Genomic DNA, 576,716 nt, shown 5'->3' with positions numbered 1-576,716 from the left:
GCCTGCCAAATTAATTTCTGTTCACATGCTACAAGAGCTCTAGACATAGACGTTAATACAAGATTCATAGCATGTAAGGCAATCCCCAATCATTCTCCCTTTGAAATACCATGATAGATGTATTCATGCTTTGATTGTGGGTAACACATTGCCCGCATTCCCTTGCTGAGGCGTGGGTAAGGATTCACTTGCAGAGCTTAAAGAGGCTGTTGACCTTCCCTGGTCACTACTAATCGAGTGAGGGTCACTTCTTGAGCTCTCTGAGAACATTACTGGTGACGCTGACAGGTTCTCAGGTAAGAGGTTGTCTGAAAAAACAGAGTCATTAGCCTCTAAGTCAATCACTGCAATGTCCCCTACTTGAGGCTCACTTCCCATAAGATCAACAACACCCTGGGCCACTGCGCCCGACACAGGCAAGGATTCCAACAAGGCTGTATCAGATATGGAACAATGCTTCCCGGGGCACACCAGTGGCTGTTTTTTCAAAGGGCCCACTGTTAAACACTTGTCCTGAGTGTTAATTCTTTTTTTAATTGACTCAGGCCTGTGCCCCACCCCCAAGATTCCTTTCTCGGGGAGGGCCTGGGGTGAATTCCCGGCCTGAGCCCGAAAGGCCGAGAGAGACCCATTACAAAATTTACGGATGTCTACATTACCTGGGGCCAGGAGTTTAACGCGTCTCCTTCTAGGAGTAGAACATATTATGGCGGCATCATCGTTATATCTTGAGCCCCCAACACTCCCTCTCGTGAGGATACTTCGGGCTGGCATGCCCGATGTTAAGGTGAGACGCATTCTTACTTAGAGGCCAAATGCTGTTTTTGGAAGGTAGGGGCCCTAGAGCTTCTCCACCGCTGCGCCGCGGCGAAGCGGCAAAGCGGGACTCACCGGGACTCCTTCGGTGCGTGCGGCGGTGCGCACGCGTTCACGGTTTTATAGGACCTCCCACAGCGTTTGCACTGCCTAAACAGAAAGATAAGCTAAATCAATATTCATGAAAATATAGGGACACTTTAAACTAAATAAATGTCCTTCTTGATCAGTCTTTGAGGTCTGTTCACCTTGTGGGGCCAATAGTTCTTCACAAAACAAGTCCGCTGCAAAATGTGCTCCACGTATGGGGAAAGTCGTCTTCGGCAAAGCGGGACTCACCGGGACTCCTTCGGTGCGCGTGCGCAATCGGCGCGCGTTCGCGGTTTTATAGGACCTCCCACAGCGTTTGCACTGCCTTGTGGGGCCAGTAGTTCTTCACAAAACAAGTCTGCTGCAGGGGGCGTGGCTAAATGGCCGCGAGTTAGGACGTGATCTCCGGGAGCTCCCGTTGATCCGTGCACGATCCGATGGAAAAAGAACACCCACAACCGACGAAAAGCTGAGTATATACAGGAGAAGATTCATGAAAATGCCAGGCATGCAGCGGTGCTGAGCGTTGGGGACATAACGTGGGGAGAGCGAAGCAGTGAGACGACGAAGAGTGGAAGAAGCAGTCTGCCGAGAAAAGAAAATGGTGCTCGGCCAAGGACAAAGGGACAGAGGAGCGCTGCTGGATCGAACAGCAGCGAGCTGAGAAGTTTGCCCGACACAGCTGTCCCGTGTAACCAGGCGATACGAGCGCAGTAAGGCGGACCGAATGTTGCGGCTGGCGTAGGCACACAGGGCTAAACAAAGCAGAGCGGCGGATACATTGTCACAGCATACTGCAGGCGGGTGCCAGAGTGAGCTACACGGCACGGCGCCGAGTACATTGTAACAACGGGAGACGAAGTGCAATGGTATGCTGGCAAAGTAGGAGCGCGCATAAAAACATATGCCTCATAGAAGCGAGCAGACGAGGGCTGCAACAACAAAACATTACATTTCACTGAGCCACGTGAAACCATATGGGGAACCGCTGTAGATGGAATGGACACTCAGAAGGGGGAACATTGCTGAAACTGGCTAACACTTAAAGTCAGTTGGACGGAAAGGCAGCTGAATTGATAAATGTCCTAAATAAGCGTTATAATTCTACCCCTGCGCATGGGCAAAGGCGGCGCCAACATAGCTAGTACAGTGGGATGTTCACCATGAAAGGCATGGAGGACACTGGACTAACACGAAGGGCCGGTTGAGGCAGGAGGGAACTGTTTTTGCGGATGGCAATGGGCCCCCTGGGATCGTGTGGCGTGTTATGGTCCATTGGAATGCATGAAATTGATAAGCCCTTATGAATTGCACTTTCGCACGCTGCACACGAGACATTGGCACAAACACTGTCCTGGAGCGCCCAGATTGAAGTGACTGGAAAGGGGCACCCCGCAGCCACGAAGGTACTCAAGTTGGCACAAGTGAGTAAGCAACGTGCATGGCACCGGAGGCCACCGTGGGGCATCCGCATTTAACATCAGCACAGTAGCGATCTCCTGAGGCTGGAGGCATAAAGAGGAGGCATCGGGGCTAGCGGCGCTGGGCACTGGATGACCTTGTGATCGGCAAAGCGCTGTAAAGCAAAAGCAGGGGGTCAGAGAGCACAGGTAAACACAGGCCACCGAAGGAATAAGACAAAGACCGGAGCTACGACCCACTAGTGCGCGAGTACGTGGGAGGACACAACCCATTCTGGGGTTGAGGGGAGCGACAAGAACACAATTGGACATAGTTGCAATGGCCCTGAACTGCTGAGAGTGGCCTTGTGCCACGTGAACGTTTGTGCGTAAGGAGGCGCAGCTGGCTCACATTTAGACCACACAGCAGGATGTCCTCTAAGGTTTTTCGACCCAGGATCAAACAGCCCACGATGGAGGCCTATGCCAAATCGCCCCCAGTTGCGGAGGGGGGCAAGAACAAAGAGACTCCTACGACAGCGGCGGAGACACCGGGTACGATCCGGGAGGTGCTGGCAGCGATTGCTGACTTGAAAGTGGCCTGGGAGACCAGGTTGAGCCTGGCAATGGATGAAATGAAGGTGGGTCTGGACCTCAAGATCGGAGCGGTCCAAGAGGAAGTGAGTCTGCTGAGACAGGATGTGCGGAAGATCGCGGAGCACACTGGGAATTTGGAGAAGGAGATGACCCCGACCAAGGAGGCGTGCACCGCGCATACTGAGGAGCTCCACGCCCTCGTGCAACGGGTGGGCAACCTTGAGGACAGAGCTGAGCAAGCCGAAGGGCGCGCCAGGTGCAACCATATCCGCATAGTGGGTCTACCGGAAGGGATAGAAGGGCCAAACCCCACAGAATACGTGGAAACCTTGCTCTTACAGGAGATAACGGGCGGGATGCTGACCCAGGGGTTCGTGGTGGAAAGAGCGCATAGGGCCCTGACCAGGAGACCGGCCCCCTGGAGCCCCCCCACGACCAATGATCGCAAAGATCCTGAATTATCGGGACCGTGAGAAGATTCTTGAATTTTTTAGGAAGGGTGGAACGATTGAGAGGGGGTCAGCAAAGATTACAGCATACCCGGACTACACGCTGCTTGTACAGCGTAGCAGAATGAACTTTGGATCGGTAAAGAGAAGGCTAAGAGAAGCAGGCTACCGCTACATGCTGCTCTACCCAGCCAAGCTGAAGGTGTTTTACAAGAACAGATCCCTTTTCTTTGATTCGCCAACTGAAGCGATGGACTGGCTGGACATACAGGGCCGACCTCAGGAATCGGATGTCCAGAAGGAAGCTGCGGAAGATAAGTAGCGTGCTGCTGCGGCACCCAGGGTGACACAGCTGAGACATTGGGACTAGAATATAGTGTTGTATTATGTTTGTGGGGAGTTCTGTATTTCTCCTAAAATAGACGATAGGGTGCTCTTGGTAGGCACCTCTTGACCCCAATAGTTGTATACTTAGTTAGGTCACTGTTAGATTGGTGACGCCCCGCGGGGTCCTAGTCCACGGATAAGAGACAGGACCAGACGCGGGTGGGCCTGAGATCCAGGGATGGAGCTGGGCATTTGTTGGGGTAGGGTAGGGTGGGGGGAGGTTGAGCTGTGTGCTGTGGTGGGTAGTTGGGGACAGGGAGGGAGGGAACTGTTGTCAGAGGGAAGGGGGGGAGTCGAAAAACAAATCATCAGGGAGAGCATTGAAGGGAGTGGTGGATTAGGAACAGACCGAGTAGATGGCATCGGGTAATCTCCGCATTGTGACCTGGAATGTACGGGGCCTAAACAGTTATTTGAAACGCAATAAAGTGATGTTGTACTTAAAGAGGATGCGCATTGATGTAGCCCTGCTGCAGGAGACTCATCTCACCAGGGAGAAGTTAGAGGTGGTTAAGAAGAAATGGAGGGGTGACGTGGTGGGGGCCACGTACGCAGCGTACGCTAGGGGGGTTATCACCTGGGTGGCGCCACATGTGCCGTTTCAGGTGCTTAGCTCAACGGTAGACCCGGTGGTAGAATGGTGGTGGTAACGGGGCTCCTGGAAAATAGGGAGGTGCACATTATTAATCTGTACGCCCCTAACCATGATACTGTGGCTTATTTTAGAGCCCTTTATGGCAAACTGGGCCCCCTGGCTGGGGGTGCGACGGTGTGGGGAGGGGACTTTAATTGCACCCTGAACCCCAAACTGGATAGGTCAGTTGACAGGGTGGGGAAAGTGGCGCCGGCGGCTAAAGCGCTAGGCACATTGTTGGAAGACCTGGGCCTGGAGGATGTGTGGAAGAGGCTGCATCCCACGGATAGGCAGTACTCGCACTATGCAGCGCCACAGGGCTTGCATACGAGGCTATATTATATGTTTGTAGCGGCTGAAATAATGGTAGAAATGGTAGGAGCCGAATATAAGGCCCGGGTATTATCCGACCATTCGCCTCTGGTAGTGGAGTGGCTACATCAGCCCCCCAGATCGCGGATCCAAACTTGGAGACTTAGGACAGAAGCACTGCAGGATGAGGTGTTCCGGGAAGATCTAAGGGATGCCATTGAGGAGTACTTTGATACAAACACGGGCAGCGTACGATCTGTGGGAATGCTGTGGGAGGCATTTAAGGTGGTGGTACGAGGAGTAGCCATTTCCAAGTCTAAAGGGCTCCAGGGGGGTATTGAAAGGGAACTGCAAGAAACGGAGAGGGAACTGGAGGGTCTAACACGACAAGAGAACACAACTTGTGATAATAGGACAAAGATAAAGGACCTACAGTTAACCTGCTGTGCACTTTGGGATAGACTTTGCAGATTAAATTACAAGAAATACACTGCGAGGCTACACGCAGGGGGCGATAAGCCGGGCAGATTGCTGGCCTGGCTATATAAGAGTGAGACCCCCCGCTCAGTGATCCGGGAAATTAGGGGCGAGGGAGGTCACATCTGTAATACCCAGGAGGGGGTAAACGGGGAGTTCCTCAAATTTTATAGACATTTGTATGAGGACACGGGGGAGGACGTGAGTCAGGATATACAGCATACATTAGAGGATATAGAGCTGCCCACCCTGGATGACCTAGAACGCGCGGAGTTGGATGCTCCGGTCACCTCGGACGAGTTGGAGGTGGTGATCCAGAATCTGCCCACGTGCAAGGCGCCCGAGTCGGATGGGTTGCCTAGTGAGTTTTACAAGACATATAAGAAGAAGCTGCTTCAGCCACTGCTTGCCATGTTTAACAAGGCTTATGAGAAGGGGGAACTTCCGTTGTCCCTTCGCGAGGCTGTGATCATCCCGCTCCTGAAGCCAGGCAAGCCGGCCGGAGAGTGTGGGTCTTACAGACCTTTGTCCATGCTCAATCAGGACAGCAAAATACTTACGGCGGTGCTGGCTAACAGGCTTAAGAGGGTGATCGGTAAGCTGATACACCCAGATCAGACGGGCTATGTCCCAGGCAGGAATATTACTGATAACCATAGGAGGCTACACCACATTATCGACCAAACTGAGGGAGACACAAGTGAGCTGGTCATCGTGTCGCTCGACGCAGTCAAGGCCTTCCATTCGGTACAGTGGCCTTGGCTGAAAGCGGCCCTGAGGGGATACGGAATGGGACCTGGATACATCAGATGGGTTCAGCTGTTGTACAGCACCCCAATGGCGAGGGTCAGGACGGGATCCATAGTTTCAGATATTTGGCAACTCAGTAGGGGGACCAGGCAGGGATGCCCCTGGTCACCCATGCTATACATATTAGCACTGGAGCCATTGGCGATATGCCTGAGGCAACAATACGGGGAGGTGGGTATTCGCACTGTAAGTGGGAGACACTTGGTGTCACTGTACGCGGATGACATGCTCCTCTATCTGCGTTATCCGGAGGAGAACTTGCAGTATGTGTTGGAGGTGATGGACCGTTACTCCACCCTCTCGGGAATATCAGTAAACCCTGGAAAATCTAGTCTGTTTCCATTAGGCAGGTACAGGGATGTCCCGTTGAAGAGATTGCCTATCCTGCCAATACCATGGCAGACAGAGACATTTAGGTATTTGGGAGTACATATTTATCACAGGATTGAGGGGTAGCATAAACATAACACGGAGAGGGCAATAGAGGGGGTCAAGAACAGCATGGTGTTTTGGTCCAGACTGCCCTTAACTATGATGGGGAGGGCGGCCTTGCTTAAGATGGCGGTCCTGCTCAGACTCTTGCATTTTTTTGTGAATGTCCCGTTTCTGATTCCCAGGAGCCTATTTGTGAGACTTCACAGTATGTGTAGGGGGTTCGTGTGGGGTAACTCCAGAAACAGGGTGGCCCTGTGGAAACTCCAGAACCCGTGTGATAAGGGGGGCATAGGCCTGCCAAACTTCGAACTCTATTACCTGGCTGGGCAACTGTTGTATGTGGCCAGGTGGCTGTCAGATGAAGATTCGGCGGAAGCCAGGCTTCTGCGGGGAGACTCAGCCCCATACTTTTTGAGGGAAGTGGTGTGGTCACGGAAGGACAAATTGGTGGGAAGAGGGCGGCTTTTGAGACTGGGCTGGGAGATTTGGCATAGGACATGGAGAATGATGGATGATTCAGAGCCGTTCTCTCAGCAGGCCCCACTAGTGGCGCTGTGCGGGAACGACTCTCAATTATTCGAGTCGGTCCGCAGATACTGGGAACCGGTGGGCCTGGCCACACTGGGAGACATATGGCAGGAAGGGGAGGCATTAGACTTTCAGAGGTTGCAAAACGAGACAGGGGTGCATAGAGGCCAGTATATAACCTACGCTAGGCTGATGAAACGGGTTAGAGAGAGATGGCCCGAGACGGCACTTGCTAATGACCCTGATGTCTATCTGGAAACTATGTATGATGTTTCGGAGGGTGGGCATGAAATATCGAGGATATATGAGCTCCTCAGTGTGAGGGCTGAGAGAGAGTTGCTCCAATTGAGACAGGATTGGGAAGAAGAAGTAGGCGGGCCCTTAACAGACGGACAATGGGAGTGAGCCCAGAGGTACCATAAAAAGGTGTCCCGGAATGCGAGATTCCAACAACTTCAACTGTATGTCACGCACAGGGCTTATTTAACTCCCAAGAAAGTTGCGAAGTTCGGTGGCTCGGTTACCCAGAAATGCCCCAGATGTCGGGAAGTGGAAGCGGGGCTACTGCATATGTTTGGGCTTGTCCAGAGGTGCACAGATCTTGGGAGGAGGTTAAAACGAAACTGGATGGTGGGGGAGTGGTGTTGGACGTGGGATCGGCTTGGTCGTGCATGCTCGGGATTTTCCCCAGGCCCCGGGGCTTGGAACATATAAGCAAGATGAAGGACTTAGCTTATGTCCTGGCCAAGCGCAGAATTGCTATGAGCTGGAAAGCGGCCCACAGACCCAGGGTGGAGCTATGGTGGGCGGACCTCTTGAGATGGGCGGAAGCAGAATCCGTAGTTTGGTTTGAAGCGGTCACTAGGGGGGGTGTGGAGGAAGTAGGGCCCCTGCTGGCCTGGCGGCAATTGGTGGCCTCTATGGCCAACCCTCACCGGGGTGATAACGAATCAGAGGACTCGGATGATGAGCGCATAAGCACTGCGCTACCTGACAATGCTCCTGTAGATGACACTAATGAGCCGGCTCTAGTTTAAGGGGGGGAGAGGGGAGGTCTGGGAAATACACTGCGCAAGGTGATGGTTTAATGATAATTATATATGTTGATATGATTGTATTGTGTGAGGTTTTGTTTGGTTTTGAAAAAATAAAAACAAATTAAAAAAAATAAAAGTCTGCTGCAAAACGTGCTCCACGTACGGGGAAAGTCATCTGAGGCAAAGCGGGACTCACCGGGACACCTCTAGTTCCTTACATTTGTCTAAAGACCCTGTGGGGAAGTGGCCAGTATCACAGTGTCATCTGCGTAAAACAGAGCCGGGTATTTGTCCAGGCCCATCTTGGGGAAATCCAGACACTTTAACGAAAGGGCATCAATAAACTCCTGGATATACAGGTTAAAGAGGAGGGGGGCGAGTATGCACCCCTGCCGAACACCTATGTCTACCTCAAATGGCTGTGTAACCTCACCCCCTAAGCCGTAAAGTACCACAGTAGTATTCTCAGTGTAGAAATATCGAATTATGTTCAATAGACACAATGGAATATTTCTCCTCATCATCTTCTACAAAGGAAACCATGAGATACCATCGAAAGCCATGCTGAGATCCAGAAACACATCATACAATCTAGATTTCATTAGTACAGTGTGCTTCTGGATCAAAAGGAACAGTCTAAAGCTTTAGCTTTAATCGATGGTATTCTTGTTTGGCTGAAACCCGGCGTGCAGATCGCTAATGACGCTGCAACTATTGGACCACTCTTGGAGGTCGCAGAGAATCACCTTGCCAAAGACCTTCCCAATGCTATCCAAAATGGCAATTGGGCAGCAGTTGGCAAGGGACTCTTTGCCTCCTTTCCTGTATATCAGCACTATAAACGCATTTAACCATTCTGCCCGTATTCAGACCCGTGTCTAAAATAAAATTCACATATGTTTGGCCCCCAGATCTTCACTTCGTCCTTAAATAAGTCTACTGAGACTTGGCCTGGCCCGGGCCCTTCCACTTTTTTGAGAACACAGAGCCACTTGCACCTCCTCCAGAGTCAAATGCAAATCACCCCCCTGCTAATCTCGCTTCCATTTATTGTTACTTCAAGGGTAATAATTTCCCTGTTTTCACTATATAGTCCTGAAAATTGACTCAGTCAAACATTGGCCAAAATATTACAATGAATTGTATTATCCCCGTTTAGCTCTTTCTCAGAAATCAGTTTCCAATAAGTGGCACTGTTGCCTTACTCATGGGCCTGCAGGAGAGCTTTCCAACAATTTGCACTAGAATTTTTCATTTTACTCATTAACAATGATTTCCATTATGTCTTAGGAGTCTAAAACAGGTCTTATCAATGCTCAGTCCTGCTTTTACATAGGTAATTATCTCACGTTTGGCCACCCCAGAGACAGCGTCATACCAGCCGATCTTGTTAATAGTTTTTTCCTTAATTTTAACGGCTGGATAAGTGATGGATGGAATCACATTTTCCAGTAACTCACCAAATTCTGACATCATTTCATGTGCTGTTGACCCTTTATGTGACAGATTGTGGCAAAATTATTCAAGATTTAATAATACAGGGCCTCTTTGATATGTCTTCCCAAAATTACAGCCCATTTGATATGCTTGAGGACATGTGCCTTTGTTATAACTTGATGGGCTTCTCTTTTAGATCAGTGCTTACCATAGCATCGATATTCCCTGTGAATGTGATTGCAAGTGGCTTGTGTTCACTGTCACGTCTATCCAATATCTCAAAATGAATCAACCTGCCCCATTCCCTCCCAGTAATCAAGATATATTAGATAATAGAGACACCATTGTGTGCCATAAAAGTGGTTTCACAGGCTGGTCATTTGTAAAATGGCCATTTCATGCCCTAAAATCCAAATTATGAAATATTAATGCTGCTGTATACATTGATGGCCGGTGAGCTCTCCTTGGGTACGCACATTCAATGGGGGGATATTCCAAGCGATATACTGGTCTTCCCACAGATCCTCTTTTGGCCTAATTGGCTCCAGTTGCAGATTCATGTCCCCGGCTATAACGATAAAAATTCACAGAACCTCTTTTCGAGTTTGACTAGCCATTAGGTCTTGTATTTTATCCACCACTGCTAAACCTCTCCCTTCAGAGGGTCTGTTGTAAGAGAAATGCTGTCATCAATACCCACTTTAATAGTCAGTAACTGTAAATTGGCTAAACCTGTTGGATGTGATACCACTTACCAATTTAGGGCTCAGTCGATCCATATTAGTAGCCCCCACTGGGCCCATTGAGGGGCCATGTGTGGCAGGAATGTAAAAAGAACAGTATCCCTGTATGAATATGTTTTCTAAAGCACACCTTGTCTGAAAAATGATAACATGGTAGCTTCTAATAAAGACAAGCCAATCAGTAATATCCAAATGACGTTTCAGGCTCGCACAGTTCCATGAGAGAAGTCTATATTCCTGATTAACAATAGTGATGGGTGGGACTTGGTCCAGTCAATCCACCTCATCTAATCCTTTTGACACCCTACTTGGAACATTGCTCAGCTAATTTATACTCCAATCCAGCATTGCCGGGACTTTGTTGCGACTTCGACTTACACCATTTCCTGGGTGATCAAAGAAAGTTTTCATGGATCTAACCACAATATCCACATTTTTTGGAGGGCAAGTTCAGGTCTCAAGTGACAGTATTGCGGTGACCAGCTCCTCCGATCCCAGGGATATTTGGACATAATCCACAGGAGTGTTAGGGATTGGGGCCCTTGTACATCTGACAATATCTTTCCTGATGATGGACAAACGTCCTCTTGCATGCCTGAACCAATGCATACACTTGTTTTTTTAGTGATTCCTGGTCCTTGTATGAATTTCGTGTAAGTCGGAGGACATTGGCCAAAATAATTGACGGATAGTCATTTTTGTGCACACCTTAGTTGAGCTGCCTACCCTGTAATTCTATATTTGGATCACTCATGGGGCAATGTCAGGTAGTAACTGGGATTAAGTTAGATCCTGAGAGTGGAGGAAAACAGATGTTTATTGGCCTACTTTGGGTAATAGGATATCCAATGTGATCAAATGCCTTAGGATGACTTTTAGAATGATAGACTGGCCCTCCTTGTGGGATAGATCTTATTGTCGATACCCTCTTCTCAGATTGCGAGGGCAATGGTGCTTCGGATATGGTAACTGGAGGGTGAGTGTTTCCTTGCTGTTGCCTTGGGTGCTGTGCTATCTGCACAGCAACCAATGCAACTTGTTTGTTCAGGGATACAACTTCTGTTAACTGCCCCTCCAAACACTTACCAAACATATTCACCTCCAAGTCCTTAACTTCAAGGAGTATTTCCTCAGCTCTCGTATTTGTAACTTCATAAAAACCGCCAATGGTACAAGGGGCTGGAGTAGGATAGTACACAAATTCTATTAAGTTTGTCTAAGGGGCATTCGATACTGGGGTAGATATGCCAGCCATTTAGTTCAATGATTTTTCCCTGCATCTTAGATCAACAATTGTAATGCCCCTTTCTGTCCCAACCGTCTCGCATTCAGGGGGGCTAAGGTTAGAGAACACTGAAAATCTATTGGTTGTTTTTATGGATGGGTGGGGAAATGCCACCCCTCCCTTTGGAGTCCAGCTTTAATAGTAAGGGGGAACTAGGGGACACCCACATCCACACCCTATCATCTCTGGTGTGTACTGGGTTCCCCCCGTATGCCATTATTGAAGATGCCTCTTGTGAGCCTTTAGGGCGGGGTATTGCTCCTCTCACCATTCTCAAGGTATGTCCAGTGGTACATTTTTGACATGCTGAGCAATTAATAATAAAATGTACAGCATTTTCATACAGGTTAGGAACAAACCATTCTTCAAAAATGGTTGATGCAAGACACCCCGTTGTGGTGTGTGATGGGTAGTGTAATTGTACTAACACTACTGGAAGTTGCTTGAGAGGCATCACAGGTTTTCCAGCACTGTCTTGCTGCCACATCAGATCAGTGGGAGACAATGAGCACCCTCTCTTTATCCACATATTTTGTTCATTTGGTGGTGTGCATCCCTGATCTCAATCAGTTGTCTCAATGGTAATGCATTCTAGCTCTCGTCCATCATCATGTTACGCTCCTTTTTATGTGTTGCATATGTTATTTCTTGAATTTGTTAAAAAAAATATGCTGGCCTTTTTGCTTCTGCGTCTGCTGCTTCATTGCCACTGGAAACTAAATCTGTGCCATTAGTATGGGCTGCGTTTTTCACCACAGTAGCTGCAGTTTAGTAAGCCAGCACGTCAATCAACCTTTCAAATAATGTGGCATGCTGCACTGGTGTGCCGTCAATGAGCCGAAAACTCATCCTTTTCCACCGTGACAGACCTGAATGTACTGTGGATGTCACACAAGCTGAATCCAAATATATCATCACTGCTTAGTCCTCATGTTGTTCAAATGCAATTATCATTGCCACTAATTATGCCACCTGTGCTGAAAAATGTCCTGGTAGCCTCACACTTTGCACTACCTAAAAATCCTCACCTCTCTTTCTTGCCACTGATGTTCCTGAATGCCTCAATCCCATGCACTAATCAATCATCGATTACCCGTTAATTAAGACCACCTCTTCCCCCTCTAGTGCAATCTCTCTAACCTTGTCATCATATACGTCAACATATGTGGTGTTTTCTATTGCAAATGCCGCAGCAGCTAATGCTTGCTCACATGGATAGTGGCCTATCGTTACTGGATCTAGAATCCCACTGTAATATGCTAATGGTTTGTGTCCCATTGAAGTCTTTTGCGTGGGGACAGCAGTCATCACGTACCTATTTGAATGGTAAAACAAATAGAATTCATCTTTATAATCTGGTATTCCCTAAACGGGAGCTGTACATATTTTGGTTTCAGTTCATGAAATCCATCTGTCCTCTTTCCTGTCCACACTATGGTACTGTTTTCTTTCTGTGCTTCCTTGAGTCCTTCCAGCAGGGGCCAAGCATACATGCTGTAGTCAAAAGCCCAATCATGACAATTATTACATAGCCCCAAAAATGACTGCAATACTTTCACTGTCTCTGGTAAGGGAATATTACTTATTCATTGCGCTCTTTCAGTGTCACCTTTCTTCCCTCTTGCGATATTAACTGGCCCTAATAAAGTACCTCTTCCTGAAAATACTGCAATTTCTACTTGTTCACTGTGTATCCCTTCACAGTCAACAGGGTCAACAAATTCACTGAGTCTGTCCTACACTCCTCATTTGTGGAGCTACACACTAACAAGTCATATACATATTGGATAATAGTATTGGGAGTCTGTAAGCTACCCATGTCCATTTGCAGCACCTTGTTGAACACACTAGGGGATTCGCAGTTCCCCTGAGGCAGTCTTGTGTGTTGTAGTATGGTTGATCTATAGGTAAACAATATCAAATACTGTGATTATTCATGCAATGGGATAAAAAAGAAAGCATTGTTCAAATAATTCACTGTATAATGTGTGGCAGCAGGTGGTATGTTACACAAAATGGTAGCTGGATTGGGCACAATTGGCAATTCTGTTTATTATTTAAAGGGTATAAATCTTGTATGAATCTCCAAGAAACCCCCTTTGCTTTTTTGACAGAGTACACACCCGTGCTACATGGGGATTCTGACGGTCCTATTATCTGTTGCTTCATCAGGGAAACAATAGTTTCATAAATACCTTCATCTGCCTGTCTGGACATTGGGTACTGTTTTACTTGGCGCAAAATTACACCTTGCTTCAATTTTATTTTCACTGCTCCAACCACTTTCAACAATCCTACGTCCTACATTGGTCCATAATTCACTGGGTACTCTTGCCAAGACTTCTAGTAAAAACAAGGGTATCTTTTTGACCAATGATATTATCGTGGGCGTTTCTCTATACTGTATCAAAAACTGGCATGGAATGCAAATGTCAAAAGAAAACTCATCATCTGTGTGAACGTCATCAAATAAGTCATCTGTCACTTCACATAGTCGCTGTGCTGCATCAAGTGATATCATGATGCGCCAACTGACACCTTGGTCATCCGTCCCATGCAATACTACCATGTCCTCTCGCAACACTGCTACTTCTAGCTGCATCACGATTATCTCACATTATATTACATCTGTGGGCAGCTCTACCCTAAATAGAAACTCTGCAGGCAAGTGCAACAATTTGTCTTTTATCCGCGGGAGCCATCCTAACAACACCTAGATTGCGTTAACAAATACTTCTGCAGTCAATGATGCTCCTCTCAGGTCCCTTTGACTATACAATGCTTGTATGAATTCATTTGCATTTACATACTGAATACCTGGTATTGAAATTATTATTCCTTCCTCTGTGAATAAAATCATCACATTCAGCTTGCTCATAAAGTCTCTCCCCAATATGTACATTGTTTTCTTCCGGGAATATACCAATGGCACAGCCAATGTATGCTTACCTACTTTTATGGGCGATCTTTCTGCAAATGGAACCTTTGTCATAGCCCAAGAGAAACCTTGTGTGTTGATCACATTGTCTGAAATTGGAAACCTCTTGTCTTCTACAAAGCAAAATATTCTGTCTCCTATTTTCACTCCCTATTTTCACTCCCACCCAAGGTTCCTCATCTGAGTCGGGGGTTACCTATAGTTTTGGACACATCAAGCCACTCTATGAGGCATCCTATTGTGGATACATGCTCATCCCTGTCTCTGTAAAACAGTTCCCAGCCACAACTGTTACTCCCCCCTACTCTGGGTACCAGTGTTTATGGTGATATGTTCCTGTCCCACTGTCCAAACTGCTGTAGTTGTGTCTGTAGTGCATTTCATGGCTGTTGTTGAGCCTGTGGTTGCTGTATCTGAGGTATCGATACTTGTGTCTGTTGCTGCAATATCTCCTGTTTTTGCTGTGGTGTGTATTGCTTTCCGTGTTGTACCTCTGGCTGCTAGCTACGATTTGGAAATGATTGCTACTGTGTGTAATCAAATATGCTGTATTCTTGCTGTGATTGTAGTGAGTCATAAGTGCCATATGCTGGGGGGTATGCAGGCCCCCTCTTCGGCTATACTGTTGCCATCCTTGTTGCACTGCCCCTCCTATACTACTACATGTCTACCAAATAATGCCCCATTCTTCCACATGACCAACATGGCCCCCAGATTCTCAGGGATCCCGAAATCGTGGTCTCAATGCCATCAAATCCTCCTCCCATTCCAGCTCCAAACCCATACCCTCTTCCTCTCAGCACATACCCCCTCCGCCTGGGGTAATAACTGCCTTCCCGTCTTCCTGCATAACATTCGTTAGTACCTGGCTGTGGGACTCCCTGCCTTTGCGTTTCTACCCCGACATTCGTAATCATCGACCCTTTTACTGCTATGTTTGACCATTTCATCTGCTCCAATTTTGCTTCCTCCCTCTGCCCCTCTTCACATTCATTTTCCTTTCCTTCTCCTGTTTTATTTGTGAAAAATGCACTATGTTCAATTGTATTTCAAATCCCTTCTAATTTCTTTAATGGTGTTTGTACGTCATGAGGGAGACCGTGACATAAAATGAGATAAATATGTTTACATTTGTGTCCCAATTCCCTCTCATCTCCAATCACCACTTCTCCTGCATCGCCTGTATGTATGCGGCGGGTCCTTATTCTCCCCTATATTGTGTGTCATGATCGCACTCATGTCCGATGTGTCTGGAAATTGTACCCTTAATGCCCTGCAAACATCTGCTCAGCAATTATTAAAGGTTGACCTATCATGTGTAGTGCTCTGTGCTGTAACCCGGGATAGCCTGCTCTTTTCCATGTGTCTTCTGACTGTTCCCCCAATATGGAAGCAAATAAACTCTTCATATCTCCTAATGCCAATGTAATTCCTAACATTTCCCTTTCCAACTCATAAATCTGCTTCCCTGCTGCTCCTGTGAGCGATGGTAATTAAATTGTCCTTGTCTGTCTGCAGCCATGGTGTATACTGAGCCAGACTCCTCCTTTTTTTTGAGCAACGGTAATTGTGTCATTTCTGCCTTACGTATGGGCACAGCAGCTCCCTTCTTTCCTTTCAAATGTACTACTACACTATTTTCTCAGCAGCTTTCCAAATTCCTTAACCTATTTACTTATGGCGCTTTCTTTCCTTCCTGAATTTACTGGGAGTAGCCAGGAAGCAAGGGAAATTCGCTCTGCATTTGAGCGTCATCCCACAGGTCTATTAATACGCCCTCCAGGGTTGCGGACACGCTCACTTGAGGTGCTTTTGCTGCCCCCTCATTCCCCTCGTCTTCCTGTTCCCAATAATCTTTTTTTCCTCACTTTCTTCTATCTCCCTATTTCAACAATTTTTAAGACCACCCTAATGCTCTCACAATCCTCCATCTTCTCTTTCCCTGTCCTCTGCCACACTTCTGCTAATACTAGCATTAACCTCTCTCCTGTATTTCTCTCTCCTCTTCTCCTGCTCATCCCTTCTTTCCAATACATTCTCATTGTCATGCTCGGTGTTTGCCCTATCTTGTTAAAATACTATTTGCCCTCTCGTCCATTTGTCTGTGGTAATTGCTGGTTCTTGTCCCCCTTTCCTCATGTCTTGCACCCTTTTCAATTCTTATTTTGCTTCTGCCAAAGGTGCTTCTACACTGCGAAGCGCATCATTTTCTGCTCACTATGCTAAGGTGCTTCTTGTGTCATCCTTGGTTCCTTGCACGCTAATATCCTCTTTATTCTCTGGGGGCAGAAATGTAGGATTTGTATAGCCTGCTGCTGCTTGCAATAGGTATGATCCTGGCACTGTCAAAAACGAAAAACTGTGTGGATTAAAAGGAGGCGCTGTTGATTGTCGCGCACTTCTTAGTGGGGATTATCAATATTCCCTTTTTTAACCTGCTCCTCCTCCTCAAACATTTTCCATAGCTCAAGTATGCTTAATCTGTTTCGCAATGTCTTCCCTTTGTATGTGACATGAATGTATGTATGCATGTGTTGCAGAAAGCTTTTGAAATGTGTCCTTTCTTGAGGTCACGGCTGAAAGATTTTGCCGGCCGTCTCTTTGACCCATTCAACGTGATACTTAACAATGTTCTCCTTATATTGGGGGAGCAATTTACACAAATGAGCAATGGGGGTGTCTTGCATTATGACAATTCAAACAATTCAGTTTACCATAAAAATCTGCAATCGCCACTCCAATGCATTCTCGTCTCCTTCCTTTGTTCTCATCCCTCCCCTTTTAGTTCCTTACATTGTTAACCCAACGGTGTGTCCCTTGTGAGCCACACCATAACACAATAAATTCCTCCTGCACCACACCAACAATGTCAATCTAGTCCATACTTACCACGAAACAAACCTAACATCTATGCTATCATCACACAGAAAACACGTCTATTGCTCTATTTATACACAATAACAATGCCGGCATAAAACAAAAACTATATTAACACTGCTGTTTTCCCTTTATATGGGGTAACTTTTCTTCATCTCTTTGTCCCTGCCTGCAAAGGAGGCCAGGCTTTACACTCTATCGCGTGATCTTCCCCAACAAATGTACCTTCATGCACAGGTATTCCCCACAATCTTGGTTCCCCGAAGACTGCTGGTGCAGAGTCCCATCTATGTGCCTGCTCCACCCGCTGCACTCACCGTGCTGTCTGAGAGACTAAGCAGGACTTTTACAAGAAAACTGGGTCCTGCCAACCTCTTCTTAAGTGCGCACGCAAACTGCTCCCCGCAGGCGGACTCCTCAACAGGGAGGCCCAGCAAGGAGCCCTCAACCCTCCGCCAGACACTAGGTATCTCAGCAGTGGCTCCAAGTGTTAAGATGATCCCAATCAATAGTCGATAATCAATAAAGAAGCAAACTCAAGAAAATGGAGTAAATACAAGTGGACGAGAACACTCAGCTTTATTCAAACATGAATCTGCCGGGAAAAAACAAAAAAGCATTCTCACCATTACAATGTAAAACACAAGCTTTTAAGTCCAAAATACGTCACACATGACATCATAGTTAGTGATATGAAAACATCTTCTAATATTGGTTAAGGGAATATAGTACCTATACATCTCTATCCACAGCGTCGGGGGGATAGCTCAAGGGCAACATGCTCACCTTGGAAGCAAGACGACGCAGTTTGATTCCCCGGGTCCGCGCTTAGAAACCTCTGGGTATTAAGCACATTATAAATAACCAATTAGAATAATAATAATAATAATCCACGTAGCAACTCTGCCCAGATCGCCTTCCACCTCCTCTCTGGAAGAGCTGATCTCACCTCCTCTCTCCTTGCCTCTACCTCTCAGCTTTTCTTCCTTTGGGATTTCAACATCCACTTGGACTCCTCTGACCCTGCTTCTGGGCTTTTCCACAACATATGCAACTCTCCCTCTCTTCTTCCCTCTGGTCCGACACACACAGCCGGGCACACCTTGGATGCTCCCATCTCCTCAGTCATCCCCCTCTCGAACCCTCTCACTACTCCACTCTCTTGGACTGACCACTTTCTGCTTTCCTCTAACCTGAAACTGCCTGTCCACCTGGCAAAACCTTCCCCAGCAGTGCACCTTCATTTGTGGTCATTCGATCTTGCCTCCACCTTCTCTACTCCCCTCATGCTTGCGGCAGCCTCCCACTCTGACACAGCCCTCTCCAACCTTCATCTCTCCATCTCCAATGCTCTTGATATCCTTGCCCCTGTTATGAGGATCCGTCTGAAACCTGCCTCCAAGCGCAACTCTTGGTATGACTCTGACCTGGCCTCTCTGAAACTCAAGTGCAGAGTGTAAAGACTGGAGAGGGGTTTCTATACTCCTACCCTTTGTATTGTAGAGTAGAAGCACAGAGGACCCCAGCCAAAAGTCTCTATTTTGGTAAACACGGATGAGCAATCAAGGCTTAAGCTCTCAGGAGGTGATGCAGGCTGGTTCTTAAGTACAGTGTAGTCCCCATGCCCCCACAAAGGAATGTCCACACACTATAATAACACACTATGTTAGTTTAGTTTATCTAAATAAGGTTGAAGTTATATACACACACAATAACACACTTTGTGCTCAGGCAATTCTATAATGATAAATGTACAATTTATATGTGGTACCACAATTACTCTTTGACTCCATTAAAATGCACAAACTGCTAACAGTTTCAAATGGCATACTAACCAATAGCAAAAGGTATCACCCATATACTTTTGGAAGGAAAACAAATGGTTAAACAGTTGGCAGAATACTGGGCCCCTAACAAAACACATAAGTACACTTGCACACCACTTGTTAAATCATAGTTCGGTGGGAGATAAATAATGTTATATAGACTGTTTTATCAAAATTTGAGGTGCAGGGGAGAAAGACCCAGCCTTGGTAACTAGGCTGGAATATAATAGAGAACAAAGAAATCCGAATTATGGAAAGCTACGTCCCCTGCACACTATATATAAGCCTAAAGGATGTTTAAATTAATTAGTATAATTAGTGTGGTTTGGGTAGCATTTTTTACATTAGGTTTTTCGAAATCCTGCAAGTTAAAGTATTTTTCAAACAAGTACATTTAAAGAATTCATTCAATGACTCTTTTTGGTTAGAGAGAAAATTATGTTCTCCTTTATTATTTTCAAGTAGGCCCAACGCGTTTCGTGATTCATATTTCTCTTCATCAGGGGCATAGATTCCAAAACAGTTTTTTACATAGATCTACAGAAACAGAGATCAGTCAAACATTAGCTGATGTTTTACAAAATAATTGGGAAATCAAATAACAAAGTTAAGTCACTTTTTTAGAGAAAAAAAACAAAACAACTTGCTTAGATGGCCATCCTATAGCCAGTGTCACTTAGGACCTAATCGTGCACATGTATGGAGTTTATATAGAAAGTACATTTTACTTATAAGTGAATTACTACTCATCCACAATCCACAGTTGGTAAAAAGAAAAAAAATAGGAAAAGTCTAGAAGTTTGAAGGACATTCAGACCTTAAATGCAGGAAGTATACAGTGATATGTAGTGTCCAAACATAGTCATGCCATGTTTTGATAATAAGTAAAATAAATATAAATAAATAAAAATTAGTAAGTAGTTCTAATCTTGAGACTAATCAAAAAAATAAAAAATAACTCACCCTTCTTCTAAGCAAATTATAGAAGAGGAAGTTCCCAGGGTGTGTGTAAAAGAGATTCACAACATAGTGTGTTGTGACCTGGAGGTATCCAGTTGAGTAGAGAGGTGAAAGGCTCCGTTCTCCTGGAGGTGAATGAGAGCCTGGATTAAAATATAGTACTAACTAGGAGTACAGTTAAAGCCCAGAGGAGGGAGCAACACTTACTTTGGAAGCAGTATTGTTCGAGCAGTCCACAGCACGGATGCGGTCAGGAGGCGCAGCTCTCTGACCGCATCCGCTGCGGACTGTTGTTAAATGCTAATTCTGAGCCCCTACCACCAGGCACAGTTCTGTGTCAGGATCTCCCCACCTGGGCTACCTGTAAATAATATAATAAACAAGCCCATTCCATACATTGTTCAGCAGTCTTATTTCACTCTACAAATGTTTTACTACCTCAGTGTACCTGGTTTAGCAGAGTTTGATGTCAGGTCATCGACGGATCCTTCTTGAGTGAACTCCAGGGTCATATTGGGCCATAAAATTATCTCGGGCGCCAATGAAAAAGTGTCCCACATTTGCAAATGACAATTCATCCCTTTTGTGACAGACTGTTTGAGTAGTACCCAAGGGGGAGGTTTTTGATCAAATGTGATCTAAATTGTGCATGTTTAAGAATATTTATCAGTAACACTGGTCAACACTACTAGCCCCATAGTGAAGTAACTCATCAAACTGCCCCGCATTGGCCAAAAAAGTGGCCCACTGTGAACAAAAAAATGGGCCCACACCAGCATTTTGTGTTTTTGGTTCGCCCATGGGCCTATTGCCCTATAGGACAGTCCGACCCTGGTGAACTCCCTTTAAGGCAGGAGCCACGGATCGTCGAGATCCCTCGAAAAAAAGGGGTGAACAATGGCATTGAGGCAGCAGCTTCGGTCCTGGTGGTGCTTGTTGATGATCGGTCATGGACGTCCTGTGAAAATGAGGCGTGCGGTGCACCTCGACGATGATAGATTGTTGCCGCAAAGAGTCAATGAAGAACGTAGGCCCAGCAAGGGCATCGGGTCATCAGCATTTGGCGTTGGTGATCGGGACTCGACCACAGCTGGCTTTCAGATCTTCATCTGCATTTTTGTGCACTTCGGGTGGTGGGAAACCCTCTGGCGAATTCTCCTCGGTTCGGCGGCGACCTTGACTTTCTCTGGCGGGACAAAGAAGTCGATGGTGATGAGCAAGGGAGTCCTTGATTCAAAGTGTTCTTAGACAATGGAGCGTTGCAGCTCCAGTCAATGAGATTACATCGGTCCTCCGAACCGCAGTCGATGGTGGCGGATGCCAATGACCTCGACGTCCTGGCACATCGCTTCAGATTCCTCGGTGGTCCTCCTCCCCAATCGGCAGCCTTTCGCTAACTGACTTCCAGGGAGCCTTGGTGAAGGTTAGCTGTTGCACGATGGTCGCTCGTAGCTCAGGAAGAGGTCTTCTAGCCAGATCCTCTCTTGGATCAGTCCTCGAAGGCACGGCAGCTTTCAGATTGTGTTGAAGAAAAACAGCAGTAAACCTTATTCATCTGGCTCAGCTTTGAGATCAAGCATCAAGTTTCGACTTCAGCTTTTAAACGATTTCCATCAGTGAGAGGTCCCCAGATATACTGTTTGGTCTCTCATTCACTCTGATGGGTCACACTCGGGCATCCAATTATTCAGAAGAGCTTTCAGGCAGGCAGGCAGCCAATCAGGCTCACAGTGCATTCAGGCCATTCTTCTCCATCCAGACACTCACAACAATGAATGTGGATTGGAACAAGTACCCAGCCATTCAGCACTCCACACTGCATTCATATCAGTTTCGGACAGGGCTGTCTCAGTCTTTGTGTCACATACCAGAAACCAGACACCCATAAAATGAAATGCATATTGGTCACACACTCCATTCACCCAGGTCCCACCCCAAGGGCGTACCCACAACATACAGTCATTGGGAAGGCTCCAGCCACAATACCATATATGGAACTTCCACCCAACAGCCAGTCAGGGGAAGGGATAGAGTCAGGGCTTCCCAGGACTTTGGTAAAATGAGGTAACAGGCAATAGAAAGTAGGAGGCCACAGGGCCCATCTTGTCTCCTATCAGGAATCAACTGATTCCAATGGCAGGGTCTGGGTATCCCAAAATGGAGGATTCTCAGAGTACCTGTCAAATTCAGCATGGAGCTGCCACCAGCCCATAACCTGCTTTGTGGGCCACAAACCGGTGCCCAAACACATACACTACTGGTACCGGGTTGTACCCCCACCCTTGGGTGCCATAAGGGTATCCCAAGGGTCTGTTCACCAAACGAAATAGAGGAAGAGTTGCACTGCCAGGAGACCCACAGGGACTCCTGTGGAGAAAATAAGAAAGAACACACATGATAAAAGGACTACAGTACAAGGACATGGAGGCCCAGTCCCTCCAGTACATTGCCAGCATCACACGAAGCAGCTGAGCGGAAGTGGAGTCTCTCGGGCACATCCCCTGACAAATTGGCCTGATGCCTGCTCGAAAGGCAATACAGACTCTCCATCTTCTCCAAAGGAGGGTCCACATTCAAGCACGAGTCTCTGTGGCCTCGAAAAGCACGGACAAACCTTTAAAAATCTGCAATGATCTGACCAATCCGACTGCAGTCTCTACCTCTCCTCTACCTTCCCAGGACCTCTGTATGGCCCTGGCTTCTCATTTCACCACTAAAACCTAGGACATCCTGTCCTCACTTTCCTCTTCTCCTAATTTTCTCCCTTTCCCTCTTTCAGGCCCCTTCCCTCCCCTTTACCCTTCCTCTCTCCTTCTCTCCTCTCTCTCTCCTATGACACCTGATGATGTTTCTATACAAGGCCGATCTATGAAAGTTTCATCTAAACAGGTGGTTCCCTGCTCCACCAGAACCATTGAGGCCAACTTTGCTTCCCTCTCTTCAGCCTTGGCCAATTTCTGTAATCATTCCTTTGCCACTGGATCTTTCTCCTCTCCCCTCAAGCACTCCTTTGTGCACCGTCTCCTAAAAAAAGCCTTCTACCAATCCTTCCTGTACGTCTAACTATCACCTGATCTCTATCACTCCTTTCCTGGGCAAGATCCTGGAGAAGCTGGCCATCTTTCAGCTAAAGATTCACACTGAATCTGTTGGTTTTCTCCATGGCCACCAGTCTAACTTCAGAGTGGCCAGAAGCACAGAAACTGCTCTCCTGAACACCCATGAAGATCTGCTCTCTAACCTTGACTCCAGGTCTCACACTGTCCTCATCCTCCTTGACCTTTCCTCTGCCTTTGACATGGTCAATCACGCCACCCTGATGAATTGACTCAGCGTGAACCTTGGTATCACAGGTCAGGTTTTGGCGTGCTGGCCTCCTTCCTCTTGGGCTAACCCTCCCAGGTCTAACTAGGGTCCTTTCTATCCACCAACTCTCTTTCCACATACATTGTTCCCCAGGGCTATATCCTCTCACCCTGGCTCTTCAATGTCTATCTGGCCCCCTTGGCCCATCTGATCTCTTTTATCTCCTCTAACTTTCAGTGTTACACGGATGACACACATCTCTCTTTCAGGCTGCCCTCAGCCTCCTCTCCCTCCTCACTCATTCCTGGCTGTTTATCCGCTATTCAGGGAGGGTGTGCTTCCACCCATTTCTGCCTTACAGCCAGTAAGACAGAGATTCTTCTCATTGGGACAACTGCTCCCACGTTGACTCTCTCTCTCTCTCTGCCCGTCCTCCCTGGGCCCCCTCCGCTTACCCTCCTGTGAGGCAAAAAACGTTGGTGTCATCTTCAAATCCACTTTCTCCTTCTCTCCTCACATCATGGACCTTGCCATGAAGGCCCACTTAAAGCTGCACATCCTCAGAGGTAGTCCACCCTTCCTCAACCTCCCCCAGAAACTCACTGTCTCTAGAGCTCTGGTTCTCTCCAGGCTGGACTATTGCAACAGCCTCTTTCTCAATCTTCCCAAATCTGCTCTTCGCCCTCTTCAACTAATCAAGAGCAGGACTTTGAGAATTATCCTTGGCCTCAATTCCAGGGATTGCATCTCACCAGCTCTGAAATCTCTCCATTGGCTTCCAGTGGCAGCAAGGATCAAGTTCAAGACTCTCTGCATCATCCACAGGGCTGTTTGGGGCCGGGACCTGACTATATCCAACTCTCTCTTCCTAAATACCTTCCTTCTCAAGCCCTCCACTCAGCTACCTCCAACTCTTTGCGGGTCAGACGCTTCTACAAACAGACAGTGGGGGTATATCTCTGTCCTTTGCAGGTGCCACCCTCTGGAATTTGTATTTTGTATTTTATTAGAGCTTATATATCGCTTTTATCCAAAGCGCTGCACATGTTTTTAAAACAACAGTAGAAAAATATGAGAAAATAGGGAGGTTCAAATATTAGTTCTGAAAGCAAACAATCATTGACAGTGGAGAAGATGGTTTTTCAAGGAGACCCAAAAAAGAGAATAGGCGATGATAGATCGAAGAGATAGGGAAGAATGTTCCAATGAAGAGGAGCAAGAAGCTGGAAGGAACGAAAAACCAGACTGAGTGCAGGGTGGACGAGGAACAGTCGATTTAAAAAGACAAGAAGAATGAAGAGATCGAGAAGGAGTATAAAAGGACTGTAGAGCAGCAATTTAGTCTGGAGCTAACCCATAGAGAGATTTAAAGACTAAGCAGAGAAAATGAAATTTAAGTTGAGAATGAAAAGGTAACTATCCAAGAGATGCAAGTGATGCTGAAATAGAGTCACGATAGGAGAGAAGACAGAGTAAATGAACAGAGAAGTGGTATATATATTTCAAAGGAGCAAGATGAGAGGAAGGGAGACCAAAGAGCTTAACAGAACAATAGAAAAGTCGAGAAAAAATGAGAGAAGAAATAAGCAGTTTAGTTGCATGGAAGGTAAGAAAAGAGCGAACTTCGTGGATATTTTACAAATTAAAATGGCAGGACCGGGATGTGAGAGAAATATGATGGGTAAAAGAAAGATTAGAATCCAAATAAAGACAAAGATTTCACACAGTAGGAGAAGTAGAAAGGGTAGAGGGTGGAAAAGAAATAGACAGTGGAGGAGAAAAAGAGTTGGCAGGGAAAATAGAACCTCAGTTTTCCCAGCGTCCAAGGTATGAAAGTGCAATGACATCCGAGATTTAATGGCAGAAAGACAAGAAATGAGAGTGTGGTGAATTTCAGGTGTAAAAGATGAGAAGGATAGGAAAAGTTGTGTGGCATCAGCATAAAAGAGATGAGAGATTCCAAAGGAATGGCCTCCCTGACCCTCTTAGACTTGCGCCGGTCCACCTGAAGTTCCAGAAGCTGCTCAAGACCTTCCTTTTCTTCTCTTCCTTCTCTCTCTCTCTCTCTCTCCCCTGCTAATCTATCTGTTACGCTCACCTGACTCCCACGGAGGCGCTGGTCTAGTCTGGGTTGCTGTGGCCTCTTCGAGCGTGATGCGCAGAACTCGGAACACCGACTGAACAGGACCCTCAAATCTTGCTTGTCTGGCCCGTAGGAATATCCTTCTGCAGATGAGAAAGGGGATTAACAGTCTGCAGAATAGTGTGCTTGCTCCCCCCTTCCCCCCTTCGTTCTTCTCTAACTTCCTCCGAAATCCCCGGTTGAAGCTCACCTTATGGTTTGAAAGGATGAACTCTCCATCCTGCTTCTGGTGCAGGGGCGCGTGTTTGTCCAGTTACTTCCCTGGTTTTCAGAATGGCGCTGGCAAAATCCACTTGACTTTTCTGAACGGAACGCCGTAAGTATGAAGATTACAAAAGTTCAAGTGTAGAGCCTCCTTTTCTGTTGCCTTCCTAACCTGTGATCTGTCCTTTATTTCAGGTGCAGAATGAAGGCGATGCGTTGAGGGATTGAATTGCCGATGGTAAACTCAGGTGAGTTAGCGATGGGGGCGATCCCTCTTAATGTCTTTATATTCCTCCAGTAATGTCTTTTGTCCTTTCCCCTTGGGGGCCGGGGTGCGGTACCTGCCAATGAAGCGGCGCCGACCCGAAACGAGGAATGGTCCACCAACAGAAGACCGGTAAGTGTTATGGCGGAAAATTAGGCTTTCCTCATATGTTCCTTCTGCTCACCTTTTGTCTCTTCTTCTCTCCCCTAGGCACAGAGATGTGGCGACCGGTGCAGACAGTCGCGGTGGAGCCAGAAGAACTCCCGAGGACAGGTGGAAGAAGCGCCGCGCTGCAGCGAGCAACGCGGTGCTTTTAAATGAAAGTCTTTTCTCAGGAACGCTGGCGTGAAGGTTCCGGATGCAGGTAAGAAGTTTGATAAAATTCTTGGTTTTCACCTTTCTCTTCTCTTCTTTCCTTACAGGTGTTCCAGGATCGAGGCGGGCGTGGCTGGAGACCAGATGCAGGAGCAGACACGGTGAGCATTCAGCTGCTTGGATGCAGAACAACGCGAAGCGTGAGCTACTGTCTGGGCGTGGCTTAAATAGCCCCCAAAGTAGTTCCAGGTAAGTATCCTTCCCTGGCCACGCCCGAGTGGCAAAATAGTCCCAATGAAAAAATAGTCCCTTTCAGGTCTCAGGGAGGCCTGAATCTTGCAGCATGGTCTGCATCAGGTAAGTGCACAACACACCTTCCTTTATGAGCCTGGCGCCTATGGCGCCAGGACTGATGTCCAACATGAGCCTGGCGCCAATGGCGCCAGGACAGAGTCCAAAGAGCCCCTATAAGGGGCCGCTGGGCTTTTACCCGGGGGCATGATGCCTGCTCCCGGGGGTGCTGGGCCTGGCCTGGTGCTCCGGGGGTAGGCATCATGACACTATCTTTCTGCTCATCCTGACTGGTTGTCCTCAGAGTCACCCTGCACTGCCTCCTGGCCTACCCTGCACATCCAGTCTGTGACTGCACCCATATAGTCCTTTGCCATCCTTGCACCTACTCAGAGCCCTGCTGCTCTGAATGCAATTCCCACCGCACCCTCTCCCCTGCTCTTCTCGTTTGCACTTGCACAATCTGAATGTCACATGGCCTAGTAAAATCACTTTTCTTGTCCTTCCTCTGGTACCCTCCCATCCTGTGGCACCTAGAAACATTTCTGTAGTGGTGCAATACACATACCTAATCATATCATATCATATATATATATAAGGGAAATGTGTGGATATGTGTGTGCCTGTTGGAAATGTTCAGCATACTTCCCAACATGCTACAAACCCGATATTTGGTATGTGGGTAGGTTCCATTGTATGGACAATGTAGAAAGTATAAAATATACATTTCTCTAATTTTTTTTTTTTTTTAAGCAGTCTGCAATCCTTACCCCTCCCATATGGCTCTTTTCTCCAGAGTTCTGCCGTAGTTCTACGTAAGCTTCAGCAGTTCATTGTACCTGGACTATACATCCTATCAGCAGTCTATCTGACATTAGTGGCACTCCTTTTTAAAGTCATGCGGGGACACAAAATGGTGCTTTTGTAGTAATGTGGGTAACAGGAAACGGTGCATGTCTCTTCAATAGTGTCCGCAATGACGTTGTCCATCACATTGTGGCAAATCTCTCATGATAATTACAGGAGCTTAAAGGATAGTTCCGGGACTTTTTTTTTATTGTCCCTACGGGTCGGCCATGTGTTTGTAAGCATAAATCGGTAGATCGTAGGAAACTTTCCTATGGACCTTACCCGACTTTTCGCCCATTATCGCACTCGAAATCAGCCTCCATTTTGTGATAATCCTATCATTCCGCCGCATCGACCTGGCTCACCTGCCTTTGCGGCACTAAATCAAATCCCCCGCCCCTGAGCCTGACATCAGCAGACGCGTACTGCCCATTTCAAGCACGTCTCGTGTCAACAATCGCTGCGCCTCAGCTATTGACGTGTTGCCATGGAAATGGCAGGACGCCTCTTTCCCCAATAAGTATAAACAGACCGTTTCACAACATACAGCAGCAGATTTTCGATTCCATTCCTCTCTCTGTGTTACTTTGAGTATTCTGTGACTCGTTTCAGTGCTCTGGTCAGCTACCTTCGCCGCTTGTAGCCCGTGTGAACACCTGTACCATCTCTGTAAATTATTTTACTATCTTTACCGCACAATGGCCACAATAATGCCGTATATGTACGAGCCCGAGTACACCGAGGAGGAACTACTGGAAAGGCAAGCACGCGAAAACGATGGGGATTCGGACGGCAGTTGGGAGGACCAGTCAACGGATGAAGAGCCTGGACCATGTCGCATGGACGGCGTCTCCACCTGGTGCACGTGCAATCGGTGCGAGCTAATGCCAACTGAGGAGGAGAACTGCTGCTGCCGTGAAAATTCCGGGTGCTTGGCCTACATTTCGGAAAGCGAGCAAAGTCTGCAGGAAGGCGAGCAAAGTCCGCAATGCATCACCGAGCTGCCAGAGTTCAGGGAAGCCTGCCTCTCACGGACAGTGTTGAGGATGATGATGGTGCTTATGCACGAACTTCGTGGCACTGTTCGTCCGCGTAATCCGAGTAACGAGTAAGTATACTCTGTTTGTGATGTCAGTGATGCCACCACTATTTCATGGTCGTCTCCCACATATAAAATTACATTTACATATCATTCGAACGCATGTAAATTGGTTCCATATAGTGCATTTTCTAGATATAATTTTTTTCTAAGAAAAATGACATGTGTTACCTGAATCGACATTGATAAGAAAGTTTGGTCAGTTTAATACAGTTTGCATCTTTTTTTTTCACAGGTGGTACAGGCTGGTGGCCTATCGTTGCTTCACTTGGTGGCTTCACGGGAGGCTCGGACACCGCGTTCGGAGAGTAATACCTGCCTGTGCGGTACTTGCCATTAGACAACATTTCCCCAGTGACAGTGGACAATACCGCGGATTTTCCCTCGATGTGCTGCAACCTCAACTTTACAATGTGTAATGTTTATTATTTATGTTTAATTAAAATCTAAAATAAAGCCCAACATATATTTTAACAATGGTTGTTTTGATTTTTTAAATGAATCTAGTGTGTCTCCGTTGAATAGCCTTCCAGTGCCTTGTCTTGTCACACCACATGTCTCCGGCCAGCATCCTCCCTCACGCTGGCCGCACACCTTCAATCCACATAACCGTTGAACCCATATATGCAGCAGTCATACATATATTATTTTGTGGGTTGGCATCAAGCGTTGGCAATAAAAAGCTGTTGGATTTTATTGATACAAAACATGGTTATAGGTAAATAATAAATATGGTTGATCATAATAAATCCTCTTTTTGGGCACCGGGTACAGAGATGACCCCCATATATTCTCCTGGGAGGGTGAGGTATTTATAAACTCACCCCCCTGCCTTCCATGTAGTAGATCCTGCAGCCATCCTCTTACATTCAGTTAGATGGCCTCTCCTTGGTGAGGCCCTGCGGCAAACGGGTCTTGTCTGCACGACCACCGCCCCGATCCACCCCCCGCCCTATCAAAGGCAGTTCGCACCAGGGTACTTGCGCTGCTGGCAAGTGGAGCTGTCAGGGAGCGATAAAGGCCAAGAGGTGCCAAAGACCATGTACACTTCAAAGTGGTCTATAGAGCATGGGTTGTTGTTCCCATGTCTACCTCCAGACCCCGTGTCTCCTGCCAAGCATCCCCCCTCACGCTGGACGCCCCCCTGCAATCCACATAAGTGTGTCTCCATTCACGAGTCTTCCTGTGTCTTGTCTGCACGACCACCGCCCCGATCCACCCCCCGCCCTATCAAAGGCAGTTCGCACCAGGGTACTTGCGCTGCTGGCAAGTGGAGCTGTCAGGGAGCGATAAAGGCCAAGAGGTGCCAAAGACCATGTACACTTCAAAGTGGTCTATAGAGCATGGGTTGTTGTTCCCATGTCTACCTCCAGACCCCGTGTCTCCTGCCAAGCATCCCCCCTCACGCTGGACGCCCCCCTGCAATCCGCATAATGCCACGACATATACACGTCATTCATTCACAAACACACCCCTGTTTCGAATTCTTTATAACCCACTTCATATTTCTAATGAGAACTTCTTTGCGCTTTGCTAGTCAACCCGTGAAGGTGCTGGTTATCTGCTCTTCGTCTCTGTGAACTTCCGTGACCACTTTGAGCAAACTCGTCAGTTTGCAACCTGTGAACTGCTCCCTGTTCTACGACAAGAAACTACTCTGATCCCTGCATCTAACTGTTTGTTCGTCAAGGTAAGTCCATGTACCATAATCATTTTGCCTCCAATTTTTTAATTTATATCTATTTGCTAGTAGTCATCAAATTGCATCCATGTTTTCTTTTCGTTCACGACAGTACATGCAAGGAACTAGTCACATGTTCTGAGTTTAGTCAAATTACTTTTTCTATTTTTTGAAAGTTATTGAAATACTTATCCGCATGTGAATAACGTGTATAGTTCCAAGAACCAAAACAGACCTTGCATTGAACCTTTTATGTGTCATTTAATGTTTTAACACATTGGTATTCATAGAGAATTGTTGATCTTTACTTTTCAGAACTTTCCATAATGCCTGCCTGTTCCATTGGCGGTTGCCCTTCGAAGACCCATAACAAATCTGAAGATACTATAATGCATGTTTTCCCTAAGACAATAGATCAGATAAGAGAATGGGTCCGATATTGCGGATATCCAGCCTCTGAGCTAGAAAGTAGAGTCCTTGAAGTCTTTGCGGACAAGAGGGGTGATCGATACCGCATCTGCAGCAGGCACTTTAGCCCAGACATGTACTCCACATCATTGCTAATAAAGAAGAAAACACCGCGAGCGAGGCGAAAATTGCTCTCAACCGCTATTCCCACTCTATTCGTCCACATCCCTCCACTGGTGAGTCAAGTTTACGTATTTGTCTCTCGGCCTTGCGGTAGTGTGTAGCATTAGCTAACAATAATTTCCCCATTTATGTATCCACTCAATATGAAGGCGGAAGATTCTCCATCCGTGTCGTTATTGCAGTCATCAGCCACTTCAAGCGCCTATCGGGTAATCTTACTTAGCTATTCTGACACTGACTTGTTTTAGGCATGTAAATCAATAGTTTTAATTGATCGTGTAATCATTTTACCTAATGGTACACCACAGTACTCGTCCTCTAGTCTTTGTTTTCAGTTATAATTATTGTTATCCAAAATAATGCAAGTACTGTCTTTCAGGGAGATGCTGAGGAGTCCAACGCATTGACGACAACCGTAGATGTCACTCAGATGCTCGAGGTACGTTTCCGGACAGTTCCATCGATGGAGATCATCAGATCTTGCATTCTTGTAGCGTGATTGTTACACACAATGTTTCTTTCGTTTTTAGCCATTGGTATGTCCTTCTGTCGTCGCCCTCCTATGTGTCTTCTTTTTTCAATATTGTGTTCATTACTAATGAAAGTCCTATGTTTCAGGGAGTCGATGGAGCATTAGTCCAAGAAGAAGGGGGAGCATGCAGTTACGGGTCGGCGCAACAGCTTGCAGAAGTGTGCACCGCAGTTACAGCGTCCCTTGATGTTCTTATGCATTTCGAGGTATGGATACTGACAGATCAATCATGCGAGATCAAATGACGTGATTACATCCGCTATACTTCCTTCTTTATTAACGCAAGTACTATGTTTCAGGGAGCTGACGGAGCTTCTTCAACAAGAACATCACCCCTAGTAGTTGATGCAGATCTCTGGGTGGTGACACTTCCAACGATGGAGCAAATCGAATCATATTTAGATATCCATTATTTATTTTAGACAACTGATCATTTGTGCAGGTCTATTTAGATGAGCCGTTGACGCCTGCAGAAAGTTTATGTTCTTTTAAACAAAATAGAAAACCATACTAATGCAATTACTGTGTTTCAGGGAGTTGCTGAAGCGTCATCTTCAATAATATCATCAATGGAAGTCTATGCGGAGCCCGAGGTATGGATCTTGACAGTTCCATCTAACTAGATTAACAATGCGTGAACTATTGTCGTTTGAATGTTCTACACAATGCGTTCATTCGTGTTTTGCTATTGAGATGTACGTATGGGTATTGGTCCCCAAGTACATTTTGTGTTTTCAATATTATTATACATACTAATGAAAGTTCTATGTTTCAGGGAGTCGATGGAGCCTCAGTGAGTGATGGATGTGCTTATCATGAAAATATAGTCGTTGCAGCGCGAGAGGAAGTGGAGACATGCACACACGAGTCGGAGCAACAGCGTCCAGATGTTGAAGTTCGAGGCAAGAAAGTTTCAAAGAAAAGAAAGCAAAAGAAGGTTAGTGTCCTGTTCACTATATTATGTTGTCTTTCACTGTCAATAGTTCAATACTGTAAGTTGTGTTTAAACTGAACATCCCTTTTCCAATCTGTCCTCTAGTTGCGAGTGGGTGTAAGAACTAGATCTACACAGACAGTGAAGCGAACGAGAGATGTTGCTTGTCAAACCTTTTGGCAGGGACTTGAGACTGGAGATGCATCGTGCCAATGGGAAGAATATGAAGTGATTGACAACGGAGCTATACCACCACCAGCCATTGATAGTGAATGTCCTCCTGGTAGTTTGGATGCAGTCGGAGATCAATTCACAGAATCCACACCCGCAAAAAATAAGAGCGCGCGAAAGTTGAAGACATTGTTTTTTTCTCCCATCTCCGGACAAGGAACAGATGTTGCAATGGAAGAGAATGAAGTGGACGACAATGAAACACCATCAATATCACTCAGCATAGCGGAAGACGATATCAGAGATTGTACCTTTCATGCGAGTGACATGTCCTCAACGTTACAGGCCGAACCAGCTGGGATGCAGAGTGACAGTATAAGGAAAGAGGCCAAATTCATTGTATTCGATAGCTGTTTGATGGATATTATTATGATGATGAAATGTGGGCATTGGGTTGGTGGGGAAGTATGTGGGGAGCCATTGATTAATGTGACTCGTGCAATTCGAGGCACTAACCTTAAAATACATGCCACCTGTACACAATATCATCCGTTCGCATGGTCTGCACAACCCATGCTGGGGCAACTGCCAGCAGGCAATCTACTTTGTGCAGCGGCCGCACTTTTTAGTGGTTCAAGTTTTAAAAAGTTACAGTATTTCTTTCAGTTTGTGGGAATCCATTTCATTGCGAAAAGTCAGTTCTACAAATACCAAACCGATTATCTATTTCCAGCCATCAGCGAAGCTTGGAGAATGGAAAAAATGTCAATGGAAAGTACATTCGCGGGCAAACGCTTCAGGCTAGCCGGTGATGGACAGTGCGACAGCCCAGGATTTTCAGCCAAGTACTGCACCTACCACTTTCAGGACATGGAAAGTAAGAAAATTGTGAGTTCGGTGGTCGTGCAGGTGTCACAAAGTACATCCTCAGTGGCCATGGAGAAAGTTGGCTTTGTAGCATCATTGCAAGAACTACAATCGCGGGGAATGGTGATCGACCTGATAGCCACGGACAGACACGTTTCAATTGCCAAGACAATGAGAGAAGAGTACAAAAATATAAATCACCAATTTGACGTATGGCATCTTGCAAAAACAATCAATAAAAAATTGTCGGCTGCAGGAAAAAAAAAAGATATGCAAGGTATTTCACAGTGGTCCAAGTCAATCAGCAACCATCTTTGGTGGAGCTCAAAAACATGTGAAGGGTCGTTGGAAATTCTACTGGAAAAATGGCGGTCAGTAATGTTGCACTGTAGCAACGTACATCGATGGTCGACAAATGAGCATTTCCACAAATGTGAACATGGCCATTTGTCCACAGAGGAGGCACGGAAGAAGAAGTGGTTGATTCCTTCATCACCCACTCACAAGGCCATTGAAAAGATTGTATTTGATAAAACTATAACAAGAGATTTGAGGGGACTCACGGAATTCTGCCACACAGGAGATTTGGAGGTGTTCCACAATATGTGCCTCAAGTACAGGCCCAAAAGATTGCATTTTGGCATGGAAGGCATGATAAATCGGACTCTTTTAGCGGTCTTGGCACATAACCATAATGTTGGCCGTCAACAAAGTAGGACGACCGGAACTTTAGGGACGCTTCGCTACAATAAGGCCTTCACTAAAAGAAGTAAACAATGGGTGATCAAACCAGTGTTTGAGGATATGCAATATGAGTTTATTGAGAGACTTATCGTAGATGTCCTCGATAGGCACATACATGGAGTGGTGAACGAACCTATGCAGGGGACAACTGCATTGCCACCCAACATTGCCTCTGTTCCATGTCCACCTAAAGCAGAGCTCATTGAGAAATACACATCACGGTTTAAATGATTGTAATTTGATTGTCTGTTCTCTCGAGTCTCCTCATGTTGCAGGCCCATTGCAATTAAACCAAACAGTAATATAAATCATTTTTACAAAAATTATAGAATGTTTCCGTATTACAAACACATGGCCGACCCATAGGGACAATAAAAAAAAAGGCACGCAGACAAGATGCCCTTACACTAACTGGAGCTAACTAGAAATGTGTGCTCGCTCAAAGTGAAGGTCAGCTGCTTTGATGTTTTGCTCGGGTGGCGGAACGGCCCACGACCCAGTATAAGGTTCTATTGTGATTTGACCTTGACAGGCCGGGACCATCCTGAAAGACTAAGAAAAGATAATGAATAAAATTTCAGAAACGAAACGATGAGCCACGTTCATTAGAAGAAGTAACGTCGGCAAAGAAGGAGTGGTGTTTCGGGTCTGCCCTACACAGAGACACAATGGAAAATGCAAATATAATGTAAGTAACTTTTGATGAGTTTATACCGCAATTTCATTACTATACAGTGGCTTTAAAGACGGGTTATGTTGTACTTGTTCGTTCTATGTGGCATATTGTTTTCTACCGCGCACTATCTTGAGGAGAAACATCTGCTTTTACTGAAGCACCTCAAAACCTTCCTCTTTGCTTCTGCTTTCTCTCTCCCTCTCCCCTGCTACAACTGGTCCACTGTCTGCGACCTCGGTCCTGGGCCCTTCCACTCTCCACCTGCACTGCCTCCCTGTCAACCCCTGCACTGGGGGACTGTCTCAGTATCCTACAGCCCCCCCTTCCCAGCACTTGTTCTGCACTTACCTTGCACTTGCCACCAGCTGGCCCTATTTATTTATTATTTTATGCTACTTACCTTGTACTCCACTCCCCCCCCTCCCTGCCTCGCCACGCCTTTAAACACTTGTGTACACCCAGTAGCGCTGTCCTCGCTATGATTTTAATAAGGATCTGATGGTGAGACTAATTTCATTTTTTATGTTTTTAGGTACATCATTCACTACTGTCTGTGTCACGAGTACCGGACACCGGCGGACGGCTTCTACAGCCGCCAGTTGCTTCTCCGCGTGAACAACGTTACCACCCTGACCATTTTATGGGACGATCGCCAAGTACAAGTATGCCCTTACGCGGTACTAACGGTTAGATGCAACATACCTACCGTTGTGGTGGCCTAGTGCCTCGTTGTTGGAACAGCCATGCGATTATCAGTGCGACCGAAGAGCTTATTTTTATCGTAAACCAACACCCTGTGTACTGCACACGAACATCGCTTCCCTCAAGACGAACTAATTTGGATCGAGAGCAAAGAAAAATGCAAATCGCTGAATATTCTCTAAACATTTGATGTCCAATAAACGTACTTTGCCAAATGTACAATCTTGCCGTTTGCTTTTAAACCACGGTTTCACATTCCGAATTGTGGCGCTGTATTGTGAGATGCTCTAAGACCCTGTGTACAGCAAAGGACCATCGCGTTCCTCAATACGAACTTTTTGGAACATGAGCAAATAAAAATGCAAATCGCTGAATATTCTCTAAACATTTGATGTCAAATAAATGTACTTTACCACATTTACAATCTTGCGGTTTGATTTCAAAGTACAGTTTCATATTCCGAATTGTGGTGCGCTGTATTGTGAGCTGATCTGTGTTGATTTCCGGGGTCTGTGTGGAGTCGCGTAGAAGACGCCTGGGCGCGTTTGCCTACGCAGCTCAGTCACGTCACGGATAGAGGCGGGGAATATGAATGTTTTGATAAAGTCTGTTTCAGGGGCGGGGGATTTGATTTAGTGCCGCAAAGGCAGGTGAGCCAGGTCGATGCGGCGGAATGATAGGATTATCACAAAATGGAGGCTGATTTCGAGTGCGATAATGGGCGAAAAGTCGGGTAAGGTCCATAGGAAAGTTTCCTACGATCTACCGATTTATGCTTACAAACACATGGCCGACCCGTAGGGACAATAAAAAAAAAGTCCCGGAACTATCCTTTAAATTTGCAAGGAAGTTGCTGTATCCATGCCATCCCAACAGTGTGAAGCTTACATGCGTTAGCCATACACATACGGGTACAGCACTTCAAGCTTACACGCTACAGCCCTGCACGTAGGACACTCATGTTGAGGTTGATGCTGCCTCAGCTGTAGATCGGGACACCAACAATGTTGCTGCGCAATCTCAATGCTCCAACTCAAAGTAGCTGGAACCGATTACATTGTTATTTGGGTAACGCAAACAACCATGCAACATCATCATCTCTATTCGTTAATTGAGGGAACTTTTGGGACTGAAATGGGAATTACTGTGTGAAGCACAGGCACACCTGCTAGTCTTATTCATAATGGCTACTACTATTGGGTAATCTTTAACTGATGGCTCCTCATAAGGTCAGCCTACTAAAAAGTGTGTATGTTCTCTTCTGCTTCCTTATTGGTTGTCACCATGCTCCGGTGGCCAACCTGATAGACACAATCCTAATTGGCCGGTGGTTTGCTCATTCGAACCTGGACATTTTAATGCAGTGCCAGGATGCCTGCGGGGGACGGAGAGTTGGGCGGCCTGCTGTGATTCAGTTTGAAGAAGTCAACTCCCTTCCTATTCTCAGGCCCGAGACCTTCATCTGCCAATTTGCTCGTGGTCTTGGCACTGCCCATGTGTGTGACTGCACCATGGAAATAGCCGGTTCGCTGTCTAGTCGTACCAGGAACAAAAGGTCATTGTTCCAATCACGTGATAGGGGACCACTGCTTCAGACTTCATTTTTATCTATTTATTGAGTTTTCCGCTATTCTAACCAATTTTTGACGCTTTGTCTGTTTATTTATCAGAAGGCTGTTTGGCATGGTAGCCTCTTGCGCCTAGAGATTGAAAGCTATCTGTATCTTCTCACAGCTACCAATTAACTTTTAGAGTTGCATGCGGTGCACTTCTGGGAAATGTTATCTAGGGATTTTGATTCCCTCTTGGGGCCCCCTGTATCATAGCCTTGACGCCTGAGCGTCTGTCTGAATGTTGGGTGGCTTGGGAATGTGTGAGGAAAGCAGTTTCGATTTCAGGATTCAGTATTTCAGAATGAAGGCCTTTCACAGTTCTGTCTAAAATGTCTAAAATGGCTATCCATTGGTTCACTCTATGCCATGTTAATGTTCTTCGTGTCTAGTGTATGTTCTTCATGTCTCATGTGTTGGATGCTGCCATACGTAGTCCCTGCTACTTTGTGTAATACAATCTAGGTCTGCTCCAACCTTTTTCAACTTGTGTGTGTTCTCTATTTAGGCCATACATTGTGTGACGCAACCTATTCTACTCTTTATTGTGGCTTCATTGTCCTTAATGTTTAAACTACATTTTTACAGGTCACTTGGCATATTTGTCAGTTTATACGTTTGTTCACCTCTGTGAATGTCTGGGGGCGGGTCACACCTGGTGTCGATTTCATCTGCATCATAACAGCGTCTCACATTTTCCTGGTGGTGATGGCCAAAGAGGAGCCCTGCAAAGCCCCGGCTCCACAGTTGTCGCAGCCAGCGTGCCCCTTTCAGGAGACTCTGCTGTCGACTTCAGTAACCGAGAAATAAACACAGCCTGAAACTTTCTTTCAGGCTGCTCCGTTTTCCATTATTGTGCCCATTCTCTGGAGGTAACATGCATAGAGCCTCCGTTGAAATGCAGATAAGCCTAAATGGTTTAGGTGGTGCTTCAGACTGTGGGATTCATGCCCCCTTGAGAAGGTGCCAGCCCCCCAGGGAAGCGAGACCCACACTTTGAAGACCACTGGGGGTCCTATTGATGCCTCGCAGGCTTCTGTCCGCTGCCACTGTGTTTGCTACTGCTGTCGACAGGCGTCACGTTGATTATTAAAGTTTGCCATGGTGAGAAATTTGACAATCTCTTACCGTGGGAGCGTGATGGGCATCAGCTCAGAGTGACCCCTTCTTCCTCAAGGTGGGAGGGCTTTAGCCCTCCCAAGCCAAACGCTGGTGCCGCCCATGTGGGGGGGGGGCATGCAACCTCCTGCTGGCATGCACATGCGTGTTCCCTTCCTTGCCACTGCATGGCATGCAATGAGAGGCAGGAGCAAAGGTGCATTTTAATCCCCTCCCTGGGCAGCACAGCCTAAAAACACGCCTTTTTTTTTTAAATGTGTGATCTGCTGCTCAGAGGGGGTAAGAGATGTCTGAGCCCAGGTAAAGCATCTCAGACACACTACCATTTAAACCCCTCCAACTGAGTTTTCTGCAATGGACACCTGCTGGGAGGGAGTAAGATGGCGACTAGAGATGTCTGAACCCAGGTATAGCATCTCAGACACCCTACTACCTTGCCACTAAGCTTTCTACAATGAACAGTGGCTGGGCAGTGCCAGTGTTTTTTCACAGGAGACCTCTCTACCACCATCTTTGTTTTATGGCTACAGACAGGCTCGGACTGGCCTAAAGGGCAATGCCGGAGGGCCAGCCCAACTTGCAAATGTGAGACAGTGCGGGCCACTTCGATGAATTAATGCCCTGTGCAGATGATAGTGTTAACAGTTGGTATTAACCCAAAGTGGAGCAATGTTACCGAAAAGGAGACCCGTATATTACTCAAAATATTTGAAGCAAAAATTTATCAAAAACGTTTGTTATTGTAGGCATCTTTCTTAATTGGTGTTTGGGCCTATTTTCCAATACTGTTGACCCTGGCTGTGAACGGTATTTTTGTCCATCAACAAGTTAAACACTTTCAGACTTTGGGGCACTCTGGCCCCCACTCCAAGTTTCAGAACGATGGAGAATGACTTTCCCACTACCTCAATAGCCATGACCTCATGACCTGATGACACCCACCCAGGACCTTATCAGATCTGACCATTGCTATAGAACTGTGCCCTCTGCCTACAGGTCCTATGCAGCGATTTGGGACATTGGACCACTCAGCCATTTGCACGCCAGGCCATGGCGCACTGCCCGCCTGCTTGCCGCTTTGTTTCTTGTTATTATGCATGGGGTAACCCCAGAACTGTATTTTTTTAAATTATTATTTGCACCTCCTTCCTGCCCGCCAATACCACCATGCTTGCTAAATACCTTGCTTTCTGCTTCTCCTGCCCCCATCGCGGGCTTTTAAAGCACCCACCGCTTTGCACCCTCTCCTCTCTAAACTCAGGGTTTGGGGGAATGTCCTGCTCCCATCAAAAATGCCAGATTTCTGTTCTTTTTATAGGAGCGTACACCCTCTGTAATGCCCTTACACTTTCTTCCGCCTACCTGTGTGGGAGCTCATCGAAATAGGATAGAAACAGGGGCAACGCGCTGGTCTTGGAAGCAAGACCACGCAGAGCTACAGAGGTTCGAATCCCCGATTAGCACTTAGGAACCGAACTTTCATCTATTAAGCGCGTTGTAAAAAATAACAATTAAAGTATTACAAAAAATGTGCAAACAGCAGCCATTGACCTTTTCACAAGAGCATCCCAGAGTGGCCGCCATGTTGCTAAGGGAGGCAATGATGAAACCCTGGCATTGAAATCATCCCTGGATGCCCACATAGACCAATACAATATACAGAATGTATGACCCTTGACACCCACCTGCCTTTGGTCAGAACTGTTCCCACCATGTTGTGTTTGGCCATGCTCCAGTGGCACCTATTCAGCCAGGCCTTTGGTCTTGTTGCTCATGACCCGACTTCAGAGTTCTTTTGAGCACCTGGCCAATCCTACTCTAGAATTCTGAAGGTGCAGTGGGAGCAGGGAGGCCAAGGGGTAGCAGAGTTGAAGGGGCCATAGGAGCCAATGCCCATCTCTGCCCCATCGCTTGAGGACATACAGTCAAATGTGTCCCTTTTTAGCATCCCCATCCCCTGGTTATAGTTTAGTGCACCCACCACACTGGACTAGAAATAACATTTTGCCCATGACATTTCTGTCATGCTCCCCTCGGTTTCTGAGTGATGGCCATCGCCCCATTGGTGATTTTTTCTTGTACATTGTATTTGACTGACGTATTTCTCTTATGCCATCTGACACTGAGGGGACTCCCCTTGTCTTCTCATTTAGGGAGGTCATTGTGTGCTATTATATAGAACTGATCTTCATGAGAATGAGCTATTTTTTTAATGTGTTTTTTTGAAAGCACCAAGATGTCACAAAGGGGTGGAGGGGTGTGCTTTTGGATTACTGGCAAATAGTGTGCATTTAATGTTAGTACTGTTAAAATTATTTTGTTGCTTGATATGCTTCTGAAATAGCGTACATTTAATGGTACGACTGTTATCATTATTTTATAGCTTGATATGCATGTGAAGGTCATTCGACCGACATGTGTCAAGCTTGGAATTTCTTGAACCTCTGTTGATCAGTGCATCACCATTCAGTCTTAAACAATGGATGTACCCAAATGTGAACTTTTCTTGAATCTCAACCTTTAAAGGATATCTTGATTAATTCATTTTCTAACAAAACTGACATATTATTAAATCTGTTCTGAGCACTGGATGCATAAGTGGATGCTTTTGGAGCTGAGCATTGATGGCCTTCTTTTTGTTTGTTTGTTTATTTATTTGTAATGCGCGCTAGACCCAGCGGTATCAGTGCGCAGAGGAAACATGAATACTTTAAGCTTAGGTTTATACAGTTATATAAGAGGAGAGACAAAACATAAGTAGGGGGGATAAAGTCAGTAGGTTATTAGAGGAGTAAATACATACAATAGGAATAATCAATACAACATTACATAATGTAACAATAGAGGTTCAACATCAACTAGGCATTGTGGCATCTATTACAGTGCAAGATAAGGAGTGGAGACAATAGGACCACAACTGTAGTGCATTGGTGGTTGTTTTCTTTGATCCAATTAATTATTTTATGTCTGAAGTTATGTCTGAAGTTCAGATAGGTTTGGTCAGCCCTCAGGGAAGGGGGTAGAGAGTTCCAAAACTGCGCAGCTTTGACTGGGAAACTACTCCCTCCGGCTTTAGACAATTTGAATCTCGGTATAACTAGACAGTTTGTGTTTGCAGTTCTGGTAGACCGACTGGAGGATTTTCTATTAAATCTCTCTATGAGATATCGGGGTGTTTAGGCACTTGTGTATTAGCGAGGCAGTTTTAAGCAGGATTTTATCACTGGTAGAGAGCCAGTTATTCTGTCTCCTTACCTCTGAGATGTGCTCTTTTTGAGCGATGCCCAATGCTGCTCTAAGGGCATTATTTTGGAGAATCTCAATTTTGTTGATGATGTACTTATTGATGCAGTCCAGTTTGGACATGATTAAAGCTTTGGCCAGAATGTTACAGCTATTCTTAGATAGAAAAGGTTTACCGGCTCTAATCAGTTTACAGGTGTATGCAGAGCAGAGGCCATGGAGTTAACCTGTTTGGCAAAGGTGAGGGTAGAGTCTAGGCAAAAGCTTAAAGTTTTTACCTCTTTCGCAACTTTAATGTTGTTGCCATCGATATTAAATAAGGTGTATTTGCGGCCAAGTTTATTGAGGTTGGAAGTAGTTCAAAGAATGATGAGCTCAGTTTTGTCATCATTCAGGCATAGACCGTGGAGAGCCATCCATGCCTGGATGATGAGGTAGATTTTATTTACCAAGGCCAAATCCTTGTCATAATCCGCAGTAAGTGGTATGAGAATCTGGGTATCATCTGCATAGTTAGTGTCGGTCATACCAAGAAGGTCCAGATCATCGAAAAGGGGCTTAGTAAATATATTATACATTGTGGGTGAGACACAAGAGCCCTGTGGAACTCCACAGTTAATACGAATAGGGTCTGCTGCAGCTGATGGTGAGAAGACTCTCATAGTCCTGTTGCTAAGAAAGGATTGGATCCAGACTTTGGCCTCATAAAAGAAGTGGGCTGCTGAGTCAAGGTGATTGCATAGGACCTTGTGGTCCACTAAGTCAAACACAGCCGAGAGATCTAGAAGAAGTAGAAAGGCCGATTTCACCTTCTCCCTAAGCTCGTTGATATGAGCCTTAAGGTCAATCAGCGTAGTTTTGGTCCCGTGTTGCAGCCTGAAGCCTGATTGGCGGACTTCTAGGAGCTGGTTGTGCTCTAATGCTCTCAAGCCGACCATTTTTTTCCTTTGAACAGCTTTCATTTTTTGGGGCTTTTTCTCCAATAAAGCCTCACTCTTCCTTTTCTTTCCCCTAGTGCCCTCATTCTTTGCGGCTCCAGTTGAAGGGGTATTAAAAATTGAGAAGGCGTTTTTTTTGGGGCATTCTGAAGATTTATCCGTTTGGTCAATCAACACTTTTGGTACCTCCTGTGCAACTTCTTCCAAGTTACTTGTCGGGGACACCATAGTCTGCGATGTTGATCAGCCACTTTCCAATGGGCTCTCACCATTTCCCATTGTCTACGAGAGCCGTCATTAGGAGAATTTTGTCATTCGATTCACTCCTGTCTAAGTCGCAGAGTCTTCTTTGCCATTGGTTGGATTTTTCTGCTTCTATGTCAAGTCGCTCTTCCAATTTTTTTGTTAGGGTCTCCAAATTATTCCATTTCGCCTGCCACGCTTGTATTAACGTGACTTGCTCCTGCATCGTTGAGTGGATAGACTCATGTAGTTTACAGAATGGCGCTCAGAAGATCGTTAGGGCTGCCATTACTGTATTTTGCAGGCTTGCACAGTCCGCCAGTGACAGGCCCTCCTTCTTGGTCTTCTTTTCTGAGTACAACTCAGATGAGTCCAAGCTTGAGTCCTCCACTTAGGAGACACTTCTCGAATCAAAGCTGTTATTCAGGGCCTCTTCATCATTACTCAGGTTGAACACAGAGGGCATCCCATCGGAGTGTACACTCTCCCTCCATCTAGTTGGGTTCTCTAACATTTGGCCCAGTGGTAACATTGGGAGACCCCTTGGTAATGTGTAATCTATTGGTGGGCACTCCCCCACAGGGAACTCCAATTCTTCTGTAGCAATACTTTTGTTATTTACCTCTGGAAAGTTGTTTAGCGCTTCAAGTTTGTCTTTAAGGACAAACATTTCCTTCTTTTGCTATTTATTTTTTCTGGCTTTGCAGCCAGATCATCTGCTAATTTTGCTGCTAATTCCGAATTAGAGAGTGCAGGAAGATCTTTTCCATTCATAGCGTCAGTGTTAGTATTACTACTCTTATTTGGGCTGACATTCATGTTTGTATTAGCAGGCTGATTAACTCCACTTGGCATTTCTGTTTGAGTGAGTGGTCCCAGGCTCTCTTCAGAGTCTTGGTCCTGGGATCGATTGAGAGATTCCAATCTTGGATTTAACATGGAAGTTTCCAGACCAACACTGCCCATTTTGTATTGGGGGCGCGTCCGAGCCCCAGTTTGCTTTGTTGGCTCCATCGCTAATTCCACCTCCGGTATAGCAATAAAACCACTCCAAATACTTAAAGAACAGATACATTTCACATCGTAAACTGGAGTTCTTCAAACAGGACTAGAAGGCACTGCTCACTGATATAATGCCGACCCGTCGATTGATCCGCACAAAATATATCAGAGTCAAAATCACATTAAACTAGGAAAGTTGTGCTGGGTGACAATGCTCCTGGCTCCCAGTTAGACTCGCTCCCCAGTCTGAATCACTGCACAGTTTTGATTCAATTGCGACAATTGCTCACATTCAGTTTTATCAGTATAGAAGCCACTTACCTTGCTGTTCGCTGGTCAGGCGACTCCAACACCTCAGATTCACGCCTTCACTAAATGATTAACGAGTGAGGCGTGATCTGTATATATCGGCCAGGGTCGCTCATAGAATACCCTCGCAAAGTCTGGTCATTTCAGTGTCCACCCAAACAGCCAAACAGTGCTTCCAGCCCTTAACACTCCAGGGCTTTAGGCCGCAAGAGCGAAATAGTCGCAGATTTATGGGAACACGTCACGTAGCAAGAAGCCTTTGGTCCTTAAAGTCACAGCAGCAGGTGGTTTTCCCAAGGCAGCAAAGTAACAGCCAAACAGTGCTTCCAGCCCTTAACACTCCAGGGCTCTAAGTACTACTATATCTGGAGATAAGTCCCCTTGTCTAAAATTTTAAGTTCAAATTGTACTGTTGTAATAGGCCTATAGTTGGTGGGTATGGTTGGATCTAATGACTGTTTTCTAAGGAGAGGGAGTACCCAAGACTCCTTTAAGTTGCTAGGGATGGTGCCAGTAGAGAATGATGCATTGATTGGCTTAGATATGAAGAGTGCAAGGTCTCTAGCAGCATCTTTAATGATTTGGGCTGGGCATTTATCTCCTTGACAGTTTGACGGTTTGAGGGAGAGGATGATTTTTTTAACCTCAAGAATTGAAATTTAGCAAAACTAAAGCGCTGTGATGGTTTATGGGGAAGCGTGGAAGGACTAGCGGTGTGCCAATATTAGGTAGGTTTGCCTTTTTATTTAGCAATCTTATCCTGCAGGGTGCTTATTTTGTTAGATAGGGCCTTCTGTATGTTGGAGCACCAGATTCTGTCCTTCACACAGTTGTCTGGCACAGGGACCAGGGCTTAAAGCTCTTTTAGGATTGCAAAAAGGTCCTTTGTATTTGAGTTTGCTTGAAGGATCCTATTGTTGTAAGTTTCCTGCTTGGTAAGAAGTATTTCTTTCTAATAGAGGGATGAGATATTGATAAGGTTAGCTCTGTTTTCATCAGAGGGTAAATGCCTCCAAATGACTTCACATTTTCTTTTTTCCGTAATCAGGGTTTTGAGGTGTGGGGTGAACCAAGAGCTCAGGTGTGCTCTGGGTTTGCTTTTTCTCATTTTTAGTGAGCAATGGTGTCTAAGGCTTCAGTCATAGTTTTATTATACTTGTTAACTAACGTAGTAGGATCAGTGGTATCTGATAGTGAGTTAAGGGTCGGTAGTATTAGGGGTAAGAGTTTATCTGCCATGATCTTTTTATTTCTCGTTAGGGTAGGAGGAGCAAGTGGGTTGTTTTAGGTTGCAAGGATTTTAGCTGCTAATTTAAATGCTAAAAGATAGTGGTCTGTCCATAACTGTGGAGTTATGGCAGTGATGGAGGCACTGCAGTTACAATCTGCCACCCAATCAAGTGTTCTTCCTTTGTCGTGTGTTGGTAGTGTCACTCTTTGAGTAAGGCCGAGTTCAGTAAGAACATTGGCGATTACTGCTGCTTGCTGGTCTTTGGGGTCATTGAATCCCAAATTGAGATCCCCTAGCAGGAGTACTTGCCAGGTGTTTTTTAGATTGTCGGAGAGAATGGTGATGTCCTCCTCAAATGCACCACTGGGGCCTGGAGGTCTGTATATTAGATGAATGGTGAGCGTTTGGGAGTCTGAGATGGGTAATTTAGCAGTGAGGGATTCACAGGATTTAATGTCAGGAGAATGGACTAATCTCATGTCTAAGTTAGACTTAGCTATGAGAGCTATGCCTCCTCCGCGAGTGTCAGTTTTGTCTGCTCTAAGAACAGTATAATTATCAGGTACTGCGAGCATGAGGGCAGCGTCTGCTGCTGCATGTAGCCATGATTCTGTAATGGCTAGAAAGTCATAATTTTCTGCCTGAATTAAATCAGCTCTCTCCGTGGCATGAGCCACTAAGGATCTAGCATTTATTAAGGCCCCACCGAGGTCTGGAACGAGGTTACCTGTCAATGGGTTGGGTGAAGTACGATTACTTGCTTCTTCATCCAGTATCGCAGTGTGGGGTTTATTCTGCTGATGTTTTTGTAGGTAGTACCGTCGGTTTTAGGTGTGGGTAGTGTGACAGGGCTGTTAATTTTGGTTATTTGGGTTTTTTGTTTTGTGGGCATTTTCTCCTAATGCCTACATTAATTATTGAGCTGGCCAGTGGTTTGAAAAGTTTAGTTAGTCTAGAGCGGAGTCTGATGTTTCTGGAGGATATGTGGCAAGGTCTATTGATTTTGGGGAAACCCAGGGTTAGATTAACGTTAAATGGTGGTCGTCGTTGGCCCAGAATACTGGGTATCAGTGGGGTGGGTGTAGCACCCATTATGGCTGCCATATTTTTTGTTGTGGTCCGGCGAAGGTGTGGTAGGCGGGCCTGTAATACTAAACAATGCACCTGGTGCCAGTATGGCCCACAGTAAGGCTGGATGTGGGAGAGTAGCATGCATAGTGCACATAAGGCTAGTTTTGATTTCTGTCATACTCCCCATGCCATACCCAGGGTCTCTGCTATTACCAATCCCACTTCTTTTTAAGTCCAGGTCACCCTTTTTACACAACCCAGATCGTTGGGCCATTGGCACCACCCGTTTCCCAAAGAGAGCTGTTCCATGGCGAAGGTGCGTCTCATGCCCACTGACTGTTGCCCCCTGAACCTTGCCCCCTGACTTTTGTTCTCTTCACATTTCAGGAACACTTTCAGTAGGGACATTTGGACCAAGATAACGGTTTTGTCTCTTTGAAAGAGTGGACTGTGGATCCCCCCTCTTGTTTCATGCCTGAGGATGGGCACTCACTATAGGAAGTTAGCAAATTTTGAAGATCCGCCTTGGTTATCAGAGACATCTATTCTTTTCTTGCGCCCATCCTCAGTGACTCAAAGAAGACAACATTGGGGAGTGACTTCAGATGCCAGCCAGTTTCACCTTAAGTATTTATACTAAATGTGTGTGTTTGCAGAATTTTGCAAATAAAGCTGTACCCCTTTTTGCTCAAACTGTTGTACCTGGGGTATCTTCCTGTTGTACCTGGGGTATCTTCCTGTTGTATCCGGGGTATCTTCATGTTGTACCATACACAGGCAAACTGGCCTGTCGCCTGCTCCAAAGGCAATACCGGCTCTCCGTTCTCACCAAGAAGAGAGCCCTTATCCAAGCCCGCATCTCTGCGGCATCTAACAATTCAGCCAAACCCTTTAAAATCTGCAAGGAGCTGGCCAACCCAGTCTCTACCTCTCCTGTCCCCTCCCAGGCCCTCTGCACGGCACTGGCCTCTCACTTCATTTCAAAAACTCAGGACATCCTGTCCTCACTCTCCTCCTATAACCTCCCCCCCATTCCCTGCCCTTCTTCTGCAGCCACCCCTCCTCTCTCCTTCTCTTCCTTTCCCCTTTTTTCTGCTGACGAGGTTTCAAGACAAGTCTGATCTATGAAAGTCTTGTCAAAACAGGTCCACCCCTGTTCCTCCAAAACTATCAAGGACCACATTGACTCCTTGGCTCCTGCCCTTGCTGACTTCTGCAATCACTCCTTCGCCTCTGGAGTCTTCCCATCCCCTCTCAAGCACTCCCTTGTGCACCCCCTTCTTAAGAAACCCTCTTCCGACCCTTCCTGCCCAGCTAACTATTGCCCAATCTCTATCACTCCCTTCCTGGGCAAGCTCCTGGAGAAACTGGCCATCTCCCAGCTTAATCTCCATACTAATTGTGTTGGTAGTCTTCATGACCATCAGTCTGGCTTCAGAGCTGCCAGAAGCACGGAAACTGCTCTCCTGAACATCCGTGAGGACCTGCTCTCGAACCTTGACTCTAACATTCCATGTGCTCTCATTTTGCTTGATCTCTCTTCTGCCTTTGATACTGTCAACCATACCATCCTGCTCAACCGTCTCCGTGATAACCTCGGTATCACTGGTCAGGCTCTGGCGTGGCTGACCTCTTTCCTCTCAAATCGACCCTCCCAGGTCCAACTGGGGTCTTTCCTCTCTGACATCTTCTTCTCTACCTGTGGTGTCCCCCAGGGATCTAACCTCTCTCCCTGGCTGTTCAACCAGTATCTGGCACTTCTCGCCCACCACATCGCCGCTCTCTGCCCCTACTTTCAGTGCTATGCGGATGATACCCAGCTCATTTTCAGGGCTACCCTCGGCCTCCTCTTCTCTTTCCCTCATCTCTGACTGTCTTTCTGCTATCCAGGAATGGTGTGCCGCCAACGACCTCTGCCTTAATGCCTGTAAGACTGAGATTCTACTCATCGGCACTCCCACTCCCTCCTTCCCTGCTGCTCTATGGCCGGCCTCTCTGGTCCCTCTTCCTGCTCCTATCTGCAAGGCAAAAAACCTTGGGGTCATTTTCAACTCCACACTCTCCTTCTCTCCTCACATATCCAACGTATCTAAGAAGTCACACTACCAGCTACACCTCCTCAGAGGTATCCTTCCTTTCCTCTCCTTCCCCCAGAAGCTCACTGTCTCTAGAGCCCTGGTTCTCTCTAAGCTGGACTACTGTAACAGCCTCTATCTAAATCTGCCCGCCTCTACTCTCCGCCCTTTGCAACTCATCCAGAACAGGACTGCAAGACTTGTCCTTGGCCTCAAGCCCAGGGACCGTATCTCTCCAGGACTGAAATCACTACACTGGCTCCCAGTGACTGCGAGGATCAAGTTCAAAACCCTCTGCATTGTCCACAAGGCCGTCTGGAGCCTTGGGCCAAAATACCTTCAACTCTCTCTTCCTAAATATCTTCCTTCTCGAGCTCTTCGCTCATCCGCCTCCAACTCCCTCAGGGTCAGCCGCTTCTCCAAACAACGAGTTGGGGGCAGATCTCTTTCCACTGCAGGGGCCTCCCTCTGGAACAGCCTTCCTGCATCCCTGAAACTTGAGGAGAACCACCTCCGGTTCCGGAAGCACCTCAAAACCTTCCTCTTTGCCTCCGCTTTCTCTCCCCTGCTAATACTACTGAAACTGCACTGAATCTGCAACTGGGCCATTCACCGCTCTCGGCCCAGCCACTCTCCCCTGCACTGCCTCCCCGGCAACACCTGCACTATGGGACTGTGTCTGTATCCATACAGCCCCCCTTCCCAGCACTTGTCTGCACTTACCTCGCACTTGCCACCAGCTGGCCCTTGTTATTTATCCTGTATGCTGTATGCTAATAACCCTGTACTGCACTTTCCCCTCTCCCTTTCCCCCATGCACTTTTCCCTTCCCCTCTACCCTTGCTCTTGCGCGATCTGAATGACAACTGGCCTAGTAAGATCGTTGTCTGTCTCCCCTTGTTCCCCCCTGCCTCATCGTGCCTTGAAACACTTGTGTATAGGCGCGTTACAAATGCCTTATCATATCATATCATATCATACCAAGATGGGAGCATGGACAGTGGCCCCCCCTGCTCATTTTTCTGCTCTACTTTCCCAGCTGCTATGGCAGGGGCCTGCAAACTGTAACTCCCATCATCCCTAGCCAGCATAGTCAACGGTGAGGGAAAATGGGAACCGTAGTCAAAAACACCTGTAGAGTCACCAGTTTCAGACCCCTGTGCTATGGGCATATTCCTGGGGAAATACTTCATGTTTGTAGGAGAACATTATTTTTGCATCCTCTGCACAGTGTACACGCGTTACCATTGCAAAGCTAGTTTAGTAAAAAAAAGACGCATGGACAATCACATGCTTCTAGGTTTGACTTTCAGAGTTTATGTAAACTCTGGTTTGAGTGTCACTAGGGCACGTCAATCCCTCCAATGGTTGCCAATCACCGCCCGGGTTAAATTCAAAGCATCTTGTTTAATTCCTTGTGCATTGAGTGGTAAAGGCTGTCTGTCCCTTTGGGGGAAGCTTCAGAGTTATATTCCGGGTCGGCCGTTAGATCCACCAGACGCAGCACTGCTGCGCGTTCCTAAATATCGATAGGAGCGATTGGGTGGTAGGGCCTTCTCTATTGCAGGGCCTAGGCTCTGGAATTCGCTGCCTCTCCAGCTGCCAAGTACCACAGATTTCTTACTCTATAAACAAAATCTTAAAACATTCCTTTTTATGTAATTCATCCGTCTAGTCTCTTTGGTATCTCTCGAAAGCCCCATGATGCCTTTGGTGACAGTGCGCTATAGAAGAAACTGGTTGATAGATAACAGTGATCAAGGGGTAAGAAGAAAACCCATTGTGAAAACTTTGCTGATCTTTTTCTTTAACTTGTTTTTTAAAATGCATAATATGTGTTTTAACGTACTGTGCATCAGGGGCGTGGGAATGTATTGCCCTAACAAGGGCTAATTCAGATCTTTTATCAGACAAAAACAGAATGCGCAACTTGCAGACTGTAAAAAAATGCGTATATGTAGGAGATACAGGGAACACGAGGGGGAGGGGCAGGAGAGGAGAAAAGGAAAACTTCAAGATAAAGGTGGCAAATCGATAAGAGCAGAGAAAGTGCGCAAACAGCACTTCCTCAAAGAATCTCTGGCAGAACGAGTTCAGTATAAAAACCTCCTGTAGCCTTTGAGAGTTATAAGTGTCCTCTTTTTTTACATGATAGGTTATTTATAACACGCTTAATAAGAGGTTTCTAAGCGGGGACCCGGGAATCGAAAGCTGTGGTGCTCTGTGTTGTCTTGCTTCCAAGGCGAGCACTTTGCCCGTGAGCTATCCTCCCAGTGTCAATGCACGCTTTGCAAAAGCTGCCATGTTGCTAATTTCAGTCAATCCATGGAATGTGGTCAGGCTGTGTCTTTTCTTCTAAATGCTCATAACATGCCACTGCCAAACGGACTCCTCGTGCTAGAAATGCCATATGTGCCCTGCCATGGTGCGCAGTCCATTATTGAACTCTGGTATTAATTAATCAGCCACACGTTTGATCTGATGATTGATAATAAAATGCACTTGCTCCAAAGAAAATCCCTTGTAAAAATGCAAACCTCTACTACAATAGCAAATCGTGAAGTGTGCTACTGGCCCAACTTGCATTGTCTTGCCTGAGACCTATTGTAAATATCTGTGAAGGAGACCAATGGGAAAACAGTACTATTTCCTGTTGAGTTCTAGATAATGTATGAGCTACTTGACTAATATTGCTTGGCATTGTCTTCTGTACAGGCTCATCTTTTGATGTTCCATCACCACAAGTCTGTACACACTAGCAGCCCACTTAGAGATCAGAAACTCATCCAACGAGGTCGACCATGCTGGCTTCTACCTGGCCCGGGCCATTAACTGGCCTGTTAATGCCCCCCCTGGTCAGGTAATAATGCTTAGGTCTGCCAGTTAAGATCTTAGTCAATTGTGCACAATCTCAGTATCGGTGCATGGACCATTCCACTTTAGCAGTGTTTGCCACAAAAAGTGTTGAAAGTTGTGTAGTATACAATGTACTATACTAGAGCTTTGTATATTTAAATATATAGTTTGGTAGCCATGACTTATGGGCCTCATTACGACCCAGGCGTTAACCATGGCGCTATTAGCGCCATGGTTGATGCCGGTAATTTACAGATTCCGCCATGGTGAATGCCGGAATTACCGCCCCATTCCAAGGTTGGCGGGGCGGTAATTCCCCATTCACCATTGGCCCTTCCCCATTCCCATGTTTACCCCCATAGGGCTCAATAGAAAAGGGGTCGTAATGAGGCCCATAGTCTACCTACGTCCACCCAATTAATTCCTGTCATTCACATTTCTGTGTGAAACTTACCTTGCTTTTTTCTTTTTATATATACGTGTATTTTCAGATACTACTTGCTAAATTAAATAGTTTACAGGGTTCGAAATTGAGATTCAATGAGCAGGAGTTAAAACCAGCTCCTGGGTGCTGGCATCACCCTGTAGGCAGGAGCTATGGCAGGGGAACCTGGAGCTACCAGAGACGCTCATTTAACCTCTTGTTCATTTTGTATGAACCATTGTGTTTAAATGTGTATTAGATGGGTTCCAATTCTTCTTTATAAACATTCTGAAATACTCAAAGTTAATGTCACGTTTACATGCTTGGAAGACTCCAGTTGGCCCTAGGAGCCAGAAGTAGCCCCTGTCAGCTGTTAGTTTCAAGCTAACTAGGCTCTACTCTGCTAGACGCAGGAGCTAAATAGCTCCCAGCTCCCCTCATTTTCGAACCCTGGTTTACAATGTACACACGCTGACTGTGGCAATGTGACTATTCCAGAACACAACTTTTCATACCATAACAATTGAAGCCTACACAAAGGAATACATGATTGGGTGAGTGAATGAATGCATGAGGGATTGAATGAGTGAATGAATAAATAAATGAATGAGACATAATTGTGCATCTCATCCAGCACATTCAATCATTTGGTGTCCACCATCATCTTTTCCAGTATCTTTGTTCCAGGATCCCTCATCTGTTTGGTGTTGTAGGACTGCCCTAGAAAACTAGCAATGCTTGATCTTCATACTGAATTTTGGTTGCATATGTTGGAGGTTTTTCTAGGTAATCCTTCCCTGAGCATCCTGCCCCGGACTCTTCACTGAGTTCTGCCACAAGTGTGTGTTGTGCTCCTTGAACCTCTAGTCTTCTCTTCAGCTTTCTCGCCTAAGTTCTTCTTTTTGACTCGGGCACAAGCTTTTCTGCATAGTGGATTTTTGGCACACCAGCATTTTTGGCAGTCTTCCACTTGTGCCCTATTGCACCATGCCCATTCTGTGCCCGGACATGGCGAGAAGCCCTCACATTCTACTGTGGGTGTGGCCTTTGTGTAATTGCACTGGTTGTGCCGAGTTATGATGCACAAGTAAAAACCAGGCCCAATCCATCCCACAACATAGCGAGCGTGAAAGCAAAGGGCAGCACTGGCAAACCTCATTGTATATCTCTGTCATTACTACTATGAATGGCACAATGTCCGGTAACCTGGGAATTCGCACGGGCAGTGGCGTGTCCAGACTCTTTTGACTGGGGTGGCCCAAGTGGGGCATTGACTCAAGCAGGGGTGGCATGAAGTAGGAGCCTACACATACATAATGAGCATAGTTTAGGAAAATGTGGTGGCGCCTAGGGTGGCCAATCAGATTCCAGGGGCAGAACGTGCCACCTCAGGCCACTCCCTGGACATGCCACTGGGCACAGCGATGCAATGAATCATTGATCCGTCTTGGCAATAAGCATGGATAGGTCAGAACAAGACAGATTGGTCACAGAATCAGTCTGTCTATTTTAGTTAATCAAGGAATCAGAGGGATCAGAGTGAGCCCAGATGAAAGGTGCTTTCTTGAGATTTAACATGCTGTGTATGTAACATGAGGTGCGGATTGTGAGAATGTGACACCCGGCACATTGTACTGCAACCCCTTAATGGACCCCAAGTTTTCCTTTAAACTTAAATTTAATTAATTTGGCAGTTAAGAACTCCCACCTTTCCCCAGCACTGTCTGCTTACTTTGCAGCCCCTCATTCGGACAGGAGCCACTACAGAAGTATTTGCCATCACGCTCTGTGCGCAACACCTCATCTGGATTCCTGCCTGCTGTAGGGCAGACCTCCAAACAACCAGACACAGAGAAAAGACACCCCTTCTCAAAAAGGAAAATACATGTCATCAGGGGCATTCAAACCCTACTGCCAGGCAGCGCACTGGGTAGTTCACAGTAAGCAAGACACTTTAAAGGACAACAGCGTCACTCGTGACACAAACAATATACAGTAATGTCTCCTCATTGGTGGGCCCCCATACACATATGGTCTGCTCTTTAGTGAACGCCGAGTGATTGGCTACAGTTCCTTGTATCTATCTTCTTCGACGTGGTCCTCGGCCTTGCTGACTTTGGGCCCATGAAACACAATTGGCTCATTAGTTGAAAAGGCTCCTCTCCCCACATATCAACCACGTGATGTGCACCTGGTAATTAGACATGAGCTCAGTGGATACTCTCGAGGTCAAGATAGCTCTCTGAAATATGAGGAGTTTTGTTCAATCCCAGACACTCTAGTACTCCCTCCATGCCTCCTCAGCATGGACCTAAGTCTGTTACTCTCACCCCGTGCACCTCGCAGTACAAATCACAGGGCATTTTACTTTTTCTCCCCCTTGGCATCTGCCCCCTCTTCGGGCGCCCTCAGTGAACACCCCAATCAATCAAACCCTGAGAGATTTAGGGGCTCGGATAGTAGGCATCTGGTAGTTCAGATAGAATGACTGTGGGCGTGGGGGCGCGGGTGTTTTGGCAGCTCCAGACCTCTGCCCTGCCCCCCATGAGATTGTCCTTCAGGCACAGGCACAGCCCTACCCGTGCTTCGCTATTCACTTTCCTTTTGAATGACGTGAGCCTGCAGTGTGAAGCATGAGAGGTTATGTTTTGATTGGCAGGACAACCGTCTAGTCTACCACCGAAGATGAGACCGGGGATGGGAAAGTGTATTGCTGCTGAGGCTTACATCTTTTATTCCCTGGTATTGGGTCCAGGGCAAGTGCCTTTCCTATGCCTACACAATAGCCCCAACTGTTGGCATTGCCAGTGTTTGTCTACATTTGTGCCAGGCCTGGAGCACACCAACCGTGGGACACAGCATGGGCACAGTTTCCATGCAGGATGTGTGAGGGCTGGTGGGTGCGAGCACAGGGCCGACACAGTTGCCCCGTTTCCGGAATCCCCCATGGAATGAATTCAGTGAATAGACATGGAGCTGTCATCACCACACCCTGGAGAGAATCGGGGGTACAGTTAGTATGTCTTCAGAAATTATAGGCGATAAGGAAAAAAGAAATAAATGGGTTGGAGGCTGCTTTCTGAGACAAAGGGTTTCGTATCCCAAAAGAAGAGTTGACTGCTCTTTGGCTAAAATTACAAATGTCGATGACAAATCCTGTCGTTTTGCTGGCCCGGGTAAGCCAGCTATGGGTTAGGAGTGGCTCTCTCTGTGCTTCAGGAGTTGTGCCATGATAGAGTCTGTGAGTCCCTTGGCCACGGGCCCTGTCTGAAGGGAGATGACAGCTGCTGCTGCCAGTTTCAAAGGCCGTCAGCATGATCTGCTGTGGCAGCAGGACTTGGGCCTTTTGTTTTCTGATCTCAAAATGTAAACAATATACCTTATCGCCCAACAGACTAAGTGAGCATTTTAGCAATTTCAGCAGGATGAAAGGCGTAGTTCGGCCCTTTCATTCAGGTTTGAACCTTTGACCTGCAGCATACAGGCAGATCGGATCAGCGGGTGCATGGGCCGGCTGTCTTGCTGGATTTAGGCTGAAGGGGCCACACGACCCCCCACCCTCCCTGAGCGATGCCGTGTTTTCAGAACGAGGCAGGTGCGGGCCTAGCATTGTGTGGCCACAGGGGTCCCACCTGCCTCTAGAGTCGCATGTGGCCTCGCCCACGCATTGCTGTGGGCAGACAGCCTTGAAGGGCGGGCATAACTGCTGGCTCCAGCCTGGGCGAATCTATGGCAGAGCCGGGGTTAGGTGAAGGTGGCGAGGCACAGCGGGCACACCTTGCGCAGTGCTGCCACCGCACGAGCAGGCTCAGGATGCTTCTAAGCGGAGGACCCTCGTGTAGCCCCTTCCTCTGTCTGGCCAGTACTCGTCAGTCAGTGATAACAGTAGGGGACACGGTACCAGCTCTCGAACGGCCCTCTGCATTCCATGTGTAGGGGGGATATTAATAGCAAGGGAACAGAGCGTGCAGTATGCAGGGGGGCTATGTTTAGAGTTCTGGACAGTTTGCGTGCATGCTTCAGGCTGCAGCTCCCTCTCTCTCTCTTTCCCTGGTCCAGCACAGATCCACATAAAAGACAGGTTCTCACAGCTTTTGCCCACGTCCCGCCCCCCCCCCCCCCACAGTGTGTTCAGCAACAACTGAAGTCCTTTTTCACCAGGTTGATGAAGGCATGGAGCTGCAGACAGCGGTGGTGATGGGGCAAAACCAACAATGACATGAGGCAGAGGCAGGGCAGAAGTCATAACGTGACAGCAACACAGAGCTGGAGACTAAAATAGCCGGGAATTGGGCCTCACTCTTGGTTGCTTGCTGAGATAGGCCAAAAGGAAAAATGGCAATTATTGCTTGTATACGTTTGAAGAGCAGGTATGGGGTGTATGCATGCCTTTTAATCCCACGTGGGAGGTAGTTCCCTCACCGTTCTGCCTGCGCTAGTCTCAGTGGTGTCCGCTTCAAGTTGCGCATGTGGCAGAGTGATGTAACTCCATCGCTACATTGCGTTCCGTGTCTCTGTATGGGGGGGGCTGGCGCCAAATGGGAGGTTCCGACCCCAGGACTACGAGCTCGTATAGCCTGAATCGGACCCGCGGGGCCATGCAGCGGTGAGCAGGAGGATGTGGCTCGCACACCAATGCTCTCTCTGACCGCGGGGCCAGCATGTATGACGGGTTTCGACCGCCATTGTGATGTACGTGGTGCGGGAGGTTACGCTCTTATAAGAGTGCTGTGCACCTCACGCTCACAATTTTTGGATAGCCCACGATCACCTGGGTCCGGATCATCGCTGGGGGGGGCAGAAGCCCCCACCCATAGTAAAAACATTATTTTCCTTTTCTCCTTTTCCCAGATGGTGGAGCTGAAGAGGAGCAACACGACACCTGCCCTCCCCTCTGCAACTCTCCAGCATTCAGGACTCAGGGCCCGATTCTCATGTTGGTGTTAAGTACCGAAAAGGACGTTAAACGTCTTAACGAAAATTCGGTGTTTAAGACCTATTGTGAAGGTGGCGCATTCTTCCGAAGTCGGAAGGAATGCGCCACTTTTGGAATACATGTGGCGGTTGCTAGGATGGGTTGGAAACTAACCTAGCAACTGCCACATTGTGGCGCTCCTCCAGTTTAATATGTGCGCTATACTAGCGCACATTTACTGCACCCTTTGGGTCCCGTTAAACTGGAGGAGTGCAACAAGAAGCCTTGTTTGGTGTAACTGGAAGTGTCCATACACCCGTGTTGTATATGGACACTTTCATGTACACCAAAGCAAGCAGCTTTAACGTTGCTGCACCGGTGAAGCTGCTTGCTTTTGTGTACATGAAAGTTTTCATATACAACACACGAGTGTATATGAACACTTTCATTCACACCAAAGCGATCAGCTTCAATGTTGCAGGATGCAACGTTGAAGCTGCTCGCTTTAAATGAAAGTGTTCCTATACACCGCACTGGTGTATATGAACACTTTCCTATACACCACAGTAAGCAGCTTCAACATCCTGCAATGTTGAAGCTGCTCACTTTGGTGTATAGGAACTGTGTTCTCGGCAGCATTTTCGTTAAATAACGATTCCCTCGTTGTTTACTGAAAATGCTGCCGAGATTCTGCAATCCACCTGTTTCCACTAGAAACAGGCGGATTACAGCGAAAGCACTGTCGTGCTTTGCGATGACGCCCAGGCCCACATGAGAATAGCATTGGTGCCTGGGCGTCAAGAAATGGCGCAGTGAGTCGTGCTATTTAGCACGCTCACTGCGGCAAGATGAGAATCGGGCCCTCTGTGGCTCTGACTGTGTGTGCATCACTGGGTGCAGCTGGGGAGGACCTGCTCTCCTGACTGTGCTCCATTTTTGATACAGCCCTTCTGGTGTGTGGAAGGGCGGTCGTGCAGAAGGAGGTGAGGAAGAAGACAGGCACAGGTGGTGCTGGACTCTGGCCTGTCCACCATTATAATACAACGTGGGTTGTGGCCCTGCTCACAGCTGGGTGCTCGTGCGCTCACCAACACGGAGGGTGAAACAGTCCCTAAGCAATGGCGCTCCTCCCTGCCCAAACGAAGGTCTTTCTGTACAGCTGGAATTGGAAAAGAATTTACTGGCGGAACCCTCTTTTCCTTGAAGGAGCAGGGCCGTGGGGACAGAGGAGGTCGGGCCAAGGGGCGTGACCCCGGCCCAGGTCATGCAATACAGTATCTCTTCATGGAACCCAATCCTGACGATTTGCATAAAAGCAAAGAGCATTCTGGGGACATAAGAATGTCCACAATTATTTATTTGAAACATGGTCACAGTATTCACCCTACAAAAAAATGTCTGTACATTGCAGGACATATGTACCATTTTGGAGAGCTGCATGACAGCGTGTTAGGCTTTGGATGTTTCTGTATTCAGGTTCCCATTCTGAGTCTACTGGACATGTTTGCTTGTTGAACCCTGGGTTGATTGTGCATGTGAGAACTGGGTTTCAGGCAGAGGTGTTGCAAGGGAGGGGTGAGGGGCCATAGACCCGGATCTTTTGGTTATAGAAGCTCAGGGGCTACAACCAAAAGGCTTGTTAGACCCATGTACAGACAGACCCGACATTAGTCTAGCCCCAGACCTTTTTCAGACCTAGCAACACCCCTGGTTTCAGAACAGATCTCCCAGGACAGCGGGTATCCTGTTCTAAAACTGAGATATTTGTTATCGCACGTGTAACGCTGCTTGGTGCGTGTCGTTAGAAGGCTCGGACTGGTCTATAGGCCAACGCCCGAACCGAAAACATAATATGCTTATTTTGTTCAAAGTGGGCCATTTTTTTGACCCATAAGAGCCAGTCTGATAAGTTACTTTACCATGTGACTAGTAGTTTTGACCAGTATTTCTGCTCAAACAGTCTGTCACAAAAGGAATGAATTGCCATTTGCAACTGTGGGCCACTTTTTCATTGGGGCCCTAGACAGTTTCATGCCCCAGTCCGACCCTGGGTCTGAGGACAGGACAGCGCTCCAGGAAGCCATATCTTTCCAGAGCGTCGTTCCGCCCATTTCCTGCACTGCCTTTCTGACCATATCCAATTCTTTTTTCTTACACCCCCCAGGAGGAAGGAGGGGGTGGGGATATGGAAGCCTTGTGGGGGTGAAGTTAAGGGAGGAGGCGTGGGTCTGATACGTCATAATCTGTACATTCCAGACCAGTTAAGTGCACAAGGAAAGGAGCCTTGAGCCAGTGCTACAGCAATTCAAGCTAAATACTCTGGTAGTGAAATAATTCATCACCTGGATCAAAGAAATATTCAGGAAAAATAAGTGTGGTAAGGTCATATGTTCAGGATATGGAAAGTCAAATAGCTCAGGGGCAAAGTGTTTTTTTCTGAAAGCACGGCAACCATGAGTGCGCACTTACCTGCTTCACAGAGTGTTTCCCTATGGGATTGCAACATTGTAAAATCCTTCTGTGAATAAGGCACTAGATCCTGGGCTATGGCATGAAGCACAGTATAAAAGCTCAATTTATTTAAATTTGAGCTTGGCAGCATTTTCTGTGGAAATGCCATCCGTCAGATTGCAATACCGTAAACTCATGCAGTAATGGTCCTCTTGCTGGTAAACCATGCAGACCTTTCAGTAATTTCCTATTTTGGAGTCCCATAGAACTCCGTGGAGAAAGGTAGTTACTCCGGGCACAAAATAGTTACTACATGCCGCAACGCTTTTGTGTGGCTGTAATTACCTCCTCACCAAAAGCCAGGGACGTCATTTAGGGGCCACCAGGGGTCGCAATTGTGAACCCTGAGGTCTCCCTTGCTACCCCGGTGGTCTCCCTTGCTACCCCTAAAAAAATAAGATTTTTTTTTTCTTTTTTTACAAATTGAAGCTCCTGGGCTGTGGCCAGTACCATGTGACCATTTGAGCTATTTGGTTTTCTGGAATTCCATACAATAATTGCTAGACTCATTGAAGGTTTATTTCAGGCACACTTCAGTGGGTGAGACACTGATTTAGTCTGTTCTTAAACACCTCAAATTCAAAATGCAGACAAAATCCTCCAAAAAGCATTTAGAGTAGAATAAGCATCCATTTCAGACTATGTATTTTGCTTTTCGCAAGTTGCATGTATAGCATGTTTTTTTCTGCCGATACATATGGTGATCCATTCTTGTATGACATGTACAGCTTGTTGCAGTAATATTGTTGAAGTGGTGCGTAATTGGTGTTTCCTGGTGTGCTGCTGGACTCTGTTGGTGAAGAAGATACTAGCTCTTTAACTTGAGGAGGAGCTGCTGGGGCCATGTGACTGCTTCACCAATTTAAATGCACCTTCCCCTGCGGTAGTGGTGCGTAAGTGGTGTTTCCTGGAGTTTGCGTGGTTTGCGTAACAGAGGAGCTGCACGCTGACGAAGACGGTGATGACGGAAACAAATGAGATGGTGACGGGGAACCGGTGAAAAAGACGACGGGGACCCGCACAAGAAATCAGGTAAGTCAAAGATTAAATTCATTGCCGACCTCGTGCGCTCTCTCCGCTGGCAGCAAACTACTCAAGCAATCGCGGTTGCTGTTTGCAACCCGCGAGCACCCCACTGCACCCTTGCACCCCACCCGCTGAAGATCCAAAACATCAGAAATCCCGGACCATGGTGCCGGTAGAGCCGCAACCAAATAAACGGCAAGGGGAAACTTTTTCGGAGTATCCGAGCATTCAAGACCGAGGGGTGCGTGAGTGTAGTGATAAGCTGCTAGGCGCTTGCAGTAACCTGCATTTGCACTAACCCACTGAGCTATCTTGTGTGTATTAGAGCCTATTCGAAGCGTGGAGGAAAATGCTGACATCAACCAGGACTCTCAAACTGGGTGAGCCTGCATGCTTGCAAGGGGTTAATTGCAAAGGCCTTTTTTGAAGACATAAAACATCGTGCTTTAGCAAGAGGCTCCATGCAGTTCGTGGGAGCCAGGCATTGCTTTGCCCGTCTTCGCTCTGCAAGTCAGGTGCACTGATAAGACAAGAATGCAAAGAAACAGTGCCCGAAGCCTGGGAGCCAAGACTGGCTGTTTCCAGTCTTGTAACTTTCCAAGCAAAAAACATGTTTACTGCCAGGAGGGAAGAGCCTAGAAGCTTCTCGAAGAGCTGACACGTCATGATGATTGACGTGCAGCTCCTAATAAGAGAACTATACTTGGACCAGGGAGGGGGGACTCATCCTGGACTGTTGGAAAGACGTGCGTATCAAGGACAGTGCCTGGACGACCAGCTGTGCGCTATCAGGGCCGAGGCTCCTAACATCACATCCCTGCTCTGGTGTAGGACTGTGGGGGCTTGGCCAGTCCTCCCCTCCTCTGCTGAGGAGTGCCGGGCACCAGATAGTGGCGAGGGTCCTGGATGTGATCAGATCGTATCTTCATCTACATTTCATTAGGAGCGTAAGACCAAATAATTGCATATTCATCTGTGATTGATAATTGGCATTATATAGCTTGCACTCTCTATTTCCACATTATTATAAATTGCTGCTTAGTTTTCATTAGTCATTGTAGATAATAAATGCAAGCATCATATTCTGTGTGATTGGCTTTTTTCCAGACTGAGTTCATCGTGCTTCTTAAACCTTATTTGTGTGGGAAGGTAATTAGGAGTGATTTACTTTGCACAAAGGGCTGGATCCCAGGGAGGTGCGGGTACTGTTTATCACTACATTTGGCGCTGTGAGTCAGGGTTTTCGAGCACGATGCCCTTCTGGAAAAGAAATACAAAAGATGAATGCAATGGGGAAGATAGTGCACTCTGTCACATTCCAGGATGGCCGGCATCAAATGCTTGGTCGGGTGTGGCAGATATTTTGCATCGGTACTCGGCACCGATGGCATGGGACATGCTTGAAAATGATGTTTCCCCGGCGGTAATTAGTAAGTGCTTGGAGAGTTTACCGCTTGAGAAATGCAGAAAGGAGCTCAAGGCAGCAGGAAATATAGGCTGGTTATTCCTGCAGGCGCTCAGAAAGGTGCATGAGAATGAATTGCTTAAAGATGCTAAAATTAGTAAATTAACAGACGAGATATCCCTGCTCCAAGAGCAACAAATTATTATGAGAGAGACCCTTGAATCGTCCGTTAAACGGGCTGATCAGATGGAGGACAGGTGTGCCTCTTTAGCTGTGCGTGTAGCCACGCACAAGCGCAGACAGCAGCGGGGCAATCCATCAAAGATAAGGATTCGCGCGCTAATTAGGAAAGATAACTGGGACCCAAATTTATGGTCGGGTGAAGTCAGTGATAGTGAAACTGAGCAAGCACATGACTGGAATGAGTCTGTTGAGATTAGACTTGCTGAATTAAATTGGTCTGATGGAGAAGAGCTGGAATGTGTTCCAGAGAAATGTGTTTATCCAGCACGGCCATTAATCACTAACAAATCAAAGGGCCAAGCTGGCGGTGCAAATATTCAAAATACAAGGATTGTCCGTGATTATACACAGACAGAGCTTTTAGAGATTGCTAAGTTATTTAGACAGAAGCTAGGTGAAGCACTTTTGACTTGGTTCCTTCGCATCTGGGACACGGGTGCCGATAGTATCTTCTTAACCCCAGAGGAACTGTTAAAGATGGGTTCACTCACTACTAATGTGATGTTGGGACAGATAGTGCGCGGTGCGCTCGGACAGCAAGGTTCTCATTCCTTGTTTAATTGGCTTCAGACTGCCCTAATGAATCTGTATGGGAGTCCAATGGATATGGAAGAGAGTTGGGGCTGTTGGCAGTCACTAACTGAAGCAACAAACCAGCTTAGAGAGATGGGTTTGCAGTGTGCACTGTACAGTGCAAATTTTGCAGGGCCTGACATGGAGTTGTTTACAGCTGGCATGCGCGCACGTTTGTTAAGAAATGCACCGAGTCACATGAAGGGCGCATTGCTTTCATTGCTGGGTCCAGCGCAGGGCAAAGCCATTGGTGAAGTGGCACTTCTGTTAGGGCAACTAGAAGGGCTGGATGTACGCAAAGCAGCACGTCTAGTGGCTGCAAACAATGATTCAGAAAAAAAGCGTGGTAAAAATGTAAAGTATAAAGAGAAAGCTGATACTGTTGAGATCACACGCAAACAAATGTGGGTGGACCTGCTAAAGGCAGGAATTCCAAGAGATGAGATAGATGGTAAACCCACATCTGAGCTGCTTGAGAAATGGAAAAAAATTAAAAGACAGGGACGGGAAAAAACTAAGCCCTCTGCACCCTCTGAAGAGGAGGTGTTAAAGCCCAAAGTGCGAGCAAAGGGTTACCCTGATTTGGCAAAGAACAAGTGGGAGGTCCCAGACCCCATTTTTGATTGAAGGGCTGGCTCTGTCTTTGAGGTACGGTTAATAAAGAGAACTAGCCCCAGAGACAGACGCCCTTTTGTGCCACTTACCTTGTACTTGGATGAGAAAGTAAAACATGTTTTGGCTCTATTAGACACAGGAGCTGAGGTAACCATTCTGAATGGCAATCCCAGTAAATTGTCTGGTCCCAGAGTTTTGGTCAATGGTTATGGGGGAGCAGAAACTGTTGCAAAAGCCTTTAATGTAAAAATGTCAATTGGTGAGGGATTGCCTTTCACAGCAAATGTTTTGATTGCAGATATACCAGAGTACATCCTTGGCATGGATGTGTTGTTGGGCAAAAGTGTGACTACAGATTTAGGCGAATTTGTTTTTGGCAATCGAAAAATCCATGTGAGAGTTGTTAACCCTGTTGTGGTTGGGCATGCCAAATGGTCCCCCTTGCATTTACCTCCTCCTGCTGACCCAGTGTGTGTGAAACAGTACCGGTTGCCAGGAGGACATAAAGAGATTGGTGAAACTATTGAGTCATTGGTGAAAGCTGGCATAATGAGGCCGGCAGTCAGTCCATTCAACTCGCCGATCTGGCCTGTCCGCCGCCCGGATGGGGCATGGCGTCTGACAATTGATTACCGCATTTTGAACAAGAAGGTGCCGCCCTTAGCTACGGCGGTGCCAGACATCATTACCCTGATTGAAAACCTTACGAGAGAAGTGGGTGAATGGCATGTGGTCCTTGACCTGGCCAATGCATTTTTCTCCATTGATATTGACACTGAATCACAAGACCAATTTGCTATCACTTGGGGAGACAGACAATTTACCTTTACTAAATTGCCCCAGGGGTATGTGCATAGTCCCACTCTGTGTCATGGATTGATTGCCAGAGACTTAAAGATGGTGCAATTGGATAATGTATTTATTGCTCATTACATTGATGACATCATGCTGACTAGTGTTGAGAAAGAACATGTAGAAAATGCTGCTGAAAAGTTGATCACACACATGCAAAATCGGGGGTGGGCCATAAATCCCAAAAAGGTACAGGGGCCTGCTCAAGAGGTGAAATTTCTAGGTGCAATCTGGTCTGGGTCAGTTAAGAAAATTCCCGACCCGGTAATTGATATGGTTCAGCAGATGGCTCCACCAGCAGATAAAAAAGAGGCACAAAGATTCATTGGGTTAATGGGGTTTTGGAGAAATCACATACCTCATTTAAGCCTGATACTGAAACCCATTTACAAAGTCACCAGAAAGAAACATGACTTTACATGGGGCCTAGAGCAACAGACTTCCTTCCAACAGGCTAAAGATGCATTGCAAAATTACATCATGCTGGGGCCCCTGACAAAAACTGATCCTTTTGAATTGGAAATTCTTGTCTACAATGACGTGGCTGTGTGGAGCTTGTGGCAAAAGCAAGGACATAAAAGAGTGCCACAGGGGTTCTGGTCAAGGAAACTCACAGATCCTATGACAAGATACACTCCTCTTGAGAAACAAGTTGCTGCAGTGTACTGGGCTCTAGTTGAAACTGAAAGAATCACAGGCGAGCAACCAGTGACAATTTGCACAGAAATTCCAATCATGGGCTGGGTGCGTGACACTGCTGCAAATGGGAAAAGTGGCAGAGCACAAGACGCCACTCATGTCAAATGGAAATGGTATTTACAGCAACGTGCGAAAGCTGGCCGCACAGGGGTTTCCAGACTGCAAGAACAAATGCTGGAGGCAGTAGATCTGGATGCGATGCCTGAACCAAACACCCATGTGGCGTTGCCAGAATCTCCCTTCAAAGTCGCACCAGCCTATGATACATTGACAGAAGAAGAACAAAAGTCTGCATGGTTCACGGACGGCACGGCAAAGTATGATAAAGGGCAAAGACACTGGCAAGCTGTCGCATTCCAGCCCCATCGAGAAACACTGCTAATGAGGGAAGGTGTGGGAGGATCAAGTCAGTATGCTGAACTGCAAGCAGTGGCCTCCGTGATTGAACAGGTGAAGGAAACAGAGACTGCATACATATACACAGACAGTTGGGCCACATATCAAGGCCTGACACATTGGGCACCGGCATGGAGAAGAGATGGTTGGCAAATCAAGAACACGCCGATCTGGGGAGGGCCAGACATCTGGGAAGAGATGTGGTGCAAAGGTGAGAGGTGCAAAATCTGCATTGGGCATGTCGATGCACACATGCCCCCTGACACCTCACTGGCTGCCCTGTTCAACAATGAAGTGGATCAAATGGCAAAGATTCGCCCAGTGACAACACCGCAAGAAGCTGAGGTGCTGCAAGGGATGGCGGATTGGGCACACCAAACCTCAGGGCATCTAGGGCAAACAGGAACTTATCAATGGGCAAAAAAGAGACAATTGCCCATTACCATGGATCAAGCCAGACAAGCTGCCTCCCAATGTTCCGTGTGCAGTGAAGTGAAGCACTACCCTCTGGAGAGGAAGCCACAAGGCCCTTTGAGAAGAGGTGAAAGAGCTGCTAGCGTATGGCAAGTTGACTACATTGGCCCTTTACCGCCCGAGAATGGAAAGCATTATGTGTTGACCATGGTAGACACATACTCTGGACTGTTATTAGCTTATCCAGCCGCCCATGCAGATCAAAGGGCTACCTTGCAAGGCATGGAATACCTCATCAGACACTATGGCATCCCGGATGAAATCCAATCAGACCAAGGCAGCCATTTTGCTGGACACAATGTGCAAGACTGGGCACTAGAGCAAGGCATAAAGTGGACACTGCACATCAGCCGATACCCAGAATCCTCTGCTCTGGTGGAACGTAGCAATGGGCTGCTCAAGCAACAAATAAAGAAGCTGACTAAGACTCACACTCTCAAGGGGTGGTCCAAACATCTGGCACATGCACTGTTTGAACTGAACAATCGTCCACTGGGAAATCGCCAGACACCCTTTGTGAGACTGACAAGTGAGAAAGTGGAATCTACAAAGACTCTTGTTGTGTGGAAAACTGACAAAGAAGCTAAGCTGCCTGTACAAGCCACTGCAGGCAGCATTGGACTTGATCTATCTACCTGTGAAGATGGTGTTATACCGGCGGGGCAAACCAAATCCATCTCGCTGGGTATTGGCATCAAATTGCCGGCTGGCACTTATGGATGCATTGCTGCACGATCCAGCCTGGCAAAACAAGGCATTGACATATTAGGAGGTGTGATTGATCCTGATTATAGAGGGACTGTTTCGGTACTTTTACATAATGCTGGTGCATCTGCAGTACCATTAACCAAATATGACCGAATTGCACAATTGATTTGTGAACAAGCAGTTGTCCCCCTAGTAGTAGAAAGCAAGCAATCTCCAGACACTACATTGAGGGGGGAAGGAGGCTTCGGTAGCACAGGAAAAAAGGTGTGGGTGCACCATACTAACAAAAAGCCTGAGGCTGGGGAAGTGTTAAGTCAAGGTGTTGGAAGTACTTATGTTGTACTTTTGCATAATTCTGATGTGCCTGTTTATATTCCCGCTACTAGGCTCACACCACGAACGTAGAGCAGTATGAAGGGGATGGGACTTGCCTTGCTGTGGGTGCTCCTGGCCTGCCAAACCAACGCTTTCTCTGTAAAGAGTGGGTTATTGCAAGACACTACATGGACTCTGAGAATCGCATGCACTACACCTGATGCTCCAGTCCTGCGTGATAACTACAACCGCACCGTAACCTGTGAGAAAAGTGTTACAAATGAGTATCCACATGGAACTGCAAGAGTTCTAGATTGGCACATTGTTGGACACCTTTTATCACTAACTCATATGACTGGCGCCTACGAGATTTTAGGTCCAGAAGTTTCAGTGAATGGATCAAATAATTTGTTTGATGTTTCATGTTTCTTTTGTCCCAAGAACTGCAACGAGTGTACTCGCCAAGATTTTCTGGACTATAACTTAGCCACATGTTCTTCATATAATTGTACGTTGAAACAGCCTATACCAGATGGTAGTATGGTGTTTGTATCAAAAACCAATATTGTACTTGGTAGGCATCCCACTTGGAGGATGGTGTTTTTCAAATCTCACAAAGAGGAGTTGGTAAAACTGCTAGATTTTCCAATAGTAAGACAACATTTAAATTGCAGACATGTGATGCACGCTTCCATTATTTCAGAGGTACACTTAGACATAGACTTGTCACGGGGCAATGTCTCCTTAGTACTACCAAGCTGCTATAAATGGAGTCAATTTCTATGGCCCATCACCAAATTGCGCGTAGCTAGGGGTTTAGATTCCTTGATTGCGGGTGCAGCGGGAGTGGGAACGGGGGCTTTAAATGCTTTTGACATAGAAACTGTGCGCAACAAGTTAGCCACTATGGGTTCTGATGCCAGCGGCGCTATAAAACTTCTGGCTCAGTGGGGCCCATTGATAAGTCCTACCCTGCGCAACACTGCTACAAGTATTGGCAACCATTGGAAGTGGCAGAATTTCAGCTATGAAGACATTTTCTCTGCCATAGGACAGGTCAACAAAACTGCTAAAGACACACGGTGTATTTTATGGCAAACTTTGCTAAATCAGCAGGTGTTAGCTTTCCGCTCCGAATGGGGGCGACTATCTTCAACCCACTGGCACACAGAGCTACAGTTACCAGCAGACATATGGATTAAGCCGCTTGCTTTTGATTGCATGAATAACACCTGCCATGCGTTAATGCAAGTGAGTAGGACCGCTTATGCTCTAGAAATATGGTGCCCTTTTATAGTACTGCCTATGAAAATCAATGGTTCCTGGTGGGTTCCGCAAATACGAGGGGAATGGTTAGACAGCCAAAACTACACCATCCACAGTCACACCTGCATGCCCTGGGATCAGGGGTGGGTGTGTCCCCTAACTGGGAGGGTTCCGGACCCATGTATACATCCCGTAGCAGGGGAGTGCACCTGGATGCAATACCACATAAATGGGACTGACATCTTTCAGATAGATCAGCATACAGCTTGCGTAGTTACTAATCATTCCTTGCTTATTAACAATTATAGGTTATTAGGGAATCCTCAAGTATTTTGTGTAGATCAAGTTGTGACTATCCTAGACATTGTTACTCATACCCTATATTCTCTAACCCAGTGGTCTCACACTACTCTGCATGCTGAGCTCACGCATTTGCTTAACTGGACTCTATCCTATGGAGTGATTACTGCCCGGCTTCAAGCTATTAGACAATTTGCTCAAACTGCTTGGAAAGATTTCCAGACGCTAGCTACCTCAGTTATTTCTGCAGAGTACAAGCTAATAATAGACAGAAACCAATTAATCAAAACTGCTGACCATCTGCAATCTGTTACTACTCACCACTGGTGGGATATATTCACTGGATGGTCTCCCTCCTCCACTAAACTGCTTAATATAATACTGCACCCATTGCTGTGGTTGCTGATTTCCCTAATATTCATACTTATCGTCTTCATTGGACTCTTGCGCAGAATGTCTTTCCTTTATACTAGAATGTCTGCGCTAGAGAAACGCTTAATTGGCCTACAGCACACTGTGCATGCTTCCAGATCATGGAACTGAGTCAGCATTTTCAGGCCTCACTTCGAAAGGGGTGGAATGTAGTGATAAGCTGCTAGGCGCTTGCAGTAACCTGCATTTGCACTAACCCACTGAGCTATCTTGTGTGTATTAGAGCCTATTCGAAGCGTGGAGGAAAATGCTGACATCAACCAGGACTCTCAAACTGGGTGAGCCTGCATGCTTGCAAGGGGTTAATTGCAAAGGCCTTTTTTGAAGACATAAAACATCGTGCTTTAGCAAGAGGCTCCATGCAGTTCGTGGGAGCCAGGCATTGCTTTGCCCGTCTTCGCTCTGCAAGTCAGGTGCACTGATAAGACAAGAATGCAAAGAAACAGTGCCCGAAGCCTGGGAGCCAAGACTGGCTGTTTCCAGTCTTGTAACTTTCCAAGCAAAAAACATGTTTACTGCCAGGAGGGAAGAGCCTAGAAGCTTCTCGAAGAGCTGACACGTCATGATGATTGACGTGCAGCTCCTAATAAGAGAACTATACTTGGACCAGGGAGGGGGGACTCATCCTGGACTGTTGGAAAGACGTGCGTATCAAGGACAGTGCCTGGACGACCAGCTGTGCGCTATCAGGGCCGAGGCTCCTAACATCACATCCCTGCTCTGGTGTAGGACTGTGGGGGCTTGGCCAGTCCTCCCCTCCTCTGCTGAGGAGTGCCGGGCACCAGATAGTGGCGAGGGTCCTGGATGTGATCAGATCGTATCTTCATCTACATTTCATTAGGAGCGTAAGACCAAATAATTGCATATTCATCTGTGATTGATAATTGGCATTATATAGCTTGCACTCTCTATTTCCACATTATTATAAATTGCTGCTTAGTTTTCATTAGTCATTGTAGATAATAAATGCAAGCATCATATTCTGTGTGATTGGCTTTTTTCCAGACTGAGTTCATCGTGCTTCTTAAACCTTATTTGTGTGGGAAGGTAATTAGGAGTGATTTACTTTGCACAAAGGGCTGGATCCCAGGGAGGTGCGGGTACTGTTTATCACTACAGTGAGGACTCAGTGTTTGAGTTGATTGCTGTTCCAAGCGGAAGAAAAGCTCTCCACAGTAATGATGACTCTGACCCCATAGGGGAAAATGATCAAACATGGACCGTAGCACTGGAAAGTGCAGAAGCCGTTCAAATGAACTTGATATCTAATATAAAGGCGAGCGATTACCAAAATAACAAATCCCTGTTGGCAGCCTCTGATGTAACTGAGGAATTGGAAACCATACTCCTCCTGTCAAACACTAGCAAATCCCTGCCTGACAAAATGAAGGACCAATACTGGAGGAGAATGTAAATATCTTAAAAACTCAAAGACAATCCCCCAGCAGAGTCCCTTGAAAGAAAATAAGGGCAAGGGAGTGGAGGTAGGAGGACAAACGGAGAAAGAACATGTGGGGGGCACAGAAATGCAAAGTCAAATAATGCTAAAAGAGGGTTCAGCTACTCCCCGCACTGTCCCATCTATGTCCCCCATATCCAGGAATTAAAAAAGGGGGAAGAAGAAATACTTCTGGCGTAAGTAACTGATATAAGCGGCAGGGAGGAGATTCTACAAGAGCCGCAAGCAAACCTGCTGCTTCTGAATAAAGATGAATGGGTACGATCAAATGCGACAACCTGCCCAGAGCCACGGACCACAGTCTTGAACATTAGTGACACTGGAACCCTGATCTGGGAAAACTTAAATGAGACAGAAGTGGACAAAGCACATGAAGCAAGGGAGTTCTCTCAAGAGCTCAGAGATCCCTTTTTTGTACCAGATGTCCCGAGAATAGAAGATTGAAGGGACGCCACAGTCCAATTTCAAAGCCCAAGCTGGGTGACATGGGAGAGTGCATTGGAAATGACTAAAGAAAAGAACCTACCGTGACAACAAAAGAGCCCAGTAGGAAATCAACGGGAAATGTATCTAATTCGTTTCTGGCGGAAAAACGAATGCACAACATAACCGCCTTAAATGGGAAAATAGCCAGGAAAAACTACAGAGCCTATCATTTATTTTGGATAAAATCGCAGCCCTTGACTGCCAAATCTTGACGTCATCCCTTATGAGAGGAGAGAAAAGAGGAGTGGGGAAACTGCAGGATTTTTCCCAAACCCAGAGAAGGGGATGCAAATAAGGAGCAAAGACATGATTTGGTCCATATACGGAGTACGGTGATGGCGGCCCTAGCAGTATCTTTGGCCCCCTTCTTAAAGCTCTATGAGAGCATAAATACATCACTCCAAGATTTACAAACCGGAACTGAAATGGCGGTAACAAAGCTGCAAGACGTAGAAAGCTTCATGAAGATATTGGAAAAACGTTTGAATAAAGAAGCCGAATTGACAAATTAATGGCAAAACCGATTATGCGATCTGGCCAGTAGCAAATCGAATGATAAGACCGTCCTAATCGAATCAGTCTTAGAAGACTGTAAGTGGATGAGACATCATTATAAAAAGGTAGAAGCAAATCCATGCCCGACAGGCCCCGAAGAAACAAAGTACCCAGACCACCCCCAGCTGGGCAACGAGCTAATGAAGGGAAATGAGCTTATATACAGCAAGAACAAAAGTGCCAAAATCAAGCTCAGAAGTAAAAGAAAAGGATCAGGCTAACCAGAAAGGGAAAGTTCTCCAGACATCATCTAATTTCCCGATTTTTCAAAAGCCGGAAGTATCAAAACATACTGAAAGGGAACAGATACCGGTAGTTTTGGATAAAACAAAAGAACTTAAAAAAACGAAAAAACATGAAACAACCGGCAAAAAGGAAATTAAATGGCTCAAGATCCTTTCTAAGAAATATAAGGACTCTGCCGAGCTCGGAGCCAAAACACTGTGCAAAGAAAGCGCGCAGAGAAATGATTATGCCGAAAGAAAGTGAAGAAACACTAGAACCAGGGAAAGAATCAAGGGCTGATAGAACTCGAGTTAAAGGTGATCTACATGAGGAGGATTCCGGTGTAGACCTGAGTGATCTGATCCAGATTATAGAAGACAATAAGGACGAAGAAGATTGGGGTAACCTAAGTGACTCAGAATGGGAGGAAATAGAAAAAAAAGCTTCAAAGCATGGTGACTAAAGACCTGCCAAAGTGCCCTCAATACAAAAAACAAGAGAAGATCAAACAATCTAGCCTTTGAGGAAACAGCAAAACAGGTGGTGAAAAAAATGTGATAAACACAAGGACTGAAAAGGGGGACCAACATAAAACTATGGAGGAAAAAAGAAAGAGCCTCATAATGTCCAATAATTCACCACAGAAAAACAAAAAAAGAAAAAGTCTGCAGTTAGGAAATGACGATGGCCAGGAGAGCAGCCAAGAAACTAGAGTGAAGAAAGTCGTGCCTCACTTTAAGGAACATAGAGCTAAAAGAAGGGAGGATGGAACCAGGTACAGGGTGAATTTGGAAAGAACAGCACAGGATCCAAAAAGACTAATTCTAAATAGAGAACAAGTGATGAAAGACCTCCAACAAATTCCGGCAACTGATTCATATTGTCAGAAGACATACGGATAGTGGAATTTGTTAACAAACGCAGAATGGTCTGGGACACCCTACATTTGAAGTCACAGGTGATTAGAGAATCACTGATGAAAGCGCGTGAAAAAATAGATTTGTTAGGATATACACTGAAGGATGGATATAGCAGAGGAAATCGAAAGGATCCTGGAAAGATAACATCAAAGAGAATGGAAAGGAATGACCAAAGAAGATCGAATGAAGACCTTGCAGCCACAGAAAATAATGACTCTAACACAGAAAATCGACGAAATCTTGAAAAAATATCTAAGAAGTCCGGAAAAGATGTAAGAACATCTGCAGACCATGAAAAGAACTGGCTCTCTAAGGAAACTCATAGAGGAAACGAGATACACCTCAAAGAAGGCAAAGAACTGGGGATAAATCTGCAGTTTTACCATTGATAATTCAAGGAAGCAATTTAAACCAACCAAAGTAATACAAAAGAAGATATCAAGATCTGCGAATTGATCCTGGATGGCGGAAGCCTTATCAGGAAATAGAAAGCAATAGGTTGTGACGAAAGAGGAAGGGAGGAAACTAACATGTGCCTCCTGGAATACATGTGGCTTTGTACATCAGTTCTCAGGGGAGGATGATTTTCTTAATCAATATGAAATCTTGTGTCTACTGGAAACTTGGGTAAGGAAAACGCTGATCTGCGAAAACTATGAAGTCTTTATTAATCCAGCAAGAAAAGGGACCTGAGGGCGACCATATGGAGGCTTGCTAACTTTAATTTAGACAAATAGCAACCTAAAAGTAATGGACTGCCATGATCCAAATCCTGATGTGCAGATATGAAAAATTACCAAGCCTCTGGAGGAACGGAATCTCAAACTGTCAATAATTAACACGTACTGGAATGGGAAAGTGCCACTATCGGAGTCTTATTTTAATGACATACTGAAATAAATCGATCTATCCAGGTTAAAGGATACAAATAAACTAATCCTTATCTGTGGGGACGGAAATATTAAACTACTATCAAAAACTGGGCAGCAAATTACAGAATCCCAGTTAAAGGGTAGAACACAACACTGGGTAAAGGAAATGGCAATAAGAGATATGAAAATGCTAAACAGCAAAATAAAGGGCAACCTTCATGGCTCAGATACATGGGGCCGGGGGAAAAGCTGCGCGTTCCTTGATTATTGTTATGCTGCTGGAAAAATGTGGGACTGGATTGAAAATTTCACAGTAGTAAAGAAACAGCAAGCAATCATGATCTTCTGAAAACTTAAACATCCATACCAATGTTTAGTAAGGTCCAACTAAGGATGGGGCAAGCAGAGGTAGCCTGGGGATGAAATAAACTGAGAATAAAGTATGAGGAAATGCCAAGGGTGACTAAACGGTATGCAACTTATGTAAGGGAAAACCCCACAGCAGTGGAATACAGGTGGCTACTAAAAGATTATGAAAGTGTTAAGAAACCAACAAATCAAGGAAATGTGGTAAGGTAACATGCTTATGATAAAGAGATAGTGGCTAAAAGGAAAAAGCTCAAATCAGAGATTAGAAGATTACAGAAAGAGGAGGGGATATTAAGCAAGAGAAGATCAGGAGGTGTAAGCAAACGTATGAAAACTGGATTAAAGCGACCAGGGCCAAATGAGAGCAAGCTGATGCGGAAAAGATGCTGGCGACGATATCTACCAGTAATGCCTGAAGTTTATGGGAAATAATCAACAAGGGTGATGATTTACAAGTGGCATTTACTGAAAACCAGGTTTCAGAAGCCAGGTGGATCGAATACTACACAGCATTATTCAATAGGAAATAGAACTCGGATCCTACTGATAGTAATGCAAGCAGTAATTTGGAGGCCTGGAACATAAACTTTGACCCTCTTGACATAGAGATGATGATCCAAAAACTCAGTACGTCAAGAGCAGCAGGCCCGGACGGCATCTCTAATATTGAACTCAAAACAAATGGGCTGAAATGATTTTTCTGCTATTTGCACAAATTCTACAAACAAAATCAATCCCACTATCGTGGAAGGAAAGGATAATCATCCCAATCTACAAAAAAGGCGATCGAGGAGACCACGTAATTACCGCCCTATTGCACTGTTGGATTCTATAGGCAAACTATTCGCCTCATTACTGCTGAGAGATCCCAAAAGGTGGGCAAGTTCGGCCGGTATATTAGACCCGAGGCAATCAGCATTTCTTCCGGGGGTGAAAACAGGGTTGAATATTTTCATACTAAACCTGCTTAAACAGAGGGCAATCGATACTAAGACTCAGATCTACCTCAGATTTATCAACCTCAAGCAGGCTTTTGATGCTGTGTGTCGTGATCATCTATGAAGAAAGTTGGCAGTATGGGGCTGTCCCAAGGCATTAATCGGATGCAAAGAAAGCCCTTTACACGGACACATCAATCCAGATACGATTAACAAAAGAAGGTCTTCTATCAAGTAAGATACACTCACATCGAGGACTAAAGCAAGGCTGTGCCTTAGCGCCTCCGCTGTTTGTCCTCTATATGACAGAGGTGGGGGAGTCCCAAAAACAAACACAAGTGTTTCCTCCAAAGATAAATGAAGGAAGCATCCCATGGATATTATATGCAGACGGTCTGGTCTTTATTGAGCAGACATCAATTGGTCAGCAAAGACGTCTGAATACTTTACAAAGTTTCCTGGAAGAAAACCACATGAAGGCGATTATTAAAAAATCCAAAGTTTTGATTATGCAGTTGGCTCGTGGTAACAAGAAGAAGGATGAATCCTATGCATGGTTTTTGAATAACCAAAAGCTGGAAACAGTAAATTCAATCATCTACTAGGGAGTAAAAATAAGTAAAAACCTAAATGAGTCTGGACACTGTCAGCTTATTAAAGATAAGCTAATTACGCTGACAAATCAAGACAGAGCAATCCATAACTGGTATGGCACTTACACCATGATCCCCATACTAACGTTCTATAAGCAAAAGGTGGTGACAGTCCTTTCTTATGGAGCAGAGGCTTTATTAAATCTGTCTTGGAAGGTTTGGGGTATCTGGGAAGGATATTTTTGGAGAAAGGTGTTGAGACTCCCAAATTCCCTCCCGGGATACATGATTAGATTCGAGCTGAGACTTCAATCGCTGATGTCGTTAGTGATGTGGAAAACAATTTCCTTGTACCGGAAATCTATAATGGATTGACCACTAGAGCCATTCGGCATTCTCAATAACTCACACACGGGCAATGATAAATACTTAAAACACTGGAAAAAGTGATGCAAGGAGTTTTTGGAAGAAAATAATAACGAAGAGGAGATGCTCAAGATCGATCCTCTCAAAGTAAAAAGAAAATTACAAGAAAAAAACTGGCAAGACTCCTCAGAGCAAAGAAACAAATATAGGCTGTGCAACAACATCATTTGGGAAATAAAGAAGCTAAATGTACCTTTGAAATACCCCAAAAAAATTCCCATCTGGCTACTTTCGAGATCTGCTGATAAATAAGAAGTAGACTGAGCATTCTCCTGACTGGAGAGGTCAGACTTATGAGAAAACAGATTGAACAGAAGGATTCTAGATGTCGCAATTGGTGCCTAGATGGTAACACAGTGACGATTAAACAACTAATGATATCATGCCCAGCGCTGAGCGACCTCTGGGGAAAACTCCTAGCCGATTATTACCAGTGCTATTCCCCAATATCAGATGAGATGGGGTGGGAAGGGATAATGTCAACAGAGAACTCTCTGCATAACAATTGCCGCCTTGAAACTATTGGAAGAAGCAATGATGACCAAATAATGAAGGAAGAGCTGCAGCCTGGAACAGAAATTAGATAGGATTGTACTTTTAAGTGCTTGAAGGAATAATGTTGAAGGTTTATAATGTATTAACCAATAAAACAGGTTAAAAAAAAGTAATATTGTAACCATATTTTTCATAGTGTACTAGGAAACAATGCTATATGATGCCACTTCCTGTTTTGTCAAGGGGTAAAGGATCGTGTTGCATCGCTTCCCGTGATGTCACTTTGGGGTGGGTCAAATTACATCACTTCCTGTGATGTCATCGGAGGTCAAGGGTCATGTTATGTCACGTCCGCTACCCCTGGCATTCTGGTGAAATGACGTCCCTGCCAAAAGCTGGCGGAAAAGAAGAGTTTCAGGAATGAATCTCGTAGGTTGACACATTGATAAAACATCCAGTTTGTTTTCTTAAATACCAGTTTTTTGCCAAACTTACAATCAGGCCCGAAGAGTGCATGTCACGACAGCGATACCATCTCTTGTGGTGCCCTTTGAGTCTTTCTGATCATGGCAATGCAATGCCATATTCTCGACTTACCATGTCAAGGGATTCACCCAGATACCACGTTTTGAACTGGAAGTGTGAGAAATGGTTTAAAATGTAAGTTTTTTCTACCAAACTGAGAAATGGTTTTTAAGCCTAACCATAAGTGCACAGGTGCCTTTAAGTAAGCTGCGATAGATCTACTGCCCCTGACTCAGGTGGGCGCTGGCAGAACACTACCCCAGGCACACGTTGGGGACTCTTGCAGTGGGTCACTTATACTTGTGTGCCTGCTTTTATATAGTGATCCTTCTTGGAATAAATAGCCCATGATGCCGGTGTTTGCCACATACTCAAAATGGTCTTCAGTTTCCATTTCCATGTGGTAATAACTGGCCCATGTAGGAGACTGCCCTTGGGTGGTACCGGTGCACGGTATAAATCAGCAAACCTTAACATAAAATAAGTGTATGGGCATACAACATAGGTCTGCTGCTACTACATGGGAATCTAATCGCACTAGTGTGGATGGCTGGGGTAAAACTGCATATGTATGTAATGTGTATGGGTGTGAGGAATTCGACCATCCGCATGGTGGGCGTGTGCTCGCCTGGCCTTTTTAAATGTTTATGAAATGCAATATGACGGGCCTGGGGCTCTCCTAAACTAGTTAGTGGTGGCCCATGCAGTGCAGTGAGCGTTGGAGATGGTCCGTGTGACTCTACACTAACACAGTGGTGATCCCTGCATGCTAGGAGTTGGGCATGGGGCACTGCTACACCACTATAGTGGTGGCCCATGCAGTGCAGCGAGCGTTGGAGATGGTCCGTGTGACTCTACACTAACACAGTGGTGATCCCTCCATGCTAGGAGTTGGGCATGGGGCCCTGCTACACCACTATAGTGGTGGCCCATGCAGTGCAGCGAGCGTTGGAGATGGTCCGTGTGACTCTACACTAACACAGTGGTGATCCCTGCATGCTAGGAGTTGGGCATGGGGCCCTGCTACACCACTATAGTGGTGACCCATGCAGTGCAGCGAGCGTTGGAGATGGTCCGTGTGACTCTACACTAACACAGTGGTGATCCCTGCATGCTAGGAGTTGGGCATGGGGCCCTGCTACACCACTATAGTGGTGACCCATGCACTGCAGCGAGAGTTGAAGATGGTCCATATGATTCTACACTAACACAGTGGTGATCCCTGCATGCTAGGAGTTGGGCATGGGGCCCTGCTACACCACTATAGTGGTGGCCCATGCAGTGCAGCGAGCGTTGGAGATGGTCCGTGTGACTCTACACTAACACAGTGGTGATCCCTGCATGCTAGGAGTTGGGCATGGGGCCCTGCTACACCACTATAGTGGTGACCCATGCAGTGCAGCGAGCGTTGGAGATGGTCCGTGTGACTCTACACTAACACAGTGGTGATCCCTGCATGCTAGGAGTTGGGCATGGGGCCCTGCTACACCACTATAGTGGTGACCCATGCACTGCAGCGAGAGTTGAAGATGGTCCATATGATTCTACACTAACACAGTGGTGATCCCTGCATGCTAGGAGTTGGGTATGGGGCACTGCTACACCACTATAGTGGTGGCCCATGCAGTGCAGCGAGTGTTGAAGATGGTCCATATGATTCTACACTAACACAGTGGTGATCCCTGCATGCTAGGAGTTGGGTATGGGGCACTGCTACACCACTGTAGTGGTGGCCCATGCAGTGCAGCGAGTGTTGGAGATGGTCCATGTGACTCTACACTAACACAGTGGTGATGCCTGCATGCTAGGAGTTGGGTATGGGGCACTGCTACACCACTATAGTGGTGACGGATGCATTGCAGCGAGCCTTGGAGATGGTCCATATGACTCTACACTAACACAGTGGTGATCCCTGCATGCTAGGAGTTGGGCATGGGGCACTGCTACACCACTATAGTGGTGGCCCATGCAGTGCAGCATGAGTTGGAGGTGCTCCATATGACTCTACACTAACACAGTGGTGATCCCTGCATGCTAGGAGTTGGGCATGGGGCACCGCTACACCACTATAGTGGTGGCCCATGCAGTGCAGCGAGTGTTGGAGATGGTCCATGTGACTCTACACTAACACAGTGGTGATCCCTGCATGCTAGGAGTTGGACATGGGGCATTGCTGCACCACTATAGTGGTGACCCATGCAGTGCAGGGAGCGTTGGAGATGGTCCATATGATGTTACACTAACACAGTGGTGATCCCTGCATGCTAGGAGTTGGGCATGGGGCACTGCTACACCACTAGAGTGGTGACCCATGCAGTGTAGCAAGAGTTGGAGGCGGTCCATGTGACTCTACACTGACACAGTGGTGATCCCTGCATGCTAGGAGTTGGGTGTGGGGCACTGCTACACCACTATAGTGGTAACCCATGCAGTGCAGTGAGCGTTGGAGATGGTCCATGTGACTCTACATTAACACAGTGGTGATCCCTGCATGCTAGGAGTTGGGTATGGGGCACTGTTACACCACTATAGTGGTGGCCCATGCAGTGCAGCAAGAGTTGGAGGCGGTCCATATGATTCTACACTAACACAGTGGTGATCCCTGCATGCTAGGAGTTGGGCATGGGGCACTGCTACAGCACTATAGTGGTGACCCATGCAGTGCAGCGAGTGTTGGAGATGGTCCATATGACTCTACACTAACACAGTGGTTATCCCTGCATGCTAGGAGTTGGGCATGGGGCACTGCTACACCACTATAGTGTTGACCAATGCAGTGTAGCAAGAGTTGGTGGTGGTCCATATGACGCTACACTAACATAGTAATGATCCCTGCATGCTAGGAGTTGGGCATGGGACACTGCTACACCACTATAGTGGTGACCCATGCAGTGCAGCGAGAGTTGGAGATGGTCCATATGACCCTACACTAACACAGTGGTGATCCCTGCATGCTAGGAGTTGGACATGGGGCACTGCTACACCACTATAGTGGTGACCAATGCAGTGTAGCAAGAGTTGGAGGCGGTCCATGTGACTCTACACTAACACAGTAGTGATCCCTGCCTGCTAGGAGTTGGGCATGGAGCACTGCTACACCACTATAGTGGTGATCTATGCAGTGCAGCGAGAGTTGGCGGTGGTCCATATGACGCTACACTAACACAGTAGTGGTCCCTACATGCTAGGAGTTGGACCTGGGGCACTGCTACGCCACTATAGTGGTGACCCATGCAGTGCAGCAAGAGTTGGAGATGATCCATATGACTCTAGTAACTGTTAGTACCCGTCAAGGGACATGATTGGCCCTCACCGGTTGAGACCTGGCCAGGTTCCTTCGCTTTCTTCCTCAGGCTGCCATAGAAAGGGAGAAGGGACTATGTGCAGTCCCTATGCCCCGATCCATGGCGGGCATGTATTTTTTTTACATATCTTTTTAATGGCCTACACGGAAAGGGAGAAGGGACTACGTATAGTCCCATCTCCCATTCCGTGGTGGCCATTTTGTTTGTTCACCTTTTTTATTTTACTTATCAATGGCCGCCATAGAAAGGGAGAAGGGACTACATGTAGTCCCTCCTCCCCGATCCCTGGCAGACATTTCTTTGCTTTTTTTGTCGAGATGAGAAACGGTTGCAACGCTGTGTCTCACCTCAGGAAAAATTACTATTAGTACCCTGATACAATGTGCTGGGGTACAAATAGCAATATAACCCTCAGTCAGAGGGGGCATTAATGGTCGGGAAATGACCCCAGGGCTACCTAAAATCCCTCACTTCACTCAGGCTTCTAACTATCACCCCAGGGGCATTACCCTACCGGAAATGCCCCCCTCTTCGGGTTCTCTTGTTTTAATAGAGTTTGGTTCCCTGAAATGCAGCACGAGTTTGACATGGTTGTGTGGATCTATTGCACAAATGCAGTGGTGAACCTCTACACTGCAGCAGGAGTTGGATATGATTGTCAGTGTAACTCTACTAGCCTATATATAGCTGAGGTAATATTGCATAGGTGTGGTTAATACTGTACAGATGGGGCACTGCCACGTGGGTGAACGATACCACATGGACGGGGTAATGCCACAGTGGTGTGGCACTAAATGAATGGGCTTTTATGATATAAGTGGGTTACTAGATCATAGGAGGGATAATACTAGCTATGTAGTGTAATATGTTACCCCACAGTTGTAGAGTAATAATGCACACATTTTCACACCAATAATCCCATATAGATATTTACAACCAAATACATGGGCTCGTACCACTTGTGGGGTGTTATGACAGAATCCCCATTTTGGTGATAATAAAGTCCCTTTCTAGGGCCCCTCAATTTTTTTTTTCCATTCTATTTTTGTGGCTCACCGCGCAATTTTTGTTCGCCAGAGTTGTTCCCCTGAAGTCCCTATGCCATTGTAATACTTTTTTCCTTAAGGTATATAGGTCGCCCATAGGGCACCCAGTGCCAGGGATGCCTCCATGGAAATCCTTTTTTGCCCTAGGTGTATTTTATCACCCTACATTGATTTTCGGGAGTAGGTTGGTTGCAGCTGTACTTTAGTTTTGGCTTCATCAAGGTTTGTGACCACATTGGTAGCTAAATGTACATTTCTGGTAGTCATTGGAGCACCAATGTGTTTTAAATAAAATCCTACTCCCGGCCATTTTCTTTTTTTACGGTTCCCTTTGTTCAAGGTAACACTGAGGTAGACTCAAAATGGCCGTTGTGCTCTTTGTGAGCCCACATGGCAGACTCCATATTGGTTCCAACTGGTTTAGACAAATGTAGGTCCCTGAGTTCTCCCTCTCACTTCCTGTGGCAGTTGTCTAGTCTGAGTGGCAGTCCTACCGACTAGTAATTATGGTTGGCCATTTCACATGTGCCGCCAGTCCCCTCTAGTGATTAGTCAGAGGGTTTTTGGCCGGCCCTTTCTGGTAGTGGTACTTAAGGCTCTGCCTGTTCCCTGCTCTCTTTCTTAGCTCTCTTGCTCTGGAACTTGGAAGAAGCAGCTCTGCCAACCTGCTGAAGTGGACTGATTCCCATAGTTTTTGCTGTTGTTAACTCTCACTTGGCCAGACTGGCTGAGTACAGAAGTTTGGGCATATCCCGGTTTGGGTTTTCTGCTCCTGTGAGTCCGGTCCAGTCTTTCTGAATTCTCCTTCTGTCTTCTGTCATGTACTGGGTCAAGCCATCCATCCTGGAACCAGTTTCTGGGCCATGTACTGCCATTCCTTAGAGTTGACCACCAGAGTCTCTTCATTGGGGCCTCCTCTAGTTCTCCCTTGGATTGCTTGCAGCAGAATCTGCACGTTTGGAGTAAAACAGACTTACCTCCATTTTCCCCTTACAAGTGGATGGCCCACTGACTTTGTCCCATTGACTTCTATGGAATGTTCTGTCTGTACTGGAACTCTCCTAAAGTGACTTTGGGGGTATCTACTGCTAAGATGGATTTTCAAAATCAGCCCTGGGGCTTTGTTTTGGGAGATCAGCCTATTATGGTGAACAGGGTAGTCTAGCCAAACCCAATAAAGTTAAGGAAGCAGAGCAATAAGTCTTAGACACAGGTGGGGTGCGAGAGTGCAGAAGGGCTACAATGAATCCACACAGAATAACACCAATAATTCTAGTTAGACAGGTAAGTACAAAAATATACAATGATTTATTAGGCCTTTAAAGTACATACTAAGCAAATTAAACCTCAAATATTGTCACACGCTTACTATAAAAAGATATATACATTCACCCTTAGGGGAAGAAAAAATAGCATTCCATTCAATGACCAGTGTAAAACAAGTAAGTAGTCAGATGCACATAGTTCAGTAGAAGCACTGTACAGTAACCACAACACAGTTACCTAACACTTAGTAAGTCCAGCACTAAAATGGGTCGAGGCCTTGTGCCCTAAACTCTCCAGTTCCAAAGTTATACTTTTCACAAAGGTTTGTTATGTGATTGGACGATGTGAGTTGTTATGATACAAAGTTCAAAAAGTGATGGAAAGTTCAAGTGAGTAAACTCACTCAATCCCAGACACTAGGATAGGTTTACGAGGGAATTCTTGACCAGTACGTTACCGACCAAAGTCAGGAAAGAGGGAGATAGGTGTCTTCCCAAACATTTAAGAGCAGAGTCTGATTTAATGTTTCAAAATCTTTTCGCTCAGGCTTCAACAGCTCCATAACAGCACTGCAGCCATTTTGGGGAAGTCTAAAGAGAAGCCAAGCATTCTGGCCAGACTCATTCACCTCTTGTACCTCATTAGCCTACTCAAATGCAGTCAACCAATCCATAATGTCATTCTTTTCATCATAAACATTCAACATTCAACAGATCCTTTGGAAATCTTGGATGAGAGAAGGACCCAGAACCATTCCCAAACCCCCCGGAGGAGCCTGTAGGCCCATTAAGCCTGGTCTACTCCAGCTGGAAGCTCTGTCCTCCTCTTTCTCAATCTTATCTGACTCCATCATGTCCATCATATATTTGCTCTCCATTTGCTTGAGCCTCAGCTCCCCTTTTCTCAAATCAAAAATAACGTCAGCATCAGAAGTGTTAATAGAGGACTGCGAAGCCCTCTCCTCACGATCCCTTTCACGCTAGTGGCGATGGGGCCCAGTACCCTGAAAGCCACAAGTCCCAATTGAACCCTTGACAGGAGAAAAAGAGTTTTTAAAGCAAGCGAATAAGTGAGACAGGATGTAATTATTTTAGGAGTAAGAGCAATAACAGTAAAGTTCTTAGAAGATCCTCTCATAATCCCACCACCTCAGGGGACACAAAGGGGGATCCTTAACCAAAACGCCACTGATCATGGTCAGGCAAGGGAGATGTAGGGCAAGGACTTTACACTCGTTAAAACCTATAGAAGTGGGGGCAGGGCAGAAACAGGCATGTTAACTTGCCCACTGAACACTGATTTACTCAGGGACCATTTCAAAGGCTCCTGAATTTGATGGGCCTCCGTGCTTCATGTCCTGGTTCCTTTAGAGGTGTTCTTGAATCGCTGGTGCAGCGGTCACTTTTGTCATTAGAAGTTAAGTCCAGCTAGTCAGCGGTTCCGTGCTCTTGCAAGATAGTTTGTGGTATCGAACAGCAAATGACCCTGGCACAATGAAGAAAGGACCAACACATTGTTTCCAACCTCTGAGGACCGTGAGTACACAATGCATGTGGGGATCAATGATGGCCACCATGATCAAACGGAGGAAATTGAACCTTGTGACGGAAACAAGGAATCTAGTTCTGTGAGGCCACTCTTCATGCTGGAAAGCTGCAAGTGCACGGGGAGGCCTCTTGTTTCATCGGCCGAGGGTCTACACAGTCAAAGGTTCGAACTTGGTAGAGTGACCTATGTAACAAGGCAGTCCACAACAAACATGTTCAGTCCACAGGATGGTGCTGGGACACTCCTGAAGGCTTCCTAGGGCAGGCTCCACAAGGAGGGGTTGAGACTGGTTTTTCCCACAAGTCGAGGGGTCAAAGGACTAAAGAATGCCTTCTGGAGATCAGGACTGTGGCAGGGCTTCGCTGGGACAGTTGAAGAAGACAATGATGGATGGCTGCAATGACGAGCTCCAGGTCTTGATTGAGTTCGGAGGGGTCTTGGCTCCAAAGACGATCTGAAGAATAGCTGCAGAAGTCCTTCTTTCATCCTAAACTAGAGTATGGGTTGCCCCCAAACCCACCAATGTTAAGAATCTGGACGATTCAAACTGCCAAGGGCTGTCCAATCATGGGCGCCTCTGGCAACCACATCTTCCCAGGAACATACATAATCTGGCCATGATGTGGTCTGGGACCAGACAGTTCCAGCCTTCACATTCGGCCACAAACACACGCTACCGCATTGCCTGGGAAATCTGTGACTTTACCCAGGAATTAGTTTACCATACATGGCAAATCTGGCCTTGGGAGGGCAGGAAGAAGGCAAAAGGACAAGATGACCAAAGGAATGCAACAATATTGTGGCACAGCCAGTTTAGAGAATATGGCATTCTAAAAAGCATTATGCTGTAAAATGCAAAAGCCTATGCGATAATGTAAAATTAAATATGGTAGAAAAATATCATATCTGCTGCCACCAGCATGATTTGGACACATCATCCAAGGAACCACAGAGTTACTAAAAACAAAGACAAAGGGACACTAAGTATCCTGCCCGCACCTCACTGTAAGGTGAAGAAAGCAGTGTAAAATAGGGAATTTCATAATGGAGCACAGAGCCCCCCTGCAATGATAGCAACAGGAACTGATCAGTGCCCCCAAAATATATGAGCTTAGTAAAGTAAGTAAAGCAGAAGACAGTACTTACCTCCAAAAAGGCAGGTCAGCAACAGGTTGGGCACTTCTAAAGATGTCTATGGAGCGAAAGCAGTAAAAACCTTTCCTAGCAGTCTTCATCACTGTGGGTCAAGTGGCCAGGCTGTAGGCCATCCCTGTTTGACGTTTCCACAGGGGTAGTTAGATTATAGCTCCTGTCCAGCCTGGTTTCAGGATTCAAATTCTTCTGGTCTTTTTCCATCGCCCCAGGGGGCAGTAGAGGATCTGTAGCCTTCACCCTAAGTGGCTACCATGTCTCTGGATCCAAGGAGCACTAGTTCATGAGCAGCTTTGTGTTGTATATGTTGAGAAAAGCAAAGAAAGGGCTATTTCACAACTTTCAACCAATATTCATGTGGATGAAACCTGCCGCTCATTTTGTATCCTATTTTACCCCAAACCTATATGTAGCTTCTTTATTGCCGCTAAGTCTGTTATTTCGTGTCTTCAGGTATTGAGCATGTTCTGAGTGCATGTATGAGTGATTATCCGGGCAGGCAGGTGGCCCTGGTGGGCCTTGGCATCCGGTGGGCCTTGGTTGGTGTTTTCGATGGGAGGGAGGGCTTGGTGACATATAGGGTGGCTCACCATCTCCTCCTCTGTAAAGCGCTCTGTTGCTTCCCGAAGCCAGGTCTGTGCTTAATAAATATAATAATAATAATAATAATAATAATAATAATAATAATAATAATAATAATAATAATAATAATAACTGGTCACCAACTGGCCAGCCCCAGTGGCACCTCCATGTGTAACATTCTGGCATGGGTGAATCTAACTAGTGCTGACAGATAGATCTTGTCAGCTCGATTTCTACGTGTGGCAGCCAAGAGGGCTCAAGTCTGGAACTACCAGATCCAGGGATGGACTTTCCCTCCAGAGCTCTGCCCTATCCGACTATCAGCTTGATATCAGGAGCAATCATGTCACCTATCATGGGGCTTTTCTCCTATCATTTAGCCCTCATTTGGCTCTCTACCAATAAATGATGCTACTGCCTTGTTTAAGCCATACCTTTGTGTACTGTCTCGATGGCCCCTGGATCTCTTGTTTCGCATCTCCGGGCCTTGAGTGTGCACTAAATCCATGCATGAATGGTTATCATGGACAGAGGTGGTCGACCATAAGAGGGGCTGTCTTCCCTCCCGCCAATAGAGTTAGGGTACATCCCAAGATGGCCACCCAAAGGACAGGTTGTAAGCAGTGTCATCCCTCTATTAGATTGAGCCCTCAATACCTATGTACCCTCACCATGCTTCAGTTCTTATGCCCCACACCTTAAATAGCATGCCCCTGGACACACAATGCAACCACAAACTCACTGTCCCGTGATAAAACAGTTCCCACATTTGCAACATGCGTGAACATATGAAATAGGAGAACAAGACCAATGGAGAACTCTATGACCAAAGAGAACTCTACGACAAAGGAAAAGTCTACGACCAAGAGACCTCTGCGACCAAGGAGAAGTCTATGACCAAGGAGAAGTCTACGACCAAGGAGAACTCTTCGACCAATGAGAAGTCTACGACCAAGGAGAAGTCTACGACCAAGGAGAACTCTATGACCTAGGAGGGTGAAACACTACAGTAATTGCAATTAAATTAACACATAATCAACACACCAACCGATGAGACCACAGTGTTTACTTTGCTGGAAAGCATCAGACCGTGCCGGGAATCAGACATTTTCTGTATAGGGGTTAAAGCATCACAAGTTCAAAGATGTCCATGTATTGTTAATGTTTCGGACTTGAAAGATGGGATTGTGATGAAAACAGACGACTGCGTCCAATGAATTATCGACTTGACCTGCCCTTCATCAGGGAGAATCTAGAACAACCCATCTCATCTACAAAAATAAAAAAATTCACATTAAATAATTGTGCATGTTGTATAGGTACATTTATCGAGTCCTTTTTTTTTAATGTTTTTTTTGCCAAAATTGTTTTTTGGAAAATACTCATTGCATTTTTTTCTTTTTGAGGGGGTCACTCCAACCCTCCTCCCCTGTTAATGTAACACTATTCTGTAACCCCCAACCCATTATACACCCTTGCCCACACCCACCTAGTTTTTTAAATGCATTTTTTCAAAAAATACATTTTGACAAAAAAAATTGAAAAAGGGACTGTAAATGAACATTGCACCGTTGTATAATCATGGAATTGAAATCCATCGATAGATTAACTGACACTGTAGCTGAAATAAAAGAACCCCCTGCTTGCCTACACACATTTTGTGGAAAAAGAAGAAGTTGCAATGCATACGAGACATTCTTTATTACACGCCACCACAGTAAGGCTCAACCAGCATTAACATGTGTCGATAAATACTGGGACAGCAAAGGATTCTTATGGAGAAGTGTGGTTAACCTTGCATTTCAGGTCTTCAGGCGTGATTCCTTCTGGAAGGGTTATAGGTCAAAGGATCGACTCAAAAGGACCGAAATGCAATAGGGTCGAATCAAAAGGACCGAAAACAAAAGGGTCGAATTTCTTTTCTTTTTTTTTTTCTGGGTGGTCCCCCCACAAACCCCTCTTTTTGGTCTAAAAAACAACTTTTTTTTTTTACTATACGGAAACCAAAAAAATATATATATTTTTTAAAAAAATATTTCGGTCATATTGACTCGACCCTATTGCATTCGATCCTTTTGGTGTCGATCCTTTGACCGGACACCTTCTGGAAGGGAGATGGTCATCAATAGCCTTGGTGTGGTGTGTGATTGCACCAGTGGGCTGTGTGTCATTGCAGATGGACTGAAAATGTCTGATTCCCGGCACGGTCTGATGCTTTCCACCAAAGTCAATACTGTGGTCTCATCGGTTGGTGTAACTACAAACCCATAAGGCTTACATGCGAGGCAGTGCGTAACACAAAATTAGCCCCCGTCCACTCTGTGATGCCTGCTGGAGGCGCCCTCCAATCTCCTCAATGAAGCTTCTGGCCTGGGCCTCCACACATGTGTAATGCTTATGATGGTCATGCTGCTGCAGGGGTGTGCTGCACTCCACTAAGTGAAAGATGCATGTTTTTTAACTAAATCCCCCATACCCAGCCGGGAAGCAATGGAGCGCTGCACAAAGAGGATGCACCCACGGGTTTCAAGTAGGATGCAGAGATGGGTAAGGGAGGCAGGTGAGGATGTATGCCAGTGTGGTCACTGCAAATCTCTTTCATGAACCTGTGTCCACAACCTGTGACGCTATGATCACTGTTGTTCGCTCTATGAAGTTGCCATCAAAATTAGTGCCAGTATGGTCACTGCAAATCACATTCATGAAGCTGCAGCCACAATCTATGCCTGAACTTCCATTACAGTAAATTGAATAAAGTTGCACAAGCAAAATAAGCCTGCACTGTCACTATCAACAACTTTCATGAATCAGCCAAATCCATGCATTTATTGTGCACATTCACCCCTCACATACACATCACTTCCAAAACAAATCATAAGAAACTGGAAATATGTATTTCGGGTCACTCAGCATGGTCTCAGGTGGTCTTTGCATCCAGTCTGCATATTGTAAATACATTTCTTTGGTTCCAATTGCAAATACATCACATGCTATAAATACAACATTCTATCACTCAGCATGTAAACAATTCAGTCAGTGATAAAAATCTCCCTCATTCTGTAAATAAATCACTAATGGGAAAGAATATGGGGGTTATTAGCATAATAGTTCATGACTGCTTTATGTAAAATCAAAGAGTATTTTGGGAACATAAAAATGGTCAAAGATGTTTATATTTAACACGTGGTACCGATCACGTGACTGGGTCACTTGAAGAGGACTCCAGTGTTGGCCTCACCATCTCTTCCGCACTTACCATCTGGCTCCTTCCCCGGTGACTGCTGATGTGGGCCTGCCTCAAAGCCCTGCCTGGAGTGGTGCAACTGGTCCTGGTGCCGGGCCTCCCGTTGGACCATGACATTGCCCTGCCCACTGTGGCTCTGATTACGTGACTGGGTCACTTGAAAAGGACCCCCGCGCTGGCCTCACCATCTCTGCCACACTTACCATCTGTCTCCTGCCCTGGTGACTGCTGACATGGGCCTGCCTCCAACCCCTGCCTGAAGTGGTGCAACTGGTCCTGGTGCCGAGCCTCCCGGTGGACCATGACATTGCCCTGCCCACTGTGGCTCTGATTACGTGACTGGGTCACTTGAAAAGGACCCCCGCGCTGGCCTCACCATCTCTGCCACACTTACCATCTGGCTCCTGCCCTGGGGACTGCTGACGTGGTCCTGCCTCCAACCCCTGCCTGAAGTGGTGCAACTGATCCTGGTGCCGGGCTTCCCGGTGGACCATGACATTGCCCCGCCCACTGTGGCTCTGATCACGTGACTGGGTCACTTGAAAAGGATCCCCGTGCTGGCCTCAACATCTCTGCCACACTTACCATCTGGCTCCTGCCCTGGGGACTGCTGGCATGGGCCTGCCTCCAACCCCTGCCTGTAGTGGTGCAACTGGTCCTGGTGCTGGGCTTCCCGCCGGGCTGTAACATTGCCCCGCCCATCGCATTGGTGATCACGTGACTGGGTCACATCGCCCTGCTCTTATCTTTTTGACTTTCAGGGCGTCCTCTTCAAAGGGTATAATTTCTAAGGGCCTCTTCTCCCCTGTGTGTCCCTCTTTGGGACTGGCGGGACCCCACTTTCCATCACTCTGTACCTTTCTACTAACTATGGCTTCCTACCCTTTCTAGTCTTCACTGTGCCTTCACTCCCCTACCTGGGGGTGGGGGAGGGCACTAAATGCCTCTCTGCTGCCTGCCTGCTCAATTTCAGGCCTTTACCACTTACTACATCACCTGGCGACTTGATTTGCACTCTGTTGCCCAGTATTCATTCTTGTCCTGTCTTGTAATCTGGCTCATGTCTACCTTTCTTCCACCATATTATTCCCTCTGTAATGTCACCCATTCTCGCAATCTGTTTGATCTCATCCCAGTTCCTCCCACCTCCTATCCCCCTCCCTTTCTATTGGCATACTGAATGACCAATCCATTTGCACAAATCACATATTATCTTTCCTCCGCCATCTTGTTCCACGTTAATCTTTGCTATTTTAATACTGATACTTTCATCAATGCAGCTTCCGATACACTTCCATCCCTCTCTGACCTTTCCCGCCTTTCACCGGATCTTGCACGGCGCTCTCTTAACTCTGGTCTCCTCTCCCTTCTCTTCACTCACTCTATCCTACACACCCGTTTCACCCTCCTCACAGACCTCCCCAACCTTGGCTGTGTCCCTACCTCCTCACCCTCCGCTCCTCCCTATGGTGTGCGTAGAGTTGTCAGACAAACATCTAATTACCTATGGATCTTCATTCTTTATCTAGCTTCCCTCCACTTATGACACACCCCTTTTTACTGTAAACAAACAATACTACTCAAACCTCATTCTTTCTTGCTCTCCTCACCCTCATCATTTATTTCAACTTCTGAACAGCATTCTGTCCCCTGAACCTCCAGACCACTCTCTCTTGCTCCTACTGGCTTTTCCCAATTTATTGTTGAAAAAGGTCTTGCTTTTACGCACACCCATCCAAGTTGCACCTTCCGCTCTCTGCCACTCTCCTTACATTCCTCCCCTCTGCCTTCTCTCCGCTTACTGACTCTGACACGGCCTATGTCAACGCTGGGCCCACCCTACTGATTCTCCTCTTAATCCCATTCCTCTCCATACTCCTTCCTAAGCTTTTCCCCTCTCCCATCTCTGTTCATATTGTGTTAATCAATCTCTTCCTCTCCTCTGCCTGCTTTTCTTCCTCCTTCAAACAGGCTGTGAACCTCCCCATTCGTAAAAAATGTCCCTTGACCAAACTAATCCAGCTAATTTCCATCCTATTTCTCTTTTTGTGTAACTTTCCAAAATCCTTGAAAGCACAATCTCTACTTTCCTGGATCACCACTCTCTACTTTGTCCCCTTCAATGGTTTTCGTCCTTCCCGCTCCACTGAAACTGCACTGCTCAGTGTCACTAACACTCTACTCTCCGTTCGCCCCACTAAGCACGCTTCTATCTTGATTCTACTTGATCTCTCGGCAGCTTTTGACACAGTGGATCAGCAACTCCTCCTATCCTCTCTTGGTTCTTTGGTCTTTGCTGATTCCGCACTGTCTTTGTTTGGTTCCATGTGTTAATATCACCGCAGAAATATCGCGATACAAAAATATCGCCATATTTTTGCGGCGATATTGAGCCATGGACCCTGCGGGAGACACCCTCGCAACCCCTGCATTATTAATGTGCAGGGGACACCCCTGCAACCCCCGCTCCCACAAATTATCCCCCCCCAAAAATATTGCCTATGGCGAGACAAATGACCATATGTACGGTGATATTTTTGGTGGGGATAATATGTAGGGATACCCTTTGTTTCAGGCCTATATCTTCTTCTATTTCTATATCTCCAGTCGCTCCTTCTTGGCCTCTAGGGCTGGGTAGCTCTCAGATGCTCTCCTCCTCTAGCACAGTGTACCCCAGGGTTCTGTTCTTGGCCCTCTTTTGTTCTCCCTCTATTCCTCTTCTCTTTCTGACATCATCATGTCTTCTGGCCTTTAATGCCACTTCGGTGCTGATGACTCGCACATTGTTTGATCTTTTTCTCCATTCTCTGACACCATTCATTCCACTATCACTGCTTGTCTCCTTTCAGAACAGTCCTGGATGCATTCTCACTTCCTCCACCTCAACCCCGCAAAAACTGAAATTCTCTTCTGCTCTTCTACCATCCCCTCTATGTTTCCTCCTCTTTCCGCCATCTGGTTTCCCCACTCTCTCATCCCTCTCTCCTCTCTGGCCCGCAATCTTGGTGTCTCTTTTGACCCCACCTTTCCTTTGCAACACAACACATATTTCAAACACTACTCGTTCCTGTCATCTTCACCTCTTCAACATCCATAAAACTCTGCCTTTTGTCACCTTTCAAGGAACTAAGCTTCTCATTTCTTCTCTTGTTCTATTCTGTCTCGACTATTGCTCTGCCCTACTTACTGGACTCCCTGCCTGTTGGCTTTCACTGTTATGCTCAATCTTTAATTCCTCTATCCATATTCTTTTCACTCTCTCCCCCGTTCCTCTATTTCCTCTTCCCTTCGTTCCATCTCCTAGCTCTCCTTCGAATCCCAGATCCTTTTTAATTTCTTATTCATTGTGTTTAAATCCCTACATGGCCCTGGCTCCTCCTTACCTAGATTCTTTGGTCTCTTTCTACGTTCTGTGTTGAATCACAGGAATGAATCTCTTCTCCCCAAAGGGGAGCCTCTTCCTGTGCGACTAGGCAGGTGAGCCTGCTCCACAGCACCCTCCCTAGGGGTCGGGGTAAGTGGGACCTCACTGGGAGAGAATCCCCCTTAGAGGACAAGGACTCCCATTCCTGTGAGGAACTCCCGACAGTTGCACACACTATGGTTTACATGACAACCCCCCAATACCAAAGGCCTTTGTTCATAAAGACTGGAATGAGGAAACTCCTTAGAGATAACATTATATTATTGGAAGTGAACATGTCCCTTCAAGTCAAAATGTGCAATGCACTGAGACAAGTATTTTAAATAATGTATCCTGGAGAAAGACAGAGAGAGAGGAATGCATATGCGGCCTAGAGAGAGCCCTGTGTAGCGTAAGGCTGAGAGGAGGCAGAGCAGCACCAGAGAGGAGAACCGCGAGTTTGAAACCCGCTCAGGATTAGAAGCTGGAATGTCAAGGTCACAGTACCACATCAGCATGAGAGAGTTTCAGGGCAGGAGCCTAGTACGAGAGGCTGAGACACCAAAGTCACGGCACAGATCCCGCAGGAGAGAGCAGCAGGGCAGGAGCCCGATATGAGAGACTCAGACACCAAAGTCACGGTACAGTGCCAACACGAGAAAACCACAGGGCATGATGAGAAACTGGGACACCAGAGCCGACATGCAACCCCAAGTAACGCCAAAGAGGGAAAACCGAACCTGTTCCGAGGCTCAAGAAGAGGTTGCCAAAGGACAAGGCACCCAAAGACATTCCCCCTTGTAAGAGAAGGTAACAGGGAGAACGGGGAGAACAGAAGACCAAAGAGGGATCATTATATCTTGCAGATCACTCATCCCAGTAGAAAACGTATCCTTAAACCAGCTCAATCTACATTGTGGAAGGGAGTGAAAGAGCCAAAACAAACTCTGAAATCCCTGAACTTAAATTATCAGGAAAACAGAAATAGAGACACTGAGAAGTTAAAGGTGAAAGTGCTAAATCAAAGAATAACAATACCCTGGGAGAAGGGGAAGCCCATAAGATATTTCATATCAGAATAAGAGGATGTCAGAAGGAATGGACATTGTGAATCAGAAAATATACCAGAGCCAACGAAATAAGCCGGTGAGGCAAAGCAAGTTGAGTTCTAATTCACTCAGAGAGAAAGGCCACCTGGATAATAGTATCCTTCTAGGATACGCCGGATGTTGCAACAAAGAATATATATGTTGGAAAAGAAGCTCAAAAGGGGATCTGAAGAAGAAGGGGAAAACACAGAACATAATTGAAGAGTTACAGAAACTTATCAAAAAAGTCACAAGAGTCTATCTGGGAATTTCATATCAGTAAACAAGTCTACAGACTGGTATTAAAATTCCCTCAAGCAGGAGGGAGGCCTTCTCTGGGTATGGGTTAGTTCTTATAGTGGTAGGGTAACTTAGGATAGTTTTGGACTATGTACTATTTCTTTTGGACATTCACGACGGACTGATGAGCACCTAAGTTAGAAATATAGGCAGGGATCAGCCAAAGAGATAGGGAAAGTTAGTCCTTATCCTCTACTTCAATAAAAAGTCATACATCATGTCCACAAAGTGTCTGTATCCTTCTTCTGGCTTGCCACAGTTCCCGCTCAGGCCTTACAGTCACAATCTCGATATCTTCAGTTCCCAGGCCTCCTTGTGCTCAGTCTCATTCACGCCCTTTTGCTTTACTTGCCACTAAATTCTGGAACTCTCTATACATTCTTCCTTCTCACTTTCTACTTTCCATTCTCTCTTAAAAGCTCACCTCCTCTCCGTCTAACTTTTTCTTTGATGTTTTGTTGTCATTTGGTTTTTCTTATTTATTGTACCATTTATTCTTATGTACAGAGCTTTGGAGAAAGCGCTTTAAAAATCTAATAAATACAAATACCTATGTCTATGATAGTGATGTGAGCATGCAACTATTTTGAGCACATAATGCACACTTGGCTTGCTGCTCATTTCATATCTTACAATACTCAACCTAACAGTAAAGTGTCTGCACACTATGAGTTCTATCGAATAAATGTGCGCGTGCGATTCATGGAAGGCCCTGTGCGTGTTTTCCCAGGATGTGCGCCAAATCCGCGCATGGTGCTCACGGGCGCACACGTCACTGCGACAACCTGAACGCCGTGCGCGACACGCACAACGTGTAGCACACACACCAAAAAGGGGCAGAACATGCGGAATGGGGAACAACACATAAAAATGAGGGCGTAACTGGGGAGGAACTGCTGGGAAATACATGGAACGACCACACGCACGTGAACAACACGTATTCATGGAATCGAATAGGGGAAACCCGCACCCGCCAAAGACACGCACAGGCGGACACACATCTGCCACACGAAGGCAGGTGGAAGCGTCCCCGCGCAGTATAAAAGTGCGCACAAACAACAAACACGTATATACATATGAATGTCCCATTTCTTGCAGCAATGATCGTGGGACAACTCAGGAGGAGGGGAATAGCCAGGCCCCGCATTTTTTTGCCCAAGACCAGCCTTTCAGGATGCCTGATGACCAGGTCTATGGCAGTTATAGGTTTCCACCTCGTATCATCTTAGACCTGGTCACTGAGTGGGAGGATGACCTCACATCACCCACCTTGTGCTCCCAAGCTCTGAGCCCCTTGGAAAAGGTGCTCGATGTCCTGCATTTTTTGTCCACTGGGTCATTTCAGCGGACAAATGCCATAGTTGGGGGTGTCTCACAGCTCACGCAGTCACGCTGTCAACACCAGGTGTTGGCAATCATGACTGCGCGCCCCTCAGTCCGCAGGCACATATACATGCCCAGAACACCCACAGAAAGGCAGGCTGTGGGTCAGGACTTTTACAGGGTGGCACACTTCCCCAAAGTGCTTGGTGCCATAGATTGCACCCATGTGGCCCTACATCCACCTAGGGCCACTGAGAACATCTACCGCAACCGCAAGCACTGGCATTCCATCAACATACAGGTTGTATACCTCTGTCTCTGGAAACTATCCTGGGTCTACCCATGACAGTTTCATATACAGAATGTCCGCCCTGAGCGGGCACCTTGTAGCTGGGAAGCATGTCGACACATGGCTCATTGGTGAGTACAAATGTCTGTGCACATGCATGCATGTCACTCACAGACAAATACACAAACCCAACTAATGAGAATCATCCTCAGCTCTCCAGGGGACAGTGCCTACCCTCTGAGCAACCACATGATGACGTCAATACGGAACCCCACCACACCATCCCAGGTAAGATACAACGCAGCCCATATTGCAACCAGGGGCATAGTGGAGCACACATTAGGAGTGCTCAAGTCACCCTTACGCTCCCTTGACCGCTCTGGCGGCCAGCTACTATATGCACCCCCAGTAGTGTGCAAGATCATTGTGGCAGCATGTGCACTGCACAATGTCGCAACATGGCGGGGCGTACCGGTGGACATGGTGGTGCCCCCACATCCCCAACCACATGCACAGGCGCTGCTCATGGGAGGGGAAAGGGTACGTGGCGAGGCAGCCCGGACCCAGCTTGTGGCCACATTGGTCACCTAAACTCCCAACCCAACTGTCACAACCACGCAATGCTCAGGCACCCAAAAATACAAGAAAAACGTATACGCAACCCCTGTAGGCCACGTGCGTGTAAAAAAACCTCACGCAGTACTCCGTGGCACCCAGGAACACAAAAAAGTGTACGCGATTAACACGCGGTCTACTATGACCTCAATAAATGGGGTACTCGACAAACAGGGGCACCCCCAGTGGGAAAAATAGCGTGCAAAAGCGTGCGCGACTCACCGTCTGCGTGGAAAAGAAATACGCATAGGCACTGAAACCACTGTGAAGTAATCGCGTGTGAACCCCAAAGTAGGAAAAACACACGCATCGGTCTCCACTGAAAGCACGTACAGTGCGCTGCAGACCCGTGCGGACCATTAACACATGCAGAAGGAAACACCCGCACACGTTTACGTGCTAAGGCCCTTCCTCGAATTACACACTGACGTGCTGTTTTTTCACGTGCCAATTCACTCTGCATCAAGCTGGCCACGGAAGACCACGCTCCTGTCCAGAAGGCCATTTTCCTGCCCCCCAGAGCCCTGAGCTGACTCCCACCAGCCATCTGCTGCTGCCTGCCTGCCTACTGGCCATGTGCCCTGCTATTTGGTGCCTGAACATCAGCCATCTGCAGGGGTCCAGTTGCTGTGACCACCCCTGCTGGAACAGAAGACTCCCGACTGCAGCTCCATCGCTCCACAGCCCAGCACCAAGAACCAGTTGCCCACCCACACCTGCCTTGGGGGTTGCCATGTCGGGGGAAACACCATCTGAGACCACTGGCAACCCCCAGCCAGAGAGGCAGAGGGCTGCCAACTTCGCAGCAAGAGAGGTTGGGATCCTGGTGGAGAAAGTCCTGGTGCATTATGATGCCCTCTTCGGAAGAACACAGGCCGACAAGGATAGACGGAGGAGGATCTGGATGACATCATGGTTGCCATCTACGCGGAGGGGGTGGCAACCCGCGACCTACCACACGTCCGTAAGCGCTGGGAGGACTTCAGGTCCAGGACCCTCAGGAAGGCCCAGTGCCTCTTGGAAGCAGCGGATGCAGTGAGGTGCCGGGTCCACCTTACCACCAACGACATGAGGGTCCTGGAACGCATTAACCCAGCACTTCACCACCAGGTCCTCGAGAGGGAGACCCATCCGGAGTCGAGCGGTAAGTGTCCATGTGTACTATTGTACGCAGTGCATGTTGAGGTGTGCCAGGAGTGTGCAGCTTGGACATATGTCTGGAAAGGCCTCTGTATGATGTGTATGTGCAGGGACATGACCCTGCTGCATGTGAGTCCAGTCATGTGTGATGCACATCTGCGTTCCAAAGCATGATGCACAACCGCATGTGGAGATGCACACGTTAGCATTTCTGTGTATGTACTATGCCATGGTTGGGGTGTGACACATGGATGCTTGTTCCACCTTCATGTACGTGCATGGTGTACATGAGCATGTGTCTGTGTTTGACATGTGTGTGACTGTGATACGCCATGGATGCATGTGACACAGAAATATAGGAACCCGATTGGCAGATGTGACATAGTTGCCGATGAATGCACTGTGACAGGTGGTGGAGATGTACAGATGCATGTGTGTCTGGTGGCGTGTGTGCATGTGTTCGGCACTCCCCATGTTGCTTGTGATGTCATGCCAACCTTCAGATGTTCATGCTGTTGTGTGTGTATGGATGCTGCTGCACGATTCCTGTTAATTTGTGCATGTGTGTGGGTTCTAATGATATGAGCGTTGGGGAGTGTGATGCCATCTGTGAAGTTTGACACTGCCACTCATGTGCAACTGTCATGTGTGTATCAGACCATTGTACAGTGCCCTGATGCCTGTGTTCTGTCTCTCTCTGTCTGCTTCATCGACTGATGAAGAGGGCGGAGACGGTGCTGTGGAGCACAGCGGCAGGGATCCCACCGCCAGCCGGCAACGCAAGGCCCAGCTCTCCTCCCATGTAGTCATCTCTTCGGGGAGTGAGGAGTCTGGTGTCTTGTCCATGGCCGCAGCTGCCGAGGCAAGGTCCAAGAGGCGGAGTTTGGAGGTGGACTCCTCGGCAGCAGTAGGGGCAGCTGAGCCCCCACAGGGGCCTGTGGAGGAAGATGGCACGGAGTCATCCAGGTTGGTGGGGGGTTTGGTTGAGGAGGAGGCCGTGGAAGGCCCACGCATGGCGCCTGGAGGGGGGATTCCACTGGTGCTAATGGTGCAGTCCAGTGGCAGGGACAGGAGACATCCCTGCCACAGTCGGGAGTCGGAGGTCCAGCAGGGGTGGCCACCCCACCAACTGTACCCCAGCAGATAGAGGATGTGCTGGCATCATCAAGCAGGGCAGCGGCACCAGAGGATTTCATCAGCCGGGAAGCCGTCATGGTGCCAGAGGCAGTTGCATTGGAGGCAGCAGCAGGCTCAGTGTGGGAGCGATCATGGCTCGGGGCCTTCAAAATCCCAGGGGCAGGCATCGGCGGGCAGGAGGACCCTGGATTGGGAGTGTCTTCCGTTTGGCAGCGGTTGGGCCAGCAGATAGATGCGGAGCGGCGGCAGGCAGAGGAGGCACGGCTCACAATGTTCAGGGCAGAGAACTCCATGCGCCCGGCGTTGAGGTGGGCTGAGTGCCTCGAGGCAACTTACAGGGAGTTGGAGGAGGCCATGGCTGCATCCCTGCGAGACCTAGGGGCCAATGAAGAGGGCCGCCTCCGGGACGTTGAAGTGGAGTTCGATGATACCTTGGCCCAGGACATCAATGAGTGAGCCGTTGCACTAGCCCGCTGCCTTTGTATATAGTTATTTAGATTTAGGTTTCATTTGGTTTTTATTTTTATTTGGAGTCCATGGACTTTGCTCAACCTTTTGTATATAGTTGTATTTTAGATAGGGTTTTAGGTAGGTTTCCTTTTGTTTTTAGATCATGGAGCCATCAGACTTTCATTGTAAATAGTTCCGGACATGTAAATACACTTATTTTTTTTTTTCATCCGATGGAGTAATGGTTTTTTATGCTTTTCATTTTTGGATTTGTTTCTATGGACTTTGGCAATGGACCACTTTTCATTTTTCATGTCTTGGTTTTTCAATTTTCCTTGGATTTTACTTTCTTTTTCAGATTGCATTCATTATTTCTTCATTTGCATTTGTGGTTTTATTTTTCACATTTTGTTTTATTTTTAATACATTTCATAATTCTACATTATTGGTGTGGTCTACTATGATTTATTTTGCGCATGTCTCCGTGAGCATTGGCTCAGTCATGTGTTGCCACTGTGTGGCTCTGTCGGACATTTGTTGACGGGCATGTTGGTTCTTTTCAGACTATAATGGAATGGTTAATTTACTAGGGAGTGGGTGCAGTGGATCGTTGGGTGTTTGCGCTGGGGAGTGGAGAGGTGGGATTTGGGTAGGCATTAGAGCCATGGGTCTGTATAGTTATGATGTGGTGTTTGGGGGGACATGAGTCGGGGCCTGCTGGCAGGTGCCTGTCACTGGGGGTGTGGTGGGGGACATGAGTCGGGGCCTGCTGGCAGGTTGCCATCACTGGAGGTGGGGTGGGGGACATGAGTCAGGGCCTGCTGACAGGTTGCCATCACTGGGGGTGGGGTGGGGGGACATGTGTCAGGGCTCCCAAGTGCATGGTGCCATGTGGGCTGCCTGCGGGTCATGGTCAGGGGTGATGGGCTGCCTGAGGGTCATGACCAAGGGTGATGGGCTGCCTGCAGGGCATGCCCAGGGGTGATGAGCTGCCTGCGGGTTATGGTCAGGGGTGATGGGATGCCCGCGGTTCATGGCAGGGGTGATGGGCTGCCTGCGGGTCATGGTCAGGGGTGATGGGCTGCCTGCGGGTCATGGCCAGGGGTGATGGGCTGCCTGCGGGGCATTGGCGGGGCACACCCGGGAGGGCCCGCACTGCCATATCGTGTGTGAAACTCCCCGCGCACCCCCGGAATATGTGTTCCCCGCTCGCACCAGGCCAATCGCACGTAAAACTCCCCACGCACCCCCGGAATATACACAAGCAGCCCATCCACCCTCCCCATGCCCCACAGGCAGCCCATCACCTCAGTCCATGCCCCGCAGTCAGCCCATCACCCCAGACCATGCTCTGCAGGAAGCCCATCACCCCTGGGCATGCCCTGCAGGCAGCCCATCACCCCAGTCCATGCCCCGCAGGCAGCCCATCACCCGTCGGCATGCCCCGCAGGCAGCCCATCATCCCTGGGCATGCCCCGCAGGCAGCCCATCACCCCAGACCATGCCCCACAGGCAGTCCACCACCCCTGGGCATGCCCCGCAGGCAGCCCACACCACAGGGGGGACTTTTCCATGCAATTTACCTGGCGCGAGCGGGGTACATGTATTCCAGGGGTGCGCAGGGAGTTTTACACGCGATTTTGCTGGCGCAAGCGGGATACATGTATTCCGAGGGGTGCGCATGGAGTTTTACACGTGATTTTGCTGGCGCGAGCGGGATACACATATTCCGAGGGGTGTGCGTGGAGTTTTACACGTGAATTTGCTGGCGTGAGCAAGATACGCGTATTCCAGGGGTCCGTGGGGAATTTTACACACGATTTCGCTGGTGCGAGCGGGGTACATGTATTCCAGGGCTGTGCAGGGAGTTTTACAGGTGATTTCATGGAGCGAACGGGGTATACGTATTCCCAGGGTGCGCAGGGAGTTTTACACGCGATTTCGCTGGCACGAGCGGGGTACGTGTATTCTAGGGGTGCGTGGGGAGTTTTACATGCCATTTTGCTGGCACGAGCAGGGTATGTGTATTCCAGGGGTGCGCAGGGAGTTTTACATGCGATTTCGCTGGCACGAACGGGATACACGCATTCTGAGGGGTGCACAATGATTTTTACACGTGATTTCGCTGGGGCGAGCGGGGTACGTGTATTCCAGGGGTGCGTGGGGAGTTTTATACGTGATTTCGCTGGCGCAAGCCGGGTACATGTATTCCAGGGGTGCGCAGGGAGTTTTACATGCAATTTCACTTGTGCGAGTGGGATACACGTATTCCGAGGGGTGTGTGTGGAGTTTTACACGCGATTTTGCTGGTGTGAGCGGGGTACATGTATTCCAGGGGCGCACAGGGAGTTTTACACGTGATTTCACTGGCACGAGAGGGGTACGTGTATTCCAGGGGTGCGCAGGGAGTTTTACACACGATTTCGCTGGCGCCAGCATGGTACGCATAATCCGAGGGGTGCGCATGGAGTTTTACACATGATTTCAATGGCGCAAGCGGGGTACGCGTAATCCGAGGGGTGCGCGTGGAGTTTTACACGTGATTTTGCTGGTGTGAGCAGGGTACGTGTATTCCGAGGGCTGCGTGTGGAGTTTTACATGCGATTTCATGGCGCGACCGGGGTACGTGGAATCCGAGGGGTGCGCATGGTGTTTTCAATTTACCTGGTGTGAGCGAGGGTACGCGGAATCTGAGGGGTGCGCAGGGACTTTTACACGCGATCTTGCTGGCACAAGTGGGGTGCGCGTATTCTGAAGGGTGCGTGTGGAGTTTTACACACGATTTTGCTGGCTCGAGCGGGGTATGTGTATTCCCAGGGGTGCACATGGAGTTTTACACGCGATTTTGCTGGCACGAGCGGGGTATGTGTAATCTGAGGGGTGCACGTGGAGTTCGCTGGCGTGAGTGGGGTACGTGTAATCTGAGGGGTGCGCATGGAGTTTGCTGGCACGGGTGGGGTACGCCTAATGCAAGGGGTCCGCATGGAGTTTTACACGTGATTTCACTGGCGCAAGCGGGGTATGCGTTTTCCGAGGGGTGCGCGTGGAGTTTTACATGTGATTTCACTGGCGCAAGTGGGGTACACATAATCTGAGGGGTGCGCGTGGAGTTCGCTGGCATGAGTGGGGTACGCGTAATGCAAGGGGTGCGTGTGGAGTTTCACATGCGATTTCGCTGGCGCAAGCAGGGTACGCGTATTCCGAGGGGTGCGTGTGGAGTTTTACATGCGATTTCACTGGCGAAAGCGTGGTACGCGTAATCCAAGGGGTGAGTGTGGAGTTTTACATGCAATTACCCTGGCGCGAGTGGGGTACACGTATTCCGAGGGGTGCGCATGGAGTTTTACAAGCGATTTCGCAGGCGCGCGTGGGGTACAAGTATTCCGAGGGGTGCATGTAGAGTTTTACGTGTGATTTCGCTGGCGCGAGCGGGGTACGCGAAATCCGAGGGGTGCGCAGGGAATTTTACATGCGATTTCGCTGGCACGTGAGGGCTGTGTGCCGTTTTTAGCACATTTTCATGGTTGGGGCTGTATTCTGGTCCACTGGCCTTTGCGCCATGTAGGGGATTTGTGCAATGTTTTTGGCGCACGGGGCGGGCTTGGGGGCATAACTGGCGCTGCTGCAGGGTCGCTCCGCCACTCTGCACCACGGCTGGTTATGCATGTAAGTATCCATGAATACGCTGTGCGTCAAAATGGGTTTTGGCGCATGCAGCTGGTGCAAGCTGGCGCACGCTCCCTCTGTGCGCCAGCCGCATGCGCCACTAATCCGCTAAATTCTATGAATTACCCCCTTAATGTGTCAGCATGTGAATGTGTGTATGTTCATCTGTTTGTTTTTATGTATGCATGCATGGAAGGAGCTGTGTGAATGTTGTATAAATGCACAGGTGAATGAAAGAGTGTATGTTGTATGCGTACATGTGCATGAGAGTGTGTGTACTATATGAGTTTGTGCCTATATGTGTGAAGTGGAGCAGGCCTCTACATTCGGGGGGGCTGCTGACAGCATTGAATTGTTTACTGTGCACAAAGGGTAAAGCAAACATGATAAGTGTTATTACACAGCTACACTGGCCTATATTGGTGGCGCCAGTCTGGCCATATACTTTTTTTAGTGTGGCATGGTCCTTTATACTGGGCCTCATGGTTAAAGCAAAGATGATAAGTGTTATAACATGGCTAGACTGGCCTACATTAGTGTGCCAGTTTGGCCATAACATTTCTTACAGTGACATGGCATTTTTTTATAGGCATTAAGTGTAAAGCAAGCATGATGAGTGCCCTTATGCATACTTTCAAGCCTACATTGGTGCAACTAGACTGGCTATATTATCTTACTGTGTCATGGCATTTTATATTGGCTGGTAAAGCCAACAGGAGCAGTTTTTAGATGGTGATACTGTCACAAATGTGTGAAGCCTGCATGGACATGTATGGGCACAGCCAACATGACAATGTTTTGATACTGTCATGTCTTTTTGTGCAAGCCATAGTTTGAATGCATTGGAAAATGTCCCTGTGCACTGTTGGAGACTTGTATCTATTAGACATTTTCATGTGCTACCAGGCAGCCCCCTCCCCGACTCCTTCCTCCCCACAGCCCACCTTGGCTGCTTCAGGCTCCAACGCAATGCTTGCTGACTCATGCATATTTGTCGCAAACATTTACATTTACACCCCTCCAGATAGCTTCTTTCTGAGGCTGGACAACGTTGAGCCAGGATTCATGGTGCTTTTCCGTACATCAAATAGGATTGCTGGTGTAACAGAGTTCAGCAACAGGGTCCTCAGAAAGTGTGAGTGGGAAGCACAATAGTTCATATCGAATGTAATAAAGTTGTATTATCTTTTCAAAAGTTATTGAAATTGTCCAACGTTTCTGTGTGACATAGGCATGAAACAGTACTTCATGATAAAAAGAATTGCTATTCTCGCATCACAGGCAGTAAATGGGTAACTGTGATGCAATGCGTTTTGGAATAGTTGTCCATTGACAGGGACCTTGGTCTGCCTGTCTGTATACACTTAGCAATTTTCTTTCATTGCTGAAATATAGGTTTTCTCTCCCTGCACGCTCCAAGACTAGATTAGTACCTTGTGGTGCTAACTGACACTCTAAGAGAGAGTGGTGGCCTCCGCTGCTGGGTTGTCAAAAATGTCCCCCTGTTGCAATAGGGTGCAATTCAACAAGTGGCAATAGCACTTGGCTCAAAGACCTTGGGACAGACAGGTGACGTTCAGGTCAGTGTGGCTCACAAGCGTGCAAAGCGGTCAGAAATTGCAGGGAGAGACAAATGCAATTTATTTTTTCCTGGGCTACTGTGAGGCCCTGTCCGTGGTCTATGAGGAAACGTGAGTCCTTCTTCTGCTCTTCCTAGCCAAGAAGGTTGCCAGGCGCACTTGCAGGGTTTGCCACTATAGCAGGCAGGTCTTGGGTACCAGTGTCTAAGCAGCAAGCAGTCCTTTTCAGCAGCAGGTTCTTTGAGTGCTGTGAGGCCCTGTCCAAGGCCTCTGAGGAAAGGTGAGTTTGTCTTTTTCTCTTCCCAGCCAGGAAGTTTGCCAGGGAGACGGTGGTGTGTACCACATCAGTAGGCAGTGCCCTGTGTACGAGTGGCCAACCAGCAGGCAGGCATAGTCGAAATGAAGATCACTTTAAATGTTCATCTGAATATGGTTGAGGGTGGGGTCTGATTCCTATCTTGCAAAGCTATATCTTCACCCTAATGAGTAAGGACTTGGGGCAGACAGTACCCCAATAAATGTCCAGTGGAATAACTCTTCCTCTTTCATTAAGGCTGGTGGGGTTTAAACCGCTTATATAGTAATGTTGCTACTGCTGATTAGTCCATTTCAATCCTTCTGTAACGGCCCAGTCCTGTCTTCTTTGGCAAGAGCCATTTCCTGTTTTGCCAATCTCAGAGTAATTTGTCTGTTGGAAGTGGGAAGGGAACAAAGGAAGTGTGAGGGGCCTAGGAAATGTCAAGATGGTGGCACCCCTCTTGTGGTGGTAACTTCTCCCCTGGGCTACCCTAAACATCCCACCTCCCCTGTCTGCCTTATCTCAAAGAGCTTCCAGTACTTACATTGCTCGTGTGACTTCCCTATTATACTGGCAAAGTTTCCTTTCAAGCACTGGTCCACGCCTTACCCCCTGGGGGTATATCCAGTACTCCTGGGAAGTTATTAGGCCATGCTAGCAGAGAACAAAAGTAGCTTCCAGGGCTGAAACCAACAGCTTGTTTTGGGGACCTCAGCGCCTGACAGTAGCACAAAAAACTCTAATGGTTGTATTTGTCACTATAAGACAGTTTGACAATAAAATGACATCCATCAGATTTTGGCAATTCTAAAAGTATCTCCTCATAGGCCACTATATCAAACCAGATGTACTACATGTTTATATTTAATTAACCTGCCACTAGGTCTTGTGGATGGACGAGTTCACAACTGAAACTTGTTTGCTTAACTTTAATGGGATTGACATTTATTAAAAAAAAGGCTAATCTGAAATTTAGAAAGACTTTGCCTCCATAGAAGCTACTAATACAACCTTCAGATGGAAGCTTTCCGAAGTAGTTATCAACTTTCCCTCCCATTTGTGGTCTGCTACCCCTTTTGTAGTAGATTTGGCAACCTAAAACAGGATTACACATTTAGAAAACACATTATCTGGGGCCCTTTCTAAAAGTGAAGCCCCATAGCCATCAACATGCTGCTAGCATGTCAAATGCTGATGCCCGGCTGCAAGGGAGTGTCATATATGAGACTGTTGGTAAGTTACATAATACACCCAATGGCCAGGAAACCCATCGATACCCAATCTTAAAACACTGTCTGAAACGGAGACTGTTTAGCAGATATGCTTTTCATGGTAAAATCCATATACTAGAGCTCCTAAAATTTAAAAAAAACCTCAGAGATTCCCCTCGCAGAAGGAAATGGTTACAGTGTTAATGGCAGTGTCTGAATGAGTGTCTGCTTGCAAGATGGCTGTTCAACATGGACATCATTTTGGGTTTGCCATTTGTACCAGCTAGTACCCCTGGCAACTCCCTTGGTATCCTTGGCACTGCTCTTGTGACTGTTGTCTCTAGGATTAGAGGGGCATTGTTGAAACAAAATTGAACCTCCCTCTGCTGAGAGCCATGTTTGCTTTCAGTAGCCCCCCTTCCTATTCGTTACACTAGCCCCTGCTGGCGGGTTAGGTTGAGGCAATGGGTGGGACCCTCTCTTCCCCGCTCTCACCACTTCAGCAGGACATGCTGATGTGTTACATTTGGAATATGAAAATCCACAGGAAGCTTTATTAATGCAGGTGACTCAGTGAAAGAGCAGTACTGCAGCTTCAGAAGTGGGAGATAGGGTCATTGATACCAGGTAATGACTAACACGCATGCGCAAAGGCATACTGCCAGCTGTGTACCCTGGCAGCTGAGTGGCTTGTGGGCTGGTGGTCATCTGGGCTGGTGGTTTGGCTGATGGTTTGGGACCACTACTGAGGGGCAGTACATGTTTACAAGAGGCAACATTTTATCGTTACTCTGCCACGCATAAGAGTAATTGGGCCTCATTACGAGTTAGCCGGTCCAGATTTAACGGTGCCGGTAAAACCGTACCAGCACCGTTTTCCGGACTGGCTAACTCCGAGTTATGTGGGCGTGTGGTGTTACAACCGCCAGGTCTGACCTGGTGGACATAACGCCACCGGCCGCACACAGACATGGAACACCTGCACCATTACCGCATGGTGCCGGTGTTTCCACTGCCCCCATTCCTGTGGAGTCCTATGGGAAAGCCTCATTATGAGTCTGGCGGTAACCATGCCTGTAAAACCAGCAGGCTGCCGCCGGACTCGTGGTGATTTACTGGCTCCAGACTTGCCGGAATCACTGTGGCATTACAGCTCCGGTGGTCAGGTAATTCCGGAGCCAGCATTCCGTTACTCCCCATTCCCGTGGAACTCCACGGGAATGGGGAGTAACGGAATGCTCGCTCCTATGAGACTCCACGGGAATGGGGAGTAACGGAATGCTCGCTCCTATGAGACTCCACGGAAATGGGGAGTAACGGAATGCTGGCTCCGGAATTACCTGACCACTGGGGCTGTAATGTCTCTGTGATTCCGGCAAGTCCGGAGCTGGTAAATCTCCACGAGTCCAGCGGCAGCCTGCCGGTTTTACCGGTATGGTTTCCGGCCGCACTCGTAATGAGGCTTTCAACTAATGGTATTTCTGGGGCATTTGAGACTGTGCTTGGCAAATGATGGCAGCAATTGGACATGGGAGGTTGCACTTTACATCATCATCACAGAACAAAGATTATTTAGAAATGAAATTCCATCAGACCACAATCACAAAATAAGAACAGTAGAACACATACAAAAACGAATTGCCTCCAACACTAAGGAACCGACTCACTAATAAATTAATAGATAACTAGGCACCATCTAAGAGAACACAAAGGCAAAACCAATAGTGCTCCTACCTACAGAGACATAGTGCCACATGGATTTAAAAAGAAGAAGGCAAGGGGGCCACCATATACAAAAAACAAAAGGCCAACTCAGAAGAATGTCAAAAGAGAATAGACACTAAAGAATTGGAATGTTCACTCATAATAAAGGTGCACTCGTTGCCAAATGATTAAGCACAATAAGAGGGAGGAGAGGTTAATGAGGTCAGGAGTTTTTGCATATGTGTATGTTGGCAAATTATTAGAAAATTATTTGAAAAAATGGTGAGATTAAAGTGTTATAAAAATATAAGACCATCATTATATTTCATTAATACAAAACCTCGAAATGACAACAATTTATGTATTCACCATGTTACAAAAAAGTATAAAAAATACAATAGCAAAATGTTAAAAATATGCACAAAGCATGCAAAATATAGACCATTCCATTATATCAATATATTAGTACCATTTGTAGTTATAGATTACCAATTTCATGTTGTAATGTACATGTAGGTAAAGCAAAAAGTGTTGCATTTTTTGTTTGTTTTAATTTGTATATGAAAATGTTTAGATATTAGCATACACTTCCAACAGTCATGAAAATGTGTATCATGACCTCCTTTTACTTTGCATGTAGTGATGCCCACATACCGTGTTTTACCTTAACAAATTGGGGCATAGATTACAAAATCTGTTTTGCATTCCGTCTTGACATGCGTTACATTTATTTACGTTTGTAAAAACTCTGTTTCTTTTCCATTAAACATTACACTTGTGCAGGATTTTTCTTTACATCAAAGAAACTGGCAAATACAATGGGCCTCATTAGGACCCAGGCGGACTTCGCGGTGCTAAATGCACCGCGAAGCATGGCGGAAAGCCGCCGATAGCGCCATGGGGGTTGGCGGATTTACCGCCCCATTCCGACCTCGGCGGAGCGGTAAATCCCCAATCCCCATTCTGCCCTTCCCCATTCCCATTTTTGCCCCATAGGGTATAATGGGAGTGGGGAAGGAGTTAATTACGCCACCGTAAAATACGGTGGCGTAATTAACAACGAGGTCCCGTAGCGCCATGGTTTTCTCCGCCTGGTAAAACCAGCCGGAAAAGGCCGCCATGGCGCTACGGGAACTCGTAGTATGGCGGAGAGGTACGCCATGCACTACGCTGGCGTAACACCCTCTCCGCCAGGGTCCTAATGAGGCCCAATGTCTCTTGTTGATGGGGATCTGCGGTATGCTATTGAAGTTTATCTTGTAGAGTGTCATCAGTCATTAGCAGAAGCCAATGTCTCTTTAAATTTGACGGGGCTTTGTGTGATTGATCATTATAAGTATTGATTATCCTCATTTCTCAAGTATCCGTATGTGTAACCTGATATTGTCCTGATTCTTTTCTAGCTTTCTCTTTCTCTTTTTTAGATTTCTCTTTTTAAGTTATCAGTAGATGCGGTCTCTTCATGTTACATACTTCAGAAAATTCAGTTTCTATTATAGTCTTAGAATATCCTCTTTGTCTAACCTTTCATGTAGTATCCTGGACTGTTAAAGAAACGTATCCTGTCAACAGTTTCTTGTCATCCGGAGTCACTCATCAAATGGAATACTCATTTTTTTTTTTCGGATGACTTTTTTGCACATGGAACACTGAATTGGAACTGGTGGGCTTCCTGAAAACACTAGTCTGTAATTCTCCATTATCCACATAGATCTCAACATCCAAACATTCTATGGAGATTTTGATGGTTTTACTAGTGAATTGTAGATTTAGATTGTTGATATTTAGAATCTTCATGAACTCATCGCATCCTTGGGGTTTGCCCTTCCAAATGATGAAGAGATCATCAATAAACCTCAACCACAGTACAATTGTGTGTGCGTATGTTGAATTTTCAGGACCATGTTCTCTTCCCACCAGCCCATGGTGAGGTTTGCACAAGGTGGGGAAAAAGTAGTGCGCATCGCAGTGCCTCGCAATTGCTGGTGGTAACACCCATCAAATAGAAAGATATTATTGCTTAATGCAAACGTTAACATTTCTATCATCATTTCTGAATGTTGTAAAAAATAAAATGATCTGGATCTAAGAGAATGTTTACATGCCTTAATACTTGTCACATTCTCAGTTCATGTATATAATGACGCCATGTCTACTGTGATTAATACAATGTCATCCTTGCATGGTATTTTTTTATACGACTCAGAAGGTCAGTGCTACCTCTAAGCTATGAAGGTAAACATGATGCCAAGATCTGTGTACCAGGTGGCTTTTTCATGTTTTTGTGAATCTTGGCCCGAATGTAAATAGTGAGCATCAGTGGGAATTCATTCCATAAAAATCTTTTTCATCCTCATATATTAGACCATTGGCAACTCTATACATTTAAAAGATCTACAAATGTAGTCTTTATGATTTCAGTGGTGTCCCCTTGAAGTTTGGTATAGCAGCAGGAATCGCGCAACTTCCTCGCGGCTTCATTAGTATAATCTGTAGATGTCATAAGTACAAGGTTACCCCCTTTATCAGATGGTTTCAAAATCAAGTTTGTGTTCTCTTTGAATTTATTAATGACACACCAATCTTCTAGAATCATATTTTGGAGTATTTTCTTTTTATTGTATTATAGCCGTAAAACAGCTTTTCACAAATTTATCAAAAATACATGCAAACGTGGTGATTACAGTTATACAATTAGTTCATTTGTTTCCAACAAATCATTAAAATAGAATTATTGCAATTAAGATACTTTTGACTGTAGACGCCATCGTTGGGTTGTTTCCTGGGATGGGAAGTGGTCGTGGTTCGAGATCCATTTCTCGAATGGGAACTAGACACTATTCTTGAGAGGCCCGTTCCTTTAACAAGAACTAAGGACGGTGGCTCTGCTGCAGGGGAGAGGAGACTCTCTGAGAAGGCGGACCCAGGCAGGGCGGAGCAGCGACTGGGTGGAGGGTGCTGGGTTCGAGGAGGAGGAGCGGTCTCTGGAGTCGGATGCAAGGAGTGAGAGTGCTCAGAGGAGGCGGTAAGAATGGGTAAGGGGAAAGGGAAGGTTGGAAAGAAAGGGGGGGTGGAGGAGGAGGAGGCAAAGAGGGGGAAGTCATCATCTGTGAAATTTACACCTGTGGAGGGGGGGAAAGGGGGAAATGAGGGACGACATCGCAGCAGATCCCCTCAGAGGGATGTTGAAGGGGGGCTGGTCCGGGACATTTCAGGGTCGGGGACTCCAGGAAAGTGTGCTTTGGAGAGGCTGGAAGCCTCAGTGAGCAGTATGTCTGAAGAGAAGATGCAGTCTGATAGTGTGTGGAAGGTAGTGTTGAAACCTGAAAATCGTGACAAGACATTTCTGGGGGTGAATCCGACGGAGATTGCTAGATGGTTGAAGGCAGCAGTGGGAGATGTTTCTCGGGTACAAGTGGTGGCTGGGGGTCGGTTGTTGGTGGAGGGGTCGGATGCTGATAGCAAAGCAAAGATTCTGGAGGTGCATTGCCTGGGTAGGCATGCGGTTAGAGTGTTCGATCAAAGTGGAGTATCTTGTAAGGGGGTGCTGTATGGAGTGCCAGTGGTTATGAGTATGTCTGAAGTGGAGGAGCAACTGGCGGGAGTGGGGGTGGTGGAGGCATGGAGGTTGGGGAGGAGGGATGCACATGGGGATGTGGTGTCTACAACTGTGGCAGTGAGATTTGAGAGAACGGAGTGTCCGGAGGTGGTGGAGATGGCTTATCAGAGGTATCGTGTGAAAGCATATGTGGCAATGCCATTAAGGTGTTATAAATGTCAACGATTTGGACACATGGCAAGAGCATGCAGGAATGAGAGACATTGTGGGAGGTGTGGGGGAGAGCATGATATAAAGGAATGCAAGGTGGGGACTCCGGAGAAATGTGTGAATTGTGGGGGGAGCATTCTTCCGCGTTTAGGGGATGTGAGAGTTACAGGGTGGCGAGAGAAGTGGTACAGGTGAGGGCGGCGGAAGGTCTGTCTTATGCGCAGGCTGTTGCAAAGGTGAAACCAGTACGTGTAGTGAGTGAGGTGAGTAAGGAAAAATTGGTGGTGGATGAGGTTGTGGGAAGAAAGAAAGTGGTGGGTGAAGTGAAAGGTGTAGAAATTGTGGTTGTTTCGAAAACGGAGTTTTTGTCCTTTATAGTGAATGTGCTAGATCTAGTTCAGGGGAATACGTCCATCAGTTCATCAGATCTTACGAAAGGAGTGGTGGAAGCTGGGAGGAGGTTTTTGAATGTTGTAGATGTATCAGAAGAAGATGTGTTTAAGAAGGTTGTTAAAGTGCGGAAGTTGAGTGGGGTGCCGGTATGAGGATTTTGCAGTGGAACGCGAGGAGTTTGTTGAGGAATGGACAGGAGTTGAAAGCTGTGTTGTGTGAAGAATTGAATGTTGACGTGGTTTGTATTCAGGAGACATGGTTGAGGGGTGATTTGAGATTTGTGATACCAGGTTTTGAGTTGTTTCGTAAGGATAGGTTGGAGGGGAGAGGGGGGGGTGTGGCTTTAGCAGTTCGAAAGGGGTTGATTGCAAGGGAGATCGTGGTGGATGGAGCAGTAGAGGCGATTGGGGCAGGGATTCGGGTAGGAGGATCGGAAGTATTGGTGCTGAACTATTATAATCCGTGTGAGGTGGTGGAAGTGGGTGTGTTGACTGGAGTGATAAGAGGACATGTGGGACCGTGTGTTTTGTGTGGTGATTTTAACAGTGCCAACACGTTGTGGGGTAGTGATAGGACAGATATGAATGGAGAACTGTTGGAAGACATGGCGGATGAATTGAGTCTGGTATTGCTGAATGATGGATCGGGTACGAGATTGGACGTGAGGACTGGGAAGCTATCGTGCTTGGATTTGACCTGGGTGACTGCTACAATTGCGGGTGAATGTGATTGGGAGGTGCGTGAGGATGGAGATATGGGGAGTGATCATTCTGCTATTTTGGTGACTGTGAGGGGTGAGGTAGGGATCAGGTCACGTATGACTGGGAGTCGGTTGAATTTTAGGAAGGCTGATTGGGAGGTGTACAAAGGAGTGTGTCGGGATTTGATTGTTCCAAGGGGAAGAGAGGGAGGAATGGATGAATGGAATGAGCATCTGGTGCAGGGAATGAGAGCAGCGTCTGTGGCAGCAATTCCGGAGGTTGAGAAGGGGAAGGGTGGGAAGATTGAGGTTCCTTGGTGGTCGGTGGAATGTTCAAGAGCAGTGGCGGTACGGAAGAAGGCTAGAGCAAGAGCGGTGAGAACGGGAATGTTGGTGGATCTGATAGCATATAAGAAGGCTAAGGCGGTGGCGCAGAGGGTGATTAGAGAAAGAAAGCGAGGATATTGGAGGGGCTATTGTGGGTCTCTGGGGAGTGCTTCTGGTGTGAGTGAGGTTTGGAAACAGTTCAAGCGGATGTCCGGATTAATGAGGTCGCAGGGTGGTATGTCTGTGTTGTTGAAAGGAGAGGAGGTGATTAGTGAGGATGGGGATAAGGCGAATTTGTTGGGGGAGTATTTTGCGGGGGTTCACAGTTCGAGGAACTTCCCAGAAGAGGTGAGGATACGAATGGGTGTGGTAGAGGAGGAGACGAGAGAGGTGGTGGCGAATGTTGGACCTTGGGAGGAGCAATATGAGGTTCCATTTTCGATGACAGAGTTGAATGGAGCGATTCGAAAAGGGAAGTGGTCTAGCCCTGGGGTGGATGGAATTATGTATGTATTTTTGGAGAAGTTGCCTGAGGAATGTAAGTTAGAGGTATTAGCGTTGTTTAATGAGATCTGGAAGAATGGAGTTTTGCCAAAGTTGTGGAAAAGAGCGATTGTTGTGGCGATTTTGAAGGGTGGCAAGGTTCCTACAGAATGTAAGTCATATAGACCGATTGCGTTGACTGTTGTGCTGTGTAAGGTTATGGAACGGATGGATCAAAGCATTTTTGGCAGATAGGACATTTCAGGTGAGAGTGAGGGGGGTGCTGTCTGAAGTTTGGAAGATGGAGAATGTGACACCACAGGGAAGTGTGATTAGTGCGATGTTGTTTAATGCGATGGTGGATGGGTTGGTTCAAGCTTTGGCAGGATTTGGGTGTCAGGTGGATTTCTTTGCGGATGATGGTGTGGTCTGGGTAAGAGGGCGGTGTTTGTTGTTGGTACAGAGACGGTTGCAAGCTGCGATTGTACGCATGGAGGAGTGGTGTGGGAAATGGGGTTTCTCGGTGTCTGTGGATAAGAGTGTGAGTATGGTGTTCTCAAGGAAAAGAGTGCAGCAAGAGTTGAATTTGGTTTTGAAAGGTGTGAGGGTGAAGAGCGTGGAAGAGTTTCGATATTTGGGGGTGATTCTGGATAGAAAGTTGAATTGGAACGTGCAAGTGAATGGAGTGATAGACAAGTGTAAACGCAGGTTGAATTTGTTGCGGGCAGTGACTGGGAAAGAGTGGGGTGCGCAGCAGAAGTGTTTACGAATGTTATATAAGGGATTGATTTTGAGTGTGCTAGATTTTGGATGTCAGGTGGCAGTGGATTTCACAAAGAGTCAGAAGTTGCGGTTGGATAGGGTGCAGGCGAGAGCGTTGAGAGTATGTTCGGGTGTGATGAGGTCCTCTCCAATGAATGCGGTTCAGGTACTGGTGGGGGAGATGCCATTGGGATTGAGAAGGGATGTGTTGAATATGAGGTGGTGGGTGAAGTGTAGTGCGAAGAGTGTGGCTCATCCGGTACGTGAATGTTTGCGGTATAATTGGAGGTTTGACTATTATGGGGATCGGTGGAGGAGGAAAGGGGGCACTTTGGGGTTTCACATGTGGGAGAAGGGGGTGCAGTGGGGTGTGGGCGAGTTGATGGTTGTGACAGGTATGGATCTGGTGAGGTGTCCGATGTGGATGATGGGGTCTCCAAAGGTGTGCTTGGAGTTGACGAGTGTGGTGTCAAAGAAGCGGGGATTGCGGGGTGAGATCAAAGATTTGGGTCAGGCATATGTGGCAGAGAAAGAAGGGTGCAGGGTGTTCACGGATGGTTCAAAGGATCCGGTATCTGGAAGAGTGGGAATGGCGTACTATTTGGAAAGCACTGGGGAGTATAAAGTGGGGCGTCTGACGGATGATGTGTCAATTTGTTCGGCTGAATTGGTGGCGATTGCAATGGCGATTGAAAGGGTATGCGAGTTGAGGTTTGAGAAAGTAGTGGTATTTTCAGATTCATTGAGTGGGTTGCAGGCGATTGTGGCAGGGGATGGAGATAGGAAGGATGTGATTTTGGATATCAGGAGAAAGATTGATCAATGTGTGCGTGGGGGGATGGATCTGGAGTTGGCGTGGGTCCCCAGTCATAGCGGCATTCTGGGAAATGAGTTAGTGGATCTGGCGGCGGGTGAGGGTATGAGAAGGGAAGCGGTTGATGTAAGGTTGCCTTTGAGTGTGGATGAGACAAAGGTAGTGATGGTGAGGCGGGTCATGGATGAGTGGCAGGAGAAGTGGGTGAGTGGGGTAAAAGGTAGGTGGATGTTTGGTATTCGTGAGAAAGTGTCAGTAAAGGTGGATCCGGGAAGTCTAGAATGGAGGAGGGGGGAGGAGGTAATGCTGAATCGATTGAGAATAGGACATGTGGGGCTGAATGAATATCTGTTTAGAGTTGGGAAACGAGAGTCGAGGGAATGTGCGGTGTGTGGAGAGCCTGAGACTGTGGAACATTTTCTGTTTAGGTGTGAGAGACACGCTGTAGAGAGAGAATTGATGAGGGTTCGATTGTCTGCGCAAGGTGTGGCTGAGTTGAGTGGGAAGGCTTTGTTGGGAGGTGACGGGGTGAGTGGCAGGAGGAGGAGTAGTGTGTTGTTGGATTTTGTGAGGCAGACAGGACGGTGGGAGGAATTGTGAGTTTTACGTAGGTTGAATGCTGAATGGTGGATAGGTGCACATCATCCAATTGGATGGGGAAGCGCCTGCGTGGGTCCGCCCACGCGTTCGTTAATTAAGAAGAAGAAGAAGACTGTTCAATTCATCATGATTACTTCTTTTGGAAGACCAGATTTAGCTCCTTAAGGATTTTCAAAATGTCCATTTTCAGACCGGATTCATTGCCCAACACTAATCTTGCCCAAAAGGATGTTGTGGATATCCAACAATTTCTGTCAACAAATCCTGACCATTTCTTTGCTCTAAGTATTTCTGTTCCTACACACTCTGTCATTAGACGTTTTAGAGATTGTGTATGTTTATCAGGACATAGGTCACATTTATTGTCTGGATAGGTCTCTTTGTATATTATGTGTAATATCTCCCTTGTTGGTAAGAGATTGAGGCGGAATCTTAAGAATTCCATACTCCATCGTGAATTTGGGAAGCATCAGAGCTACCTGGGACTCCACCCTCTGGGCTTGTCATATGATGATAGTGACTGAAACAATCGTGATTGCAGCATCACAGAGATTGTATTAATCCAATCTGCCCTCTTTACAGATTCTTTTACCTTCATTGAATTCTTAGGATAGATATTTCTTCCCTCTCACATTTCAACAGGATTTCAGATAACTGTGTGTTAAGATCTTCCAAATAGGGATTATATTTTTCCCTTAGCATGTTCTTTATGATTTCATATAGTGAGTTCTTGCGTGGACCTATGATCTTTCGATATGAGGAAAGCACCCTTCTTTCAATCTGTGATCTTAAGGACTCTAATCCCAACTTGTACATTAATGACGTCATCGGTGAGGACTGAGGCAAATACAGAACATATTTCCATAGTTTGCCTTCAATCCTATCTCAGGTAATGCCTTTTGTTACTGGGTTTATGCCCAAACCATAGATATGAGATGGAACTACTTTCCTGAGTCGAATTCTACCAACGGGAGAAGAGAGAACTTACAGTAGGTGTGCAAAATCGTCTTCATTTGTGTCCCCAACTGCATCACTTTGTGCTCTAAATCTTGCATTGGCAGACCTATTTTTGGATGACTCCATAGGCAAACACCGAGTAATATAACCTTGTTCGCCACTGATATAGTCTGTTCCCTCATTTGCCAAACAAATTGTGGAACGTGCTTCTGTGATCGTCTAAACGTTACAATTTTTGACTTACTCAGATTGATCTGTAAATCATTTGATTATGAGTAGTTCCCCAGGACCTTTAGTAAACATGGGAGTCCTATGCGAGTATAGTCCAGGATAACAATATCATCCGCATAGGTGATCCATGTAAGTTTCACCTTACCAACTTTGGGAATCACCAACCCGGCATTATCCAGACTTTTGAATAGATTAGACAGATAAGGATTGAACAGGCACCAGCCCAGTCTGGATCCTTGTTTGACCCCTCTTTCAGATGTTATTGGGTTGCTCAGGTTTCCTGTCCTGTGCAATCTAACCTGCAATTTTGGCTGTTTGTGGAGTTCCACAATGATTGCTAACAATGGTTGCAGCATTCCCCATTTTTGCAACTTACCGCAGAGCAGGCTTCTGTTGGCAGTGTTAAAAACCTGTGAGAGATGCCCCATTCAGTATGCGTTTGATTTGCTGAAAAGTAAATGTATTAGCAGGGCATTGAGTGATGTCGGAAATCCTTTTTGGAAGCCAATGTGTTGCTTAGGCATGATTCCCTTTTCTCTGCCCATATTTCCAGTTTATTCAGTACTATACCCACAAAGATCTTACTGTCTGCATCGAGAAGAGAGATTGGGCGATCATTTTTGGGATCTTCCCAATCTCCCTTCTAGTAGATAACTATTAGTATTGATTTCTTCCAAGATGCTGGGAATTGATTGGACCTTATGACCTCTTTAAATAATGCTGTTAGGTCCTTTGACCATATCACAATGTTTGATTTTAGAATTTGATTGGTCAACACATTTGGCCCAGCTGCTCGTGAGGATGAGGCTTTTTTAATTGCTTCCTCTACTGTTTCTATTCTGAGATTCAGTTCCCAAGGACCTGCACTCAGGGGCTCCTCCAGGCTCCTTATGGTTTTAGTCTACTGTCTGCTTAGATGCTTCTGCCATATATCTTATTTTATGACATTGCTCTGAGAACTCTGGGAATTCAAAATTGAGTTAACAAGGGACCAAAAGTTCCTGGAATTCGACTGATCCACCACACTCAACATGAGTTCTATGTCTCTTTGATGGCATAATTGCTTATTTGCCATGGACCAAATCTTGTATTAATTTCTCAATTGTTTAACTGAGTGTACCTATATTGCTCCCCGGTTAAGTGTCTGCTCTTAAGTGCATGCTCTGCTTTCCTTAGTTCTTGTTTTTTTGGCATTGTCAAATGTGTGTTTATGTGCATTCTGTTTTTTTCCACTGCCATTGTATGGTGTGTCTAAATGCCATATAAAGTCGACAAATTTGACCGATGGCCTACTGTTCTTATCTCATTATCGTGCAGATAATCGACACAGTTTTGGAGATTTCTGTTTAGCGTTGTTCCTCCTCTACAAAAAAATGGCCACTCTGTTCTTATTGTTATTTCTCCGGATGTCCTGTATTTATCATCTTGATTGTCGTCTAACAAAGTTCCAATCAGCATATTAAGATCACTGCTGTCATTTTCTTTGATGTTGAAACTTTGACATCTTTCAAACAGTTCTGTGGATAAGAACAGGTAGACTATTGTTGTGCTCAGCTCTCCTCTCTTCCAAGTGGTGCCTGCAGGAATATCTCCCTTTATATTACCATTTGCCATGGTTAAATTGCACTGTATAATGAAGTCAAGCCATCGCCTGCCATTTTTCGTTGGTTTTCTTTTTTGACTTCCTATCCGATTTATTGTTTCCAAACATTGCATAATCAGGTCTCCCATTAACATGATGTTTACTATGCCATACTGTACCTGTGTGCTCAGCAATAGTTCTGTTACAGCTTGTAGGAACTGATCTAGGTCTGAAATGGCTGGATTCCAGTACAAACTGATTACTGTTATTGTTTGGGTTGCATCTCCATCTCTCTTTTCTATTTGTGCTGCCAGAATGCCTTGTGTTTCGTTTCTCTGAAGTGAGATGTTCTTAATTTTCGAGTTCCGACAAGCAATTAGGAGACCTACAGAAGGTCGTCCCTCGCCCTGACTTGTGGCAAGTTGTTCTATTATTGAGAACCCATCTACTTTAAAGCTAGTACTGAGCCATGTCTCTTGGAATACAATTATGTCATAATTATTGCAAATGTCCTCTCTGTTTACTGTGTTTTTAAATGAACTGGAGCCCCTCGTGTTCCAGCTGCACAGCTTCAAATCCTGTTTTGCTAGAGTGACTTATTGGGAATGCGTAATTTCTTGAAGATTTGAGTGATTATTTCTGGCAGTAGTGCCCATGCTTTGGTTTTGTCATTGATTTGTGGGGTTTCCTTTTCATTTACTTCTTCAGTTTTTGGTTTGTTGCTATTTATATCCGTCCTCTGCATTGAGCTACCCTTCAGGAGTGATTGATTGATCTTCACTCAGCCTCTCCATTTTGCTGGGCAATTCAGCACAGGCAGTATAACCTCATTTCATTTTGTTAGTTCCTTATTTGCTGCCAGAATTGGACTTACTCCCAGTCTAGATTTTAGACCTATTTCTACAATGTCTGTGCAGTTAGCATGGGTGAACGTAACATATTGTATGTCAGTGGTCGAAAAAAGAAAGAGCTCTGTGGTTTCTTTGGAGATTGATAGGATCATACTTTGATTTAGGGATTTGGATCCTGTCCCCTTTCTATCCAATCTTTTCATTCAAACCTTCGGGATTGCAAAAGGTGAGGTGGTAGTTAATTTCTCTTCTTGCTCCTCTACCTCCATAGTCTCTTGATCTTTTGCACAATTACACATACATCTTGAGTGACACTCCCCTTTTGCTGGGTGCATATTACAGGATTTACATTGTTTTTTCTCAGCTGCCATTTTAGTAGAATCAGTCTCTTGATTCACAATTGTTGGTTCTGGGTTGCTGTCTTCTTTCTTTTGGCCTTCCGCTGTGTGTGATTTATTGTTTCTGCTTAGGAAAATGGGTGCCAATTTTAGAGGAACTTACAAAGTGTCTGTTTGAATTCCTACTGTATTTGCCACTACTGCTGATTTTTGTGATGTTCTTTCTTTACTTTTAACTTTATCGTTGTTTTTTCCTGAGCCTTTTTCTTCCACAGATTCAGACATTTATTTTTTGCCTGTTTCGCGTTTTTTGTTGTTTTTTGTTGTTGGCTTCTCAGTATACTTTAATCTCAGTATTTCACAGTATTTCTTCAATAACATTTGTGATGTCATCTTTGATGTCCTGGGTGTTAGTCTCAGTAGTGAACGGTGGTGGCGAGAGTTATGGTTGCTTAGCTTACCATAACTGGTGAATTTCTGAGTTTTTTCGGTTTAACTTGTAACCGTAATTATGCGACAAACCCTTATTAGTGCAACTTAACCATAATGTCCCTTTACCAATGTTTTTTCATTGAATTTTCATAGATTTTTATTAGTCCAACTTAACCATAAAATCCCCTTAACAAAGTTTTTTTCTGAGAATTCCATGGGTTTTTACCAGTGCAAGCTATTTTCATACAACTTACTAATATCATACTTACCGCAATATAGAAACGTTTTTGTCCAATGTACAATGTTTCACCTTAAAACTCTGCCATTTCCCACCTTTTAGCATAATTTTTAACACTTCTATACTTTTTCCACTGTGTTTGCTTCCATCGACGTCCACGAACGTCTGACGTCAATGTGGACCTTCCGGACAGTGCCACGTGACCAAGCGCTTGCGCGCGGCATGATGATGTGTTCATGAAAGCGTTTACACTTTGCGTTCAGGTCCTTGCTTCGAGGACAGTTCGTAACTACATTTTCTACTGATCTATGAACTTTAAAGCTCAAAATGTACCCTACAGCTATTCTTACTCATTATCCATTAACAATCTACTACAAAGCACATACTTGGAAGAATACTAGCAAAACTGCTATTTATGTTAAAAATGGCATCAGCTATTGCCATCCCATTCCTCCTCCCCAAGAGCCACCACCACCACCAGCTGGAGGACCCACACAACAAAAAAAGCGCAGTACTTCTGAAGACAACGAAGAGGACCAAGAAGATGAGGTAGAGGAAGTACCTACCTCTAGCACCCAGAGATAATCATGGGTGGGGCAGTTCTTTACCACTGTTGGGAATGTACAAAAGGCTAAAGCTACAAAAGTGAAATGCACTGAGTGCAACTTTGTACTCAGTCGCGGACTACCTGGACATTACTCCTACAGGACCACCTCCATGCTCAGCCACAGCAAATCCAACTACTGCAATGCTCTCAGAAAGATTGTTCCTTTCTTAGCAAGTAGGCTGCCCTCCTCCACATCATCTTCCTCAACCAATACTGTAACCACACTGCCTAACTCTGTGGGACACAAAATCCCACAAGCTACCTTGCAAGCAATAAAATAGGTCCATATCTCTGGAAGACAACAGTCCTCTGTATATACTTCATCACACCACTGTGCAGGGAGAAGCAATTTTCGATGTGCGTTTGAAGCTGTAATCAAGGAGCATGAGAAACACTGCATGCTAACTTAGAAGTAACACATGCACACATCTTCCCCTGTCCACCTGCCCCCCATATTAGTGCTTGGTGCCTCTTCCCGCATTTCCCTCCTCACCTTACGTTCTAACCTCTCCTGCAAACATTTTCTTTTTTTTAAACAAAAAAGGTTCATTTAGGAACCACCTTTCACAGTTAAAAAATAGAACAAAAACAATATCTTATAGACTCCATCTACTTTACATTTCTGAGTAAAGTACATAGGGCCTCATTACACGGAAGGCGGTAATCCAGGGTGCTATTAGCACCCTGGACCATGCCGGTAAATTACCGGCACCGCCTTGGCGGAAAGGGGATTTACCGCCCCATTCCAAGGTTGGAGGGGCGGTAAATCCCCCTTCCGCCATTGCCCTTCCCCATTCCCATTTCTGCCCCATAGGGCTCTATGGGAATGGGGAAGGCGCTAATTACGGCACCGCAATTTTGCGGTGCCGTAATTAGCTCCGAGGTCCCTTAGCGGGTTGGTACTTAACGCCTGCAAGAAGCAGGCGTTAATTCCTCCAACCCGCAAAGGGACCTCGTAGTACGGCGGTAAGGGTTAACGGTCACCGTTGCCATTAACGGTGACCGTTAACCCTTACCGCCGTCCGTGTAATGAGGCCCATAGACTCAATACGTTTTTTCAACATTCCCATTAGCTTTTTGTGTTATGCTAATGGGAATAATGTGACGTTCATCCCCCCTTCCAGGGATCAGAACGGGGGATAACAGCCCGGCAGCCCAAGTTATCGGCCCAAGTGAAGTGTGTCTGTGTGCGCCCTGATGCCTGCGAGCTTCGGCGCTTTATAAATAAACAACGAGGGCTCTGGACCATTATCCTTCATTGCAGCCCCTGCGATGGGGGATAAAGGCCATTGCTAAAAACTGATTTTTCTTCTGCTGCAGGCGTCCCGCTGTATGAAGGAAAATCCTTTTCCCAAGATGCCCACCATGGAAAGAGAAGGGAGGGCTCCGTACAGAGCCCCTCTTCCCTTTCCATGGCAGCCTGCAGAACCCTGTGATAATATTACCACGAGCAAATGTTTTTTCCCTTTAAAACCTATCCTACTTTCGAATAACTCTACCACATAGCCGGTCCCAGGTGGATATGGCCACTTTAACACCATTTTTCAGCCCTTGAAGTCATGGCAAGTAGCCAGATTGTCTGGGTCATGACCTTATACCATGACCCAGACAATCTGGCCACTGCCCATGGCCACAGGCTATACCTCAGTCACCAAAGGTATATCACTATGTTTTGTACCTACATTATGACACTTGTCAAAAAATAAAACACAGGCACATTTGCAAAAACATGCTTTAAGGTCCTTGCCAATGCTCCTTAAACGAGTTTGCTTGAAATCCGCCCATGTTTTATTTTTTCAAAAGTGTCAAAATGTATGTACATACAATAGTCATAGAACTCAGCCCCCACTTGACAAAATCCATTCAGTCTTTACAAAAACATTGAAGGTTGGGTCTATAATCTTTCTCAAAACCTTTTTCTACATTCGTCAAATGGCAACAAAGTTATAAGGCATCTGAAAATGTTAAGATCCCTCCTCTAATTTTGCACCCTCTTGAGTAAATCCCACCAAACTTTAGAAAAACATTTCTATCTCGATATAAGATCATTTTGCAAAGTTTTGTGTAGATTCGTCAAATAGCCCCACATTTATAAGCATTTACATTATTTTGGTATCCCCTCTAATTTTGCGCCCTCTTGGCAGAGTCCCACGAAACTTTGCGAAACCATGTATATCTGGATCCAAAATCGTTTTCCCAACTGTTGTGCAGATTTGTCAAATGGCACCACATTTATAAGCCTTTACAATATTTTGGGACCCCCCCCTCTAGTTGTGCCCCCTCTTGACAGAATCCCACTAAGCTTTGCAAAACCATTCCGAATTAGGTCTAGAATGAAATTCCAAAATTACATGCAGTTTTATTGAGTGGCGCCAAAGTTATAAGCCATCCAAAAACTGCTTTTCACCAACCATGTAATGCAGAAATAGGCACAGATGTCCGAGACATCTTAATTGGCCGCACACACCACAGGACTGTCCTGGGACATCTGGAGTGTTCGCAGATTTCGGAAATGGAAAACACCCGTTTTTTGGCTTCTTATGGCTATATCCCATCCCATCCTCATCACCCCCAACTCCCCAGATATTGTTTCTTGAGTTTGACAAGTGCAATGTTTCGTTTTTATATTTTTTCTCTACCGCGGTGTCCACGGACACCGACAAAAGTCTGCAAATCCAACATGGCGGGTGTTTCAAGAAAACTGACGCATTTCACGCTTTTCCCCATCCAGTCAGCGGGTGTGCCCGATGTCTGTGGGCTTCACGTCTCCCAACCAACCAGACGACTGTCCATGGACCGAACAGGAAAATGGGTCAGCGGACCGAACCCATATATCACTAATTTTTTTGACTTGCGTTTGCCTGTTTTAAAGAAAACTACTGGATGTATTTACACCAAATTTACAAAAGCACGCTTTCGGGACCAAGCTGCCACTCTTGCTGCAAATTTGGTGAAAATACATCCAGCGGTTTGGGCTGTAGGTTTGAGCAAAGTTTTTTCCATTATGTCTATGGAAAAAAAATCTTTTTCCCCCTATAACTCCTCCCCCTTGACGAAACCTCTCTAAACTTGCCAGAAGAATTCAGAGCAGGTCATATACTTTCTTTGCAAAGTGTGGTGAGGATTCGTCCAAGGGGAGTGGAGTTATAAGCCACCCAAAAAGTGTTCTTCCAATGGGGGCAAAAATGAGATGAGATACATTTACTAAATATAGTAAAGGAAGGTGTATGCAGGGAAAAATGTATTAAAGTGCAAATACGTCTCGTTAGAAATATGTTAGTGTAAAGCTTTTGTTGTGGATAAACTAGTGGATATAAAACGATAGTAAAAAATTAAGGTGATTTTTTAGATTTTTTGATCAAGAGATTGATGTCAATCAGAAGGATAAAAATTAAAGGCAACTAATAAATAAAGTAGGGACTCTAAAAATATCAATGGTAGAAAAACGAGATATTAAAACTTGATAGAAAGTGTAAACGAAGGAACAAAAAGAACATTGTTGTGTAGAGTTTTAAAAGCAGATAAAATATTTTGATTTTCGGATAATCAAGCAGCAATTGATGGTGCCTGCTCAAATTAATCAGTGTGATATATTTGGTAACATAAAGCGAAGAATAGAAAATTGGGTAAGTACAAACAGTCGAGAACACCTTGTCATCATGGGAGACACTCCTCTTCTACACTTATGCAGGAAATTGACAAGATACACAGCTAAAATAAGGAAATTTCATTCGGAATGGGTCTGAGGCATGACTAATAAGAAACTCATGCCGTGGTTTCAGGAGGGTTCATTGTCAAAAACAATGTTGCGACATATGACAATGTATTTACATGCTACATATAAGGTAAAGATGTTACTGAAACGGTTGACTGTTTTGGAGCTATAGTTATGGAAGATGTATCAGAGTAAGAAAGAAGACCTAGTGGAGAAGGAGTGGATGCTTAATCAGGATAAAGGGGAGGATAAAACACCTTTGGCTCACCTTTCCCCTCCTGTAAACAAGAGCGTAGATACAGAAGAGAAGGGATTTTATCCTTTGAAGGAATCGAAAGCAGCGACGGGGTACGTTAATCCGACATATGAGCCCCCTGCTTATAACAGTGAGGACAATGCGCAAGAGAGTAAAAACAGAGAACGCAAATATATCTTGACACACAATGAAAGTAAACAGAGTGATGAGAGAAAGGACGGACAAGATAAACAGATGGAGATGGAGGAAGAAGCTAAGAAGCAGAAAGAAATAAAGGACAAAGCTAAGGGAATAACAATAGTACATAATGAATGGATGGGAGGACAGTTATTACTCAAGCTGGATGATAAGGGCATTGATGGGTTCGAGAGAGAGAAGAGCAGGAAAAGAAAGGAAAGGAAGAAGAGAGAGCATATAGAGAAGAGAAAGAAAGAGAATGTAAGTGAAGGGGAGAATGAATAAGGCACGAGGCAAGGAAAGAAAAGGAGAGACTAAAAGAGAAGAGACAGGAGGAGGTAGAAGCGCAAACCATGCAAGAACGTAAGTTGCAAAGAAGGCGAAGGGAAGATGAATTAAGGGAGATGAGGAGAAGCGAGGAAGAAATGAACAGAAGTAGGGGACTAAAAGATAGCAAGAAAGATTATCGATGTCATAATAGCATAGTGCCGATCGAAGGCAAGAACGACTTGAGTAAGAGAGAGAAGGTCACAACAGCCCCGCAGGGAGCTGCAAGGGGTACCAAGAATATCATCATGGGCTGATGTGGAGATACAGAAGGCGTAGAGAAAATGTGGGGATTTATATAGGAAAATGAGGGGTAAAGAAATGTATAAAACCCAAGAGAACATTGAAGGATCTCCATCAAGGGAAACTGAAGGTAGGTCAGATAACGTCATAACAGACGAGCATAGAATGCTGTCTTTAAGTAGACTAGATCTTGATGATGCAGGAAAGGATAACAGCCATACAAGCTGGGGCGTAATAATGTCAGACAAAGAGAGGGAAGAAAATGAAAGAGCACAAAGGAAGAGTACATGCAGATTTTCAAAAGAATAGAGTGTAGAAAAAGGTGTCAAATGGAAAGATTTAGAAGACACCAAAGAGAGAACACCGGAAACGTCACCATAAACTAAGCGACCACAAGCACCATCGCACAGCGCAGGCAATGTGTATGTGGGCAGATTAAGGGTACTACCAGGACGGAAACAAAAGGGCTGAGACTAGCCACTCCTGGAAAATGAGAAGTGTAGGCAGGTATGATTATGGACTAGGATTTTCACAATTCCCATTATTAGAGAAGGGGGGGGCGACCACAATAAATACCGTGGCCACAGATGGATAAAGACAACTTAATATGTAAACTAGCGAGTTTATCTTCCGGTGCGGGAAAATGGATTTATGAAGGAATGACGTTAGCTGTATGTGATATAAAAGGCTTACTAGCAGCGATTATTGGAGAGAGCGCTGATTACGTTTTGAAACAAGCCAGATGTGCAGGTGTGACTGCACAAAAGACGCCACCTGATGGAGCGTGATTTAATAATTGCAGAGCAGAGGTATGGCGGGCGCTCAGAGTACAATACCCGGATACATCAGACATGTGTGCGATTATGACTAGGAAACTGGGGGAGGATGAATACCCTGTTGTTCATATTTAAGATATTAAAGAGAAATGGCACCAGATGGCACCAGAAGATGCATGAACCATGGGATAAAACAGTAGCATTATTTTACCACATTTTGTGTCAGGGACTGCATGAGGCAGTGCAATGGCAATTGAAGAAACAGTTGGTAACGGAAGTGAAGCCATGGCCAGATATCCAATTGATGATCGTGCATCACTGCCGATTAATGCAGGAGAAGAATAAGAAGAAAAGCAGAGAATAGAACGCAGAAGGAAGCGAAAGTTAGTCCAGAAGAAGTTGTCTAAAATAGCCATAAAGCAAGTGGTATTGACAAGATGCAATCCGTGCAGCAACATAACTTAGGGTATCCCACAGATCAGAGTGGGTAACATTTTTGTCCAAGAAGAAGAGGAAATGGGCCAAGAGGAGAGGACGAGGTGGATTTCAAAACCCTCAGGAAAGAGGAGGACTTTATGGCGGACAACTGCAACAATGTTGGAATTGCAGAACAATGGGACAAATAGCTAGAACATATAGAAGCAGATGAGTAATGCAGCACAATTAGCAAGTTCCAAGAGAGGGGATGGGTTATGCTCTGCAATAGAATACAGAACCACGAGAATATATGCCCAAGAACACAAGCAGGTTCAGACATATGCGCTGCAACCAGAGCAAATGCAGCAAACGCCATTACAAATGCAATGGCCACAAGGGCAATCACAGCAAGTACCCATGCAAGCACAACAGATACAAATGCAGTGAGCACAGACAGAGCAGGCTATGGTACCACAATGAAATATGATTACATGAGCCCAGCAAGCACCTGCACTGGAATAAGGGAGTTCAACTTTGATTGTCGGAAATCTTTCACAGCTACAGGGATGAATGTATGTCAACAATAGGGCAGCCTAAAGAGCAACCTGATGTCTTCAGTACTATCAGTGACACCGAACCCCCAAGAGCAACTAAAGTTCAAGGCGACGATAAAAGGCAAGACATTTTCATTTCTTGTAGACACTGGAGCAACTTGTTCCTTTTTCTGTGAGGGAAAATACTAAATGTCAGGTATTGCAATGATTTGATTATTGGGGGCGATGACTTTAGTTCCTTTTACATACGAATTACCAATCACTAGAAGAGAACCCGACATGTCTATGCCATTATTATATTCTAGGCAAAGGCCAGTTAACATATTAGGGCATGACTTAATGACAAAAATTAACATGATGATATCTTTTACTGACAAAGGAATAGTGTGTTCCGCTTCAGGGATACATTATATGAATGTGAGAGAGTTTATATTAGCCTTCACAGGCCAGAAAGCATTATGAGGGGTCCTTTTGGACCCAAAAGTATTTTTATATGGAGTAACTGTTTTATTATGGTGGTTGCCCAGATTGATAGGTAAACTATTAAGAATATCTGATGAGTTTTTGTTCAGACCAGAAATTCCTATCTATGGATGATAAAGAAGGGCAGATTATCCCCTTGGAGTTAGAAGCAGCAGTGGTCAGATAGGAAAGGGTGGCACAGCTGATGAGGGAAGAGGATGGAGACAGTGAAAGACCTCAGTGAAGGATAAAAGCTCACAGATTTGACAAACAAGGAGGTGTTTAAAGAAAAGTATTCAGGCGATGAATTAGTATTTTTTATAACTCTCACTTATTTGATAAAAGTAGAGAATAGAGAAATACTGCAGAGATTGGAGTTAGGAAAAAAGACACTGATTTTTCAGGTAAGATTTAGAGAAAGTGCCAAAGATTTTATGGACCACAAGTCCGTATGACGTGGGTCTATTAAAATGGGTAGGAACAGTTCAAATCAAGCTTAGACCAGGAGCACTTTTGCCACGTGCAAAGCAATACCCCATGTCCAGAGAGGTGGATGAAGGTATAATCGAGACCATTTCTGCTTTGATGAGGCAAAGAATATTGGTACCATCCAATTCTCCATGTAACACGGCTGTGTACCCAGTGAGAAAATTGACGGGTGGTCATAGAGATCTATTCGGGACCTTAGACATAACTTAGTCGAAGCTGAGTTTCCTTTAGCTCAAAATCCCACGACATTATTGTGCAACATCTCATCTAAGGCCAAATATTTTAGTTATAGATTAAAAAAATCATTCTTTTCAATTTCCCTTCACGAAGACTCACGGGATTTGACTTCCTATTCGTATAGAACAATCTGCCTGAAACATACTCGATTACCCCAGTGAGTCCCCTTCAATCTTTAATAGAGTCCTCCAGATGGACCTAGGCAATGTTCAGCTCGAAACTGTAATTGTTCAATATGTGGATGACATTGTGGTGCGTAGTGAGACAGAAGAAAGATGTAGAGAAGATTCCATTAAGCTCATGGCTATCATCTCAGAGAAAGGATGTAAAGTGGACAAAGAGAAGTTACAATACTGTCAGGAAGAGGTCTTGTATATAAGATAGTTGATTTCTCATGAGGGGAGGAAAGTGATACCTGAAAGAGTAGAAGCAATCATGAAAACCTCAGAACTTAAAACAGTGAAGGAAATGCAAACATTTTGTTGGCATATGTAACTATTGCAGGGCCTGGGTTTTTGATTACAGTACTGTCGGGAATCAGCATGGCAGCATTCCCCATAGGGCACAAGAGCAGACAATCCAGTCATCCCGTGCTACCAGCCCCCAAAGGATAAGAAGAACACGGTTGTCTTTCTGGCAAAGACAAAGAACATCATTTCTGTTGCGTTGGTGGCTTCCATGGAAACAATGGAAGCCATGCCTCATATGCCGCAGTGTAAGGAGGAGGCGTTTGGCTCCATGTCACGTGACACATTTCCCGGGACGCGCCACACATAAAATTACAATTCATTCTTGCCTCAGTGCTTCTGAATGAAGTTGCTACGGTCACGCTTCATGTCCCATCGTTTGGTTCTTTGTTTCCTGTTAGCAGGTCTAGCTTCCTGGTTTTCTGTGTCTCTTGCCTACTTGAAACCTATTTGACACGGCTTGCCTACGGACTGATTCCGCCTTAAGACTCTGTCTCTGGTAACCATCCGCGCCCTCCTTTTGATCCAGATTGCTATAAGGATTGTCTTCGCCTGCTGATTCTGTCTTCAATAACCGCCCGCACTATTCATTGACCCGGATTTCCTTTATGGACTTCTTCCATGTCTGATTCTGTCTCAGGTAACCGCCTGCTCCCACTTTGACCCAGCGTGCTTCACGGACTGTGTTTGCTTCATGCTCTTGTCCCTGGTAACTGCCTGCATCCTACGAGACCCAGACCTCCTAAAGGATTGCATTGGTATAGCCCATTATCTGGTCTGCTTGTAGTTGATCCCTTCCCATCCTTCTTCAATGTTCTTCAGACCTACGCCACAATCACGTTCTACATTCCGCCCCTACTGACTTCTGCCATCCAGGATCATCGGTCGGGACTTGAGACTATTGGTACTCCACCTGGAATAGGCGTCCTCGTGCCGTCGGGATAGGGTGGCTGAAATGTGGTACTTTGAAAGAACCTGCTAGGCGTTCTCGTGCCTTTTGGGACAGGTCTCCTGCATAGAACTACCAAAAGCACAGCCCAGACTACAGACTTCTAATCTGCTGGTAAGAACAAGTTAACCATTGGGGTATTGTTTTCTGTGATTCAGGTTCTATCATTGGTTCCCTCATATTCATTATACCATACCCTCATATTGCAGACCAATAAGTCAGGAGAGATTCAGGAACACCTATTGCAAGCACGCCGCACCATGTCTTGTGGAGTCCTTCTTCTACCCACTCAAGTCTTGCTGGTATTGACCAGTGTATATATAGTACTAAGAGTTGTTTTTCTCTCCTTCTCCATCCATCGTGTCTAGGGTACCTGTGTTCCATCTTTCAACTTATTTATCCTTCTACTTGTAATTGCTTCTCAAGTAGAGGGGTACATTTGTGGGAAGAATTTGTCAGCGACAGAAGTATCGTGTTCCCAGATGGTTCTTCTTTTGGGCCACCAGGCAAGACTTGAGTGGCCCGACAAGTACTTATATTCGACCACTTTTTAAAGGGCTTAAAGAAGCACAGGTGGGCAAGAGTGAAATAATATAGACAGATGAAATGACCGAAGGATTTGAAGAATTAAAAAAGTCAATCAGTACAGCCCCTGTGTTGGGAATTCCAGATTATCATGAAGATTTATATTTATTTTCTCCTTCAAATGCAGAAGTTATGACCACACTCCTTAGACAAAAGATGACATTAGGACATGGACACAAACTATTAGCCTATTATAGTGGGATTTTAGATCCAATTATGAAAGGGCATTATCTTTGTGAGCAGTCTTTAGCTGCTGCTGCATTCGCAATTGAAAAAGCTTCAGGTATAACAATGGGGTGTTCAGTAACATTATTTGTTGAGCATGCATTATTTACGATTTTAGAGAAACCCAAAAGAATATTGACTACACAGAGGACACCAGGATATGAGGTAATAATATTGAATCCTGCGATTAAAATGGTCAGATGTAAGACAGTGAACTCAGCAATGTTCAGAGCTGAACCATTAGGAGAGGATGATTATGTACATGATTGTGCAGCATATACTGAGAGGTACAATAAAATTCTCCAAGCTAGAGAAAATGCCCTCGGGAGGTGGGGGAGTTGTTTTTAGTGATGGTTCTTCAAAAATGTATCAAAAGACTGACGAAAGGTATACTGGATCAGCAGTAGTAAAGCCGAACCAAGAAGGTGAATTTGAACTAGTGACAAGCGTGAGATTGCCTTTGCATTGCTCAGCACAGGCTGCAGAATTAGTGGCGCTTATCGCTGCGCTTCAGAGATTTGAAGATGAGGAAGTGACGGAGTACTCTGACTTCGCCTATGTGACTTCAACCATAAACGCGGGTCTGTCACGTTGGAAAAGGAAGGACTTCCTCAATGTGGTCCGCACTCCAGTGCAACATGCGTCCCTATTGGATACACTTATAGAAGTAGTAGTACTCCCATTGACTCTAGTAGTCGTAAAAAATGTGGAGCACATTCCAAAAGGACAGATTTAATTTCTCGCAGAAACAAAGCTGCAGATTTACAAGCCAAAAAACACAGCCTATTTCCCAACCATTTCTAATTTTGAAACAGAAAGTGGTAAACAGATGACAGGAGGATGCATGTTGGGAAAGGGGGGCTTTAACATGCTGTCTACTGTCCAGTTAATTGAAATACAAAGATGAGCACCACAAGAAGAAAAGGATCTATGGAAGAAGCGGGTGTGTTATTTATCCCCCACAGAGACAATTTGGAGACAGGATAGTACTGGAAATCCAGTTATGCTTCTATCATTATTGAGGGTAGCATTGGAGCAGCTCCACTACTCTGTGTATGTGACTCGAGAGAGTCTAGCTGCTACATTAGCAGAAGAGTTTTTTTCACCAAACCTCTCAGAGCATTTGGCACATTGTATTGTAAATTGCATTGTGTGCCAGAAATGTACTGCAGGGCACACTTTGCCAACAGTGAGAGGAGCAATTCCTAGACCCAATGACCCGTTTCAGCACCATGTAGATTATGTAGATATGGTGCAGACATGCAACGGTTACAGATATATGTTGGTCGTGGGATGTCCTTTTTGTCAGAGGATCGAGGAAGGTCCATGCACACAACTTGATGCCACGTGTGCTGCCAAATTCCTTGTGCGTGAAGTGTTTCCAATACAGGGTGTGTGTGAGGTTTTGCGTTCTGACAAAGGACCACATTTTGTAAATTAGTTGTTTGAGCAAATATGTCTTCTATTAGGCATTAAGCATAGGTTTTCACCCACAAGCAAATGGTGACTGTGAGTGATTACACAGATTATTGAAGGAAAGGATTGCGAAGATAAAGATACATTTGAAGAAGGGATGGCTGCATTGCCAACCCCTTGCCTTATACACTTTAAGGAATCAACCTAGCTCAGATCACCAACTAACGCCTCATGAGTTGGTGACTGGACACAGCATGAGAACCCCCTTGCTACTCCAACTAGGTTACAAACTAATGCCCGTAGTGTAACGATGACATTAGGTGACGAGATGCATGATTACCTAACCACAATGACTGCAAGTGGTTATTTTGTGTCTCAACAGGTCAGGAATCAAAGGGAGGGGTCAAACACCTCCCCCACCAAAAGAGACTCCCACTTTAACAGTAACACTCACTGCCAATTAAGCAATAGGTCAACCAAAAAGAAAAGTTGTGTCACCCCTGCGACACCTAAACCAAACACCCCTCTGAAGGGTACCCTTATTAATGCAAGGTCATTAATAGCACATGCCACCGAAATTGCCGATCTCATCCAAATAGGTTATGTTATGTTATGTTATGTTATTTTGCACTTATATAGCGCCTCATATACCATTGGTATGGTCTGAAGGCGCTGGTAGGTTGAACGCCCTTGGGAACCGAAGTTCAGGTCAGTAGAGAGAGTAGGGAGAGTCAACGGCACGTGTGCTCACCGGGTATGTGTGCAGCTGGTGCGGTATTCGTTAAATAGCTGCTTCTTAGCGGTAGGTGTGGTGGGTGAGGTCAGGGGTATGTGTTCGTTCTGGCAGGATTTATCCAGACCGACTGTGGGCCTGAGGAGAACGCCTGGCTGGGGGGGGTGTAACCAGCAGTGTTTACTTAGAGTGATGGGGAGTGAGCGGGAGGTGTTGGTATGAGAACAGTTATACCGAATTGTGTCATAGTATCTCTGTGTTCTAGTTGAGTGGTGGTGTTAAGAAGAGAGTAAGCATGGGGTGTGATATGATGGGTTATATGCTCTTTCATACGTTCTCTGCATTCCAGACCATACTATGTACGTTGCGCAGTTCTATGCGCTTCTGTCCGTTCTATGGACTTTTATTCATTCCATGCGTCCCCTTCAGTGCAACACACTTGGATCTGCTCGATGCATTCATGCATTCCAGTCCGCTCCGCGCGCTCCTGACTGCCCCACGCATGCACTCTTGTCTGCCCCTCGCATGCACCCTGTCTGCGCCTGTACGTTGCGTTCACCCACCGTGCGCTGTCACCCGCTCCCCGCATTCTCCCACTCCCGGCACTCACCAGCTCCCTGCACTCACAAGCTCCGCACACTCATCCGCTCTATGCACTCATGCTTTCCCCGCATTCAACATTAGTATGCACTCATCAGCCCCTTAGAGTCATTCGTTAGTACGCAGTAGTCCAGTTCTATAAATTCATTTGCTCTCTAATCTCATCCGCTCTCTAGCCTCATCCGCTCTATAACCTCATCCACTCTACACGCTCCCCCACTCTACCTGCTCCCCCACTCTACACGCCCCCCCACACTACACGCCGTCCCACACTACACGCCCCCCACTCTACACGCCCCCCACTCTATATGCTCCCCCACTCTACACGTTCCCCCACTCTACACGCTCCTCCACTCTACACGCTCATATGTTCTGTGCAATCATCAGTTCAACATTCGCTTCTCTGTATTTATGCCCTCGTCCGCCATACGCGCTCGTCTGATATACATACCCAACCATTCTACATGCTCATCCGCTTATCATGTTCATCCATTCTATACCTTCATCCGATCCACATACTCATTCGATTTACACACTCGTTCGATCTATGTGGTCATCTGTTCCTCCACTTAGTGCATTCAACTGTTTACACTCAACCACTCTACACACTCGGGCGCTTAACATGTTCATCCATTCTATACACTTATCCGATGTACGTACTCATTCGATTTACACATTTATCCAATCTATATAGTCATCTGTTCTTCCACTCATGCATTCTTTCATTCAGTGCATTCATCTGTTCACACGCTTCATCCATTATAACTATTTCATCGATGTTATTCACTTCGTTCCCTCCACGTGCATTATGTGCATTTCAGCAGTTTACATCTCCTATCTATTTCCATATGATTTATTCTTATTATCCACTTCACTGTTTTGATCTACTTTACTCGTTTAATTCTGTTTGTCTTTCTAGTTATATTCGGGGTTGTCAGCTGTCCATTTCTCGTCTCAGGTAGTTTGATGTGTTGGTGTCGTTGAGATGCTGTTTGTCTGTTTGGGTTAGTTTGGTTACCGGTTGGTTTTAGGGGAAGAGCCAGGTGTTCAGCAGTTTGCGGAAGGATGTTAAATCCTCAGTTTGGCGGATGTGAGGTGGGAGTGAGTTCCACAGGGTGGGGGCCAAGGCTGAGAATGATGATCCGCCTAATCTGACTGAGTTTGTCTTAGGTATGACTAGGAGGCCGGCTGTGCTTGATCTTAGGGTGCGAGGGGGGTGATATGGTTTTAGTTTGTTTTGAAGATATTGAGGTCCGGTTTTATGCAGTGCTCGATGGGAGATGCATAAGGTTTTAAAAGTCACCCTTCGGGTAACTGGAAGCCAGTGCAGCGTCCTAAGAGCTGGGGAGATGTGGTCTCTTGGGCCGAGCGCAAGCAGCAATTTGGCTGCCGCGTTTTGTGCCCTTTGGAGTTTATTCAGTTGGTACGCGTGGAGTCCGAGGTATAGGGGGTTTGCATAGTCCAGTTTTGACATAACGATTGATTGGACCGCTGAGAGTCTGTTAGGAAAGGAGAGATATGGAAAGATGAGCCTAAGGGTTTTAAGGTTGTAGTGGCAGGATTTTGAGACATTGTTGACTTGGCGCGAGAGTGTTAGGTCGGAGTCAAGGATGCATCCAAGATTTTTCACTGATTTGCAGGGGGTCGGTGAGCTGCCCATGGCGGGTGGCCAGGGTAGTGGTTGCAGAAGAAGCTCAGAGTTGCCACATACCATGATTTCAGTTTTGGAGGGGTTTAATAAGAGGTGGCTTTTGGTCATCCAGAGTTCTATGTCGAGGAGGCAGAAGGCCAGGTCAGGTCGGGAGTTGGGATTTGAGTTCATTAGTTTTAGAATTAGTTGAGTGTCGTCGGCGTAGTTGTAACACAGGATGTTGTGTGAACGAGCTATTGGAAGGAGGGTGATCAAGTAGAGATTGAACAGGAGTGCAGATAGGCATGCTCCTTGTGGGACTCCGGTGTCGACTGGTCGGGCTTGGGAGGTATAGGTGGAGAGTATCGTTATTTGGTACCTATCTGGGAGGAATGAAGCGATCCATTTAAGAGCGGTCCCATGAATTCCTAGGGAGTGGAGGCGGTCTAGGAGGATTGAGTGATTGATTGTGTCAAAGGCGGCGGACAGGTCAAGAAGGATTAGTGCCGCGCATCCCGCGGAGTCTGCCGTCATTTTAAGGTCATCCCAGATTGAGGTTAGGGTGGTTTTGGTTCCGTGACGGGCTCTGAAACCTGATTGTGCAGGGTCTAGGAGATTCTTGGCTTCGACAAAGGCATTCAGTTGGGAGTAGGCGGTTCGGTCAATGAGTTTTGCAAGGAATCTGGTGTTTGAGATGGGGCGGTAGTTTTTGGGCTGGAGAGGATCGAGAGAAGGTTTTTTAATTAGTGGTTTAACATGAACCGTTTTGAATGAGTCAGGAAAGATACCAGAGGAAAGGGAGGCGTTTATGATGGATCTTGCGTGTTCTCCTGCGCAGGTGGAAGCGCAAATTTCTTTGAGGGTTGTGGCCGGGCAAGGGTCCAGCGGGGAGCCAGATGGTTTGCGGGCAGATAGAAGTTTGAGAAATTGCTCTAGTGATATTGGACTAAAGGATTCGAACGTTGGTTGCGTAGTGGTCGCAGCTGGGGGGTTGGCCGCTAAGGGGGGAGTATTGCCTGGTGGCTGTGAGAGAGCCAGTTTGGTGGCTAGAGTATTTGTTCTTTTGAGAGCCGTGGTGTAAAAGTGGAGGGTGAGTGAGTCACACAGTGATTGTGAGGGGGTTTGGACGGCCGTGGTGCATGCCGGTTTGGTGAACTCAGAGATGATTTTGTGGAGTTCCTTGCTTGGGTTTTTGCAGTTTACGATTCGGGAGTTGTAGTGGGCTTTTTTTGCTTTCCGGATTTCGGCCTTGTACTGATAGAGGTGTCGGACCAAGATGGCCCTGTTCTCCTTGGTTTTGTCTTTCTGCCATTTGCGTTCCAGGTATTTATATAGTTGTTTAGTGGTCTTCAACTCAGGAGTGAACCATCTGGGGAAAAGGCCACGGCGGGATGATGGTTTACAAGGGGGTGTGAGCGGCATCAGAGATGCGTTGAGCCATGAGTCAAAGGCATCGGGGGTCAGTTGCTTAGTCAGCCGGTAGGTAGGTGGAGGAGATTGGAGGAGTGCGTCGGCAAGGTCTGGGACGATTATTAGTTTTTCCAGCATTTGCGTAGATTTGGTGGTTCAGATTCGAGTACGGGAGTGGGGTCGGGTGAGTAAATGGCGAAAGAGAGAATGAAGTGATCGGACCAGATGATGGGGGTGGGGGGTTTAAATGAATCCGGGTGTTGGAGCTGAAGATAGCATCAAGAGTGTGTCCTTTATAGTGAGTCGGCCATTTATGTGGGGTTGGAGGTTAATTGCGTCTAAACCATGAACCAGAGAGTGTGTCATGGGGTTGGTGGGGATTTCGAGCCAAATGTTGAAGTCTCCAAGAAGGGTGAGGTTGGGATGGTTTAGTTGAAGGGTGGCGATTGAGTCGCAGAGGTTGTTTGCGAATTGTCTATCGTAGCCTGGGGGCCTGTATATTATTAGGAAGCTGTGCGAGAGTGACGGGGAGAGGGATAGTTTAACGAGGAGTGATTCGCAGGAGGGAATGGACGGTTGGTTGTCGATGATTGAGGCTTAGAAGAAAGACTTGTAGACGAATGCGACTCCCCCTCCTCAAGAGGGACGGTTCAGTGGGATGAGGGAGTAGTCAGGGGGGAAGGCTTCACTGGCGATTGGTGCAAAGTCGTCAGAGAACCAAGTTTCGGTGATGAAAACCAGGTCTGGATTGTCAGAGGTGAGGAGGTCAAAGATGGAGAATCTGTTTTTTGCTACGGATCGGGCATTAAATAGGATGCAGTTCACATCGGCAGGCGAGGTTGGTCTCGGGGCTGGGGCGGAAGGGGGTAGTGGCGGAGAGGGGGGAAGCTGGAGAGGGAGGGGGTGGGTGATGATCGGTGGGAAGAGTGGGCGGGCAGAAGGATTGGCGGGCTTCGGGTGGGATTGGGTGGCTGCGTGTGCTCGGATGATCGGGGTTGGCTCGGGGGATTTGAATGTGGGGTGTGGGGGGTTAGGAGTTTCCATTACAGTTGATGAGAAGTCGAGGGAGAGGGGTTTCAGGAAAGGCGAAGCTACGGGGGAAGGAGGTGATTGGAGGAAAGGGGAGGTGGGTCGGGACAGGGGAGGCGAGGAGTGCTGAGAGATTGAGGGGGGATCAGGTGCGATTCCTTTTTAGTTTCCTTGTTGCGATTGGGGTGTGAGAGAGGGAAGGGGGTTCAGAGGGGGAGAGGGATGCGGCTTCGGTTCTTGCTAGGAGTAGGCGTGCAGTTTTTAGGGACGGGAAAGGGTGTGTTCGGGGGGGAAGGTGGTGGGGGTTTGTGGGCAAGGCGGGGGGTGGATGCTTGCAGGGCAAGGTGTGCCCGCTAAGATAGTGAGGGGAGAGGGCGTGGTTAACGTGGGCTGGTCGGTGGAGGGGACCAGGGGAGGAGTGGTCTTAGGGTGGTTGGCTCGCCATCGTGCCCCTATGGCATGGTGTTTGGAGAGTGGAATGGTAGGGCGTGCAAAGGGGGTGGGGTGATTTGGGAAGGGGGGTATGGGGCAGAAGGCATACCAGGAAGTGAGGGCAGTCCACGGTGGTCGTTTCCCACTCCAACAGACTTTGTTGGAGTGGGTGCACTCATGCTTAGTACGAGCTGTTAGGAGTGGTCTCAATTGAAACTTAAGTTTATTGGACTTTAAATGTTTGGCTATATCACTGGCTGTGAGTAGTCTTGATTTCAGGGTTGTACTAGTTTATAGATATGAGGCTGTTTTGAGGTGTAGCTAGACCCTAGGCTATGGTAGTTAGGCAGTCTATTTAGTTGTAGCTAGAGCACAGTTACGCAGTCGGAAGAGTTTCTTTTAGTAGGCTGGCATTCTTCTAATAAGCTGGAATATGGGTAAGCTGTTTAAGGAGAAGTTGAATGTAGCAACACTCCAGGTATAGTTTTAGTTGGACCTTTAGGTGGAGTTTAGGAAGGCTTTCTGATTGTAGTTTTAAATTCAGTTAGGTACACTTCCAAGTTCAATTTGGACAGAGATGATATTAGACTATTGGGTGCACCTCTGGCTATAACTGTACACAGAGAGAGATGATGTTAGGGTATTAGGTAGTATTAAGCACACTTCTAGAGTTGACTGTACACGGAGGTGGTATTGTCTACCTCTAGATTAAGTTTTGTATAAAAGGGATTTTAGACTATTAGGCCCAGTACTATATTCTACATTATACAGATGATATTAGACTATTAGGATATTGGGCACACTTCTAAGTGCAATTTTCTCAGAGAGACTATTGTGCCCAACTTCTGAATATAAACGTAGGCTATTGGGTACACTTCTAAATGCAACCTTTCTCAGAGAGGCTATTGGGCCTAACTTCTAAATACATACATAGGCTATTGGATACACTTCTAAATGCAACTTTTCTCAGAGAGGAATTGCGCACAAATTCTAAATACACACATAGGCTATTGGGCACAACGTCTAAATGAAACTTTTCTCAGAGAGGCTATTGGGCACAACTTCTAAATACACACATAGGCTATTGGGTACACTTCTAAATGCAATTTTCTCAGAGAGGCTATTGGGCACAACTTCTAAATGCAACTTTTCTCAGAGAGTCTGTTGGGCACAACTTCTAAATACACACATAGGCTATTGGGTACACTTCTAAATGCAACTTTTCTCAGAGAGGCTATTGGGCACAACTTCTAAATGCAACTTTTCTCAGAGAGGCTGTTGGGCACAACTTCTAAATACACACATAGGCTATTGGGTACACTTCTAAATGCAACTTTTCTCAGAGAGGCTATTGGGCACAACTTCTAAATGCAACTTTTCTCAGAGAGGCTATTGGGCACAACTTCTAAATACACACATAGGTTATTGGGTACACTTCTAAATGCAACTTTTCTCAGAGAGGCTATTGGGCACAACTTCTAAATGCAGCTTACCTCAGAGAGGCTATTGGGCACAACTTCTAGATGCAACTTTTCTCAGAGAGGCTATTGGGGCACAACTTCTAAATACACAAATAGGCTATTGGGTACACTTCTAAAAGCAACTTTTCTCAGAGAGGCTATTGGGCACAACTTCTAAATGCAACTTTTCTCAGAGAGGCTTTTGGGCACAACTTCTAAATGCAACTTTTATCAGAGAGTCTATTGGGCACAACTTCTAAATACACACATAGGCTATTGGGTACACTTCTAAAAGCAGTTTTTCTCAGAGAGGCTATTGGGCACAACTTCTAAGTGAAACTTTTCTCAGAGAGGCTATTGAGCACAACTTCTAACTACATACATAGGCTATTGGGAACACTTCTGAATGCAACTTTTCTCAGAGAGGCTGTTGGGCACACTTCTAAATGCGACTTTCTCAGAGAAGCTTTGGGCACCCTTCTAAAATTGGACTTTTCTCAGAGAGGCTATTACACACATAGGCCCTCATTACGACCCTGGCGTTGGACCATGGTGCTAGTAGCACCATGGTCCATGCCGGTAACTTACCGACTCCGCCATGGCGGAATGGGGAATTACCGCCCCATTCCGAGGTTGGCGGGGCGGTAATTCCCCATGCCGCCATGGCCCTTCCCCATTCCCATTTTTGCCCCATAGGGCTCAATGGGAATGGGGAAGGCGCTAAGTACGGTGTCGCAAATTGCGGCACCGTACTTAGCACCAAGGTCCCTTTGCGGGTTGGTTTTTAACGCCTGCAAAAAGCAGGCGTTAAAATCTCCAACCCGCAAAGGGACCTCGTAATCAGGCGTTAAGGGGTTAACGGCGCCGCCACCTTTTACGGCGCCGTTAACCCCTTAACGCCAGGGTTGTAATGAGGGCCATAGGCTATTGGGAACACTTCTAAATGCACCTTTTCTCAGAGAGGCTAATGGGCACAACTTCTGAATGCAACTTTTCTCAGAGAGGCTATTGGGCACAACTTCAAGTACACACATAGGCTATTGGGCACACTTCTAAATGCAACTTTTCTCAGAGAAGCTCTTGGGCACAACTTCTAAATGCAACTTTTCTCAGAGAGGCTATTGGGCACAACTTCTAAATACACACATAGGCTATTGGGTATACTTCTAAATGCAACTTTTCTCAGAGAGGCTATTGGGCACAACTTCAAATACACACATAGGCTGTTGGGCACACTTCTAAATGCAACTTTTCTCAGAGAGGCTATTGGGTACGCTTCTAAATACACACATAGGCTATTGGGTACACTTCTAAATGCAACTTTTCTCAGAGAGGCTATTGGGCACAACTTCTAAATACACACATAGGCTATTGGGTACACTTCTAAATGCAACTTTTCTCAGAGAGGCTATTGGGCACAACTTCTAAATACACACATAGGCTATTGGGCACACTTCTAAATTGGACTTTTCTCAGGGAGGCTATTGGGTACACTTCTAAATGCAACTTTTCTCAGAGAGGCTATTGGGTACGCTTCTAAATACACACATAGGCTATTGGGTACACTTCTAAATGCATCTTTTCTCAGAGAGGCTATGGGCACAACTTCTAAATACACACATAGGCTATTGGGCACACTTCTAAATTGGACTTTTCTCAGAGAGGCTATTGGGTACACTTCTAAATGCAACTTAGAGAGGCTATTCGGTACGCTTCTAAATACACACATAGGCTATTGGGTACACCTCTAAATGCAACTTTTCTCAGAGAGGCTATTGGGCACAGCTTCTAAATGAAACTTTCACATGCAGAGGACAGAGTTTCTGAATGCATATATAATGAATTTACGGTGGTGATGCTTTGATAGATGAGTAGTAGGGCAGTATGGCCTGAAGTAGTTGCTTCTGGCCCCGCCCTTGCCACACTTACTTGTTGTTGGCTTCTTGCGTCTCCTGCGGATACCTGCAGATACGATCAGGAGCCGTCCACTGTATGAGTCGTCCTTTGCCTCGGGTCCTTAGCCGCAGGGGCTGCACGGGGAGAGGGCTGCCCTGGGGACTGTCGGTAATGGTCTGGGTTAGATGGTGAGGGCCAATTGGCAGGGTGGGGGGTGGGCTGGGATGCGGGACGGCAATGAGAACCAGGAAGGGGGATGTCACGGGGAAGGTGAAACACGGGGGCTGGAGGCTTGGAAAACAGGGTCTGGGGGCACTTTCTTACCCAGAAATGGGTCGCCTAGGGGTGCTACAACTCACCTACTCCTCGGATGGAAGGAAAGGGGAGCAGGTGCAACGAGCGGGTCGCTAGACCCAGGCACAGAGCTCAGGGCAGCCAATCAGGGGTGGGGGGCTTTCTGGGAGGCGGGAGGGCAATGGGAACCAGGAAGGGGGAGGCCGCGGGGAGGGTGAAACACGGGGACTGGGGGCCTGGAAAATGGGGTCTGGGGGCACTTTCTTACCCAGAAATGGGTCGCCTAGGGGTGCTACAACTCACCTGCTCCTCGGATGGAAAAAAAAGGTGATTATGACCTCCTAGCCATAACGGAAACCTGGCTTCACCAAGCAGCAGGACCCGCTCTGATGCTTGCCTTGCCCCCGAATTACAACATTCTCAGAGAAGACAGAACCAATTCTCGAGGAGGCGGCCTAGCCATCATCGATAAAAATAATCTCACCTTAAAAATAGAAACGCCGTCAAACACCAAATCCTGCGAATCCTTAACCGCCAAACTCTTAACTTCACCCTCTCAATCCATCAATATACACCTCATCTATAGGCCACCAGGTCCCATCGGAACTTTCGAGGAGGACATCTCTATGATCCTCTCAAATAACTTAAAAAATTAATCACAAGCCATCCTTCTGGGAGACCTGAACTTAGGTTTCAACGACCACAAAGACTTACAAGCGACCAACATCGCCAATGTCATCACAGAATTAGGATTTACCCAGAGAATATCACAACCTACCCACAAAAAAGGTCGAACACTCGACTGGGTAGCCAACCACAACTGTAATGTAACTATTACTGATGTCAGCCCACAAATCTGGACAGACCATGCGCTAATAACCTTCCTTATAAATGAAAACACTACACAACCTAAGGAAAATATATTGGCTCCACCCTTACCAATCAGAAATAAAAAAAACATAACCATGGACAAAATGCTACGAATTATGGTCCCAACTCTAAACGCCCTACCTGAATCACTAAACCCTTCGGCTCTAGTGTATGAATTCAACTCAACTATGGCCATAGCCTTGGACACTCTCGTCCCTTTGAAAATGAGAAAAAGTAAGCCCACAGCACACCTAAACACCTGGATCACCCCTCACCTCAAATCCCTAAGGATTGAAAAACACAAATGTGAATCCCCCTGGCGACTAACTCCATCTGAAACTAATAAGGCAGCTCTCATCAACGCCTCTAATACTTACAAAAATGAAATAAGGAGAGCTAAAAAAGAGAACTTTAACAACAGAATACTGCAGGCTAAATCCGGAACTAAAGAGCTATTCATTATACTAAAGGAACTGGAAAACCCCATCCCGGCCCCGGACAACTGTGACAAAAATAAAATGTGGTGCTCCAACATCCAAAAAGTGCTAAACGACAAAATAGCTACACTTCAAACTAAAAATGAGAAAAAGAAACAAAATATTCCTCCCTCAACCATTCAAAGAGATAAACGACCTACTTCTACCAAACCAGAACAAAAATTCAACTTCACCAAAGTGACTATTTTAGAGATTGAAAAGATAATACTCTCACTCAAACCCTCCAACTATCGAGGCGACATATGCCTAGCCCAACTGATAAAAGATGCAGCCAGAGACCTATCCCCATTTATTTCTAAACTCATTAATACTTCCTTTGCTTCAGGCACAATACCAGACAACCACAAACAATCATGGGTCCTCCCCCTTCTTAAAAAGCAAACTTTGGACCCGTCCATCCCGACTAACTATAGGCCAATTACAACGGTACCATTTCTGTTAAAAATACTAGACAGAGTGGCTTATTTACAGATCCAAAACCACTTGGAGCTGCATCAACTACTAGGTACCAGACAATCAGGCTTCAGACCTCAGCACGGTACAGAAACCGTGCTCATCGATCTCAAAACCCAGGTCGATGAGCTGAGAGACCATGGAAAAACAGCCTTACTCCTCCTATTGGATCTCTCAGCGGCTTTTGACTTGGTGGATCATGATGTGCTCTGTACCCACCTGGAATCTGCGGCCCACTTCTCCGCACATGCCATTGTGGGGATCAAGTCATTCTTAAGTGGCAGAACTATGAGGGTTTTCTCTACCTCTGCAGCGCCTGACCCAGTACCCATCACATGTGGCGTTCCCCAGGGCTCCTGTGTCTCTCCTACTATGTATAACATTTTCACAAAGCCCCTGTTTGATGATCTGGACCTTCTGGGTGTCACCTACACTGACTACGCAGGTGACACTCAGATTTTCATCCCACTTTCGGGGGATTATGAATAGGATTTGGCCTTGGTGAATAGGATAAACCTCATCATTCAGGCATGGATGGCCCGTCATGGTCTATGCCTGAATGATGACAAAACGGAACTCATCATACTGGGGAATACTCAAAATATCAAAAAACTGAACAATGACTATTCATCATTTGTTATAGATGGCAAACCATTAAAGTAGCAAAAGAGGTAAAAACATTAGGTTTTTACCTCGACTCTTGCTTCTCTCTAACAAAGCAGGTGAGTTTGATGGTCTCTAGCACCGCATACACCTGTAAGTTAATCAGAGCAGTAAAACCATTCCTGTCCACTACCAGCTGCCTCCCCTTATCAAGAGCTCTGGTATTATCCAAGTTGGACTATTGTAATACACTATATATATAGGGTCTAATAAACACACATTGCATAAAATCCAAACCTTGCAGAATAACGCCCTCAGAGCCGCCTTAGGAATCCCAAAAAGAGAGCATATCTCAGATGTCAGAAGACAATCTAATTGGCTCTCTACAGCGGACAAAAATAAACTTAAAACAGTATCACTAACATTCAAAAGTATTAATGATTTAGCCCCCAAATACCTAACAGAAAGGTTCAAAAAAATAACTTCCAATAGACCCACCAGAGAAGCATATTCCAACCAGCTAGTTGTGCCCCCTTTTAAACTGAGCACTGCCGGAAGTAACATCTTCCCTGTCAAAGCAGCCCAGCTGTGGAACTCCCTCCCTACCTCGTTAAGGTCTGACCAATCCTATCCACACTTCAGACTTAACTGTATTAAATGGCTCAAAGATAATGACCTGTAACTGACCGACACCAGGACTACCTACATCTTACCCATCTGTTAATCTGTAGTTGAACATATACTTACATGCTCTTCCCCCAGCCTATTCTACCCTGCTTTTTGTCTCTTAATGTATACTGTGTATACATCTCTCCGTACAAATACCTGTGTATATAACTCTGCATATTACCCCATGTAAAAACTGTATATTACCCTGTGTACAAACTTTTAGGGTTATCATTTTCCTGCTATCAATGTATCCTGTACCTTCTTGGAATGTATAACTGTAACTTGTAAGCTTAAAGTATTCTTGTACACGTGCCCGATACCCTCGGGTCCGGCACGCGCTATAAATAATTAAACAAACAAAGAGACGTGACAAAGACAATTAACCCATTGAAGCAGAGGATTTGTTAAAACAACCAAGTCCATACCCAGGAGTCTATACCCAAGTGTGTATGCAAGTTCGTTTGCACTTGGAGTACTCCTCGTTTTGAAGGTCCATACGAGATGGAAGAAGTTACACCCACAGTAGCCAAGCTAAAAGGACAAAGAGCCTGGCTTCATTTGCATGACATCAAGCCATATAAAGGAGAAACCTCAATCCCTCCTGCAACTTGCCACAGTGAAGCAAGATAAGAAGTTCCGCATATGCAGACTTGTTTTATGGCTAAGAGTAAAGATCAGGAAAGTGAAGAACACAACAGCATCCTGGACTAAAGGCCAATATCTTTTAACATTTGACAAGGAGTAAACAGACTTGCAGTTAACCTGGAACCTTTTAGATAGGCTCAAGAGACTATGCATTGATGTACCGGAGCAGAAAGAAGAAAAGCACACTTCATCTTTATGTTACCTATTGCAATAACCTTACACACTTTCTTGTATGGTATTTGTACCTACATATTACAGTCTTTTCCAGCTCTAATAAGAAGATATGTTAATGTCATAATGTTTTGGGGAAATCCTAAGAACCATTATATTATTTTTAGGAGAATTGTGGCAATCGTCTTGCAGTTCTTGATATAAAGGTGTGGTTCATATAGACTTATGTGAGCAAAAATTAGGAGATTTCAGGAATAATAAATGTGGTGTCATTCTGCATTAGGATTTTTGCTTTCCTCCTGATTATGGTGGATGACAATGAAACATTTACTGTTGCCCCCCGATGAAATCACAAACAGCATTTATAATAATCTTACTAGGCCTTTATTTCGATTTAAAAGGGATGGTGGGGAAAATGATGAAGGTATAAATATGCACCTTGACAATTCGGCTCATTTAAAGAATAACCTATGGTATCAGCACATGACAAATGTGGGAAGGAGTACACCAGATGAAAGCTGCTGCGCGTGTTCCATTATACCTTTTGCTTTGGAACCTCTAAACACAAGGATAAGAAAGGGAAGGAAATACAAGAATGTTGGGAGAGGGGTCAATTACAAATTAAAGGAACAGTGCTTACTCCTGAAGGATGGGCTGAAGGATTGGTTGTGGGGAGAGCAAGAGCATTAACCGGACAATGGGAAGTAGTTGTGGCAAATGCAGAAAAGGAATGCAAAACCCAATGGCCTAAGATTGCAAGATTGTTGACATGGGTCAATGATGAGGGAGGACCATTGCAGATACTACCCCTGAAGAATGTGTCTTTATGCTTCAGAAATAATGGCACAGTGAAAGTTAGAGAGAACCACAAGTGTGGTGAAGTTTTCGATGTAACAGACATGAAGGAAGAACCAGGAGTCCTGATGGACCATTATTGGACCTGTGGATCAAGAGCATATATAAAATTGTGAAGGCACGCCCATGTATGCTCACGCCAGCATAAATGCAACCCACTAGGGAAAAAAGGCCAAGAGATTGCTTGCAAAGATAATCAGTTTTAATCGCACACAAGGTAAAGGTGCAAGCAAAGGGTCTGCATGAACGACACACTATAAGGTTGTCCGACATCATCAATTACATCCTCACATACAGTCGAAAATCGCAACACTGGTTGGTTAGACCCTATGCATAGGGGATGTCAGGCTACGATTGGCTGCAGCATCGTCTGCTTGTCTCTTTTCACATGGGGTCAGCTGGGCTCAACTCTGCAGGGACTGAAGGTCAGGCTTTTCACGTGTTGCCATTCCATGGTTACTTTACCACAATAACACTATGATAACACTACGATAACACTACTACATCATTATGGCATGCACCTGGGAAACTAGGGGACTGGCACGGTGGGAGGGCCATGATCTTGGTGACCCACATATTCTCTGCTTGGTTCAGATTGCACTTCTCTGCACCCAAGGCTTCCACCCACGTTTTGAACTATAATTTATTTCTCCCTGTAACTCATGCTACAAAGGTTATATTTATGGGCTAATGTGAAATGGTCGTGTTCATTTAGATCTTTTATGGCCACAGGTTTTATTGTCAGTGGCTGGGGGCCACCCACTATTGTGGAATGCAGGGGTTCTTGAACTGGGTCAGTGGTGGGTGCCATTACCCCTGGTGGGCTGGGTAGCAGGGACATCATTTCACAAAAGTGCCAGGGGAAGCAGAAGTGACATCACATGATCCTTGACCTCTGATGAAATCACAGGAAGTGATGTCATTTGAACCCACCCCGAAATGACATCATGGGAAGCGATGGAAAACAACCTTTTACTCCTTGACAAAGCAGGAAGTGGCATCACATAGCATTGTTCCTAAGTACACTATGAAAAATATGGTTACAATATCACTGTAACGTGATATACATTTCATACAAGAATGGATCACCATATGTATTGGCAGAAAAAAACATGCTATAACGCCAACTTGCAAAAGTTAAAATTCATACTCTGAAATGGATGCTTATTCTACTCTAAATGCTTTTTGGAGGATTTTGTCTGTATTGTGAATTTGAGGTGTTTAAGAACAGCCTACATCAGTGACTCTCCCCCTGAATTGTGCCTGAAATAAACCTTTAAAGAGTCAAGCAATGATTGTATAGAATTCCAAAAAGACAAACTATTTGTTATTCCCATTCTTTCTTATTTAAGGTCTCTGCCCAGTGTTACATTTGGGGAAACTCCTGTTTTCTTAAGAAGCCTGAAAAAGAAAGCCAGCCACCATAGAAGCAAAGAGCCACATGGCACTGGCCACAGCCCAGGAGCTTCATTTTGCAAAAAAAAAAAAATATATATATATATTTTTAGGGGTAGCAAGGGAGACCACAGTGGTAGCAATGGGGACCTTAGGGGTTGCAACTATGACCCCTGGTGACCCTCAAATGACGTCCCTGCTGGGTAGGGGTTGAAGGTCTCCTGTTGGCCTGGCTGTGATTAATGCGCCGTGAGGAGCCTGGTGCTGTTTTATGGTCTTGCCGGGTGCATTCCTCACTGGGATGATGCGTGATTGCAACAATTAAGGAACAAAGGAAAGTTTCTATGAGAATCAGCAGCGCGGGGCTCCTCTGCCCTCAGTGTTTGGGCCTATTCAGGTATCTTTGCCAGGCCTACATTTACCGCGCAAACATACAGGACTGAATGAGTCTACCATAACTATGAAAAAGACTTCTCTGTATATGCGCGCACTAAGGCTATGTATCTATAATTCCTGCAATGTTGTGTTTGTGCCGATTTCTTAGCACAGTTCTCTCCCCCCTGGTATATCGTGCGTGTGTCTATGGCACTCGCTTTACTATAAAGCACCTAGGGGGGTTGGAAAGACTCATTGACCTTTCCAACAGTTGCCACCAAAGGAGTTTTTTCATTGGTGCTGATAAGCATACCAGCCTTAGGAGTACCACAAAGTGACTGGCAGATTACAGACTTCCCATAAATGGACACACACCTGAGAAAGAAATTATCGTTTTACCAAAGCAGACAGAGGAGAAGCAATTCATTCTCAGCAAAATCAATAGAAGCCTATTATGACATTCCATATGAGCATAAATTGTTCAGTCAAACAGCAGTAATATTTAAAGCTATATTTCTGCTAAGAATTTAGTCTGCAGTGAATGCCAAGTGGCTGCAAATCACCATATGGGAGCTGCTGCAAATGTTCAATACGACAATAAAAGGATTGAATGCAATCAAAGAAGAGTTGAGGGCAATCAGGCTTATGTCAATCCAGAACAGGTATGTTCTGGACTTAATTACAGCAATGGAAGGAGGCGTGTGCACCAGGATTGGGCCTTCTCGCTGTACATTTATCCCTGCCCATGATGAAGACACTGGGATTCAGCAGCGCGGGACTCCTCTGCCCTCAGCATTTGGGCCTGTTCAGGTTTCTCCGCCGGCCTCCATTTACCGCGCAAACATACGGGACTGAATGGGTCTACCATAACTAAGAAAATGGCATCTCCTTATATGCACGCACTAACTCTATGTATCTATAATTCATTCCTGCAATATTGTGTTTGTGCTGGGTTCCTTAGCTTGGCCCTCTCCCCCCTGGTATATCGCGCGTCTGTTTGTGGCACTCGCCTCACTTTAAAGTGCCATTGGGGTGGGAAAGACTAATTTCCTTCCCAACATTCCCCCCTTTCATTACTTCTACAGTATTGAATTCCTTTGTATACTTGGCACATGCAGAAAATTACCCGGATTAACACGATGATGAGCACCAGCATCTTCACCAGTGCTCCCAGCCAGGATGGGGCCCAGCTGAAGGCCAGCGCAAACCAGTCCACCTCTTGAACCCCAGCTTCTTTCTTCATGTTGGCCCTTAGGTCATGTACTGCAGTAATGACGTGTGACAGAGTCCCATTTGCCGCATCCTCAAAAGGCACGACTGTGCAACATGAACTCCCAATCTTTTTGCACACGCCTCCTTCCATCACCGTCAGCATATCTAGGACGTACCGGTTCTGAATTCTCATCACCCTTGCTCAGTATCATTCACCAACTGGACCAGTTCCCAGCGCACAATTTGGAGCCACCTGGCATAAGCTTGTGCTTGTACACTGGGTAGCAATAGTGATGCAAAAAATGTCTCTGATGAGGTAAATAGCTTGGATTCTTCTGATATTTCTTCAGGCAGTTTCAAGGAGTCTTTGGATAGATAGTTCGATGATCTCCTTTTTCTCTGCAACTGGCTATATGGCTCCTTCCCATGGAGGATGCAAAAGTCTGGTGGTGGCAATGTGTTTGGTTCTGCGATCGTTGTGGACACTGTCGGTGCTTCGTCAGATATTGGCCCACCTTCCAGGTGTTCTTCTGGAACTATTTATAGGGCTGAGTGTAGCGTAAGTAGTGAACAATAGCCCCTCCAGGATGGTGGAAGGTGCAAGTATGCCTGCTGGCCACACAACCAATAGTATTCCATCAGTGCTGCTGTACCCCTCTTTACTGCTAGAATCAACAATGTTCAGGTACACCACTCATTGGAACCGACAAAGATAGTTCCTTCACTGAAAAAGCACAACTCATAGTTCTTCTCTTGGCACACTTTTACTGGTTTCTTCATTGCTGCAATCCATGTCAGTTTTGTAACATGCTCTGTCCATGGTTGTTTGCAATTTTGTTCCATGAGGGCCACTGTTTTTTTCCTGAAACCCCAGGAGGCCTTCAGCTTGGCAAGTGAAGGTTGTTTCCTGACACTAGTTGTTAACATACTTTGCTCCCTCGATCCCCAAATATGGTTGCTTTATGCAGTTGGTGTTTGTCGGATTGGGTTTGCATTTCTGGGCCTCTGGATTGACAAGTTGTAGATGCACGCTGTGTGCCTAGAAAGTCCCTTTGAGCCTACATAATGCAAGATGGACCAGGCATTGTGCTTTTATAATCGGTACTTCTTGTGGTACTAGAACCTTGGGTGCCCACGATGAGTGCGGTATCAACAAGCATACATAGAAACTACTATTGGTTGTTCATCTACACACTGCACTCATGTCAGAGTACCAACTATTCGAGTGCTCGGGGTGATGGATATCTTCAACCACATCCCAGCCTAGGTCCTGTTATGCATCATATCTGAACCTACGTGCTTGCCTTTTCATCCTGTCATGGCACGATATATACCTCCTTAGTAATATACTCCTGCTAACTGTGGTGCTATTACTTCTATTTGTGCTACAAAAGAGGTTTTTAATAGTGGGAAGTAGCTTTTCAAACATTTTACTCATTCATACAGTCATATGGGCACTGGTGTTCCTTGCTTGGCACATGTTATACATATATACAGTTGTGTTTAATGGTTCATTTAAATCAAAAGGTGTGCTTTTGTTCAGGTTCCCCCTCCCTCTTTTAGATGGCTCACCCAGATAAAATATGACCCCCAATATATTCCCAACAATAACATAAGGAAGGTGAAAAAAAGGCTGTAAAGTGCAGGCTGCATTAAGAATACATTCTAGCAGAACTAATAACATTTCTATTGCTATGCAATAAACAATTTGATGTTGAACTATTCATCTTCTTTTCACCTGTAATGGGAACAAGAATGGGTATTAAAGAAGGATAGTAGGGCAAGGGGATGGAGTAGAAAGAGAGAGAGAGACAGAGAGAGAGTTTGTTTTAATTTACAGAGCTAATGCTTTTAACAGCAATGTATGTCTGGTATCTCTTCACAGGTGCTTATATTGACAGCATTATGCTAAGTAAGGTGAAGTAGACTGGTTTTATCAGCTTTAGGGTGCTGGTGAAGAATTTGGTGGTGCCCCTCGAATGTCCGAGACGTGTATTCAATATCAAAGCCCTTTCACCTTTACTGCGAGGGGGTGGTAAACACCCCTTCGTAGGGCCCATGGAACCTGGGATTGTTCTACTTGTGCAAAGAACTTCTTACTAATAACAAGTGGAACTGTATTGTTTTGGGTGTTGTCTGGGTGAAGTGGAGCGACTTGTCATGAGATGCATTTGATCACACATGTTAGGTTTGTAAGGTAGTCCTTAAACTCCTCTCCTAAAACTGTTGCAGCTCTATGGGCATGATGCCCTCCTCACAGGGGATATGGGTGTGTGCATACACCTACCTGTCACTATCTCATGTAGTTAGAGGTGGTGGTCCTTGCTTGGCTGAGTGTGCATGTGCAACAAGGCCAGGGGCAAACAATGCACCCACTTCTTTTTAGGGTGTTACAGAGTTTGGAAAGCTTGCTTTTAAGCAGGCCGTTGATTCGTTCCACAACACCATTGGCTTAGGGGTGATAAATCGAGCACATCTGGTGCTTGATTCCTAGTTATGTTGTGATTTTCTTGAAGAGCTCATTAAAAAAGTGGGTGAAATTATCAGATCTTAAAACATTGCACACTCCCCACTGGGGGAATACCTTGCATACAAGGATTTTCGCGGCACACTTGGCATCTGAGTGAGCACAGGGACCAGCCTCAATCCACCAAGAAAAGGGGCACACCACGACAATGAGATACCGGGCTCTGTTACATCTCTCACCCATGTCTGCATAATCAATGTGGAGCTCGCTGAATGGCCCAATAGGGTAGGGGAAGGTACCTCGTAACGTGCAGAGAGTCATTCCAGTGCTAAACACTTGGCATGTAGTGCATTGTATGACCATAGTTGAGAGGTGTTCTTGGAGATTTGGTGTAAACCAATCCTCCTGTAAGTCCGCTGCAATGTGTTGTTTCGAACTGTGGGACGGGTAGTGTAGTTGTTCAAAGGTCGTGTGTAGCAGTTCCATGGGAATTAATGCCTTCCCTGTGCATTGCTGTCTCCATAGAAGATCAAATGGTGATTGTGCACTCCCGCTCTTGAGCCAAAAGTCTTTCTCTTCCTGCAGAGCTCTACATTGGAGCTCTACTATTTGCGCTATGAGCAGTGTTGTGTATGGGTCTTTCTCTGATCGTGTGGGAATGGTAGTAATGACACATTCAGCATGGATGGGCACTGGGAGGTACGCTGCCACTTTGGCTGCCGCATCTGTGGCTGCGTTTTACAAAGAGACTTTGCTAGTTTTGTTGGTATGGGCAGCACATTTCATAACCACCACTACGGATGGCTCTGTCAGGGCAGAAATTAGGGTATTTAATAGCTGTGCATATTGTACGGTGGACCCGTCCGCTCGTCGGATGCCCCTTCTCCTCCAGTGCGAGAGACCAGCGTGCAGCATTGTGGTGACGTATGCTGAGTCTGAATAAATGCTTACATAACATCCCTTTGATGCTCAGAGCGCTTCTATGAGCGCTACAAGCTCTGCTGCTTGTGCTGAATAATGCATAGGTAGCCTTTTTCATTACTAGTATTTAATATTCTCCCGCTTCTAAGCGCACCACTGCCACCTCAGAATGCCTTTAGTCCGTCTCCTGGTCGATTGGTACTGACACCAAGTGGCCTTGTGTAAGCTGCGTAGTCCAGAATCCAAGCCCTGCAGTAGTTGCTCAACCCCAAGAATTTCTGCATGTCTTTTACTGTAACTGGCTTAGGCGTGACACACACTGTCACTGCTCTGTCAGGTATAATTCTCTTGCCATCTTACCATCCGCTGAAACCAGTTGCCCTAGATAGAGCACTTCAAGCTGGCAGTATTGAAGTTTGGCCTTGTCAACCTTTTAACCCTTGCAGGTTAGCAGTTGTAGCAGGGTGGTAGAATCTCTGCGGCAGTCTTGCTCACTTTTACTACACACCAATGAGTTGTCTATGTATTGGAAGACCGTGCTGGGTGTGTGGATGATACCTAGGTTTTTGTGTAATATACTGTTAAATATGCTAGGACTCTCGCAGTACCCTTGGGGCAAACAAGTGTGCTCATAGCGCTCATAGCGCTTTCCACTGTGTGTAAATGTTGTGAGGTACTGTGAGTCTAGGTGCTAGGGTATTGAGAAAAGGGTGTTTTTTAAGTCAACCACTGTGAAGTGTGTCACTTCTTTAGGGATGCTGCACAAGATGGAGGCCGTGTTTGGAATGGAGGCCGTGTTTGGAATGTTTGGAATGAGAGGAAAAGCCTTCTGTACTACATCATTGAGGGGGTGGAGATCCTGGATCATTCTCCAATTACCCCATCACTTTTTTAGCACGGTATATCACCGTGTTACAGGGTGATATAGAGGGCACTATGATCCTTGGTGTGACAAAGCCTGTATTGTGTCTTTTATCCCTTCTTCTACCTGGGTAGTATTGCTGCATTTTTTAGTGTGATTCTTACTGGGGTCACTTCTTTTAAGAGTCCTACATTGTGTGGGTTAGTTGTTCACAACTGTATTGGCACATGTTGTAAGTCACCTTGGGTAAATGAGGGAAGGGCGACAACGGCCATGAGTTGGCTCTGTACTCTCCTATACTGTACCATAATGTCACAGGGGATGCAAATCTCAAGTATTGTTGCCCTGTCATTGTCCTCAAAAAGCTGTACATCTGTTAGTTCCTTGAGGGGTACAGTGGGATCAATGCACAGGACGGTGTGCCATTGGCACCAGTCAGTGTCAGTACCTAGGACAACAATTCTCTTTGCTGAAACCAACAGCTCCTCCAAATCTAGTTACAGTATAATGGCTGCTACTAACTCTGGGGACACTACAGGATGGAAAATGAAGTTGTTTGGCACTCTCCAACAGGTTTTGGTGATTTGCGGTACTGCCATAAATGGACGTGTCTGGGTCCACGGGAATACCTTGCACCACTACATCATGTGCCATTGCATGTATCACAAGCATCGCCCTCATTGAGCACATGCCTGGTGTGGAGCACACAATGCCGCTGTCTGTGAAGGAGATCGTCATGTTCAATTTGATAAGCATTTCCCTGCCAAGCAAGTTCACAGGAGAGTTTTCAGAGCATAGTAGGGGAGCATGTACCACCCTCCCTCCTACTTTCAGATCCATGTCTTTCGTATATGGAACCGTTTAAACAGCCCCAGAAAATCCCTGCATGCCGAGAGTTTTGCCAGATAGCAGGAAGTCACCTTCCCTGATACATAATTTCTCAGTGCCCGAATCTACCATAAAGATGAATTGTTTGTTTCCAATCTTTGTTCCTGCCAAGTGTTCCCCTTTTGGGTTTAGGGTCATCGACAGGACTGGACACGCAAATGCTCTCTGTGGGCAGTCCTAGTCAGGGAATGAGAAAGGGTCCCCCCCCCACTACCGTGGCACCTTGAAATGGGGCCACTGTGTCATTGGGCGCACCAGCAAAGGTGATAGTCTTCCCTCTAGCTGCATTTTGGAGTGGGGCGGGTAGTGCTGTGCTACCTGTTGGGGATGTCGCAGGGGAGGGGTGCCGGGCATCTGTAGGGGTAGATGGTTGTAAGCCTGGTGGATCTTGTAGGGTATTGAGGTCATTCTGGGGGGTAAGCCTTGTGGGGTCCCTTGGAGTGGGGGGGCAATAGTTCTGCTGGCTATAGTCATACCCCATCCCTTGGCTACTCCAGCATTCCCTTGAAATAATTTCCCCACTTCCCACATGTCCAACCAGAGGAGGAAATGTAGAGGAGCAGGTGCACGCATTTTCCCTAACTCCCGTCCCCTCACCGCTTCATACTGAACAGCAGGAGAAGGGCCTTGTGTGAGACTCCATGTGTTATGCCTATATCTCATTGAGTGTATGAGAGACGATATGCACGCAGAGTACCGTATCAAATGTACCCTCACACTGAAAGTGTGGAAGGATGCCGTATGGAAGGATGTTAGCACGCACCATTGGACATCATGCAGCACTGAGTGAAATCTGAGGAGGGCAGAGTGATGTCATGGAGAAGATATATGAAAGCATGCTGAAACAATATTAAAATGTTATAAGTGAAACATGTACGAAACGATAAAGTAATCATGAATGCAAAAGAAGACAAGGTAACTTGCTGACCAATAAGTGTAAATACACAGTAACGCAAAGGTAGAAAAGATACATAGAAGCTTGCTATCAATATTCAATTCAACTACCTCAGAAACTGATCAGGGTTGCAGAGTCAGGAGATGCTAGAAGAACAGCTTTGTGTGCAAAACAAAGAGGATTGAATGTTGGCTTGGGATCAAGGATGCTATTTTTAAGGAATAGCTATAAAGCACAAACTGAGGCAAATGGAATAGTCATGGGTGTAAGATATAAGAAAACATCTGCAAAAGCCCAAGTATTGGACAATTAAAAGGGTATAAAGTTTATACAAGGTAGAGTGAGCAAGGTAGAGTGAGAAAGTCTCTAGAGGCCAAGAGGAGCAATGACACCCAGCATAATTAAATCAAAAAGGAGTAATTAAGAGGCTGAAATGGATACATTTGTGGTCTCTTTACATGTGACTTGAAAACAAGGGCTATTCATCAAGCCTCGAATGAAGATAGTGATGTGCTTTCACTCCCTTGAATGTCCTGGAACACAGAACAGGTACAAGGTCAACTACAGATGGGAAACATTGGCTCATGGCCGAATTGATGAGAGATGATGGCCTTACTGGGAAAGTAGGGAGTAATCTGATGTGATTCAAGCACCTAGGTTTTGGTTTCCTTACGTACTGCTAGCCGAGTCGAAAGTCCAAGGTTGGGCGAGAATGCCAACCAATCAGTGGGTTGATGAGGCAACCAGCTATACAATGTTGCATAGACCAATCCGCTGCCATTTTGTTCACTATAATCAATAGTATATGTATTTAGAGATAGTTTGAGGGTTGTCTTACAGATAAGAGACAGCCAATTAAGTACTTACCCGTTTACCTTCTATAAGTAGACATGAGGAAGCTAAAGAAACTGATAAAGACCACCGACAATAGAAGTTCTATAATTCAAGACATCCAAAATCGACGACGATCGTATCGTTCCTGGCTTAAATCACAAAAAATCATAATTGAACAAGATAAAGCGGAGTCGCTACTGAAACAGCTAATTCAGAAAAATTCCCGCGAAACTTGGGCCATCTTAAACACTGGGAACTCCAAACATCAGCCAACGACGATAAACGTAATTGCCCCCGAGCAATGGACACAACACTACGCAAAAATCTTCAGTAATACACAACAAGAAGACCAAAGTGCTTCAGAGACAAATCCAACTTCTTGGGGGCTACGAGTCACCGCCGCCGACATAAAAACTGCAATACAAGCACTGAAAAACTCTAATGCCGCTGGACCCGACCTAATAACTAACATCATGTTAAAAGATAACGCGGAGGAATGGGCTAAATTGATAGAAATCCTGTTTGTCAGACTGTCCACAACAACAACAATTCCTGGATCCTGGCGAGAAGCAATAATAGTCCCAATTTACAAAAAAGGCAATCGGGCAGACCCATCCAACTATCGCCCGATAGCCTTGTTGGACACCATTGGGAAAATTTTTGCATCGTTTTTACGCTTACAGCTTACGTACTGGTCAACGACGAACTCAATCCCTGACATCCGGCAGACCGGATTCACAAAAGGAGTCGGGGTGGAAGTAAACCTGCTCTTAATGACAATTCTAAAATTGGAAAGTATAAGGGCCAAAACCAAACTGTTCGTAGCCTTTATCGATCTACGTAGTGCCTTTGACACCATTAATCGCTCAAAACTCTGGGCCAAACTAAAGAAATGGAATTGCCCAAGTAACCTGATGGATCCAATAAAAGCGCTACACTCAAACACCTCAATCAGCATTCGACTAAACAACCAAGGTGCTCTCTCTAACCCTATACCAACAAATACAGGGGTGAAACAAGGATGTCCACTAGCAGCCGAGTTATTCAAACTGTTTATTGCCGACATACCTGAAAACCGGAAAAACGTGAGACATTTTCCACCAAATTTAAATAACATCGAAGTCGGTCATTTAATATACGCAGACGACATAGTCCTTCTAGACAAAACCCAGATAGGCCTACAACGGCAATTGTCCAACCTTAATGAATACCTCGACTCCAACGATTTGTCAATAAACATCGACAAGACCAAAATTATCATCATTGGCAAACCAAAATCTAATAATCAACGTCCTTTCACCTGGCATATAAATAAAAAACCACTAGATGTGATCGATTCAATTAGATATTTGGGGATATCCTTTAACAACTCACTCTGCGAAACTCCGTGGAAAGTAGACTTGAAAGCCCGCATGGTGCAATTTGGAATTCAAGCCCAGCTTCTGGACAAATCTTATGGCAAATTCGCACTCACCCCAATCCTGAAATTTTATCTGCAGAAAGTCGTTCCAGCGATTACTTATGGATCTGAAGCAGGGTGGTCCATCGAAGCGGTCTTTTGGCAGAAGCTTGAAGCCATTTTTTGGCGACGTGTCCTGAAGTTACCAACCTACATCTCAATGATCCAACTAAGATACGAACTGTCCATAAACTCGCTTCATGCTTGTGTAATATGGAAATCTCTGATGGCTTTCAGAAAAATGATTATGCCATCTAAACCACCTGCCTATCAGCCCTTTTCCATCAGACCTGGCCCGGGGAATTCAGTATTACTTGAAGAGTGGAAACAACGTCTGAAAAACATTCTAGCCCATGCTAACTCAAACACTGATGAATTGATAAAGCGACCGCAATTGGTTAAGAAAAAGGTCGACACAATGCATTGGATCCAGAATTACGACCAACGTTGTAAGATGGTCACAACTCTAGACACCGCAATTGGACAACACAAGTTGGGCGTTCTATGTAAATACTTGACAAACTGTCCTTCCCGCCACCATCGGGCTCAGTTTTTACGAATTCGCTTAAATGCAATCAACACAAAAGCAGCACTGTGGCTTCGTCACTCAAATAAAGTAAACAACGACAGATGCCGTTTCTGCATGAAAGAACCTGAATCCATCGAACATCTGATAACTAAATGCACGTTGCTCACAACAAAACGAGCCTTACACCTAGGCAACTTTTGTCCAGCGGATCCAGAAGCACGTGATTGGTGGTCGCAGGCAATGGCCGGGAATGTTGTAAAACTTTGTTGTGCGATAGTCAACTTCATAGACGCACTTGATTTAGAGAATACAGAAGGATGCTCTTAATGGAGAGCTCATCAATCGAACTTTTGTCTACAAAGAAACGGACTAAAGGAAATGAATCTTCGGATGAACCTCGGTTGTAATAAAAGTCTGATGTCGCGGCATCATACTGCGACATATTTCGACTGATGTTTCAAAAAAAAAAAAAAAAAAAAAAAATAAGTAGACATGTTCCCCTAAACAATCCCTCATGCTAATAAGATTTATGGTTTGCCAAGTAGGATGACATCATAGATGACGCATATTGGGGTATATGACCAATGCGTAATCAAGTTTGTGTGTGAGTGTGCAAGCATCCGTCAGATGTTTGCCAGTCGACCCTGCTTTATTAATCTGAGAATAAAGTAGCACTTTGCCATATTCCTTGAGTCTGTCCAGTTATTTGGTCTAAGATCTTTATTGTTAATTTCATCTAGCACAAGAGAAGCTTCAAGGTGCTAGAGCACAGGCCTATTAGTCTACTCCTTGGTTTTCTTCTCTACTCCTTGGTTTTCTTCTCTACTCCTTTTCTTCTCTATTCCCTTTTCTCGCTAAGCAAAGTTCAGAACTTTGCTGTGCACCCTTAAAAGGCTACCCAGATCCTCCCCAAGTCCACCTATCGCCACCACCCTGGGTGGCTTTCCATGCATAATCGCTCTCTTTTCATATTAATACTGCGTGTCTTCAAATCTCTCAATGGTCTGGTCACGCAATACCTCATTGCATGGATTACAAGCTACGCTTCACATTCTTAGACACACCCTGGAATGTATGTGCAGCACTCAGATATTTATTGGAAAAACCTTGGCATATGATGGTAGGACCTTGGCATACAAAAGTAGCAATTTTAATTGTCTTTTTCCAGACCATGACAGGCTATTAACTGGTACAAGAAAAATGGCAGGCATTATAAGTAAATTCCTGAAAATGCCATGTTCCCTGGGCGGGATAGCCTAGTAGCCATGAGTGGCCCTGGGAACACGCGAGTGAGGTAGGGCTTCAATCTGAAGCATGGCAAATGAATGCAGTCACTCATGCCCGTCCCCCAGCTGCACAGTTTACCGTGCCAGTTCCGCTTTAGGGGTTTCAGTGGAGGCATGAGGACAAGCTCCCCCTTAAGCCAGTGCTAGCCAACCACCACTCTATGCCAATACTCTGGTTTCCCCTTCACAGATGTCCTTTGCCTTTTTACCAAAATAGTTACAAATTGTGGTGTAAAATGCACCATTTTTCTCCATTGGTTTGAGAAATATTCTTAGTGGATGAATTGCTTTAAAACCCACAGGAGTAGTCAGGCTGATTATTATAACCATTGGCACTGAACAATATGGGGCTGGCATTTATGCCCCACGTGATTCAAATATCAAAAGCTGACACTGCACTCTGGCGGTGGGTGTCTGTAATCTTTGATGTCAATGGCAACTTCATCACAACCAAATCATGGGTGTTTCTGCCTTGAGAAGGGAAAATTGGCTTTTGAATCCAGTCCTGGGGCATACGGATGCACTGAAGTCCCCAAGCTACCTCACTGAGAGACTCATTGGGCCTCATTACGACCCAGGCGGTAAGTTACCGCCTGGGCCGTGACTTTACCACCATGGCGTAAACTACGTTTACGCCATGGTGGTTGTCGGATTTACCGCCCCATTCCAACCTTGGCGGGGCGGTAAATCCCCATTTTCCCATTTACCCTTCCCCATTCCCATTTTGCCCCATAGGGCATAATGGGAGTGGGGAAGGCGTTAATTACGCCACCGTAAATTACGGTGGCGTAATTAACTCCATGGTCCCTTAGCGCCATGGATTTTAACACCTGCTAAAAGCAGGTGTTAAAACCTCCATGGCGCTAAGGGACCTCGTACTCAGGCGGTAAGGGCCGGCGCTGTTTACGCCGCCCTAAACCCCTTACCGCCTGAGTCGTAATGAGGCCCATTATCTCCGGAGGCCTAGGATCCACCAGAAGTAAGAGCATGTGCAGACTTGAACTCCTCTGGTGCAGGAAGGAAGGAACCATTAGACAGGCCTTCTGTGTTTACACCCCAAGACTCTTGAATGGAAACTCCTTCCCGTCAACACCAGACTCACCTCCTTGCTCCTACATTTCAGAAATTATCTCAACGCCCTCCTCAAGAAATGTCTCCTCCCTAACACGTAGGCCCACACACACTCCTTTCCATCCTAAATTTAGACTGTGTAATCGGATCTCCCTGTTTCCTCTCCTGGTTGCTTGTAGATGAGTTGCTGACAAATTGCCTGCTCTCTCCCGTCTTTCATCGCTCCACTCCTTTGTTTCACTTGTTCCCTCACTGTGTCCTTCCCCTTATGATGTGTAAAGTGTTCCGTTGCCGGCACATCCCAGTATATAAGGTATGCATTTCACTATACAGTATATAGATTTATGAATCTTAAATCTTGAACAACCCACATACTGCAACAACAGGTTGTAATACGGTAATGTCTCACCAAATAACACACTGTGATCTTGGGGGAAATTACTTCTCATTTCTGAACCCCAGAGCCCCAAATATCAAACTGCTTTAGACAGGGTGCAGTCATATAATAATAATGTATTATTATCCAGGGTGTGTGGTGCTTATTTATCGACCTCGGAAGAATGAAGGGCTGAGTTTGGCGCTGCCGGGATTCGAACATGCATGGCTCTGCACGGATGTCAAAGCGAGCGCTCTACTCGCCGTGCTATCTGACCGGCTATACCATTTTGTTACCCCGATTGGGTTGCTTTGCCAGAAGCATCACCTACCCGCTGCCATCTTGCTATAAAAAGATGACCTTTAATGAGAAATCTCGTGAGACGAAAGCTATGTTCCCTTCCCACATCAGGCCCTGGGGAAATAACCCCACCATCCTGTGGGGCCGGCAGCTGAAACGTTCTCCTGCTCACCACTACCCCTCCGTCCCTCCCTCCCTCACCCCCCCCCCTCCCTCCCTCACCCCACCCCCCCACCCCCTCCCGCAGCGCCCAGGAGTGTAACTAGGCCCTCCCATTGTCCTCGCCGGATTAGAATGCCCGGCTGAGCTGGACAGCTGCAGCCTGGTGCAGCCAGTGTGTGCCCAGTCGCTCCCCTGGCATACATCACACTCAGAGCGAGGACGCCGAGGGCTTCGATCGGGCACGGGGCACCCAGAGAAAGGACTGCTGGGCCATGGCATCGCTGCTCCTGCTGCTCTCACTCGCCATTCCAGGTAAAACAATTGACACGTGATTGCCCTGAGTGCGCCAGGCTCGATTATTTGCCAGTCAGAACAGGTGCTAGGCTGTCATACCTGCGGGAGGCTGAGGGGTCCTTATTGGCGAGATTGACGGAGAGCTGGATACAATTTTGCCTCACATGGGTCTGGGGGTGTAGCGGGTCATTCCGGATACTGGAGAAACTCCCTGGTGTCAAGTATTGACGTACTGTGTGTGTGTAGAAGGGACCGTTTTGAATCTTGACGGTGAGTGCCAGCTTCGCCCTTGCGTACCACAGGCATCCGAAGTGAACAGGGGGGCTTGAGGGATTCTGCCGAGAGACCCCTGCCGGTGTGCAGTGCAGCCAGCTCTGTCTTGTGGCTGACGTGAGCCCAGCAGCCTTACTCTGAGATCTTGGGGAGGAAAGCAGTCAGGTCCAGGTGGGGGATAGATAGCCTGATTGCAAAGCAGCCCAGCCCTGTGATCTTGGACAAACACCAAATAATGGATTGCTTGAGTACTTACTAGGTGAATGCATTGCTTGACGTACATTATTATTTCAAACTGTATTGTATTAAAATAAAAACAATTGAAAACAATTATCGGTGCGGCCCCATCTACACCTTTCGGCTGCAGCATTTGTTTATTAAGAGGAATAATTAATTATGTTCCCAACTAATAACTATATGGACCTGGCTGCTAATATACCATGGTACTGGGCAGACATGAGGGGGTTGGCTAATTCTACAAGCGGACAGTGTTATGTAGCCTGTGCCACCTAGGCTCATACCACCAGCAGGGGCTGGGGGGGCACCAGCACGTGCCATACTGATGGACCTATACAGATGAAATCTGGCTACTCTGCAAGGAGAGAAGGAGATTGCATAATAGCACCCACCCCTCCCCCACCCGAGCTGGCCTGGGGGGATATGCTCACATCCTTGCCTCAGCCCTGCTGGGGAGTGTCCTTGCCTTAAGGTCCTCAGGCAGTGCCAGTCTAGGTTCCAAGGATCCCTGAAGACCACTAGTATGTGGTGGTACAGCAGAGCCCAGTATGAACAATACTTCCTCTTTCTTGAATTATAGCCCCCCAAGGGAGCGTTCTCACCCTTTTATCCCCAAGCCCCTCTCCCCCAACTGTCTCTGCTACCACGCACCCTATCTGTAACCCCCTGGATGTTTCCCCAATCTATGGCGCTCCCTATAAATCCCAGACAATCATTCATAGGGGTGTACTGAACTTCGGCTTCGAGTAAGTATTCGGCCGAATTCCCGTTGAAAAAAAGCTATTCGGCTCCGGCCGAATAGTTTATTGCTATTCCGCTCTTGCCAAATACTTTGACATTCTCCTTTGAATACAATGCAACAAGAACTCAGGCAGGCAAATATAGACTTCAGTTTGCAAAAGTGAATAGAATTAGACCAGCCACTTAGTCACAAGACCAGACAAATTGCTATCACACAGCTGTAAAATATCTTATATTGTAATCTGCTCTTTAGGGCATGATTTGTTACAGATTCTTAGACATAAAAGGGGCTCATCTTTTCTACTTAGTCTGCAAAAATACAGGATTTTTTTTTTTGGCAGATGTTTATATGTAAACTGAAAGAAATGTGCATATTTCACTTTAGGATACTTTCAGTTCCTGTCATGTCACTTCCCATTGCGTACATCTTTTTTTAAGGGCTTGAGTCCTGAGTTTAATATTATCAGATATTTTATCAGGAATGATACGTTGCATATGTTTGTGTATTGGCGAGAAGGAGTGGCGAGGATAAGTGAAACGTGAGCAGCATTTCTTTGGGTGGGGGGAATAGTTGTGATGTCCATTTCAGATTTCCTCTTGACTTGTGTCCTGCATGAGCCGACATGAACCATTTTATACATTTGTATGTGAGCTGCAAAGAAGTTTAGAAACTCGACCGCATCGACTTTGCAACTGGATAGAAAATGCAATGCATCTCATTCACAAAGGCAGTTAATTGCAATATCCATTTTGTTCATTCCAACCTAGTCCTTTTACATTTGTGAAGCCTCCTACTTTAACTGGCACTGGTTTTGAATATGCAACAACCTTCTGTACATTTGTACCCTTCATGTTGGTTAAATCTGCTTTTTTTCTGGCTTTTATACTTTAAATAAAGAAGCTCCATTTATTATAATTAAGAGAAATAAAAGTATAGAATGCATTTAAAATGGTGCCTTATTTGTTTTTTTAATAAGTGTGTTTTTCCAAGTTTGGAACATGATTTATTAAATAAAGGAACTATTCGGCTTCATATTCGACTTCGGCCGAATAGTTGACAAACTATTCGGTATTCGATCAAATACTAAATACGCTATTCGTCACAGCCGTAATCATCCATCCTTACATACATAAATAACCAGGCCCTGCGCCAGCATGCATGCAGGCAGTGGAGACAACGTTATTCATTCCATTCCGGACATGCTAGACCAGTCCTGCTTTTAAGTTTGCATTCTGGGACTTGTAGCCTTGGAATTCCCTGAAATAAATCCAGGACCACGAGTCCCAGAATGCAAACTTAGAACCAGGACTGGACTCGTGTCTCCCGATTACAAGGGATACCCCAGCCAAAAAATGAATAGAGCGCTCAACCGGGAGCTTTCACGGTGTGCTCAACAGAAGTGAAATTGAGCCTCATCGTGAGCGCTGGTAGAGATTTTCACATGCAAATTAGATTGTTCCATTTCAAGCAAAGGTCAATAAATTGAACCTTCACTGAGCCTCATGACTCCCTGAGCCTCCCCAGATGAGCACCCCCTGCACCTCCCTGAATAATCACTCCCTGGGCCTCTCTGGATGAGCACTCCTTGAGCCTCCCGGGATGAACCCTCCATGAGCCTTCCCGGATGAGCACTCCATGTGCCTCCCAGGATGAGCACTCACTGAGCCCCCCCTGATGAGCAATCCCTGAGCCTCCTAGCATTAACCCTCCCTGAACCTCCCCAGATGAGCACTTCCTGAGCCTCGCCAGATAAGCACTCCCTGATCCTCCCAGGATAATCACTCCCTGAGCCTCCCCTGATGAGTACTCCCTGAGCTTCCTGGGATGAACCCTCCATGAGCCTCCCCAGATGAGCACTCCCTGAGCCTCCCAGGATGAGCACTCCCTGATCCTCTCAGGATGACCACTCCCTGAGCCTCCTCAGATGAAAACTCCCTAAGTCTCCCAGGATGAGGATTCCCTGATCCTCCCAGGATGAGCACTCCCTGAGCCTCCTCAGATGAGCACTCCTTAAGTCTCCCAGGATGAGGACTCCCTGATCCTCCCAGGATGAGCACTCCTTGAGCCTTCCCGGATGAACACTCCCTAAGCCTCCCAGGATGAGCACTCCCTGATCCTTCCAGGATGAGCACTCCCTGAGCCTCATCAGATGAGCACTCCCTAAGTCTCCCAGGATGAGGACTCCCTGATCCTATCCTCCCAGGATGAGCACTCCTTGAGCCTTCCCGGATGAACACTCCCTAAGCCTCCCAGGATGAGCACTCCCTGAGCCTCCCCGGATGAGCACTCCCTGAGCCTCCCCGGATGAGCCCTCCCTGAGTCTCCCTGGATGAGCACACGCCGAGCCTCCCCAGATGAGCACTCCCTGAGCCTCCCAGGATGAGCACTCCCTGATCCTCCCAGGATGAGCACTCCCTGAGCCTCCCCAGATGAACACTCCCTAAGCCTCCCACGATGAGCACTCACTGATCCTCCAAGGATGAGCACCCCCTGAGCCTCCTGGGATGAGCTTTCATTCTAATCTTTTAGCTACTGTCCCACTTTAGTTTCAGATTTAACTCAATTATTATTATGAGGGTATTTATTGGGCGTGGAACTAGCTTCGGGAAGCAACACATCGCTTCACAATCATATGGGGGAGAACAGAGTGAGGGGAGCAGAGAAAAAGGGAGCGAGGAGCTAACGGGGAGGGAGCGGCGGGCAATTGGCAGCATGAGAGGAAAACCGTGGGAAGCTGATCAATGAGTCTCGGGTAGGGTGGGAGCGCAGGATGTGTGGACCTGGGTGTTAGGGAGGCGATGTAACTCAATGAGACTCTTCCAGAAAACTAGCCCCATTCAGTCATCACCCAGCTGACTTGCTTACCTTCATTGGTCACTTGCTGGTAACCCGAAAATGCATTGCCTGATTGGGTACCCCTTCAATGTGCAGGTCGTTTCTTATTCAAATGTCTAATTTTGCGTGTCACCGATGCTCACTGTGCTTTCCTGCTGGTTGCACATCCGGCTTGATTCCCAAAGAATCTCATTCTAGGTGTTATTTACACTAGGAACTGGATGCAACTTTAAACCCGTGACAGGACTTGCAAGGCTTTCAAACGCAACGTACACAATTTTGTCATGAAAGGATATGCTATGCCTGGTTCACAAAAACAGCCACTTATGCCCATAACTGGGTGTCTGATTGGTATTGGTTTAGTCCATGGGAAAAACCATTATTCAATCAAATTATTCCTCCCAAATAGCCCTTGAATTAGGAAATGCAGGTCTTTGTGCGAGGCCACCTATGGAAATAGAGAAAAGACTTAGGCACATTTTATGTTTGGGACTTTTAGGGTGCTCTGCTGATGTGACCAACCAGACAAACCCCAAAATACACCATGCAATCCCAGCTCATAATTAGGTGGTATTTTTAAAACAAATATATCACACATGACAAGGCCCTAGGAGTGGCTGCAAAATCCCCAGCTGGCTTTGCAGCACAGCTCCAGAAATATGTTAGGATGAATGTTACCAGCAGATAAGGTGGATTGTGAAAGAGAGACAGTCGAGCAAATACGCATTGGCAAAGCCAGTAGGTCTGGAATGTATTTGTACACACAGCTGAGTAGGTGATGGGTGGACATGTAAATTAAATACATCTGGATATTGAACGAAAAATGGTAACAAAATGGTGAAGGAAATGGGTACTCAGAGGAAATTGGGACCCAGATTGGGTATTGAGGCACAAAATGGCACTGTAGTGCAAATGCAGCCACACATGGATGCTCAGGGGCAAACATGGTAGAATATGGCACTGAGTGCAAATTGAGAAAACTGGGAACTGGGGAACAGGAGGAGCAGAAGGGGTTACCTGCAGGCATTGTTTCAACAAAGGTAGCAGGCACCCCTCGCCAGAAAGAACACGGCGTGATAACCTGTTCTGTGTTTTTTTTCCCATTTTGAGAGTTCGCAGCCATCGCTTTTTGCTCACTGTACCTTTCACAAATGGGAAATATTCATTTGCATATCAGTCTTTGTCCCGCCCACATGAGCAGTCCAGCACCGAAATGCTATGGCAATTCCCTTCTGAACAAGAGTACCAACAGCAACCCCATACACGTGTTTCAGCCTTGTCGGGCCTCATCAGTGAGGTGAAGCTGTGCCTCTCTGAGCACAGTGAGCAGGGAGTCCACGTCTGGGTTCCCCCAGGTGACTCAGGCCGACCAACCCCAAGTTCCTTGCAAAATTGTTTCAAAAAAGGTAGGAGGCGCCCCTCTCCAGAAAGAACACGGCATGATAACCTGTTCTGTGCTTTTTTTTACCACTTTGAGAGCAGGCAAATCGCATTAGAAATGGGTACTGAGGTGGACATGCAAACCGATGCTGAGAGGAAAGTGAGAAATAATGAGCACTGAATTGAAAGGGGCACTAGACATTGACAGTAGGAGGCAACTACACCAGAACTGGAGAATTGGGGGTGGAAATGGGGTTGGGAGTGGTTATTAAAGGGCAAATGAGGGCAGAAATCAGCACTGAGTGGTAACTGGGACCTGAAGTAAGCATTGAAAAGCGGATATAACTAGTACTGAATTGCAAAGGGGTTTTGTAACAAGTAGTGAGAGGCCAATTGGGACCGAACTCAGCATTGTGGTCCCTGCAACATTTCTTGCTTTCAGCGCTCCGACTTCCATTTGCTGCCGGTCACCTGCTCGCGGCTGACTCCCTTGAACCTGACCTGGGTGGAGTTGGCTGGTGCTCTGAACATGTGACCCGTTATGAAGTGTAGCAAGATGTCTGGTAAGCATTCGGTCAATGCTGAACAACAGCTCTTAAAAAGCACCAATTTACTGAATCATTGGAATACTGAGCAAACCCTCAACTGGAAATGTAGTTACGGTCAACTGGTGCACAATTCCTTCTAGATGTTGTAAGCACTCAAACAAAGATCACCTACACTGATTCAAAAAAAGAAATCAGGTTATACACAGGAAGTCATCAATTCCTTCTAAATGTTGTAAGCACTCAAACAAAGCTCAACTACACTGATTCAAGAAAAAAAATCAGGTCATACACAGGAAGTCATCAATTCCTTCTAAATGTTGTAAGCACTCAAACAAAGCTCAACTACACTGATTCAAAAAAAGAAATCAGGTCATACACAGGAAGTCATCAATTCCTTCTAAATGTTGTAAGCACTCAAACAAAGCTCAACTACACTGATTCAAGAAAAGAAATCAGGTCATACACAGGAAGTCATGAATTCCTTCTAAATGTTGTAAGCACTCAAACAAAGCTCAACTACACTGATTCAAAAAAAGAAATCAGGTCATACACAGGAAGTCATCAATTCCTTCTAAATGTTGTAAGCACTAAAACAAAGCTCAACTACACTGATTCAAGAAAGAAATCAGGTCATACACAGGAAGTCATCAATTCCTTCTAAATGTTGTAAGCACTCAAACAAAGCTCAACTACACTGATTCAAGAAAAGAAATCAGGTCATACACAGGAAGTCATCAATTCCTTCTAAATGTTGTAAGCACTCAAACAAAGCTCAACTACACTGATTCAAGAAAAGAAATCAGGTCATACACAGGAAGTCATCAATTCCTTCTAAATGTTGTAAGCACTCAAACAAAGCTCAACTACACTGATTCAAGAAAAGAAATCAGGTCATACACAGGAAGTCATCAATTCCTTCTAAATGTTGTAAGCACTCAAACAAAGCTCAACTACACTGATTCAAAAAAAGAAATCAGGTCATACACAGGAAGTCATCAATTCCTTCTAAATGTTGTAAGCACTCAAACAAAGCTCAACTACACTGATTCAAGAAAAGAAATCAGGTCATACACAGGAAGTCATCAATTCCTTCTAAATGTTGTAAGCACTCAAACAAAGCTCAACTACAATGATTCAAGAAAAGAAATCAGGTCATACACAGGAAGTCATCAATTCCTTCTAAATGTTGTAAGCACTCAAACAAAGCTCAACTACACTGATTCAAGAAAAGAAATCAGGTCATACACAGGAAGTCATCAATTCCTTCTAAATGTTGTAAGCACTCAAACAAAGCTCAACTACACTGATTCAAGAAAAGAAATCAGGTCATACACAGGAAGTCATCAATTCCTTCTAAATGTTGTAAGCACTCAAACAAAGCTCAACTACACTGATTCAAAAAAAGAAATCATGTCATACACAGGAAGTCATCAATTCCTTCTAAATGTTGTAAGCACTCAAACAAAGCTCAACTACACTGATTCAAAAAAAGAAATCAGGTCATACACAGGAAGTCATCAATTCCTTCTAAATGTTGTAAGCACTCAAACAAAGCTCAACTACACTGATTCAAGAAAAGAAATCAGGTCATACACAGGAAGTCATCAATTCCTTCTAAATGTTGTAAGCACTCAAACAAAGCTCAACTACACTGATTCAAAAAAAGAAATCAGGTCATACACAGGAAGTCATTGACATACTGGACAAGTCCTCACCGTGGCACATTGAGGATTTGCTGAGCATTGGTTTAGTGAAAGTGATCAACTAGTTTGGCCATTTCAATGGAATTAATGATGGGTAGTGTTGACATGTAGGCAACCCCCCACCACCCCCCGGCCCAAGACAGATGCCCGGGTTCGCCAATACCCGGGGTCAGTAAAGGACACACTCATTGCGTTTTTCCAGTCACCACCAAAGCGCTTAAACATGTGGCATTGCTCATTGGAAATCTCACAATTGTAATTGCTGTTTCACAGTGCGACTGCACCATTTCTACTCATTGCAATGGGCGATTGTGTAAGCATCATGTGCACTCCTCTCACTCATCACTCTGCCATGTGCACTCATCGCTGCGGCGTGTTCACTCATCACTCAGGCTGGCTCACTCGGCAGCCCTGTCATGTCACCTTGCACCGCTCACCGGGCACTCGGCCATGTGGGCTCATCAGCTGGTCGCCCCTCCTAACATTTACAGACCAACCAATCCCCTCCAGTGTGAGTAGCCCGTTAACAGCGGTTGCCCTGCTTCACTCACTCATCACCCTTCTAAAGGCTCCGATCACACAACCTCATTCATTGATCACTCAGCCCCTCGCACTGACCACCCAGCCTCCAAAGCACTGGTCATCAGCGGTCACATGATGCTTGTTACTGCTGATCACTTGCACTGAGGGTGAGATGATTAGAAGTTCAGATTCATGAAAAAAATGCAGAAACACTAAGGAAATTATATGTTATTTATTTATTTATTTATTTATTTAAATGTTTGGTAACTCGGCCGGGGGCCTTAGCGCGCACAACTTGTGGTAGACATACTTAAATTGAACATAGCCCTTAGAACTGCTGCTTAAAATTGGCCAAATAGCCTCAGACCGCTTAACCCCTTAAGTGCCAAGGACGAGTATGCTCGTCCTTTTTGCATAGATTTGCATAATAGCCTGGCAGTTAGTGTTAGATAACCACAGACATTTGACTATGTGGCAACCATATGCACATTTTTGGCCACCGACAAATGTAATCCTGATGCTTGGCCTGTTTGTAGCTACCATTGCCCAACAGGACGGTTGCTTGATGTACCAGCCTTGGACTGCTGAAAGACTAGGGGCAGCCCTGCCAGGACTTGAAGTGTTGATCCCCCAAGGTTACACAGAGGTCTGTGCAGCAGATGCATTGATCGACTGAGTGGCTTTCCTATCTTGAGGTGTTAAAAAAGAAAGAACTTAAGTGAGGTTTCAGATTTTGATTGGTATTTCGTTTGTAATTATTATGATATGATATTTTATTTATATTGCGCTCGTACACAAGTGTTTCATACGTATCAGTGTGTTTGTATCCTATTTATAAAATTCTCGAAGAATGTTTGCGCGCGCACACACACGCGCGCGCACACACACACAAACACACACACACTCACACATCCTTATGAGACCTGGCTTCTCCTCTTCTAAAATTGAGCAAGACTGAGTTTTGTGGAACGGAAACCTTAACCCCCGAATTGCAGGTAAGTGACAGATATTGCAACCGTGGTGGCCTTAAATCCAAATCCCTAGACTGTCCAAACGAGTGTATATAGTTCATGGTTACAAACACTTTGGGTCAGTGTTGTGAAAAATGAAACTAGCACCAAACCTAGTGTGCATTTTATGTATTTAGTGATTAAATTACACAAAACTTTTATCACTTGTCAAATCTGTGGTCATTCCTATGTTCCGAAAATCTGCTTGTATTTGTATGCAAAGCAGCCAGGATAGCTCACTGGTGCTATTTCGCCCATTCCCCATTTTCGTAGGTTTTGAAAGAGAAATGTAGGGAATAAAACATAGGCCTATTATAAGATCTGATGATGTGCTTTTCTCAGGAGGACAAGTGTAACATTCTTATTATGACACCAATATGTACTTGAGAAGTGACTAGAAATGTACATGGTAAAACATTAAATTGAGCCAGTTGAGAATGTTAGAAACATTTAATAATTTCCTCTTTTTAAAGTTTATTTTGCTGATAAAGCACACCATTTTGTCCCTCTAAATGACTTTCATTCTCGGAAGGATAGCTCAGAGGCAACGTGCTTGCCTTGGAGCAACACAGGTTCGATCCCCGGGTCCGTGCTTACAAACCTCTGGGTATTAAGCGTGTTATAAATGTCATATCAAAAGGCTGAATTTGTCTGAACAGAATTTAAATCTGTGATTTTCAGATTGCACACAAATCCCTGCAGCAGTGCTTACCCTTTTCAGCTTTGTTTTCCCTTTAAGCACATTTTTTAAAAGGAGAAAGCATTGACTTCAGTGCAGTTAAAGTTAATAGTGACTTTGCACCTATAAAATTAACTAAAGCAATAGAACCCAAGGAGGGGGACATTACTGGTAGGGTAATGGCCCCTGGGCAATAATCAGAAGCCCAAGCGAAGCAAGGGCTGTAATATAGCCCCAGCGGCATTACCCGATCGCTAATGCCCCCTCTGAGGGTTCTATTGCTATTAGTACCATGGCATGTTGTACCGGGGTACTAACAGCAATTTTTCTCGAGGTGAGACACGACGTTGCAACCGTTTCACAACTCTAAAAAAAATGGGTAACAAGATGGCAACCAGGGATCAGAGAGAAAGGACTACACGCAGTCTCTTCTCCCTTTCCATGGCGGCCATTAAAAAGATAGGGAAGAAAAGTAAACAAACAAAATGGCCGTAGTCCCTTCTCCCGTTCCATGGAGGCCTAGCGAGGGAAGATATGGAGCTCAAAGGGATGTGGAGCGGTGAACTTTGACAGGTAAGTTTATGTAAACCCAGTAACGACCCGGTGAGGGCCAAGCAGATTGATTGTTACAATCTGATTGCCCTTCGCTGACCGTTATAGTGCCAGCAGTGATTCAATGAATCAGTATTGTGCCTGTGATTCCACCAGCGAGACCAGAAATGCAGCAGTACTCCTAACTCCATGAAGCAGGTATTGTGCCAGTAGTCTTATCCCCACCAGGCACTTACTGTGCCAGTAAGAACCCCTAATAGTCACTAGGCCATTAACCAGATCGGGCTCCCCTTTCCATTGACCAAACTCAGTGGCTTCTACCTCAGGCAAGGACCACCTGGATATTGCTTTCCTGGACTCCCCTTGAAAACACTCTGCAGCAACTCCCACCTCTCTCTCCCTCTCTCTCTCTTCAGCTCGCGCTCTCTCTCTCTTCCTCTCTACCATGCTATTGGAGCAAGGAATTTTAAAACTTCTCTCACTCCTTACTAACAGGGAGCCTTCTAACAGGAAGGTTTGTGACGAGATGGGTGGACAGGAGTAATGTGGATTATCATTCATAATCTGGGCATTCTCCCCAAAACTATTCAAATAAATATTAAAATCATGCTCACAAGGCAGATAGCGTTCCAGCTTTAACTCTCCATCTGGGGCCGGATTATCTAAACGTTGCCCTTGTGCACAAATAAATGGAGCAAATGAATTTAGCCCAGGAAAGGGAGCCAACAGGTATGGCCCCAATCCGTATTATATAAAAATGTTTTCATAAGGACAAGAATTAAGCGGACTGTGTTTTACCCATGTCTGTTTACTTATATAAAAACAACTCTAGTAAATGTATCTATTTATATGTCGCGCAAAAATGAAATCACAAAAATCATTCTCAGCACTTTCTGCTCTCTCAGCCCCCCTGCAGCTTCCCAATGACTCCTGTGTGACCAGGGGGGGGAGAAAGGGATTAAGTACAACTCTTCAACCTTCATCTTCACCTGAAAGTAAGGAGGACCCCAGAAGAGTGCTGCTTCCTTTCAGCAGATCTCAGCACTTTCTGCTCTCGCAGCCCCCCAGCAGCTTCCTAATGACTCTTGTGTGACCAGGGGGGAGAAAGGGATTAAGTACAACTCTTCCACCTTCATCTTCACCTGAAAGTAAGTAGGACCCCATCAGAGTGCTGCTTCCTTTCATCAGATCTCAGCACTTTCTGCTCTCGCAGCCCCCCAGCAGCTTCCTAATGACTCTTGTGTGACCAGCAGGGGTGGGAGGAGGGGGGAGACTGCAACTCGTCCACCCTCCCCGTTTCTGCACACAGTGCACCTGGGCTGGGTAGAAGAAAAGCAGAGTGTGGTGCTGATGTGTCCTGTGGCCCTTTGGAGGGAGAGGTCTGATTCCCTGTGTGTGGTGCGTGCATGAGTGGTGATCAGTATCTGGCATGCGTGTGCGGGGAGTATGGATCATGAGGACGCAATGCCCGACATGTGGAGGGCCTGCCTGAATGAAGGGACTCGATGGGCTGGCGGTCCTGGCTGGGACATTACTTAGTTAAGTCTATTAGGCAAATGAGGCGTTAGATTCCATTGCTGAGGCATTTGAGGCTCTCCTCGCATGTGATGGGAGCAACTGCAAATACGAGGCCGTACATTACGTGTATGATGTTATGTGATGTCTAGTGCTCAACTGCTCTGGCTCGATGTGCTTTCTGTTGTGTGAGAGGTATTTCATGGTAAATCCGTGTATTGCATGGCAGGGCAAGGACATTGCAAGATAAAATGTACACTACTGTTTTTATTATTTTATTTTATTTTTTATTTATTTATTATTAAGATGTTTGGCTTCATTGTAAACCTTTCACCATACAGAAAAAAAACAAATAAAATATACAATATCTTTGCTGACCTTGAGCATTTCAAAATCAGCATAATACCTTCTACAAAGTCATATGAAAAATCACTTAAGCACAATTTCACCTTGTCACAGAATACATTAAATAATTCAAATTGTGAATGATGTCTCCCGAAAATAGCTCCCCAAATTAGTAATACCCCTTTACAGTTCATAATCCCATGTATAATGCAATTAGAGTAACAAGCCTAGTCCAATCCCTTAAAAGCATCGGCCAATAATTGAATCAAACCTATAAACATTTTCTAATGGTCCCCCATGAAAAACATGGACCACCAATCGTCTCGGCTGTTAGTTGGCATTTCTTCAAAAGTCTTATCCAGGTGTAATGTTCCCTTCCCTGTCAGCCCCGAGCAAGGTAGTGATAGATGCCACCGCGGTTCCCTAAAAACCTTCTATGTTACAATGTCGACACTTCAGGTACCCGCCCTTCCATTGTTTCCTCATGATCTAAATCTCCTTGGTCTGATACAAATTCATCCTAAAACATAAAAACTGAAGTCTCTAAAAACCACATGGAAACAGGTTGAGGTATTTCAGCAAACTATTGTAAGCTCTCGTCTCCGCCACAAAGTCTTGGTAGCACTTAAGTTGCGATCTCTGGGTTATTGTTTTGACCCTGTCTTCGCGCCACAATTTAATTTTGACCGCAGTAGGGTTCGTTCATTTATTTATTTATTTATTTATTTGTTTATTTCGTAAATTTATAGTACGCTCACATAACCCAGAGGCATCTAGGCACTAGTTACAGAAGAGAAGTGCAAGGGAAAGGGGGTAAGAAGAAAAAGGTGACTTGGGTGAAGAGGAAGGTCTTTAGATGTTTCCTGAAGGCACGGTAGGAAGGTTAATTTTGTAGGTGTGGAGGGAGATCGTTCCAGAGAGCCGGCGCGCAGGCTAGGAAACTTGCCCCGCCCACTCTTTTCCTGTTGAACCTTAGTGTGATAAGAAAATGGGGGTCATTATGACTATGGCGTTAGACGTGCTGGTAGCCGTGCCGTAATTTTGCGTCACCCCGCAATGGACATTTACTGGGGCATTACAGCCCCGGCGAACCCAGTAATTGCCGGGTGCTGTAAAATATTACTCCCCATTCCAATTTGAGTCCCATTGGACATTCATGAATAGTGCCGGTGCATCGGTCTAGATATGCGAGCGGGTGACTTTCAGTCCGCCAGGTCTGACCTGGCGGGCTGAAAGGCACCCGCTTGCATAACTTGTAGTTTGCCGGTCCGGAAACAATGGTACTGGCAAGCTTACGGGTACCTTTATTTTCCGGACCAGCAAAGTTTTAATGACGCCCAATTTTTGTCGGCTGATCTGATTGGCCTGACTGAGGAGTATTTTTTGATTGTCACTGTCAGGTAATGCACAGCAGAAATCCCCAAGTCCGCCAATAATTTTTGGCAAGCTATTCTCCATTCCTCTAATATCGGCTTGCTATGATTAGCAAGGGTCTCCTTAAGAATCTCAAAAGCCCGTGCCGGCAGCTTAGATACGCATTTCCTGTTTAATGAGAGTGACGTCCATTCAACTGTAGCATGTAAGGATATGAACCCTAGTTCATATTTTATAGCATGCCTAGGAGTCCCTGGTGGAAGGTGCAAGATCCTCCTCCAGTATAATCCTTCATTCTTACTCCACACACAATGGGCTGTAGAGAAAAATACCTCCCCATAGGTCAAAATTGCCAGTGCTTTCATCTTATAGAAAGTCACTACCGGCTCCAGCGAAAAGTGGCACAACCATTTCATTATGATTGAGCCACGGGCAGCTAGGTTTTTAGATTTAGCCCTTAGCTGTGCAACCCTAGGTGTGTCATTCACACTTTTCTTTAGTAGCATGCCGAAATAGGTGAATGATTGAACAATGGCGATTTGACTCCAACTAATACACCAGGTCATCAGTTTCGCCCTCCTTCCAACAGCCCGACATGCAATAAACATCTTTGTTTTGGCCCCATTGATCTTCAATCTATTAAGGTCTACATATGATTGTAGAGCTTGCAATTGATGCTAAAGACCTATAGGCGTCTGGTCCACTTGGACTAAATCGCCCGCAAAGAGCAGATGTACCACAGGTCTCCCACTCAACCTTGGAGGAAATGTTTTCGGTTCACTCAATGTGTCAGTCATGTCGGATATGAACAAATTAAAGAGGACACGAGCCAGGGGACACCCTTGTTTTTATCATCTCCAGGTGGCTATCGGTTGTGTTAACCACCCCAAGATATCTAACCTTACCCTCAGATTGGTGTCCGTGTAAAAAGCCTGAATTGCCTGCAAAAAATCCAATGGACACCCCCATTTTGTTCATTTGCTCCAAAGTAAGTCCATGTCTACAGAATCAAAGGCCTCTTCAGGGTCAACAAACGCAAAATACGTTTTGCTTTTCTCTATGATAGAATGTGTCTTCAGAGATGTTTTTAAAAAATGTGTTTAAACTAGTGCCTATCCCTCTGACAAAATCTGATTGCAAAATGTCATAGCACCCCACGCTTGAAGCCCAATCCGGTAATTTCCCCCAAGAGCGAGATAGCAAATATCTTGCCAATTAGATCAATAAGGGCGATAGGTTGGTAATTCTTTGGTTCCTCCCTAACGCCTTCTTGAAGATTGGATCCACTGTCAAGGTTTTCCACAAAGCGGGAATCGTCCTCAACCTAACAATCTCTGCAAACAGAACCATAAGGAATTCTACCCATTCTTTTGTCTCTGTTTTTAACATTATGTTAGCTAGCCCATCAGGGTCAGGAGCCCTAGAGTTGCTACCTCCCTTTATAAAGTCAGACAAGGCATCCCTATCAAACAAGAGGTACCAATCAACAGACGCAGCGTCTTTATAGAACTTCCTATCAGCTGGGATAGCAAGCAAACCCGAGAAGTGGCTCACCCATGAATCTTCCGAGTCAGCATTTAGAAGCAAAGCTTATTTTGGCGTACACGCAGAGTTTAATAGTTCCCAAATTTCACCAAAAGATTCTTGCTGCAAATTTTCTCCAACATTGTTTGAGCGTCTTTTCGTCTTTTGTGTTTCAACACAGTTTCTATATTTGTGTCTTCTCCTTTTCGAGCGAGAAATCTAGGCCCCCTACTAGTTTGATTTTTTTTTTTAAATCAGCTCAAAGCTGCCTTTTTGATTAACAGCAGCAGAGTTGAAAGCGTATTTGAACAGAAACTCTTTACGCGTCCCACTCCCCGCTCGACATATAAAATCCATTAAAAGTAGCGAATAATCTACAAAAGAAGAGCTATTGTTGCTCAACTGGTTTCAATTATTCCCCATTAATCTTTGTCGAAGCTTCACTATGTTTTGCGCCGTCATCCTGACATGACGTCGCCCTTGAGAACGATCAAGTTCTGCGCCATACTCTGCCTACTCTCAGAAGCACATTGTTGCGCGACCAAACATTCGCAAGATGTTACGATCACGAGTAGTTGAGTACGTAACCTCAAATCTAGTTACTAGAGGCAAAAAGTTGCCACTAAAAAAGATGTGGTCTAAAACAGCAGACCTACTTCCTGATCTCCACGTTGGACTTCCTGGAATGTCCCCATCTATTTGCCCATTTAACATGTGTGAGTTCATGCTAGTGGCTTCCTCCATCCCAAGCATTTCCCTCTCCTCCAAGGCGTTACGTCTAGCATGCCCCGTATCCGTTAACTTGCCTGTGCCATCTAACCCAGGAACATTTAAATCACCACAAGTTATAGTATAGAAAGCAGGCAGTGGTTCACAACATTCATTTAATGTGTCAATGAAGGAATCCATAAAATCGTCATCATTAATGCCTTTTGGATTCCAGTATAAATTTCATAAGACGTACCATTCGGGCACCCGCGATGCTTCAGAGTGTCCACGAATTACCAATATTTAAATAAAGGGGTTAGGGCGTTTTACCTCCATTGCCTCCATATCCAAGCCACTCTTCAAAGCTATCAAAAGGCCTGAGGATGGTCGGCCCCTCCGGCCTTTAACAGCCTTTTTAAAAAAAACGGTATAACCATTAAGAGTTGGCATCATCAATAGCCATGTCTCTTGTAAGCATAAGATAGCAAAGGACTCAAACTGAAGTTCACCCTTAGCAAAGAAACGTTGTGAGCCTCGACAGTTCCATGGTGCAACATGACGCTCTGTTGCTCCGGTGACACATTCAGTTAATTCTCCTTCCTGTCTAAAACCAGAGCCTCAGAAAACCAAGATCCCTTTGCTTCGGGCATGCGGCATTCTCCCTCCTTGCACTCTACATTTCTCCCTACACCCTCCAGTCCTCCTACAGGGATGTCATTTGGGGTTTCCAGGGGTCGCAGCCGTGACCCCTGTGGTCTCCCTTGCTACTCCTGTATTAAAATAATATATATTTTATTATAATTCTTTTTTAATGGAAGGTCCTGGGCACTGGAGTGGTGGAGGACCCACCACACCAGGTCTGGTGGGTGCCCGGGCCAGTCCTCATTCATCGGGGTGAAGGCTGGGCTGGGGCTTGCAGCGCAAGAAGGAAGCGCTCAGTTGGGTGAGCTGACCATCGCGGCTCATATACAGGAACCAGGGAGCTCACCCAACTTCCTTGGTCCTTGTTTGAGGGCAGCATGGAGGAACCGAGGGTGGCCTGGAGTGATGCACCGAATATGGACAAACAGGTAAGAAGGCTTCTTATTTTTAAATGTGATTTGTATTTTGCATGTGTGAAGTGTGTGTCAGATGTATGCATCTGCTATGGATCAGTGAGTGGTGGGTGATGTGTGTGTTTGAATGTTCTGGGTCTGTGTGTGCCTGTGTTGAGGATGGCAGTTTTTATAGATCTCCCTCCTCCTCGGATCAGTCGATAGGTCTTCCTCAACTGAGTAGGTCGATAAGTTCATCAGGAGCTTTATAGACGGTAGTGGGGAATCTTCCCCCTGTGGCACATCCTCAGAGATGACGTTAGAAGCACCTCTCTCGCTTTTTTCCACTTCCCTGACCTAAAAACCCGGTACAACAAAATCCTTTGTTTTGGTAAATGCCACATCCCTCAGGCTCAGTGGAATTTTTTAATTCTTTAAGATTTTTTTGTAGTCATTAGATTTCGTTGTCTTCCCGTTACCCATCTTGTTGTTTTGTTTAGTTGTTGCTATGGTTGCCTCGAGCCTTGCTGCTTCTCGAGCTTTTTCCTTGTAAAGATAGGGTAGTCTTTGCGATTGATACGTTGCTCGGAGAGGGAAATATAGTTATAGGACCATTTTCATCACATAGGTCCCCACATGCAGCAGAGAATAAAGGCATGGTCTAGTAAAATATTTTATTGTCCCTACGGGTCGGCCATGTTTTTTTAAGCCTAAGTGGCTCGATTTTAGAAAACTTTCCTATGGACCTTACCAGAGTTTTCGTCCATTAAGCGCACGCGAAAACAAGCACCAGGGAGCCGCCATTTTCTGATAATCCTATCTTTTCCCCGATCACCCTGGCTGACCTGCTTTTGTGGCACTAAATCAATTCCCCCGCCCATGAGCCTGACATTATCAAAACATTCATATTCCCCGCCTCTCTCCGTGACGTTACTGTGCTGCGTAGGCAAACGCGCCCAGTCGTCTTCTGCGCGACTCCATACAGAACCCGGAAACCAACACAGATCAACTCACAACACAGCGCACCACAATTCGGAATATGAAACTGTACTTTAAAATGAAACAGCAACACGGTACATTTGGTAAATTACATTTATTTGACATTAAATGTTTAGAGAATATTTAGCAATTGCCATATGAACTCCGAAAGCCATTTATTTTCTTTTATCTGTATCCGCAATAACTGTCCCGTTTCATCTTGAGTCACGCGCTGTTCCTTTATGGTACACAGGGTGTTCATTTTCGTAAAAAGAATCACTTTGGAAGCACGGTGAACCGCAAGGCTGTTCCATCAACTAGGCACTAGTCCAGCCTAAAGGTTGATATGTTGCTTCTAGCCACTAGTACAGCGTAAGGGCATGTGGGCCCTTGGCGATCGTCCCATAATATGGTGATCGTGCTCCAGTTGTTGACACAAAGCTGCAGGTGTCTGCTGAAGAATCCATCCGTCGGTGTCTCAAACAGATGGCAGTGGCAGAATGGGATCAAATACCTGTTATGAAAACAAAAAAATTATAATTAGTCTCGCTAGCCGAACTTCATTAATATTACTCATTGTATTTATTACGGCAGATCAGAAACACACAATGATAAACGACAGTCTACATGCGTGAGGAATGATATGATATATGATATGGCATTTGTAACGCACCTATACTCAAGTGTTTCTAGGCGTGACGAGGCAGGTGGGGAACAAGGGCAGACAGACAACGGTCCTACTAGGCCAGGTGTCTTTCTGATCGCGCATGGGGAAGGGCTGTACATGGTTAGTTGAATACAAATTAAATAATAGGGCCAGCTGGTGGCAAGTGCAAGGTAAATGCCGGGAGAAGGGGCTGAAGGATAGAGAGACAGTCCCGTAGTGCAGGTAGACAGTGCAGGGAAAAGTGGCTGGGCCAAGGACCGAGATCAGTGAGACCAGTGGACCTGCATGCCCATGTGCCCACTATGAACACGTTTTACTTGCTTTTCCTAGCTCTTCATTCATTCATTTATTCATGCATCCATTCATTAAATCTTCATTCCGGTATAAAAGCGTGTAAAGATTTACTTACATTATATTTGAAATTTCCATTGTGTCTCTTCATAATGCAGTCTGTAAAACGGACCGTGCTCTTGACAACGATTTTTCGTATACTGAACTAAAATGAAACTGGGTCTAGTTTCTGAATTTTCTGCCTTATCGTCTCTTACGTTATTGCGCACTCCCTTCAAATGTAGTTCTTTCGGCATGGTCCCTGTCTCAAGGTCAAAAAACAATAGACCCTTATACTTCCAGTGCGACTTGTGGGCCACATCTGGGCGCTGTCCTTCACATTCTTTATTTGCAACATCACGTAGTATAGGCATCTGTGAGAACTTGAAGTTTAGAATCCGTCTATGTAGTGCGCCTCAATGTGCAAATGCGAACTGGCTTCTCTCCCAAATGCCACGGCCCGCTTGGCTGGCGCGTTCTAAGTGCCCCAATTTTGTCCCCATTGTCTGCGAGCTTTGCAGCCCAAATTGAGACATTTAATTTTTGGCGGAAGGTCAGGGAAAGTATAAAGTACCACAGGAGTTGAGTTAAAAGTGAGATTTATTGTTTGTTTGTTTGTTTTATTATTTGCAATACGCAAGCCTCCCCTCCGTTAACAGTGCGCAGCATTTACATTTACATGAGATGAGACATGAGAAAAATATATACATACACATATGTGAGGTGAATAGAGAGAATTCAAAGATGACACCCAGCTTGTTCGCCGCCCATGATGGTGCAGGTAGGGGTTAGGTTTACAGCTACACTGTACAATAACATTTATTTACAAAAAGACAATCGTATTGCAATTATTTAAACCGGAATTTGTACTTCACAATCAGCTGTGCTTCGGGTGGGCATGGCACAGTCGCAATGTTCGGTGGCAATGGATCACTGCTCTGCACAGAAACGTCCAAAATTCCATATGTGCTTCTCTAACACAGCAACAATAAGGCCTTTCACAAAGTCGAACTGCATTTCATCATAGACTGGTTTGATCACCCATTGCTTACTTCGTTTTGAAAACACCTTAGGGTAGCGAGGCATCCTTACTTTACCCCTAGTCCTAGGCCCTCATTCTGACTCAGGCGTTAAGGGGTTTACGGCGCCGTAAACGGCGCCAACCCTTAACGCCTGATTACAAGGTTCCCTTTGCGGGATGGCTTTTAACGGCTGCTTTTTTGCAGCCGTTAAAATCCATGCCGCAAAGGGACCTTGGCGATAATTACGGCACCGTAATTTACAGTGCCGTAATTATCGCCTTTCCCCATTCCCATTATGCCCTATGGGGCGAAAATGGGAATGGGGAAGGGTAAAATGGGAAATGGGGATTTACCGCCCCACTCACCTTGGAATGGGGCGGTAAATCCGCCAACCACCATGGCGTAAACATAGTTTACGCCATGGTTGTAAGGGTACGACCCAGGCGATAACTTACCGCCTGGGTCGTAATGAGGGTCCTAGATTGTTCACGTACGACATTGCTGTTATGGGCCAAGACCGCTAGTAGAGTGCGATGTTTCATGCCCCGAAAGCTAAAATGCAAGCGCTTTGGCCTGTACTTTAGGCACATATTGTGGAACACCTCCAAATCTCCTGTGTGACAGAATTCTGTCAGTCCTCTCAAATCTCTTGATAGAGTTTTGTCGAAAACAATCTTCTCAATGGCTTTGTATGTCGGTGAAGATGGAATCAACCACTTCTTCTTCCGTGCCTCCTCTGGGGACAAAGGGCCATGTTCACATTGGTGGAAATGTTCATTTGCTCTCCAGCGGTGAACGTTGGTACAGTGGTGCATCAGTGACCGCCATTTTTCAAGTAGTATTTCCACTGACCCCCTCACAAGTTTTTGAGCTCCACCAAAGATGGTTGGTGATACAATGTGACCACTGCAAAATACTTTGTAAACCTTTTTCTTTCCCTGCAGCCGAGATTTTCTTATTGATTGATTTAGCAAGATGCCATACGTCAAATTGATGTTTAATATGTGGGAACTGCTCTCTCATTGTTTTGGCAATTGAAACGTGTCTATCCGTGGCTATGAGGTCGATGTGCATTCCCCTTGATTGTAGATATTCCACTGATTTTATAAATCCTAGTTTCTCCATGGCCACTGACGATGTACATTGTGTGTAGTGATACACGAAATTGCAACCTTGCCAATCAGGGCTTTAGATGACAGCATTAGCCGCTGAAAGCCAATAGTGTATTCAAAGTATGTGCTAAAAATGCTGACAGTAGTCTGTTGTAGCACTTCCATTATGCAGTAGTGAGCTACAAGGGATATGCAGGCCTAGTATGAAATAGGTCACATTAAGCATTGTTGATAGACAGGCAGGGAGGGCCCCTAGCTCTGTACCTAATAGGTATTTTTGGAGTGTTTGGAACATTATGGCACCTATATAGCGCTTAGATAGCCAGTCTTAAGCGCTATAAACACTAAGCTATGAGTGCATGCCTTTTAGAGCTTGCAGATGGGGTTAATACATCCCTGCTTCCCTTAGAATATTCAGCCTCACTAACGGTAGCCCTGGCTCCAAGCTAATCTTGCTTTTCTCTGGGAAGGCACTGATAAGGACATTCCAGTGTTCGCGGAGAGGGCTCCAAGGGAGGGGGTAGGAGCGAGCAGGGAGCATCTCAGAGAGAGCTGGGTTTTTTCCATGAACCAGCCCATATTTTTGCACAGGGAAAGTTCTGGAACTATGCGTCATGGTGACTGACATCACGAGATTATAAAATATCCATGCACACATGACTCGGGGGGAGATCGTCCTGTGGACTTGATTCGTGTACAGTCAAGTGCCCGGAATTGGCTCTCACGGTGTCCTCCAGCATTGTTTTTCTATGAAAAGCCCAGGTCTCCCAGTGCTGATTAAAGGGACGTAAGACTGTGTTTCTCTATGTTTCTCTATATTTCTCTATGTCTCTCTATGTTTATCTAAGTTCCATGTTTCACTATATTTTGCATTGTTCTAAGTTTATGCTTTGTAATATTCTTTAACTTGAATCCCAAATGTATATGAAATTCACTGCTTAGAATAAATATGCTAAAACTTTGAGGGTGTCATTTGTCACTAGCATGAGATCACTGCTCAGCACAATAGAACCTGTATTTTGGGCTGAATTGGGTATTTTTGCTCTCAAAGGGCTGGCCCCGAGGAAGATTTTGCCCATATCAAGACATTTGGTGGCAGCTTTGTGGGATTTGTGAAGAGCAGTGCCATGCTATGACATGACAAAGTGTGTGAGAGAACACAGTGTAGAGTGGGGAGCAGGCTGTCGCATTTCCTTGGTGGTCTCACTGCAGCTCTGAGACTTCAAAAGGCAGCAATGTTGTGTCGGCTTGCCGTGGCCGATAGCTTGTGTGGTTAAGACTCCCTTGAGTAAATCAGTCGTGACTGACTTATTGCATGGGACTGGTGCCAGGGAGTACAAGGCGATAAACGAGCGGGAAATGGCTTTGTTTAAAGCACTCCGATGAATGGTTAAGAAAGATGTATGCTCAATTAGAAAAGAATTTTATCATGCGGTTTCCCCAGTTTAAAGTTGTAATTTGGAATGCATAGTGAGACGGAGTTCTCATCTCTATTCTGTCATGAGGGCAGGAAAAAAAATAATTGCAAGAATTTGACATGCAAATTATGAATAGTGATTTAACCATTGACTCAGCCCCAGTGTGCTAGCGAGTGGGGGCTGTAATGTTCGGAGGCGAAGGTTCGTTTTTTTGATGTATGATTTTGAGTGTTGGCATTCCTGAATAATGAGGAGCCATGCTTAGGAGAATGAGTAACATCTGTGCTGAGAACCTAAAGGGTTTGTTTTTCTTTTGGCAACTGTAAAATTCCATGTGCTGGTGGTGGCGAATTCTGTTTTAAAGGAAACACACAAAAAATGGTTATATTGCATTTTAAGCTGTGCCATGCTTTTAATGGGTGAGAGACTCACTTAAAAGGAAAGTGAGTGAATGTTATTTGGATTTTCGATTTTGTGTATTGATTTGAATTTGCAGAATCAGTTTGCAATGGTTTGGGGGGAAAAACAATTTATATTTTTCTAAATTGCCCCTGGAGTGTTTTTGATCCCACGCTATGCCATGGATTTGTGCTGTTGCCTTATAAGTGATGTATGATTTGGAAATAGTGACCTGTTGACTGTGATACATGGGGAAAAATGTTGTTGACACATTAAACAGCCCACAAGCAATAGAGTGTGGGTTGTTCTTGCAAAAAAAAAAAAATGTGCAGGGAGCTGCAAACTAAATATGGCATTTTTTATTTTTTAAATGCACTGAACTGAGTGGTTATAGTTTGGCAATGGTACAACAGAATTGACATCTGTGTGTGATAAGATAGCACAAAGATTTAATGGGTTGTGAGTTCTCTTGAAAGATCGCACATTACAAGAAAAAAAGACGCTTTGACATTTTGCAAAATTACATGGAGTAGAATCTGATGACAAGAAAAGTGCCGCTTTTGAAAACAAGAGTCTTGCTGTGTGTGCAGAGCTTGTGCCTTGAAGCTGTCTTGGGCGAGGTGCGCGAAAGCGAAGGCAAACAAAAGCAGAAACAGTACAAGAAAGAGTTAATCTGGATGAACTGTCTTAAACGAGTGCTTTCCATTGAAGCCGCCACAGTATAAGAGTTATAGGCAAAGGAGATAAGCTGCGTGCTCATGGCGCTGCCAGGTGCACACGAAAGATAAACATGCCTGCATTCCTGAGGAAGGGGGAGCAAAGACAGAGAGCTGTTCAGAAGTAAAGAATTTGCCCAGTAAACTGTGGTAGGGAGCAAAGGCTTCATGCAGGATGGCAGACGGGCACATCACATCTGAACATTTACCTATGCATCTGTGAATGGGCCAAGAAAAGACAGCTGCCCATTCCAACAGACATTACTGTGCAAACCGCATTCCAATGTGATGTGATGTGAAGTGAAGTGAAACGCTATTGCTGTGCAAGCTGCATTCCAGTGCTCCATGTGATGTGAACTGAAGTAAAGCGCTGTGCACTGGAGAAGAAACCTCTAGGCGCTTTGAGAAGAGAAAATACACATCTGGCAAACTGCAAGCTACATTGCCAGGGGATGGAGTAACTGACAAAGACATTATGGCATTCCAGATGGAAGCAAAACTGACAAAAAGTGCTTAGCCGTTTTGCAAAAGACAACATGCAGAGCGGGGCTTTGAAGTATAACATGAACACTGCACATTAGCCATGATCCAGAAGCCTCATGGCTTAGTGCAAGAATGAATGATTTGTTGAAGCAACAAAAGAAACTGACTTAGACTATCGCACTCAAAGGGGTGGTTCAAGAAACAGCAAACGCCCTTTGAAAAAAATGACAAGTGAAAAAAACCAGAGGCTTGAAAAGACACTGCCTGTAAGGAAAGAAAAACAAAGCTGCTGCTTGTACAACTGTAGGCGGTATTGGACTGAAAGACTTTACCTTTGAAAAATGGAGTGATGCCAGCAGGGCAAACTAAATCAAGATCATGAGACACTGGAAGCAAGTTGGCGCCTGGCATTTGTGATCGCTTTGGTGGAAAAAGAAAAGCATTGTGCGACCTGGGTACTTACTATATGGCTTTGTAAAAGCACAGATCAGTCTGAGGTACCATTGACCAGCTATGATTGCATTGCACAAATGAGTTTGTGATTAGGCAGTTACACCCCGTATGGTTGAGTGTAAATAAGCCCCCAGAAACATGCAGAAGGGTGATAAATAATTGCAGTAGCAATGATAAAATGTGTAGTTACCTGATGAGACTTTTTGAAGAAGGGGTGGTATTATGGGAAGGGGTGGATAACGCTGATATTGAAGTTTTGATGACATCCTAACATGAAGAATAATGATATTGAACTTTTGATGAAATCCTAACATTTCTGTTTGTATTTTGCCTAGGCAAAAAACGACAAGGCATTTCACAATATCAGAAATAGATGTGTGCAGTTTGTGGGTGACACTGATCTCATAGAGTATGCGAGTTACTGATATGCGAGTCAACTTTAACGTGCCCTGCACCGCACTCAACGCTGCTGCAACCTGCGAAAAGTGTCCAACAGAGTAATAACTCTTGCTGAACTGGCACGATGCAGACTTGGCTAATTATCAAGTATTTGATGCTACACATTCAAATGACTCAGTTGCTGGAAATAACTTAATTGACATGTTTTGCCCTTTCTTGTTTAAAGGACTACGGACAATGAGTTGTGGACTGTAACATCAGGCACCACAAGAATGCTAACACATTGAAAAATGGTTTTTAAATGCACTGTTGAGATGAATCTGAAAAAACGAAATGGTTTTACTCTTCCAACTGAATTGCTTTAACCAGAGATGTTTTGTTTTTTGAAAAAAAAATAGTCTACATTGCACGTAGGCAGGAAAATGATTTATGAACTGTTGGGGCAGCAGAATTATGCAAGCAGGAGCGTAATTTATTTTGAGATAAGATGAGTGCGCACATCAAAGTCACCTGTGCGTAGGTTAAGATTCTTAATTGAAGTAATGCTGCCAAGTGTATGAGCTATAATTTGAAATGGTAATCTTTGAAACACTGGATACTTTTACAGCCAGCTTAAGGCAGGTAAATGAAACCATGACTGACTTGATGTTTGATTTTATGACACAGAGTGTGACACGGTTTTTGTTAAACCAACCAGTTTCATGTTTTTGTGGGGACAGCTGTCTCCAGCACACTAATGCAAAGAGTCACCTTTTGATTGTAGACATTTGGAATAATTCTTTGGAAAAGCGCTACAAATGAGTATCCACATGGAATTGCTAGTGTACTGGCCTGGCACATTGTCGGGCATCTTTTGTCACTGAATGGATACAACAATTTGTTAATCTGTTTAATGTGATGTTTTTCTGACCAAGAACTGCAGCGAGTGTTCTCGCCAAGATTTTATGGACTATAACTTGACTAAATGAATTTGTTTAATGTGATGAAACAGCCACTGCCGGATAGTAGTATGGTGTTTGTGGCTAAAGTTAATATTGTATATGGTAGATATCCCACTTGAAGAAGAGTATTCTCCAAGTCACAATAGGTAGACTGGTAATGCACACCTTCATAATTACAGTGATACACTTAGACATAGATTTATCATGAGGCAATGTTTCCTTAGTACTACCAAGCTGCTACAAATGGAGTCCATTTCTATGGCCCATCACTAGAGTGCGCGTAGCTAGGGAGCTAGATTCATTAATTGCAGGTGCTTTATATGCTTGTGACATAGAAACTGTGCACTATAAGCTAGCCACTATGGGTTCTGATGCCAGCTCTGCTATAGAACTTCTGGCCTAGTGGGGCCCATTGATATGCCCAGCACTGCTATACGTATTGACAGCCAACTGAAGATGGCAGAATTTTAGGTATGAAGACATTTTTCTGCCATAGGGCAGGTCAACAAGACTGCTAAATACACACGATGCATTGTATGGCAAACATTGTTTAATCAGCAGGTGTTGGCTTTTTACTGGGTGGGGGCAACCATCCTCCACACACTGGCACGCAGAGCTACAGTTACCAGCATACATATGGATTGAATTGCTTGTTTTTTGATTGCATGAATAACACATGCCATGCTTTGATGTAAATTAGTAGAATTGTTTTTATTTAGACAACCTGGTGCCCATGGGTTCACCTTGTTCACGAAATTAGATGGTTTCTGGTTGGGTTCCACCTACCTGGGGGAAGTGTCTAGTCACACAGCCCATAGTCACGCTTGAATGCCCTGGGATCAGGGGGAGGTAGGCCCTTAGAGTGAAAGGCTGCCAGGTTTTAGAATTGGTAACCATACATAAATGCAATAGTGCATTGTAGATTAGACTACACTGGATTGCCTTGACATTTTAACTGCATGCTGCTTTTTAACTGACAATCAGTTATACAAAATTGATTTAGGTATTTTTGTGTAGGCCATGTTTTGGCTAGAGTAAATGTCCATGTTCACTTGGTGTAGGTATTTTTTGTGTAGGCCAGGTTTTGGCAAGGGTATATGTCACTGTTCACTTTGTGTACATTTTTGTTTAGGTAGTGTTTTACCTTGCATGCCACGCTAACTAACCGCTAGAAGATAGTTTGCTTAAACCTCTTGCAAAGCCCCAAGGTCTTTATCACTGCACTAAATACTATATTGATAGGTATTAGTCAGCATTTTGTCGCACACACGTTGAATAGGGGTGGAATGTAGTGATACACGAAATTGCAACCTTGCCAATCAGGGCTTTAGATGACAGCATTAGCCGCTGAAAGCCAATAGTGTATTCAAGGTATGTGCTAAAAATGCTGACAGTAGTCTGTTGTAGCACTTCCATTATGCAGTAGTGAGCTACAAGGGATATGCAGGCCTAGTATGAGTGATAGGTCACATTATGCATTGTTGATAGACAGGCAGGGAGGGCCCCTAGCTCTGTACCTAATAGGTATTTTTGGAGTGTTTGGAACATTATGGCACCTATATAGCGCTTAGATAGCCAGTCTTAAGCGCTATAAACACTAAGCTATGAGTGCATGCCTTTTAGAGCTTGCAGATGGGGTTAATACATCCCTGCTTCCCTTAGAATATTCAGCCTCACTAACGGTAGCCCTGGCTCCAAGCTAATCTTGCTTTTCTCTGGGAAGGCACTGATAAGGACATTCCAGTGTTCGCGGAGAGGGCTCCAAGGGAGGGGGTAGGAGCGAGCAGGGAGCATCTCAGAGAGAGCTGGGTTTTTTCCATGAACCAGCCCATATTTTTGCACAGGGAAAGTTCTGGAACTATGCGTCATGGTGACTGACATCACGAGATTATAAAATATCCATGCACACATGACTCGGGGGGAGATCGTCCTGTGGACTTGATTCGTGTACAGTCAAGTGCCCGGAATTGGCTCTCACGGTGTCCTCCAGCATTGTTTTTCTATGAAAAGCCCAGGTCTCCCAGTGCTGATTAAAGGGACGTAAGACTGTGTTTCTCTATGTTTCTCTATATTTCTCTATGTCTCTCTATGTTTATCTAAGTTCCATGTTTCACTATATTTTGCATTGTTCTAAGTTTATGCTTTGTAATATTCTTTAACTTGAATCCCAAATGTATATGAAATTCACTGCTTAGAATAAATATGCTAAAACTTTGAGGGTGTCATTTGTCACTAGCATGAGATCACTGCTCAGCACAATAGAACCTGTATTTTGGGCTGAATTGGGTATTTTTGCTCTCAAAGGGCTGGCCCCGAGGAAGATTTTGCCCATATCAAGACATTTGGTGGCAGCTTTGTGGGATTTGTGAAGAGCAGTGCCATGCTATGACATGACAAAGTGTGTGAGAGAACACAGTGTAGAGTGGGGAGCAGGCTGTCGCATTTCCTTGGTGGTCTCACTGCAGCTCTGAGACTTCAAAAGGCAGCAATGTTGTGTCGGCTTGCCGTGGCCGATAGCTTGTGTGGTTAAGACTCCCTTCAGTAAATCAGTCGTGACTGACTTATTGCATGGGACTGGTGCCAGGGAGTACAAGGCGATAAACGAGCGGGAAATGGCTTTGTTTAAAGCACTCCGATGAATGGTTAAGAAAGATGTATGCTCAATTAGAAAAGAATTTTATCATGCGGTTTCCCCAGTTTAAAGTTGTAATTTGGAATGCATAGTGAGACGGAGTTCTCATCTCTATTCTGTCATGAGGGCAGGAAAAAAAATAATTGCAAGAATTTGACATGCAAATTATGAATAGTGATTTAACCATTGACTCAGCCCCAGTGTGCTAGCGAGTGGGGGCTGTAATGTTCGGAGGCGAAGGTTCGTTTTTTTGATGTATGATTTTGAGTGTTGGCATTCCTGAATAATGAGGAGCCATGCTTAGGAGAATGAGTAACATCTGTGCTGAGAGCCTAAAGGGTTTGTTTTTCTTTTGGCAACTGTAAAATTCCATGTGCTGGTGGTGGCGAATTCTGTTTTAAAGGAAACACACAAAAAATGGTTATATTGCATTTTAAGCTGTGCCATGCTTTTAATGGGTGAGAGACTCACTTAAAAGGAAAGTGAGTGAATGTTATTTGGATTTTCGATTTTGTGTATTGATTTGAATTTGCAGAATCAGTTTGCAATGGTTTGGGGGGAAAAACAATTTATATTTTTCTAAATTGCCCCTGGAGTGTTTTTGATCCCACGCTATGCCATGGATTTGTGCTGTTGCCTTATAAGTGATGTATGATTTGGAAATAGTGACCTGTTGACTGTGATACATGGGGAAAAATGTTGTTGACACATTAAACAGCCCACAAGCAATAGAGTGTGGGTTGTTCTTGCAAAAAAAAAAAAATGTGCAGGGAGCTGCAAACTAAATATGGCATTTTTTATTTTTTAAATGCACTGAACTGAGTGGTTATAGTTTGGCAATGGTACAACAGAATTGACATCTGTGTGTGATAAGATAGCACAAAGATTTAATGGGTTGTGAGTTCTCTTGAAAGATCGCACATTACAAGAAAAAAAGACGCTTTGACATTTTGCAAAATTACATGGAGTAGAATCTGATGACAAGAAAAGTGCCGCTTTTGAAAACAAGAGTCTTGCTGTGTGTGCAGAGCTTGTGCCTTGAAGCTGTCTTGGGCGAGGTGCGCGAAAGCGAAGGCAAACAAAAGCAGAAACAGTACAAGAAAGAGTTAATCTGGATGAACTGTCTTAAACGAGTGCTTTCCATTGAAGCCGCCACAGTATAAGAGTTATAGGCAAAGGAGATAAGCTGCGTGCTCATGGCGCTGCCAGGTGCACACGAAAGATAAACATGCCTGCATTCCTGAGGAAGGGGGAGCAAAGACAGAGAGCTGTTCAGAAGTAAAGAATTTGCCCAGTAAACTGTGGTAGGGAGCAAAGGCTTCATGCAGGATGGCAGACGGGCACATCACATCTGAACATTTACCTATGCATCTGTGAATGGGCCAAGAAAAGACAGCTGCCCATTCCAACAGACATTACTGTGCAAACCGCATTCCAATGTGATGTGATGTGAAGTGAAGTGAAACGCTATTGCTGTGCAAGCTGCATTCCAGTGCTCCATGTGATGTGAACTGAAGTAAAGCGCTGTGCACTGGAGAAGAAACCTCTAGGCGCTTTGAGAAGAGAAAATACACATCTGGCAAACTGCAAGCTACATTGCCAGGGGATGGAGTAACTGACAAAGACATTATGGCATTCCAGATGGAAGCAAAACTGACAAAAAGTGCTTAGCCGTTTTGCAAAAGACAACATGCAGAGCGGGGCTTTGAAGTATAACATGAACACTGCACATTAGCCATGATCCAGAAGCCTCATGGCTTAGTGCAAGAATGAATGATTTGTTGAAGCAACAAAAGAAACTGACTTAGACTATCGCACTCAAAGGGGTGGTTCAAGAAACAGCAAACGCCCTTTGAAAAAAATGACAAGTGAAAAAAACCAGAGGCTTGAAAAGACACTGCCTGTAAGGAAAGAAAAACAAAGCTGCTGCTTGTACAACTGTAGGCGGTATTGGACTGAAAGACTTTACCTTTGAAAAATGGAGTGATGCCAGCAGGGCAAACTAAATCAAGATCATGAGACACTGGAAGCAAGTTGGCGCCTGGCATTTGTGATCGCTTTGGTGGAAAAAGAAAAGCATTGTGCGACCTGGGTACTTACTATATGGCTTTGTAAAAGCACAGATCAGTCTGAGGTACCATTGACCAGCTATGATTGCATTGCACAAATGAGTTTGTGATTAGGCAGTTACACCCCGTATGGTTGAGTGTAAATAAGCCCCCAGAAACATGCAGAAGGGTGATAAATAATTGCAGTAGCAATGATAAAATGTGTAGTTACCTGATGAGACTTTTTGAAGAAGGGGTGGTATTATGGGAAGGGGTGGATAACGCTGATATTGAAGTTTTGATGACATCCTAACATGAAGAATAATGATATTGAACTTTTGATGAAATCCTAACATTTCTGTTTGTATTTTGCCTAGGCAAAAAACGACAAGGCATTTCACAATATCAGAAATAGATGTGTGCAGTTTGTGGGTGACACTGATCTCATAGAGTATGCGAGTTACTGATATGCGAGTCAACTTTAACGTGCCCTGCACCGCACTCAACGCTGCTGCAACCTGCGAAAAGTGTCCAACAGAGTAATAACTCTTGCTGAACTGGCACGATGCAGACTTGGCTAATTATCAAGTATTTGATGCTACACATTCAAATGACTCAGTTGCTGGAAATAACTTAATTGACATGTTTTGCCCTTTCTTGTTTAAAGGACTACGGACAATGAGTTGTGGACTGTAACATCAGGCACCACAAGAATGCTAACACATTGAAAAATGGTTTTTAAATGCACTGTTGAGATGAATCTGAAAAAACGAAATGGTTTTACTCTTCCAACTGAATTGCTTTAACCAGAGATGTTTTGTTTTTTGAAAAAAAAATAGTCTACATTGCACGTAGGCAGGAAAATGATTTATGAACTGTTGGGGCAGCAGAATTATGCAAGCAGGAGCGTAATTTATTTTGAGATAAGATGAGTGCGCACATCAAAGTCACCTGTGCGTAGGTTAAGATTCTTAATTGAAGTAATGCTGCCAAGTGTATGAGCTATAATTTGAAATGGTAATCTTTGAAACACTGGATACTTTTACAGCCAGCTTAAGGCAGGTAAATGAAACCATGACTGACTTGATGTTTGATTTTATGACACAGAGTGTGACACGGTTTTTGTTAAACCAACCAGTTTCATGTTTTTGTGGGGACAGCTGTCTCCAGCACACTAATGCAAAGAGTCACCTTTTGATTGTAGACATTTGGAATAATTCTTTGGAAAAGCGCTACAAATGAGTATCCACATGGAATTGCTAGTGTACTGGCCTGGCACATTGTCGGGCATCTTTTGTCACTGAATGGATACAACAATTTGTTAATCTGTTTAATGTGATGTTTTTCTGACCAAGAACTGCAGCGAGTGTTCTCGCCAAGATTTTATGGACTATAACTTGACTAAATGAATTTGTTTAATGTGATGAAACAGCCACTGCCGGATAGTAGTATGGTGTTTGTGGCTAAAGTTAATATTGTATATGGTAGATATCCCACTTGAAGAAGAGTATTCTCCAAGTCACAATAGGTAGACTGGTAATGCACACCTTCATAATTACAGTGATACACTTAGACATAGATTTATCATGAGGCAATGTTTCCTTAGTACTACCAAGCTGCTACAAATGGAGTCCATTTCTATGGCCCATCACTAGAGTGCGCGTAGCTAGGGAGCTAGATTCATTAATTGCAGGTGCTTTATATGCTTGTGACATAGAAACTGTGCACTATAAGCTAGCCACTATGGGTTCTGATGCCAGCTCTGCTATAGAACTTCTGGCCTAGTGGGGCCCATTGATATGCCCAGCACTGCTATACGTATTGACAGCCAACTGAAGATGGCAGAATTTTAGGTATGAAGACATTTTTCTGCCATAGGGCAGGTCAACAAGACCGCTAAATACACACGATGCATTGTATGGCAAACATTGTTTAATCAGCAGGTGTTGGCTTTTTACTGGGTGGGGGCAACCATCCTCCACACACTGGCACGCAGAGCTACAGTTACCAGCATACATATGGATTGAATTGCTTGTTTTTTGATTGCATGAATAACACATGTCATGCTTTGATGTAAATTAGTAGAATTGTTTTTATTTAGACAACCTGGTGCCCATGGGTTCACCTTGTTCACGAAATTAGATGGTTTCTGGTTGGGTTCCACCTACCTGGGGGAAGTGTCTAGTCACACAGCCCATAGTCACGCTTGAATGCCCTGGGATCAGGGGGAGGTAGGCCCTTAGAGTGAAAGGCTGCCAGGTTTTAGAATTGGTAACCATACATAAATGCAATAGTGCATTGTAGATTAGACTACACTGGATTGCCTTGACATTTTAACTGCATGCTGCTTTTTAACTGACAATCAGTTATACAAAATTGATTTAGGTATTTTTGTGTAGGCCATGTTTTGGCTAGAGTAAATGTCCATGTTCACTTGGTGTAGGTATTTTTTGTGTAGGCCAGGTTTTGGCAAGGGTATATGTCACTGTTCACTTTGTGTACATTTTTGTTTAGGTAGTGTTTTACCTTGCATGCCACGCTAACTAACCGCTAGAAGATAGTTTGCTTAAACCTCTTGCAAAGCCCCAAGGTCTTTATCACTGCACTAAATACTATATTGATAGGTATTAGTCAGCATTTTGTCGCACACACGTTGAATAGGGGTGGAATGTAGTGATACACGAAATTGCAACCTTGCCAATCAGGGCTTTAGATGACAGCATTAGCCGCTGAAAGCCAATAGTGTATTCAAGGTATGTGCTAAAAATGCTGACAGTAGTCTGTTGTAGCACTTCCATTATGCAGTAGTGAGCTACAAGGGATATGCAGGCCTAGTATGAGTGATAGGTCACATTATGCATTGTTGATAGACAGGCAGGGAGGGCCCCTAGCTCTGTACCTAATAGGTATTTTTGGAGTGTTTGGAACATTATGGCACCTATATAGCGCTTAGATAGCCAGTCTTAAGCGCTATAAACACTAAGCTATGAGTGCATGCCTTTTAGAGCTTGCAGATGGGGTTAATACATCCCTGCTTCCCTTAGAATATTCAGCCTCACTAACGGTAGCCCTGGCTCCAAGCTAATCTTGCTTTTCTCTGGGAAGGCACTGATAAGGACATTCCAGTGTTCGCGGAGAGGGCTCCAAGGGAGGGGGTAGGAGCGAGCAGGGAGCATCTCAGAGAGAGCTGGGTTTTTTCCATGAACCAGCCCATATTTTTGCACAGGGAAAGTTCTGGAACTATGCGTCATGGTGACTGACATCACGAGATTATAAAATATCCATGCACACATGACTCGGGGGGAGATCGTCCTGTGGACTTGATTCGTGTACAGTCAAGTGCCCGGAATTGGCTCTCACGGTGTCCTCCAGCATTGTTTTTCTATGAAAAGCCCAGGTCTCCCAGTGCTGATTAAAGGGACGTAAGACTGTGTTTCTCTATGTTTCTCTATATTTCTCTATGTCTCTCTATGTTTATCTAAGTTCCATGTTTCACTATATTTTGCATTGTTCTAAGTTTATGCTTTGTAATATTCTTTAACTTGAATCCCAAATGTATATGAAATTCACTGCTTAGAATAAATATGCTAAAACTTTGAGGGTGTCATTTGTCACTAGCATGAGATCACTGCTCAGCACAATAGAACCTGTATTTTGGGCTGAATTGGGTATTTTTGCTCTCAAAGGGCTGGCCCCGAGGAAGATTTTGCCCATATCAAGACAATTGTGTTACCTGCACGACCACCAAACTCACAATGTTCTTACTATCCATGTCCTGAAAGTGGTAGGTGCAGTACTTGGCAGAAAATCCAGGGCTGTCGCACTGTCCATCGCCGGCTAGCCTGAATCGTTTGCCTTCGAATGTACTTGCTAGAGACAATTGTTCAATTTTCCAAGCATCACTAATGGCCGGAAACAGATAATCACGTTGGTATATGTATACAGTGCTTTAGAAATGAAATGGAGTCCCACAAACTGAAAGAAAGCCTCTAACTTTCTAAAACTGGAGCCACTAAAAAGTGATGCAGCTGCACACAGTAGATTGCCTGCTGGCAGTTTCCCCAGCATCGGTTGTGCAGACCATGAGAACCTATGATTTAATCTACAGGCGGCATTTATTTTGACGTTACTGCCTTTTATTTGACAAGTCACATTAATCAATGGCTTCCCACATACTTTCCCTCTAATGGAATGCACACATTTCAGCATACTTATAATTTCCATCAAACAACTGTCGAATACAATGTATTTGCTCTCTTTCATTAGACTGTCATCCTGCGTCAACGTTGTTTCGGCCTGTGACGTTGTGGAGATTTAAACACATTGGAAAGTAATATCACTGATATCAAGTTCTGATGCGTCTATGGATGCTGCGGCTGGTTCATTCTCTGTCATTTCGACATCTATTACTTCGACATTGATGGGAGAACACAACAATGTCGACAGGTTTTTTGGTGGCAAATTTTTGGCGGGTGTAGATTGTGTAAATTGATCTACAACTACTTCAGAGCTATCTTCAATACATTCAATAACATCTTCTTGTGGTGGTGCGGTCGCACTGTAGCTATGGTCCAAGGCAACTTTGCTGTAGTCTCCAAACACAGTTAATTCATGTTCTGGCCATTGGACATGAGCATCTCGAGCTTGAACACGCCTCGCCTCAATTAATAGTTCCTCCATAGTGTACACGGTCTGGCAAGCCACATCTCTCATTGGCTTCACTGTCTGTTTGTGTATAGTTCTGACACCCACGGGTAACTGGAGGAGAGATTGGAAAAGGGATGTTCAGTTTAAACACAAGATGGAGTGTAGTAGAATTGACTGGAAAAAAACATAAAATAGTCCCCAGCACAAACATTTTTTTAAAGTTATGAACTGTTTGTAACTAACCTTTTTTTGTTTTTTTTTCTTTTCAACTTTTTTGACTCGACCTTCAACATCTACACGCTGTAGCTCCGATTCGTTTCCGCATGTCCTCCCTTCCTCTTGCGCTGCAACAACTATATTTTCTGTATCCGCATAGACAGCACGGAATGAGGCTCCATCGTCTCCCTGAAACATAGTACTTTCATTACTATGTATCAAAATATTGTTAGCATAAAACACACGTGAGGACGAACACACAGGTACATCTCAATAGTCAAACACGATTTAAACATTATGTGCAACAATCAAACGCCAAGTATTCGACCAGTGATGATCTATTTCGATGGAACTGTCAGTATCCATACCTCTGGCTCTGCATGGACTGCCATGAATGGTTGTATTGGAGAGGAGGCATCCGCATCTCCCTGAAACACAGTACTTGCATTAGTATGCTTTTCAATATTGGAAACACAACACATACTTGGGGTCGACGGCACAGGTACATATAAAGAGATAACCACAAATGATGCATTGTCCAAAAGAATCAAGGAAAATCCAAATATGATCACATTTCATCGACTTATTTCAATGATTCCTTTACATCTGCATCATCTAAATTGGATGTTGTGATTGTAGTGGAAGCTTCGTCGTCTCCCTGAAACACAGCACTTGCGTTAATAGGGAAGAAAGTATAGCAAATGGAATCACGTTATATGATCACGCATGATGGAGCTGTCATTATCCATACCTCGTGCTGCTGAAGAATATCTATGGATGTTGCAAATGTAGTGTGCACTTCCGAAAGCTCTTGCGCCAATTCGTATACGCATGGTCCCGCTTCCACTTCCCCTGGAATTACTTGAATGTCAGGCTCTGCATCAAGTGCAGGGGTTGACGCTCCATCAACTGCCTGAAACATAGTACTTGCATTAGTGAGGATTACAATAGTGAAAACATAACACACACCTGGGGTCGACAGCACAGGTACATATCAACGGCTAACCACGAATGAAACATTGTGTACAACAATCAAACGACAAGAATTCCAGCTCTGATGATGATGCTCGATGGAGCTGTCAGTATCCATACCTCCAGCTGTTGAACATCTAGAAATGTTGTAGATGTGGCGGACGCTTCAGCATCTCCCTGAAAGACAGTACTTGCATTAGTATGGATAACACTAATTATAACTGAAAACAAACACCAGTGGACGATAACTAAGGTGTATATCAATTGGAAAGCACTAACCAAACATTCGGTAAAATGATTACACGATAAAATAAAAATATTACTTGACATGCATAAAACAGGTCTGTAGCGGATTAGACTAGTAAGATTACCTGATACGCGCTAGAAGTGGTTGATAACTGCAACCACGTCAAGGATGTAGAATGTTAATGCTTCAGATTCAAGGGATAGTCAAGACGTTGTAAAGATAAATTAATGATTGATAATGAAATGCCAATATTAGAAATAGCCATGTAAGGTGACAGAATACTTGTAAAATGATCAATACAGCACAGTTCCCTGTTCCCATATATATACATTGAGTTTGTGGGTTATGAAATCGAAAAAGAATATATTGGTAAATGTCATTATTCAAAAAACTATACACTCATATCAATATCGAAATTATTACAAGGGATAGAACACCTACAATATCAATTAATCCGTTCGGATACCTACACACTACCGCAAGGCCTAAAGCTAAATCCGGACACTTGACTCACCGGTGGCGGAATGTGGACGAATAGAGTGGGAATAGCGTTTTCGAGCAATTTCCGTGTCGTTCGCCGTTTATTCTTCTTTGTTACCCAAGATGTTGTGTACATGTCCAAGCAAAAGTGCAGGATGCAGATGCGGTATCGATTACCCCTCTTGTCCTGTAAGACTTGTTGGACTCTACTTTCCAGCTCATCCAGTGGATATCTGCAATGTCTGACCCATTCTCTTATTCGATCAACAGTTTTCGGGAATACATGATTGTAGTGCCTTCAGATTTAGTATGGGTCTTCGAAGGGCAACCGCTAATCGAATAGGCAGGCATTGTTGATAAATCTGAAAAGTAAATATCGACATTATTATACAATCTTCAAGAATAAAGATTTGATACAAAAGTAAATGAATCATACAATGATCAATGCAAGGTTTGTTTTGGTCGCAGGAACTATACCAGTTCATTATGTGCGGCTTAAGTTGCAGAAATGTATAAATGATGTGACTAAAAACTGAACATGTGACTCATCCCTTGGATGTTCTGTATTGCACGAGAAGGAAGCATGCTTACATTATAGACTGGACCCCCGAAGGGTGCAATTCGATGACAATAGACACAGATGAAAATAAATAGATCTATTGATAGCATAGCAATGGAAACTCAAGTCAATAGCAATGAGACCAATGAACATAGCACTATTGTGTACTCAACTCGCAAATAGATAGAAATTTAAAAATCTGCGAAATATGACTAGGATACATGGCCTTACCTTGACCAACAAACAGTTGGATTCAGCAAGCAGAGCAGTATGTTGCAGGAGAATAGGTGGGTGGCCACAGGTAGCACACTGATGGGTTTGCTCTAAGCGGCCACAGAAGTTCACGGATAGCACAACGACGAGCAGATTAGCGTAGATCTCAGTGGTTGCCAGGTAACACGTTCAGGAGTTGACTTGCAAAGCACAAAGATGTTCTCATGAGACATATATGGTTTATAAAGTATTAGAAACAGGGGTGTGTTTGTGAATGAATGACGTATGTATGTCGTGGTTTTAGGGGGCGGCCTGCTTCAAGGGGAGGCCTGGCTGGAGACACGGGGTCTGAGGAGGCCATGTGACCGATGGCCCCTTGGCGTGGGACACCTTTTGAAGTGCACATGTAGTTTGGCACCTTGGCCTTTCGCGCCTGCGACAGCCCCCCATGCCAGGGCGCATCCACCGGCGTGAACCGCCTTTGATACAGGGGGGTGGGATGGATGGGCCTGGGGCGTGCAGATAAGGCACAGGAAGACTGCTGAATGGAGACACACTTATGTGGATTGCAGGGGGGTGGCCTGCCTCAAGGGGAGGCCTGGCTGGAGACACGGGGTCTGAGGAGGCCATGTGACCGATGGCCCCTTGGCGTGGGACACCTTTTGAAGTGCACATGTAGTTTGGCACCTTGGCCTTTCGTGCCCCTGACAGCCCCCCATGCCCGCATGCATCCACTGGCGCGAACCGCCTTTATATCAGTATATCGTTGCTTATCAATAACAAATGCCACATACCGGAGATTCTTGTGAGCACAGACCCACACTTCAACCGGTGTATTATAGTGGTCAAGACCCTAAGGCCTGTATAATCCAATGGTAATTGTTAGTATAGACATATGTGTGACTTTTATAGAGACATAACCCACTGAAAGACTTTGAACAAGTGTTATTTAGTGCATGCCTTATCGAGAATATGTTATGTTAGCTTGGATAGGTAGTCACCACCCTGCTTCACAGCGACCAGACCTTCACCCATTCGGAGCACAGATGTCTGACGTCCATCCTTGAATGGAGACACACTTGATTCATTTAAAAAATTGAAACAACCGTTGTTAAAATATATGTGGTGTTTTATTTTGTATCTTATTTTCATGACACAAAAATACAAGACTTTAAAGATTATACAGGTCAGGTTGCAGCACAGCGAGAGAAAATCCCCTGTACTGACCGCTGTCACTCGGGAACGTTTCTCTTATGGCACAAATGGCACAGGCGGGTATCACTCTTCGAACGCGGTGTCCAAGCCGCCCTTGAAGCCACCATGTAAAGGAACGATAGGCCACCAGCCTGTACCACCTGTGAAAAGGAATGAAACAAACTGTTTTTAAATGACCAAGATAAGTTTAATAAACGTTTGTTGTCAATGACAATTCTTGTAACTAATGGCATTCTGCACGGACACATGCTATCTAGACAATGCACACTATTGAACGACTTACATGCGTTACAATGATATGTAGATGTAATTTTGGATATAGTAGAAGTAGGAGTGGCATGACAAGCAGAGTATACTTACTCGTTACTCGGATTACGAGGACGAACAGTTGCCCGAAGTTCGTGCATAAGCACCATCATTATTCTCAACACGGCCTGTGTGAGGCAGGCTGCCCTGAAGTCTGGCAGCTCGGTGATGCATTGCGGTCGTGGCTCGCCTTCCGAAATGTAGGCCAGGCATCCGAGTTTTCTCGGCAGCAGCAGTTCTCGTCCTCAGTTGGCATTAGCTCGCACTGATTGCATGTGCACCAGGTGGAGACGCCGTCCATTCGACTAGGCCCAGGCTCTTCATCTGTTGATTCGTCCTGCCAACTGCCGTCCGAATCCCCATCGTTTTCGCGTGCTTCCCTTTCCAGTAGTTCCTCCTCGTATACTTGGGCTCGTACATGTAGGGCATTATTGTAGCCATTGTGTGTTAAACAAACTAAAATAATTTATAGCGGTGGTACTGGTATCTGTTCACACGGGCTACAAGCGGCGAAGGTAGCTGACCAGAGCACTGAAACGAGTCACAGAATACTCAAAGTAAAACAGAGAGAGGAATGGAATCGAAAATCTGCTGCTGTGTGTTGTGAAACGGTCTGTTTATACTTATTGAGGAAAGAGGCGTCCTGCCATTTCCATGGCGACACGTCATTAGCTGAAGCGCAGCGAATGTTGACACAAGACGTGCTTTGGCGTTGGGAAATGGGCGGTACGAGTCTGCTGATGACAGGCTCTGGGGCGGGGGATTTGATTTAGTGCCGCAAAAGCAGGTCAGCCAGGGCGATGGGGGAAAAGATAGGATTATCAGAAAATGGCAGCTCCCTGGTGCTTGTTTTCGCGTGCGTTTAATGGACGAAAACTCGGGTAAGGTCCATAGGAAAGTTTTCTAAAATCGAGCCACTTAGGCTTAAAAAAACATGGCTGACCCGTAGGGACAATAAACATTTTTACTAGACCATGCCTTTAATGTTACATCCACTGTAGGTCCTACAGAAGGTGTTCCTTATATTTCACGAGAGGGGAGGTCATTGATTGAGCTGATATTTAGTACAGCTGGTTCCTTTGACGACACCTCCCCGACCTGTCCCAGCAGCGATTGAAATTTCAGATCAACTTCTCTCCCCTGTTGGACGTTACATGCATCTGCTTGTGCCGAAGGTAAGTCCGCAGAAGTAAGCAAATCCACATCCCCTTTAGTCTCCCTCAGGCTCGTTTCATAATTTTTCTTGCTGTTGCGCTATTAGATTCGAGGTTCAAACAGATTTTTCAGTGTTTGCAAGGAATGTTAAAGTCTTGTCCTGGTTGCCTTGAGTTGCCGTAATAAAGCCTTCCATGAAGATAAAATTTAAATGGAGCATTCCCAACATAGTTGAGTGATCCTTTGAGGTATCATTCAATGATTCGAATAACTTGATAAAAGGGGCCAGCAAAATACTTAGAGCTGACATGGTACCCACATCAATGCTGCCTCTCCTGTCACTCTTCATGGCTTGTATGTTCCAACTGCATCGACAGCATCTTCTGTTCCTATTTCTCACTTGCGGTGTGGTCGACTCATCTGAAGAATCTGAGTTGGTAGGGCTAGACCGAAAAGTTCTTACTCCCTTGCGGCTACCCTACCCTGCTTCCTCACTCAGCTCCCCACTCAAACTTTTGAGGGGTTCATCTCACTGTGCTTAGAGAGGCATCAGCTTCACCTCACTGATGATCCCCAACAAGGGTGAAACACGTGTATGGGGTTGCTGGTGGTACTCTCGTTCAGATTGGAATTGCCATTGTATTTCGGTGCTGGACTGCCCCTGGGCAGGACAAAGACTGATATGCAAATGGATATTTCCCATCTGTGAAAGGCACAGTGAGTAAAAGCAGTGGCTGCGAACTCTCAAGTGGTTAATAACCACTGAACAGGTTATCATGTCTGTTCTTGCGAGAGAGGGGCGCCCGCTACCTTTGTAAAACTATTTTTTAAGGAACCTGGGATTGGTAACCCTAGGTCTCCTGGGGGCAACCAGACGTGGTCTCCCTCTCACTGTGCTTAGAGAGGCATCAGCTTCACCTCACTGATGATCCCCAACAAGGGTGAAACATGTGTATGGGGTTGCTGGTGGTACTCTCGTTCAGATTGGAATTGCCATTGTATGTCGGTGCTGGACTGCCCCTGGGCAGGACAAAGACTGATATGCAAATGGATATTTCCCATCTGTGAAAGGCACAGTGAGTAAAAGCAGTGGCTGCGAACTCTCAAGTGGTTAATAACCACTGAACAGGTTATCATGTCTGTTCTTGCGAGAGAGGGGCGCCCACTACCTTTGTAAAACTATTTTTTAAGGAACCTGGGATTGGTAACCCTAGGTCTCCTGGGGGCAACCAGACGTGGTCTCTCACTCACTGTGCTTAGAGAGGCATCAGCTTCACCTCACTGATGATCCCCAACAAGGGTGAAACACGTGTATGGGGTTGCTGGTGGTACTCTCGTTCAGGTTGGAATTGCCATTGTATTTCGGTGCTGGACTGCTCCTGGGCAGGACAAAGACTGATATGCAAATGGATATTTCCCATCTGTGAAAGGCACAGTGAGTAAAAGCAGTGGCTGCGAACTCTCAAGTGGTTAATAACCACTGAACAGGTTATCATGTCTGTTCTTGCGAGAGAGGGGCGCCCGCTACCTTTGTAATAACTATGAGAGGCATCTGTGTATTATTTTTAATTAGGTTTACAAACCAATTGAGAACTTTTACCCAAAGATTCAAGAGAAAGAACATGTAATCTAAAAGATGAGAACAAACACATCATTGCTTAAAATAGTATACAGAACACAAAACAACAGTAATGACAAATTCATGATTTTTAACGGTAAAACATAGATACATTTCTTAATACCACACATAAGAACTTTTCACAAAATTCACCTAAGATTCAGAGATAAAACATATTTCACAGCCACTATTGTCAGTGATGCATGCCGGCCACTTAATAGAATCTCAAGCAATTTCACGTGAGATACCAATGTATAGAGAGCTTTGAATTTGTCAAAAAAGAACTCCTTGAAGCACTCAAAGCCGTGCAATCTTCTAGCAAATGGATCAATGTTTCTCGAGCAAGGTGACAAAATCTAGAATTTGCATCATATAAGGGATCTTGAGAATGAATTGCCAACAGATCCTGAGCTAAAAAACATTAAATCTGATTCTTAAAAATATATTTCATAATTTATGTTCAGAAACGTTCCTAAGTATTTCGGTAATGTATTAAAAGCTTTAATCATTTTGTACTTTTGGCAGTCTGCTTGTGTAGAGAGCCAGTCTGCTACCCAGAGTTTCGACTTGGGGTTATTAGGATTAGTCAGCGAAAGATCTATAGAGATGTCTGCTTCAATCATAAGATGCCAACAGTCTTTTTTCCACGTTTCAATCATAGAATCCACTGCACTGTCCATTGCGTTTTTCACATACATAGGCCAATTAGCTTTGGGAAGGTTAGCTATTTCCCTTCTCATTAATCCTGTCCTGACAGCTACTTCCCCGTCATACGTATGCTTATGAGTGTAAATAGCCCTAGAGATATTAGCTATGGAGGAGGTAAATAAATGCATAACAGCAACATCCAAATCCTCTGGCCACACTCCTTGCCTAAATGCTAAATAATGTACTGAATTTAAGGTAGATAGATAGGACTGATTGCAACCGTTCGGCATCCAATCTCAAACGGTTTCGGCCTACCGACACTTACAAATTAAAAGGATACTAATGTTCTCTGATGGGTTTTTTGGAAACCACAAGGCTAAGGACAAAGTGTCATGGTCGCTAAACCCTGAGAACGAACTTGTCATATCCACCAAATTATGTATAGTAACTGCTGAGACAAATATGAAGTCATTAATATCCAGCTGCGTGTCACGCCTCCAGGTAGGCTTAGCTGGAGTATCCCCTGCCGTAGTGCCATTTAGCATTTGCAAATCTCTCGAGTCCATTCAACATTGCAAAGCTTCAACTCTTTCTCTGGCTGCTGGGCACCCTTTAATTAGGACAGGGAAAACATCATCTAAATTTGCGCGTGTCACATTGAAATCTCCCCCCACTACAATAAATGTAATAGAGACAATCTGGAGACAATTATCCAGGACTTACGCTAGACTAAGAAAAAGGATTCCAATAAACATTGCAGAGTGCTAGGGAGGTTTGGGTGTTAGTTAGTTCCGCTCTTCAGACAAGAAAGCTTAGATAAATGAATATATGAATGTGGAGCGGAGCATTCTTCAAGAGATAAGCCTAAGGCGTTTGCCACTACAGTTAAAAGACCAGAGGCCAGCCTACCTCTTGACCTTTTTATTCCTGGAATCAAAAGTACAGTAAAAACATCCATAACAGGTGGAGAGGTAAACCAGGTCCCCTGTTGTAAAATAATATCATGTTTCTCCAATACTACGGCATCAGATTGTAAAAGATGAGAAAGCCTCTTGTGTTCCATGAAAGCATAGAAATCAACATGTGTTGCTCCTTTTCTAGCTGTTGTGCTCCAGAGAATCGGCCTAGGATTTGGGTGAGGACTCCCAAGTATCGCCACTGAGGAAATGAGACTTTTTTCCCGAGAGCACCGCCTGCAGGGTAATAAAACCTGTCAAGCTGGGGGCTCAGGCAAAAAGGCGGAACAAAAAACAGCTGAGCTAAAAGGGGGAAGAAACAAGGCAAAGGTTACACACTGTTTTCTGGCGGAACTGCCTTCTCCCACCCCCGCAAGGTCCCCCAGTCTTACCTGTAGATGTTCCTGGATGGACCTTATGCCTATTTGTGCACAATACAAGCTGTGCTTCAAGGAGCGTCCGAGTGGGGGTTCCAGAAGAGATGCCAAAGATGCTCCTGCAGAATCAAGACGCCGCTGGAGGTAAGTTGGTAATGAACACGGAGAAAACAGCAGAACGTCCTTGCAGTTGGTGAAGTTCCACATAGAAAACCCTGACTCGAACGGAATGAGGGCACGGCTAAGAGATGCCTCTGGGGGGCACTGAAGAAACAGCACAGCAACCTTGCAGTCGGTAAAGTCCCACACGGAGAACACTGACCCGAACGGAACGAGGGCACGACTAAGGAATGCCACTGGGGGCATTGAAGAAACAGCAGAGCGTCCTTGCAGTCGGTAAAGTTCCACACGGAGAACCCTGACCCGAACGGAACGAGGGCACGGCTTAGGGATGCCACTGGGGGCACTGAAGAAACAGCAGAGCGTCCTTTTACCTTTCGCAGAGTAGAGTTCAAAATAGTCTTTGAAATATGAGAAAACCCGTACTTTAATAAATATCTGCAAAGCGTCCAGTATTGAAGAGTGGGCAGCAGATTGTTCCAAGATAATCGTATGCGAAGACGAAACACAACTCACAGCTGATAAGGTACCGCCGGGATATGAAGGTGCAAAAGAATGCTATACAGAAAACACAAAATCACCACCTTTCCAGGATAATAGGGGGGTTTTGAATATGGAGCGGAAACAGTAGCAGCCAGCAGTCGGTCACCGTAAAGGCAGAATGTTGAGGCACAGGGACGTAATCCGTTATCAAAGTCAAAAGGGAATGCTATGGTCAAAAGGCACCGGAATTCCAAAACTAAAGAGGGATAGCAGGATGCGAAAACCGGACAAGGAAACAAACTCTACTACCGAAATATGGTTTAGGAGCAGCGAGTTCAGAGGGGGCATGGCCTAAGTAGGAAGCTGATTCATATCGAGGCTTGAGACGCTCGTAGGCGATGCTTGACGCCTGAACTGAGCGCAAGGCCGGTTGGGTCCTGTAGTTTTCTGGCGACGTGTGTATTGATGGGCCAGGCGCCAAGGTAACTACGAGCTCTGAATGCCAGTGCGCTGCCGTTGCCACTTCCGAATCGTGACAGTACCCCTCCACAAAGACGAGCGTCCCCTAGGTACATAACCTCGGGTTCTGAGAAAAGCTCTTAAGAGACGGGGAGCGTGGATATTGGTTGCCGGCTCCCAGGTGCAGTCTTCAGGGCCCTACCTTTCCAATCCACCAGATAGTACCGGGAACCACGAACAAGGAGGGTGTCCAGAATAGCTCGGACCTCGTACACCTATTCCCCATTCACCACCAAGGGTGTGGGGGTGTCAGGTAGTCACGAACCTGGTACATAAGTGCGCAGAAGAGATACGTGGAAGACGGGGTGAATCCTCCAACGTGATGGAATGCGTAGACAAAATGCCACTGGATTTATGCATTTCACGATGGAGTAAGGCCCAACAAAACGCAGAAGCAGTTTGCGTTTACCAGGGATACGCAAGTGCAAGGTAGAGAGCCAGACCTTGTCTCCTACACAGTAATTCAGGGCCGGTGCACGGTGAGTATCAGCATGCCTCTTCATGTGGTCCTGTGCCTTCTGCAAGTGTTGTGACACAGCCATCTGGATAGACAGTAACAACCGACTAGTCGCCTGGGCTGCAGGGACCCCGGCAATAGATGGAAAAGACGTAGGCATAACCCACGGATGTTGGCCATACATAGCATAGAAAGGCGACTGAGGTGTAAGATACGTTATTATAAGCAAACTCAGCAGCTCCTAGAACTGACAACCATTCAGTTTGAAACTGGAGACAAAGACACCGGAGATATTGTTCAATAGTCACGTTAAGACGCTCAGTTTGTCCATCGGTTTGAGGATGAGATGAGGAGGATAAACGCACGTCCATACCCAGGAATTTGGTAAGAGCTAACCAAAAGCGCGAGGTAAATTGTGATCCCCTGTCAGAGACAAGAACAAGCGGAAGACCAAAGAACCGGAACACATGTTCAAAGAACAGTTTAGCCAAAGCAGGGGTGGAAGGAACTCCTTGACAAGGAATAAATCGGGCCATCCTAGTGAAGGTATCCACTACTACTAGGATAGTGGTAAAACCTCTTACAGGTGGTAACAAAATCCAATGACACCGTGTGGCAAGGATGCAGTGGTATAGGCATCCTCTGCAAGAAACCGATGGGTTTACCAGGCAAGCTTTTACATTGACTACAAATGGCGCACTTGGTGACATAATCAACCACGTCCTTTTTCATGTCTGGCCACCAGCACCACCTTTACAGAAGGTTGTATGTTTTCGTTTGTCCTGGATGAGCGGCCAGGCTGGTGTCATGGGACCAACGTAAAGCTTGCATCCTAGTCCGGAGATCAGGGTTATATAGCCGCTCCTGTACATAGGGTAGCCCATTTACTAATTGTGCCTGAAGTTTTTTAAGAGCAAGTGGGTGATCCGCCGCACGATGGCGGATATCGTCGAGCATGGAACTGGATGCAGTACATACACACACTACAGAACCCTTGGGAACAATGGTTTGGTCAGGTTCGGGTGATGTAACATTGTCCCCAAGGCGTGAGAGGGCATCAGCTTTGCCATGCAATGGACCAGGACGATATGTAACGGCAAAGTTGAACTGAGAAAAGAACAGGTGCCATCGGATTTGTCGGGAATTTGTACATTTGACTGAAGACAAAGCCTGTAAATTACGGTGTTCCGTAAATACCATGACTGGATGTTTAGCCCCCAATAAATGATGGCGCCACTCCTTGAAGGCGGAGCGTATGGCCAAGAGTTCTCTTTCCATGATGGTAGAATGTTTTTCTGGAGGAGTTAGCTTGCAGGAAAAGTAAGCCACCGGATGCAACAGCTGGGTTGTGGGGCATCTTTGTGACAGGATAGACCCCACAGCGATAGCCGAAGCATCTGCCTCAACAATAAAGGGCAGAGTAGGATCTGGATGAACCAGGACAGGGACAGAGGTGAAGGCATCTTTCAACCTTTGAAATGCATCCTGTGCTTGGGAGTCCCAACAAAAAGGAACAGAGGGACTGGTAAGGCACGTCAGAGATGCCATAATCAGAGAAAAGGCGGCAATAAAACGCCTGTAAAAATTTGCGAAACCCAAAAAAGACTGCAGACTTTTAAGTGACGTGGGGGCAGGCCATTCCAATAAAGCGCGCACTTTGGCATCGTGCATGTGGATCCCTTGTGCCGAAACCACAAATCCCAGAAATTCAACTGAAACTGTATTGAACACGTATTTTTAGAGTTTAGCATAAAGCTCATTCTCCCGCAAACGTTGCAGGACCAGTCGTACGTGTTGTATGTGTTGTTCCGGGGTTTCGGAAAAGATCAGTATGTCGTCTAGATAAATGACGACAAAAACATCCAGAACGTCTCTTGACGAGGAGAGGAAACTACTGACGGGCCCATTGGGCAGTACTCACCCTACTCAGCCGGAATAGCGAAAGGACTCATGATGTAACCGAAGGCCCAGAGTTATTTTGTGCCGTCGGTCTAAAGGTGTATTATACTATATCAATCGATAATCTATAATCGATGGCCGAAACCATCCTCACGCTACCAAGTTTTGACGAGGAGAGGAAATTTCTGATGGGCCCATTGGTCAGTACTCACCTTCGAAAACTACTAATGCATGATAGCTGCACCATGTGAGGACAGAGTGCAGGATTCACATACTCAAGCAAGCTTCAATAATCAGGACTCAGTAAATTGGACTCAGTAAATTGGCAAAGGGAAGTCCGTTTAATGAAACATACATCAGCAGATGGAAATCAGCAGCATCACGAACACCTGCCTCACCCCGACTTCCCCGAACTTTAGTCAAACAGCCTCTTTTATGGGCGAAATCCCTCATCATTAACATCTAATTCTACAAAAAATCATCATACAATATAATTGGTTGAGAAAGGTAACTTAAGTATAGGTGCTATATCTGCATATGGAAATAACGCAAGTGGATTGGATAACTCTTATCGGGTGGGCGTCTATGCCCATCCCTCTACAACACACGTGATTGACGTCACTACAAGTACGACGACTCATTGGTTACTGTGTCTATAGGACCCTAGATTACATGGTCCCTTGTGATTGGGCAAGTTACACCCCTAAACATAAATCTCCATTTTAATTAGAAGCATGCAGAGTTGCCTAGTGTCCCAAGATTCACACTTCCTCCCTTCTATCAATCAGTGTTTTAGAGCTATGTGTCAATTAGTTGGCTGGGTATGATCTCGGATCTGTAGTCTCTTATCAGGAAAAGTTATGGCACCCTCGGGTTCTGGATGACATCAGGCGGTGGTACATCTTCGCGCCTGTCTGGTCACGTGCTGGTCCACCATGAATCTGCTTCAGTTTCCAACCTTTTGTGCATTTATTCCCCTGTGGCAGCCGACAGCCCCCATCTTTTTTCTCTGGTGGGGGTTGGGGGGAACATGAAAGGGGCTCACCCCCATGTGCTAGGACAGAGTTTTGCCCATCCGGGATGAGGGCTTTGACTGGCGCTCCCTTTTGATCCTGGGGACGAAACCTCTTCACAACCAGGACTTTTCGCTTGGGTTTGGGTCCACTCTCTTGGTGGGCGGGATAAACCTCTGAACAAAATGAAGGGAGGGGGAAAGGCGAGATCACTGGTGATGGAGGGGGGATTTCCTTGGTGGGCCGTGGGCTTTCAGAGTTCTCAGGGACTTGAGAAGTGATATTGCGGGGTTAGCAAACACCAGTATTTCGCCCCTTTTGTCCAAGACCGACAGGCAAACAGCTCCTCATACACTTACTTCCCACAGGCCGAGCCAGGCCGGGCCGGGCCTCCCTCTTCACCTTGCGCCGCCTCAAGGTCACAGTCCAGTGCACCACTGCGGGTCCGCAAACACAATCTGCGGGACGCCAACACCCGCGCCCTTTCTCCCCCGCGGGCTTCCTGCCCTGCAGGGATAATGTGGTGTGGAAGTAGGGAGGGGGCGTGGCCTCCCCCCCGAGTACGCTGGCCCTCCTGGGCTTTGGAGAAAAAAAAAACAGGATGCCAACACCCGCGCGCTTTCTCCCCCGCGGGCTTCCTGCCCTGTGGGGATAATGTGGTGTGGAAGTAGGGAGGGGGCGTGGCCTCCCCTCCGAGTACGGTGGCCCTCCTGGGCTTTGGAAGAGAAAAAAAACGGGACGCCAACACCCGCGCCCTTTAATGGGATGGCCTAAGGATATCTGGTAGCATGGTCGCCCAGCACCAGGATAAACCTATTGCCTGAGGATGTTTGCGGGTCAAGGGGACCAACGATGTCGATCCCTACCCTTTCGAATGGTATTCCCACAACTGGGAGTGGTACCAATGGAGCTTGGATTGTTGAGCCACTCTTACCAGATAACTGGCAGGAGGCACAACTCCTACAGTGACTTTCTACTTGCACCCCCATCTTGGGCCAGTAGAAGTGCATGGATAACCGTTGCTTGGTCCTCTTAATACCAAGGTGGCCAGCAGGGGGCACTTCAAGTGCCAACTGCAGGAGGAAGGGTCTTACAGCAAGGGGAACCACCAACCTCCTATGGTCTCCTTCTGTAGACTCTGTGGGCTCACTATACAGGAGTCCACCTTCCCAATAAATCCGATGCTTCCCAGGAGGTTCACCCTCAAGCTGGGAGCAGGCCTGTCTCCTTAGGCCTTCCAGAGATGGGCACTCACGTTGGCCTTTACTGAATTCTTCCCTGTCAGGACCACCGCAGTGGTAGGTGAGTTCGGGGGAATATTTTCTTTCCCTCGTTTTGGTTTTCTGACTCCTTTAGCCTTGTGTTTCCCCTTTGGCTGGGGCAGCTCACTGATCTTGGTCAGTGCTGCCCTTGTTTGAGACCTTGTGCAGGGTCTGTCAGCAGTGTCTCCCACGAGCCCTAACGCTCGGAGATCGTTGCCCAACAAGACCTTTCCTGGGACGTTCCTCTGAATGCTCACCGGAATCCTGACTGCTGTACCATTGATAGTAAGATTTACAGGTATTACTGGAAACATGCGAGGTGGGCCGTCAGCCAACTTAGTGGGCATCAGAGTAGCTCTGGCAACTTCCTCTGAGTCTACCAAGGTAGAATCCACTACAGTTCGACTGCACCCACTATCCCTAAGAGCTGGAGTATCTACTCCATTGATCAGCACACTGTCTTTAAGGTAGTGCTTGGTGTTATCTGGAATCCTAGCATAAGCCTCTGTGACTTTAGGCTCCCAGGAACCCAGGGAAACTAAAACTACCTCAGCTTCTATCCCACTGGGGAAGGAGTCTGAGGAGAAGGATGCTCCGGTAATCTCTTCTTCCTCATAGGAGGAGAAGGCCAGATTAGCAGAGTGGACCCCCAAGGTTTTGACCTTACATCTGGGATCCCCCTTCACGTGGTCAGTTGCTCCACAAGCAAAACAAGATCCATTGGGTCTGTTTACATAGGGAGGCTTATTATAACAAGAGTTTTGTTTCGGAGGTTGACCTCCACTACCCTGTGAGTTCTCTTGAGTCTTACCCTTATTTTTCTTTTTGTGGCCCTTTTGGGAAGAAGATTTATCAGTTTCTCCACCCTCCTTATCTTTGGACTTTTTCCCTTCTTCCTGATTACCAGGCTGAGTCTTGTCCTTATGGGACACTCAATGTGACACCCACAAATCTGCTGCAATGGCAAGCTTCTTTGGATCTATCTCCTTAGAATCTGCCAAATTCTGCTTAAGCTCAGGGGAAGAAGATGCAAAAATATGTTCCAGCATGACAAGACTTATCATACCTTCAAAGGTAGAAACCTTATAGTCTTCGACCCAGCCAGTCAAGTTTTTTAAGGATTCGGTTACATGAAATACCCAAGTACCACCTTCTTTTTTCTTATACTCTCGGAATCGTTTTAAATATTGGGCAGGAGTCTTTCCAAACTTTAAAATGAGAGTTTGCTTCAACAATGCAAAATCTGCTCTCTCAGCCTTCCACATTTCCATAATGGCACTGCAGCCAGAATGGAGCAGTCTGGTGAGTAACCAGGCAATTGTATCAGCATTGTCTACTTGTTGAACTTCACATGCATACTCAAACGTATTCAGCCAGTCCATAATGTCATTCTTTTCCTCATACACACTGAGCAGATCTTTTGGAAACGGTGGATGAGAGGAGGCCCCAGACCCATGTCCAGGACTCTTGGACCCATTTGCAACCTGAAGCTTGGCCAGTTCCAACTGGTGATCCCTGTCTTTCTGTTTTTCTGCCTGTTGGATTTTTAGTTTGGCTATATTGAAATCAAGCCCTTTCTGCCTAAATTGCAGTTCTTGCTTCTTGAATTCAAGTATGGCCTCCCCATCAGCACTGGCAGAGGAAACATTGGACATTCCATCCTCCCTGTCCTCATGGTCGCGGTGGACCAGTGCAGCGGCAGAACTGTCAGTTCTACCAGTGAGAGCAGCCCCACCTCCTTCTGCACTCTCTTCGGAAGCTATAGCGCCAAGCTGAGCTTCTTGCCACGCCATGATTCTTTGGATCATTTCCATTTTTGTGCCAGCCTTGCGAGGAGACACCTCTTTCAGCACACATCTTTTTCAATGTTTCGGATTTAGAAGCATTTAAAGTTAACAAGGTACCTGTTTCCATACTGTTTGATAGGACTATGGCCTTTAAAAAGTTATACTACGACAATTCACTACGTGTCCTGTTAGGAATAACTTGAAATGCCTTCGCTCGTGCACAACACTGGATACCTTTAGTCGTATCCCACAGCTGCCACCAATTTGTTAAGATGGATTTCTGGACTCTGTCCTGGAGGGGCAGAGGTTCAGAAGGCCAGCCTAGTTTCCTGGAACAGGGTAACCTCTGGACAAGCCAGACCAATCAGGGTAGCAATGGCGGCGGTCAAGACTAGGTCTCAAGAGGGGTGAGTGTGACTGAAAGCCCGCAATGAGCACACAAAGCAAGGACGCTTACAAATTACTCCAGACAGGTGTTATATTAAAAATATAGACACATTTATTACAAGGCCTTTGTAACATCGACCATAGTAAAGAATCACGGTAAAACCTCAATAAACCAACACATCACAAGCAATACAATATATATACAAGACCAAGGGGTGTAAGGAATTAGAAGCACAAAATATGCAGACCACTCAGATGGGGAGGAAAACAGGCAGTGCAAGTAATTGTTAGACCCAGTTCGACATCATAGGCCACCTAACTAGAAGGAAGTCCGAACCCTACGAAGAGTGGAGCCTTGGGCTCAAAAGTACCTGCACACGCGGGTGCCAGCGGGCAAAGGGGAGTCTCTTCAGGGAAATCTGGCAGTTCAGAGAGGTGAACAAAACGATGATGAACACTTCCCCGCTACTCAAGCGCGGCCTCCACCTGTGGGCAGAAGCAGGGCGCAAGTGCGGAAAAGGGTTGCTTTTTACGACAGCGATGGAAAGCCACAGGCTCCTGCGGGAGGGCGACCGGTTAGGATATTGACTACTCACCGGTCCCCGATGCAGGCAGACCCAGGCTTCTCCGGTTCCGTTTCGGTACAGGCAAGTTCAGATGCTATCAGCAGGATGTCTCGACGCCGTGTAGATGCCGCGACAGCAGGAGTCAGGGTCGAGGGTGTCCCAAATGCAGCGAAAACACACAGATTGTTACCACAGCAGGGCAACTCGGCAACTGCGTGTATTCCGGTCGCAAAACACACGTCTCACTTCAGACCTGGGAACGCCAAGTGTACGAATCGTGTGAGAGTGCCGAGGACACGGGATTAGCAATAAGCCAGACAGCGGTGACAGAGCAAGGTTCCTGTGTTGGCTGGTCAGTCCACTGGATGGTCCAGGGACGCTTCCAAAGGCTTACGTACAGGACTTGGTGAAGATGCCGAGAATAGTTGTTCCCACTATTCTAAAGGGTCGAAGCGCCTTTGCAGACCTTCTCGTTTGATCAGAGGCCGAGTGGTCTTGCAGGACTACAGCAGTGCAGGGTGCCAAACCTTCAGCAGGTCACCAGCGATTCTCGACTCAGCTTCTTAGTTGCAGGATACTTGGCTCCTTACTCTTTGTTCGTGAGAACTGAGGAGATCGACATGGTAGTGGGGTTTTCAGCCTCCTCTTATCCAGAGTTCCCTTCGCGCCAAAACGGAGAGGGCCCAATGGGAGATCCGCTCACAAACACTCACACCATACGTGGACCAATCACGGACCACGGTGGTCCCAGGCATTCAGGGCAATCTAGACTCTCTGGCACCCAGGATGTGTATTGGGAACAGACATCCCAGCCCACATCCTGTAGGCACACACAAGGCATGCAGAAGCCCGCGAAAGCGTTGTGTTTCGTGGGAAAGTGCATGACCAAGTAAGGGTTGCCCCAGGTCGGCTCGACCTGGGGGGAAGGTGAAGGGGCAAGACGGTCAGCGGACAGGACAAAAAACCTCGTGGCATGGCCATTTTGGAGGCCAGGCCACCCATTTGGGCCAAACGCAGGAAGCACGGTTAACATGGCAAAAAGGGGTTCAAAACACAAAGAAACGATAGCTGCCACCAGTCTCATTCGTGACACACTTGCACATTTCATGATAAGTCCAGCGAGAGTTTCTAGCGCCATTGGAATGACTAGAGACCCAAGAGCGTGGTAATGTAAGTTACGGTGCACTCTTGTTTCATGTTGCTCAAAAGCTGCAACATGAGGAAAGGACTAAGGGAAACGAAGTCTCCCGGTACTGACTGTCTTAAGGGCATGTCAGTTTCCCCGTAAGAATGGAGCGAAAGCCCAGAGGAGTGCGGCGGAAGGCTGCACTTCTCTGGCAAAGTCTAGATCAGGGTGTAAAACAACAGCAAAAAGTTTCGGGGTTGCCACATGGAAGGAGCATTACCTATAATTATGAAATCTTTCCTAACACTCAGCATCAGACTTTACAAAAAGACTTGAATTCGCAGATGGGGAAAGTGTGGCCGAAACCTTAATGACTAAATAGGTTATAAATTCCTCAAATCAACACTTAATAGATTGTATTGTGTTTTCAGAGGAGACGGGGAAACATTTTATATGGAAGGCCAACAAGCAACCAGACTTGTCCATATTTAATTCTATAACATGAACAGTCAAAGACGATTAATCTATTATGGATGGATGATGACATTTCCCCTAAGGACATACACCATTTTAGTACTAACAAGATCAGTGATAGCCAACTTAAATTGTCTATCCAATAGCCTGGCACAAGGACCAGCCCAACATGGGCCTAACGAGACCACAAAGGCGGGAAATTGGAGCCTGCTAGGGGGGGTCATTTTGGAACATGAACATATGAATTTTCTCAACTTTGCGTTGACCGCTGTAGTAAAAGTATGTGAGACTATCTTCAAATAGACCATTAAACATGCTGGTCTACTGGGCAACCTTCTAAACCTTATAAAAGATCTGGTTGGGTATAAATGAAAAGCATACCAGTTGATCGAATGGATTCATATTAAGGGGCACAATATTTATACCACCAACACCACTTTTCCTCCTGCAGGTTACGGTAATATTCGACTGTCGAGGGATTCAAGACGTACTGCGAAAGAAGAACGAAAATGTCCGAACAATGAAGAGAACAGTCTGGCGATGTTTCAGTGGTGAACATTACAGTCACCAATGCTTTCTGTTGTAGAATCACTGCCTTGATTTCAAATCAAGTGCTGAGAAGCAAGGTTCTGTAAATAACCCATTTCACATATCCCTATCTGTTCGGAAAACTGTGAGAAAGAATGTTTTATTTTCCAAGCAAAACCATCCGTTAAAGCTCATTTTCTGTAGAGGGATCCGGGTGACATACAGGCCAACATGGATTTCAAAAGCTCATTGTCTAAGCAAAAATACATGCTTTCTTTAAAAACTTGAGCGAAGGCCCCAGGCTTAAAAAGACACAAATTACCTTGAAAACATGCACTGTTCTTAGATTATGATCAATTTGCTTGGGGGGGGGGTCAAGGTTGTTTTCAAGGACATAGTATAAGTGAATAATCTACCGAAGCAGAATCTATTATCTTAAGTTAACCTTCAGGTCACTACATGTAGAAAACCCACAGCTAATACCATTCCACAGTGCAAATGTCCATTCAAATGGAACCCTAATGGGCCAGAAATCTTTGTTACACTAAGTCACGTGAGAGGCTTGAAATGGGTTAGAGAAATGAAATTGGACCTTTGCGTATTGTGCTGTCTTTACGGTGTAAAGTGGGTTATTTAAATCAGCTTGAACTGTAGAACCACCTTACATTTTATATGTCGGCCGCTGACAGTCCTACAACAAAAATGAACATATGCGCCTTAATGTGACATCATGCTGCATCCATACATCTGAAGATTACTGGCAGTAAGTGGAGTTGTACAACTCAAATATTATTAGAGGAATTCATTTGCAATGACACATTATATAGAGATAGGACACATTGGGGCACGGGTTTCCCAGTGGGAGATCCATGCAGGGAGGGAGAGAAATATACCGCCGCATTACGAGGTCCTTTAGCGGGTCCCACTAAGAGCGGCTGGTTTTACCAGGCGCCCTTAGTGGGAGCCGCTAAAGGACCACGGGCCCGTTCCGTTGTTAGCATGGTCCCCATTCCCATTGAGCCTTATGGGGGCTCGAAAGGAATGGGGATGGTTTCCCTGAATGGGGAAATACTGGGTCCTCCAAGGTTGGAATGGCCTGGTAATTCCCCATTCAGGGAACCCGGACCCGGTATGTGGTAAGGGGGTAGCCATGGCGCTAATAGCGCCATGCCTACCTCCAACCTCGTAATGACGTGTCATTCGGATCGTGCAAGTGAAGTATCAAGAAGTGCAGGGGAGTCGGGTCCACATGCCAAGTGCGAGGACGGGGCAGGACCGGTCTCAGTCGGGGTGCAGTCCGCCAGGCTACTACAGGTGTAGGGAGCCCGGTAGGGCAAGTGCAGGAATGGAGGGTGGTCAGGGGAGGTGGAGGAGTTGGGGTAGACTGGGCAAAGAGGTCCTGGTGCCCTGTATGACTCAGAGGGAACCAGGCAGCCAGTCGAAATCAAAGCACTTGAAATAGAAACTCAAAATACAAACATTGATTGTCCTCATCTTATTTGGGGGGTGTTTTTTTGTAAAGCTTCCTTGAATAAGGGTGTTAGCCAAATTCTAAATAATCGGACAGAGCAATACGGATGCTCTGATAACTCACCCCGAAGGCTATTATGATTCAATGGCCGCTAACAAAACCCTTTCTAAATGAAAGACCACGAGGACAAAAGGTAGAAAACCACATGATTCCCTCAAACATTACATCAAACGGGCGGGCTGGATAAGCAAAATAATGATGGCATGGACTCAAGGAGTGAGCGAGCGTAACATAGAGAGGAAGAGAGAGACAGAGAGAGAGACAGCGCTAGAGAGAGAGAGAGAGAGAGAGAGACAGAGAGAGAGAGACGGCGCTAGAGAGAGAGTGAGAGACAGAGAGAGAGAGAGAGAGACGGCGCTAGAGAGAGAGAGACAGAGAGAGAGAGACAGCGCTAGAGAGAGATGGAGAGAGAGACAGAGACAGAGAGAGACAGCGCTGGAGAGAGAGAGAGCGAGAGAGAGAGAGACAGAGAGAGAGACAGAGAGAGAGAGAGAGAGACGGCGCTAGAGAGAGAGAGACAGAGAGAGAGAGACAGCGCTAGAGAGAGATGGAGAGAGAGACAGAGAGAGACAGCACTGGAGAGAGAGAGAGAGAGAGAGAGAGAGACAGAGAGACAGAGAGAGACAGCGCTGGAGAGAGAGTGAGAGACAGAGAGAGAGAGACAGCGCTAGAGAGAGATGAAGAGAGAGACAGAGACAGAGAGAGACAGCGCTGGAGAGAGAGAGAGCGAGAGAGAAAGAGAGAGACAGAGAGAGAGACAGAGAGAGAGAGACGGCGCTAGAGAGAGAGAGAGAGACAGAGAGAGAGAGACAGCGCTAGAGAGAGATGGAGAGAGAGAGAGAGAGACAGAGAGAGACAGAGAGACGGCGCTAGAGAGAGAGAGAGAGACAGAGAGAGAGAGACAGCGCTAGAGAGAGATGGAGAGAGAGACAGAGACAGAGAGAGACAGCGCTGGAGAGAGAGAGAGAGAGAGAGAGACAGAGAGAGAGACAGCGCGAGAGAGACAGAGAGAGAGACAGCACGAGAGAGAGAGAGAGACAGAGAGAGAGACAGCACTAGAGAGTGTGCTAGATTGGCACATGATATGTCAGGTAGAGTTAGTTGACGAGTCAAGGGAGCGCAGTCGACCTATTGAGTACAGTTCAGATGTATCATGTACCTAAATTCTATTTTATAGTACTTAAAGAATACGAGAGCAGCTAGGATAGTGTACATAGGTGAAGAGAAGCACAACATTGTAGACACTTAATATGGCAAAAATAATCTTCACATTTGAATTAGAAATGTTTACTTTAAAAAAAGAATTGAGAGGTTTATGAACATATTTTAAAAATGTGCAACCAGCCGACACGTGTTTCGCAGACTATGCACTCTTTAAGCCTGAACACATTCACATTAGAGCAAGACCAGTGCCTTTTTTTGTATTAACATTTTTTTATTTTATTTATTTATTTGTAATGCGCTTGCAGCCCATGGGCATAGAGGCGCACATAGAAAAACAAGTACAAACACAGACAACAAAGCCTAAACAGGACAAAAAACAAACATAGATAGTCAAGCCGGGCCAGGGCGAGAAAGAGCACTCCAGAAGTCAGACCGAATCTGGGAGGTTAGGGTGTCCAGCTATATTTTCAAAAAATAGTTTCTACATACAAAAGTTTCAAATACAAAGTTTTTTTTTAAAAAATGTCGAATGCATTTTTTTTCATGTTACAGGTTTTATTTTAGTTTTGTATAGAAAAAATGTTTGTTTTGAAAAGAAAACCAGGGGTTGGAGGGGGAACCCCCCATTAAAATTTTTTAAAAAAAAAAAAAATACATTCGAAACTTTTGTATGTAGAAACTTTAACTGTCAAAAAAATCACTATAAACCGGAGGTTAGGATGGCCAAATAACGCATTTGAAAAGAAGGGCTTGAGAGCTCTTTTAAATTATGGTAATGAACGCATTGCCCGCAAGTCAGGAGGAACATTATTCCACAAGCTAGAAGCAATCGAATCGAAAGCCGATCTGCCCGCTCTTTCAAGATTAATTCGAGGTGTTACCAGCAGCGTGGTATTATTCGAGCGCAGTGTACGTACAGAGGAATTGGAGGACAGTCTCATCTTCAGATAGGCAGGGCTTGTGCCGAACAGACAGTTATGAGAGATGGGGGCACTTTGAAATGCCCAACGTTCCTCCCCAGGAAGCCAGCGCAACGCGCAGCGAGCTTCCGTCACATGATCCATATGCTCCCATGGGTGTAGGACATGGGGTGGACAGGGGGGACAAATCCCCCCCACAATTTTAAGTGGGGGGGGATATAATGTAATTTATCCCCCCCAGAATTTGTGTCACTTCAGCATGTAAAATACGTCTGCAGCCTGCACTGCAGGCTGCAGATGTCATGCGCAGGGACGTCATTTAGTGGTCTCCAGTGGTCGCAACTGTGACCTCTGAGGTCTCCCTTGCTACCCCTGTGGTCTCCCTTGCTACCCCTAAAACAAATGGAAAAATGTGGATCTTTACTTCTGGAGTGGCTGGCTTTCTTGTTCAGGCCTCTAAAAAAAAAGAACAGGGGTGCCAGAAGTCTAACACATTCAGCACTGACCCTAAATATGAAAGAATAGGGAAATCAAATAATGTGTATTTCTGGAATTCTATACAATAATTGCTAAACTCATTAAAGGTTAATTTCAGGCACACTTCAGTGGGTGAGTCACTGATTTAGTCTGTTCTTAAACACCTCAACTCAGCTTTTCATCCTTCTGAGGTCGATAAATGAGTACCAACAAAGGTTGGGTGATTTTGGGTGTATATGTTTTCTATATAAAGCGCTTAAGCCTAAGTGCTATATAATAACACATCATCATCATTTGGCCATGGACGTTTGCTTGCATTCACAGTCATTTGGTAATATGGGCCTATACACACTGATCCTAACGGATCATATGACGATCCATTCTTGTATGAAATGCACATCACATTATAGTGATATCGTAAACATATTTTTCACAGTGTACTTGGGAACAATGCTATGTGATGCCACTTCCTGTTTTGTCAAAGGGTGAAAGGTTGAGTTCCATCGCTTCCCGCGATATCACTTCGGGTTGGGGTCAAATGACATCACCTCCTGTGATGTCATCAGAGGTCAAGGGTCGTGTGATGTCACTTCTGCTACCCCTGGCATTTTGGTGAAATGACATCCCTGGTCATGCGTGCAAAACTAGAAGTTAACTTCAGACTGTCTGCAACAGCGGGCTAAAACAAGAACTTCTGCTGCTTGCTCATGCATGTTCCCGCGCCTGTGCATTTGGAATGTGCCCAGGCCGGGGAACTGCACGTGCCCCTGCGCAGTGCACTGCTGCCAGCCTCAGCTTCCAGAACGAAGGAGAAGCCAGGCAGTGAAGAATGCTCCTGCTGAGAGTGACTGTCTGACAGCATGTGTTAATATCGAGGGAGTCAAAGTGAGACTGACTGCGACTCGACCTCCTGAGACCTCAGCTACCGCACTTAAGGTAAGTGAAATGGGCCCCCTCTCCCAGGTGCAGTGCAGGCCGGCATAGGTAGGATTTATTAGGGGGAATGTGCCAACGTCATATTTATACAGTTTCTAAACACGTGCAGCGCGTTGAAAACTGATCAGGGAATCCTGGCCTCTTAATGTTTCATCATGACTTGAAAAACCTGAGGGTCAAACCCTCGTTTTATTTCATGAGAACAGGAAAAGACAGGCTTCGCTCCATGCCTTGTGAAGGTTTCAAATTGCATGCAGGTGACCTAACAGCACATAAGTGCTAAATTGGGCTGTTCTGTGCATGCAATGTGCACTTTTAAACGATGAGTAAAATACATACGTCCCTGATGTGTTGCATGCATTGTTCACATTTAGCATAGCCCCATTACAGAACATAAATGGTAAATCAACACCCCAGACCTCTGTGTTGCGCAACGTGCTCACGAGTGCATCGCAAATGTATACGACTTCAGAAAAAAGCCCCCAGCTCAGAGGGATTCAATATTTACCCATTTTTACCAGCTGGTGGAACTCTTTATAGGTCGCCGCAGGCAAACTGGCTTGTGGTGACATACCTGGAGCAAATACACTGGAGCGCTATTCTGGGAAGGTCTCCATTGTTTAGAAAATTAAGCTATTTGTTTATGTTGAAGCTCATGATGGGGTGCATTGTGCAGTGTTGTCTTCCCGATAATGAGGCCATTTGTGAGGACCACAAAAGTGGGTGTGAAATGCAAGTTGCCTCAGCCTGTACCCGGAGCAAAGGGATGTGCTCACATGTCTGTGGATTCATTTGAAGCAGTTGAACCCAACTACGGTACTGTGGTGGCTGTCGCTGAGGGGAGGTGTGCGTTGCAGGGATGGGTTGGCCCATGTCCGTGGGGGGCTTGTTTAGGCTCTGCAGAGCTCGAATTCGGATTTAGGAACCATAAGTGCAGTGTGAGGTCAGAGCACCACCACGCCACCTGCGCCTTGTGGGAATTAAAAAGCCATGATATGGGGATGACCGTTTGGAAATCGTGTCGACTACAAAGAATAGTCTGTATTACATGAATGCAGAAATTAAAAATGACTTAGACCTGCATGGCAGGCTAATGTGTAAATACTACAAAGACCTGACCCCACAGCCCAACACCCCAAAAATAAATGCAGGCCAGTCACTTACATCGTGCTACTTACCTGGTGATAGTGACCCGAGACAGCACTGTATGGCCTTGTTAGCGGGCCTCTTTCCCCCATGGACCTGCGTGCCAGTGCACATTCATGTCCATGCTCCGTTGCAGTTTCCTTTCCCTTGTGTTGTGTGTTTGCCTCCCAGAGCTCCCAGGGGTCCCTATGGTATATGCAGTATTAATGCTGTTGCTGTGAGAAGAAGCATGTTGCCATCTTCCCTTCCGTTCCCTTAGCACATCCAGAACAGGGCACTAGCTTATGGAAGTTCAAGTGGCTTATAATCCTGATTACCCACTTGCCCCCCTCAACACCCTGCTGGGTCCATATCTGGACTTCATCACCACAGAGCGATGAGCGTATGTATACTGACACTGCATACAGTGCAGGTGGGGCAAACATGTGGTCTCAGACCAGTGCGGTGCAGGCCGGTATAAGGGGGGGCAGCATCCGGCAAGCAGCATTATAGTGTAAATAATAAATACAAGAATGTGTGCACAGCACTGGCTGGGCCTTGCCTCAACAGTGACCTGGAGAAGACCCCAAAATGAGGTACGACAATGGAGCAGGACTAATAGTTGTAGAAAAGTGCCCAAGGATATCGAGGGTGCTCTGAAGACTGAGGAGAAAGTGCTGAGTAAGTGTACAGATGAGAGTTATGGGTTTCTAGCCATGGGGGAATGGAAAGTGAGGGACTGGGGTGCAGTAGAGTGGGGGAGTGCAGAGGACAGAAAAGGAGAGGAGCAAGGGAGGGGAGAGATGGGAAAAAGAGCGGAGTGCAGATGAAAGATGGGGATGGTTTGCAGCATGGGGTGACCAGTGTGTGCAGGGGAGAGAGGGGTTCAGGAAAGACCAGAACACAGGGAGAGTGGTGTAGGGCAGAAATGGCATAGGAGGTGCTTCGGGTTTAGATAAAGCCATTGACTTAGGGATGTTTGCACGGCACAGCACTGGCTTCTCAATTCATCTCTAAAACTCAGGACATCCTGTCCTCTCTCTCCTCCTCGCCCCTTCCTCCCTCTACTACCTGCTCTTCCTCTGACCCTTCTTCAGCCACCTCTCCCAATCCTTCTCTGCCTTTCCCCTGTTCTCCCCAGAGAAGGTTTCTAGACAAGTCCAATCTATGAAAGTCTCATCAAAACAGGTTCATCCCTGTTCCTCCAAAGCCATCAAGGACCACATTGACTCCCTGGCTCCTGGCCTCTTGCTCTGGCCGACTTCTGCAACCACTCCTTCACTACTGGAGTCTTCCCTTGTGCACCCTCTCCTTAAGAAAACCTCTGCCGACCCGTCTTGCCCAGCAAACTATCGCCCAATCTCCATCACTCCTTTCCTGGGCAAACACTTGGAAAAGCTGGCCATCTCCCAGCTCAATCTTCACACTGAATGTGTTGGTTGTCTCCATGATCATCAGTCTGGCTTCAGAGCTGCCAGAAGCACAGAAACTGCTCTCCTGAACATCCATTAAGACCTGCTCTCCAACCGTGATTCCAACTCCTCCTGTGTCCTCATCTTACTTGATCTCTCTTCTGCCTTTGACATAGTCAACCATGCCATCCCACTCAACCGTCTCTGTGATAACCTGGAGATCACCGTTCAGGCCCTGGCGTGGCTGACTTCTTTCCTCTTTGATCAACCATCCCAGGTTCAACTTGGGTCCTTCCTCTCCTCTATCTCTATCTCTACATGTGGTGTTCCCCAGGGGTCTAACCTCTCTCCCTGGCTGTTCAACCAATACCTGGCACTTCTTGCCCACTGCATTTCTGCGCTCTGCCCCAACTTCCAGTGCTATGCGGATGACACTCAGCTCACTTTCAGGCTTCCCTTAGCTACCTCTTCTCCCTCTGTCATCTCTGTCTGGCCGCCATACAGGAGTGGTGTGCCGCCAATGATCTCTGCATTAATGCCAGTAAGACTGAGATTCACCTCATCGGCACACCCGCTCCCTCCTTTCCTGTCAGTCTCTTCCTGCTCCCACCTGTGAGGCCAAAAAACTTGGCGTCATCTTCAACTCTGCACTCTCCTTCTCTCCTCACATCTCTGACGTCTCTAGGAAGCCTCACTACCAGCTGCACCTCCTCAGAGGTATTCTTCCATTGTTCTCCTTCCCCACAGAAGGTAACCTGTCTCCAGAGCTCTGGTTCTCTATAGGCTGGACTGATGCAACATCCTCTTTCTAAATCTGCCTGCTACTCTATGCCCTCTGCAACTCATCCAGAACAGGACTGCAAGACTTGTCCTTGGCCTCAAGCCCAGGGATTGTATCTCTCCAGGACTGAAATCTCTGCATTGGCTCCCAGTGGCTGTGAGGATTAAGTTCAAAACCCTCTGCATTGTCCATAAGGCCTTCTGGGGCCTAGGGACTCAATACTTTCAATTCTCTCTTCCTAAATATCTTCCTTCTCAAGCTCTTCGCTCATCCGCCTCCAACTCCCTCAGGATCAGACGCTCCTCCAAGCAGCAAGTTGGTGGTAGATCTATTTCTTCGGCTACGGCCTCTCTCTGGAACAGCCTCCCTGCCTCCCTGAAACTTGAGGAGAACCATCTCCTGTTTCGGAAGCACCTCAAAACCTTTCTCTTTGCTTCTGCTTTTTGTCCTCCTCTCCCCTGCTGACTTCCTGGCTGATACTGAAACTGCACTGGTTACCTGGCCACCCTCTGATCTCGGACCCAGGCCCCCTCCCCCACCAGTCGCACTCCTGCACTGCCTTCCTGGCAACTCCCACACTTGTGGACTGTTTTCTGTATCCCTACAGTCCAACTACCAGCACTTGAAACATGTTGCCTGCACTTACCCTTGCATTTGCCACCTGCTGGCCTTACTTTTACTTTGTTTATTTATCTTATCATCCCATGTACTGCACTGTCCCATCCGCCCACCCCCTTTGCACTTTCCTCCTTCCCCTTCCCATGCACTTGCACGATCTGAATAACACCTGGCCTAGTAGGATTGTTGTCTGCCTTCCCTCTGTTCCCCCTCCCTTGCCTCGTCGCGCCTTGAAACACTTGTGTATGGGCGTGTTATAAATGCCATATCATATCATATCATACTACAAAGCCCTGTGTAGTTAACAACTTAATTGGGGCTGGGAACATACTACTGGTGTAATACAAATGTCTTAGCCAGGGATGCCTTCAGCCACTCTATTAGCACTTTGCATTTCCTTCACTGAAGTCCTGCTAAAAACCAGCAATGGCAAGTGTTTGCTTGTGTATTCGTATTGGGCATTTGCCAGGCACTACCATTAAATGTCCAGGTACTTGCACCATTTTGCAGCTGCTACCATCAGATGGTACCTAATACCACTATGGCGGTGCCTGGCAAGTGCCTTTTCCATGCCTACATTAAATCCCAAACGGTTGGCGTTGCCAATGCTTGTTTGAAAATAGGGATGCAACTGAATTTCTTGTACCCACCACAAGCTGAATAATGATTTTTTGACATGTTTTAATAGAGGCCACCATAAGCCATCTGGGTGACCCAGAAAAAAATAAAGCAGAGCCTCGAGATTCACAACAGCACTTGTTCCGCTATCCATGTAAATCCAGTGAATACCCTGGTGCCGAGGTATGATTGCAGCTCATACACTGCTGTAAAGGGGCGCACTTATGTTCCATCATTGAGGGTTCAAGTGGAATAGGATAGGATGGGTTGGCGAAACTCCATAAAGTATCTGCACTTAAAGCGCAGGTGAGAGTATCATAAAAGATCTCTCTAAAGGTCCATCTCTGTGAGACATGGAGAAACACAAGAAGTGAAACGGATCATCACACCAACTGAGGTGGAAGAGAAAAACAAGGCCCATGGGGGGAATATTATTAAGACCAAAGTATTTCTATACATTTGGGTAAGCTCCTGTACAATCTACTGCATGTGTCAGTGACCGGGGAAAGATGTAAAGGAGTATCTGCCTCTCCCCCCACCCCCCCAAGTCCCCAAGGTGTCCCCTGTCCCCCCCAGATTTTATGGGTCTCCTATGCCCCTGTATGCTCCAGTTGATTCATCACATTGACGGCGCCATTTTGCAGTGCCTGGAGCTTTCCGATGTTACTCAAGGTGTAACCACGCAAAAGACTGCCACAGTAGTCAATCCTGGAGCTCACAATAGCACGTGGCAATGCTGCACGGTTCACCTTAGAAATAAAAGGGCATACGTGACATAGCAGCTTTAAGTATTATGAAGTAGTAGAGACAATTTGAGCCTTCATGGAAAGAGTGGCATAAGGTATTCTCCTAGGGAATTAACCTTCCCTGACACAGGAATGGTACAGCCTACAATCATAAACTATTTACGTTCTTGTGGGAGCTTGCACAGTCTCTGCTGGGTAGCCACAATCAGTAACTCTGACATGCAGTCATTTAACCCTGCACCATTAAATGACATCCAACTCTGAATAGGGTTGCAGATTTTGTTGGTGGGGCCCTCCCTGTAAACCCCAGTACGCTGTAACAGGACCTACGTGTCATCGGCATAATTGGCATAGAGTACACCGAGACTGTTCAAGATGGAAAAAGAGAGGCTTAGTAAAAAGATAATTTATTTATTTATCTATTTATTTTAATTTTTATAACGCGCCACACGCCTGTGGGGTTCAGGGCGCACAAAAAACAGAACACAGAAAAGGGATGGGGATAGGCAACGGAGGAAAAGAGAACAGACTAGGTTCAGCCTGGGTTAAGGTTGAACAGGGAGGTTTTTATTTCCTTCTTAAAAAGTACCAGATTTTCAGCCAGGCATATATGCCCGGGAATTAGGTTATACTGCAGCGGAGGCTGAGTATCGAAGGAGGTCCCTCAGAAAAGCACCAGCTTGTATCTGGGCTGGATGAATGTGGGATAGGCGGAGGAGCGAAGCTTCCTTCCGCCTTCTTGGGGCTTTACACGATCGATAAGATATGTTGGGTAGGTATTTGAGCAACATTTGAAGGACAATGTCAGGATCCTGTGGGTGATCCTGTGTTGTACAGGCAACCAATAAAGTAACCTCCGAGCATCTGAGACGTGCGCACTTTTGGGCCGGCCCTTAATGGCCTGAACACATAGGTGCAACCTGCAGGGCTTGTATGTTAAGGTGTTATATAAAGTAGGCACTAGGCAGGAGCCCTAGGGGACTCCGCACACTAAATCACCTGGGGTGGCTGCTGCAGATTCGCTGAAGACTCTCGCCGAGCTGCCAGATAAAAAAGAATGAACCCAGTGTACAACATTAACCGCAAAATGATCTGTAGATTGAAGTATCTTAATCACAATACAATCCACATATTCGAAGGCTGCCTTACGATCTACTAGCACCAGAAGGGCCACACCTCCCTTATCTATGATGTGAAGCATACTGGGTTTCAGATCTAAAAGAGCGGTATCTTTGCCGCAAGCGGCTCTAAATCCAGATTGCCTGCAACCAAGTCGAGTGCGCTTCTCTGGGTAAGACGAAGCTGTAGGTAGGCCACCTTGCTGATGATCTTCAATAAGAATGGAACATTTGTTATCGGCTGATAATGAGTTGCTAGTCCAGGGTCAAGGGAGGGCTTTTTTAGCAGATGAGTTATCAATACTTGTTTAATCGACCTGGGTACAGAAGCAGAGCCAAAGGAAACAGTAAGACATTTGGTGATAGTTGGAATTAGTGGAGCAGAACATTCCCTTAACACTAGCAGCTGGACACAGGCCTCCTTTTCAAACTGTAGGTTTAAGCGAGGCTATGATGTCTGCAATCTCCTCTTCCGCTGCAGTGGAGAATTCAAAAGATGGACTATCACATGCAACAGCCATGCCGCAATTAGGAGGAAGGGGAACTCTAGTCTGTTTTTTAGCAACAGCAAACTTCATAGTGTCTATTTTTTACATGAGCCCTTTCTGAATGGAAATGCACCAATCCCTGTTCTTGAGGATGGGATTCTGAGGTCTAACCTCAGGAGATTCCACCTCTGAGAATTTGAAGCATCTCTTTAGAATCAGAGCTCGCAGAGTTGATGCTTAGTTCATAATAATCTCTTTTTGCTTTAACTAAAGCTTCCTTGTACCTACTTATTACATCAAGATGTAGGGTTGCATCTTCTACCGCTAGGGTGTTCTGCCATCGCGTAGAGCATTTTTTTCTTCTCAGATTTTAATTTGTGCAGATCAGGCTGGAAACACGGTTGTTTATTGACGGTATCACATATTGTATGTCCTCTTAGCAGGGCAACACTGTCTAAGGCAGAGGTTAAGACCTGATGATAATGAGTAGCAAAATCCTTTGCAAAACAAGAGTTGCAGGTTTCTTGGTAGAGGTACCTACCAGCGGGGAGATAGAGTCTGTGGTGGCCTTCAAAGATTCTGCATGGTTACCGTAACTTTGGTACCACGTACCTTTGGTTTAATGTCTGGGGTGAAAATTGAGAACTTAACAAAGTAGTGATTGCACCAAGGGCAAGGTGACACAGTACAATCGTGCAGGGTTATCTCATTAGTATATACACAGCCTAGAATGCGCCCATCTTCATTCATGCGTCGGGATAATGACATGTCGATGGAAGGAAAGGTCAGTGAGAGCTTGGATGAGTGAAGCAGCAGTGGAGTCAGAACTGTCACTGAACCAATAATAGAAGTCACCCAAGATCAAAAAATTAGAAGAGGGTTTAAGTAACGATACAAGACTAGGTAAAAGTTGAGACTCGAAATATGGTAGATTAGAGGGGGTCTGTACAAAATGCAGAGATTTAAGGTGACACACAGATTAGTTTAACAAGCAAGAATTCCGTACCCCCAGGTTCTTCAATAGATGCCTCATTTATGTGCAATCTTTTATGAAAAATTACAGCCACCCAACCCCCCATACCTGTCAGTCTATCATTGGTGATAGCAACACAGTCATTAGGTACGGCCAGACCTAAATCAGGACCAGAAGAACTGTTAAGCCACGTCTCTGTGATGGCCATAATATCAATATTATTCTCAATAATACAGACCGCAATTTCCACTGCGTGTTAGGACAATGACCTTGTGTTTAGGGGGTGCACGGCAACTCATGATTTTTTGGGATAACTGGAAGTGCCTCACACAGAGCCCTAGATAAACCAAAGACACTATTTTGTGGTGTGTTTAAAGGAGCTAGTATTTGAGTAATAGACAAGGCTATACCTCTACCCATGGGTGCAGTATCGCAGCCTAGAGCTGTGTTAGCATATGCCACATCATTACAGAAAGTACCTTCTCTATGGGCTCCTGTCTCTGTTGAAGGTCAAAGGACTCATGGATATTAGGATGGTAGGAAGGTGCAGAGGGCAATCAGGCCCAGCGCCGGCTTCATCAAGCTTTTCCTTAGGGAGTCTATCCGCCATTGCTGGAGGCTTTCAGTGCAAAGCCAACGATGAAACAGTTCAGAAGTCATGAGATGTTAGACTGTCTCTAGCGTCAGTCACAACGCCCACAGGAGCGATAATCATGTCTTGGATATCAACCTTACCCACAGAGCAAGACGGGGGAGCATCCTAGTAGAATTAGTGACTGTGCTGGATTCTAACAGCGCTCTAGTGTCCTCACACGCCGGTTAAGTCCCATGCTAGTCAATACCCACCTGACATGGCATCGCAGCCAACGATAGTTGCGGCTCCCCAGCCCCCAATAGTCAGATAGCGTGAAACTATTCCTGAATGACTATGGCGCCTGATAGCGGCTAACAGAGTTTCCCTGTGGTATGGACCGAGCAGCAGAACTCATCATTTCTGTAAATTCTTAACTGCCATCCAGCTAAAGCCGAAAAGTCAATAATAAGATACAAAAAGTACATGGGGCTGGCTTTACCCACACCAACAATCTCATACTGTCCCACATTCCCTAATGTTTTAAACTGGATATTCCTTCAGGTATTTCAACGGTAGGCTTTTGTTAAAATATGTACCTGTATCGAAACAGGACCTCGATCGGTAGGTGCTCCCGCCAAAATTGTTAGATTGCAAAGACACACATGTTTGGGACATCCAAACATTATAGTATTTGATGTAACCTCTGAGTTGTGTACTTGCATACATCATGAGGCTGCTGTAGGGCTCGTGACTCCTCAGTGACTTATGGTACCCTTCTAATTTACAGGCGAATGCACATAATTCTGCCATGGAAATATAGATTTACTGGCCGATGGCTGTAGCCGATCATGCCCCTTGTCCTTACACACTGCCATGCCACACGTGTTCTATGTTTATAATTGACATGAGTGAGGTTTTGCAAGCATGATGAGATGACCTCTATCACTGGTTCCAAGACTTTATGCCATCAGTGTAAAGAAGAAAGTACACACACCGAGAGTGTTCCCGTTTACTCCCCCCATACAGGGGAGCGAACCAGGGGGGTATTGATGGTGTGGAAAAGGGAGGGGTAAGGACTGCCGCTGTGAGGAGATCCCCTCGTTATAATATACGGCCGTTCATGGGTGGGGCCGAGCCAGACCTGAGCCACGCGGTCTGGCTTGGCTCTAAGTCACAAACACGAGCCGAGCCACAGAAATGACTGTGTACAACAGTTCTATGTTGTTTCATCCCCAGTTTTTTTCCAGTGATTTTTTTGGTGCGAAACCTTTTTACAGAGAAAATTCATCAAATATTTTTTTTTTACATTTGGGGGTTCCGACCCAAGTCCCTCCTCCCCTATTATTTAGTCTGTATTCCCCGCCCTTCTATCCCTTCCACTGCCTTATCCAGCTCCCCTATATTTTTCGATGAGTTTTTCGTTTCGCCAAAAAACAAACAAAACAATATACTGGGGATGAAACAACATTGTACCCCATACGGCATAGGATGGAATATTTTGCATATGGCACAAATATTTGTACGATCTAGAGTGAGTTGAGGATCGATATGTGAGTGTTGGTTTTGAGATGTGCAATAAATATAGAATCCGGCTGGAAGATGTGCCAGGTAGCCCATACACAGGGCCAACACAACGTGGTACGTCCTGCTATCTGGCTCTCTGGACTGATTGATCGATCAGAAAAAAGTTGATGAAAAATAGCTTACAGATCACAGTGCCAGTCATTTGAGATTCCTCAAATAGCTGGCACTATGATTTGGAAACCTTGACGCTCACCAGCATATGAATGGCCGTCCAAACCAAGTGATGGGAGTTCAGAGAGAAGATGGCAGATGTAAACATTGAACAGAGTGTAAGAGCAGAGAGCCCTGGGGGATCCTAGGGACATGGTAGCACTCCCTTAAATCAGTCAAGTTCCACCCCACACACTCCCTCGATCTCCAACAGGTGGGTAATCAAGATCTTAAATTCCACCATATACGAAACTATTAAAACTTCTCATAAAATTAGTAGAGACGCTCACCCTTTATTAGTGACTGATGGCCGGCTATCCTGTGGGCGGCCTCTGAATGCATGAGTCACTCACTCGGCCGCACTGGATCGACACAGGATTTAGGGTAAATGTGTTACTCTTTCCAAGAGAGCTTTGCCTTTTACGCCTGGAGCACTCCACTCGAGGCCCAGGGGCTAACGTAGCTTTCATTGAGAATGTACCGCTAGATGCCATTTGCAAGGCAGCGACCTGGAGTTCTGATCACACCTGTACACAACATCATTGCTCATAATGTCCAGGATAGACGATGCCAACAGCCTATACTTCGGAATACTAGATTATTTGCTGAAGAAACTGCAACATATACAGAATGCAGCTGCCAGACTTATCAAACTCTCACGAAGGGACCACATCACTCAAGCGCTAAAGATGCTACATTGGCTGCCAGTGAAAAAACGGATTACATTAAAAAACATGTGCATAACACACAGAGCAATCCACGGCCAGGGAGCAGAATTCCTACAAAAGAAAATCACCATTTACCAGCCGACCAGAACACTCAGATCCAGCAACATCTGCCGTAAACCTAAACTATACACAAGGAAAGAACTTGGAGAGTCAGCATTCTCTTGCCTAGACGCAAAAATATGGAACTCCCTTCCGAGAGAAATAGGAACCATGAAGGACCATCTAAAATTCAGAAAACGTCTAAAAACCTGCCTCTTCAACTCAGAACGGGATGAAAACTAATGAGCAACACCCACACTCCACAGAATGTACAGGAAAGACAGGGGACTAGGCCAGACCACAGCGAAGTGCAGGGAAGTAGAGAGACCACCGAATGGGAGGCTGTACCCGTTCCTATAGAGGGCCCCACAGAAAACAAAGGTGAGGGATGGGACTGACCTAATTAAACCACAGACAGAGGGCATTAGAATTACAGGGGAAAGAGTGGTGACTGAACAGATAGACCAGGGGACCCTGGGAACTCAAGGGCACAGGGAGGAGGTGCCCCCTCCTCAGGGGGCCCGTGGGGGCAATAGTTGCTACACACCAGTATATGCTAGAGGGTAAAATTATGTAGACATCCATTAGTCTGCACATGGGGTGGAGAAGGTATCGCCTCTAAATAACCCTGTTAATGATCCACACCTCTGCACAGAAAATATGAGTGGGAATTGTAGCACACCACAATGTATGACAGTGGCACCGATATGTGCCACAGGTGTCCAAAACTGAGGCGGTATGTTAAAGTATCACCACTAACCAAGCCCAGTGAAAACCCCATCCCTCTGCATACACCTCTCAAACTCTAAACTAAACACAAGCCTACCGCTTCAGCACAACAAACCACATGCACTTCACTGCACTGCAACAATGAAACAAACCACACATAGCCTTGCACAACAGCACATGATGGCTATTGCCCGAAAATTCAGACCTATGCTCAGCGAACGGTGCAAACCGAACTGAATCTGCCACCAGCAGCACAGCTCTCTTGCTCTTTTATGCCCACTCAGTCCTACTAACTTACCCCCGATACCCAACCCTTTTGCTTTACAGATCTGGGGGACCACGCGGTATAAAAATCCTTTACCGTAACATAAAATCCACCACCTCAATCATGTTGATTGCATATCGTGCCATGGTCTAAGCCTGGATTTATCGTGATTCAGGACTATGCACATGCCAAGGTACTTCTGCAGCAATCCACCGACCTGCCCTCCAATAATCTACTCACGGGTTAAGACGGCAATGCACTGTAATTACTACCAGCTGCGGGATCAAGAGAGGGCTATTTCAGGGGAGACATAATCAATCCTCTATTAAATTTAGAAGAGACCAGACATGGAATCACTAAGGATGTCTTCTATCAGAAGTGTGATCTGAGATCCCTATTGCTGAGGCAGGGATCTCAGCTATGGCCAACTCTGAAGGTTTACTCACTTTGAATGTTGTCAATAAATCATTACTCAGGAGGGGAGAGCAAGAAAAGCTGGGACACAACATCAAAGGGGGTGGAGGATCAGCAATGCGTTTGAGTGGCTCAGAAGAGGACAAAGAGGGGTGTGTGTGGCACACAGGAGCTGACCAGCTCTGCATTTCTCTGAAAATCTTGCGGGCGTGATTCAGTGATGGTATTTTTTCAGCTGCTATGTATAATTGTCAGTACTACTGTCCCTGTGCCTCCTCCAGGTCCTTTCAGCCTGGGGCTTCTTGCTCACCCTTTCCCCACTGTATGATGGGGTCCTCTTCTTTCTTCTCTTAATCTCATTTGCTTTAGTTCAGTACATAATGCATGCAATTCAGTGAGCAACCCAATCTTTTCCGTATGGCCTATATGTTGTTCATGATACAGAACACAGATTGATGCAACTTGGCTTGCAACCCATGATTGGCCCTTGCACAAAATTCAGTGGATCCAGGAAATAAGAAGTGTTCCGTTAAGGGCCTGGTCGATGACACACCTAGTCACCAAAATGTGCAACTACGTAGTTTTGGAACATGTGCCTACATTGCAAAAATACCATCTCTGCAAATGATTGCAGAATCGAGGAAAGCGGAAATCTATAGTAAATTAGGCAGCAGTTGCCAAACACCTGTAGGTTTCGAGTGCAGTGACTGCCACCCCATCAAAATACCAACACACACAACCCTAAGCTGCTACAACTAACGAGCAAATGCAACAGAAAATGACAAACGGTGGTCGCCGCTTCACACACTTAGGCCCTCATTACAAGTGACCCGGTCCAGAATTAAGGTGCCAGTAACAATGTACCGGCAGATAATTCACTGAAGTACCAGCACTGTTAGTAACGGTGCTGGTGCTTCAGGGTTCCCGTTCCTGTGGAGTCAGATGGGTATTACCGGGAAATCGGGGTCCGGAAACGGTAAACCGAGGTTGCGGGTAGGCCACCGGTACTACTTTGTAATGAGTCCAGATCCAAAGCCCAAAGCATGTTCATGCCAAAGCAAGTTCCCTAAGTCAACACCCAAAAAATCCAACACCCAACATGGAAAAACCAACACAGAACTCACTCGGTGACCAGAACACACCAGACATGAACGTTTACAAAAGCTGTAGTACAGGTAAAATGATATACCAGCAATGCAGCAGTAGGATGACATACATTGGCATTCCGAGGAAACATCGCATGTCTCAGGTCAACATGTAGTAAAGCTTGGGGTAGACATCACATGGTTACATTGCCCTTGTCCAGGCTCCCCAATAGAAAACTGAAAGACAATGCATGTCAGTAATCTCATGGAAGTGTGATACCATCACAACAAAGAATCACCTGCAAGAACGTGCCACTCCACCCACCCAGCAATCACTGCCACACAGAAGAGTACACAGATGACCTGCCTCACACTGCTCCAACCACTGCACAGATGCGCCACCATGGCACCTACACCAGCTCCTATGCCACACCACAATATCCAAACAGATGGATATCATGCTGCAGCTAGAAGAAGCACTCATGGGCTTGTTCACATCAGGGGGAGGGCACACAGGTGCATAAAAGTTCCACAAGCACAAAGCATAGGCACTCAACATTGGCCGCAAAATCATGCCGAAATAACACCTAATAAGGACCCTGCGCAAAACCTCCTGCACATGACAGAGGACCGCTTCACACCCAGCAAGGGATCCCCACATGCAATGCAGGCAGCGCTGAAACTGCTCACAGGACTACGCACTTAAACAACACACTCACTGAAATGAGTCAAGACACACCCGGGGCATATGCCAACCGTCTTTCTTCAAAGCAGTATGTGACCTCACAGAGGCTCTAAAGCCACATGGGGCACAACAGGCCACGTTTTCAGACTCCCCAGAAGACATCCCTGTCACAAAGACCTTTCATGGAATTGCCAAGTACCCTATGGTCATCGTTGCCATTGATGGAACACACCGCCTACTCCAAACCATTCCAAGGATTGTGGCATGTCACAGAAATCTTGAAAGGCAGTCAAGGATCAGGGCGCAAATACGACACAAGGACTGTGTCTTGTCGGAAGGCCACCCTACAAACATGCATGTGTAGCACAATACATCCGTCTGACACCACAACAGCCTCCTCAATCAATAGTCCCCTCCTACACACAGACAAGCAATGAGCTGTAAAGTAACACCACCATCCCCTTCTACTCCCAGGTGAGAGAGAAATACCACTGAAGACATGGCCCCACTGTAAGAGAGATGTGGTGCTACCCCAGGGCCCATGTGCACACGGGAGGTGCACATGAGAGAGAGCGACTGGCCCCTTAAAGCATCAACGCATACGCCCATGCCAAGCCTCTCTGTTGAAGACGGAAGACCCATTGCAAGTCTGGTTCATGCCACTCAACATGTCCACAGAAGCCTGGGGTGTTCCTAGGAAAAGACCGGGGCTACGCTAATGTTAGGAGGCTCGGGGCTAGCTAGCCTTTCACTTGTAGCCCCTCAGCTTCTATCCAGGGCTACAGCCAAAGGACCTGGGCTGTAGCCCCGCCCAGCCCCACCCTAGCAATGTCTCTGGAAGTCTGACTAGCCATACTTGAGCAGCACGAACTACCTATGCTTCAACTTTCCCTGTATCATCTGCAATGAGTTATGCACCTGGCAGCACAACCTGCACAGGTAATGCATATTCTTATGCAGAGCCTCAAACCTGCAGCTATTCCCCCTGACTTAACTGCAAATAATAGTGGGAACCCGAAATAGTCCCCTAGCTAATTAACCGTACCAAGGACGAGTATGCTCGTCCTTTTTGCATAGACTTACATAATAACCTGGCACATGAGGGTTCAATGAATCTTATATTACGCGCTTAACACGCGCAGGACCGCGATTCAAAACTGTGTTGCTCTGCGTTGTTTTGCTTCCAAGGTTTACCGTTCCCTCTGAGCCAGCGCTGGCGATTGGGCCGGGTCTCACCGGATCCGTGATCCGGTACCAGATGTGTAGCCGGATCTCGAGATCTGGCCAGAGACAGCGCTGGGGGTGGGGGAAAAAAAGAAAGTGCCTGCAAGCAAACTGTAACGTAACTTCCTCTGGTGACCCCAAGCAAGGGGTCGCAAGAGGAAGTTACAGTCCTCAGCCACGACCTGGTCCTCAGCCACGACCCGGTTCATTTATTTATGCAATGCTTTCAGATACATGGACCCGGAATCTTTATTTCTTTATGCAATGTTTGTCGGATACCTGTATCCGACCGGTATACACGCATTTCGCCAACCTATTTTTGGTCGTGGTACTTTTCATCACTGGATTTTACATCGCCAGAAACCCCGTTTTTATTTTTTTTTATTTTGGGGGGTGTTTTGTTGGGGTTGTTGTACTATTATAATAGTAAGGGGCTGGTCTGCAGGGGGGAACCCCCCCCAGAATAAAAAAAAAAACAAAAACAGGGTTTCTGGCGATGTAAAATCCGGCGATGAAAAGTACCACGACCAAAAATAGGTCGGTGAACCATCCACCAAACAGGTATCCGACAAACATTGCATAAATAAATACCCCTACATGGCAGTCTGGCCGATCCTTTTGAAGGAGGGGGTTGCACCTCTAAGCCTCAGGAGACCAACGCTATCAGAGGCCACTATGGAGGAAGAAATCCTGGCCCGTTGTCATATCCATCTACTGCAGCTGTGCTCTCTCCCCTTGTCCCCACCTTGAGCTTCAGTCCCCCCAAGGTGTTTTCTGTCCCCAGAAATCTCGGTCCTGGAACGGAGATGCCGGAGCCCAATGAAGGAGACAATGCAGGAATCGAGCACTAGTCAGAAGCTATCCCTTAGTATGCTCCACTTCTGCAAGCTACATCGCGGCTTCCATACCGTCATCGGGCTCTAACATTGGTGCCAGCCCGGGAAAGACTCTTTCTATCTCTGCTCTGGCCAGCCCAATTGTTGGGGGCAGCCCATTTATTGACGACCTTGTGTGCAATCTCCCCCTGGGCAACAGAAGTTTCAGGAGTGTGCCTATGCCCACTGTGTGTCCATTGGCTAGCCCCTCTCTCCACCTATCCCCACTTAGGGTGTCCAAGCTACCAAAATGTGAAACCTCCCCGGCTATAGGGCCGGTTATTAACCCCCCAGTCGAGGTGGATCTGTCATTCGGAGGGTTTAAGTGCAACCAAGTCTTGGCGGAGTTGGCTGCTATTAGAAATTTGTTTACAGCACTAATAGCCATTCAGGGGAGGGAGCAAAGGGTGGGGGAGTCCTTTCCCATTCTGATTGTTTGTAAGGGTCACTCCGACTCTTCTTTGGCACACCCTAAGAACCAAGACCCTCTGAGTCCCGAGATTATAACTCCAATATCTTCTTGCCCTAGCCTGTTGTCTGGGATCGTACATTCGGCCATTGGAAAAGACCCCAGGGCAGAGGGCACCAAGCATAGTGAGCTCAGTGGGGTGCGGCCTCTGCCCCAAGTCCAGTAGGTCTAAAAAGCCCCAATCTTGGGGGGAAGATCGCCTGTGGTCCATGGCACAGATGCAGTCCATCTCAGCCTCCTGTTCAAGGCCAGCCTGGTCGAGCTACAGTGTATCTTCACGGGGTCCCAAAAATGGACAGGAAAATGCTGGAGTCCAGGGAGTCTCTTGTCAACTAAAGTGTACACTGGCTAGGATCCGTAAGAGGATGTTCCTTTGTGTCCAGGGAAACATTGGTGGGCTGTCGGAGATTGGCCAGTTTGGGCAAGAGTTCGGAGGACACAGTGGAATTGGCCTTTTGGGACTGGAGACTGGCGAGCAGGGTCCTGGGTCAATGGGGGGGGGTTGGGAGGGACACCAGGGAGCGGAATCCTAATCAGTCCACACCGATATTTAGGCTCCGAATCCCCCTTGAGGCCAGTCAGGAGGACCTACCCCCTGTCTGGGGCAAACCTCATTCCCCTGGGCCGTGACCGGACAGACTTTTTGGGGGTCAGGCCCAAGCAAGGGGAGTTACCCAGAGGGTGATGGGGTCTTTTGATTTTTCTTTTTTCTTTCCCTAAGTAATTCTTTGCTGTACTATTCCACTATATGGTCTATTGATTGTAATTGCTTTTTGTGTGCTGTTTTTGCTTTGTGTTTGATGGATTTTTTTTTAATCCGAACAAACTTGTTGACTGACTGAAAAACTGTAACTGCCAAGTCAGTTGCAAAAGCGTTACTTGGCATCTTTACTAGGGTTGGCTTCCCTAAAGAAGTTGTGTCTGACAGAGGCAGGAACTTTATGTCGAAGTATATGCAGGCTATGTGGAAAGAATGTGGAGTCACCTACAAGTTCTCTTCCGCATACCACCCCAGACCAATGGTCTGGTGAAACAGTTCAACAGAACGTTAAAGAGTATGATTGGGGCTCTGGAAGAACCCCAAAGAGGAAAATGGGATCTTCTTTTACCATGCTTACTGTTTGCCTACCGAGAGGTACCACAGGAGGGTATTGGCTTCAGCCCCTTCGAACTTCTGTTTGGTCACCCTGTGCGGGGACCCTTAGCCATAGTCAAGGAGGAATGGGAGATGCCCACTCCCCCTATTACTACCAACATAGTAGACTATGTGTTAGGGATCAGAAAATGGATGGTACTCCTGATGGGTCTGACTAGTGACAAGTTGAAGGCAGGACAAGCCCTGATGAAACATTGGTATGACCAGAACGCTTCCCTCATGAACTTCACACCTGGTCAGCAAGTCCTGATCATGAATCCCATAAGGCCTAGAGATTTACAGGATAAATGGCCTGGCCCTTACACAGTGGTGGAGCCCCTGGGTGAGGTCAACTATTTAGTGGACCTTGGAAGGCCTGGACAGGCTCCAAAAGTGTTCCATGTAAATAGGCTGAAGGCGTTCGTCCCAAGAGTCGAAATCGCAGCACTGCTACTGGCTTCAGATGTTGAGGAAGAGGAGTCTGAACCTCTCCCCAACCTGTTCCAAAGCAGTCCTTCAGATAGCTCCTTTGAGTGTGTCCGAGTGGCCCCTCACCTGACTTCTGATCAGCAGGCTGAGGTGAAAAGTTTGCTTAGGCAATTTTCCCCCCTGTTTTTGCAGTCCTCTGGTTTGACACCTTGATGCAAACATAACATAGACACAGGAGACAGCGTACCTACCAAAAGTAGAGGATACAGAATGTCAGACAAAGTACGGTCTTACATTAAGACAGAGGTCAACAAAATGTTGGATCTTGGGGTGATTGAACCCTCTAGTAGTCCTTGGTCCAGCCCTGTGGTTTTGGTTCCAAAGGCAGGTACTTCTGAATTGAGGTTCTGCGTGGATTACAGGGCTCTGAATGCTGTCACCAAGACAGATGCACAACCCTTGCCTCGAACAGATGAGCTGGTGGATACCTTGGGTGCCTCCAAGTATCACAGCACGTTTGACCTCACTGTGGGCTATTGGCAAATAGCCCTAGCAGAACATGCCAAGGAGAAGACAGCGTTCTCAACTCCAGACGGTCTTTACCAGTTCAGGGTAATGCCGTTTGGGTTGAAGAGTGCACCTGCCACTTTGAATCATGTGTTAAACGGGTTGGATGAATTCTGTCTTGCATATCTGGATGATACAGCAGTTTTCAGCGCCACCTGGGAAGACCATGTGAAACTCCTCTGGATTGTGCTACAGGTTCTTCAGAAAGCACACTTGACCATAAAGGCTAGTAAATGCCAGTTTGGAGAAGGCTCAGTGGTTTACCTTGGACATGAAGTAGGTGGAGGGAGGAAACAGCCTCTACCCAGTAAAGTACAAGCAGTACAAGACTGGCCTACCCCCACTACACAGACCCAAGTGAGAGCCTTCTTAGGACTCACGGGGTATTACCGCAACTTCATGCTAGACTATGGTACCATAGCTGTCCCTCTGACTGCTCTCACCACTCCGAAGAAACCCAAGAAGGTAACTTGGACCGACGAGTGTGAGAAGGCCTTTAATGGCTTAAAAGACTCCTTGTGCCAGGCCCCTGTTCTCAGGGCCCCTGATTACCAAAGACCTTTTATTGTGCAGACAGATGCCTCTGACACTGGGATAGGAGCTGTACTATCACAAGTAGATGAGAAGGGTAAGGAACACCCTGTTGGTTTCATTAGTCGCCAGCTTTAGGACAGAGAGCTCAGATGGTCCACAGTAGAGAAATAATGTTTCTCTGTTGTGTGGGCCCTACGGAAGCTGAGGCCCTACCTCTATGGGACCCACTTCACTGTGCAAACTGACCATAAGCCCTTAAAGTGGCTAATGAACATGAAGGGAGAGAATCCAAAGTTGCTTAGGTGGTCCATAAGTCTGCAAGGCTTTGACTTCACTATTGAGCATAGGCCAGGTGTCCAACAAAGCAATGCTGATGGGTTGTCCAGAATGTTTAACCGACCTGAACAAGAAACTCATCCAGGGGTGGATTAGTCTCAGAGGGGCGAGTGTTAGGAAAGATTTCATAATTGTAGGTAATTTTCCTTCCATGTGGCAACCCCCAAACTTTTTGCTGTTGTTTACACCCTGATCTAGACTTTGCCAGAGAAGTGCAGCCTTCCGCCACACTTCTCTGGGCTTTCGCTCCATTCTTACGGGGAAACTGACATGCCCTTAAGACAGTCAGTGCCGGGAGACTTTGTTTCCCTTAGTCCTTTCCTCATGTTGCAGCTTTTGAGCAACATGAAACAAGAGTGCACTGTAACTTACATTACCGTGCTCTTGGGTCTCTAGTCATTCCAATGTCCCTAGAAACTCTCGCTTATCATGAAATGTGCAAGTGTGTCACGGACGGGACTTGTGGCAGCTATCGTTTCTTTGTGTTTTGAACCCCTTTTTGCCATGTTAACCGCGCTTCCGCATTTGGCCCAAATGGGTGACCTGGCCTCCAAAATCGCCATGCCACGAGGTTCTTTGTCCTGTCCGCTGACCGCCTTGCCCCTTCACCTTCCCCCCAGGTTGAGCTGACCCAGGGAAGTCCTTATTTGGTCATGCACTTTCCCGCGAAACACAACGCTTTCGCGGGCTTCTGCATGCCTTGTGTGTGCCTCCAGGGTGTGGGATGGGATGTTTGTTCCCAAATCCTGGGTGCCAGAGAGTCTAGAGTGCCCTGAATGCCTGGGACAACCGTGGTCCGTGATAGGTCCACGTATGGTGTGAGTGTTTGTGAGCAGATCTCCCATTGGGCCCTCTCCATTTTGGCACAAAGGGAACTCTGGATAAGAGGAGGCTGAAAACCTCACTACCATGTCGATCTCCTGAGTTCTCACGAACAAAGGGTAAGGAGCCAAGTATCCTGCAACTAGGAAGCTGAGTTGAGGAATCGCTGGTGACCCACTGAAGGTTTGGCACCCTGCACTGCTGTCGTCTTGCGAGACCACTCGGCCTCTGATCGAACGAGAAGGTCTGCAACGGCGCTTCGACACTTTAGAATAGTGGGAACAACTATTCTCGGCCTCTTCACCAAGTACTGTACGTAAGCCTTCAAAGCGTCCCTGAACCATCCAGTGGACTGACCAGCCTACACAGGAACCTTGCTCTGTCACCGCCGTCTAGCTTACTGCTAATCCGGTGTCCTCGGCACTCTCACATGATTCGTACACTTGGCGTTCCCAGGTCTGAAGTGAGACGTGTGCTTTGGGACCGGAATACACGCGGTTGCCGAGTTGCCCTGCTGTGGTAACAATCTGTGCGTGTTTGCTGCATTTGGGACACCCTTGACCCTGACTCCTGCTGTCGCGGAATCTACACGTCGTCGTGACATCCTGCTGATCGCATCTGAACTTCCCAGTACCATAACGGAATCGGAGAAACCTGGGTCTGCCTGCATCGGAGACCGGTGAGTAGTCAATATCCTAACCGGTCGCCCTCCCGCAGGAACCTTTGGCTTTCCATCGCTGTCGTAAACAGCAACTTTTCTGCACTCGCGCCCTGCTTCTGCCCACAAGTGGAGGCCGCGCTTGAGTAGCGGGGAACTGTTCATCATCGTTTTGTTCACCTCTCTGAACTGCCTAATTTTCCCGAAGAGACTCCCCTTTGCCCGTTGGCACCCGTGTGTGCAGGTATTTTTGAGCACAAGGCTCCACTCTTCGTAGGGCTCGGACTTCCTTCTAGTTAGGTGGCCTCTGATGTCGAACTGGGTCTAACGATTACTTGCACTGCCTGTTTTTCTCCCCATCTAGGTGGTCTGCATATTTCGTGCTTCTAATTCCTTAGACCCCTTGGTCTTGTATATATATTGTATTGCTTGTGATGTGTTGGTTTATTGGAGTTTTATCGTGATTCTTTACTATGGTCGATGCTACAAAGGCCTTGCAATAAATGTGTCTATATTTTTAATATAACACCTGTCTGGAGTAATGTGTAAGCGTCCTTGCTTGGTGTGCTCATTGCGGGCTTTCAGTCACCCTCACCCCTCTTGAGACCTAGTCTTGACCGCCGCCATCGCTACCCTGATTGGTCTGGCTTGTCCAGAGGTTACCCTGTTCCAGGAAACTAGGCTGGCCTTCTGAACCTCTGCCCCTCCAGGACAGAATCCAGAAATCCCTCTTAGCAGTGAGCCAGAACTGTAGTATGATCATCTTCTCACAAGGAAGTAGACGAAGAGGATCTGCTGACAGCTGATGTTGTCTGAATTAGAGTACAGTACCTTTAAATCTTTGCTATTTCTGACCAAGCATGGTGCTTTAATATCTATAATGTGGGAGAGAGTCAATCGGTTCTCCTCATGAGGGAGCAGAAGTCTTTGTTTCCCCTAATGTCCTAGGGGGTGTGCAGTTATAATGTCGAATGCAAAAAGTCGAATGCAATAATGTCGAGAAAAAAAAATGTGCAATTTTTATGTTTTTTCGGGTTTAGCTAGTAAAAATAAACGGGGCATTACATTTTATTTTTGAAAAAAACACATTCGAAAAAAAAAAATTCTAAATTTTTTTTTTCGCCGTTTTTGCAGTCGACTTTTTCACCATAAAGCCTAGATCTTGTATTATGCAAATTGTAAGGCGGACTGGTAACCAGAGGCTGAGCAATGATATTACTCACAGCAGCTTTTATTTTGTATAGCCCTGATCGCCAACTGTGCAAACTGCCTCCTATTGAGTGATAGTCTCACACAGATGCATCAAAAAGGGTCATCAATCAAAGGCAGCGGGATAACAGTGATGTTCCAGTTAAAGGAGCATCACAACCAAGGTAGGCAAAGAAAGGGAGGGCATGACCGATTAACTGAGAGGGCTGCCTTAGTCATACCTCCACACCCACATTTCTCTCTATTCTGAGTATCAGACCAAATTGATTATGACCCCAATCCTTAGCTTTGCATTGGTGGGTTGTTGTCAACACTAAAGCACTAGTCAGGTATCACTCACCACTGCTGTTGTTCTGGTCAAAAATGGTGAAGTGTGCTTCCGCCAACGAGTGCAGACACTGCCAACATTTTGCACACTTCACTAAGCTTTGCTTGTTTTCATCAGTATGTGGAGGTCTATTCAACAAGCCGATGATTACCAGTGAATCTCCTGGCTCCTAGTCACCACATATTGGATCACACACAAAGATCTCCTCATGATTGCTCTCACCGCCAGCATTTTGCCCACTTCGCATGTGCACACATTATTATTGGTAGTCAGAAGCACTGTGGTTACTGCATAACTGTCAGCAAGATGTACTGTGGTTACATCACAATTGGCAGTAGAAAGTGGTGCAGTTGAATTCATTTTGACAGAAAGAAATGGCTTTGTGAATTGTAATTGGTAGAAAGAAATAGTGTGGTTACATTGTAGAGGAGCAGTTACATGCCTGTGCAGGAAGTCCCGCCACCCTACCTCCTGTATGTTGGAAGTCTGAGATTGTGCCATGCTTGACACCAGCAATTGTGACCATACCATGGCAGATATTCGAAAGGAGATACCCTCTGAGAAAACCTTATCAAATGTATTCCCGAAGAGATGACTATCTGAGGGAGTAACTTCCTGAAGGAATATAAAAAATGAGAGAAGGAGGAGCTAGTGATGTCACGAGAGATTAACGTGACGGCACTGATGATACTGGCTGAAGAGGATTCATGGACCTTATAGAAACTGATGACGAAGTTCAGAATCGAGTAAACTTTCATATGCGAAAAGAAGATTGCACATGTGTGACGCAGTGCAGAAAATGCAAGCCGTTCAATAACTGTACAGATGCCGCAATGCAAGTAGACTAAGTGATCTTAGAAGCTCGCTTTACGTAGTGAATAGACTGCAGGCGAAACCACCATTGTATAGAAACTGGACATCGGTGTCATGAATATTAGTAAGCCTGGACTCATGGAGAGGAAAGGCTGAGAACTGTGTTGCAGCGAGAATTAGCTGAGATTGTGGATACGAATGGTGAGGCTGTTGTGCCTGGTTTCAAAGTGAAAGCAGCCACGGCTGGTTATCTATTCTTGAAGGCAGTGAACATGAGAAGCTGAATCATCCCCTGTTAAGGTGCAAAGATAGAACACCATGCATGCCAAGTTTTATTCCCTTAAGACCTTTAAATGCTGAAAAATGGTCCAAATCATGGTCTCCTGTCACATGAGCTAAGAATGAAAATGGAGTTGAGCTTGGAGTTCTAGAACAGCGATAGTGCATGATCGTACTCCCTTATATTCTCACTGACAAAAATACTTTGCAAGGCCAAGTTCAAAGACAATCTTCATGGCAGAAGGCATGGGTGATGAGAGACGTTGGGCTAATCGGGTGGGGAGGTAAAGTTAAGTCAACCTTCTGGCACCTGGGTCTGAGCTCACCTGCTGCTAAGTGAACCGAATTTTCCAGACATGGCACAAGCGTGCCAACCAATTATGGAGGGCCATATAACGAAGGGCCTTATAGTTTGAGAGCCAATGATATACTGTGTACTTAATAGTGTTGAAGATGATATGATTTAGAGGTGGGCATAAGTTGTCCACCTGATAATAGATATCCAATCACAATCCCACCCCTTATGGAAAGTATACTTAGATGTTCCCCTTGAGCCTATCACAACTCTTTGTAGGTTTTTCTCATTTGCCACGTAGTATGATGTCACGTGTGATGAATTTTTTTGTTTATAAATGTGTTTTTATGTGAAATGAACCGAGAGCTTGAGCGAACGTCCATTGATGTCCCTTGTAACTCCCTGTTTCAGACAATCGATAATAAAACAGTAAACTTTGTCATCTTCCTTAGTTGGTTCTATTATTTGGTGTCAGATTTATTCTGCATCCCATCCTTTGCATGCACGTTACCCAAAGGGCTCTAAGCTCAACATTATATTTGCCAGTGAAAGCTAATTAACTACATTATTGTGGCAATGTGATGACGTGCCTCCTTAATCGATGCCAAGGTATCATGTTTGGAGTCTGTCTTCGTGACTATCCTCAGTTGACCCCATTTGCATCACCATAGCCGGAAGGAAAGGTCCATGAACCAGGAAAGGGTGGATTTCTTGAGGTGTAATGTTGACCTATGGTGGAGAATACCAAGAGGATGTCTGCCATTATGAGCGGTAAGCCAATGAAAAATCCAGCCTCAGAAGTTAAGGGTTGGAGAGGCAGCAGACATTGAACACACAGCTCAGCAACAGCATGGAAGAGAAAACATCTGGACAACAGTAAAAGGAGGCAAGAGTAGGGTGCTAAGGAGAGACGCAAGCCAATAGGGCTGGACCAAATGAAAGAACAGATCAGGAGGCAAGGAGAAAGAAACCTTGCATGCTGGAATCTGGAGTGTAAGTTCCTGTAGTGTTCGGAAAAAGCTGCATTGAGTAGACACATAATACAGTATCCTGGGATAGGGACTGTGATGCTCCAGAGAACATTGAAACTGTCAGCTTGCGTAAACAAAATGTAGCGGGGTGGTCGTCAAATGCACCTTATTGGAGACAGGTGCAGGCGGGCACAAAATAGACAGCTTAAACCTTCACTTACGACTTGACCCGCCTCTTGCCTGCCTTCAAACTCTGCTCTCCTGGGAGCAAGATCAACCCGATGTACCTCGATATGAAGGTAGTGGAGGTAAGGAAGATCAGGAAGTTAGGGTAGGATCCTTAAATACCCCTAAGGGAAAAACACAAGGTTAGAGTAATTGTCACACGAAAGGAAAGGTGGAAAAAGGAATGCTGGTGTACAGTTCTTTTTAGTTGTTAAAAGCTCAAGTTTATACTTTTCCGGTACACCAGCAGGGGGGTTTGAGAGTTTTTGTATAAAAGGGGCAAGCACAAGACACTACATACAACTTAAATTACTCCTAGCAGCTGCATATCTAAAAGGTAAAACACAAAAATATAAAAAGAATCCTTGAAAATGTAAACATTTAAAATATATTTACAAAGTCCATACAGTGCACTGTATTAAGAACTATTTATAAAGACCTTAGTTGCAAGACAACCTGGCCATGGTTGTCTCAAGGTCTCTGATGCTGCTGTCTTGATGTTCCTCTCTCTCTGCGCTCTCCTGTGGTGGTTCTTGTGGCAGACAACTGCAGCAGCAGCAATAATGGTGGAGGCCCCAAAATCTTTACTTGGGCTGGGCTGCTTGGCAAAATTCAGACCAGCATTTAAATGCAGCATGAGTGGGCCTCCCAGAACATTTCACACCTGGGACATGTCTGCCAGGTGTGGCCCAGGTCTCAGTGGGCCACCTGTCAAGGGGGTGGCCCCTTTCTTTAAATAATAATGGATGATCCCGTGCTGTGGGGAGTACCAGTAATTTAAAAATGCCCTGGGGCCTGCGGTGGATAAAGCCACGTAGGGGGCAGAAGTGCACACAGGCCCTCCCCTGCTAGTCATGGGAGTGCCAGCATGAAGGCCCGGGCTGCTGCGGAGAATGCCACCGAGCGGAGCGCCTCCAATCCTCTTGAAGGCTTTTCTATAACTGTCAACTGGTGCGCCGCTCATGCGGGCAAGCATTTATTTTCTTTTTTAGAGCAAAAGGACCCTCGCGTGGTCATGTGCGAGAGTCCCTTATCCTAAGCTTTTTTCCCCTCTGTTCTCCGGCGCAGCTCTCAAGCAGGGGATCCGATTCTCTTTTCTTTACTTCAGGATCCCCGGCGCGGCTTCACATGCCAGTGATTCTTTCTTTAATCCCCCACACAGAGATTATGGGGGTTACATGCTTCCCCCTTTTGAACAATCCTTGGCTTTGAGGATAGCCTTGGCCTGTTCTATACATTTATCAAGCCATGATTTAGGAGAGGCCACTGGTTTCCACCCAGTACCCTGCATTTCAGGCACTTCCCACAGTACCCCTGAACTCCCAGGAAGCTGGTCTAAGGACAGGGGAATGGAAGACTGAGAGGAACAGTCTCGAACCCCACACTGGACCCATGGTGTATCATATGTTAACTTCATAACAGGCCGGCTCTCCCGGGTGGTCCAATGAAGAACAGCCGGGGCCTCATCTGCGTTTTTCCCCAGATCTGGCAATGTGAACTGTGCCAAGTCAGGGTTACTATCTTCCAGTGGAGGAACAGGTAGGGGTCCCCTAGCATGTCCAGTGCAGTAGGGACGATGGAAACAGAATCTGGAACAACTGAAGGAACACTCTCAGGATGAGGTTCAAGTTCACTAGGAGTGGGATCTGGATCATTGGTTGTAGGGACCCACACTAGTGTCTGATCCAGCCCTTGGTCTGGGTAGGCGCAAAACTGTTCGTCCTCAGCGTCATTGTCTTCACTGACCTCTGACTGGAATTCTGGTGGCCTCATGGTCTCAGTAGCTGGTGAAGCTTCCAGGGATTGAGCCTACGAAGGATCTTCTTCAGGCTTCTCAGTGCAGAGTCACTGCTGGTGTGTGACTGCCCCCTTGGACGGTTCTTCATCAGTCACCTCTGGTGTCAGCTCAAACTCATCCCCAGCTGGGAGCGGGTGTTGCGGTGCAAGGTCTTGATATTCCTTGGCCATCCTTCCTCTCTGAGTCGGTAGACCGGGACCTCTCCCAGCTGATGCTCTATGCTGAAAGGCTGAGACTCTCACTTGTCACCTAGCTTGTAGGGTCCTCTTTTTCCCAGGCTGCGGATCAACACACAATCCCCAGGTCGAAGAGTGTTGCCTGACCTTAGCATCAGAGCAGTGTTTGTTCTCTTCTGCTGTCTTCTCCACAGCAGCCTGTGCAAGCTGATATGACTGCTCCTGTTGACGCTAGAGCAATTTTACATAGCTGGCGTAGTTCTCGCTGCCTGCTCCATCTGCGGACACTTCAGAACACAGGTCTACAGGTAGACATGCATCCCTTCCAAACATCAAGAAATATGGTGTAAACTCGGTGGCATTATTCTTCATACAGTTGTACGCATGGGTCAGCGTGGCCACATGCTGACTACATTTGTTCTTTTCTCCTCTTGCCTCTGGATGCCGGGCATTGCAAAGAGGGTTCGATTAAACTTCTCCACTTGGGCATCCCCCTGAATGTGATATGGAGTTGTACGGGTCTTCTTAAAGCCAACCAGTTCGAGCATCTGCTTAATGAGCGTCAATTCACAATCGGATCCCTTGTTGGAATGAATCCTGGCCGCCAGCCGCAGTACACAAAGGATTTTTCCCACAACACGTGGGCAATGGTGGTGGGACGCTGACCTTTGGTGGGAAACACCTGCACGTACCGAATGAAGTGGTCTGTCACCATCAGGATATTCTGTTCTCTTTGCCTGTCCATCTCCAGCTTGAGGAAGTCGATGCAGAAGAGGTCCATTCAGCCCATCTGCAGATGATGAAGATAGGCTGCAGGACGAGCCGCGGTCTTCCTGGTGACACATCTGGCACAATGCTAGCAATTATACTCGACATCTGCCACTAGTCTGGGCCAGAAAACCCTTGAGTGGACCAACTCAAAGATTCGGTCACTGTCAGGATGTCCATGCTGGTCGTGGAGTGGATACAATACAGCTCGGTGGAATCTCTGTGGCAAAACCAGGTGATGTAGTAGCTGGTCTCAAGCTTTTCTTTCCTTGTACAGGATTTTACGGTTCTGCAGAATGTCTTACACTCCTTCAGCATTGCCGCTTGCTCGGGGTCATGAACGACGTCACTGGACACATCCGCTCCCCTGGTCTTGGCTTTCGGATCTCATCTCGGGTCAGACACGGTAGCTCAAACACCTCCAGACCAGTGATGACGCAATAGATGGCGGGTACCGCCTCAACTGAGGATCCCAAGTAATCCACGCTCCTGGCTCTGTCCGGCTCCTGCTGACTTGCAGCCCAACAGATAGCTCTGATGCCTGTTGAAGACAACTTCTTCCATGAGATGGATCAAGCTGTGTCATCCAAACTGAGCAAGAGTCCTCCAAGAGAGGGCATTGGCATCGATGTTAGTGCGCCCAGGTCTGTATTGTAGACTGAAATTGTATCAAGACAACCTGGCCATGGCTGTCTCAAGGTCTCTGCTGCTGCTCTCACAATGTTCCTCTCTCTCCGCGCTCTCCTGTCTTGGCTATTGTGGCAGACAAATGCAGCAGACAACAGCAGCAGCAAGGTGTGGAGGCCCCAAAGTCTACTTGGGCTGGGCTGTTTGACAAAATGAAGACCAGCATTTAGATGCAGTGTGAGGAAGCCTTCCAGAATGTTCCACACCTGGGCCATGTCTGCCAGGTGTGGCCCAGGTCTCAGTGGGCCACCTGTCAAGGGGGTATTCCCTTTCTTTAAATTTAGCCCCAGAAGGGCTGAAAACAATGGCCACTCCCCTGATAGTCTGCAGAGCGCCAACATGAAGGCCCGGGCTGCTTCGGGAAACATGCTCAGGGGAGTGCCTCCAATTCTCTTTAAGGGTTTCCTCTAACTGTCAACTGGTGCTCCGCTTCGAGTGTGGGCATGTGTGAGGGTCCCTTCCTCTAACCTTTTTTTCCCTCTGGTCCCTGGTACTGCTCTCGCACCGGGTATCCAATTCCTTTTTCTTTACTGCAGGATCCCTGGCGCGGCTTCGCGCACCTGGGATCCTTTCTTTAATCCCCTGCATGAGGGTTACAGTGGTTAAGACTACATGCAAGGATTGTGAGTGTGAGTTCCCAGAGCGTATTGACAGTACTCTGGGACCTGGTCTACGATTCTCCAAACATCATTGAGAAAGTCAGGTTGAGTAAAAACACTACATGCTGGGATTGGGAGTGTGAGTTCCCATGGTGTATTGACTGTGAGTCTCCAAGAACATAGAGAAAGTCCATGTGCATTTCGGGGACTAAAAGCGTGCAAATAGTCTTCCAAACCAAAGTCCAGTTTTGATCTCAAATAAGTCAGTCCGCTGCTGAGCTTGAGGCATGCTTCTGCCATACACCGTCTCAAAGACTCCATGCCATCATTTTTCACCAGCTCTTTGTACTCTTCGGTCATATCATGTGGATGGTTCCAAAAGTCATCCAGGTTCAGTTGGCATAACCTACTTTTCACGTGCTGGAACCATGGGAGTGATCGACTTCCCGGCAAAGTTAGGATATACCTTAGCACATTCCTATACCTGATGAGGCTTGGAGTTGTTGGGAGTGATCGACTTCCCGGCAAAGTTAGGATATACCTTAGCACATTCCTACACCTAATGAGGCTTGGAGTTGTTGGGAGTGATCGACTTCCCGACAAAGTTAGGATATACCTTAGCACGTTCCTATACCTGATGAGGCGTGGAGTTGTCCAAATCCTCACCCAGTAGAGGAGGGGTGCCAGGCTAATAAAATCTTCTGTGGGATATGCGATGCACTCCATATGTAGTCGAAATCAGGAGAGAGCTAGGTTGTCTCAAATCACAGTTGGGGGACATGCCAGCCGCTCAGTAAAATGGGTCAGTATCGAAGCAAGCAACAGCAAACAGAACATTTATAGTGCATTTGTGGAGAATTTTGGAACAGGAAACTGTCCTGGGACTGCAGCTGTGAGTCTCCACAGAACATTCAGAAAGTCAGGTGAGTCAAATCACTAGATGCTGGGATCAGGAGTGTGAATTCCCATGGCGTGTTGACAACACTGCATTGACAGTAGCGTGCGACTGTGAGTCTCCAAGAACATAGAGAAAGTCAGGTTGGATGAACACTACATGCTGGGATGGGTAGTGTAAGCTCCCATGGCGTATTGACAACACTGCATTGACAGTAGCGTGCGACTGTGAGTCTCCAAGAACATAGAGAAAGTCAGGTTGGATGAACACTACATGCTGGGATGGGTAGTGTAAGCTCCCATGGCGTATTGACAACACTGCATTGACAGTAGCGTATGACTGTGAGTCTCCAAGAACATAGAGAAAGTCAGGTTGGATGAACACTACATGCTGGGTTGGGAGTGTGAATTCACAGAGTATAATGATAAAGGTGCATTGAGCAGAAACATTATAGATGCTCCTGGGACTGTGAGTCCCCAGATAACATTGAGAAACATTGGTTAAGTAAATACACTACATGGTGAGAGCGGGAGCGGGAGTCCTCAGAATTTATTCTGAAAGCTGCATTAAGCAGAAACAGAATACACTGTCCTGGGAGTGTGCACAGAACACTGAGAAAGTCAGATTACAAGTTAGGTGGTATTCCGGTGGTAAATCTGCCAGAATACCACCCAAATGAATTACCGTTACCACCACTTGGTCCGATGGAATTTCCACCAGATTACAAGTGGTGGTGGCAGTGTAATTCCCTATTTAATTTTAGTCCACTGGACTCAATGGGACTTGTTTGGCGGAATTTCCGTAGCAGAATTTCTGATGTGGTAATTCTGCCAGTTCTGCCGATTTTGGGGCAGTGAGTTGGAGGATTACCTCCAGGATTTTCCTGGAGGCAAATTCTACGCTCCATGCCCAAACTCATAATTTGGTGTTACCGCCAACTTTACCACTTACTGCCAAACTCGTAATGAGGCCGAATGTACGGGACTTGCAGTGTGATAAGTCATAGTAAACAAAAAATGGTGCATGCTAGGACGGGGAGTATAAGTTCCCAGGGTGCTTTGAGAAAGAGCCATTAAAAGAACACATTGTACAATAGAACTGAGAAAGAATTCCTTGCATGGTGGACCTGGGCCCAAAGGTCATTATGCATTTCCAGAAGAGGCAGTGGAAGAACGCATTGCATGCTGGGATTGGAAGTCCACACAACTAACGCATCTTGATAACGAGATGCTGAAGGAATACAATCATCCCGGAAATGGGGATCAGAACTCCAAAAGTCCCCAGAGAAAGAGACATTGAAAGGTCCGAGTTCATTCTGGGATTGGGGGTGAGAGCTCCTCAAGCACCTTGAAGAACAGGCATTAAAGGAGCACAGGATCTTATTGTCTGAACTCAGGAGACCCTGTGAGAAAATGAGCCTGAATGACCTCTCGACCCTGAGCACAACAACAGCAGACCTGACAACTATTGCAAAGCTTAAACTTGCTTTCACTTGCTTTCCTGGGACACTTGCTCATTCCGTGGAGTCTGTCGCAGCAGCAAGAAGCAGAGTGGGTAAAATATATTTGCCATCCCACACCTTTTTTTGCATTGTGTGCATTAAAATTGAATCTAGGTGTGTTCTCATCCCACACACACCATTTTGCATTGCATTGTGCTGTTATTAATATTGCCACACCTACAGAGTACGGTCCAGACTAGCCTGCGTCACATCTAGACATGACTATGAATTTTAGCATGTGCCACACTTGGATGTAAGTCCTAACTTTGGCCAGCGTCGCATCTAGTTATAAATGTGAATGTTAGCACGCGCAACACTTAGATGGAATTCTTAACCTGAGCTTGCGTCGCATCTAGATATAAATGTGAATGTTAGCACGTGCCACACTTAGATGGAATTCTTATCCTTAGCCTGCGTCGCATCTAGATATAAATGTGAATGTTAGCATGCGCAACACTTAGATGGAATTCTTAACCTGAGCTTGCGTCGCATCTAGATATAAATGTGAATGTTAGCACGCGCAACACTTAGATGGAATTCTTAACCTGAGCTTGCGTCGCATCTAGATATAAATGTGAATGTTAGCACGTGCCACACTTAGATGGAATTCTTATCCTTAGCCTGCGTCGCATCTAGATATAAATGTGAATGTTAGCATGCGCAACACTTAGATGGAATTCTTAACCTGAGCTTGCGTCGCATCTAGATATAAATGTGAATGTTAGCACGTGCCACACTTAGATGGAATTCTTATCCTTAGCCTGCGTCGCATCTAGATATAAATGTGAATGTTAGCACGTGCCACACTTAGATGGAATTCTTAACCTTAGCCTGCGTCGCATCTAGATATAAATGTGAATGTTAGCACGTGCCACACTTAGATGGAATTCTTATCCTTAGCCTTCGTCGCATCTAGATATAAATGTGAATGTTAGCACGTGCCACACTTAGATGGAATTCTTAACCTTAGCCTGCGTCGCATCTAGATATAAATGTGAATGTTAGCACGTGCCACACTTAGATGGAATTCTTATCCTTAGCCTGCGTCGCATCTAGATATAAATGTGAATGTTAGCACGTGCCACACTTAGATGGAATTCTTATCCTTAGCCTGCGTCGCATCTAGATATAAATGTGAATGTTAGCACGCGCAACACTTAGATGGAATTCTTAACCTTAGCCTGCGTCGCATCTAGATATAAATGTGAATGTTAGCATGCGCAACACTTAGATGGAATTCTTAACCTGAGCCTGCGTCGCATCTAGATATAAATGTGAATGTTAGCATGCGCAACACTTAGATGGAATTCTTAACCTGAGCTTGCGTCGCATCTAGATATAAATGTGAATGTTAGCACGTGCCACACTTAGATGGAATTCTTAACCTTAGCCTGCGTCGCATCTAGATATAAATGTGAATGTTAGCACGTGCCACACTTAGATGGAATTCTTATCCTTAGCCTGCGTCGCATCTAGATATAAATGTGAATGTTAGCACGCGCAACACTTAGATGGAATTCTTAACCTTAGCCTGCGTCCCATCTAGATATAAATGTGAATGTTAGCATGCGCAACACTTAGATGGAATTCTTAACCTTAGCCTGCGTCGCATCTAGATATAAATGTGAATGTTAGCATGTGCCACACTTAGATGGAATTCTTAACCTTAGCCTGTGTCGCATCTAAATAGAAATGTAAATGTTAGCATGCGCCAGACTTAAATGAAACTGTGAATGATGACAAGCACTTGTATGGAATCGTGATCACTAGACTGCCTCACATCTAGACAGAATATTGAAATTAGCAAGCACCACACTCCGATCGAATAGTGAATGTTAGCAAGCATCACACCTAGACATAATTGCAAGGACAGCAATGCCAACTAACCAATCCACTAACAATCTCACTCCTCTGCATACATCCCTCAAACTCTAACCAAACACAACCACAAGCCTAAAACTCAGCAATCCGCACAAACTTCACTACACTGCAACAACAAAACAAACTGCACATAGACTTGCACAAAGGCACACGATGACTACCGACCGTAAAACACCCCAAGCCCAGGCAACGGACCCACCGGGCTGAGGCTGTCAACAGCACATCACTGCTCTCTTGCACTTTTCCAGCTTATTCCCACTAACTCACCCCCCCAACCCTCATCTCCCTCTTTCAGAGCCGCCAGAGCACCAGGGGACCACCCCGGTGGTGATTGTGCGGGGTACAAATATCCTTTAACATTAACATTAACAGTAGGAAGCGGCACCAAGAAGTAGTATTTTATTAATTTTACTTTTATTTTTAACATTTGTATAGTGCACAAAACAGCCCATAGGCATTGTGGCGCTGTTACTTGAGGGGAGCTTAGCTACAGGGGTTACAAGTGGGATGGCCATATATAGCATATGGCATTTAGTACATTTATACATAGATATCATAGCATTTAGTACAATTGTACATGGATATCATAGATAAGGGTACACTATGAGGTTAGCATGAATTACATAAGAATAATGTGGGGTGGGTTCGTTATGTCAATAGAGTGGTCTTCATGGCCTTTCGGAATGCTAGGGGTGATTCTTCTGCTCGGAGAGAGTATATGTACATTACAATTGGCAGTAGCAAGCGGTCTGGGTGCATTATCGGTGCGAGTCAGAAGTAGTGTTTCAGTGAGTCAGCGTATTCTTTTTGGAAAAGAGGCGTAATGTGGTCGCATAACTGGCATCAAGAAGTGGTGTGTGGTCTTTATTGTTGGCAGAGAGAAGCAGTGGGATGACTTCACTTGTGGCAGCAAGAAGCTGTGTGGTTTCATGACTGCCAGCAGTGAAAAGTGGCATGGATGAATGTGTGTTGCTATTGTGTGACAGTATTTGTGTATTGTTTCTGTCAGTGGGATAAAGTGTAATGCTGATGTTTGTGGCAGTGGCATAAAGTGTGTCATGGCCGGTATACAATAAAATCAAGCAATGCTTTACAGCGTTGCCTAAAGGAATGCCAGTGGTTTTGATTAATTCACAACCTACCAGCCATAACTTCAGTTTGTTGAAATGAGAGGAACAGGTATGCCCAGAAGTGGGCACAGGACTTCCTATTCCTGGGGATCCAGTCGACTCCTCACTGATGACGACAAATGATGCCCAAACATGTCTCTGGTTGCTTGTGGTCTTGCGCAGAAGGAAAACGACTCAGCAGTTTGGGCTGGAGTGGCCCTTCTGTTGTGGCACCAAACCTGCTTTTCAGTTTACTTTTATAATGCCATGGCAGGTGTAATGATGATGGTCTGGGGGAGTTGCCCGGAGAAATGCCAGTGGTTATGATTCATTCAAAACCAACCATCTATCACTCCTCGATGTTGCATTTGTAATTCTATTCACAACAAGAGGGTGAATGTTTATCATTAATGCCAGCAGTGTTTTATAATTCTTGATTGTAATTACCAGGGTGTGCGTTCTAGTTGGCATCAGTTAGCCGTGTGGTCTCATTATTGGTAACAAGGATAAGCACTGCAGTTGTGACCGCATTTGTAGCAAACATCAGTGGGGTTTAATCATTTGCAGCGGGGAACCATGTACTCAAGCCAGCCTGGATTTCAGCATTACCCCGCCCTCTAGTTAGTCTGTGTTCTGTGTCTCTTTCAGCCATCCTCTGCCGAAACGAGGAGGAGCAGCTGATGAGTGATCTGATGGAGGGCTACAACAGGACTCTGCGGCCGGCAGAGACCGACGGGGACGTCATCGATGTCATCTTGAAGCTCACACTCACCAACCTCATTTCCCTGGTGAGGTTTCACCATTCTCACCCAAAACATAGATCTGGGGTGGGCGTGTCGATCTAGCGAAGAATAGAACGAGGTCAGGATTTTGGGAGGTCTATAAAGCATATGTATGAGGACAATGGACATATAATAAAAGCCAATGGAGATTAATTGCATATGTTTTGGCAATTCTGAAAATCCAACTGGATTTTACTGTTTTGTGGCCTTAGTATACCTTTTTCTGTGCAGCCGGTTTCATTCAGTACCAGCCAAGGGTGGACTATAGCCAAATCAGAAGATTACACGGGCTGACAGGGTGGATCCCATTTCTAGCTAAGCCCAGAGGCATCTCTGGGGGGGGGAATGGAGGGCTATAGCCCACGGACTTTTGGTTGTATCCACGGATGGAAGCTCAAAGTCTATAACCCAAAGGCAAACAAGCCCCGAGTTCCGAAATTAGCATAGCGCCAGATCTTTTCCAGACCAATTAACGACGCTGACTTATACCTGTCAATTTGCCAATGTCGCTGCTCACTGTGCCAGAAGCACTGCTTCTTGTGCCATGCGTGCTGCTCGGTGTAGCAACGTTTCTGAGCCTTACATAAGACTGGCTGCTAGAGCCCTCATTTCTCTGCTAGAATTTGACTGTGTGGCCATGGGCGTAATTTTAGGGGGGGGGGACAGGGGTGTTTGTCCCCCCCAACTTTCATGGCACACCATTTTGTCCGCATTCATTTGGCTGGGGCACCTTTTCTTCAGATGTCATGCCCCCCCCAACTTTTTCAGCAAAGTTACTCCACTAAGTGTGGCGCTTGCAGGCTGCCAACAGATCGCTCCTTCGGGCTGGGGGAGCTCTTTACACCCAACATGGGGCAACTTGAGTTCTCTGGATAGCTCCAGGGATGAGGTCTCTGGTTATAAACGAAGCCGGACTCTAGTGTCAGTACAGGGGGCGGCTGCAAAGACAGCACAGCGGTGGCAGGCTGCAGATGTGGGAAATGCAGGGCGGAATACAACATCTCACCGCCTTCTGCTGGTCGACCTGCCCAGTCCATTGCCTGGGATAACAATGCTCTGGCCTGATTCACTTTATCGGTGTCATGAATTGGTAGGGAAAAAAACGAAGAAAATATGTCGGATGAAAAACTCCAGGATTTAAAAAAATTACGAATTTAAAACTTAATAAATATAAACTGGGTCCAACTGTGTTTGCTAAACATATGAGGCCACAACAATTAGGACGGTGTGTATGTGTTTGCACCTGTCCTGAGAGGCGAGGATCTGTTCCCTGCTCTCCCAAAAGGAAAAACTGAACAGTCCTTCACCAGGACCCCCGAGAAATGTTATTTGGACCCCCACTCCTCTCCCACACCTGTAATGACTTTCTTAATTTAGTGTTTAGCCAGCCCATGTAGCCATCAGCTGGACCTGCAACTTTACCAGGACAGCAGGCCACCAATGTCTCTGTGCGGTGTTGCCCTCCCACCTCCCCTTACAGTGCCTCTGTTTGGTGAACATTTTCTCTTTATAATAGCCAAGAGAGGTGTGTTGAAAATCAAAGTCAATGGGCCTCATTACGAGTCCGGCGGTAGCCGTGCCGGTAAAACTGGCAAGCTACCGCCGGACCCGTGGGAACTTACTGGCTCCAGACTTGCCGGAATCACAGGGGTATTGCAGCCCCGGTGGTCCGGTAATTCTGGAGCCAGCATTCCGTTACTCCCCATTCCCGTGGAGTCCCATAGAACTCGGGTTTACCGCCACCATTGTTTCCGGACCGGCACACTCTTAATGAGGCCCAATGACTACAATTAGAAGCGTGGCATCCTGAAGCAGCACTCTAAGCTGGCTCAGGAAAATGAGTGAGAGGGGTGGGAGGAGTTGCTTAGTGGCGTGCAGCATTCGGGGTCTTCTGCAGAGAGAAAATGGGAATGCACTTACCCCCCCCCCACTCCCATCATAGCTGAAAGTGGCCAGGGAGGCAGTGGGTGAGCTGACCCACACAGTCATTAGGAAGATGAGATTGTGGGGAATTCGCAGGAGCACAGCTGTGAATCCACCACCGCACTTATAAAGACGGGGTGCTCCCATCCCTCAGTAGCCCGAGTCCCCTGCGAGTAGCGCCCGTTGTCCTCTCTCTCAACATCCCTCTTAAATGTACCCATTTATTTTTTAAGTATGCTCTACAATGCAGCATTTTAACCCATTATTTTTGTTTAAATTCACAGGGGGAAAATCCCCAGAACGCCCCATGATTGGTTCGGGCTCCCTTCCTGTGCTCAGTCGCTATGGCATTTTTTGAGGAATTATTTATGCCCCCCCACTTAAAAAAATCACCAGCCTCCACTGGCCCTCAGACTGCGTTGGGAACGGGGTTGGGGGAGCCCAGGGACTGTGGTGGGAGCAGGGTGGGGAGAGCCTAGGGTCTGTGATGGTGTGGGGAGAGCCCAGGGACTGGGTGGGAGTGGGATGAGGGAGCCCAGCAACTGTGATGGGAGCAGGTGGGGGAGTCCAGGGACCATACTGGGAGTAGGGTGCGGTGACGGCATGCAATAGTCCATAGCCATTTGTACATACTGTCCATTTGGCATTTTTGGGGGGCCCGGCCCGCCCAAATTTTGCACAGGAGGGGCCTAGGCCAAAAAGGTTTGAAGACCAGTGCTCTAAATGGACCCGTGTAGCCTATGTATTGAAAGTTACTCATATTGTTGTATCACTGTGCGCACACACACTGTTACTTCACAGCGAGGTTGCTGCTCTACAAAAGCAGAATGTACACAACATGCGATGGCTCCCTTTGTAACGCGTGTCACTTTTTGTTTCCTTTCCAGAATGAACGAGAGGAGACGCTCACCACTAACGTCTGGGTGGAAATTGTAAGGAAACCGTGAATGAGGTTCAACGAAATATGCTCCTCTTTTTCAGGGTGGCATGCGGGCACATGTTCCATGGAAGAATGAGGTTTGCAAGGCAGAGCTCCTTCCCAGGGTATACGTGGTCAGACTGAAGAAGCCCATATTTCCAGACTACCGCGCAGAGGGTGGGAAGGGTATCGTTTCCATGCAGTATGTTTGGCATTGAATAGAAGTTGGACCTTCCATGGAAAACTTGAGAGGTAACATTGCTTTAACATCGAGCAATTGCTGCGCAGGTCTTTACCACGTAGCAATTGCCGCGCAGGTCTTTGCCACGTAGCAATTACTGCGCAGGTCTTTACCACACAGCAATTGCCACACTGGTCTTTACCACTTTGCAATTGCTGCGCAGGTCTTTACCACGTAGCAATTGCTGTGCAGGTCTTTACCATGCAGCAATTGCCACGCAGGTCTTTACCACGTACCAATTGCTGTGCAGGTCTTTCCCATGCAGCAATTGCCACACAGGTCTTTACCAAGTAGCAATTTCTGCGCAGGTCTTTACCATGCAGCAATTGCCACACAGGTCTTTACCACGTAGCAATTGCTGCGCAGGTCTTTACCATGCAGCAATTGCCACACAGGTCTTTACCACGTAGCAATTTTTGTGCAGGTCTTTACCACACAGCAATTGCCAAACAGGTCTTTACTATGCAGTTGCTGCACTGGCCTTTACCGTGCAGCAATAGCCATGCAGGTCTTTACCACACAGCAATTGCTGTGCAGGTCTTTACCACGCAGCAATTGCCAGGCAGGTCTTTACTACGCAGCAGTTGCTGCACGGGTCTTTACCATGCAGCAATTGCCATGCAGGTCTATACCACGTAGCAATTGCTGTGCAGGTCTTTACCACACAGCAATTGCCACACAGGTCTTTACTATTGAACAGTTGTTGCACAGGTCTTTACCGTGCAGCAATTGTCACGCAGATCTTTACCACACAGCAATTGCTGTTCAGGTCTTACGCAGCAACTGCCAAGCAGGTCTTTACTACGCAGCAGTTGCTGCACAGGTCTTTACCATGCAGCAATTGCCATGCAGGTCTTTACCACGCAGCAATCGCCATGCAGGTCTTTACCATGCAGCAATTGCTGCACAGGTCTTTACGACGCGCCAATCACTGCGCAGGTCTTTACCATGCATCAATTGCCATGCAGGTCTTTACCATGCATCAATTGCCATGCAGGTCTTTACCATGCATCAATTGGCATGTATGTCTTTACCACGCACAGCAATTGCTGTGCAGCTCTTCACCATGCAACAACTGCCATGCAAGTCTGTACCACACGCAGCAATTGCCATGCAGGTCTTTACCACACTGCAATTGCCACTCAGATCTTTACCATGCAGCAATCGCTGTGCAGGTTTTTACCATGCAACAATTGCCATGCAGGTCTTTTCCATGCAGCAATTGCTGCCCAGGTCTTTGACACTCAGCAATTGCCACGTAGGTCTTTACCATGCAGCAATTGCTGCATAGGTCTTTACCACGCAGCAATTGCTGCACAGGTCTTTACCATGCAGCAATTGCCATGCAGGTCTTTACCACACAGCAATTGTCACACAGGTATTTACCATGCAGCAATTGCTGCGCAGGTTTGTATCACACAGCATTTGCAGCACAGGTCTTTACTGCGTAGCAATTGCTACACCAGTCTTTACCATGCAACAATTGCCACGCAGGTCTTTAGCACACAGCAATTGCCACGCAGGTCTTTACCGCGCAGGTCTTTGCCATGCAGCAATTGCCACTCAGGTCTTTACTACGCAGAAATTGCTGTGCAAGTCTTTAACACACAGTAATTGCCACGCAAGTCTTTGCCTTGCAGCAATTGTCACACACGTCTTTTTCACGCAGCAATTGCCGTGCAGGTCTTTACCACATGCAGCAATTGCCAAACAGGTCTTTGCCATAGAGCAATTACTGATCAGGCCTTTGCCACGCAACAATTGCTACGCAAGTCTTTACCACCCAGCAATTGCCACACATGTCTTTGCCATAGAGGAATTACTGATCAGGCCTTTGCCACGCAACAATTGCTATGCAAGTCTTTACCATGCAGCAATTGCTGCGCAGGTCTTTACCACCCAGCAATTGCCACTCAGGTCTTTACCATGCAGCAATTGCAGTGCAGATCTTTAACACACAGCAATTGCTGTACAAGTCTTTACCATACAGCAATTGCCACACAAGTCTTTACCAGGCAGCAATTGCTGCGTGAGTCTTTACCACAGAGCAATTACCACGTGAGTCTTTACCACGCAGCAATTGCTACGTGAGTCTTTACCGCGGAGCAATTGCCACGCAAGTCTTTAACACACAGTAATTGCCACGCAAGTCTTTGCCTTGCAGCAATTGTCACACACGTCTTTTTCACGCAACAATTGCTACGCAAGTCTTTACCACCCAGCAATTGCCACACATGTCTTTGCCATAGAGCAATTACTGATCAGGCCTTTGCCACGCAACAATTGCTATGCAAGTCTTTACCATGCAGCAATTGCTGCGCAGGTCTTTACCACCCAGCAATTGCCACTCAGGTCTTTACCATGCAGCAATTGCAGTGCAGATCTTTAACACACATCAATTGCTGTACACGTCTTTACCATACAGCAATTGCCAAACAAGTCTTTACCAGGCAGCAATTGCTGCGTGAGTCTTTACCACAGAGCAATTACCACGTGAGTCTTTACCACGCAGCAATTGCTACGCAAGTCTTTACCGCGGAGCAATTGCAACGCAAGTCTTTACCACGCAGCAATTGCCACACAGGTCTTCATCAGTGCATTGAAACCAGTGCGGCTGCGAAACACTTGGAGGTGGCAGGCAGAGAGGGTGCCGGAAGGAGAGCAGTGTTGCCAGCACCACAGGTGCTTAATTCTGCCCACGACCCCCTGGATTTTGCCAGAACATCTCTCCACCATCCCATGGTCAACCCCAACCTCAGTCACGTTGTCACAATTGCCCATTTCTTGATATGTCACACCTCTGAGCCTCGCCTTAATTCCTATAAATAGTGGAGACATCGCCCCCTTGCGATTTCCCATCAGACATTTTTGTTTCTGGTTTTTATGGGAAATCGGCCTGGCTGCCCCAATCTCGCAAAGCGAAACTATTAGCAGGCCAGTCATAAACACGTTAATGTACCGGCGCAGCCCTGGGCCGTCGCTACGGCCCTCACCTTGCTGGAGCCTACCTTGGCTTGGGCTAGCGGGCCATTACTGAACATTAATGCTGACATTTCCATTGCAGACAAGGCAGTGGCAGAGGGCAATGTATTGGCTGGTGTGGGTCTTCGCCTTTATCTCCTGCTGTTTTGAACAGAACGCTCTACTCACATTGAATTGAACTTTGCATTAGTAGTAGAGCCTTCCGCCTCAGGCCATATCTGCCATCAATGGCCCTCTCATCACTTTAGGCCCTCGTGCGAGAACATTACCGGCGAGTAAAATCTTTGGTGGTGTACTACACTGCTAGAGTGAGCAATCGACTGGGGCTCGATGCGCCACCTTTTGTGATCAAGTCAATGCCCTGATAGTTTGGGGAGAGAGAGTGGAGGCTTACCACACTGAACAAATCACTCACCTGGTAGTATGGGGTGTGTGAGTAAAGGCTTAACACACTGAACAAATCACTCACCTGGTAGTATGGGGTGTGTGAGTAAAGGCTTAACACACTGAAAAAATCACTTACCTGGTAGTTTGGGGAGAGAGAGTAAAGGCTTAACACACTGAACAAATCACTTACATGGTAGTTTGGGGAGAGAGAGTGAAGGCTTAACACACTGAACAAATCACTCACCTGGTAGTATGGGGTGTGTGAGTAAAGGCTTACCACACTGAACAAATCACTCACCTGGTAGTATGGGGTGTGTGAGTAAAGGCTTAACACACTGAACAAATCACTCACCTGGTAGTATGGGGTGTGAGTAAAGGCTTAACACACTGAACAAATCACTTACCTGGTAGTTTGGGGAGAGAGAGTGAAGGCTTAACACACTGAACAAATCACTTACCTGGTAGAATGAGGTGTGTGAGTAAAGGCTTAACACACTGAACAAATCACTTACCTGGTAATTTGGGGAGAGAGAGTAAAGGCTTAACAAACTGAACACATTACTTACCTGTTAGTTTGGGGAGAGACAGTAAAGGCTTAACACACTGAACAAATCACTTACCTGGTAGTTTGGGGAGAGAGAGTAAAGGCTTAACACACTGAAAAAATCACTCACCTGGTAGTTTGGGGAGAGTAAAGGCTTAACACACTGAACAAATCACTTACCTGGTAGAATGAGGTGTGTGAGTAAAGGCTTAACACACTGAACAAATCACTTACCTGGTAATTTGGGGAGAGAGAGTAAAGGCTTAACAAACTGAACACATTACTTACCTGTTAGTTTGGGGAGAGACAGTAAAGGCTTAACACACTGAACAAATCACTTACCTGGTAGTTTGGGGAGAGAGAGTAAAGGCTTAACACACTGAAAAAATCACTCACCTGGTAGTATGGGGAGAGATAGTTAAGGATTAACATAATGAACAAATCACTTACCTGGTAGTTTGGGGGGAGAGAGTAAAGGCTTAACACACTGAACAAACCACTTACCTGGTAGTTTGGGGAGAGTAAAGGCTTAACACACTGAAACAATCACTCACCTGGTAGTATGGGGTGTGTGAGTAAAGGCTTAACACACTGAACAAATCACTTACCTGGTAGTTTGGGGAGAGAGAGTAAAGGCTTAACACACTGAACAAATCACTTACCTGGTAGTATGGGGAGAGATAGTTAAGGATTAACATAATGAACAAATCACTTACCTGGTAGTTTGGGGAGAGAGTAAAGGCTTAACACATTGAACAAATCACTTACCTGGTAGTATGGGGAGTGTGAGTCAAGGCTTAACACACTGAACAAATCACTTACCTGGTAGTATGGGGAGTGTGAGTAAAGGCTTAACACACTGAACAAATCACGTACCTGGTAGTTTGGGGAGAGAGAGTAAAGGCTTAACACACTGAACAAATCACTTACCTGGTAGTATGGGGAGAGATAGTTAAGGATTAACATAATGAACAAATCACTTACCTGGTAGTTTGGGAGGAGAGAGTAAAGGCTTAACACACTGAACAAATCACTTACCTGGTAGTATGGGGAGTGTGAGTAAAGGCTTAACACACTGAACAAATCACTTACCTGGTAGTATGGGGAGTGTGAGTAAAGGCTTAACACACTGAACAAATCACTTACCTGGTAGTTTGTGGAGAGAGAGTGGAGGCTTAACACACTGAACAAATCACTTACCTGGTAGTTTGGGGAGAGAGAGTGGAGGCTTAACACACTGAACAAATCACTTACCTGGTAGTTTGGTGATAGTGTGTAAAGGCTTAACACAATAATGATAGTTTGAGGAGAGAGAGCAAAGGCTTAACGCGCTGATCAAGTCACTGCTCTGATAGTGCAAAACGCGGAGCAATTTGCTTTGCAAAGTCGTCATTTTTACTTTGGGCTATTAGGTGGGAGATCCGCCTATAAGCCGAAACTATTGCATTAGAGTAAAGATAGGGAGAAATGGCGTATGTGGAGGGACACAACGCTTGTAGTTGTTGTTTGGTTACTTGCCCCACCCATGGAATGCTCATGGGTTTGCTAATCCATATGGCTATTTCCACCCAGTTCCTGCTCCTCCCCGAGCCAACCCATTGCTTCATCAGAACTCTTTGAGCGTGCTTTAATTAAGCCTCACCATCAAACTTTGCATTCAAAGTGCCTGTCAGGGTTTTTTTAAAGCAGTCTTATTTATGCATTTATGTTATTCTTTTTTTTATATATATAACGCGCTTAATACCTGAATTCGGTCTGAGAGTTAATGACTTAATTGGAGTTATAAATCTGCTGCTGGTGTAATAAAAATGTCTAAACCAGGTCTGCCTTCAGCCACTCAATTTATAAGCATTATGTGTGTCCTTCACTGAAGCCCTTTAAAAACAAAAATTGGCAAAGCAACATTTTTGGTTTGTTTATACATTTTAGGCATTTGCCAGACACTGCTATTAGCTGCACAGATACTCCAGCCATGAATGGCCAGTTAATACCACTATGGCAGTGCCTGGCAAGTGGCTTTTCCATGCTTACACAAAAGCCCAAACTGTTGGCATTGCCAATGCTTGTTGCTCTTGTTTTCACATCAGCATTTGCACAGCCTTACACCAGCTTTTTGGCTACCAACTCAGTGCAACCAAGAACTGTGGTAGTTAGAGGGCCACCTCGCTCCTTGTGTTGTTAAGGTGGTGCTTAAAATGGAAGTATCTGCTACTGGCCCGTTGTTTTGTGACATCCCTGGGAGAAATGAGTCCCTCTAGTCCAGTCATATTCAAACTTCTTGAGTACAAATGTTGTTGCCGAGCCCACCCCTTGAGTAAAAATATTGCTGGTGGGCCCCAGTAGAGGTCATTTCTGATTATATGTTCTATTGAACTCACCGTGCTCCCTTTAGGAAGAGCATCGCGCCTCCCCTGGACACCCTTCGCTCCCCCCGGCCCCCAGGTGGGGCAGCCCCATAGTTTGAAGACTACAGCAGTCTAGCCCGTTTATAAATCATTGTATCGACTCAGCAATGGGCAGGTACTTGTGCAAAAGCATGCAAGGGCATGTTTTGAAGCTGAAATGGACAGAGGGTCAGTGGCGTGACCAGACTCTTTTGAATGGGGTGGCCTAAGTGGGCCACTGACTTATGCAGGGGTGGCATGAAGTAAGAGCACACACACATACATGATGTTCATAGTTTACGATAATGGGGTGGCCAATCAGATTGCAGGGGTCGCACCTGCCACGCCAGGCCACTCCGGGGACAGGCCACTGCAGAGGACAGCGTGCGGGAGCGGTCATGGAAACTGTGTGTTGGGAAAAGGCTTTTCACTAAAGTTCTTTTTGGCGAATGCTGATGGTTGGCAAGGCGCCCCGCTCAAACCTGCACGCTCATGTTTATTGGAACAGAGGACTTTCAGAAGAAAAATAGTGCACGATTCCCCATTTTTGGTTTTTGCACTGCACGTCCTATGCAATTGCTGTGCAGGTCTGCAAGAGAGTCCCTCAACACCGCACACGTGCATATGCTTTACCTCGCCACAGAAAGCCAGCATAGTAGGGTACCTTGGCATATAATAGCAGTGACTGACAAAGGCCTATTTCATAACTATACACAAGTCAAAACGGTTGGATTTGCCAATGCTTGCTTCTGACATGGCTTCAGTGAAGGACAGGCCTACTGCTTACAAATCAAGCCACACTCGGTTAAGGCATTTTTATCACAGCATTGACACATTTGCAGCTGCAATTAAGCCATTAACTCTCAGATGGCTGCTTTCAAGTAACACTGGTGTGCACAGTTGGTGTTACTACGTGATAAAGCTAACTCATGGAGATTCCAGGAGGATGTGTTTGAGAGAGGCAGGGGCAGGAACTGGATGGGAATGGCCATAGGGATTAGCATGGTCATGGGCAGTCAATGGGTGGGTAAATAACCAAGCAATACATATAAGCTTTGTGCCACTCCTCAGATGCCATCTCTCTCCTAGATTTGCTCCAATGCAATAGTTTTGTCATATGGGTGGCACCTTAGCACCACCTCATAGCCAAAACTGAACGTCCTTGATGTCCATAAATGTCTTTGGCGGGATGAGGCAAGAGGCTGAGCTCAGTTGAAAACGGACTAGGATGTCTAGCAGCGCAGACTGAACATGCGCGGCAAAGATATCTTCGGGCCCAACCTTCTTAATGGAGTCATCTCCAGAAATGTGCTCTTGTTCAACAACTTGGGGCGCAGAGCAGCAAAGAAAGAGCAAAGTTCTCCGATGCCTTCAGCAGTTGCTCAAGATCTCATTGGTTGAGAGGGTTGATGTTCCTGCTGTCGGAAGCAAGGCTAGAGGAAGTTCAGAGAGCATCGGATGACGTCAGCTCCATTCTGTGGTTGCTCGTGGTCAGCTGATAAGGTCAAACGTAAAGGGGCTTCTCACTCGGGAGTCAACTGTCAAGATTTTTTCAAGGTTTTTCATGCTCGGAATACATCTCAAGAAAAACACAACCTGGTTTTGTATGTAGGGAAAAATGATGTGAGGCAGCCCATGAAGTAATGTTCTTGAAGTAATGATACCTGAGTATTTCCAGGACACTGGGACAATAGTCCATGGGGGAATTCTTGAGCACTAGGAAATTGTGGGTTGCTGCGCCTAATCGTTGTTACCAATCTTGACTTCACCGGAAGCCTGTAGGCAGAAACGGGAGGGCCCGGGCTCGTGGTGACCAAAGTGTGTGTCCTGGTACAATACGCTGTAGTCCTAAAAAGTGCCAGATTTCTTAGAAGATACTTTGAAGAACTTGCAGTTAGTTGGCATGCCTGAGGGGCTGCACGCCAGCTGCCTGGTAGTGGCACCTTGACAGTGTGTGGGGCTGTAATCTCTTCTCCCTCATACTACCGCAGCTTCTTCTGGGCTGGGCGTCCGTGTACTCACCTAGAAACCTTGTAAACTAAAGTGAGTAGTTCTCTGCGAATAAATCCCTTTCCTGTCTACCCTCTCTCCCCACTCCCACAGCAATGGCTGGACTATCGGCTGCGATGGGACAGCGAGAAGTACAATGGCCAGGAGAAGATAAGGATCCCGTCCCAGATGCTGTGGCTGCCAGACATTGTCCTGGAGAACAAGTGAGCCCCCAGCCTTTGAGTTCTTGGGAAGGGGGGAGCACTCCACGTCGATTTCTAGAAGGGCCTGATGCTATGTCCTTTGAGTAACTTGAAGGTCACTGTAGTGGATGAGAGTGGTGCCAGCTCAGACTTTCGTTGGGTATGGTTGACACAGTTCTCCCAGTTCCATGTCTTTTTACGAATAAATAAATAACAAATGACTTTATAACGACACAAAATTACATTTTTCCCTCTTTTTTGGGGGATCCTGCAAACTTCCGTTTCCCTTGCTAAAAACCCACCCCAACCCACTTCCCACAAGATGTAACCCTTTACACCACCCCCACACATAGTTTCAGTTTTTTCGTTATTTATGTTTCGTTATAAATGCATTCATTATTTATTTTTCGTTATTAACACTGTATACCCGTTATACCCATTTCTACTCCCAGTAGAATTATAATCTCAACCATTGTTATTTCAGAAGTACAGCTACTGCCTGACTGGATTGGGCAACTGTATTTTAGTACTGTATACTACAAGCCATGCATTTCAAACCTATATTTACAAGCCTCTTAGGATGTCTGTCCATTGGGACCTGGCCACGTGCCATCCTTGCCCTGAGACAAGGCTAGAATTCTGCACAGGGCAAGGAAACATTATCTCCTGGCAGCCCTTCGACCAAATTAGATGGGCTGATGTTAGTCATTCTATCATCACATCACGCAAATTGCAGTTTCTGATACCTTTCATTGGACTAACTGAAAAACGAATGCAGAGATGGAATAAAACAGCTTGCAAAGTCCCACACAACGGTGTCCAGTTAATGTTTCGAAAAAAAAAGGATTGAATGCCAAAGGTGAGGGTGCATTCGACCGAAAACAAAAGGATCGAGAAAAAATATAGAAATGTATCTTTTTTTTTTTGCTCTAGTTTAGCTTAAAAAAGCACCAGAAATGGGGGTTTGGTGGGGGGGAGGCCCAAAAAAAAAATGGATCCTTTTTTCGGTCGAATTGACTCAACCTTTTTGTCATTCGACCCTTTTGAGTCGAAAATTTAACCTATAACCCCACACAACTCCACAACTCTCCATCAGATGCACAGTGAAATGATTTGTAAAGGAAAGCCAGAGTCCAGATCAAATGATTAAAAAAAGACATTTCATTGGCTGGAGGAACAGAATCACTGGAATGTGGGCTGGAATGGCTTTCTTATCTAAAAGGCCATACACACTCCTGGAAGGAGGGGACACAAGGGGTTGGAAACAGTACACATTCTGAGAGTTGCGTTTAAAAGAAAAAAGGGGGAAAACGATTATTTTCACATGTAACGATGCAGTGTTATGGAGGGCCCTGCTCGTTTACCAAAACTACTGATGTTATTTTAAAAGGCGCATTGAAGTGAGAGGTTAGAAAACACATAATTGGGAAATGGCGTCAGTTTATATTTTAAACAAAGAGACTAAAAAAGTGTCTTGATTCCTCTAAGCAGCGTCAGGGCGCTTTAGTGAGTCCCATGCAGCAGCTAGGGCTTCTTGGCTCGCAGACAGTGAGGCAAATGTAATAAAACGTTACCCATGTTTGGGCGGTGAAGTGTCCGCTGTTCTCTTAGCTTGCCTCATGCTCGTTAATCAGTGCCGAACATTTGAGCTTAGACACCCACAAGTCCCGTTGTGGGTCTCCTGTGCCCCTCACGCATTAGGGATCTTGAACAGTAGTGTCTGGCAGCTGTTGGTGAGAAATGGTGCCAGAGGGCAGTCTTCTGACTTTGTTGATGTGATTACACTGCTGGACATGGACTGAAAGTTGTCCACAGTGTCTCTCTCATGAATCCAATATCGATGTTAAGACCGCTGTCTTTCAGGTTAGGCATCTTCATGTCTTTGAGCTCCCATGTCCTGTGTGTGGTATTTATGAGGCCACCTTTTAAAACCATCACTGATAGTTCCTGCAATTAATGCCCATCCTGTGTGAAGTGTCGACCCACTGGTGTTCCTGTTTTGTGGTTTGAGATGGTGCATCTACATAGGTTCATCCTTTCTTGCAGCCCTTTGCAGGTCTCACCCATGTAATTCCCTTGATTGCATTTTTTTGCATTGGACGAGGTACACAGCATTGGATGATCTGCAGTTGTATGCCCCTTGCGTCTGCATTTCTCGGTTCCGCAGGGTTGTTATGGCAGATCTGGTGCCTATTTGTTGGCATGTTTTGCATCTCGCCATGTTGTAAGGGTATGTTCTAGGTCTAGTGGAAATTGATCTGACAAAAAATATGAGTCCAGGTTGTTATTCAGTGAGCACTTCTATTTGCTGTACGCAAAGACTTTCATTGGCTCAGCTTCGAGCCAGGTCAGATTCATTCCTGAGCGTACAAGATATTGATTAGAGAGTGGTGAATTAATCAATGCATTTCATTTTAAGCGCACCTAACACATAGTGATGGAAGACGGGTGCAAACGCATCTTCCCACCATGAGTTTGTGTCCTGCAACTCTCAACACTCCTTCAAGGTAGGTTGTTGACCACAGGTCTCCTTTTTTTAGTATCATGTTGTCAAACCCACTGCTTTGAAGAAAGAATGGGGGATGTCGGACCCACCCTTAATTGACAGATCATTTTGTGAATATTCAACATTTTTCTGCATCAACAAAAGCCTTGCTTGGGGTGAAATTTGGTGAATTTTCATTTGCCAAAATTAATTATAAAAAGAGCAAATTACAGAATTGTATAAAAAAAACATACATTTGGCAAAACAACGAAAGAGAACTCTGAAACGCAAAATTCAATTCTGGGTGAATAAAATGCACCTTGCACCAGGCACTCAAAAATCAAGCCACAATAGATCTGCACCTCCAAATATGGAGACCTGGCTTCCTCTGAATCGGACGCTGCTTCTCCCGTGGGCTGGATTTGGAGTAACATGTAGGCATGTGCCCAAGCTAATCCGTTAGACACATTGTCCAAAGATGTGTGTGGACAGACAGTGTAGTGTTGTCAAGCAAACTGGCTACGAATAACCTCATTAATATTGCAATCAATTCTCAAGGAAAAAGCTTTGCAAACTGATGTGCAACTAGAGAGTTGTTGACTGGCCTCTTGTCTGACAAAAGTATTACTGTTTGGGCAGGTAGAGGGATGAGTAGTAGATACACTGTCTCCTCATTCCCACACTACTAGTAGCACAACAGCGATTGCCTATTATAAAGGTGAAACAGGCACAGCCGGCGGGTATACCGCTTGTGCTTCTTTTGGTAGTGCAGGCCGGCCGCAGGCTACATCTTTAGGTGGTGTGTGACTGATAACAGTAGCAACCCAAACAGCATTAGTACAATGCTTCCAAAATAAAATGATGTCCGATACAAGTTCTATAAAAATATAGGAACTATAATCAATGCAAACCACTAATAACTAAAACACTAAACACCTACCCCTGTAAAGGAAACACAGAGTAGACAGAACTGTGTTGTGTGGTAAACAGGGGTGTTCAGGCAAGGTACTTTGCAACAATGTCAAGTGCTGAAGGATACCGCTTAAAAGTCACTATGGTCCTTTAAAGTGGACCCGGGCCGGGGGTGGTGGGAGGGCCTCTTCATACATCTTATGTCCTTGTCGCTGGAGCACAGCAGCATTGACACAGGCTTTTCCGCGTCAAAGCAGGCATCTAGATGCTTTCGGCACCAACTGGTGAGTCAGTGAGTGGTAATGCCAGGTCAAAAGATGCACAGCTCTTTAGCACCGGCGAAGGGTTGCGGGTCAAAGATGCTGAGAATGGCAGGCGATATCGCACTGGCAATGCTGGAAGACCTGATGGCGTCGGGTGCAGAAAAACTGAGGCTGGCTTTCGACGGTGAGCCAACTCAGAGAGGTCAACACAGCGTTGGGGTCCTGTAGCATCAATGGCATGGAGGTCAAAGAAGTTGCTGACCGTGTGGTGGTGTTAAGTTGGGGGACACTAGAAGACTCATTAAACTAAAGAGGGGGTTTAGTTTCAAAATGAGTAGAAAGTATATTGGTCTATTATTAAGTTTATTCAGAACGAATAAAGGAAAAAGAAGAACTACAAGTCCTTCAATGCAAGCGGCTGTTGGTTAAAACCCAGGACTCATTAAGTTGCTCCTGCTGACAAGGGCGGTTGCCAACTGTGCTGTACAAGACAGACAGACCTCTGCATAATGTCCACCTGCGAATGCTGCATATCCTTTCCATATGTTTGACTTGGTCTGGCAATCCACACTGTCTAGATTATGACATATTCCTGAGCTTTGTTCAGATGCATTGATGTTACAAAGTATATGTTATGCAATGAAACGTACATATAACAGATTCTATCAGAAGTGGTGTCTCTCTCGAGAGGCAATAACTTTAAATATTAGCTTTTAAGGGCTTGAGAGGGGGGCATGAATGGGTCCAAACAATTCTGTGAATGTAACATATTTAATTAATAATAAAAAAATGTATTGTTACTGTTCCCCAGGCGTCTAAGATGAAAGGGGATTCCCACACATAATTCAGAGATGAAATGTACATAGCGACACTTTCAACACATTGTTGGTCGTGGCCACACTTGAGAACGTCTTGAGTTTGCATATGGCTTGCTGCCTTTTGCATGGTCCCTTTAGCTCAGCCGAGCATCGCAGGTTTAACGCAGAGGTGTCTGATTGCAAATTTAAAATCACCATTTCTTTAGAGTAGCGTCTAGCAAGTGGCCACGGACACAGATGACTTGTACAGCATTCTGTTCCATTCTTGTGGTTGAAGCTTGTACTGGAAAAAGTCGTGCTGGAGTTGAGGGACGATTCAGTAACAGTGTTTGTTAATTTAACAGTCACCACTAAGCCCTAGCAAATTTGACCATATGTTGAGAGTCACATGAATATTGAGCGATTCGGCCGTGTCAAAGCATCCCAAATTTCCTTCAAACATTTGGGCAAGTGATTTGGGTAAGTCTGGGATGAAATGCTACAAATAGGACATCCATGGCTGGAATGTATGGTCAGCTTTATGTAGGTAGAAGAAGAGGCAAGGGGTGGCAACAGCATTTAGGGAGGTCGTAGTAAACCGAAATTGAATGTAGGTAAAGGAGAGGCAGACAATTAAAACAATATTCAGTTGAGGGAAACACCAAACAGAACTGGGATTGAGGTGATGGAGAGTTAGAGCATTAAAATAGGTTTTACCTGAGGCAGAACATCAAAACAGGATTTAGGTAAGGGAGAAGAGGAACATCAAAATATGCTTTAGTTGAGGGGGATGTAGAACATTAAAAAAGACTTGGTTGAGGGGGCCATGGAACATTAAAATAGGCTTTATTTGAGAGGGGCTGTAGAACATTAAAATAGGCTTTGGTTGAGGAGGGACATAGAACATTAAAATAGGCTTTAGTTGAGTGGGGACGTAGAACATTAAAATAGGCTTTGGTTGAGGGGAGATGTAGAACATTATGATAGGCTTTAGTTGAGGAGGGACATAGAACATTAAAATAGGCTTTAGTTGAGTGGGGACGTAGAACATTAAAATAGGCTTTAGTTGAGTGAGGACGTAGAACATTAAAATAGGCTTTGGTTGAGGGGAGATGTAGAACATTATGATAGGCTTTAGTTGAGGAGGGACATAGAACATTAAAATAGGCTTTAGTTGAGTGGGGACGTAGAACATTAAAATAGGCTTTAGTTGAGGGGGGATGTAGAACATTAAAATAGGCTTTAGTTGAGGGGGGATGTAGAACATTAAAATAGGCTTTGGTTGAGGGGGCCATAGAACAATAAAATAGGCTTTAGTTGAGGGGGGATGTAAAACATTAAAATAGGCTTTAGTTGAGGGGGGATGTAGAACATTAAAATAGGCTTTAGTTGAGGAGGGACATAGAACATTAAAATAGGCTTTAGTTGAGGGAGGATGTAGAACATTAAAATAGGCTTTAGTTGAGGGGGATGTAGAACATTAAAATAGGCTTTGGTTGAGGGGGCCATAGAACATTAAAATAGGCTTTAGTTAAGGGGGGACGTAGAACATTAAAATAGGCTTCAGTTGTGGGGGGATGTAGAACATTAAAATAGGCTTTGGTTGAGGGGGGACATAGAACATTAAAAATGGCTTTGGTTGAGGGGGCCATAGAACATTAAAATAGGCTTTAGTTGAGGGGGGAGGTAAAGAATTAAAATAGGCTTTAGTTGAGGGGGATGTAGAACATTATGATAGGCTTTAGTTGAGGAGGGACATAGAACATTAAAATAGGCTTTAGTTGAGGGGGGACGTAGAACATTAAAATAGGCTTTAGTTGAGGGGGGATGTAGAACATTAAAATAGGCTTTGGTTGAGGGGGCCATAGAACAATAAAAAAGGCTTTAGTTGAGGGTGGATGTAAAACATTAAAATAGGCTTTAGTTGAGGGGGGATGTAGAACATTAAAATAGGCTTTAGTTTAGGAGGGACATAGAACATTAAAATAGGCTTTAGTTGAGGGGGGATGTAGAACATTAAAATAGGCTTTAGTTGAGGGGGATGTAGAACATTAAAATAGGCTTTAGTTGAGGGGGGATGTAGAACACTAAAATAGGCTTTGGTTGAGGGGGCCATAGAACATTAAAATAGGCTTTAGTTGAGGGGGGATGTAAAACATTAAAATAGGCTTTAGTTGAGGAGGATGTAGAACATTATAATAGGTTTTAGTTGAGGAGGGACATAGAACATTAAAATAGGCTTTAGTTAAGGGGGGACGTAGAACATTAAAATAGGCTTCAGTTGAGGGGGGATGTAGAACATTAAAATAGGCTTTGGTTGAGGGGGGACATAGAACATTAAAATTGGCTTTGGTTGAGGGGGCCGTAGAACATTAAAATAGGCTTTAGTTGAGGGGGGAGGTAAAGAATTAAAATAGGCTTTAGTTGAGGGGGATGTAGAACATTACAATAGGCTTTAGTTGAGGAGGGACATAGAACATTAAAATAGGCTTTAGTTGAGGGGGGACGTAGAACATTAAAATAGGCTTTAGTTGAGGGGGGATGTAGAACATTAAAATGGGCTTTAGTTGAGGGTGTCATGAACTTCAGATCACGCCCCTTTTGGACCTCCTGGTCCTTGTCTCAACGGGGCTTATATTCAGTACTACTTCCAACATGGCCGTTCAGAGCCGTAGCCCTTGCTCGCTCCATGCGCTGAGCGCAGCGTGATCTATTTATAGACCACGCCTTCCGCGCCTCTGCGCGTCTCAATGCTATTGCAGAGTAGCCCAGACGTGTGTTCGTAGCTTGCGTTATTGTTTTCTTTATCCCAGTGCTATTGCCCACTCCTGTCCCTTTCCCCCTTCCTGGTCCTGGGCATTTCTAGCCTTTTCAGTCTCCCGGATTCCTGGACTCCGCGATCCTGGAACTAAACGCAACCTGGAACCAGACGAGACTCGAGCAGCGCTGTTCAAGACCAGGAGCGTTCGCAAGAAGGCAGCGATCGAAGACACCGGCAAACACCGGACCCAGGTGAGAAGGCGGGAACTCCTTGACAGTTTGAGACGCCAACTGATCGAACCTAAAAACGAGATGGAAGCTGCCGTGCAGGACTTAATGCGACGCATGCAAGAATTATCAACCACGGTTCAAAACCTTAAGGCGGAAAACGCCGCGCTCAAACAATTGGTCTTGTCCCGGGATTCTGCTACAAAGGAGGGTGCCCTGTTGGGCGGTATTGTTGACAAGTATGATGGTTCGGCAAAAACACTTCGCGGATTCCTGGATTCATGCCTGGTCCATTTTACCTTTAAGCCCTATTATTTCTCGACTCCTAGGGCTAAGGTGGGTTTCATCATTTCCCACCTTTCCAGCAACGCCTTAACTTGGGCAACACCCCTTGTTAACTCCGGCGATGCCCTCCTAGACGACTACGATGGGTTCATACAGGCCCTTAAAGGCATGTTTGACCGTCCACAGCAGGTCTATACTGCTCAAGAACGCTTGTGGATTTTCAACAGGGCTCCCAAGATATGCTCACTTATGTGACCAGATTTAAACAATTGGCTAAGGAAGCAGACTGGTCCTCTGAGGCTAGTTTTACCCTGTTCAGGAGAGGCCTAAACGATGAGATCAAGGATGAACTGGCCAGGGTGGCCAGACCAAATTCATTCCAAGCACTAATGGACCTGGCCTTGCAAATAGACTCTCGCATCCAGGAAAGGAAGGCTGAAAGGAAGAAATCCAAGGGAAACCCACCCAAGACGTCCTTTGAGAGCACAGCCAGAACGGACGCAAACCCAAGTCCAGCCCCAGAACCTGAACCCATGCAAATTGGAGCCTTTCGTGGACCCATATCACCTCAAGAAAGATTGAGAAGGATCCATACGGGTTTGTGTATGTATTGTGCTTCAGACAAACATTTGGTCAGGGAATGTCCTCTGGCACCTCCTCGGCGTTCGGGAAACGTCAGCTCCCGATCTTAAATGGAGCAGAGATTCGGGAGAGAGATGTTTGCTCCACATCAATTCCATCCTTGAACTCTCCTGGACAAAACAGTTTGGTGATACTACAGGCCTTCCTGTCGCCCTCCAAAGACAAGACCTATCCCATTCTGGCCTTGGTGGACTGCCGAGCTATGGGAATTTTCATTGATCAAGACTGGGTTGTTAGTCATCCTATTCTGTACGAGACAGGAAACACCATGCAGCCGTTGGAAGCAATTGACGGAAGACCCCTCTCTTCAGGACCCATAAGCCTGCAGACTAAAGAGATCCAACTTTCCATAAACCATCATCAAGAGCAGATTACATTTGACATCATTAAGTCAGCCCATTACCCCATGGTTTTGGGTATGCCCTGGTTACAAAAGCACAATCCGTATATCAATTGGACAGCAGGATCATTATTCCTGGGCTCAGAGTTCTGTATGTCCCACTGTCTATCCCTGGATCCCTCCTCGGTAACTCCTAAAGAACTACCAAGAGACCAAGAAAAACCAGTCATGGTTTCCAATGTCATACAAGTTCCAGAGGCCTATCAGGGATATGCTGATGTATTTTCTACTGCCATTGTCCAGGCCTTACCCCCTCACAGGCCCGAAAACTGTGCCATAGATACGGATCCCTCAGCTGTAATTCCTTTCGGCAGAATGTTCATTCTTTCCGAACCCGAGAAAAAGGCCCTTCGGGAATACCTAGACACTAATCTTGAAAACGGCACCATAAAACCCTCGAACTCTCCAGCGGGTGCTTCATTGTTCTTCGTTCCCAAGAAGGATACCGGGAACTCAGACCTTGCCTCGACTATAGAGGCTTAAATCAATGCACCCTCAAGGATCGGTACCCACTGCCCCTGATCTCGGATATCCTGGAAGCTGTGAGAGGAGCCGTAATATTCACCAAATTGGATCTCAGGGATGCCTACCATTTGATCCGTATCCGGGACGGAGACAAGTGGAAGACCGCCTTTAGAACACCCTTTGGTCACTACGAGTACCTGGTCATGCCCTTTGGACTAGCCAATGCCCCAGCAGTATTCCAACGTTTTATGGATAGGGTGTTCTCTGATATGTTGTTTCTCTTCATCATTGTCTATCTGGATGACATATTGATTTTTTCCAAAGACCCTCTGAAGCATGAAGGACATGTTAAGGCAGTTCTACAAAGACTCCGGGAACATCACCTCTTAGCCAAGCCTGAAAAATGTTTGTTTCACGTTACCTCTATGCACTATCTGGGATTTATCCTTAGTCCAGAGGGGATTGGCATGGACCCTTCAAAAGTAAAGGCCATTCTCGCCTGGCCTACTCCCACGTCCGTGAAACAAATCCAATCCTTCCTAGGACTAGCCAATTTCTACCGGAAGTTCATAGCCACCTTTTCCGAGATTGTACTACCCATAGTGGCTCTGCTAAAGAAGGACACCCCATTTGTCTGGTCAACATTACAAGAAACTGCATTTCAGTGTTTAAAGACTGAGTTCACACAAGCTCCCATTTTGGCTCAACCTGATACAAGTCGACCCTTTTTAGTGGAAAAGGATGCCTCTAATTACGCTATAGGAGCAGTGTTGAAGCAGAAGATGGAGGACGATTTGGAACACCCCGTTGCTTATCTGTCAAGAACCTTAACTCCTAGTGAAACGCACTACTCCGTCCTAGAAAAGGAACTGTTAGCCATTCGCCAAGCCTTCACTGAATGGCGACACCTACTTCTGGGAGCCAGACATCCTGTCCAAGTCCGTACTGATCATCGAAACCTTCAGATTCTACAGTCACTGGAGTGCAGGAACAGTCGTCAGGCACGTTGGGCCTACTTTTTTGCCCAGTATCAGTTCCACATTATCCATGTCCCTGGATCACAGAACCTGATCGCTGACGCCTTGTCTCGCTGTCCTGACTACGTGACCACTGAAGATAAGGCATTTCCTAAAATGTTCTCTCCCACGATCTTCGTAGCCCAAGCAGTTGATCTCCTGGAAGAAGTCCGATCGCAAACTCAATCCTCGGAATTATGGAAGGACATTTCAACATGAAATCTCTGGAAATTAAGAGCCAAGGAAGGCTACTTATTCAAGGACAATGCAGTACTCATTCCTACACGGAAGTTACAGCAAAAAATAATAAACCTTTGTCATGACACACTCCATTGCGGGCACCGAGGTATCACCAACACCCTCCGTCTTATACAGAGACAGTTCTGGTGGCCTAAAATGAAGTCTGACGTACAGCAATACATCCAGGCTTGTATAGCCTGTGCCCAAAATAAACATTATAACAAAAGACCGGCGGGTCTTCTTCTGCAGCTTACTCTACCCTCTAAACCATGGGAAATCATCGCTACAGACTTCATAGTGGAGTTGCCACCTTCCCGAGGATATACTACCATCATGGTCACCATAGATTTGTTTACCCATATGGCCCATTTTACGCCACTGATGAAACTACCCTCCACTTCAGAGCTAGCTGGAATATTTCTGGAACACATATTCCGACTACATGGGCTTCCTTCCAAGATCAAATCTGACCGGGGTCCCCAATACATTTCACAATTCTGGAAACACCTCTGTCGGGTACTAGGAATCCAACGTGCCCTCTCTTCAGGATATCACCCCCAAACCAACGGAGCCACAGAACGTGCAAATCAGACCCTGGAACAGTATCTCCGATGTTTCGCCACCAAGGTCCAGGATGATTGGTCTCTCCTGTTACCCGTTGCGGAATTCGCTTACAACAACTCTGAACACTCACCGCTACAGACCAGCCCCTTTTATTGTAGCCAGGGGTTCCATCCATCGGTCTTACCCTCGGTTCTTCCTTACCCTACACCAGTACCTACTGTTGACTCCTGGATCGAAACTCTTATCAACATTCACCAGGAGGCTAAAGAACACTTAGAGAAAGCCAGATCACAAACCAAGAGGTATGCGGATTCCAAGAGAAGACCAGGTCCTTCCTATACGGTCGGTGACCGTGTGTGGTTATCATCAAAACTACTTCCCCGACACTTACGACCAAACAAGCTGGCTCCCCGCTACTATGGTCCATTTCCCATCAAGGAGATTATCAATCCTGTCTCATATCAATCAAGCTACCTGACTCCTGGAAAATAATTCATCCAATTTTTCACACATCCCTATTGAAACCCTACATCCAATCCTCTCGAAAATCCAGTAGACCACCTCTTCTACTGGTTGACAACCAACTGGAATATGAGGTGTCCCGGATTTGTGACTCTAGGTATAAGCGGGGCCATCTTCAATACCTAGTGGAGTGGAAAGGATATCCTCCTAGCGAAAGGACCTGGGAACCTATTTCAAATATCAAGGCTCCTCGGTTGCTCAGAAGATTTCACCTAATACACCCGGGCAAACCTCGAGGGAAAGGCCTTCGGAGGAGGCATGCTGTCATGAACTTCAGATCACGCCCCTTTGGGACCCCCTGGTCCTTGTCTCAACGGGGCTTACATTCAGTACTACTTCCAACATGGCCGTTCAGAGCCGTAGCCCTTGCTCGCTCCATGCGCAGAGCGCAGCGTGATCTATTTATAGACCACGCCTTCCGCGGCTCCGCGCGTCTCAATGCTATTGCAGAGTAGCCCAGACGTGTGTTCGTAGCTCGCGGTATTGTTTCCTTTATCCCAGTGCTATTACCCACTCCTGTCCCTTTCCCCCTTCCTGGTCCCGGGCATTTCTAGCCTTTTCAGTCTCCCAGATTCCTGGACTCCGCGATCCTGGAACTAAACGCAACCTGGAACCAGACAAGACTGGAGCAGCGCTGTTCAAGACCAGGAGCGTTCGCAAGAAGGCAGCGATCGAAGACACCGGCAAACACTGGACCCAGGTGAGAAGGGGGGAACTCCTTGACAGAGGGGGGATGTAGAACATTAAAATAGGCTTTGGTTGAGGGGGCCATAAACATTAAAATAAGCTTTAGTTGAGGGGGGATGTAAAACATTAAAATAGGCTTAAGTTGAGGGGGCGATGTAGGACATTATAATAGGCTTTAGCTGAGGAGGGACGTAGAATATTAAAATAGGCTTTAGTTGAGGGGGGACGTAGAACATTAAAATAGGCTTTAGTTGAGGGGGACGTAGAACATTAAAATAGGCTTTAGTTGAGGGGGGATGTAGAACATTAAAATAGGCTTTGGTTGAGGGGGCCATAGAACATTAAAATAAGCTTTAGTTGAGGGGGGATGTAGAACATTAAAATAGGCTTTAGTTGAGGGGGGATGTAGAACATTATAATAGGCTTTAGTTGAGGAGGGACATAGAACATTAAAATAGGCTTTAGTTGAGGGGGGACGTAGAACATTAAAATAGGCTTTAGTTGAGGGGGATGTAGAGCATTAAAATAGGCTTTAGTTGAGGGGATGTAGACCATTAAAATAGGCTTTAGTTGAGGGAGAAGTAGAGCATTAAAATAGGTTTTTGTTGAGGGAGAAGTAGAGCGTTAAAATAGGTTTTTGTTAAATGAGGGCTATAACACGAAAATATGTTTTAGTTCAGGGAGAATTACAATATGAAAATAGTGCTAAATTTACAGTAGAGTAGAACATTAAAAGTACGATTTAGTTCATGTGGACAGAATAAAATGGAAATATGATAGGCCATCGTTGTGGAACGTATAGAGTAGAGACTCCAAGAGTCCCCTTTACATGACATAAACGCATGTGACATTTCTAATGAATGACAAGGGAGTGAAGAGAAAATAACACAATTGTGTGGCACAAGGCAGGAGATACATTCTGTGGCTGCAATGAGTGTGTGTCATTTTATGGCAATGAAATAAAATGATAGTTGTGAAGAGAAAATCATAGAATTGTTCAGAGACAAGGGATTACATTCAGTGACTGCAACTGAGTGTGGCAATGTTTTGTGTAGTATAAAATGCAATACTAGTTGCAAAGATTTGTGAATAGCCCCTGTTAGGAATTCGACCATCCGCACGGGTCGGTGTACTCGCCTGGGCTTTTCTGATTTTTGGATAATGAAAATGAATGATGGGAGATCAACCTCTGAAAATGTGTGAAGCCATTCTGCACACATTTTCTCTGCTCACTGCACGAAATGCGCAGTCACGTGTACTCCGGGAGGACACAGCCTACAGGTGCCGTCCTCCGCTTTCATGATCAGAGGGAATGTGACAGCCACGGGTACATCAAAGCATCTCAAGAAGAGGGAAGGCACTTCTTCCTCCAGCCATGGGCAGTCTAATTAAAATATCACAGGCTCCATTGATCTGCTTTCCTATTGTTTAGTTCGGCTGGTATCAGTGCATATTAATGAGAGATAATTGAGGCAAGCCTGGTGAAGGGGCTTGGTCACGGAACAGACAACCGAAAGGCGGGGATAACACCCCTTTGGTATGCAATGTGTCAACTTGAAGCTAGTTCCCACCCCTCTGTATGAAAGGCTCTGAATGGCATGTCTGGGTCCATTATTTACCGGAGGTACCCCTGCAGAGCGGGCCCCTTTCAGAGGGGAGAAGTATGTGATTTAAAGGAGAAATGAAGTCTGCTCTCATCACAAACCTCAAGGGAGATCTGCGCTTTAATCAAGAGTCACCGAGGGGTCAGTTAACCAGAGATACACTTTGATCTAGAACAGACAGGAAGATCGGTGGGACTTAGGAGTACATGGTGTCACCCCCTACCTTTCCTGTTGCAAAGCACTCTGGTCCTGACCTCACGCATAACATCAGATTGTTGGTGGGGACTCCGGATTGGTTGCTTAGGGTAGGCTTAGCCTGCACAAACCACTGCGGCCCATTTGGCTTTTAAAAAAAAGGACTGAACCCCTCACTTAGCAGATCATCCGACGACTTTGAAAGGAGTAAGAAGAAAGACTCATTTGGACCCGGGCTGAAGGTATAGTCTACCTTAGATCTTCCACCAGTGAAGGAAGGCCAGGAGTTCCAAGAGGGAAGCAGCATCTATCCCCTAAACATCTCCCAGGGAACAGAGGGAGATACTGGACTCAGAGGACTCGTCCAGCAGCTCCAGAACCGGTACACCACCAGCACACAGCATGCCCTGCTGGGTTCTGCCAGCAAGCTTCCTAGGTGGGAAGTGCCAGAGAGTATCTGAACTAAGGACAAGGCTGTTGTCTGCCAACAATCTCCTAAGCTTGGGGCCATCCACCTTGAAAGGATGACACAAGCCCAGCAAAGAAGCTAGGAGGAGTACCACACAAGCATCGACCGGAGTCCATCTTTTAAGGAAATTTTTGAGACAGTCAAGTCCTCAAGCCGCAACCGGCTGCACTGCTGACTGTTGTCATGCCGCAGTCACCAGAGCTGTCTGAGACGCCTCAACCAGCGTTCCAGAGCCACCAACCAGCACAGAGACAGCGATTCTTGACCCTGAGCTGCCATTTAGGTCAGCCTGCAGCCGTCCGTCCAGCCTCGCTTGCCGAACTGCCTGCTGCTTGATACCCGCAGCTGTCTCCCATCTCGAACTCTGTTTTAGGAGGTGCCAAGTGCCCTGGTACCGCCTCGATGATGTCGAGCGTCAAGAACCTCTTAAGCACCAGGTACATTGTGGTTTTGCCCCCCTGGTCCTTCTCCATAGCTTAGAGACAGCTATGACCCTTTGCCCCTTGGTGCTGCAACCAAATAACCTTAAAGAGTAAGACTGATTACTTCACCAACTACCCTCCTGTCAGTATCCAGAGTGCATCCCTCTCCTTCGTGAAACTGTCCATCCTCTGTGTTCCTTTACAGGGTGGGTTGTATTTAGTAGTGTGCTAGAACTGTCTGTTGTAGTAATAATAAGGTAGATATTTATTCAGACAGTCCCTTTTATCATTGGGTAAAAATTGTATTTTCCCTGTATTGCATCTAACCAACGATCCATGACCTTACGGAGATAAGCCTGCCGTTCCATCCACATTACCACAAATTGGACAAGGAGGTTTATAATTTACTTGTATTCCAATCTGTTCGGATCCCTTCTGGTGTACCAGAGGTTGATTCTTCACCGCGCAATAATAGTTTTCAAAGAAAAAAAAATTATACCATTGTTTAGAGGAACCAGATTACATTCAATGGCTATAATTTAGACTGCCAGCTTTTTGTGAAAATGCTGTTTGCAAAGATTTGCGATGAGACAAAATACCAGTTGCAAAGAAAAATCTGGAGGCCTGAGATTACATTGCATGGGTTTAACTGAGTATGCCAATTTTTTGCGACAGATGAAACAAGGTACTGGTTGCAAGGATTTGCGGCATGGAAAAATGATTAGACCTGCTTGGGACCAGGAGATTACAATCGATGGTTGTAACTGAGTGTGACAATTTTTGTGATAGGCGAGACAGGATAATATTTATAAAAAGAAAGTGAAGGAGTTTTTTGGAGGCAAGAAATATCTGGCAAATCCTGAATGTATCCTTCACCTCAAACCCTGAGTTTGGGGGGGCAGAAACTTGCTCAGGCTTATTCACCACTCTCATGAGCCTCCCAGATGTGGGGCTCCAGTGAGGATCTCAACCCCAATCCTGCATGCCAACTTTGACATTGCACGACATGTCCTTCAAACTCCTGGTTTTTCATCTTCATCTATTTTCAATTTTGAATTTTCCCCCCATATATTCTGAAGTGGGTGCTGGGGAGGTGGGAGAATGTCTAACTGTGCTCCTTGAAAATGTGTAAAAAGGAAGAAAATCTGTGAAGTTGAAAATGCATTACCATTTAATTGAAGGGGGTGTGGAAGCAAAGGGCCATGATGGCACACAATGACATTGGTGGTATGTCTTATGCAACCTATATTTGTTTCCATCTTTCTTCATTGCAGCATTGATGGGAAGTTCGACATCACTTTCTACTGCAACGCGCTTGTGAGTGCAAATGGCTGGGTTTACTGGCTTCCTCCTGCCATCTATCGCAGCTCCTGTTCTCTTGATGTCACCTACTTTCCATTCGACTGGCAGAACTGCACCATGGTGTTTCGGTAAGCCTTTTCATCTTCCTGAAGAATTCCAATGCCTTTGGTTACGGCGACAGCTGTTCCGCACGCAGATTCTGATTTATTCCAGGACTTCTTCAGGTCGCATATCAATGTAGTCCTGGTATTCAATGCCACACGCAATAAAGTCTGATTCTTATGAGAACTGTAGGGCTACTGACACAACAATGCATTCAGGTGGTAGGGTAAAAGCTAGCCATGGATTCAAGTTCTACTGTCTAATGTGTACAAATGTCAGGAGCTATTTTATCTCGAGATTTACAGTAGACCTTGGCTCGTAATACCCTAGTGTATGCAACTTGTCCCACCCTTGTACAACTGAGAGATTAATACAGAATGTAGGCTGTCACAGTACAAACAGAAGTTTCCCCCATGTACGCCCTTTAAACATGTTTGAATTGCCATTTTTCATTTGACCGAAAGGTCTCCTGTCCACCATAAACAAGATGACCTTTGTAGTAGTCATAGGAGAGACTTTGTAGGCCAGAAAGGAGGAGTGTAGGAGGTGTGTTATAGATGAGGTGGAGTAGAGTCCTGAAAGAGGTGTAGTCTAGTGGAAGAGGGATGTTCTACTGAAATAGATGTGGTCCAGAGGAGGCAGTATGGGCTAGTGAAAACGTGTGCTCTAAAAGAGGATGGGTGGTCTAGTTAAGGATACCTGGTCTAGTGAAGGAGGTGTGGTCAATTGGAAGAGGTGTGATCTAGTGGAGGAGCTGTGGACCAGAGAGGAGGTATGTTCTAGTGAAAGAGCTATGCTCTATCGGAAGAGGTATGGTCTAGTGAACAATATGTGCTCTAAAAGAGGATGGGTGGTCTAGTTAAAGATATCTAATCTAGTTAAGGAGGTGTGGTCAATTGGAAGAGGTGTGATCTAGTGGAGGAGCCGTGGACCAGAAGAGGAGGTATGTTCTAGTGAAAAGAGCTGTGCTATATCGGAAGAGGTGTGGTCTAGTGGCAAAAGTGTGGTCCAGAGAAGGAGGTGTGGTCTAGTGAACAACGTGTGTTCTAAAAGGGGATGGATGGTCTAGTTAAAGATATCTAATCTAGTGAAGGAGGTGTGGTCAATTGAAGAGGTGTGATCTAGTCTAGGAGTTGTGGACCAGAAGAGGAAGTATGTTCTAGTGAAAGGGCTGTGCTCTATCGGAAGAGGTGTGGTCTAGTGGCAGAAGCGTGGTCCAGAAAAGGAGGTGTGGTCTAGTGAAATATGTGATCTAGTGGAGGAAGTGTGGTCTAGTGAAGCTTATGTGGTCTAGTAGAGGAGACAACACCTACTGAAAGAGGTGTGGTCTAGTGGAAAACCCGTGGACCAGAGGAGAAAGAATGGTTTACATCAGGAGGAGACTTGATGCATTAGCAGAATTAAGCTCTGGCTACTGGCATGTTTTCTCCCCAAGGGTCTGCAGTGTATTATGAATGAATGTTTTGCTGGAACACAATGCACTTCAGAAGAAAGTTAATCAAAATGCCACTTAAAGTCCACTGAATACATGGATGAGGGCAATATTGCAAATTAGCACCTGGGTTGGGGGGTGCAGCCAATCAGGTTCTACAGATTGCGGTCTGAAACCTGCAATCTCAGCCCACGTTCCACAGAACCCGCAGGCTACCTCCTCACCCGCCACCAGAGCAGCTTCCCTTTTCCGACTGCCATGGTCATAGAAGAGGGTCTCTCTATGGAGCCCTGCCTTCTATAACCATGGTGGCCATTTTGGTTAAGTATTTTCATTCATTCAACGGGATGCGCGCGGCGTCCTGTTGAATGAATGAAAATACTTTTATTTTTAGCACCCCGGTTTACTGCGTCGGTAACCCGGGGTGCTAATAGCGTTAACCCCCCCTGTTCCATCAGCTGGAACGGGAGGTAATGGCCCTGTGCCCTCGTTATAGGCCCTGGCTTCGCTCAGGCCAATAACTTGGGTTGCCCGGCTGTTACCCCTGTTCCAGCCCTTGGAACGGGGGGGGTTAATGCTTTATAATAGGAAAGTTGGTGTACCTCAGGGGTGTTGTTAGTCCTGGAAAAGATGCAGGGCTATGCTAATGTTGTGACTGTCAGGACTCGTGGCTAGCTAGCCTTTCGCTGTAGCCCCTGAGCTTCTATCCGGGCTACAACCAAAAGACCAAGGTCTATAGTCCCATCAGCTTACCTCTAGCAATGCCTCTAGTGTACCTAGAGGAAAAACATGCAGAGACTGGAACTCTTTGGAGAGAATGAGACAAGATTACCACACAAAATAAATGTGTACTGATGTGACAGGGTCAGCATCATGGCCTTGTCAGGGGTATACAGGAACACCTCTCAACCTGGGGTGAGTGGCTTACCAGTGTGTATGCAAGATCCAATCCTACCCGAGATGAAGGATGAAGGAGTTGGGGGTGCTCCAGTCCCTGCTCCCCATGAGCATGCATATGTCTTCTGGTATCACTGTCCCTTCCACAGTGACTGCCAGCTTCTTTTCTGGCCAGAGTTCTCTTTTGTCTTTTTCAAGACAGCAACACCCAGAATGCATCTAGGGGCTACCAGGAACACCCTGGCCGGAGACAGGGGAATGGAATCAAGAACAGAGATGTAATGGGCTAGGGATTTGTTTGCTGATTGGTGATGAGACACCCAACACCCAGCCTGGCCACTTCAGACACACCCCATGAGAATTGTCAGACAATAGAAAACAAACTGAGAGAGTGAAGGGACTGCAGGGGAGCAGGAGAGACAATGTAATCCTCCCCAAACAGAACTGGAAACAAAACTCACCAGCACATGAAGAAAAATTAGCAGGCACTTGGTTGCTATCGAAGAATTGAAGAGTGCGTCAAAGTCAAGGACAAGATCCACTTTCATGGGAATAAGAGGTGGTAGAGGGAACTAAAGTGTGAGTCCTGAGGGCAAATGCGCTTACCCCCCCGTGCCAACATGCTGGTTTGCAGAATCCTGTCTCCAGCTTTGCCTCAAAGTACAAATTCTCATCAGTTGTCTTTTTCCTTTTCAGAAGCCAAGTTCACTGAAGAACATCCTGAGGCCACTGAGATGCAAGAAGAAACAAGGTGCATTAGACCCGCTTGCAGCGCAACCAAAACACATACGCCGCAGAGTTCCATTCATCACAGCGGAGTCGGTAGAGCAGAGTATGCGCCAACCCCACATGCATCGAAACCCTGAACAGCTGTGCTGAATGCAAGCAAAGCCACACAACAGACGGTGGAGACTTTGTCAATGGGACTGGCAGAACTTGCCAGCGTTCCCATAAGGAAGCCACTACACCATGGACTAAAAGTTCCCCGGACTTACTCGAAGTGTCCCGAAGCGACCAGCCCAAAAACTTAACTTTGAACTTCATGTGTCCTCACCATGAGATCTTCCAGGTGGCATGCCCACGTGGAAGAAGTGCCCAGGGCGAAGACCCACTTCGAAGCCTTTTTATTTTCACATATGCACCCAGGGAGCGGGGTACAGACATGACATTGATTAGGGACAATTTTCCAACCCTCAGCAAGGGAAAGATACATAGAAGGGGACAGGAAACAGGAGGAGGTGGTGAACCGGATGAGATCAAAGGAGGAGTAGGAAAGTGACCAAGAGACCAGCAGGAGGAATGAGGGAGCGGCAGACTCTGGAGAAGAGTTTTGGAGCAGGTGAGGTATTGGCTTAGGAGGAGTGTTTGTGCTTCTGTAGTGAATGTGCGTGTTTGGGATATCTGTGGGTAGGAAGGACAGAGTAAGATGTGAATGAGAGAAAACTGAGTCAAAGAAGGGTGACTGTCTAGAAAAGTGGTAGGAGAAGCAATATAGTGGGAGGTGGAGTGGTGGTGTGGAAGGAGGAGGGGATTAGTAGAGTGTGAAGAGGAGGACCAATAGGAGCAGGACTGTTAACATCAATAGTTGGAGGCGGAAGAAAGGAGTCGTGAATAGCAAAATGAGAGAATACTAATGGGAGACATTCGGGGTGGAGAAGCAGGTAGAGTAGAAAGGGTAAAGTAACCGCGAACATGAGCGGATTGTGCAAATCCAAAAGAGTAAATGCTAGGCAACCTTCCACCTCCATTAGAACACTATGCAGGGCTAGTGTAGGAAGAGTTAAGAAGTCCCTGAGGGAGTCTTTAAGTCACCATGGCAGCAGTATGTGTATTAAGCATACTGAGGGTGTGACAATTGGTAGTACTAACCCGGGGATAAGGGCGCCTGGGCTAGAGTCTGTATGAGACCAGAGAGAGAAGGATGGCCAATAAAAAACCATTGAACCGTTCCCGACACTTAGAGTGTTTTCTGTGCCATTTTAAAGCCTTCCAGGGATAGCTTAGCAAGAGATCGGACAAGGGGCGCATGGGACATGGGGAACTATTGGGAGCCGGCAGGAGTGTTGGAAGAGAGAAGGCTGGGCTCTACAAGCAGAGGGGAGATTGAAAAGTGTGCAGATTCGGGTGAGATCAGGTGGAGCAGTAATGGATGAAGAAACCACGCAGCGGCTGGAAATTGGAGTTGAGTGCAGAGGAGACTGTGACATTGTTCTTTGAAAGTTAGACCAGTTGAGCGTAGTCCGGTGCTGGCGTGTAAAATGTGAGTGAAAGAAAAGTGAGCGATAGAGAGAGAGAGAGGGAAGAAGTGTATGGGTTTAGAGATGGTGTGAGAGTGAGTGTTGGTGATGGAGAGTGTGGGACAGAGAGTGGTGAGAGAGTGAAAGATGGTATCAGGAGTTGTAGTGGCGGAGCGGGGGGGAGAATAAGGAGGAAGGTAGAGGAGGAGAGACAGGCAGAGAGAGTGTGTGAGGTCAAGAGATGGGAGTAGGCAGGGGTTATTGCACAAATGAATTGAGAGGAGAAGGGTGCGGGTAAAGAGAGAGAGAGAAAGGATAAAGGAGAGAGGTGTAGGTCATGTGTGAGTATGGTGGAAGGAAGAGGAGAGGAGAAGAAGAGAAGGGCAGATAGGAGAGAGAGAGAAGGGAATCAAGTGAGAGGAGAAGGGAATGGGTACAGGTAGAGCAAGAGGGGGACAAGGAAGATCACACAGAGGAGAATGAAGATAGAGATGAAGGAGAGAGAAAGACAGAGCGACAGACGGAGAGGGAGAGAGAGGGAGAGAGAAAGAAAGAGCGGGAGAGAGTGGGAGAGAGAGAGCAAGAGAGAGAGAGAGAGAGAGAGAGAGGGTGAGGGGGAGGGACTGGAGGAGAAAACCCTGGTGACATTGGGCAGCCCAACAGATAAGAGGTATCTCTTAGAAAATCCCAGAGAGAGATAGATGGAAAAGGCCACCACCTTTAGGTTACACGTCAACCTTAGAAAGGCTCAGATAGTAAGGGCGACCTTGCTTTAGAGTGCGTCACTGAGATTCTGGGAGTTAGGGATCCATGTGCTATGTTGAAGGGAGCCCAGGGAAAGGTCGGGAGAGCCATAGGTACCCCCTTACTTTCAACCACCCCTTCACAGACCAGGACTTGAAAACTTTAATAGAAGACCCTGAATCTAATATATTTGTCTGTAGATTTCTGAGGCTGTTTGTGAAAAGTGTTTTTATCGTGGGATTGTTCTAGTCCCAAAACAGAGACCTTCCACAGGAGAGAGAATTGGGACTCAAGAAGAGAAGCCAGTCCTAGACCCTAATCCCAGCAGACCACTATTGGAGAAGTGCAGAGTGCCAGACCCGGTCTTCCAGGCACTGACCAGCCATGCCTACCAACTCGAAGAGCCCCATGGAAAAATGCCTACGATGTCCATGGCCCCTATAACTATTGGGTCCCCACTAATGAGAAGATCACAATCGAGACCAACCTAAGGGTAAACCTGCCGGCCAACAGTTTTGTGTATTTCACCCCAACAGGCAGGGCAAGCGAAGGTACCACCATACCAGTTGATCCCAGTGGTCAATCCAACAAAGCACTGTAGTAAAGTCCAGGTCTTGCTGTCCAACTTCTTCCCCACTTCCGTCCAGTTTTGGAGGTGGGGACATAGTCGGCTGGTTTGGGTGGGATACCCTGTGGAAAAGCAAGCAAGACCCAGGGAGTGAAAGCATCTGCAGACATAGTCAGTGCCCACCTTGGGAATCCAATCACTAGGGATGTAACACAGCCAAGTGTGAAGAACCTTCAAGAAGACCTAAAGAGATCCATGTCAAACTTGGTGCAGTGACTGCCACTGTGGGATGGGGGAGTGGGAGAATAAGTAGCAGTGATGGCAGGGCGCTGTAGTAGTACAGAGGAGTCAGAAGAGCAATGCCAGCTCTATCGAACCTTACCGCCGCAGAGAGATCCTGAAAAGGTGCAAGAGACTGGAGGAGAGGAGGGCATGCACCTTACCCCACCCAAGACATTGGCAAAGCCCAGTTCGGAATGGCTGCCCTTGCAATCTTCAGGAAACATATATCCCAGACCAGGATCAAGGAGGGAAGGTATATCCGGGGCTGTACTCACTAAGCCCTGGCGGAAAGGGCTGATGGTCAACCTGACGGTGTCTGCGATAAGGCGGTTAGACCCATCCCAAGCAGAACATACGAAAAACACAATAAGGTGCCTAAACCTCTTTTGCTTTAGCAAGACGATGTCTCAGAGGAGGATGAAGGACCCTCCCCAGAGAAAGTAGCACAACTCGGGGCTGTCATCCTACAGCAATGGCAAAAATAAGAAGGCTTGAACCCGGCCCACAGAGCAGTGAGAGCAAGGTGGAGGAAATGGCTTGCCTAGTCTGTGGAGTAACGGGGCCCATTGCAAATCTGGACCCTCACCCCAGCTACCAGAAGCTGGATCTTACCACTTTTAATGAAACCAGCATCACAAGGAAGAACAAAAAAAAGGCATCCACCATTGCTATCGTATGTCTGGTGTGACCTGCCAGAAAACACCTTTCAGGTGCCGGTTCAGATCCAGAGGAAGATGGTCTGGGCCTTGATAGACTCAGACCGCACCAGCACCACCATACACCCTAAAATCCAGCCGGCCTAGCACCACTCCATCCGCCCCATGGTACACCCCCAAGCTAGCCTCCAGCAAGAGCTCAATCAGAGCCTGAATGTGTTGATGAAGTCACTGTTGTTATAATCAATGCAAGTGCAAATAAATGACTAACCTTATATGTGCAGCAAGGTCATTGAAGGTGCCGCCTGAGACTCCGAACACCTCCACTTCTCAATAATAAAAAAGGGAACTATGTGAAGCCCCAGGGAAACCCTCTTGGGGGGAAAACCCTGCAGGAGCTGATGCAAGAGGTGGGAGGATCCGCCTTGTGATGTCGTCTCTCCTAGTGTTGTTAACTGGTCCCTAGGATGGATTGTCCAATGATCCGCTCTTCGGAGGGATCCTGGACTGGATGCTGCGAAACACAATGAGGTAATTAATGTGCAAGGCTCAGTCAGCTGGAACAAGAATGGTAATTGGGATTGGGAGAGTCCTAGAGTCTGGTGATCGATTTGTACCTCAATCGTTTGCCGGGACCCCAAAAGCAGATGCTTCCACTCCTGGAAAGCCAGCTTTATAGCCAAGAGTTCCTTCTCCAGGACCGTATAGTTTATTTCGGAGGAGGTAAAAGTCTCAGACAGGTAAGCTACAGGATGTGGCTGTCCTGAAGAAGTGGCCTGTTTAAGAACAGCCCCTATAGCATAGTTTGATGTATCAGTTTCTATAATAAAGGACAGAGTTTGATCCAGAGTACGTATAATAGGAGCCTTTGAGAAGAGCGATTTTAATGTGTAAATGCCAATAGAGCCTCATCTGCCCATTCGAAGATCTTCCCCTTCTTGAGCAGAGTGGTTGATGGTAGAACAATGGTAGAAAACGTAACAATATATTTCCTATCAAAATTGGCAAAACCTCAAAAGCACTGCAGTTCTTTGATGGAGTGAGGAGGGGCCCAATCTAGTATTGCAGAGACTTTTACAGGATCCATCGAAATTCCAGTGGGAGATAACACATGGCCCAAGTTAGTGACGCTAGTTGGTGGAACTTGCACTTTTCTGGTTTTCAGTAGAGGTGGTTCTCTCGCAACGTGCGAAGAACCTGACAGACGTGCTTGTGATGGGCAACTTGGTTCCTTGAGAAAGCCAGGTTGTCATCTATGTAAACAAATACGGTATGAAGAGGAGATCGGCAAAACATGATCTATAAAACTCTGGAAAATGGCGGCGCCATTGGATAAACTGATGGGAATAACCCTGTATTCGCAATGTCCGTACGGAATGCGTAAAGCCATTTTGGTAGTGGTCCGGGATGGTGATTTTGTTCAATCCCTGGTAATCTATGTAGGGCCGTAATTCACCCGTGCTTTTCTTCGGTATGAAGAAAAGAGAAGCCCCTGCCAGGGATGTAGATTCTGTGATCAGACCGTTTTCAAGATGTTTATCCAGATACTGTCTCAAGGCCAGCTTCTCTCTTTCGAAAAGGATACACATCTTACCAAAGGGTAGAGACTGTTCCAGTTTGAGCTGAATGACACAGTCATCTCTGCCATGGGGTGGTTATTCTGGGTATTGAGGGGCAGAGAAGATGTCCAGATATTCCCCATAGTCCCTCGGAATGGTACTAATCTGGTCTACCGCTGCTCAAGATCCTTCAAACCGATAAGGAGGGCTACAAAAGCCTAAAGATCCCTCCTTCAGACAGTGCTGGACACAATATTCAGACCCTAGAAATATTGAACTATTGAACCGGCGGACCAGTTTATAAAATCATTTTGTTGCCTCAATCAGGGTAACCACAGAATGACAGGTTATTGTGCTACCATAATTACATCAAAAACCACATCCTCATAATGAGAGGCGATGGACATTCTAATGGGTATTGTCTGTTCGCTAATAGGCCCTGACACCAGAGGAGTACCATCAACCCCTTCTACTGGAATGGCTACAGCCTTGGAGGACCTTGGAATACCCTGAAACCTGTTCCAAACATCATCTATGAACAACCCAGCTACCCCGCAGTTGACTAAAGTGGGGACATTTATAATGGTCTTGCCGGAAAGAAGAAAAGATAACCTTAGGAGCACCACGTTAAGGGATGGTGAAGAGGTTGTATGTACTTGGGAACCCACATCAGTTTCCCTGACTGTGGTTCCCTCTACGGTTGAGATTTGGCATTTCCTGACCTGCCTGGTCTTTTAGCAGGTGCTATCGGACATTCCTGGACCAAGTGTTCCGAGGAGGCACAATACAGACACAAACTCTAACTCATTCTCTGGGTTCATTCTTCCTGTGTCAAGGGTCTGTGCGCAGTGCCCACCTGCATGGGTTTGTCGGGTTCCACAACTCTGGCAGGAGTAGTAGGTTGACCCAAACTGCTTTGCAGAGACCGGCTCCTCCTACATTCTGACTTTCTTTCCTGAAGATGGTAATCTAGCTGCATGGTAAGGGAGATCATTTCTGCCAATGACGTTGCTCTGGGAACACGAGCGAGTTCGTCCTTTAGATCTTCAAACAAACCGCTTCTAAACAGAGTAATTAAGGCGTCATCTGGCCAGACAGTCACTGACGCCAATTGTTTGAATCGGGTTTTGTACTCCAACACATCTTGTGTCCCCTGTCTGTAATCTAACAGCTTTTCTTGGGAGATTACAGTAAGCTCTCTTCTCCCAAACATTGCCTTGAGACTGGCTATGAAGGCGGGCAAAGAGTCTAATACAGCGTTGTTGGCAGTAACTTCAGGGGTAGCCCAGGCAAGAGCCCAGGCAAGAGCAGGATCTGTTAAGTGGGAAATCATATAACGCACCCGGTCTCTATCGGACTGAAAAAATGTATTTTGAACGCAAACTGCACTGTGCAGGCGTCAAGAGACTCTTTCAGGAAATGGGGACTACCATCATAGTTGCCCCTGGGCAATGGGCCTGGGGTATCTCCGAACTCGACAAGGTCCTAACAGATAACTGCTGGTTTAATGCAGAGTTTCCATGTTTTAGAGCCTGTAGCACATGTGACAGATTCTGTACTGCGGTCGCTAATTGCTGCACCTGATCTAAGGCCGTCTGCAAAGTAGCCATGATGCTCTCTAAAATCAATTGAAATGGGCATTGCTTTGCAATGCAAGTGCAAATAAATGACTAACCTTATATGTGCAGCAAGGAGCGAGGTAATTGAAGGTGCCCCTGAAACTCCGAGCACCTCCACTTTTCAATAATAAAAGAAGGGAAATATGTGAAGCCCCAGGGAAACCTTCTGGGGGAGAAAACCCTGTAGGAGCTGATGCAAGAGGTGGGAGGATCCGCCTTGTGATGTTGTCTCTCCTAGTGTTGTTGAACCGGTCCATAGGATCGATTGTCCAACGATCCGCTCTTCAGAGGGATTCCGGACTGGATGCTGAGAGACAGAATGAGCTTAATGGGCAAGGCTCGGTCAGCTGGAACAGGAATGGTAAGCGGGATTGGGTGATTACCTGAGTGTTACAGGTTGAAGAACTACTGAAACCTTTGAGGGAGAGTTTGGAAGGAAGCAAGAGTCTTTGGAGGAGATCCGTCTGAGAGGGAAGAGAAAGTCTGAGAAGGAATGAGAAAACACACATATGAATGGAGTAGAGCGAGAGAGAGCGAGCCTCGGTTTCTTACTTAAGAAGCGTCTTGATACACAGAAGCGACTCACTGGCTTTCCAGCTGGCGGCGTCTAAATCCATTTCCAGGAGAGTGATCCAATGACGTCAGTGGATGTTGACACTCAGAGCATGAAACAAATGCAAAGCGCTCAGGCTGTAAGGCCACCATTTTGGAAGGAGAGAACACAGACAAACCTGCAACTTCCAACGGTGCCAAAGGGAGCGGCGCTGCACACGGGATGTGACAAGTGTGCCATGCACCTATACTATGGACTGCAACTCCAGACCATATGCCAGGCACGGCATTAATGCACTCAATTTAAACCTGACTCTCCCAGGCTGCTACAGGGTGTTGCATTGCAATTAACAACAGGGAAAGGACCAAAGAAACTGGTTCACTACGCCTTTCCTTAGAGGGATAGACTTTTCAATAGAGCACACATTGCAACTTCCCAAAGATGCCTGAACATCTCAAACTCTTAATAACATGCCACTACCACAGGTGGAAGAGGCGGAAGACAAGGATACAGCGGATCCTGCCCAAAATGTTTACTTTAAGACGTGTGAAAAACTTGCTGATACTTCTCATAGTTTGGCTCACAGGGGCATTGAATGCAGTAGGCCACCTGTTTGGACTTACAGTTGGCCATGTCTTTGAGGGTCCAAGTTCTGGTGCCGATTTCGAACGTTTGCATTTTTCTGGTAAAACGGCATGCCACACACATGCCACATGGATATTGAACTGTTGTGGTTCGTAAATTCCAGCGACCCGTTCTGGGGGCCACCTTGATGTACTGCGAATGGGCGAGATATTCCTGTAGATTGGGTGACCCTTTGAATGCAAAACGTGTTTGCGGTTTGTGGGATGTTTTTACCCATGCAGCCAAGCCCTACCATAAAACTGTGCAGTACTGGCATTGAAAACATCATGATGGCCAGAACTCCCCAGAGAGTGCACAGGGAAAACATGAAGAATAGGCTGCCACCCATTTTTGCCTATGTTGTGAGCACAGGAGGGCACTGCCTAAAACCACCATGGGGCTACACACACAGTAGCCTGAAACCATTGGGAATGGCAATGCTGATTGCCAAAAGCAACCCAGAATTGTGGGAAATTCATTTTATTAATGTCAAAGGGGTGCAATACTGGTGCTCACCACTATCAGATAGCCGGCGTTTTAAAACCACCAGAATTTTGTGTAAAACTGAACAAATGAACCCAAACCAGGACAAGGAAAGACTTGCTAAGAGGTGGATACAATGTACAACTATATTCTGAAATGACTTGAAGGAAGTCATTATTTAATGTATATATAAAAAAAATAGCCGGGGATGTCAGCAGCTTAAGTGAATTTGGGGGTAAAGCCACTAAAATCGAAATGTTTAGAATAAATGAGTGACCTACTTGTGAGTGTTACATAGGTTGCAATTGTTTAAATGTCATAGTTTTGAACTTAGAATCAGTGTTCTAGCTGCATGTGTAAAAATTGTAAGTTTGGGTTGAATGTAGAAAAATGGGAACTAAAGTGACATTTAGCTGAATTCTGCCTGACAACTACCCCCGACAGGAGTTGAACTGGCTCAACAACTCTTCCCAGGCCTGGCTGCATCCTGCTGCCCCTGCCAAAAGGAGATGACACCTCTCTGATTGAATTAGGGAAGTGGCACCTGGGGACTACAGGAAAACTGAACTGAACAAAGCCCTGTCCTGGACTCAGGCAAATGTTATATTGGGGGGGCCATAAAGTGGCTTCCTCTTGGGAGAAACTGGGAGGGGCAGTGCCTGTGAGGGCAAGCTGAGCTTGGGGGATGTGGACAAACCAGAAACTCCACCATGTGCTTGGGGGAAACCACACCCCTTTGGACCAGAGCATAATTTTAAAAAATATGGATAATTCATAGTACGGACTTGTCAGAATTATATAAGTAATATCATTATTCTTGTGATTTTTCTGTGCACGTTTTAAGAGGTGTTAGGACCCTTTGGTGTATTCTGGGGGGTTGCTAGCGGAAAATAGGGTCTTACTCCAAATGTCTGCATGTTAAAAATCTGACACTTCATCAATTAATGTCCATACTCCTTGCGCACATTTGTGTAATTTTTGGTAAATGTCCGATATTGGTAAACCGACCAAAAAGCGCAAAATGTTGTCATTTCTGAATCCCAGCTCGCAGGAACATGGGGCTTGAACAGAGACCTGTCTTAATTCATCTGTAATATGTACATGTAATGTCAACCACTTGTGTATCTGGGAAATATGTATTTGAATCAAATATAGATTTGTGGACAAATTGACCAGGGGAGGATCCTCTGACCCATAAACAGACCTCATCATGATGACAATCCATTTCCTTCCACCAATCATGGGAGAGGGGAGAATTGGGCCAATGACAAATAGAGAGGGGCAGGCTCAGTTATGCCACGCACACACCCACTTTCTAAACACATAAAAGCAGACTGTGCAGGACAGGTAGGGACATTCACTTTCCACTTTCTTGCGGGACGCTTTGCCGGGAGACTTCAGACTTCACATCCAGGGATCCAGACTTCAAATCCATCAATCTCCAGAACCTGTAGCAGAAATTAACTCCAGAATTTGTAGCAGAGAGGCCTGAATCCACAAGCTGAATCCTCTTCAGCAGGCCTCAAAACCAATCAAACTATTCAACAGCCGGGCGAGCTGTTTGAATTTTTTGCCAAGAACTTTTGCAAGAACCTGTAGCAGTATCCAGAAAGCAGTGCTGTATCCGGAACCAGAGAGAACCACAAACCAGACCGTTGTGAGCAGAACCGGTGCTTGACAGACCCAGAGAGCAGAGCTGACCCAGATAGCCGGGACTTCAGAACCACCCGCCGGAAGTCCCGTCCAACCTGACCAGACCTTGACGGCTTATTTCAAAAATATAGTGTGAGTACTCACTGTGCAAAACCAATCTCTTAGTTTAAAATAATCTAATCCAAACTATTTTAGCCTATTAGAACTGCCTCCTAGAATCGTGTCAATCTGTCATCTTTAAAACTGAAAACTGTCATCTGTCATTCTGAGCTTTAAAATTTTAAATCCGAAAAACTACCTTGACTAAATCGGCCGTATCTCCGGAGTTTTAACTGTCATCTTAAAGCTAAGATTCTAAGCTTTCCAACGAGCCTAGAACCGACTTCCTACTCCTTATAGTGCCTCCGTAATCGCGCTCGACGCACGCGACAAAATTTGCCGCGATTTGACATTTTGCTCAATTTCAGCCACGTGTAAAAATATTTGTCCTTGCTTTGCTTGCTGAAATTCGTGTGCAACCTGACAATCATTCATAGAGCATTGCTAAAGTGATCCTGAATTAATTTAAGTATCTCTCACTCACCCTGAACCTCCTACATGGAATTAAAATCAATTTTAGCATCATTTCACTTCATTGCCACCATATTCAAAGCATTTTGGGCCTGTGTTTTAAAATCATACCTGTTTTTCTCTAAGCTTGCTAGGGGGGAACTGCATTTCGTATTGCATTTTGTTGGGATTCTTGAAGACTGTGTGCTCTCCTTCCATTTCTTACATTGCAAAGGGGGGGGTTGAATTGCCAGAGAAAAAGTGATTATATTATCTTTTGCTAAATCATATCAAGTTATTTCTGTACTGCATTTTATTCCTCATTGCTTTTCCCTTGAAACCATAAAAGTATTTTCGCTGCCTTATCCATCCTATACCAACTCCTCATTGATTGGAAAGAAGTGTGCTAGTGTCAGGTTACCCATTGTTGATCAACATTATATTCATAAGTGTGATATCAATTATTAATTTATTATAAAAGTGTGATATATATATATATACTGTTTAATTTTTCTAATAAAAACTTTTAATTTGCGAAACAAACCTACTTCTTGGCTCAGTGGGGTCAGGGGGATTCTAAGAGAGGGGTGTGATATAAGGGTTGTCATCCAGAGTAAATGAACTGGACATAAAAATATATCAATAAGGGTTTCCATCAGCATCCCAGACTAGGCATTGACTTAGCTGTAGTGTTGAATTGAATCCGCTTACAAAGTGGGGGCTCAGCCGGCGATTATGGATTAGATTTATCACTTGTGCAGCTTATTACAGTGTGCTAACTGACGGGATACATACATCCGGTCGGATCACCACGCTGTGGTACGCTGTAAAGCACTCCTGAAAGGGACGCTCTAAGGAGACGGTCTGTTTTGCAAAATAAAATACAAACTTAAGGCGTCAGGAAGGAAATCAAATTCCAGAATGACATCACTGGTAGACATCAAAATAGCCACTTACATAAGCTATTTGTGAGAGGCGAATGGACTCATCAGGACCAGACGGTCTGGTTGCAGGCAATCGCGCAACAGGTCACTGAAACAGGGGCAGATATATGGAGAGATCAGGGTCCATTATATGTGGCCCTGAGTGAATTATATATGGCCCCTAAAGCCAAAGATGAACACAATAAGATTGCCAGGATAGCGGCATATTTGTACCTATATATGAGAGTCATGCAGGACAAAATAGGCAACTGATGGTGTTAGAAAAGGCCCAATCTGACCTGGTCTCTTCTGAGCAGAGGCTGCACAGAAGCCAGGAGTCAGAAAACGAGAGTAGACAATACATCATTAAAATGAAGGAGGATATGGATATGCTGCAACAGGCAAAGGCTGACCAGGATACCAGATTTCTGGCCTTGCAGAAGGAGTACCAAGAAGGTTTGGACTCCCTACTGCAGAGCCAGAAAAAGCTGGAGCAACAATTAGATTTCAATAGGGTATGTGCTGAGCAGGTAGTCACCCTGCAAAGCCACCTAGATAGGGAAAAGGCAGAGAGCAATAAACTGATTTTGAAAGACCTGGATACCCAGGCAGAGTTTGACCATGAACGCCAGAAAGCTGGTGCCTTTCAAAGGCAGAGGGACGACCTGGTGGCACAGATGCACGCTCTTAGTCAGGAAAGGGACACCTTAGGCCAGGAAGTCTGCCACTTAAAAAGGAAAATTGAAGAAAATCACCTGGCCCTCCAGGGACTGGGTGACCTCCAAAAAGAACACCAGAACTTGTTAGAGCACACCAGGAGGGTGGAGGATGCTCTGGCAAGAAAGGAGCAGGCCAATAGGGATGGGACTCAGGAGGTAACCCTCCTGCACCAAAGACTGACCCAGTGCTCCAGGACCAATCAGGAAACGCAGAGAGAGAATGAGGCTCTCTGTCAGCACAACGATAGGCTCCAGCAACAGGTAGCCATGCAGGAGAGACTTATAGAGTCTAGTAAGGCCTTAGTGAGGAACTGAAAGCGCAGGCTCTTGCATGGCAACAGGGAGCAGGGGCTGATAGAGATGAGGTTCGCTGGGAAAGGGAAATACCTGAGCATAACCTCAGGAGCCCTAGTACCAGAGGCCTTCATCCCTCCCAGTCCCTGGACTCTGCCACCCCCATGTCCCCTGGCGCACATGAGCCCAGGCCACGGGGATGGCAGATTACTATCCAACCAGAAGTATGGGGCTCATAGGCCAGTACCTCCCAGGAATGGATGGGCAGGCATCCGGGTATGGGCACCCAAGCACAGTGCAATTTAGTGGAGAACCCCAGGAGTGTAGGCCCATTAAGGGCATCCTAAAAACCTCTGTCCAGTTAGGTCAGTGGGGGGGTACCCATCAAATCCTGGCAGCAAGGAGGGATCTGAAGACTCCGCTGAGCGCCACAGGACACAGGAGACCAGGTCCCCATATTCTGCCAGCCATTCCCAGGCTCGCAGAATCCGGGAAAACCTGGAAGATCAGACGGGCACCTCTGGGAGCAGTGCTTCTGAGTCAGAGGATGAATGGACCAGGGTTACCCGAACCAAAAAGGCCAATAGGGCCAAAAGGGCCTTGCTTAAGGACCCATTGAAACAAATAAAGGCAATAAGGAGTGTCATCACGCCTTATCACAAGAACGCCAAGTATTCTGTTTGGGAACACTTGGAGCTTTACGAGCAAATGATGGAAACTTTCCATTTGAAGGACAGCCAAAGCTGTATTTAATATGTAAAGTGGACCTTCTCACCAGAATACTGCAGTTTCTTTGCGGGGCTGGAGGACCAAAACCATTCAAGATGGTCCACCTACAGGGCGGCCATCTTGAAATATTTTTCTGTTCACAGAAATCCCCAAGAGGCTCGCAAGGCAGCCTACAATTTGCAATGTGGGGAGGATCAGGCCCCACAAGAGTTCGTGCAAGAATTGAAGCGTGCCTTTGCGCAGACCACCAGAAGGGTGCGCACGGACAGCAGAGAGTTCACCAATACATTTTTCCATGCTCTCCCCAAATACATAATGACCCAGCTCGTGAGAGATTTTCACGAGAAAAGATCTTTAGACTGGGTCATTGAGCAAGCCACCCGGATCTATGAGGTGCAGAAGCCCATAGAAAACAAAAGTAATGCGCAGAAAAGCCCCAAACCAACCAGCACCCCTGCTGCTGCCAAGGTGGCAGAGGTAAAGGTTGCCCCCGTTTTAGATTTGGAGATGGGGGGGCCTAAAAACCTGCCTGCACCAAATAATCCTAGGCCCAGAAGGTCCTCGGGCCAGTCACAGACAGGGAGCCAAGGAGGTAGTCCCATAAATGGGGTCCCTCACTCCCCTGATTATGTCAGTCCCCGCTACAAGGGAAACCGACCCATCCTGGGTTATGTGTGGACTCCTCCAGCCCAAGGGGGGGTATCCAGCCAAGCACCTAACCCAGGGAACTTCCCTCCTAACTTCCCACAGGAGGGCAGAAATTCTCCAAATCCTGGGCAGAACTTTTTCCCCAGGTATCCGCCCAACTTCCAACCCCAAAATCATCCATCCTTCTTTCCCCAATTCCCTGAGCCCAGACAACCTAATCCGGGAGAGGGGAGGCCAAGGGTGGGGGGGGTACCCAAATCTTCCCAACCAGGGGTCCTACCAGAGAAGGGATAGCTACCCTTCCCGGGATCAGCCGAGGGGAGAAAATAGAACCCCGTATCAGCCTGAGCGGGTTTCACAACTTGAGCGCCAGGTTCAGAACATGGCACAGGATTTGGGCCGCATGCTGAGGGCTGAACAGAACCCTCAGATGGGCATGCCGGCACAGAATGCCCCAAACTCTGGACCTGGTGCTCCAGAACAATGACGGGGGCAGCACCCCGATAACCCACCGGTTCCCAGGGAGGAGGCACAAGGGGAAGGGGGGTATAAAGCCTTGAAGGAAGCTTCCTTCCCCACTTGTAAACAGCCCCTGGAAACCCAGGAACCGGAAACAAAATCTCCTGCCCCTGAAAAACTGCCTCCAAGGGAGCAGAGGGGAGGTAGGAGAAACAAAGTACCCAAACAGGCCCAGTTTGTGGAGGAGGTACAGATCTTCCAATTTGAGGGAGAGGGATCCTCAGAGGATCCTGGGGAAAGGATCTTCTCCTTTAGAGATGGGGGAACTCCTCCCAAAGAAAAATGGGTCCCAAGGGATTCCAATCCAGACTGGGGAGATATGGAGACTGAGCTACCGCCGCCCATCATCTCATCCCAGAACCCACAATACCGAAATCCCCTGGTTCAAACCCTTCCTGGTGACTGCCTCCAAAAAGGGGGGGGCAGCCCAGAACCCGAAACCATTTCCAGTTGCCAACTTTTTCTTTCAGATTCCCCAGGCTCTCGACAGAATTCTGCCCAAATCTCTTCGCTAGCAATGTCCAAAACCAGAAAATTAGCCCACCAGTTGTCCAAAAATGTGCATTATCTGTGCCCCCTTGAGGAGAAGGAGGGAAGATATTATGCTCCTGTACGAGTACCGGGGCAGGGTACAATTTTGGCGCTGGTGGACACTGGATCCCAGGCTACCCTTCTGTCCAGAATGGCCTTTGATGAACTAAATTCAGGAAGGGGGGAGAATTACCGTATTCCTCTCACCTCTCTTCCTGGACAACTCCAGAACTTTGACGGGAAGGAAATTCCCGTCGAGGGGACTGCAGATTTGGACATTAAAATTGGGCGTCACAAGTTGAAACACCCGGTCATAGTAGTGACTCCAGAGGGCACCCCTTGTTTACTAGGGAATGACCTTCTGAGAAGGTTGTCACCCCTAATAGATTGCGTAAACAAGGTCCTCTGGACCCAGACTAGCCGACCAATAAAATTAAAACAGAGTGTCAACCATGTTAGTTTAAATGGCACCTGCCACATGGTTGAACAAAAATCGGACCAAGTAGAATTTCACTTCCAGAACAACCAAATTCCAGATGTGACAGTAATAGCAGTAGGACAACAGACTGGTGATGGGGGGTCCTCTCTATTTCTGAAAATCAACCTTCCTTCCAGTTTAAGGTGGTATTCCACACTGGAAGGAAATGCTCTGAAATTCTTTACCAATCCACAATCAGATACTCCCACTCCTATAGTCCAGAAAGATGTGAAATCAGCTCAGAGCCTGGCTGATATTCAGCAAATTGGAGAGCAGTTGTTCATCCCTGTTCAGTTAAATGATGGGAAGGAGTCTGTTCTCGCTCGAGTGTGTGTGAACAACGGTATGAGCTTCATCAGCGAAGCCATGTTCCGCCAACTCCCAAAAGATCCAGCCATTCCCACATTCAAACTGATAGACAAATGGGAAATGGATCTGGAAACACCAAATTCCAAACATCTCCTGCCAAGCAGGTGTATGCTCAAAATCTCCATTGGCAACAAGAGCATAGTCCATAATTGTTGGGTCGTGCGAGACGTCACTGCCGCCTTTTACTTAGGCGGTGACATTCTCAATCGCTTCGCCATTAGTTTGGACCAAATAAACTTCAAAGCTTGGTCCCGATTAGCGGATAATCCCATGGGCTTTGATGATCAGAAAAAGCATTTAGGTCAGCTCAATTGCTACCTTATGCAGTTGAAATTTAGAGTAAAGAGGAAGTCACCATCCCAGAAAGGACCCGACAATTCTCCCTGGAAGTGAAAGTTAAAAGAAGACAAAAATTGAAAAACCCTGATGCTTATATACATCTAAATGCTTCTCTCCAACAGCAAGGGTTGGGGGTAAACCCAACACCATTAGTCAACATAGAACATGACACCATTCCAATAGAGGTGGATAACAGCGACTTAAAGAGTATTACTCTAGCCGCAGGCACTATTATTGGAATGGCGGTTGATGACCGACATTTTTCCATTGATCTAGGAAATGAACTGTTAGGACCAATCCCCAAGGACTGTTTTGACAGTGACAGTGATGACAATACAACACCAGACAGGATCTTCACCCGGCATGGGGGGAACTTCCTGGTGTACACTTCCTGCCCTTATGGTAAGGAAGATGTGACTTGTGACTTCAGGAGGGATGAGGTGATTTTCCAGGTCCATGAAGGCTGCCTTTCCCACCTGAAGCCTCCAGTCCAAATCAGCACTCTGCCAAGGGACTTCTCCACCCAGCTGGAGGAGGCCGCTGAGATAGCCAAACCAGAAGTCTTTCCAGGCTTCAGGCAGATGGTGGAAGAGAGAGTCAACCTAGCTGATGCCTGTGTGACTCTGGAACAGAAACAAAAGTTGAAACAAGTTTTCTTGGATTTCCAAGATCTCTTTGCGGTAGACTCATATGACTGTGGTCGCACCGACATCCACACAACAACAATTCCCACGGACCCTGGAATGACTCCAGTGTTTGTGAAGCAATATCGCTTGCCTCTCGCATCCATGGAGTCCCTTACTGAAATAATTAAGAACCTTGAGTCCCGGGGAATAATCCGTCCAGTACACAGCACCTTCAATAATCCGGTGCTGGGAATATTGAAGCCAAACGGCCAGTGGAGACTCTGTGCCGACCTTAGGGAGCTCAACAAACGGGTCCATACTTCCCGATGGTCTCTGCCCTACATTGACCAAGGGCTGGCCCAGATCCAGGGGTCACAGGTATTCACAGCAATAGACCTGACCAATGGATACTGGACCGTGCCTGTCAGTAGGGAGGACCAATACAAACTGGCTTTTACCTTTGGGGGCCAGCAGTACACATGGACCCGGACTCCCTTTGGATACCTCAACTCCGGCAATGAATTCAACATTTTCCTACATAAGGCCATGCCCGATCTGGGTGCGAGGGGTAACCTGGCTTATGTAGATGATGTCCTCATCAAAATTTCATCTGTGGAAGAACACATAGCGGAGATCCGTTATGTTCTGACACAGTTGAGGGCCGCCGGAGCAAAACTTTCCTTTCAGAAAACACAGTGGTGTAGAACCCGTGTTAATTTCTTGGGGCATGAGATTACTCCTCAGGGTCTCTGTCCCCAAGTAAAGAAAGTGGAAGCACTCCAGAAACTGAAGTATCCCACAACTCTGCGGGAACTAAGGAGCCTCCTTGGACTGACTAATTACAGCAGGAAGTTCATTGAGGGCTACGCAGAGATCACCAGACCCCTGATTCATCTCTTGAAGGGGGGGTCAAGTGGGAATGGGGTCCAGAACAATCCGAGGCAGCAAGACAGCTCAAAAGAAGCCTCTCACAAGCGCCTTGCCTAGCTTACCCTGTCAGAAACAAGGAGTTCTTCCTGGAGACAGGGTTCTCTAATACGTGCTTGATGGCAGTATTATACCAAAAGCATGACAAGGTCAATAAAGTAATCTCCTATGCGAGCAAAACTTTATCCTCTGTGGAGGAAAAATTCAACGATTGTGAGAAGGCACTCCTGGCAACGGTGTGGGCATTGAAGAATTACGCCCGTTTATCCAGGGGGAACACATCATAGTGGAGACTCCACACCAGCCTCTGCAATATCTCCAAAGTGACAGAATCCGAGCTGGAAATGTGAGTAATTCCCGAATTACTTCCTGGATTCTGTCAATGCAAGGCTTTCCTGTGGAGGTCAGATATGGCCAAAACAAGAAGAGTCCCCTCGCGCAAGGTCTGGCTGACTTGCATGATTGTGCCAGAGAAAACTGTCTCGAGGACGAAAGTCTAAAAATCAAGGACAACATGGAGGCATACCTTAATTCCCCACACAAAGTCTTTGAAGAAGACAAGTGTGAGGGAATGCCCACTGTCTATGTGGATGGATACTCTTACCATGTTGACAACAACGGGGAGAAAGAACTGGTGGCCGGCGTAGGGAATGCATGGGTGAAGGAGTTTCCAGAACCCTCCGCTGGATACAAAATTGGTCCCCGAAGTAGTCAGGTGGCAGAATTGATGGCTGTGCATCAAGCTATCCTCACTGCTGTCCAACATCAACTCCACGAACTAGTCATAATCACAGATTAGGATTATGTACGGAACGGGTTCGTGGAGCACCTGGTTAATTGGAAAACCAGAGGCATGTTATGTGCTAATCACAAACCCTTGAAACATGGGAAGTTGATCCAAAACATTGATGATCTGGTCACCTGGAACGGGATGACCATCTACTGGAAAAAGATCAAGGGTCATTCCAAAGTAGAGGGACCAGACAAAACTGGAAATGACTTAGCTGATCAGCTGGCCAAAACCAGGGCCATCCAAGAGGATCTAATAGAAATACAGTCCCTGTTGGGGGAAATCCAGGTCACTGCTATCACTAGATCCCAGACAAATGCTCACAATGATCTTTCAACTGCACAATGGAGTAAGGAGACCCCTGATGCTGATTTGATTACGGCTCAAAAGGGGGATCCAATAATTGGTAAGTTTTACCAACACATTGAGGACCCCGAGAACTTTCCCCTGACGGATACCGATTACATTGGGAAAGAGGACCTAAGAGTGTTGATGAAATGTCCAAAAAGGTTCCGAATCCACGACGGTTTGTTGGTAAGGAAATCCCAAGCTGGCCATGATCAGTGGGTGGCTCCTACCTCATTCCGAAGCCTGATGTTAAGTCACGCCCATGATGCAGCCACCGCCGGTCATAGGGGGTTTCACACAACACTGGAAATCTTAAAAGAGGTTGCATACTGCCAACACATGGGGCAGGACCTCGACCAATACTTGAAGGGGTGTCTTGTGTGTGCACAATTTCAGCCATCAACCCTCACACACCATGCGCCTCTCCAAAAGAGGGGGATGACAATGGCATGGTCAGATTTGCAAATCGACTTTGTAGGCCCTGTAATTCGCTCGTCTAGAGGAAACAAGTACATGTTGACCGTTACATGCTTGTTTACCAAGTGGGTGGAATGTCTCCCGGCCCCAAACTGCAAGGCAGAAACAGCAGCTGCCCTGATGATTAACCACATCTTTTCCCATTTTGGTCTACCTCAAAGGATTGAGTCAGACAGAGGTAGCCACTTCACCAGTGAAGTAATGACAAAGATGTGGAAGATACTGGGGGTCAAAAGGAAGTTACATATTGCTTACCGGCCAGCTTCTTCTGGAGCAGTAGAGAGATACAACCAAACCATTGTGAGCATATTAAAAAAGTTTGTGGCAGATTCTGGGCCAAGTTGGGATATCCGATTACCTCTGGTCCTAATGGCCATCAGATCTACCCCTTCATCTGCAACTAAAATGTCACCATTTGAGTTGATGACCGGACGCTAGATGGTGCTTCCCCAGCATTTGCTCTACAGGACCCAAGAGCAGACACTGATAAATGCCTCCACAACTCATGAGTATGTGGAGAATTTAAGGAAACACCTTCAACATGCTTTTGCCTATGCTCAGCGGAATCTAGAAAGATCAGCTGGTAGCATGAAAACCCACTACGACCTGAAGACACCAGGAAGGAATATACTGTGGGAGACCGGGTCTATCTATACAATTTCCAAAGGAACCAGGCCAAACAGCGAACATTTTTGCCTACATGGAAGGGACCGTTTGAAATTATAGACAAAATCTCCCCTGTAGCCTATAAGATCCGCATCCCTAAAGGTAGTCTGGCGGAAGGGGAAGATAAGTGGGTCCATATAAATCAGCTAAAGTGTTGCCATCCTAGGCACACTCTGCAACAACTGGAGGAATCCTCTGGAATCCCAGAGGGGCCCGCCCCAGATCAATAAAAGCTCCAACCCTAAAATATTCTACATACCAAAAATATAATAACCTAATGTCAATATTTCCTGTTATATCTTGTTTTTAAAACAAGACTGAAAAATGTAACCGGATGTATAAAATGTATGTGTTCGCTACACCATTAATAGTGGTGGAGAAATGTCTACGAATAGGTATTTCATCCTAGGAGAGATGAAACCACTGAGACTGACCAAGGAGGCGACCTGGGGACCGGGAGCAAAGATCCGAGGAGCCCAGGGTACCGCCCAATCCTCCCATCAGGACCAGCAAGGAGAACTGATTGATCGACTGGAGGAAGGAAAAGATGCTGAACTGTGCCATCTACGGAATTGGAAGAAGATGAGGCGAACATCCCAGATCTTGCGAGTTCCATCAGTGAAAGGTCAGAATGGCCATCGCAAGAGGGGGGGCTTGTGGGATGTTTTTACCCATGCAGCCAAGCCCTACCATAAAACTGTGCAGTACTGGCATTGAAAACATCATGATGGCCAGAACTCCCCAGAGAGTGCACAGGGAAAACATGAAGAATAGTCTGCCACACATTTTTGCCTATGTTGTGAGCACAGGAGGACACTGCCTAAAACCACCATGGGGCTACACACACAGTAGCCTGAAACCATTGCGAATGGCAATGCTGATTGCCAAAAGCAACCCAGAATTGTGGGGAATTCATTTTATTAATGTCAAAAGGGACAACAGGGAAAGGACCAAAGAAACTGGTTCACTATGCCTTTCCTTAGAGGGATAGACTTTTCAATAGAGCACACATTGCAACTTCCCAAAGATGCCTGAACATCTCAAACTCTTAATCACATGCCACTACCACAGGTGGAAGAAGCGGAAGACAAGGATACAGCGGATCCTGCCCAAAATGTTTACTTTAAGAAGTGTGAAAAACTTGCTGATACTTCTCATAGTTTGGCTCACAGGGGCATTGAATGCAGTAGGCCACCTGTTTGGATTTACAGTTGGCCATGTCTTTGAGGGTCCAAGTTCTGGTGCCGATTTCGAACGTTTGCATTTTTCTGGTAAAACGGCATGCCACACACATGTCACATGGATATTGAACTGTTGTGGTTCGTAAATTCCAGCGACCCGTTCTGGGGGCCACCTTGATGTACTGCGAATGGACCAGATATTCCTGTAGATTGGGTGACCATTTGAATGCAAAACGTGTTTGCGGTTTGTGGGATGTTTTTACCCATGCAGCCAAGCCCTACCATAAAACTGTGCAGTACTGGCATTGAAAACATCATGATGGCCAGAACTCCCCAGAGAGTGCACAGGGAAAACATGAAGAATAGGCTGCCACCCATTTTTGCCTATGTTGTGAGCACAGGAGGGCACTGCCTAAAACCACCATGGGGCTACACACACAGTAGCCTGAAACCATTGGGAATGGCAATGCTGATTGCCAAAAGCAACCCAGAATTGTGGGGAATTCATTTTATTAATGTCAAAAGGGATGCAATACTGGTGCTCACCACTCTCAGAAAGCCGGCGTTTTAAAACCACCAGAATGTTGTGTAAAACTGAACAAATGAACCCAAACCAGGCCAAGGAAAGACTTGCTAAGAGGTGGATACAATGTAAAACTATATTCTGAAATGACTTGAAGGAAGTCATTATTTAATGTATATATAAAAAAAAATAGCTGGGGATGTCAGCAGCTTAAGTGAATTTGGGGGTAAAGCCACTAAAATCGAAATGTTTAGAATAAATGAGTGACCTACTTGTGAGTGTCACATAGGTTGCAATTGTTTAAATGTCATAGTTTTGAACTTAGAATCAGTGTTCTAGCTGCATGTGTAAAAATTGTAAGTTTGGGTTGAATGTAGAAAAATGGGAACTAAAGTGACATTTAGCTGAATTCTGCCTGACAACTACCCCCGACAGGAGTTGAACTGGCTCAACAACTCTTCCCAGGCCTGGCTGCATCCTGCTGCCCCTGCCAAAAGGAGATGACACCTCTCTGATTGAATTAGGGGAGTGGCACCTGGGGACTACAGGAAACTGAACAAAGCCCTATCCTGGTCTCAGGCAAATGTTATATTGGGGGGGGCATAAAGTGGCTTCCTCTTGGGAGAAACTGGGAGGGGCAGTGCCTGTGAGGGCAAGCTGAGCTTGTGGGAAGTGGACAAACCAGAAACTCCACCATGTGCTTGGGGGAAACCACACCCCTTTGGGCCAGAGCATAATTTTAAAAAAGATGGATAATTCATAGTACGGACTTGTCAGAATTATATAAGTAATATCATTATTCTTGTGATTTTTCTGTGCACGTTTTAAGAGGTGTTAGGACCCTGTGGTGTATTCTGGGGGGTTGCTAGCGGAAAATAGGGTCTCACTCCAAATGTCTGCATGTTAAAAATCTGACACTTCATCAATTAATGTCCATACTCCTTGCGCACATTTGTGTAATTTTTGGTAAATGTCCGATATTGGTAAACCGACCAAAAAGCGCAAAATGTTGTCATTTCTGAATCCCAGCTCGCAGGAACATGGGGCTTGAACAGAGACCTGTTCTAATTCATCTGTAATATGTACATGTAATGTCAACCACTTGTGTATCTGGGAAATATGTATTTGAATCAAATATAGATTTGTGGGCAAATTGACCAGGGGAGGATCCTCTGACCCATAAACACACCTCATCATGATGACAATCCATTTCCTTCACCCAATCATGGGAGAGGGGAGAATTGGGCCAATGACAAGTAAAGAGGGGCAGGCTCAGTTATGCCACGCAAACACCCACATTCTAAACACGTAAAAGCAGACAGTGGAGGACAGGTAGGGACATTCACTTTCCACTTTCTTGCGGTGCGCTTTTCCGGGAGACTTCAGACTTCACATCCAGAGATCCAGACTTCAAATCCATCAATCTCCAGAACCTGTAATAGAAATTAACTCCAGAATTTGTAGCAGAGAGGCCTGAATCCACAAGCTGAATCCTCTTCAGCAGGCCTCAAAACCAATCAAACTATTCAACAGCCGGGCAAACTGTTTGAATTTTTTGCCAAGAACTTTTGCAAGAACCTGTAGCAGTATCCAGGAAGCAGTGCTGTATCCGGAACCAGAGAGAACCACAAACCAGGCTGTTGTGAGCAGAACCGGTGCTTGACAGACCCAGAGAGCAGAGCTGACCCAGATAGCCGGGACTTCAGAACCACCCGGCGGAAGTGCCGTCCAACCTGACCAGACCTTGACGGCTTATTTCAAAAATATAGTGTGAGTACTCACTGTGCAAAACCAATCTCTTAGTTTAAAATAATCTAATCCAAACTATTTTACCTTATTAGAACTGCCTCCTAGAATCGTGTCATTCTGTAATCTTTAAAACTGAAAACTGTCATCTGTCATTCTGAGCTTTAAAATTTCAAATCGGAAAAACTAACCGACTTCCTACTCCTTATAGTGCCTCCGTAATCGCGCTCGACGCACGCGACTAAATTTGCCGCGATTTGACATTTTGCCCAATTTCAGCCACGTGTAAAAATATTTGTCCTTGCTTTGCTTGCTGAAATTCGCGTGCAACCTGAAAATCATTCATAGAGCATTGCTAAAGTGATCCTGAATTAATTTAAGTATCTCTCACTCACCCTGAACCTCCTACAGGGAATTAAAATCAATTTTAGCATCATTTCACTTCATTGCCACCACATTCAAAGCATTTTGGGCCTGTGTTTTAAAATCATACCTGTTTTTCTCTAAGCTTGCTAGGGGGGAACTGCATTTCGTATTGCATTTTGTTGGGATTCTTGAAGACTGTGTGCTCTCCTTCCATTTCTTACATTGCAAACGGGGGGGGGGTGAATTGCCAGAGAAATGTGATTATATTATCTTTTGCTAAATCATATCAAGTTATTTCTGTACTGCATTTTATTCCTCATTGCTTTTCCCTTGAAAACATAAAAGTATTTTCGCTGCCTTATCCATCCTATACCAACTCCTCATTGATTGGAAAGAAGTGTGCTAGTGTCAGATTACCCATTGTTGATCAACATTATATTCATAAGTGTGATATCAATTATTAATTTATTATAAAAGTGTGATATATATATACTGTTTATTTTTCGAATAAAAACTTTTAATTTGCGAAACAAACCTACTTCTTGGCTCAGTGGGGTCAGGGGGATTCTAAGAGAGGGGTGTGATATAAGGGTTGTCATCCAGAGTACATGAACTGGACATAAAAATATATCAATAAGGGTTTCCATCAGCATCCCAGACTAGGCATTGACTTAGCTGTAGTGTTGAATTGAATCCGCTTACAGGTTCATCTGGTAAATTGAGCTTGGCCAGTGGCCAATATTTGCGTACAATTGATTTCACAGGTCTGAGCCCCATGTGTGATAACACATGTTAGCCTGCCATCTTGTTTCTCTGATGTGGACTCTCGTGGATTGAGTAATATTTCCCTATCTGTGAATCTGGCTCTTTTGATAGAATTTGCCAGTAGTTTTTTTTCGGGTATCCCCGGTTTCTCAGTCTCTTGCCCAAGGAGGAAGCATGTTCATAGACATCATCGATGGATGTGCAGTTCCTGCGCAGTCTCAGGAATTGGCCGCAGGGTACATTTTCTTTAATATGTGTGGGATGATTACTAGAAAAATTAAGGCGAGTATTGCGGTCTGTAGGTTTCCGATACAAGCTTCATTGTAGTTTGCCACCCTGTTGGCTGATCTTCAAGACCAAAAAATGGATGGTGTGGTTGTCATATTCCATAGTGTCATTGTTGCATGTGTTGAGCCAAGTAAAGAAAGCATTTAAATCTTCTTCACTACCTTCCCCGATGCAGATGATGTCATCGATGTACCTGTGCCAACATTTCACATGTGGCAGCCAGGGGTTCTGTATGTTAAGAATGTGATTCTTCTCATATAATGGCAGATAGGGAATGGCCAGGCTGGGAGCAAACGCTGCTCCCATGGCGGTTCCCTTTGTCTGGAGGTACAATTGATTGTCGAACACAAAGAAATATTTGCAGAGGGCTATTGTCATGAGCTCAATGATAAAGGTGGGAGGGACGCGGGACTGTAGGTTGGTATTGGTTAGGTGCTCATATATGCAATCAATCGCTGCTAATTGCGAAATGCTGGTGTAGAGGGATTTTATATCCATAGTTACCAAGTACTGCGTCATGGCGTCATTGGATTGAAATATAAGTTCTCATATATCTGTATCGTATGGGTGGTATCCCTGAGGTAAGAGTCAGTCATGGTGCTCATGGGTTTTAAAAAGGCATCAACAAATGTACAAATGGGCTCCAGTATTGAGCCGCACCCTGACACAATCGGTCTTCCTGGGGGATCTTGTGGATCTTTATGTATCTTGGGCAATGCATACATACAGGGCGTCCTGCCTTGAGATATGTTGAGGAAGTCAGCTTCATTGTCCGTAACCCAGTGCCACTCGTGGGCGAAAGCAACTACTTCTGAGATTTCCTGCTGTAGCTCCTTGGTGGGGTCCTTCTTCAGTGGGCTATATCTCTCTTTGTCGTTGAGTAATGACATAACCGCGCATTTGTATTGGTTGGTGGACATAATGGCAATACCGCCACCTATGTCAGCTGTTTTGATTACTAGTTCACAATTTCATGATAATTGGTTCAAAGCTTCTCATTCGTCTCTAGCAATATTATGATGTAATGTGACTTTTCTAGTATTTAGCTTGTTTATGTCATTCAGAGCACATTTCGCAAAATGTCAAAAGATTGCTGTGAAGTTGGTTATCAAGGGGAGAAAAAGAGGATTTGGGATTCAGGCCTGTGTCCGGTTCTCTTTCTCGTTCCTCCTGTTCTTTGAAGAAAGTGCGGAGCCGAATCGAGCACAGGAATCGATGAATTTCCAACTCAATATTGTACCAATCGGTCTGCGTTGTTGGCACAAAAGAGAGTCCTTTGGAGAGGACCGAAATCTGAGCTGGTGTTGGTTCTACCTGAGCTAAATTGAACATTGGTAAATCGTCACATTCACTAGTTATGGGAATTGTCTCCTTCGGTATCGTGCTCGTCTCCTGGTGGTCTGGTATTGCACAGGTCCCTTTGTGATAGCCACTGAAAAAAGACAACTTATTTTGGACGGCAAACCTGATTAATGTAAAGAAAGAAGTACATATTATTCTAATCAGTAAAAGAGGTGGTGGTACGGATAGCCTAATTTGTTATCAATTGTTTCCTTTTGGGAATTCAATATTTAATATAATTTTTCAATTTATATTGTTTGTGTTGACAGTTCAATCGTTTTGAAAGAAAGACACTGACAAGTATATGACGCCTATATTTCTAATGACCACCAATATCATAAGAAGTGACAAAAAAGACTTGGTGCGTAATTAGATGGTACCTCATAATTATGTGTTAGTTAAATGGCGCTTTCGCCAAAGCGCTTCACATAGAGCATATTTACATACAATATCACCCAACCGAAGTTGGTACTCAACCTGCACATCACACACTGATCGCAGCACTCAACCCACTGAACTATCTTACTGGCATGAACACTAGCCTTTGGGGCTGGCGCTCAGCAGTCTTTTCTCTGCTCAGTAAAGTGAATATCCAAAGTTTCAAGCATGCACATTGCCTACCGAATCCTCTGTTTTCCACACTGAGGCTGTCGTTCCAAGTGACTCATCGGTCTTGACAAGGGGTCCTGCCAAGCTACACCCTCAAGATATTATCTCTGCAGTCCTTCAACTCTGAGATGCTTCCACCAATAAACAAAAGATGTGCTAAGCAGGGGAGAAAGAAGAGACCTCCACTCCCACCGGCATTCGATTTGAGAGGGAGTTGTTACCCAGGCAAGCTCTCCCTGATAGACGATGCTTGCATGGACTGCATGGCGCCCAGAAGCTGCTATTCCTGTTCTTGGCACCCTTTGCCACCAAGGTGGAGTTCCACATCATGGTACGAATAACATTATGGAAACTGCAATAACCAAAATCGCAAAACCTAAGGTGTTTCTCCGTACCTTAATGCCTACGGGCTTTGGCGCATTACAAACAAATACATTTTAAAAAATGATTTCTACAGGATCGTATTTTGCAATGCTGATCGGAGGGCGTTCCAATTAAGTGACGCAAGAAGAGTGAAAGAGTGGTAGTGAGAGGAAGCACAGGGAGGGCGAGGCGCCACAAGGGTGTAGGAGGAGGCAGAGCGTAGGCTGCAAGAGGATTTGTGAGGGTTGATAGAAGAGGATAATTACGGCAGTGCCTTACCGTGGGTGAATGTATGCACTAGTAGAAGAAATTTGAATTTGGCCCCGTTTTACATAGTTAGCCAGCCAGCCTGCTGGCGATAGGAGGAAGTAGGAGTGAAGCAAGGGAGTTCAAAGAGCGTCCCAGCAGCAAAGTTAGTTATCTCGTCATGGGGACAGAATGCAGAGTTAGGAAGACCAACTAGGATACTGGCACAGTAGTCCAGGTTAGAGAAGTCAAGAGTGGTTAGGAGATGCTTGGCAACTTTGATGGGAAGGAGATGCCCAATTTTTCTGATATTTAGGAAGTTGAGGTGAGCCACTGTTGCAGTTTTAGAGATGATAGTAGGGGAGTGGGTGTGAAGGGTCGTAGACGGCACCAAGATTTCTAGCAGAAGAGGGGCAGGGGAGAGTGTCAAGTGTAAACTGGATAGGCAGGGAGGAGAAAAGGGAGAGGATTTGGCAGGGGGAAAAAAATCACCTCTGTTTTGGAGGAGTTCAATAGAAGAGAGCGTAAGGCCATCCAGTACTTAAATGGCAGAGAGACAGTCAGAGAGGTTGGTAGATAGGTCAGTGGAGAGTTCGGTAAAGGAGAAAAATATTTGGGTGTCGTCTAAGAGGAGTTGGTACGGGAACCCAGAGGCTCCTCGAATGGAACATCATCACACACGATGCAGGGTTTTTCTATATGATAGACCCCGCAGTACATGTAAAGGTACACTGGTCTGGGTGTCTCAGAATGTATTTGTCAATATTACTCCTTAACTCTCAATGCTTGGTCTTTACTATTCAGAGCTGCTCACTCGCTTTCTCAAAGGCAGCTGCAGGTGCACTGGCTTCTCACTCTGGCTTGCGTGGGACTTCGTTGTGCCTTAGTCCGCTGTTTTGACCAAAACGCAAGCAACATTTCACATCCTAGTCTCTTGTTGGATGGCTCCTCTTACAGTGTTCCGTTTCTGCCTGCCGTATCTGCCCGCCAGGTCTTCCCACGATGGTAGTGTACCATTCCCTTGATCCTCGCTGTAGATGGCTTCCGTATCCAATACACCTTAAACCTTTCAGGTCTCTGGTTTCTCCAGAAGCAGGATTGAGTTGCACCTCTGCTCAGCAGTGTAGTACCTCACATCCAAGGTGTGACACATATGTGCCCTTCACTGCAGGTCAAAGAGCCTTTCCAGCGACTGATCTCAGCCTCTGCAACCTTATGCAGTTTTACTGATGAAATCACCTGATCATAGGGTTGGAAAACAATTTGGGAATATTGTGGCATTGGCTGTCTCCAAACAAGGTTTGGAAGCAACACGAAACGGGGCAACACTGGTTCGATCCCCGGGTTCGCGCTTAGAAACCTCTGGGTATTAAGTGCTTTATAAATAACCAATTACAATAAGATCAAAGCACAGTTGGTTGGTGCAGATTTGGTTATGTCATGGCTAGACAGTGCGATTCACATTCACTTATAAATGTACTGCACCTTTGGTGTCTGTGGCATGCCAGAGCCCCAGAGTCACCAAAAGTGCGGTAACATTGTTCAGAGAATGTGGATCACACTGTCTAGCCATGACATAACCATGGTCCTGTAGTGCATGCAATACCTATGTACAAATCTCACCCAAAGTTGCATGTGCCATCCATGACCAATATGTGACAAAAGGCTTGTGCAAGCAGGCGGGCAGGGTAACTCGCCAGCCAGTGAGAATGCAGTCTAGGATGGATCAAGAACTCATTTTGGCACAGGGGAGGGTGGTGTTAGATCCATGTAGTTGGGATAAGGTGAGAAGAACCAATGAGAAGACAAGAACCGGGTGCGAGTGTGGGCCCTCATAGCAGGCATGGGTAAGGGTTAAAAGACACAGGTCAAAGAAACGGAGGATGAAAAAAAACACACACCATAGGAAAAGAGTACTTCCAAAGGGTGGTTGGTGAAACCACATAGGACTGTGTCTATTATTATTTGCTCATTAAACCTGGTCAATGCATGGCTTACACAAATATTATCAAGAAAGAATTCTGTATCCCTTTTGAAAGACAGCTACCAGATACAAAAGTAGCTGGAACCATGATTGAGCAGGTACATGAAAGTATTATGGTCCAAAGAATGATAGCTAGATTCTGATGACACCTTCAAATCCTTTTGATTTCAGTATGCACAACCAATAGATTGGTGGTCACTGTGATGAAGTCACTTCTCTGAATGATGGGGCTGGGGAACCTTGGGTGCAGGGTGACACTACACAGTACACAATCTTGAATAGGAAACAGGTGGGTCCCCTAGGCTACCCTAGTCCATCAACATTCTATAAAACAAGTCCCCATCAATAAAACCTAAGAGAACCCAGCATGACAGGAGAAATAAGGATGGTAAAATGTGTGGGGCACCCCGCAAGGAGAAAGAACCGAGGCCAAGACCAGGGATTTCAGGTCAGGGGCAAGGAACACTTTCCATTGGCCAAGGGTCAAGGGAATAGACTTAGGGGGAGAGGAAGACAGGTGCAACCCACCCTTTTAACATGATCAGGTTTCCTAAAGCCTATGGTGGCCAAGCTAAGAGAGAGTATCACTGCCTTTTTAGAAAAGCCCCAGAATCATTGAGGATTTGCTGATCCTATCACCCAACTCCTCTCCTAGAACCCATCCCCAACAGCCATGTTAGCAAACTCATTGCTTCCCAAAACCCCATCAGATTATTTGGAAATTGCCAAAAGACATTTAGAAACCCCAGGATGTTACATGGTTCTTTCTGCTAACCCAAGAAAGGCAATTATCCAACAACTGGAGCAAGAAATATCTAACTGGTATAGGAAAGGTTTATTGACAGACGAAGAGAGAAGTTATCTTTTGATCAAAGAACCAGTAATGCCAACTATGTACTTTCTGCCTAAAGTGCACAAGGAGTACGATACTATACCAGAAGGCCGTCCAATCCTGAGCGTTATCGGATGGGCAACAGAAAATATTTCACAATACTTAGACAACATTCTCAGACCAAGAGCAAGCACATTGCAATCATACTTAAAGGATACTACGGATGTGATTTTGAAACTAAAAACTATACAATGGAAGGAGAATTACAAATTGGCAAGCCTAGATGTCAAGGCATCATATACCTCCATCCAACACCAGTGGGCGATCAAAACCATAGACCACTCATTTAAAGATGACTCATCATCAATATACCAGAAAGTACAAATTATTAAAGAAATGCTTAAACTGACATTTGAATGCAACATCTTCACCTTCAATAATTGTTACTTCAAACAAACAAAGGGTGTTGCCATGGGCACAAAATATGCCCCGGCAATAGCTAACCTCTTTATGGGTTTCTTTGAGGACACTGTCATATACCAGGACCAGGCACATCACAAAGAATTGTTAAAATGGATGCGATACATTGATGACATTCTAATTATTTGGCAAGGAACCGACATCGAATTCCACGAGTTCACGAACTGAATCAACAATAATCAGTTTGGTATTCAATTTACCGGGACATGTGATGATCATTCAATAAACTTTTTAGATTTATCAATTTACGTGGACAACAATAAACTTAACACATGGACTTTTAGGAAGCCAACGAAGTCCAACTCCACACTCCATGCTAAGAGCTGTCATCATATTCACTATTCTTAACATAACATCCGGAGAATTCATCCGAGCAAGAAGAAATTGCCAGACCCAAGACACCTCTGACCAAGAATGTTTACTTTTGAAAACAAGATTTCTAGCAAGAGGCTACTCGGAAGACTGTGTCAGATGAGCAATCAACAAGAGCAGAAATCTCACACAAGAACAGACCTTGGTACCAAAACTAAGAAAACTACAGACCAACAATCAAAAGTTGGATTTGTTACTAAATATAGTAGCAATCATAAGATTCTCAACAAAATGTTGTCAAAACATTGGCACCTTTTGAAGTTAGATGAAAACATAAAGAATTATGTTGATCCTAAACCAAAAACTATTTTTAAACGAGCAGAAACACTAACAAACAATGTAAGAAGAAATGGAGATGAGGCATGCACTCTGATTCCCAGCCAGATGTACCTGCTAAAGCAACAGTTAGTCTTCTCCTCCAAACATTTTCTTGACTCTATCAATCATCAGGGAGCCTGTGTTTCTTTTCCTTTTCAGGTGTATCTGATTCATTCTCATTAAAGTCTCTAAGGATTCTGGTACATGTAGTCGCACACGTTTTTCAATGCAGGTGACTAGGAACCAACTCTCCTCCTAAAACAGACTATAGCTACCAGAATTCCTTGAGACCAATTGAGACTAATTTGTAACACCTGAAAAGACAGCCTCCCTGTAGATTGTTAGAGACATGAAAGCGCTTGGAGGAGAACAGCAACTTGAAATGCAGCAGGTATTCAAAACTGGGATCTAGAGTGCGTGCCTCACCCACCCTCTGCTTCTCTAAACACAAAGAAACAAACTAAGCCCTTCACTGTTACCAGGCACGGAAAGCACAACGAATATACATTGGTTACAACCACCTAACAATGGATTTAGAAAATGCAGTAACTGCACCATGACATAACAAAAATATTGAAAGACCAATATAACAACGAGATTAAGATCCAACAGGGAATTAATTGCAAAACAAAATACGTGGTGTATGGTATTATCTGTGTATGCAAATTGGTATACATAGGTAATACCATTAGAGAATTAAAAACCTGTATTAGAGAACACCTGACTAAGACTGGAAGCCAAGGCTTGAGATTACCCTAGGCCCATCATTGGCAGAAGAAACATCAAATGGCAAACAAAGCTGATATCAGATTCATAGGACTCCAAAAAATCTCAACGGGAAAAAGAGGAGGAAACAAAGAGAAAGCGCTACGTCAGGCAGAAGCAAGAATGATATGCAAACTTAACACCACAGTCTTGGGCCTCAACTCAGACAATGAGATGGTGTCTTTTTTGTAACTAACTATGGATACATTTGGACACTGAATAACAAAATACTATATGTGTACATTATTCTTTCTATGTGTAAATTCCATCTCCTTCTACCAAATAAGTGTTGCACATGACGTGCATAAAACATTGCATGCACAGTTACTCAAATGACCTATTACTTATATCATGTGATCCAGTATACCTACACTTAAAGGTGATCAGTATTACTACTAATATGTCAATATCACTTCCCTCAAAACTGACCAACCATGGCTCAATATATAACTAATGCTGGACTACATCCAAGCGAATTATATGACATCTGAATGATGCAAGAAACATGAACAACGTTGGTTTGTACAACATATACCTGAGTGCAACTAACTGACCCAGTGGATAGATTACGGCTCGATTGTACAAATAAGTCCTTTACTTATCTTAAAAACAGACAGCCGCTTAGGTATTGTTACGCTGAATCAAGCTTTTGCATATCAATCCATGCAAAGCGTACGGATTGAAACTACTAAACCAGACATACTACATAGATATCTTTTTATTATTTTTTCATTCCACCTTCTCCATCCAATATGGATTAATATTGTCCCTGCGCACGAAGGTCTCTAAATAAAGCGACTCATCTGCTAACCAAATGTACGTAATCATCATCAATCAAAAAACATATTTGGTCATCAGATTTATTTTTATTCTAACTTTTCGATTCAATATGGACTACTATTGTATTTGCGCACTAAAAAATCCAAATATAGCGAGTCAGCTGTTAACCAAATGCACGTAATTATCAATAACTTAAGAACACATTTGGTCGTAAGATTTAAGTATTTCCCTAATACATTTCTCAAAAGATTGGGGATTCCCAGGTATGCAATCATTGGGAACATGACAACCGAGTCCCAAAATATGGCGGGCGTTAGCCCGAAGCGCAACTAGAAACTAACAACAGACATTGGATGGAATGTTACTATGACGATGTAACAACTTCAAATATACGACTCAAGCACCATTCGGCGCCTCAGTTATCAGCCGATGCGCGCAGATAATAGATTCGGACAAGAACATACGGTAAGAGACCGTCAGAAAAGTACAGTTTTTTGTATAAACATTGAATTTAGAAGCGCTCACGCAGAATTAGCGGAGCGCCTGTAAAGCCATCAAGATAGATACTAATGAATATGCCTCGAGTAGCATTTTGAAAGAATTACACTTTGTAAGTGCCGCCAAACGGTAAATCTGAGACCAATGTGCATTTCTTTACCACTATGAAGTTGGTTTAAATAGCGCAACATTCATAAAAGTTAAGTTACCCCCCCATGAGCAAGAGGGTTACCAGACGCATCATATAAAGCCAAAGAGGCTAATTAATGTTTTAAACAGCACGCGTATCCAGCACACCTAGAGCAGAACAATATACCTTGTGAGTATGAATGCTGACTATATATTTATTTATGTTTGACCTAACATACAGGGATCCAACCCAGTTATTTGGCAAGCATCAACATAACAGTGTATTCGAGACAAACTCTTGAAGGTTAAACACCTATCTAATATGAACAAATATATGGATATGAAAAAGCTCATTTGACCGTGTCCAACTCACTCTCATTATTTTGTCTCCTCTCTCCTTTCTTTCTCTTTCTCTTGATTTTTGCTTTTGCATTTGTCTTAACCCATGAATCCTCCCCTTCACCAACCCCTGCCTTTCTGTGCTCTTAATGCTCAAACATGAATATGTGAATCAACATTTAATTTTTGTTTTATGGTTCAAACATTCAACGCGTATCAACATATTTTGGACTTTATTTTTTGTTTTGCGCATATTTGAAATTATTGTTGAATGTCACTTGTAATCATAGATTGACTTACATTGAGCAACAAGCCCTGGTTTGATAAAGGCTTTTTAAAAGCTGAAACACGTGTCATCACCAAGGGCAACCATGAATAAATATACTTTGTGAACACTAGTTTGGCGCTGTCTGTTATCTGAGTATTCCCACAAAATACAGTCATTGACAGTGGTTTATTTGGCTTTTTAACCACAACTCAGTAAAACGTGACAAGTGGTTTACTGTTACAAGCTAAACTATTCTCTATGCTCAACGTATGTGTGTCGTCTTGATAGACCGAACCCTCAAAGCCATTTCTCTTCTTCAAAATGTTAGCAAACTCATTGCTTCCCAAAACCCCATTGTTCATTGTTATAGGCAGGAGTTACCACACACCTGGCCAGACTGGATGTCTGCAGTACCGCAGACTAGTATTGCACATCAATTGTAGTTTTTTTTGTAAGTAGTGCTCTTGCTGGTGGGGAGAAAGAAATGCGTGAGACGCAGCTTGACGAGAAGCAGGGCTTTGTATTGTGCCCATGGGTGCATTGTGTGTCAGCCGATATTACAAATGTTGATGACAAGTGCTATATGTTGCTGCTCCAATCCTTTATTCCTTAATTATTTCATTAGTATTTATTGCTCGAATTAGTAAAAGATGTCAACAAAACATAAACAGAAGTGCTTTCGTAGCAGTGTTGTGGTGTAATTCATTTTCGTTTTCCTGAGCATCGGTTGGCAGTTCCATCAATTTGTCTCCCCATCAATTATTGCCATATTACAAGAATGTCTATTGGCTAAAATTGCCATGCAGTCGATGGCACAGTCTCCTGAAGCAAAGCAAAGAGTGCATTGCTATCCACCTCAAATATGACATGTCTATTACACACATGGCACATGATGCAAAAGTGGGAACCCCCAACTCAGGGCAATGTGATTCTATGAAGAATATAGACTTTGATATTTAGCTCAATTCCTTTTCCTTTTCCCAGTCTCCCAGTAAATTCTTTATTTTTTGCAGAATGTTATTTTTCACTTTTTAGTTGGACCTTCGCCACTCAGCATTTTGACACACGAGGCTTAACAATTTCTTATCATACTAAAGATTGCTTTTTCTTTTACAAATAAGTTAAAACAGTCCTCATCTGATTTTTTTTCTTCCAGAAGCAATACATAAAAAAGCATGTCAAATAAATAGAATAGCCAAGACTGCAAGCATTCGCCATCAAAAATAAATCTGCACAATTCTTTATTCCCATGTGTGACAGGTTCTGCTACATTACATGCACTCTGTCCCCGGTTCTGTCACCACTCTGGACCGCTTGTTAACGGCCCTCCTGTTCATTGAACTATTTATGACGAATGGTTGTCGTGCCCTTTTCACTAAGGGGAGCCCCTTTTAATGAGAACTCTGCCCTGTCCTAAAACCCTAAGAACAACTACTTGCCTAATAAGTTCATAATTTGTAGTCACCCTACCATTCCCCTAGAATGTACTGGCACGAGGAAAAATAGGAGTTAGCTAACTGAAGATCCCTTTCCCAGTACTGTGATGAGGAAGATCCCCAATGACTCACAAGGGAGACCTAAGATCAGTACTGTGATGAGGGAGAAGTGTAGAGGCATGAGGATTATCTATAGGAACCAGGTTGAGCAGGGTATGCAGTGATTTTGTCGAATTCAAAATAACTAATTGAATTTTTACCGCAACCCAAAACGTCTACAAAAAATAACAAATGTATTAAACCTATATATATATATATGGGGTTGGGAATGGTAATAGTAGTTTTGGGGGTGGGGGAAAAGTATTAATACATAAAAACACAGAGTTTGGGGGTACCCCCCAAAACAACAGAAATAAATGGTTATTTTAATGTAGGGTCACAAGCTGTTAGTCCTGTAAAAAATGTATTTGTTGTTTTGTCATTCGTTAAAATTACATTTAACCATTGAGCGGTCTAGTGCCTCCCCAAGTCCTATTGGCCAGAGACAGTAAAAAAGAGAAAACAGACTCAGGAAGTATGAGAGAAGCCCTCCCTAGAGGAGCATGCAGCAGGAGTCTTGTGCTGAAGCAGAAGTGGGATGGGAGCAGAAGAAGCTGTGGACCAGAGGCTCTGCCAGAAGGAAAGGGAACCTTAGCATGCCAGGAGAACCCCTTTTCAAAGGATCTGACAAAATGCCTAACCCTGCCTGGAGTTACCGCAGCACACCAGAGAGGGAGGAAGACTGCAGAAGCCCAAAACTAAAGCATGAAGAGCCTCAAGATCGACCAAAGAGTACCGGGAGAGACCCTAAAGGTACAGGGGTGACCGGGACAGTTGGTAGAGGCAGAAGGGAGCAGCAGGATACCCTGACCCATCCAAACAGCGGAAGAGGGGAAACTCAGGAAGCAAAGCAACCTTCCTAAGCCCCCAATAAAGAAACCAAGGAATACAGGTCTGGGACCCGGCCCCAATGAAGATCACCATTGCTAGTCATCTTCATAGTCGCAGTACTTGGCAGGCTAGTGAACCAGGTCTGACACACTATCACGAGAGAAACGTATGGGTTTGGGAACTATACCCCATGGCCTTCAAAGCAATGTGAAAGAAGATGAGAGAAGAAGAGCCCAAGGGAAGGGAAGTATTCTCCCTGGTGTTGTGAAGAAGAGAACAGGGGGAGGGAAGCATCCTCGCTGGTGTTGTGAGAACTGCATGAGGGCAGTCAAGAGAAGGAAGGTACTCTTGTGACATTGTAAGAAGCCCAAAGAAAGCCAGGGCATGGGAGGCATTTCCCCTGGTGTTTGTAAACACTGTGAGAAGCCTGGTTCAGACCAAGTGAAGGGACCCATTCTCTTGTCGTCAACATTTGAGTTGGTACTTTGCTTTCTTTTGAGCCAGAGAGTTTTGCTACTTTGGAACTTTGTTTTAAACACGTTGGAGTTTTGTTTCGGTACTACTTAGAACTTGGTGTTTCCCCAAATTGAAACTCTAATTCATTCTTCTGGATCAAGAAGACCCACATCCTTTTTAGTTTAGTTGATAAGGTAAGGGACGGAAATAGGTTATCGACAGAGGACAGTGGAGTATATACTTTTATCGGACATCCTAACAGAGTCCTTAGTGTTTGCTTTGAGGCAGAGAAACCCCTCTTAATAATAGGGCTATGTGGGTTTTTTCCTTATATTCTTTTAGATAAAGGTTTATGCCAACAAACATGCCACCACTATGCCCAAACCTTACTCCCGCAACCTCACATATTGCAAAGCACTACTTTTCTCTCGAGCTATTTTTGCACTATATGAAACACAAAGCTATACACAAGTACATACTAGTCTTGTAAAAAATAGGCAGGTACATTCTAGATGTCAATGAATTCAGTATTTGATGCCATACCTAACAATACCATATTGAGTTGTTACTTTATTTGTGTTAGTAGATACATTTGTGTTTTTCCAATATCTCTAATGCCATCAAGCATTAAGAAGGTTTTGAATATACTTATTCCTCATCCTACGATACGTTTGACAAAGAAACATAAACTGAGCAGTGTCTTTTAAGTGACGCTATCACTGCTGTAAGTGGAAGTCTTCCCTTACCTTCCCAGCCAGGTATTAACAGCACCAGCTCTGGGTTAAAAACCACGCAATATTGAAGATAAAGGTATGTGGCGGCTAACAATTCAGCAAACAATACAGGTCTCGAAACATGAGTATATGAATCAGGGTTTTTCAATTAAATCGAAAAAGAGAGGATTTCCAACTTGCTTGTGGACCATAGTCCATCTGTCTGTCCCTCACTTCCCTGGCACTCTGCTTCTAAGCAGTTAAACAAAATTCACTCAGAATCAATGAGGTTGCAAGTGTCCCCGGCCCTGCTTTCTTGGCTTCGGTGGTTCTTTCCATTGTGGTCGTTGTGGTCAGGATGCTGAGTTGTCTCTGGGTGGTCCTACTGACCTGCGGGACATTCGGAGCTCGAGCTTGCTTCAGTTTATGTCAAGCCTGGGTCACGTTTCCACACATCTCATTGGGTCCAGGGAGCCTCGGGTGTGAGTCCCGGAATACTCTGCCACCCTGGTTGCCAGCACAGGATGGATGGATGCACCTTGTTGAGGACCTCGCTAGATGCTTTCTCAACCTCCTAGTCTTGCCCACTCTCTCAAACATCTTCTCTCTCCTTCTCTTCCTCTACACCTGCCAACAGCCTGGCCCTCTTAGCTCCACTTCTTCCCCCCTCAGTTTTTAGGTTTCACTCTTTCGTACTCCCAGCTTCTTCGCTTCTTGCCGTCTGGTATTATTGTCCAGCTATCTCAGCTCTTTCATTCCTCTTTACTCTCATAACCCATCTGCAAATCTTTCTGCTCTTATCAGCCATCTGCACTCTCTAGTCTCATCTTCAGGGGTCTATTCTCTTTTCTGCCTCCTTCTCTCTTTACTTCCCACTAGAGTTTTGTCAGTTCTTTTCCACCTCCTCCACTCAAGACTCCCTCCTTGAAGTCTCTCCACTCCTTTTCACCTTCTATCCCATTCTCTTTCCTTCTTTCATTCCCTACTCCTGCTGCTCCGTCTTCACCTCCCTTCTGTTAGCTGTCATCGCCACTCTTGACACGTCGTGCTGAAAAGCTTGCGATCTTTGGACATGAAAACGTGTTGGACAATGGTTGCTACCACAGATGCTAATTCATTCATGGGTTTCATTGTTAAAGATGTGTACTTTTGTGCAGATGGTTGACGGCAATTTGACAAGTGATGTCAATGCAGGTCTGTGGTACACCATTTCTGACATATAACTGGCTTCAAATGAACCAATCAAAGACACACATGTTACTCTTATGGTCACCTAAAATTCAAAACCACATTCCCGCCTCGCAAGGCGCATCATAGTTCCGGCCAATCACGATGAACAATGGAGTTTCTTCACTGTCTACACAGTTGTTAGGCACAGATTGTATGCAGTACCCTTAGGGTGCACTACAACAGCCTTAGCCTCCTAGCAATAGGGACCCAACCTTTGGTATAAGTCTGTACTACACAGGTTGGAAGTGTGGTCAAGTAGCCAGGCTTATCTCAAGAGGGGTCAATGTGACAAGTCAGGTAGTTGCACAGAGATTCACAGTGACAAGTATCCAAATAAACATTTGCACACAAGGTTTCTTAATCAAACAATTATTAATTTATTTAGCAGTTAGCAGTCAGTTTGAGTAAGCCTTCTTCAGAAGGGAGCAATATAAAGCAACACACAAATATACTTCAAAATACACACTCTTAGTTTTCTAAATCAGCAAGTACCCATTTGGGATGGCACACAGACACTTTCTACACCCACAGGTGACTTCAATGGCTAGGGTGTGGTTGACATTAATATATCACTGTTGCATTTAGAATATTACTGAGATGAGTGTCAAAGAAGAGAGCAAGAACACGTAAGCAGAGGAGAGAAGAGTCATTCAGGGAGCCAGGCCAGCCAATGTTTAGTTAGCAAAAGTCAAGGTGAACTGAAGCACTTCCTGAAGGTAAGTAAAAGTCTTGCAAAATGTTTTAGAAATCTTTGTAGAAAAGTAGAATCAAATTTAGGGTCACAAGCTGTTGGCCCTGTGAGTAGTAGAAGAGGCAAGCAACTCCACAGAAGCAACCAAGTCAAGTCTCAACTGAGAACAAGCAAGGCTACAAGAGGTAAGTTCTCTTTGACTGAACAGTACCTTGAGGTTGAAGAAAAGGGCAGCAGGTAGCTCCTGTTCCTGTGCAGCTCTGCAGATCCTGTTGTTCCTGGACCTCAGTCGTGGGGACAAGAGGGAGGACTTCTGGGGACTCCTGCTGTGCAACGGGACGGTCAGCACCCGCAATCTTCAAACAAGTGGCACTTTGGTGTTTCACCTCCTCTTGTCTACCGCAAATAGCACCACCGCGGTTCCTGGCTTTTGAGATGGGCTTTCCTTGCATCTGGGATCCTGCACTCTTTTGAGGTGGCTCAGGCTCGGTCAGTCCTGCTTCCTGGAAGTCCAGAGGATCTTCCTGGAGTTCTTGGCCAGCTTAAAAACAATGCACACTTTCTGGTGTTGCTCTCCCTGGCTCTTCAGTTCCAGCAGCAACTGCAGTGGAAATTCAACCAGCTTCGAGAGGATGTCCAGGTGGCTTACTTTGGAGTTGATTGGTCCCACCAACTCAAGGGGAGAAGTCGTCCGTACAGGGCTTCTCTAGTTGAAACGAATTTGGAGCTTCAGCACAGCAGCAGGGCTTCACCGGGCAAGCCAACGGTCTAGGAGTTGCAGCAGGCTTCTCTTCCAAGTTCTTCTTCAGATTCCTTCGTCCAGTGGTCGACTCTGCCTTCCAAGCCAAAACGCCGTGCCTTTTATGCAGGATTCTCCCATTCATTCCAGCCCAGCTGTCAGTCACCCAGAAGAGTGGCTGTCCTTAGCGGACAGCCAGCCGGCCAATCACCTAAGAGTGCATTTCTGCCTCCAAGGAGACTAATCACAGGGAGTTTCGGGCACCTCCCTCGCTTCCTGCCCCCGCCAGACACCCTGAATCCAGAGACGGGTTTCACTCATGAAGCCCACTAAAGACAAAACTAACAAAGGGACCCAAGTGTTAAGAATGATGGCAAGGCCCACACTCTGGTTCCCAGTCAAATTGTCTTCTCCTCCAAACGTTTTCTTGACTCCATCAATCATCAGGGAGGCTGTGTTTCTTTTCCTTTTCAGGCGTGTCTAGTTGCATTTCCTTTTCAGGTGTTTAAGGTTAATTCACATTGATGTCTCTAAGGATTCTGGTACTTGTATTTTCCCACTTTTTTCAATTGCAGGTGATTGGGAAACAACTCCCTCCAGAGCCCAAATCATACCCTTGATAGGGGGAGGGGGAAACCCATGTTTATGGCTCTCCATAGTAAGGCATGATGGCCCTGGTGCTGCAGCCTCTTGAGCCCGGGACATCTGGAACATAGTGTTAAGAATGATGGCAAGGTGCGCACTCTGGTTCCCAGTCAAGTTTTCCTGCTATAGCAACAAATTGTCTTCTCCTCCAATCGTGTTCTTGACTCCATCAATCATCAGGGAGGCTGTGTTTCTTTTCCTTTTCAGGCGTGTCTAGTTGCATTTCCTTTTCAGGTGTTTCAGGTTAATTCACATTGATGTCTCAAAGGATTCTGGTACTTGTATTTTCCCACTTTTGTCAATTGCAGGTGACTGGGAAACAACTCCCTCCAGAGCACAAATCATACCCTTGATAGGGGGAGGGGAAACCCATGTTTATGGCTCTCCATAGTAAGGCATTATTGATGGAGTCAAGAAAACGTTTCAGGAGAAGACAATTTGTTGCTATAGCAGGAAAACTTGACTGGGAACCAGAGTGCGCACCTTGCCATCATTTGTAACAACAAACGGACCAAACCTGGTTTGTTTGTTTGTTTGTTTATTTATTTGGTAATATGCACCAAAGCCCTTGGGCAGACGGGCGCAACAGAAACAAGAAATCTTAAAGCTTAGTTACAGTGCAGAGGTAGCAATACATAGAGCAGTAATTGCGATCAGAACAAAATACAATATACGCGATACATTAAGTACATAGCAGTGGTCATAGTAAGTCAAAGGAAAACATTCAATGGGTGTCAGTCTTTGGGATGCAGAGTAAATCTCAAGAAGGAGCGTTCCAGCAAGAAATGGCGAAAAAAGAAGACCGGGCCATTTTGAGAAAATGGGCACCCCTGGGTGCTTTACCGTGGCTGCGAATGTAGCTCGTGGATAAAACACACAATGGTAGTAAAAAGTAAACCACTGCCACCAACCATTCATTGTGGAAGGGGTAACAAAAAAATTTTACATGAGAAGCTAGACAAAGGGGATACTAAGTAACCCTTCCAGCACCCTATTGTAAGATAGTGTGCGCTGGGTCTAGAAAGTTACAAATGTAAGTAAATTCAATTTCACTTTACTGCTCTTGGAAACAGTAGTATTCCAAGAGAAGGTATTTAAACCTTGGGGAAATCTAAAAGACGTCCCCGTGCCGCTGCACTGAAAGTGCTGTGTGACACAATGCAAAAAGATACCTATGGAGTTTGTCAGACTCCAAAAACCAAAAGAAACACATAGTTTAAATCACAGAAAAATACATGAGAGAGGTGGGAAAAGGTCTCACTCTCTCCAGGTTAAAAAGTAAAAAGTCCTACAGTCCAGCAAAAGTGCTGGGGGTCTCTAAGGTAGAGAGGAATTAGGACATTTCTGAGAATTCTCCCTAACAACAATGTTCACTAGACACAAACTGGGCTCCCTTTATGCAAGGTTAGGCTATTCCCAACTTTTCACATTATCTACTATCCTGCGGAGTGACACTCAGTACCAGCTCTAAGTTGCAACGGGGTGCAAAGTGACTTACCGCGCGGAGCCGCAGCTTACATATACTTGATAACAAAAATTAAAAAAGGGACAATACATGAGAGCTGGGTTTGAAACTCTCCTTCAATTATTTTTTAACTGGGAACTATTGTGCCCTAAAAAGGCCCACACTTAAAAACATGTTGTGATAATATGAAATGGTGCACAACAGAGAAAGGCTTAACTGTTTTTGTATTAATGTACTGTCGCTTTACAATGCCCTACAATTAAAACCCACTGCTTGATTGCAATGTGTGCTACTGTTTGTTAACAGATCGAATAGTCAAAAATTAAAACTATGAATATCATTTGTTATTGCACAAATCTAGAGGTGCCCCTGTTATGCTCATTGCTGCCCCCACCACTCCTGAAAAATGAGAGGCGCCTTTTACCGCGACAATCCCCCTAATGCTTAACATCCAGCAAGCCTTCACAGAAACTGGTACACTTTTCATGTTCTTAATTGGTTTTTTTTTCAATTTTTGCATTGGCCTTTGGTTAGTTAAACCTTATACACAGGGCCTCATCACGAGTTGGGCTGTATTCCCGGTTGTAATACCGCCGACTGTAATAGCCTTAGCACCCACCGGTCCAGTGGTATTACCACCGGATCACGGGTTGGGCATTTACAGTAAATCCCCATTCTTGATTGGGTCCATTGGATCCAATGGGGAATTTACGGTGCTAATACTGCTGGCTAACACAGCAGGCTGTAATGCCGCCGAAAACAGGGATTTTCACCTACAGAAAAAAGCTGGAGGTAAAACAGCCGATTTAGCGCCCAACTCGTGATAGGGCCAGCCCTTAAATGCGGCAGTAAAACCGTTACCACCGCATTTAAGGGCTACAGCCCAACTCGTGATGAGGCCCACAGTATTATTACAACATTTTAAACACATAGAAAAGAAAGCTAAATGCACAATTAATACCCTCTTGAGTTGCTATGGGGTTTCCTCTTGAAGTGGTGGATTAACACCTGGCAAGGGTAAAGACAGCAAAAAATATAGAGATGGGCGCACTTACTGTGCAAGAGCCATAGAATTTTCGATTTTCTATTATGTAGTTTTAAAACATGTTTTACTTGTTTTTTGGGGTGATGATATGCTATGGGAGTTTTGTTTCAGGTTTCACAATAATAATATAAGTAGCATGGTTGGGCCCCCTGTTACTTGTTTTATTCAATTCATATAACTTATCTCCTCTGCAAGAGACCTGTAACCAACGCAAGACAGCGATGTAATCTGCAATCTGCTACCCGTCTGGCATAAGTATGCAACTGTACAGTTATGCAATGACTGTAACCTCTTCTGCGACTGGTAACCACTGTAACCGACTTCTTAAGCAAAAGCGCCTAGATGCCTCTGGGTTATGTGCGCTGTATAAATGACAAAATAAATAAATAATAAATACATATGACCCAGAACTACAAGTTCAAAAATGGATTTGGCACAGAAATTAAAGCCAAGGCTGTTGTAGTTTTTGTGTGGCGAGATTAGCAGCGGCAAGCCGTGCTAAAACCTTGCAACATATTCGCATCTGTGGACTGAACTGACTGCAGTCAAATGCTGCATCCAAGCAGAAGGTGTAAGACTGACGGGAAGAAATAAACAGCACATACACAAGTAAAACTATCTTACACAAAAGTACAATCATGTTCATAATTAGGATCGGTGGGGCGATTAAACCCACAGCTCCCGGGGGTTCCAAAGCGTGGGTTGCAACATGTGGTGTACACCAGCTCTGGCAGCAATGCATGCCACCACGCCTAGGTGTCTGTCTGATACTTCCTCATGCTAGGGCGACCCTCACCTGTAAATGCTGAGCAACCTTGGGGGGGTCTTTACTGAGTGTTTTGTGGGTGCTGAACAACACTTGCCCCCCACCCCCACTTGAACTAGAAACACGAGCCATGCTGTCTGAGGGAGGGGGCAGATGAGCAGAGGCTAGACCCACATTTAATTTAAAGGGAGTGTTTACACCGGGGAAAAGTGTTGAGTGCAACGTGGCTTAGGTGCACTATATAAATGCATAAATAAATAAATAATTTCGACGGCTGCTGGAGTAGTCAATGCGAAAAGGTTTATTATGTATAGGGACTCCCATTGCTTGGGGAGGCTTACTGCTTCCCAAAAACGAGCATGCGGGTTAAAAGTATAGCTTGAACCGTCAGTGGCCTCCAGCAGTGACCTCTCCCACAGAGACCATCCCAGGGGAAATCAAGAGTTGTGACAGGGTTGGTACAGAAGAGAATTCTGAAACCTTTTCCTCTCCAGAAACTTTGGACTACAGCTTTCACGAAGCCTGACCAGCAATGAGAATGGTGAGGGATCCCGGGAGTTGTAGTCCAAAACGTCTGAGCGCCACAGGTCCCAAACATCTGCCATAGAAAGATCAATGCTTTTTGCAGGAACTGGTATAAACTTACATGACCCATGAGGCCCAGACTTAAAAGATGGAATACTAATGTGAACTGTTATGGCTTAGCATGACACACAATGGCGTAGATAAAATGAAATGAATATGACAGGTTTATAATAATATAACTTTACATTTGAAGCATAGACTGAAGATAGCAGGTGGTGGGGTGAAGACTGGACTAAAATCAAGAGTGTGACTAGTTGACTATAAGGGAGCCCACAGAAATGACATGCACCCATGCATGAAATGATGATCAGTAGTAATAAGGGGCAATGAGGCAGATTTCAACCAACTCAACAACAAGGAACAGTGGTAGTACGTAGGGGATCAAACTCTCGCTATGTTGACTGACAAGACCAAATTGCCTCACTTATCGAGTTCCACAGCCAACACTGGTCTCTACGTGGGACGCAACTGGGTTGTGGGTAAATGTTTAAGATAGGCCGCAACCTAACTCAGTTCCCCTTGACTACCAGTAACTTGACCAACTCAGCAGTTCAGGTTTTAAATTCCTACTTCATACTCACTAACTGAAATAAAGCAATTGTTTTATTTCTAGCAAAACTATTTAAGTACATATGAAGACACACTTCTATTATGTAGTCTATACATTTGTGGAGTGATTTGAAAATCAAATGCAGGTGACACAATGCAGAAGAGAGGACAGATGAGCAGTGTCTCGCCACACAATTAGGGACAGTTTTCATATATGGGAAAGAAGCAGGGGTTGAATACACTGTAAAACAAGTCTTTGCGAAAAGCACTTTGAATTAAAAAGTATCCCTTTGTTAAATGGCTGAAACACAGATTTCTACACAAAATAAAAGGAATGACTCAGTGATGAGGCTCAAACCCAGCACTCCTGACTGCTCGCTTCCCCCAGCCGAGTGTTCCGATCTTAAAACCACCACTCCTCTGGCTATGATGGACCCCAGGACATTTATGTGCCTGAAAAAGGAAAACCCATGTTTATTCCGGATGTGGCATACATGTATAGCTGCTTGACCACTATTGAATGACAACGTGACACCTAGTGGTGATATAATAGACAATAGGGCTCATTATAAGTTCCCGGGTGTCCCTGCGGTAATTCCGATGAGATACTGGAGAAATACCGTATCGTCTCCGCCGCCTGCTATCCTGTGCGTTACCAGGATATTCAGAGCGGCAGAAACACCAGTAACTCCCCATTCACATGGAGTCCGATGGGAATGGGTTGCCGCAATCACAGGCATTGGTAATACCGGTGCCTGTGGTTGTGGTAATTATCTGCCGGTAGGGGCCTGATCTATCACAGCCCCTACCGACAGACTTGTATTTCTTTATGTATTTATTTATTTGAACACTTATAAAGCGTGCGTAACCCAGCGGTATCTATGCGCTTGAACTTAAGAATTTGGTTACATACATGTAGTTCATTTTACAAGATAATGCACAGGGTGTACAAGTTGCAGCGATAAGGTGTAGTTTGCCGTTAGGGGCCTGAACTAACACAGCCCCTACCGACAGACTTGTAGTTTCCCATCCGGAAAGGTGCTGGTATACGTAATTACTGGCACCTTATTTCCAGACCGGCAAACTTGGAATGATTCCCAATGTCCTGAACAGTTTTGTATTGGGGATATATGTTTGGATCCTACATAAACTGATAAAATAGCTGTTTCCGGAGATCAATAAATGAGCTTGAGGTGCAAATATCACTCTCAAGTACAGTCAAAATATCTCCACATCTTTCCTCTTCCTACTTCCTGCGCACACTTCCACACCCTTGAAGCTGTATGTGAGAGAGGTAAGAGTGCGTGGGCAGTACCCATATTTGTATCTATATGTTAGAGATGTATAAAGCAATAAATGCTACCTGACGGGTGAGGGGGATACAAACAAGGTTTCAAGGTGGAACAAAGGTACTGGAGGTAACAGGTTGGTCACTGAACAGGCCAAAGGTTACTACTGCCTGTTGGTAAAGACAGCACCTCCAGTGTGTTTTCTTTGTTGACTATGAAACCTTGAAGAGGAACCAACACTGGAGATCCAAAACATGCCATAAAGGAGCAAAGAGGAACTGGTGTTCATATGCCTTAATTCATAGCCCCCCAAAACGTCTGACTGCAACAGAGCTTTGGATTGAGGTAGCTCAGATTGTATGGAGATCCTCCCCAGGACTCGAGTACCCTTAAAACAAGTTCCAAAACATATTGCTGGGAGAAGGCTTTGCTTGTGTGTCATTTGCATCCTTGACCGCCTTGACATATTGCCTGAATGGTGTGAGCGTCTATTGTGCGGCGTTCCAGCATCCTCTGCAGAAGTGTGATCTCAGCTAAGAAGTGGTTGCTTCTTGCAAGGAGTCATAGAATTCTGCATTACGAACAGGAAACTGACTCAGAGGACCATTGTCTTCCCTTGTCTCATCAACCACGCTTGTCATTCTTGACAACACCGGCATCACAGTCACGCATGTGCTTGTAGGTGCATTGGCGCATGTCTGCTGGGTCCTGTCTGGGGAGCACTTGACTGGTGACATCAGGCTAATGTCCGGTAACGTATGCAGGCCTTCCCTCAGGACCGTCTTCAAAACCAACAAGAAAGGGCGCATTTCAGGTGCATGGACCTGAATAAATGTGACTCAAACCTTCAACCAGTGCATCTTTCTCAGCACCTCTTGTCTAATCGTCTTTTGTACCATTGTCTTCACTTTATCTGAAAGCTGTCCTGTCCTCTAAAGTTTCTTCTTCACTCTACAGGTCCCAGACGTACAGTGCAAATGAAATCCAGATGTTATTGTACGTGGATGAAAGCGGCACTACCATTGAGTGGGTTGAGATTGACCCCGAAGAATTCACAGGTGAGGCAGGTGTACCGCTTTCTCTCCGGTATCTAGTCATGTGCAGACTCGGATACAGAGGCAGTGTTTGGCTGGAGGACTTAGTTGGTGTACATGACATGGTGTGTTCTGGTCATGCCACCTGATCCACCATACATGGGACAATGTCATGTCCTTGTTTTGGCTGTTACCTAGGGTAGGAAGAAGAAATGGGTTCCCAAACTTCCAATGAAAGACCTCAAAAACATGTCATACATTTGTGGGCATATTATGAGCTAAAGCAGCCAGGACTGAAAGGAAGAGCAGCTGCGAGAGACAGTAAACAGACTGGTATCCTGATAGCTAGACTGCAAAAATGCACCTTATTTGGGATCAACAAAGTCCTCAGTACTAAATGCACTTTATTTGGAATCAGCACAATTCTTGGTATCAAAGTTTCAATACATGGAGAACACGGTTGCAATGTTATTGCTGGTGGTCAGATTCTGGGCATGTGTCAGTCCACCTGTGCATTCTGTCCACAGGCTTCCAGTGGAGAAATGTATTCAGTTCCAGGGTTCACTCATAAGGTGTGCTGTAATAAGATCCTTGCAATATCTTGTAGATACTTTAACCTTCTCTACATGTAGTGTGACCTTGCAGTCTCTTATCCATAACTCTCTGTGGTTCCAGATTGCAGGTACTCGTGCCAGGGCGACTGTCCCCTTGTTGTGCAGGTTGTGTTTATTTGGATTGCCCTTCCCATCAAGGTCCATGATACCAAATATCTACGCTGTTTAGAAAGCATGATAAAGTCATCTGCCTAATTCAAGGGACATCTAGTAGGGTGACCAATGGGGTCATGTGTCTCCCAAAGCCAGCAGATGGCGCTAGGGACTAGTTGGGGAGGATGCCAGTGCTACTGTCACTTAACCCCCCTCTCTTGGCAGGAGACAGTCAGATGGATAACAACAAAACACCTAAAAGGAATACAAGCCCTTAAAGAGTCGTTCATGAGGACCAGGGGACCCAGTGACCAGAGAGCTCAATATTCCAGGCATGCACCACAACCCAGACATCCTAGTGACAAGGCGTCCAGCCTTTTCATAAACCCTGATGCTGGACACTCTCTCTTTATAGGAATCGATGCATGGAGGTCTTGCTTAGTTGGCAGCACCTCCTTGCTATGCATCCCCTGTGCTGTTGAAGAAAACACTACTAAATCTACAAGGGAGCCGAGCTATTCCAGGAAATCCAATGGGCTGTCAACAAGACCTACCAAAAGTCCTCCCTTCTCATAGAGTTACAAACATACAGTCCAGGGAAGTCCACCCCGAGGGGATGGCCAGAGTGTAACAATCAGAGAGAGGATCGCCCAATTGGAGGGACAAGTCAGACACAAAGCCCACTTCAGAACCAGGAGTTCTTCTCAGACATGGGGCATGCTAGTCAGTTCCTATACTAGTGACCTACATAGGAAGAGGGAGGTAGGGTCTCCAAGATGGCAGACGCAATTCTGGAAGCTTTAGTCTAGCAGACAATAAAGACCCACTAAGCCCCGGAGGACTACAGCTCCAAGTAAGTTCCCCATAGCAAGGCTGCACACCTGAGTTCTGTTACCCCAGAGAGTATGAAGGGTGGGGCCAGGGTAGAGCAGGCAGAAAGAGGATGCCCAAGGGGAGGGGTGAGCCAATCCCAACTCAAACACCAGGTCTGTAAGCCATACCCAGGGGGGAGCCTGATAGCCAATCCCCATCCCAGCTAATGCACCTGGGTCCTCTTACACAAGATAGAGGCTGGAAGGTGGTACCAAACCACTATAAAAACGCAAGCGCACAGTCAGTAAATGTAGGAGTTTGGAGACAGGAAGTCAAAGCTTGGAGATAGGACTTAGGAGTAAGATGTGTGTTTAAAGCCTCATGGTGGAAGGAGATGCAAATAAGAGGCAGGTGCCGGAGACAGAGCTGTCCCTTAAGAAAGAGCCTCTTAGCTGGATGAGTGATCCAGAGAGTGGAGAAAGAGTCAAGCCAAATTGCCACCAGAGGACAGTGGCGTGAGCATGGTAGCTAAAGAGGGTGAATATCAACATGAGGACAGAGGGATTTTTTAGGGTCATTTTTTGGAGCTGGACGGCGTTTATCAGGAGTTGGAAAGGGCGTATCAGGAGAAACATCAGGAAGTGACAGGAGAGGGCTGGTGGTGGTGTCGAGAACTTGAGAGAGTGATTATAAGGAGGCAGGAGGTGAACTACTGGAGGGGACAGGAGAACACCAGGAGAGTGAAAGTGAACATCAGAAGTTGGAAGACTTTGAATGTCAAGAGTCAGATGATAATGGAGATGATACAGACCTCAATCTGTTAAAGAGGCCAGTTCCTAGCCATAACTCCTTACAGTCAGCCTTCCATGGAAATAAATATACACCATGCAAGAAAGAGACACACAGGCAGCTAGCTGGGAATATCTTGTTTAATCCCGTCTCACAGGCTGAGCTGAAAAATAATATATCAATGCATTTGTGCATCCATCATGATTTTATAAGGTGGCAAAAATTACACAACCATTTTTTGCTAATATGAACCTTCCATTTTGATAGGCCAATTTACTTAAAGGTCAAATACATCACTTGGTTTCCAATGGACATAAACACTTCCTGAAACACATGATCATTTTCTGTTACAATGACCTCATTTATACTAATCAATCATCGTGACTAGCTGTTTTCCACATTTTTGAAAACACAAGACATGTGTTGCAACTTTAAAACTAGAAAATAACAGTTCTGAGACTGACGCATGGTTTCAGACTTCTTAGCACGTTCTGTCGAAGACATAGATAAGCTGTCTGGCTTTCTATTGGTTACCTCACCTCGGTTTATCATTTCCTGACTTTATGCCAGCTTCATTTGTATGCAACACCGTTGAAAAATAATATATTCTTCTATTTAAACTGCTGAATCATTTCATATTGGCTTCTGCCCAAGCACTCCCTTCCTGAATTTGCACACAGAACTATATTTCTGTGCTTCCGGCACTTTTGATTTTCCTTGAGAGTTAAGGCCAATAACCATCTGTAATGCATGATGTGACATTCATTTTAGGAAAAATGGCTGCCTTTTGCTGACCCATATTCTATATCAGTAATCTATATTCTGTGTCAATTATGTTGTGGGCAATTAAAGCATGTCTTTGTTTTCATGTTGTCCTAAATAAATGTGTACAGTGTTGCCTGTTTTCTAATGTACCTGCCTATAATAAGGGCAGCCTGGCCGCCTCAATGAACAATGCTTCTGACTTTTATAATGTTAGACAGGAAGGCGGGGCACGTGTCCTGAATGACATTTTCACCGGTCTATCACCGCTGAGGGGGAGATCTACTCCTCTTCAAATCCACTAGAGTTAGTAAATGAAGAGTGTTGAAGTGCACAATGGCATGGAAACAGCAGGGTCCCAAAAAGGTGAAGAGTGAGGCTTTGACCCAAGAATAGCAAGAGCCATATTCAGGCTGGAAGGAGGTACCAAGTGGGTTAAAATGTGAGATGGAGAAAGACAGCCGGGGCAGTTGATGAAAGGTGGAGTAGAAAGGAGCAGGATAAAGAAGATCAAGAGAATCGTTTAAGGTAGATGAGCAAGAGATCTCAGATGGTTAGGAGTAGCTAAAGGACAGGCTTAGCAGCATGGTTCCACTTAGTCAAAGGCAAGTTGAGTTCACTTGGCAAACCACTCCTGCTGTCACCCTCCATGGGTTTGTGTTAGAGGTACTAAAGACCTTTCACAGGCTCTTTGGCCCATCAGCCCAAATATGGGTCCTCTCAAGGGACCACCCCTTCTGACTCACAAGGTAAAGAGACTTGAGCTACTCAGATATAAATGAGAGATCCTCAAAAAATATGTGAATCCCTGCAATCCTTCATAAAAAAGAAAAACAAAGGGGGCTGGGACTCCGGAAGCTGGTCTTTGAAATTACCAGGGAGGATTCAAGAGTATCCCAGAAAACCATAGACGTTGGGCCAAGACTGTCCCTTAAAGTTCACCCAGGGCAGTGGACCCCAAGGAGAACATGTACCCAGGAGAAGCCTTCATGAACTTGAGATGGGATTTTTAGTTCACTTTATTTGAGTTATTCTTACACCTGTTTATTAATTTTGCCCAAACCTGTAGCAAGTTCCCAATAAGTAACTTGAACGTAAGTCACTGTGTGTGTCTGGTCTGTTGATCCCATGTCTGTGAAGCGACATAAGCTTAACATTTACATTTCTAGTTGTTAAGCTGTGTCTTGGTAGATCGCTTGCTACTAGTTCAAGGACCCAAGTAACTCTGTCAGCTGTGCTCCATAAATGTTTTCGGAAATTAAAATGGGGAGATTTACTTTTCCCGGAAAAAGATAGGAAAGATTGAAGAAGATGGCACAATCCCTCGATATCCACTGATAGTATACAAAAAGGTGAAATCCCAATTGCTTAAAATTAAATTGCTATTGTTTGGTATTTGGTTAGGTGTCATCTTGATGTAGTTAAGGAAAGTTTACCAAACATCTCTAAAAAGGTTTATCATCCCACATTGTGTAGTTGCTAGCTTATCTAACAAAAGGTTGTCATTTAGCTCAAGGAGCATCTTACTAGCTGTGGAGTGGCTTTTCAAGAGATGCAGAGTCATACAGAGTTGGCAATAAACCTAGAGAGACCAGAACATGATCTTATTCCAAATATCATATACGCACTGAATGATACCTGGAGGGGCTCACCATAATGGAAATTCTCAGTCAGTACTGACCACAAAAGGCACTGTTTGGGGCAACTTGCGAATATATGCAATAGATCTGAACAAATGGCTGAGTCCCACCCCGGCTAACACCAGCCATGCCGACGTCTCAGGCAGCCTTGTAGCTCAAGTGCTGCACAGTTACATGGACTGCCTGCAGGTGTCAGCACTTCGGAAGTACTGACATCTGCAGACAGCCACTGTAACCGTGGTTTCAGCTTCACGGCTGCCAGATGACTCTGAACTCCAAAACAGGAGGAGGGCTGAAGGGCCCAGTCCCTCTGTTTGTTTCAGGGTAAAGAGTCAGCAGCATTCAGCCTTTTAAATGAGGCTTCATGATGTGTGATGTACAGAATCATCACGCAGCAGGCAGCCCTTTCATTCAAGGAGCCCGTGGTTTTTAATCACACAGTGCGTTGAGTGAAAGGGCTGCCTGCTGCATGTGAGAGCTGGGGCAAACTGGTGTCACACCTTTGGAGCCCCAGCCCTGAGGGGCTGGGCTCACCAAAGGTAATGCCAGTGCGCTCAAGCTCCCCTGCTCTCAACAGCCTCCCTTCCCCCTATTGGCGAAGGGGGCTCTTGTTAGGGGGTGTAGCCTAAGTACACACATACTTAGGCCACACTCCCTAATAAGAGCCCCCCTCGATTTAGCATCCAACACAACCACTGGTAGGTGCACATATGAGTGATAATTCAGTGTGAATGGTGTGTGTAAGTATGGGTGTGAGTGTGCGTGTCATGTGAATGAGAATGCAGTGTGTGTGAATGGCCTGATGCATGTGTGGAGAATGCAGTGTGGATTTTATGGCTGCACTTATGAGTGACTGTGAGACCAGCTGTATGGGTGAGTGGCTGGTGGGTGAATGACTGGGTATGAATGGTTATGTGTGTGTGTAAATCTGGGGGCATAGGGTGCCGCTCAAGAGCATTAACGTTTTCTTAAACTGACATGGCATGTTTTGCTGGAATATTTGGGCAAAGCCAACTTAATGGTTGTTGATACATGGAAGACGAGTGGGGGAATACTATTGGGTAGATATCCTGGGCATTTTGTTACTGTGGCATAACATTTTACTCACATTAAGGGCAAGGCCTGGCCGACATGATGTGTGTTCTTACACTGGAGAAGGAGGGGTTGGGCCATTTCTGGAGCCAGTTAGGAAATTATTTTTAACAATGGCATTACGTTTTTTACTGGCGGTAAGTGCAAAGACAACATGAGTTTTATTTCGTAGTTGTGGGGGAAGTGAGGGCAATGTGTGCAGTCAGCTAGGAGATGATAAAATAGAAAAGGTCAGGCGCGCACTCTAGTTCCCAGTCTTTTTAATCCTTAAACTAGTAATAACAGGGTTTGATCCCAGCAATGTTAAAAAATAACAGGTTTAAATCCTAAATGTAAGTGGTAACAGGGTTGGATCCCACAAAATGTTCAAAAAATATACCAGGGTTAAATCCCAACTGCCAGTTCAAATGCACAGTAGTTCTGCTGCTCCAAGTACTTTCGAGTCTCCAACTCTCTTCAAGGAGGCTGTGTTTCTGTTCAGCTGTTGCCAATTGCTTTTTTTAATTACAGTCTCAAGGAATTCTGGTCTTTGTAGTGATGGCACAATGTTTTGTTCAAGAGACCAGGAACTAACTCCCCTCCAAACACACACATCTTACCCAAAATTGGGGGAGGGGGGAAAAACCATGATTATGGCTCTCCAAAGTGAGGGCATGACAACCCCCGGTGCTGCTGCCTCCAGGACCCGGGCTTCCTGCAACATTAAGTAAAAAAGAAAAGGTCAGGCGCGCACTCTAGTTCCCAGTCTTTTTAATCCTTAAACTAGTAATAACAGGGTTTGATCCCAGCAATGTTAAGAAATAACAGGGTTAAATCCCAAATGTAAGTGGTAACAGGTTTGGATCCCACAAAATGTTCAAAAAATATACCAGGGTTAAATCCCAACTGCCAGTTCAAATGCACAGTAGTTCTGCTCCTCCAAGTACTTTCGAGTCTCCAACTCTCTTCAGGGAGGCTGTGTTTCTTTTCAGCTGTTGCCAATTGCTCTTTTAATTACAGTCTAAAGGAATGCTGGTCTTTGAAGTGATGGCACAATGTTTTGTTCAGGATTTAACCCTGTTATTTTTTAACATTGCTGGGATCAAACCCTGTTATTGCTAGTTTAAAGATTAAAAAGACTGGGAACTAGAGTGCGCGCCTGACCTTTTCTTTTTTAGCTAGGAGATGATGTTTTCTTACCGAGGCATGACTTTTATTTACGGTTGTTAAGGCCCAGGGCAAATTGAACATGATGATTCTTCTTACATAGTTGGGGTGCACAGGAGCATTTGTGCTGCCAGCAAGGAGATTGTGTTTTCTTACTGAGGCATGGCTTTCTTTTACTGGCATTAAAGGCAAAGTCAACATGAGTGTAATTAAATGGATGAAGGGTCATTTGTGCAGGCAGCAAAGAGATGTTTCCTTACTCTGGCCTTGCATTGTTTACTGCTGTTAAAGGCAAAGTCAACAGGAAGAGTGCTCTTACTTGGTGTGTTGGGAAGCAATTGTGCAGCCAGCAATAACAGGTTTTCTTCCGGTAGCATGGGATTGTTTTACTGGCAATAAGGGCATAGCGAACATGAGTATGTTCCTACATGGGGGTGCTAGCAAATATTGGCGAAGCCAGCATGAACATGTTTTCTTATGGTATCCTTATTGCACTGTTACTGGCTGGTACATTTGTATGCCAGGGGCCAGGCATTGCCCCCTTGATTCTATGCTTGGTGAAAGTGTTAAAGTTTGATTAAAAACCTATGCACATCGTTCACCTAGTGCAGTGTGTTACATGGCCCTGCAGCAGCATGATCATCATGTGCATTTCGCATGGGTGGTGGTCCAGGGTGGCCCAGATTGTGACCCGTACCATGCTTTGTTGACAAGCTTCTGGGGGAAATCAGCATGGCTCACAGGGGGCCCCCACATTTTGCGTTATGCCACTGCTAACAGCGAGTAGTGTGAGGGTCCTGTATCATTGGCGCAGCGGGTTGGTTATCTTGAAGGCCACCGGCGGTGCATCATATGTGCATATGCCTAGAAACTCCACCAAGAAAGTGTGGAGCTCAGCTTTTAAGCGTGATTAACATCCGCTGGCAATTGCCTGCTTGGGAGTGCTTGTTGCAGAAAAGCAATGCTGTGTGCAAGGCAATATGGGTAAATGTGAGAACGCATCTGTGAATGGTGGAGAGGGATCTGAACCCCGAGAATAATAGCCGGTACATGTTATGTTATGTTATGTTATGTTGATTTATACTGTGCACTACTACCAAGCCGGTACTACTGCATCATATTAGTATAGCTCAGTGGCAATGCGCTCATCTTGGAAGCAAGACGACGCAGAGCAACACAGGTTCGAATCCCCGGTCCATGCTTAGAAACCTCTTCGGTATTAACTGCGTTATAAAAAAACAATTATAATATTTGGGAAAGCCTTGAGTTCTCTGAGAAGGCGATACATCCAGCCCTTATTAGTAAAGCCGCACGGAGAGACATGACAAGAGAAATGCAGGATACTATTCTCATTCCAAGGAGTACCCAGCAGTACCCTAGAGACAGGACTGAAACTGCTCGCTCAGAGCAGGCCATAGTAGTTGCCTTGCTTCCCAACTTGGCCAGTAATTCCTCCAGGGCAGCAGATGAGGTTACCCTCCCCCTCTGTGCCATTCCCCACCTCGAGATGCAATTGCCCGAGAGATGCTAAGCTCTGGAAAAATGGTATGCAGGCTCGAACCTGGCACTGAGGACTGGTATTTATCAGACACATACAGCAGAGCCTGTTCTCAAGGATCTGCAGAGCATGTACGCGATGATGGAGAAGCAAGATTCGAAGCTCATGTCCCATACAGCGATAGACGCCATCTTGGCAGCCGCACGGTCAGGTTGTACCTACTCACTAGCATGCCAGAATATTTATATTAGAGACTGGAAGCCAGAGCAAAATCAGAAGAGTATTCTGCTACATAAGCCCTTCCTGGGGAATATTCTCTTTGGCCCCAAGTTGGATGCCATTGTTAAAAAGACCCCTGAGGATAGCACCAACTCCTAACCATGCAGGGGAAATGTCAGGAGAAAAGGGGAGTTCAGAGAGGCTGACCTCCATGTTGGACCAGATGTTTCCCAAGGGAACAGAATAGATTCAGTTCTTCATTAGAGTATAATCACCAGCCACCATGCCTTCATTGTCACCCAAGATCTAGGAGACCTGACTATATGGCAGACAGCACCCTCATCTGAGTGAGATGATGCCAAAAAACCTGCCAAGAAAATTGGGCAAACTTGGTAACTAATTCATGGGCAGTCTACATGTTGTTCCTGGGTTACAACATAGAATTTGCTACACTTTCTCTTCAGAGTCGAGTGCTGGGAAATCATATTCCGAGTAAACGAGGCCAACAGATGGCCCTTAGGACTATGATTCAAGAACCTCCTCTGAAGAAGAGCGCCATGCTGATTCCTCTGGGAGAAGGAAGAAGGGCAACATGCTGATTCCTCTGGGAGAAGGAAGAGGGCAACATGCTGATTCCTCTGGGAGAAGGAAGAAGGGATCCATGCTGATTCCCCTGGGAGAAGGAAGAAGGATACCATGCTGATTCCTGTGGGAGAAGGAAGAAGGACTCCATGCTGATTCCTCTGGGAGAAGGAATCCATGCAGATTCGTCTGGGTGCAGGAAGAAGGGTGCAATGCTGATTCCTCGGAAGAAGGAAGAAGGGCTCCATGCTGATTCCTCTGGGAGAAGAAAGAAGGGCTCTATGCTGATTCCCCAGGGAGAAGGAAGAAGGGTGCCATGCTGATTCCTCTGTGAGAAGGAAGAAGGACTCCATGCTGATTCCTCTGGGAGAAGCAAGAAAGGCTCCCTGCTGATTCCTGTGGGCAAAGGAAGAAGGGTGCCGTGCTGATTCCTCTGGGAAAAGGAAGAAGGGCACCATGCAGATTCCTCTGGGAGAAGGACTCCATGCTGATTCGTCTGGGCGCAGGAAGAAGGGCTCTATGCTGATTCCCCAGGGAAAAGGAAGAAAGGTGCCATGCTGATTCCTCTGTGAGAAGGAAGAAGGACTCCATGCTGATTCCTCTGGGAGTAGGAAGAATGGCTCCATTCTGATTCCTCTGGGAGAAGGAAGAAGGGTGCCATGCTGATTCCTCTGGGAGAAGGAAGAAAGGCTCCATGCTGATTCCTCTGGGAGAAGGAAGAAGGGTGCCATGCTGATTCCTCTGGGAGAAGGAAGAAGGGCGCCATGCTGATTCCCCTGGGAAAAGGAAGAAGGGCACCATGCAGATTCCTCTGGGAGAAGAAAGAAGTGTGTCATGCTGATTCCTCTGGGAGAAGGACTCAGGGCTCCTATTCCCATTTGCTTCTGCTTCAGGTGAATTTAGGCTTTTGACTAACTTAAAAAAGCCGAATGAATGGGCACAAGACATCCATTTTTAGTTTGGGTTATTAGGTGGCAACGCTACCTATAAGATTGAACTATTGCGTCAGAATACTGATAGGTAGAAATGGCATATGAGGAGTGACACGCAGCTTGTAGGTGTATTTTGATTGTGCCCACCCATTGCCTTCCCATGGCCATGCCAATCCCTAAGTAAATTCCCACCCGGTTCATGCCCCACCCTGTTCAAAACACCTCCTCATGGGAACTGTTTGAGCTCCCTTTAACCAGCCTTACCATCAAACATTGCACTCAAGTGCTTGCCAGTGTTTTTTCAAAGCATTCTTCAGAGAGTTGAAAGATTAGTGGTTTTAAAAGAAGGGGCTCATTGCCTGCTTCTAATCACTCGATAGAGAACATGTCCCTGCATTCACAAATATTCACACTAGCCTGATGGCTGGGTAGGTTTTTAAGGGTTAAATCCCTGGTTACAGAGTGTGTCCCTGGCACTCGAGTGATTTAACTCTTGATAACCTACGCAGCCATCAGGCTTTTGCGAACCTTTTCAAATGACTTTTTGTAGCAGGCAATGAGCCCCTTCTTTCTAAAACCACTAATCTTTCATCCATACAATAAGGAAATCGATTTATATCAAGAACCCTAACAAAAGGGAATACAGTGGATCACAATTTGATCCTTGTACCGAATTTTTGCCGTGAAAAAGACGCTTGTCGAAACACGTGTCGCCTGACATCCGAAATACATTAAAACATATTTGCTATTCCAGCATTGTTTATACAAGTCGTTTTTGTGACTATGTCATGGTTTTGATTCTCAACTTGGCAGAGCGCGTTAGGCCAGTCAGCCAAATTTCATACCATATTCTACTTGGCTGCTTCTGGTTGCGCCCTTTTGACTTTGACCACGCAGCCGGCCATGAACTTCTAATTCAGTGGCATTAGCGCACACTCAAGGGTCCTACCCACACACACTTCTTTTTTTATTCAGAGAGTTAATGACTTAATTGTTGTCGTAAACATGCTACTAGAGTAATACAAATGCCTTATCCAGGTCTGCCTTCAACCACTAGAGTTATAAGCCCTATGCGTGTCCTTCACTCAAGTCCTGTTCAAAATAAGCATTGGCAAAGCAAACAGTTTTGGCTTATGTGTATGAATTAGACATTTGCCAGGCACTGCTATTAGATGCCCAGGTACTCACACCTTTTTGCACCTGCTACCATCAATGGCCAAATAATAGCACTACGGGGATCTGTGTGATTACTGAGAAAACAAATGTAGAATGCAAAAATGCCTATATTGTTGCATTTCCCGGCAATTATGTGAGGGGGAGGACCCGCGTAGCCACCCCCCATGTTCCCCTCATATGTTTATAACCCTAAATCCCCGCACATATAATTGCTGGGAAATGTGCCCCTCGAATTTTTGCATTTTTGCATTCAAGATTTTGATCCACTCAGTGACTGATACCCCACTACGCCAGTGCCTGGCAGGTGCCTTTCCCAGACCTACACAAAAAGCCCAAACTGTTGGCATTGCAAATGCTTCTTTTTATTGGAGACAATTCAGAAAATCTTCCTTTGAAGCCCAGGTCTGTTTCTCGTGTCATTGGGTGTGCAAAGCTCTTCTTCAAATGTACCCTTAGCTCCTTCATTGTGTCGGAACAACATTTGCAATATTCAGTACTGCCGTTCGGCTACAAATTGGATCTCTGGATCTTTGACAAATGTGTGTGCCACAGACATGGTGATTATACACCAGGGGGCGTCTAGCATTCATTCTTACTTAGTCGACTGGCTGGTCCTGGTATCAAGCAGTAACAGCAGGGCACAAGGTGATCTCGGAGAGAGGTTTTCTGGTCCACTCCAAGAATCCCCAGATGGAGCGAGTCTAGAAACTGTCCCTTCCACCGAAGTGAGCAGAGACTTTTAGGGTCAGGCTGGCTCATCTTCTGGATCGATGGGGAATTGGCTCTGAGTTCGGGGTCTCATGTCAGGTGGCATTTCCTATAGAACCTTGGGCAAGATACCATCTCAGTCATCTAGTCGGCCATGTTCGGCTCACTGGAATCCAGGATTGGGCTGTAACGCCCAGAGGATACGGGTGGCAATGGCAGTGAAATCCCAGCTCCAGTGGTGGTTGGCCCAGAGGAACCTGGAGAAGGGACCATCTGTAAAACCAATTCACTCAAAGATTCTTAGGACAGATGCCAGCTAGGTGGGCCGGGGAGCCTCTCTGGAGCGTCGATCAGCTCAGATGAAACGGTCCCACAGGAGGGTAATCAGGTGGAGAGGGTTGTCCATTTTACAGAGAGATCTACTGACATTTGCACTGTACATGACGAATAAGGTAGTGCTGATGAAGACAGGCAACATGGCCGCAACATCTTGCGTAAATCGCAAAGGAGTTCCGAGAGCTTAATCCATGTGTCATGTCTAGGAGCAGATTGTTTCAAGGGCAGGGGCGCAGTTTATCTCTCGCTGCAATCCACCTTTAGTGTTCTATGAATGTAGAGGTGGACAGGCTAAGCAGGACCTCTCTGTCATCCTTGGAAAGGACTCTGCCATTTAGTGCTTTTCTTCAGAGCTGCAAAACATTAGGCATTCCAAAGGTGGCCCTGTTTGCCTCCACAGAGAAGGCTTCTGCAGCTCATTGAACCAGGGGCCTCTTATTTGGCTTCGCTCCGTTCTCTTTATTTCCAAGGGTTCTCTGGGAGCTTGCATGGGAAGTGAAGGGTGACTTTGGTGTCCCCATACTGGTGGCAGAGGACTCGGTCCCTGCTACTCCTTGAGCTAGCAGTGGCTCAGGAACTGAGAGTCCCCCTGGGCTGTGCCCTCACAGCAGAGCCAGTTCCCATCGCTGCTGCGCCTTTAGGTCTTGGTGTGGAGCAAGGACTCTAAACCCGCTTCTCTGTTTTTGATTTTCTCCTTGTGGGTTTCCCGAGGGGTTTGGCAGTAGCAATGGTCTGTCTTCATTGTTTATTGTTATTGTTGGTGAACGAGACAGATAATTGCTTGTGCAAAGGAGAATAACAGAAAAGAGTCCAAGACGAGCACAACACTGTGGGCGGCAGGCTCGGACTGGACTATAGGGCAATAGGTCCATGGCCGAACCAAAAACACAAAGTGCTGGTGTGGGCCAGTTTTTCTGATCAAAGTGGGCCACTTTTTGACCAATTTGGGCCAGTTTGGTGAGTTAATTCACTCTGCGGCTTGTACTTTTGACCAGTGTTCCAGAATAAATATTGTTTAAAATGCAAAACTTGCACCACACGTTATCAACATATTCCCTTCTGCCAGCTCTTCTCCTTCTCTCATCTCTGTCTGTCCGCCATCCAGGAGTGGTGTGCCGCCAATGATCTCTGCTTTAATGCCAGCAAGACTACGATTCTCCTCATCGGCACACCCGCTCCCTCCTTTCCTGTCACTCTCAGGCCAGCCTCTCTTGGCCCCCCTCATGCTCCCACCTGTGAGGCTAAAAACCTCTGGGTCATCTTCGACTCCCCACTTTCCTTCTCTCCTCACATCTCTGACGTCTCTAAGAAGTCACACCACCAGCTACACCTCCTCAGAGGTATTCTTCCTTTCCTCTCCTTCCTCCAGAAGCTCACTGTCTCCAGAGCTCTGTTTCTCTCTAGGCTGGACTACTGCAACAGCCTCTTTCTAAATCTGCCTGCCTCTACTCTCCGCCCTCTGCAACTCATCCAAAACAGGACTGTGAGACTTGTCCTTGGCCTCAAGCCCAGGGATTGTATCTCTCTAGGACTGAATTCTCTGCACTGGCTCGCAGTGGCAGCGAGGATTAAGTTCAAAACCCTCTGCATTGTCCACAAGGCCTTCTGGGGCTTGGGGCCTCAATACCTTCAACTCTCTCTTCCTAAATATCTTCCTTCTCGAGCTCTTCGCTCATCCGCCTCCAACTCCCTCAGGGTTAGTCACTTCTCCAGGCAGCGAGTTGGTGGTAGATCTCTTTCTTCTGCTGGGGTCTCCCTCTGGAACAGCCTCCCTGCCTCTCTGAAACTTGAGGTGAACCCACTCTGGTTCCAGAAGCACCTCAAGACCTTCCTCTTTGCTTCTGCTTCCTCTCTTCCTCTCCCCTGCTGATCTCCTGGCTGAATCTGAAACTGCACTGGCTACCTGGATACCCTCTGATCTCTGGCCCAGGTCCCCCTCCCCGCCAGTTGCAAACCTGCACTGCCCCCCTGGTAACCCTTGCACTCAGGGACTGTTTCTGTATCCCTAAAGCCCCTACTAGCACTTGACACCTGATGTCTGCACTTACCCTTGCACTTGCCAATAGCTGGCTGCACTTCTATTTATTTATTTTTTTCTTTATTTATTTTACTGTTATCCTATATACTGCACTGCCCCTCGCCTTTGCCCCCGCACTTTTTCCCTTCCTCCCTCCCCTTCACTTACGCGATCTCAATGTCACCTGGCCTAGTAGGATCGCTGTCTCAGTGTTCCCTCTGTTTCCCCTCCCTTGCCTCGTTGCGCTTTCAAACACTTGGTGTATAGGCGCGTTATAAATGACATATCATAGATCATGACATATCATACTCTCGCTTGGGTAGTATTGAAATAGTGTCACAAAAGGAATTAATTGCCATTTGCAACTGTGGGCCACTTTTTCATTGGTGCCCGAGACCATTTTTTGGCCCAGCGCGACCGTGTTGGGTGCCAACAGTTTCTCGAAGTGAACACCCAGTGCAAGCAGATGTATTCACAATTTGCGAATGGTCTTGTTGCTAGGCACCCAGTTCTGTTCTCATATCGCTCTTCCAGCGTGGAGGTCTTCTCCAGGTGACAGCCCACTTTCCGGTTCAAAATGTCTGCCATATTCACCCTCGTATTGAGGTTGAGTGTTCAACTTGTGAAGGGCCTGGGCTTCAGAAACACACATTAGAACATGGCTATTCTGCAGGTGGAGCACTGCCACCTTCTGGCCTTTCAGATGATCCATATTTGCACTGCCCCCTCACAACGCCCCCACAATGCACTTTCAGGACTGTTGTTTAAGGCTGTCATCATATTAATGTAGAGAGGGAAAAAGCAAGATGAAAACAAGCATTGGCAAAGCCAATAGTTGTAGCTTTTGTGTTGGCATGGGATAGACATGTTCCTGGCAGTGCCATAATGGTACTATCTGACTATAGGATCGCAACACGATCCAAATGTTGTTGCATACTATAACAGTTCTGGCATCTCATCTAATGCCTATGCAAGAGCCAAACATATTGGTTTTTACCAATGCCTGTTGTAGGAGGAATTTAGTGCTGGGAACAGATGCCAGGACACACTCACTGCTTATAAATCAAGTAGCCGAAGGCACACTTGGTTAAGACATTGGGAATACACCAGGAACTGGTTTGTGCCTGCACATAAGCCATTACCTCGCAAAGAGATACAGAGGTGTTTTTCAGGAGGCAGAGGCAGGTATTGGGGAGTGGGAATGCCCACAGAGTCTTGGATGGCTGTGGCAGTCAGTGGCTGTGTAAAAAGCCAAACAGCACCCACAGGATGTGTGTCCCTCATCACATACCATCTCTCTCATACCCTCACTTGTCATGACAATAGTTTTGCCTTATAAGCAGTGCTTACTGTACCACCTCATAGTCAAAACTAAAAATGCAAGGAGAACTGGGAGAATGATAAACAGGGTGATCTCAGGCAATCCTAGAAGGGATCTAGATTTAGAAGATATGTTTCTTAAATCCGATGGTCCATGTGAAACATGTACATTTCAGCGACATCTCTTGTCTTGCCCGAAGAACACTTGTCGGTAAGTCAGAGCAGTGGATTAAAGCCTATTTAATGAAAAAATAAACACTTTTCATAAGTCAAGTTAAGATTGGAAAACTGATTAAGCAGAAATGTATGATTCAGATTCCATTGCACACAATGGGATTAGGTCAAATGACCTTTTATAAAAAATGAACAAACAAAATATCGATTTAGAAAGACCGCTCTGTGACGCTCTGTGAGCTGTCCTTCTAAATCAAACTGTCACGCCCCTGCCGCACATTAGTGCGCTATGTGCTGACAGGCGCAGGAGTGTCGAGGGGGGAGGGGGAAGGGAGTGGGTCTGTGTGTGTGTGTAGTCAGTGTGTGTTATGCTGGGAAGGTGGTGTGGGTGGGAAAAAGAGGAAGATTTAGAAAAAAACTAGTTGGAGAGGGTGACGGTGGAGAAGGGATCACCTTGCAAGTTGGGGGTGGGGGAGTGGGGTGGGGGAATATGTCCTATTTCCCCATTTTTAAACTGACACAAAAACGGCCGAAAGAAATCGGTATTTTTCGTGTTCGGTCTTTAAAATGCGGATGGCTCAGAACCACAAAATGATCTTTGTTTCAGCGTGTTCATTTGTTAGATGGATAAATCATTTGGTCACAAAATGTGTTCTTTCTAATAAAGGTGACGTAAAATGCTGTTCACTTCTGAAAAACATTAGTGAAAGAAATGGTGACAAGGTTTTACTTTTCTGTTGCTTTTAAAATACATCACATTGATAGAAAAATGGCACACGACAAGTAATTCAAAACTTAATTTGACAGCAAATAAATTCATAACTAAACAGAAACACCAAAATCAGAAATTCGGGTGCAATATAATAGATTCCTAGTAAAAATAAAAGACTGAGGCAGGGCAACCTACCCGAGAGAGAAGAAGACATTAAAGTGGACGGGCTGGGGGTGGGGGCGCTTCAGAGAGCAGATTGCTGAGGAATATGACGCAGCAGAACTCAAAGTGGAGAATTACGCTGCCGCAAATGTGCAGAATTCTCAGAATTGGTCATTTGCACAGTCCCGAGGAGAGGGCCACGTGTGAGTGGAATTGTCTATATGAGACCTACACATTAACATTGTTTCTTATTTTTATTATTTGTAAACGTAATGTATCAATGGTTTTTTGAACAACTGCATACGTACATTATTCCACATCCATGGCTCCAGCATTCGACGTTCTTCAATGTCTTTAACCGAGAAAGCAGGAGTGCATGCAGTTGTGATGTCCTACATGGTCCACACATTAAACATGAAAAGCACATTGTCTCTATGTGGGCTAGTGATATCCAAGCTTCCGCCAAGCCCCTAGCCAGGGTTTGGAATTAGTCTTCCATTTCTGGAGAAAAACATACCTCAAGTTCTGCAATGCCATTTACATTTGAAAACCCTGCCCAGTGCCGTTTCCTTTCTCTATGCAGTTGGCATATAGAGCACTATCTATGCTGTAGAGTTCCCTCTTTCTATTTATTGAAAAGGGGACTAAAGAACAGAGTGTCTTCTCTATGCCAGTTGGCATATAGAGCACTAACTATGCTGTAGAGTTCCCTCTCTGTATTCATTAAAAATGGGACTAAAGTGCAGAGTACCTTCTCTATGCAGTTGGCACATAGAACACTATCTATGCTGTAGAGTGCCCTCTCTATTCATTAAAAAGAAGACTAAGGGGCAGGGTCCCTTCTCTATGCAGTTGGCACATAGAGCACTATCAATGCTGTGGAGTTCCCTTTCTGTATCAGTTAAAAAGGGGCTAAGGCACAGAGTCCCTTCTCTATGCAGTTGGCACTTAGAGCACTCTCTATGCTGTAGAGTTCCCTCTCTGCATTCATCAAAAAGGGGACTAAGGTGAAGAGTCCCTTCTCTATGCAGGAGGCAATTAGAGTGCTATCTATGCTGTAGAGTTCCCTCTCTGTATTAATTAAAGAGGGGTTTAAGGTGCAGGGTTCCTTCTCTATGCAGTTGGCACATAGAGCACTATCTATGCTGTAGAGTTCCCTCTCTGTATTAATTATAGAGGGGTTTAAGGCGCAGGGTTCCTTCTCTATGCAGTTGGCACATAGAGCACTATCTATGCTGTAGAGTTCCCTCTCTGTATTAATTATAGAGGGGTTTAAGGCGCAGGGTTCCTTCTCTATGCAGTTGGCACATAGAGCACTATCTATGCTGTAGAGTTCCCTCTCTGTATTAATTATAGAGGGGTTTAAGGCGCAGGGTTCCTTCTCTATGCAGTTGGCACATAGAGCACTATCTATGCTGTAGAGTTCCCTCTCTGTATTAATTATAGAGGGGTTTAAGGCGCAGGGTTCCTGATCAAATGCAGTTGGCACACAGAGCACTATCTATGCTGTAGAGTTCCCTCTCTGTATTAATTATAGAGGGGTTTAAGGCGCAGGGTTCCTTCTCTATGCAGTTGGCACACAAAGCACTATCTATGCTGTAGTGTTCCCTCTCTGTATTAATTATAGAGGGGTTTAAGGTGCAGGGTTCCTTCTCTATGCAATTGGCACATAGAGCACTATCTATGCTGTAGAGTTCCCTCTCTGTATTAATTATAGAGGGGTTTAAGGCGCAGGGTTCCTTCTCTATGCAGTCGGCACTTAGAGCACTATGTATGCTGTACAGTTCCTCTCTCTGCATTCATCAAAAAGGGGAATAAGGCGCAGAGTCCCTTCTCTATGCAGGAGGCAATTAGAGTGCTAACTATGCTGTACAGTTCCCTTTCTATATACATTAAATGGGGACTAAGGTGCACGGTCCCTTCTATATGCCAGCAGGCATATAGAGCACTATCTATGCTGTAGAGTTCCCTCTTTCTATTTATTAAAAAGGGGACTAAAGAAGAGAGTGTCTTCTCTATGCCAGTTGGCATATAGAGCACTAACTATGCTGTAGAGTTCCCTCTCTGTATTCATTAAAAATGGGACTAAAGTGCAGAGTACCTTCTCTATGCAGTTGGCACATAGAACACTATCTATGCTGTAGAGTGCCCTCTCTATTCATTAAAAAGAAGACTAAGGGGCAGGGTCCCTTCTCTATGCAGTTGGCACATAGAGCATTATCTATGCTGTAGAGTTCCCTCTCTGTATTAGTTAAAAAGGGGCTAAGGCACAGAGTCCCTTCTCTATGCAGTTGGCACTTAGAGCACTCTCTATGCTGTAGAGTTCCCTCTCTGCATTCATCAAAAAGGGGACTAAGGTGAAGAGTCCCTTCTCTATGCAGGAGGCACATAGAGCACTATCTATGCTGTAGAGTTCCCTCTCTGTATTAATTATAGAGGGGTTTAAGGCACAGGGTTCCTGATCAAATGCAGTTGGCACACAGAGCACTATCTATGCTGTAGAGTTCCCTCTCTGTATTAATTATAGAGGGGTTTAAGGCGCAGGGTTCCTTCTCTATGCAGTTGGCAAACAAAGCACTATCTATGCTGTAGTGTTCCCTCTCTGTATTAATTATAGAGGGGTTTAAGGTGCAGGGTTCCTTCTCTATGCAATTGGCACATAGAGCACTATCTATGCTGTAGAGTTCCCTCTCTGTATTAATTATAGAGGGGTTTAAGGCGCAGGGTTCCTTCTCTATGCAGTTGGCACACAAAGCACTATCTATGCTGTAGTGTTCCCTCTCTGTATTAATTATAGAGGGGTTTAAGGTGCAGGGTTCCTTCTCTATGCAATTGGCACATAGAGCACTATCTATGCTGTAGAGTTCCCTCTCTGTATTAATTATAGAGGGCTTTAAGGTGCAGGGTTCCTTCTCTGTGCAGTCGGCATACAGGGCCCTATCCATGCCACAGAGCACCCTTTGACCATAACAGATGGGTGTGCAAGAAGCGAAGGTAACGCATGCAGAATGATGTGAGAGGAGCAGGGACATTGATGAAAGGCAAGAAGCGAGCTACGTTTCATGGGTGAGGAAGGTAGTTGACTAACAATCCATTCTGAATAACATTTTGACATCTGTTTGCCTGTGCTCCCTGTGCCTTCATGCGCTAATATATGCCAATTTGCTTTCTCTTTATGCCACAGAGAACGGTGAATGGACAATCAAGCACCGGCCGGCAAAGAAAGTCATCAATGACCAGTTCACGCCGGAGGACCTCGAGTACCAGGAGGTCGTCTTCTTCCTGGTCATCCAGAGGAAGCCTCTCTTTTACATCATCAACATGATAGTTCCCTGCGTGCTCCTCTCTTCGGTGGGTGTGCTGGTCTACTTCCTGCCAGCTAAAGGTACGTTGGAGCTTATGGGCAACAATTGTCGCACTTCCTGTCAGGTCAAGGTACAGTGGAGCTCACGGGCCGGCAACAGTGGTTGCTGTTCATGTCATCTAAAATGTACTTTGGAGCCAGGGCCGTACTGGGAACCAAAAGGGGCCCTGGAAATGTGTTCAAAATCACCCCATATTTCACCCAAGGAACGAGCACAGCGTGGGAGCCCAACCCTTCTATGAGGGGATTGGGAGCATCCCCCAAGAAAATGTTGAATAGAATTAGTCCAAATTATTGCATTTAAAGCATGTTTTAAGCATATATGTATTAAAAAGTCATGCTTTAAATAAGTTCATGATCTATCAAAGTGGATCTTCAATGATAGAGGGACCTGGGACGTTACACATTTTGCAGATGAGAAAAATGAATTCATCCGGTATTAAAGGTGCCCAGACAACATACATCCCTCATCCATTTCATCCTATTCCGGTGCTGGGAAAGTTCCACAGATAAAAGGCATTCTTAAACGAGCATTGGCAATGCCAACAGTTTTGTCATTTGGGTAGGCATGGGAAAGGCCTTTGCCAGGCACTGCCGTAGTGGTATTAACTGTCCATTGATGGTAGTAGCCGCACAGTGGTGTGAGTACCACGGCAAATAATAGCACTGCCTGGTGTATGCCTAATATTGATACAAAAGCTTAAACTGTTGGCTTTGCCAATGCTTGTTCAACGGGACTTCAGTGAAGGACAGGCAGAGTGCTTGTAAATAGAGTGGCTCAAGCCAGACCTTCTTATTTCTCCAGTAGCGCTTTTACAGTTCCAATTAAGTCATTAACTCTCAAAAGACTGCTTTGAAAAAACACTGGCAGGCACTTAGAGCACAAAGTTTGATGGTAAGGCTTGGGAAAGCTAGTTCAAAGAAATCCCAGAAGAACATGTTTTGGGTGGAGAGGGGCTGAAAGCGGTTGGAAATGGGCATGGCAATTGGCATGGCCATGGGTAGCCAGCATGAGGGTAAATAACCAAACAACACGTACAAGCTTTGTGTCCCCCCTCATATGCTATTTCTCCCTAGCTGTACTCGAATGCAATAGTTTCAGTTTATAGGCGGCACTTGAGCCAAAACTAACAAAAAGGTTGACTTGGTATGAGATCAGTGAGTCATGCCAATGAAGCTACCGCATTGTCCCGACATAGTGGATTGGCAACTGTGCGTTCAACCGTAGTGGTACGCTTATCACTGGCACCACTTCGCCAATGACAAGGTGTTTGCATGTTGCATCTGTATTGAGAGTTTGGGGCCTCATTCAGCATCATTCATCCGAAACATCAAAACGAGGTGTGGGTGTGTAGTCACGGTACATATTCACAGTCCTTCTGTGTGCCAGAAAATACAGCATCAGAATTCTGTGCTGAGTGTTCGCCCACATTTCATATGTCAGGAAATTGCATGTCTTTCAGGCCCTTTTTGTCATTTTTGACAGCCTGTCCGCTCCAATTCAAAGAGTATTATTAATTGCGGGAAAAACAAACCTCCTGTTATCAGCGACTAGATGCAATTCAGTGTTCTAACCCACTACGTGGTGCATCTGTGTGATGCAGGCAATCAGTGGCAACATGTGGACCCTCTCTGTAGCAGTCACTCAACCCACTGATCCTCTCTTTGGATCACGAACACTACTGACCCTAGATAGGCTGAAAACGTAAAGTGATGGCGCAGCGACTGGGGAAACTTGGGAGGGGAGAGGAGACAGTAGGCCCAAGTAACCCTTTCCACGCGAGACTGTGATATTTGCCATTGCAACCACAGCTCGACTTAACCCCTTAAGTGCCAAGGGCGAGGTATCTCGTCCTTGGGATTACCACCCTGTTGCTGAGGTCAAGATACCTCGGCATTGAATGGCAAAATACCAAAACCACCAAAAAAAGTCCTTGGCACTGGGGGAGCGGGGGTACCCATGGCAGTTAAAATTAAGAAACCGGGCTTTGCATTAAAACTGCCTAGTGTAATCACTGGTGCCAGGGTCCAGAGGCAAAGGGAGCGAGTGGCTATTCCCATTCTAAAGGCCTTAATGTCCTCTTTCCAATCAATCACTCAAGATCGTAGTGGCACAGTCAGGTCAATCCTGCCCACCGCTCCTTTTGCGCACACCATGCAGAGCAAGCAGTGGCCTGTGCTCTGCGCCCGGCCTGCAGTGCTCCAACCCTGCAGCATGCTGCATGCCTCCCTCCTGCTGCCCCTGGGACAGCGTGTGTGCACAGAAAGAATGTGGCGATTTGAATGCAAATGTTTGTGAGACATTGTCTGCCAGCTGTTAAGGAGGGACACGTGAGAGGCAGGGATGGAGGGGCAATGAATGCTTTATCATGGGCACAATCAAGGTGCCACAGGGCATGCCAGCACTGGTACTGAAACGCTCCATTAAGGGGTATGTTACTGCACAGGGATTTTCGAACAGCAAAAACACTTTGCGATCAGAGAAATGTGAACGAAGGATAGCACAGGGGCAACGTGCTGGTTTTGGAAGCAAGACCACGCAGAGCAACAGAAGTTCAAAACCCAATCTGTGCTGAAAATCCGAACTATAAGTGCGGTTATAAAAACACAATTAAATACATTAAATAGCAGAAATGAAGGTAGGATTCTGATTTTAAAAGCCAGCTGCAGTGTGCTGCTTCCTTTGGGAGAGTACTTGCAAGGGCACATGGCAATCTACCTACTGGATGTGAGGGTATTACACCAAAATACCATAAAGCAAATGTTGAATGCGAACGGGGATTGCGGGGGTGTCCCCGTCTGGCATTTTCGGCTTCAGGGGTTCCAGGGGTGTCCCCCGTATACATTAAATGTGGAGCGGGGGACAAAATAAGAAAGTCACTTGCAGCCTCTCGCACACACGTGTCAGGAGAACGTTTAGAAACCCTTACCCGCCCAGATCCCGGGTGGACCTGCGGCACTGTCTGTTTACACAATGGATGCACACAAGCAGCGAACACATGTCTGTCTCAATACTCTACTGTCGGTAGTGGGTACCGCCGGCTCATGGCAGACGGTGTGCCATGGCAAAGACAGTCAAATTATTATGCTCGCCTGAGACTGGACTCGGTAGGAATTCTCATTACGCTACGCCACAGTCGCTCACACTGACTCACAGCATTGCAAATTCTATCCGTAGCTGTCCAGACGTAAATTACACTTTTGGTTACTTACCTTGAGGTCCCCAGACTGGCCTGCTTCTGCTGCAGTCTCTGCACTGCAGTGTGCCGAACGGTCGATGCAGGCGGCAGCTCGCCTCATTGTCGCTGAAGCACTGGCATGTGTTGGGCGGCTGCACCTGCGCGTGCAGCTCGGTCACACTGGGGCACGTGGCACGAGCAGTTTCTGAAGCCTGGCCGGGGTGGTGCCCCCCACAATGAGCCACCGGAATCATGATACAGGCAAAGTGAACCAAACCCAGGCATGGACCCGATACTCCCATATTGTTCCCATTTGATGTATGTATCCTTCCACAAGAAAAGAGGCCCTGTGTCCCCAAGGCCTACCGGGGAATATCCTGGTGTCCCAGTGGGCCAGTCCAGGCCTGATTGGAGCTCACTGGGCCAGAGTGGTCGCACTTGATTTAAGCTAAGGGTACATTGGAGCTTAAAGGGCCAGAGTGGTCGCACTTCGTGTCAGAAAAAGGCATGTTCAATATTATGGGGCAACAGTGGTTCATATTAGTAAATGGCATGTTGGCCCTTATGAGGCACCATTGGTAATCTACTTTCTGTCAGCTTAAAGTACAGTAGAACTTATGAGGGCACAGTGGTAATTTACTTCCTTTAAACTAAATGTCGATAGTAGTTTATGGGGTGTGAGTGCTGATCTACTTCCTGTCAGCGAGAGGTATGTTAGAGCTCATAGGGCAAAAGTGAGGATCAGCTTCGTGCCAGAGAGAGGTATGTTAGTCCTCATAGGCCAACAGTGAGGATCTACTTCCTGCCAGAGAGAGGAATGTTAGTACTCATAGGCCAACAGTGAGGAACTTATTCCTGCCAGAGAGAGGTATGTTAGTACTAATAGGCCAACAGTGAGGAACTTATTCCGGCCAGAGAGAGGTATGTTAGTACTCATAGGCCATCAGTGAGGAACATATTCCTGCCAGAGAGAGGAATGTTAGTACTCATAGGCCAACAGTGGGGAACTTATTCCTGCCAGAGAGAGGTATGTTAGTACTAATAGGCCAACAGTGAGGAACTTATTCCGGCAAGAGAGAGATATGTTAGTACTCATAGGCCAACAGTGAGGATCTACTTCCTGTCAGAGAGAGGAATGTTAGTACTCATAGGCCAACAGTGAGGATCTACTTCCTGTCAGAGAGAGGAATGTTAGTACTCATAGGCCAACAGTGAGGAACTTATTCCTGCCAGAGAGAGGTATGTTAGTACTCATCAGCCAACAGTGAGGCACTTATTCCTACCAGCGAGAGGTTTGTTAGTACTCATAGGTTAACAGTGAGGATCTACTTCCTGCCAGAGAGAGGTATGTTAGTACTCATAGGCCAAGAGTGAGGATCTACTTCCTGTCAACTAAAGATACATTGGACTTCTGAGGCAGTGTCAGTGCTCTTTTGCGTACCTGCTAAACGTATATTGAAGCTCACAGGCCAACCTTGAGGACCTACTTTCTGACAGTTATAGGTACTTTGGGGCTCCAAGGCCAACAGTGAGTGGTGATCTCCTTTTTTTCCACTCAAGGTATTGTAGAGAGTATGGGGCAAAGTCCATGAGAAGATGGTTATCTCCCAACTCCCGATCCTCACTGAAAATAATGGCATGATCACCAATATGAGTTCCGTCCTACGAGTTGAACTAAGTCATGCCTCCTCTGTACAAGAGACAAACTCTTTCAGATGCTTGATAATAACTGTTCTGCCATCCTCATCTTTCTAGACTTATCCTATGTTTATGACTCTGCCAAGCATGCCACTCTTCCTGACCCCTTGAAGCCCCCTTTGGCATCCGAGACAAGGCCTGCAGGTGGGCATCTTCCTTTCTACTGGACAGAGGGGTCTAAGTCACACCCTTTGCTCTCCCTGCCAACCATCCCTAACTGTGGGGTCCCACAAGACTCCATCTTCTCCCCTTGCCCCTTTAACACTTAGCTGTAACCCCTGGAGGATCTTATCTCTCCCTCCTCTTGCTCCTTTCAGTCTTATGCTAGTGAATTGCATAGTGTGTTCAGGCTGGTGACTCCTTGTTAGCTCGTAGCCTGAATATGGCCCGCCTCTCTCTCGTCCAGGCTTTCATATAATGATTTGTGGCTCAATGATTTGAAGATAGTAATCATGCATGTGGGCTCTACAATTCACCCCACATTCCCTTTTGCTTGGCCCTCTTCTGTGCGCTCCCCACCTACTCTGGTTTCTTCTTCAAGGACACTAGTAGTTATTTCCCTTAGTATTTGTCTAAGAACAGGGTGTCTTGTTCAACATAAATGACTTACAATGTAGGCAAATAACATGGAGCAGAGGGAGTCTGAGAGTATGGTGACTTACAATTAGAGTGTTTATGGACTGAGTGACATATGCCAAGTGGTGAAGGGGTAAGAGAAGGAACATATACCAGAGACAGGGTCTGGAAGACACACCTATATATTTAACATTGACAGTCTGAGGCCTGGTTTAGCCTATTTACGAGTTACAAAGAGTAGTCCTGAAGGCAGGAAAGTTGGGTTGGGTTGTTAGTTTATATAGGAGGTTGGAGGGGCTGTGGGTGTGGAGAGCAGGGGGGAGGGGAAGAGGGCACCTTGTATTGCTAGCAGGTGGGGCTTTAGCCTTGTTTTAATGAGTGCCACTCAAGAGATGGCTTTGAGGGCTGGGAAGTGCATTCCAGGAGAGTGGAGCAAGAAAGGAATAAAAGCAAGGGGCCGCCCGGAGGGGGTGGGAGGCTGTTAGGTTGTGAAGAGACGAGGAGCGGAGAGTTTGAGAGAGAGTGCAGTGAGATGCAGTCAGCGAGGTATTGGGGGGCATGACCCAGCAAGGACTCATGGAGAAGTAGAAGGAATTTAAAGACAGAGTAATGTTACACGGAGAGCCATCCAGCATGGGGACGGTAGGTAGAGGTGGGCGAGGAGCTGGGTAGTTTGAAGAGGGTGTATGTCGCAAAGTTGAGGACTTTATTGAGGGAGCAAAGAGCAGAGGGGCAGACCCAGAAGTAGAGTCATGCAGTAGTCCAGTTATCTGGATGAGTGGTGTATGAGGTGTGGGAAGATTTCTCCAATGTTGAGGAGGTTGAGTCCAGCTGCGGTGGCAGAGGCCATGATGAACTGGTAGAGTTTGAGGTCACTGTCAAAGAGAACCCCAAGGATGTGAGCAAGAGGGTGTGGGGATGTGGTGGTAATTGTGGTAGGGGATTGGCGACCGGTTTTAGGACAGTCTCTGTGAGTGTTTCGACAGAAATCCAATTGGGAGGCGGGTCAGAAAGTGAGTGTACAGCAAGATAGTTTACTGCGTGGTCTACGATGGGAACGAAAGAGACAGTTCTGTAGAATGAGGGATTGTTGGGGGCAGCACTTGGTTTCTTTAGAAGAGGAATGATTGTGGCATTTTCATAACAGACAATAGCAGCTGAAAGAGAGAGGTTAAATGAGGCAGCGAGGTGAGCTGAGGTGACAGGGCCATTTCCTTAACAATGTGTAGTGAAAAGGGGTCAGATGGAGCGCAGGATGGGTTGGCAGAGCGAAGGATGGGTATTAGTTTAGAGGAGAAAGATGTGGGGGGAGTGGAACACAGATGCGAGTGTGGGAAAGATGGGAGGAGAGAACGAGGGAGGGGTGGAAGAGATGAGAGAGTACACACTCTCCTTTGCACTTCAGAATCTTGAGCTTTCCAAGACGTCTCATTTCCAGCTGAATCTTCTCAAGCATTGTTTACCCCTTCCTGAAATCCCCTCAGAAGGTGGAAGTGACCAGGGCTCTGGTCCTCCTGAGGATGGACTATTCCAATGGCATGTACATTGGCCTCGCCGCGTCCTTACTCCTCCTGCTTCTGGGCATCGTGACAAGGTAGCTAGGCTCATCATTAGTATCAGACCTAGTGACCACATCTCTCCAGCCTTAACATCCTTGCTCTGGTTACCTGTTGAGGCCCGGGCCTCCTTCAGTGCCCTCTGTATCATTCACCAGTGTCCTGGGGTTGGTGGCCCGAACACCTCCAGCAGAACGTGACCAAGTGCGGCCTGACAAGTTCCTTAAGATCACCCTCGCCCAGGTCTCTTGCTGCCTGGCGATCCAGGCGGTTCAGATTCTGGGGCGGGGACCTATGTGCTGATGGGGCCAGTCTTTGGAACACTCTCCCCCCTTCCCTCAGAGAAGAAGAAAGACACCTGTGTTTCTGGGAAGGACTTAAGGCTCTCCTCTTAGAGGGGACTGCCTCCTCCCCCCACTCCCTTGACTTACTCTCTGCTGAACTACTGAACAGCACTACTTAGTTAGGGTCTTCTTTCAGGGGGGTGGGTCATGCATCTTTGTCCTGGCCAGACTGCACGACCCTGCACTTACCTTTCATTCATGTTGCTGTCTTGGCAATGGCTTCCACCTTTTGTTGGGTCATTTACTCTACTCTGTGCAGCTCGGTGAGGCCTACAGGGTGTTTGTGCTCTGGGATTCTGCCTGTGCACTGCCTCAGTTCCCTGTTTAGATGTACTCAGTAGGTACACACAGGCACCCTGGATTTTAACCTATGTGCGCCCCTTGAATCTACTTGCTCCTTGGGATCCGAGCCTGTGCACACCTGGCTTCCCTGTGTTCCTGTGTTGCAGGTGCATGCGTGTGACCTTTTCACTTACCTTCTTCTTTTCCTCCAGCACTCACCTTCTCTGAATGCAACTACGCCGCGAAGACCATCTCGCTCTTGCTTCTGCTTTTGGTGCCATGAAGGGACTGTGAGGCACACGAGGCCATACCTCTGGAAAACACTGTATATTCAATAACTCTTTCAAAGAAAAGCAACTGTAGATAATGTCGACTCTTAAACGTCATGATAACAATTGTTGTGGTCCATCAAAAGGCCAGTACAAGAGGTGCAGTTTGGCAGCCAACCTGAAAGTGCGCTCTTTCAGTGCCAAACTGCATTGCTTTCACTCTACTTTTGCTCGTAGAGAGAATGTGTGAGGAATTAAGCGACAGAGCATGAAACTGGCAGGTGCACTGAAAACAGAAAAGGGGGTAAAGGGAATAGCCCCACGCTGCAGTTCTGCGGAAGCAGTCTCATACCTACGACCTGGAGTGTGCCGTATGTAAGATGTGTTATACCCCTGCCTTATAAAAGTCACTTTCCCAGTAAATTGAATGTCTCACTCCCTTAGAGTCCAAATGCTCCTAGTTTCAATTTCTCCTCATTGGGATGTGTCCAAAGGTAGGTCAATTACTGGGTTTAGAGGAAGAAATAGGCCTCCTCCCTGCACTAGCAGGCAGGGGACACGAGTCTCCCCTCTAGCAGAGACCCTCAGGTCTGTATTTCTGGAGGTAACTCCCTCAGCGCCGGGTGGCTGTCTTATGCGTCTCCTCAATTGCATGGAACTCATCATGGCGGGGACACTAAAACTCGCAGGCCTGCCCTGCTGCTTTCCTCTCTGAAGAGGCCACAGCAGTCTCTGGGCTGTTAGTATACCAATGAAGGGGCTTATCTAGGGAGAGTACCGTTAAGAAGTGCATTTATTTATTTATTTGCATTTTTAAAGCGCCCACACAGCCCGCGGGCATCGATGTATGCACCCATTGCCTAACTGCTGGACTATGCTGCTTTATGATCTAGCGTCGAAATGTGTAAATGGCTCATCTTCTGATAATGAGGTATTACCAATTGAAGTTATCACTTATTTTAATGCAGTGGTCATTATCTCGCATTAAGTCATCAACCAACGATGAGCAACACTTAGCCATGCATTTGCACACTTAGGAACAGTTCTGTCCCTGGAGAAGTCACCAGTTCATTGGCTCACTAATTTGACCCCTTACTGGAGTACTTTCTCGTTCTTGTTATAAGAGTAATGGACCACCTGCACAGCACAGGATTTCATGGGGGCCCATTTCTATATACTGCGAACCCCCGGGACCTAAAAACAAGCGTCAATGTCACGTGGATCCATACGTATGGTCACCCTTATATGGTTAAGCTGCCTTTACCATATGGTAAAGGTTGGGTGAGATCTGTGAGCGTGCTTGGTTACTTTGTGCTTGGAAAAGGGTAGGTGGGGACTGAAGGCAAGCTTGGTAATCTGGTATCCGCCAGCGGTAGTTCACCCTATTATCAGCAACAAGTGATGCGAGTCCTTTGGGAATGATGATGTGCTCTCTGTTGTTGAACTGTAATGTGAAGTGGGTGGAGCAGAGGCGTTGCTGGGGGGGGCTAAGGGGGCTATAGCCCCTGTTCTTTTGGTTGTAGCCCCGGATAGAATCTCAGGAGCTACAACCAAAAGGCTAGCTAGCCCCCAGTCCTGACAGTTCCGACATCAGCGTAGACCCGGGTCTTTTCCAGACCTAGCAACACCGCTAGTGTGGAGCAAGGCTGAATACTTTACCTGCTTCTGGACTACAATTCTATGTACGCCAGTCAGGAGGTGGGGTGAGGGGAGGCACGATGGAAATTCTGGTCTCCTACCTGCCAGTCAAATAGTGCTTGTTTTCCGTCTGTCAACCAAATCTAGTGTGATTATCTTCAGAGCACGAGGGCTAATCAATTTCATGTATGGAGTTAAGCCAAGGGGTGGCATGACTGGTCCACCTGTGACCAGGCAAAACGTATCCTGGTCCTCGTGTAGGGATGCCGTGGTCAAGCAAGCACACTTTTAAAATAGGTAATATAGCCACCTGTAGATACTGACTTAGTTCAGTGAGGTACACGTCGACCAAAGGTCCTATGAAAACCTCAGTAGATTCTAATGAAAACAATTAAGGCTCATTTGATAGCAACAGTGTTCACTTTATAGGACATTTGGCTTATCCGTTCAACATGGCGGCCAACTGCTGGAGGTAGGGGGAGAGATTGTGGCAACTTGAGCTGCCCAATCGCTGCCTGTGTTTTAATCAATCTGGCAGATGCCGAGTGGGGATAGAACTTTGGGGGGACTGGAGAGCTCCTAAATTGAGGGCACAATGCCTTTATCCATAAAGGAATGGAAATAACTCTAGTTATTGTGTTATGCTTGTGGCAGAAATCACTCATTAATTGATCATGTATTGCCATTTTTTCTTTTTTTTTATGTCTCGGGATGATAGCTCAGTGGCAACGTGCTCGCCTTGCAAGCAAGACGACACGGAGCAGCACAGGTTCGATCCCCGGGTCCGCGCTTAGAAACCTCTGGGTAGTAAGCGTGTTATAAATATCATATCATGTATGTGCTGAAGAGTATGTTAAAAAGTATCAACATAATTAAATGTACCTTTGCCACCCTCTGTTTTGTATTTCTCTTCCTTCCCATCTTCCTCTCTACAGTACTTCCACCCCCTTCTCGTCCTGCATCTTTCCTCTTCCCCCTCTCCCTCGTCTTTCTCCTTCTCCCTATAACTCCCTTATCCTACTCCCTCCTCCTTCTCATCCTGCATCTCTTTTTCAATCCCCCTCTCAGTTGTCCCCATCAAAACCAGTTTGGTGGCAGTTATGATATCTAACTGCCGGGCAGATGCTCTAAACTTCAAGTGGTTTTGTTTTTTCACATTTTAAAAAATTCAAAAGGGGGGGGAGGGGCAGTCTAACCATATCTGATTCCTGCTTGAATTAGCTCTTTCAAACATCTGGATGGACAACACTGACAGTACATGTTCTGTCACTGTGTGCATTGAATTACCCATGTTACCATGATGGTGAAATTGCCCCTTTTGATATAACACATCTCAGTTAGGATTTGGCGAGCCTCAAAGTTCTTGACTGAAATCATTAAAATAATGGTTTGATTCAGTGTGACTCAGTCCAACAGCTGAAGAGAGGAGGGGCCTGAAAGCAAGCCTTATAATGTTGAATTGACCTTGTTCTCATTAGTCAAAATCATTGGTTCAAATCAGGTCACATTGATTAAAAGCTGCTAAAAAGCGTAAAATCGGAGTAGCAGAAAATACAATAAAAAAAATCATAATAAATTAAGTAAAAACAGACAACGCTGCCAACATTTTCAGCAGTGTCGACCCATTAACTGCTATTATTGATTCAAAATGCTTAAGTTGGGTCGAGTCAATAGCTGCTCTTACCGATTGAAGATGCTTAAGATGGGTCGGGCCAATAGCTGCTCTTATTGATCCAAGATTCTTAAGATGGGTCAGGCCAATAGCTGCTCTTATTGATCCAAGATGCTTAAGGTGGGTCGAGCCAATAGCTGCTCTTATCGGTTCAAGATGATTAAGATGGGTCAAGCCAATAGCTGTTCTTATCGATTCAAGATGCTTTAGATGGGTCGGGCCAATAGTTGCTCTTATTGATCCAAGATGCTTTAGATGGGTCGGGCCAATAGTTGCTCTTATTGATCCAAGATTCTTAAGATGGGTCGGGCCAATAGCTGCTCTTATTGATCCAAGATGCTTAAAATGGGTCGAGCCATTAGTTGCTCTTATTGGTTCAAGATGATTAAGATGGATCAAGCCAATAGCTGCTCTTATCGATTGAAGATGCTTAAGATGGGTCGAGCCAATAGCTGTTCTTCTCGATTCAAGATGCTTAAAATGAGTCGGGCCAATAGCTGTTCTTATCGATTCAAGATGCTTAAGATGGGTCGGGCCAATAGCTGCTCTTATTGATCCAAGATTCTTAAAATGGGTCGGGCCAATAGCTGCTCTTATTGATCCAAGGTGCTTAAGATGGGTTGAGCCATTAGCTGCTCTTATCGGTTCAAGATGATTAAGATGGCTCAAGCCAATAGCTGCTCTTATCGATTGAAGATGCTTAAGATGGGTCGAGCCAATAGCTGTTCTTCTCGATTCAAGATGCTTAAAATGAGTCGGGCCAATAGCTGCTCTTATCGATTCAAGATGCTTAAGATGGGTCGAGCCAGTAGCTGCTCTTATCGATTCAAGATGCTTAAGATGGGTCGAGTCAGTAGCTGTTCTTATCGATTCAAGATGCTTAAGATGGGTCGGGCCAATAGCTGCTCTTATCGATTCAAGATGCTTAAGATGCATCGAGGCAATAGCTGCTCTTATCGATTCAAGGTGCTTAAGATAGTTTGAGCCAATAGCTGCTCTTCTCCAGCATGGGGTCTGGCATGGATTCACATGCTCATGAATATTCCCCGTCGTCAGGCTGGGAATCCTCGGTAAAGAAAAAACCAGTATCAGTTTCGTTTCTGATCTGTCTTTCGTAGTAATAACCAATCACTGGTCTCTGCGTCATACTGACCACAGCCAATGACTGCCCTCTACCTAAGCACCGCCTCTGGCAGCCATCTTCAGATTTTTACCGCACGTTCATGTGTTGGGATCCTCGTGCTATTGCTCTCGAGCGTTAGTGCTATTTTTCGCGCTTTTTTCACAAAAACTTCGATTCTTTCGGTCAAAAGAGCCTCAAGCTCCACCGATCCTACATCCGATCAACGGGGACCCGTGTCGGATTCGTCTGCGCCCCTCAAGGGTGAAGATTTCGTCGAGCTACACTTCGGAGGACTCCAGAAGCTTCTCAGGCCCGGTCTCGGAAATGGCCCAGGAGAAGGGAAGCTCGACGCCCGGAAAGCTGTTCAGGGTCTGCCCTGGATGCCAGCTGCAGAACGTCTTTAAGGAGGACGAACACTCTTTCTGCCTTTACTGCCTTCATGAGGACAAGACGCACGTGGAGAAGGACTGTGCGTTTTGCGGCAACATGTCGGAACGGACCATGAAGGACCGCCATCAACGTCTCGCCAACTGGCTGGAGGGTAAGAGCCCGTCTGGCGAGAAGAAGAAGAAATCCGAGCGGTCTTCTAAGACCTTTGAGGGCGCCCCGGCGACGGGGGCCCAACATAAGGCCAAGCACCGCGAGTCCGCTGGCACCGGGAGCGCCGAACGGTCGGGCTCTACGGGCGCCAGGCAGGGCGCACCCTCCCCGGCACCATCAACCACGAGCCAACGCTCTGGGTCGGGTAAGAGGAAGGCCGAGCACCCGGCGAAGCTCCTGGAGAGGCCCCGGTCGAGCTCTAAGGCAGAGGAGGAGCGTGGCAGTGCCCCCTCCCTCAAGGATAAGGCGGTGAGCGCACCTAAGGTGGTGAAGGCCTTGATCCATCCGACCAAGCCCTCTATCGAAACGGTCGCGGCGGCCCTGGCTCAGCCTGTGGAGGCTGCACCAGTGGTGGCGACCTCAGGGCCCAGAATCTCCCTGCCTCCTCGGAGGGAGTCTTCTTTTGTGCCCATCGATAGGACCCCCGTGAAACCCTCCGTGGGGAAGAAGAAGGGGGGGCAGGGCGTCGTCGTAGATTCGGCCTCAACCTCAGAAGAGGAGCTGATCGAGGTCTTAAGCCACGGCCTAGGCGTGGAAGAAGGCCAGCCCGTCGGAATGGACCCCGACGCAGGTGACGACGACGACATCATCGAGGATACCGACGGGGCCCTTGCTCGCCCGTCGGATTCCCCTCTGCCAGCGCCGCAAGACAACTCGGCGGCCATTTTGTTGGCCATACAGTCCTTATGCTCCGAGATAAGGACGAGGCTACCGTTACCGACGGAGGAACCTTTCCCGTCGGGGGATCCAGAACCGGGACCTTCTGGTGTTCCCCCTACCAAGAAAAGAAGGATCCATCCACCACCTCCTTTTCAACCGTCGCGCCCCGTCCAGCCCTCCTCCCCGTCCACCCGAGGGGATGATACGGGGACTGACACGGCAGCGACGGGTACGGACGACGAGGCATACGACGAGGATATTCCGTCGTCGCCTCCCACCAGGGCTTCTCCGCCCGACGAGATCGGATCTTTCCACTCCATGATCTCCAGGGCTTCCGAGCTTTTCCAACTCTGCCCTGAGGAGAAGAAAAAGGAAGGCTTCCTTTATCAGCGGCGCGAGGCCAAGAGGAAGACGGTCCTCGCAGTGCCTCTGTTGGACGACATTTGGGATGAGGGCCTTTCCCTCCTCAAGAACCCTTCCACGACGCCAGCTAGAAGAGACCGGTACGAGAAAAAGTACCGGGTCCCGGACACGGCCCCCCTATGCCTCCGGGCGCAGCCTACCCCGGATTCCGTCGTCTCCGCGGCAGCCGGGAAGAAAGCGGGGGGGGTGCGGCCTCCACATCGACTTCCCCGCCGGACGGCGAGGGAAAGAAATTGGATGCTATGGGACGTAGAGTCATCTCGTCGGCAGCGACGACAATTAAAGCGGCCAACGCCTTGGCTATCGTGGCTCGCTACGACAGGGAGCTGTGGTACAAGATAGCTCCCCTGCTGGATTTTCTGCCGGACGACAAGAGGGCGGAGGCCCTGGAGATCCTGCAGGAAGGTGAGGTGGCCTCGGACCACGCCATCACCGTGGCGACGGACATCGCCGACACTGGGTTCCGCCAGCTGGGCAACGGCGTTTGCCTTCGACGTCGTGGATGGCTCAAAGCTACGGACTTCCGGCAGGACGTCCAGACCAGAGTCCTGGACATGCCCTTCGACGGGAACAACCTGTTTGGGAAGACAGTGGACGATTCCCTTCAGGCCATCAAGGCGGATACTGAGACGGCCCGGGCCCTTGGAGTTCTGCAGCAACGACGGACGCCCTTTCGGAGCGGCGGAGGCAAGGGCGCCTCCAAAGGTTCTGGCGGCGGTTTCGCTTCCTACCGTCAAGCGGCCCGCTCGTCGTCGCAAGAGGCCTACAGAGGACGAGGCAAGTCTAGCGGACCCCGCCGTCGTCGCCAAGGAGGTCAAGGCGGCAAGGCCGCGTCCAAGCAGGATTGAACCGGCCGTGGGGTCGGGCCCCCACCGAAGCACCCCGGTGGGAGGCCGGCTGGCGGGCTTCGTCAGCGTGTGGGAGTCCATCTCCACCGACCGTTGGGTGCTGGACGCCCTGGCCCGGGGCCACGCGCTCGAGTTTCAAAGAAGGTGCCCGCGCGTCCCCCCCGTGGCCAGGAAAGAACTTCACGTCCCTCAACTTCTCCTGGAGGTAAAGGCGATGCTCAGAAAGGGCGCCATTGAACTCGTCCCAGAGAGGCTTCGGGGCTCCGGAGTCTACTCGAGATACTTCCTCGTGAAGAAGAAGACGGGAGGATGGCGCCCCATCCTAGACCTGCGACGTCTGAACAAGTTCATCAAGGCGCAGAAGTTCCGGATGGTCACCCTCCAGCACGTCCTGGGTCAGCTGGAGGAAGGAGACTTCCTATCGTCGTTGGATTTGGAGGATGCCTACTTCCACATTCCCATCCTAAAGGGGCACCGAAAATTCCTCAGGTTCGTGGTCCAGGGGCGTCATTACCAGTTCAAAGCCCTTCCCTTCGGACTACGGTCGGCACCCAGGGTATTCACCAAGTGCCTCGCACCGGTGGCGGCGCAGCTGCGCCGCGAGGGGATTCACGTCTACCCCTACCTGGACGACTGGCTCATCCGCGCCAAGACGAGGGAGCTCGCCGTGGTCCACACGGCAAGGACCGTCCAACTCCTCACGGACCTGGGATTCTCCGTGAACTACGCCAAATCCCACCTGGTGCCCGCGCAAGTCGCACTGTTTCTGGGAGCGAGGCTCGACACAGTGTCCCTTCTGGCCTCCCCGTCGGAGGAGAGGACCAGGACCATCTTGGGCAAGGTGCAACGGATGTTGGTGGCCGACGCGGCCAAAGTGAGGTCCATCAAGTCCCTCCTCGGGATGATGTCTTCCTGCATCTACCTCATTCCCATGTGCAGGCTCCGGATGCGCCCGTTGCAAGAATTCCTGGATGCGCGCTGGATCCAGACGACGGGCAGCTTCGAGGAAAGGATCAAGCTCGACGAGAGTTTCCGACGAGCGATACGGTGGTGGGGCACCCGCGCGCATCTGACGGCGGGCATGGACTTCCAGACCCCAGCCCACCAGGAGACTGTGACCACGGATGCCTCCCTGGAAGGGTGGGGAGCGCACACCGAAAATCTGCACGCAAGGGGACTCTGGCTCCCAACGGAGAAGTCCCTGCATATCAACGTCCTGGAGCTCCGTGCAGTGTTTTGGGCCCTCAGGTCCTTCCTTCCGTCCCTCAAGGGCAAGGTGGTGAGGATCTTCACCGACAACACCACCACCATGTTTTACATCAGGAAACAGGGCGGAACCAGGTCCCCAGCGCTGTCCAAGGAGGCGCAGGACCTGTGGCATTGGGCCGTCGCCCAAGGGATTTTTCTGGTGCCGTTTCATCTGGCAGGGATAAAAAACACCATCGCCGACTCACTCAGCAGGGAGCTGCGCTCGTGCCACGAGTGGGAACTACGGCAGGATCTGGTGGATCGCCTCTTCCGACGGTGGGGCACACCCCAGATCGACCTGTTTGCGACGGCGACGAACACCAAGTGCCGGAGGTTCGCCAGCAGGTTTCCCCAGACGAGGAGCATGGGCGATGCTTTCTCGTTCCCCTGGGAGGGCCTGTTCCTCTACGCGTTCCCTCCCTTGCCTCTGCTAATCCGGCTCGTCAACCAGCTCAAGAGGTCACGGTGCAGGATGATCCTCGTCGCACCTGCGTGGCCGAGGCAGATATGGTTCCCGGACTTGCTGGACTTGTCAGCGTCCCCGCCGATCAAGCTGCCGGCGGACGCGGATCTACTCTCCAGGGAAGGAGGCGCCATCCTCCACCACGACCCGAAGTCGCTGAACTTGCAGGCCTGGCTCCTGCAGCGCTAGAGTTTGGAGGATACGACATACCGGCCGATTGCAGAGAGGTTCTTGCAAAGGCCAGGGCGTCCTCGACTCTTAAATGCTACGGACACAAATGGAAGAGGTTCTCTGTCTGGTGCCACGCACAGAAGATTAACCCTCTACGGATTACGGCTCCCCAAGTACTGCCGTACCTGCTGACGCTGGCCAAAGCTGGTCTGGCACACGCGTCCATCAAGATTCATCTTGCTGCGATCTCCCGATACACCAGAACCACGGGGCGGACGTCCTTGTGGTCTCATCGTCTGGTGAAAGAGTTCATGAAGGGACTGTTCAGATCGTTCCCGCCGGTGAAGGCTCCGGCCCCGGCGTGGGAGCTCAACGTGGTGCTGACCAAGCTCATGGGACCTCCGTTCGAGCCTCTGCACTCGGCCCCGTTGAAGTTTCTATCGTGGAAAACAGCTTTTCTTGTGGCCATCACCTCCGCACGACGAGTGGGAGAGATCCAGGCCCTTTCCTGCAAGGCCCCGTACTTGACTTTCCACGACACGAGGGTAGTGCTCAGGACGCACCCCTCCTTCATGCCCAAGGTACCGTCGGACTTCCATCTCAACGAACCCTTGGTGTTGCCTGTGTTCTTCCCGTCGCCTTCGTCGCCGGCTGAGAGGACTTTGCACTCGTTGGATGTGGCTAGAGCGCTGAAGTTCTACGTGGACCGCACGAAGTGTTTTCGGAAGACGTCACAACTCTTTGTGAACTTTGGACCTGTCAATCAGGGGAAGGCTCTCTCGAAGGCTTCCATTTCCAGATGGCTCTCCGGCTGTATCATGTACTGTCATCGGTTGGCAAACCGACCGCTGCCTGGCCGTCCGAGAGCCCATTCCACCAGAGCGATCGCAGCTACCACGGCGTTCCTTTCTGGTGTGCCCCTGCTGGACATATGCAGGGCTGCTACGTGGAGGTCGACGCACACCTTCACGAAATTCTACTGCGTCGACCGGGATTCCAGGGAGGAGTCCAGGGTCGGCCAAGCAGTGCTGCGCAACCTGTTCGCCTGAGGTGAGCCTGGTGAGGAGGTAAGATGCTTAATGTTGAGTTTGATGTAATGCTTAATGTTGAGCCTTTGCCACCTCCCGTGGTTGTGCATGTGTGTACTGCTATGTATTCTTTATTCATGAGCATGTGAATCCATGCCAGACCCCATGCTGGAGAAGGAACAAGTTACTTACCTGTAACTGTTGTTCTCCGGCATGGGTCTGGCATGGATTCACATGCGAACCCTCCCGCCTACCCCTCTGCGGCTCTTCACTTGGTCATACTGCCACTTTACGTGCTTCCAAATCTGAAGATGGCTGCCAGAGGCGGTGCTTAGGTAGAGGGCAGTCATTGGCTGTGGTCAGTATGACGCAGAGACCAGTGATTGGTTATTACTACGAAAGACAGATCAGAAACGAAACTGATACTGGTTTTTTCTTTACCGAGGATTCCCAGCCTGACGACGGGGAATATTCATGAGCATGTGAATCCATGCCAGACCCATGCCGGAGAACAACAGTTACAGGTAAGTAACTTGTTCCTTATCGATTCAAGATGCCTAAGATAGGTCGAGCCAATAGCTGCTCGATTCAAGATGCCTAAAATGGGTTGAGCCAATAGCTGCGCTTATCAATTCAAGATGCTTAGGATGGATCAAGCCAATGGCTGCTTTTTTCAATTGTAGCCACTTGAATCGGGAGTTCACATTTTTCAATCAAATCATTTAGCGCTTTAGTTCCAAATGGTCTGAAGCATTGAAGCCAGTTTAAATCCCCATTGTTTACTTATTCTGCTTCGAACTTGTTCGGCCATTCCTATTTTAAAAATGTATTTATGGAAATGGAAATACAGTGAATATTATTCATAAATTTGAAAGATTGTGCTAAGATATTCAAACCCGAAGACATCGGTGACTTTTAACAACGTAATTTACAACCAATTACAAAGCGGTATCGAATGGATGCATGGTACAGGGCGTTACTGCCTTTGTCACAATTATGCAAAGCTTTGTTATTTAAAATGCTAACGCTCATTCGTATGTCCTGGAGAAAACCTTGGTTGAAATCAGCAATTATGAATTTGATCAAATCAAAAGAGTGCTCAGAAGGCTATTGTGGCAAAACAAGCAGCTTCGTTTAATGCTTCGGGCACTTGGTAACTCCGTCCGGGTTGGAGATGTCAATAATATGATACTTAAATTTCAATATTTGAAACACAAGTATGGGATGTATGATACAGATCATGATGTAGATTTACATCATGCATTGCGGTCCCAGTTTCAGGGAAACTGCGATCTCACGCTTCGATCCCTCCTAGACGGCAATTGGTTTGAAGAGGAGATCTCCAGATATCCTACCTGGACCATCTACGAAGCCATCTAAATCTTCACCGCTCATGACCATCCGACCGTGAAAACTAAATGTGAGCGGGATCTTGGTCCTATACCGGAGGTAGCCCAGTGAGATTGGTATCTCAGCTGGGTTCCGAGTTCTGCAATTGAAAATATTCCATAGGATGTTCTCCAGGGAACTTCTCCATAGGATGGGTCGTAATCCACAGCCACACTGCCGGCACTCCGACTCTAGTGCTGGCTAAGCTCTTTATTTCACATACTGTGGATCTGCTTTCTTTTGGGAAAAAACAGATGGAAATGGTGCCGGAACGACCCTTGGAGAATTATCCCAGGATGATAATACTGGGTGTTTTGGGAGACATACATTATATCAGGTTTGAAAATCTGTCACTTTCCGCAGCATTGGCTGTGGCGAAAAGGAATATTGCAATAAAATGCGGGGTTAAGGTAATACCAATGTTAGAAGGATGGCCTTGGCAGGTGCCGATACCTAGAGGAGAGGGTACGTAGAAGTCGGGGTTACCCCCCAAACATTTGTTAAGTTATGGAGTACGTAGGACTCCACAGGAAAACTCCCTAGACTTTACATATTTCATCATGTGGACTTTGTACTTTAACCAAAACTCATGTAGTTTAAGGGGCGAGCAATTGACCAATTAGTTCTGTTCCCCATTTTATGCTAATGTTTCCTTTGTGTAGTTGATGTCTTAAGGGTGTTTGATTGTAATGATTAAAACGTAATAAAATGTGTTTGAAAATATAAAAAGCTATTCAAACCTGTTAATGGCCCTCGGGACACACACATGCGAACTGCACGGTTTAACAGCAAGAACTGCAAATTCCCTGTGCTTGTAGTGGAGTCGAAGCAAGGCTTGGATATAAGACCTGAAAGAACTGAGTAAGTACTGTGTGAAATATTCTAGTAGAGACAAAAGTGTCAGCTTTCTCTTCTCCACCAACAGCTGGAGGTCAGAAGTGTACCGTCTCCATTAATATTCTCCTGGCTCAGACTGTCTTCCTTTTCCTGGTCGCACAGAAGGTTCCAGAAACCTCCCAGGCCGTACCACTCATCGTAAAGTAAGTGTCTTTCTGGAAACAGTGCTTGCTCTCTTCAATATACATGTTAATCTGCTTGGGGAAAGAGGAAGTGTGGGGTGGAGAGGGAGAATTAACAGAGTGGTTGAGAGTACCAGGGTATTCTGACATTGGGGGTCATTCTGAATATGGAGGTAGCCATGGTGCTATTAGCGCCATGGCTGCCTCCAAAATTGGTCCCGGTCCGGGTTCCTTGAATGAGGACTTACTGGGTCATTCCAACCTGGGAAGACCCGGTAAGTCCCCATTCAAAAACCAATCCCCATTCCCATTTGAGCCCCCATAGCGCTCAATGGGAATGGGGAGGGAGCAAATAACGGGCCCGTTAATTGTGGGCCCGTTATTTGCTCCCTGGTTCCTTAGCGGCTCCCGCTAAGGGCGGCTGGCAAAACCAGCCGCCCTTAGAGGAACCCGCTAAGGGATCTCGTAATAGGGCGGTAGGGGGTTAACGGCACCGGCATCCTTACCGGTGCCGTTAACCCCCTACCGCCAGGGTCAGAATGACCCCCATTAAGTAGCATTGGCACTGGGTGCAGGGTATTTTGACATAGATACATGTGTGGGTGTTTTGATATTCCTACTATTTCAAATTAGTACACATATATGAATGTCAGCCATGACCTCTGAACTGAGCCATCTTGGCTGTCTTTCTTCTATTTCGTCATGTGTGGTTGATGTGTGGTCAAGGACATCTGTGTCGAGCCAAAATGTCAGGTTTTTTTGTGATGGTCACAAGGTTCAGTTGCAGGGAGGCACATCGAGTGTAGGTTGTTGCATTGTCTGACAGTCCCATGGCTGCGTGATTGTTGGGTTGGTTGTCTCTGTGCAGCAGTGTGGTATCATGAGGTTCACTGTGTCATGGCTGTGAGTTGTTCGGCCTCTTTTACGCCTCTTCACATCGCTTGTTGGACAGTCTGGATGTTCCCCATTAGAGGGCCTCGTGGGCCATGGGGAGGAGTATGAAAGACATTCAGGCGTCTCTCGGGGGCCGATGTGGCTCATTAGTGCCCCGTTACCGGTGCGTGTCACTAATCATGCCGAGGTTATTGTCCTTCAGATCTCGAAAGAGGTTAGAGTGTGTCCATGGGCAAAACCATCTGCTTGGAAGGTGGTCAAACACGTTTTCATGTGTTGACCTGCCAGCAAGTTCTACCTTGCTAGGTTGCCTGCTTCTTCAAAGTCCCACACACTCATTGCATTTGGGAAAGATATTCTTGACAGGAGCTGGGAGTGTGATTCCTCTTCTGCACCTTACTTGTGCCACTAATCACATCTGATTTTAGATAAGACGTGCACCAAAATATAAACACGAATAAGAATTGTAGTCCGCCATTTTGAGTATATGAGTCACAATACAGAATTGTACTATTCAATGCAATGATATGATCACCTTATATAAATCATTTTCCTTATATATTGTACCATCCTTCCTTTTTAGTTTCAAGTGCTAGAGGTGTTGTCTTGATCAGTTCTTGGTTATGTTTTACTTTCTTAAGTTTGAATTCTATGTCTTGTCAGAGTCATCTATAGTCTGTTTTTTGATACAGTCATCTCCAAAAAAATTAAACAGAAATGACCCAATAGGACTATTACTGAAAGAGGTTGGGTGAGCAGGTCAGCAATGTGCTGAGCGGGGAGGCGATGAGAGAAAACCTATGTCTGGTTATAAGATATTCATGTGGTGATGAGAGGGGAGAGACTTTCTCTAAATGGATCCAAGGCCAAAGGAATAGAAGTCGAATCTAGTATCTCGCCCCATTTACCCGTCAGATGGCCTGCCCCCTGAGCAGGGCACCAGCCAGACAGGGCCTGGTGGATGAGAACACCGAATGCAGGCTTTATGCCCCCTACACTACCTACCCAGAATGCAAGATTTATGTCCCCTACACTACTTTACCCAGAATGCAGGCTTTATGTCCCCTACACTACTTTACCCAGAATGCAGGCTTTATGTCCCCTACACTACCTACCCAGAATGCAGGCTTTATGTCCCCTACATTAATTTACCCAGAATGCAGGCTTTATGTCCCCTACACTACCTACCTAGAATGCAGGCTGTATGTCCCCTACACTGCCTACCCAGAATGCAGGCTTTATGTCCCCTACACTACTTTACCCAGAATGCAGGCTTTATGTCCCCTACACTACCTACCCAGAATGCAGGCTTTATGTCCCCTACACTACTTTACCCAGAAGGCAGGCTTTATGTCCCCTACACTACCTACCCAGAATGCAGGCTTTAGTACCCTACACTACTTTATGCAGAATTAATGTTTTATGTCCCCTACACTACTTTACCCAGAATCCAGGCTTTATGTCCCTTACACTACTACCCAGCATGCAGGCTTTATGTCCGCTACACTACTTTATGCGGAATGAATGTTTAATGTCCCCTACACCACTTTACCCTGAAAGCAGGCTTTATGTCTCCTACACTACTTCACCCAGAATGCAGGCTTTATCTCCCCTACACTACCTACCCAGAATGCAGGCTTTATGTCCCCTACACTACTTTACCCGGAATGCAGGCATTATGTCCCCTACACTACTTTATACTTTACCCAGAATGCAGGCTTTATGTCCCCTACACTACTTTACCCAGAATGCAGGCTTTATGTACCCTATACTACTTTACCCAGAATGCAGACTTTATGTCCCCTACACTACTTTACCCAGAATCCAGGCTTTATGTCCCCTACACTACCTACCCAGAATGCGGGCTTTATGTCCCCTACACCACTTTACCCAGAATGCAGGCTTTATGTACCCTATACTACTTTACCCAGAATGCAGACTTTATGTCCCCTACACTACTTTACCCAGAATCCAGGCTTTATGTCCCCTACACTACCTACCCAGAATGCAGGCTTTATGTCCCCTACACTGCTTTACCCAGGTGTTGTCTCAGACGATGGAGTTTCGCAACATGACTGCTGGGCCACTGGAGCAATTCTGTTCCATTCACCTGTTCCCTAAGAGCCTTCTCTCCAGTACTGGACACATCTTTCTCTGTTGCTTCACTCTTGTAGACTGCACATTAGGTATCTCTGAAGCCTTGGGCTCCTCTGCCAGGGTTCCCGAGTGATTAGGCCCCATGTTCTATTACAGTCTTTGCATATGTTGGGCTGATCACTCTGATGACTGTGAAGTGAGAAAGAACACCCCTTTTTTCAGACAGGTGCCCCCTCTATACCCTCCCGGTAGACTTCTGTGGGAACTTAATTGCTCAAGCCCATGCTGGCCTCTCCTGGGAGCCCTGCAGTCAATCCCTTCTGAGATGGTGCAGTCCGCTTTGGAGACTCTTCTTATGTTGTGGATCTTGTCTCACGGAATGTCAAGATCTCCCCCCCCTTGTGGGATTGTGGTTCCTTCTGTCTAGTACAGATCGCGCTGCTCGCTTTGAGGGTTTTTAGTTTTATTCTCAGCAAGACCTCATGAAGCGGTGATCCACACCCCATCTATCTTGGCAACTTGTGTCTGGTAGATTCCCACGGTTCTTCTGAATACGCCCCAAAAAAAACACACTAGAAAGGTTTTATTTAGGTACCTACAATCGTGCTGCGCAGTCAGCATTCAGAGTGCAGATGACTCTGATGACTGTGAAGTGAGAAAGAACACCCCTTTTTTCAGACAGGTGCCCCCTCTATACCTTCCCCGTAGACTTCTGTGGGAACTTGATTGCTCAAGCCCATGCTGGCCTCTGATGAAACTCAGTTAATACTCTTGGCTCTCAGATCCTAACGGGCCAGGATGGTCTTTAGAGGCTCAGACATTTAGGAGGGTTTCAATATTGGAATATACTTTCGCCGAGAGGGTGATTCAAGGCTGGAATTGCCATCCCATTAATGTGCGCCACGTCTTAAAATGGCTCCCATTTCGAAAAGCTTGGAAACCCTGAACTTGGAGGCATTCATTTGATGACTCTCATCTGTTTTAGTCTGTTTCCCTTATTTACTGGGTTATGCAACAATGAGCTCATCCCAACTTGTGGTGCTTGTTCAACCACTAAATTACAGAATGTATATGCATGCCACCAGGTACTCTCTTGGTACCACATACTGAAATATTTTGCTATGTTTGCAAGAGTGTGGGAGTCCCTCCACTGTGAATGAATATGGTTCAAATAACCTGTTCTATATGATAACGCGCCTGTACACAAGTGTTTCTAGGCCCGACAAGACAAGGAAGGGAGGACAGAGGGAGGACAAGACAAACGATCTTACTATGCCTTGTGTTATTCAGATAATGCAAGTGCTGTGATGTAAAGTGCAGCGGGTAGGGAGGCCGGGGTAGTGCCAGGGAGGGGGAAAGGGGAAGTGCATTCAGGGCAGTATTGCTCTGAGTGAGTACAGCCAGGGCAGAGCAGCTCTGGGTAAGTGCAAGGCAGCCATGGATTGTGGGTAACAGTTACAGCCTCTAAGTTCGATGTAGGCCGGGAGGCAGTGCAGGGAGGACTGATCATGGAGGAACCTGGTACCCAGTGAACTCTGAGGGTAGCCAAGCAACCAGTCGGCACAGGAGACAGGTAGGTCAGCAGGGGGAGAGAGAGAGAAAGCAGTGGAGAAAGCAAAGGTCTTGAGCTGCTTCCAGAACCTCAGGTGGTCCGGCTCAAGTTTGAGTGGGGCAGGGATGCCATTCCAGAGGGAGGCACCTGCAGAGGAGAGAGAGAGAGATCTAACCCCCACTATCTGCCTGGAGAAGCGTCTGACCCTCAGGAAGTTAGAGGTGGCTGAGTGAAGGGCTTGAGAAGGAAAGTATTCTGGAAGAGAAAGTTGGATGTAGTGTGGGCCTTGGCCCCAGAAAGCCTTGTGGACAATGCAGAGGGTCTTGCATTTGTTCCACTCAGAAGGGTCTGCCATCACGTTTTAGCTCACTGCACCCTTTCCAAACATGTGTTATATTTTGGTATGTTGCTCGCACTATAATAAGGATTTTCATTAGAATAAAATAACCTATAAAACATACATGACCACACCCATTAGCATAACAACATGGCAGTGCTTTACATCAACACTAAGACTCGAGTCTAAGTGACAAGGGAGGCGCCAATACAGCTTCTGCGCCCAGAATTGTGCTTACCCATAAAGCACGCATAAGAGGGCCTTCACCCACTTTCTGCAGCAAACAGGCACTGAAAATAGCTCACATAAATGTTGCTCTAAGCTACATTTTTTCGTATTAAAGTTTTTTATAGCTACAAAGAAACTATTAACACTATAAAAAGCCATATTTAGATAGAAATCAGTTAACTCTTCCTCAAACGATAAAAAATAATATATATATATATATATATATATGAATTTACTATGGGGCCATAGTTCATAATATGACCATTACTATATACACAGTAATTTGTATCATCCATATTGGCCAACTATTGTGCTTTTCAATGGGTCTAATTGTGTACAATCGTCCTAAAGAGATGTCGTAAAGTTTAAACCCCATCCTCTCTACAATATCTACATTTTCTAAATCATTTTCTAAATCGTCTTACAAGGTGATTGATAGAGACACGGGATGAAATGTTGTTTGAAGACAACTTCATCACTAGTATTTTTTCCAAATAGAAATGGAAGAAGTAACAAATACACTGAAAGTTACCCTAAACCAGTACTATAACTCTCCTGAAATGACTTAACTTCCGTTTTGGACTTCTACTCTTATGATCTCTCATCATTGATTATACTGGCTAGGACTGATGGGAGGCGCAGTCCAAAATATCTAGAGAGCCAAACATTACAGACCCATCGCCTAAAAGATAACTTATCTTGTCTTTTATGTAATTCTAGTGTAAACCTTCAAAATAAACTGTAAACACTCATTTAAAAAAAAAGGTGTTTTGAAGGTTTTTAAGGCGCATATCATAACACTGCAGAGCAAAAGTCGAAATGTGCAACGACCTAAACCAGAATCAAGGACATCAGTGTGACCACCAGAAAACGTGCATAAATCTACCGCTACCTGCCCACAGCAGTAATATTTCCATGTGGAACCCATTTGTCCCTTTCCAGAGAATGCTGAAGTCAAGTGTTGAAAACACGTGCCTCTGCGCATGCGCGAAAGCAGAAGACTTCTGCCGCAACAGAAACCCAGCAGCCCTTGCGCAGGATGTGCCAGACAAGGCCATTGGGTCTTTTACCACCTAGCCGTGAACCTGAGGCTGGCATCTGATTCTCCACTTGCCCTGATGCACCCGGAAGAGGGTGCCGAAATCTCCACCTGGTGTTCCTAGGAACATTGCCACACAACGTACCTCAGCCAGCAGCCCATTTTTCAGGGACGCCAACAGGGACATTATGCCCCCCCCCCCATAAAAAATAATATCTGTAAAGGCGGCCTGGCCCAAGCAGCTTGGGAAAGGATGGGTGGAGATGAGTGAAGTCTGCATGGTCTCTGGATTCTTTATCTGCCAGGTAACCTGCAAGATGGCGGCCTAATATCTGTGCTAGACTTGGTGATCAGGGTCATTGGCAACCATATTGTGGTATTGTCGCCCCCCAGGCAGCACGTCATGGGGGGGGGGCCCGCCCCACGTGGTATATAGGAAGGGGAGGAGAGATATAATAAAAGGATGTATGCCCTCCGGAAAAGGGCAGTGCAGACCACGAACGATACCCGAGTGTTCGTGTGGTTTTTATGTGCAGCGTAATAGCAGACCGCTGCGACTCCGTTCGTGCCAGCTTGTAAGAACATGAATATCACATTGGCGACGAAGAGGGCAGGCTGCAACCACACGTGGTGGAGCCGGCTCCAGTCTACGCCAGAGCAGTTGTCTTACGGAGCAACGCAGGAAGACAGAGCCCAAGAGGCTCGAAAAGGAAAAGAAGACAACAAGGTTGTAACCAGCAGGTGAGCAAGCACAAGCACGGCCCCAACAAACATCTCTAGACCACGCCCCTACCCCAGAAGCCTAGACCCACTACACAAGGCCAACAGAAGAGGGTGGAAAGGAAGGGGGATCAGCCGTCCCTAAAGGAAAGAGGGAACAGCCCGATAGAAGACTATCATGGACCAGACAGAAAAGGCAGGTTCTCACGATGGACAGCCCACAAGCAAGCTCAGCCAGAGGGAACACCCACAGGAGCGCAAGGGGAGGAGCCACTGAACCAGAAGGGCCCATCCCAGGTTTGGACGTCACCCATGGCTCTTTAATGAGACCATTTGACCCATGCGCAACAGGGGCAGTGCTGCACTGGGATCTATGGCTCCAGCAGTTTGAGCTCCATGTCAAAGCAAAGAAAATCACAGAAGCAGAGGAATTAAGGACACTTCTCAACCTTGGCACACTAGCAATGAGGCTGTTTAACGCCCTACCCAATAGAGAGCAAGCTGATGACTATGAAGCAGCGAAGGCAGTCCTGAATAGAAAATTCAAACCAGAGTTCACCCCAGATTACGAACGCCTCCAACTGAGCATGACCCGATAAAGACCAGAAGATCAAATTGCTGATGTACACGCCCGCATAAGAGAAATGTCCCTAGGCTGTGAGTTCACAGACGAGGATTTTGCAGTACATCAACAAATCATTCCCAGAATCTCATCGCAGAAGCTGCGCAGGGCAATTCTATCCGAGGAAAACCTACCTCTAAACCAAATCCTGGTAATAGACCGACAAAGAGAATGTACTGACGCGCAAGTTGCAGCGATGGAAGTACCAATGAGTAGACTGCCAATTGACAACCACATGGAAGGAGAAAGAATTGCAGCCATCAAATCCAGGCCCAAAGTGAGGAGAACTGCCAACATCCTGCCGCATCGGCAAAGACAAGCGGAAAGAATCCTGCAAATGGTGCGCAGGGGCGTGGCACAAGGACAAACCTTGCCCAGTGCTAGGAGACACCTGCCAACAATACAAATGACAAAATCACTTTGCAGCCGTCTGCCTCAACCCTACTCTTCAGAAAGAAACAGGGTGTCTAAGCCCTGCCACATACAAATGACGAGACAAAGGCAAAGCGAAAGCTGTGGCCTCAGATCAAAAACAATTCAGTGACAGCGAAGAGGAGGAGGAGGCGTCAGATGAAGATTCCTCACCTGAAAGGCCAAAAAGCTGACCTAAGAAATGCAGTGAGCGAGTCACCACAATCTCAGCCATTCAACCAGCCAAGAAAAAGCAAAACAAGACGAGGACGGCGCAGCCAACCTGCTTGATCCTAGCAGACGGAATCTACACAAAGTACTAATAGACACCGGAGCAAAAGTAAACGTAATGCCCCCAGTGAAGTTTGAAGAAATTAAACCATTACTGCAGCTCCAAAACAAGATAGTGCAGCTATTCGCGTACAAGTGCAGCTATTCGCGTACGGGTGCAAGAAACCACTCTCGGTAGTGGGATCATTTTGGTGGAACCTAACACACAACAGAACAGGACCTGCATATATGTAGTCGACTTAGGAATAGAAACCCTCATGAGCGGCAAGACTGCCCAAAAACAAAAACGGATCATTTGCATTCAGCATCAAACCCCCCGAAGTCGACAGACTACTTGGAAAATACACCAAGCTATTTCAAGGGATTGGGTGCTTGTAGGGGCGAACAGTCAAGCTGCACATTTGCCCGATGTTGAACCCAGGGTGGTATGACATCGCCGGCTTTCCTTCCATTCATGAGAAGCTATGGAAATCGAACTAGAGAAACTAGAAAACATGGGGATCACTGAGAATACATCTGGCCCCACCCATTGAGTCTCCCCCATGGTGGTAACACAAAAACCCAAGCAACCAAATGCAGTCTGCGTTTGTATAGACATGTAACTAAGAAATGTGACAATAGGACGAGAATGCCACATAACACCAACCATTGATGAACTGATTGTGGATCCTACAGGAGCAATGGTGTTCAGCAAGCTGGACCTATGGTCAGGATACCACCAAATGGGCCTAGCCCGTGTATCAAGATACATCACAACATTCTCATGTCACCTTGGCCTTGCAGGTTGAATTCTGGAATATCCTCGGCGGCCAAGGGATTCCAGAATGAGATCCGGAGAGTGTTGCACGATAGGGCTGGCACGACCAATGTCAGTGATGACATCCTGGTTTACGGGAAGTCTCCAAAGGAGCACAACGCCCAGCTAAGTGCTGTACTACAATGAATAGAAGAATCAGGCCTAACGTTACATGCCAAGAAGTGTGAGTTCAGGAAAAGTGAACTCGCCTTCTTTGCATTTGTGTTCAACGCCAAAGGTGTGTCACCTGACCCAGCCAAGGTTGCCAACATCAAAGGAGCCAGAGCCCCTACTTCCATCTCTGAAGTCAGAAGCTTCATGAGAAGGGCACGTGCTATGGCAGGTTCATTGCAGATCTGGCCACAGTCGCTGCCCCACTAAGCTAGCTAACATGAAAAGAGAGTCCATGGGAATGCTGTGAAAAGCAAGAAAAACCTTTCCAGCAGATCAAAGACTCACTAACAGGAAAAGCAAAGATGACGTTATTCAACATCAAGCAGAGCAAGAAAAAACTTTCCAGCAGATCAAAGACTCACTAAAAGGAAAAACAAAGATGACGTTATTCAACCCCAATCAGAGCAAGAAAAAGCTTTCCAGCAGATCAATGACTCAATAACAGGAAAAGCAAAGATGACGTTATTCAACATCAAGCAGAGCAAGAAAAAACTTTCCAGCAGATCAAAGACTCACTAAAAGGAAAAACAAAGATGACGTTATTCAACCCCAATCAGAGCAAGAAAAAGCTTTCCAGCAGATCAAAGACTCACTAAAAGGAAAAACAAAGATGACGTTATTCAACCACAATCAGAGCAAGAAAAAGCTTTCCAGCAGATCAATGACTCAATAACAGGAAAAGCAAAGATGACGTTATTCAACATCAAGCAGAGCAAGAAAAAACTTTCCAGCAGATCAAAGACTCACTAAAAGGAAAAACAAAGATGACGTTATTCAACCCCAATCAGAGCAAGAAAAAGCTTTCCAGCAGATCAATGACTCAATAACAGGAAAAACAAAGATGACGTTATTCAACCCCAAGCAGAGCAAGAAAAAGCTTTCCAGCAGATCAAAGACTCACTAACAGGAAAAGCAAAGATGACGTTATTCAACCCCAAGCAGAGCAAGAAAAAGCTTTCCAGCAGATCAAAGACTCACTAACAGGAAAAGCAAAGATGACGTTATTCAACATCAAGCAGAGCAAGAAAAAGCTTTCCAGCAGATCAAAGCAGAGCACCGAACTGTTGGAAGGCAGCAGCCCAGTGGGCCTGGGAGCAGTGCTAATTCAAGTGGACCACAAAGGTACCATATACCCCATCGCATTCAATGGCCGACCCCTCAAGAATACAGAACAGAACTGTGCTCATATTGAGAAGGAAGCGCTGGTGATACTGTGGGAGCGCCAGCACTTTCAAGTAAACCTCCTCGGCCAGCCTGCCCGAATATTCACGGATCACAAACCACTGATCCCAATATTCAAAGGATCGACACAACACCTGCCAGAAGGCGTCATCCTGGAAGGACACTGCATCGTACTACCGGAAATGCTCAAAGAACAGGCACTCCCGCTGGCACATGATGGACATCAAGGGGTAGTGAAGACCCAGACATACCTAAAGTCCTGGGTTTGGAAACCCAAGATCCAACAAAAAGTCTTAGCCCTAATCAAAGCCTGTGTAGCATGTAAGTCCTCCCAGTGGCAGATGGCCCTAAACCCTATATCCAGCACCCCAGAAGCCAGAAAAGATGGGAATCGATCACCCGAAAAATATCACACTTTCCCCTGGTGCCACCGCTGATGTGGAAAGAGAGCTGCAGCCCCATAGACGGTTGAGCCGCCGACTGGCCTAAAGGAATCCCCAGGAGAAGATGAGAGGACTGACATGATACTTCAATGACACCTGAAGTGCCCAGACCCCGTGCCTGAGCGAGAGAGAGGATCCCGCTATGCGTGGGGGAACGCCCCTAACGGTCATGGAGACTACGAGGGTACATACTCCAGGGGATATACCATCGAGAGACAGGGGCACCGCGGTGAGCACGTTGAAGACCATGCACCACACACCACTGAACTAGATAAACACCACTTTGGTATTACACACTCTGTTTTACAAATGCAAGTTTGGGAGGAATGTGGTGTAGCACGTGATAGGAGGGGGAATCCGTCCCCACGTGGTCATAGGAAGGAGAGATGTAATAAAAGGACGCACTTGCACCGGAAACAGGCAGTGGGGGCCACACACGATACCCTAGTGTCCTTGTGGTTTTTATGGGCAGTGTAATAGCCGTCTGCTGCGACTTCGTTCGTGCTAGATTGCACGAAGGTGAACATCACACATATCACGCACTTATGGCTAGTTCTACTCCAACTCACCCCCATATATATATCTTTATCTCTCTCTCTCCACTGCACCCCCGTCTAAAGTCTGTGTACTTGTTTTCCTCATCATCATCACCTCCTATAACGTCTACACATTGTAAAGAACCCAGTAATAGGAATGCTACTGCCATTCTTAAAGCTATGTTAAGGTTTTTTGTTCCAAACACTATATTTTCTGCTATCGTTAAGGAGTGCATAAATAAATAAAAACTCCACCGCTACAATGCTTTCCTCATTACCATTGAAAACACCCGGAGAAGACCACCCTCATCAAAATGGGTCGGACCACTTTACCTTCGGGGCCCGATTCCGAAGGAAGTGCCTATTTACAAAAGTGTTGTTCTGTTGCAGAAGGCCACTTTTCTAAATGGCACCCTACCTATTCTGCAGCAATAGGAAAGTGGGGGGCTCATATGAAATCCGCCACTTTCGTTCAACGTCTCATGCCGGTGGCTTTAGTGACAGCAACACGCGCAGAGCAGCCGGTGCAAGCAGATTCTGCATGCCAAGTGGCACTTCTGCAAACAAAAAGGTGGTATCTGCAATCCCCCACCCCCACTCCCCTCACCCCGTAACGCATCGTTTGCGGGGTGCAGAGGCGGCCATCCTTTCAAAGTGTTCAATCTTGCACAAGATGAAGGTTTTGACACCTTTCGCATTTGACTTACAACCCATTTTCTGTCTCTTCTCGGACTCAAAACATCTAATCTGCATTTTGCACTTCATCATCATCATCACTATGTCATTGTCTTTTGTAACATTCTTGTTCTTTTATGCAAAGCACTTTGGCGGAACCTCTATATAAATATCAATAAATACAACCAAATATTGAACCAACTGAAAATACTAAGAGGACCATTGCCGGTTCCAGAAGCACCTCAAAACCTTCCTCTTTGCTTCTGCTTCCTCTCCTCCTCTCCCCTGACAACTCCTGGCTGAAACTGAAACTGCACTGGTTACCTGGTCACCTGGTCACCCTCTGATCTCGGGCCCAGGTCCCCTCCCCCACCAGTTGCACACCTGCACTGCCTCCCTGTCAACCCCCGCACTTGGTGGGTCTGTTTTCTGTATCCCTACAGGCCCACCATCAGCACGTGACACTGACACCTGATGTCTGCATTTACCCTTGCACTTGCCACCAGCTGGCTGTACTTTTACTTATTGTTTTTATTTATTCTGTTTATCCCATGTACTGCACTGTCCCCACCCCTCCCGCACTTTTCTCCTTCTCCCCCTCCCCTGCACTTGCACGATCTCAATGTCACCTGGCCCAGTAGGATCGTTGTCTCTGTCTTCCCTCCCTTGCTGCATAGCGCCTTGAAACACTTGTGTATAGGCGCGTTATAAATGCCATATCGTATCATATCAGAGATGGAAGAATGCATTCGCTTTCCAAGTCTCACAAACTTCTTCTTCAGATGAAGAGGTTTGTGGGTCTTAATGCATTACTCCCTTTCTATATATTATTTTCAGTTGGTCTAATAAAATGTGTGATTTTAAAACTTGACTTACAGCAGCAAACATTTTGCGTTCGAAAAATGAAGTTTGGTTCCTTAGAAAAACAGTACAGAAGTAAGACCACAAGGTGGCAGCGCGAGCCTGCAGTACAGCTGACAGTGTTAAGGCTAGGACTTTCTAAACATGCTTTCTTTCCATTGGACAGCGGCACATTTGTACTTTACAGAAAGGCTCCTGTGGACCTGCAAACATGGCGATGTTCTTGGTACTCTGTAGAAATGCGTCTCTGAACTTTGCATTTGGCGTCGCAGCTGCTCTGAACATGGTAACCTTGGCCAGTAGTGGGAGCCGGTGGCGTGTTTTCATCACTCGGGACATGTTTTCAGATCTCGCTGTTCCAGTAACTAATCAAGCCACAGTGGTTTGGAGTATTTGGAGCTCATGAACGATGAAGCGTTTGTTTGGCTTCTAGAAAAATAACATTACAGTAATATTTTGCTAAAACAAGCCTTTTTTTTATTCACTTGTCTTGCAGTGCACACATAATATTATGAAGCGTCACTGGAATCGTGCACCAAGCAGATTGTGGTGCTGCAATAATTATAGTATTATATGCAGTGGTGGAAATGGAAAAAAATTGGTGGCGATCCCACAAGGGTCTGGGTAGGGAGCGGAGTTGGGGTAGGGGGCGGTGCCTGAGGAGGCGTGGTTTAGGGGGCAGAGCTTGCAGTTGACCTCCGATCAAAGTAAATGTCCAATGTAAAAGTTTTAAACGGCACTATTTCTTTCATGCTGCTTCTTTTCCAAACTATATATCAATTGCACTTTAAACCACTTCCATGGCACTGGTGATGAGTTACTTCACTGTGCGGATAATAGTTTTGACCAGCGTTGCTGAGTAAATATTCCTTAAAATGCACAATTTGCATCCCATGTTATAAAAAAAACTCCACCTTGGGTACTATTCAAACGGTGATTTCTGTTCTCCAGCCCATAAGCAACGTTTTCCTTTACTTGAACCGCTACCGGCACAGCTCCTGCAGCTCCCCTCTGAAAGCAGTTGGGTGGCTGCATAGTGTGTGATAGTTTCAATGTTAAGAGGGGTATTTATTTATTCATGCACTGTGTGTGTGATACCTGTCTAGTTATTTATTTATGCAATGTTTGTCGGATACAGGTATCAGACAAACATTGCATAAATAAATAAATAATCCGGGTCCAGGTATCTGACAAACATTGCATAAATAAATAAATAATCCGGGTCCAGGTATCCGACAAACATTGCATAAATAAATAAATAATCCGGGTCCATGTATCCGACAACCATTGCATAAATAAATAATGCGGGTCCATGTGTCCGATAAACCGGTTCGTGGCTTCAGACCGGGTCGTGGCTGAGGACTGTAACTTCATCTTGCGCTGACTCTGGCCAGATCCTGAGATCCGGCTACAAATCTAGTGCCAGATCTCGGATCCGCCGAGAGCCAGCCCAATCGCCAGTGCTGATCATACGCCGCTGCAATGGCTGCGTTTGCAGCGGCGGGTTTGTTGGGAAATCTTTCAGCATAAATAATGCACACAAAATGTGTTCTCCAACTTTCAAGGCACACTTGGTAATAAAAATGATATCCGTGCTGGGAAATCTGGCTTTTTTGTGTTTTTTCTGTTTTTAAACAGAACTTGGAGGAATGTTGCACTTTTTCTTTTTATTCTTTTAAAAAACATTGCTTTTCAGCAAGTGTGCTGCTAAGTTCTGCCCTTTTTCGTCGCACACAATGGGACACCTCCATCACGGTGGGAGTTGTTCTCCAAATCGACAGCTTTGCTCAGATAACTTCAATGGCAGCGTCAAAATAAGGTGCAGTGTGCAAAAAAACATTGCAAAGAAAGCAGTCACGCAGCTCACCTTACGGACTGATGTCACAATCAGGCATGGTGGCTCCGTTCTGAAGTTCATGCAAAAATACAAAAGTGCTCTTCTATGAAGGAACAGCACTTTTCTTAAAAGCACCATATTCTGGTAAAGTAAGAATGTGTCTGCCTGGCATCTAGAGTTGATTTACAGCCAGACAACAGCCCTAGCAGATCAGTGATGCAGGACAGGCACTGTGATGGGATTCTTTCAAAAGCTCTGGTTTTGCAGGTAAAAAAAAGAGTTAAAATATGACAAATGTGAGGTTTCATTAACATCTACTGCATACGTTGCAAGCTGCCAAATGATGTAACTGCATCCCGCTTAGACAGGAACCTTCCTTCCTCACCTTTAAAGCCAGCATAAGAAATTGGCTGAGCAACATGCCTCATCACTGTTGTCCGCTCAATGGCTAGTGATGTTACGGCTCTTCATCTGTTGTTTAACTAGTTTACGGCACTTCTTCTCCTGGCATCTGACCCACCTGTGACCAGGTCCCACTTATTGTCTTTACACTTGATTATAATTTGCCTGCCTTCCTATGTATGTAACCTCTAAGTTTTCAAGCATCCAGTTACCGCAGGGTTTGGTGCGCGATATAAATATTAAACAAATACAAAATACAAATATTTTCTTTTATAATCAAGGCATTTTCTAGAGGGCAGGCCCATTTTTCTAATTTACTGAAACCCCAGGGACACTTTTGTAAATTAGAAAAGTGGCAGATATTTTAGACATCCTTGCAGTGACGCCGGTGAATACGCCAGCACCACAATGACAGATGTCGGCAGCTTTTGCAGCTGGAAAGCATGGCAGCATCGCTCCATGCCTTCCACCCACCTCAGAATGGCGGGGCTGGAAACTGGAGGGGAAGACTGTGGGCTTTACGCAAGCTCAGAAAATTACCTTAATTTGGAAGCACATTCAAAAAACTGAAACAGCTGCAAAAAACAAATCTATTTTCCGTAAACAAAATCAAGCATAAGATTTGCAACGGCTGCTAATGCATGTTACAGGCACCAGCCCCTTATTTGTCATAATGTGGGCTGCAGACCAAAGCAGTCATTTGTGCGCCCTATGTAGCTGAGTTTCTAGGAGAACTGTATTAGGGTGACCAGAAGTCCCGGTTTTCTGGGGACAGTCCCTGGAAATCGTCCTCCGTCTCAGAGTCCCGGGAGTTTTTTAATTTTATAAAACCCGTCCAGGGATTGGAAGAGTGGGTGGCTGCGGTCCCGGTTTTTGTTGGGACCTGATTTCAAAACCCCAATTTCACGCCCCCACTTCCTCCCCTTCCCCTACCGCTCTCCTCCAATGCCCCCCGCAACAGGACAGCCACATAGAAATAGGACTACAGTTTTATTTATGTTTACTTTAGTCCTACTTCTATGTCTATGGCCTGTCCAGTTTTTTTTTTTATCTGGTCACCCTAAACTGTACCAATAGCAGGTATCAGCAGGGGGTGGTCTTTTTTAGTAGCGGCTGTGACTCCACATACCATGAATACCCCAAACTTACCAAATCAGTGCTGAATGGTCCCTCAATCAGCAAGCAGGGGAACACCTAGAGAGTTGCAAAACATATAATTTTTCAACGAGCGCATGCGTCTGCGTCCGGCGTCTCTCCGGATGTCTTGCACTACGCATCCCATGATCCTTTGCCATTGAATATGCATGCTTAAGGTTGATGGGAGCTGAAGTGTAAAGCCTGCAGAACCCTGAACTAGAGGAATCACTATTGGTGAGCTTGATGAATGTGCACAATAAAAAAGGACCCCTAGACCAACAGTGCAAGGATTTGGTTTGCCAGTTTCATTATTAAGGAGGAGGGTGTGAAATGCGTGTAGACATTTGCCAGGCGGTTAGTAATCTGGCTAGCCAAGAACACACAGAAGGAGGTGATCACACACAGAAGCAACTGTTGCAAGTCCATCAAAAAAAAAGTGCTAGAGAAGTAGATGTCTCTCCATTGGTTGAGTAAGGCCACGTGGGCACCAACAAAGACTGGAAAGCTCCGGAGTGCTTTGAAACTCAGTGCCACCTCAACCTGAGCACCCTTGCAGGGACTACTGGCGGCCGAGATCAGCCTTCGCGCAGCCAGACCTACTTTTTCAGCAGGAACCTCCTGCGTGGCACTCCAGAAGAGGCACTGTGATAGTGCTTAGTCAGACACCAAAGCTTTGTGAGCTGGCCCTCTGAGTGACTCTCCAAAACAGGTGCTCATATAGCGCTTGAACAGTCACAGTTTTATTCTTGAGTGCCTCTAAAATGCCTTTAGGCCGCCAATTGGAGGCCACTTAAAAAATGACCACCGTTTTAGACCACCTTTGAGTGGCCTGCAACGGGTGCAATTTAGCTGCCATTGGGGGTGTTTCACCCTCGAATGTCCTATGCCTAACGCCTCCACAGCCCCCCACTCGCCACCGTGTTCCGACTTCCATGTCTGCTCACCCCTCCCTACCCAAAAAACCCTTGCACACTCCTTGCCTCGCTCCTCCCCAGGGCCACACACCCCTTCCCTGACTACCTCCAGCCCTCCTCCTCCCGTTCCCGGCACTGAAAATCCCATTACCGGGTGCCTGACTTCCTTGTTCCGGTCCAACTTCATGACACGTCATGCTTTCCTCCTCTCGTGCCGCGTTCTTCTCTGGGCAGCGCTTTCTGGGCGGTCTCTTTTAGGTGCGTTCCAGGAAGCACAGTCCGAAGGCTGTATGCTATTTCAGCTCTGATGATTGCCTTAACAAAGGAGCAGCTGAGGACTTCCTCGTGAGGAGGCACCAGCATGGCACTTGAGAGCCTGTGCCATTCGCATAGCTATAGGAACAGCGGTGACGGCTCTCCTTAATGGAACACTGAAGCTCTGGAGCATACAGGCTCCCACCATGAAAGGTTTACAAACAAGTACCACATTACAGAAGTTCTTTGTTTCTTTGTAGATATGTGTTCTAGAATGTTCTGCCTCGTGGACATTTCCCCAATCTTGGGCCTGCACTAAAATACTCGCTGGATAGAGAAACTTGGTCCCTGAGTATTGGACACAGAAATGGGAGCAAGAGTGCGGCCATCTTGCTTTCGCATAGTGATGATGTCTTTTGGCTGTCTCCGCAGGTACCTCACCTTCCTCATGATGGTGACCGGCATCATCGTCACCAACGCTGTGATCGTTCTCAACGTCTCCCTGCGCACGCCCAATACGCATGCCATGTCGGAGACAGTGCGTCAGGTAGGGCAAGCAAACCGGGGCAAGGGGCAAAAGGTGGGGATGGGGGCGTGTGAGTTTGTTGGTCCCCATGTTTAGGAATCCTACTTAGAGCCAGTGAGAAGAAAGAGGGCAGGGTGTTGTGATGGAGTCTGTTGTCAGCACTGCTTGGGATTCAACTGACTCCTTGATTTAAAATGGGGTGATGGAATTACTGCCACTTTTCCACCACTTTCCCACACCCCCGATTTGTGAACTTAGAGGTGAAGTGGGGAATTTGCCGGCAGCATGTAGATGGAGGTAAGTCTTCCACTTTCCCTCTGAAAATCCTCCTGGAAGGGTATATAGTCTTTTCATCGCAAAAAGATTCATAGACTCTTTTTCCATCAAAATGTATTCATCAAAATGCTTTTCCATCGAAATAAATATTCATTGAATTTCTTTTCATTGCATTTCCAACTCAAACATACCTTAAAAATGCTTTTTTGCAAACAATTTTCAACTTTTAAATATAATATAAAAATAGATGTATGGATGTTTGGGTGGGGGAAAGGGTTACATTTAGAAAACAGGGGTTTGTTGGGGTTTGGGGAGGCCCCCTCAATAAAAAATAAATGTCGCACAAGTTAGAGGGTGCTGCCAGTGCAGCAATACATTGTAATTGTATTGAATCTATTTCAGCACTGGACAGCTCCCTCTGACTTGTGTAGTATTAGTGAGCTATTTCAGGACTGTGGATTTTTATTTTATTGGGGTTTGGGGGGCATGGGGGACCCCCCATTAAAAAATAAAATAAAAGTGTCAAGTGCACTCGCTGACACTATACAAGTTACAGGGAGCTGTCCAGTGCTAGATTAGAGATTGTTACTTTTTGTACTCGCCTTCAGTCCTGGACAGCTCCCTGGAACGTTATGCATGTTTCAGCGACTTTCCATGCAAAACATGTAAAGTTTTTATATAACGAAACTCTATTCAATGAAAGGGTTTCGATGTATAAACACTTTCCACTTTATCTATGGCAATTCGATGAAACATCTTTCAATAAAAAAAGATTTGATGTAACATCATCTCGATGTACATCTTTCGATGCAAAGACATGTAACCGAGTGGAATTAAAGCTCACATTGAATCTGACAAAATCCCTATGGAGTACTTTTGTCCACAGAATTGGTGACTAACACGTGCTGTTAATCCACTGATAATCCCCCGGTAAACCCACAGGACCCAGAGGCGGTAACAGTAAATTAGTTTGGGAGAATCACAGCCAAAATCGTGATGAGGCCCATATATGGTAGTTCTCAATTACACCCAGGTGGTGTCCCACACCGTACACCTACATTGGTAGCTGTAAATAAAAAACACTAGTGTGCTAGCACAGCGAAAATCTGTGGTACAGCGGGGTGGATCCCCCAGGAATGGAGCCACCAATGGTTGCAGCTGTTGCACGAAGATTCAGGGCAAATCACAAAAGCGTGCATGGTCAATACGGTTGCAAAATCATGCTACAAACTCGCACCGGGAATCCAGGAACCAGGAATGCTGGAGGTTTTAACTTTTCGCATCCATTTTTGGGAGGAGTTGCCATGGAATTTCTCTGCTACTTTTTACGAATCAGTGCAGGAATAGTGCCGGGTCTGCTCGGAACACTGATCCGGGAAACATGGGGTTGGCCAGATCTCTGTTTCATGGTGAAGAAAAGCATGCCTGGATGCACGTGCCACCTCGGCATGGAGCAACGTGCCGGAGAAAGACCTCACCATGTACTTGAGACATAGCACTGCTGTACCAAACAAGGAGACACAGGCCAATGTGAACGAGCCATCATACAGATTCCTACATTGAGAGACAGCCACGCTCTAGCAAAGAAGGAGAAAGAGGACAGCGACACCAAATATTGGAGAGACAGCACCAGTGTGGAAGAGAGCTACCACTGCTGCCCTAAACACAGACATTGTGCTGTGTACAGAAGAGATACCTCTGCTGTACCAAACTAAAAAAGGGAAAGGGTCATGCTGGACCAAATGCATGTGGCATAGCTCTTTTATGCTTAATACATGACGGATATCCTCACTGTACACAGCATAGAGAGACATTGCACATATATACATAACAGGAGAGAAGGAGGCCTCATACACAAACAGAGCTAGCAGTGACACGCCACGCACACATACACGCACACATCTGAGAAAACCATGAGAGGTATCAGTGGCGTGTGCCAAAACAGAGACGAAGCATTGCAATATCCGTGGCGGTAGAATTTGTGTTTTCAAATAAAGGGCTTCATTACAAGATTGGTATTATTCCAGTGGTAAATCCACCAGAATACCACCAAACAGAATTATCATTACCACTACTTGGTTTGGTGGAATTACCAACAGATTACAAGTGGTGGTGGCGGTGTTAGTCCCCATTTATGGAGTGCATAGGACTCGCTGAGGATTTGGGCAAAATGAACACTGTCAGTAATTCTGCCGGCAGTAATCCTGTCAATTTTACAATTTTTTGGCAGTACGACAGCAACATTACCACCATCTTGTGCTGGAGGTATTTCCTCCACCTCACCACCAGAGTTGTAGTACAGTGATACAGTAATGCACTGGTAATTCAGTGATAACAGTACTGCCATTTTCCCCACACTGGCATACTTGCAATGAGGCCCACACTATTTCTACTAGACCCGCCATGACCCCACCCCGAGCGCTGTCCTATCGAGTCTTGCCCCATTGCTCATGCCACTCCCTCCCGCCGGTGGTGGGTTCCCAGTTTGCTTTTTCTATTTCCAGTGCTGTTTTCATAGAGGCCGCTAGGTTGCAAAACTCAAACAAGCATCCACAGCTTATCTATGTGGCATTGATGAAACGTAGCCAAAAAATATAATACTGTGAAAATAACCCACAATAAAAAAAATCTGACGAATGTAAAACTGGAGAAATATGGAACAGAAATAGATACATGTAAAAAGAATAACAGTGTGTGTAATGGACCAGGTGATATATTTACAACAGCTACAAGAATGAAGTTGACAAAAATGACTTGAGGACTAGAGTACAAAAATAAGAAAACAAAAATGAAGGACGGGTGTCTAGAAGGACCCCCGCTGTGCATAACAAAAGAAGAAATAAGATATTACATGCACCTATGAATATCATAAGGCAAAGAGGGAATGTAGCACCTCCCCCTCCCCACCAGAACAAAAGTACAAAGACATTCTAGGCACCAGGAATATCATAAGAATGGAGGGAGTCTAGGGGTCAACCCTCCCACCCGGAGAACAAAAGAACAAAGACACTATAGGTACCCAGCAATATCATAAGACAAGAGGGAGTCTATGGGTCAACCCTCCCACCCGGAGAACAAAAGAACAAAGACACTATAGGCACCCAGGAATATCATGAGACAAAGAGGGAGTCTAGAGAGCAACCCTCCCACCTGGAGAACAAAAGAACAAAGACACTATAGAAAGCCAGGAACATCATAAAACAAAGGGGGAATGCAGCACCTCCCATAACCCATGAGAAAAAAAAACAAAGACACTCTAGGCACCCAGGAATATGCTAAGACAAAGAGGGAGTCTAGTGGTCAACTCTCCCACCCAAAGAACCAAAGAACAAAGACAATATAGGCACCCAGGAATAAGATAAGGCAACAAGGGAGTCTAGGGGGGCGACCCTCCCACCCGGAGAACAAAAGAATAAAGACACTATAGACACCCAGGAACATCATAAGACAAAGGGGGAATGTAGCACCTCCCCTTCCCCACAAGAACACAAAAACAAAGATGCTCTAGGCACCCAGGAATAACATAAGGCAACAAGGGAGTCTAGGGGGAGGGGAACCCTCCCACTTGGAAAACAAAAGAACAAAGACACTTTAGACACCCAGGAATAACATAAGGCAATGAGGGAGTCTAGGGGTCAACCCTCCAACCTGGAGAACAAAAGAACAAAGACACTATAGGAACCCAGCAATATCATAAGACAAGAGGGAGTCTACGGGTCAGCCCTCCTACCCGGAGAACAAAAGAATAAAGACACTATTGAAACCCAGGAATATCATCAGACAAAGAGGGAATGCAGCACCTCCCCTTCCCCACAAGAACAAAAGAACAAAGTCGCTGTAGGCACCCAGGAATATGCTAAGACAAAGAGGGAGTCTAGAGATCAACCCTCCCACCTGAAGAACAAAGAACCTATAGACACCCAGGAATATCATAAAACAAAGGGGGAATGTAGCACCTCCCCTTCCCCACAAGAACACAAAAACAAAGATGCTCTAGGCACCCAGGAATAACATAAGGCAACGAGGGAGTCTAGGGGGAGGGGAACCCTCCCACTTGGAAAACAAAAGAACAAAGACACTTTAGACACCCAGGAATAACATAAGGCAATGAGGGAGTCTAGGGGTCAACCCTCCAACCTGGAGAACAAAAGAACAAAGACACTATAGGAACCCAGCAATATCATAAGACAAGAGGGAGTCTACGGGTCAGCCCTCCTACCCGGAGAACAAAAGAATAAAGACACTATTGAAACCCAGGAATATCATCAGACAAAGAGGGAATGCAGCACCTCCCCTTCCCCACAAGAACAAAAGAACAAAGTCGCTGTAGGCACCCAGGAATATGCTAAGACAAAGAGGGAGTCTAGAGATCAACCCTCCCACCTGAAGAACAAAGAACCTATAGACACCCAGGAATATCATAAAACAAGAGGGAGTCTAGGTGTCAACCCTCCCACCCGAAGAACAGAACAAAGGCACAATAGAAACCCAGGAACATCATAAGACAAAGGGGGAATACAGCACCTCCCATTACCCACGAGAACAAAAAAACAAAGACGCTCAAGGCACCCAGGAATATGCTAAGACAAAGAGGGAGTCTAAAGATCAACCCTCCCACCCGAAGAACAAAAGAACAAAGACATTTTAGACACCCAGGAATATCATAAGACAATAGGGAGTCTAGTGGTCAACCCTCCCACCTAAAGAACAAAAGAACAAAGACATTTTAGACACCCAGGAATATCATAAGACAATAGGGAGTCTAGTGGTAAACCCTCTCAACTGAAGAACAAAGACACTATGTGCACCCAAGAATACCATAAGGCAACGAGGGAGTCTAGGGGGGCAACACTCCCACCTGGAGAACAAAAGAACAAAGACACTATAGACACCCAGGAATATCATAAGACAAATTGGGAATGCAGCACCTCCCATTCCCCACGAGAACAAAACAACAAAGATGCTCTAGGCACCCAGGAATAACATAAGGCAACAAGGGAGTCTAGGGGGAGTGTGGGGGGGAGGGGCAACCCTCCCACTTGGAAAACAAAAGAACAAAGACACTTTAGGCACCCAGCAATATCATAAGACAAGAGGGAGTCTACGGGCCAGCCCTCCCACCCAGAGAACAAAAGCACAAAGACACTATAGAAAGCCAGGAACATCATAAGACAAATTGGGAATGCAGCACCTCCCATTCCCCACGAGAACAAAAAAACAAAGACGCTCTAGGCACCCAGGAATATCATAAGACAAAGAGGGAGCCTAGAGATCAACCCTCCCACCCGAAGAACAAAAGAACAAAGACACTATAGACACCCTGGAATATCATAAGACAAGAGGGAGGCTATAGGTCAACCCTCCCACCCGAAGAACAAAAGAACAAAAGAACAAAAACACTATAGACTCCCAGAAATATCATAAGCCGAGAGGGAGTCTGGGGGAAAACCCTCCCACCCGAAGAACACAAGAACAAAGACACTCTAGGCACCCAGGAATAACATAAGACAAAGAGGGAGTCTAGGGGGGCAACCCTCCCACTTGGAAAAACAAAAGAACAAAGACACTTTAGGCACCCAGCAATATCATAAGAAAAGAGGGAGGATAGGGGGGCAACCCTCCCACCCAGAGAACAAAAGACCAAAGGCATTATAGGTGTCATGAGCACTGCTCCCGAGAAGCCAAGTCAAGCCCAGCATCCCCGGAAGCAGGCTCACGACCCTTGTCCTCGGCTCCAGCAAACCCCTATTGGGGCCCTTTGGACCATGTCCTGGCGCCTCTGGCGCCAGGCTCATAAGGAACCTCAGTCCCGGTGCCAGGGGCGCCGGGCTCATAATTCTTGCAAAGGTGCTTGGGTGGACCTACCTGTAGCAGACCATGCTGCATACTCACCTTTGCAAATGCTGGCAGGATGAAGTCCCCAGCCTTCTGCTGGGAGGAACTATTCCCTGAACTGGGACTACTTTCTTACCTGGGTGGGGCTGGTGCCACTCCTTAGCTCTGGAACACAGGAACTCTTTTACCTGGGCGAGGCTGAGGAAGAAGACACCCAATCACTCCAACACTATTTAAACCACGCCCGATTGGGAAAACGTGCTTCGTGTTATTCTGCATCTGCAGCAGGACGCTCACCGAGTCAGCTCCAGCATTCTAGTGACATCTCCAGCTTCAGCTCAGCAACCTGTGGAAGAAAGACACGAGAACTATACTTACCATCCAGGAATCCAGACACCGGCAGAACCTGCAAGCAAAAGAAACATAAGGTTAGCAAGTTGCAACACGTTCGCAGCCACGCTCGCTTACCTGATCCATCGCTGCTTTCACGGATTCTTCGCGGCCTTCTCTTCAGCAGCCTAACGGCACCTGTAAAGACAAAGAACATTGTTAAGTAGGAATCGGGTGAAGGCGGCCGCATTTACTTTTCTTACCTGCTTTTGTGCGCGTATTACGATCTCTTCAACCGCAGCAGCCCGGCACCTGAAAACAAGAAAAGACATTATTTAAGTGCCATTAAAGACTGCAAGAAAGCCTAACACTTACGTGTTTCCCCATGTGCATCCGCGACTGGGAAAACGCCCGCAAGGTTCCGACACCTGCAAATAAGAAAAGAACATTGTTAGAGGTGCTATAATAAGGTCACAGATCATTATACTCACGTACTTCGCACGTGCAACAGCAACGGACGAACAACGCCCCCAACATCTCAAGACCTGAAAACAGAAAACAAAGGACATTATTGAGGTGTCATTGAAATTCCCATACCTACGTACAACCGCACGTGTCGCGCTCTCAGTGACCACGCCCTCAGCATCCAGGCACCTGAAAAAGACAATGCAAAGACTTCATTAAAGATGCCCATCTCTTCAAGACTATAAACTCTTTATACCTACTGGCATCCGCTCGTGCAGTAACGGCGGCATCACCTTTTGGCATCTCAGCACCTGTGCCACTTCTAAGGCCACAAAAGACTTTGAGGACCTCCAGTGACGTAACTGGAACCCACGCACCCCTGCATAAGTCGCTGGATGGAGAGCCCAGCATTTATACGCCGAAGGTGAGAGCTCACCAGGACATTGGACTTTCGGAGAGTTAGCGATTAGTGAGGAGGAAGTCCAGCCAAACGGTCATTAACCCTTTTTTCTTCCGCCTGCAGAAACCTTACCCTGCAAGCCAGACGGTCAATAAGAGGAAGCCCAGTCCAGAGAGTCATCCGAGCTCTACGCTTCTCAATTGAAGAGACTATAACAGTTCAGCCGGGACCAGCGCCTCCGTGGGAATCAGGTGAGCGTTACAGAACGCGAAGCCCTCCAATAACCTCCTACCCAGGCGCTATGGAAACTTACGACACTGATCAACTGGCCCAGTTACTAGGGGAATTAAGAGCTGAAGTACATGCTGCCCGCCAGGAAACGAATGCCCTGAGGAGGGAATTTATTATGTCCAAAGAACGAACTGATGACCTCGCCAGACAGTTATTACAAACACAAGCGGGGCAAACCCCTCTACCTAATTCAGGAGGGACCTATACCCCGGCGGCTTCAGTCAATCCTGTTCAAATCAATCTGCCCAGAAATGTGCCTTTGGCTCCGCCCGAACGCTTCTCTGGTGACCCTAAGAGGTTTGCAGTGTTCATAAATCAGTGCCGATTGCACTTTCTTTGTAGACCAGCTGCTTTTCCGACTGATCAGACTAAAGTAGCTTTTGTGCTTTTGTATCTTAGCGGCAGCACCGCTGATTGGTCGATCCCTCTGGTTACACAGGATGACCCGATTCTTCGCAATTTCCAGGCCTTCCAGGCCAATATGGAAAGACTTTTCGCAAGACATTCCCAGGGGCAGGCCCTGGACAACGAACTCCTTTCCCTACGGCAGGGCAATCAGGATCTTCTGGCTTATATTGCGTCATTTAACAGACTAATCGTAGAAACCAGATGGCCCGGGGACAAGAGGATCACGCTTTTCCACAGGGGTTTGCGTGGCAAACTCAAAGACGTCCTAGCCCAGGTCGTAAATCCCCCTCAAGATTGTTCAGAGTACATTGATTTAGTGGTCCAATTGGATCACAGACTACAAAACAGAAAGGCAGATCGCTCCAGGTTCGAAACTCGAGTATTCTCTAAGCTACTAACTCACACCAAAGGAGTTGAAGCCGTAAAACCTATGCAAATAGGGGTCGTAAAGGGTCCCCTAACCCAGAAAGAATGCGACAGGAGACGACAATTGCAGCTATGTCTCTATTGTGGAAATTCAGGACATTTCCTCCGAGATTGCCCGGTGAAACCTCCGAAGAAGACAGTGGGAGCTTCTGATAAAAATTCCGAAAAGCCCGAGCCGGGAAACGACCTCGCCCGACAAGTGTAGAGGTCCGCTTGCCGAGCGTAAAAAACAGTTCTTTGACCTCGCACTTCATAATGTCAATGGTCCTCATAAATCCAGAACGACCGGATCGTTTGCATGCCATTAAAGCATACATTGATAGCGGAGCGATTGGAAATTATGTAGACCGCGAGATGGCTTCCAGGATGAACCTACCCCTTTGTCCTAAGGTAATTAAAGACATCATTACCACAGTGGATGGTACGGAAATAGCCTCCGGACCGGTAACCCATACCACCACAGAAGTGACGTTATTAGGCCAAGATGGACATCGGGAGGGAATCGTGTTCGATGTGATCAAGGCCCCTCAGTTCCAAATAATTCTGGGGATCCCTTGGTTGGAGAAACACAATCCTCAAATTGATTGGCGAGCAAAGATGATACAGTTCCCAGAGTGTGCACCTACTTGTTATCCTCGACCCAGTATTGGCCTAGCGGTAGCAACATCCGAAGGACCGCAATTGCCTCCAGAGTATCAAGAATTCCAAGATGTCTTTCAGAAGGAACAGGCTAATACCCTGCCTCCCCACAGATCTTACGACTGTCAAATAGACCTGCTACCCGGAGCCACTCCCCCTTGTAGTAGAATTTACGCCCTTACCGAGCCTGAAAATCTTCATTTGCGAAGGTATCTGGACCAGTACCTGGCCAATGGATTTATCCGCCCAGCAAAGTCTCCTGCATCCTCGACTCTGTTCTTCGTACCTAAAAAAGAAGGTGACCTTAGAACCTGTATTGATTATTGTGCCCTGAACCAGATAACGGTAAAGAACAGATACCCCCTACCTCTGATTCCGGAACTCCTTCACCAAGTTAAGAACGCCTGCATTTATACAAAGCTAGATCTCTGGGGAGCTTACCACTTGGTACGGATTAAAGAAGGCGACGAATGGAAGACGGCATTTCGCACCAAGTATGGACTATTTGAATACCAAGTGATGCCCTTCGGACTATGCAATGCACCAGCCGCTTTTCAGTATTTTATGAATGATGTCCTCAGAGAACTCCTAGATGTTTGCGTAGTCGTCTACATAGATGACATCCTTGTGTACTCATCTTCAGAAGCAGATCATCGGAAACATGTTAGAGCCGTCCTTGAAAAACTCCTCCAACATAAGCTTTTTGCTAAGCTCGAAAAATGTGTTTTTCACGTCACGGAGGTCGAATTTCTAGGCTTTATTCTGACACCCAAAGGAGTCCACATGGACTCGAGAAAGGTGGACGCTATCATCAAGTGGCCATCACCTACTTCCGTGAAAGGTGTCCAAAGCATGTTAGGTTTCGCCAACTTTTACCGCAGGTTTATTCCAGAGTTTTCACAAGTGGTGCAGCCCATCACCGCCCTCTTAAGAAAAAACAAACGTTTCGAGTGGTCAACAGAAGCAGAACAGGCCTTTCAAGAGCTAAAAGCCAAGTTCACCTCAGCACCCATACTGAAACACCCACGCCCAGACCTCCCTTACATCGTTGAGACAGACGCCTCCAGCTTAGCAATGGGGGAGGTTCTATCACAGAGAGATCCGGAAACTAACCAATTGCACCCCGTGGCATTCTGGTCTCGCAAGTTCTCGGCGCCTGAAATTAACTACACCATCACAGATAAAGAGCTTTTAGCAATTAAGTCTGCTTTCAAGGCCTGGCGGCACTATCTCCTTGGAGCCAAACACACTGTCACGGTAATCACCGATCATCGAAACCTACAATACCTGAAAACCGCCAAAGCTCAGTCCTCCAGACAGCTTCGCTGGGCACTTTTCTTTGCCGAATTTGACTTTGTAATTACTTATCGCCCCGGCAACAAAAATGGCAAAGCGGATGCCCTTTCCCGGATTGGAATGGGAGATAATATTGTCAATCCTGAACCTGTGCCAATAATTCCGGAACAGAGAATCCTGGGCCTGATTTCTTCACAATCCATCGAAGATATCGAAGCAAAAGTTAAACAACTTGTGACCCCTTCGGACTTACAAAACTGGCAACTGAAGGGAAAGGACTTCATCATAAAAAAAGACCTGCCTTATTTTCAGGGACGACTATTCCTACCACATGCCGATTTACAAAAACAGGCAATCTCTTGCTACCATGATTCCTTGATGGAGGGCCACCCAGGCATTGCCAAAACCTCGGAAAAAGTCAAGAGACACTTCTGGTGGCCGTCATGGAGAAAAGACATAAAGGAGTTTGTGATGTCCTGTGGTGTGTGTGCCCAAAACAAAGGTCAGAAGGAAAGACCAGCGGGTCTCCTGCATCCGCTAGACATCCTGCCACATCCCTGGCATACCCTCTCCATGGACTTCCTCACCGATTTACCCTCCTGTTCCGGATACAACACTATTCTAGTAATTGTAGATTTGTTTTCTAAAATGGCCCACTTCGTTCCACTAAAGGGCTTACCTTCAGCTTCAGTTCTAGCACGGGAATTCCTTGAAAATATTGTAAGATTGCACGGCTTCCCTTCGGTTTTGATCTCAGATAGGGGGAGCCAGTTTATCTCTCACTTTTGGCGAAGTTGCTGTCGTTTAGCTCAAATCGATGTGAGACTTTCAACCAGCCATCATCCCCAGACCGACGGACAAACTGAGAGGACAAACCAAACTCTGGAACAATATTTACGTTGTATGCTACAGCAGTCGGAAAGTAATTGGAAAGATATCCTTTGGATAGCCGAATATGCTTACAACAACTCGATCCATTCATGAACCGGAAAAAGTCCCTTTTACATTTTATATGGGATTCATCCTTGAACCTCCAATCTCGACCCGCCCCAAGATCTTGGAACGCCTGCCGTGGATCAACTTCACAATGCTATCACTCAAGCTTTCAAAGAAGCGACAATCCATCTACAACAGGCTAAAGAACGGTACAAAAGGGGAGCAGACCAACACCGAAGAGACGCCCCTCAATACCAGGTTGGAGATCAAGTTTGGTTATCCACCAAACATTTATCACTTAAAGGACCTCACACCTTCAACCCAAAATATCTGGGACCATATCCAATTACAGCCATAATAAACCCAGTGGCTGTCAAATTGGGTTTGCCATCCCACATGAAAATACATCCGTTGTTTCACGTATCTCTACTAAAACCTATGCAACCTGGAACCGGACTGAATAAACCTCCAGAGCCTTTTCAAGTAAATGGAGAACCTGAATTTGAGGTTAAAAACATCCTGGACTCCAAGATCATCAAGTCAAAATTATACTATCTGATCGACTGGAAGCGTTACGGACCTCAAGAACGATCATGGGAACCCTCTGACCACGTCCATGCTCCTCGTCTAGTCAGAAAATTCCACCAAACTTTTCCCAATAGGCCAAAACCTCCGGGGAACACAAGTTTGGGAGGGGCCTTGAGGGGGAGTGCTGTCATGAGCACTGCTCCCGAGAAGCCAAGTCAAGCCCAGCATCCCCGGAAGCAGGCTCACGACCCTCGTCCCCGGCTCCAGCAAACCCCTATTGGGGCCCTTTGGACCATGTCCTGGCGCCTCTGGTGCTAGGCTCATAAGGATCCTCAGTCCCGGCGCCAAGGGCGCCGGGCTCATAATTCTTGCAAAGGTGCTTGGGTGGACCTACCTGTAGCAGACCATGCTGCATACTCACCTTTGCAAATGCTGGCAGGATGAAGTCCCCAGCCTTCTGCTGGGAGGAACTATTCCCTGAACTGGGACTACTTTCTTACCTGGGTGGGGCTGGTGCCACTCCTTAGCTCTGGAACACAGGAACTCTTTTACCTGGGCGAGGCTGAGGAAGAAGACACCCAATCACTCCGACACTATTTAAACCACGCCCGATTGGGAAAATGTGCTTCGCATTATTCTGCATCTGCAGCAGGACGCTCACCGAGTCAGCTCCAGCATTCCAGTGACATCTCCAGCTTCAGCTCAGCAACCTGTGGAAGAAAGACATGAGAACTATACTTACCATCCAGGAATCCAGACACCGGCAGAACCTGCAAGCAAAAGAAACATAAGGTTAGCAAGTTGCAACACGTTCGCAGCCACGCTCGCTTACCTGATCCATCGGTGCTTTCACGGATTCTTCGCGGCCTTCTCTTCAGCAGCCTAACGGCACCTGTAAAGACAAAGAACATTGTTAAGTAGGAATAGGGTGAAGGCGGCCGCATTTACTTTTCTTACCTGCTTTTGTGCGCGTATTACGATCTCCTCAACCGCAGCAGCCCGGCACCTGAAAACAAGAAAAGACATTATTTAAGTGCCATTAAAGACTGCAAGAAAGCCTAACATTTACGTGTTTCCCCACGTGCATCCGCGACTGGGAAAACGCCCGCAAGGTCCCGACACCTGCAAATAAGAAAAGAACATTGTTAGAGGTGCTATAATAAGGTCACAGATCATTATACTCACGTACTTTGCACGTGCAACGGACGAACAACGCCCGCAACATCTCAAGACCTGAAAACAGAAAACAAGGGACATTATTGAGGTGTCATTGAAATTCCCATACCTACGTACAACCGCACGTGTCGCACTCTCAGTGACCACGCTCTCAGCATCCAGGCACCTGAAAAAGACAATGCAAAGACTTCATTAAAGGTGCCCATCTCTTCAAGACTATAAACTCTTTATACCTACTGGCATCCGCTCGTGCAGTAACGGCGGCATCACCTTTTGGCATCTCAGCACCTGTGCCACTTCTAAGGCCACAAAAGACTTTGAGGACCTCCAGTGACGTAACTGGAACCCACGCACCCCTGCATAAGTCGCAGGATGGAGAGCCCAGCATTTATACGCCTAAGGTGAGAGCTCAACAGGACATTGGACTTTCGGAGAGTTAGCGATTAGTGAGGAGGAAGTCCAGCCAAATGGTCATTAACCCTTTTTTCTTCCGCCTGCAGAAACCTTACCCGGCAAGCCAGACGGTCAATAAGAGGAAGCCCAGTCCAGAGAGTCATCCGAGCTCTACGCTTCTCAATTGAAGAGACTATAACAGTTCAGCCGGGACCAGCGCCTCCGTGGGAATCAGGTGAGCGTTACAATAGGCACGCAGGAATATCATAAAACAAGAGGGAGGCTAGGGGGGCAACCCTCCCACCCGGAGAACAAAAGACCAAAGACATTATAGGCATGCAGGAATATCATAAAACAAGAGGGAGTCTAGGGGTCAACCCTCCCCCCGCAGAACAAAAGAGCAAAGACAATATATGCACCCAGGAATATCATAAGACAAGTGGGAGTCTAGGTGTCAACCCTCCCACCCAAAGAACAAAAGAAAAAAGACACTATAGACACCCAGGAATATCATAAACAAGAGCGAGGCTATGGGTCAACTCTCTCACCCGAAGAACAAAAGAACAAAGCCACTATAAACACACAGAAATATTATAAGCCAAGAAGGAGTCTGGGGGAAAGCCCTCCCACCCGAAGAACACAAGAACAAAGACACTCTAGACACCCAGGAATAACATAAGACAAAGAGGGAGTCTAGTGATCAACCCTCCCACCTGAAGAACAAAAGAACAAAAACACTATAGACACCCAGGAATATCATAAGACAACGAGGGAGTCTAGTGGTCAACCCTCCCACCCAAAAAAACAAAGAACAAAGACAATATAGGCACCCAGGAATAACATAAGCCAACAAGGGAGTCTATGGGGAGCAACCCTCCCACCTGGAGAACAAAAGAACAAAGACACTATAGACACCCAGGAATAACATAAGGCAACGAGGGAGTCTAGGGGTCAATCCTCCACCCCAGAGAACAAAAGACCAAAGACACTATAGGCATACAGGAATATCATAAAACACGAGGCAGTCTAGGAGACAACCCTTCCACCTGAAGAACACAAGAACAAAGACACTCTAGGCACCCAGGAATAACATAAAACAAAGAGGGAGTCTAGTAGTCAACCCTCGTACCCAAAGAACAAAAGAACAAAAACACTCTAGGCACCCAGGAATATCATAAGACAAAGAGGGAGTCTAGAGATCAATGCTCCCACATGAAGAACAAAAGAAGAAAGGCACTATAGAAACCCAGGAACATCATAAGACAAAGGGGGAATGCAGCACCTCCGATTCTCCACGAGAACAAAAAAACAAAGACGCTCTAGGCACCCAGGAATATCATAAGACAAAGAGGGAGCCTAGAGATCAACCCTCCCACCCGAAGAACAAAAGAACAAAGACACTATAGACACCCTGGAATATCATAAGACAAGAGGGAGGCTATGGGTCAAACCTCCCACCCGAAGAACAAAAGAACAAAAACACTCTAGGCACCCAGGAATATCATAAGACAAAGAGGGAGTCTAGAGATCAATGCTCCCACATGAAGAACAAAAGAAGAAAGGCACTATAGAAACCCAGGAACATCATAAGACAAAGGGGGAATGCAGCACCTCCCATTCTCCACGAGAACAAAAAAACAAAGACGCTCTAGGCACCCAGGAATATCATAAGAATGGAGGGAGCCTAGAGATCAACCCTCCCACCCGAAGAACAAAAGAACAAAGACACTATAGACACCCTGGAATATCATAAGACAAGAGGGAGGCTATGGGTCAAACCTCCCACCCGAAGAACAAAAGAACAAAAGAACAAAAACACTATAGACTCCCAGAAATATCATAAGCCGCGAGGGAGTCTGGGGGAAAACCCTTCCACCTGAACAACACAAGAACAAAGACACTCTACGCACCCAGGAATAACATAAGACAAAGAGGGAGTCTAGGGGGGCAACCCTCCGACTTGGAAAAACAAAAGAACAAAGACACTTTAGGCACCCAGCAATATCATAAGACAAGAGGGAGGCTAGGGGGGCAACCCTCCCACCCAGAGACAAAAGACCAAAGACATTATAGGCACGCAGGAATATCATAAGACAAGAGGGAGGCTAGGGGGGCAACCCTCCCACCCGGAGAACAAAAGACCAAATTCATTATAGACATGCAGGAATATCATAAGACAAGAGGGAGTCTAGGGGTCAACCCTCCCACCCGCAGAACAAAAGAGCAAAGACACTATATGCACCCAGGAATATCATAAGACAAGAGGGAGTCTAGGTGTCAACCCTCCCACCCAAAGAACACAAGAACAAAGACACTATAGGCACCCAGGAATAACATAAGACAAAGAGGGAGTCTAGTGGTCAATCATCCGACCCAAAGAACAAAAGAACAAAGACACTTTAGACACCCAGGAATATCATAAGACAATAGGGAGTCTAGTGGTCAATCATCCCACCCAAAGAACAAAAGAACAAAGACAATATAGACAACCAGGAATATCATAAGCCAAGAGGGAGTCTAGGGGGTCAACCCTCCCACCCAAAGAACAAAAGAACAAAGACACTTTAGACACCCAGGAATATCATAAACCAAGAGGGAGTCTAGGGGGTCAACCCTCCCACCCAAAGAACAAAAGAACAAAGACACTTTAGACACCCAGGAATATCATAAGACAATAGGGAGTCTAGTGGTCAATCCTCTCAACCGATGAACAAAGACACTATATGCACCTAGGAATGCCATAAGGCAACGAGGGAGTCTAGGGTGGCAACCCTCCCACCTGGAGAACAAAAGAACAAAGACACTATAGACACCCAGGAATATCATAAGACAAGAGGGAGCCTAGTGGTCAACCCTCCCACCCGAAGAACAAAGACACTATAGAAACCCAGGAACATCATAAGACAAATTGGGAATGCAGCACCTCCCATTCCCCACGAGAACAAAAAAACAAAGACGCTCTAGGCACCCAGGAATATCAGAAGACAAAGAGGGAGCCTAGAGATCAATGCTCCCACCCGAAGAACAAAAGAACAAAGACACTATAGAAACCCAGGAACATCACAAGACAAAGGGGGAATGCAGCACCTCCCGTTCTCCACGAGAACAAAATTACAAAGACGCTCTAGGCACCCAGGAATATCATAAGACAAAGAGGGAGTCTTGAGATCAATGCTCCCACCCGAAGAATAAAAGAACAAAGACACTATAGACACCCAGGAATATCATAAAACAAGAGGGAGGCTATGGGTCAACCCTCCCACCCGAAGAACTAAAGAACAAAGACACTATAGACACCCAGAAATATCATAAACCAAGAGTAAGTCTATGGGCCAGCCCTCCCACCCAGAGAACAAAAGAACAAAGACACTATAGAAACCCAGGAACATCACAAGGCAAAGGGGAAATGCAGGACCTCCCATTCCCCACGAGAACAAAAAAATAAAGACGTTCTAGGCACCCAGGAATCTCTTAAGACAAAGAGCGAGTCTAGAGATCAACCCTCCCATCCGAAGAACAAAAGAACTAAGACACTATAGACACCCAGGAATATCATAAGAAAAGAGGGAGGCTATGGGTCAACCCTCCCACCCAAAGAACTAAAGAACAAAGACACTATAGACACCCAGAAATATCATAAACCAAGAGCGAGTCTATGGGCCAGCCCTCCCACCCAGAGAACAAAAGAACAAAGACACTATAGAAACCCAGGAACATCACAAGGCAAAGGGGGAATGCAGGACCTCCCATTCCCCACGAGAACAAAAAAATAAAGACGTTCTAGGCACCCAGGAATCTCTTAAGACAAAGAGCGAGTTTAGAGATCAACCCTCCCATCCGAAGAACAAAAGAACTAAGACACTATAGACACCCAGGAATATCATAAGAAAAGAGGGAGGCTATGGGTCAACCCTCCCACCCGAAGAACAAAAGAACAAAGACACTAGAGACACACAGGAATATCATGAGCCAAGAGGGAGTCTGGGGAAAAGCCCTCCCACCCAAAGAACACAAGAACAAAGACACTCTAGGCACCCAGGAATAACATAAGACAAAGAAGGAGTCTAGTGGTCAACCCTCCCACCCAAAGAACCAAAGAACAAAGACACTATAGACACCCAGGAATAACATAAGGCAACAAGGGAGTCTAGGGGGGAGACCCTCCCACCTGAAGAACAAAAGAACAAAGACACTATAGACACCCAGGAATAACGTAAGGCAACAAGGGAGTCTAGGGGTCAATCCTCCCACCCGGAGAACAAAAGGGTTTATAGTGATAATCTCAAAAGCAAAAATGTCGAAAGTCATCTTTGCAAAAGAATAATGTCGAAAAATAAAAAATCGAATTTCTTTTTAACTACGTTTTTTATTTGAAATGGGGGGGTTCCCCCTCCAACTCCCCTTTTTTTAAAATCTTTTTTTTACTCACGAAACCTCAAAAAAATATATAAATTTTAAAAAAAAGACTTCGATTTTTCTTTTTCGACATTATTGTCATTCGACCTTTTGTTTTCGAAATTATGACCGACCACCGAACAAAAGACCAAAGACACTATAGGCACACAGGAATACCATAAGACAAGAGGCAGTCTAGGGGGGCAGCCCTCCAACCCAAAGAACAAAGACACTATAGGCACTGAGGATAACATAAGACCAAGAGGGAGTCTACAGGGCAACACTCCAACCCCAGAGAACAAAAGAACAAAGATACTTTAGGCACCAATGAATATCATAAGACAAAGAGGGAGCCTAGAGATCAACCCTCCCACCTGAAGAACAAAAGAACAAAGACACTATAGGCACCCAGGAATAACATAAGACAAAGAGGGAGTCTGGGGGGGGCACAACACTGCAACCCCAGAGAACAAAAGAACAAAGACACTCTAGGCACCTACAAATAACATTAAACAAAGAGGGAGTCTAGGGGGACAACCTGCCCACCCCGAGAACAAAAGAACAAAGACACAATAGGCACCCAGGAATAACAAAAGACAAGGAGGGAGTCTGTGGGGGCATAAAACAAGGAGGGAGTATAAGAGGGGAAAATGGGGGCAACCCTTCCACCCCAGAGAACAAAAGAACAAAAACACAATAGGCACCCAGGAATAACAAAAGACAAGGAGGGAGTATGAGGGGGCATAAAACAAGGAGGCAGTATAAGGGGGGAAAAGGGGGGCAACCCTTCCACCCCAGAGAACAAAACAACAAAGACACGATAGGCACCCAGGAATAACAAAAGACAAGGGGGGACTCAGGGGGGTATAAGACAAGGAGGGAGTCTAAGGGGAAAAAGGGGGGCAACCTTCCCACCCCAGAGAACAAAATAACAAAGACACAATAGCCACCCAGGGATAACATAACACAAGGGGAGTTAGGATTTGGCGGAGGGGGGAATCACTCGGCACAGAGAACAAAGAAAAACAAAGACACTGCATACACATAGGAATACCGTAATATGAAGAGGGAGTCCAGAGGGCATTACCACCGGAGAATAAAAGAAGAACAAACACACTATAGGCACCTAGAAGTAGCATAAGAGGGAGTCCAAGGGGGCATTCCCCCCGGAAAAACAAAGAAGAACAAAGACACCCGGTCCCATTACAAGTGTGGTGGTATCTCTGTGGTAAATCCGCTGAGATGCCACCAAACGGAATTACTGTAACCGCCTCTTGGTCAGATTACAAGTGTTGGTCTGGCGGTGTAAGTCCCCATTAATTGAAGTTCATAGGACTCCATGAGGATCTCGGTGGAATTACCGCCGGTGGTAATTCTGCTGAAATTGCCAGTTTTTGGCAGAAAACTTCCAACTCTAAGCTGGAGGTGAATCCTCCACCTCTCCACCAAACGCGTAGTGCATGGCACGATATGCCAGCAGTTGCTGTTTGGATGCACTGTTTCACTCAAATGGTGTCCATATTAAGTGATGTATGGGTAGCGGGGATTTGAGGGTGCAGGGGGTGTCTCCTTTTTCTGTTTTTGGTTGTATGACGAGGGGGATGTGTAGCATTCTACTCCAGACTGCAGAAGAGCTATAGGAACCTTTCATGTGAATGACGTCATGGGTGGGCAGGTGTGTCTGTGTGTATTTTGCAGTGCAGAAGAACTATAGGAACCTTTGGTGTGCATGATATCCTAGTAGACAAAATCAGCCTGCGGCAACCCTGAGATGCATACATTACAATGGCTACAAAGATGAGGTTAGTAGCAGCCGATTATCACAGCACTACCAACCAGCAGGGATCTTAAACACTAAATGGCCACTGTAGAGCTCTTTCTTTGTCAGTTGATGTCTAGGAACCAGTGTTAGAAGGCAATGAGGTGATAACACTTCTGTATATCTCGTGGGAAGAGAAAACGCAGCTTGTAATGTGAGCACTGCAAAATGCACATTTTAAGCCCCAGAATGAAAATAGAAAAATTAACATATTGCCCTGATACAAGACTGCTGACTGGCACCATGGGGGCAGTTGCTGGGGGACCCCCTCAGCGTTGAGGCCCCTGTCTTTTGAAAAGGTTGAAAGGCCCTCATGCCATCACTGTGTGATATGGTATGATATGGCATTTATAACGCACCTGTACACTAATGTTTCTAGGTGTGAGGTGTGTGTGTATGCATGTGTGTGGCCCATGCAAGCGTGTGTGTGAGTTTTGCAGTGCAGAAGAGCTATAGGAACCTTTGGTGTTAATGATGTCATGGATGCGGAGATGAAGAGAGAGTGTGTGTGTGTGTGTGTGTGTGTGTGTGTGTTTGTGTGTGTGTGTGTGTGTGTGTGTTTATGTGTGTGTGTGTGTGTGTGTGTGTGTGTGTGTGTGTGTGTGTGTGTGTGTGAGCTTTAATAACCTTTGGTGTGAATGATGTCATGGATGGCCGTGTGTGTGTGCGTGTGTGTGTGTCTGCACGTGTGTGCATGTGCGTGCATGTGCGTGTGTATGCGTGGGTGTGTGTTTTGCAGTGCAGAAGAACTATAGAGACATTTGTGTGAATAATGTCATGGATGGGCAGATGAAGTGCGTGTGTGTGTGTTTGTGTGTGAATGGTGCAGCACAAAAGAGCTATAAAGAACCTTTGGTGTGAATGATGTCAAGATGGGCACGTATGTGTGCGGGTGTGTAGGTAGGCGCGTGTGTGTGTTTTGTAGTGCAGAAGAACTATAGGAACCTTTGGTGTGAGTGATGTCATCATGGATGGCAGCTGAAGTGTGTGTTTTGCAGTGCTGAAGAGCCATAAAGGAACATTTGGTGTGAAGGATGTCATGGAATGGGTGGATGAATGAAGAGAGAGAGAAGAGAAGAGAAGAGAAGAGAAGAGAAGAGAAGAGAAGAGAAGAGAAGAGAAGAGAAGAGAAGAGAAGAGAAGAGAAGAGAAGAGAAGAGAAGAGAAGAGAAGAGAAGAGAAGAGAAGAGAAGGACATATAGAGCAGAGGTCTTCAAATTGTGAGGCGCGCCCACCCAGGGGGGTGTGGCCGCAACCCACGGGGGCGCCAGAGCCCAGGGTTTTAGGCACCAATGAAAAAATGGCCAGCAGTTGCAAATAGATATTCAGTCCTTTAGTCACAGACCGTTTGAATAGTACCCAAGGGGTTGTTTTTTGTTCAAATGTAAACAAATTGTGATATTTAAAGAATATTTATTCAGCAACAATGGTCAAAACTACTAGCTGCATAGTGAAGTAACTCCTCAAACTGGCCCACATTGGCCAAAAAAGTGGCCCATTTTGACTGGCCTACACTAGCATTTTGCATTTTTGGTACGGTCATTGCCCTGTTGCCCTATAAGCGAGCCAAGCCTGTCGGCTCATGGGTGAGGGTGCGTCTACCCACTGGCCACCTCACCCATTATGGAGGAGCCAAGGAGCCAGCCCAGTGAAACACTGAGCACTCCCTCAGCTGCTTTTTCCAGCTGAGGGAGTGCTCCTGGGCTGGCTGAACTGTCAAAGGGAAACACTGTTTGCCTTTGACAGTTCATTTCCCCAGCCGCACATGATCACTGAGCCATGCAACGTTGGGGGTGTTGTGCTTCACCAGCCTTGCATAGCTCTTTGGAAATGCTGGCTGGGGCACTGCGTGTATGTATGTGCGAGCGGGTGCTCCGGCACCTCCTCGCACATACGGGCAGAGCAACCTGGAGCGCAGCATTTTAGCAACCACGCGCAGGCCCCTGCAGAAGGTATGTTTATGGCGATTTATTTTTTATTTAAATGTGTATGGATGTGTGTATGCTTGTGTTATGGGACTGTGGCGGGAGCAGGATGGGCGGCAGCACTGGGATAGTGGTGGGAGCAGGATGGGGAGAGCCCAGGTTTTGTACTGGGAGTAGGGTGCGGTGACGGCATGCAAAAGTGCATAGCGATTTCTACATACTGTCCATCTGGCACTTTTGTGGGGGCTCGGCCTGCCCATACTTTGCTCAGGGGGGGCCCAGGCCAAACAAGTTTGAAGACCACTGATATAGAGACACATGAAGCAACATTCATCTTTTGTGGGCAATTTTCCGCATGGTGCTCCTGAGCAACGAGCAACATTACTGCATGTCCTCGCTACAATGAATCCCCTTAATGTGATCACATTCTCAGTTCTCTGTGCCCCTTTCATAGTTTTACCTGCACAGACTTCTGCAATTAATCAACCTCCTGAATCCACAGGTGTTTCTGAGGCGGCTGCCCCGGTACCTGCACATGCACCTGATACCCCCCAGCGGGGCAGACAGCTGGAACAGCACGATACCCCGGAGGCGGAGCTCCTTGGGGCTGATGGCCAAGGCGGACGAGTACATGATGCGCACAGCCCGCAGCGAGCTCATGTTTGAAAAGCTGAAGGAGCGGGACGGCCTGATGAAGGCCATCCTGGGGAAAATAAGTAAGTACTCCTGCAACCAGGGCCGCTGCCACTAGCCCATTCAGTTATGTGTGTTTGCTTTGATCCGCCGACCCAAGATTTCCAGTGTGGTCACCCCCATGAAAAATGTATGGGGACACCACTGCCTGCAACCAGGGGGTTTGCGAGTACTGACTCAACATTTTGGAAAACAGCAAAACATGGAATCAGAGAGACCAATTGATTGGCAAGTGTTGTAGTTAGTAACTTAGTAGCACGCTTGCATCTATTCTGATTTTTGCCAAAGATGTCCTCATACGATTGTTCCCTAATGACAAGGTGGCATGGCCAGTGCAAGTGCTTACGCTTCCCAAGGGAAGTGCCATGTTGATGCCCCCCCTCCACTCACAGTGCGGCCAGGTTGATGTTTTCAAGGCCATCATGGAACCCCTTGGTGTTCCTTTGTGTGTTATGCTGTGTGCTAGGAAGTTGCCAAGAAAATTGCCTCGTATTTCCAGCCGGCAAGGTGCAGTTGAGAATGCGGACTTGGCAAACACTTTTTGGTGGATCCCGACTGATTAAACAGTGGCTCTGTTGGCGTCTCATGGCTTCCAGTGTTCTTCCTTTGGGTTTTGCTGCTAAAAAAAGCAGCCATGGAGCAGGCGTGTTATTATGGGAGTAGAATAGTGTTGGTGACATGTTCCATTGTTGTAAAGAGGAAGGATGGTTTACGGATTGTCTACTAGGAAGAGTTAATCCTGTTTTTACTCCAAGGTGTGGGACGCTCAATGCAATGGAAGTCTTAATTTGTTGGCGTTCTTAGTGAACAGGACATGGTTGAAAGAGCATTAGCTTGGGATTCCATGTTGTTAATGGTACGATGGCACCAATGGCATACAGGACTTGACAGGGCAAGAGTAGCAGAAGGGGCAGTGGGAGGGAAGGCCATAGAACAGAAGTCTGCAACCTTTGGCCCAACATATGTTTTGGATGACAACTTCCATCAGCCCTGCCCAGCATAGTCAATGGGGAGGGATCATGGGAGTTGTAGCCTTAAACATCTGGAGAGATGCAGTAGTCCTTAACATCTGGAGAACCACAGGTTGCAGACCCCTGCCATAGAAGATCTGGTTACATCGGTGTAGACTTATGCATGATATCCAAAGGCAGATAAGAAAGCAGCCTAGGGTCGTGAAGCCTTTAGAGAATAAGGGAGGTACTAGGGAAGTGAGTTGGGCCCACTCAAGAGAAAAGGCCAGGGGAACTTCACCAGAAAGAAAGTCCAGAATTCACTGTGTAAAACAGCAGATACATTGAGAAGAATAAGGATGGAAGCCAAGTGCTTGCTCCTAGCATTCAGGTGGTAGAGATGTCACAGCGGGGTTCGCAGGTGGAGTGACTATCCACGTTCACAATGCCATAGCCTCCTTATACCGCATTGGCCTGGTTCACGACAGCGGCCCCGCTCAGAGATGGCACCATGACGAGGGTTGGCCTCCTTCTTCCTGGGGGTGATTGTCTTCTTTAGATGGCCACCTATGTTGGCAAAGTTGACCCCCTCTTGGTTCATCACACATTGGTACCTCAGTCTGCAATATGAAGGCAACCACTGGATAACCATATCTTCTTTCACGATATCTGCTTCCACAACATCTGCTTCCACGATATCTGCTTCCACGATATCTGCTTCCACGATATCTGCTTCCACGATATCTGCTTCCACAATATGCTGGGTTCTTCTTCTCCTATGGAGGCATCACAGATCTGGGGACAGCCTCTGTCTGTAGGCAACGAGCGGCGTGGTGCACAGGTGAGGCCCAACAGACCTTTTCAGCAAGTTGACGTCACTTGCTACGCATCACGTGTTGATTTCAGATCCTTTAAATTAAGCGCTGTCCTCTTCCCTGTTATCCAAATGTGCACTTTCCACATTTAGAGCAAGACTGTGAATCAAGAGTTTTCCTCCACCAAGAGGTAGGTTTAATTTCCTACATTAGGTGATTATTTCTAAAAGAAAATGCAATATAATCATCCAGACCTCCCTTCATTGGAAAGATGGGGGATGCCCGTCTTCATGAACTGACTGACCCATGGTGATCCATTTTGATGCCCAGAATTCAGATTTCATGCCAACATAGTCAAAGCAGAAATGACACAGTGGGGGGTTTCTGACACTAGAATTATGGATATGTAGTGTCCTTCAGAATAATGGCCTTGGAGATCATCTTCCATCGGGCTTCCACAGTAGACACTCCACCGAGGCTGCTCTCGTGCATGTTTCCAACTTCCCCTCTAATGCTCACCTCTCCAAACTCTCTTCTAAAATCATCATTTTGGATTTTTCTGCTGCTTTTGACACTGTCGACCCCTACTGTCTCCCCTCCTCACTCTTCGGGACATTGGGTTTTGCAATCTGCTCTTACCTAGATCACCTCATACCTGGAAGGTTGATCCTTTCAAATCTCTTGCAACTCATAAACCTTTTACCCCATCCTTCTCCCTGTCTGCATCATCAAAGGATCAGTCCTTGGACCTCTGCTCTTCCCCCTCTAAGCCTCTGCCCTAGGAAGACTTATCTCATCCTTTGGCTATTTGTATCACCATTTTACTGATGACACTCAAATATTTTTCTCCTTTCCTTTTTCTCCTTTCCTTCCTTCGCCCCAGCCACCTTGGAACAGATTACAAATTGCCTCACTGCAATCCATCACTTGGTGGCGCTCAAAAATCGGAACTCATCTTTCTCCCGGCCATACCTCCCCTACCCTCTCCTATCTCCTTCCCGCCTGACCATCTTGGCAACCTCAACTAAGGCTTGCAAACTTGGAGTCCGCCTTGATGGTGACCTCCGACTGCAACATTTCATCACTGACACTGCCTCTGCTGCTCGTAGTAACCGCCTCAACATTCGGAAAATGTGCCTTTTTCTTACTTACAACTTTGGACTAATGTTCAAGCCTATTCTTTGGCCTTCCTCTCTACTCCTTTCTCCCTCTAGATAAAGTCCTCAGCTTTGCTATCTACACTCGATGCAACCTACCAACATCTTCCCCCATTTCTGCTTGCCAACAACATGCTGGTTGGTTGACTCTCCATAATTAACCACTCTCTTTCCAAGTTCCTTCTCCTGGTCTAGAAAGCTGTTGATGGTCTTGCTCCTCAGTACCTGGTTGACTGTATCTCAGTTTACTCACCATCTTGTTCCCCCCAATCCTCCTCTGCACTCAACCTCACTCTCCCATACCCTCCCTGCGCCTCCTCTCACTTCCGCTCTTCCGTGCTACTCGCCTGCTCCATCGGAACCTTCTACCCATTACAATGAATGCCAGCCTAAGTGTGGATCTCTTCAAAGCTCGGCTTAAACGTCACTTACTTGCTAAAGAGGGAGCTCCCCCTGCCCTCTCCCCAATCCTCCCTGCCTGACCCCACCATTCCCTGCAGTGACGCTTAATGATGTAATTCTGGATATCGAATTAGTACTCCTCTTTAGTTTGAGGCACTTGGCCCCTTAGATTAATGTTACCTTTGTAAGGCACCTATTTTCTAATATAAATTTTGTTTCTGTTTGTTTTGTTTTGTCCCTGGAATATGTCCTAAATGTGTACACCCTCATAAACTAGCTCATTACTTTGTTCTCATCTTTATGCTATGGTACAGATCACCCTTCGTGGGAATGATTCACCCATCTGTAAATGTGTTATTGTAAGTAATTTCTGATCGAAATTGACATCCCTGTTCTTCCACTTACTGCAAATGCAACAAAAAAAATGGACCCGGTCATCCCACACCAGGGCATGAGAATCAGGGATAGCGTTAAGGGGCAATTGAAGTAATGAAGGGGAGAAGAGGTGGAGACAGTGTGCAGACATGTGCCGTGTGCTGGAGTAGCAAGCAGTGGGGACAGGGGCGGGCACTGGTGTACAAAGGAGAATATGACGAGCGGCACAGCAGCACTGCAAGAGTCAGCAGGGAAGGATAGTGACATTGAGTGGACTTGGCGGCAGGTAGCAGGGACGGTTCAGTAATGCACAGCAAGTTGGAAACTTGCAATAAGGGTGTCTCTTTTTTCAGTGACTACATATGCACAAACCCTCCTACCACCTGGAGAATGGGGTAGCTAATCAACTGAAGCAAAAAACACTCCCGAAGGCCCATCTTTTCATTCAGTAATTTGCCCCTTCACTTTTACTGCATAGATAACACGCATTGGCAAAGCCAACAGTTTCGGCTTGTGTGTAGGCATGGCATAGACATTTTCTAGGCAGTGGCCATAATAGTAATACTACCTGCCCATAAGATGGCAGCAGCTAGCGAATGGGGTTCTTACTGGGAAATGTTATGGCAGTGCCTGTTCAATGCATATCTAATGCCTAGACAAGGGGTACAACTGTTGACATTTCCAAAAAGTGGTTTAACAGGAATACAGTGCAAGGAACAGCTGCAAGAACACATATATGGTTGATAATAATGTTGTATTACACCGGGAGCTGGTGGCTCATAGCTGCAATTAAGTCATAACATTTAAGAAGGCTTGCTTGAAAATAACATGGGCATGTCGTGATTGGGAATGGCCATATGGACTAGCAGGGCCATAGATTGTCAATACATGGGTGAAAAAACAAGCAACACTCCTCATATCCCATCCCTCTCTCATGTCTCCACTCCCCATGCTAATGGCTTTAGCTTATAGGCATCACCTACAGTGCTATGTAATAGCCAGAACTAATAAACTGCACCTACACAGTGAATCATTGTTACGTCAGACATTGGGCCTCATTCCAAGTTTGCCGGTATCCTGGCGGAATATCCACCAGGATACCGGCAAATACACCTACCGTTTAGGCCACCTGATATCCCGGTTATACTGGGATATTATAGGTCGGCGGAACTACCAGTAAATCCCCATTCCATGGACTCTTTGGGGGGATACCGGTGCCGAAAAAACTGGCTGTTTTATGCCAGTGGAGTTCTTGGCTGGCGGTAAGTCTGGTTACCCCCACTGGTATGCTTGTACTCCGCCAGTCCGGTGAAGTGCCGGTATCCTTAAATACCGGCACTTTTTTACCAGACCAGCAGGGTCATAATGACCCCCATTGTAAGCATGATAAATGACCCCCCATGGTTCAATCCAACCTTTGGGGACTCCGACAATAAATGTAATCTCTGAGTTAGCTGTCGCCAGTGAGCTGTGAGACATGGATCCTCCGCAAGATTGCCAGTGCTGGGGCACAGTCCCTCGGATTCAGGCGAGGCTCTCCAAAGAAATGGCCTATTGGGTGAGTCCCCCTTTGGGGGTTGGCAACGGGTAAAGGGGTCCGAGAGTGTATTCTCAGTCACTTGTGTCTGGGCAGCCTAACCTCAAACGCCCCCAGGATAAGGAAATCTGCTGTTGGGAGCACCAAAAAAACAAGGGTGCCCAACATGTGTCAACACTTGAACATTAGAGCATCTGACTGGAATCAGGGAGATTGTGTAAAGTGTCCTATCAAGCAATCATTGAATTTAGAGAATGTATATGAGGAAGAGACTGGAAAAGGTGTATAGATGATGAGGCTTGCACCAAGTCATAAATAGTTCATAAGTCTGCCTTGCATTCGTCTGCTGGTGTCTGTGTCCTTTGTCAGAATTAGGGAAAGTGTTGCTCCTTCTCGTAGCATACCTGTCGTCTTCCTTTATTGTTCAACTCCCAAGTTCCTACAGACACATATCTTGTTCACACTCTGGGCATCTCTCCCAATAAGTCTTGTGTTTTCCCCTGTGCAGGTAGAGGGCTGGAGAAGGGAAACACACAGGACCTCTACTACAGCCTGATGCATGCTGCCCCTGAGGTCCGCGCCTGTGTGCAGGCCTCAAACTACATTGCGGAGAACATGCGAGAGAAAAAGGACTTTGACAGCGTGAGTTTCCCTAATCGAGCACACATTAGCACTGCCTGAGGGCAGGGCTGGCAAGGCGCTCTCACATGCCTGGCTGCTATGCCTGTTACTGTTTTTTATGCCACTTTTATATCTGCTTGCATTGGTTCCATTTTGCGGAATGTTTTCATCTTTCATTTTTTGCCAATGACATAATGGTTTTTACATAAGAACTTTATGTTCATGTTTATGTTTATTGAATTTATATAGTGCTTTAAGCCAAAGCGCTTTTCAATATAACAACAGGTACAAAAATGAGAGAAGCATATTTACAAACATGAACAGGTCATTAGAACAATAAGTAGAACTATTTACAAGGGGAGAGAGGGTAGAGGAGGGGGTAGGTGAAGGGAGTTACTGTGTAGAATTTGAGGTAGGGGGAGGGCGACAGTGAGTTAGGCTGATCCACACAGCTGATGAATGATTAAAACAGTGCCTTTGGGAAAATTGTTCTGGGGTCAATTACTAGTTTTGGCCACCAAAAAATTTCGAAAAAAGCATTTGAAAAAGCAACAGTTTTGGCTTAGCTGTAAGACTGGGATAGAAATATGCCAGGCACTGCCATGATGATACTTTAAGATGGCAACAGCTGGGAATGTGTGATTACCTAGGCATATGCTAGCGAAGCCTGGCAAATGCCTATCCTGTACACAAGCCCAAACGGTTAGCTTTCCCAATGCACGTTTCAACAGGGCTTTAGTACTTGTAAAAAAGTATCTTAAGGCATGTTTAGTTTAGACATTTGTATTACGACAATAGCACACTTACAGCTGTAATAAAGCCATGACGTCTCACAGCCTACTTAGAAATAACACTGGCAGGCCAACGTTTGATGTTACTGCTTGATAGATTGAGTTCCAATAGATACCAGGATGGTGTGTTTTGAATGCAAAATGCCAGGTGGTAGTGAGAGGGAATGGCCATAGGCCTTAGCAGGGCCATCTGCAGTCAATAGGTAAGTAAATAGCCAAATATCACCCACAACCTGTGTGTCCCTCCTCAGATCTACACTCCAATGCAATAGTTTTGGTGTATAGATGGCGCTTAAGGTCTTCCTTACAGTCAAAACTAAAGCATCAATAGTACTTTGCCCAAGCCTGGCCAACCCAAAAGTGCATTTGCCACCCGTGTGCCATGTTGGGAACTTTGAGGCTATTTGCCCAAGGGCAATTATACAAGACAAGCACATAAACTGTAGTTGTGCATTGGGAACCCGCTGTGGATTGTTCTATTTGGTTTTCTAGTCTCAGTAGTGGGTGTGGTAAATACTCCAGTCTTTTAAAGGGATGGTGAGGTGCTTTGGTGGGTTTGAATGTTATTTTCCTAGCCACCTTCTGATTTTTCCACCACTCGCTTGCTAGTTTTTCACCGGTGGTTTTGCACAAAGCCAACCTGATACCTGCAGCTCTACATGAAACAAGCACCTGCTGAAACCCCTTGTCCATCTGTGCATGTGGTTTTAGGATGGAACACACATTCGGCCATGTGTTCATGTTTGCCTCCATCTACTTGTAGTAGACCTTGCTTAATCCTCTTTTCCCTGCACTCCTCTCCCCCTGATCTGCCTTTTCTTCCCTGCTTTAACGCTGTCCTCTTCTTCACCCCAGGAGAACGAGGAGTGGATCCTGGTGGGACGAGTGATCGACCGCGTCTGCTTCTGGATCATGCTCCTACTCTTCATGTTTGGGACTTTTAGCACCTTCTGGGCTGCCCACTTCAACCAGGCTCCGAAGGAACCCTTCGCCGGTGATACCAAGCGTTACCTGCCTTAGCCATAGCTCTGCAGAACCATGTGAATGACCTAGAGGGTAACAAGCTCAACTTGCGAAGAGACGACTTTGGATAAAGTCATTGGAAGGCCTAAATGGCGTTCCAATCGGTCCACCATCCTTTGACTAGTTCGGGAGACCGCTCGATAGGGTGACCTTAGAGTTGAATATTACATAGGGCTTCTGTGAGTCCCCCAGAGGTACAGCACCATTGAGCTGGAGGAAGAGCTCATGAACTGAGTGACTACAAATGAGCGAAGATTTGGTGATATTGAAATGAAGATCATTGTTTTCTTGGCCCATTTCCAATCCGAAGATGATATAGGCTGTCAATGTCCATCCTTAGTTACGGAGACCAGTGATTTGAACAATGAGCTGGCTCAGCCCGGGTCCGATCAGGGACTACGAGAATTTAGGCGAACATTGTGCCTAAAATGGCAGTCCAAGTCGATCATTTCATAGGTATGGCAAGAGATCTGAATGGATTTTCCATGCATTCTCGCAACACCACATTTGTAAACATACCCATGTAGTTTAGGTGCACACTTCTCTGCTTTCGTGATGCAGAAGTCACCAAAGTCTGGGCAGCCCGGTCTGCGAATGCTGTATAGGCTGCGTTGGTAGTCATCGAGTTGAGTTGAGGTCCCCCCAATCTGCGACCAGCCTGAAACAAAGATGAGTGCTGAAGGGTCTATGAGCTGCATAGGTTCGAAGGAAATAGAGAGGGAGTTGCCACTTTAAACTGTAACCAGTTTCTCACTGATGAAGGAACAAAGAGAACCCCCAAACATTGAAACTCATTGTTGGTCAATTCAGTGTCTAGTAACCTGTCATTCACCATCTACACATTTTTCCTCCATGGAATGGCACGGTCCTGGAAGGCATAGCGTGTCGATATGTAGTGAGAGGGAGGTGGAGGGTTGTGTTAGCATAAAGAGTAATGTATAGTCCTCTAACTGTATGAAGGAAGCAAACCTTTTCTCTAGGCCTAAATGGACTTCCCATTAACATTATCAAAAACATTGAGGTTCCTGTTGCGATTTTTAGGGTATCGCCATTGCTTCTAAGCGGCAAGATGGCGCCTTCGTAAATAATGTCAGTTATTACTCCAAAGAAAGATTGTATTTTAGGGAGCCTTGACATGGAGTTCCTTTATAAAGGCTTAATCCAGAGAGTCATGTATCCTTCATCCTGGATCGAGAGTGCTCTTTTGAAAGTTGCCCAATGTGTCTCTTAGAGAGCATGCAGACGGTTTTGGGATTATCCAATTTGACAAATATTTTATATTCAATGGTGACTACTCTGAACAGTTACGAACTTCAGAGATGCGGTTGAGGGTCAACCTTCCTATGGAAACATGTTCATGTTATGGCGGGAATGAACGTTAGATTTGGGTAGGAATTAGCAGCAATTTGAGAATCGTATTGAGTTGTTGGAAAGAGTTATTGACGGGTTTATTTCCACTGAAAAGAGAGACAAAACAAGTATTGACATGTTTCTGGAGAAAATCGATTTATAAATCTGCAAATTAGAGTGACTTTTTATAATAATGTTGGATTTTACTACAGTAACATTGTTTTCTTGAGCGGTCGAAAGTTAGGAATGGAGTTCACAGACCCTCCCAACTCTGGTATTTGTACTCTGGAAACTCACTGTCAACATCTTAGGTCTCTGGGTATAGAGGTTTTTTTGGACATGTTTTGAGGCAAGTTGAATTGTGGCAGAGTTTTATGAATGAGGACTTTGGGACATGGAGCCTCAAAGACTGTAAGTTCAGGCAAACAGAAAACCACAAACTGACCCAAAAATACTGTAAGGACTGTTTGACTTGTCCCCAAAAGCAAAGAAATCGCTCTGCAGTGATGTGCTAAATTTAGCAGTCAGTCAGGCTAATTTATGTCGGTAAAACTAGTATGTATTAACAAACGTTTAACATGGAATGCAAACATTGGCGATTAAGCATACATTATGTTTTTGAAAGACAACAGAATTACCAGAGATATCCGATGATAAATTGGATTACAGTGCAATTGAAAGAGAGCACGGTAGATATGTCGGACCACAGTACTTACATCTGGCAATGGCAACTGATTATGGACTCTACAAGCAGGTGTTTGCAGCCATGAAACATATACTTGGATATGCATGGCCTTCTGCTCTGTATGCAAGACCAAGACTCTTTCCTTTAAATGCTTTTCTATCACTGGTTTAATGCCTGAGTTCGGTTTCCAAGTAGGACGGGGATTCGAACGTCTGTTGCCCTGCTTGGTCTTGCTTCCAAGACCAGCTCGTTGCCCCTGTGTTATCCTTCATTCGCTGCAGTTTTCTCTACGGTAGTTTCAGCTACCAGGCTTTCCTGATCCAGGCAGATATCAAAGCTGCGATTGTCCCTCACTGATGTCCTTCTGTTAGACACTTTTTTCATTTTGGACAATTGTACATCGGTTTGTCGTTACTGAATTTAATTTCTATAATAATGTATGTATTCCCATTTATGCAGCAATATGTATTTTGGTATAATTTCAGTGGATTAATAGCATGGTTTTACAATCAATGTAATACTTGCACTAGAGCTATTGTGTGATACTTTGAGAAGGCCACGTTACGTCGAATTTCTATGTAAAAATAAAAGCAATGCATTAATGAAATCCAAATGGTGCAGATGTCCGTTGGCACTTTGTGTGGTGTCCTTGAGGATGTGGTGTCCTTGAAGATGTGGTGTCCTTATATTTGTGGTGCAGTTATTTCAGTTCAGAGCGGTCTATGACTCCTACATGGAGGACATGGATTGGTGATATAATTGGATTCTGTGTTTGCACAGCAATGTTTTGGTTGGTCTTGTATTAAGTTTCATTTTGTTTCCACTTGGGGGGACACCAAAGTATGCATGCTGACTTGATGACTCCCCCCAGCTCCCACCGCCCTCATCAGCCCCCATGGAATCATGCACCCGACTCTTTCCCTCCCTAGCCAAATTCAGCTCCTGATGGCCAGTTGTTCAAAGCTAGCGCTGGATTAATGGTGCCGCATGCAAAGCACCATTTTGTCAAAACACCACCCTTACAACTGGGTGGATTCTATGATTATGGAGACAAAATGGTGTCTCCTGGTGCTCTTCTGCTGGTGGCCTTCTAGGCAGTCTACCAGAATTGCACTATTGTGCACAGGTCCAGCCGCTGTGTTTTATCGCTTGATCTGACAGTACGTTGTATATTCTCCCTGGGCAGTCAGTCACTAGAGAGTCCATTCATTTCCTCCCTGACTACTGCCAGGCAAAAGAGTTCCTTGAGCAGGGTGGAATTTCAGTAAGAGGAGCAGTGAAACTGTTTCCTAGACCCTTTTTATGCCCTGGTATGTCTTATAAGCGCCCTCCGCGGGTGCGCCAGCCAATAATGTTGCCCCAAATCCGGGCTACATCTAAAAGCTTTGATGCACCCGGCAGCCATTTTCCCTTCCACCCCTGCCACCTCTGCGTCTGTCCCTAACCCTTCTCGGCCCCCACTTACCTGCAGCTGCCATGGTCCTAGCGCCTTCCCACATCTCTGCTCCTCACCTCAAACTCCTGTCTGGCACGGAAATGGAAGAGGGACTCCGTACGGAGCCATGACCTCCATTTCCACTTCGGCCATGTTGAGGTGAGGCGAGAAAGTATTTGTAAGAAACAACGGCTCACGTGCTCAACGTGAGTCATTGTTTCTCACAAATACATTACTCTTGGCTTGGACTCGGGCTGCTAATAGCAATAAGCACACATTTAGGCAGATTCACCTGCTGGTAACAGTGTCGGGGCCTGGTGTTAGGCCCTGGTGAGTTTACTTTATGCCAGAGTGCAAATTCAGGGCTCACAAGTTGTAGTCAGTGTCCCTGGACACTTTTCAGACTCCCATTGACACCTCAAAGACACTGCAACATTGGTGTAATTCAGGCTTAGATCGGATCATGACACAAATGCAGCTAGACACGCACCCTGAACTAGCAACTGACAAAGCCAACTGCACACCCCGTGTCAGACATGACACTTTGCAGAACTTGCAACTAATTTAACACTAACTGCCACAAATATTCCTTGGGGGATAACAAAAAGGGGGTCGCTTGCAAGTAAATTTGTCTACGCCCCACAAAGTCTCCCAAGGGTGCCCCACTCCCCTGATTTGAAGTGTTAGAGCCTATCACTGAAATTTGGGTCTTGTCCTACCCCCATGTGGTAGGCACCCCACTGCGTGCATGCTGGAAAAATAACTGTGCCGACAGTGAGTTGGTGAAAAGCCTTGTATTGACAGTGAGTAGCGGAGAAGCACTGAACGAAGCAGTTGGGGAAAAGCCCTGTTCAGATAGCGGATAAAGAGCAGTGCTGCATAGACAGTGAGAAGAGGAGAGTCACTGTGCAGACTGAAAAGGAGAAGTGGACCTATTCAGAGTCAGGGGCAAGGTAAGAGGGCAAATAGGTCCTGTGGACAGTAAGTGGGGAAGACGCACTCTGTCGATTGCGAGAGGGGCTAGACGTATTATGCAGTGGTGGAAGTGTGCCGAAAAAAGTAGGGGAACTGTGGTCTCGGCAGGAGTAGGGGTAGGCGGAAGCATAGTGCAACATGCAACAAGGTGTTGCAGCTGGGGCATTGTAGTAATTTAAGTGACTGGTAACTAAGGCTCCTATTACAACTTTACACTTGCACAAGGAGATGAATGGACAAATCCTCTGTGTAGACTGGTGAATATGGTCGTAAAAGAAGAGATAAATCATAAACAGAAAAATATAAAAGTAGTGGAACACCGCTCCCGACCGTTCCTGCTCACTTCGATCACTGGTATCATGCAGAGGGTGAGTGGGGTTAGATGCACTGCGTAGTGACAGAATTAATGCAGCACAGTGAGTGAAGGAGTAAGACTCTGCACATTGTGAGTGCAAGAGAAGCACGGTGCAGGCAGGAAGTATAACTGACGTGCTGCATAACTTGATTTCGGGGTACCAAAGGAAGGCAAGACTATCAGAAGAGAGGAGAATTGGGGACGAGAGTATGTAATCTGAAAATGAAGAGATGTCTCTGGTCAATGTAACAAGTAACAGATAATTTTAGATCAGGACAAACCAAAAGATTACAAAGACAACATTTATGTACAGACCAAAGAAAATATACATACATTACGTAACAAAAAACACAACATGTGGCCAAGGCTTAACAAGAAAAAGAATGGCAACATTCAACAGAATAAACATCATGTATTACAAAAATATGAAACAAACAATATTTAATTAATGATGATTTGCACAGAAGTTTCAATTACTATAATGTGACCGAAAATACAAATTGAAGGGTAAAGTCTATGTCTATCTGTCGACCCGAGCACGTGGGTTTCGGCTGTCGGGGCTTCTAACATCAGAGTGGCCCAGCCTTCTTCAGGACAAAAGGGAATTTTCACCAACACAATCTTCTGGCTAGTTGTGTGTGTTTTCATGTCTGTAATTCTAAAAATAGATAATGACAGTTTTATGCTAGTTATATGCGCTTCGTTATTTTTGATCGCAAGACTACACTCCAGTTGTGGGGGGAGGCTGCACTGTGGTCTTCTGTATGATGGAGTTTGATTTTTGATATGCCATGAAAGTAAGATACTTTCTACATTGAAGTGTGTCACAATACTGGACGTTCTAGAAAGGAGGAGGGAAAATGAGTCGAAAATAAAAGGGGAACACCAGGTATTTGCATTCACAGGTAATGTGCTGTGCATAAGTGAATTTGGAGACTTACTCCACTTGAACGTCTCAGTTTAGAATGTTAGACCGGGAGGATAGGTCCGGGGTAACATGCTCGTCTTGAAAGCAAGACAAATGCAGGTCCGATCCCTGGGTTTGCGCTTAGAAACATCTGGGTATTAAGCGCGTTATAAATAACCAAATAGATTAGATTAAAATGTGTCGTAAAGGGTGCCAGGAGGGTAAGGATTTGGTCCCCTTAGTGTAGGTCTCTAATGTAAAGATAACTAATTAAACTAACACAATAGTGCTAATGTAAGACCTAGGGTCAGTGGATTAGCCCTGATATTATAGAAGGTAAACATGCGCTCACCTGGTTTCCTGAGTACCGGTGTAAGCATACGTTGCAGTGGAAAATGACATGAAAAATAATGTGGTCTTATATGGCGCCCTTCTGCTGCCATGTTATGGCATCATGGCGCTAAAATTAAGTACCCCATCTCCCTCATATCCCAAAATCAGGAGCGCTTAAAGTGGGCACAGCACAAGTATATGCTATATACTAAACTGGAGGTGTCCACTTCCTTGCTGACGTCTTCCGTCGTCTGCTCACTATATCACGCCAGGGACGTCAATTCACCAAAATGCCAGGGGTAGCAAAAGTGACATCACAGACGTAATGACATCACAGGAAGTATGTCACTTGACCTTTGATCAGATGGTATCAGTTCCTCTTTAGCCCTGGTGCCATTACCGAAAGTGGCTTGAGGAGTAAAAAAAAGTACTTAAATGTAAACATTTTAAAATACCACTTACAAACTGAAGCAGACAAGAATATTTTAGATACCAACCACATTTTAACAAGGGTCTGCCTTCATATGCCATGGATGGGGTCATGATATAATAGGTTTATACCCAACAATATAACATAGGCCGAGGCAATATTAGTTCCACCATCGGGTTCGCTATTTGAAGGGGAGTGCTGTGACCCCATTCCTGCTGAAATTGACTCAGACAAGCTTACATTGGTGGACAGCCCAGTGAAGATGTCCAACAAAATGAAAATAGTAAAATGGGGAAAGATATACAGAGAATGTCACTGGATAAACTACAAAGGGGACGAACCTACACACCTGAGGACATATAAGGCGATGCAGTCCTCGTGATGAGATTCCCCGGGCCGAGATATTGATGCATTTATATGCGCTTTCGTCTTAACTTACATACAAAGGTGGGGTCCCATAAGAAGGATCTCTTGGCAAGAAAGAAACTGTTGACTCTGAAAATAGCTGGGAAAGGCAGAAACGCTAAAACATAGTCTGATTGGCTGTAGCGCAACACTAGGGCCGAGGAAAATGTGGTTGGGAAAGTTCATAAGGATGTTAGAGGATTTAAACAGTGAAGTCAAGTGGGCTCAGCTCTTGTATGGATACTCAATCTAAATGACCATTACTTTAGTGAATATTTGACTAGTGATACACGAAATGTTGGGGGTAAATGTTTTCTCGATTAGTCCACCATAATGAAGTAGGGAAGGGACTAATGTGTCAGATAGGTGGTAAATGTAATCTTGGGAGTTAGAAAGTGAGGCCCTGATAAGTATATAGAATATTATATCATATTGTATTGTGTTGAATTAATTAATCTCTAATGTTTGTTTTAGAATGTTGCGCCTGAAGTAATTTATTGTAATGAAGACTTGCGAAGTATATGATTAAACATGTGTTAAAGTTTTCAATAATCTATAAACTCAACAAAAAAATAATAGGCCGTGCCACTGCTGCATTGCATGGCCAGATACTTCCACATTATGCCAATTTGGCTTTCTCCCCACTTCACTTCCTCTGTCAGCCCATTGGCGCAAGCTACTCTACGTCCCGCTATGGCTCACACCATCACCATCAATGATCCTGCCCAGTATGATGTGGCCAGAGCAAAGACCTCTGCTGTAAGCACCCTCCCTAACAGTCCATGGAGTGTGGCTTACACACTTAACTCCCCTAGAATGCGCTGCCCGAGCGCACCTTGGCCAAACTACAATGAAAGAGTTGCTGCCACTGACGATTAAGTCCAGCAACCACACCTCCGAATGACAATGTTTGAAAAATAGTGACTGCTGCCAAGGTTAGTAGCCCTAAAACTGCCATACCTGTGAATGATAATGTTTGCAATGTACCTAGTGCTGCCAAGGTTAGCAGCCCTAAAACCGCCCTACCTGTGAATGATAATGTTTGCAATGTACCTACTGTTGCCAAGGTTAGCTGCCCTAACATTGCCATAACTATGAATGATAATGCTTGTAATGTACATACCACTGCCAGAGATAACTTCTCCAAAATTCTTCTTCCAGACAATACTACTGCCAACAATGGTCCGGTGAATATATCCCATTGCCCAGTAATAGAGCCATATCTAAACTGTGCCCTCATCAATACTTGCTCCCTACCTGTGCATGGCCTGGACATCTCAGGCCTCCTTACCTCTCAAAACCTTGATGCCCTAGCCATAACTGAAACTTAGCTTCATGAGGCCTCCGGCCCTGCCCTTACACTGGCCCTCCCCCCAGGGCTCACAATATATCAGAAAGACAGACTTAAAGGAATGGTTCGGTCAAAAATGTTTATTGTCCCTACGGGTCAGCCATGTGTTTTGAAGCCTAAGTCACAAGATTTTAGAAAAATTTCCTATCGACCTTACACGAGTTTTCGTCCATTAAACGCACGCGAAAACAGGCACCAGGGTGCTGCCATTTTGTGATAATACTATTACTTGCCCCATCGCCCTGGCTGACCTGCTTTTGGGGCACTAAATCATATCCCCCACCCTTGAGCGTGACATTATCAAAACATTCATATTCCCCGCCTCTCTCCATGACGTTACTGTGCTGCATAGGCAAACGCACCCAGTCGTCTTCTACGCGACTTCACACAGAACCCGGAAACCAACACAGATCAACTCACAACACAGCGCGCCACAATTCAGAATATGAAACTGTACTTTAAAATTAAACAGCAACACGGTACATTTGGTAAAGTACATTTATTTGACATTAAATGTTTATAGAATAGTCATCAATTGGCATATTAAATCGGAATGTGATTTTTTTTCTTTTCTCTCTATCCGCAAATGCTGTTCCGTTTTATCGTGAGTCACGCGCTGTTCCTTTATGGTACACAGGGTGTTGGTTTTCGTTAAAAGAAGCACTTTGGTCGCACGGTGAACCGCAAGGCTGTTCCATCAACTAGGCACTAGGCCAGTGTAAAGGTTGATATGTTGCTTCTAGCCGCTAGTACCGTGTAAGGGCATATGGGCCCTTGGCGATCGTCCCATAAGAGCATCAAAGTGGTGCAGTTGTTTACGAGAAGCTGCAGCTGGCGGTTGAAAAAATCATCTGCCGGGGTCTGAAACTGGTGGCAGTAGCAGTAGGGTAGGATATACCTGTTTTGAAAACATAAAAATTATAAATAGTCTCGCCAGCCGATTTTTATTACTATTATTCATTTTATTTATTACAGCCGATCAGAAACTATTTTCTTGCAAGGATAGTGCAATGGAGAATGTTCGGCTCTAAAATCAATGCAAAAACTAACGAAATAAATCGAGGTTAACACACAATGAGAAACGACTGTTTGTCTACATGCGTGTGGAATGTGGGCCTGCATGCCCATGTGCCCGGTACAAAGATGATCCCACAAACGTTTTACTTGCTCTTCATTCATGCATTCATCCATTCATTAATTCTTCATTCCAGTATAATAGCGTCTAAAGAGTTACTTACATTATATTTGCAATTTCCATTGTGTCTCTGCATAATGCAGTCCGTAAATCCCACTGTGCTCATGACAACGATTTTTCGTATACTGAACTAACATGAAACTCGGTTTATTTTCAGAATTTTCTGCCTTATCGTCTCTTACGTTATTGGCCACCTCCTTCAAATGAAGTCCTTTCGGCATGGTCCCTGTCTCTCAAGGTCAAAAAACAATAGAACCTTATACTGCCAGTACGAGTTGTGGGCCTCTTCAGAACGCGAGCTGAAAATCAAAGCCACTGACCTTCACTCGAAATGAGCATACATTCTTACTTTGCAAAATCCCGTAGTAAAGCCATCTGTGAGAACTTGAATTTCTGAATCCATCTATGTACTGGGCCTCAATGTGCAAATGCATACTGGCTTCTCTCCCATCTGCAACGGCTCGCTTGGCGCGTTCTAAGGCCCCCAATTTTTCCCTCCTTGTCCGAAAGCTTTGCATCCCTACAGAACCATAACTATGGGGATATTGTCTTTTTGGGGGAAGGTCAGGGAAAGTATAAAGTACCCGAGGAGTTGAGTTGAAAGTGAGATTTATTGTTTGTTTGTTTTATTATTTGCAATACGCAAGCCTTCCCTCGGTTAACATTGCGCAACATTTACATGAGATTGCGAAATTTAGTTACATCAACAAAAATATATAAATACACATATTAACAAGGTCAGCGATATGAGGTGAATAGAGAGAGAAGTCAAAGATGACACCCAGGTTGTTCGCCACCCAGGATGGTGAAGGTAGGGGTTAGAGTTTGCATACTTTGTATGTACACTGTACAATAACATTTTTTTACAAAAAGACAATCAGATTATAATGATTTAAACCAGGATTTGTACTTCTCAACGAGTGCTTCTTTGGGTGGACATGGCACAGTGGCAATGTTTGGTGGCAATGCATCAGTGCTCTGCACAGAAACGCTCTAAATTCCATATCTGTGCTTCTCGAGTACAGCAACAATAAGGCCTTTAACAAAGTCGAACTCCATTTCCTCATAGACTGGTTTGATCACCCATTGCTTACTTCTTTTTGCAAATGCCGTAGTGTAGCGAAGCATCCCTACATTACCTGTAGTTCTAGATTGTTCACGGCACACATTCTCGCTATGGGCCAAGACCGCAAGTAGAGTCCTATATTTCATGCCCTGCATGCTGGAATGCAAGCGCTTTGGCCTGTACTTTAGGCACATATTGTGGAACACTTCCAAACCTCCTGTGTGACAGAATTCTGTCAGCCCCCTCAAATCTCTTGATAGAGTTTTATCGAAAACAATCTTCTCAATGGCTTTGTGTGTCGGTGAAGATGGAACCAACCACTTCTTCTTCTTCCGTGCCTCCTCTGGGGACAAAGGGCCATGTTCACATTGGTGGAAATGTAGGTTTTCTGTCCAACGGTGAACGTTGGTACAATGGTGCATCAGTGACCGCCATTTTTCAAGTAGGATTTCCACTGACCCTTCACAAGTTTTGGAGCTCCACCAAAGATGGTTGCTGATAGATTCGGACCACTGTGAAATACTTTCCAGACCTTTTTTTTTTTCCCTGCAGCCTAGATTTTCTTATTGATTGATTTAGCAAGATGCCATACATCAAATTGATGTTTAATATGTGGGAACTGCTCTCTCATTGTCTTGGCAATTGAAACATGTCTGTCCGTGGCTATGAGGTCGATGTGCATTCCCCTCGATTGTAGATATTCCACTGATTTTATAAATCCTAGTTTCTCCATGGCCACTGAGGATGTACATTGGGACACCTGCAAGACCACCAAACTCACAATGTTCTTACTATCCATGTCTTGAAAGTGGTAGGTGCAGTACTTGGCAGAAAATCCAGGGCTGTCGCACTGTCCATCGCCGGCTAGCCTGAATCGCTTGCCTTCGAATGTACTTGCTAGAGACAATTGTTCAATTTTCCAAGCAACACTAATGGCCAGAAATAGATAATCACATTGGTATCTGTAGTACTGCGTTTTAGAAATGAAATGGAGTCCCACAAACTGAAAGAAAGACTTTAACTTTCTAAAACTGGAGCCACTAAAAAGTGATGCAGCTGCACACAGTAGATTGCCTGCTGGCAGTTTCCCCAGCATCGGTATTGCAGACCATGAGAATGTATGATTTAATCTACAGGCGGCATGTATTGTGACCTTACTGCCTTGTTTTTGACGAGTCACATGAATCAATGGCTTCCAACATACTTTCCCTCTGACGGAATGCCCACATTTCAGCACACTTATAATATCCATCAAACAACTGTCGAATACTATGTATTTGCCCTCTTTCATTAGACTGTCATCCGGCATCACACTTGTTTCGGACTGCATCATTGCGGACATATCAGCAGAATTGAAAGAAATATCGTCGATATCAGGTTCTGATGCGTCGGTGAATGCTGCTGCTGGTTCATTCTCTGTCATTTCAACATCTGTTACTTCAACATTGATGGGAGAACACACAATGTCGACAGCTGTTTTGGTGGCAATTTTTTGGCGGGTGTAGATTGTGTGAATTGATCTGCGACTACTTCAGTGCTATCTTCAATACATTCAGTATCATCTTCTTGTGGTGTTGCAGTCGCATTGTAGCAATGGTACATTACAACTTTACTGGATTTTCTGGACACATTCATTTCATGTTCTGGCCATTGGACATGAGCATCTCTAGTCTCAACACGCAGCGTCTGAATTAATAGTTCCCCCATAGTATAAATGGTCTGGCAAGCAACATCTCTCATTCGCTTCACTGTCTGTGTATGTATAGTTCGTACACCCACGGGTAACTAGAGGACAGATTGGAAAAGGGATGTTCAATTTAAACACAAGATAAAGTATAGTACAATTGACTGGAAACAAACATAAAATAGTCACCAGCACAAAATAATTTCTAAAGTTATGAACTGATTGTAACTAACCTTATTTTTGTTTCGTTTCTTTGCAACTTTTTTGACTCGACCTTCAACATCTGCACGCTGTAGCTCCGATTCGTTTCTGCATCTCTTCCCTTCCTGTTGCGCTGCAACAACTATATTTTCTGTATCCGGACAGGCAGCACGGATTGAGGCTCCATCGACTCCCTGAAACACAGTACTTTCATTACTATGTATCACAATATTGTTAGCATAAAACACACGTGAGGACGAACACACAGGTACATCTCAATAGCTAAACACGATTTAAACATTGTGTAGAACAATCAAATGACAAGTACTCGAGCTCTGATGACCTAGTTCGATGGAACTGTCAGTATCCATACCTCTGGCTCTGCATGGACTGCCATGAATGATTGTATTGGAGAGGATGCATCAGCAACTCCCTGAAACACAGCACTTGCGTTAGCATGGTTTTCAATATTGTAAACATACACACACTTGGGGTCGACGGCACAGGTACATATAAAGAGATAACCACAAATGATGCTTTGTCTAAAAGAATCAAGGAATATTTAAATATGATCCGATTTAATCGATTTATTCCTCCGATTTCTTTACATCTGCATCATCTAAATGGGATGTTGTGATTGTAGTGGAAGCTCCATCGTCTCCCTGAAACACAGTACTTGCGTTAATAGGGAAGAAAGTATAGCAAATGGAATCACGTTATATGATCACTCTTGATGGAGCTGTCAGTATCCATACCTCGTGCTGCTGAAGAATATCTAGGGATGTTGTAAATGTAGTGCGCACTTCCGAAAGCTGTTGCGCTGATTCGTATCCGCATGGTCCCGCTTCCACTTCCCCTAAAATTACTTGAATGTCAGGCTCCGCATCAAGTGCGGGGGCTGACGCTTCAACAACTGCCTGAAACATAGTAATTGCATCAGTTAGGATTACAATATTGAAAACATAACACACACTTGGGGTCGACCGCACAGGTACATATCAATGGCTAACCACGAATGAAACATGGTGTAGAACAAACGACAAGTCTTCCAGTCCTGATGATCGCGGTCAGTTAAGCTGTCAGTATCCATACCTCATGCTGCTGAAGAACATCTAGGGCTGTTGTCAATGTGGTGGACGCTTCAGCATCTCCCTGAAAGACAGTACTTGCATTAGTATGGATAACACTAATTATAACTGAAAACAAACACCAGGGGACGACAACCAAGGTGTATATCAATTGGAAAGCACTAACCAAACAATTGTTAAACTAATCACACGAGACATAAAAACTATTACTTGACATGCATAAAACAAGTCTGTAGCAGAATAGCCAAGTAAGATTACCTGATACGCACTGGAAGTGGTTGATAACTGCGAGCACGTCACGGAAGTAGAATGTTCTTGCTTCAGATTCAAGGGATAGTCAAGCAGTTGTAAAGGTAAATTATTGTTTGATAATGAAATGCCAATATTCAAAATTGCCATGTAAGGAGACAGAATACTTGAGTAATGCATTTGAAAATGCACAATATAGCACAGTTCCCTGTGCCCATATATAGATTTCGTTTGTGGGTTATGAAATCTAAAAATAATATATTGATACATTTCATTATTCAAAAAGCTATACACTCATATCAATGTCGAAAGTATTACAAATTGGAAACAACACCTAAAATATCAATGAATCCATTCGGCTACCTACACACTACCGTAAGGCCTAAAGCTAAAAACGGACACTTGACTCACCAGTGGCGGAATGTGGACGAATAGAGTGGGAATAGCGTTTGCGAGCAATTTTCGTGTCGTTCACCGTTTATTCTTCTTTGTTACTCAAGATGTGGCGTACATGTTCGAGGGAAAGTGCCGACTGCAGATGCGGTATCGATCACCCCTCTTGTCCTCAAAGACTTGTTGGACTCTACTTTCAATCTCATGCAGTGGATATCCACAATGTCTGACCCATTCTCTTATTCGATCAACAGTTTTCAGGAATACATGCATTGTAGTGCCTTCAGATTTAGCATGGTTCTTCGAAGGGCAACCGCTAATCGAACAGGCAGGCATTGTTGAAAATTCTGAAAAGTAAATATTGACATTATTAAACAATCTTGATGAATAAAAATGTGATACAAAAGTAAATGAACCATACAATGTTCAATGCAAAGTTTGTTTTACTCGCCGGAACTGTACCAGTTCATCATGTGCGGCTTAGTGTTTGCATAAGTTGCAGAAATTTGTAAATGATGTGACTAAACTCTGAACATGTGACTCGTCCCTTGGATGTTCTGTCTTGCACGAGAAGGAAACATGCTTACATTATAGACTGGACCCCCAAAGGATGCAATTCGATGACAATTGACACAGATGAAAATAAATAGATCTATCGATAGCATAAAAATTGAAACTCAAGTCAATAGCAATGAGCCAAATGAACATACCACTATTGGGTACTCTAATCGCAAAAATATAGAAATTTAAAAATGACCGAAATATGACTAGGATACATGGCCTTACCTTGACCAACAAACAGTTGGATTCAGCAGGCCGAGCAGTATGTTGCAGGAGAACAGGTAGATGGCCACAGGTAGCACACTGACGAGTTTGCTCGAAGCAGCCACAGATGGCACGATGACAAGCAGATTAGCATAGATCTCAGTGCTTCTCAGGTAGAACGTTCAGGAGTTGACTTGCAAAGCACAAAGATGTTCTCATGAGACATATCAAGTGGTTTATAAAGTATTAGAAACAGGGGTGTGTTTGTGAATGAATGACGTGTGTATGTCGTGGTATTATGTGGTTTGCAAGGGGGCGGCCAGCGTCAGGGGGGGGCCTGCCTGGAGACACGGGGTCTGAGGAGGACATGTGAGCGATTGCACCTTTGGTGTGGGATACCTTTGAAGTGTACATGGTGTTTGGCACCTTGGCCGTTTTCGCCCCTGACAGCACACCATGGCAGCGCTCATCCACGGGTGCGAAATGCCTTTGATAGGGGAGGGGGGTAGATGGATGGGCCGGTGGGCGTGCAGACAAGGCACAGGAAGACTGCTGAATGGAGACACACTTATGTGGATTGCAGGGGGGCGGCCAGCGTCAGGGGAGGCCTGCCTGGAGACAGGGGGTCTGAGGAGGCCATGTGAGCGATTGCCCCTTTGGCGTGGGATAGCTTTTGAAGTGTACCTGGTGTTTGGCACCTAGGCCTTTATCGCCCCTGACAGCAGACCATGGCAGCGCTCATCCACGGGTGCGAAATGCCTTTTATAGGGGAGAGGGGTGGATGGATGGGCCGGTGGGCGTGCAGACAAGGCACAGGAAGACTGCTGAATGGAGACACACTTATGTGGATTGCAGGGGGGCGGCCAGACTCAGGGGAGGCCTGCCTGGAGACACGGGGTCTGAGGAGGCCATGTGAGCGATTGCCCTTTTGGCGTGGGATACCTTTTGAAGTGTACATGGTGTTTGGCACCTTGGCCGCTATGGCCCCTGACAGCACACCATGGCAGCGCTCATCCACGGGTGCGAAATGCCTTTGATAGGGGAGGGGGGTGGATGGATGGGCCGGTGGGCGTGCAGACAAGGCAGAGGAAGACTGCTGAATGGAGACACACTTATGTGGGTTGCAGGAGGGTGGCCAGCCTCAGGGGAGGCCTGCTTGGAGACACGGGGTCTGAGGAGGCCATGAGAGCGATTGCCCCTTTGGCGTGGGATACCTTTTGAAGTGTACATGGTGTTTGGAACCTTGGCCGTTATCGCCCCTGACAGTACACCATGGCAGCGCTCATCCACGGGTGCGACATGCCTTTGATAGGGGAGTGGGGGTGGATGGATGGGCCGGTGAGCGTGCAGGCATGGGTGTGGGAGCGAGGGGCCATTAGGCCCCTCTCATCCTTTACGTCTCAGTAGAAACTTGGACCAAGTGCCTCCAGTAGTGGGTTCGCCCCTTGCCCTTATGTGATGTTAACTTTCGTTGACATTCGCGTAGATGGGACCACTCAGCAGGACACGGGGCATCCATTTTTGTACCCCCTTTCAACTCCATCTTGATGACCAGGCCTCACTGCGATAGTACAGCGCGCAGAGCACATGGCCCCCACCCTCGTTCCCACTCTGACTGGAAATCTCCGGAGATATTTACAACAGCTAATAAATGTAACACATCAATCTTCCTCTGAGATCACTGTCCTGCATGTGAACCAGCCTGAACTAAGCACATAGCTCGTTCATCTCCACAAACGTGTCCTTGCCCACACACCCTCGCCAGTGGAAACTTACTGCCATTCTGACCCTGTGTCCCTGCAAGGTATTCTCTTCATGTGCCAGACCACTGACCACGCCATGATGCCCACCTAGCAGATCCCCAACTAACATTAGACCCCTACCACAGTATATCGTTGCCTATCAATAACAAATAACACATACCGGAGATTCTTGTGAGCACAGACCCACACTTCAACCAGTGTGTTAATTGATAGTATAGATATTTGTGTGACTTTTATAGAGACATAACCTACTGAAAGACTTTGAACAAGTGTTATTTAGTGCAGGCATTATTGAGAATATATTATGTTAGCTTAGATAGTGACCACCCCGCTTCACAGCGACCTGACCTTCACCCATTCGGAGCACAGATGTCTGACGTCCATCCTTGAATGAAGACACACTTCATTCATTTAAAAAATTGAAACAACCGTTGTTGAAATATATGTGGTGTTTTATTTTGTATCTTATTTTGATGGCACAAAAATACAAGACTTTACACATTGTACAGGTCAGGTTGCAGCACAGCGAGGGAAAATCCCCTGTACTGACTGCTGTCACTCGGGAAAGTTTCTCTTATGGCACGAACGGCACAGGCGGGTATTACTCTTCGAACGCGGTGTCCAAGCCTCCCGTGACGCCACCATGTAAAGGAACGATAGGCCAGCAGCCTGTACCACCTGTGAAAAAGAATGATACAAACTGTTTTTAAATGAACAAGATAAGTTTATTAAACGTTTGTTGTCAATGACAATTCTTGTAACTAATGGCATTCTGCTTGGACAAATGTTATCTAGAGACTGCACACTATTGAACGATTTTCATGCATTAACATGATATGTATATGTAATTTTGGATATACTAGAAGACCATGAAATAGGAGTGGCATGACAAGCAGAGTATACTAACTCGTTACTCGGATTACGAGGAAGAACAGTTGCGCGAAGTTCGTGCATAAGCACCATCATTATCTTCAACACGGACCGTGTGAGGCAGGCTGCCTTGAAGTCTGGCAGCTCGATGATGCATTGCGGTCGTGGCTCGCCTTCCGAGATGTAGGCCACGCATCCCGAGTTTTCACAGCAGCAGCAGTTCTCCTCCTCGGTTGGCATTAGCTCGCACTGATTGCATGTAAACCAGGTGGAAACACCGTCCATGCGACTAGGTCCAGTGTCTTCATCCATTGATTCGTCCTGCCAACTGCCGTCCGAAGCCCCATCGTTTTCGCATGTTTCCCTTTCCAGTAGTTCCTCCTCGGTATACTCGGGCTCGTACATGTAGGGCATTATTGTAGCCATTGTGTGGTAAACAAACTAAAATAATTTATAGCGATGGTACAGGTGTTCACACGGGCTACAAGCGGCAAAGGTAGCTGACCAGAGCACAGAAACGAGTCACAGAATACTCAAAGTAACACAGAGAGAGGAATGCAATCGATAATTTGCTGCTGCTGTGTGTTGTGAAACTGTCTGTTTATACTTATTGAGTAAAGAGGCTTCCTACCATTCCATGGCGACACGTCATTAGCTCAAGCGCAGCGATTGTTGACACGAGACGTGCTTTGGCGTTGTGAAATGGACAGGCTCAGGGGCGGGGGATATGATTTATTGCCGCAAAAGCAGGTCAGCCAGGGCGATGGGGCAAGTGATAGGATTATCACAAAATGGCAGCGCCCTGGTGCCTGTTTTCGCGTGCGTTTAATGGACGAAAACTCGGGTAAGTTCCATAGGAAATGTTTCTAAAATCGTGCCACTTAGGCTTAAAAACACATGGCCGACCCGTAGGGACAATAACATTTTTTGACCGAACCATTCCTTTAACGCCAGAGGTGGTGGTGTGGCCTTGATAGCCAAAAATGACCACCCCTTCATGAAAGTGAACACCTCACTACCAGGCAAAGCAGACATACTATCCCTGAAGCTGTCCCCCTCGGCCACCTCTACTACTACATTTCATATCATCTACCGCCCCCCGGGCCCTCTTCACAACTTCAACAAAGCACTCCTCCACCTTGAAACTAATACTGCTAGGCCTCAACGACCCCGAGGACTCACATGCCACGTCCCTCGCAAAAGCCCTTGAAACCACAGGCTTTAATCCGAGTATCAGCGACCCTACCCATTCTAAAGGGCGCACCCTGGACTGGATTGCTGACCTTAACTGCATGATTACAGACACCTCCAACACACCTTGCCCTTGGTGAGATCACCACATCATACTTTTCTCAATCGCACAACATACTAAACAAAAGATCTCATCTTTGCCCATGCCTCCTGCACTTACCCGCAGCTTAAAGGTGAATGTCCTACCACTGCTGGACATGCCTAACCTCCAACCGCCATTCCCCAAGGACCCACCTACACTTGCCAACATCTACACCAAAACGCTAGCTACAGTGATGAATATTGCCCCGCTAACAGTCTGCAAAGCAAAACCGGTTAGACATTCCAATTCTTGGTTCACCCCAGACCTGCTAAAACTCAGGAATAATAAACGCTGTGCAGAAGCAACCTGGAATAAAAATCCTGGGATTCCAAGATGGCGGCCGGAGTAGGAGGACGTATCTGAGTGCCTCTCCCAGCCGGGCTGTGGTATATTAGCACATCAACAATGCGTTTCGGGTGAGTTTGAGCCTGTTGAGCAGAGCTTCAGCTAGCGTGAACACCAGAGCCACACACGGGAGCACAGGACCCGGTGGAGATACGGAGTAGCACTCTGGAAGGGAAAGCTGCCGTGAGTGAGAGAAGAGGTAGCGCAACCCACGAGGCCCACCACGCCTGCCGAGCAAGCCACGTGAGACCCAACGCCACCAAGGGGGCCAGCGGGGCAGAATAGCGGCCGCCGAGGGAGTATGCAGAGGATCCATCAGGGGCTCCGTGGCCAGGGCCCTCCACGACACCCAGGGAGGGGCTCTTGTTCCTGCAGCCCTCCTCCCCATTCATCAGGGGTGCGTAGTGGGGTGTGCAGTGTGCAACTGAGCCCCCTGACTGGGGTCGCTGCTCCACCTACCTGCCAGGGCAGAGAATCCAGCACAAACAGCCGAGGGTCCAAGGGGAACGGAGGTGATGCCCCGGCCACAGCGCAGATACTTCAGGCCGGCCACACTCAACAGGCGGCCGCCTGCCTTCCACCGAAAGACGACACCAAAAGACAACTCCAGGGAGGAATCGAGTGGGGGAAGCCCCGTGGAAAGGTTCGATCGCTCTGGTCCCAACTCCACGAGAGAGGAGCACCCGAGGTGGCCGAAGACCAGAATGGAGCAGCCCAGAGCAGAACTCAGAGGTGAGAACGAGCAGCGCCACGCACCACGTGCCATGCACAAGATCACAACAAGGGGGCAAAGCATTTCTATAGGAACATGCAACTGGCAAAAGACACGATAGCAACAACACCCTGGTATTTGAGGGCCCCATCCCCAATAAGCATTATTGGCCCTAGAGGGCACGCTACAGCAGCGGGTTCTACTAGCAAGGATATTGCATATAAACCCCCAAAGAGAATCACAACACAGAAAAACAATGTATTTGAAAGGATCCACACTGACATTACAATAGCAGATCCGCACACAAGCCACTAAGAGTCACCACGAAGGTCAGAATCCAGGGGGCCCCAAGGAACACTTTGCCACACCCGTGGCTATATACCATACCAAACAAGGTAGAGAGAACCCAGAAAATTAGAGTCCAGCTGAAAGGCCCCTCGCCACGCGTTGATGTCCAATTCGAGGGCGAAGACTCCCGCGCTTCCCCTCCCCCCTCAAAGAAAGCAAAACAGAAACCTCAGGCAACTCTGGAGTACACAGGACACTCCTAGCTCCAAAGTAGAAGAAGCCCCCCCGGCGCCTCGCAGCGCCTCCCAGGACACAATGGACGAGCACACGATGAGTAGAGCGGAAATGCAGAGCTGCTTCAAGGAGCTACAATCCCAGCTAATCAACTCTGTGCAGGAGCAGTTCAAAATGCTCAGGGAGGAAATGAAGCTCTCAATTCAGGAAGTCAAACAGGATGTTGCAAAGCTGGAGGAAAGGACTGACTCTCTCGAAAGAAAAACCCAGCAAATGGAATATGATTTCCAGAAATCAGATGAAAGACTTGATCGGGTTGCCCAGACTACCATGTATCTAGAACAACAGTGTGAGGACCTTGAAAACAGGTCTAGAAGATCTAATATAAGGATTAAGAAGCTGCCCAAATCCATAGAGGACATTGACCTATTGTCGACAGTGACGCAACTATTCACTGAAATCTTAGCAGACAACACGGAACCACAGGTGAAAATCGACAGACTCCAAAGGGTGGGCCCCAAGAGGACAGCGGAACCAGGGACAAGACCACAGGATGTCCTAGCAGTGATAACATCCTATGCACAAAAAGAACAAATACTCCGGAAGGCGAGGTTTGCGACCCAATGAGAGTAAATGGCCAGGAGGTGCACCTATATCAGGATTTAGCCCAGTCCACCCTCCTAAAGAGACGAAAGATGGGCCCAGTGGTCTGACATCTATCAGCTAACCAGGTGAAATACAAATAGACGTTTCCGTTCGGCCTCCTGTTCACCTGGGAGGGATCACAACACAGGGTCACGACATGTGAAGAAGGTGAAAACGTCCTAGGTCTACTAAGTGGGCCAGATAACGCTCAAGCCCTACCCCAAAGGAGAATACGAGGCCCCAACCAACAAGACAGCTTGACGACTGTGCAAAAGAGGGGCTGAGAGGCAAGAACCAAATAGAATCCACGGGAACCAGGGAACCCCCATGAAACAGAAGAGTACAGTAAGCCATGCGTTAAATGAGGAGTTAAACGAAGAAGGGCCAATAGCAGGCCCGGAAAGAAGAGAATAGGGAACAAATGGAATCTACAGTGGGGTTTAGGACTCCCCACGACGAGAATGTGAGGAGGAGATGGAACCAGGAGCACTGGACATATCGTCCCAGGGCATATAGTATCCCGGCACCCCCCTCAAAGGATCAGAAGGGAGGGGCAGGGGTGGGAGAGGAGGGAAGGAACAGAAAGGTGGTACTGAAACAGGACTACGAACACCAAATAGATAAAGCAAGGACGACGCAAGGCATACAGAAAGAGGATGAGGCGTGGATAGGAGGAATATGGATCTAGTGACTGTAATCTCCCAAAACATCAGGGGCATGAACACCCCGACAAAAAGAGCTACTAACTAGAATGACAAGCATGGAAATGGAAGGCAGATATCATTTTATATCAAGAAACACACATAAAAAGAAAAGAAAAGACCCAGATCAAGATAAGAGGATCCAAGAAAATGTTTCAGTCCAATGCAGAGGGGAAAAGCACAGGAGCCCTCATAGCCATGCAAGACACGCTGAATGTGCAGGTTCAGGGCCACAGAGCCGACAAGGAGGTCAGATATATATTCTTGAATGTGCTACTGGAAGGAAGACATATTACCCTGGCATCCATATACGCCCCAAATACAGGGCAAGAGAGTTTCTTAATTAGCAGGCTTGGGGCACTGGAGGAGTTTGCGACAGGGGAAATCATTTTGAGAGGGGACCTGAACGTAGCATGGAACCCCACCCTGGATAGGAGTGCCAAAACAAACAATGACTGAAAGACTCCCTCCAAAACCCTAAAGAAGGCGTTTGAGATGCTCTCCCTCCATGACTTATGGCGGGCGAAGAAAGGGGACCAGGATGCTTACACCTATTATTCCCACATATACAATACACAATCGAGATTAGACTAGATTTGGGCATCCACAGATCTGCTCGGGAGAACCAAGGAGATAGATGTAGGCCCGATCTCCATCTTGGACCGCACCACACTGACAGCGTCTCTCGGCCTCAGGAATCAGGGAGGACGAGTGTGGTCCTGGAAATTCCCAGCTGAGCTTCTACGTGACAACACATTAGTGGAGGAACTTCAAGAGAAAATAGAGACCTACTTCACAGAGAACGACACAGGTGAGGCCACGCAAGAGGTGGTGTGGGACACCTTTAAGGCGGTCCTGAGTGGAGAACTGATAGCATTGAAAGCGAGAAGAGATAAACAACTAGCACAATGGGAGTATGACCTAGAGAAGAAGCTACTTGAAGCATGGAAAGAGGTAGAAAACAACCCCAGCAAAATAACGAAAACGGGCCCTGAAAAACAACCAGGGTCAATTGGAATTCCTCCAGAGAAGAAAAGCAGAACAGCCCTATTGAGAACAAAGCAACGTTATTATATACTCGCCAATAAGGCGGACAAGCTACTAGCACGTCAACTCCGCGAGAAAGGGCGAAAGAGGACAATACTGGCATTGAAAGACTCCCACATAGATAACAAAACAACTAACGAAGAAATGGGGGAGATAATGAGTCCGAACGAGGAAGACCAGAGGGCATATCTCGAGAAGATAACACTGCCCCAGCTGTCAGAGGAGACCAGAGATGCCCTAGAATGGGAAATACAGCGAGAGGAAATAACTCAAGCTATTAGGAAAATCTCTAAGAACAAAGCGCCAGGACCCGATGGGTACACCAAAGCATTCTATAAAATGTTTTGTACCTTGCTGGTCCCGAGACTTACCGTATTATTCAACAGCTTTAGATCACAGGGAAATATAACTATAGCTAATAATATTCCCCAAGCCGGAAAAGATCCAGCTCTCTCAGGGTTCGCACCACCCAATTGCCCTAATTAATCGGGATGCAAAACTCTATACCAAGATTCTCGCGAAAAGGCTGTCTGGACACCTAGCGACCCTGGTGGACCCAGATCAAGTCGGATTCATCCCAACAAGACAGACAGCGGATAATACGAGAAGAGTATGTCACTTGATAGAAAAAGCAGAGCACACAAACACTCAAGCAATATTAGTAGCACTAGATGCTGAGAAAGCATTTGACAGTCGAATGGACACAACTCTTCCTCATGATGGAGCGTATGCGATTTGGGAAATCGCTTATGCAAATGGTTAAAGCTAATTACAATAACCCTACTATGAGGATTTCAATAAATGGTCTTCTGTCGCTCCCAGCGTGGCCCAGAGAACAGGTGCAAAACAGGGCTGCCCACTGTCTCCCCTCCTCTATGCCCTGTTCTTGGAACCCCTATTAGCTAAAATAAGGACACAGAATCAAATCAAGGGAATCCAGATTGGGGGGAAGGAGCACAAAATAATTGCCTTTGTGGACGACATGCTGCTAACCCCATCAGAACCAAATCAATCCCTCCTGTCCCTGCTACAGGAACTAGAGGTATTCGGGACCATCTCCGGCCTCAAAATAAACAAAACCAAATCAGAGATACTTAACAGCCGATCCATTTGCAATTGAAGACCTATCCCACGCAAATGAGATCAAAAAAAGCGTGAGACAGTATAACGTATATGGGCATCAAGCTGACCCCATCTATAGCACGGCTGTACACGACCGACTTCCCAAGTTTGCTTACTCACCTGCAGCATCTCCTGGAGAAGTGGAACCCTCTCAGTACGTCATGGTGGGGCAGGATAATGGCAGTTAAGATGACCGTCCTTCCAAAGATCCTCTATTACTTCCAAGCTCTCCCGATAAAGCTCCCAAAATAGTTTTTTAGGACTCTGAATAGGATGACGTCCGCATATGTTTGGCAACACAAGAAGTCAAGGGTAGCAATGACAACAATGACAGCGCATGCTCAAAAGGGAGGGCTCCCATTTCCCCATTTCAAAAGGTACCATGAAGCAGCGTAGCTACTAGTGATTAGGGAATGGGTGGCAAGCTCCCCGCAACACATGTGGGTAAGGCAGGACAAAGCAGTGGCTGGCTCCCCTCCATCCAATCTCCTGTGGTGTGATAAGAGACACAGACACCCGAATACCAAAATTAGTGCAATCATAAGCACAAGCCTGGACGCATGGGATACGACAGTTCAGAGGGGAAACCTGACTACACACCCATCCGCCTTCACTCCGCTGTTTTGAAATCCTGACTTCTCGCTGGGGATGGACCCTAACGCATATACCACCTGTAAAAAAGCGGGTTGCACTAAAATCTGCAACTTGTAAAAAGACCAGTCAATAAGAGCATTCAACAAATGTGTCCAGGAGCTGTGGGTGAAGAGAACAGAGAAGTATCAACACACACAATTAGCACATTGGCTTTCAACCCCGGCAAATAAAGCGGCGGGAACATGACAATTTACGAGGTTTGAAACGTACATGATGACGGATTCAGGCTCTCGGAAACAAACATCGAATTGATGCCCGCTGGAGTAAAGGGCGCTGCGGTTTCAGCTAGGTGGCTGGTATACTGTGTGCCTGCCTAGGAATTGCGTGCTCTGACTTCCAAGACCCCGCTCCAATTCGCATCAGTCTGATGGCTGGAGCCGTCAGCAGTTGAAGCAAGCAGGAATTTTTCGTGTTTCCTGATCTGTCACGTGACAGCAGTCACATGACCACATTGAGCCACTCCTCCAGGAAGCCCGGATAAAGCCAGCACAGCACGACCCTTGCGGCGTGAAGCCCGCTGGAGTAAAGGGTGCTGCTGTTTCAGCTGTGCGGCTGGTATACTGTGTGCCTGCCTAGGACTTGCGTGCTCTGACTTCCAAGACCCCGCTCCAATTCGCATCAGTCTGATGGCTGGAGCCGTCAGCAGTTGAAGCAAGCAGGAATTTTTCGTGTTTCCTGATCTGTCACGTGACAGCAGTCACATGACCACATTGAGCCACTCCTCCAGGAAGCCCGGATAAAGCCAGCACAGCACGACCCTTGCGGCGTGAAGCCCGCTGGAGTAAAGGGTGCTGCTGTTTCAGCTGTGCGGCTGGTATACTGTGTGCCTGCCTAGGACTTGCGTGCTCTGACTTCCAAGACCCTGCTCCAATTCGCATCAGTCTGATGGCTGGAGCCGTCAGCAGTTGAAGCGAGCAGGGCATTTTTTCGTGTTTCCTGATCCGTCACGTGACAGCAGTCACATGACCACATTGAGCCACTCCTCCAGGAAGCCCAGATAAAGCCAACACAGCACGACCCTTGCGGCGTGAAGCTCGCTGGAGTAAAGGGCGCTGCTGTTTCAGCTTTTTCCGGCTGGACCCGGCAGGATCGGTGGTAATTTCTCGCTCTTGCTACCTCTACATACTTGTACCGTGATAAACCATCCCTCTGTGATTGTAGATCTCATTTTCTATATAAACCAATAATGGAACCCACAAAGTCGCGAACTCGCCTACAAGGGAAATTGGAAGAATCACTAGCTATAGTAAATAAAAGTACTATCCCACTAGAGTCATGTGGAAAGCAAATGTATAACTCCAAGACCAATGCAGCTAAAATGGTCGAACTTGCAGATGTCCAACGCACAATAATGGATCAAAAAAAGGATAATAAGTCCTCTTCGCCACTTTACACTGCTATATCTGGACCCTCATATCAACCGGATGCTCAAGCACTTTCCATAAGGGAAACCCAACTGGAACCTGCAAACAAGCAATCACCAGGGAAAATGCTTCAGCCTCTGGTTTTTGAGGCTTTTTGCCTTCCAGCTAAACAGAAGATCACCTCTTCCTCCCAAAAGCTGTCTAATTCCTCAACTCAGTCGCCCAACTATCAAATTCCTACAGAAGAAGACCCAGCGATGCAACGGTGCCTGCCGCTTAGTCTGCCTAAACCAACTTCTGATCTACTCCCCGATACAATAGTATCGGATTGCTCCAAATCTCCTTGTCATCCAACAATGCAGCCTCGACCACGGAATGTAATAATTCCACAAGTTGCGCATGAGGATTCCTGTTTTACACCTTCCCTTCAAGAACGTGCAAGAGCAGCCAAACAACAATGGCAATCGACTTATTACCCCACATAATCTTTCAACTGCGAAAATAGTAAGCCACCGTCGGTTCGCATTGCACGCCTCTCTCTCGATATAACAGAGATAGATGCAATTATGGACTCCCAGGAGAAAAGAGCCAAAGTGTTTGGGGAGATTCTGGATCATATTCCTACACAAAAAATTAATACATCCACACCCATTGCACCTAAAGGACCCCAGGTGTCCAGTAAAATGTCTCCAAAAATCTCTGCATAATGATATGATTAACCGACCTAGCAGTGAACTTTCAGAAGTTGAATCTTTCTCTCCACATAAGAAAATTGAAACTTTTAACAACACCCCTGAAATCCCAGAAAGACTACCAACTACGAATCTTGACCTCCAGAACACGCTAGTTGCAGTACTATCAGTGGCTATGATGCGTTTTCTTAAAATCCAAGAACCTATGGTGGATACAACAAAAGATCAAGAGACCCTGCTAGCCATGATCATGACTAAGCAAACCCATCTGTAAGGCTTTATTGGAACCATACAAGAGCGCCTAAAATATTAAGCGTCAACCTCCAGGATATGGCAAAGTCGCCTTGCGGAAATTGCAAGGGTGGATCGAGTAGATAAACAAAACCTGATGGAGACTGTATCAATAATCACCAAGAAAATGATAGATGAAAAAGTTAAAAAAATACACATGTAGCATCACTTCCATTCCAGACAACAAAACAAACTCAAACATTGAGTATAATGCAAGCAGATGTCACCACAACAGATCAGATGACACAATATGAAATACAAACTTATCCTATGGGAGGACTGGATCCATCTTTACCACCAAACCAGGCTAATGCCGAACCGGCATCATGCACTCCCTTTGACATCTTTGATTTGACAAAACGAGGTCATGTGGGAAAAGATCCGAGTAAGATGAATTAAAAAAAAACAAAAAAAAACCCAAACAGGCTCACGTGCATTTTTAAGAAAAATGCAATCAGTACAAAAATCTTTGTCAGAAAACACATCTAAAATACCCAATAAAACAAGCCTGAAGCTAGCTATACCAGGAACTGTTGTTTCTATCACAGCACCTATGAAAGCACCAAGAATTACAAATGAACACAATGACCACATACAATTAGAACCACTGGACGCTTTACTAGCTGTGATTGACCAAGACAGCTCTAGCAAAACGATAAATTCCTTGTCAGTTATGGACATTAGCTCTTCTGACAACTCAATTGTTCAGAATTCTACTTCGATGAACTCGCAAGATGCCGCACTGATTGTCCTTGACGAATGCCACGAAACATCGGCTGAATCCGACAGTATGAGTTCACTCAATCAGGAGCCACCAAACAATTTCTCCTTGGTATATTCAGCGGTGTCTAACGATAAATCTTGGTTGTCTTCAGAAATACAAAACAGACCGAATATCAACGTCATTTCAGTCGAACAACCGGGTCCACCACCTACTAGACCAAACTTCCTTAATCCAATGAAAGCATCTTTTGCATTCAGAGTATCAGTATCTCCATCTGCGACAACCTCGGAAGAAAGTGTAATCATGAATAGAGCCAATGTTCTGCGTTTACTTAATGCCGTTCCACATCTGGCTCAGATTGGTTCCAGTGATATTGAGGTGATCCATTTTCCCAATACAGGACGGAGGGATATAGCCCATATTGATTTCTACACTGAAGATATGCACCGCGTGCTATCTACCAAGTCTCAACTAGCAACGTTAGACTTAGAAACTGAAGAGATGTTTATATCAAGATTAATGGCTGAAAAACAATTGAGTAACAAATTAGCAGAGTTTGATCGATCCACTCGCAATAAACCGATGAAACAGTCGGCTCATGATACTCAGAAGAATACCAACAACACTGTTCCAAAGTCTCGAGAGACCAACAGGAAAAATTATCAAACAAAGACATACGACGCTGTGAAAAGACAAGGGATATGGCAGAACTCACAATGGACCCCCAAATGCTAAACAACATCGATCAGTTCAGGAGAATACCGGAGTCCATGCAGGAAAACTTATCTATAACAATCAAAATCCCACACTCCCCAAGTAAGCAAAATATCTCTATGTTCCTGGAATACTAGAGGACATAAGCACCTATTCGATGAAGGATCAGCCTCTCTTACAGAAGCAGATATTATATCCTTACAGGAAACCTGGTTGAAAGAAGAGGCATTATGTGAGGGATTTACAACTCTGACGAATCCTGCGATTAACTTCCAGCAAGGCAGACCAGCATCAGGCATGATGATCCTAACGAAAATCAGCCCCTCATGGTCGATAATAACAAGGAAGAATATCCATTCCTGGGCTCAATATATCACTGTACTTATACCAACCCTCACCAATGACCTCGAGCAATACCCGGAAACCACCTACTTAACGATTTTTAACATATACTGGAACCCGACCGCAATGAATGACAATAAATTCATAGGCTCAATATGCAATGAAATTGATACTATCGCTTATTCTAACAATCAAGTCGAATTCATCATTGCGGGAGACTTTAACATGCACCTATACAGCAGAGAAGGTCTAAAACTTGATGCTCACTCTTTGGCACCTAGAGCTATAAAATGGACAAAAGAGCTAATCATTCGGAATATTTTCATGATTGATCCACCAACAAATGGTAAAGGGCTCCCCCTTCCAACCTGGTCACGAGGCAAATCTAATCAATCATTAATTATATTTTAATTTCAGAAGGCATATGAAAATTAATCATCTCCACTGATAATTCTCCACAGTCCACCAGTGACCATCACCAAATATCAATTTCATGGGACACACTAAGATCAGAAAATCCCCCAATAATTTTACCAGCTCTTGAACTCAACAATAGTTTGACGAAACTCAGAATAAAGAGTCATCAAATATCTGGATATACATCAACTTTTGAACGGTCGACACTTCAAGATCATTCAACATTGAACTATGGTTGGATCCTGGAGAAATATTACCAACAACGAGCAAGGAGCAACAATTTACCAAAACATAAGCATACGCATCACTTCAACATCAAAATCAAGCCGGAAAAAAAACTCCTTAGTAAACGAATATGACAATTAAAAAAACAGAAAGAACCTGATTTCGAAATGAAAAGAAAAAAAGAAAAACAGAAATATTCGAAAACAATCAAAGCAATCAAAGTTATAATGCAACAAAATGATGCAGGAGCAATCCTAGCTGCATTGAAACAGAAAAACACACAACAACTCTGGTCATTGCTGAATGAATCACCAAAAACCACTCTTTTGATCCAAGAAGTTGAAGCACAGACATGGTTCAAACACTTTACGACTCTTTACAAATCAAAAACCGATATTCCGACAGCCAACATGGAGAAAGAAGATTGCTCTTGGAATCTCGATTGGGATATTGAAGAGCTCAGAAACACCATCATGGCCCTCAATCCCTCTTGAGCCCCACGGCCTGACGGATTATCGAACGCGGACCTCAAAGCAGCTCCAGAAGATTGGGTGACTTTTTTCACTGAACTTCTTCATCTAATTGGAAAGACAAAGGAAATCCCTCGTACATGGACACTGGCTATCCTAATTCCAATTTTCAAAACTGGAGATCCGAAGGATCCGCTGAACTACAGACCTATAGCTCTCCTGGATGCTTTACGGAAGCTATTTGCGGGTTATCTGGTAAAAAAGCTTAACATCTGGGCAGCGGAAAGCAGGACAAAAGACAAACTGGTTTTGTCAAGAAAATAGGAACTAATGTGAAACTATTACTGTTGAACATGATAAAATATGAAGCATTAATTAAGACCCAACAGGTATATGCCATCTTCATAGATCTAAAGATGGCCTTCGACTCTGTCAACAGACAAAAACTTTGGTCCAAATTAACATCATGGGGCTGTCCATCCTCCATCCTGCACCCGATCAAACAACTCTACTCTAACACCTCTGTCCAAGTCCGACTAACTAACGATGGTATGGTGACAAAACCGATTTCCACCTGGAACGTTTTGAAGCAAGGGTGCACCTTGGCAGCTTGCCTATACAATTTGTATACTTATGACTTCGGAGAAAAGATCCAAAACGCAGCGGTGAATCCCCCGAAGATCAACAACGAGACAATACAAGCACTAATCTACATCGATGATATTATAATTATAGATAAAACCATAAAAGGGCTACAAAAGACCTTAGACAAAGCACAAAATTTCATGAAGGAAAACGATCTCCAGATAAATATCAAGAAAACTAAGGTAATGAAATTAGCCACTCAAAAAAGAAAAAACAACTTAACTTAAAGATTCATCTGAAAAGCGAACAGATCGTGAGAATTAAGGCGATCAAATATCTAGGCGTAATGACCAATCCCTCTTTGAACGAACAAGAATGGAAAGACCATATAGAAAAAAAGCCAGATCCTTAGCAAGGCAAGGACGATTCTTTCATCTAAAATTCAGAACATACTCAATAAAAGCTACAATTGCTCTGTATAAACAAAAAGTAATCCCGATCTTGACCTATGCAAGTGAATCACTGATCAACCAACAAACAATAAAATGTCCCAGTTACGAGGCATTATTCTGGAGAAAAACACTATCTCTCCCAAGATCTTTTCCGATGCCAAGAATTTGTTATGAATTAGCTCTTCAATCCATCCAGCCTGTAGTACTCTGGAGGCAATTAGACCTATATAGGAAAATAATCTCAAAAGACAAAATACCATTGTTAGAAATCCTTAAAGAAATGAAACAAGCCTTTCAAATTACAGCCCTTATGAAGTGGACTTCTGAGATGAAACAGAAAATGCATACAGAAGAAATCTCTGAAGAAATGCTGATAAATAGACCACAGCATGTGAAACGCAAAGTATGGAACAAGGACTGGATCAAAACTGTAGCCGAACAAAGTGAATATAAACGTCATCTCAAATGTGGATTCGAAATAAGAGCTCTCCACGAACTGCCAGGCTACTTGAACTATTTTCCGGATCGCACCATTCGAGACCTATTTTTGCGTTTTCGCCTCAACACGTTACCAACTCGTGATTACTTAACCATGACAGACAAATCAGCGAATAAAACTTCTAATTGCCGCTTCTGTAAATTGATGAATACCCCGGAAACACTTTTTCATTTGATCATGATCTGTCCGGCTCTGACGGAAAAAAGAAGCCTATATAGAGATTTCTTTGAGATATCCCAAAAACAGATGACAACCGAAGAAAGATCGGACACGTTATTAAGAGGACAAGACACACATCTAATTTTCACAATAATTAATTTCTGGACTGCGAAAGACAGCAACTTGGAAGATTGAAATGTAGTAATATAATGCCAATTTTTTTTGATCAGAGAAATAACTGTAAATGAAAAGTTTGAAAAAAAATCAAACAAAACATTTTAAATTAAAAAAAAAACATTGAATTTATATACTCATCTGAACCAGCAAGGGGAAGAGGTGCAGTGGAAGTATATGAGGAGATGGGAACAGACGTTGAGAGAACCAATATCAAGACCCCTCTGGAAGGAAGTATGGTGCAAAATTCCCAAATTGACAGGATCGATACAGCTGAGGGAAATGTGGCAGAAAGTTCTATTGCAATGGCACCTAACTCCAGAGAGACTACGCACAATCTACTCCAACTCTTATGGGAACTGCTGGTGAGGCTGTCAACATCAGGGGGACTGGAAACACATATGGTGGACATGTCCAGCCCTCGCCAGCTGCTGGAGGGAAATCAAAACCCAAATGGGGAAAATGGTCCCTGGAGCAGAAAACCTAGCATGAAGGGTGTGGCTGGTGGGAATCTGGGACCCAAAGCAAAGAACGCACAGCAAGCGCCAAAGGAAAGGAATAATGGCTCTCATTATAGCGGCATGGTTAACAAAAGCTCAGCGCTGGAAACAGCACGAACCCCCGACACAACTCCAATGGCTCCAGAAGGTGTGGCACTTCATCTCAATGGAATGGATGACATGCAAGATACAGGGCATCCCGGAAGAATTCCAGACAAACTGGGGCACCACATTGCATTACCTACAGAGTGATTATATATTTCAGTGGTACAAGATCTGTATCCTGAAAATTCTTTGATCCTTGAAAATCAAAGCAAAGACTATAACCATGTAGACTGTTTCTGCCGTCCATAGCTCCAAGGGAATAAGAGGGTGGGTGGGAGGAGAGGGGGTACCATTCGAAGTGTTTAATTGAAGTGTAATTTGTACTGTTAATGGAAAACAATAAAAAACATATATATATATAAAAAAAAACTTCGATCAACACAAGAATGGAATTCAATAAAATCTCCAATGCCCATAAACTAGACATAATCTCAGCTAAATCATCCACCTTTAGCTCCAGAATCACCAATGCCAAATGTGACACCAAAGAACTGTTTACTATCTTCAGGGAATTGGAAAGCCCTTCGTCCCCTCCACTTCTAGTCACTAGAATAAAGCCTGGTGCACCAATAGTCAGGCAGCAATGTCAAACAAAATTGATCTGCTTAACAAAAGAATGCAGACCCCCTTGAATCTCCTCCAATCGGCAACCCACTGACCATAACCCAGACCCTTTGTGGGACCCCCAGGCAAAAGGGTTTCTACAGTTTGATTTTAAAATGACGACGGAAACGGAAGTGAACTGGGTTTCCCAGCCCTTTAAGATGAGTAGCAATACCCTGGAGATGAATGGGGATGCAGATTTTATTCATACATCAATAATTAAAATGACTTAGGTTGTTTGGAAAAAGGGGAGTCCGTTTTATTAACAAGTATATAAAACAGGGAGTACAACGAACATCAGCAGTCATTCGATCCTCTTGCTCAGCTCATTTTAGTAGAAACTGAGGTTATATTGCATAAAATCATCATCATTGACGTTGACCTGCGTCAATACCTACGTGGCAAACTACAAAAACCTATCGGGGAAAGTGATAGGCTCTAAGTGAATAGCTAAGTATAAGTTCCATATCAGTATAGAACCGTGAAAGAAAGTGATAGGGTACCTAACATCAGGTGGGGCAGCTAAACCCTCCCCTCAAAATGGCCACTACGAATGTCACTAAATACATGACATTCCATTGGCTACACAAACTATAGGAACCTTGATTACACGGTCCTCTACAATTGGTTGGCTTCTAACCACCTTCAGTACTTTTCCACCGTTTAGCAGCACGCAGACTGAACATCCAGGTGTTAGTGGGCTCATCTAAAAACTAGCTTCCCACCAATTATTATCTCAATCCATCATTACCTCAATGGTCCAGTGTCAATTGGTGCTTTGAAGTTTGGCCTTGAGTTTGTACTGTGCTCTGAGAATTATAAGGAGTGTAGGCACAGCCTGCCGTTGTGCGTAGGTGTGACCGCCTCAATCGTCCAATTTCTTCTTTCCACGTGACTGAACACCATGAAATCAAGCTTTTCGTGTATTTAAAATTATTTTTTAACAGTCCTCTGACATATTTTGTTTTGCGCAAGCCTCCTGAACAGGAGCCTCTTGTTCCTTCACACAATTTGTATCCAATGTCAGCCAATTCCTGTTTGATAAGACTTTGGCTTCCTGGCTCATCCAACTCTGTCTACTGAGATTCATTTTGTCATAAAAAATTGCTTTTAACTGTGACACACTGAAGTGAAGCCTTCTTATTTATGTTCAGCACTGTTTTATAACATACAATGGAGACATCCATCCTTTATTTGTCCATATGCATCTACATATACATATATATTGTCGCTTGCCAAGATCTATCTATTATAAGCTTAGAGCTAGCTTCACGATCACTTTGCTGCTTGCGTTTCTTCTGCATCTGTAAACGTGTAAAATGACTTAATATCTTCAAATATTTCTGTGGCATAAGCTCCTTCACCCTGATCCCAAGCTGTCACTTATCCTTGTAGCTTTCTTGACGCCTTATAGAATATCTGCATTCTCTGGTCTCTGCATCTCTTCTGTGTGCGCCATCTCTTTCTGTGTGACGTCACCATTCATCCTTGCCTTTCATCTGCTCTGCTTCTTCAGGAATCTCATTCAAATGACATCATATTCTATTGTATGCAGGTACGGTTTTCTCAATGGGTACCTTGCCTCCCAGATTCCCTTAGGTACTGGTACTCTTATGGGTACTGCACAGAGTCCACACTCTGCTCTTTGCTGGTTCAACTGTTCCGCATTCGTCACATACTTTGGTTTCCATTCTATAGGTAATAAAGGTGGGGCAGTTGGAGGGGCAGTACTTGGCTCTTCCTCTACTGGGCGATTTATCGACCACCCTCTTAACCTTCTTCATCTCTACACATCCCGATCTGAAGAAATGTTTCTTGGGGATCCATGTCTTTATGACTCCTTTCAGACAACCTGTTGATTTCACATGCTCATCCTTGTTCCATGTCATGAGCATGCAATGTCCACTTGGACTGCAATAGATCCATCTTCCCACATATTTCTTATGGTTCTTTGAGTACAGCAACTTTGTTCCCTCAGGTGCATGGATACTGGCCTTTCACAAAGTCTCTGATCTCTTCATCTGTCAGATCCTTGGGCTTCCATCCTGGTTCAACATCAATCATAATCTTCATCCCTATGGCTTTCTTTGCTGTCTTCCAGCACTGTGAAATTATTATCTTGATCACACAAAATCCAAGCAATACCAACATGATCAGGGCTCCAAGAAATTTGAACATATCTGCCATCCATTGTGGAACCCAAAAGAACAGTGATCCAAACCAGCTGTCATCAGCAATGTCTTCTACTTCGTCTATCATCTGGCCATGGAGTTTCATCAGCATGTCCATGGGCTCTGTCAAGGTTCCATTCTCGTCATCATGAGAAGGTATAAATGTGCAACATGATTCTCCAATTTTTGCACAAACACCTCCATCCATAGCTGTGATCATGTCCAAGACGTATCGGGTCCGGAGAGTCATCAGTCGTATGGCTCCCATCTCTTCTCTGATTGCATTGTATCCCTTTATAGTAGTGTCGATTGTCTGCAGCAATTCCCATCTGGTTATCTGAAGCCACTTGGTATTTGCTCCAACTTGGATTCTTGGCATGAAGATCAACGTGAAGACTGAAAAAGTTTGGCTGAACAGTCTGTGTTCATATGGGATAGAGTAAAAAGCTTCTATGGATTTGGCTGAAAAGTAGTTCTCTCTTTTCATCCTCTTTATCGTCTCCACAGATCTCCTCTTTCTTAGGTGAGCATCTGCTTTTGGGAAACTGTAAAGATTCAGATTATTTTTTGGAATCACTAATGCTGGAACATGGACATGAATCAATGTGCTTATTCCTCCCCAGTCTTTAGGTAGCCTTATGTAGGCCTTGGATCCACAATCCCAATAATGATCCATGATTACTGCTGTTCCATGCACCATCCCTGATGTATCAAAGATACGATCACACTTCTGATTTTCTCCAACTTTTTTTGTACCATTTTTAAGAAAGGAAGAAGGCAATTAATATGGCAAGGGAAATGTGCACGGAATCGCACAGTGAACAACTTTGAATCTAACAACGTGCATACAATACCCAAGACTCGTGTATACTAAAACCCAGGAGTGCAAATAGAGTGAAACAATAATACCAATATAAGAAAAGGGATGCTGGGTAAGCACTTAGAACCTCCTTATGACTGAAAGGAAAGTCGGCAAACTCCTTACCCACTATGCTATTACAGATACTGACAGCGCTAAGCCCACGTAGAGGGCAAGCAAGGACAGGATCTGTGAGCTGACACTCTGGATGATACTGAATAAGGAACTTAGAAACAGTACTCACGAGGACCGGAAAGACCACTTGAATGTCAGTAAACCCACGAACCCAGTTGATCAAACAGGGACCCAGAAGGCTATAACAGCAATGTGTGGAGGATAACTAAATACATAAGACCCAAGTCAAGGGGCAAGTAGGAATTGTGATTATAGAATAGTGAGGAAAACAAAAGGCATTCACACAGGGACTAGTTACAACAACATCCCACACCTAATAATCAATGGGAAATAAATGCAGAAGTGCAATGGAAAACATGGAATGGATCCAATAGAAAGTAAGGATCAGGAGCAGGGAAAATGATATGACAAAAGGAAACCTTTCCCACCCTTCCAAGGAGAAAAGACAGGAAACTAAATCAATAAAGGGAAAGACTAATGCATCAAGTTTTTCAGTAGCAAAGGACAGCATCAAAGAAACAGAGAACACAGGCAAACTGGGCTGCATCAAAGGGTAAAGCACAGAGAAAGGCTGCCTGCAGACAGAGGAAGACAGAAAGGGAAATCCAGAAAGCAGAAATCAATTAAGCACATAAATCCGAAATCCAGGGCAGAGGAACAAGAAACAGGAACTAGGAACTAGGCACAAAAGCTAGGAACAAGGAACAAGGGACCAGTCACAACAGGAACACTGCAACAATGACCGGCGCTGGACTGAAGCAAACTGAGGCTTTTAAAGCTGCTTACGAGCACACCCCTCAGGTGTGCCGCCTGCTGCACCTGCAGCCACAGGTGTTGCCTATCCTCCACCCAACCTTGTCCTGCAAGGGAAGAGGTGAAGCAGTGAGCCAGGCATTCTGGGAAGCATAGTCATTAGATTAAAGTAGCATGCTGGCTGCCAAAAACCTGGAATGGATCCGGAAGGGAAGTAACTTGGAAAATAAGGTTTTAGCATTCCCAATTCATCACAGCACTGTAGCATAAGGTTCGGAGGAAATGTCCAGTAGGGAATAAACCCCAAAACATGCCCCCAAGTGGCGGGAACGGGAGCGAAGGGAGCGAGCCGTGACAACCATTCCCACTGAAACCCAACTTTGAGCTCTCCAAAGGCATTATTTACAGAGGTCCTCCTCTGTCTTCGACCCATGTCAATAGTTTAGAAAGTCTTGGCCACAATGGTTTGCACACCTCTTGTACATTCAAAATAATGGATTCAGGATGATTACTTACCATCCAGGCTCTGCAGATCACCACTCCCATCCATCTGGTGGTAACACTGATCCCCAGATCTGCATTTGACCTCTGTTCTTCCAAATTCGAATATCGGCTGCAGATTTTCATGCCACCTCAAGTTTCTTGTTCACTTCTCTTCTGATTTCAGCTCCTTTTACTCCAGGTTTTTCATATCTGATCACGATACTCCTTGTCTTCGCAATGTTTCCTGTCTTTACATCTTGAATTTAGTCGTCTTCATCTGGATCTGTCCATTCAGTTGCCCATTTGAGAGAAGCATCACTACCCATGAACTGGCCTCTGGTCTTGCAAAGTGCTACGTATGAAAGACAATGTGCTGGTTGGACATCTATTTCACCAGCTATGAAGATGTTCGACTTCCCCATGCTCTATGGCAGGAGTGCACATACAAAGCATTCCTCCTTCGGAGTACTTCTCCCGACTTCCTTCATGTGTTGGTACCATATTTTATTTTCCAAGTGTGCCATGCTGTCCAGGTAATCATTTAATTCATAATTATCTTCCTGTGTGATTCTTTTAGATCTCATTCTTTTCATATGAGCTTCCATAATCATATCATGAAGTGTACCCATGTAGCTTCTTCTCACTGAATTAATCACAGGAACATCTGTCCGGGTTCCGTGTGTAGGAGAAAGTTCAGAAAGTCTCATCTGCTCAGCAGCCCATTTAGGCATGAAAATGTCTCTCATAATATCCATCTGGGATCTTCCTTTTAGAACTGTGTTTGGGTCTATTGTCACTGGACCAGGTGTATTTGCATGTGTTACTTGTGTAGGCTCACCTTTTATTAACCTTTTGCTTAGTCTGTTTCATCGAGCCTGTCTCTGGCGTCCAGAAACAGTCTCTAAGACATGTTTTGCATGTATATTATTGCTAATGATATCCATCTCTAGCTCAGGCAATTTGCCATCTTTCTTTGGACCAGGAATGACTACCTAGGGTCTAGGCTGCCTAGTAGTTCCAACGTGTACATTTTCCCTCTGCTCAGAAACATGCACTGGAGTGTTAGCCCCATGTGCACCAATATAGAATGCCATTCTCACAGTCAAGGAAAGCAGTATGATTATGAATCCAATGCAAGTGTAGATTACGCAGTGATACGTGAACCTACAACATCTACTTCATGGACTACGTGAGCGCCTTTCTTCATGTGGGAGAATGATGTTGCTATTTAAGTTTCCCATCTTGACTACCTAAGGAAGGAACAACTTGAAACTTTAATATATCAGCATTGTGAACTATTTCTGGAAGCTGCTGTTGTGTGGGAGCAAGGGGCCAGTAGGACCCTCTCCTCCTTTACTTCCTAGTACAAAACTCGGACCAAGTGCCTCCTGTAGTGGGTTCGCCCCTTTGCTCTTATGCGATGTTAACCTTGGTTGACTCTCGTGTAGATGGGACCACTGAGCAGGACACAGGGCATCCATTTTTGTACCCCCTTTCGACTCCATCTTGGTGACCAGGCCTCACTGCGATAGTATGAAATGCTTGTCTCCCTTTCCCCGCAGCGGCCAGGTGCAGAGCACATGGCCCCCACCCTCGTTCCCACTCTGACAGGAAAACTCTGTGGCTCCATTCTCACGCTGAAGCCGGAGGTATTTGCAACAACTAATAAATGTAACACATCACTCTTCCTCTGAGATCACTGCCCTGCATGTGAACGAGCCCATAGCTCATTCATCTCCACAAACGTGTCCTTGCCCCCATACCCTTGCCGATGGAAACTTACTGCCATTCTGACCCTGTGTCCCTGCAAGATATTCCTTTCATGTGCCAGACCACTGACCATGCCATGATGGCCACCCAGCAGACACTCAACTAACATTAGACCCCTGCTGCAGTATATCGTGCCCAGTGCTAACAAATGCCACATACTTGAGATTCTTGTGAGCCTAAACCTACAGTTCAACCAGTGTATTACAGTGGTCAAGACCCTTAACCTATGGCCTGTATAATCCAATGTTATAGATGATATAGATACCTGTGTGATGTTTATAGAAACATGATGAACTACTGAGAGTCTTTTTGAACAATCATTATTTAGTGCATGCATTATTTAGAATGTATTTTTATTAGCTTAGCGCTTAGATAGTGACCACCCTGCTTCACAGCGACCTGAACTTCACCCGTTCGGAGCACAGATATCTGACGTCCATCCTCCCGCCAACCAAGCAACCAACCAGGAGGAAGAGATGCTGCCCACACCTAAAGCACCACCCGAATTGACCAATCCGTGTCCAAAGTAGTATCCTATGTTAGACGTGTCATTTTTACCTATAAAATGTACTGTAAATGTAACATTAATTTGGCCAGAGCTCTCTCAGAGATCTAGATAAACCTTTCCTTGAACTCTCGCAGCCTGCTCTCTTTGCCTTATTCCCCGTCCGGGGAGTGTCTGTTTTATTCTCTTACACATTGAAGACGGGGAGGGCACAAACATTTGGCGACCCCCTGCGACGTGATTTGGAGAGGTGCCTCGAGGCCCGCACTGTGCGGCGAGATCCGGGACGCCCCCCAGCAAATCCATCGCTTCCGCGACCGACCAGCCTGTGCGCACTACAAGAAAGGGTCAAGGGTTCCCGGTTGACGAATACCCGACTGGAAAGCTGCTCGCCGAGGCGGGCCACGGCTTGGTTGGGGTGCATACCTGACTGGGGTCGGACCGCGAACGGTGACCCTCGGATTACCTGACTGAACACATGAGTGCCGGTTGCGAAGTTTACCAAGGAAAGGTAAGGGGGAATATAAGGGAACAGGGGAACAAGTGGTAATGGGTTATAGCGAGAAATAGTGCTTGTGTGAGTGATGATTAGGCTTTTCTGATCTGTCCTTTATATGGCCATTAGGTTTTGTGAAAAGTGAGAAGAAGAAGAGAAGAGGTATCCTAGCCTGAACAGGGTAGAAGGCAGCGCTGTGTAGCATTGTCTCGTCCAGTCCAGATAAAATAAGTGAAGATAAAGAGAAAATAGTAGGGGTCTCGTATATTGACTAGACTCGGAGTAGTTATTTAGAATATTCTTTTTCCGTGTAAGCAAGAAATCTTGGGAAAGAGTAAGAGGGTGTAAGAGGTGGGGAGTGAATGAGAAGAGTAGGTGAAACGGGGAAGGGTTTGGTAAGGGGAACAAAAGAGAAATAAAAGCGTGCAGGTAGTGCATGTGCATGTTATGTGTTATATGTTTTTCATGTTCTGTCTATTTTTTGTCAAGAATAGCAAAGTATTGTAATTGATTTGTTGGTAAAGTGGTACACATGCGAAAGTGAACTGTTGAATTTGGAAATGCAATAATCACAAAAATAACATTGAATATTGATACATAAAAACTACTAGTGATTGAGAAGCACTTGATATATTGTTGATCTAGACGAAAGGACAAGTGGGTGGAAAGGCGATTGGAGGGAGGCTGTGGGCCCAACACATATACAAGCAAGGGAAGAAACATTATCATGGGGGGGAATAACGCCATTGGCTCATATTTGTCAATACCTTCCACTATACAGTGACAAGATACAAAAATGCCATGATCAATGCTTGACAGAGATAAAAGGGGACAGCTTGACACCAATTTGGCCAGAGGGAGGATCGTTTGATAAAAGAGTGTTAGATTTAGTGTCCACGCATTTATTAGCAGGATATAAGGGAAAACAGCTGCAAAACAGAAGGGAAGTATTGGACCTGTGGCGAATCGAGGAAGTTGCCCCTCTGCAGAGGTAAGTAAAGAAAGAACCATCGAAAAACAGAAAAGGCAGGAAGAGGTAAGCGGAACACCAAAGGGTGAGTGCACAACGACCACAGCCGAGGGTGACACAACCAAAATATATCCGTTAATGACAACACCAGAAGTGGGATACAGTGAGCCTCTGTACATACCGGCATGTCCCACCCCCACTCCCGCAAAAGGAGTAGTAGCCACGGCACCCCCGCCATATGACAAGGGAGGCCTGTATTGCCCAACAAGTGCACCCTCTGTGAATTTAGCGCATTTAACTGGAGAGTTAGATCGCCAGCTAGCGCATGCCCAAATGGAAATAACACAGCTAAGAGCACTGTGTGATAGGGGCCAAATGCTGCCAGGGGGAGGGGAGGTACCACCATTGTCCATGGCAGATCTCACACCCTCATCAAGTGCAGCAGGGGAAGTGGCGCCAGCAACTTCAGAGCCAGCACAATCCGTATCATCCCAGGAGACACACATACCACAAGGGCAAGAAAAAGAGTGGTGATCAGGAGAGTTTCTGTTCCATCTGAATGACAAACCAGTGGGGATTATACGTCCAGCTACCCCAGAAAGTCAGCAAGGGGATGGACAGGAGGAGAATCGCAAACAAAATACAGAAATAGAAGAGGTATGGAGTGATCTAGATGAGTATGAAGAAGCAGCAGCAGCTGTGGGATCTCCATTACCATCTCAGCTTGACGACTTCGACAAACCATCACCCCCACGATGACAGGGTAGACTAAGACAGCGAACAGGGAATATGTTGGTGAGCAAAATTAAGAAAGGGACGGTAAGTAAAACAGGAAGGAGACATAAGTTGCAGATGCTGCTGATACATAAGGGAGCAGTTAGGCCGCACTACATTCCGTGGGCCCAAACGGACAAAAACAACTTGTTGAAAGTCCTCCCCCCACTAGCGGGAGGGGCCGGGAAATGGATACATGCGTTCGAAAAGAACACGGCAGTCGTGCCATTAGCAATAGGCGATGTGAAAAGTTTGCTAGTGTCGGCAATTGGCGATCAAGCAGACGCAGTGTGGGAAAAGGCCGGATTTCCAGGAGTAACAATAAATTGTGACCGCCACGACAGATCACTGTTCAACAACGTTCGAGCACAAGTATGGGACGCATTGCGGCGCACATTTCCAGACATTCCAGATTTACATTTAGTGATGCAATGTACAATGGAGTAGAACGAGGATCCTACATAATTCATACTACGGGTGCAGGATTTGTGGAGAAGCGGAACTGGCATGGCGTGGAACCAGTCCACCGCCTTGTTCTATTTTATCATCAAGAAAGGGCTCCTGAAGGAGGTACAGAAGGCCTTGGATAAAATAGCTGGGATAGAAGCCAAGGGTTGGCCTGAAAATCAGAGTATAATTGTGCACCACTGCAGGAGGATCAAAGAGAGAGAAAAGGAGATATCACAAACAAGGCTGGCAGACGAAGCAAAACTGGTACAGAATAAATTAGTGAAGGTCGCCGCCATAAACGGCAGCGTAGCTACAGACAGAGAAAACGAGGGGGATGAAGGACCAGGAAACCGACCAGTGACAATAGCAGCGTTGTGGACAGCAGGAGAACAAGGACCGTGGAACGGAGAGAAGTCATACAGAGGATCACAGTAGCAAGAAAGACCAGCAAGAGGAAGAGGTGGGTACCGTGGCCAGAGAGGAGGGTTCGGGGGTATGGGGAATAGAGGATTCGGTGGGCAAGGAGTTAGAGGAGGACTGCAGGGGTCTTGTTGACACTGTGGGAGATGGGGACGTTATTCACGAGATTGCAGAATGCGGCCTTCAGGGTATTTCCAAGGGCAGCCGCCCATGGACAATGAAGAAGGATGGGGGTGCCCACACCCGGGTAGCCCCTATGGATTACCAATGAGAGGAGGGAGACAACAGGATCAGTGCTATAACGAACCCCAAATGCAGCAAAGACAGCCCCACAACCACATCACAGTGCACCGCAACCCATGACGAGACAAAACGCTGCAGGAAATGCAAACAATAACTGTTTTGCAACGGCTGCAAATGGCACACCTGCACCATTCCGTGGCGTGACAGTGGTTGGAGACAATCACGACTTTGGCGGTAATGCAGCAGTTTTCCCGCCAGATGTAAATAGCACTAACGCCACGGTCCCCGGCGGACAATCCGCCAAATCACGACTTATCGTGCACGCGCCCCGGTCCATGGCGTAATTGCAAATAGCTCGAACCTTACAATCCGGCGCACCGTGCGATACCGCCATATTGCGCTCATAGCACACGAGAAACGCGTCACCGCCATAACGGGAAACAAAGCAGCGGCCATTTTGGAAATCACAATCCGTCGGATATCACAGCCCCTGGAAGCCATCCACACCATCCAACCCCAAAACATGTCTCAGGAGCGCACTAGGGGCAAGACTGCCCTGGACAGGGTGAGAAAGCCCAAATTCAGTGACCAGGAGCTAGCTGTACTGATGGAGGAGGGCGAGACACACCATGAGGAGCGGCAGCAGTGCAAAACAAGTGGCCAGCGCAGAGCACAAATCTGGCGCAACATCAGCCAGAGGGTCACTGCTGTGGGGCGCGTGCCCCGGGATGGGAGGATTGCCGCAAGCGCCTGAACGACTTGTGCGTGCGAGTCCGTGGCATCCTGTAACAGCCCCGGAGTGCAAGCAGAGGCACTGGAGGAGGGCCACCATCCCCCGCCCCGAACTCACACCATGGTAGGAGAAAATGAGTGCCCTGATAGATGTTGGCATCATCGAGGGCATTGGGGGAGCGGAGGCAGGCACTGGCATCGATCCGACTGCAAGTGAGTCCCACCCCCGAATGCATGCAGCTGAAAGAACCACACATGCAGAACCTAAGTGAATGAATGGGAGGAAATGTGTGTGAGGAACTGCATACACCCATAAGTGAGGCCCACATCCATTGAACCGTAGTGCTGCCTAGATGACCCTGCACGTGCATGAATGACAGGGGCAGGGGATAGACATCCATAGCCGTAGGACAGCTAAGTAGAGTTGAAGTGTGCATGAATACACCCTCAAAACCCTGAGCGCAGTGCACACCAAGCACGCATGCAATCTTGTCACTCCGACATTCCCATGCAGTCTACCTCCATACGCACTCACAACAAGCACCACATGGTGACAGAACAGAATGGAAGGAGAATGCGTGATTGATACTGTCTTCAATCCCACTTGTTGGCATGAACTGCATCACACAAATATATGTAGCATTGAACTCAAACCACACCCTATTATGTACCCCACAGGAACACGTTGATCCCAACGGGATGAAGATGATGGGGAGGAGGCCACACCATCACAGCGCCCACGGCAGCGCCTGTCACGCTACATTGGAGACCGGGGTCCGCCGCGCCCGCTCTTCCCTTCACCTCCTGGCGAGTCTACCCGCGCTTCCGCGCCTGGGGGCTCACCAGAGGGAGAGCGTTGGGTGTCGGGGCCGGAGGGCTACGGCGCATGCGCGGGAGACCTCTGTCTCGGTTCCGCGCATGCGCCGTGGACTGGGCTCGAGTCCTAGGAAGGGCTTGCCTTCCAGGACTCGCTTTGGGTACACCGGCGCCCGGAGGTGAAGCGGCTTGCGTTCCACGCCTCACGGGCGCCGGCGACCCATAAAAGGAGCCGCAGATCGAGGCAAGCTGCGTCTCAACGCGGTTTGCTTCGTTCTGCGAGCCTTCCAACCTGGGCTGCCAGCCACTTACCTGAGCCCGCTCTGGGCTGCCTGTTACCTTACCTGAATTCCTCCCTGGGCCTGCAGCATACCTTACCTGAATTCCTCCCTGGGCCTGCAGCATACCTTACCTGAGTTCCTCCCTGGCCTGCAGCATACCTTACCTGAATTCCTCCCTGGGCCTGCAGAATACCTTACCCGAGTTCCTCCCTGGGCCTGCCAGCTTACCTTACCTGGGTTCTCCCTGGGCCTGCCAGCATTCTTTACCTGGGTTCTCCCTGGGCCTGCCAGCATACCTTACCTGGGTTCTCCCTGGGCCTGCCAGCTTACCTTACCTGGATTCTCCCTGGGCCTGCCAGCATTCTTTACCTGGGTTCTCCCTGGGCCTGCCAGCATTCTTTACCTGGGTTCTCCCTGGGCCTGCCAGCTTACCATACATGGGTTCCCCTGGCTCTGCCAGCAACTTACCAGACTAAACTCAGGACCTGCCGGCATACTTTTACCTGGATCTCCCTGGGTCAGCCAGCATACAGTTACCGAGGTCCCCAGTGATTGCTGCCCTAGAGTAACCTTTTGGGCTCCTTCAGTTTGATCTCCTGCTCAGCCTTGGTTCCTTCCTTTCCTGTCCAGCCTTACCTTCAACATCCGTTCCTGTGGACCAAGAATATATCTGCCACGCCGGAATCTTAGACCTCCGCTTCAGTTCACGTGCTTTGGACTTTATTCCATCGGACTCCATCCTTGCCCGTGATCTGCAACAAGACCATAGCCTCTCCTGCCTGTGCTTGCACAGTCCCATCGTCACGTTAATCAGGAGTGTGCCTTCCTTGACATTGGGAATCGGCCCGTCCTCCACCCAGTATCAGTTTTGGGTGGCGGAGAGGCTGGTCTCTCGTGCCACAAGCTTGTCTTTCGACTGGATACAGACTGGCGACCTCGGCAAGATCAAAGACCAAGAAACCAGGTACGCAGCCCTCTCGTGCTTCCCAACTTGACAGATTGAGACGCCTGCCTTCAGACGTGGAGATGGAGGATTCGCAAGACCTGCGGAACGAGTTACAAGCACTCAGGGCTGAGATGGCCGCCATGCGTCAGGAGAATCAGACGTTACGTCAAATGATAACCCAAGGAGCAATGAGTACTTCACAGGTGGAGGGTTCTTTGGCTCATACAACGCCAATCAAGTTTGATGGAGACCCTAGACGGGTGGCGGAGTTTTGTAACCACTGCCGAATCCATTTTCTTTTCAGATCGACTAATTTCAACAATGATAAGGCCAAGATCGGGTACATCTTGGGGAACCTAACTGGGAATGCTTTAGCCTGGGCAACTCCTTTTGTGGTTTCAAACAGTCCTATTTTGAATGACTTCGCAGCCTTTGAAAAGGCATTCCTGGAGGTGTTCCAAACACCAAATCTGGCATCAACTGATGGATATCAAACAGGGAAGCGCCAACATCATAACCTATATCAGCCGCTTCCGACTATTAGCAACCAATTCTCAGTGGCCTGAAATCACGCAGAAGACCCTGTTTCGTCGAGGCTTGAGAGAGGAGTACAAGGACGAGTTACTCCATATCCCTGAACCTGAGAGTCTCCAACATATGATTGATCAGGTGCTCCGCATTGACCAGAGACTAGCCGAGCGGAAAGCAGAAAGACGCCGGCTCGAAAGAAACAATCCCAGAATGACCAGTTTACCCGCCGGATCGTTCGGTCCTACTGAATCAGGATCAGAGCCAATGCAGTTGGGAGCCATGAGAGGTCCATTGTCTGAGGACGAAAAGAAACAGAGAAGAACATTACGCCTATGTCTTTATTGTGGAGCTGCCGGGCATTATCTGGGTACGTGTCCTTTACGGCCACAGAAGAAGAAGGCGGGAAACTAAAAGACCTGTCTTGTATTGGAAGGGCAGCGACAGGTCCTATTCCATCTTCAGACCTTTCCACATTTTGTTCTATACTTCTTCCCATGCAACCTGCGGTATTACAGACCTTGAAGAACCGAATCAAGTTGCCTGATAAGAATCTGGAAGTGTTTGGGCTGTTGGACAGCGGAGCTTCCGGCAATTACATTGATGAGGCTTTTGCTTCCAGTCACAAGATTCCGCTCTTGTCTAGACTCACCGCCCTACCAGTAGAGGTCATTGATGGGACTCCTTTGTCCTCCGGGCCCGTCCGACAGTTTACAGTGGGTCTAATTCTCCAGATCGCTGGTCATTCTGAGGAACTCGCCTTGGATGTTATCAAGTCTCCTACCTACAAGGTGGTCCTGGGGTTACCTTGACTACAACACCATAACCCGTTTATAGATTGGAGAACACAGACCTTGACCTTTTCCTCGGCAGTTTGCGCCCAGAAATGCAAATTATCAGCTCCTACCCAGGTTTTCTCAACCGCTCTGGAAACATATGGCAGTGGGGTCTGTCTTTGTTCCACTTCTCTGATCCCGCAGGAGTACGCCGACTTTGAACAGGTATTCTCCGAACCAGGCGACATACCTCTTCCGCCACATCATTCATTCGACTGCTCCATCGAGTTGTTGCCGGACTGTGTCATTCCCCATGGGAAACTGTATGCTTTAACCCGGGACGAAAGACAAGTACTGCAGGATTATTTGTCAGATTGCTTACAGAAAGGATACATTGTTCCGTCCAAGTCGCCCGCAGGATTTCCCATGTTTTTTGTGAAGAAGAAGGAAGGCACCTTGAGACCCTGTGTGGATTACCGGCAACTAAATGACATAACTGCAAAGGACCGTTATCCATTACCATTGATTCGCAGTATCCTAGAAACTTTACACACAGCTCGGATCTTCACCAAACTGGATTTACGCGGGGCCTACCACTTGGTCCGCATTAAGAGTGGAGATGAATGGAAAACGGCTTTCAAGACACCTTTTGGGCATTATGAATATAGAGTTATGCCATTCGGTCTATGCAATGCCCCCGCTATCTTCCAACGGTTTATGGATAACATCTTTGGTGATCTAATTGGTTTGTCAGTCTGGGTGTATTTGGATGATATCCTGGTTTTTTCCAAATCCTTTGAAGAGCATGTGGAACACGTTCGGGAGGTCCTTCGCCGGTTGTCCTGTAATCATCTATTCACAAAGGTGGAGAAATGCTGCTTTCATCAGCCTAGTATCGAGTTTTTAGGATTTGTGATTAACCAAGATGGGATAGAGATGGATCCTAAGAAGGTGCAAGCCATACAAGAGTGGAAACCACCCCACAACGTGAAATCTCTTCAATGCTTTCTGGGATTTGCCAATTTCTACAGGCGCTTTATTCCACAGTTTTCTCAGATCTCAGCGCCCCTCAGCAGGCTGACCAGTAGTAAAGTGGTTTTCAAATGGGATTCCTCTGCTTCTCAGGCTTTTGGCACCTTGAAGTCAGCTTTTATAGTCGCCCCGATTCTGCGCCATCCACAGGATGATCTACCCTACATTGTGGAGGCCGACGCTTCCAACTTCGCTGTCGGAGCTGTTCTCCTACAGAAAGATCCAGCGACGTCAGTAGAACATCCAGTAGCCTATTTCTCTCGCAAATTGAATCCCAGCGAGAGAAATTACGCAGTTATTGAAAAGGAACTGTTGGCTATTAAGACCGCTTTTGAGGAATGGAGACATCATCTACTCGGAGCTCGCTTTTCTGTGGAAGTTCGGACTGATCATCGCAACTTGCAGTACCTATGCTCCTTGCAATGTCGAACGCCTCGTCAAGCCAGGTGGGCCTTCTTTTTTTCTCCATTTGTGTTTCATGTCACTTACGTTCCGGGAACCTCCAACCTGAAAGCAGATGCTCTCTCCCGATCCATGGAGAAAGAGGTAGAGACGGCCTGTCCGGATCAGCCACTGATTTCCCCTCAGCATTTCTTACTGACTTTGTCACCTCACCTTGAGTCAATCGCTGACGCCACCCGGACGGATCCTGAAAGGTCAGCCCTTCTTAGACGTCGGTCAGTGTACGAACATGATGGGCTCTTGTTTTTCCGAAAACGGCTGTACATTCCTAAGGGAACAATCCGAGATAGCATATTGCATGGATTTCATGATTCACCTATCGGAGGTCATCGAGGAATGAGAGCTACACGAGAATTGATATCCCGACAGTTTTGGTGGCCTGGATGGGCTACCGAAGTTCAGAAGTACGTCGAAAGCTGTCCTGTTTGTGCCCAGTGCAAGATTCCGAGAAGACGGCCGTTGGGATTGCTGATACCTACTGAAGTGGCACCCTACCCGTGGCATACCATCGCCAAGGACTTCATTGTGGATCTGCCCCCTTCCGAAGGATTTACCTGCATAATGGTTGTTGTGGATGGTTTCACCAAATTAGCTCATTTCATTCCATTTAACATGATTCCTACGGCGACCCAAATGGCTTCAGCGTTTCTGCATGAAATCTATTGGTTACATGGCCTTCCGGAAAAGATCATTTCAGATCGCGGCTCCCAGTTCATCTCTTCTTTTTGGAGTAAGGTGTGTGGCCATCTAGGAATTCATAGAGCTCTAAGCTCGGGTTATCACCCACAGACCAATGGGCTCACCGAAAGGACTAATCAGACGTTGGAGGAGTACCTCCGCTGTTTTGCTAACGCTACTCAGTCCAACTGGAAGGCTGGGTTATACCTTGCTGAGGTATCCTATAACAATACAGTTCATGCCTCCATTGGGGTCAGTCCGTTCTTCTGCTCAACTGGCCAACATCCCAAAGTGATGCCCTTCCATCCCGTACCCGCCAGTACTGTTCCATCCGCTGATGCCCTGGTCTCAAGCATCCAACAGCAACAGGAGTTGGCACGCAAGATCCTGAGAGAAACCAAGGATCGGATGAAGGCTCAGGCGGACAGGAAGAGGAGTGTGGAACCAGATTTTCAAGTCGGGGACAAGGTTTGGTTATCCTCTAGGAACCTGCCGCTTCACAATTTGCCTGCCAAACTGGCTCCCCGTTATTTTGGTCCATTCACTATTACCAAGCGGCTGTCCGCAGTAGCGTTCCGTCTCCAGTTACCCCCTTCTTGGCATGTACACCCAGTTTTCCATGTCTCCTTGTTGAAGCCTTATGTTGTCGATACCTACGGTCCCTCACAAGCTCGTCTTTCAACTGGATACAGACTGGCGACCTCGGCAAGATCAAAGACCAAGAAACCAGGTACGCAGCCCTCTCGTGCTTCCCAACTTGACAGCGCCCCTCCGCCAGCACCACCACCCCACAAAGAGGACGCATGGAAGAGAGACGAACCAGGCCAACCCCCACTACACCCCAACACAGCCTGACCAGAAAGCAGCAGCACCCACATGGCCGCAGGGAAGCCACCAGTCACAGCCCCGATGCTGAGGGACTGAGCAGTGGATCAGAGCCCGACGGGGGGAACACCTCCACGTGCTCATCAGGCAGGAGGACAGCACTCTCCCAGAAGCAGTGACGCCAAAGGGATGGTCACACCCCAGGGGAGCCCAAGACCAGGCACACAGCTTGCACAAAGTCCACATCTGCCTGTGCGTCGTGTCCGCACACCACAGCCGGACGAGGATACGCCATCATATGGCAGCCCAGAAGACTGGCACTCAGAGCCTGGCAGCCCAATCCAAGCCAGCGCCATGTTCCCATGCAGCCCCCCCACCCGACAGTGCACAAGTCGCAGGCCAGCACATGACACACCAGGGGTGCCCTTCGTCACAGGGGCAGCAGTGATGGGCCGACTCGACATAATTGGGGCCAAACAGGCCAGGGTGGAATCAATGGCCAAGGTGCAGAGTCGACACATCAAGGCCGTCAGTGCATCTATATGGCATGGATGCAAATACATAGCGTGTGACAATGCGCGCACATGCAGAGTCATCGAACAATGTACCACTGCCCTGACAGGGTACGGACAAGGAGTGAGGAAGTTGACCGAGGCAATCTCAGCACTTGCTGAGCAAACAAGGGAGGGAAACAACCTCATGCGACAGCACATGCTGGTCACCGCTTCTGTGCCTTCAACATCAACCACACCAACGGAGGGTTCCCTCGAGCCATCTCCTAGGCGCCGTTCCATGTGCCACCTGAGGCCACGCACACCAGAGGGGCCCAAAAAACGAAAGCACCCACAACCATCCTAGTGGTGCATGGCATCATTGCTGGTGCCCTGATAAGACACATGTGCCTATCTGCACAGTTGAGGGTAGTTCACTGGGTGGTGGGGGCATTGTGTGCTGGGTGTTCACTGGGGGGAGGGGGGATTGTGTGCTGGGTGTTCACTGGGTGGCGGGGGGATTGTGTGCTGGGTGTTCACTGGGGAGGGAGATTGTGTGCTGGGTGTTCACTGGGGGGAAGGAGGTTTTGTGCTGGGTGTTCACTGGGTGGCGGGGGGATTGTGTGCTGGGTGTTCACTGGGTGGCGGGGGATTGTGTGCTGGGCGTTCACTGGGGGCAGGGGGGATTGTGTGCTGGGTGTTCACTGGGGGAGGGGGATTGTTGGACTGAAAATAAATCACGGTTGAAAAATCACAATGCATGGACAGTAGTGATTGTTACAGATACATTTTAATGTTGAAGTGACATATATCAATCAATCCCTGTCTGGCCAACCTTCCCTCCCTTAGGCCAAACCTTTGTGCATGTGCAACACCTTCTGGCACTTCATCACCCTCACTCCCATCCTCAGGTGGCTGCACATGAGCATCAGGTGGTAGTGGCACATTTCTGGCACTTGTCAGTACATTTTTGCCAACTTTTTCTGGTGCATACATCATTGCCCCTCCCGTGCGGTCGAGGCACCGGAAGCGTGCCTTCAGCAGTCCAAATGCACTCTCCACGCAGATCCGTGTACGAGCATGGGCAAGGTTGTATGCCCGCTCTGCTGCCGTGTGTGGATGACGCACAGGGGTCATGAGCCAGGTGTACTGGGTATATCCAGAATCACCTGCCGGTATGGGGACAAGGTAAATCCAGTGGGTGTACAGAGCTCTGTCATCAGTGTGATTTTGCCATCTTTGTCATTTGGTCTAGGAAATTGTGGAGTGTGCTGCTCTACGGGCATGATTGAATCAATGAGGTACTCTCAATTTAGTACGCCTATGTTTCTGGAAGTAACAGTACTCATTCACTTGTCGCTGGGTAAGGGGGCCCTTCCATCTACTTCTGCATGACAGAAGTGGCTGCTTCATTTGTCATTGCACATCCATCTGGCTGCAGTAGCTTTTGCTAGTTGTCACTATTCTGTAATGTTCTCCATGCATGTCCTTGGCCATTCTGGGGACAGTGTTCGTGGGATGAACATTGCCATTACTTAGCCTACTTATGTGTGGTGCATTTGTGGATGTGCCAGTTTATGGTTTAGAAATTCATTACTGTCGGGTGGCCAGGGTGGGATTTCTGTATTGTGTCAGTGTTGGGAGCCATGGTGCTACTCACACAGGAGGCTTTATGGTGGTGGGGCTTCCATATGTCACTGTGCCGCCACATGTCTTTTACATCCTGCATGGGTGTGTTCTGCTGTGTTGGACATGTCCAAGGTTTATCGTGCAAGGTGTTTGAATATGAATGCTGCAGTGATGCTGCTACCTATTGGGAATAATGGATTCCGTGACCGGCACCATCAGTTGTGCATTGACATGCATTATGGTATACATTTGTACTCACCCAGTAGCCATGTGTTTTGGCATCAGTGCCTTTCCATGTACGCTGGCAGGGTACTGTTGTGCAGGACCATGGAGTCGTGGGTTGATCCTAGGTAGCGGGCACAGCAGTGGCTGAAGGTGAGGTCAGGACCACATGTCATCTGTACGTTGAGGGAATGGTACTATTTCCGGTTTCTGTAGGCTGCCTCATGTGCCTGGGGTGGTACGGGTGCCACATGTGTGCAGCCCAGGGCTGCTATCTGCTATTACATTCGGAACTTGGGCAATGGCATAGGATTGGCCCTTCAGCTGGTGCACATGTGCCTGTGTGGCTGGCAATGCTATGTGCTCGTTCACATGATTCAACAGTGCATCAAACACCTGTCCCAGCATGGCACGGAATGTGGACTGGGCCATTCCATGCATCATGGCAACGGTATGTTGGTAGCTGCCAGTCCCAAGGAATTGAAGCACAGATACGAACTTCACTAGGGCAGGTACTGCCGTGCTGGTGGCTATGCGGCTGCCAATGTCACTCTGGATGATTGTGTCCAGCAACTGGGTGATGGTTGCCCTGTCCAGCCGATATTCTGTCACCAACTGCCCATCAGTCAGGGCCCAGGGTTTTGGCCTGGCCCTGGGGATGGCTGGCCGCCTTGCTGGTGCTGCTCTCCTCCTCCTTCTCCTCATCCCCTCTACCCCCTGCACTCCCAGGGCCCTGGCCTGGTTGGCTGGCCTCTGTAGCTCCAGGTGCAGCAGGTAGAAGTCAACATCAAGGCTACCGGCTCCAAATGGCAGCATGGTGTTGGGGTGGGTGTGTTGTGCATGGGTGGGTCCTTTGTAAGCCTCAGAATTGCATTGGTTTCACCTGGGCCCTTATTGCTGTCTCCTTCCTGCTCCTGCTGGTGTAATGGTGTTGGGGAGGGTGTGTTGTGCATGGGTGGGTCCTTTGTAGGCCTCAGAATTGCATTGGTTTCACCTGGGCCCTTATTTCTGTCTCCTCCCTGCTCCTGCTGGTGTAATGGTGTTGGGGAGGGTGTGTTAAGCATGGGTGGGTCCTTTGTAGGCCTCTGAATTGCATTGGTTTCACCTGGGCCCTTATTGCTGTCTCCTCCCTGCTCCTGCTGGTGTAATGGTGTTGGGGAGGGTGTGTTGTGCATGGGTGGGTCCTTTGTAGGCCTCTGAATTGCATTGGTTTCACCTGGGCCCTTATTGCTGTCACCTTTTTGCTGGGGGTATTTTCAGCGGATTATCCGCCGCTTTTCTGGCGCTAATTGTGCCTACGCCGGACTCGTGATTGCTGATGTTTTTGCGCGAATGGTTACTGGTGCGTTTACAGCCAACGCTTGTACAGCCGGCTGTAATGGCACTGGCGGTATTTGGACTCGTGATCCGACGGACCCTTAAAATCGGCACTAATAGCATTACTGCCGATTTTAAGGGTTACCGCCAAAGTCGTGATCAGGCCCAATGTCTTTTCAGTACTAGGGCAGGAAAGGTATGCAGATGAGGACAGCCCACAGGGAACACTTACGTGTCCAGTCCTATCCACCACCCTACGTGCAGAAGAGGAACCACTAGTGGGGGCAGAGATAGGAAACAAGCAGTTTATCTTCATGGTAGACTCAGGAGCAGAGAAATCATGTTTTATGGAAGGGCGGTTTCCGCTCTCAGGCAGGAATTTGTAAACACAGGGGTTCTCTGGGGTTATTTTAAAAGTTCCTTACACCAAAGGTCTTGATATAACGGTGGGGGAAAAACCGTGCGCGTACCCTTACTGTACCACGAAGACGCGCCAATCAATTTGTTGGGCAGAGATTTGCTGAGTAAATTGAACATGACCATTTCGTTTACTGATCGGGGAATAGTGTGTTCCACCCCAGGAGTATGCCCAGTACGAGCAATGTTGATGATTAGCACCATGGCGAATGAAGTTGTAGTGCGAGGAATACCCATTGACATAGACATGTTTATCTATGGTATCAAAGTGTTCGCCCGAGTATTACCAGAGATAATGAGAAAAGAATGGAGAACACCATCAGATTTTATATTCCGCCCAATTGCACACACAGATGTCATGCCAGGCACGATCATGTCCATAGACATTGAGGCAGTTCAGGTATCAAGCAAACGTATTGTGGTCATAGGATTGGACGCGTACGGATGTGAGTGGAGAACGGTGTTATGCATAGACCCAAACATAATGCTAAGAGACATAACTGATGAGGAATTATTCACTGATAACGAAGACGATGGAGAAATAATAATTGAAATAAGTATACCATGTGACATCATGATCCAGTGCAGAGAGGTACACAATCCACTCATGGCTAGTGTTAATGCCCCACCAACAATATTTGAGGAAGACATAGCAAAGGTGGCACCTGAAATTTGGACAACAGGCCCCACGAAGTAGGATTACTCCATGAAGTGACACCAATAAAGATAAAACTAAAAACAGGTGCCATACCGCCATGAGTGAAGCAATATCCCATATCCAGAGAAGCAGAGGAAGGGATTAGGGAAACAATAAATGCACTTCTAAAACAAGGTATCATAGTGCCATCAAACTCCCTGTGTAACACGGCTATCTTCCCGATCATAAAAGCAAAAGGAGGGGCGTGGAGGATGATACAAGATCTCCGCCCACTCAATGACGTAATTCAAAAAAGAGTTCCCATTAGTGCCTAACCTGGCATCAATACTATGCAGCATAGCCAAAGAATCTACATGTTTTACTGTGGTTGACTTGAAGAATGCTTTCTTCTCTATACCACTTGACCCAGGATCACAATACCTGACAGCATTCACATTGGGGAACAACAGGTACGAACATTGCAGACTCCAACAGGGGTATTGCGAGAGCCCTAGTATTTTTAACAGAGTAATACATGAAGATATCAGAAATATATACGTAGAGAGCACCATTATACAATATATAGACAATTTGCTCGTCTGCAGCCAAACAGAAGAAAAATGTAGAGAAGACTCCATAACATTGTTAAATGTGTTAGCCACCAAGGGGTACAAGGTGGACAAAGGGAAACTAAAATATTGCCTTGCCGAGGTTGTATACCTCGGACAGTTGATATCAAAAGATGGAAAACGAATACTCCCAGACAGAGCAGCTGCCATACGGAACATAATCATTCCAAAAACGGTAAAGGACATGCAAACATTTCTTGGCATATGTAACTATTGACGAGCATGGATCCTTGATTACGCGGCATACACACGTCCATTACTACAAGCATTAAAAGGAGCACAGAAGAGTAGGGCCGCAATAAAATGGACACATGATATGATGACCCAGTATTTCAAACTAAAAGACCTTATTGCCGATGCCCCAGTTCTCGTGAACCCTGATTATGAGAGGAATTCTTCTTGTTCTCACACTGTAATGGAACACTGATGACAGCAGTACTGACACAAAAAACATCACTAGGCCACAAACCATTGGCCTATTATAGCGGAACACTAGACCCAGCGATGCAAGGTCACTTCACGTGCGAACAGGCCCTCGCAGCTGCGGCCTTCGCAATTGAAAAAAGTGCTAGATTGTGATGGGATGTTCAGTGACATTATACGCAGAGCATCCATTATTTGCCATTCTTGAGCGATCAAAATCAACACTGACAACCCAGAGAGCAATTGCATATGAGATAATAATTTCAAGCCCCAACGTGCACGTGGTCAAGTGTAAGACAGTGAACCCTGCAACATTCATTACAGAGCCGTGTACAACAGAGGACATGCAGGAGCACGACTGTGCCACTTACGAGGGGGAGGGTGATGATATTCCCAAAGCGAGTGAAAATGCCCTGAAGGAGGGGGAAATATATTTCATAGACAGGTCAGCATCGATAAACCCAGAGACAGGGGAGAAGCATGTGGGAATGGCAGTAGTACGAATGGAAGACGATAACTATGAAACAATTGTCCAAAAGCACCTCTGATCACATTACTCCGCACAGGCAGCAGAATTAACTGCATTGATTGAAGCATTGCGTACAGCTAAGGGGTGCGCAGTGACTATATATTCAGATTCAGCATACATAACAACCACAGTGCATTCAGGACTATCCCGTTGGCGTAGAAGGGGGATCAGATGAGCAGATGGCTCTCCAGTACAGCACGCCACATTACTGAATGAATTGATAGATGCATTAGCAGTACCATCGGTAGTGGCAGTGGTGAAATGCCAGGCCCATACCAACAACACAGATGCAGTCTCATTGGGAAACGCGGCAGCCGACGCAGCAGCGAAGGAGGCCTCGTATTTCAATACAACACCAACAATCGAATGCGTTGTAAAGACAACCATTACAGAGCCACTAGAAGAGGCATACAGTAACACGCCAATAGCACAGATAATAGAACTACAAAGGAGAGCACCACAGGAGGAGCAAGAGTTGTGGAGCAAACGGGGTTGCAAACAATCAGCCACTGACCTCATTTGGAGACAAGAGACCACAGGAAAGGTAGTGATGCCAGTAGAGTTACTAGAAGTGGCCTTCCAACAGTTACATTTTCCAGGTCATGTAGCAAAACAACATTTTGCCGCAGACATTCAGGAACATTGGTTTGTTCCCAATCTACAAGAAAATTTGTCAAAATTCGTTGTAGAGTGTGTAACATGCCAAACATACAATTCAGGAATGGCAGCGTCAGATGCACACCGAGCTGCCACAGTGCTGGGGGAGGAATTTAAGGAATACCTAACCCAGCTAACGTGCGCAGTCCACAGTGTAGCGTGACAAATTGCACCACCATTTACTGAGAATGTAGCAACTGATACTATAATGCCAGCTGCAGACAGCCCAAGTGGGCCATTGATGCCAGGAGCACAAGTGTATGTTAGGAGTTTTGTAAGAAGATGGAATTCACCCAGGTTTCAGGGCCCTTACGAGGTTGTGTATAGTACACCCACTGCCGTGAAAGTTAAAGGATTGAAATATTGGGTGCACCTCTCAGATGTAAGGAGGGCACGTGATAGTGCAATCCCCCAGAGCGAACAGGAACGTGCTAGTAATACTACAAGTGAGATTGAAAAGTAATGACAAGAGTATTTGATGAAAAAGAATCTGTGAAAAACAAGTTATGACGCGCGCCCTGATTTTTGCCTTCTCGTTTTCTTTTTCTTTCTCTTTCTCTTGTTCTTCCTCTTTTTCCTTTCTCTTCTCTCTCTCTCCTCTCTAAAACTGAAATAAATGATTAACCGAGAATGAACAAAAATAAATGGAAATAATGATTAAGTATAAAATTGAAATGTAAATATATGTAATCATATTGTGATGACTTAACAAATTTGTATCGCCCCTCCAGGTGACAAATGGCCCAACGAACCACAATCGCAGAGAATCAATTGATGCTAGATAGCAATAGGGATGCCATTAGGGCCAATAGGTTTAGCAATGTTGAATGCATTTTAAAATGTGCTGCACTTTTGTTTTCAGTGTTGTTGTTTTTCATGGCTTGGTACTATACACTTTTATCCCTGGTTAATGACATGCACAAGGGGGGGAGCGGGGCTAACCTAATACGAGAAGGTTCGCACTTAATTTGGACTGGAGTAAAGACAATGTGGAGAGAAACATATGACATTGATGCTAATGGTACAAATGTAAGACAACCTTCAGAACACTCTGCCGCAGATACAACAAATGTCTCCTTGTTACATCCAAGTATAAATATGAGTAATGATTATGAATCGAATGTATATGATGGCGACTATTATTGGCCAAGCGAGGCAACAAACACAAGTATGCATGCACAGACAACCATACACCCTACCTCATATTATGCTGCTGCTACTGATGAGTATACACATGCCATATTGAACAGCAATGACACTGCCTGGGCTGGTATGTTCCCAATACACTACCAAAGAGTGAAGAGCTACAAGGAGGGAGGGAAAAGGAGAAGAAAAAGGGGGGCGAAGGGGAAAAGATATGACATCTATCATGATCTGAGGTTAGATGAGATAGAAGACCCCCCCGCCACGCAGATCAATGAAACAAGTGGTATTCGAACATGAGTGCCACAGCAAAGCAGGCGACAAATGAGAGCTGCTACATCTGTTCCCTCATACCCCATGCATCAGGAACCCCGAAAATGTTAGTAACACAGGAAGTACCCTTGTCGGAGGCCCAATGTTTGATTCATTTGGTTTTGTGTAGGATAAAAAGCACCTTCCAAGCACACACTGTCACTATGGAAAGACTGGAAAATGAGAGAACATGCACAAGCAGACGCCAAGGAGTGATTTGCCTTAAGGAACCATTTCTTGTCATCAAAGGGACGAGATATATAGAAAACAAGTGGAACGATGAAACTATCGAATGCAAAGCAGAAGCCCTTTGGGGGCTACCTGAAGACAATCTCCAATGGGTAAAGGAAGCATGTACCAGTGTCTGGTCGCAACACGTCTCAAAACTAACATGAATCACAGCACTAGTAAAGCCTATAAGGATACAGAAATAAGTACCACACAAACTATGTTTCCATGGAGCAGGGAAGGTGAATATGGGGGAGGCAAAAAGATGCAACAAGACGATAATAATACCTGATATGAAGAAAGGTACCGCAGCACTCATAGCACTCATAGACATGTACTGGATTTGCAGCAAGCAAGCCTACCTGCTTCTCCCTGCAAACTGGAAAGGTAATTGTGCCTTGGTCACCCTCCACACAGCCCTGATGGTAATCCCAGAGAGTCATATACACGGAAAAGCAGGAGAATCGGCTGGCATATCGCAGAAGGGCAATCGGCTGAACCATCGACAGCGCCCCAACTAATGATAACAGAAGCTCCAGCTTACGAACTATTGTCAGAATATGAACTGAAGAAAAAACTATCACGAAGTAAAAGGTCCTCCAACTATATCTCATCCGAATCATCGAAACTCCTTGCCGAGATCCCGCTGAAATACAAGCTCTTCTCATCTGCAGAGACATTCTTCGCATCGCTCCTAGCTCCGGGGCTCCAAGCACGGACAAATGCCAAATGGTTACAGATTGTGCGCTGGGAGCTCATCCAACTGGCCAACGACACTGAAGAAGGGTTCAACGTTATAAAAATAGTGCTCCGCGCTTTGCGCCTAATGACAATGCAAAACAGATATGTCCTAGATCTCCTCACGGCGATGGATGGTGGTGTTTGCCAAAAAATCGGGGGGGGGGCGTGCTGCACGTTCGTTCCGACTGAAGATGCTGATAACGGGACACTCTCACATGTGATAACAGCAGTACATATTTTAGGAGAGGATGAGAACAGAAGGAGGCGCAGAGGAAAGCACATGGTTCGACAATATGTTCAGCTGGATACCATCATGGGTAAACGTGGCAATGAAAATACTCGTCCCCATCATTGTCTTCATACTCCTATTCTGTGTGTGCCAACTGGGACTCCAGTGTTGTGAAAAGAGCATGCCTACTTCAACTATGATGATGGTAACAATGGGCCGACCGACAACGGTAGCTACTATGACAGATGCACAAATACAAACCGGGGAATACCACACACCACAATACAGGATGACAGCCATTTACAGGCAATACAGGGACAGGATTGATAATTTGCACCACACAACAATAAGGGAACCAAGGGAGCTGCAATGGTACAGAGAGGTATGGGTGGACTTAGACGGAGATGGTGGGATTTACTTAATGTGTACGCCAGACAAATATGCAAGAAGAGGGAATAGCTTAAGAAGTGTATGCAGGACATGGATGCCAATAAAGGGTACCCCAGCGTGGGACGAAGCAGTTGCGGAAGCTGAGTACTACCGAAGAGAGAATGAAAAGGATAAAAAATAAATATTTGTTACTTTAGATGTAACGAAAGGGGGGAATGTGTGGGTGCGAGGGGCAGTAGGCCCCTCTCATCCTTTACTTCCTAGTACAAAACTCAGACCAAGTGCCTCCAGTAGTGGGTTCACCCCTTTGCCCTTATGCGATGTTAACCTTGGTTGACTCTCGTGTAGATGGGACCACTGAGCAGGACACAGGGCATCCATTTTTGTACCCCCTTTCGACTCCATCTTGGTGACCAGGCCTCACTGCGATAGTATGAAATGCTTGTCTCCCTTTCCCCGCAGCGGCCAGGCGCAGAGCACATGGCCCCCACCCTCGTTCCCACTCTGACTGGAAAACTCTGCGGCTCCATTCTCATGCTGAAGCCGGAGGTATTTGCAACAACTAATAAATGTAACACATCATTCTTCCTCTGAGATCACTGTCCTGCATGTGAACCAGCCCATAGCTCATTCATCTCCACAAACGTGTCCTTGCTCCCATACCCTCACCGATGGAAACTTACTGCCATTCTGACCCTGTGTCCCTGCAAGATATTCCTTTCATGTGCCAGACCGCTGACCATGCCATGATGCCCACCCAGCAGACCCCCAACTAACATTAGACCCCTGCTGCAGTATATCGTGCCCAGTGCTAACAAATGCCACATACTTGAGATTCTTGTGAGCCTAAACCTACAGTTCAACCAGTGTATTATAGTGGTCAAGACCCTTATCCTATGGCCTGTATAATCCAAATGTTATAGATTACATAGATACCTGTGAGACATTTTGAACAACCATTATTTAGTGCATGCATTATTTAGAATGTATTTTATTAGCTTAGATAGTGACCACCCCGCTTCACAGTGACCTGACCTTCACCCGTTCGGAGCACAGATATCTGACGTCCATCCTCCCGCCAACCATGCAACCAACCAGAAGGAAGAGATGCTGCCCACACCTAAAGCACCACCCGAATTGACCAATCCAGGTCCAACGTAGTATCCTATGTTAGACGTGTCATTTATACCTATAAAATGTATTGTAACATTAATTTGGCCAGAGCGCTCTGAGAGATCTAGATAAAACTTTCCTTGAACTCTCGCAGCCTGCTCTCTTTGCCTTATTCCCCGTCCGGGGAGTGTCTGTTTTATTCTCTCACACATTGAAGATGGGGAGGGCACAAACACTGTCTTGACTCAGCAATTCGTTCTCTATCAGTTATCTGGTTACTGGATGATGAAAACACTTTCTCTGTGTCTCTGGAATCAGTCTTTCACCAGTCGAAATGTAGACACCTCTTTAGTATGAAGAAAAACAACCTCAATAAATCCATAAAATCTGTATGACATAGATTATCTCCCAATATGTGCCTCGAATCTGCCTCAGCCCAGACGACATGTCGAATTTCTTTCAACAGGAACCAAAATGTATTTCTTTATCAGCAACCTCTCGATCTGTCCCTTGAAGGAAAGTTTCTAAACCGATCTGTGATTTCTTTCAGAATAGATGTTACTGGATGATGATACCTTCCAGGATCACATTCAGATTGGCAGTGTTACTTGGATTCCTGAGAAAGGTGCGCACGTCAGTGTGCCTCCCAACTAGGTGCGGATATTCTTCAATCAGACGAAAGAACACCACACTGACTGGTCTGCTTCATTTGATTTAGGCATTTGTACTCTCCTCACTGTACTCAGGTAACTGCAAGAATTGTTCAGTGATGACTATGAGTAATCTTCTTATAACTACTTCTTTCTTAGGATTTTGTTAAAAAAAAGTTGGAATGCGAGTGGTTCTCCCCACCAGTGAAGGGTAATTGCGCAGCACCAACTCGAACTAGGTGAGAATGTTCCTTGAAAGGTCATCACTGGGTAACACCATAGGGATATCCAAATAGGAACTCAGTGTCAAACCAATCTGGGTATTGTACCCTTTTCCAATTGCTGTGTCCACGATCAAAATCTGGCATAATCCAATCTTAATCAAGGTTTAGGCATGCCTCAGACCAAAGTCAATAAGATACTGTGGCTTTAGGAGTACAGATCTTCTCTTGACCCTGAAACTGAGATGCACAGAGTGTTTGAATTTGTTTTCATTGTCCCTTTTTTAAATGACTAAAAAGGAGTGTCCCGAACCAAGCCACAGTCCAATGAATTAGTTGTCTTTCTACTTGTCAGCTTCTGCGTCCTTCTTCCTCGTCATCGATCTTGTCTGCATGTGCTGTGGTTCTTCCCCGAAGCTTGTACATGCCTCGTCGTGTAGGGGTGCAGGCAGAGGAGTCTCTCCAGCAAAGATTTTAACGTCTCCCAGGAAGATCCTAGCATGCCTGCCTTACACTTTGATAGCAGACGGCGTGATGTATTCCACAATGAAAGGACCACAAAAACGGGGTTCGTCCCACTTTTTTCTTATGTGATTGTGAATTAGAACCGCATCCCCTGGGAATATTTGGGGAACAGAAACGTCTTGAAATTGGTTTGTTGAAGCATCTCCTTCTGTGTTCTGTACTGTTCCACACCCTCCTCTCTGCAGCTGTCCTGAAATGACAGAGATACTGGAAGTCATACAGTTCAAATAATCACGTAATTCCAATCCTATCTGTTCTGACATTGGCTGAGCATCTCTTCTAACTCTAGATGGAGGCATTAGGGGTGTTCTCATTCACCTCCCAGTCACAATTACGCGGGGTGTGAGATGGTTGTCAGAACCTGGTTGGTTCCTCAAAGCATATAATGCCAGTGGTAAGCAATGCAACCACCCTTTCTTCAAGGTAAGCTTCAACTTGGCTATTCTTTCTTTAAGCAAGCCGTTGAGCCTCTCACAAAGCCCATTTCCTTGCGGATGATAAGCCAAAGAAAACTTGTGCTTTATAAAAAGCAACAAGCTAATCTGTTCAAAAACTGTGTTAACAAAATAAGGACCATTATCTAACCTCATAACTTCACACACTACCCACCTAGGGAATATTTCCCGCACTAAAACCTTTGCTGCACAGGTGGAATATGGGTGTGTACATGGGCCTGCTTCTATCCACCTTGAGAAAGGACACAACACTACGATCAGGTATCTATATCCATTACATGCTTGTATCATGTCGACATAGTCGATATGCAAGTGCTGAAAAGGGCCAACATGTCTCGGAATGACTCCCCTAACTTTGCGCAGTGTATGCCCAGCCGTGAATTGTTGACACACCTTACAGTTCACTATACAAAATGCAACAAGCTCCATTAAATTTGGCATAAGCCATTCCTCTGCAATAGTAATCATTCCTCTGCAATAGTTACAGCAAGATTATCCCTAGTTGTATCTGCGGGGTAGTGTAGCTGTTCTAGCGCCACCCTTAATAGGGCTACAGGCATCACCGGTTTACCAGTGCTGTCCTGTCCCCACAATGCTTCAGAGGGGTTTAAAGAAAACCCTCTTTGCTTCCACAAATTCTTTTCCTCTAGAGGTGCTTCCCCCTGAATCTCCACAAACTATATTTTTGATAAATGGTTATACCCATCTGATATAGTCAACATAATGATAATTTTTTCATTCACATCACAAGTATCAACATTCATCATTTCTTTATCTGTAATCGCTACGCGCTTCACCTCAGCATCTGCTGCTTGATTTCCACGTGAGATAAAATCTGCCCCTTTAGTATGGGCTGCGCATTTAATGACTGCAATGCCTAATGGGCAATGTAGTGCCTCAATGTGCCTATCCAATAAGGCGGGTGTTGTGCTGACGTGCCATCCGCTCAGAGGTAGCCCCTCCTCTTCCATCGTGCTAGCCCTGCCTGCACCATTGACGTCACATAGGACGTCAATAATAAGACGGCAATCGAGTACTCATAAGCACTCGAAATTCCCCGTTAGCCATGTGCTTTACCACAGTGGCACCTGTATATCTCTGGCCATCATTTTGATCGATCCTTGAAGAACCGTCACTGAAAACAATCTCTCCCCATGCTAATGCATTCTCCTTTATTCTACGGAGCTCATTGCAGAACTCTTCATAGTTCGCACAATCGTGTACAGACTCTCACTCTGTCATTGGCTCAGCTATAAACATGGCAGGATTCACTATTTTACATCAAACTATTTTAATCGCTGGATTTGATGTGACTACCTCATAGGCAGAAGCTTTTTGAGAAGTCAATGTGACTTTTGGTTTTTCTAAAATGGCAAATAGTGCATGCTCAACAAATAACGTCATGGAACATCCAATTACTGTGCTTGCAACTTTCTCTATGGCTAACGCGGCGGCTGCTAAACTTTGTTCGCACGGATAATGACCTCTCATCACTGGGTCTAAGATTCCACTGTAATATGCAAGGGGTTTGTATCCCAACATGTTTATCTGCATGAGTACTACTGTCATAACAGTGCCGTCTGTATGTGTAAACAAAAAAAATTCCTCTGCATAATTGGGAATCCCTAAAACCGGAGCAGTGCAAATTGCTTTTTTCAATTTGTCAAACTTGTCTTCCATCTCCCCAGTCCACATGATTTTTTCCTGAGTTTCCTGTGCTTTCTTTAAGGCCTATAATAGGGGCCATATATATGTGCTGTGTCAAAGACCCATGCTCTAACGTAGTTACATAATCCCAATAATCTCTGAATGTGTTTTATCGTGTGTGGCTTGGCTGTTTTCAAAATAGCTTCAGCTCTTTCATGAGTAACCTTTTTCCCTTCATGCGAAATCAATTGGCCTATGTAAAACAATTCTTGTTGACAATATTTTAACTTTTCCTTGTCAAACTTATATCCTTTGTCAGTGAGTATGATCATCAGCTGGACAGAATCGCATCTGCACTCTTCCTCTACGGTGCTGCAAACTAGAATGTTGTCTACGTATTGCAACACAACGCTTTCCAAAGTGATATTGCTCAAGTCCATCTGAAGGACTCTATGGAAAATCGATGGGGACTCACAGTACCCTTTGGGTAACCGAGTGCTTTTCAGGCGTGTTTGTGTGAACGTAAATTACATCAGATCATGTGAGCCTTTATGCAATGGGATTGGGAAAAACGCATTTTTCAGGTCAATCAACGTGAAATATCGTGCATCAACAAGTATATTACATAGAATTGTAGACAGGTTCGGGACTAGAGGGAACTTGTCTACAATTTGGTTTATCAGCCTAAGATCTTGTATTAGTCTCCCAGACCCCCACTTAGATTTTTGATAGGATACACTGCAGTATTACCTGGTGACTCTGACGTCACAAAGATACTGTGTACCATCATGGTGAAAATCGTCTTAAAAATACCTTCACCTGCCTCTCGAGACATGGGATATTAGGTAAAATTGCTCCTGGTTTCAATTTAATCTTCACTTCTTCAACCCCCTTTAGTAAGCCTACGTCATAGGGGCCGGTGGTCCATAATGAAAATGGCACTTTTGCCATATCTTCATCAAAATACTCGGGAGGTTTTTGTGCTATCATCATTTTCTGAGGAACTTATCTTTAATTACTGTTACCCAATACATAATACACATCTCAAATACTACTTCATCATCAGATGGATGATCTCCAAACAGATCTTCATCAGTGACGGCAGTTAATCTGTAACCCTCCCCAATGGCGATGACTGCGCGCCATTATTTTCCTTCATCATCATGTCTATCAAGCAAAGCCATTTCCCCTCGCACTATGGCTGTTTGTATCTCTAAGGGGAAAACATGTCCCTTTTCTTCGAGCATAAGCATTCTTGGTCTAATCAAAAATTCATCTGGAGTTCTCATTGGTTTGCCTGCTAGGCCTGTTAACCCTGACAATAGAATGCGTATCACATACTGAAAAACCTCTGGTTCTAATGGAATTGCTCTCATATCTAGCTGCCCTGCATCTGCCATAATCATTTTGCACACATTTACATAATGCATTCCTGGTGTTGAACACACTTTACCTTCCATCAGTGAATGAGATTGTCATATTCAACTTCGTCATTAAATCGCATCCTAATATATTGACAGGTGTTTGCCTTGAATATAGCAGTGGCACCTTCATGTCACATTCTCCTGTAGAAACTGGTAATTCTTCTGTGAAAGGAACTCTGCTTGTAGCTCCTGTGAACACCTGAGTATTCATGGTATTGCCAGACATTGAAAATGTTCCCTCTCGTATACATGAGCGTGTTGCACCCGTGTCTACTAGGAACGAAAAACATTTAACTCCTATACTGACCTCCACCCTTGGTTCCTCATGGGGATTTGGCGTCACGGATAGTATTGAACACATCAGGTCTCCCAGTGAGCTGCCCTTTTGCAGGTACAGTCTCATCCAATCGCTTGTGAAAGGATTCCCTCCATTGGTAGTGACATCCCCTATTCTAGGAGTCATTACTTGACCTGTGTTCGTGGTTTGCTGAAGTTACTGAGGCGATTGATGCGACTGTCCTTGTAGCAGATTACCTGCTACCTGTTGTGGTTGCAAGCCTTGCTGTACTCTCGGCGCTTGCTGCTGTACTGTCAGATTCTGTGCAAATCCATCTTCATTCTGTTGCGAATATGCAGGTGGATTTGACATCCGCCCTCTTGAAAACTGAACATTTTGCACGAACACTTAACTTCTACAAGTGCAAGAAAAATGCTGTGTCATTCCACATGCCCAACATATAGGCGGTGGTCTCCCAACCTGCCCATTTTGCATACTCTGATTACCATTCTGTATATTTTGGAACCCACCTTGATTATTCTGAAATCTTCTCTGATTACTCTGCCAATTCCCTTGATAACCTTGCCAACCTAGTCCTCGAAATCCCCTTTCTCGTGGAGTAAATCCACTATTGTTTTGATCGAACTGCCTTTGATTATTCAACTGCGGCATGTTCGCTGTGAACTGGAGGCTCTGTCCAGCCCTTTAAGATGAGTAGCGGTAGGCTGGAGATAGATGGGGATGCAGATTTTATTCAAACATCAATAATCAAGATGACACAAATAGTTGGGCAAAGTTTATCTGTTTTAATATCAGGTACCTAAAACAGGCAGTACAACGAACATCAGCAATCACTTGATACTCTGACTCTAACTACTTCATAGAAAACTTGGGCTTTTGTACCCAAAAGTGGTCATCACTGATGTGTTGACCTGCGTCATTAGCAACGTCATCCTACGTCGCAAACTACAAAAACCTATCGGGAGGTGGGATTGGTTCTAATTGAATAACTAAGCATAGGTTCTATATCTGTATGGAGTAACAGAGAGAAGTAATTGGATAGTTAACATCAGGTGGGGCACCTAAGCCCTCCCTTAAAAATGGGCACTATGAACATCACTAAATGTATGATGTTCCATTGGCTACACACACTATAGGACCCCCAACTACGTGGTCTCCAACAATCGGTTGACTTCTAACCCCTGTCAGTACTTTTCCTACCTATGTTAGCAGCACGCTGACTGAACAACCAGGTGCGGGTGAGCGCGTCTTTGCACCAGCTTCCCACCAATTAAAATATCCTCCATCATCACCTCAATGGTCCTGTGTCAATTAGTGCTTTGAAGTCAGCCTTGAGTGTGTACTGTTCTCTGAGAATTTTTAAGGAGTATGGGCACTAGCCGGCTTCTGTGCAGAGGTGTGCTCATCTCACTCGTCCAACTTTATTCTATCACATAACTGGACACCATGAAATTGAGCCTTTTCGTGTATTATATTTTATTTCAATAGTCCTCTGATGTCTTTGTTTTTGCTTGACCTCTCTGAACAGGAGCTTCTGTTCTTTCACGTTAATTGTAACCCATGCCAGCCAATTCCAGTTTGATAAGACCTTGGCTTTCTTGGCTCAGTGAACTCCTTAGCTGAACTTTTATTCTGTTTAATTCAATTGCTTTTCTCAATTGCGACACTAAAATGAGGCCTTCTTGCTTCGTTCAGTACTGCTTATGTACGTAGTGGAAACCTTCATCCTTTATTTGTCCATATGTATCTATAGAGGTATATATGTATGTATAGGTTGCCGCGGTCTAATCTATTTAAAAGCATGTAGCTAGCTTCATGATTGCTTTTCATTGCATCTGTACACGTTTAAACTAAGTATCTTCATCAGGTCTGTGGCATAAGTCTCTTCATCTTGATCCCAAGATGTCAATTATCCTTGGCACCTTCTTGTACTTTATGAACCGTCTGCCTCTCTGGTCTGGTTATCTTTCTATATGGGTGCCGATTCAACTTGGATGCAGGTATGGTTTCCTCAATGGGTACTTTACTGCCCATATTCTCTTAGGTATAGGTATTCTTATGGGTACTGCACAAAGCCCACGCTCTTCTCTTTGCTGGTTTAACTGTTCAGTATACGTCACACACTTTGGTTCATACGTTGCAGGCAATGTAGGCGGGGCAGTTGGAGTGGGGGTACTTGGCTCCTCCTCTACAACTGCCTGCTGTGAGTTCGATCCATCTACAGTGGTCAACATTGCCCCTTCCATGGCGTTTTTGGATTGTGTTTTCTGCACCAACTTTGCCTCCTCGCCTTTGCAAGCATCATCTTTTTTGCGATTCTTTTCCTGCAAGAGTCTGCAGTAATGCGCAAAGGTCATCTGAATTTCTGATCATGGTTTAGCGTCTATCCCCACTAACTTCGTGAGCTGCTTCTGTACTGGCTCTGGCAGCCCTCGGCATACTATATGGTAGAACTAGTATAGATTTTCCCCAAGATTCATGTGTTTCCAATGCCCAAGATTCTTGAAAATGTTGAATGTAAACCAACGGATCATCTCCTTCCTTCATCTTTTTCGTCATTATAGATCCCATATCGGACATGTCCGGATACAGTACTCGAAGCACTTTCCAGACTGCTGCCCTACAATTATTGAACGGTGCTCCATCGTGAGCGGTGTTGACTGTGGTCACACCAGGGTACCCTGCCCTCGTCCACATGTCATCAGCTCTATTACCAAGTATGGCGATTAAAAAACCCTTTATGTCCCCTATAGCCAACCTGTTTCCTCCTGTCATTTTCTCTTATTCATGTATCCACTTTCCAGTGCCAGAAGTTAAAAATCGAGAGTTTACACCTTAGACTATCCTTGTCTATCTGTGTCATGGACCGTCACCTACATCCTTTCTGGACTTCGTGGTAATCCTTCCAACATGGCCGCCTGATACGGAACGCTGCTTGCTAGTCCTTCCACTCCATGCTCAGCGTTCTACTAAACAGACACGCCTCCGCGGCTCTGCAAGTCTCAACGCTACCGCTTGCTGTAGTTGGACGTGTGTTGCCGGAGTTCGCTCGGGGCTTTCTTCTGTATCCTGTTTCCCGGTTCCTTGAATCCCCCTCCCTTCCTTCCTTTCCTCAAAACCTACCTTTGTACTTCCAGGATTTTCACCCGCGTTCGGGTCACAGCATTCCGTGTCCCCAAGCTCAGACATTGTTCCTTCCTGGTCTCTGTCCTGGACATCTGAACGTATCCTGGAGTTGGGTTGTCATCCTCATGCTGGAATCCGAAGACCAGCACACAGGTTTATACAAATCCCGGACCGTGCAAAAGAAGTCACCAAAGACGGTCTCAAGCAAACAACAAAAACAGATGAGAAGGGGAGAGACTTGTGACAATCTGGGGCCACGGTAAATACTGTGGTCTGGCCCCTCCTTTTTCTAACAACGGAAACTGTGATGCCCCAAACTCATTCTCATCTCTCATCGTTCGTCTGTCCACTGCAGGGACAATATTGCCACATCGCCGTCAACCTGGCAGTAATCTTAACCTGCTTACATAAGGTGGTGACACCCCCTATGACCGTGGAGTTGCTCCCTAGGTCAGTCTGACTGTGTTAATGCCTCTGATGCCTTAGACACAGGCACGTTTAAGTCTGACCATATTACTTCCTTATCCATAGAAAAGCATCCCTCAGACTAACATACGTCATCTCTCTCTTCCCCATGGAAGGATTCCCTTTCTTCGTCTGACATTTCTTGTGCCCAACTTGTGCAACTTCTCTCCTCTTCATCTCTATTTAGGGTCAGTTTGTCCTTATGCCTTGCACTACATGAGGCTTCCCCCGTGTAAACAATGGAGTGCTCTCGAGACAGTCATTTTTTCCCTTTCCCTTTGGCTCTTTATCGATCGCTTCCCCAATGCTCCTCAAGTCAAAGTCGTCTTCTAGATTTGCTCTAGACAGGCCTGGTAATGACACGTATTCTGGGAACAATTCCTCTATATCCTCTCATGCTACTTTTGGATCAGGATTTCTTACTTCCTTTTCCAAGTAATCAATATTGTGTGCTCTCTGTCTTCTTTTATGTTCCATATCATCGTCAAATTCTCATTGCTTTCTAGCTTCCTCTCTTACTCTGTCTTCCTCTTTCTTTTTCATATCCTTTCTTTCATTTCCCCTATGTATCTCCTCATCCCTTTGTCTTTGCATCCTTTTATCCCTTAACTTTTGTTCCTCTTCTTCTATTCTTTTTCTTTCTAACCTCTCCTGTTCATCAACTGTTCTTTGTGTATTGTCATGTTTTCTTTTCTCTTTTGCTCTCTCTTGTTTTTTAGCCTGCCTGTCTTGATAGAACTGTTCTCATCTCTGTCTACCTTTTCTTTTTGCTCCTTTGTCTTTCAATCGTTCTTCCCTTTCTTTGTCTTTTTTATCTTGCTCGTCTTGATCTCCCCTTTGTCTTACGTCTTCAATGCCTTTACCATCGAGTTTAAGCAACATTTGACCTCCCATCCATTCATTCTGTAAGAGTGCTATCTCATCAGTTGTATCTCTTTCTCCCTTTGCATCTCTTTATTTCTCTTCCTATATCTAGAGATGTACTTGGTCGATTGCTTCTCTCCTTATCACGTCTCCCCTTGTCCCTCAGGACTTTAGAGGTTACATCTTTCTCAATATTTTTCTCTGGGCCATCATCACTACTTTGGGTAGGTGACTCATAGCCGGGTTGCTATACCCTGCCGCTGCTTTAAGTTCCCTTAATGGGTATAACCCATCATCTTTCTTATTCTCATCTTCTATTTCAGACGGGGCAGGTGGAGCTGAGGGCTCTTCACCCCTCTCCTTGCATACATTAAGTATCCAATCTAAAGGAGGCTCCTCATCTTTCTCTTGTTGATACATTTTACAAAACTCTAAGCTCGCTAGGCACTTTTCTAGCTTCTTCCCGGTATATGCAGCATGCAAATATGTCGTCATGTGCTGCAGGACTTCCTTTCGATAGTGATCCGCCTTCTGGCCACGGCACAAACATTTTGTCTGCTGTTCCTTTAACCCACTCTGCACTGTACTGTCTAAGTTTAGGTGCATGTTTTGGCAACTGCTTGCAGAGGTGCACTAATGGAGTAACCTTCTCCATTCTCAGTTTGTCGATTCCTAACTTATTTAACACTCGTTTGCTTTGATCACAGGTTTAAAGCACGCCTTAAAAGAACAAACACCATATGAGCGAGCTCCAATCATCGCAAGCTCCAATCCCGTTTATCCACAATTTTTACTTTCTTCTTGCTAAAAAACAACCATTAAATACAATAAAAACAATCACTTTCTTTTCCTCAACTTCATACATCTATCATTTATCGTACATTTTTCCTTTAGCTATGACGTCATCATGCTTTCAAAACCAAACAAAACAAACAGACAAACTTGACCGGTCACATGAAATTTCCTACGATCTTTTTCTTTAAGACCCGACTTACCCTCTAAAAATGCTCCTCATAGAACTTAAATCTATCTCTTTAGGTCTGTCTTAAATCTGACCCGTTTTCTACATCATTAACAAATGGGATTTTAGATTAAGATATCTTCCAACGTTCTTTAAAACCTAGGTATAGGGCGTATCCTTTTATGGTGGCCTCTCACACAATATTACTTATTATATTGTGCTTGGCCACACTCAAATCAATATCTCATTCCATATATAATATATTTACAATATATATATATATATATATATTGTATATATATTACACACACACACATATTACATGGCCACGGTAGTGGACATGTAGTTATGGTTAAGTTGCTGGTTCCATAGGAGGAGTACTTTTTGAGTGGCTTATAACTTCGCTCCCCCTGGACGAATCCTCACCAAACTTTGCAAAAAAAGTATATGGTTTGGTGAGGTTTGGTCCGGGGGGGGCAACGTTATAGGGGGGGTCCCAAAACTTATTTTATTCCCATAGACATAATGGGAAAAAATTTTGCTCACGCCTACAGCCCAAACCACTGGATGGATTTACACCAAATTTGCGGCAGTTTCGTCCCGAAAGCGTGTTTTTTTTATTGGGTGTAAATCCGTCCAGTAGTTTTTAAAAAAAATTCAAAAATGTAAGTGAAAAAAAATTGTGATAACTGTGTCCGCTTTGTGGACACACTTCCCTGTTCGCTCTGTGGACAGGACAGGGATTGGGCAAGCGGCTTGCGTGATGTCCGCGTGCTCTCCCATTGGATGCGGTGAAGCGTGCAGTGCGTCATATTTTGGAAGACGCCAGCCATCTTTGTTTATCGTATGCATGAGAGCCGAGGAGCGGGATCTGCCGCCTGCATAGTAAGCTCATGACCCGTGTCTTCCTCCCGTTCCCCCACCCCGCTCATGCCCGTGTCTTCCTCCCGTTCCCCCCACCCATGCCCCGTGTCTCCCTCCTGTCCCCCCACCCCCGCTCATGCCCCCTGTCTCCCTCCATCCCCCGCTCATGCCCCGTATCTTCCTCCCATTCCCCCACCCCCCACTCATGCCCCGTGTCTTCCTCCCGTTCCCCCACCCCGCTCATGCCCGTGTCTTCCTCCCATTCCCCCCACCCCCCGCTCATGCCCCGTGTCTCCCTCCTGTGCCCCCACCCCCGCTCATGCCCCGTGTCTCCCTCCATCCCCCGCTCATGCCCTGTATCTTCCTCCCATTCCCCCACCCCCCACTCATGCCCCGTGCCTTCCTCCCGTTCCCTCACCCCGTGCCCGTGTCTTCCTCCCATTCCCCCCACCCCCGCTCATGCCCCGGGTCTCCCCTGTTTCCCCCCACCCCCCACTCATGCCACGTGTCTTCCTCCCGTTCCCCCACCCACCGCTCATGCCCCGTGTCTCCCCTGTTTTCCCCCACCCCCCTGCTCATGCCCCGTGTCTCCCTCCTGTCCCCTCCACCCCCGCTCATGCCCCGTGTCTCCCTCCTGTCCCCACCACCCCCGCTCATGCCCTGTGTCTCCCTCCCGTTCCCCCACCCCCGCTCATGCCCAGTGTCTTCCTCCCGTTCCCCCACCCCGCTCATGCCCGTGTCCTCCTCCCGTTCCCTGCTCAAGCCCCATGTCTTCCTCTTGTCCCCCCTCCTATGATGCCCCTTGTTGACCTCTTGTTCCCCCAGCCCCCACTGATGCCCTTTTGTGTTCTCTTTATACACTCCGCCTTCCCTTACCATGGTGGCCATCTTGTAAAAGATTTTCCTTCCTACACCGGGACGCCGCAGGCGTACTGGTTTGGGAAGAAACATCTTTTTTATACCACCCGGGGTTCCAACTTTGAGGATCTAGGATGCTAGTGGTCTTCATCTATTGAAAAGGATGTTATGGTTACGTTGCACTAATAAAAACATATGAAATTACGTTAAAAAAAATGTGTTAAAGGGATGTTATGGATAAGTTGCACTAATAAAAACCTATAAAATTCAATGAAAAAACTTTGTTAACGAGACATTATGGTAAAGTTGCACTAATAAAAACCTATGAAATTAAGTAAAAAAACGTTGTTAAAGGGACGTTATGGTTCCAAGTAAAACCGAAAAAACCCTGAAATTCGCCAGTTATGGTAAGATAAGCAACCATAACTCGCGCCACTACCGTGTATTGCTACGACTAACACCCAGGACATCAAAGATGACATCACAAATGTCATTGATTGTCTACAATTGGTTGGCTTCTCACCCCCATCAGTACTTTTCCACCTACGTTTAGCAGCACGCAGACTAAAGATCCAGGTGTTAGTGGGCTCATCTAGAAACTAGCTTCCCACCAATTATTATCTCAATCCATCATCACCGCAATGGTCTAGTGTCAATTAGTGCTTTGAAGTTTGGCCCTGAGTTTGTACTGTGCTCTGAGGATATTAAGGAGTGTAGTCACAGCCTGCCGTTGTGCGTAGATGTGACAACCTCGATCATCCAATTTCTTCTTTCCACGTGACTGGACACCATGAAATCAAGCTTTTTGTGTATTTAATATTATTTTTTAATAGTCCTCTGATGTATTTTGTTTTGCTCAAGCCTCCTGAACAGGAGCCTCTTGTTCCTTCACACAATTTGTATCCCATGTCAGCCAGTTCCTGTTTGGTAAGACTTTGGCTTCCTGGCTCATCCAACTCTTCTGCTGAGTTTCATTTTGTAATTAAAAATGGCTTTTAACTGCGACACACTGAAGTGAGGCCTTCTTATTTATGTTCAGCACTGCTTTATAACGTACAATGGAAACATCCATCCTTTATTTGTCCATATGCATCAACATATATATATATATATATATATATATATATATATATACACATATATATATATATATATATATATATATATATAGGCGCTTGCAGCAAACTATATATTATAAGCTTAGAGCTAGCTTCACAATCAATTTGCTGCTTGCGTTCTTTTGCATCTGCTTATAGCTTTCTTGATGCCTTATAGAATATCTGCATTCTCTGGTCTCTGCATCTCTTCTGTGTGCGTCATCTCTTCTGTGTGCGTCATCTCTTTCTATGTGATGTCACCATTCATCCTTGCCTTTCATCGGCTCTGTTTCTTCAGGAATCTCATTCAAATGGCCATCATATTGTCTTGCATGCAGGTACGGTTTTCTCAATGGATACCTTGCCTCCCAAATTCTCTTAGGTACTGGTACTCTTATGGATACTGCACAGAGTCCACCCTCTGCTCTTTGCTGGTTCAACCGTTCCGCATACGTCACATACTTTGCTTCCCATTCTATACAGAGGGCAGTTGGAGGGGAGTACTTGGCTCCTCCTCTACAGAAGTCCTAGCCATCCTTAATGGCCTAAAACCCTCAAGGTGCAGGGATATCTGCCCAGCCTCCATCATCAAAGAATGTGCTGAAGCCCTCTCTCCTTTCATTCTCCTCAGGCCTAGTTCCCACCATCCTCAAGGAAGCGTGGGTGCTACCGCTTCTGAAAAAATCCTAAGCTGGATCCCACCAACCCTTATAACTATAGGCCTATCACCACAGTGCCTTTCTTTCTGAAAATACTCTAGAGAGCTGCATTCCTGCAACTCCAACATTTACAGGAAACCCACCAGATTCTGGGAATGAGGCAATCGGGCTTCCACCTCGGCCACGGTATGGAATCTTCATTACTGGATCTAAAAGAAACTGGATGAGATCAGGGACACTGGCAAAACTGCCCTCCTCCTCCTCCTAGACCTATCAGCGGCCTTTGTCTTGGTAGACTACAAGTTCCTCTGCCACCACCTTAGGACCGTGGCCAATTTCTCCCCTAAAGCCATTGTCTGGATTGCCTCATTCCTACAGGGAAGAGTCATGAAATTATTTGCAGAGACTGCCAGTTCTGCTCCCATTCCCATCAGCTGCGTAGTCCCTCAAGGCTCATGCATATTCTCTGCCCTGTACAACATATTCACTAGACGCCTCTGTCTATCCTTGATGCTGCCGGCATAGCCTACACAAACTACGCCAACGATACACAGATTCTACTCCCACTCACAGGCAATCATCGTGCAGATTCCAGCACGCTCAATGCCACTTCTGCCACCATCTACACCTGGATGACAGAGAACCACCTCTGCTTAAACAGGGAAAAGACTAAAATCCTACTGGTGGGCACTCCAACGGTGCTCGGGAATCTCAGTGACCAATACTCCCCCTTCCTCATTGATGAGATTAAAATTCCAGTCTCGACATCTGTCAAGACGCTAGGAGTTTACCTGGACTCTACGCTCTTGATGTCACGGCAAGTAAGCGCAATAGCCTCCTCAGCAGCTTATGCAACCAAATTATTCAACGCTGCCAAGCCCTTCCTCACCACAGAAAGCTGCTTTACTATCACCCAGGCAGGCAATTGTTCAAAGTTGTATTATTGCAATGACCCTTTTGTGGGCACATCTGCAAAAAACATGCTGAAGCTCCAAGTCATCCAAAATAATGTACTCCGTTCAGCTCTCGGCATCCATCTCTGCAGCAAGGAGAGCTTACACTGGCTACCAATAAAGAATCAAAAATCTTTAAAACGATGTCCATCACACACAAATGCCTCTCCAACTGTGCACTCCCTACCTCTCCTAGAACATCACAAGAGTGCACTCTGACTGACCGACAAGACCTACTTACTCATGCTGCATTGTCCAACCCAAATTCAGGCTTATGAGAGCTGGTGGCTCTAGTTTCCCGCATCTGGCAGCCAAACAATGGAACGCCTTGCCTCCCACCCTAAGAGCCCAACCGTCTTACAGGCTGTTCCGCAAAGTCCTGAAAACGTTGCTATTTTAATAATGTGCCTGACTACGCTGTATCTATTCCACTTTCCTCCACAGAACTTGTCACATAAGCATGAGTAACTGGTTGTAACAGCGCCTCGATGCCCCCGGGCTGTTGCACGCTTTATAAGTGAAATAAATAAATAAATAACTGCATGTCGGTTATTATCATTATATGAAAAGTAGATCCCCTACATTGCCAGGCTTTTATTTAGTTATTTATTTATTTATGTATTTATTTATTTATATAGAGCTGCTAACGCGAGGGTATCTGGGCAGTTGCTGCCATAACAAAGTATCCAGAAATCCAAGTCACTTTCAGTGCACAGAACCATTAATGCTTTGATGATAATTATTTGTTATTTATATAGCGCTTTCGCCAAAGCACTGTACAAGGCTCATATTTACATACAATTATCATGACAGCCGAAGTAGGCACTCATTTATCAACTGCGGAAGAATGAAAGGCTGAGTTGGCCTTGCCAGGATTTGAACCTATGACTTGTAGATCACACACAGATTACAGCAATGAGTGCTCAACCCGCTGAGCTATCTTACTACTTTGCAATTCAAAATGCAATGCCACCATAACAGAGCATGTCAAAACTGGTTGCACAATGAATGGCAGACACGTAATAACACTTATCATGTTTGCTATAACCTTGATGATACATAGTTAAAAAAAGGCCTGCAACACTAGACTGGCAGCACACAATCCAAATCTAACCAGGTAATAACACCTATCATGCTTACTTTATCATAGCTGCCCAGAAAAATAAACAATGCCACAGTAGGGCATGCACTACTGCACCCAAATGCCAGTCTAGTTGGGTAATTACACTTATCATGATTGCTTTATCATAGATGCCCAGTACAAAATGCCAAGCCACAGTAAGAAATGGCTAATCTAGCTGCAGCAAAATGCTAGCCCAATAACACTTATGATGCTTACTTCATTAGAGATGCCTAGACAATTATGCCATGACGCAGTAAGAAATGGCTAAACTGGCTGCACCCAAATGTCAGTCTAGACAGGTAATAATATTTATCATGCTTACTTTATTATAGATGTCCTGTAATAATGTCATGCCACAGTATGAAATGACTGTATTGGCTGCACCAAATGCCAGTCTAGACAGGTAATAACACTGAACATGCTTACTTTATAGATGCCCTATAACAATGTCATGCCACATTAAGAAATTACTAGACTTGCTACACCAAAATCCGAGTCTACTCAGTAATAACACATATCATGCCTGCTTTATCATGGATGCCCATTACGTGATCGCGTGCCCCCACCTGCCCCACCCTCCTGACATGTCCCCTATCCCTCCAACCCTCCTCCTTGGACCCCATACTTAGGCCCCTGGCCCAGCATTATCTCCACATCCCTCTTCCTCCTCCCGGTACATACGTATGAGGCCAGGAAGGATAGCTTGTCTTGGAAGCAAGACAACGCAGAGAGACACAGATTCAATAGCCGATTCTGTGCTCATAAACCACTCCTAGTATGAAGCGTTTTATAAATGAACAATTACAGTTATAAGATGCCTCATAGGCAAGTACTGGGGTGAAGAAGAGTTGAACTAGGGGTAATGAAGATTACAGGTAAGAAATCTAGCTATTGTACACAAGCACACATTCACTTGCTAATTTATACATTTATACTGCACCCATCGACCATGCACTCTCCCAACCACGCATACATCATTAACTCACACACATTACATAATATACACATACATGCACGCACACCCACACGTTTAACAACAAAACCTGTTCTTACCTTTTTCAAATCGATTGCTCCTTGGACTAGGAACTCCACTACAGGCAAGCATGTTTCCCATGCTCCACGCATGCAAGGAACCAGCTCGGGTTCCCTTCATATGCAGAGCAGGGGAGATAGAGCCTTCCATGTCCTGTAGGGCGTGGAGGGTGGGGGGTCAGGGGGTTACCTTTTAAGTCAGTCTCACTTCAAAAAGAAATTAAAATCGTAAAGGAAATAATTTCAAAATCAAATTAATGTAAAGAGGGCTCTGCTGCGAGAGCCCTCTTTACTTTCAGTTTCTCTCTGCCTCTGCAGAGCCCAGGGGTCGCAGAGGCAGATCCAGGGGTTGCACAGGAGTTGCCAGGGGTTGCAATTGCGACCCCTGGTAGCCCCCAATTGATGTCCCTGTCTCATGCTTCTGGTAAATTTGCAGGGCTTCAGAAGCTGCCTTGCTTTCCCAGCAGAGAAGCCCTGTGGCGGCTGTTAAGCCAGAGTCCTTGGGTATGAGAAAACCTGCTCTATCTTCTGCCATTACCAGCTGTGCTCACACTGTAGTCTACCCACGCTAGTCCCTCTATTCTTTCCTGTGTTGACTGACTTCTGAGCTCACGCAGAAGCCTCTAACAGTCAGTCCCCTTAGCCTAAATCAGCATCCATAGCCGGCCTTAGAATGTGTGGGGCCCCTGGCGGCAAAAGATGTGTGAGGCCCCTTTATTTGCAACGCACAGAACTCTGTCACATGGGGATCAAATAAACAGATGTTCAGTATCTGAATGTTAACTGTTAATATAACGGTTGTATCAATATCAGAAGTCAGGCGTATTTTGGAGTAGCTAACTGAGTGACATGAATCATTTGTAGAGAAGGGGACCTCAAAAGAAGGTACTGTGACGAGGAAGAGCAGGACATAGAGTAATGAAAATCGACTGTAAGTAATCCAAACACATACTTGCCAACATTCTGTGACCAAAAAGATGTAGGATTTTTCAAATTTCAAAAATAATGCTTCGCATAACTATTTCTCTACAGGAAAATACAAAACATACATTGTTGGTACCACTGGAGCATTCTAAAATGCCCAACCCATCAAACAGCACGACATGGGAAGATTATTATTCTGAATGGTAAATGAACACTAAATTCAATTACACAGAAGATAATCCCACAGAGCTGGTAGGCAACGTTTGCCACTGCTCTGTAGCAGCAGCCTGGGTAATACATATGTATTCCTGCAGTGCAAGTTGAACACCGAATGACATGGAGACTGATACCCCCCTCACTCTGCCAGGCAGATGCTGTGTGATGGTGTTACGCTCTGCCACTTGCCTTCACTGGTGGTTCACCTAAGGGTTGTACTGGCAAGAATGCAGGACAGAGTGACATAGATGTCAGGTCAGTGGATTGATCTGAGCCCAATCAAAGTAATCACCTACCAGCCCACTGTACAGATAGACTAATAAATGTTTTGCATGCTTTGTCCTGGGTTTAGCCTCAAGCAGCCTGCCTTAGAGTCACATAAATTACCTGCCACTGTAAAAAGCAGTAGGATCTGTCGCCGAAATCTGTAGGTGATAGGACTGCTTAAAAAGCAGTAGCCTACTGCCTAAATCTGTAGGGTTGGCAAGTATGCAAACATACCTAATGTGACTGCACATTCCAAGGTTGTAAGGGTAGGGATTGGCCCTGGGCCAGACAGGACCAAGTGCTTTTGCTGCAGGATAGTGCAATCGTGGCAAAGCATATTTACCAGAAAGGTACAGTGGCAGTAAGCAATTCCACAGGTCTTCAAATGTCATCAATAGGTCTGAAGTTCAGAAAAAAGTGTGGGGGATCATTAACATACATACAGTGACAGAGTGTATCCTGAAGTGAAATACGCAAATGTAAATCAACTATTTCCTAATAGAAGAACCTTCAAAATAGAAACGAGCCGTGTCTTTTACAAAATGAATCAATACCCGGAAAAAAAACAGCTAGAGGTGATTTTCCTAGAACCCTGCTGGCAAAGAATAAAAGGTATGCACCTTTTTTTAACCCAAAAATCTACATTGAAATGTTCTATGGAAAGCAAAATACCAATACAAAACGTGTGCTTTGAAGACACTTTCATGCAATTTTGAGTGTTAGTGGGTTCAAATCTTGGTGGTTGAAACTTTGAGCAAACAAGCTTTTCTGCATGCTGGCCTCAAAAACACTTGTACCCTGAAAAGCAGCACATGGCCAGGTAGAACATCTTCATTCAGTCCAGCAACCTCTCTTCCCACATCCATGGACTTGGTCAATTTGCCCTCTGATCCTTCCCCCTCCTGACCACAACACGTGGTTTTCAACAACACTTTCAGGGTAATTCATAGAAAATCGCACAAAAGTGGCGCACGTGGCTGGCGCACAGTGTCCCCGTGCAATACACTGTGCCAGCCGCGTGCGAAAAAATCCTTTTCATCGCACAGCATATTCATGGATTTTAGCCTCTGAAACCAGCCCTCGCGCAAAGAAAAGCCTTCAAAATCCCCAAATCATCGCAAAGCGCTGTGCTAACCCTGGACCAGTTCACAGGGCTGCCAAACAGCAAACGCCAAGCGGGGAACGTGTATTTCAGTGGTTCGTGGGAAGTTTCACACGCGATTGTCCTGGGTACGTGTACATCAGGGGGTGCGTGGGAAGTAACACATGCGATTCCATCAGGGCATGTGTATTCCAGGGGTGCGCGGGAAGTATCACACGCATAAGCAGCAGGGTACGTGTATTTCAGGGGTGCGCGGGAAGTATCACACGCGATTCCATCAGGGTACGTGTATTCCAGGGGTGCGCGGGAAGTATCACACGCAAAAGCAGCAGGGTACCTGTATTCCAGGGGTGCGCGTGAAGTATCACACGCAAAAGCAGCAGGGTACGTGTATTTCAGGGGTGCGCAGGAAGTATCACACGCGATTCCATCAGGGTACGTGTATTCCAGGGGTGCGCGGGGAGCACCACACGTGAATTGCATGTGTGGGTCCTCCCAGGTGTTCCCTCTACACCCTCCACGGCCCCTGCAGGTGGCCCACACCACAGGGGCCTACCCTGCACATGTCCCGCAGGCACCCCATCCACCATGGCCATGCCCCCCAGTCAACCCACAAGTCACCTTGCACTACTGCCCACCAACGCATGCCCCCCTGCACCCCCAGCCACCAGCATCCAGGGGCACCCTCCACCAGGCCCCCACACATGTCCCCCTGCACCCCAACCCCACAGCATCCAGGGGCAGCCTCCACCAGGCCCCCACTCATGTCTCCCACCACCCCCACCCCCCAGCAGTGCAGGGGAAGCCTCCACCAGGCCCCCACTCATGTCTCCCATCACCCCACCCCCCAGCGGTGCAGGGGCAGCCTCCACCAGGCCCCCACTCATGTCTCCCATCACCCTCACCCCCCAGCAGTGCAGGGGCAGCCTCCACCAGGCCCCCCACTCATGTCTACCACCACCCCCACCCCCCAGCATCCAGGGGCAGCCTCCACCAGGCCCCCACTCATGTCTACCATCACCCCCACCCCCCAGCAGTGCAAGGGCAACCTCCACCAGGCCCCCACTCATGTCCCCCTGCACCCCCACCCCCCAGCATCCAGGGGCACCCTCCACCAGGCCCCCACTCATGTCCAACTCATGTCTCCCACCACCCCCACCCCCCAGCATCCAGGGGCACCCTCCACCAGGCCCCCACTCATGTCTACCACCACCCCCACCCCCGAGCATCCAGGGGCACCCTCCACCAGGACCCACTCATGTCTACCATCACCCCCACCCCCCAGCAGTGCAGGGCCAGCCTCCACCAGGCCCCGACTTATGTCTCCCATCGCCCCCACCCCCCAGCAGTGCAGGGGCAGCCTCCACCAGGCCCCCACTCATGTCTCCCATCACCCCCACCCCTCAGCAGTGCAGGGGCAGCCTCCACCAGGCCCCCCACTCATGTCTACCACCACCCCCACCCCCCAGCATCCAGGGGCAGCCTCCACCAGGCCCCCACTCATGTCTACCATCACCCCCACCCCCCAGCAGTGCAGGGGCAACCTCCACCAGGCCCCCACTCATGTCCCCCTGCACCCCCACCCCCCAACATCCAGGGGCACCCTCCACCAGGCCCCCACTCATGTCCAACTCATGTCTCCCACCACCCCCACCCCCCAGCATCCAGGGGCACCCTCCACCAGGCCCCCACTCATGTCTACCACCACCCCCACCCCCGAGCTTCCAGGGGCACCCTCCACCAGGACCCACTCATGTCTACCATCACCCCCACCCCCCAGCAGTGCAGGGCCAGCCTCCACCAGGCTCCCACTCATGTCTCCCATCGCCCCCACCCCCCAGCAGTGCAGGGGCAGCCTCCACCAGGCCCCCACTCATGTCTCCCATCACCCCCACCCCCCAGCAGTGCAGGGGCAGCCTCCACCAGGCCCCCAATCATGTCTCCCATCACCCCCACCCCCCAGCAGTGCAGGGGCAGCCTCCACCAGGCCCCCACTCATGTCCCCCTGCACCCCCACCCCCCAGCATCCAGGCGCACCCTCCACCAGGACCCCACTCATGTACAACTCATGTCTCCACCACCCCCACCCCCCAGCATCCAGGGACACCCTCCACCAGGCCCCCACTCATGTCCAACTCATGTCTCCCTGCACCCCCACCCCCAGTAGTGCAGGGACAGCCTCCACCAGGCCCCCACACCTGTCTCCCACCACCCCCCAGCAGTGCAGGGGCAGCCTCCACCAGGCCCCCACTCATGTCCCCCTGCACCCCCACCCCCCAGCATCCAGGGGCACCCTCCACCAGGCCCCCACTCATGTCTACCACCACCCCACCCCCGAGCATCCAGGGGCACCCTCCACCAGGCCCCCACTCATGTCTACCATCACCCCACTCCCCAGCAGTGCAGGGGCAGCCTCCACCAGGCCCCCACTCATGTCTCCCATCGCCCCCACCCCCCAGCAGTGCAGGGGCAGCCTCCACCAGGCCCCCACTCATGTCTCCCATCACCCCACCCTCCAGCAGTGCAGGGGCAGCCTCCACCAGGCCCCCAATCATGTCTCCCATCACCCCCACCCCCAGCAGTGCAGGGGCAGCCTCCACAAGGCCCCCACTCATGTCCCCCTGCACCCCCACCCCCCAGCATCCAGGGGCACCCTCCACCAGGCCCCCACTCATGTACAACTCATGTCTCCCACCACCCCCACCCCCCAGCATCCAGGGGCACCCTCCACCAGGCCCCCACTCATGTCCAACTCATGTCTCCCTGCACTCCCACCCGCCAGTAGTGCAGGGGCAGCCTCCACCAGGCCCCCACACATGTCTCCCACCATCCCCACCCCCCAGCAGTGCAGGGGCAGCCTCCACCAGGCCCCCGCTCATGTCCTCCTGCACCCCCACCCCCCAGCATCCAGGGGCACCCTCCACCAGGCCCCCACTCATGTCTACCATCACCCCACCCCCCAGCAGTGCAGGGACAGCCTCCACCAGGCCCCCACTCATGTCTCCCACCACCCCACCCCGCAGCATCCAGGGGCACCCTCCACCAGGCCCCCACTCATGTCCCCCTGCAACCCCATCCCCCAGCAGTGCAGGGCACCCTCCACCAGGCCCCCACACATGTCTCCCACCACCCCCACCCCCCAGCAGTGCAGGGGCAGCCTCCACCCGGCCCCCACTCATGTCTACCACCACCCCCACCCCCCAGCATCCAGGGGCACCCTCCACCAGGCCCCCACTCATGTCTACCATCACCCCCACCCCCCAGCAGTACAGGGGCAGCCTCCACCAGGCCCCGACTCATGTCTCCCATCACCCCCACCCCCCAGCAGTGCAGGGGCAGGCTCCACCAGGCCCCCACTCATGTCCCCCATCACCCCACCCCCCAGCAGTGCAGAGGCAGCCTCCACCAGGCCCCCACTAATGTCTCCCATCATCACCCCCACCCCCCAGCAGTGCGGGGCACCCTCCACCAGGCCCCCACACATGTCTCCCATCACCCCCACCCCCCAGCAGTGCAGGGGCAGCCTCCACCAGGCCTCCACTCATGTCCCCCTGCAACCCCACCCCCCAGCATCCAGGGACACCCTCCACCAGGCCCCCACTCATGTCTCCCATCACCCCCACCCTCCAGCAGTGCAGGGGCACCCTCCACCAGGCCCCCACCCATGTCCCCCTGCACCCCCACCCCCAGCAGTGCAGGGCACCCTCCACCAGGCCCCCACACATGTCTCCCACCACCCCCACCCCCAAGCAGTGCAGGGGCAGCCTCCACCAGGCCCCCACTCATGTCTACCACCACCCCCACCCCCCCAGCATCCAGGGGCACCCTCCACCAGGCCCCCACTCATGTCTACCATCACCCCCACCCCCCAGCAGTGCAGGGGCAGCCTCCACCAGGCCCCCACTCATGTCTCCCATCACGCCCACCCCCCAGCAGTGCAGGGGCACCCTCCACCAGGCCCCCACTCATGTCTCCCATCACCCCCACCCCCCAGCAGTGCAGGGGCAGCCTCCACCAGGCCCCCACTCATATCTCCCATCACCCCCACCCCCCAGCAGTGCAGGGGCAGCCTCCACCAGGACCCCACTCATGTCCCCCTGCACCCCCACCCCCCAGCATCCAGAAGCACCCTCCACCAGGCCCCCACTCATGTCCAACTCATGTCTCCCTGCACCCCCACCCCCAGCAGTGCAGGGGCAGCCTCCACCAGGCCCCCACTCATGTCTCCCATCACCCTCACCCCCCAGCAGTGCAGGGGCAGCCTCCACCAGGCCCCCACTCATGTCTCCCATCACCCCACCCCCCAGCAGTGCAAGTGCAGCCTCCACCAGGCCCCCACTCATGTCCCCCTGCACCCCCACCCCCCAGCATCCAGGGGCACCCTCCACCAGGCCCCCACTCATGTCCAGCTCATGTCTCCCACCACCCCCACCCCCAAGCATCCAGGGGCAGCCTCCGCCAGGCCCCCACTCATGTCTCCCATCACCCCCACCCCCCCAGCAGTGCAGGGGCAGCCTCCACCAGGCCCCCACTCATGTCTCCCATCAGCCCCACCCCCCAGCAGTGCAGGTGCAGCCTCCACCAGGCCCCGACTCATGTCTACCACCACCCCCACCCCCAGCATCCAGGGGAACCCTCCACAAGGCCCCCACTCATGTCTACCATCACCCCCACCCCCAGCAGTGCAGGGGCAGCCTCCACCAGGCCCCCACTCATGTCTCCCATCACCCCCACCCCCCAGCAGTGCAGGGGCAGCCTCCACCAGGCCCCCACTCATGTCTACCACCACCCCCACCCCCCAGCATCCAGGGGCAACCTCCACCAGGCCCCGACTCATGTCTACCATCACCCTCACCCCCCAGCAGTGCAGGGGTAGCCTCCACCAGGCCCCCACTCATGTCTCCCATCTCCCACACCCCCCAGCAGTGCAGGGGCAGCCTCCACCAGGCCCCCACACATGTCTCCCACCACCCCCACCCCCCAGCAGTGCAGGGGCAGCCTCCACCAGGCCCCCACTCATGTCCCCCTGCACCCCCACCCCCCAGCATCCAGGGGCACCCCCCACCAGGACCCCACGCATGTCTACCATCACCCCCACCCCCCAGCAGTGCAGGGGCAGCCTCCAACAGGCCCCCACTCATGTCCCCCTGCACCCCCACCCCCCAGCATCCAGGCGCACCCTCCACCAGGACCCCACTCATGTACAACTCATGTCTCCCACCACCCCCACCCCCCAGCATCCATGGGCACCCTCCACCAGGCCCCCACTCATGTCCAACTCATGTCTCCCTGCACCCCCACCCCCCCAGTAGTGCAGGGACAGCCTCCACCAGGCCCCCACACCTGTCTCCCACCACCCCCCAGCAGTGCAGGGGCAGCCTCCACCAGGCCCCCACTCATGTCCCCCTGCACCCCCACCCCCCAGCATCCAGGGGCACCCTCCACCAGGCCCCCACTCATGTCTACCACCACCCCCACCCCGAGCATCCAGGGGCACCCTCCACCAGGCCCCCACTCATGTCTACCATCACCCCCACCCCCAGCAGTGCAGGGGCAGCCTCCACCAGGCCCCCACTCATGTCTCCCATCGCCCCCACCCCCCAGCAGTGCAGGGGCATCCTCCACCAGGCCCCCAGTCATGTCCCCCTGCACCCCCACCCCCCAGCAGTGCAGGGCACCCTCCACCAGGCCCCCACACATGTCTCCCACCCCCCCACCCCCCAGCAGTGCAGGGGCAGCCTCCACTAGGCCCCCACTCATGTCTACCACCACCCCCACCCCCCAGCATCCAGGGGCACCCTCCACCAGGCCCCCACTCATGTCTACCATCACCCCCACCCCCCAGCAGTGCAGGGGCAGCCTCCACCAGGCCCCCACTCATGTCTACCATCACCCCCACCCCACAGCAATGCAGGGGCACCCTCCACCAGGCCCCCACTCATGTCTCCCATCACCCCCACCCCCCAGCAGTGCAGGGGCAGCCTCCACCAGGCCCCCACTCATGTCTCCCATCACCCCCACCCCCCAGCAGTGCAGGGGCAGCCTCCACCAGGACCCCACTCATGTCCCCCTGCACCCCCACCCCCCAGCATCCAGGGGCACCCTCCACCAGGCCCCCACTCATGTCCAACTCATGTCTCCCTGCACCCCCAGCAGTGCAGGGGCAGCCTCCACCAGGCCCCCACTCATGTCTCCCATCACCCCCACCCCACAGCAGTGCAGGGGCACCCTCCACCAGGCCCCCACTCATGTCTACCATCACCCCCACCCCCCAGCAGTGCAGGGGCAGCCTCCACCAGGCCCCCACTCATGTCTCCCATCGCCCCCACCCCCCAGCAGTGCAGGGGCAGCCTCCACCAGGCCCCCACTCATGTCTCCCATCACCCCACCCTCCAGCAGTGCAGGGGCAGCCTCCACCAGGCCCCCAATCATGTCTCCCATCACCCCCACCCCTCAGCAGTGCAGGGGCAGCCTCCACCAGGCCCCCACTCATGTCCCCCTGCATCCCCACCCCCCAGCATCCAGGGGCACCCTCCACCAGGCCCCCACTCATGTCTCCCACCACCCCCACCCCCCAGCATCCAGGGGCACCCTCCACCAGGCCCCCACTCATGTCCCCCTGCAACCCCATCCCCCAGCAGTGCAGGGCACCCTCCACCAGGCCCCCACACATGTCTCCCACCACCCCCACCCCCCAGCAGTGCAGGGGCAGCCTCCACCCGGCCCCCACTCATGTCTACAACCACCCCCAGCATCCAGGGGCACCCTCCACCAGGCCCCCACTCATGTCTACCATGACCCACACCCCCCAGCAGTACAGGGGCAGCCTCCACCAGGCCCCCACTCATGTCTCCCATCACCCCCACCCCCCAGCAGTGCAGGGACAGGCTCCACCAGGCCCCCACTCATGTCCCCCATCACCCCCACGCCCCAGCAATGCAGAGGCAGCCTCCACCAGGCCCCCACTAATGTCTCCCATCATCACCCCCGCCCCCCAGCAGTGCGGGGCACCCTCCACCAGGCCCCCACACATGTCTCCCACCACCCCCACCCCCCAGCAGTGCAGGGGCAGCCTCCACCAGGCCTCCACTCATGTCCCCCTGCAACCCCACCCCCCAGCATCCAGGGACACCCTCCACCAGGCCCCCACACATGTCTCCAATCACCCCCACCCCCCAGCAGTGCAGGGGCACCCTCCACCAGGCCCCCACCCATGTCCCCCTGCACCCCCACCCCCCAGCAGTGCAGGGCACCCTCCACCAGGCCCCCACACATGTCTCCCACCACCCCCACCCCCCAGCAGTGCAGGGGCAGCCTCCACCAGGCCCCCACTCATGTCTACCACCACCCCCACCCCCCAGCATCCAGGGACACCCTCCACCAGGCCCCCACTCATGTCTACCATCACCCCCACCCCCCAGCAGTGCAGGGGCAGCCTCCACCAGGCCCCCACTCATGTCTCCCATCACCCCCACCCCCAGCAGTGCAGGGGCACCCTCCACCAGGCCCCAACACATGTCTCCCATCACCCCCACCCCCCAGCAGTGCGGGGGCAGCCTCCACCAGGCCCCCACTCATGTCTCCCATCACCCCCACCCCACAGCAGTGCAGGGGCAGCCTCCACCAGGACCCCACTCATGTCCCCCTGCACCCCCACCCCCCAGCATCCAGAAGCACCCTCCACCAGGCCCCCACTCATGTCCAACTCATGTCTCCCTGCACCCCCACCCCCAGCAGTGCAGGGGCAGCCTCCACCAGGCCCCCACTCATGTCATTCATCACCCTCACCCCCCAGCAGTGCAGGGGCAGCCTCCACCAGGCCCCCACTCATGTCTCCCATCACCCCACCCCCCAGCAGTGCAAGTGCAGCCTCCACCAGGCCCCCACTCATGTCCCCCTGCACCCCCACCCACCAGCATCCAGGGGCACCCTCCACCAGGCCCCCACTCATGTCCAACTCATGTCTCCCACCACCCCCACCCCCCAGCATCCAGGGGCAGCCTCCGCCAGGCCCCCACTCATGTCTCCCATCACCCCCACCCCCCAGCAGTGCAGGGGCAGCCTCCACCAGGCCCCCACTCATGTCTCCCATCAGCCCCACCCCCCAGCAGTGCAGGTGCAGCCTCCACCAGGCCCCGACTCATGTCTACCACCACCCCCACCCCCAGCATCCAGGGGAACCCTCCACAAGGCCCCCACTCATGTCTACCATCACCCCCACCCCCAGCAGTGCAGGGGCAGCCTCCACCAGGCCCCCACTCATGTCTCCCATCACCCTCACCCCCCAGCAGTGCAGGGGCAGCCTCCACCAGGCCCCCACTCATGTCTACCACCACCCCCACCCCCCAGCATCCAGGAGCACCCTCCACCAGGCCCCCACTCATGTCTACCATCACCCCCACCCCCCAGCAGTGCAGGGGCAGCCTCCACCAGGACCCCACTCATGTCTCCCATCTACCACACCCCCCAGCAGTGCAGGGGCAGCCTCCACCAGGCCCCCACTCATGTCCCCCTGCACCCCCACCCCCCAGCATCCAGGGGCACCCCCCACCAGGACCCCACTCATGTCTCCCATCACCCCACCCCCCAGCGGTGCAGGGGCAGCCTCCACCAGGCCCCCACTCATGTCTCCCATCACCCTCACCCCCCAGCAGTGCAGGGGCAGGCTCCACCAGGCCCCCCACTCATGTCTACCACCACCCCCACCCCCCAGCATCCAGGGGCAGCCTCCACCAGGCCCCCACTCATGTCTACCATCACCCCCACCCCCCAGCAGTGCAGGGGCAACCTCCACCAGGCCCCCACTCATGTCCCCCTGCACCCCCACCCCCCAGCATCCAGGGGCACCCTCCACCAGGCCCCCACTCATGTCCAACTCATGTCTCCCACCACCCCCACCCCCCAGCATCCAGGGGCACCCTCCACCAGGCCCCCACTCATGTCTACCACCACCCCCACCCCCGAGCATCCAGGGGCACCCTCCACCAGGAGCCACTCATGTCTACCATCACCCCCACCCCCCAGCAGTGCAGGGCCAGCCTCCACCAGGCCCCCACTTATGTCTCCCATCGCCCCCACCCCCCAGCAGTGCAGGGGCAGCCTCCACCAGGCCCCCACTCATGTCTCCCATCACCCCCACCCCCCAGCAGTGCAGGGGCAGCCTCCACCAGGCCCCCCACTCATGTCTACCACCACCCCCACCCCCCAGCATCCAGGGGCAGCCTCCACCAGGCCCCCACTCATGTCTACCATCACCCCCACCCCCCAGCAGTGCAGGGGCAACCTCCACCAGGCCCCCACTCATGTCCCCCTGCACCCCCACCCCCCAGCATCCAGGGGCACCCTCCACCAGGCCCCCACTCATGTCCAACTCATGTCTCCCACCACCCCCACCCCCCAGCATCCAGGGGCACCCTCCACCAGGCCCCCACTCATGTCTACCACGACCCCCACCCCCGAGCTTCCAGGGGCACCCTCCACCAGGACCCACTCATGTCTACCATCACCCCCACCCCCCAGCAGTGCAGGGCCAGCCTCCACCAGGCCCCCACTCATGTCTCCCATCGCCCCCACCCCCCAGCAGTGCAGGGGCAGCCTCCACCAGGCCCCCACTCATGTCTCCCATCACCCCCACCCCCCAGCAGTGCAGGGGCAGCCTCCACCAGGCCCCCAATCATGTCTCCCATCACCCCCACCCCCCAGCAGTGCAGGGGCAGCCTCCACCAGGCCCAAATTCATGTCCCCCTGCACCCCCACCCCCCAGCATCCAGGCGCACCCTCCACCAGGACCCCACTCATGTACAACTCATGTCTCCACCACCCCCACCCCCCAGCATCCAGGGACACCCTCCACCAGGCCCCCACTCATGTCCAACTCATGTCTCCCTGCACCCCCACCCCCAGTAGTGCAGGGACAGCCTCCACCAGGCCCCCACACCTGTCTCCCACCACCCCCCAGCAGTGCAGGGGCAGCCTCCACCAGGCCCCCACTCATGTCCCCCTGCACCCCCACCCCCCAGCATCCAGGGGCACCCTCCACCAGGCCCCCACTCATGTCTACCACCACCCCACCCCCGAGCATCCAGGGGCACCCTCCACCAGGCCCCCACTCATGTCTACCATCGCCCCACTCCCCAGCAGTGCAGGGGCAGCCTCCACCAGGCCCCCACTCATGTCTCCCATCGCCCCCACCCCCCAGCAGTGCAGGGGCAGCCTCCACCAGGCCCCCACTCATGTCTCCCATCACCCCACCCTCCAGCAGTGCAGGGGCAGCCTCCACCAGGCCCCCAATCATGTCTCCCATCACCCCCACCCCCCAGCAGTGCAGGGGCAGCCTCCACAAGGCCCCCACTCATGTCCCCCTGCACCCCCACCCCCCAGCATCCAGGGGCACCCTCCACCAGGCCCCCACTCATGTACAACTCATGTCTCCCACCACCCCCACCCCCCAGCATCCAGGGGCACCCTCCACCAGGCCCCCACTCATGTCCAACTCATGTCTCCCTGCACTCCCACCCGCCAGTAGTGCAGGGGCAGCCTCCACCAGGCCCCCACACATGTCTCCCACCATCCCCACCCCCCAGCAGTGCAGGGGCAGCCTCCACCAGGCCCCCGCTCATGTCCTCCTGCACCCCCACCCCCCAGCATCCAGGGGCACCCTCCACCAGGCCCCCACTCATGTCTACCATCACCCCACCCCCCAGCAGTGCAGGGACAGCCTCCACCAGGCCCCCACTCATGTCTCCCACCACCCCACCCCGCAGCATCCAGGGGCACCCTCCACCAGGCCCCCACTCATGTCCCCCTGCAACCCCATCCCCCAGCAGTGCAGGGCACCCTCCACCAGGCCCCCACACATGTCTCCCCCCACCCCCCAGCAGTGCAGGGGCAGCCTCCACCCGGCCCCCACTCATGTCTACCACCACCCCCACCCCCCAGCATCCAGGGGCACCCTCCACCAGGCCCCCACTCATGTCTACCATCACCCCCACCCCCAGCAGTACAGGGGCAGCCTCCACCAGGCCCCGACTCATGTCTCCCATCACCCCCACCCCCCAGCAGTGCAGGGGCAGGCTCCACCAGGCCCCCACTCATGTCCCCCATCACCCCACCCCCCAGCAGTGCAGAGGCAGCCTCCACCAGGCCCCCACTAATGTCTCCCATCATCACCCCCACCCCCCAGCAGTGCGGGGCACCCTCCACCAGGCCCCCACACATGTCTCCCATCACCCCCACCCCCAGCAGTGCAGGGGCAGCCTCCACCAGGCCTCCACTCATGTCCCCCTGCAACCCCACCCCCCAGCATCCAGGGACACCCTCCACCAGGCCCCCACTCATGTCTCCCATCACCCCCACCCCCCAGCAGTGCAGGGGCACCCTCCACCAGGCCCCCACCCATGTCCCCCTGCACCCCCACGCCCAGCAGTGCAGGGCACCCTCCACCAGGCCCCCACACATGTCTCCCACCACCCCCACCCCCAAGCAGTGCAGGGGCAGCCTCCACCAGGCCCCCACTCATGTCTACCACCACCCCCACCCCCCCAGCATCCAGGGGCACCCTCCACCAGGCCCCCACTCATGTCTACCATCACCCCCACCCCCCAGCAGTGCAGGGGCAGCCTCCACCAGGCCCCCACTCATGTCTCCCATCACCCCCACCCCCCAGCAGTGCAGGGGCACCCTCCACCAGGCCCCCACTCATGTCTCCCATCACCCCCACCCCCCAGCAGTGCAGGGGCAGCCTCCACCAGGCCCCCACTCATATCTCCCATCACCCCCACCCCCCAGCAGTGCAGGGGCAGCCTCCACCAGGACCCCACTCATGTCCCCCTGCACCCCCACCCCCCAGCATCCAGAAGCACCCTCCACCAGGCCCCCACTCATGTCCAACTCATGTCTCCCTGCACCCCCACCCCCAGCAGTGCAGGGGCAGCCTCCACCAGGCCCCCACTCATGTCTCCCATCACCCCACCCCCCAGCAGTGCAAGTGCAGCCTCCACCAGGCCCCCACTCATGTCCCCCTGCACCCCCACCCCCCAGCATCCAGGGGCACCCTCCACCAGGCCCCCACTCATGTCCAACTCATGTCTCCCACCACCCCCACCCCCCAGCAGTGCAGGGGCAGCCTCCACCAGGCCCCCAGTCATGTCTCCCATCAGCCCCACCCCCCAGCAGTGCAGGTGCAGCCTCCACCAGGCCCCGACTCATGTCTACCACCACCCCCACCCCCAGCATCCAGGGGAACCCTCCACAAGGCCCCCACTCATGTCTACCATCACCCCCACCCCCAGCAGAGCAGGGGCAGCCTCCACCAGGCCCCCACTCATGTCTCCCATCACCCCCACCCCCCATCAGTGCAGGGGCAGCCTCCACCAGGCCCCCACTCATGTCTACCACCACCCCCACCCCCCAGCATCCAGGGGCACCCTCCACCAGGCCCCGACTCATGTCTACCATCACCCTCACCCCCCAGCAGTGCAGGGGTAGCCTCCACCAGGCCCCCACTCATGTCTCCCTTCTCCCACACCCCTCAGCAGTGCAGGGGCAGCCTCCACCAGGCCCCCACACATGTCTCCCACCACCCCCACCCCCCAGCAGTGCAGGGGCAGCCTCCACCAGGCCCCCACTCATGTCCCCCTGCACCCCCACCCCCCAGCATCCAGGGGCACCCCCCACCAGGACCCCACGCATGTCTACCATCACCCCCACCCCCCAGCAGTGCAGGGGCAGCCTCCAACAGGCCCCCACTCATGTCCCCCTGCACCCCCACCCCCCAGCATCCAGGCGCACCCTCCACCAGGACCCCACTCATGTACAACTCATGTCTCCCACCACCCCCACCCCCCAGCATCCATGGGCACCCTCCACCAGGCCCCCACTCATGTCCAACTCATGTCTCCCTGCACCCCCACCCCCCCAGTAGTGCAGGGACAGCCTCCACCAGGCCCCCACACCTGTCTCCCACCACCCCCCAGCAGTGCAGGTGCAGCCTCCACCAGGCCCCCACTCATGTCCCCCTGCACCCCCACCCCCCAGCATCCAGGGGCACCCTCCACCAGGACCCCACTCATGTCTACCACCACCCCCACCCCGAGCATCCAGGGGCACCCTCCACCAGGCCCCCACTCATGTCTACCATCACCCCCACCCCCAGCAGTGCAGGGGCAGCCTCCACCAGGCCCCCACTCATGTCTCCCATCGCCCCCACCCCCCAGCAGTGCAGGGGCATACTCCACCAGGCCCCCACTCATGTCCCCCTGCACCCCCACCCCCCAGCAGTGCAGGGCACCCTCCACCAGGCCCCCACACATGTCTCCCACCACCCCACCCCCCAGCAGTGCAGGGGCAGCCTCCACTAGGCCCCCACTCATGTCTACCACCACCCCCACCCCCCAGCATCCAGGGGCACCCTCCACCAGGCCCCCACTCATGTCTACCATCACCCCCACCCCCCAGCAGTGCAGGGGCAGCCTCCACCAGGCCCCCACTCATGTCTCCCATCACCCCCACCCCACAGCAGTGCAGGGGCACCCTCCACCAGGCCCCCACTCATGTCTCCCATCACCCCCACCCCCCAGCAGTGCAGGGGCAGCCTCCACCAGGCCCCCACTCATGTCTCCCATCACCCCCACCCCCCAGCAGTGCAGGGGCACCCTCCACCAGGCCCCCACTCATGTCTCCCATCACCCCCACCCCCCAGCAGTGCAGGGGCAGCCTCCACCAGGCCCCCACTCATATCTCCCATCACCCCCACCCCCCAGCAGTGCAGGGGCAGCCTCCACCAGGACCCCACTCATGTCCCCCTGCACCCCCACCCCCCAGCATTCAGAAGCACCCTCCACCAGGCCCCCACTCATGTCCAACTCATGTCTCCCTGCACCCCCACCCCCAGCAGTGCAGGGGCAGCCTCCACCAGGCCCCCACTCATGTCTCCCATCACCCCACCCCCCAGCAGTGCAAGTGCAGCCTCCACCAGGCCCCCACTCATGTCCCCCTGCACCCCCACCCCCCAGCATCCAGGGGCACCCTCCACCAGGCCCCCACTCATGTCCAACTCATGTCTCCCACCACCCCCACCCCCCAGCAGTGCAGGGGCAGCCTCCACCAGGCCCCCACTCATGTCTCCCATCAGCCCCACCCCCCAGCAGTGCAGGTGCAGCCTCCACCAGGCCCCGACTCATGTCTACCACCACCCCCACCCCCAGCATCCAGGGGAACCCTCCACAAGGCCCCCACTCATGTCTACCATCACCCCCACCCCCAGCAGAGCAGGGGCAGCCTCCACCAGGCCCCCACTCATGTCTCCCATCACCCCCACCCCCCAGCAGTGCAGGGGCAGCCTCCACCAGGCCCCCACTCATGTCTACCACCACCCCCACCCCCCAGCATCCAGGGGCACCCTCCACCAGGCCCCGACTCATGTCTACCATCACCCTCACCCCCCAGCAGTGCAGGGGTAGCCTCCACCAGGCCCCCACTCATGTCTCCCTTCTCCCACACCCCTCAGCAGTGCAGGGGCAGCCTCCACCAGGCCCCCACACATGTCTCCCACCACCCCCACCCCCCAGCAGTGCAGGGGCAGCCTCCACCAGGCCCCCACTCATGTCCCCCTGCACCCCCACCCCCCAGCATCCAGGGGCACCCCCCACCAGGACCCCACGCATGTCTACCATCACCCCCACCCCCCAGCAGTGCAGGGGCAGCCTCCAACAGGCCCCCACTCATGTCCCCCTGCACCCCCACCCCCCAGCATCCAGGCGCACCCTCCACCAGGACCCCACTCATGTACAACTCATGTCTCCCACCACCCCCACCCCCCAGCATCCATGGGCACCCTCCACCAGGCCCCCACTCATGTCCAACTCATGTCTCCCTGCACCCCCACCCCCCCAGTAGTGCAGGGACAGCCTCCACCAGGCCCCCACACCTGTCTCCCACCACCCCCCAGCAGTGCAGGTGCAGCCTCCACCAGGCCCCCACTCATGTCCCCCTGCACCCCCACCCCCCAGCATCCAGGGGCACCCTCCACCAGGACCCCACTCATGTCTACCACCACCCCCACCCCGAGCATCCAGGGGCACCCTCCACCAGGCCCCCACTCATGTCTACCATCACCCCCACCCCCAGCAGTGCAGGGGCAGCCTCCACCAGGCCCCCACTCATGTCTCCCATCGCCCCCACCCCCCAGCAGTGCAGGGGCATACTCCACCAGGCCCCCACTCATGTCCCCCTGCACCCCCACCCCCCAGCAGTGCAGGGCACCCTCCACCAGGCCCCCACACATGTCTCCCACCACCCCACCCCCCAGCAGTGCAGGGGCAGCCTCCACTAGGCCCCCACTCATGTCTACCACCACCCCCACCCCCCAGCATCCAGGGGCACCCTCCACCAGGCCCCCACTCATGTCTACCATCACCCCCACCCCCCAGCAGTGCAGGGGCAGCCTCCACCAGGCCCCCACTCATGTCTCCCATCACCCCCACCCCACAGCAGTGCAGGGGCACCCTCCACCAGGCCCCCACTCATGTCTCCCATCACCCCCACCCCCCAGCAGTGCAGGGGCAGCCTCCACCAGGCCCCCACTCATGTCTCCCATCACCCCCACCCCCCAGCAGTGCAGGGGCAGCCTCCACCAGGACCCCACTCATGTCCCCCTGCACCCCCACCCCCCAGCATCCAGGGGCACCCTCCACCAGGCCCCCACTCATGTCCAACTCATGTCTCCCTGCACCCCCACCCCCAGCAGTGCAGGGGCAGCCTCCATCAGGCCCCCACTCATGTCTCCCATCACCCCCACCCCACAGCAGTGCAGGGGCACCCTCCACCAGGCCCCCACTCATGTCTACCATCACCCCCACCCCCCAGCAGTGCAGGGGCAGCCTCCACCAGGCCCCCACTCATGTCTCCCATCGCCCCCACCCCCCAGCAGTGCAGGGGCAGCCTCCACCAGGCCCCCACTCATGTCTCCCATCACCCCACCCTCCAGCAGTGCAGGGGCAGCCTCCACCAGGCCCCCAATCATGTCTCCCATCACCCCCACCCCTCAGCAGTGCAGGGGCAGCCTCCACCAGGCCCCCACTCATGTCCCCCTGCATCCCCACCCCCCAGCATCCAGGGGCACCCTCCACCAGGTCCCCACTCATGTCTCCCACCACCCCCACCCCCCAGCATCCAGGGGCACCCTCCACCAGGCCCCCACTCATGTCCCCCTGCAACCCCATCCCCCAGCAGTGCAGGGCACCCTCCACCAGGCCCCCACACATGTCTCCCACCACCCCCACCCCCCAGCAGTGCAGGGGGAGCCTCCACCCGGCCCCCACTCATGTCTACAACCACCCCCAGCATCCAGGGGCACCCTCCACCAGGCCCCCACTCATGTCTACCATGACCCCCACCCCCCAGCAGTACAGGGGCAGCCTCCACCAGGCCCCCACTCATGTCTCCCATCACCCCCACCCCCCAGCAGTGCAGGGGCAGGCTCCACCAGGCCCCCACTCATGTCCCCCATCACCCCCACGCCCCAGCAATGCAGAGGCAGCCTCCACCAGGCCCCCACTAATGTCTCCCATCATCACCCCCGCCCCCCAGCAGTGCGGGGCACCCTCCACCAGGCCCCCACACATGTCTCCCACCACCCCCACCCCCCAGCAGTGCAGGGGCAGCCTCCACCAGGCCTCCACTCATGTCCCCCTGCAACCCCACCCCCCAGCATCCAGGGACACCCTCCACCAGGCCCCCACTCATGTCTCCAATCACCCCCACCCCCCAGCAGTGCAGGGGCACCCTCCACCAGGCCCCCACCCATGTCCCCCTGCACCCCCACCCCCCAGCAGTGCAGGGCACCCTCCACCAGGCCCCCACACATGTCTCCCACCACCCCCACCCCCCAGCAGTGCAGGGGCAGCCTCCACCAGGCCCCCACTCATGTCTACCACCACCCCCACCCCCCAGCATCCAGGGACACCCTCCACCAGGCCCCCACTCATGTCTACCATCACCCCCACCCCCCAGCAGTGCAGGGGCAGCCTCCACCAGGCCCCCACTCATGTCTCCCATCACCCCCACCCCCAGCAGTGCAGGGGCACCCTCCACCAGGCCCCAACACATGTCTCCCATCACCCCCACCCCCCAGCAGTGCGGGGGCAGCCTCCACCAGGCCCCCACTCATGTCTCCCATCACCCCCACCCCACAGCAGTGCAGGGGCAGCCTCCACCAGGACCCCACTCATGTCCCCCTGCACCCCCACCCCCCAGCATCCAGAAGCACCCTCCACCAGGCCCCCACTCATGTCCAACTCATGTCTCCCTGCACCCCCACCCCCAGCGGTGCAGGGGCAGCCTCCACCAGGCCCCCACTCATGTCATTCATCACCCTCACCCCCCAGCAGTGCAGGGGCAGCCTCCACCAGGCCCCCACTCATGTCTCCCATCACCCCACCCCCCAGCAGTGCAAGTGCAGCCTCCACCAGGCCCCCACTCATGTCCCCCTGCACCCCCACCCACCAGGATCCAGGGGCACCCTCCACCAGGCCCCCACTCATGTCCAACTCATGTCTCCCACCACACCCACCCCCCAGCATCCAGGGGCAGCCTCCGCCAGGCCCCCACTCATGTCTCCCATCACCCCTACCCCCCAGCAGTGCAGGGGCAGCCTCCACCAGGCCCCCACTCATGTCTCCCATCAGCCCCACCCCCCAGCAGTGCAGGTGCAGCCTCCACCAGGCCCCGACTCATGTCTACCACCAACCCACCCCCAGCATCCAGGGGAACCCTCCACAAGGCCCCCACTCATGTCTACCATCACCCCCACCCCCAGCATTGCAGGGGCATCCTCCACCAGGCCCCCACTCATGTCTCCCATCACCCTCACCCCCCAGCAGTGCAGGGGCAGCCTCCACCAGGCCCCCACTCATGTCTACCACCACCCCCACCCCCCAGCATCCAGGAGCACCCTCCACCAGGCCCCCACTCATGTCTACCATCACCCCCACCCCCCAGCAGTGCAGGGGCAGCCTCCACCAGGACCCCACTCATGTCTCCCATCTCCCACACCCCCCAGCAGTGCAGGGGCAGCCTCCACCAGGCCCCCACACATGTCTCCCACCACCCCCACCCCCCAGCAGTGCAGGGGCAGCCTCCACCAGGCCCCCACTCATGTCCCCCTGCACCCCCACCCCCCAGCATCCAGGGGCACCCCCCACCAGGACCCCACGCATGTCTACCATCACCCCCACCCCCCAGCAGTGCAGGGGCAGCCTCCACCAGGCCCCCACTCATGTCCCCCTGCACCCCCACCCCCCAGCATCCAGGCGCACCCTCCACCAGGACCCCACTCATGTACAACTCATGTCTCATACCACCCCCACCCCCCCAGCATCCATGGGCACCCTCCACCAGGCCCCCACTCATGTCCAACTCATGTCTCCCTGCACCCCCCCAGTAGTGCAGGGACAGCCTCCACCAGGCCCCCACACCTGCTCCCACCACCCCCCAGCAGTGCAGGGGCAGCCTCCACCAGGCCCCCACTCATGTCCCCCTGCACCCCACCCCCCAGCATCCAGGGGCACCCTCCACCAGGCCCCCACTCATGTCTACCACCACCCCCACCCCGAGCATCCAGGGGCACCCTCCACCAGGCCCCCACTCATGTCTACCATCACCCCCACCCCCAGCAGTTCAGGGGCAGCCTCCACCAGGCCCCCACTCATGTCTCCCATCGCCCCCGTCCCCCAGCAGTGCAGGGGCACCCTCCACCAGGCCCCCACTCATGTCCCCCTGCACCCCCACCCCCCAGCAGTGCAGGGCACCCTTCACCAGGCCCCCACTCATGTCTCCCATCACCCCCACCCCCCAGCAGTGCAGGGGCAGCCTGCACTAGGCCCCCACTCATGTCTACCACCACCCCCACCCCCCAGCATCCAGGGGCACCCTCCACCAGGCCCCCACTCATGTCTACCATCACCCCCACCCCCCAGCAGTGCAGGGGCAGCCTCCACCAGGCCCCCACTCATGTCTCCCATCACCCCCACCCCACAGCAGTGCACGGGCACCCTCCACCAGGCCCCCACTCATGTCTCCCATCACCCCCACCCCCCAGCAGTGCAGGGGCAGCCTCCACCAGGCCCCCACTCATGTCTCCCATCACCCCCACCCCCCAGCAGTGCAAGGGCAGCCTCCACCAGGACCCCACTCATGTCCCCCTGCACCCCCACCCCCCAGCATCCAGGGGCACCCTCCACCAGGCCCCCACTCATGTCCAACTCATGTCTCCCTGCACCCCCACCCCCAGCAGTGCAGGGGCAGCCTCCACCAGGCCCCCACTCATGTCTCCCATCACCCCCACCCCCCAGCAGTGCAGGGGCAGCCTCCACCAGGCCCCCACTCATGTCTCTCATCGCCCCACCCCCCCGCAGTGCAAGTGCAGCCTCCACCAGGCCCCCACTCATGTCCCCCTGCACCCCCACCCCCCAGCATCCAGGGGCACCCTCCACCAGGCCCCCACTCATGTCCAACTCATGTCTCCCACCACCCCCACCCCCCCAGCATCCAGGGGCAGCCTCCACCAGGCCTCCACTCATGTCTCCCATCACCCCCACCCCCCAGCAGTGCAGGGGCAGCCTCCACCAGGCCCCCACTCATGTCTCCCATCGCCCCCACCCCCCAGCAGTGCAGGGGCAGCCTCCACCAGGCCCCCACTCATGTCTCCCATCACCCCCACCCCACAGCAGTGCACGGGCACCCTCCACCAGGCCCCCACTCATGTCTCCCATCACCCCCACCCCCCAGCAATGCAGGGGCAGCCTCCACCAGGCCCCCACTCATGTCTCCCATCGCCCCCACCCCCCAGCAGTGCAAGGGCAGCCTCCACCAGGACCCCACTCATGTCCCCCTGCACCCCCACCCCCCAGCATCCAGGGGCACCCTCCACCAGGCCCCCACTCATGTCCAACTCATGTCTCCCTGCACCCCCACCCCCAGCAGTGCAGGGGCAGCCTCCACCAGGCCCCCACTCATGTCTCCCATCACCCCCACCCCCCAGCAGTGCAGGGGCAGCCTCCACCAGGCCCCCACTCATGTCTCTCATCGCCCCACCCCCCCGCAGTGCAAGTGCAGCCTCCACCAGGCCCCCACTCATGTCCCCCTGCACCCCCACCCCCCAGCATCCAGGGGCACCCTCCACCAGGCCCCCACTCATGTCCAACTCATGTCTCCCACCACCCCCACCCCCCCAGCATCCAGGGGCAGCCTCCACCAGGCCTCCACTCATGTCTCCCATCACCCCCACCCCCCAGCAGTGCAGGGGCAGCCTCCACCAGGCCCCCACTCATGTCTCCCATCGCCCCCACCCCCCAGCAGTGCAGGGGCACCCTCCACCAGGCCCCCACTCATGTCTCCCATCGCCCCCACCCCCCAGCAGTGCAGGGGCAGCCTCCACCAGGCCCCCACTCATGTCTCCCATCACCCCCACCCCCCAGCAGTGCAGGGGCAGCCTCCACCAGGACCCCACTCATGTCCCCCTGCACCCCCACCCCCCAGCATCCAGGGGCACCCCCCACCAGGACCCCACGCATGTCTACCATCACCCCCACCCCCCAGCAGTGCAGGGGCAGCCTCCACCAGGCCCCCACTCATGTCATTCATCACCCTCACCCCCCAGCAGTGCAGGGGCAGCCTCCACCAGGCCCCCACTCATGTCTCCCATCCCCCCACCCCCCAGCAGTGCAAGTGCAGCCTCCACCAGGCCCCCACTCATGTCCCCCTGCACCCCCACCCACCAGCATCCAGGGGCACCCTCCACCAGGCCCCCACTCATGTCCAACTCATGTCTCCCACCACCCCCACCCCCCAGCATCCAGGGGCAGCCTCCGGCAGGCCCCCACTCATGTCTCCCATCACCCCCACCCCCCAGCAGTGCAGGGGCAGCCTCCACCAGGCCCCCACTCATGTCTCCCATCAGCCCCACCCCCCAGCAGTGCAGGTGCAGCCTCCACCAGGCCCCGACTCATGTCTACCACCACCCCCACCCCCAGCATCCAGGGGAACCCTCCACAAGGCCCCCACTCATGTCTACCATCACCCCCACCCCCAGTAGTGCAGGGGCAGCCTCCACCAGGCCCCCACTCATGTCTCCCATCACCCTCACCCCCCAGCAGTGCAGGGGCAGCCTCCACCAGGCCCCCACTCATGTCTACCACCACCCCCACCCCCCAGCATCCAGGAGCACCCTCCACCAGGCCCCCACTCATGTCTACCATCACCCCCACCCCCCAGCAGTGCAGGGGCAGCCTCCACCAGGACCCCACTCATGTCTCCCATCTCCCACACCCCCCAGCAGTGCAGGGGCAGCCTCCACCAGGCCCCCACACATGTCTCCCACCACCCCCACCCCCCAGCAGTGCAGGGGCAGCCTCCACCAGGCCCCCACTCATGTCCCCCTGCACCCCCACCCCCCAGCATCCAGGGGCACCCCCCACCAGGACCCCACGCATGTCTACCATCAGCCCCACCCCCCAGCAGTGCAGGGGCAGCCTCCACCAGGCCCCCACTCATGTCCCCCTGCACCCCCACCCCCCAGCATCCAGGCGCACCCTCCACCAGGACCCCACTCATGTACAACTCATGTCTCCCACCACCCCACCCCCCCAGCATCCATGGGCACCCTCCACCAGGCCCCCACTCATGTCCAACTCATGTCTCCCTGCACCCCCCCAGTAGTGCAGGGACAGCCTCCACCAGGCCCCCACACCTGCTCCCACCACCCCCCAGCAGTGCAGGGGCAGCCTCCACCAGGCCCCCACTCATGTCCCCCTGCACCCCCACCCCCCAGCATCCAGGGGCACCCTCCACCAGGCCCCCACTCATGTCTACCACCACCCCCACCCCGAGCATCCAGGGGCACCCTCCACCAGGCCCCCACTCATGTCTACCATCACCCCCACCCCCAGCAGTTCAGGGGCAGCCTCCACCAGGCCCCCACTCATGTCTCCCATCGCCCCCACCCCCCAGCAGTGCAGGGGCACCCTCCACCAGGCCCCCACTCATGTCCCCCTGCACCCCCACCCCCCAGCAGTGCAGGGCACCCTTCAACAGGCCCCCACACATGTCTCCCACCACCCCACCCCCCAGCAGTGCTGGGGCAGCCTCCACTAGGCCCCCACTCATGTCTACCACCACCCCCACCCCCCAGCATCCAGGGGCACCCTCCACCAGGCCCCCACTCATGTCTACCATCACCCCCACCCCCCAGCAGTGCAGGGGCAGCCTCCACCAGGCCCCCACTCATGTCTCCCATCACCCCCACCCCACAGCAGTGCACGGGCACCCTCCACCAGGCCCCCAACCATGTCTCCCATCACCCCCACCCCCCAGCAGTGCAGGGGCAGCCTCCACCAGGCCCCCACTCATGTCTCCCATCACCCCCACCCCCCAGCAGTGCAAGGGCAGCCTCCACCAGGACCCCACTCATGTCCCCCTGCACCCCCACCCCCCAGCATCCAGGGGCACCCTCCACCAGGCCCCCACTCATGTCCAACTCATGTCTCCCTGCACCCCCACCCCCAGCAGTGCAGGGGCAGCCTCCACCAGGCCCCCACTCATGTCTCCCATCACCCCCACCCCCCAGCAGTGCAGGGGCAGCCTCCACCAGGCCCCCACTCATGTCTCTCATCGCCCCACCCCCCCGCAGTGCAAGTGCAGCCTCCACCAGGCCCCCACTCATGTCCCCCTGCACCCCCACCCCCCAGCATCCAGGGGCACCCTCCACCAGGCCCCCACTCATGTCCAACTCATGTCTCCCACCACCCCCACCCCCCCAGCATCCAGGGGCAGCCTCCACCAGGCCCCCACTCATGTCTCCCATCACCCCCACCCCCCAGCAGTGCAGGGGCATCCTCCACCAGGCCCCCACTCATGTCTCCCATCGCCCCCACCCCCCAGCAGTGCAGGGGCACCCTCCACCAGGCCCCCACTCATGTCTCCCATCGCCCCCACCCCCCAGCAGTGCAGGGGCAGCCTCCACCAGGCCCCCACTCATGTCTCCCATCACCCCCACCCCCCAGCAGTGCAGGGGCAGCCTCCACCAGGACCCCACTCATGTCCCCCTGCACCCCCACCCCCCAGCATCCAGAAGCACCCTCCACCAGGCCCCCACTCATGTCCAACTCATGTCTCCCTGCACCCCCACCCCCAGCAGTGCAGGGGCAGCCTCCACCAGGCCCCCATTCATGTCTCCCATCACCCTCACCCCCCAGCAGTGCAGGGGCAGCCTCCACCAGGCCCCCACTCATGTCTCCCATCACCCCACCCCCCAGCAGTGCAGGTGCAGCCTCCACCAGGCCCCCACTCATGTCCCCCTGCACCCCTACCCCCCAGCATCCAGGGGCACCCTCCACCAGGCCCCCACTCATGTCCAACTCATGTCTCCCACCACCCCCACCCCCCAGCATCCAGGGGCAGCCTCCGCCAGGCCCCCACTCATGTCTCCCATCACCCCCACCCCCCAGCAGTGCAGGGGCAGCCTCCACCAGCCCCCCACTCATGTCTCCCATCAGACCCTCCCCCCAGCAGTGCAGGTGCAGCCTCCACCAGGCCCCGACTCATGTCTACCACCACCCCCACCCCCAGCATCCAGGGGAACCCTCCACAAGGCCCCCACTCATGTCTACCATCACCCCCACCCCCAGCAGTGCAGGGGCAGCCTCCACCAGGCCCCCACTCATGTCTCCCATCACCCCCACCCCCCAGCAGTGCAGGGGCAGCCTCCACGAGGCCCCCACTCATGTCTACCACCACCCCCACCCCCCAGCATCCAGGGGCACCCTCCACCAGGCCCCCACTCATGTCTACCATCACCCCCACCCCCCAGCAGTGCAGGGGCAGCCTCCACCAGGCCCCCACTCATGTCTCCCATCTCCCACACCCCCCAGCAGTGCAGGGGCAGCCTCCACCAGGCCCCCACACATGTCTCCCACCACCCCCACCCCCAGCAGTGCAGGGGCAGCCTCCACCAGGCCCTCACTCATGTCCCCCTGCACCCCCACCCCCCAGCATCCAGGGGCACCCCCCACCAGGACCCCACGCATGTCTACCATCACCCCCACCCCCCAGCAGTGCAGGGGCAGCCTCCACCAGGCCCCCACTCATGTTCCCCTGCACCCCCACCCCCCAACATCCAGGCGCACCCTCCACCAGGACCCCACTCATGAACAACTCATGTCTCCCATCACCCCCACCCCCCAGCATCCATGGGCACCCTCCACCAGGCCCCCACTCATGTCCAACTCATGTCTCCCTGCACCCCCACCCCCCCAGTAGTGCAGGGACAGCCTCCACCAGGCCCCCACACCTGTCTCCCACCACCCCCCAGCAGTGCAGGGGCAGCCTCCACCAGGCCCCCACTCATGTCCCCCTGTACCCCCACCCCCCAGCATCCAGGGGCACCCTCCACCAGGCCCCCACTCATGTCTACCACCACCCCCACCCCGAGCATCCAGGGGCACCCTCCACCAGGCCCCCACTCATGTCTACCATCACCCCCACCCCCAGCAGTGCAGGGGCAGCCTCCACCAGGCCCCCACTCATGTCTCCCATCGCCCCCACCCCCCAGCAGTGCAGGGGCACCCTCCACCAGGCCCCCACTCATGTCCCCCTGCACCCCCTCCCCGCAGCAGTGCAGGGCACCCTCCACCAGGCCCCCACACATGTCTCCCACCACCCCACCCCCCAGCAGTGCAGGGGCAGCCTCCACTAGGCCCCCACTCATGTCTACCACCACCCCCACCCCCCAGCATCCAGGGGCACCCTCCACCAGGCCCCCACTCATGTCTACCATCACCCCCACCCCCCAGCAGTGCAGGGGAAGCCTCCACCAGGCCCCCACTCATGTCTCCCATCACCCCCACCCCACAGCAGTGCAGGGGCACCCTCCACCAGGCCCCCACTCATGTCTCCCATCACCCCCACCCCCCAGCAGTGCAGGGGCAGCCTCCACCAGGACCCCACTCATGTCTCCCATCACCCCCACCCCCCAGCAGTGCAGGGGCAGCCTCCACCAGGACCCCACTCATGTCCCCCTGCACCCCCACCCCCCAGCATCCAGGGGCACCCTCCACCAGGCCCCCACTCATGTCCAACTCATGTCTCCCTGCACCCCCACCCCCAGCAGTGCAGGGGCAGCCTCCACCAAGCCCCCACTCATGTCTCCCATCACCCCCAACCCCCAGCAGTGCAGGGGCAGCCTCCACCAGGCCCCCACTCATGTCTCCCATCGCCCCACCCCCCCGCAGTGCAAGTGCAGCCTCCACCAGGCCCCCACTCATGTCTACCACCACCCCCACCCCCAGCATCCAGGGGAACCCTCCACAAGGCCCCCACTCATGTCTACCATCACCCCCACCCCCAGCAGTGCAGGGGCAGCCTCCACCAGGCCCCCACTCATGTCTCCCATCACGCCCACCCCCTAGCATCCAGGGGCACCCTCCACCAGGCCCCCACTCATGTCTACCATCACCCCCACCCCCCAGCAGTGCAGGGCACCCTCCACCAGGCCCCCACACATGTCTCCCACCACCCCCACTCCCCAGCAGTGCAGGGGCATCCTCCACCAGGCCCCAACTCATGTCTACCACCACCACCACCCCCACCCCCCAGCATCAAGGGGCACCCTCAACCAGGCCTCACTCATGTCTACCATCACCCCCACCCCCCAGCAGTGCAGGGGCAGCCTCCACCAGGCCCCCACTCCCGTCTCCCATCGCCCCCACCCCCCAGCAGTGCAGGGCACCCTCCACCAGCCCCCCACACATGTCTCCCACCATCCCCACCCCCCAGCAGTGCAGGGACAGCCTCCACCCGGCCCCCACTCATGTCCCCCTGCACCCCCACCCCCCAGCATCCAGGGGCACCCTCCACCAGGCCCCCACTCATGTCCAAATCATGTCTCCCTGCACACCCACCCCCCAGCAGTGCAGGGGCAGCCTCCACCAGGCCCCCACTCATGTCTCCCATCACCCCCACCCCCCAGCAGTGCAGGGGCAGCTTCCACCAGGCTCCCACTCATGTCTCCCATCACCCCCACCCCCCAGCAGTGCAGGTGCAGCCTCCACCAGGCCCCCACTCATGTCGCCCTGCACCCCCACCCCCCAGCATCCAGGGGCACCCTCCACCAGGCCCCCACTCATGTCCAACTCATGTCTCCCACCACCCCCACCCCCCAGAATCCAGGGACACCCTCCACCAGGCCCCCACTTATGTCCCCATGCACCCCCACCCCCGAGCAGTGCAGGGCACTCTCCACCAGGCCCCACACATGTCTCCCATCACCCCCACCCCCCAGCAGTGCAGGGCACCCTCCACCAGGCCCCCACTCATGTCTCCCATCACCCCCACCCCCTAGCAGTGCAGGGCACCCTCCACCAGGCCCCCACACACATCTCCCACCACCACCACCCCCCAGCAATGCGGGGGCAGCCTCCACCAGGCCCCCACTCATGTCCCTCTGAACCCCCACCCCCCAGCATCCAGGGGCACCTTCCACCATGCCCCCACTCATGCCCAACTCATGTCTCCCTGCACCCCCACCCCCCAGCAGTGCAGGGGCAGCCTTCACCAGGTCCCCACTCATGTCTCCCATCACCCCCACCCCCCAGCAGTGCAGGGGCAGCCTCCACCAGGCCCCCACTCATGTCCCCCTGCACCCCCACCCCCCAGCATCCAGGGGCACCCTCCACCAGACCCCCACTCATGTCCAACTCATGTCTCCCACCACCCCCACCCCCCAGCATCCAGGGGCACCCTCCACCAGGCCCCCACTCATGTCCCCCTGCACCCCCACCCCCCAGCAGTGCAGGGCACCCTCCACCAGGCCCCCACACATGTCTACCACCACCCCCACCCCCCAGCAGTGCAGGGGCAGTCTCCACCAGGCCCCCACTCATGTCTACCACCACCCCACCCCCCAGCATCCAGGGGCACCCTCCACCAGGCCCCCACTCATGTCTACCATCACCCCCACCCCCCAGCAGTGCAGGAGCAGCCTCCACCAGGCCCCCACTCATGTCTCCCATCACCCCCACCCCCCAGCAGTGCAGGGGCAGCCTCCACCAGGCCCCCACTCATGTCTTCCATCACCCCCACCCCCCAGCAGTGCAGGTGCAGCCTCCACCAGGCCCCCACTCATGTCCCCCTGCACCCCCAGCCCCCAGCATCCAGGGGCACCCTCCACCAGACCCCACTCATGTCCAACTCATGTCTCCCACCACCCCCACCCCCCAGCATCCAGGGGCACCCTCCACCAGGCCCCCACTCATGTCCCCCTGCGCCCCCACCCCCCAGCAGTGCAGGGCACCCTCCACCAGGCCCCCACACATGTCTCCCACCACCACCACCACCCCCCAGCAGTGCAGGGGCAGCCTCCACCAGGCCCCCACTCATGTCCCCCTGAACCCCCACCCCCCAGCATCCAGGGGCACCCTCCACCAGGCCCCCACTCATGTCCAACTCATGTCTCCCTGCACCCCCACCCCCCAGCAGTGCAGGGGCAGCCTCCACCAGGCCCCCACTCATGTCTCCCATGACCCCCACCCCCCAGCAGTGCAGGTGCAGCCTCCACCAGGCCCCCACTCATGTCTCCCATCACCCCCACCCCCAGCAGTGCAGGTGCAGCCTCCACCAGGCCCCCACTCATGTCCCCCTGCACCCCCACCCCCCAGCATCCAGGGGCACCCTCCACCAGGCCCCCACTTGTTGAGGCGCCGCTTCTTCCTGAAGCGTCCCCTCGGAGAAGGCCCTGCTTGCGCAGGAATGATACGCGGGAGCCGGGGTGTCATGCAACCTCTTTTATTAAACACATCGGCGGAACTGCCGAACCTGCCCTCGTCCCTCCCCTTCCCCTGACGTCACGTCCGGGACGTCATGTCCTGTGGGACCCAACGGGGGTCCGCCCACACAACGATGTGGGCAACCTGACATCTCCCCCCTTTTTGACATGCGAGCTGAGGGGCTCCCCTCTTACCCTATCTCCTCGATGAGTCGCGTCGGCTTCATGCGACTCCTCTGCAGTCGTGTTGTCTTCATCGGGGTCGGTTCGTCCCTGGCGAGTGTGGGGAGGGGCGCCTCACCTTCTGACTCTTCCCCGTCTCCTTGGTACGCTTCTTTGCGTGGTCTGTCCTCATCGCTATCTCTGTCCCAGGTCCATTGGCCTGCTGGAGTCAGTCTGGCTCGTTTGAAGTGCGAGCTGTTCCTGGTTACCGTTGAGCGGTCATCTCTTTGTGCTGTGACCATAGAGCCCTTCTTGTGTGTCATGACCAGAGGCGTGGGTGCAAAGGTGGCTTCTTCTTTCCGGTTCTTGGGTTGCCTGAGCCATACTTCGTCTCCTGGTTGCATTATGTTCTCCCGAGCTCTCCTTTTCCTGTCTGTGATCTCTTTTGTCTTTGCTTTCCTCGCGGTGTCATTTGCTTGCGCTTCTTGTTCTAGCGGTGTCAGATCTTGTGGTCTCGGGTCTTCAGGTAGTCGCGTGGTGATCGGTCTTCGGAACATCAGGTCTGCGGGGCACACTCCTGTCATGCTGTGGGGCGTGTGCCTGTATTCTCGTAGTAATTGATTGAGGGCCTGTTCGAATGGCTTGTTTTGCAAATGGGCTATTTGGAGGGTCCTTTTTATGTTGGCCATGAACCTCTCGACCATACCGTTGTCCTGTGGCCATCGGGGGTTTATGCGTCGATATTTAAACCCCATGTACTTTGCGAATTGCTGAAAGTCTTGACTTATAAATGTGGGACCGTTGTCGGACTTTATGATCTTGGGGATGCCATAGGCAGAGAGCATCCTGTCAATAGCTGGAATGACACATGCAGTGGCACTGCTCACTACTATTTGGGCGTCCGGGTATCTTGAATGTTCGTCCATAAGTACGACCACGTGTGTCCCGTTGTTCAGTGGTCCAAATAGGTCTACTGCTAGCTCTTCCCACACTTTGTTTGGCAACGATGAAGATTGTAATGGGTTTGGGTGCGGCGGGGGCACCTCTTGCGCACATACGTGGCAATTTCCCACTATGGTTTCCAACAAGCGATCGAGTTGAGGGAACCAGACTTTCTGACAAAGGAGGCGCTTTGTGGCGACTACGCCTCTGTGTCCTTCATGCGCTAGGTGTACTATCCTCTCCCGGAGCGTTCTCGGGATGATGACCTTGCAACCTTTTAGTATGATGTTGTCCTCTACCACGGTCAGCTCTTCCCGGACTTGGTCCAGCCACTTGATGTCTTCCCTCGTAGTGTCCGATTCACCTCTGGCTTGATGTTTCATGAGGGTCGTCTTGTCCATCTGTAGGCAGTGTCGGGCGATTCGCAGCGCTGGGTCTGCCTCTGATTGTATCGATAGCTCCAGCCACCCTACTGGGAGTGGTTGCAAGTGATGTATGATGTAATTTATGTATGCGTCCGCTATGGACGGTTGAGACGCCGTCGTGGACATGGGATGCCGGGAGAGATAATCCGCTGGGTTTTCTTCCTTTCCTGGCCGGTGCTGTCTGTGGAACCTGTAGTCCTGTAAGCGTAGGCCCCATCTGGCAATTCTCGGTGGCATCCTGGCCTTCAGGCTGCCGTATATGGTAAGTAGTGCCTGGTGGTCCGTGATGATGGTGAACTCCTTGCCAAACAGGAAGAGATGAAAATATTCACAAGCCCAGACGACCGCGAGGCTCTCTTTTTCGGCCTGTGAGTATGCCTGTTCTGTGGTCGTCAGGCTCCGGCTGGCGTATGCTACCACATGCGTGATGTGTGGCTCCTTGGGATCTTTCTGGGTCAATATGGCACCGAGTCCCACCGGGCTGGCATCCACTATTAGCTCGGTGTCATGGCTGGCGTCAAAGTATGCCATGTCTTCTGCGTATGCGTTGGCCTTCCTTATCGCTCCTATCGCTGCTTGACACTCCTTCGACCATGTGAATGGCGTGTCCTTCTGGGTGAGTAGGCGCAGGGGATTACTGACTGTGGCGTAGTCTTTCAGGTATCTGGAGCAATAGCTGGCCAGTCCTAGAAACGACCTGAGGTCGGTGGTGTTCACGGGGGGCGTGGCTGAGTTGAGGGCCTCTACTTTTTCTGGGTCAGGTCTCATTCCTTTATCCGAGAAGATGTGCCTGAAAAACCTCAGAGATCCTTTCGAGAACTCGCACTTGGATTTGTTCAAGGTTAGCCCTGTGTCGTCCAGTGCTTGGCATACCCTGTGTAGTGCTAGGTCATGTTCTTCCTGTGATTTCCCGTAGACTAGGACGTCGTCCGAATAGTTCAGACAGTTGGGGACGTGTCTGATGACTTTGTGAATCTCCTCCTGAAAGATCTCGGCGGCCGAGGATATGCCAAAACTGAGTCTTTTGTATTGAAACAGGCCGAGATGAGTGACGAATGTGGTGATGTAACGGGATTCTAGTGCGATTTCAATTTGGTGGTATCCTTTTGTGAGGTCTAACTTGGAGAAAACTCTCGCCCCATGAAGAAGGTGAATCATGACCGTGATCCTGGGCGCTTGATGCCTTTCCCTTTCGATGGCTGTGTTGGCTCTGCACATATCTACGCATAAATGTATGGATCCTTCTGGTGACTTCTTGCGGACGGGGACGATGGGCGATACCCATGGCGTCGGGCCCGATACAGGTTCTATGACGTTCATTTTGATGAGCTTGTCCAACTCCTCTTCCACCTGTCTCTAGATATTGAACTGAATGCCTCGATAGTGTTGGGCAACTGGTTTGACCTGAGGGTTTATGTGGAGGTGTACTTTCCGGTTTCGCAGCTTGCCTAGGCCGGTGAAGAGTTTTGGGAATGATTGTTCGATTGAGTCCGGTTTTGTAAAGTACCTGTGGGCCATCAGCTGGTATAAGATGTGTACTAGTCCCATGTCTACTGCTGTCCGGAAGCTCAGTATACATCCGCTGTTAGCTTCTGTGTCTAGAATGTACAGCGGGATCTTTGCGGAGTGCCCTTTATGTGTGCATCTGGCTGTGATCATGCCTTTGCATGGCAGAGGTGTCGTGGAGCATAGGGGTATATGTCTACCGTGGCCTTTCTGATCTTTGGCTGTGTGGTCAAGGACTGATATGCGCTTTCACTGATAATGTTGACCGTCGCTCCGGTATCCACGAGAAACTTCAGTGGGGTGTCATTCACTTGAAGTGTCAAAATGGGGGGGTGGCCGCCATGTTGTCCTGCAGGGTCCATACGTAACCTTTCCTTCTCTGCTCCTCTTCTGACGAAGGGGTGTCAGTACTGGTGGGGGATCTGGTCTCAACGTATCTTACAAAGCGCCACCTGTGTGATCGTCTCGTGTCCTCTGACGAACGTTTATCTTCGCGTGTGTATCAGCTTCTGCGGTCGCTGTCTTCTTTCCTGGCGCGCCGTCTTTCGCTGTCCACTGCAGGTATGGGCGGGCTCTGGGGGGTGGGCCGGCGCCTTTCTTGGTAGCGATGTTTGGGAGTTGTGTGGGTTGGGGCGTTCTTACACATGGCCCTGTAATGGTCCATTCCCCCACATGCGGCGCACTTTTGCCCTACAGCCGGGCATGTCCCTGTGTGTGGGTATTCATAACCACATTTAAAACATGTGGCATCGGGGTGTTTGTTGGCTTGATTTGGGTGGGTATACAGTTTTTTGATCGACTCTGTGTTGTCACTGGGTTGGTGTATGGACACTTTTCCTAGGCTGTCCAATTGCGAGTCCACCGCTGCTTCCATGCGGGCCAGCGCCAGGATTTCTTCTAGCGATCGTTGTTTCTGTAGGAGCTGCTTACGAAAAGGCTGTGAGAGGCATCCGGCTATTACTTGGGACCTGAGCGCCTCTTCATTGGAGTATCTATGGAATTCGCAATGTTTCAGTTTGATGCGGAGGCGCATCACAAAACTGTCTATTGATTCCCCTTTTTCCTGTCTTGTTGTGTGGAACATGTGGCGCTCATAATCCACGTTTGTATGTGGTGCAAAGTATTCGGACAGCTTGGCGTGGAGCTCCCCGTATGTGACTGTTTCTACATTCAGCAGCTCCCCCGCAATGTCTCTTACCGCTGGTCCCACTGCCATGAACAGTGTATTTTTCAGCCTTGTGTCGTCCTTCAATCCTATGGCACCTGTGTAGAACTTGAAGTCCCGTAGCCATATGTTCCATCTGGGCCCCAGATTGGAGGTATCTCTGATTTCAAATGGGTTGGGCATGTGCATGACTTGGGCTGCTCCCTCCTGGTGTGCATGCTGGCTGTTGTCCTGTGCTGTGTCAGCATTTCCAGGCGCCGGTCCTACCCCGCCCGAGGAGGACGCTGGCGTGGTCGCCGTGTCCGACATGACTGCGTTGCAGTGAAGAGTTTGTGTGTCGATATGCTGTGGCACCTGGGACAGCTGCAGCAGCCCTTCTGCTGTGTGAGGTGAATTACCTTCCCCACCTCACCGCTTCCTTGCGGCGTGGCCTTATTTCTTGGCCTGCGCAGCCTCACTCCACACGTGGGAGGGAGGTTGTTTCCTCTGGTGCCACTCTCCCGTTTCCTGCTGTCACTGGGCGCGCCTGCACGCCTTCACGTGGGCGCCCGTGTGAGGAGTTCGGGCCTTTGTCACGCGGGAGGCGGGGCCGCGCGTAGTCAGAGCTCCCGTGATTCTGGAGCGCCCGTGTGCCGTGGGCGCCCGTGTGAGGAGTACGGGCCTTTGTCACGCGGGAGGCCGGGCCACGCGTAGTCAGTGCTCCCGTGATTCTGGTGCGCCCGTGTGGCGAATCCGGGCCTTTGTCATGCGGGAGGCGGGGCCGTATAGAGTCGGCCGTCGTGCCCGAGGCGCGCCGACGCGCTGAACTGCTCGACCGCAGACCTCGGCACGGTGCCAGCGGGAGTCCGTGCCCGCTCATCGCCAGTGTTGAGGTGCCGCTTCTTCCTGAAGCGTCCCCTCGGAGAAGGCCCTGCTTGCGCAGGAATGATACGCGGGAGCCGGGGTGTCATGCAACCTCTTTTATTAAACACATCGACGGAACTGCCGAACCTGCCCTCGTCCCTCCCCTTCCCCTGACGTCACGTCCGGGACGTCATGTCCTGTGGGACCCAACGGGGGTCCGCCCACACAACGATGTGGGCAACCTGACACCACTCATGTGAAACTCATGTCTCCCACCACCCCTACCCCCCAGCATCCAGGGGCACCATCCACCAGGCCCCCACTCATGTCCCCCTCCATCCCCACCCCCCAGCAGTGCAGGGCACCCTCCACCAGGCCCCCACACATGTCTCCCACCACCCCCACCCCCCAGCAGTGCAGGGGCAGCCTCCACCAGCCCCCCACTCATGTCTACCACCACCCCCACCCCCCAGCATCCAGGGGCACCCTCCACCAGGCCCCCACTCATGTCTACCATCACCCCCACCCCCCAGCAGTGCAGGAGCAGCCTCCACCAGGCCCCCACTCATGTCTCCCATCATCCCCACCCCCCAGCAGTGCAGGTGCAGCCTCCACCAGGCCCCCACTCATGTCCCCCTGCACCCCCAGCCCCCAGCATCCAGGGGCACCCTCCACCAGGCCCCCACTCATGTCCAACTCATGTCTCCCACCACCCCCACCCCCCAGCATCCAGGGGCACCCTCTGCCAGGCCCCCACTCATGTCCCCCTGCACCCTCACCCCCCAGCAGTGCAGGGCACCCTCCACCAGGCCCCCACACATGTCTCCCACCACCCCCACCCCCCAGCAGTGCATGGGCAGCCTCCACCAGGCCCCCACTCATGTCTACCACCACCCCCACCCCCCAGCATCCAGGGGCACCCTCCACCAGGCCCCCACTCATGTCTACCATCACCCCCACCCCCCAGCAGTGCAGGGGCAGCCTCCACCAGGCCCCCACTCATGTCTCCCATCACCCCCACTGCCCCAGCAGTGCAGGGGCAGCCTCCACCAGGCCCCCACTCATGTCCCCCAGCCAACATGTCACCACAATGTAGATCGCTGGCCCTTATGGTCAGCCTCCAAATGCCAAACACCCACCTGAGTATTGCATCCACCCACTTAGAAATGGCAAAAACATGATAGAACCCCAATTGCAAGTTTGGAAATGAACACATGTCCCTCACATACACCGAATGGGTGTCAGTGAATGTCAAAACCCATATCATGATATGCATGAAACCAATGAGATGATACTACACATTGAACTTTGAAGAAAAAATATGTATTAAAAGCAACATAAATTGAATCAAAAATAAACAAACAATAATGGAAATTTAAAAAAAAAAAACAACAGCAGGTACGTGAAATAATGCACAACCACAAATCATAATGCAAAGGAAAGGTGTCCAAAGTCACAGTCCACAAAAGTAAATCCAATGGAAAATTAAAATCGAAAACCATTGCTCCATGTGGAAATCATAAAAAAAAATTAAAAATTCAAAAGTCAACTATATACAGATAAACAATCCAGGGACCATGATCCCGACCGAAGAAATGAAACCTATCTAATAACACTACCTAAAAAAAAAAACTATATACAAAAATGTGGCCCATTGTCCAAAAGGTAAAAAAAAAATGCAAAACCAAAGGAAACCTAACACTAACTACAGAACTATTTACAAGGGCAGCGGGCTAGTCCGACGGCTCACTTCGGGATGTTCCGGGCCAGGGCATCATCGAACTCCTGCTCAATGTCCCGAGGCGGTCCTCCTCCATGGCCCAGAGGGTCCGCAGGGCCGTCCACATGTTCACCCCAAACTCCCTGCGGATTGCCTCGAGGCACTCGGCCCGCCTCAGGGCCCTCTGCATGGAGTTCTCCGCCCTGACCATCGTGAGCCGTGCCTCTTCCGCCCGCTGCCGCTCCGCATCTATCGCATGGCCCAACCGCTGCCACATGGAAGACACTTCCCGTCCTGGGCCCTCCTGCCCTCTGGCCGATGCCTGCCCCTCCGATGTTGAAGGCCCTGAGCCATCATGGCTCCCACCACGTTGCTGCCGCTGCTGCGCCTCTGCCCGTGCACTGCCTCTTGCTGCCTGCACATCCTCCGCTGGCTGGGGTGCAGTCGTTGATGTGGCCACCCCTGCTGGACGTCCGACTCCCGACTGTGGCAGGGATGCCTCCTCCACCAGCCTGGCCGCACCGTCAGAGGCAGCTCCACAGGGCACCCAGGTGACTGATGGGTGGGAAGATGGCACGGAGGATGACTGGCGCATAGGGGGTTCAGTTGAGGAGGGGGTCTGAGCAAGCCCCATCAAACGGAGGAATCCGGCCTGGGTGACCTGTCCCAGTAGGCCGACACGGTCAACGAGCCATTCGAGATGACGTGCAGTCTCCTCATGAAAAGACTGCAGGTCACCTCGCATGGCCCGTTGACGCAACGCCACACCAGTCAGGACAGGCTCAACCCAGACCCGGATAGCCACGTCTGCAGGCAGAGGAAGGCCAGTTGACGTGAGCTCATCCGCTGCCTGAAAACGGGTCTGGACGTAGGCATCCCTGCTGGTGAAGATGATGCAGTGACATGATCAGGGACAGGATTGCACACAGGCACCTCTGCGGCGACCTGTGCTGCCTCCTGTCCCTGGTCCTGCACTGCACCACTAGCACCAGTGGAATCCCCACCTCCAGACCCCGTCTCTGTTGCTTGCACGGCCTCCTCCTCCACCAAACCCCCCATTAACCTGGATGACTCCGTGCCATCTTCCCCCGTTGGGCCCTGTGGGCTCCCAGCTGCCCCTTCTGCTGCCGAGGAGTCCAACTCTGACCTCCGCCTCTTGGACCTCCCCCCGGCAGCTGCGGCCTGGGACGCGGCACCAGACTCCTCAATCCCCGACGAGATCACAACCTGGAAGGGGAGCCGGGCCTTGCGTCTCCGGCTGGTGATGCGATCCCCGCCGCTGTGCTCCACAGCACCTTCTCCGCCCTCTTCATCAGTTGACGCTGCAGACAGGGAGAAATAAAACACAGGCATCAGGGTACTGTACAATGGACACATACACACATGACAGTTGCACATGAGTGGCATTGGCAAACCTCAGACATGGCACATGAGCCATACCACAGCCACATCGCAACTGCTAGCACCATCCATACACATACAACAGCATGAGCAGGCAAAGGTGAGCCAGACATCACATGCAACACAGGGAGTGCACTACACATGCACGCACACCACCACACTTGCATGCATGTGTACACCTCAACCAACTGTCGCAGTGTTCCGATGGGCATCCATGTCACATCTGCCAATCAGGTTTCCACATCCCGCTGTTGCACCCTTGTCAAATACACACACATGCACATGTACACAGTGCTGATACATGCAGCTGAAAACAACATACATGCGTGACATCACGAACATGCCTACTTACATACACATTCATCCAAACATGTGTGCCCGCACAACTGCATTTGGCATGCAAGCCTACACACACAAGCACCATCCATGTCTCACACATGACAGCCCTCGCATGTGTTAGCCTCATGGCCCTGTACACCCCCACCCATACTCGGCCCCATACAAACAGATGTTTGGCAACCGGCACACTACTGGCACATCACCACATGCACAGCTTACAATCATGATGCATGTACACTTACCGCTCGACTCCAGACGGGTCTGCCTCTGAAGGACCTGGACGTGGAGCGCTGGGGATATGCGTTCCAGGACCCTCATCTGATCTTCCGACAAGTGGCCCGGCGCCCCTTAGCATCCGCTGCCTTCAAGAGGCGCCGGGCCTTGTTCAGGGTCCTGGACCTGAAGTCCTCCCAGCGCTTCTTGACATGTTGGAAGTCGCGGACTGCCACCCCCTCCGCGTTGATGGCAGTCACAATGTCCGTCCAGATCCGAGTCCGTCCTTCCTTGTCGGCGCGTACACTTCCGAAGAGGGCATCATACTGCCCCAGGACTTGCTCCACCAGGACACCAACTTCCCTGGCACTGAAGCTGGTGCCCCTCTGCCTCTCTGGCCGGGGGTTGTCAGTGGTGCCAGATGTTGCAGTGCCCGACATGACAACCCCAGAGGCAGGAGTGGGTGGGCAACTGGGTCCTGGGGCTGGGCTGTGGAGCGATGGAATCCCAGTCGGGAGTCTTCGGTTCCAGCATGGGTGGTCACAGCACAGCACCCCTGGCTGATGTGCAGGCAGCAAATGGCCGGGCACGTGGGCAGCAGGCCGTCAGGCAGCAGCAGATGGCAGGTGGGAGCGTGCTCGGTGCTCTGGGGGACAGTAAATCGGCTTTCTGGGCAGGAGCGTGGTCTTCTGTGTGCTTATGCGTGGCCAGCTTGATACGTAGTGATTTGGCACGTGAAAATCCTGCACGTCTGCGTGTAATTCGAGGAAAGGCCCTTAGCGCGTAAGCGCGTCTGCACGCATACGCGATTTCATTGGCCCAAAGGCCCCCATGCGCAGCTATGACGTCACGTGCATGGCCGTAGAGAATGGCGCGTCTAAAAAAAAAAATACACGTCCGAGTATCAAAGCGTGTAATTGGTGGAAATGGCCTCATCGCGTATGCGCGTCTGTGACATGTGTATAAAAGGTACGTGTAGAACGCCATTTCCTTGTATGTGCTTTTCGTGGAGAGCGAGTGGGTGAAATCTGTACTTCTTGTCGGTTCACACGCGATTTACTTCACTGCGTTTCAAGTTCGTACTCCCTGTTACCTCTGACAGCTTTTTCTCTTTTCCTCTTTTCCTCTTTTTCCTGGGCCTGTTTCCTCAAACAGCGTTCCCTTCTACTGTTGTCCTGTCTCCTCAGACAGCGTACAATTCTTCTTTTGGCGGGGGTGTTGCCAACGCGCACACGCGCATATTTTTCATGCTTTTTTTCCTGGCAGACGGTGAGTCGCGCACGTATTTAACATCTGTGCTTGCCCCATGTGTCGCATACCCCTTCAGAGGTAATTCTAGGCTGCGTGTGACACGCATACGTTCATTCTTGTGTTTCTGGGTGCCACAGCGTAGTGCAGGTTTATTTTTCCACACACGTGGTCTAGGAGGGGTTGCGTGCACCTTACTTCCCTTTTTGGGGTACGTGTGCGTTGCGTGAACCGTCATCTTTCCCCAGGGGTGACATACAGCCTTGCTAGAACACTAGGGTACGATGACCCTCTGGTACCCAACCCCTTTGACCCCCAATTGCCCAGAACAATAGTTCACATCGACTCCCATACGCACAATAACATCAGTGCCATGGCTGGGAGGCGAACAAGCCGTAAGGGTGGCAAAGGTGGCCGAGCCCCAAGTGGTGGCCGTGGTGGATCCGGTAGGGGACGTGGCCGTGACTTGCAGGGTGCCCCTAGCCCCCCATGTGTGGAGGAACAGTCAGGGACACCCATGCCCCCCCGCCCGGTTGAGGGTAACGTGGCTGACACCATCCATGTTCAGCCCTTGTTGGACCAGCCCACTGTGGAACCAGATCTGGCACAGGGTGACTCCATGGCTGACTTCCAGGTCAGCAGGTCTAGGCCACGTGCGCCGGTGCACGTTGGTGTCATCAGGCCACGTGGATCAGGGGCAGCTAGGTCATCTGCTGCCCCGCGTAGGCAGGCTGGGGAGGCTGCAGGGGCAGATGCGGCTCCATCCACCCCACCTCTCACACACCCAGCCAGGACAGTGTCGGTCCAAGTCCATCATGCTGACATTCCCCCTGACACCATCACACTTGAGCTAATGCCTTCACCAACTCCCATGCTGAGTGTGCAATCCCACACTCCTAGTACAGAGTCCATCGGGGCTCCTGCCCCTAGTGTCCAGAGCGGCGGAGGACACTCAGGATCCCCACCACCTTCCAAGCGGAAGAGGAAGAGTGCTCGTCCAGTAGAGGCTGATGCCCCAGACACGGCTACACAGTCCGGCCCGTCAAGGAAGCCCAGCTTCAATGAGGCCGAACTGAATGCACTTGTAGAGTATGTGTCCGCACATGACCGCGAAATGGTGATTGTTGCAGGATCCAAGACCACACCTACACAACGTCAGGCACACTGGCAGACCATCGCGGACATCATAAGTGCCCTTGGAATCGTGAGGCGCACAGCTATTGAATGCTTCAAGCGCTGGAATGATCTGAAGCGCAGGGCAAAGAATAAGCTGGCCTCAAGTCATGCCGCAACTCTAGTGACTGGAGGTGGGTCTCCAGCAGAGGACATAGAACTCACTCCACATGAGCAGGTTACTGTGACCTACGTCACGGAGGAACAGATCCAAGGCATGGGAGAACTGCAGATTACGAGGCATTGTCCGGTGAGTGCACATGCATGTGTGTTTCATACATGTGCATGGTGTGTGTGGGAGGGCTTCTGTTTGGGTGCCAGGTGAGGGTGTGTGTGCCTGAGTGGTTTGGGTCACCCATGTGCCTCATCCAATACATTCTGCGCACCAGCATTTGGGTTTAGCAGTATCCCTTCTGCCAACATTAGACATCCAGCCCAACACCACGCCAGTTGCCCTTGAAGTGTCATCTTGCCACAACATTGTTTCTTATTTTCCTCTATTTATTCAGGCAGATTATTTGCATACCACCACTTTTACTCGGCATTTCTCAGTCCTATTGTCACATGTCTGACATGGCTATGGTACAGTCGACTGGCTTTGTTTCCTGGACATGATTTGTTTAGACATGTCCCTGTGCTATAGGACCATTTTGGACTGGCAGCTCCAGGTTAAACATTTGAACAATTTCAATTAAACAAATCAATTTCATGAGCAAACTGGACTGAATGAACAATTGGTGCCCTCCTCTCCCTCTTCGCTTTATGGCTAGGGTACATGCCATCTGTGTGATGGCATGTGTATTTGACCTGCCAATCACTGGCCAATGTGTGATGGCACTGCTAGGCAGCATGCAGCAAATGTGTTCATCTTCCATCTTGGTGTCATCAATGTGTGCCATCTGCCTCCCCTTCACACGCAGTGACGGTGCATGCATGGGAGGGTTTTAGTCATGTGGGACATGTGTCAATCAAGTACTGTTTCTGTAGCCTCTCAGCCCTAATTGTGTGCCATAGTGCTAATGCCTGTTTCCATTTGGTTTCTTTTATGTCTTTGCAGGGGATGACGCACTTGATACTGCTGGGGTTGTGGAGATGGTGCAGACCCAGGAGGGGTCTCAGGCCCGACCAACCACCAATGAGGGACGTGGTGTGGTGGTGGGTGAGAACCCACAACTGCTGCAATTCGTGCTCTCAAGGGGTGTCTCTGGCTGCACCTCCCCCGAGCTGTATTCAGGCATCTGATCCTGTTCCTGGGCCAGCAGATCAGAGGTGGAATGCAGTCCTGCAGCCTCAGGCAGTGCTGGCACAGCAAGGCGCAGTTCGCCTTGCCCCAGACAGGTGTGGTGCCCGCCGATGTGGTGGTCGTACGCCACCTGGCAATACCGCATGGGAGAAATCCATATACGGTATGGCAACCCAACAGGCAGCATCATCAGAGATGATGGCTCAGGCCATGGATAGGGTGGCCACTTCAATTGTCCCCCCCGAAAGGCTGATGGAGCGACTACAGCAGGAAATAGACTCCATCTGCCAGTCACACAGGGAGGACATGTTGGCATCCGACAGGGACAGGCGGGCGGCACTGGCGACTCTGCGGGAAGCCATTTCCATAGAGTCCCAGGGCCACAGAGAAGCCCTGCGGGTGGAACTCCTTCACCTCAGGACAACTCTTGTTGAGCTTGAGGCTTCAACAAACAGAAGGACAGAACAGCAGCTGGAGCGTCTCGCACGTACGCTCTCAGCTGAGATGCAGGCAACTAGGGCGGAGGTCCGGGCATCCCGTGAGTTGTTGCATGGGGACCTACGCACAATCATCCTCCAAATCGAGACCTACCACACCCGCATGCTTGCTGCCATGGAGGAACAGACTAGGGCTTTGCTTGGGCTGCCTCCCATAGTGCCACCACCTCCTGATGCAGCTGCAGAGGGTGAGGAGAGCGACAGCAGTGATTCTCCCACAATAGGGTAGCCGTGTAGGCCATGAGCCCATGAAGGTGTTTTTTTCCGCAAGATCCACACAGGTGGGTTTTGGTGTGCACCCTGTCCTCAGACCTTCCTGGGTGGCCTCCCCACACCCCTAACCCCCCCGCCCCCCCGGGATTTGTTATTTTATTTTTTTTTTGGACAGTGTGTTGCCTTGTGTGGCTCCCGTGGGCATACGCTGCATTGTGGCTGGGCAAATGCAGGCTTGTCATGAATTTGGTTCAGATGCTTGTGTTTGTGTGACACACACCCCTCCTGCTTCATGTTTCCATGGGCTTGCAAAGGGTGTGCCCAAGTAACATTGACGTACATGGTGACGTTGGACTCCCATTCGATGTGTGGGCAGTCTGTAGTCAATACTGTGTATACATTCATAGTGCATATTGTTTTTGTATTTTACACTGCATGGTGTATTGATATGTGCCTCTGCATCCATCTCATCCTCCTAATTTGCAGGTCCATTTCTCATGTCTTCACAAGGCGGTCCACCTTGGAACTGGAGTCCATGTGGCGCTAACACTGTATACTTGGAAGTGTTTGAAGTGTTGGCATCATCAGGTAGTGAGGCTAGCACATTTTTAAGTCTGCAATGTCATGTTTAAGGTAGGTTGGAGGTTGTGTAGGTGATTGGTATTTTTGGTAAGTATTTAGTAATGTGTGTTGTAGGTCCTGCATTACTGTGAGCATTTCATGTGTGGCCATTTTTCCATTAGGGACACTGTAGCTGGTGACACTTGGGGCATGTTGTGGGGATTAATTTGTTTGCTCTCACATTGCATGACATGCCATGGTGTTTTGTGTGGCCGTGCCGGGCAGGGGTTGGGTGACATGGCACTGTTCTCATGTAGTATTTTAAAAGTGGGTATTCATTTCTGCAGCATGGAAGTGTGTCTTTTGATGACACTGCATTGGTGGTGTTTGGGTAGGTAGGGATGCACACATTGTGACACTTCCACATAAACAATCTCAGGCTGCTATGGTTCTGACAGTTCACTGTCCCTTTGTTTGTCATAATTGTTAGGTCGAGTCATCATTGCTTATCAGATGGTATGTGCCAGGGCTGTGTGCACTCCACAGGGGTGTGATTTCTATGTGAAGTAATTAGCCACCAGCTGCGTACGGGCTGCCTCACCCCGTTCCCTTTCCCCTCCCATGCGCAGCGGGCGTGCATGTGGTTGGGGTTGTGGGGGCACCACCATGTCCACAGCCAGGCCACCGGCGTGTTGCAACATTGTGCAGGACACATGCTGCCACTATGATCCTGCACACTACTGGGGGCGCATATAACAGCTGCCCGCCATAACGGTCAAGGGAGCGAAAGCGTGACTTGAGCACTCCGAATGTGCGCTCCACTATGCCCCGGGTTGCAATATGGGCTGTGTTGTATCTTACCTCGGGAGGCATGATGGGGTTCCAAATTGGCGTCATCATGTGGGTGCTCAGAGGGTAGGCACTGTCCCCTGGTGAGGAGGTGATGGGTATCATTAGTGGGGTAGTGACATAACTCTGCATCTGACATGCATGCATGTGCAGTGGTATTCATACTCACCAAGCAGCCATGTATCGCCATGCCGCCCAGCTTCTAGGTCCCGGCTTAGGGTAGACATTCGGTAAATGAAGCTGTCGTGGGTGGACCCTGGATAGTTGGCATATACTGAGGTGATGATTCCCTTGGCATTACATACTACCTGCATGTTGATGGAATGCCAGTGCTTGCGGTTCCTATAGATGTGCTCAGATGCCCTGGGTGGACGTAGTGCCACATGGGTGCAGTCAATGGCACCTAGCACTTTGGGGAATTGCGCCACACCGTAGAAATCGAGGGTGGCAGCCTGCCTTTCTGCAGGTGTCCTGGGCAGGTATATGTGCCTACGGACTGATGGGTGTGCAGTGATGATGGTCAAGACCTGGTGTAGGCAGCGTGACTGCGTGGCCTGTGACACCCCACCCACTATGGCACTTGTCCGCTGAAATGATCCTGTGGCCAAGAAGTGCAGTACATTGAGGACCTTCTCCAGGGGGCTGAGTGCTTGGGAGCACAGGGTGGGTGATGTGAGGTCATCCTCCCACTCACTGACCAGGTGCAGTATTATGTGTGGTGCAAACCTGTACCTCCTATACACCTGGTCATCAGGCATCCCAAAAAGGCTGGTTCTGGGAGTGAAAATTCGGGCCCTCACTATCCTCCTCCTCCTCCTTTGGTAACCCACGGCCACTGCTGCTAGGAACGGTATATTCATCCTGGCGTCTGAGCTTGTTTGTTGTTTGCGCGCACTTTTATGCTGCGCGGGTCGACGTGCGCCTGCTTCATGCTGGCGTACGTGTTTCAGGATTGGACCATTTACTTTTCGGCGTGTTGTAGGCGAACGTGTGAATCTTCCCGCCCACCCCAGGAATACACGTAACACGCTCTCCCAGGCCCAGTCGCGAGTAAATATTCCCGCCCACCCCTGGAATACATGTACCCCACTCTCACAGGCCCAGTCGCGTGTGGAAGTTCACGCGCACCCCGAAATACACACCCAGGGCAATCACGTGTGGAACTTCCCACAAACCCCGTAATACACGTAGCCTGCTGGTATCGCGTGTGGAAGTTTACGCGGACCCATAATACACGTACCCTGATGGTATCACATGGGAGACTACCTGCGCACCCCAGGAATACACGTACCCAGGTAAATCGCACTGCTGGGGGGTGGGGGTGGTGGGAGACATGAGTGGGGGCCTGGTGGAGGGTGCACCTGCACTGCTGGGGGGTGGGGGTGGTGGGAGACATGAGTGGGGCCTGGTGGCGGGTGCCCCTGCACTGCTGGGGGGTGGGGGTGATGGGAGACATGAGTGGGGGCCTGGTGGAGGCTGCCCCTGCACTGCTGGGGGGTGGGGGTGCAGGGAGACATGAGTTGGACATGAGTGGGGGCCTGGTGGAGGGTGCCCCTGGATGCTAGGGGTTGGGGGTGGTGGGAGACATGAGTGGGGGCCTGGTGGAGGGTGCCCCTGCACTGCTGGGGGGTGGGGGTGATGGGAGACATGAGTGGAGGCCTGGTGGAGGCTGCCCCTGCACTGCTGGGGGGTGTGGGTGATGGGAGACATTAGTGGGGGCCTGGTGGAGGCTGCTCCTGCACTGCTGGGGGGTGGGGTGCAGGGGGACATGAGTGGGGGCATGGGGGAGGCTGCCCCTACACTGCTGGGGGTGGGGGTGGTGGGAGACATGTGTGGGGGCCTGGTGGAGGGTGCCCTGCACTGCTGGGGGGTGGGGGTGGTGGGAGACATGAGTGGGGGCCTGGTGGAGGTTGCCCCTGCACTGCTGGGGGGTGGGGGTGGTGGTAGACATGAGTGGGGGCCTGGTGGAGGCTGCCCCTGCACTGCTGTGGGGTGGGGGTGGTGGTAGACACGAGTGGGAGGCTGCCCCTGCACTGCTGTGGGGTGGGGGTGGTGGGAGACATGTGTGGGGGCCTGGTGGAGGCTGCCCCTGCACTGCTGGGGGGTGGGGGTGCAGGGAGACATGAGTTGGACATGAGTGGGGGCCTGGTGGAGGGTGCCCCTGGATGCTGGGGGGTTGGGGGTGGTGGGAGACATGAGTGGGGGCCTGGTGGAGGGTGCCCCTGCACTGCTGGGGGGTGGGGGTGATGGGAGACATGAGTGGGGCCTGGTGGAGGCTGCCCCTGCACTGCTGGGGGGTGAGGGTGGTGGGAGACATGAGTGGGGGCCTGGTGGAGGCTGCCCCTGCACTGCTGGGGGGTGGGGGTGGTGGGAGGCATGTGTGGGGCCTGGTGGAGGGTGCCCTGCACTGCTGGGGGTTGGGGGTGCAGGGGGACATGAGTGGGGGCATGGTGGAGGGTGCCCTGCACTGCTGGGGGGTGGGGTGATGGGAGACATGAGTGGGGGCCTGGTGGAGGCTGCCCCTGCACTGCTGGGGGGTGGGGGTGCTGGGAGATATATGTTGGTGATCAGTAGTGCAAGGTGACATGTGGGTTAGCTGGGGGGCATGGCCATGGTGGATGGGTTGCCTGTGGGACATGAGCAGGGGTGCAGGGTAGTCCCCTGTGGTGTGGGCTGCCTGCAGGGGCCGTGGAGGGTGTAGAGGGAACACCTGGGAGGACCCACACGGCCAAATCACGTGTAGCATTCCCCGGCACCACCGAAATGCACGTACCATGCTGAAATCGCATGTGAATCTTCCCGCGCACCTCGGAATACACGTACCCGGGCCAATCGCGTGTGGAACTTCCCGCGCATCCCGAAGTACACGTACCCAGGCCAATCGCGTGTGGAACTTCCCGCGCACCCCGAAACACACGTACCCAGGCTAATCGCGTGTGGAACTTGCCGCGCGCACCCTGTAGTACACGTACCCAGGCTAATCGCGTGTGGAACTTCCCGCGCACCCCGAAGTACACGTACCCAGGCCAGTCGCGTGTGGAACTTCCCGTGCACCCCGAAGTACACGTACCCAGGCCAATCGCGTGTGGAACTTCCCACGCACCCAGGAACACACGCACACGCTATTTTTCACACAGCGGGTGTCCGTGTTTGTCGGTACCCCTTTGCACCTCATTTGTCCTAGAGGGCCACTGTATGGACCATTCATCATGGCTGTATATGGGTGCTTTTTGTTAGCGCACATTTTGGCGCACATTTTTTTCTGGCGCAGGGACGCTACCGCCTGTTTCTTGTGGCGTACTTGTTTGGCCCTGTGCGCGTCTTTGACCGTGCGCTGGTTTGCCCTATTCGATTCCATAAATACGGGTTGTAGGCGAGCGTGTGGGCGTTCCGCGCACTTGCTCCTGTACTTTGCCCGTGACGCCCATATTTTCACGCGTTGTTCCCCATTCCGAGTGTTACGCCCCGTGTTCCGCCTACTTTTGTGATGTGCGCCGCGCTATGTGCGATTTCGCAGTGGCCGTGGCGCACGCTGTTGGATGACCTGTGTGCCGGCGTGCGCGGCGCACTTTTTCAGCGCACATCCAATGTTTTTCTCGCGCACGGACTTCCATGAACGGATGTGCGCTGGTTTCCCTGCGATTTTCGCACTTGCACTGCGATTTTCGCACTTTTACTGTGAATCCCACGTTTTGGCACCTCTGCGCGGGAATTTTCGGCGCACATTAATTCCATGAATTGACCCCTGAGTTTTCTAAATCGGACTTGAAAAGTACACACATTATAATAAAAGTACTGCAGCAATATAGGAATCATTCAAGAAATGTGTTAAAAAAAAAGAGTTGTGTTATTCTCGCCCCATCCAGAATACTAAAAACACCAGAATGCAATTCAACAAAATGGCTTGTAGGCTGTCTTTCAAGACTTAACATGACAAAAAGATGATGTGAAATGGCAACCTTTTGCATCGTTTGACAAAGGCCTGCTTTATATGATGTGAGTGAAATGTGACATTCCACCCCCAAAAAATGTATTTAACACACCAGATGCAACATAGGAATACTATCGAGACAGTGCGCAACTCTTTTCTGTCAACATATTTTAATTGTCTTCAAAGAAGACAGATTTGGGCGGCAACTCGTTTTTCTGTAAGTGCTTTTAGAATAAAATGTCAATTTTCAACCCCTTGACCAAAACAAGGGTTCTTAAATGGACCATTACTTTAAACAAAGAGCGTGATAAACCCTAACTGTGAGGACCCATGGTTCTGATGAGCTGCTGGGGAGGTGGGCGGGAGGTATTTGTCTCTAGAAGTGCATCACAGGTGGTTGGGAGCTGACAGCACGTCCTCGCTAAAACAGGCACAAAGAAAAGCCCTGTGCTGGGAAGCTGACCAGCCCTCCTTACTTCTTATACTCACGGTAGACGGGTAGCTGCAGGCCCCCCTCCACAGCGTGGCCATGCCTCGGGCCGGCTCTGCCAGCAGTTTACCTGATGCCCTCATATCATTCGAGCTCCGTGGCTTCCACTTTCTGGGTCACTGTTTCTTCTTTAAAACGCAGCTCAGTAGGCTAAGCAACAGCTGCAGGGACCTGCCTGTAACATGTGGGTTAGCAGCCTCACATGCTGGGTTATACAATGAGTACCAGAAGGCAGTCCAGTGATAACACTTATTTTTACAGCACCAACAGCAAGTTATGGGGGGCGGGAAGGAGGGGTGGAGTATAATGGTGAATATTATTATCCTGTATAGCCAGTGACATTGTCCCTTGGTCTGTTCTTGGCAGGAAATCTGGTCTAATAGAATACTGGTTAGCCCTGAACAATCACAAGCAAGTCTGTCACCCCAGAAAACTCATTTCACTAAATGTGTGATCGTGAGCAAATCACTGTACGAGTTACTTTACAGTATGTTAATCACTATTTATACTGTGTCCATCAGCAGTGTAGTGGTCTTACGGCCCCTGTCCTTGTGCAAAGAAGTGGCATATTATGGGCCCACCAGAGTGTTCCCACAACTTAGCCTGTGGAAAGGAAAGAGTAGGGATCTGCAACCGTTTGGAGAACAGAGAACCAGACTGCGGCCAGTACTGAGTGGTGTAGAACTCCTGAAGGCTCTGCATTGGAACAATTAGAACCATGTATTGGGAGGGTTTCATTTATAGACATATATTGTCCACAGGCCAATGTCATATGAGATCCCTGGGTGTTTTGTTATCATTAGTGTCGGATGCCCCCCTTAGGTCTGGACTAAGCTATACAGCCTGCCCTGGTTGTGTCAGGACTAAGCTATACAAACTGCCCTGCTTATGTCTGGAGTAGACTGGACTCCTCTGCCACCTGAACTGGACTATACTCCTCTGCCCTGCGTGTGACTGGACTGAGTTATACTTCAGTACCCTGCTTGTGTCTAGAGTAGTCCAGACTCCTCTCCCTTGCTTGCGTCAGAACTGGACTGTACTCCTCTGTTCTGCTTGTGACTGGAATAAGTTATACTTCAGTGCCCGGCTTGTGTCTGGAGTAGGCAAGACTCCTCTACCTGGCTTGTGTCTGTACTGGACTATACAGCTGTGCCTTGCTTGTGTCTGCCCTGTTTGTGACTGGAATAAATTATACTTCAGTGTCCTGCTTGTGTCTGGAGTAGGCTAAACTCCTCTCCCTTGCTTGTGTCTGAACTGAACTATCCCCCTCTGCCTTGCTTGGGTTTGGACTAAGCTATACTTCAGTGCCCTGCCTGTGTCTGGAGTAGCCTTGACTCCTCTCCCTTGCTTGTTTCTGAACTGGACTATCCTCCTCTGCCTTGCTTGGGTCTGGACTAAGTTATACTTCAGTGCCCTGCTTGTGTCTGGAGTAGCCTTGACTCCTCTCCCTTGCTTGAGTCTGAACTGGACTATCCTCCTCTGCCTTGCTTGGGTCTGGACTAATCTATACTTCAGTGCCCTGCTTGTGTCTGGAGTAGCCTTGACTCCTCTCCCTTGCTTGTGTCTGAACTGAACTATAGTCATCTGCCTTGATTGTGTCTGGACTGAGCTATACTTCAGTGCCCTGCTTGTGTCTGAACTTGACTATACTCCTCTGCCTTGCTTGTGTCTGGACTAAGTTATAGTTCCGTGTCCTGCTTGTGTCTGGAGTAGGCTACACTCCTCTGCCTTGCTTGTGTCTGGACTAAGCTATACTTCAGTGCCCTGCTAGTGTCTGGAGTAGGCTAGACTCCTCGCCCTTGCTTGTGTCTGAACTGGACTATACTCCTCTGCCTTACTTGGATCTGGACTAAGCTGTACTTCAGTGCCCTGCTAGTGTCTGGAGTAGGCTAGATTCCTCTCCCTTCCTTGTGTCTGAACTGGACTATACTCCTCTGTCTTTTTTGTGTCTGGACTAAGCTATACTTCAGTGCCCTGCATGTGTCTTGAGTAGGCTAGACTCATCTGCTTTGCTTGTGTCTGGACTGAGCTATAAACACAGTGCCCTGCTTGTGTCTGGAGTAGGCTAGACTCCTCTCGCTTGCTTGTGTCTGAACTGGACTATACTCCTCTGCCTTGCGTGTGTCTGGACTAAGCTATACTTCAGTGCCCTACTTGTGTCTGGAGTAGGCTAGACTCCTCTCCCTTGCTTGTGGCTGAACTGGACTATACTCCTCTGCCTTGCGTGTGTCTGGACTAAGGTGTACTTCAGTGCCCTGCTAATGTCTGGAGTAGGCTAGATTCCTCTCCCTTGCTTGTGTCTGAACTGGACTATACTCCTCTGTCTTTTTGGTGTCTGGAGTAGGCTACACTCCTCTGCTTTGCTTGTGTCTGGACTGAGCTTTGCTTCCGTGCCCTGCTTGGGTCTGGAGTAGGCTAGACTCCTCTCCCTTGTTTGTGTCTGAACTGGACTATACTCCTCTGCCTTGCTTGGGTCTGGACTGAGCTATACTTCAGTGCCCTGTGTGTGACTGTCTATGGTTATATTCGTGTGATCAGTTCTAATCTTGGGTTTAGGTGGTATTTGACTGAAACCAGAGCCAGAATACTTTTCCTGGAGTAGTAAATGCCTATGTCATTTTCTCAGTCAGCATGGGTGCCAGTGCACTAATTCAATGCTTATCGCATGTGTCAGAGTACACATGTGATAGTGGCTAAGAAGGGTCTCACTCCCAGGGTGTCACTTTTGTGACGGAGCGGCTTGACCTCGAATGTTCTCCAGCAAACTGGACTCCTCTGCAGTCTGAACTGGACTATACTCCTCTGTTCTGCTTGTGACTGGAATAAGTTATACTTCAGTGCCCGGCTTGTGTTTGGAGTAGGCAAGACTCCTCTCCCTGGCTTGTGTCTGTACTGGACTACACAGCTGTGCCTTGCTTGTTTCTGCCCTGTTTGTGACTGGACTAAGTTATTCTTCAGTGTCCTGCCTGTGTCTGGAGTAGGCTAAACTCCTCTCCCTTCCTTGTGTCTGAACTGAACTATCCCCCTCTGCCTTGCTTGGGTCTGGGCTAAGCTATACTTCAGTGCCCTGCTTGTGTCTGGAGTAGCCTTGACTCCTCTCCCTTGCTTTAGTCTGAACTGGACTATCCTCCTCTGCTTTGCTTGGGTTTGGACTAATCTATACTTCAGTGCCCTGCTTGTGTCTGGAGTAGCCTTGACTCCTCTCCCTTGCTTGTGTCTGAACTGGACTATACTCATCTGCCTTGCTTGTGTCTGGACTGAGCTATACTTCAGTGCCCTGCTTGTGTTTGAACTTGACTATACTCCTCTGCCTTGCTTGTGTCTGGACTAAGCTATAGTTCCGTGCCCTGCTTGTGTCTGGAGTACGTTAGACCCCTCTGCCTTGCTTGTGTCTGGACTAAGCTATATTTCAGTGCCCTGCTAGTGTCTGGAGTAGGCTAGACTCCTCTCCCTTGCTTGTGTCTGAACTGGACTATACTCCTCTGCCTTACTTGGGTCTGGACTAAGCTGTACTTCAGTGTCCTGCTAGTGTCTGGAGTAGGCTAGATTCCTCTCCCTTGCTTGTTTCTGAACTGGACTATACTCCTCTGTCTTTTTTGTGTCTGGAATAAGCTATACTTCAGTGACCTGCTTGTGTCGGGAGTAGGCTAGACTCCTCTGCTTTGCTTGTGTCTGGACTGAGCTATAACTCAGTGCCCTGCTTGTGTCTGGAGTAGGCTAGACTACTCTCGCTTGCTTGTGTCTGAACTGGACTATACTTTTCTTTTTTGTGTCTGGAGTAGGCTAGACTACTCTCGCTTGCTTGTGTCTGAACTGGACTATACTCTTCTTTTTTATGTCTGGAGTAGGCTAGACTCCTCTGCTTTGCTTGTGTCTGGACTGAGCTATACTTCAGTGCCCTGCTTGTGTCTGGAGCAGGCTAGACTCCTCTCCCTTGCTTTTGTCTGAACTGGACTATACTCCTCTGCCTTGCTTGGGTCTGGACTAAGCTATACTTCAGTGCCCTGCTTGGGTCTGGAGTAGGCTAGACTCCTCTCCCTTGCTTGTGTCTGAATTGGACTATACTCCTCTGCCTTGCTTGGGTCTAGACTGAGCTATACTTCAGTGCCCTGTTTGTGATTGTATATGGTTATATTCGTGTGATCAGTTCTAATCGTGGGCTTAGGTGGTATTTGACTGAAAACAGAGCCAGAATACTTTTCCTGGAGTAGTAAATGCCTATGTCATGTTCTAGTCAGCATGGGTGCCAGTGCACTAATGCAAGGCTTAACGCATGTGTCAGGGTACAGATCTGAGAGAGGATAAGAAGGGTGTCATTCCCAGGGTGTCACTTTTGTGACTGAGCGGCTTGACGTCGAATGTTCTCCAGCGAACATGGCAATTTACCCAGAGTTCTTTTTACATGTATTTCGTGTTTGTCACATAATTCTAGCACATGATGTGTTTGTACATATGACTTTACCGTCAAAGCAAACCGTATGTGGGCGTCGTTGGAGCGACTAGAACGGCGTCCGCCCGTGCTCGCGTTCACCGGTACTCTCGCAGTGGGGTACACTGGCGCCATGGCAACAGCTGGCATCCAGGATACGGGGTTGGCATTCCAGGACGCAGGCACAATGTCGACTAATAACCCATAGCCGGATGCACAGGAGAGGGGGGCAAATGTTTCCTCAGAGACGTGTTGCGCCCGGCTGTGTGGGCCAAGGTTTGCTCTGCGTCACCCTGGCAAACAGGGCGACGATTGACTGTCAATTGATGGGCCCCGCGATCAAGGTGGGGGCGGGATGGGTTCTCGTAAACCTTTTCAAGTGGGGTCTTTATTTGTAGGACAACTCAGGCCAGCAGAGTGCCTTTCATCCCATGCCTTTGTCTAATCAAATCCACAGAGCAGAGCTCGAGATCACACTGCGCATCCGGGGGCAGTAGGGAGCGCCGAACAGGAGACCAGAAATCCGAACCGGCGCCAGCGTCACCTAAACCTTGCACCGATACTGGCCGACTTTTCACTGCGTTTGCATTGAGGCAAAAAGGACCCCGTGTGAAAATGCGTTTCTCCGATATAGTGCCTCGGGCCAAATTCTGGGGAAAATTGTGCTACAAAAGGAAGGTGATACAGTAAGTGTCCTAGGTCAACTTTCATAGGAAAGACAAGGAAATGGTCCTAACTTATATTTTGAAGTTTGCTAGCGTGGATAAGCTCATCACACTCTCTCATGGTCAGGGGCGGAGCCAGCCTCAACATTTTGGAGTGGGGCTGGATGGCAATTTTGTAAACTGTTAGTGAGATGGAACATTAAACCTATTGCGCTGCTGTTTACCCCAGCCCCCATCCTACCGCCCCCTCCACAAGCCCAGGAGGCTGAGTAGATATCACACCTTCCTTTGGCCATTAGATCTTTCACTCCAACTCCTCAGAGGCGCAGCCAGGATTCTGTAACCAGTGGGGCCTGGAGCTAATGTAGTAGGGCCACACTAAGAAGAGCCTGCAGAAGAAAGGGTACTTATTCTGCTCCCAGCCAAAAGCACAGGTGTGACAGAGAGTAGTGCGGGAGGACGAACCAATCAATTGGGGGTTGTCCCCTTGAGAAAAGTTTTTAAATAATGGGTTAAAATGGTGCATTTTTCAGTACACTTTCTGTGATAAATTAGGTAGAAAGCCACACAGTTTACAATCGGTTTTGCAGGGTAAGACTTAAAAAGTCCATCAGATGCCAACCCACCAGCAATGAACAGGAGCCTTTTTAAACACAATTTCATAATGCCTTGCCCACTGTATGCCAGTACTCTGCAAGTGTGAAAAAGCATTTTCATATTGATTGTGCTCACACATGTCCATTCTGGTGCACGTATATATGCCACTATTCCCACATAGTAAAATACTCATGTTTGCTTTGTCCATAATGCCAGTAAGGCTACAATAAGAAAGCATGTTTATACTGGCGCTGCCAATACATGCCAGTATCTCCATGTGAGAACATACTCCTGTTGGCTTTGCCTTAATGCCAGTGAATAAAAGGCATGCCACAGTAAGAAAACATATCGTGGCTGGCTACAAAAATCCCCCACTCCCCATGTGAGAACTCTCATCATGTAGTTTCTCCCTAATCCCTAACGGCAGTAAAAAGAATGTCATGCCACAGTAAAAAAAAACATCAGCTTTCAGGCTGCACGAATGCCCCCACCCCAATGTAAGAATACTTATGTTACCTTTGGCCTTAACACCAGTAATAAACTGCAATGCCACAGTAAGAAAACATGCTCTTGCTGGCGAGCCGGTAAGATAGCTCAGCGGACTTGGCGCATGCTGTTGTAATCTGAGTGTGATTCGCAGGTTCAAATCCTGGCAAGGCCAAATCAGCCTTTCATGCTTCAAAGTGATCTCTATGGACCTTGTACTATTATGTTCCTTTTGCACCGTTTTACCTCTCTCTCTAACTCTGTACTGTGTTTTCCCTGCTCACCAAGTTGTATCAGCACCGCTATACTTACGGGTTTGGGTGCTGTCAATAAATGCAATAAATAAATAAATAAAGCTCATTAAATGAGTGCAAAGTTTGGTTGGGTGATACATTCATTATATGTAAATGTGTTCTCTGTACGGCACTTTGGCAAACGTGCCATATAAGTAACATATTATCATTACACAAATCGCCCCATATAAGAACACTTGTGTTGCACTCATCATGTTATAATTCCCGATGTAAGGATATTTATGACCCTTTCCTTGTCTTTCGGGGGAAGGTTAACCTAGGACACTTACTGTATCACCTTCCCTTTGTTTATATACTGCCCACGAGGTAGGAATGCTGTGAATCCCCCACGGCGGCGGTAGCCGGTGTGAGGTTAGTCAAAACTGCTACACCGGGACAAAGCGCACGCAATATGGGTCTAGGGTGTTCACGCACTAGACCACGTTTCTTCACTTGTCGCAGAACATGCTCAAAGTGAATTGGGATCTGGAGTGCATTTTTGCTCTTAAGTGGGGTTAAGCCCTATTGGTAGATAATTTTGTCCATGGAAACCATCAGAGTATATATTTTTTAAACATAGGATCTCCAGAGTGTGGTAAGTAGAACAATGACCCTGAAGGTAGGCAGCAAAACGAATGAAAAAACAGTTTTGCACAAATAACCACTGATTCGCTAATTCTGAATGTAGCAGAATCAGTGCACGCCAAATTAGTTCATGCTTTAATAAAGAAAATACTATGCACACGAACCTCAGAAATTGAAACCAGTAGCGTCGCCTGGCGATAAACACCCAATTTAGGACCAGCCAGAGGCTTATAGACACCTCACACAACATGCTAGTAGTAGCAGCAAATATCATATCCCCTTCCCAAATTCCAGGACTATATAGCAATGGTACGGAGCAGAAAGAAGAGCAGGACAAATGCAACAAGAGTAGGTTGTATTAGGATCAAAGCTGCTAAAATGATGGCCCACCAAAAAAAGATGATTGTAGCAACGGGCCACCATCAACACCAACATGGCAGTCAATCAGTAGGAAATGCATTGAACAAAACCTCATCTTTGCCAAACGCACTGTCCTGCAGCTACTAATGGTACTAGGATACATTGAGAACACAGTAGTCATTAACCATGGGTGTTTACAACCTACATGTTATGATATGATCACTTGTTACGCGCAAACCTTCACCAGCTACGGCAGCATGGCGCTGAAAGAAAGACTGAAATGGGATGCAGAGAGAGACACAAGAAAAATTAGGCCAAAACAACAACAGAAAGGTTTTTACCTCACACCAGAATGAGAAATGATCATGGGCACTGCAAAGAGCGAGCGGTAGAGAGTGCCGCAGCTGTGCAGAGGCAACAGAGGAAGATTGACCCCTCCCGCAGGCGGGAGTGCTTGAAATGAGGGACAGAGATACAAAGTGCAGCGGCAGAACGGAGAGATCAAGGGGAAACAGAGTTTGAATTTATTTTGCAGGTACTCGGGGCCAGTTTTATAGAGGGCCGATGTACATTGCAAAGTGTCTTAGATTTGACAAGTTTAGGCACCGGCAGCTAATGTAGAGAACTAACAATGGTGGAGGTTGAGGAAAAGTGAGAAGCCCGAGTGGCCAGCCTGGCCGCAGAGTTTTGCAAGATTTGTAAGCAATGAATAAGATAACCAGGTTGGGCAAAGTGGAGAGAATTGCAGTAATCAAGCGAGTGAGAAGAAACAACTAGGGGACGGAGATGAGAGGGAAGATAATGCAGCACTTTGGGCAAAATCCAAAGGTTAAAGTGAACGGATTGGCATATTGTGCTCACCTGGGCCAGCGTGGTGAGGGATGCAGACAGCTTAGCCCAGAGGTCCTTGAACATTGTAGAAGGCGGTGGCAGGGGGCCAATACCAGCTGGCCAAAAAGCAGCAGACCACAGCACAGAGTCAGGGGGGGCACCAACAATAAGAACCTCCGTCTTATCACCATTAAGACAGAGCTAGTTGTGATCCATCCAGACATGGCTTGCGGATAGGCAACAGTGGCAGCGCTGAGCAGTAGAAGGGAGATCCAAGTTCTGGCTCAAGCATACTCATAGGCATACTCACTCAGGTCATGTTAGTGGACACACTGATTGCTCCAGAGATCATGGGAACATAAATGCAATGAAAGCCAAATAGTATACCATTGTCAAATTCCCAAATGTAGTTGGTGTGCAGGATTGTACACACAGATATCACTCACCATGCAAGTACCAAGGACGATGTGTTATGAAACTGCACCATCAATGTACAAATGGCCTGTGAGGCTGACCTATCCATTACCAATTGTTATGACAGATTCCCTGGGTACAAACAATTATTTAATCAGGCGATATCTAGTTTGGGGAAATTTTCCATCCACCCCTTATCAGGCATACACAGTTTTTATGAACCTGAAGCCAGTTTAACAGTGCCGATTCCCTACTGCCTCCCTCCCTGTTTGGGACAAGAACCACATAGGTTTGCACTGAAGGTCTATTTATTAATTCAACAGAAATTATCAAATCAATTTAAAATATGAACAAATTATACATCTATCATCCAAATATCAATGTTTACTGCAAAGAAGAATGATCAATAAGCTTGTCAATTTCATTGTCAATGCTACATTCAACTTAGTTATAGACTTTTGTAGAAACACACAAAACATATGTACATTTGATTTGCCCTGAGCACACATTCACGATGAGTTGAAAAGTGAATTAGGGCTCAGGCCAAAGCTTTCATTTTATTTTAAAAAAACAAATTAAATCACAACATCTCTGCCTACCTACTGTAAGGTAGGCCCAACTTACAGGGGTGTCCCTAATTATAAGGGCACCCCTAATCATGCTCACACCAGAGTAAAGTACACCCTTCTAGGGAAGTAAGGCCAATAGTCTATCTTGCAAGGATAACAAATGTATTCTTTACAGAAATGAGGATGGGGAAAAGAACTCTGCTCCCTGAAAGGCATTCTGTCCCTCTTCCATTCCTTTACTCCTGCAAACTGGTGCCAGGCAGGAGTTTTTATACTCATGACTCGCTGTAGTGGCATCGCTGGATATGGGCATGGCTTTATCCCAACTCGTCCTGCTTCCATACAAGGGATGCTCCAGTCTTCCTTTCTTCATTGTCAGCGATTTCTGTTAGGATATGCTACTTTACATATTGCTACCTTACATAAACACACACACAACCCTGCAGACTTTTACAAACCTTGAGGCCTAGACCCAGGAAAAACTAAAAATTTCTATAACTAATTTTCATTCATACTCCTCGCATTCTACTCATATTTTTATGTGGTCCTGTAATTTCTTTTAAACCTGTTTTTCCTAATTCTGCATGTTGTGCATTGAGAATGTTACAATCCCCTTTTTTTTAGCATGCATGGCCTTTTGACAGACATCAGACAGCTGCTGAGTTACTTTGTGCTGCTCTGCCAGCCTTAGTGACGCAACACTGCATGAGCCCTGTGATCCATTTTTACCACAGGCTGCATTCTTCCCGGCAGAGAGCTTGCTTCTATAGTGCTTTGAGATTTTAGAACTTCATAGGATTAACATTTACAAATGTATTCGGCTAATAATTATTTGAACCTTATATTTAAATAAAAACGGCCTTCTTTTAGTGCCTGCCCATGTCTGTGTATATGATGTATTTGTACGAGAGAGCTTTCCCAGTGCCCCTCCTCCCCCGTGGTCCCTTGTAGTGCCTAGAAGCAGTAAAAAGAAGTCTTGCCTAATTCTAAATTGCTTGGGGGTGAAGGAAGGTGCTAGCTCTTTCCCAACATTCACCTCTTTCATTACTTCTACAGTAACAAACTCATCCTGACCTGACATATCTACAAACCCAGACATATTAGTTTGAGTTTCATTGTTTATTGTATGCCAAGGTGGTTTAGATCCTGCAATTGATACCATAATCTTTGCACTATTAGGGATTATATTTGCACAACATCAGAGACCCAATTGGCAAGTGCAGGAAAGGACCAAGAAGAATACGATAACAGGCACCAAAAAATGTTACTGCTGCCCCCGCCATGATGGGACCTAATCAAAGGCAAGCGATAGCCAATCCGTGCTCTGAACTCCACCTTCTTTCTTCATTTGAACACCTTGATTGTTCATCGCCTCAATGATGTGGGATACTGACCCATTCTCAGCATCCTCTGGGGGTACAAAAGTGCAGCAGATGCTTACCAACTTTTTACATACTCCTCCTTCTATTGCTGTTGTTAAGGTGTATGTCCCTGGGACGCTGCGTACCTGAGCTTCCAGGAGGTGCCCGTTGAGGTGATGCCAGTCTGTCGGTCGATTGGTGGCATGAAGAAAGGTAACGCAAGGAATCAGCCTCACTCCTGCCCTAATGGCACAGGGTTGAAGGGGGATCAAATCCTGACGCCACAATGAGGCACTTCCCTGGATATTAATGTGGCACCAGAACAGTGCAAGCACTCACAGGGAAGGCCGTTCCAAAGTAGTGCTGAGCCGGTAGATGTCTTTATCTGGGTGTTGAAGCGAGGCAAAGAAGAATATGGGTGTCCAAGAAGAGCAAATACCCAATTCCGGAGGCAGAAGGCAGACAGGATCAGACAGAGGAAGGTCAAAGGAACGGACACCACCTAAGGCAGGATAACTACCAGGGCTTCTAGGAAAACCCAAGGAAGGAACCCAGGACCAGAACAGAAGGCCAGGGGAACAGGTCAAGGACAGACAGGGAAGGAAGGGAAGATGGCCCAGAAAAGGGACCAAACAACTAAAGGCAGGGCTGGGGAGTAGTCAGGGGAACAGGAACCCAACCCCTCAGAAGGGGAGAGGATCAGGGAGATCGGGAGCTGAGCCTAGGAAAGGAGCAGGAATCACAGGAGCGATGTGGAGGGTCGGGAACCAAGCCCCGTTGAGACACGACTAGTTCTTGACCCGACCGCATAATAAGGAAGTCCTGTGAGAATGAGGCTGGGAACGGAACGCCTCTTTCACGCAAAATTCTGGTGCAAAAGCAAGGCTTGTAACGCAAGCCTAACGCTGCTGCCCGATGCGCATGCGCGGAGCCCGGAACGCGGCGAAATGCGCATGCGCGAGGGGTAGTTCCCGACACCCGAGGACCCCACCAACGGTAACGGGGGTAGAGCCTCCAAGATCTAAACCGGCATGAAGACTCCCTCGGCTGCTGAAAAAAGGTAGGTGTCCAAACAGCTGTTAGCAAATCCAACATGTAGCGGTTCTGCACCGTCGCGAGTCTCAATGCATGAAGCTCTACTTTGATGGTGTTGAACCCATTTTCTGTGTCATCAGCCAGTTGGACTAGGTCCCATCGGACTATCTGGACCCACTTGGCGTTAGCAGCTGCCTGTATCCCCAGAGCCAAAAAATATTAAATGAAAGTCTCTGCTGAGCTAAAAAGTTGATACTCGTCAGGTATTCCTCTGGGCAGTGTGGAACAATCTTTTGATATGTAGTTCAATCTCTTCTTGTTTCCCCGCTGTTGAAATTGGCCTTTTTCTAGCAACATACCACATTCTTCAGTGATTTGCAAGTTTCTTTCTGCTTCTTTAGGTGCTGGAGTGGCTGTTGGCACATTGACCGGCATTTCTTCTCCCTTCAGGTGTTCTCCTGGGATTACTAGTAGCACTGAGTGCAGCGTGGCCAGTGAACACTTACCCCTCCAGGAGGGTGGGAGGTGCAAGTAGGCTTGTCAGCCACAAACCCAGTAGTAATCCATCACCGCTGCTGTACCTTTTGTCATATCAGGGATCACAAGAGTGTGGTTGCACTGTGTGTTTGCACCAACAGTAACTGTTCCTTCATTGCTAAACCAATGGTCATAGTCAATGGCTCTATGTATTCACATTGGCTTCTCCATTGTTGCAATCCATGGCAGCCTTGTGCTGCATTGGGACCATATTTGTGCACACAGTCTCTACTCGGGCTATTGTCTCTTTTCTGTACTCGATCAGTCCATCTGCCGGGCACGTCACTCTGATACCTGCCATTTGTCATTGACATGTGAATAACCTCCCAAGGACACATATTGTACTTGTAGACACTTGCGTTATTTCAAACTACCATTGCATAGCACTGGGTCTAGTTCAATGCTCCTCAACTGCATGCTTTGTGCCTGGAATGTGTCCTTTATTCTACATAGAGCAAGATGTATGAGCACTGTGCCTCTGTAATTGGAACTGGATGTGGAACTAAAACCTAAGGAGCCCCTGACGCATGTGCACACACATAATAGCTTTCATTGATCACATTCCTTCCTGCAGTGTGCATATTGGAGTACCAGCTATTAGAGGATTCTGGGTACTCAATGTCATGTCATCCCTGTGCTGAAACTTTGGCATGTCAGACAATGTATTGCTTTTTTTAAAATGCTCTCCTGGAGGTTTGGCACAAACCAGTCCAGTTTTTATTATAATCCAGAAAATAAATTATAATAAAAACACTAAATCTGTAGGAAAAAAGCCACAATAAAAGAATTTGCAATAAGACATAGAACCGAAAAGCTAATGCCACAGAGAGCAATTCTTTGGGCATCACCACCTTCCCAGATCTCTCCAGCCTCCACAATAGATCTGTGGGAGACTGTTTAGATCCACTCTGCAACCATAGCTCCTTTTCCTTCTCAGGTGCTTTCCCGTGCAACTCTATAACCTCTGTTGTAGGCAATGCTGTGTATGGAACTGTGGTCTCACGTTCTACAGGGGTGGTCATTATACACTCTGTTATCATTGTATCTGGGAGATAGGCTGCTAACTTGGCCGCATGGTCTGCAGCGGCGTTGCCTTTAGAAATTTCATCCATGGCATTAGTATGCACAGCACATTTGACGACTGCCACAGCAGAGGGCCATGATAAGGCTTCATTCAGTTCTTCCAACAGTCTTGCATGCTGCACTGGCGAGCCATCTGCCCTGTGAAACCCTCTCCTCTTCTGCAGAGACAGACCAGAATGCACTCTTGTTGTGACATATGCTGAGGCTGAGTAGGTGGTTACACACTACCCTTGAGAGGCTCTCAATGCCTCAATAAGACCAACAAGTTCTCCTGCCTGAGCTGAATAATGCATAGGTAATCTTTTCATGATCAGAACTTCATGCTCCCCCCTTTACTGTGCACCACTGCCGCCCCTGTGTGCCTCCGTCCCGTCTCACGTCAATTATTGATGACCCATCAACATACATTGTCTCTCCTTCTCTCAATGCACTGTCTCTAGCTTTAGATTTACGCTCCTCTTGACCCTCATATGGAGCACAGTCATGCATTTTCAGGTCATCATCAGTGGATGCCTCTGTCAAAAATGTGGTGGGATTCACCATCCTACACCTTACTATATGAGTATGAGACTTGGATATTATAATCTCACATGCATAGGATCTCGGAGTTGTAACAGTCAATTTAGATCTTTCCAAAATGGTGAATAGTGAATGTTCCACAAACAAGATAACAGAGCACCCCATGACAATCGTGGAACCTTTATCTACTGCAAATCCAGCCACTGTGAGTGCTTGTTCGCACACAAATTGTCCCTGCATGACTGAATCGAGCATCCCACTATAATAAGTCAATGATTTGTGGCCCATTGTGCTCTTTTTGGTCAATTCAGCTATCATGACCCGTCCACAAGAGTGGGAAAATAAATAAAACTCCTGTGTGTAATCCGGAGTTGGTAAAACAGGGGCCATGCAAATAGCTTCTTTCAAGTTCACAAATTGTCTAGTCATTTCTTCAGTCCATTACAATTTACCATTTTATGTCTTCTGTCCTTCTCTGAGACTTTGTAACAGCGGCCTTGTGTAGGTTGCGTAGTCTAGGATCCTTGCCTTACAATAACTATAAAAGCCCAAAAACGGCTGCATTTCCTTGACATTACTGGGCCTTGGGGTGGCATGTACTGCCGCCGCCCTATCTGGCAATATTTTTTTCCCATTTGCAAAAATGAGTTGTCCCAAGTACAGTACCTCCTGCTGGCAGTATTGTAGCTTCTTTTTTATCTACCTTGTACCCCTTGTGAGGCAGCAATTGCAATAATGCAACAGAATCCCTCCTGAACTGTGGGATGTATTGACCCACTCTGCTATATTATGCGGCCTCACCCTGCTATCTATGGTGCGAGAAACAACAAAATGGCGGCAAAACCCTTTGTTCACGCCAAAATCTTCAAAACCGGGTTTCAACACACAAACAGATGGCTGCACAACCTGCCACCCACAGTGCATGTGTGGTGGAACAGAGCACATGATGCAGAAAAAGTTCCAGTGGACTCCATGATAAGTAAACATGGAGTACAGAGGGAGACGCAGCACTTTTGCAAATGAAACTTCAAAAATGTGCCTATAAATGGCATTTACTTTGCTGCTGAAACTCCAAAATGCCTGTAGATAACACCTTCTAACATTCAAAATCTTGCTTGGTGCTAAAAGTCATGTAATCTAATGAAGCACTGTGAATTCACAAAGTCCTAAAATTTTAAGAGCAAAACACTTTTTCAGCAAAACTGGATTGCCTGTGAAAGACCGTTCCTGTCAAAAATCTGTGTGCAGCCACCCTGGGCTACATGAGTGACAGCTCCTGTCAAATGGGCTCTCCTGTTTAAAGTTTAAAGTTGCCTAAAACTAAAGATCTGCCGGATTAGCAAATATAAAAGGATTGTTGCTGAAAGGAACACGGATCTCAGCTGTTTTTGATCCCACATGTTTAAATTTAAGAATGTAATTTATCCATGTCATCTGATGCCACACGTTTGTTTTACGCTGGCTGGGCCAGAGTTGAAAAACAGGTTTCCACCAAAGGGGAGGGCATTCCTCTCAGCAGATACTCATTGACACATGATAATTGTGGGTTAGGACAGACTTGGGTCTGCTCCCAAGGAATGAACAATGGAAAAATTTCCAGCCCAGGAAATGGACGTGTGAAACGGTCGTAAACTAGGCCTGCAGAAGGAAATCCCAAAAAGGTGGGGGCTACTCCTTGCTCCAGAGACAAGGCGGACCATTTGCTGCTAAGAATCTGTAATGAACCATTTTTCGAGACTTATAACTCACTGTGAGAAGTGGTGTAAAATATAAAAAGGGCAAAATTGTTACTCTAATGTTTGGCCCAACATTGCAAAACCTAGTGGAACTGTGTAGCATATTCTGAACAGGAATGGCAATATATGTGGGTTTATGGGAACTGTATTTATGCTAGAATTGTTAAACTTTGCACACACATTCCTAGGGTAAACACACATATTTGTGTAAATTTGGAGAAAGTTTGGAAAATGTTTTCACAGAGAAATGGACAAAATGCTGCAACAGGACGACACAAGGTCTCACAGCTGTGGGATTTTGAGGAACATATATTCCATAAAATATGTAATCCTGTACGTGGTTTTCATAGAGGTTACAAATGTGTAAATATGTATTTAGGACAAAATTTGATTTTGATACTAGTGGCTAGGGGAGGTTTCCAAGGATTGTAAAAATCAAAGCATAAATTTGACATCATATGTGTTTGAGCTAATCACCCAAATGCAAGGTGGAGGTGGGGCTCTTATCCAATCCCAGTTCGTAGGGGCAGGATTAGTTAAACCGGCCCATACACCCATTTTTGTGATGTCATTTGAAAGGATAAATAGAGACAGCTGACAACACATACGAAGACTCTCTCTTCTGATTCCAGCGAAGCACTTTGTTCCAGCATTTAACATCCAGTTTTAGCATCCTTCCAGATCCAGATGCCAAGGACCAGGCCAAGCATTAGCTGAACCATTTTCAGCTAGGCCACAATCCTCAAATTATCCTTACAACCCAGTGAAGCGCTGTGGTGTAGGGAAGCATCCTGAAACTATCTGGCTTGCTACCATAAGACTTGCCTGATGAACTCGCAATCCCGTTGATCTGAAATATCCAGAAACAAGAAGGGCAGATCCTGTGCAGTTCCGGTGACCGGCCTAGCTGATCCTGTCCCGTGCTTGATGTGCTGTCCTTCCTTGGTAGACCCGATCCATTGACCAGAATCTTGACAGGCCTAAAATCTTAAATCCCAGTGGATTGTGAGTATTAATAGGACGCTAGAGAACTATTGTATACCTTGCATTATCTTGTCCCACCTATATCTCTGAACTATCCTTACTTTCATAACCAGTAACAGTGTCAAAATCTTAGTGCTGTCTTATTCTGTCTATTTCCTAAAGCATCATTTTCTGAGTCATTTTTAGTTGTGTAACTCTCATCCAGAAATCCCATTTCAAGTGTGTGGACTGGTTCCGTCAGGGAAGGCACTGGGGATCTGTTACTGAAGTCATGAATCAGTCTCAGAGATTACTGTGTCCCAACTTGGTTGTCTAGCTTGCATCCTCTAGTCTTGAGTAAAAGCGTTATCCATATTTTCTGATTTCAAACTGAAATTCTTGTCCAAACCTCGTGTCTTTATTTCCGAAAAACACCTCTCACTAAAACCTCCATTACTCCCTCAGTTTTTATGATAGAAACGATTCCTACTGATACCTAACATCCTTGGCTAAATAGTGTGATTGACCCGTTTTTCTCAAAAATTGCATATTAAAAGTTTGCCACGATTTTCCATTTTGCAAAGGTTTTACACTTGTGAATTACCTTTAAATTATTTCTTACCTTGCGTTTGAGATTTCAAATGTTTTAACTTTTGATTAAATCATTGCTTGTGATTGCTGGCATCTGTAAAAAGCGGCTCCCATATAAATGTATGATATTTTAAGCATTTTTGACCACATTTAGTGTTTTTGCTCAGCCAATTTCAAAGCCATGCTGACAGTTGAAAAGTCAAATCCGTTTTTTTCTTCTGTTTAAAGGGGGAAGGTGGGAGTGATATTCTGTTTAATCTGGATTATTCCTGAGTACCTTCTCTCTCCTCACATCTATTTAAATTGCTTATTGGTGGGTTGAGGAGTGTTGCAGGGGGAACCTCTAACCATAGCGCTATCTGTTCCAAACCAACCCAAAAGTATTATTTTCTGTGCTGCATTCTTTTTTGTGTTCATTACCTAATTCCTAGTGCATTTAAGATATTATTCATTGTTACCTATTAAAATATATTGTGATTTAAATTCTAAATAAATAAATAAATATTTACCTTTGCAAACTAGCCTGATTCCTGGTTCAGTGTGACCTGGGGGGTACCAGGAGAAGGGTGTGATATGAGTGTTATATCATTCAGAATATTCAACTTATAGATCAAAATAAATAAGGGTTTCATTTGCGCACTACATGCTGGGTGAGATGTGGGTGTGGGCCTTATTGAAATCCCTTTACAGCACTGTTGTTCATTTTGACTGCATACCAGCAGATCATCCACATACTGGATGATTATGCTAGGCATCCAAATATATGTCTCGGGAGGATAGCTCAGAGGCAACATACTCGCCTTGGAAGCAAGACAACACGGAGCACCACCGATTCGATCCCCGGGTCTGCGCTTAGAAACCTCTGGGTATTAAGCGTATTATAAATAACCTATCATTTCATATCTTTTCCCAAGTCGGCATGCAGTACTCTATTAAAAATACTTGGACTTTCACAGTACCCTTGAGGCAATCTCAAAGCGCCATTGACCATGTGTAAAGGCAGTGAGCTACCATGAACCAGGGTGAAGTGGGATTGAGAAGAAAGCATTCTTCAGATCCACCACTGTGAAGTATGTTGCTGTCTTGGAAATGCTACATAGGATTGTTGCTGGATTTGGAACTACTGGAATGCCTACCACACCATCTCATTAAGAGGACTTAGATCCTGGCTCATCCTTCAACTACCCCCCGTTGCTTTCTTGACTGGCTATATGGCCGTATTACACAGGGATATGCATTCTACAATGATCCCTTGCTCTAATAGAGCCTGAATAGTGCCTTTTATCCCTTCCTCTGCTTCCCTTGACAAGAGGTAGTTCTGCGCCTTCAGGAGTACTGCTCTTGACTTCAATGTGATCTGTACTGGGGGTCACATAGCTCAGTAACCCAACATCTTGTGGATTAATAGTCCATAATTGTGCTGGCACATATCACATGTCCTCCTAAAAAAATAAAGATGGGGTCACCACTGCCATCAGGGGGGCACTGCACCTTCCTATACTGCACCATGATATCACAGGGGATGCAGATTTCCTAAATAATCTCCCCATTTTGCTCACTGTCTTCGAATAACTCCTCATCAGTCATTTCCTTCAATTGTGTTGTCAGGTCTACACATAGTACTGTGCGCCACTCGAACCCGTCCTGGTCTGTTCCAATCAGGACTGTTATGTCTAACACTACTAGTCCTTGCAAATATAATGAAAATATTGCCTATGCCACCATCTTGGGTGGCACCATGGGGCGGAAAATAAAATCTGTGGGCGCATTCGCCAACCCTTTGTCGCAATTTGAGGCCCTGCTTTTGCCAGTACCTTGATGCCATAGCAAATATGCCTGGGACAACAGGAACCCCACGGACTACTTACTCCTTCGCCATTGCATCAATTATTACCATTGCTTGAGCTACACACATCCCTGGAGTGGAACACACGACCCCTTGATCTGTGAATGATATAGTTATATTTAGTTTACTGAGTAGATCCCTACCCAAAAACTTAACAGGGGAACTCTCTGAATATAACAAGGGGGCTCGAACTACCCTCCCTCCCATTTTTATATCCAGTTCCTCAGTGTATGGAACCATAGAAATAGCCCCAGAGAATCCCTGCTTGGCAAGAGTTTTACCTGAAAATGGAAAGTTCCCCTCCATAATGCATGATTTAGTTGCACCTGAATATACCATAAATATAAATAGATTGTTTCATATTTCCGCCTCCAACAAGGGCTCCTCTTCAGGGTATCAATTTGTCAATAGGACACGCGGGTGCTCTCTGTGGGCTGTCCTAATCAGAATATGCATTTGTCCTGGGGAATGAAAAAGGGCCACCCCCCCATTGTTACTCCTTGCAATGGGGTGTCTGTTCTCCCTGTCATACTGTTGAACTGTGTTCCCCTCACTCCGCTGTGGTTGTTGCCCACGTTGCCCCTGCCTACCAGCCCCATAAGGGAACTGATTTTGACCCCCTCTCCCAAATTGCTGTTATCCCATTCCTTGCAGCCCGTGGAATTCCTGTACTGGAGGTGATGGCCTATAATTAAATCCCATCCCAGGCCTGTACCTGCATTCCCTTGTGAAATGCTCCCATCTCCCGCAATACCAGCACTGTAATGTTCCCAATCCTCTTCCCTGAGGCCCTATCCCACCAAAAGCCTGCTGATCTTGCTCCTCGAAATCCTCCTCTTCCCCCGGTACTCCTTCATACTGCCACTGTGGGTTCGGGTACTGGCCCCCGACCCCATTGTCACTGTCCTCCTTCACCCCATAGTGCTGCAATTGTGGCATTCACAATTTGTTGAGTGTCTCCTGCCCTTTCCCCTGAACCCGTGCCATCTCCGGTGCTTGAATGATAACCTTATTTAATTTCTTTACCATTAATTTTGCCTTGTCCGTTTGCCGCTTCTGGGCTGTCTCCCTGTCCCGCTCCTTGATTCTCTTACAATGGTGGACTATTATATTTTATATCTCTGCCCACCCTTTGGCTTCAATTCCCACAATTATATCTAGTGTCTTCTGGAACTCTTTTGGTAATCCCCTCTTTACGACAAAATAGAAAAATGGTACTGAGTGGTCCCATTACCCTACTGTCTCAGCTCTCCACATTTCCTGTAATTTAAGAATAAACTTAACTGGTTCCTCATCATCACCCATTGGGCACTTCATTAAAGAATGTAAGTCAGTGGTATCTTTGTACATCTTTCTTAGGGAATCCCATACCCTTGCCCTTACTTCATGAAAGGTTGCTCCATCATGTTAATTACCTGCAAAGCTTATTCCAGAGTACCCAGTCCTTGCCCATATGTCCCCAGCCTGGTCCCCAACTATGGCAACCAGTAAACTCTTAAGGTCTCCTAGTGCTATAACTACCCCTGCTGTTTGTTTTTCAAATTCATAGATACATTTACAGGCGCCGGCTGTAAACTAAGGGAGAGCTTTAATCAAATCATTTGTGTCCATGGCACATACTGCGTTATCCCTACTCCTTTATGTATAAGAGGAATCTGTATGTCTATTTTGTTTTCTACCCCTTGTTTAGTATTCTTCTGATCTTGTACTACCACCATTAAATCTGGTCTATTTCTTGGTCTTTCCCTCTTCACTGCCTCCTGTGACAGGGACAGGGTTCTCGCTGCCTCTTCTCCTTGATCTCTTTCTTGCCCCGCCTCTTCATTATTTCTACCACCTTGATCTTCCCCTTCATTTTCCCTTGCTTGGTCTGTTTCTTGCCCCTCTGCCCATCATCTTTTTCAACACAAACATTTCTTATTGCAACAGGCTTAAATCGAAACAAAAAAATCTCCTGACTTCCAATCCCCTATTTTCTGCCCCGTGCCCTTATTTCTGGTGATATTTCTTCAGGTTCTTGTAACCTGACTAACCTTTCCCGCAATGCTCTTAACTAGTCTATATCTATTTGTGGACCCTCTGGGTCCACTGATGCTACAGGCATGTCAATGCTGGTGGATGAGTGTGAAACTGGAAATGCATTGGAGGGATAGGGCCTCCGTATCCTTGTCCTTTACTGCTTTTTATCGTGTGTTCTGTCATGTCTTCTGCGCAGGAGTTCATGTGGGACTCCTGGCGGTGCAGCTCTCTCACTTTTGGTTTGGTGAACAGACCCATGGGATACCCTTATGGCATCCATGGGTAGAGGTGCAACCCTGTGCCCTTAGTGTATGTTTTTGGGCACCTGTGTGTGACCCACAGAGCAGGGTACGGGCTGGTGGCAGCTACGTGCTGAAATGACTGGTACCCTGAGCGTCCTCCATTTTGGGATGCCCAGGCCCTGTCATTGAAATCGGTAGATTCTGGATGGAGACAAAATGGCCCCCATGGCCTCTTGCCTTCCATCACCTGTTACCTTGATCTTCCCGAAGTCCCGGGAAGCCCTGACTCTGTCCTGTGGGATGTATTTACCCATGCATCCGAGCCCTACCTCAAAACTGTGCAGTACTGACATGGAAAACATCATGATGGCCAGAGTTTCCCAGAAAATGCACAGGAAAATCCCATTTTGCCTATATTGTGAGCTCAGAGAGGCAATGCTGATTGCCAAAAGCAAACCCATAACTGTGGGGAATTCATTTTTCTTGAATGTCAAATATGGAAAAATCATGGGCACAGAATTAATTTACTTCAGAAACACACCAATGCCATGTCCTGAACATGGACAATATACTCCATGTAATATCACTTGCTGAAATGAACCAATCTAAAAAAAATCCCAAGGATGGATGCAGTAATCACAAAATCCTGAGGGTGGCGCTAGCGGTCTAAACTCTGACAGGAGAGCTGTCTTGCAAAACTGTCTAGTGCAAAGAAAGGGGTCTTATTCAATTGAAAGTTCAAAGGGGTTGCCTGTCCTGAGAACTCTTGACACTTCAGAACTCAACACAAGAAGCCAGGAAATCACAGGGTTCTGTTAATTAAATGCAAAGTGGCTCCCTGGCCTCCTGATCTCAGCTTCCCAGAGACCACACAATGGCCCCTCTCCTCTGAAAGGAATATGTTGATTTTTACTGTTTCCTGTCAACAAAGGCCTGCCTGCCCCGAGGACACATGTGACTGACCCACCCAAGTCTTGGAGGCGGACTCCAACACTCTGAGGACTGAATTGAAAGTAAAATATATATTTTAGAAAAACACTGATAACTCTTTGTAATCAAATGACAGAAATGTATAACTTTAAGAGCCTTAATTTAAAAAATGTACCTTCAATTCAAGCCCAAACTCCAATTTGTGTGATGTTCTGGGGCAAAACCCTGCTACTTGTTAATATTACAGACACTGTGTTTAAGTTAGACAAATGAAAATTCATTGGTATAAGTATGGACAGGCTGTGTACATATGTATGAAGTTGGAAGAAAATCCGATAGTGGGAACCAGCTTAAAACGCGCAAAATATTGCCATTTCTGGATGCAAGCTCCTAGAAACGCCAGAGTCAGAACAGGGGCTAACATCAGTAATGCCTCATGTGTGTATGTCATTTTAAACAAATGTGTACCTGTGCAAATATGTCTTTTGTTATCAAATATAGAATGTGTGCAATTTGACAGGGCAGTGTCCTCTCTGCAAGCCATAAAATGACATCGCTCTGACTCACAGTTCCTTCCCCAATCAAGTGAGAAATTGAAATTTGACCAATGGCAAGTGGAGAGGGGTAGGGTCTAGTGATGCTGCATACACACCCACTTTCAAAACACATAAAAGCAGAGAGTGCAAGCCAAATAGACATTCATTTTCCACTTGCAGCTGGAAGCTCTGCCAAAATTCCATACTTTACCTCCATCAAACTTCAAAGAGCCAAACTAGAGACTTCAATCTCCAGAATCCAGAAGCAGTGCTGTACCCAGAGAGAGAGAGCAGAGCTGACCCAGGCCAATGAGAGCTGAACTAGAGAGCTGAACCGGAGTCCAGTCCAAAACCTGACCAGATCCGTGATGAGGCCCATTTAATTCAAGAATATAGTGTGAGTACCTAGTAGAACTGTGCAGAACCAATCTCTTAGTTACAATAATATAATTCAATCTATTTAATCTAAGTAGAACTGCCTCCTAACTGTCACCTGTCATTTCTAGTTGCAAACTGTCACTTGTCTTTTTGAACTTTAAAATTTCAAATCTGAAAAACGACCTTCACAAAATCGCTCATATCTCCGCGACCGTTTGTCTTAGAGACTTGCAGTAACTTTCCTCTGGAAGCTGAGATCCTAGGCTTTCCTAGGACCCCGAAACGATAGTGCTAGTACTTGTAGTTCCTCTGTAATCGTGCCAGACGCATTCGCTAATTTTGCCGCGATTTGCAAATTTCTCCACGTGTAAAAAACTGCTGCTGCTTGCCTTCCATTTGCCAGAAATTCGTTTAACCTGCTAGTTATCCCTGAATCATTGCAAGAGTGAGCCTGGACTAATATTAACTAGATACCACTCACCCTGAACCTCTAAAGGGAATTAAAAGCATTTTAGCATATTTTTTACTTAATTGCCAGCACATATAAAAGCATTTTGCCTGTGTTTTAAACTTCTGTAGTCTAAGCTGCTGGGGTGAACTGAATCACATTTGATTGCATTTCTGAGAACTGTGTGCTTTCCTTCCATTTCCTTGCATTGCATAAAAGGGGGGGGGGTGAATTGTACAAGAAAGTGATTACATTGTCTTTGCTGAAATCCTATCAAGTTATTTTCTTTACTGCATTTCATTCCACATTGCATCCATCTGAAACCATAAAAGTATTGTTGCTATCTTATCCATTTCATGTCAACACCTTAGTGATTATAAAGAAGTGTGCTAGTGCCAGATTCTCCGTTGTTAATCTTTATCATATCAGATTAAGTGTGATAGTCAATTATTAATTTATTATAAGGTGTGATATATATATCTATTGTTTAAATTATCAAATAAACCTTTTAAACTTGCAAAACAGAACTACTTCTTGGCTCAGTGGGGTCAGGAGGATTCCAAGAGGGGTGTTATATAGGGGTAGTCATCCAGAACGCATGAACTGGACATAAAGATATATCAATAAGGGTTTTCATTCAGTATTATAGACTAGGCGTTGACTTAGCTGTAGTGTTGAATTGAATCCTCTTACAAATTGGGGGCTCGTGCCGGACGTTTGGGTTAGATCTACCATTTGTGCAGATTAATACAGTGTGCCAGCTGACCAGATACACATATCCGGTCGGATCACCACGCTGTGTTACGCTGTAAAGCACTCCTCAAAGCAACGCTCTAAGGAAAAGGTCTGTTTTGCAAAAATAAAATACAAATTTCTGTAAGTCAGGACAGAGACCAATCTCTAGAATGACGACCTTAGTAGACATGAAAATAGCCAGAGAGCACTTCTTACATAAACTATTTGTGAGAGGTGAATGGGCTGAGCAGGGCCAGGATGCCTGGTTGCAGGCCATTACGCGACAGGTCACTGAAACAGGGTCAGACTTATGGAGAGATCAGGGTCCATTACATGTGGCCCTGAGTGAACTATATATGGCCTCTAAGGCCAAAGATGAACACGACAAGATTGTTAGGATAGCGGCATACCTGTACCTATATGTGGGAGACATGCAGGATAGATGTGCTGAAAGCCAAAATCTGGCAAATAGGCAACAGATGGCGTTAGAGAAGGTCCAATCTGACCTGGTCTCTTCTGAGCAGAGGCTGCAGGGGAGCCAGGAGTCAGAAAATGATAGTAGGCAGTATATCATTAAAATAAAAGAGGATATGGATATACTGCAACAGGAAAAGACAGACCAGGATGCCAGAATTATGGCTTTGCAGAAGGAACGCCAAGACAGTTTGGACTCCCTACTGCAGAGCCAGAAAAAGCTGGAGCAACAGATCAATTTCAACAGGGCATGCACAGAGCAGGTAGCCACCCTGCAAATCCAACTAGACAGAGAGAAAGAGGAGAGCAATAAACTGATCCTGAAAGACCTGGATACCCAGGCAGAGTTTGATCAGGAGCGCCAGAAAGCCGGTGCTTTCCAAAGGCAAAGGGACGACCTGGCGTCACAAATTCAAGCTCTTGGTCAGGAAAGGGACACCTTAGGCCAGGAAGTCTGCCACTTCAGAAGAAAAATGGAAGAAAATCACCTGGCCCACCAGGGACTAGGTGACCTCCAAAAAGAACACCAGGACTTGCTAGAGCACACCAGGAGGGTGGAGGAGGCTCTGGCAAGACAGGAGCAGGCCAGTAGGGATGGGACTCAGGAGGTAACCCTCCTGCAGCAAAGACTGGCCCAGTGCTCCAGGACCAATCAGGAAACGCAGAGAGAGAATGAGGCTCTCTGCCAGCACAATGATAGGCTCCAACAACAGGTAGCGATGCAGGAGAGACTGATAGAGTCTAGTAAGGCCTTAACTGAGGAACTGAAGGCACAAATGCAGGCTCTTGCATTGCAACAGGGAGCAGGGGCGGATAGAGATGAGGTTCGCTGGGAAAGGGAAGCTCCGGAGCATAACCTCAGGAGCCCTAGTACCAGAGGCCCTCATACCTCTCAGTCCCTGGACTCTGCCACCCCCATGTTCCCTGGCGCACATGAGCACCGGGCCACAGGGATGGCAGACTACTATCCAGACAAAAGTATGGGGCTCATAGGCCAGTACCACCCAGGTATGGAGGGGCGGGCATCCGGGTATGGGCACCCAAGTACAGTACAGTTCAATGGGGAACCCCAGGAGAGTAGGCTCCTTAAGGGCATCCTGAAAACCTCTGCCCAGTTAGGTCAGTGGAGGGGGTACCCATCAAATCCTGGCAGCAAGGAGGAATCTGAAGACTCCTCTGAACTGCGCAGGACACAGGAGACCAGGTCCCCACATTCTGCCAGCCATTCCCAGGCTCGCAGAATCCGGGAAAACCTGGAAGAGCAGACAGGAACCTCTGGGAGCAGTGCCTCTGAGTCAGAGGAGGAATGGACAAGGGTTACCCGAACCAAAAAGGCCAATAAGGCAAAAAGGGCCTTGCTTAAGGACCCCTTAAAGCAGATTAAGGCGATCAGGAGCGTCATCACGCCTTACCATAAGAACGCTAAGTATTCTGTTTGGGAGCACTTAGAGTTGTTTGAGCAAATGATGGCGACTTTCCATTTGAAGGACAGCCAAAGCTGTATTCAATATGTAAAGTGGACCTTCTCCCCGGAATACTCCAGTTTCTTTGCGGGGCTGGAGGACCAAAATCATTTAAGATGGTCCACCTATAAGGCGGCCATCTTGAAACATTTTTCTGT

The 576,716-nt window shown here is 47.4% G+C and overlaps 1 protein-coding gene across 1 annotated transcript; it reads left to right on the top strand.

The window, feature by feature from the left end:
* Positions 1 to 160,240: 160,240 nt before the first annotated feature.
* CHRNG (cholinergic receptor nicotinic gamma subunit) lies at positions 160,241 to 425,506 on the top strand. Its single transcript, XM_069617539.1, has 12 exons — positions 160,241 to 160,439; positions 255,622 to 255,761; positions 258,566 to 258,610; positions 267,239 to 267,348; positions 283,558 to 283,713; positions 334,616 to 334,716; positions 354,662 to 354,862; positions 374,934 to 375,048; positions 392,863 to 392,977; positions 414,997 to 415,210; positions 420,932 to 421,065; positions 422,691 to 425,506. The coding sequence occupies exons 1-12, from the start codon at positions 160,400 to 160,402 to the stop codon at positions 422,853 to 422,855; spliced, it is 1,536 nt and encodes a 511-aa protein (XP_069473640.1). The 5' UTR covers positions 160,241 to 160,399; the 3' UTR covers positions 422,856 to 425,506.
* Positions 425,507 to 576,716: the final 151,210 nt, after the last annotated feature.

This window comes from Ambystoma mexicanum, chromosome 10, assembly GCF_040938575.1.
Source record: "Ambystoma mexicanum isolate Mex_15411 chromosome 10, UKY_AmexF1_1, whole genome shotgun sequence".
NCBI classification, from domain to species: Eukaryota; Metazoa; Chordata; class Amphibia; order Caudata; family Ambystomatidae; genus Ambystoma; species Ambystoma mexicanum.
The sequence above is the reverse complement of the archived record's forward strand: the minus strand, read 5'-3'. Positions and strand labels throughout refer to the sequence as shown.

Bases quoted from the DNA above. Each gene is read 5' to 3' on its own strand.
- CHRNG (XM_069617539.1), top strand. From the start codon at position 160,400: ATGGCATCGCTGCTCCTGCTGCTCTCACTCGCCATTCCAG. The intron at 267,349-283,557 runs GTGAGCCCCCAG...TCTTCATTGCAG, and splicing joins GACATTGTCCTGGAGAACAA to CATTGATGGGAAGTTCGACA. The intron at 334,717-354,661 runs GTGAGGCAGGTG...TTTATGCCACAG, and splicing joins TGACCCCGAAGAATTCACAG to AGAACGGTGAATGGACAATC.